The sequence below is a fragment of the Lepisma saccharinum genome, chromosome 13 (genome assembly GCF_977018435.1).
Source record: "Lepisma saccharinum chromosome 13, izLepSacc3.1, whole genome shotgun sequence".
In the NCBI taxonomy this organism is placed as follows: domain Eukaryota; kingdom Metazoa; phylum Arthropoda; class Insecta; order Zygentoma; family Lepismatidae; genus Lepisma; species Lepisma saccharinum.
In genome coordinates this window covers 66,065,371-66,619,088 of record NC_139241.1, presented here as the reverse complement: position 1 = coordinate 66,619,088, position 553,718 = coordinate 66,065,371, and the positions used below count along the sequence as shown (strand labels likewise).

Genomic DNA, 553,718 nt, shown 5'->3' with positions numbered 1-553,718 from the left:
ATTCTTTGTTGTAAAATAAATTACATTTTGTTTTTTGAGATATTCCTGCACAATACTGTTGGTAAACTCACGGCCTTTGTCAGTTTGTAATTTCAAAGGTTTTCTTTTGCTTTGTTTGAAAATTTGCTGGAAAGCCTTTTTTATACATACACCAGTTTTATTTTTTACAGGGACAGCCCAAGCATGCCTGCTAAAAATATCGATAACTGTGAGTATATATCTGTACCCTTTGTTGTGATTCCGCAAACTCTGCATGTCATTCAAGTCAGCCTGCCATTGGTCATCGATATTATGCACAAAATAAAAGTTTCTCGGAAATCGACGTTTTACAGGTCTATGCAAAGTGTATGCAGTTTGCTTTGTCAACCAATGTTTGATTGTTGACAATGGTATGGATTTTTTTATAGCTTTCCATAGTGTTGAAGCTGTAGAATAGGATGCTGGATGAGATGGATTGTACCAGATATTCTCTAATATTTTTTCGCTCATGGTTTGTATCTTGACCAAACTGGAACAGTACGTTTACGTTTGTGCCCTGGAAATGATGATACAAAAGAAGTTGGTTCCTTTTCTTCTTCTTCTTCTTCTTCTGCTTCTGTTAATTCTTGTGCCTCTTCTTGGTTAGCTCCGGACAGCGGAACATGGCGTCCGGGGTGGCCAAAAACAATCTGTTGAATAAACTCCTGTCTCCGGGGGTTTCCAATATATTCTTGAGGAATATTAGATAACGCCAGAGCTCTATTGAATAGTTGCCACCCAACAGGATTGCTTGTTTTTCGTGGTCGAATTATATCCGATACTAGATCGACAATATTTGAGCCTTCAATTTTATTATTGTTAATAAAAACTGCCCCATATTTATCCCAATCAATATTACTATTATGTAAAAGACGTTCATACAACAGTTCGGCTTTTCTACGATACATGCTAGGTGTAGCAGCTAGAATTTCTTCTTTCATATCAGTCAACTTCTCAGTAGATTCTGTAATCGGTAGCGACACAGGTTCTCTTTGTTTTCAAGTAATAGACAGAAATTTTTGGAGCACAATACTGTAACGATTCCATTTTTCATCATCCGAAAGACCTTTGAGATTCAAAATTACTTGCATATCCTGATCCAATTGTGATAAGGGTGTAGACGGTGCAGACATAACAGGATGTCTCATGTTATCCATAAATTCTTGAGGTATTATAACCATTTTTTTGGCATGCTCCATGTTCAGATTTCTTTTTTACTTAAATAAACTTGATAACACACCTCCTATTAAAGGGGCTAATAACGCAGGTAGAAATCCTCCGTGTTGCACTAGTATCTGTTTCTTCTGCTTTGTAGAGTGTCCTTTGGCAGAGAGATTACGTATCACCTTCTTGTACCGGCTTAATCTTGTTTTCTGAGGTGTTGAAAGAGGAACATTCCCTTTTAGAACATTGTAACAACACTCACAGATTGAATTAACTAAGGAAGAATCAGCAGCTTGTAATATCGCTGTGCGAAGAGCTGGTTTAGCATCCGACAAAACTTGGAGCACTTTAGCGTGTTTCACTCTTGGAGCCATGATGACAGAATAAACGACTAATGATTATGCTTGCTTTTTTTGTAGGAATATATACATAATTGATATCATCGTCGGGAAATATCCGCGACCGAAAACGTACTTCTTCCGGAGTGTTCTGCTTCAGATCAAACAGCAAATATCCATGGGGTTCAGCGGTGGCATTGTAATATGCATCTTTTATAAAATTTGGATTCTCCGGGTATACTTGTCTAGATAAATAATTAATTTGGGCTCTGTCTCTTGGATTTTTGAAGCATACAATATAATGACTATTTAAAGATATATCCCTATTCCCTTTTCCCTGATGGAATAGATTTTGAGTGATAAAGAAAAGACTAATATCACGATGATGACACCCTTTTGTAAATAAATCTGTGACTCTTTGATCGCATTCCCTCATCTGATCATCGATAATAATAAGATGAGGTCCAGAATTTGGCACAAATTGGTCAATATCAGGCATTCCTTCCCGAAATTGTACAAAACCAGGGAAATCATTGTATGCAGATTGCCATTCCCCGTAGCACACCAAAATATTGTTGAATTTTACATTTACCATTTGGGGTAAACACTGGAGAAAATGCTTCACAAAATATGTCTTTCCACATCCTGATGGACCAGCCAATATAGCAGAGAAAGGGTGTTTCCACAAGCACTCCATTTCTCAAACTGTGAAGAATGTTTTAAATTACATATAATATAAAAGTCGAATGTTATGAATATTTTTCTAGTTGTTAGATTTTACTAATATGTTGTATCTTCAAATTATATATATATATTATATTGTATTGTATTATATATATATATATATATATATATATATATACTTCATCAATAAATAAATATGCGTGTGTGTCTGTATATATATATATATATATATATATATATATATATATATATATACACACACACATACAGACAATTTTCTTATAGTACAAAATTCATTTTACAACAGCACAACAAATGCCAGATAGCATTGTACGCATGCGCGTTTGTAAACCCCGCCTACATATTCCGAGCATCAGCGTTGTGTTAGATAGCTCTCCATTGTTTCAACAACGATAAACAGCTTGGTGGCCCAGATCAAATTGGTTCTGGAATCTACTGTGACGTGTACCGTCTACTTTGAAGTATAAAAAGGTGAGTTGCACAATATTACTATTTAGTGTCCAGCAATGCTGTCGACTTTAAATTTGCTTCACGGGTTAATATCAAATAGAGCCTTTGACAATCATCATGTTGGGGTTTTCGCAGCTAATGAATTACCTGTACATGTGGAACTACCAGCAGCGTTGATTGTAAATACAGATCCCAAAGATAGCCCCGGGAAGCACTGGGTAGCAATTTACATAGACAGTAACTCCCGGGGGGAATTTTTTGATAGTTACGGAAAACCTCCACATGTGCATAACCATTTGCGATTTTTGGAAAATAACTCTAAATTCTATACGTACAACACTCATCAGATACAAAGTTACGGGTCTGTGTACTGTGGGCATTACTGTTTTCTGTATTTATTCCATAGAGCCTCTGGTAAACCCATGCATAAATTTCAAATTTTATTCCCAGTACCGATAAAAAACGACAATATTATAACAACTTATTTGCTGACTCGTAAATTAAATTTATAATACTCGGTACGTATACTAGAAAATATTGACAGTAAATACTGTTTGAAATTTTATACAAGTTACATATAGTCCTAATAGTATATTAATAATTTTGTAGCGTTACAGTTTACAACAGCTTACTTATAATATTTATCTTGTTTTGTGTCTTTACAGAACAATGACGCAATATCCAGAGATGGGATCTTTCAATGCTAGATTGTCCTCTTTCAGAAACTGGCAATCTAAAGAATTCCCGTTTGTAGAAGCTCTGTCCGAAGCAGGATTATTTTACATTCAAAAAGAGGATAAAAGAGTATGCTTCAAATGTGGTGGAGGATTATACCGATGGAAATACAGAAACAATCCAATACTAGAACATCGTCGATATTTTCCATTTTGCCCCCTGTCTATAAACCTAATTTCAGATCGACAGTGCGGTTGATGCTTTAATTAAATTAATTAATATTTGTTATCCAATATTTCCTCAATATGACGTTTATGATATTCTGCTGATTTTTCTCTCACCATTGATCTTTGTAATGCCCCGCCCCTCCACCTTTTTTGTCCAGCACATGCTTGGTTTGCTACGCGCGCATGCGTCTCAAAAACACACCCACGCATTTCTTCAAATGTATACCTGCACGCTGCGACATGCAGTATCTCGCAGTTCTTAGTCATGGAATCCTCTATTTCGATGCCGCTGAAAAAAAGATTTCAACCGTACACTAATTTCAAGGGGGTTCTTCAGAAAGAGAGCGATCAGCATTTACCTGAAGAACAAAAACAAGTAACTAGTCTTATACGCCAGTCGATATTATTTGATCACGTCTACTATTTGAATGCTTCGAAAACAAAAAGTTATCTCAATCGGACTTTCCTCTCATCTGGATTTCCAACCTGTGGTCAGGCTACACAGAAGCGGGGCGGCCGGTGTTGAACTACAGTTGCAGGAGTGGCACGCTCTTCAGGAATTGTTTCCAGTAATCGACAATTACATCGCTATTCCAGGTGAGCAGCCTCGTGTTTCCTACCCACTAAGTGAGCAACATGAATTGCTGATAACCACACTGTACAATCGCCGTCAGATCATTATAAGGAAGAAACCAGCTTACGGTTCCCTGGAGATAGTGTTCATCGCAGAAAGTTCGTGGCGGAACTTTATGAAGATATTTGTGTGCATCGAGCATGCGAAAGTTATGTGTGAAACAGTGTCGCCGTATCTGAAATCATATTTTGGAAACTGTGTGGAATCTTGCATTCTCGACCTTCGCGAACAATGTTTCGGTTGCACAGATATTTCCCCTGTCCATGCATGTAATAAGGAGAAGTTTGTGCTTTCCCATCTACATGGATGTACAAAACCTGAGCCTTTGTCTATACAAAACATCGACGGGAAAAGACTTTCCAAAGAAGTGTTTGTTTTTTGCGAGAACATGCTTGTGGAAAAAATAGTGAAACATTTTAATTCAGTGGTTGCAGCAGAAAATGGTTATGATAGTGACACAATTCCTTATGTGGGTGAGTGAACAAACTTGAAGAATAAAAACTTGTTAAATAACATGCTGATAAACTGGTGACACAATATAAACATTTTACATATGTATGTGTGTGTGTGTGTGTGTGTGTGCGGCTCTTTTGAATTTTGTAAATATTGGTAATAAACAGGGATAAAATATATGTCTTGGCTTTTTTTCACTTATCACCCCTTTAAAAATCCTCATGGTTTATATTTTTACTGGTAACAATCGTTAATAAGAACATTAATAATTAACTATATAATGAAAAAGTGTGTATTGTGGACTTGTCGAAGATAAAGCATGAGAGCTTTTCTTCACACTGGTAAAACTCGGTGTTAATAACAACATTAATAATTAACTATATAATGAAAAAGTGTGTATTGTGGATTTGTCGGAGATAAAGCATGAGAGCTTTTCTTCACACTGGTAAGAATCTGTGTTAATAACAACATTAATAATTAACTATACAATAAAAAAAATGTGTATTGTGGACTTGTCGGAGATAAAGCATGAGAGCTTTTCTGCACAGCGCTGGACACGCAAAGGCAAGTATCTTTATTTTCATTCTATTTCTAACAATGATTCGCTATTTTTTTCTTGTCACTATAAAAAACTAATTCAATTTTTCTTTTATCACATCTGTCGCCATTTTGCTTGTTTTTGTTTAATTCCTCTTTATGCATTGAGGTTAATCGAAACATAACTTTAGACTTTTACATGGAATTGAAACATAGAATCTTGCCTGCTTTGATTGAATCGAACCTGTGACTCCTCTTTGATCACAAAACAATAGTGACGGCCATCTTGCTTATTTTACCTACTCTTTATGCATTTAAGCTAATCGGTACTGGGGCCCCACACGGCAAAACAACAGATTCTTATTTATCTTTATACATTAGCGGTAAAGTCTTTGCGTTGTAATCAAAAGGCATTTTGTTTTGATTTTTAATATCTGTTCCTGCCTAAATACTAATGGGGACTCAACACACTTCTTTTTTTTTTTAAAAAAAAAAAACAACATCATTATCAGCCAATTTGACATTGTGAATCGAACCCCCGGGGACATTTTCATTACAGCATAAACATCCTATTTCCAATTAGTTCATTTTCTCTTTGTGCACAAAAAGCTAATCGGAACTTTTAAACAAATACAATTGAATATCCAATTTTCACCAACATTGCGAATCGAACCCTCAACCACTTGGTTGAAACATCTCGCGGAATAAAAAACACCCCCGCGTCCGCGCCGCGCCGCCCCGCTCCGCCCCGCGCCGCGCCGCGCCCCGGTCGCCGCCGCCGCCGCCGCTAAACACAAAACGCGGCCGCCATATTGATTTTATTCAAATACTATTTATGCACAGATGGACTAATCGGGACCTATAATGGCGGGACAAAACAATTGGCCTCATTTAACTACCTAGAGAATCGAACCCGCGACCTCTTCATTACCAGGCGACAACAATAACCACTAACCCAAAGCCGCCATATTGATTTTATTCGAACACTATTTATGCACAGATGGACTAATCGGGGACCTATAATGGTGGGACTAAACAATTGGCCTAATTTAACTACCTAAAAAATCGAACCCGCGACCTCTTCATTGCCAGGTGACAACATTAACCACTAACCCAACTCGATTTTCAAACTCAACAATTTTGTTGCCTTTATTCACACACAGGCTAATCGAGACCATTCAATATTGACATCGTCACCTTGTAATCAAGGGGTCCCAGGTTCGATACTCGGTGGAGGCACATAGTGGTCCGAATCACCACTTTTCAACTGTAGCTCCAATCCTGATTAGTTTTGCCGTGCATAAAACGGACTTAAAAAAACAAACTAACTCAATCTATCAATCAATCAATATTGACTCTACCAGGAATCGAACCCTCGACGCCTCTTGTTTTACAGAGCAATAACCTTAGCCGCTAAACTTTAGGGGTACAACACCTTCGGCGCCATCTTTAAATCATTTCTTCATGTGTTTGCATCATACGCAATGGTTGCGCGCGCATTTCCTCCAAAGACACACACACACACACACAAACATACGCACGTGTTAGGTTAGCATACATCAAGAAACAACGTGACAAATCCATTGACCCCCTCCCCCCACCGCTTCCGATGGCTTCAACGTGATCAGACACGTTCTGCTGACTCAACAATAAAATCGCTCGTACCCCGCTACACCGGATGTAACATAACACCAGCCGCATCAAATTTTTGCTGACGCGTAGGAACATAGTGCTGTCATTCTACTTTTATTATAAATGTTTTTAATATGATCCTTTGTAATTGGAACTATTGGTTCTTCTGTTAAGGATCTTTTGCTAAATAAATAAATTAGTAAATATGATATAAACATGTATATTTAGGCTAAAATAGTATTTACTGGTAAACCGTGGTGAGCGCTTTTCAAACTCTTTTGGTTAATCGCAACGATGAGGATGAATTGGTGAAATATACTGAGAAACAACCTGAGTGGAATGCTGCCTTAAGTAGGATTCGATGCTGTATGAACTAGAGAAGGCAAATTTCTTGGATGAGACGCACTATTGTTTCTATTGATTTGCTTTATTTTACGTTGCTCTTTGTGCCCTTTTGGCTAATTTGCGAAGATGGGGATGAGTGATGATATGATGAATGGACACTCGCAAACATCCATGCCCAGGCCGGGATTCGAACACGGAACCTGGCGTCGTAGCGCGATGTGCTAACCACTCCGCCACGGGGGACGGTGTGAGACGCACTAAACAAAACAAACATTTGCAACTCGTAGTGGCAACGTCGTCGCCTTGAAATCAAGGTGTCTTGGGTTGGATACTCGGTGGGGTCACATTCCCTGTAAACTGTGGTTCCTGTCCCGATTGGCCTATCTGTGCATAAAGTGGACTTAAAAAATCAAACAACTGGAGATGATGCTGAGAACCAGATAAACATTTGCAATTTTAAGAACCTTGTAAAACGAAACATTATGCGAGAATCATGAGCGTCGATTTGCCCGCAATAGTTATCCATATCTTAGTCACGTAGATAACATTTGAGAAGCTGCTAATTTCTGATCTGAAGTTACCATAATGCAGTGGTTTATCGATACACCCACTAAAAGTTTTCACCAAGGACAGATTTATAGTCATTTTGGCTCTAAATTTACCCTTACGATACCATAAGCACGAATTCGCACCACAGATACAAATTTCGAGATAAACCTTTATCATACTATTATCCGAAGACGATGACTAGTCAAAATTATGTTAAATTGGGATTCTACAAGCGGCTTAGAAACTCCCAAGTTAAAACTTTTTTTTTTATTTTAACGCTGTTCGGACGGTTCAAATCAAGCGAGCCTAAATTATTACCCTAAAAATTTTCTATGTCCGTACCGTTTTCCCCAGCAGAGCCCCCAAATAATTTTGCTTTAGAGGATCTAATGTATTGTTTTGCTTCTCTTGTAAAGAATTGTGAATTGTGCCACATGAACTTAACTTTAAATACATATTTGAAATGTTCTAGACCATCAATTTGGGGGTCTGAGACCGCTAAACCATCAACTTTGGAGGGGGGGGGGGCTATGACCAGAGACAGTAAAACATATGACTTATTACTATACCGGGTGGTCCATTTATAATGATAGTATGGAATATCGGATGCAGAATGCATCCAATCGAAAAATTGCACAGAATAAAAGTTTCATGCTATTGAGGGGGTAAGTCAATGCCGCAAACATTTCGTGAAATTTCATGAAATTTCAAATGGAACACCCCCATTCGTTTTACATATTTGGATTCCGTGTTGAAAAATAAGTATTTTTTGTTCGAAATTTTTTTAAAAAAAATTGCAACCTTCGAACATTTATAAACATTTGGTAGTTTCAGTTTCATTTGGTTCCCTTTAAGTAATAACAGTTTTGGTTTCCGTTGAGAACATTGCAAAAACGAATTTTATTCAAAAAATGTGTGCAAAGAATTCGGCAAAAGGAAATTGTTTGCTATTTATGTTTTTGTGTAACAATAAATAATATCAATTTGTTCCAACTCTTTGGTTTCAAGGAACAATTTCATATGAACAAGAAAATTAAGTATGTTACTACAAATTAGTTATCATTTGAGGTACACAAATAAATGTTTAAAGGAGCAAAGGTTCAAAGCAAAACCGTTCTCTTCAATGCATTTCAAAACACGGTGTCTGAAGCTCCACACTGTTCGTCCCAAAATGTCAGGAGTGATAGAGGCACAAGCATCAATAATTCGTTGCCGCATGTTTTCTGGCGTTGTTGGAACTTCGTGGTAGCACTTTTCTTTAAGTAGTCCCCAAAGGCAGAAATCAGGCGACGTGAGATCGGGTGAATGAGCTGGCCAAGAAACGGGTCCTTCACGTCCTATCCATCGACCAGGAAACTTTGTGTCCAACATGGCTCGAGCCTGAATGGAGTAGTGAGTAGTGTTTTTCATATGAAATTGTTCCTTGAAACCAAAGAGTTGGAACAAATTAATATTATGTATTGTTACACAAAAACATAAATAGCAAACAATTTTATTTTGCCGAATTCTTTGCACACATTTTTTTAATAAAATTCGTTTTTGCAATGTTCTCAACGGAAACCAAAACTGTTATTACATAAAGGGAACCAAATGAAACTGAAACTACCAAATGTTTATAAATGTTCGAAGGTTGCAATTTTTTTAAAAAAAATTTCAAACAAAAAATACTTATTTTTCAACACGGAATCCAAATATGTAAAACGAGTGGGGGTGTTCATTTGAAATTTCACATTTACCCCCCCCCCCCCCAAGAGGTGGGTGGCTGCGACGAAATTTTTGCGGCATTGACTTACCCCCTCAATAGCATGAAACTTTTCTTCTGTGCAATTTTTCGATTGGATGCATTCTGCATCCGATATTCCATACTATCATTATAAATGGACAACCGGGTATACTAAGTAAGTAATTATGAGTATTGTTAATTTTTTTTTTTTTTTTTTACTAAACAGAGTTTCAAAAGACGATGTGCATGAACTAGGAGAGTGGATGGGACGTTTGGGCTACAAATGGCTTTCACATGACATTCAGAAAGAGATCATTGATATATTAGGGAGATCTGTTTTGCGCTCCGTGGTAGCAGATATTAAAAGTCGGGAATATTTTGCTATTATGGTTGACGAAACTTGTGACATATCCATCCGTGGACAATTAATATTCTGCATTAGAACTGTGAATAACAATTTTGATATTCTTGAGGAATTCATGGGCTTTTATGAGATTCCGAACTCTGAGGCCAAAACTTAAAAAAGGGAGAGAATGAGTCATTCATTAATTTATTTCAGTGATCAGTAAATCAATAATTTTGACAAGTCGGCGCCCCTGATTCCGACGTAGATTGATGTTTTCATGTTTATCAACATCAATCAACAGAAATAATTATTAGCTACATTTGTTGTTGTTTTGTGATTGCCAATTTCAATTCTTAAAATGAGAGAATAATTCGACACCATCTCACTTCACTTAAAAAATCCGAAGACATGAACTAAAGGTGTGGTGACACATTTTTCCACTCTACCATTCACAGGGCAAAATCAGTGTTAACTTACTGTACAAATAAGTTGTTTGATTTTAAAGTTATTTTCCCATTGTTTGAGTAGGCTTGAAGTTTATAGAAGCTTTCGTCATAGGCGTAACTGAGTGAAGGCACTTGCCCCCCCCCCAAAAAAAATAATTCAGGTTTGTTTATTAAAATTTACAAGTTAGGGGACCTGAGAAGCAAAATAATAAAGAATAATATTTCTGATTTCGCAAACGTCACCGTTATTTTGCAAATAATCCTGAATGCTGTTTTTATTGGATTGAAAACTTTTCGAATCTCTTCCCCCAAACGTAAGCCCCAGGTTTGATTTTACCCCCTCAAAATTAGGCCCAGTTTGATTCTACCCCCCTCAAAATTAGACCCCCAAGTCTGATTCTGCCCCCTCAAAATTAGGCCCAAGTTACGCCCATGGCTTTCGTTACAACGCAGTGCCTTACACAGCACATCGGATCCACCTCTACGTAGAAAATCGAGAGCTTTGTAGTTTAAATATTACAATATAGAAGAAAGGACAAAGAAACCTTCAATCTGTCTGTGGAGCAAGATCGCGCATAACTGTAGAGAAGGGGAGAAAGGGTGTGGTGGAGCAAAGCAGTGCGCGTTGCTGCAAACGACTGGTAGCTGCATTCGCGTTTTCTCCTCCATGCAACCACTTTCCCTCTCACGCGTCTATTGGTCCAGACCTCTCGAATCAATTCTTGCGCAGAGGCTTGTTTTCGTTGGTTTGCTTCACAGACTCCTTGGACAGAGTATAGCTTTTCATGCTACGCTTTGTACTATAGTATTACTGTTTCGAAAACATTTCTGGGGGGAGGGATTAAAACAGACAATCATTTCTCTCGACATATCCTTGCCTTAAATGGTAGAAAACCAATACTATCAGAAATTAACGTTTAAACTTTAATCGCTGTTCAAAATCGCTTATAAGTACAGAGCATTCCCTGACATTCGCTACGAGACTCGGCGGCAAGCGGCCCGGCATCAGCGCTTGTCTTTCCCGATGAACGGGTCAGCGACAGTCTGTTTTTTTTCGCTCTCTTTCCCTTTCTGTTGACGTTGCAGACTGACGTCAGTATAATCCTCTCTCGAAAGTTGTGTTGTGTCGTGTCCGTGTGTTGATGATTGTGGCTTAATATGGCACCACAAACGTTTACATTATAACAAAGGATTTATCTTGTCGAGTATTACTTCGGAAAGAGGAATTGTGGAGAAGTGCGACGACGTTTTGCAACGAAATTTCCTGGTGTTCCCGTTCCACATAGGAACACTATATTAAACCTTGTAAAAAGTTTAGAGTAACAAGGTCAGCTCCGAATAAAAGTTGAAAGAAAAATGGGGAAATCTAAAAAATAAAGTATACAAAGACAATCCGCACACCATCCGTGAGTTAAAAGAGAGTATTGTACGAGAAATCGGAAGAATTACAGTAGACGAACTTGCACGTGTAGATGCCAATTTCCTTCGGAGATGCCAGGAATATGTTGCAGCAGAGGGACATCATTTTCGACACCTTCTGTAGTCAAGGTTAGTACACAATATGAAAACTGTAATTTTAATAGTCGACTCTACCGACTGTCGCGGACCCGTTCACCGGGAAAGAGAAGCGCTGATGCCGGGCCGCTTGCCGTCGAGTCTCGTAGCGAATGTCAGGGAATGCTCTAGATAAAGTGGCACGCGAATCACACTTTTCATACATACTACATCGTGTAATATGTAAAGTTACATATTTACATTTCATTTTACATTATAAAATTTTCTTTGCTTGTTATCGTGCTAGCCTTAAACATTATATATATGTAATGTTATTCTTATAGTGTATTCTTCCTTTATTTGGATTTCTTTCATGTAGAAATTCTTCAAATCATCACTGTAATTCTTGTCTAAATGTAGTAATATTTTATTACTGTATACATATGGACATGGGTCAACGGAAATAAAGAATTATTATTATTATAAATTTATTATTTTTAGAATTTGTCGCGAATTTCACATTTTATGCATAATCTGTCAAAAATAACTCAAGTTCCTGTTCTTTGGTGATTTTCTGGCAACAATTTATTTTATGAACACATTATCACAATTGATATAGATAGTGACAGTTTCTGATTTAAGAAGTTTTTATCCCTAACAATTTTCCAACACAATGCTTTTTTCCCTTTTAATTGAATGCTGAACCCCACCCGAAAAAAACATCCTGGCTACCGTTCTGCTAATGGGGGGTCGTGGCCCTTGTTCACCCTTCAACATCGTTACTGACTGCGTCCACATAGGGCTTCTAAATTCTTGCAACTCACAGGCAGAAAATTAATCTGAGTTTGCAACCGTGGCGGTAAAAACCCGATTGCCGGAAACACGAACAAATAAATATATTTTTTACCTAGCGAGCGTGTTGTATGTGCATGCGCGTTGACTGTCAAGCAAGTGCGATGGAGTGAAACGAGGTGGTTATAAACGATAAGTTTCCTGTCGGCACATAGAAAACAGTGGCGTGCGGTAGGCACGTATCTAAAGTCCGCCCGGCTAAAGAATGGGCTTGAGGAAACCCAGACTTTCCGCCTCCAGTTCAAGGGGGGAAAAGCAGTGTTGCTACCGGCTGCTAACCGCGTTTGGTAGAACCTGTCCCGCTTCCCGCGCTAGGGAGCGCTCAACAGTTTCGGTGCCAATGAGAAACGAGGAAAAAATCGTCTGCTGGGCAGCGAGGAGCGAATGAAAGCCAGAAGAGAGGCGTTTACGTAGACGCTGTTGCCACGTTGCGTATTTTAATTGGCTGCCTGGCTTTGACTTTCCCCAGCACCGAGAAAAGCCAGGGAGCAACTAGCGCGGGAACCGGGACAGGTTGTAACAAACGCGGTATACACGCCTGATTTTTGTCCAGTCGTACACGACACCTCTTCCTGCAGTGTTGCCGCATGAAGGGAAATTTCCCTTTTGCAGGGAAATTCGGACCGAAATTTTAGCCAAAAGGGAATTTCGATGAAAAATATCACAATTTCTGGGAAATTTTAAGACTTCTGATTTTATATTATTACAGCTTATGTATTATTCACATTTTTATTTTTTCTGTTCCTTCTTAGTTCTGCTCTCTTGAATATAAGCTTCTATCTAATTATATTTCTTTTAAGTTTATGGTACGTCACTTTTCTGTATCTTCGGATAATTGTAACGATGAGAATTAACGATTTAATGGATTCCTGACCACGATTCAAACCTGGGACATCTAACCAGAAAGCAATAAAGCTGACATGTATGTAAAAAAGTTGTGTAACATTTTTTATTCATACGAACATGGACCAACGAAAATGTTACTACTACCACTGCTAATAATAATAATAATTATTATTATATTTGTTTAGGTGAAGGGGAAAAATGGTCCAAAAAGGGAAATTGTGTCCTCAGATTGTGGCAACACTGTCTTCTTGTCTACAACCCCCCTTCGCTCGCATTTCAGGGAGAGGCAGGGAATCTGAGCTCCATTCGCTTGCTACGTGGCGGCAACCATTAGGTTTCGCCGTGCTTGGCTTTGATGAGAGTGCGAAAACGACCCAAAACTCAAAATTTGGCAACGCAGAATACCACGGGAATTCCCCCTCACCACGGCAATTGAACAAAGCAGATTGGTTCAGCGGTTCAGGTGGCCCTCCGTGGCTTTCGACAGAAAAGACAAAAATAGAATTTCCAAGTCAGTTCTTTCTCCGGAACCACTTGTAGAATTATATTTTGGTGGTTTTAACAATTATCATCATTACATGTAGTAACAATATAGTCAATATTTTAATAACAGTGACGGCAATTGGGTTCCAAAACCAGGAGGGGGGCAACTGCCCGCGACTGGTTAATAAGATTTAAACAATATTTTTAAGAGGTAGCCTAATGTTTTATTACCATTATTGTCATTGCATGAACAGATCAAACAGGCATGTATTCTTTATCTGCTTATGATAGTTAAGATCATTAATGCCGGATCCATAAAACACAAAAACCAGAATGCGGGAGGGGGGGTGGGAATAAATAATATTTTGGCGCCCTTGCCAGGCATATAATCATGGACGTCCAAAAGGTGGGAAAAGGAAGCATATTTTCCTTAATAACAGTGATGCCCCTAAAAAAACACAGTGTCTGAAATTATCAACGCCCTTATAATAATTAACGTAAATGACTGCGACTGAAATGAAATAATGTGAAATGTATACTTTTTATAAGGACATTGATTTTCCAGGGGGAGCGTGCCACCCCCTTCCCTTCCGGACATCCATGCATATAATAAGAGTTCGTACTCAAGATGTCTATGTAAAACAATAACCGTAGTAATTTGTCTGGCAAAAATACAAAAGACCGCCTAAACATTGTAAGGTGAAATAATTTGTTACTCGTTTTAAAGAGAGGAGTCACCTGAAGGGGGTTCGGAGTACACGAAACCCCACCGAAAACGGAAAATGTTCAATTTGTTTTCTTTTCTGCAGAATAGAACACTATATTTGTATAATTATTTTACAAAGCAGCTATTTTCGTTCATTAAGTCTTCACAATGCTTCAAATTTTCCCCACCGTTGACAAGAAAAGCTCACCATATTAGGCAGCGAGAGCCCTACGCACATCTGGCACAGTGAACTCCCTCTGCTGTATACTTCCCGTGTCCTAGAGTTGACGAGCTGTATCTTTGCGGGTGGCCTTGGCTATTCCGCGCAGAGTGTGAGAGAGATACATTTATGTAGTTGCCATCGACTCGCCCTTTGGGTGGTCGACAGCAAGAACAGAACGCAAGGATAATGCCGCGCAGCCGGTAGCTCCTCCACCTTGCTACTGCGCAGCCCGGCTTGGGCAGGGTTCACCCGCAAAGATACAGCATGTCAACTCTAGTTCTACCGAAGAAGCCGAAAGAACCAAGGGGGAAAACTGGAAATCTGAGCACGTGCACCTTCCGAAAGAACACTCAACAGATGGCAGCAACTGTTTGGAGAATGCCGATAGCGGCTGAGGTATTTTATTTTTACATTCGTTTAGCTTCTGTATTGTGCAAAAGTAAGCAGTAGTTAAGATTCCTAAGATCTTCGATGTTTTAACCTAATATCTTTCTTTTCGAATACATTTCACCAAAAAATAAGGCCGCAAACCTCCATTGCATAGTGAAGGTTTTAAGTTCTAAACCACTATATCACCAAAATGAGCAGATTTACCACTCACATCGATAGTTAAAATGTGTTGCTTAAACCTTTAGATAATGTAGATGAGTCAAATCGAAAAAAGGCGAAGAGGCTGTTAGCAGAAAATAATATTTATTTTGGTACACATGTAAAACGAGTATGGACAATTACCAATGGACATTTTTGTGGAAAAGAAATTATAATTGTTATAAACTCCTACACATAAGGTTTAAAACAATAACTTTTAAGTTTCGCGAGTTGCAATTCTCATCATGAAATTTGAGCATTGCCAGAGACTTAGGAATGAAATATAGGGAAGCTGCTGTGAAATTACAAATAACTCTTAAAAGAGAAAATAACATATTCGACGGTATCATGATTAGTCAAAATGAGGGTGGGGGTTAATTCTTAGGAGCAAGAAAGGAATTTCCAAAACTAAAATAAAGAGAAAAGTAATTGCTTATTGGTTTGGTTTAACTTCACTTTTCTTCCACTTTTGGCTAATCGCGAAGATGGGGATGAGTGATGTATGATAAAACTGATGAAGGGACATTGACAAAGAACATCCATACCCTGGACGGGATTCAAACCCTGGACACCTAGCATTTTAGGATGCTGTGATAACAACCACTCTGCCATGGAGATCGGCGAGGAGAAAAGTAAGGAATTTCAATAATTTAAACTTGAAAAATAATTTTCGCAGTGTTTAACTTGGCAATTTTTCCTTGTTTTTGAAGAGTCTTCACGGGCGGCAGAAGGGGAGAGAGTTTTAAGCGGACACGATAATTCACAATAAATTAAAATTAGCCTGCATTTTGTAAATGTATTTTCGCTTAATACTCTTGCGGAGTGTCTGGCACAATGTGCTACAAATACAAAGTACCAGGTTCGAATTCTCGATAAAACGTGCGCTGTTAATTTTTACTTTATGTTGCTTTTCTTCAACATTTGGGAAAGGCACTCGAAGAAAAAAAAAAAGAATTTTAGCTTCGATTAACCAATGTCACTTAGGTCCACTGTTCTCTTCTCTGCGATGGTGATCAATAATTAATATCTCTATGTGTTTGCAGCCCCTCGGTCTGGGGAAGGGGGTTTAAATTTTCTGATTTTAGGCTGGCTGTGAACATAGGCTGGATTTTTTCAGGAAACTGGATACTACATAGCTCCATTTTACAAAGAATATGCAATAAAATATTTTGTGTGGAGCTTGTCACTATTAAAATTGTAGTTATGCACTGAAAAAATGCGACTTTTAAGCAAACATAAATGCTTACTTTCAAGCAGTGGCGGCTCGTGGTCTAGCTCTATGGGTGTCCACTTCAGTCTCGCGTCCAGAAGTGTTATGCCACCCCTGTGAAACACTCACCCGTTTTTGCGAACATAATGATGATTAATATATTGACAACCCAACCTTGCACTGAAAATGAGGCTATGACAGTTATATTTCATGATTTTTTTTACAAATTTAAAATATTTCTGAAATTATCCAGCCAATCACGAGAAGAGCGATGTTATTGTGCAATATGTAATCCAGCATTCGATAACCTGATAAAAATCAATCAAAACACAGAAATACCGATCTACAATATCAATACTATTGTCGATTTGAAAAATATTTTGTTAAAAACTTTCTAACCGCGCCTTGATGATATTGATGAACAAGGAGAATAATAACATTGGCGTACACCAAAGAAGCCGATCCGCCTACCACATGGAGGAAATCAGTTGTAATCTATCTAGCTGTTGTTTATTTCTAATGACAGACTGATCAAACCAAGCAAATCAAGCGAAATCAAGAGAATAATAAATGTTAAAGCAAATAACAGTACTCACTAAGTTCACACTGCCCTGCTTCGTAATCGTACTTCAGAATTTCCCTTCTCTTCCGCCGTATCCATATATTACTGCAGTTGGTTCAGGCTTTGTAGCTAACTTCCCTCCACAAATTCAATAACGTTAAATATTAAGTCTCTGCTTTTGCTAAGTACAGTTTCCCTATTCATCGTGAAATCAAACACTTTGCACTGAAACAGGAACAACCTTTTGACAGCGTTAAACAATTTTGTAATGCAGTAACAGCCACACAATGCAAAACAGCTGACTATTGATGCACGCTCCCTCTCCGCAGATTGATAATTCGTCTACTGCGCCACAGAGACCGTTTATTTTGGCAAAGGTACACTAAGAAAAGGCATGCTTAAAACACCCATTTCGCTTTCAGTTGCCATCCCCCCTCTCCACCTTTTCTTCCCCTCTTATGCTCGGGACAATATACCATCGAAATTTCCCTTATCTAAAAAAAAATCCCTCAATTTGCGATGATGCATGGGTTGCCTCGATTCCGTCACACGATATCCAATGAAATGGGTTTGCAACACTACATTTGCTAACACACCGATCGGTACGTTCACGGCTTTTCTAAATGATGCATTCTCCCCTGACACAGTGCTCAAGCCAAAAGACCCAACCAGCATCCTCTATGCTACTGCTGCAACAGCGTCATAGGGAGCAAAACTAACATTGTGTTCAATGCCCGGGTTGATATTACTGATTGCAGGCTTCTCCACCATCTCTCTTGGTGGAGCGGTGTGGGAACACTTGATGTTTCGAAGGAGATAGAGTTCAATGAGTATAATAATAATGATTTGCATTACAGATTTATTTGGCTGTGCACGTGCGAATAGGCAGAAGCCGCTACTGCTTTCAAAACAGTTTTTTACGAATTCTGCCTAAATTTATCTCTTTACAGCATATTAGCATACTTATCTATTCGTTAAAAATAACAATTTCAGGACAGTGATTGAATTGTATAAGTTTTACCTATATTTTAAGGTTGGTTAGTAATGCCTTGAATTTGTTTACATACTCAGCATCCAGTTAATCTCCTTGGTTTATTTTGTGTTTTCTTAACATTCTCAACAAAATAATCGTTACAAGTTACATAATTCCAATGTTAATGTAGTAATGGAATAGCAGAAAAACAACTAAAAACAAAATATTTCTAGTATTTTTTTTTAAACCAGTCTTTGATTTACAGAACAGGTTGCAAAAGTCATCATTTGCATATCCAGCAAGGTATTTTCTAAAGCAAAATCTATATGAATAAAGGATAAAGAAAGTCACTTCAGTTTATTTTCATTTCTTTTCCTCAAATATGTTCTAACTACCTTCCGTTTTGAAAAGCTTCCTTGAACTAAGGTTGAACAGCAAGTATTTCCAGCACTATGTTTATATCTGAGAATAGGATTTCGTCACCTTCCTCTAATTCCGTGAGGGCAGAATTTCTTGAGATCATCTACTTTTATCTCCAAAAATTCCAACTCTTCTACAAAAATTTAATCGCAGAACCAGTCAGGTCATCCCTGTAGAATTCGAATGCTGGCACTTGGCATGAAATAAAGTACAGAAGGGATGACGATGTGTCCAGGCTCATTAAAGTTATTTCTTGTAGGGAAGAAGTCATGTCAACTAAACATGGAATAAGAACTGTTATTTGACAATACGTTCTCGGGTCTGTAGAACTGAAAATCAGCATTATCTCTTAAGGCGAAGAGGGACAATTATGCACGAGTTGTGCATTTATTTCAATATAGTCAGATTGGGCACTGCTTTTTAAAAAATGGTTTATTATGCAAGAGAGTATGAATTTCTCTACATGTTGCAAGTGGAAACTGTTTCTCAAGTTGATTAGTAAGCTAGACACAATGTTTGAAAAATATGATTAATAAGTATTTACAGAATCCCATGTATTCCTTATGGGGAATCAACTTCAACTTCAAGTTACGGCTAATCAAATTGGAGTTTCGACTTTTCCAACCACTATGACATAGTTCAACGTGTCCTTTTTCCATCCATGTACTTTTCTACGTCATTGGATGTTTGATATTCCCGAGAGAACAAATAAAATAATGGTCCCATAAACCTAATGCATTTCTCCTTGCCATCCTGGCAGTGTTGTCAAACTTGATGTGCATTAAAGAGCTAAATTTCACAATTAATAGAGCTAAAGATGACTTTCAAGGAGCTAGATTAACGAAGGTTGCATAAAATGCCTCCTAGGGTAATTTCAGGTGTCAGAAGGGTGGGGGTGCTGCTATTACCGTTAGCTTTAAAGTGATGGCAATTTATTCTTAGTATTCACCGCCTAGATTTGGCGGCGTCACCCATCTCAATAATCCAATGATGCTCATATGAAATCGAAAATAAAGGATTCCCGGATAACATTATCATCATCTTCATCTTCATGCCTAAACAAGGCAAGAGGTTTAGTAGCTGATCTTGTTGAAACCTACAATTTGAATTTATGTTGATGTATAAGATTGTAAGATCCACTGTTTTATTTTATAATTATGTATTCAATTTTTTAATTTTGTATAACCAATTTTGACATAGTGATATACCTGGTTGTTTAATTGTTATCATCACTTCAATAAATATGATTATTATTATTATTAGAACAATACACAGTTAATTGCACAATATTATATAAGAATAAACAATTATTAGTATCAGAGATATAATAGATCTCGTTGAAAACTGTAACTTGAAGTGTAAATATGCAAACTTGTTATGTTATGTTATTCTACAGCTTACGTATTTTATTCGTGTAACTTTGTACTTTTGTATTTGACTTAGTGCTGTATTAGGTTTCATACTGTGCTCAACACTTAAAATAAACGATTATTATCTTATGCACGGTGCAATATATAAAAATACCTAGGGAGGAAAGAGGGGGTGGGTGACGCAGCCTATATATGAATATCACGTCACGACAAAATGTACTCATGGCAAAAGTTGGTCTACATGCGCCGGAACCAGTGGTGGCATCATAGTGGAGCAGAGGGCGGGTGTCACAGTTCACAGCCAAACGAGTGCACGAAAGTGTCAGATCTGGCTCCAAAAGAGCGAAGTTTGCAACACTGATCGGCAGCTGCCCCAAGAACAAAGACCTAGGGGAAATTGTCCCTCTCCCCCTTAAATAATGTAGTTTTTCTTGTAATTACTCCATTTTTGTTGTTGTTCTATTGAATTTCTTTTGAAGGCATTTTGAAAGATAGTACGTCAGATCCAACAATTTTAGTGACAATTGAAGCTGGCATGAAGGATGGAACTCCTATAAAGGTAAAAAAAAAAAAAAGCCTTTTTTATTTTCATCAGGTAATTGGCTGACATGCTTCAGAGCTCCTAGTGCTAGTATAAGCATTTCTTTAAAACATAGCACAGCTTCATGCCTATTGCACCATCTCGTTTCACAAAAGACTGATTCTTGTATTCTGGTTCCAGTCTGTTGATTTCTTGCTCTAAAATTCAGGTACATCTTGCACTGTCTCTAAAAATGTGCACGCTTCTATTACAAACATTAAATTTTTTACAGCCTGGACTTTAAATCAGAGATGCACATATTTAAGGAATGGCTTACACTGAGTGTGCACTGCTTTGGGAAAAGATTTCTTTACAATATCTTGGACACCCCAGAGTTCAATCAGGCACGCCACTGCAGCACTGGCCTCTCATACTAGCTAAATCAATCCCATGTTCTATGAGCATTTCCTTTTGTTTTTTGTTACAGAGTGAAGGGCCCCATGTTGCTTGTTACTTTCAGGCGAAACTCACATATCACACATAGCTTGTCGCTTCGCTCTGAAAGCTGAATTAATTACCACCTCTGCAGCAGATACTTTTTCCTCGCAGCAGTTGTCCAATAGGACATTGTTTACTGTTGGTTTCAAACCTAAAGAGGAGCAAGCACTTAATTTTAGACATCAGAGCACAATTTACTATTGTGTAAATCAATAATTTTTTTTTTTATTATTGTTACTTTCGGAGGGGGTGATCGGTTACTTTTTAGGCATCAGATGGGCTAATCATTTTTTCAGATGTCAATAAAGAGGATTTGGCTCATCTTCCTTCACTCCTCTGTTAATGACAATTTAGTGTTAATTTTTATACATCTCGGGAGGGAGAGGAGGAGGTTAACCCCCTCCCTCCCATCATGGAAGTAGATGACAAAGGTTATATTGATACAATCAAATTAACAATACTTACAATTCATTTTCTTGTTTTGTCTTTGATTCTTACATTGTCATTACATCACTGGACATCAATGCACAGTTTGTTCATTTATAAAAATATGGGTGCATCAGCACTAAGGCTATTTGAACCTTCAAAAAATGTACAGGAACAGCATAAAACACAATTGCTAATTGCATTTCACTGACAGCATTTACTATTGAGTCTCAAGTTGCGAAACACTGATTTCTGGACCAAACAAGTGAGCATCGGAGACAGTGACCTCTTGAAGGGATTCCAAATCCCATGGCCTATGCTTTCAAATGCAAATCACTTGGAAATCTCTTAGACATGTGCACATCTCGTTTGCAATAGGATCCCAATAACTGGGTTGTAGAAATCTGTTGTGGAGCTCCACAGCTCTGCAGAGATTGTTTAATTATTTGATAGGGATCACACCCATGCTTTCAAATGGTGCTGTGGAAACTGGTGAGTGATAGTTGTAATATAGAAGTGATAAATAACATTATCCACAATTTTTAACAAAGCAAGCTGTTGCTTGTGCCTCTTCCCGAGCTGAGGCATCAAACAAAGAAAGCTTTCTATCATTTCAGTTACTTCTGCCAATGTAGATGGACTGTTGCCGTAATGAATTTTCTGGATTTACTCTGTACATTCAGTCTGCCATGTTACCAAGGAAACCTGTTATTAGTGGCAGGTGTTTATTCAGAATTTTCCAGCTGAGGGAAAGGAAATAAAAGAAAAGTAAATTCAATGCAAAAATGACCATAAATTGGGACTCTTGAAAAAATTTTTGGAGAGTTTTGTAGAAAATTTGTGATGTGTGGATACATTTGCACCATACCCCAGTGCACGCACACACACACACACACACTCACGGTATAAATGTTAAAAAAAAAAGTCCAATGCTTTAATGGTTATGTAGTGGCAGTGTCAAGAATAATGGAGGTACTGTGGTACACAGTTCTGGTGCAAACCCAGTGAAATGTCAGTCCCTTATTGTGTTTTATGCAGTTCCTGTGCATTTGTGGCATGCAAGAACATACTTTACATTGCAGAATAGTACCTCCTTAACACACAAGCAATGCAGAAATGGTAAATATGGATACAAGTGCTTGCTGAGATCATATAAGCTTCATGGCATCATTTCAAATCAGAGGTTGACCTGATGCTACTGTCAACCAATATTAATTTCCATCATCAACCTGGGCATTGGGTCAATCTAAAATTGCTCAGAATACTTGGGGAGTGTGAACAACAATCTTGAACCAATACCTTGATGTACAAAATAAACATTTTGAGCCTTGTAATAAAGGTGTTCTGGGTTCAATCCCCAGAGGAGGCACATACTGATTCAAATCTACTTCAAGCATTTTGATTTCAGTTGAGCAACAGCGCTTGGTCGACATTCAGCATGCCCTGCAAATTACTCTAATTGTGAAAAATTATTATTCAGGACCTATGAATTAAAGCAATACTTTCTAATACAGTGCCTCTGGTATCAGCCAATATATCGGTATTGATTCAGCTGTGGTTAAAATGCACGTGTACACAATAAAATTCAGACATGTAGATGCTTTTCTGTTCACCATTTTTTTTTTAAATCCATGTCAACCTGATGCAATAATGGTAAAATATTTGCAAAATACTTTTACAATTGTCTGCTATTCTATGTGCGACTTTACAGTTCAGGCAATAAATCTGCATTTTTGCTTTTATCGTGGCAAAGGCACACATTTTGCACGTTCTTACAGTGACATCAATCATATATGTGTGTGTGTATCAAATAAGGACGGAGTCAATATCACATCAGTGTTCAATCAAACTGAAAAAGATAAGACAGAATTATATCAGTTTTCACATGGTAATTGGTTATTTCCTTATTGAAAACATACTCATTATTAGAGGCATGCATATTTCGTTTTTGACGAAAACACAAAATGTAAAATAACATGCTGTAATGTTTATTTTTCATGTTTCTGAAAGGTGTGAGGTGCGTTTTCTGCCTTCTTTGAACTGTCGCACCTATGAACGCATATTAGACACATCCATGACACCATCACCACATGTCTCACTCAACTGGCGATGAATTTCAATCGGTGTCACACCACGAAAATGGAGAAAACGAATGATTGCACGCTGCTCTTGTAATGAAACAGTCGCCATTTTAAGTATCCGAAACAGTCCTCACTCTGGCCACTGCCGCTAGTTCTATGTGCTGTACAGTGCTGCCATCTCTGTCACACATGGACAACGAGTGCCCGCATATTGTACAACAAACCGTATGTTTCTATCTGCTTCCAGTCCTGCAAAAGAAAAATAGGAGGTGTTATAACTTGAATGCACCTCGTATCATAGATATTATGGCTTTCTAGGCCTAACGTCATTACTTCTTATTTTCAAGAGGTTCCCTCAGAAGTGCTCATGATGCAAGGTCAACAAAAACGTATGGGGCCAGCCTCCATGACAGATTGGTTATCACAACATGCTATGATGCCAAAGGTCCCAGGTTTAAATCCCAGCCTGTTCCTTCATCAATTTCATCACTTGTCTTGATTAGCCAAAAGTGGGATTCACAGTGTAATCAAACTTCCAATTACTGACAGGAGGGTTCCCACTCAATTTGACACAACAAATTCCCTGGCTCATCCAGGTTTTCCATGCAACATAAAATAAAAATATTGAAATAATTACCAGACCATTCTGTGCTCCTTTTATAAACAAATTTCTTTGATAGAATTAAAGAACACAGGAAAAAACATAGGAGAGGCATTAAAGAGGAAGATCCCAGAACAGCATTGAGCGACGAAGACAAAATTAAAACATTTTTTATTGGGCAAAAATGGCACATTAGTGCAAGCTTATATGCTAGGGACAAATTGAATACAGTTAAGTGCAGAAAAACACTGAAACACCTTATTGAACATAATTCCAAATTGCTGTAATGAATATATGAGCGTATGTGTGTGTGTCTTGTTGTATGCCTGTGAGTATAGGTTAGACTTATTCCTGTACGTATTTTTCTTTGTAGTTTTCTTTGTAATTTTGTTTTTCTTTCTTTTGTTTTCAATATTTCCCTTTTCATGTAATAGTTTAAATATTGTTTTCTAATTTTCATATACTAAAATTATGATGTAAACATGGTTAAGTGGTAGAAAAGGCTACAAAGCCTTAACTTTGCAATGATAAACAAGACGTAATAAATAAATGTTGACACATGGGCACAGGATAAAGAAAGTACAAATGAGAGACAAGAGGGAAAATGAAATAGGGAGAAAAGTGGCAGAGACAAGCACATATGCATAAACAGGGGAGAGAAAAATGAATGAAAAGGATGGGAAAATTGTAATAAAATGGGTCGAACTAATAAAAAAGCATGTGGAAAGTGAATTTTTAATACAAAAGTGGAAGATTTCAACTTGCCAGACCAGTTGAAGGAGTAGAAGGTCAGTGCCATCAGGAGGAGGAGGGGAGGGAAGACAAGAAGAGTACGTCACAGGATGGAGGGGAGGGGAAGAAACAGTCAGTTATGACACCTGGGGAGGTAGAGCAAGGTTTTCCACCAGTTTACCTCGGAGGAAACAAGGACACAGATTAGACATTCCTTAGAAGTGTTGAGAGACTGGTCATGTAAGGTTGTGTGTGTTTGTGTTTATCTTGGTGTAAGCTTGAAAAAGTTCTGGGAAACCAGGATGAAACATCACAGAAAAATAAAAACACTAAGAATAACTATATTATATTATTTTGCATCTGGAAGGAAGATATAGATAAGTTTCGTTCTGTCAGTCCAATCTGCTATGCACTCGGTGTCACTTGGTGCCAAAGCTCGCAAGAACATTTGAGATATGTTCACTTTCAACTCATTTACCTTCAAATTAAAACATTTGCAGTTCATTTGCAAGTTCACAGAGTTAGTCCCTTTCCAGGCATAGTTCCATATTCAGATACTAGGTGGCAGAAAAAGTCAATACATTTATGTGTGCCCCATTTGTGTTTCAGTCAAATCATGCATTGCACCACAACATGTAAAAAAATTGATTATACATGACAAATTTGCTTATCCAAATTTGATGAGAATACACTGATTTTGGATAAACAAAATTTTAGAAAAACCAAAATATATTTCATACAAAACCTGCTATACATTAAAAAAATGACAGCAAATATGATACAATAAACTACAATACAGCATTACATTGTAAATTATATTTTTAACTGTTGTAAAGATATAACAATTTGTTAACTCCTTTCAATATTGATATTGTACTGAATAATGTTACATCAGTTTTTTTCGTTTTCTTAAAATTTACTAAAATTCATTTTTGATAAATGAGATCCTGGTATGTATCAATTTATTGTACTGGCTTGTTTGTTTTGAACATGACTTTTGACCAGTGATTAAATTTTTGACATATAATATACTACATTAGCATCTACAGGTGACCATAAAAATAAAAAGTAGTTATTACACACCAATTAGTAGTTTCATAATTTTTTTACTGCGTATATTTCAAATAGGAGCAATAAAAAATAAAAAAACAATGTAATTATAAAGACTTAAAAAAGAAGAGAAAATATCATACCTGAATGGAATGTATTTATTTATAGCAGGCAACTTGTGCATTTCAAACCTTGATGTGAAAAAATAACAGTAGGACCACAAGAACTCCAACAGGCATGCCAACACTTCGACTGCTACTACCTGAAATGATAACAAGTTACACTGTTTACTGAAACAGGCTTTCGTTAAGATATTCAGAGAAAGTCAAAAAGAATGGAACTACTTTACATATTTCAATATTCACAAATGTTACAGATAAAATTACAAATAAGAACTCTTGTTTTTATAGTGGCTAAACTTCATTAATTTGCTTAACAATATAGTTCACATCCATTTTTCTCAAGAGCTAAGGATAAACAAAGGGGGGGGGGGCACAAGTAAGCCCAACTCCACCCCCATACATTTGAGGGAATGGGCTTAAGTCCTGGTGCCTTTAAATAAACCAGGATGTAAGTTGTTCTGAATTTAATTTTATTTCTTATTTATTTATTTATTTATAATATACAAACAAACATATAGAGGGTGTCATTTTAATGGTGCTCACGGACCACAGAAACATATAGAGGACTATTTTATTTTATTTACCACTTTTGAACTCAAAATTGACTGCTTTTGTACCAAAATTTTGCTTTCTTATTTACCAAATATATGTGTCTCTACTAATGACATATAATATCAGTAACAAAGGATAATAGGCAGCAATGCTTTAACAATTACAATTCCAGCCAGTAAACATACATGCTTGTACATACCGATTATTATGTATTTGCACATACACACACACACACACACATATACACAAAATACATACTTGTCCTGGTTTCCGCAGCTAATGTTGCAGTTGTAGTGAATGACACTGGAATAGTTAGTATGCTCTTTCCAAGATTATTTCCTGCCAACACTTTGAGCTGAAATTTGGTGCTTGATTCTAACTTTGATATTGTAATCGTGGTGTCACTTGTACTCTTATTATATGAATGTGAAGACACTCTAGATCCTATAGCTTTCCAGTACACCCTGTAGGGAGAAAAAAAAAATAAAACTTTAATCTAGTGAAAGGTGGTTTGATTTAAATCTATTTCTTTCTAAATCACTTTATAGAAATAATTTACAGAATAATGTACATAAGGAACTTGCAGATATCAGAATCACTTTTGTTGGAAGTACATTGATCTTGTAATCATTGAATTGTGTTTATTAGGATCTAAGAAAGGTAACAAAATATATGTACTGATAGATTGAAGCTCATACAAAAGGAAATATAACATATAAACACACATAAATATCCCTTAATTTAAAATTCAATAATTTTCATAGGCAAAAATAGCAAAAATTTTGTGTACAATAATGTACAAAATAGTAATCATGTTAAACCATTAAACCGTAAATAGTATCATTATCATTAAGCTGTAAATAAACATGACAGCTGATATTTTGCAAACTATAATTTAAAAAAATGCCAAAATTCAGCTACAAAGACTATAAAAAATATTTTAAGTTGCAATAGAATTACAGTACATCTAGAATGTTTTATTTTCGCTGGAAGTAAAGTTACTGAAATGTATGTTGATATATACAGTATCAGAGACAGTAAAATGTACATTTACATATTATTTTTTTTTTGCCTTAATCAAACTGTTAAAATATTTTACAGGACCATTTAACAGAAAAAGCATTTCTATAAAAAAAAAACATATATCTATATGCCAATTTTAAGTGTGTCTGTTTTTAAATAATCATCTAAATGATTTACAATATACAAAATCATAATTTTTAAATCCTGACCAAGTGGTTGTCTCTGACATTTGGACAAGATTACTTTAGATTAGTCATGGGTCATGGCAGTTCCTTTTCGGGAAGCAGTTCACCGGAGCTCGCTCACCGAAAGGAAGCGTTCACTTGAAGTCATTCAAAGGAACTACGAGGCCACAGAGCATGCTCTCGGAAGAGGCAGTTCCTTTTAGAAAGGCAGTTCACTGGAACTTGCTCGTTAAATTAGTCGTTCACAGGGAGAGCTACCATACCAACACAGCTCGAAGTTCATTTCGTTGGGTGGAGGAGGGGATGTGAGAGACTGCTTCTGGAGTGGGTAAAAAGAATTAGAGGGGAGGAATCCGCCTTCGCGCACATATTAAACAGCTATAGGAAACAATGTGGGGAGGAATCCGCCTTCGCGCACATATTAAACAGCTATAGGAAACAATGTGCGGAGGAATCCACCTTCGCGCACATATTAAACAGCTATAGGAAACAATGTATCGACTGACCGACCGAGGTTCGGGAGCTGCTTTCAGGGTGGGGGTGAATGAAAATACATTTCAATGGATAATTGAACTTTAGCGGACAAAAAGTCCCCATCGGAAAGGAAAAGTTGGACAAGTTATATTCTCCCCTCTTCCTTTCCAAAAATGAATTCCTACCCCTTGTTGTCGCAGTGCATTACAGCATCTGGTGATAGATGAGGAAAAATAATTGTAAATATTTTAAACATGGACGTCCGCTGTATTTTTTCTCCAGATAAGGGCAAACAAGGTATTTTTCCAAGGTGTCAAACGAGGCATATTTTCTTCCAAAATAGTATAATCTCCTAAAAAAACTTCAGTTTGAAGTTAGTATGCACCTCTAACGCCCTTCTAATAATTAACAAATTGAGATTGAAATGAAATTATACGTATGTGTAAAATGTACAAATTTTAGGTTGAAATTTATTTTCTAGGATGGCCGTCGCCCCTCCCCACCTTTTCAGACTTTCATGCAATTAAATGGATACACGGTCAAACAAACACCCGTAAGAGAATGGAAGAGAGGACGCTAAACCTTTGACTACGAAGAATAGCATTCGTATTTTTCAAGCTCTCTCCGCCTCCTGGCCCCACTTTTACTTTGAGATAATGGAAGAGCACGGAAACGGAATGTTGTCGTAAGTTTGATATGATGATCTTATATCTATCAAGTTCCTTCTACAGTTCCTTGCAATGCGAGTTGCAAAAACATGCCACAAAAAGGATTAAAGGTGAATTATGTACTTGCCCATCCCTCCCTCATTGTTGAGCTTCTGCAGCATTACTGTAAACAGCGTTGCACGCATAGCTACGCGGAAAAATGCCACTATCAACAATCAGCAACAAAAGACTGGACCTCGCACGCTCTCTCTCTCTCGATGGTTCGTAGGAGTGAGTCATCGACTGGGAGCGTTGGCGACATATACAAGCAAAGCTCATGACTTCTGAGGAACTACCACGGGTCATTGCAGTTCCTTTTCGGGAAGCACTTCACCGGAGCTTGCTCACTCAAGCAGCCATTTAAAGGAATGAACGACCAACTCCTCCCGATGTTGGTTTCGAGCAGCTGAAGTGAAGGGGTTGGAGGAGGACTTGCTGGGGTTTGCTTGAGTGAAAAGGATTAGGGGAGAGGGAACTGCGCTTACTACTCGACTTCCCACAAGAAAATGAGAGAACATACACAGTAGTAACAATACACGCAAAGCTCACGACTCCTGGAACGAGGAACTACCACAGAGGAACTGCTCGTTCACTCCGAGGGAGCAAGCACTTCACAGTTCCCCAGAGGGAGTAGTTCAAAAGGAACGGTTCGTTCACGAACGACCCATCACTACTTTAGATGCACTTGACAACATCTGAAAAATCATGTGTCTCAATCTGGTATTGATATAATATTCTCAGGTTACTTTGCACTATGCAGTCTCATCCATCAAGATTCTTTTCTTCATTACTTTATTTGACACTGTCACACAGAAAACAGTTAGACATTAATTACAGATATGCATCAAAGTGTATTTTCCATAAAATGCATAAATCAAAAAAGGTTATACCCTACAATTTGCAGTGCAGTGCAGTGAGAGAATAGTTATTTTCGAAGTTTCAAATTTTCAAACAAATTGGCACAGTCATTAGAATCAGAATAGCAGAACTATTAGTTTCAATCAAAAGTGATGGAACTGCAAGTTTTAATGAAAGTGGCACCGCCATAACATGGTTTCTACTCATATTGACAAAACAGATTCCCTGACTTTTCCAGGTCCTTCACTTTTAAATAAATCTAGATTATTCTGTAATCTTTCACCTTGCTTTAATTTCATTGACTGCAATTTCTGATTGAAATATGAAATCAATTGCATCAGTAGCAAGAAACACAATATTATAAAGTATATCTTTATTATTTCAAAGTGTAAAAGATCATATTAAAAATTCCCTCATTGTTTTAATCACAAGCCAATTTCCCTGACTTTTCCAGAACTTTGAAGTCAGTGGGAACCCTGCATAAATTTAAATCAAAAGCGATAGAACCACAAGTTATAACCGATTGTTGTAGGACTTACGATCTCCTCCGGAACAAATGAGGATAAAAAAGACTTCACTCCCCTCTTAAATAATAGACTGTGCTGGTTTTTGGTGCAAGAGGGCAGTCGGCAAAAAGTCAGTTATGGCATCTCGTCTTTGCGGTTCATGTTCGCGTGCACGTTGCTGACAAAACTCAGAAAATTTGCAGTGACTCGAGCCAGGGTTGTTAAAGGTCCAGGAATTTTAATTAAATTCAATTCTGGTCCAGGAAAGAAAATCAGCAAGCATAAATGGGTTCTGGACCATAAGGAACCTTTTTATCTGTAAAGTATTTCAATTCTGTCCAGGAACCTTTTTTTCCGAATCAGTTTAAATAGGGTCAAAGTTCCGTATTGATATGAAACAATACGCAACTTGGATCGAGTACGGACCTGACGATAAACAATTATCCACTTGTGAGCATGAAAGACTAATCCAGGTGCTGGCTGTCTCGAGAATCTAAGGTACAAGGTAGAAATGGGCGAAATGCAAACGATGCAGTCCCGTTGCCCCTCTCCATGTAGTCCCATTCTCTCACGTGCGTTCCTTCACTTGGTTGTAGCAGCACTACCCGTCCCTGTTGTGATATCTGCTGGGAACACAGCAGCCTCACGTTACCTGATAGACGGCTCCTATTGGCTGCAGTTCCTGGATCGGATGCCAGAGCAACACGTGACGGGTTTGTTTGAACTCAATGTGACGCCACACTAATATAGTCCATTGTGTTATGTACAGTAACTCTTTTTTGAACCTGACCCACGAGAGAACAATAGCATTTTGATTTATTTCCTGCGCTACGTTTTCTACAACCGCAGTGTGACATTCTAATTTAAAACGTACTCGCGGACATTTTTAAAAGGCAACTTTTGTTCGGTCAACCTTGGTCCAGGAATTATTGTAAATAAATTCAGTCCCAGACTGGGAGAGAAAATCAGCAAACATAAATGAGTTCCAGATAGTGTATAACCTTTTCATATTTAAAGCATTTTAATTTGGTCCAGGAAGCTTTTTCCGGATCAATTTAAATACGGTCCAGGAACTTTTTTTCCAGAATGAATTTCAATTCGGTCCAGGAACTTTTTTTTCCACATCAATTTAAATACGGTCCTGGAACCTTTTTTCAGGAACAATTAAAATACGGTCCAGGAACCTTTTTTTTTTTCAATGTAACAATACGCAACTTGGACCGAATTTAAATTGTGCGGGGAAAAAAGGTTTCGGTCCTGCAGCGGAACCCAATAGAAGCCATTAGAATTTATGGGTTCCTGGCCTTTTAACAATCCTGACTCGAGCAGTTGAAATTTTTTATATTTCGTCACAGTGAAACGCGGAAGGGAATAGTGAGTTCGAGCCCAAAAAGTAACTTCAACGGTGAACTTACAACCTGGAAGAAGGGAAGAGTTGCAGCGTAACCGGATCGGATTGTCATGAGTTGGCTTCTACAGACTGAGGCGGAATGATCAGGAAGTGCAATTCAGAAATTGGGAAGATACGTCAACAGTGATTTTGTTAGTTGAAAGTGAGCCTTGTTTAAGTGTTGAGAGCTCTCAAGTATGTGATTTATGGCTTATTAGCATCAGTCATTATAAGGTAGAAAGTACAGCGCTGAAATACACAAAGCTAGTTAAAACCGTGAGTAACATTTCCAAAGTGTTATATTTCTATTATTTTGTGTTCTTTTTTATGCAAGGTTTATATATTGAAACTTCACCTAGGCAATCAGGGCATTCTCTGTAAATTCCTGTATCTGGACCTTTCAGTGTAAATCAGGTGAAGGAGTCTTACCATGGGCCTCCTCATAGTTGTTTAATGCTAATTAGAAATTGAGAAATACAAGTTTGTAAAAGGTTATTTTCATCTTTGCTTTACTCAGTTAATCAGGTTTTGTGAAAAGCTGAAAACCCTGCTTGTATCTTGAATGAAAGAGCATTTGTAAGCAAAATACAATTTTTTATGTTATAAAGTTTTAATTGAAGTGGTAGAACCACAAGTTTAAACTAAAGTGACAGAGGCATATGTTTAAATCTAAACAATTCACTATGGAAAAAAAATTCCTAAACCAAGTCTTAAGGAAAAAATTCTATTAACAATTCTGAATTCAAAATGTATACCAGAATATACATACATGTAATATGTAACAATCTGGGGATTTTTCTCTGGTACATCCCACGAAATGATAACTGAATCTGAAGTGACATTGTCCACCCTCACATTCTTCGGAGGTCCTGGCAGAAGGTCTGTAAAAGACAGGAAACAAGTTTTATTTCAAGTAATGACATTCAGCAGTCACTTCCATATTCTGGAAATTTTATCTAGTTTACCACAACAATTCTCATTTATTGTACATAATTATTATATATTAATTAGACTTAATAGAAACAAAACACCAATGCACGCATGCATGTAAAACAAAAATGGAAGTCCGACAATTTCAAATTTCTGTATATGTATATTTCAATTATCTTATATTATAAAGGGGAGAATCCACCACTGACATACAAGATAAAGAACTTGAAAGAAGTGAATGTTCACTAACCTTAGTTTTTCAAATTTATTAATGAATACGATTCATCTCGAAACTTACTTAAACCAAATGTATTTCGATCAACCCATGGGGCATGACCTATTGCTAGGTCCCGAGGGGGGCGTTTGGTGGGTTGCGAAGTCGAGCTCAAAAATTTATTTACTGTGTCTTACAAACCCATTACATTTAAATTACTAAGACATATTGCTTTAACAATTTAAATTCAACTCGTATTGTACGTAGTCTAAACTCTACATTTCTGTTATTCGTGCTGTAGCATTGCTTTTTACCAGCATCTATCTGATGATCAAGGGAATTGGATATCTGTGTTTTCATTTCAGTCGCAGCAATGAGTTCTTAATTATCTGTGTCACATGCATGTCGACTTAAGGTGTCGCATGATAATTCCGACCTCTATTCGGATAAGGCATTACAGTTGCTCATGCCGTTCTTCACCTCATATTTGTGTGAAAGGGTATTTTCATCTCCGATTCAAGTGAAAAGGAAGTACAGAAACAGACTTGAGGCACACTCAGATTTACGTCTTAAGTTAACCAATATTGAACCCAATATACCTCAGCTTATGCAGAAAATGCAGCCCCAACCATCACATTAGTTCGGCGAGTAAAAAAGAAAACATGTTTTCAAATTCAGCACGTGTGTTTAGTTAAACGTTAGACTAGAATAAATTAGTCTTTTAAATTGCATATTTACTTTTCTAGAATGAAGTATGTGTAATTTGTTTAAACAAGTGTAAAATAGGGCTTCTTAAAGTACTCGATATTAGTAAAAATATGTTTATACACTGGGTGCACACCCCTACAAGTAATTCTGCCGGCACCCATGCTTATGCTTATGGGTCGCATGAAGTGTAATATCCTTCAAAGTGGGTCCCCGACTAAAAAAGGTTGAGAACCAATGATTTAGATAATTTAAGATCTAATTAACATTGAAATGAACATTATTAAATTTAGAAACATTTGAATGAACAATACTGATCATGTGTGCACAGCAATTCAATGAATTTTGTATACTTAGTTCATCTTCACCATAATACAATTTATGCACTTGATTGTAAAAGTTTGTGAAATTACATATTTTAAATTTGTGTATTCATAACATTAATTACATAAAATTACATTAATACAACAGCATCTGGGTCGGTTGCCGCATTCTACACCCTCGATTTCGCAAGATTTTTTTTTTTATGAAGATTGTGTGTTTACAATTGTGAAAACAAAAACTTGTGGCCATGTTAGTTTCGTAGCACCCGTACGCTACTTGCGGCCATGTTAGTTTCGTCGCACACGTACTGATGGATGTATGTAAATGTCGGTTTTTCAGGGCTATACCCCAAGAAATGTCATGAAAATTGCTTTCTAAATTTCCCGCCGATTCCGGGCTCCGCCCCTGGGGTAATTAACCTACCACCTGCTACTGCTATCGTGGCCCCGCCTTTCTCTATAGAGTCCCTTTGGAAGGCATGTTAGAAACTGGCCGAGCCACCTGCCCCCAACACTATTTTCCGCACTGACACATGAAGGTTCCAAAAAATGAAGGCTAAAATTTAACCTCAGAAGGTAAATTACCTCTTTTTTCCAAGGCCAGGCACTGAATTGTGGGTCGAAGTTGAATTTGGAAGTCCAAAAGAGAAGTAAGTCGTATGTCAAAAGTCTTTTGTCCTTTTCCACAGAATACTAACCTCTCCTTCTGTTCCATCATAAAAATAAGAAATCAAAAATTATCCCATCCCACAAATCATTCAGAAAATACTACCCTCCCCTGCAGTTGCCAAAAGGAAATGTGCACGATGTTCCACAAGATAACGTATTTACACACCCCGCCAATACATCACACAATTAACATATCGCAATTGTAAATTATCCCATTACACAAGTCAATCATAAGTAGAAAAAGAAAATGCGCAGACGTGCGCCTCTGACATGAATCCATGATGGACGCCCTCAGAAACTGTATTGACGTTACATATGTAAGGAATTTTAATATTAAAAAAACGTAAGTTTCGTAGCATGTAGATCTAAAAAATTACCTTCCGTGCTATTTTGGAACACCCTTTGTTATAAAAAAAACTACTTTTTTTGACGAAAATATTTGAAATGTGTGCGAAATCGAGGGTGTAGAATGTGACCACGGAGCCCAGCATCTTACCATAGCCTCTATGGAAACAGTCTGTGATATGGTTCAAAGAAGGATGGATTATGTCTGCACTGCAGTTACTATTGAAACCAAAGTAATCTGCCTGACACCAACTCTTGCAGGCTTGAGGGACAAACCACTCTGTGCAGCATTCGCTGTGATCAGATTCATCTGTTGAATAAAGAGACTTGTTTAATATAATGGATGGAAACATTGGTAAAAATAATCCCTGTACATAGATATTTAACTGTAAAGTTTGAAACACTACAATAGTAACTACCACTACAGCAACAGGCCTTGCTGCTACCTCACGATTACATTTCACGCCATGCCAATTTGGGAAAAAAATTACAAAGGCTGACGTGTTGTTGGATGGTTCACTTCTTCATTTTCATATCTGGTTTTCCCTAGAACCAGGATATTGTTTGAAATATACAGATGCTTTGTCAACTTGCCACGAGTTGGTGGCAAGTGTTTCCATCTTACAAATGAACACACTAGGAAACCTACAGTTCGAAATGTTAGGAAAGACAAATGTAAAGTTAATGGTAATGTGTGCACATGCTAATAACAAAGTTTCACATAAACTGCACATGCTATCCAAGATAATCAAGTTTAGACATTATTCAAAATAAATGAATAAATATAAACTATAAAAACATTTGCATACATGTTTACACAAAATCATTCACTTCCTTTGGTTATTTTGCCACTCGACTGCAGCCTACGTAGCGATTGGAACCACATTACTTGCTGGTGAAATGGACGTGCGTATCCACTCAAATCAAGTGCACAGATTTTTTAAATTAATATATTCACAATTACAAGTAAAGTAAGCACTTCTGTTACAGAAAATGTTCGAAATGTTTTCCTTGTAGTGCCACACATTTTTCACATCTTTTGATTAGGTTCTGTAATTTCTGCATCACAGTTCTCAACAAATCCATTTTCAGTTACAGTGAACTTATGTTGGGGAATTATAACAACACCAGTAACATTTATCAATACTCAACACTTGTTGGTTTATCACTTGTAACCTTAGCCAGGGTTGCTACGCATCAGGAAAACCTGGAAAACAGGGAAATGTCAGGGAAATTTGCAGTTCGTCTGGAATTTATATGCATTTTGGAGCCTGCAAGAGAAAAAATTGCAATATGAACAAGTAGCTCACTTCCACTTCTGGATTTGGTTCTTGTGATTCCACTCCCAAAAAAGATTCAGTTCAGAAACTTGTTTCTTTCATTCTAATGATTCTCAGTCTTGTGCAAAATTATGGTTCATTCGAATTTCTGTAATAAATTTTCACTTTTATAATACTAGACATTAGAAAGAATATCAAAGTAAAATTTGCAGTTCACATATGATAACTAAAGTACATTGACAATAAGATCATAATTATCGGAAAGGTTGGTGAACATGAGATTATTGTCTATTATTTTATAGACCTTAGTCTTGTTGGCATTTCCTATAAAATTCCTATATGCAACAAAAATTTCTCCAGATGCTGTGTACTTATAAATGTAAGCAAAAAAAAATGTGTATGGTTTATGAACTTTTTCTGTTGTTTTTATATTGTGGAGATCTGTTAATGGTGAAATAATGTACCTCTGTTACCTTAGCCTGAAGGCTAGATACACGCGATTGTAGCACTCAACACATTTGCCGATTGAAATTTTACATTTTACTCTTCGAATTTTCACGTGTTCTTGTGTGTGTAGAGTGAAATTTGCTAAAAAGAAAAAAGTGTTGTGAAAGTGAATATTCATAATAATTAACACATTATATATTTATTTGAAAAACACAAGGTTCAAAAGCAAAAATCATGATGATAAACATGTCTGAAAAAATTACATTTTTGGACTGGAAAACCTGTAAATGTCAGGGAATTTCATAATAAAAAAATTGTAGCAACTCTGTTAGCAAACTACACAGAAATGAACATCAGACAAAGAATTGCCACGTTCCAATGCCATGGAACTGTTCAGAGTGAGCTCTATTGCAGTGTTTCACAGTGTACAGAGTGGTCACAAAGTGGGTGTACATATTTTTATTTTTGACACTTCGAGGGTCATGGTTGAATGCTTGATATGGACACACGCCTGGTGGTTTATGAGCTCAGAAAATCAATATGGAGACTGTGATTTTCGTACCACAGCTGAATTCTAAACAATGTTCTGGCAGATGTTCTGCAGAGATAATCCGGGGTCATGTGCGTGAAGACATCTTCCACAGCTGCTCATAACTCTCGAGTTGTGTGATACTGGCTATTTTTGACTGTCAATAATGAACCACCTCTGGGACTACTTGGAGGCCCTTCAGAACTTCTTCTAATCCATCGCCCGGAAAAGGTCTTATTCAGGTAATGACTAGACCTTGGATTTTTAGATTCTAAAAAGTGTACTTTTAGGTTCCTAAAATAGGCTCTAAAAATCCTAAAATAGGCTCTAAAAATCCTAAAATAGGCTCTAAAAATTCTAAAATAGGCTCTAAAAATCCTAAAATAGGCTCAAAAAATCCTGACGTAGGTTCGAAAAAACTTAAAATAGTTCACAAGTCCTGAAAAATGCTGATTAGGTATAGTCACCGGCAATGAAAATGGGACACCTATATCCTGAAATACGCACTATCCTGAGTAACATTATGTGTGTTGCCTAACCCTACGGCAATGGCAGAACTTACCATTGGAAATTTGCTATTAAAATTCACTCTTTGCCATATTGTTAGGCAACAATCTTTTTTCATGTTATCCGCAGTCAAACTCCGTAATTTTCTCTGTGAGGATCATCTTATATGCTGAAAATAATATTTCAACAAAAACAGTCAGTGGTGCAAACTTCAATGCCGAAATGTTACTTTGCAAGGTGCAAATGCCACAAAGCACCGAAGTGATGCGAAAGTGATCAAGACCACACAGATCAGACCACTTTGGATTGTACAGGTAACAGTGGCACAAGACATTTTGCTTTGTTTAGAGCTTTGAAGGACTTGCAGGAAGGGAAATCGACAGAGAGTACATTTCAAACATGTTCGTCATTGAATTTGTTCACGATCAAACAAAGCAAATGCCTCTGTGTGACATAAAAATCCTTTAAAAATACATAAAAACCTAAAAAAAGGCTTGATTTAGGCACATAAATCAAAAATAGGTTCTAACAACCAAAATAGTTTTTTTTAGGCACTATAAAACTTAATCAGTTGTTGCATTTTTAACAAAACACTGACATAACTATTATTTCTTACATGCCTGTATAGCAAAAACATAGGTTCAAAACTTAAAATCCAAGGTCTAGGGAAGTGTGCCAGAACATGGTGCAGAATTCAGCTGTGCTATGAAAATGACAATCTCCATACCAATTTTCCAAACTCTCAAGCATTCAATCATAACCACTGTAGTGTCAAAAGTAAAGGGGGGGTTCACCCACTTTGTGACCACTCCGTACTTACCGAGACAAAATCCTGGCTTGGAAAGCTCAGACACTACGTAGGCCACATTCAACTGGCACAATAACCAAACGAAGGTACTGTAGTTAATAATTACATGTAACTTTTGTGAAAAAATTACTTTGTCTATAGATTTTGGCACCTCAGTGTCACATAAAGCTGTTGATAAACCAATTTATTTTTCATTCATATTATTATTTCAAGTTTTACAATATCTTCAGAGAAATATGTAATTTTGTAATATCATCTTGCAAATTCATAACTGAATCTGAAGTAGCATTTGTCTAATTTTTAATGAAAGAAAGAAAATATAATATAAAATGAAGATATCTCAAAACTTAAAACACCTGACTTAGTTCCTTTCACTAGTCACCTGATGAAAAGTAGAACTGGTCAAAAATTGTGTAAAAACAAATAGTTTGTGCCATAAACTCCAATGAAACAAAGTAGGCATTATGATGCATTATTTTCTACATGAATCTTTGTTGTTGAGTTGGTGTTTTAAGTCCACTTTATGCAGAGTAAGGCTAATCTGGACTGGACTTACAGTTTAAAGTTGGATCTGAACCACTTGTGCATCCACCGGGTATCGAACCCGGGACTCCTTGATTGCAAGGCGGCGACGCTACCACTGCGCCATTGGGGAGGCCCTCTACTGAAAATTCTTACTGAAGATGATAATACAAAACCATTTGAAAACAGACGTAAAATGTTGAAACAATACCTCACCTGCAGCACAGAGCATCAGCTTATGTAACTGTGTCTTACATTTTGGATTATTCAAGACTGAACTGATGTTACCATAGGCTACGCAAACACTCGTACACGTGGAGGATATTTTCTGCTTGCTGCAACACTGCTGAATTCTCATGGTAACAGACTGAAAGAGAGCGAAATAAAATAGTCATTTCGTAAATTTAACGTAATGATTACTATCTACTTTCATGTTATTTTCTCATAAAAACTAACAAAAAGCAAGTTAGGGACACATTTGTAGGGAGAGGATAGTGACAGATCTGCAGTATACGTCGGTTATCATTAGTTTACTGACGTTAGTTAAACTTAATATCAGTCCACACCTAATAAAAATTTAGTTAATATATTAAAACTTAATGGCACAAATTTATTATAAGTTTATTATAACTTATGAATTTCAACTTGATTAATTTGGTTTATTTTACTTCACTTTTCTGCCACATTTGAGTAATTGCAAAGATTAGAATGAGTGACGCTATGAAGAAATTGATGAAGGGACATCACACAGAACACTCCTCCTGGACCAGGATTCAAACCCGGCACCTCTGGCTTCATGACATGCTGTGCTAACCACTCAGCCACGGAGGATGGTGAATTTCCACTTGAAAAAATCATCTGTTATCACTCACAGACTTGAATTCAATAATCAATTTTTAATCTTAGAAATCCTACCTTTGAAACTGTTTGCAACGTCATACGTTGCACAGACTTTCCAACAAGATTTTCAGCATAGCAGTAATAGTCCCCTTCATCATCTTCTGTTGTTTTAGTTATGTGTAAACGAATCACGTACTTGGATGGTTCCTGAAAAATAAAATGATTAACTCAAAAAGGTTCACTAATATTATTTACAAAATCTATTTGCATGCACACATAATTAATTTGAAGGATTAGGTCAGGAAAAAATAGGAAAGCAAATAGCACAGCAGAATGCATGCGCAGAGTGTCTACAATTTCCCCTGACTTTTGTAGGTTATCCAGACCAAAAACCATAATTTTCCAGGCTAAAGTCAAAAGGACAATTCATATATTTAACCTTTACAGTCCAGATCAGTCATATGCTGACTGACGGAACAGAACCTTTTTTTGTTGCCTTGCAACCTTGTTCATTTTCTATTCTCATGACTCGAAATGCGTGGAACTTGATAACAAGAGTCGATAAGGATCGACAGCGATGCTGATGCTCTTCAACTCCCTAATGACGTCAGCAGCAGATGCCAAATTTACACCTCCTCTTTATCGGCGCAGAAAAAGAGGCATCGAATGACAAATCTCACAGAAGTGAGTAAGCACTGTTGTAAATGCTTGTTTACAGTGGTTGTTTACAATCTCATGCCTTGCAGGAAAGTGACTTATGAGGAAATTGTTTGTTTTCCTTCTCAACATGCAGGTCATGGTCGGAGGGGGAGGGGGCATTCTTGTCAAAAGTGTTTGGGGCGATAACTTTTCAGCGGGTAAAATGGACTTTGCACAATGCTTGCTTCAGAAGACAACCACTCCTTCTTAGAAAGGAAAATGAAAGGGGGGGGGGGAGTAAGAGGTAGGATCCGGGCTAAAAATAACTCTTTCACTTCATTGTGCGTGTTGCCAACCCTTGTCGAAAATAACTCATGCACTTAGTTTTTGGTTTTTTTTCTTTCTTCGGTTGGCAAAAGGCTTTAAGAACAAAACAAATATTGAATTATAATGTAGACATGTGGTTGCAAATAGGACATAGAATTTGTTCCTGTTCCATGTCTCAACAGGGATGGGGGAGGGGCAAAATTTTGTCTTTTCTTTTCTTTTTTCAATTTTCACATTTGAAGCCACGAAAAATAACAAATTAATGCAGATAGCAACACTTCGTCTTTTCTATGTCAAAGTACATTCCTTCTTAGTAAAATGTTCCTTTTTTCACTAAATTATCTGCCATAGGAAGGAAGCTATAATGATTTTTGCTAAACCTTACGAAACTCGTTTAAATGGCCTGGGACAGAGGTAACAACTGCAAAAGCACCACGGGACTTTAAAGGTTAAATATATGTGTAAGAAGCTCACTATAATTTAGCTAGCATCAAACTCAGAATCCAACTTAACCAAGTTTTTGGAATATTTACTTCACATATAAAAATGATAATGGTAAGTTTGACTTATATTTAACAAAGAATTATTATATTTACAAGTGTCATAACAATTGTAGCATAAATAATACATAAATATAGTAAACTTTAGTAACAAAATGTGTAGTAAATATTCAAATATCTACCAAACACAACCCAAAATTGTAGATTTGTACTTGAAAATAGTTCAAACCATAACCTTTTCCTGGAGTATTTAATATGCAATTTCTATTTTAACTACCGGAAATATTCAGTATATCAAATTGAAGTATAATTTGTCCACAACAAATTTAAAATCTTTTGCTTGTTCAAAAACATACTTTTAGTACACTACAACAAACATGTTGATTTTCCACAAAACACAGTAAACTTCCCTGACTTTGCCAAAAAAAAAAAAAAGGAAAATTTCTGACTTTTCCAAAAAAAGAAAATTCCCTGAGTTTTCCAGGATTTCCAGACTGGTAGAAAACCTGACGTGAGTGGTGCAGCATCACTCACTTTGCAGTATTTCTAATATTGTCACAACTATTTTATCAACGGGACTGGCATTCTAGAAATCTTCGCACACTCCATCTAGAATTATTCACAATAAGTAGTTGTTGCAAAGCTTCGGTAGTTTCTCTGAGCCACCACTGTGTGCAATCATCATTGTATTTTTGGACACAAGTGTTGTAATTATTTGTGGTTATATTCTGGATTAAAAAGGCAAGTTTAACGTTTAAGGTAGGTATATGGGCATCAACAGGAGGATAATGCTTTCTTCTTTAGAATGTGAGCATCAACCAAACTATGTGAAGTGCCTGTGCAGTCTAAGGTGTCATACTTTGGGACATGTGTAGATTTGAGTCTTCTGGAGGAAGCGTAACACCTTTTCTCTGAGATTTCAGCCTGTGTATGGGATCTGTAGCCACACACAGTCGTGAGGAAATTGGCGAGCTACGAATGAGTAGCGTAACCCGCTTATGGAAATGTACAACATCCCCCCCCCCCCCGAGACACTTAACTGGTTGGATCATCTTCCACCTCGGCAGATGGGAGCGAGGCTTTCAGTTGGTAGGTAGGCCCTGGCTCTCATGGGCTGTTGCACCATGATTTTTATTATTATTATTATTATTATTATTATTATTACTATTATTAACTGACAAGTTTGTCACAAGAGTGTTATAAACTCATTTTCAAACTGTGTTCTGGGGGAGGGGAAAATGTCTGGCTTGTCTCTCCTTGGGAAATGTTCATGGAAAGGGTAATATATCTCTCACTTTTGGCCAGCTTGTCCCCACTCCTCCCCCACAATTTTTATTTTCATTTTTGCATCCTCGTAAAATGCAAATTTGGAAAGCTTTCTTCAATGTGTCTGAAGTTCATTACTGAAGAAACTCAACCAACTGAGCATAACATGTGTGCCTTATTATCTTCATTCTCTCTGTCACTCCTTTTTCTATCTCATCTTTCTTATTCTCTCTCTCTCTCTCTCCTCTTTCTCTCTTTCGGGAAGGAGACAGATAGAGAGATAGAGAGAGAGAGAGAGATAGTAGAGAGAGAGGGGGGGGGGGAGACTACCTTAAAAGTTCAAATCAATTCATTCTTAATGTCATATAAGTTCAACTCACATCTGGTACAGCTTTAATTTGAATATCATAATTTTCCCCATTGGAGACTGGCACTCGTCCATCTGCATCCCTCCAAAACCCCATCTGGGGTTCTGGATGTGCACCCACTTTACATTCCAGTGTTGTTGCGTACCCCAGATAGCCAATTGTGGAGTCTGACGATGAATTCACTTGTATATCTGCAACAGAGCAAAGGTATGATCAAACAAATTTACTTGTCTAGTGTATGTATGCTTTTTCTGTTGTGGCAGTCAACGTGTCAGAGAAGACTATATTGTATTTTTCCTAATACTCGTGTGGATTTTCATAGAATGCAAATATATGTACACCTTGTGCAAAAATTATACCTCATCCCCCTTAATAGATTGACAGAGATGACAGACTACAAATTACAGTTGCATATCGTGACCACCAATTTCAAACACGGGTGTGCATGCATTGGCAAAATTAACAACAAAAAAAAAAAAACTATAATTACTAAGTTGCAACTTTCGTGCAGATATTTTACAAATTACAGTGTGCCAATGTAACAAATGCACTTACAACTGACAGATATCTTTTTCATTTGCTGTACAGGTTTTCCATGTCCATTGTCTGCATGACACATTATCACGTCCATATCCCTAGTCACGTCGTGAACGTTTGTGACCATTTGGTGGGTCCTTTCTTCCTTCTTGTGTCGCCCAGAGACATACAGTGATATTGTGGGAGTTGGCATTCCTTTCGCTGTGCAAATTACTGTTATGCAACTACCCGTCAGGATAACATCACTCGGATACACTTTTGGAGTCTGAAATGATAGATATTTACTTGCTCGCTATATTGCACTATAAACAGCACATACGTTCCAAGACAGTAAACTGTTTATCCTTAACAAAGTACTGTTGCCAGTTCCTATGCCTTTATTTTAAATTTCTTAACACTAGATTTTAATATCTTGACGGTTGATACCCAAGTGAAGTAAGTTTCCAAATTCATTGCGATTTTGCTTTTATAATTCTAATGCCATCTTCTATATTTCTATCGAATTTATTATTTGGCACCTGCAACCAATTTTAACTTTTCACGTGAGAATTAGAAGGCACAACAACATTTACTTGTTACAGTTTTCAAGCATCTGTATCAGTGGGAATCTGTAAGTGGTATCAGCTTAGTCTAGTTAAACGGGAATCTAATCTTCGAAAATCCACACAATGTAAAAAAAAAAGAGTTTCATATCTAATTGCTCAATAAACTATTACTGATTAATATTTAGTAATCCACATAATGTACGTAGATAACTTTAAATACAACCACGTACTCTTTGAGAAAATAAATATTTTGTATTTAATTGTCCAATCGTTGAGAAAATAATTTACTTAAGAGACAGAGGTGTGGTGAACGACGTAAACAAATATTAGTGTCGTCCAAAGAAATATTACTTTCAGTGCAGTGCTAATGAGTGTTTTAGTGCATTTATAACTGTGATGATAGCAGTGGCGAAGCGTCCTATGAGGCCCGGAGGCCGGGCCTACCCTAATATATTTGTCTATAACGGATTATTTTATTACTTATAAATTTCATTAAACGACGCTTAATAAAAGAAAACTGAAATTCTTGGTCTTCCGATAATTATCGCAAGTTTGCAACCCTGCCTGGAACCGTATCTGATCATTCAGCGAGGCCCGCCCGAGAGTGCCTCAGCTGGTCCCATAACAACTTATGTGATTCGTGCGGGAAAGCATAATTTCAGGGGTGCGTTCGCTTGTAATGTAACCTGAGAGGCCGGCCTCTTTCCTCTCTCTCACCCCCCCCCTGACTTCCGAAGAGTGCCGATCGTGTACGAGCGCGTGACGAAGCAGGCAGTGGACGTACAGAGCTTGTTGAAGCAGTGTTTCCATGGAAGATTCAGAGCTGTGCCGGGAGCGGAGCACACCCAGCTGCTAACATGTAGCGAAAATGTGTTGCTAACACCTCTAAGCCTGGCCTCCTAACCTATCAAAGTAGACATTATTAGAATTCTAACTGCAAATAATGCATGCAAGTTGGTTACCAGTGTTAAGTTTGGTGCTTTCAGCTCTTTTGAGGAACCGCTTTTCGCGAAGTGTTAGCTGCTGGATGTGCCCCACACCAATCTCGATTCAGAGAGGGAAAGTATTTTATTTCTTTGAGGAAAGGGATATTGAGACGAAATTTCCTTTCATGATTAGTGACATAACTGGAAACGCGCTACTTTTAAAATGGGGCAAAGTACGTACAATGCAAACGTATAGAGAAAATCCATGTTACTGAAATTTTCTGGTCGGTGTGTTACACAGTCCGTGTTCTCATTTAGCATTTCATCATTTTCTAAATCATATTATATTATTTTTAAAAAAGTCGCCTGTTGAAGAAGAATTATATGCATAAAAAAGTTAAAAAGAAATAATTGATTGATAGATTAAGTTTATTTTACTTGGCTTTCAGCCATTTTTGGCTAATTGGGAAGATGAGAATGAGCGATAATATGATGACATTGACGAAGGGACACTCACGAAGAACACCTATGTCCAGGTGGGAATTCGAACCTGAGGCCCTTGTCGTAGCATGCTGTTATAACCAATCTGCCGCGGAGGTCAGCATTAAAAAGAAATAAACGCTAAGTGACGATCAAGTGAACGAACCATTTCTGTAATGCGAGAAACATTTACAATACTGTTATTGAAGTAGCAAATAATTTTTACGAGCCGCTTTAATCTAACAAATGTAATATGACTAGGGCCTGACAGATCGGCTTCTTCATTGGGTGACGCGTGGTCAGAACATCGAGTCTCATTGTCACTTTTTTCTGACCTTCGAGACAGAAGCGCCTTTATCCTCAGATATCTAATCGAGACTAGATTAAAGTAGAATCTGAACCAATGCCTCCAGGAGGAATCGAACCTTCTACTTCTTGGTTATAAGGCGAGAGCGTTAATCACTACATTATCCTTTACAATCACTATCCCGACTTAAGTAGACGAGATTCAGGCAATATGTTATCTTTTATTTTCTAGGGGCTATATTTTAACATACTACTGTTAAAAAAAATCACATCTTCCCCTCCCCCCAAACCCTGCTCCGTCCTGTGCCTACCCTTCCAGAGACAGCACGCTTCGCCACTGGATGATAGTGACATTACTTCTCCAGACTGACATTCTATGCGGTCTGTCTACCTTGAGATGCTTATTCCATTACAGGCTTAATATATTATGTTGCATTTGGTGTTTATTTCAGGAAACACTGCCACTTGCACCCCACATGCTTCACTTTGGCAAGAGGGGTGTGTGGTGCATGACTGCCTGCCCTAGCTCACTTCTCACTTAATGTAAAGTCAGCAGATGAGTAGGTGCACAGCCCCGACTTTCGCAAGGACGGAGAATGAAATAGGCAAGCAGTCGGGGGAGAAAGGTTAGCCAGCTCACACAGGGAGTGAGTGTTCGATAAGTGCGAGCTAGTGTTGAGGCAATCTTGCACCATTAGTGGCAGGTATGTGTTTTCCACACAGGATCCGATCCCACTATTAAATAGAGCATCCACATAGTGGCAATTTCTATCTTTCGCTTTCATTCCCCATTAATTGTGTAATTTGATGCAGTCACACTTGGGTATGGTTCCCGAAAATCACGCACATTCTCTTTTGTAGAGACTGCCCCAAGGAGCTTTGTACAGTACAGAGGTTACTATTTCTAGCAATATGAATTTAAATTTTCTAAAAATTCTAGTTTTATTTTTGATTTTCCCTGAATTTAATTGTCGCACATCCACTTCAAAACATTAAAATTGCATAAATAACACTAGACAAAAGTATCATGTGAAACATCAATTCAAGAAATATAGTGTTTGTTCATGCAAAACACATTGCAATAATGGTAAGGTCAACAGTTAACCTGTGGACCATGGACTCCAGGTGTGCAGCAAACCCTCCAAGGGGGTCAAAAAAAATTTAAGAAATGTTACTCTGTTAGTCATATCCTCAATGCAAAACACAAATCATTGTGTATATATAGAAACAGTAGACCTAACTCTTAATAAAATGTTCATATATTAATCTCAACATGACAAGACTTGTAGAGTGCACGTCAAATCTCCTGCATATGGCCTTGAACGGCTGAACAGCGAATCACAGACGTGCGGCGTTGCCTAGTTCAGAACCTGTTTCACCTCGCTACTAAATCGTGTACCTGCCGCTTGGATATAAATAGATTATTTCAAGTGTCAGTAGTTCAAGAGATGGAAAGATAATGAATTTGCGAGTATGTACGAAAAACAAGCGTGATTGTAGCTTATACCGTTCCCTCTGTAGAAGCAATGTCATTATAAACGTATTTGCATTGTATCGTTTTTGCTCTCTCTTCGTTCCTGTTGCATTCCGAAACTTTCCGATTAAGGAAGGGAACAGAGCACGTTCGTTCCCAGTGATGGTAGAAGAAGAAGTTGACGAAGAGGATACTGTCACTGTTCGTTTTTTCCATGTGTTTAGTGGGTGTGTGCAGCATGTCGTTGAGTAAACCAAGTGGTAGGGATAGCGAGAGAAGAGAGAAAAATACAGTGTTGTACGAAGCCAGGTACGACAGGTGATTTTTCAGGTGTACAGTTTTTTAAAAAAGTGTTCGAGTGAAGAACAGAGAAGTAAAATTGACTTTAAGAAGTGCCAGGCTCTAACAGCTCAAGGGTGTGATGTGAATCAAGCTACCGTTTCTCGGATATGTTCGGGGGCAAAACAATGTGGATCTGGGCCTGCTCCAATGTTTCAATCACCTAGAAAGCACATGAACGTACCGAAAAGAACGACAAACTTAGATGACTTTGAAAAAGACGTAGTTCGTAGAACCGTCTTTGAAATTTACGATCGTGGCGAAATTTCTACTGCCAAAAAAGATAACGTACTCTTTACGGGACAAAATATCTTACAAAGGCTCTACAACTTCCACCTTGAGAATATTGAAACAATTATGCAGTCCCTCTGGCATAATCAGGTATGTTCTTTTCTCCCATTAAGTTTATTATATGTTATATTATCTAATGTTCTGTGCTCTCCATGACAAGGTATTTCGCTCAACCACTCTGTCTCTTTTCCGTGTGAGATTTCGACATGGCACCGCTGCAGTATGCTGCTATTGCCTATCGCCATATGCAGGAGATTAGACGCGCACTCTAATAAAGTAGTATTCAACATCATTGTTATTATTATTTCAACAAAATATAAGTATTTTAATAATTTTTATGCCATTGCAATAATGAGCAACTTGAAACAAATATTTGATGCACTTAGAACTGGTCTGCAATAACAAAATATATTTACTAAAGATTAAGAACTCCTGGTTTAGATATTTTTAGAATACATTTATCAATGTTGAGCACACACTTACCTCTAAAGTCAAGGAAGATTCAGAGTCTGTCTTTACAGTAAGCCTATCGGAAGGTGAGCTTTCACCCCTACTCGATATGGTAGTTACGTGAACAACATACTGGGTATTGGGTTCTAGCTCTTGCAGTACATGATATGTGTTAGGTGACTTCAAAATCTGATATGTTCTGTCTGATGATAATTTGTAGTACAATCTAGGAAGAATGTAAAATTTTAAGTTGTGTGTACAAGATACAGTGCATCATTTGAAAATAACAAGTCACTTTTTCAATTACCTAGTAACGAATTTAAAGAGTTACATATCCTTATGACGTTTTCACATCAAAGTGATTTTTCTTGAGAAAAAATTGCAATATCTTTAACCAAAAATACTTGCCTGAATGAATAGGTTGATTCATGATTAACACTGGGAGAAAACATCATACTTTATCCCCAAAATCGTCAATGCATTTGCATTAAGTGTTGCTATTGTAGAAGGTCTAAGACATAGGAATATTATCAGGGTGGCCACTCTAGGACCATGATAAAATTCAAGTATAATTCCTGGTTATCAAGGTGAACTTTTACAAAAATTTAATGGTACAAACACATGTTTTATCTTTTTCAACCTTAAGTATTACCCACCCAAACACACACACACACACACACAAATATATTAACAATATTAAGGGTATGTGATTTCATTGTATCCAAAAGTTTTAATTCAATTCAATTAAACGATATATATATTTATTTAAATACTTAATTTAAGGCACAGAATTCACATTTACCATTTCACATACTCGGACTCGAAGTACATCAACAAACGCAAGTCACAAATGTCATGGGATATATATACTAATCTACAAAATATTGGTAATTATACATGAATACTCAAATTTACATAATCAACTTCCAGATAACGTATCTTGCAACAATCTTCTGCCTGTCAGATAGATCGCTCTGCGAAGGGAACTAACAAAGTAAACAAATTCAGAGAATTCTGAATTCACGTACTCCACGCAGCTTTCTTTTCCTTCCAATAAAGGCTAAACTGTGAAAAACTTGCCTCAGGGCAATTATAAATATGTATAAATTCAATGCGATTTGGAATAATGAAAGTTGCAATTTTTCACGTCTAAGGATTAAAATGTTTGCAGAAGTCACGCATAATTCAGAGCCACATAATTCCCAGAATTCAAGGAATTCCCAGTGAGTAGACACCCTGATTATAATCTCTATTAATCATCCTGGACCTCCTACAAGTTCTTGGTTATATAGTAAACAAAATATAAATTTTCAAGTATTATTTTAATTTTATTACGTCATTTATTTGTATTAAAAATCAAATTAATTATAATTTAATGAAAATTGATGCTAATTTTTATGTAATCGAAAAAAGACCAATTGCAATTCATGAATGAAACATGTTATTTGAGTTATATGTTATCTAAAATGAAGTAACTGTGAAAGTAACTTGGCTACTTTGCAAAGTAATGGTGACTATAACTCAGTTACTTTTGAAAGGTTTTTTAACAATGAATCAATTAACACTGAAACAGAACATTTAAAACACAATAAAACAGACAATTCAAGGTTGTTGAATTACGTCTTTTCACATTGCAATTTTTATTGATTATCATTAACACAGGTTACAAGATCTAGGATGGAAAAGGTACTACCACAAACTGAGAGTAAATAAAGGTTGATTTGTTGTTTTTTAAGTCCACTTTGTGCACAGTAAGGCTAATCAGGACTGGACCTACAGTTTAAAGTGGAATCCGAACCACTATGTGCCTCCACCGGGTATTGAACCTGGGACCCCTTGATTACAAGGCGACGACGGGGAGTAAATAAAGCAATCACATGATACCATCTCCATCCAACGTGCTGTAACCTGTTAATGAAGGCTCCAAAAATAATTACACAACTAAAAAACTGCATTGTGGAAACACGAAACTTTACCTACACAATATGTTAACCGCGTTTACTGTGCCAAACCATGAACATTCTTAATGGTAAATTAAAAAAGTGTAAAATTGCACTTGTGCATGATCAATGAAAAAAAAGAACAACAGAAATTTCACTTTTTGTCAAAAGGGTAGTGCATAAAGTAAGAAACCAAATTTGTCATAAAAAAATTAGTGATTTTCTATCCAAAGGAAGATACAGAAACCTGAAAGAATGGTGGATATATTATTTCAGTGGAACTGTACAAGGTTTATTTCATTTTGAAGCTAACATAATGCTTTCATTACAAAAAACGAAATGCGTATTTAGTGTTTGCTCCGGGTTTGAAAGTAGCATGCTACATCTACTGGTACAACTGTAGCCAGCTGCAAAATGCACTACGAGTATTTTTGGGATGACTATTGTCATAACACTTATATCATGAATTAGAAATTACTGTTTTTGACATTATTAGCGTTGACAGCACAATTAGGAGTTGTGATAATGGTGCTAATAACTTGCATATTGCATCTTCACAGCATCAATAATAATGAAGATTGAAAAAATAAAACTAATCATCTCTACAACTTTGAACTACTCCAAAATAAACATTTAAAAATTTACCCTATTTAAATGGGTAACAAGGATGTGTGATAATTTCTTCAAAGTAGTGCAAATTTAGAAAATAACGCTACTGAGAAGTTTTATCAAGCTGCTTCCCTCTAAGAGCAGTTGTAGAAATGCTACATTTTTGATGTAGTAGCTTTAGCGAAGCTCCTTTTATTTTTGTAACATTGTAATAATTGTTTGAATGTTACAGACAATTGTTCCCAGTGGTGTGCCCAGGATTTTCAAAAGGGGGAGGGTTAAGGACTACTGGGGCAAAGGGGAGGGTTATGACACCCAACCCCTCCCCTTGGGCACACCACTGATTGTTCGTAATTACATGCCATGTTAAGTGTACATTACAACATAACCCATGGTGCAATAGCCCCTGACGGCCCGGGCCTACGTACCAACTGACAGCCTCACTGCCTCCTGTCGAGGTGGGAGATCACCCTACCAGTTACGGGGTGACGTGTAGTCAGCAAGACAAACCTCCAGTTGTTGTTTGTAGGGTTAAGCTACATTCGCGGCTCCCCAATTTCCTCATCACTAGGAAGCGGAAGTGATGAAATGTCATCTTTTTTCTGACATCTCGGACACGATGGCCATTAAATATACACAATATTACACTTGGTCTAGAACCCAAAAAAGGTAATTTTAAATTGCATTTTTTTTAATTTTCATGTTTTAGGTAATTTTCCCCGATTTTTGGCATTTTCCATCATTTTTCGTCATATTTCTTCTTTCATTTTGGTAATATTCTTGAGTCTGGCTGACAACAGAAGAAGATTCTCGTTTGAGAACCTCTGAAAGACAATGGAGGTGTACTTTTGAATTTGAACCAATTTTGGGTGCATCAGCACTTAGGCTATTTTGCACCCGTCACATTATACGTGGTCCAGCCCCTTATTGTTACACAGTACAACTCTAACGTTGCATAACTAAAATCATAAAATATTAAAATCTTCGTTAAAATCTTTCGTTAAAAGCTGAGGCTGTAAAGGAGCACTCAGCACAAATAAGAACAAAACACAGCACAGCACAAACAAAATTATACTGGCCATGGCACCAGTCGCCAGAGCCTCGTTAGTCTGCAGTCCAGGGGGTACTATGTGGAAGTGAGGTTGACTATTGGGTGCACTACGTGGAAGGAGCACCCCTTACACCCCAATGGTGGTGTGCTGTTACTCTCTGTAAGGTAAGAAAGAATCGTTAAATATTTAGAAAAGTGCTTGTATGCGAGATATTTCAAACAATTTCTGATGTTAAAAATTACTTTTCCGACGTACTTTTTCCTGGGGGGCCGTGCCTATGAACCCTTTCCCGGATGAGTCCCTGATTTTGGTTTCCCTATTTTTTTATATAATTTGTTAAATTTCTAAACAAAAGTTGTCTTACGTGGATCGTCATAATTTCTTCTTCTTTACAGTGCCACAGAAACATACCACACTACATCACCAGGCAAAGTTGCGGGAAATTAATGCATTTCACACCAATTCATTCAGTGTATATGACTTTTTCATTAAAGTGCTTTAAAATTATTCGGTTGTTTCCATTGGAAATCCTCGTTGCATATGTTAATTGAATGTGCATGTGGTATCATTTTGTGCCTTTTTTTAAAGCAAGATTTCATTTTGTTTAATTTCCTTTTCATTTCAATTTTTAACCTGAAACTAACAAATTTAATGGTCATTTTTTTGCATTTTTTACATAATTTTCCCCCCATTTTTTAGGACATTCTATAGGTCATATACCTATATTTTTTAGGTCATCAACTTCCGCTCCCTACTCATGACAGTGAATGGCTACCAGCCCCATACATGGGCTGAAATAAATCTCAAGTTATGCTTCCCCCAGAACACTTAAGCCTGCGCATGTCCCATAGCTGGAGCCCAAAGCATGATATCTTAGACTACACTGCCACAGTGCAGGACAATTGTACATTATCCATTGTCTGTTATTACAGCTATTCTAACACTGCATTTCGAGAGAGAACCACTTTTCTCGTCTTCAGGCGAACCATTTCCTTTTATCCATGGTGAGAACCAAACCTTTGAGAGACCGGAGATTTTATTACAAATTGGATACACTAACCAACAAATCACATTACTCCGTGGTGCTGTGGAGTTATTGGTTAGTGTACCATATTTGTAGTAAAATCAAATTTTTCTCACCCCTGACCACCAAGAATCAGAGTTGCCAACTATTGTTATACAGAATTACCTATACGAGAGATTCTCCATTGGACTGGCATATCTTGGTCTCTCCCACCTGAAGGATACCCAAGTAGCTCCGCGTGTAGCTGCAACAATCGAACTGGGTGATGAAACATTTGTGATTTCTTGTTCTCCAATTTCTGCAAAAGAAAAATTACAAGGTATTAGAAAATATATGTAATAGTAGGTTCCTGCAGGCTGATAAAAATAGGATGTATATATTAGTTACAAACTTAGGGTTCACACTCCCCTTGTGAAACAAAATTGTCGAGCTGTACAATCCTGCCAAGCATACAAAAAAAAAAAAAATCTCTGACTATACCTGGTTTTCTAAGTTAGTGAGAATCCTGAAATTTATTAGAGTAGGAATCTTTACTCACTACATTACTTTTTGATATAATCACTTTGGAAGTGGAAATTCACAGCAGGGAGGGATATATTGCAGCAATTTATCTATGAAAATATATCATGCATTACCTAACCTAACCTGAATCTAACTTTGCATCCAATCTTCACAGCAACTGAGTAATAGTGTATACAGTCCCGTGCGAATTAATCGGAACAAGATATTTTTATGCATGAGAGAGTCTCAAACTTGACTATGGTTTTATGATGATTAATCTATGACAAATCATGTAATACAAATTATATAACAGAAAGAAGAACATATTAGCTTTTAAAAAATATTACGAATATGTAATTTATTGTTTCTGAATAGTGTAATTGATGAATTAGGGTATAAGTACAAAAAAATACATAAGTGTGTAGTTATTGTCGTATTTCAATTAATTTGCACGGGACTGTACATGTGTGTGAATTCGCCCACTAATAAATGTATGAACGTTGAGAAAATATTTTAAATAAAGTAGGCTAATCAGAAATGAGGTCTACAGTCCCATGCCAATTAATTGAAATACGACAATAACTACACACTTTATGTATTTTTTTGTACTTATACCCTAATTCATCAATTACACTATTCAGAAACAATAAATTACATGTTCGTAATATTTCTTAATAGCTAATTTGTTCTTCTTTCTGTTATATAATTTGTATTACACGATTTGTCATAGATTCATCATCATGAAACCATAGTCACGTTTGAGACTCCATCATGCATAAAAATATCTTGTTCCGATTAATTCGCACGGGACTGTATATGAAACATAATTCTTGATAAAAAAAATTAGTTAAAAGCTCCACTTCTAAGAAAATGGCTGCAAAAATTTTAATTACACCACCTTCAAAGTCCCCCTCATATATGTAATCTCTCATGTGAAAGAAGTCCTTCAAAATCTTTCCAGAGATATATGAAATATTGCCAAAATATTGCAATTTAAAATGGCAAGATGATAAAAAAAATGGTTGAAATCACACACTTTGCACCCCTATAATTTCAGAAATACTAAGTGAACATGCAACTTAGCATTGGTTTCTACCTTAGGTGGTCCTTCCAGTATGCCAAATTTAAAAAAGGATTTGGACCTTGTTGATTTGACTTGAGAGTGTGAAGTATGTGAATGGATGCCTATGCAAATTACCCTAGCCTAAAAAGGCTTTATGAAAATTTGCTCAACTGGGATGATATCACCCCCAACCCTTTTGTTCTTTAAGCACTAGTCGCTATTATTCTTAATCAAAGATTTATTGTAAGGCAAGTTCTAGCCAAACAGGGGGGTGGGAGAGACACCTTCCTCTTTATCATTAATCCGCTCAATGTATTAATTTATGATTCTGCTTGTTTCACAGTATATTAGGAAGTATCTGTCTTAGGCATGATGTATGCAGGGGGGAGCTCATGTGGTTACAGCCCCTCTCGAAATTTGCAAAGAATCTGGGAAAAACTAAAGTGGTAAATACAAAATAAGCACCCCTTAAAATGGCCTCTGATATTACCATTTTTGTCGTTGAACAATTTTTAAAATGAGAGCTAGAGATGGTAACTATGAAATAGTTAATTGCATATCCCACCCCCCAGACCGTAGCTATGTAATATCCATATTTACAGTTTCAGTCGCTTATGAAAAGAAAATCCTGCGTATGCCAGTGATAGTGATTCCAGAGCATGTTTAAGTTTTACTCATCGTTTAAAGTAAATAGCTTGTCTCCTGGGAGTGAACAAGTTTTAATTTTCAGGGAGGCATTCCATGTGTCATGTAAAGTGTAGAGAACTAAAACAGATATTCGCAGATTACCTCCAGTTTCATTTCCTTTAAAATCAATACGCCAATGTCAGTCTATGCTATGTCACACCACGTCATGTTGACCATTCGTCATAGTTTTTCTCCTTAAATAGGCAATTTTAGGAACAATAAAATTCACCTGAAACTTACTTCCATACTAAAGGTTTACAAATCTGTTTACAAGACAAAATAGGCATTAGGAAAAACATCTTAACTCTAGTTTTTAGGCTATTTTACACCTGCCACATTACAAGGGACCAGGCCTTAACCATAATTAAAATAGGGCCTCCCGATGGCGCAGTGGTAGCATCCTCGTCTTGTAATCAAGGGGTCCCGGGTTTGATACCCGGTGGAAGGCACAAGTGGTTCAGATCGCACTTTAAGCTGTAGGTCCAGTCCCGATTAGCCTTACTGTGCATAAAGTGGACTTAAAACACCAAATGAATCAAAACCATAATTAAAATAACATAACTGTAATGTCAGATTGATTGATTGATTTCCTTAATTGTACTTTGCCTTTTGTGCCACTTTTGGCTAATTTGCGAAGATGGGGATGAGTGATATTGATGAATGGACACTCATAAATATCCATGCCCAGGCTGGGATTTGATCCTGGGACCCCTGGCATCATAGCGTGATGTGCTAACCACTCTGCCACGGGGACCGGCTGTAATGTTGGGAGTTCTAAAATATTCTTACTTGGGTTAAAAGCTGAGGCTGTACAGGGGCAGTCAGCACAAATAAGGATAAAACACAGGATAAGACACACACAACCCTACAGATGATTATACTGGCTGTAGGTCCAGATTCCAGAGCCTCATTAGTTTGCAAAATGCAATTCAGAGTGTACTACGTGGAAGTGAGGTTGGCATTTGGGTGTACTCTTAACTACAGTGACAAACCCCATGCTTAGCATAACCCCCTGAACATGGTACCCACTAAGGGTTAACCCAGATTCAAGTCATGCTTTACACAATTCATGCATGTATATTCATGAAATTCATACTTAGTGATAATGACTGCAATCCTCCATTCCTGTCATTAGGCACAGACGATAGATTGGAAATGGACGTTGTTTGTAATGCTGTTATGGTATTGCTGGAAGTCTGAGTAACCAATATCTGAAATATAATACAAATAATTCATGAAAATACAGAGAGGAGTCAGGAGAAAATTGTTTTGTCAGGTATTTATTGGGAAACACTCTACAATTCCCCAACCTATTACCTATTCAAGAAAAAAAACATTGTATTGTGTATTATCATTTTTCCAATTAGTTGGCTTGAGTACCAATAAAATATATAAAATTCAGGAATCTTAAGGTGTGTGAATGATTCCATAGTGTCAACTTTTCTCATAACGATACCAGAATATTATTCCCAGATTAAAAAAAAAAGTGTTGCATTAAGTTCTTAAATGATACAAAACATGTTGATCTCCGAGGAGTAATAGTTACCACAGTGTGCTACAATACCAGGGTTCCTGGGTTTGAATCCCATCCTGGGATTTCTTTGAGAGTGGCCCAATGTCAATTTCATTATGTCAACACTCATCGTCGGGATCAGCCAAAAGTGGCAGAAAAGCGATGCTACATAATAAAAAAATCAAGATCCAAAACCATGAGGTTTACATTCACAGCATGATATGTTTGTTAATCAAGAAGCTAAGAAGTGTTTACGGAACTTACAGACAGAAGTGACAAATGAACATTGTCATTTGAGGCTTTATTGTTTCTTTCAAGTACACTTTATGTACAGATAGGCTAATCAGGACTGGACCTTCAGTTTGAAGTTAGATCCGAAATACAGTGTTTCAAAAGTCGCTCAACCCTAACTTTGAAAATTTATATTACGAAAACCGTAAGAGATATTTACACCTAGTTTGCAACCAATAATGTTCATGTGCAGCATTTGATGGATTTATGACTGACAATTTTATGGGTTGAGTGAAAAAGTGCCATTTTTGGGACATATCTCTGTAGCTGGCAACACTAGCAGGTCGCATGTTGAAATAACTCTAAGGCATCATAGAACATTGAAATCTGTAGAGTGAAAAAAAATTGAAATTTTTGAGGATGTATGGTCAGTCACCAGCCTCGAATTGGTCCCACTTTTAATTAATTGTTTAATGCCAATATTGTCATCAAACACACAATTTTTATCATGAATCTATATAGTCCACATTATCTGATTTCCTATTGTTTCTTCCCCCTCCTTGCTCCCAAATGCTTCACAACTTGCAAAAAAAAGGTACCAGTTTGATATAGGGAAAATACATTTCACTCGTTCATTTAGTCATTTTTTACATTCGTACTTACCTATTATGAATTCCGAAACATTCTTAAAGGTGGGACTTTGCTTCTTTTTTTAACGAAAATAGCTTCATCGAGTAATTATTGTTCGTTCCTCTTTTGCTTGTGTTATACACAATATGGCAGGCAAATCTTGACTAGTGTTGTCTATCATCAGTGTGTATGCAGTGTTTCCAACTCTTTACCGAAAAATTCCTACTTTCATGTTACAGATTTTGTATTTTTTCCCGGGTTCGAAAACCCCACGAACCATGCACAGATAGCCCCACCAACCATGCACACGTAGCCCCACAAACCATGCACGGCAAGGTTAGGTTAGGCAAACAGTTAAAATTGTCATGTTCTGGCAAAACAATGGCGTGGTTGGAAACACTGACCGGGTGTTACGTCATCGAAGGTAATGGAGGCAAGGGCTTTTGTGCATCGGAGAGACATTAATGTCGGAAAATACATGATTTACCGGCTGAATAAATTGAAGGAAGAGAGAAAACACTTCCATGACCTTACAAAAGTCGTAGAACATCTGTAGAAACTCAGTTCCGTAAGTACTTTCTCGTGTAAAATTGAAGAAATGTGTTTTCCCTATAACAAACTGTTACCAAAAAAAAAAATGGTATCATTTACCTTATGTTTATGAGATGACAGACAATTTTTAAAATTGTAAGTTGAATTTCACTAGACTATTACTATTGATCAAACAATTGATATTATGCTCACTTATTAATTTCTTTTTGGTACTACTTTACTATATCTGAGACACCTGGAAATGATTCCTTTCGCACTTTTTTACATTGAAGGAATCCGTCTCAGGTATAGTAAAGTGTTACCTTATTTTTTACCTAACAGCATTTTAGCGGGTTTTGTTCATGCTTTCGTACGTATACACTATTGTCAATTATCTTCTCTGTGCTAAACAATCTAGTCGTGCTAAATTTGAACGGCGCGCCTGCCACCTGTTGTCATTTTTTTTTACATACTGCACGTCTTTGAAGTTCTATCACAGTGTGCAATGATGCCATGTATTTTATACACAAATGCCATATTCGTAATTGGCTTCACTGCTTGACATTTCTCACTGTTTAACCTGATTTAAAAAAGTAATAAAAAATACACGACGTTATCTTGATATATTTCTCTTACCTCTGAAAATGTGGAAGAAAGAATGCTGCACAACAATAATATGCTAATCGTTTTCATTGTTCGTGTGTTGGTTGTGCGTTTGCAAATTATGCACAATTTGCATATCTAACTGTCAACTCTCTCATCTCTTTCTGTAGCAGCAAAGCAGCAGTTTGTCGTACTCGTCAGACTGCTTTCGTGTGTCGCCTGACAAGTATGCACATGCACTTGCGAAATTCAGTGTATCCAACTGGTAGAACAAGTTGTTCTATCGGCAAGGTTACAAAACTGTACAGTAACACAAACACTAATTAACACTAATGTTCGCCAAGACCAAATGAGACATCAGAATCTCATTATAGAAAAAGGAAAGCGGGCATAACCGCTAACAATGTACCTTTAATTCAAAATTTGGTGAGCAGACGGGATTTTCCCGTTATCTAACATCTGCTCGTTATCGCACATACAAACGAGGAAAAGATCATTTCCGTTCCTCGACAAAATATTCACCCAGCAATGTAAGCAACAAAAGCGAGGAGCTGAAATATTTTTTGCCGCGGCAATAACATTTTATATGCTTCCAAAAATAATACAGAACATATAAATTTTGGGTAAAAGCGTTTGTTTATATAGCCTCTTTTTCCACTGGCGGGGTGCGAAAAGCAACCCCTATCCATAGCCTATATTCTACCGAAAATATTATGTCATATTATGTCATGTCGTTGTCATATTGAGGGCCGAATGTTAGGTACTGAAGTGAGAGTGTGAGACTGCTGTTATTACTTACAACAGGTATGATCCTTCTCTCAAGGAGACTCCGCATTTATTTTTCTGTACTGTCGGCAGTCTATAAAGATCATCGGCCCTTGTCTTTTCTTCTTCAGAATTGATGTTAATAATGGTTTCTTCTTGTGTTTCAAGTAGTGTGTTTGTGTTTTTCGATAAATGTATATAGCGCTGTGTGAGTTGTATGTTTTCTTTGCACTGTTGATACACGGTTTTGTTGTCCGCCTTCTTGTTCCTCTTTTCTTCAACTCGGATTGGAACAAGAATTTCAGTTGCTTTCAAAGTATCATCAGGTCGTTATCGGGAAATTATTCAACGCGAGTTGTATCGTGACAATAGTTTCCTTAATAATTCGGCCTATTTATTCCAGCATTCCCTGACATTCGCTACGAGACTCGGCGGCAAGCGGTCCGGCGTCAGCGCTTGTCTTTCCCGGTGAACGGGATCCGCGACAGTCGCACACTACAGTTTGCATTTTTCGGTCTCCCTGCCTTCGCTCTCTTTCCCTTTCCGTTGACGTTGCAGACTGACGCCAGTATTATCCTCCTTCGGAAGTAGTGTTGTGTCGTGTCCGTGTGTTGAAGATTGTGGCTTAATATGGCACTACAAAAAGTTTACATTACAACAAAGGATTTATCTTGTCGAGTGTTACTTCGGAAAGAGGAATTGTGGAGAAGTGCGATGACGTTTTGCAACGAAATTTCCTGGTGTTCCCGTTCCACATAGGACCACTATGTGAAACCTCGTAAAACGTTTAGAGTAACAGGGTCAGTTCTGAATAAAAGTGGAAAGAAAAATGGGGAAATCTAAAAAGTAAAGTATACAAAGACAATCCGCACACCATCCTAGAGTTAAAAGAGAGTATTGTACGAGAAATCGGGAGAATTACAGTAGACGAACTTGCACGTGTAAATGCCAATTTCCTTCGGAGATGCCAGGAATGTGTTGCAGCAGAGGGACATCATTTTCAACACCTTCTGTAGTCAAGGTTAGTACACAATATGAAAACTGTAATTTTAATAGCCGACTCTAGCGGACCCCGTTCACCGGGAAAGACAAGCGCTGACGCCGGGCCGCTTGCAGCTGAGTCTCGTGGCGAATGTCAGGGAACGCTCTGTAGTTCGTTGTTGGGGACATTGTGGCCCTGCTGCGCACTCAGCGTTTTGTCCTGACAGCACAACCTGGGCAGACGAAATGTAGGCTATTGTATTATGTAAAACGAATACATATGAAAAGAGAGGTATCAAAACAACGGAACTTTTTCAGAAAAGTGAAGCAGTCCAAAAAGAGTGAATTGATAATTATACATCAAAGTGACTACACGATTTCTTGCCTTTCAACGCGACAATTGAGGTGTTTGCATTTCAGTTTCGACACGGAGAGAATGAATGAACGAGAACTGTTGCTTTTTGGTATTGCTCATTTTAAGTAGTGCGGTCTCGAAAGTATTTTCCTAGAAGTTTATTGTTTTTAGTGTTATTAGCAGTATTATTAAAGTTATTAAACTATATAAACTAACAATTCATAAAAAACAATATCAGCAAGAAAATAAAATACAATAGTTTAAAAATAGCCAAGAAAATAAATAATGAAATAAAATAACATGTTGTGCTGTAGCCTTTATGTTTATGTGGTATCATTAAAATACACATTTGACATATTTTTAATTTTAAAAATTCCTTCTAGCCTATATCGTAATGACTTCTTTTATGAATCTTTTAAACAAATCAAAATACACGAATGTAAGAGCAAGGAAAGAATACATGAATAAGTTTTCTTTGCTAAAACTGGCGGACACTAAACTTTCTCCAGTGACATTTCATCCCTATGCCGTCACAGTTTTACAACCACCCCGGCTTGCCAAAAAAGGGGCGTTATGTGCAGACCTTCCGAAGCAGTGGGAAACACCAGTCAAGTCAATGGACCTTGCAATTAACATGTGGTGATTTTGTCTTGTGATGTAGTGTCAGGCCCGTAGCCAAAATTGATCTCCAGGGGGGCTGAAGGGTATCAGGGGAGTTTGTAAATCAAGTCCATTTTTAAAAGTTTAACTGTTAAATTATGTGTATCGGGGAGAGGGAGAGGGGGTCATTAAGTTGCATAAAGTTTAGAAATATCACACAAATACTACATTTTTCTATATCTTTTAAAAATATCACTTTAGGTGTTAATTGGCTGCTACTGAAATCATCCCTTACTACACACTCCATACTACGTTTGATGATACAGATGTTTATATTACAGAAGAAAAGATGGACAATATTCAATCATAGTGCCTAGCGTACATTCCACTTCCCCGGCCGAAACAATAAAACTCCCCTTCGTTCCCAAAACTTGGGAGCTGTTAACCTTTGAGGCAGATGCGGAGGGAATTTGCATAATGACATCAAAGTCACAGATATCTGTATAAATGGGAGGTCGCAACAAGGGCAACGACAAGGGTCGCAACAAGGGTACAGACAATTTGATTGAATTTGAATTTAAAATTTTGGGTGTGTCAGCACTTAGGCTATTTTGCACCCGTCACCGTATGCGGGGTCCAGCCCCTTACCATAACATAGGTATAACACAACTATAGTGTCGCTTAACTAAAATCTTTCCGCTACTTAAGACTTCTTTCTTATAAATAAGATGAACGAAACGAATGTAATAGCTGCTGTTCATGCTTCCTGAATTTATCCTTCACCAAAGTTGTGAGCAAAATAATATCTGCTGTCTACATTTTCACTTTTCACTGCAAACAAATTACACAAAATAGTTTTACCTAATGTCAAAGGGGCTGACCTCAGTGCCAGGGGGGGCTGACGGCAGTTCCTGGGGGGCTCAGCCCCCTGGACCCTGCCGGGCTACGGGCCTGCGTTGTGCTGTATATTATCCATCGAGAAAGAACTCTTGGAGTGTAAGAGAAAATGAAGAATTCTATATGACACAGTTATTCACAAATTCGCCACGAAAACAAGAAGGCTCGAATTTATATAATTATACAAGTAAGGTACGACGTTTTATACCTAGGTATTAATTAAACGCCAATTTTACTTTGTAATTCGTGCATGTCAATTTGTTATATTTAATTACAGGAATACAAATTAATCATATTTTATAATTCTCATCGTATGTAGTCTTTGTATGTATCTTTTGTAGTCGTAAGGTCTTTGGTATGAGCTTTTACATTGAATTGGCAATGACCTTGGCGTTTATCGCAGAGAAATATTGTACCCCCTTTTCCACTCCGTTGAAAGATCGACCCTGACGTTTGGCAAATCTTGTGATGACGATGACTACGTAAAAATGTTACGCTTCGCCACTGAGTATATCCACGTTTATCTGTGGATTACATCATCAGTGAAATTTTGTGTGTTTCTCATACCCCTCAAATGACACCTTTACACAAGCTTCAAGCGTATACTGATCCATCTTATTTCATAATTTAGGAGTTAGTAAATCGGGCATAATTTAATCTCGTTCATTATTTTTACTTTTAATTATAAAGAGGACTGCAGACAGAAAAAGTACGTTCTAAACACTAAATTAAAGCGAATGGAAGTGAACATGCTTGACTATAGCTATTGTCCGAATGCTCTGCCAGGTTACTGAAATTTTCGGGGGAGGCAATTTCCGCGGGGATTCCCCCGCTCCTGGTCTACCTTGTTCACCCTTTAGTGCAGAGGTCTTCAACTCATGGCCCGCGGGCCAGAGGTGGGCCACAGAGCCCTTTGCTGTGGCACGTGCCCGTTTTAAAAATTAAGTACTTAACCTAAAAACCGGATTAAGTATCTTACAGTTCTCAATACAGTAGCGTAGCTTCTTGGACCGCGAGCGTCATTGAAATTGTTAATGTGGCCCACATTGTCTGACGAGTTGAAGACCCCTGCTTTAGTGTCTCAACTGGACGAGTCTGTACAGAGCTTTTACAGCTCATAAGCACAAAAAGAACTGGGTTGGCAACAATGATTGGAAAAAAAAGTTGCTGGAAAATAGGAAGAAATAAATCGATCTTTTGCTCTGCGTGCAACGGTCTATGTACGTGTTTGTTAACTCTCTATAGCAACCAAGTACGATGGAGTGAAACGAGACAGACATTATAGAGCAGACACTAACCGTAATTTCCTAATAATTCTCTCAATATTTGTGACAATGGTTCTACATTAGCATGCAATGTTAATTGGACATTATCTATTGTCTAGTGTTTTTACTATAACTACCTTTCAAGAGAGCACCTCTTCTCTTGTCTTCAGGTAAATACATTCCTTTTGCCGGTGGTGAGAATCGAACCTGAGACAGACCTGTCAGTTTTACTACAGATTCGGTGTTCTAATCAACGCAGGGCGTCGTGGCTAGTTCAACAAGAAAATCCTAAGCTTATAATTTATCTTATTGTAAATCGAATATACGAGGAATAGACCTTTTATTAAGGTCCACTATGCCGGTCCGCAAGGGCAATCGGTAAAGTGGAACAAATGGGTAGGCCTACATGTTGGCCTGTGTTGAGCTGTTAGCTGGCCGTACGGCATGCCGATTCCAAACTAACTAGTAGAGGTCTACGCAAAGTTAACAGTGACGACTCACGCAGTGGGGACGGGCCAAACGATGATTTAGTTCCGATCGTGGTCAAATTTCTGAACGCAGCGTCACATCTGTACACTAGATTTAAACTGTCTACATCTTTAACATCTTTGATTAAATCACTTCCGCTATATTTATTTTATTTCGAATTTGCAGACTTTGACGAACCCAAAATCTCCGTGGACGCTTGATAGCACTAGAAATAACAATTGCAAACCCTGGAGAGCTCATCTTCATCAAGTATTTCACATGAGCTGTCAACTACACGTAAACCGCTTGCATTGCCAGCTGGCAGCAGGGAAACAACGAATCAGCGATCAGTTGAATTCTCTTCGACTGACATCGGGCATTGACGAAACAAATTAGCATCGGATACACAGCATGTTACCATTGCCAAACGTACTGTAAAAAAGGTGGGGGGGGGGGGGAATTGATCATTGCCGTTACTGGGACAAAATAGACATACGCTTGGTAACATTATAACGGGAGAGCGATGTTATCATCTTTTACTTCGCAACTAAATGTTGTTGACACTCATCGAGGCAGAGTTCGCGATAGGAAGTGATAGGATCAAGACCTGTAGTTCAAGCGGTCCTGAGTAACTACCACCGTCTACCTGTTCGAGCTGTCTTTGTATCCTTTTCCTGTACGGGAAATTATTTGTGAACTAGTGAAAGTGTTGTGAAGTGATCAAGTGATTGCGTACCGAATTATTTACGGGACCGTGAAATAGGCCCGTTATACCATGGCCGGGAATCATACTCCGGACTCCCAATCCGACATGGACGCTGAGAAAGGTTCTAATAAACGTTCTCGCGACGAAGTGGACGATGTTCACCCCGATAAAATCTCCAGAAGTGATACAAATAACGTGTCCCCCCAGATTCCACCTACCTATTGGTATGGCACGGATATGCCGGGTCCCTACATAGTCCTATTTGACGGTATAGACACTAACGAGAAATTTCTTGCCGCTGGAAGTGTTGGTAACTATCTCCGTAAGAAAGCAGTCCGAGTACAGTTAGTGGAACAATGCGGTCGTAATCGCGTCCGGGTGACTTTCCCCACCGCTAAAGCTGCTAATGAGTTTCTCGCGCGTAGTGCAATGCATCGTGATATGGGAGTCAAAACGAGAATTCCCTTATCGTTAATTCAACGGGAAGGACTCATATTTGGAATCGCTCATGACGTGTCAGAACAGGACGTACTCGATGGTTTCGAGAGTCCTATCCCGGCCCTTTCGGCCAAACGCATGAACAAAAAACTGTGGAAAGAGGATGGATCTTTCCAGTTAGTTCCCACTAAACTATTTTGCATCACATTTCGCGGTAATAGTTTGCCGGAGAAAGTTCTCATAAACAGTGAAATATTCGAGGTTCGACCACGTATACGATCAGTCCAACAATGCTCCAAATGTTTCCGATACGGCCATTTACATTTAGTTTGTAAATCAAAATCCAAGTGTGCTAAGTGTGGATTGGACTCCCACCCAGAGGACTGTGACAGTACTTTGAGTTGCATCAATTGCAAGTTACCACATTCAGCCTTAGACCGCAACTGTGCGAGCTGGCGTTTGGAATCCGCTGTCCAAACCAGCATGGCTGAAAACAATTTATCATATCGGGAGGCGAAACTCAAGTTGCAAGGCATATTCCTCCCTACTCCCACTCGCGATGATGTTTATCGACCCCGAGTGACAAAAGCGGCATTCCCTGACTTGCAGACCTCCCGCACAAAACCTTTCTTTCCTAATCACACATGGCACTCCTCAAACAGGACATATGCCAATATGTTTTCCCCGTTACGTAATCAATCTGACAGAGACTTTCCTGAAAACAAGGATTCTCAAACATCATTGGATTCGTATCGCTTTAAGGTGCCATCCTTTAAGACTACTTCTCAACCACGAAACACTAAGAAATCCAAAATCCGCCCTTCTCCGAGGAAAGAACCACATCGCCGTCCGAGATGGGAAGACGATGACGTCGCAATAGAGTCCGTGGCTAGTTCATCGACCCTTACTGACCCAGAGGAAGCGACGTCCCAACCCATCGGAAACAACGCCTACCCAATAAATAACACTCCTTCCCATTCTAAGAATTTCCATCGCCAATCATATGTGCACCCGAACAAGAGGCATAATAATCCCCAAACGCACATTACTGACCGCCCTACCGAACACAGTGAGGTGTACCAGGCTCTTTTAGACATGATTCCCAGCATGTGGGAAACCGTTAGACACATACGGGACAACGCTCATCGAATTCGTCTCATCCAACACATTCAATTTTTGACTGACAAACTTTTGACGTTACTCGAAGATACCGCTTAAGGTAATATCGGAAATGGGTACCATCTTACAATGGAATGTAAATAGCTTCTCCGCACGGAAACTCGAACTATTAGATCTAATTGCAGAACATCACCCGTTTATTCTTTGCTTGCAGGAGGTTAAAGGAACAAAGCACGAGAAGTATAGACTTGCTCATTATCACTTGTACGGCAACCCTACGCATCAGCGTGGTACGGTCATCTATGTGCATGAAACCCTTTCCCATACCGAAATACCAATTCCACATACCCTTTCCCTCGTTCAGACCTTCCTACTAGAGATAGTGGCTATCAAAGTTAACATTAATGACCAACCTATAGTTATCATTTCCTTATACATCCCCTCCTCAAACAACTCACAAAGAATCCGTTTTCCCGAGTTACAAGAGATCATAACCCTTGCTCCGGGCCCCTACCTCATCCTCGGAGATTTTAATGGACATCACCCCTCTTGGGGACACCCGTACGCGGACCGTTTGGGGAAAAATCTAGATGCATGGATCACAAACAACCGGTTTATACTTTTAAACGATGGCAGCCCCACTCACTATCCATTAAATAATAATCGCCCCTCCTGTATTGACCTCACAATTACTTCCTCCCGATTGTACAATAGTTTTCACTGGGTAAAGGAACAAGATCTCCGTGGCAGTGATCATTCCCCCATTTTAATTATAGCCCGTAGATCGTTCTCTACATATTTGTTGCGTGAAAATAGGGAGTCGGTCCCAGTGAAACGTTGGACCAAAGCTTCCATTAAATGGGATGAATTTACAACACAATTTAAAAACATTTATGATCAAACAACTCCCCACACTGATGGAAACATAACATATCAACATTTCCTCAGTATGACTACCATTGCAATAGACCATAGTGCCCATCGAAGCCAATATCGTAGCCCAATTAAATTTCCTTCCCTCAGTTGGTGGACCCGAGACTGTGAATTAATAAAATGTCAAAAAAAAAATCAATTAAAACGATACGAACGAAACCCCTCGCCGGGGAAGAAAATCGAACTTAGGCGACTGCAAGCTAAGGCGAAGAAAATATATTTAAACGCGAAAAGAGAAGCGTGGCATTCATTTTGTAATTCCCTCGATTGCACAGATAGCCTCAGCTCTATCTGGAATAAATTTCAGTCTATTAGGAACCCGGCCCACCCAAAACGGAAAAATCTCGATAGACAGTGGGAAGCAGAATTCATGAACATACTCACGCCACCCTCTGTATGCGCACGAGAGGAAATATCCTTTGAACAAAATTTCGATTTCACTGCCGATTTCCCGGCAGTTACTGATACCGAAATACAACAAATCTTAGAAATCGTGCCGAACACTTCCCCGGGATATGACGGTCTCACCTATGACATGCTCAAACATCTGCCACAGCAAGGTATACAATTACTTGCTCATATATTCAATACCGTCTATCGCACAGGACGAATCCCGATCGAGTGGCGTCACCACATAGTTCTCCCCATATTAAAACCTAACAAACCTCCTGCGGAGGCAAAGTCATACCGACCAATAGTATTAATCCCAGTGGTTGCCAAACTTTTCGAAAGAACATTTCAACATCGCATTACTTGGGCGTTGGAAAAGAATAAATTCTTTTCGCCAACACAAATGGGTTTCCGCATGCAACATGGAAGCCAAGATGCCATAGCTACCCTAACAGTTGAAATCCAAAATAGCCAAATTACTCATGATTATTGCTTTGGCTTCTTCACTGACATAGAACATGCTTATGATGCAGTTCACATCCCGATCTTATATAACATGATGGTCCAACTAAATATACACCCCATAGTAGGGAACATCATCTGGAATTTATATCACGAAAGAAATTTACAATTCTGGTTTGAAGATAGATTGGAAGGCCCCCGTATAGCTCGCACGGGGATCCCCCAGGGTTCGCCCCTTAGCCCCCTACTATTTAATATTTATACCCACCATATACATCACCTAAATATGCGCGGCTTTAAATTGCTACAATATGCCGACGATTTGTGCTGCTATAAATGCACCCCAGACGCCACGCAAGGCTTACTCGCTCTAAAGAAAACAGTTCCAATACTTACAGATCACTTAGATACTTTAGGACTCAATATCTCCATTCCGAAATTCAAAATCATAATTTTTAACTCAAGAAAAAAGAGCAGTTACCCTAACAATATCACAGAAATCCAACACGTTCCAGTAGTCGACAATGTCAAATACCTGGGCGTATACTTTGATAGGCAACTGACTTGGACAAGGCACATACAATATCTCAAGGAAAAGGGTCTAAAAATTGTTAACTTACTCCGCTGCATCTCCACGACCAAGTGGGGAGGACACCCCCATACAATGCTATTATTCTATAAAAATTGTTTTCGTGCATTATTTGATTATGCAGCACCAGCTTATGGTGGTGCAAATACAAAACTTCTTACGTCTATCGACGTCTTACAACGACGAGCATTACGTACATGTCTAGGACTCATGCCGTCTAGTCCCAATGTTAGCGTATATTTAGAAAGTAATGAATCTTCTCTGTCACACAGACGCATCAAACTCACTGTGCAATATTTGTTTAAATCATGGGCGCGACACGATCATCCGTTTAATACAATATTTGCGATACAACGACAATGGTTTGGCCTCCCGACCCCCCCTCCCCCCACTAAACGTTTTTTTTTCTTACAATGTTATAATATTGACCCAGACGCTTACTAACAAACTTTTACCCATCCGGACCCGCTTATATATCAATTGCATATTCCCACAGAACCCCGAGTAGAGATACAATATGCAGATCATGGCCGACATGAAAATTATAGAGATTTGTGGCCCACATCAACCTTTATTTATACGGACGGATCGAAGTCTGCAGACGGTGTGGGATGTGCATTTTACGTACCATCTCATAATATCACCCGACAATTCTCCCTCCCATATGTCGATATTCTCGGCGGAATGCTACGCTATATATAAAGCATTACAATTCGCCCTGCAATTCCGAATCGAGCAATCATTAATCCTTACGGACGCATTGAGCGTACTACAAACGTTAGCACGAACAGGTCGGGCAGCATATAAATTAACGGTCTTTCCTTATCTAATTCTCCGCATCATGTTAGAACTTCAACAGCAGGGTCTGTCAGCGACCTTCACATACATTCGTGCCCACAGCGACCTCAATCAATATCAAGATCGCGTGGACGTCATGGCTAAACAAGCAAGAACGAAAGAAACTGTTACCCCGATGCGCCTGCCGTACACTGACCTCCTCCCACGGGTAAAAATCAAAATCGAACAACAATGGGAAGATTGGTGCACTCAGCAACTTCTCAACACCAATACATATAGATGGTATGCACAAGTCGGCAATAAACGTCCTTGGTTTCAACAAATTAACCTCCCCCGTGCAGTTTTAGTGTTTACCATGCGAATGCGTACAGGTCACGTAGTTATAAATCCCAGCTCATATACCGTGCCTGCAACTTCCTGTCCGTGTGGAGAACCTATTCAATCAACCACTCATTTGTTTTTACAATGTCCAATTCGACAACAACATCGAAATACTCTATACAAACAGTTACAACGTGTGGGCATTCCATTTCCGATGTCCCTTTCGACTTTACTCCACGAACCACGGTCTGATGTCATGTGGATACTGTACAACTTTGCACGAAAACACAACATCATAACATAAACAAACAGACAATTGACATGTAAACAAACTTTCACATAACAAAACAAGTAGGAACCCTGGCAAGAAATCGCTTATAGGCGGTGTGTGCCACTCAAAGAAGAAGGAAGGAAGGACTCATCGAGGCACACACCACCGAAGACGATTAGTGGACAGGTAGTAAAAAGTAGGCTATGTCAGCCGCTAGTTGGGCCCGCGATCAGCATATGCAGTGACGGCGATTGGGTGCCAAAACGGAAGGGGGGGGAGAGGATTATAAAGAGAGAGGGAAGTCTGCTCAAATATCTGAGCTATACATGCTTGGGGGACTAGTCATTAGGCAGGCACTATAAGTACAGAAATCAAATTACAATTCAATTAAGTCTTTTATTCTATTTCATTTTTAAATAAATTAATAAACATGGTCTTACATTAACAACCCATAAATTTAATAACCTAGAATACCACACTAAATAACTACTGTAGACACTACACTTACATAACATCTCAGAGCCATCCTCAATAAGCATAGGCGTATTGATAAAAAAAATATTTACTTATCGAAACCAATCTAGGTTAAATTAGAGTTTTGGATTGTTAAGGTAAGATTATGTTTATTGTTCTTTTAATACAACAAGCAATGGAGATTCTGTAATAACTATCTGTTCTTAGTTCCATACAAAATGTACAGGGAAATAATTAGGTAAAACAGTTTGTTACATATAGTATTTAATGCCCCAAATGCTAAAATTCATAAACGTGGTACATTGTTAAGTGGAAATATTAAATGTTAGCATAACAGGTTACAAAAATTTTACTTCAAATTACAAATGCAATTGTTAAAATAAAAAAGTATCTCAAAAGTCTGAAAACCAGGGTTTCGGAGCGGAGTGCGGAGCGTACTAAAGGAGCGCTCCGGAGCGGAGCGTGATACGACAGCACTCCGATCCGGAGCGGAGTGGTTCGACGTCTTGAGAGACACGCTCCGCTCCGGAGCGGTGGGGTTCGACTTTTTGAGTCGCACGCTCCGATCCGGAGTGGACCGTGATACAGCAGTACTCCGCTCCGGAGAGTGGTGCTTTTGACAGCACGCTCCGATCCGGTTAGGAGTTTTTTTTACACGAATGCTGTAATGCAACTATGAATAATGGGAATGTGCAGTACATTAAAGCCGACTTCCGTGACGGGGTGGTTATAGTGGAACCACATGGAAAAGAGCCTGCAGTCCTGTTTCCACGTACTCTAGTTGTTAGTCTGTATGATCGCCCCCGCTTGGAGGGGAGGGACAGAGTGGATCATGCTTCCTTATGACCCTAGACGAACGGGCGAAGGGGGAGGTGCGCGGGGACTTTTGGCCGAATCTTTTTTGTTTGTGGTCGCTCTACAGCACAACGCCCTATGGCGTCAGGGATCCGTGGGGTGGTTCAAATCTCGGCATGGGCTTGTACAGGGTCAACGAAGTTAGTAATAAGTTTGTTTTATACACTTGTATGTTGAATTGTATCTTCTGCAAATATGCTGTATAAAGAAACAAACTGCCGGAGTACTAAGTGAGGCGAGTGTACAATCTTTGTGTGGATCGTTCATCAATTTAATCGTAACATCGATCATCCCCATATTCGCGATTAGCCAAAAGCGACAAAGAAGAGAAGTAAAATAAACTAAATCAATCAATCAATCATGCACATTAAACATTGGTAAGAGTAACACAATACAAGAATGCTGTTTTGGCTCAAGAGAGAGAGAGAGACCGAGAGAGCTATAGTACGTAAATTGTTCATTTGATGTAAGTTGAAATATGAATTACGTAAATAGTATTTCTGTATTGAGATGTACTATTTTGTATTGTGACTCCTCTTACAAGGGAGGTTATCTAAGTGTCCCCCTCCGATTTCCATGAAACTTGGCAGGTGTATACAGGGGCCCAAAGGAAGATATGAGTGTTTTTTTGTTTCGGCTAAAAAACTGTTTTAGGGGGCGAAACCCGCTTCAAATGTCAACATTAGGACAAATTGACGTGGGGACCTGACCCCTGTGTTCCCTTCCGATTTCCATGAAATTTGGCAGGTATATAGAGGGGCCCTGTGCCCCCTGTTTCTTCCTATGCCATATTTACGTGGTTTCGGGGTCAGATCCCCACTTCAATTTCTCATCTTGACATTTGGGGGGGGGAGGGGGTGCCCTAAAACAGTTTTTTCTTTAACTGAAACACAAAAACACTTATTTATTCCTTTGGGCCCCTCTATACACCTGCCAAGTTTCATGGAAATCTGAGAGGGACACAGGGGTCAGATCCCCACTTCAATTTGTCCTCATCTTGTCATTTGAGAGGGGCTTTGCCCCCTAAAACAGTTTTTTAGCCGAAACAAAAAAACACGTATTTCTTCCTATGGACCCCTCTATACACCTCCAAAGTTTCATGCAACTCGGAGGGCGATGTTTAGATAGCCTCCCTTGAGGCTATGTGTTTGAGTTTGAATGTTATGTGTCGAATGGGTTACGAATAATTTCAAGCAATTGGTTTTTCTGCTTTGCGGATTTGTCTGACCCACCTCCCCCATACAACAGACAGCTTCGTTTTGTGCTGTATTCAGTGTTCCTTGCAGGTGACTCAGTGCAATCGGCTAGCGCATTGGTCTTGGGCCCATTTCAAGAGGGAAGGAGAACTTCCTTCGCTGCGCTGTACATTGCGTTCGACTTATCCGCACATCACCTTTGCCAGACAGATCCAGTGTTGTCAGTTGTATTAGAATTATGCTACACCAATTCTGGCTAGATTGTTCTCTTTTAAAAGTATTACTTACGCGTGTTGTTGTTCTCTTCACAATCAGCATATTGTGTGTGCTTGTCAACGGTGATATATGGACATTTAATTAAATTTTTAACGCCACCGATACATGGACAAGCAAGGTATTTTTCCAAGGGAGGAGGGACAATGGCAATGAGGAAGAATTTCCCCAAAATAGTATTACTCCCTTTAAAAAAATTCTTCAGTTTGAAGTTATCATGTTCCTGCAACGCCCTTGCAATAATTAACATATATTACTGTGACTGAAATGAAATTATATGCGTGAAATATGTTTTTGATTGACTTTAATTTCCAGGTGGCGTGGCAACCTCCCTTCTGGACGTCCATGCCTATGAAGAAATCATTCCAACCAGTCTTGTTTAATGGAATTATAAGGTGACTAGATTTGTTAAATCAATATACAAGAACAACAAAGAAAAATCCGTAATTGTTAATTCTATGCATTATAAGCCACGAGAATCATGGAAGATATATACTGTAATAATGAATTGAAGGAAATCATGCCGAGTTTTTATTTATAGTCTACCTGTTCAAGTAGGAATGAAAGGTGCACAAAAAGAATTACAAAAATGTATGTAATAGAAAACCAAGTATTTCGATCAAGTTATTTCTATAATTGTAATAAACAATGACCAATTGTCTTTTCAACTAACTATAAGTTTCAATTTGTCTTTTCTGGACTATTACCTTTGCCTTGCCTTTAATCGTATATTTCTCATGATCCGTAATTTTAAACAAATCCTAGATAAGTCTGTAAAAAAATAGGACACTGAAACTATGGAAAAGAAATATTCTGTGATAGAGAAACAAACACAAAGGAAACACCAATGACATTAACGTGGGTCAAACCAACACCATTTGTCTTTGCGAGCTGAACTCACATCCACGAACTGCCAGAAATATTCCCATGGAATATTCGTCTGATATTGAATACCCAATGATGCTTTCTGTTATGTAATAGACACTTATGAAGTGAATACATTATTAGGACTTTTCCAGATTTCAGAAAACATACACACACATACGTAAAAGATATGAATAAGAGGTTGTTCATTTGGAAATGAATTTCCAAGTTGTATTTTTATGCTCTTGTGAATAGATGTAAAAGAAAGTGAAGGAGGATTGAAAGGAAGGGGGGGCACAAAGGAAAAAGTTACCCCTGTCACCTGTACAATTGTTTTTACAAGGTCGTGCCACAGGAGGGTTAATAGAACAACAACAAAGGACAGTTTCAGGTAAAAGGAAGTACGTAAGTTTCTCTTTATTTAAAAATGCTATTGTAAAGCACAATTGCAAAGGTGGGACGAAAAATTTGATGGATAGTGGGTGGTGTTTGGAGGGTGTGGTAAATCACTGAATATTCTTGTACATTTACAGGGATAAACAGCACCAGCAAAATTTATCTCGCGTTCTTTACAGACGTTGATTAGATTGCATTGATTTGCTTTATTTTACTTCGCATTTTGTGTGCCACTTTTGAGTGATGATGTGATGAAATTGATTAATGGACACTCACAAACATCCATGCCTAGGCCAGGATTTGAACCCAGGCATCGTAGCATGATATGTTAATCACTCCGCCACGAGGGCCGGCAAGGATATGATGTAATTAGTGAAGGGATGCTCACAAAGAACACCCATGACCAGGATGTGATTCAAACCCAGGACTCCTAGCATCGCGGCACAGTGTGCTAACCACTCCATGATGGTGGTCGGCCATTTTCAGATGTTGAGAAACACACAATCACACTTAACATTCAGTGAATTAAAAATGTTCATTTGCTGCACACAAAAGCACTATATTTATTAACATTATTAATTCTATAATTAAACCAACTAACTATACAGGAAAGGGAACAAGGGCGGAAATGGATTTAGTCATTTTTTAACAACTTTATTGTTTTTTCTTGATTTTTACATTTTTTACATTTTTCTTTAAATATTCTACATTGTACAAAAGATAAGTTTCCAAACAGCAAATAGTTGTTGCACACTGAAATCTGTAGTGCATAAAATTACTACAGAAATCAGAGACATAGAGTTATACTGACTGTATTAAGTATTATTTTTTATTTATTTATTTTTTGCTGTGGTGAAGGCACACATTCTGCATGGAAAAGATATGTTATTACAACAACATACATTTCAGTTTATAAAAATTACTACAATCTTCTTAATGCGGAGAATATCTTTCCTCGTTTGTGAATTTGCAACAGATATCTTTGCTATTAAAATTGTTAGTGCATTAGTGTGACATTTAGTGGAAAAAATTTATGAACAATGTCAAGTGAAATAGATGTGTTTACAATTTAAAGCTGGTTTTATGTTGGAATGTTTTTTACATTAGCAGTATGCACTGAATTTTGTCCAGGTCACATTCCATAGCTGTCCCACATACTCTAGTATTTTACATAATGACAAACAATAGCAATAAATGACAAAATGTTTTACATTTTAGGGCTGCCTGGTATTATCTAGAAAATAATGACACACTGATATACAAGAAATATTAAACCATATATCAAAATACCAAAGATATTGAAATTAGAAGTGATGACGAAACTTCAATAACTGAAGAAACTATGATACCAATTTTCAGTGTATCAATATGTTGATTAAAATGCCTGTCAATCACAAAATTAATGTTTTTCAACACAAGGTAAAATATTCGTAAAATTTTTAGAACTTTCAGTTGATTTATATTCTGCAAAAGTGTTGCATGACGTTGCAAGGTACCTCAACTGGTACTTTTTTTCACTACTGATACAAATAGCATTGCAAATTCACCAGTTTCCCCCTCCCCAAATCACCTATATAATAGCTTTTGCTTTTTAACAAAATCCACTTTTGCCACATATTTTGCCATTATCTTAATTACTGATGACAGACTGTCATATTTGCATCATCTAATTATATGTGTGTAATTTCTCATTAATACTTTTAGTGATAATTATGCTATCATTGTGGAACAATACCCTTTGAATTGACTAGAAAATCAATGTCAACGTAAGCACAAGCATATACTTATAAGCCAATATCATTTTCTGACATATCTATAGTTCCCTACAATGCTTGTCAATCATGGAAATGTTTGACAAAACTTTCAACACTATAGAATGCAGATTTCTTTTGAAAATTCTTACCAACACTTGTGATGTTTTTTAGTATTTCATTGCTAATAGCTATAATATAAAGATTGTTCTTTCACAGGTATGCTTCAAACTTACATATTATTGCTGTCAAACAGATTTTCATCAAAGTCTTGTTGGAACCCAAATAATAATTAATATTGCACTTTTGTTAGACATCACTGTTGGCTGTTGACTGACAAATATAATATTCAAAATACATTAAATTAATCAGAATATTTTTTAATATTCATTTAACATTCAAGTAAGGTAATGATGACGTTCTGGAGTAGAGACAGGAGTTTGTATCTGAATCCAGCAGAATTAAATCGTGGATCCAATATCCAAATTCTGAAATCTAGTATTTGAAAGCAAAATTACATTTCCAAATCTCAAATCCACAACCAGGTGTCGGAACCCAGAATCCAAGACCAGGTGTCGGAACCCAGAATCCAAGACCAGGTGTCGGAACCCAGACTCCAAGACCAGGTGTCGGAACCCAGACTCCAAGACCAGGTGTTGGAACCCAGAGTCCACCACCAGGTGTTGGAACCCAGAGTCCATGGCCAAGTGTGGGAACCCAGAATCTGCAACCAGGTGTAAGAACCCAGAATCCAAGACCAGGTGTCGGAACCCAGAGTCCACCACCAGGTGTTGGAATCCAGAGTCCATGGCCAAGTGTCAGAACCCAGAATCTGCAACCAGGTGTCAGAACCCAGAATCCAGTATTAGATATCAGAACCTAGAATTCAGGAGCAGATCATGCAACTATCATCAGACATCACATCTTCAAAGAATCCGATCCAACCATCCCCACATGGAATCCACCCAATTACGAGTACACAAGAATTTTTCTCAGAATCATAAATAAGTATCTTATGAGTTTAAGTATTTTATCCACACCTAAAATTTCCCTTAACATTCCATTAAATTGTAGAACACTTGATTCATGGCTTTGGATGACAATCTTAGAATTATCACTTTAACCTTCCTACATCGAAAATTCTGGGAACATACACTGAACAGTCAGTCGTGAGCCTGAATAAGAAGCAGTGACAGGGCACTTTGTGTTGTCATTTATTTCTACTTTAATCTTTTGTGGCGAAAACTTGAGTAACTGAAAAGTAAGTACATGCCTAACTAAATTGGAATTAAGCTACCTAAGGTCGAATCACACAGAACTGGATTTCCAGTAGGAATGCCCTAGTTGGAGCTGGACTGGCTACCTAGCTTGTTTTGAAGATTAGCCCATGTTCTAATTGCAACTGGCTTTCTCCGCTATATTCTGTGGAACAGCCAATCAAAGTGAAAGTTTGATCATGTGAAGATAATCTGTGACTTTGGCAAGGGAAAGTTTTTTGTCTGTGGTTTCAGAGTGTTGGTTGTTTTTGTTAGCTGTTCGATTACAGAAAAAGAACAGAGATTATGTTCATTTGTGTTCATTAATACTTAGATATTTATCCAAAGCGATGAGATTTGTACATGACAAATGTGATTAGCCGATAATGAAAATTCTTATTATTACCAGTGTATTAAATGTTTGACATATTTAGTTGAACAACATTTTTTTTTTAATGAATGAATCCTGCAAACTCAAGTACATGCATACACGAGTACATACCCAAATTCATTAACAGCTTGTTGAGTACACTATGATTACCATATATTTTATTGAGCCAATTTATAGCCCATACTTTTCTTTTAATAACAGCAGTAACTATTCTCTCACAACGTTCTTCAAATAGCTTGTCCACCTTTTTAGCTTACGTACCTCCTCTGTGCAATGCTTTGTGGGAACAAAAGTATACCGATAAGTACGGTATCAAGTATCATGTGAGGCAAAATCTAGTAGGTGAGACAGTACCACAAAACTGCCTTATACAAAACTTTTTATTAAAAAGAAACCATTGATTTTCAGTTTACATGTTTTTTCACACTTTCAATGCTCTAAGGATTTTTTTCCATCCTCTCCATGGGCTTATTGAAAATAAATCGAAGCATTATTTTTAAAAACAGCAAATATTTCATGCCAATGGTCCAGCCACTCTAGCGTCTTTATAAATAACACCAAGGCATAGAGGAAGCATTTCAGAATAAGCCAAGTCCAAGTGTAAACAACATTGACATTAATAGAGTAGGATTTTAAAGTGTTGATGCCCCCAGCCTGGTGTATAAATTCTACCTCCTTTCTCTGTGAAGGTGTGATGGATTGTTGGTATGAGAATACTATTTTATTTCACCCATGAAATGCTTTCATATCTGCATGCACTTTAGTGCATGAAAAAATATACTACATGTATGAAATCTGAGAATAACAATGGAAAAATAATCACATTAAAATTGGTCAATTTCGATACCTTCAGACCCTGCAAAATAAGAACACACAAATGTTAGAATTTTTATAACAGCGTCCAGCTTAAAATTATTATAATATATAAAAAAGATAATTTCTCATTTTATCTTTCCTTTTTCACTGTCCCTGTATGGATTTTAATATATAATTTGTTCTAGCATATTAATTTATTGCCTTACAAAGGAATTCAATGTGTAAAAACATCTTCATATTTTGCAATAATGAGTTATGCATGTATTAGTTAAAAACAACCCCAATAACCATTATTAATTTTTAGTTATTTGTTCATTTTTTATTTTGCGGTTTCTAGAATCTTATTTCATAGGAAAGACAAGGCTTTATGTGGCAACACTAATGCACTGCAGAGTTAGCTAAAAACAATATGTGTGTACACTTATACGTAGAGGTTTCATTATGTCTATCTTGCTCTGTGAAAACATTTAACACAATATCTGTGTGAAAACTCAGCTGCATATACCCAGAGCATTTCCAGATAGAAACACTCTTAGAAACTATAACTATTTCCAAGATGCCTCAAGCGTAGTTTTGGAATGCAATGAAAAAAGTACATTACTTTTTCCCCTTCTTTTGTTTTACATTAGATGTAACTACAAAAAAAGAATGTTTATCACTTTCACTTATACATTTCCTGGGGAGTTCACATTTGGACTATTCAGAATGCCCATCATAATAAAAATAGTGCACTAATAAAAACACTTGCAGTCACTTTATACGAAGAGTCACGCATCTATCACACGCTCCCATTACGGTTTGAGTCGGCGAAATCCTACACCATCCTGACCTAGCTTCAGTTCCTCGTAGAGCGACGGCGCAACCTCTGTTGCGGTGGCCGGAACATGTAGACTTTCCTGTTTCCATCCTTGCGCTTGGCTGCCGACACCATTTGCAGTTCCATTTGGCACTGGTTGCTCACTTGGACCACTCGGAACCTGAAACAGAAGATAAATTAAACTGAGATCTGTTGTTTCTTGTGCTACTTTGATATGCTACAAGTTCCGAGTTAGATTGTTTTCCATGTGTGATAAAACTATAATGCTAGAACTATGTGTTATGTTCTAAAACTACAGAAGGATTGAAATTACGAGGTGCATCCAGAATTTGAGAACTGACTGTGCATATACGCAGGCATTCTAGCACTTTCTTACATTCACTCGTTTAGCATGAAGTTAAACACATGCAAGCATAGTACTGTTCTATGAAAGTTGCTTGTTTTGCTGTGTTAATGTAGAACAGATATACAAGCAATAAAATGCCGAAAGTCTGAACAATCATATACAGATAGATATCACCAACAATCGAGTACAGAAATTGTCAACGATGAAGAGCACAGTTTGTGAATGATTAAGAGCAGAGGTTCTGAATGATTTAAGATGATGTAGTATAGTCACCTGATTGTCCAACGTTACACAAATTTCATCACGAATACATAAAGACAGGTGTTAGGTAAAAAAAGTTTTCTGTGCTGTGATGAGATATGGATCACTCACTCAAAGATAAACCTTTATGCACAATTAAACTGGGATCTTCTCTATGTGAGATCAACTCATCTACTAAGTACCATAGGTTTGATTCAACTTGAATTACGATGGAACACGTATATAGTGTGCACATCAGAAACTGTGTGCATCTGTGTTACTGATTGCAATAATGAAGTATCAATAGCTTACAAGATAGTTTGTAACAGTTGAAATTCTCAAGAGATACGCAGGAATACAATCCATTGACTTACCTGAATATGGTCCATGTTAACTTCTCGAAGATAACTGGGATTTTCGAAGGCTACTCCCCCGGATGACTTTATTCCCAGCATCCTTCTCGTACGCACGAACCACACAGCTGCTATAATCACTGCAGCCATGATGACAAGTGCTAGCACCACTCCAACAGCGACGCCTACGTGGGAACTGCTACTACCTGAAATATTATGCAAGATTCATTGCTTCTAGAAGAACATTAGATAATAAAAATGGTGTCATTATTCAGCAGTGGCATACGCAAGGGGGGGTTACCGGGTTTAACCCCCCCCCTTGAGCTTTTGAAATATTATGGAAAAAGCTGTAGAAAAAAGTTAAAAAGGCCAATTTATCACAATTAAAGATCTGCAACAGTAATAAAAATAAAAATACTACTAATAATAATAATATTCACAATACTAATAATAATAATAATAATTTGAATTATTATTCCCATGCAGCATGGAGAAAAGCACAACATTTCAATCACACGCATCTTTAATAGTGAATGCTTTGAAAATAAACACAAATTCTTGAAAATTAAATATGAGGGCAACTATGATTTAAAAGAAAAAAGTTGTTTTGTACATCAGCTGCAACAATGTTCAAAGAACATGCATTTTTGTTCTGTGAACAATGAGCTTTAACTAAATAAAGTTCTTGGTTCGTTGTAAGCTGCTAATGTAGACAAATGCTAGGCCTACAAGAACACACGATCACCAGTCCACCTTCCCATTGTTTGCACGGTACACTTGAATTTCTGAATTCGAACTACAATAAGCTTAACTATTGTGAAATGTTTTGCTGGTAAGGACAACGAGACAACCAGGTGTGAATTATAGTGCCCGTGCATAGTAGATTTTGAGAGCGGTATTGGCATGTTTCTCATAAATCTTTACAGTGTAGTTTGGGATCCGTCGATATGTCTAAACAATCTAAGTGGCCGCAAAGTTCAATAATGTTGAAGAAGTGCTTTGTGAATCACCTAGAAGTGATAAATGTTTGGAATGTCTATAAACTTACTTTTGAACAAAAACATACACTCAGTGGAGTGGAATTTAGCAGCATGTATTCTCCTGCCTCATCATCATCCTGGGTGAGTTCCCATAGGTAAAGGTAACGTAAATTCCCTCATGCATATAGCACCGTGTCATGAAAGCACAAGTAGTGGTGTGGTGGCACTCCACACATTCTCAAGCTATGCCATTTTGCGGGTGATGTGATCAGCACCATGCTCCGGCAGCATTTATCCCCCCAGGGTTGCTCTCAGGTACCCATTGATATGATGCTGGGTGCGGGGACAAGGCTGGATAAATTCCAACTAATTCCGGGGATCTCCCGCGAGGTTGTCAGACTAGACAAGCGCGGCTCCATGCTGCGGCTCCTTGGCCGAGTGTCATATTTTGATTATTTCAATTAATTTAATATATTTGATTGTTTTTATGGACTATCATAAATATATAACCATTGACTAGACAATTATTTCATAACAAAGAAACCAAAAACCTCCAAGAATTTTGTTAACAATCGAATGACTAGAAAATAATTTTGTCCTATTGCTTTCATAAATATATTTATGTAGATCTCTACTACTTAAAAATAGTAGTGATATTAGTAGTAACAGCAGCTGCATTAGTAGTATTATTAGTAGTAATTAAACTAATTAATTATCAGTATTATTAATTAATTATGAATATTATTAATTAATTAAAGTATAATAAAACAATGATAATGTGAATTTGGAAAAAGTTTTAGATATAACCCCCCCCCCCTTGATGAAATCCTGCGTACGCTACTGTTCAGCTACTACTAACAAGGGTAGTTTTGGTAGTTCAAGGCAATCTTCAAGACAGAAAAAGTGAAAAACCAAATCCAGTTTTAAGTTAAAAGAAATCAGGGTTTAGTAAGCTTTTAAAAGTAAGAGTTACTGTTACTTTGCCCAAAAGAAAACTCATTTTCAGTTACTTTATTTTAGCCAAGATAAAACTTAAGCATCCCCAATAGCATATTGGTAACGCAAGTCACCTTGCAATGAAGGGTTCTCATGAATCAAGATTAAAATCCTATTTCTACTATTTTTTTTTTTAGCAAATTGCAATTTCGATCATTCTGTTGAAAAATACAAAAAAAGTACCAGTTAATTTTGTTACTGGTTACTGTGAGTTGCAATTACTCATTTAGAAAAGTAACTAGTTACAGGTTCTTAAATTAAAGTAACTCATTACTTGCTATCTGAAAAAGTAACCAAGTTACAGTTACTCATTTAACAAAGTAACTAGTTACAGTACCATTACTTGATTGAGTAACTCATTACTTGCTACCTGAAAAGAGCAACAGAGTTGCAGTTACTCATTACCTAGTTAGTTCATTTACTGCTACTTGAAAAAATAACTTGTTACTTCAAAACAGCGAAAAAAAATTAGTACTATACAGCAATCAGTACTTACTCATGCTAGCTGCTGAGGTGACATATTTTCCACCAGTGTTGAAGTGAATGGAGTTCGTTAATACACTTGGACCCTGAGAATTAACTGACTTAATGACACACTCATACATCACATTTGCCTTGAGTCCTGTTATCACTATGCTTGTGGTGTTTGTATCATTCTTGAGAGGGCTGCTTGTTCCTATTGGCCGCCAGAATACTCTGAAAACAAAATAATATTGCTTATTTCTATGCCTTCTTCATCTTCATTCTGGTTATTTTAGAATGAGAAAGTATGAATTTCTGAATGATGATGGAACAAACTGCTTGCATATCACTGTTTTGTAATATCTGTATTGTGAATAAACAGTGTTCACAATTCAGTAATGGCAAGATGAACTTCTGTGAATTAATTATATTAGTAAAAATCTGGATCTTAAAAAAGGAGAGAACACACAAATAAATCAAGTAAATTTACTTTATCAGTCACAACAATAACTTCTTTTTACCACAGAAATGTCAATGTTAACTAACAAAGTGTTAACACAACGTATTATACAGGGTGGCTCAAAAAGTCACTTAACACATCCGGTACAAGGCCACTGCAGTGCGCAACATGGAAATGGTGATGACCAATCGTTGCCAAGCCAAGGGGGAACCACATTGACGCCACCCACGTGGTCGGCGGCCATCTTGATGTAAAAAGTAAAGTGTTCCCCTGTGCATAGCATCACGCCATGAAGGCGTATAGGGGGTGTGGGGGTAACGCCCCACAATTTCTTGATCCGGTCGTGAGTGGGGGTGATGTGATCAGCATCACGCCCCTGACCGCCTTTACCCCCCAGGGTTTCCCCCAGGTACCCATGTTATTCGACGCTGGGTGTGCGCCGGGGCCGCTTCCACCGTTAGAAAAGTTCCCGGATTTGAACCGGCCGGGGATCGAACCCGCCATCTTGAATTCAACTTCAGAATTTTAAATAGGAAGGGGGTGATATGATATATCAAATCAGGCTAGAATTTCACGAGAAATGCAATGGTGAAGGTTTTTTCGAGGCATCTTTAACCAGTAAAAAGTTATGACTGAATTCTTGTACCAATGTGCTCCTTTTCGAGGTGTTAGAAAAATGCCTTACAATTTGTTTAGTGCATCGGTAATGCATCGAGATCCAAGTGATGTCTAGGGAGAGAAGTTCGCATGCCATTGCACAAGATTTTAATTGGATACATCCACGAAAAGCTGCGCATTATGAATGGTTGTCGCGAACAATTTACATTGTTACGCTTCCATTGAATTAAAAGTCCTTCACAGTGACAAGGCTAATGTTTATGTTCATAAACAGAATATGCGACCCTTGTCATCTGATAACTAACTTTGGACAGAAACTACTTCACAGCATTCCCATAGTGTTCTGGTGTTCCTCCCTATTGAAAAAAAACTCTGTAAAAAGTACCTTCTTCCATAAGCAAGGATGAAAAACCTATTTATTTAACAAATCCAAGTAGCCCTAAGCATTTAAGGTTCCATTGATGGAAAATTACCAATCGTGTTCCACACAGTACGACACACCATTAAATTACCAGCACTAACCATTCAGCTTTGATCTGTCGAAAATGGGTTATCAGATAAAAAGCATCGAATATTCTGTTTATGAACTTCCTTATGAACATAAACATTAGCCTTCTCACTGTGAAGGACTTTTCATTTAATGGAAGCGTCACACTGTAATTATTCACGACAACCATTCATAATGCGTAGATCTTCGTGGATGTATCCGATTAAAATCTTGTGCAATGGCATGCGAACTTCTCTCCCTAGACGTCACTTTGATCTCGATGCATTACCAATGCGCTAAACAAATTTTAAGGCATTTTTCTAACACCTCGTAAAGGAGCAAATTGGTACAAGAATTCAGTCATAACTTTTTACTGGTTAAAGACACGTCAAGAAAACCTTCACCATTGCATTTCTCGTGAAATTCTAGCCTGATTTGATATATCATATCACCCCCTTCCTATTTAAAATTCTGAAGTTGAATTAAGATGGCGGACTTAAAGATGGCTGCCGACCATGCAGGTGGCGTCAATGTGTTTCCCCCTTGGCCTTGCAACGATTGTTCATCACCATTTCCACATTGCACGCTGCAGTGGCCTTGTACCGAGGGTGTTAAGTGACTTTTTGAGCCACCCTGTAGATAGAAGCATTATCAAGTATTGTACATCAATGAAACATACACATTCAAGTTTTAAAGACACATATTACATTTACAAAGAAACGGTTTAAAAAAATTGAGTTCCTGCAGACGACAGTTACAAAACACAACATAACATTCATGCATCACCAAGATTCAAACATAGGACCACCAGTTTCACAGCTTACTATGCTTACCACTTCATCATGGAACTAACTCAAAGTGTTGAAAATTACTCAGGTGGTGAGGACAAGGGGTTGAATTTCCTATACAAGTAAATGGGAAACTTAGAGAGCCTGGTATCGAACGGAAGCTTAGAATTTACATGGGCTGCTTTCTGAAGTGACACTTCCATTTTATATGAACATATTACTTATGATAACTGTACAAAGAACATGAACAGTAACAAGAAAGCTGAAGAATAACATATTAAACTAAATAAAAAATGGAAAAATTATGTTCAAGTAACAAAAACGTTGAGCTAAAAATGTAGCTTTTCACTACCCATAAGATACTGTATACACAGAATTAAACACATTTAGTGATATTATTTTTAATAATCTTTATCCAGATTAATAAGTGACTCATATACACCTGCTTCCAACTGCCACATGATGAGAAATATACTCAGTAGAAAACAACAGAGGCTTTTTTAAAAAGGAAAATATTTGAGTGCATTTTGACCAGTGTCAAAGTGGAAATTCCTAGATGGGATCAACATTGCAACAGTGGAGGAGGATGCTTGCACCAATTATCCTGCTGGGGGGATGCTTTACATAAATTTCCTTAACTCTGTGATAGCATCCCCTTACCCTTTGTGCACTGGATTCAACAATAGTGATGCAAATATGCTATTATACAAAACTATAAATGTGACATGAAAAAAACAAACGATTGATTTCTTGACACGCTGCACGGAAAGGTGCCTATTCCGATAAACGCATTTGTGCAAAAGTGTCGTTCTGCTGTGAAAGCTAATTTGTTTAGTTTTCCAGGACTTTCGTTTAATGACTTGCATACCTGTAATATTCCACAGTATTTGGATTCTTCACAGGAGGGTCCCACAAGATCCTGACTGCATGTGAGCTGACTTCTTCCACTTTCACATTCTGTGGAGGTCCTGGCAAATGTTCTGAAACAGAGAGAAACATGATAACTAAAACATAAGGATGGCCAAATCTGGATAAAAGTTTATCTGGATTATACAGATATCCAAATTGTCTGGATAATTTGGACAAACTGATTACCTGGATAGTTATATCTGAATAATTATTACATTATATCCAAATATCCAAATAATTGTCAATATTATCCAGATATCCGAATGTGTGCATTATCCAGACAGTTCTATCGTTTATCCGTTTTATGGGCTATCCACATATTTTTTTATTCGTCACTTTCCTATTTCACTACGGATTTTTTACAAATCCTTTATCAAATCTGTTCTATATGAAAATCCGAATTATCTGGATATTTGGATTATCTGGATATCCATACTATCTGGATTTACAAATTCTCAGGATATTCACAGGGCCTCCCTGATGGTGTAGTGGTAGTATTGTCGCCTTGTAATCAAGGGGTCCCGGGTTCGATTCCCGGAGGAGGCACTTAGTGGTTCGGATTTCACTTTAAACTGTAGGTCCAGTCCCGATTAGCCTTATTGTGCATAAAGTAGACTTAAAACAACAAATCAATCAATCAGGATATTCAGATTATCTAGATACTCTGATATACAGATTATCCATTGCATCCAAAATGGATATTGGATAATTTGAAATCCAGATATCCCTTATTCGGATCTTGTAGCCACCCTTAGTAAGGTCCTCTTGAAGAGAGAGTAGCATAAATAATGTACAAAAATAACTGCATCAGATTAACAGTTATGAAATGATTACTTTTCTAAATATTCACAGAAAAGAACTAACATAAAGAAAGAACATGCATAATGGAACAAACCCTCTCAAAAGTATAATTCTCTAGTGATATGTATGATGCCATGAAAATAAGTACAGTTAATTCAAAATTATTTGTTCCCCAGAGCATTTTCAATGTTTATAAAGAGGTGATTACATTACCATGAAACCAAGTTAAAAAAAGAAGGTTTGCCCAAACTCACCGATCACTTCTATAGCAATAAAGTTTGACTTATTTTTAATATTTTTATCTATTCAATAACTTATTATTGTGTGAGTGAAAAGAAATAAACGATGTAAACATTTGTAAACTCAAAGACACAAATAAAGTATGTAAGAACCTCATTATTTTATAAGCAAAAATAAATATAATAAACCTGTTTAATAAAAGATGTAAACATTTGTAAACTGAAAGATACAAATATATTATGTAACAATAAGCTATCATTGTATGAGTGAAAAGAAATAACTAAAAAACATAACATTTGTAAATTAAAAGACACAAATAAAGAATGTAAGAACCTTTCAAAATGAAGATATTCAATTATAATTTTTACATAAAGCAAGAAAAATTTTAAAAACGTAAAATGTCTGAGGCAACAAAGTCTTCCTTAGGGACAATTCTTGAGCAACATTAGATGTAGATAAAATGTTAGTTTGGAAATTATTAAATGCAGAAAATAACCAGAACATAAAAGCATTAACTATGTAAAAGTGAAAGACTTGGAAACATTAGATTGGAAATGCACTGTATATCCATTACCTTGTCCTTCATGGAAACAGGACATAATCTGCTTCATGTATGAGAGGACACAGACTCCACTGTTTTGAAGAGGTTCACCCCGACACCAATCCAGGCAGCGTTTGGGGACACCCAGCTGGTGGCAGCACCCTCTGTGATCAGAGCCATCTGTGGAGAGAATAGAGAAGTTATAACCATAGCTTACATCCTGCTCTGAACTTACAACACGCATACTTTTAATACAGAAACCACACACAAAACTAAGTTTGTAAATATGCAAAATTCACCTACATGGTTTGTCATGTATTTTTTCACTGACGATGTGATTGTTAGAGAATGACTCACCTGCAGCACACTTCATCAGCTTGTCCAAGTCTTCTATGCATTCTGGTTTATCGACTACAGAATCAAAGTCGAAATATGAAGAGCATGCACCCATGCAAGTTGAAGTGACATTCTGTTCTATGCAGCACTGGGTAACGTTCATAGTCACTACCTGAAATGTGAAGAGAATATTATTTTACTAAATTTCTGATTGAAGCAAATTACAGACACTACAAGCAGAGTTGTAATATTAATGTTATCAATGACATATTCTCCACATTACTGCATTTACCCCCCGTAAATAAACTTTTTTTTTCATGTATTTAAATGCATTTAGCTTTGCTCATTATGTATTATGTTAACTCTTAAAACAAGCTTATAAACCAGAATTTAAGTAAATAATTTAGAACTTCAAGACTGGTTTATGTACACCACTGATCGTTCTCCATCGCATCTTTCTGACAACTGGGTTTCCTCCCTGATTGTACGTGAGGATGGCAAGGGAGCTGAAGCGAGTGGCTATTTAAAAACATGTGGCCTGCGGGGTCAATTCCACCACAGCAAACAGTGTTGGCAGAAGAAAACTGGTTGTTTCTTCCTGCTTTCTGTGCCACGCTTGGCAGAGGCATTGTTGCTACATGAAGGAAAATTTCCCTTGGTGCAAAGAAATTGAGGCCCAATTTTAGGTAAAAAAGGGAGATTCCTATTGTCAGAAATCTGTTTTTTTTTTACTTGCATGTCTGCACATTTGTATTACACCTAATTAATGCACATGGGGTGTATAGAAAACATACAATAAATAAGAAATTGTGGTAAACCAGGCCAAATTTTCAGAATACGGCCCTCATTGTTATCTGCGAAGATTTAAACTACATGAGACTGTGGCAAATGAAAGTATCCGTTTGGCTTTAAGATATTAACACATTGGTTGAGATAGAATATTAATATATATTATTTAACCATAGAATTGGCTGAAATTTTGATATGTTGTTTATGAAATGCTGATCAAAGTCCCAATGGGCACAACTGTCGGAAATTGAAAGTTTTCCCATTAGTCATTTAGGAAGCTTTCAATTTAAAGCGACAAGAGACACTTATCACTTAGAAATTAACCTTTCATACTGGTGACATGGCAAGCTGCATGTGTCACTTCTCACTTGCGTGTCACTCACACTGGGCCATTTTTTTCGAAAGTGTGCATCATGCTGTCTTGGTCTGTTGGTAACGAATGCACAGTGAATGCTTTTTCGACAGACTCAAAGCGCAGTTCCTTTAAAGTTTTTTTTACTAGTTGTAGGACTCCAGGTCATCAAATGATCACCACTCAATTTATATTACCCACCTTACAGGATGCTTGATTATGGGGAGTTCCCTTGCCTGTTACGTACAGGGGATCCATGTCGTCATCCCCCCCCCCCACCGAGGTATGATTTCACTTACTGCCTCACACCTCGATTTGTGATTTGATTTGCTTTATTTTACTTTGTCTTTTGTGCCACTTTTGGCTAATTTGCGAAGATGGGGATGAGTGATGATATTAAAAAATATTTATATTGAGAACACAATAAAAATATATAAAAGCTATTTACTTACGTATTTGTGAGTCTACTCCTTGGGTTAGCTATGTTTCGGGGAAGTTACTGCCCCCTTCTTCAGGCGTTCTTTAAGCATGCAATACTGTCATGCTGCGTCGTTATATAGCGGAACATCAGCTGATTAACATGCAGACGTAAGAGAGCACAGTTCTTGGATTTTTAACTTGTTTTTACTGCTTTTAATGAATTTTAAGGGAATTTATAGTGAACATGACAAGTTTTAAGGAAATGCAGGGTGAAAGGGACATAGTTTTATCTGATATTTTTTTCCCCAATCCTACCCGTCCAACCTTTCCTTGTGTGATATAACGACGCGGCATGGCAGTATTGCATGCTTAAAGAACGCCTAAAGAAGTCGCTTCTCCGAAACGTAGCTAACTCAAGGAGTAGACACACAAATACGTAAGTAAAATAGCTTTTATATGCTATTTTTATTGTGTTCTTAATATAAATATTTTTTAATATTTAAAATTGTGACTAATACGCATCAAATCCAATAAGTGTGATGATATGATGAAATTGATGAATGGACACTCACAAATATCCATGCCCAGGCCAGGATTCGAACCCGAGACCCCTGGCATCGTAGTGCGATGTGCTAACCACTCTGCCACAGGGGCAGGTGCCTCACACCTCAAAACCCAGCCTGGGCATGGGTGTTCTCTGTGAGCGTCCCTTCATCAATTTCATCACTCATCATCATCTTCGTGATTTACCAAGAGTGGCAGAAAAGGCAGCTAAAATAAACCAAATTGATCAAAACACGATCCCACACACTGTATTACAAATGCCTTGCTGTCTAATGTGGATTAAATAATGTATTACCATTGGTCGTATCTTTACAGCCACAGGCTGCGTAGAGCTTCCAAATGCATTTTCAGCATGGCAGTAATAATCTCCTCCATCCTCTTCGGTTATCTTGTTAATGGTGAGGTGCATCACATACTTTACTGGCTCCTAGAAAAAATAAATAATTTACTATTATCTATTAATCCAGAATGATTATACACAAGTAGGGTTCTCACTCATTTTGGCACAACAAAAAAATACGGATGAATTTAATTACAGGCTACTGATAAATTGGCATCGTAACAGTAAACATAGGGATCCATCCATTTAAAAAAATATACATGAAGTGTCGTTAAAATGGCACCCACAGATCACAGAAGTGAATAAAGGACATCAAAACAAACAACTTGTCTCAGTACCATTTTTGTTATTGATTTGCCGTTTCAACACTACAAGTGTTTAAAAAAGTTCATTTTGAAACCTGTATGCTTGCAACCAACATGACATTTGATTGCATCTGTGAGGTTTCTTCCGACAAATTATAGTGACTTAGGGCATAAGGAAGGGTTTCCGCAAGGTTCTTCCCTCCACAGCAGCTGCAGACACTAGTGCCAACTTAGCTCTGTTGGGAGCCAGATCTGGCTTTTCAGGCATTTGTTTGGCTGTGAACTGGGGTGCCAACCCTTCCTGCCCCACTACAATGCCTTCACTTGGCTCCGGCACACATACACCAACTTTTTCCATGAGTGTATATTTTGCACGAGACGTTATACTGTTATATTGGCTACATCGTTCCACCCCATCTTACCTCCCCAGCTACTTTTTTATAGCACCATGGCTGACACGATGACAACATAATATCCGGTAATCATTTACTTTCCATTTTATACGAACATTCGGTGGATTATTGAGATGGGTCATGCCGCCAGATCTAGATGCTGAAAACCAAGACTAAATTGTCATAACTTTAAAGTCAACAGTAATGAAGTGCTCCCCACCCCTTTGAAACCTAAAATTACCCTAGGAGGCACTTTATCTTCATACTCACATCTCTTACAGGACCTGACTGAATGTCGTACTTTCCTCCCTGGATGACCGGCACCCGTCCATTGTGGTCCCTCCAGAACATCATGTTGGGCTTTGGATGAGCATCCACTTGGCACTCCAGCACGACTGTATCTCCAAGATATGCCATTGTGATTGCTGATGCTGTGATATGAGGTACATCTGTAATGGAGTAAAGATTGTTAATATTCTCACGTACACTGGCAATAATAGGAAGATTGTCTACAATGTTCAGGGCAAATGATCGCTATCTGGAAGCAGTTGATCAAGTGGATATTGTGACTTAGTGTGGATACCGACAGTGTGTTTTGGAGAAGGCTGGCTGGTTGTTGAATCTTGAGGTGGATACACATTCTTTATATTGCTCATCCTTCCTTTCATTCATTACATGTATTTACAGTTACTTTATTACAAACACCATTAACAATCTTCTGTATACTCGTAATAATTGTAGTCAATATAATACATAGTAATGCATTATAATTAAACATAAAACAGATTAATAAAAACAATAATGCTGAAAATAAAATACAGATTAAAATGTATAAAAAACACGATCATAAATTATTGTAACAGTAATTTTAGTAGCTTTTTCCCACTGGATTATCATATGTGCCACCATAGTAAGCTGATTCATTAGAAGTACTCAAATCTCTTTCCCTTGGAAAAAAGAGCACTGGAAATAAATGCAGTGCACCCCCTATTTTATGTCCCCCCGTTTTAAATTTTTCCATATTATACATTCAATATTCATGGTTCCAATAGAGCAAAATTCTATAAAATTTTCCCCGATTTTACATTTTCCAGCATTTTAACTTTTTTCAACTTAGTCCCCTGAAAAATGTAAAATCAATGTTCCACTGTAATGTCAAATGTGCCTTGAAACTTTGTCACCTGACAATTTTGTCTTATGAGGCAAGAGATTCTCTCGATATATAAACAAGGTCATTTCCAGTTGTGCTTCCAAGCTTTTGAGAGCGAACATCACTCTCTTCTTCAGGGACTGAAATGACAGAATATCCTGAGTTGATCATTATTAGAGAAGCTTCAATAATTATTTCAATTTTGTCTTAATACCTCAGGAGCCATAGTAGCCAAGTCGATAGTGCATCTGACTGTCATGCAGGAGTCTCGGGTTAGATTCCTGGAGTGAGTGATCTAAGTTCAGAATTTTTTTCTGCCTTGTTCACACATAAAGCAGCTCTGGCGCTTACCCAGTCTGAAATGATGGATACATGGGGAGTAAAGGAGTCCAGAGCATGGTGCTGATCTCATCACCTCCAAAATGGCACATCCTCTAAAAGTGCCTTCATGGCACGGTGCTACATGCACAGGGAACTGTACCTTAATACCTCAACTTGGAGACAAAAGAGTTATGTTTTGGCAGGGTGTGCATTCGACACAAATTTGTTTTTATTACATGCTACTTGCATGTCAATACTAGAAATTAACAAAATACGAGAATGACATTTGTCCCAAGCATGACTATATCAAAGCGTTCCAAGATTAATATGGAACAGGGATGAAATGCAAGAAGGTAATATATAACAGATACTATGTGCCAATAATTACATACAGAACAGAGACTTGGACAATGACAGAGAGAGACAAAAGAAACAGGCAGTGGAGATGAAATTTCTAAGAAGTATATTGGGGAAGACTAGAAGGGATAGCCTAAGGAATGAGGAGTTTCAACAGACAGTGGGTGTGGTGAAGCTTCAGGACAGGATAGATCAGGCACAGATGAGATGGGTCGGATACATGAAGAGGATGGATGCAGAAAGATGTACCAGTAAGAGCTTACAATGCATGAGGAGTGGGAATAAGTCGAAGGGAGACCAATATGTGGGTGGAAAGAGCAGATAGCGGAGAGTGTTAGGAGAAGAGAACAAGATTGGAACAACGTGGAAAGAGAGGAGTGGTGAAAAACCAGGAAAAATGGAGAGGCTTGACTTCTATGCCGACCAAGCAAGAGGCAGGAAACGGCAAAGGATGATGAATGATGATGAGGGGTATTTAGTAGAGGCAACAGTGATTTCTATGCTTATCCTGGTCATAGAAATCTCTAGCTTTCTTTACAAATATTTAATTATATGTTTTGGAATATACATGAGATTTGTGAATCGTAACAACAGCTAGGGCCTCCCCAATGGCACATACTGGTTCGGATCCCACTTTAAACTGCAGGCCAGTCCTGATTAGCCATTCTATGCATAAAGTGGACTTAAAAACAACAATAATTCATAACAACACCTGATCACACTTACGGCTTATGGTAATTTTCCTCGATGCCTGCATCGGGGTGCCATACCCATTGTCAGCATAACAAGATATCTGGTCCATGTCTCTGGTCACATTGTGGATGACTGTGACCATGTGTCTAGTCGTCTCTTGCCTCACGAGTCTGCCTGAGATGTAGAGCGAGATCGTGGGCATCGGGGTTCCCATGGCTATGCATAACACAGTCATACTGCTACCCTCCATTACAAGGTTGATTGGATGAACCGTCGGAGGCTGAAATATAAAACAAAATTCCATTAATGTACTAAATTTTATAACACAATACTCAAAATTGGCAAGACATAAAGTTGTTATCCTATATTTTGCCACATTTACTTGGGTTCTTCAAGGATAATATTTAAAAAAAGGACACTTGCATGACACATGGGAATGTAGCAACAATGTGATTTAACTAAAGCTGAGCTGATACCACCATTTGCCGATACCGATGCTAATACCCTGACCAATTCCAACCGATACTGATACTTGTACAATTCCAGTTTAAAATAACAAATGCTAGTTACTGAGGAATAAAACTCATCACATCACATTCTATTAATGACATTAAATAACTTCCAAATTATTCTCATGCAGCATTATAGAACTTTACATTATCTTGTAACATTTTATGTAAACTTCTTTATACCCCCAGATGATGCAAAAAGAAGAAGTTTTTGAAATGTTGCAAGCATTTAAAAAGTGTTGCAGTTACACTGAAAATGTGGATTATTATAAGTGTCCCTGCTTCATTTCATGATCCCCAATTTCATGTAAACAACATTCCTGTCGTTTGGATTAACCTGGAGAGAGAGGAAAACGCCATAAAAATACATACAAACGCAGATATATTTATTAATGCTCATTTGGCCAGGCTCTGTATACATGCCCTGCTGTCCATTATTCTCTGTCATTTGCAATAAAAAGAAGTCACTGCGGTATCGGCCAGCAGTCACACTGAAGGGTAGAGCACAAAAAGAAAATCCACAACCCTCCCTCCTACAGCGACATTCATCCCTTTCCCAAGAACTCCGGAAAGAGCATGATAATAATATTGGTTTTAGAAATGTTCTTACCCCCACGAGTTTGCAAGCAAGAATTGGCAATGAATGGTTTCTTTTATTTCAACATCCCATTGACCACAAGGCAGTTACATGCCTTCAATGTCACGTTTTAGCGCAGCACTTTCTCTTCAGTCCTGCCTTTGATCTTGTCATCTGCATCCCAGGAGACTGCATCATTCTCAGAAATGTAAATGGAATTCCTGTGCAGGACCCCAACGGAAGGCTGAACGAACCTTTGAAAAGGACAGATCTTGACAAATGAGTTGTTTCTCTTGCCCACTCTAGCCACTCAAAATGCTTGGTATCGGTGATGAAAATTCAACCGATACTTACCAATACTGACTGATACAGATACATCGGTATCGGTAGGTATCAGCTCAGCCCTAGATTTAATCTTCAGCTTTTACATGTAATACTATGTTATGGATACACATCCACATTTACTTTTTCACAGAAATACGAAGCATTAGATTACATGGTGTAATGCTCATTCTTATGTTTTTGAATAGTGTGAGGTACATTTTCCTACCATGCATTGTCATGAAATGATACAAAATGCAAAATAAATCATTAAACATGAACTTTAGAGTTTATTTAATAACAACATTTTCTGAAGCCTGAATTATCCTGACGGTTACACAAAATCAAGGAAAACTGATTAATTCTGATGTAAATATTTGAGAAGCAAAAATAGACTCGTTTATACATGAAATAACTTATTAAAAATCTAGTGTTCTACAGTTTTCTCAGATAAAGCTGATTATCTACATTGTGATGAATTCACCAGGAATGTCACATTCTCCAGCATCACCCCTCCACCCCTCTCCCTCTGACACACACACTGTGCTTCAAGTGGTTTCAGTCAAAAGTTGGAATGCCAACACAGATGAATAGCCATGAGTACTACTACTACTTGTTTGTTTGTTTGATTTGTTGCTTAAGTCCACTTTATGCACAGAAAGGCTAATCGGGACTGGATCTACAGCTTAAAGTGGAATCCGAACCACTATGTGCCTCCACCAGGTATTGAACCCAGGACCCCTTGATTACAAGGTGACGACATGACCACTACGCCATCGGGAAGGCCCCTACTAGTACTACTAAACATATATTAAAATAACAATGGTATTATTATTATTATCATCACTACATCCAAAGTAAATATATATAAACATAAGATCTGTCTGGTCTGTCATTTCAGGAAATTAGGTTCTCATTTACAATTTAAATGAATAACACTTACGAAAATATGATTTTTTCTAAATTTTCGGACCGCCCAGCGACAGGAGGCAAATTTAGTAGAAGAATTGTCTATTTTTCTCTTCATCTCTTGTTTACAAGTATTAATGTAAGAAATGATGGACTCTTGTATTGTGTATTAAATAAATAAAATGGATGTCCATTGTCCCAGCAGGAACGAAGTTCTGCCACTAAACTGCACACACACACACAAAATACAAGCTATGTACATTTACCTCTACAAATGCAGGATATGCTGGATCCGTCCAAGCGATGAGAGTCTCCGATGCAGAGCTTTCACCTTTCCTTGATATGGCAGTCACATAAACAATATACTGTGTATTGGGGTTCAACCCATCCATCATATGGGATGTGACTGTGGTCTCCGTAATCTGGTATTCTTCATCAGATGTTGATTTGTGGTGTAATCTGTGGAAGAAAGAAACCATAGCTTTATCACATAATACGAGAAATAATCCTTGCATTTGAATGAGCAATATAAGAAGATCTATGCTTGCAAATTCCTTTATCTACCAAACACTTTGAAGGAATAGTTGTCATTTTATATCGGATCAGTGGGTTGATGTTCGTATTGGTGAAAATTTAATGTAACCCCATCCCTATCAGTAGTAATTATATAAAATATTATGTAAATTATATAACTGTTCTCATCATGTTTGTAGCTTCTGAGGAAGATGCACATGTAAATTATTGAGAGTTGAGGTTTCAAGTCCACTTTATGCACTGGTAGGTTAATTGGGACTGGACCTACAGTTTAAAGTGGCATCCAAACCACTATGTGCTTCCACTGGATATCGAACACAGGATCCCTTGATTACAAGGTGATGACGTTACCACTACACTATCAGGGAGGCCATGCAAATAAACTGTATCAAAACAAGGAGCAAATAAATTACTTCCATAACTTCAGTAAAAAAAAAAAGTAAAGTGCTCCCCTTAGCACCACACCATGAAGGTGTATAGGGGGTGTGGAGGTTACGTCCCACACTTTCTTGTTCTGGTCGTGAATGTGGGTGATGTGATCAGCATCATGCCCCTGACCGCCTTTACCCCCCAGGGTTTCCCCCAGGTACCCATGTCATTCAACCATGGGTGGGTGCTGGGGCCGCTTCCAATGTTAGAAAAGTTCCATAACTTCAAATTCAGTTAATCAATACTTTGGTATTTATATTTTTCCTATGTAGCGTTTTTGCCTTGTAATCAAGGAGTGCCGGGTTTGATACCACTTTAAGCTGTAGGTCCAGTCCCGATTAGCCTTTCTGTGCATTAAGTGGACTTATAACAATAATTCATTCAATCAATCAATATTTTTCTTATGTTATCTCGTTTTTCTTCTTATTTAGGCTAATCACAGTGATGAAGATGAAAATGACCATGAAAGACACCTAATGAAAGGAACACCCATACCAAAGACTGATTCAAACCTGGAATCTTTTATGAAAAGATCGTTCAACACACTTGGCCACTAAGATGCCATAGATTTAAGGTCAGTGCTAATAAATTGCAGCTTACATTATTTCCAGAGGGTGTGAAATTAGACTATAAGTTAGAGATGGGGCAGATTAATTTGTACTCTACTGTGGTGGTTCTTCAACTGTGGTCCGCGAAACCCTCCCACTGTTCCACAAAGGTTTGGAAAAAATACCAAGTCAAGAGCATTTACTCTTTAATGATGCAAATTTCGGGCTTTAAACTTTGAGTTAAACCTTGTGGGTCCGTGAGGGCGAGTGATCTCTGAAGGGGGTCCGTGGTGTAGGAAAGTTCAAGAACCAGTGCTCTATTGTATCGACCAATATAGGCATATCGGTGTATTGGTAAAATTACCGATTATTTACTGATCTGATATATCTATAAATATCTCATAATTTAGTGCAAAATTCTGTCATTTTGTTATAAGTTTCCATTCCCTACTTTTTCAAAAAGTAACTGTCTAAATAAATATTGGTTATGGGTATTGATAAATTTTATATCGGTACTTTATCAGTATCGGCCAAAATTTCATATCAGTCCATCCCTATTATCAGTGTTCTCTGAAATGAGCAATCAGTAGGAAAGGGGTCATAAGACACAGAGGTAAGGAAGGCCTTATCATTTGGCATACACGGGAGATGTACTATGTAGAAATTTGAGCAAAAATTACAGTTTGACCAGAAATCGAACATGGGTCTCTGGTATAGTGTGCCATTGCTCCACTAACTGAGCTACAAAACCAGCCCTGGTTTTGCTTTATTTTTAGCTCCCGTTCTTCACATTTAAGAGGAATTATCTGTCAGTAATACAGCAGTGGAATATGTTGCCTCTGAATCAGTAGCTCAGTTAGTCTAGCAATGGCATGGTATCAGAGAAACCCAGGTTCGAGTCTTGGTAGATGATTGATTGATTTGCTTTATTTTACTTTGCTTTTTCTGCCACTTTTGGCTAATTTGCGAAGATGGGGATGAGTGATGACATGTTGAAATTCATGAATGGACACTCACAACACTCACAAACATCTATGCACAGGCCGGGATCCCTGGCATTGTAGCATGATGTGCTAACCACTCTGCCACAGAGGCCGGCAGGAAGATGTGGGTTTACAAAGGCACATTTTACTCACAAAACACCTCCTGCAACATTCATATTCAATATATACCCACAGTATATACATACAATTTTGCATGGACTTTTTTCACATTTATGAATGTTACTTTAAATTTAAAATAGTTTTCAGATAATTAAAAATTTCATGATTTAGAGAGGAGGACAAAAATGTATAATGAAAAAGAAAAACTCAAATGCTAAAGAAATGTGTACTAATATTTAGACAGGATTTGGCAATGTGTGGTCTGTCTGTCTACTGCTATGATACAATTACTACATTGCAACTTAATGCAATGAAACAACTTACCGATAAGATAGCTGCTCTGACGGGCTAGTGAATTCAGGTGGCTGCCACGTGATGGTGACCCACGTAGCACTGTGGCCAGAAACAGCGAGGGAATGGGGAGGTGACGGCACTCCTGGGATGCCCTTTCCTTCAACCTCTGCAAGAGAAAATAAGTGACCAACACTGGAAGAAGCATTTTCTTTATGGTTCTCAAATATTATACTTATGAGCAGGCATGTTAAAATTGCAGCTGTCCCACTTTTCTTCTACAACTATGAGGGGAGGCTGATAATTATTGAGCCTTACCCAGAAAATATTGAGCTAGAAGGCTACAATTTGCAGGGTGTACTGGTCAATTCTTCTATATGTAACTGTGCAAAAATCGACTTTCTGTGATTTTAACTTCCCTTTGTTTTTCAGGTCCAAAGTGAAAATGGCAGCACCTCCAGAAAAGGTCTCCAAAGGTGTCATCCTGTTGCATGACAATGCCTCGCCACACCTGCAGGTGAAACAATGGCAACACTGACCTCCATAGGCTTTCAAGTATTGCCCCATCCACCTTATTCACTCACCTGGGTCCATCTGACTATAATCTGTTCCCATATCTGAAAAAAATACCTCAAGGGACAACGATTTGGGAGTGTTCAGGAGGCAACTAATGCTGCAAGTAAGTGGTTACACCAGCAATCAGAAGAATTTTACTTGCAGGGCTTAAGAAGCTGCAGGACAGATGTCGCAAGTGCATTGATTTCCTGGGGGAATATGTAGAATAGTATGGCATTTACAGCTTCCTAGCTCAATTTTTTCTTGATAAGGCTCAATACTTATCAGCCTCCCCTCATATATCTAAATTTAATATATATATAAAGCAAGGAAATGTGTTACATATAAGTCTGAACCGATGAAAATATCAATGTATTGTTAACAGCTGATGCCAGTGGTATTGGAATTGGAAAGTATCAGCCTTTAATCACCGATACCAGCAGATATTTTTCCAGAGTCCAGGTGTTTTGTGACTTCTTTAAAAATGAGATATGACACTGTCATGAATCTAAATATCTGGAAATTGAGCAACATGAATAATTTAATTTTTTTTTGTTACATCATGGGGAGAAATGGGTTTTGTTATTCAATAATTATGCGAAATTGTGAATATTTTTAAGTAAAACTCTGGTAGAATACTATGATATAGCCACAATGGAGAATCACATATATTAATATTCTGAACTAATTTATATTGTTATAATTTACAAGTATTAGTGGGTACCAGAAGAATTAGCTCAGCCTTCATTAAGTAGTTCAGATTCACTTTCAAACTTTTGACACACACACAGATACACAATGGTGTGAAGTTCAAATGGGGACTGGCGGCAGAAGTGATTGGCTAAGGTATACATAAACTTGTCTCCCGGTACAATAAATGGCTCAATGCCTTGGGTGCTTGTGTAGAAAAACAGCTCTAGGTTATGCACTTTCAGAGTAAAAAGGATTTGGTCAACTAACTTCTTGTTCTTTTCTTATTATCAAATGGATACTACTTTTTGGATAATGCCTTTAGCTTCACTTTTCTGCCTCTTTTGGCCAATCGTAGTGATTAGGATGAGTGATAATATGATGAACGGACACCTGCATAGAACACCCAGGCTCGGATTTGAAGCCCGGAACTTTCATGGTTAGATCAAAAGTCAACCACTTAATGTGTTCAGTCACTGAGCCAGCATTTAGCCCAAGCTGTGACAATTACTTTAACAAATTTATTTTGAGAATAGGCTTTATTGATACGAAAATTTGTATTTAAAATGCATATTTTATTAATATGAGCCATTTGCTAATAAGACTTCAGATGTAATGAGTGTTAGTAAACTCCAGCCAACTCAGTCAAAGCCGGCTGGCTACATCTGTTCCAGAACTCAATCCAAGTATGGTTTAGCTCAGTCCACTTCCGGTTTCGTGACGTCAAGGTGATGTATCCAGCTTAGTTGGCTTGTAAGATTTGTAAGCCTTTGTCGATGGACCGAGTTGGCTAATTGCAGATGAAAACTAGGAGAAAACACGACTAGCATCTTTCTTTCAATGGCTGTTGGCAGACTGCAGACGAAAACAAGGAGAAAACATGACTAGCATCTTTCTTTCATGCTAAACCTGCAATCATTTATTTGATGCCTTCGTAAGTCAGAAAAACAACTAAAGGAAAAGGTGTAGTTAATATTATTTTATAATTCTTTCCGTAGATGTATGGGAAAAATATGCAAAACTGATGATATCTGAAGAGAAAAAAGTAGTTTTTAATGTGAGCTGCAATGAAATATTTTTTATAGTCATATTATTTACCATAAATCACAGTTATTAGTTGGTGTCAATACACAGTACACTAAACTTAATGCATCATACAAAAAAATACTACAAAAATAATTATTTTCCATATATAGGCATAGTTATTTAATAGTTCGGTTTTCTTGGGTTATTTTGTGTCCCAATTTCTAAAAGTTGTCAAAATTTTCTATTAATTTCTATTTATGTAGCCGAGCTTTATATAGAGGCAAGATTTAGTGCCATTTACACCTAATACTACTTCCAAAAGTAAGTCATATGCTTTTAAACATGCATCAGCTCAAGAGACAAGCAGATGATCCACCATGCCATAATCGCCATAATCCACGCTGTTTGTAAACTACAGCTTGGGACAGCTTTGACTAATGATGTCAACATGACATTTCCTGTGACATCTGCGCAAGCCACTCGTAAGATCTGGGCTGAGTTGGCTGGAGTTTAAGAACACACATGTAGCAAGAAACAGTTGAAAATTCACACCCAACAAAATAGTGTAATACTTCACCTGTGTTTGTGATGTTTATCTTAAGTAAGGACGATGGAAGTGATGTTCCGTGCATATTGTGTGTGACAACAAAAATGTTGTAGAGAGCTCCTGTTTCCAATCCTGTCAGGGTATAGCTTGTGTTTGTCGTGTTCACTTGCTGAAATGGATAAAAGAAGAATAAACAGTCAATTAAGAAAATTTAGCAACACTTAATCAATATACGGTAATATTTTGTTGCAACACTGCCTTATAATTTGTATTCGAAGTGTACAGAATTTTTCTAAGTTGCTAGTTCAACTGTACAATGAAGATGAATTCACAACTATAGATAAGAACAACTACACATTTTACCTCAGATTCGAACTTGCTATATCTGGTTTAAATTAAAAATGGTCCCCATTTGTCAAATTATCCCATATTTGCCCATCTAAACAGATTATTCATTAAACCTTCAAAGCACATTTAAGCTTAAAGTTCTTGTATTTACATGAAAGAATACATTTTTTGGGGGGGCCCTCAGTAGTGGAGTGGCTATTTTAAACACATTTAAGGTGATGTGTGGAAAAACATATCAACCTCATTGTTTCAGAACTGGAAAGTGAATCAGTCACACATGCATACACACACACCAACCCACACACACAAAAGAAGCAAATTTTTTAATATAAAAGTCTGAAATACAAGGTTCGCCCATAAAGAGACTGAACTGTAAAAAACAGAACCAAACCAAATAAAAATGTACTGTATTCTAGCCTCACTGCAAAGAGCTATATCTAAACTTCCCGTCAGTGCATGTTTCAACCTGTTACAGGCAGTCGGTATCGAGGCAAGTGTGCATCAGATGCAGGTCATGTGCAGATGGCGTACAAAATACGTGCACCAAGATGGAACAACGTTACAACATAAAGTTTTGTTACAAATTGGGTAAATCATTTACCAAAAGTTACAGATGATATGGGCAGTGTATGGTGATGCAGCATTATCAAAAACCCAGGTGTATGAGTGATACAATCGTTTCAAAGGAGGACGATGTCGAGGATGAACCAAGATCAGGATGCCCTTCAACGTCAAGGAATGACGACAATGTGGAGAAAATTCGTGCACTGGTTTTGATTCCCAAGGACTGATCCACCATGAATTTGTCCCTGAAAACCAAACCTTCAACCAGTGGTATTATATGGAAGTGCTTGGTCGACTCAGAAACAGGATGAAGCAGGTTAGGAAGGACCTCTGTGATTCTGACCAATGGTTTCTGTTACACGATAATGCTCGGCCTCGTACCGCATTGTCTGTGCAACAATACCTTGCTAAGCATTCAGTGACAGTGATCAATCACCCTCCATATTCTCCTAACTTATCGCCTGCTGAATTTTTTTCCTTTTTCCCAAGCTTAAGATGGCTATGAAAAGGCGAAGATTTGATGACGTCGCAAACATTAAATTAAATGTTACTTGTATTTTGCGAACACTTACTGTCAATGACTATCCACAGTGTTTCCAAGACCTGTACAAACGCTGGTCAAAGTGTCTCCACAGGTGATTATTTTGAAGGTGATAAAGTCATTTGAAGGTAATTACTTGTTTTCTTTTCTAAAAAAAAAAAAAAGTTCGTTTTTTTTATGGGCGGACCTTGTATAACTATAATTTTGTCTAGAGTTGCAATTTACCTAGTTTTATGTTCACTTTATACTCTGATAGGTTATCCACTATTTGGGACAGGACCTATAGTTTGAAATGTGATCCAAACCACTGTGACTGTACCATGTGTCTCCATTGAGGGATCAAACCTGTAACCCCTTGATTATCAGCATTAGTACAACACAGTCAACAAGATCTGTTCAAAGAGTTGTGTGGTATTATCAAAATGGAAGATATCTGGTTATTTTCAGCACAGGTAAACTTATAATGTATTTTTTTTTTTTGAAAATGTATAACTTATGGCTAATATATAATTCAATCATGGGACCATGATATTGCTATGTGCATTTGCAATTTAGAAAAAAAAATCTTCAAATTTATTTTGTGGTATATTACTTACATTATCAAGTCTCAAAATTGTCTCGTGCATAGAGGTGTTGTCGATTTTCTGGTAATGTATAATATAGTCTGTCACATTGCTATCCATTGGTGCTTCCCATATCAATGTTATGCTTGTGTCTGTGACAGACGTTGCATGGAGCTCTGATATTGGTCCAGGGAGAAGGCCTGTTCCTGAAAAACAAGCAAAAGCGTATATAAACACATCTACAAGCACTGATAAGTCTTCATGTATTAATTAGAGTAAACTGAACACCTAGCTTTATTTTTGGTCTCTTAGCAGATTACCATGCATTGATTGTCATGTTGATCAGTGAAAATCTGCTGCTACCATGAGTCGTTCAACAAACAATGCAAATTTGATCAGGGTTCCCACGTAAACTCTATCTGTATTTTCCCTGACTTTTCCAGAATCAGCACATTTTTTTCCAGAGTCCTTAATACCCAGTACATTACGATTCTAAATATATTTTACAATGGCTTATGGTGAATCTGTTTTATCAGTAATATTATTGATCTGATATACAGTGGAACCTCGATTTTACGTTTTTCAGAGGACCAAGCTGAATAAATCAGAGGACCAAGCTGAATAAACTTAAAATGCGGGAAAATGTAAAATCGAAGAAAATTTTATAGTATTTTGCTATGTTGGGACCATCCAAATTGAATGTATAATTTGGGAAAATGTAAAATTGGGGTTTCACTGTATTTATATACAATCTGTAATTTAGTGCAATATTCTGCCATCGTGTCATTTATTTTATGAATAAGAACAAGTAATTAATGTTATGGTTTTGCAAAGTAAATGTCTAAATAGGTAGTTCCTTCTCACAGGCAAAACCCAGCACAATCACTCAGGTATGTACATTAATTAAGGAGACGAATGAACCATTCATCGAACATTCAAGGAGCAATTTTATATCAGATCAGTAGGCCTATTAGTAAATTTTGTGTAGTTCTTTACAGGCCCGCAGCCAGGAATTCTTACTGGGGGGGGCGGGGGGCAAATTCAATCCTAGAGGGGGCAAATTTTTAATATATTGTGTTGCATTGGCAGATATAGCAGGGTACAGAGGGGCACTTGTCTCCCTCCTCCAAAAGTGATATGTAACAGGAAAGAGATGATATCTTTAAACTCCAATGAACAAAAAAATGACTCTTCGGAATACCAAAGAATACAAAGATAAAGTTTAACATAAATAGCGAATGTATCGACTTTATATTTACAGGTCGAAAAGGTTAATAGACGATTAATATGTACCAACAGTTTTGGGCTTCTCTGCAGAACTGATTACGGAAGTCCTTTATAAATCGTGCTTCATAATGTAGTACTCTAGTTTCCAGTATGCAAGATTTTTACGCACAAAGGAATCTAACGAGAATCCAACACCACCATTGTGTTGTGTTATGCAAGAAAAATCTAATTAATTAAATCGGGCCGCCTCGGCCAATCCATTTCTTTGGGTAATTTTCATCCAGCCACTATCGCACCCCCAGGCAGAAGTATGGATGGGCATAATCAACAATCATTTGATCGAGCCATTTTTCCTGCCCCAAATCTTAAATGGCATCACTTATGAACATTTTTTGAGGAATGGGATGGCAATGTTGTTGGAGGATGTGCCTCTAGCTACAAGACGTGACATGATTTATCAGCATGATGACTGCCCAGCTCGATCCCCGATGGATTTGACGCCTTGCGACTTTTACATTTGGAGCCACATGACAAGCCACCGGTAAACTTGAAAGAAGAGCTCAGGGAGAGGATCTTAACAGATGGTCAACACATCAAGGACACCATCACATCACGAGTTAAGAGACCAAATGTCCGTTAAAACCTGCGTGCCTGCATTCGTAACGGAGGTGCCAACTTTGAGCAAGACGTGTAATGTTCTTTAATTGTATTGTTCATTGATTCCATTCACATGAAGATGAATGAAGTATTATTTCTTGTACACAAATGTGTATGTTAGCAACATTTGTACCTTGTTGGATACCAGATGTCACAAGGAAGTAATTTAAGTAATTTGTACGCTTCGTGTCATACCATTTTTGTTATTAATACGTTGCCAAGTAAACTAAGAGTGCATTTTTTTATCATCACTAGTAGGTTTAGACCTACCCGTTACTTACATGTGATTGTTATTTGGGAAAAACTTTTTTTTCAACGAACCACTTATTTGTTAGCTATCAGAAAACGCTGAAATAAGTTCCATACAATGATCAGTTTTTTCTCAATTCATCTTTTTATGTGGAAAATTGTCATTTGTCATTGTCAGAGTGAGCACTTGCTTTGAGGCATTCTGTAAGTCAATGTCTTGTTTTCTTGTTCATGCTCTCTGTAATTTGCAGTGTACAGTTACCCACAAGAATACAGTGAACAATTCTTTCAGACAAATCTAATTTTTTGCAGTCAAACGTAGCACACCCTATCTCTTCCACGATAGGTCTTAAATGAGTTCGGATTGTCGTTTGTGGGACGATTGTAGCCTAAATTGATGTGTCATACATATCCCTTTCTATTTGACAATATTGTGTGATATCCAATATGGCGGAATCCAAGATGGCTGCCATGATGGCCACACCCCCATTCAATGCAGTTTCCGCACCAATACCCACTTGCAACATGTGATTTTCCTCTGTCCACGCATCTCATTATTACTGGCCTGTCCCGATACTTTTGACTAACCCTGTATATATATATATATATTATGAAAATACATTATGTGATCAATTCATATGCCAAATTTTCTCTCAAATGTGCACACTCCTTTTCCTCAAAAGAATTGTTCATGCATTTAAGCAGCAACAATCTGAAGTATATATATGGCCTTACTTCTCTCTCTGGAACGTTGGAAATGGCCCCGGCACCCACCCAGCGTCGAATGACATGGGTACCTAAGGGAAACCCTGGGGGCTAAAGGCGGTCAGGGGCGTGATGCTGATCACATCTCCTCACTCACGATCGGATCAAGAAAGTGTGGGAGCACTTTACTTTTTTTTTTTTTACTTACTTACTTACTGCTCTCTCTGGTAATTTAGAATGCATTACAGAGAAAAATCATCTTGGGATCGAAGCGAGCAGGAAAATCTTAGATCCAAATATATGCAAACTGAAACAATATTGATTTAATAGGGTGCAAATAATTTCACAGGGTGCCATGGCATTCTCTTTAACTTTTTTTTTTTTATTTAGATCGTTTTGGCTCCCAGGGCTTTGGACTATAAGAATAAGAAAATGCGCATTTGCGAGCGAAGCGAGCAAGAAAATTTTACGAAATGTACTTTTATTTGTATAAAATTTGAAAGCGAGGGGGTAATTGCCCTTCTGTGCCCCTGCAACTGCCCTTGGCCATCTGGAAGAAAAATGCAAGAAAAACTTGAAAACTAATTCCATCTTGAATATCCATTTGTACTGCTATTCTTAGACTCTGCTAGTCATGATTCTTTACTTCATTGTTTGCCCCCCCTAGATTAGACTTCCAACTAAAATTTGGGGGGGGGTGATAATGCCCCTGTCCCCCGCTGTGGTTGCAGCACTGTTTGTGAGTGTCTCTTCATCAATTTCACGTCATCACTCATTGTCACGTTTAGCTCGAAGTGGCAGAAAGGCAACGCTAAGTAACAAAAATCGAACATCCATTCCCTGTCTCTCCCACATGAATCACTATTACCAATAGGTAGACTTCGGAAACAAAAGATAAAGCAGTTCAAACTTCATAACAACATATCCAAGAAGAACATCCAAACACATTAGGTACCTTTCATACAAGACTTCTCAAAATGTCAAAACTCTTCTAGGTACTGACAATTACAAAATCATTTCCCAAAGTCTGAACCTAGAAGGGATTTTCTCCACCTAATCCTAGTACGACATTATTCGTAATCCCACTACACGTTAATAAATCACAAAATTAATAAGTGTCTTTGTTATGTTGCTAGAGTAGCCTAATAGAGGATATAATTGGAAAGATTAGTAAGAATTCCAGTAGGAATATGTTCTGTATTTTTCACAGGGGGGCAAAGCAGGCTCTCAGGGGGGGAAGTTGCCCCCCTGCCCCCTCTAGCTACGGGCCTGGTTCTTTATTAGTATCAGCCAATAACAAAACAAATTAAAGAATAAAATGATGTATTTGTACACTTAATTAAGGAGTAAGGTTTCTTTTTTTTTTAATTTTCACACTTTTTTTGCAGCACACAAAATAACATAAATTTCAAACACTGTCACACACTTTGGCTCATCACGTGATGTTCAAAGTCATTGCTAATTGACCTACATAAGTGATAGAACATTATCTTTAGCTTTCATAATCGAATGGGGCGGTTACGAAAACCATGTGGCTGTTTAGCAGCCTGTAAGATAGGGAAATCAGCTGAAATTTTCAAGATTCTCTAAAAACTTCAAATCTCCAAAGTGAATCAAGTATTGTACTGTCTAGCATTTTAGTGACACTGGAAAAGTGAAAGATGGGCCCAGACAGGGACAGCCACGTACTGTAAAGACTGTGCAACTGGAAATATCAGTGATGGTCTGTGAACTGACCAGTTCCAAAATGTCCATGTCTCGTATGTTGCAAAGTGACCTAGGACTGAAAGCTTAGAAACATCATACAGACCACTTTCTAGCCTCAGAAACCAATAAAGGCAAAGTGCCTACTGGATCATAAAGCATAAATTGGCACAGAAGAATTATCATGGAGGCAGCTTTTAACTTGCAGAATGACAGGTTGTATGCCACAAGAAGTTAGTAAGAAAGGTCCAGAGGGGGCACACTGTGCTTCAATCATGGTGTGGTGGGAAATGGGGCATTATGATAGCATCACTGAGCTCCTTTTTTGCAAGGGGTAAAAACATCAGCCCGAGAGTACCAGGAGACACTTCTGGAGACAATGGTCAAGGATCTAAGCAATACTATTCCATTGCCAGTAGTTTTTTTCTGAAGGATTGTGCACCAGCTTATATGGCTCAAACAACCCAGCAGTGGCTTGACACAAATGTGCTCAACTTTTATTTCCCCTTCAGATGGATCATCTGACAGTACAGGCTTCAGCTCTCTGGACTAGAAATTGTGGCCTGCACTTCAAGACATGGTTTGCAAGAATATACTTAGTTCATTCAAATGAAAAGGTCCATTTTATTTTTTCTTAAAAAGCGTTTTATACGAGACAGTAATTTCATGTGTTTTGCATACCCACAGGTATATGTGACGTTTTAGTAATGAAGCATCTGCATGTGTGTCCAGGTAGCACGTGTCCGTTATCTAATCACCTTCACTTTCTTCCCCCCCCAGGTGGAACGCTGTGCTGAACAATGGAGCTGCCATTAAGGGACGTGTCCAAGGAAGAACAGCGGGGTGTCATTCGGTTTCTTCATGCCGAAGGAGTACATCCAGCGGACATTCATAGGAGAATGAAAGTTGTGTATGAAAAATGTGTATCGGTGTATGAAAAATGTGTATCGGACAAAACAGCGAGAAAATGGTGTAGGCGTTTTCATGGTGTACGAAACACATTGAAGGACGATGCTCAGCTGGGACATTTGAAAAATCGCATTCCGGATTGGACAGTGGCTGCTATTGACTACCTTATTCAAGAAGACAGACGAATATCCCTGGCAGCCATTAGTGAACAAGTGAATGTGTCATTAGGTAGTGTGCATGACATTGTGAGGCACAGACTGGGTTGCAGGAAAGTGTGCGCACAATGGGTGCCAAAATGTTTGTCAGAGGAACAAAAAATGTGCAGAATGGGAATGTCATTGGCTCATTTGATGCGATACAGGAATGAAGGTGAGGACTTTATCAGCAAAATCATTGCTGGAGATGAATCGATCTGCCCGTATTACCAGCCAGAATCAAGGAGGGACAGTATGGAATGGAAGCATACAGGTTCACCAAAACCAAAGAAAAGCAAGTCACAACCTAAAGTTGGCAAACTTATGATGGCAGTATTTTTCGATGACCAAGGGCCACTGCTAGTGGAGTTCCTTCCGGAGGGACACAATTAACGCAAACACGTAATGTGAAACACTGCATCGTCTACGGGCATCAATCAAGAATAAGCATCGAGGAAAACTCAGCAAAGGCATCATTTTACTCCAGGACAATGCTCGTCCCTATACAGCCAGACAGACACAGGATATGTTGCATTCATTCCATTGGGAAGTGCTAGACCACCTTGCCTACAGTCCTGACTTGAGTTCATGTGATTATCACATTTTCGGACCTATGAAGAAACACCTCAGAGGACGATGCTTTGCCTCGAGTCCTGAGCTGCAGGAAGCTGCCAGGTAATGGTTTCATTCCCAGCACAAGGACATCTTCTACCAAGGAATTCATAACCTTGTTTCAAAGTGGAACAAGTGTCTTACCTCATACGGTGAATATGTGTAGCCAACTACTGTAATAAAGTTTCTGCAAGGAAATGGACCTTTTCATTTGAATGCACCTAATATATAATGCAGTATTGTCACTTTGAAGGCAGGGGAAGCTTTCACCCTCGATACAGGCGTAATGCAATTGATCACTTAGGTCCTATGTGCAGGTCAAAGGCAGTCATTTTGTGCTTTGTGTACATAATATATCACGTAACATGTTATTTCATTCAGAGCTTTGAAATATTTATCTGGTGAGACTGGGTGTTATGTAGAAGGCTTTCGGCAAACAGAAGATTTTATACAGGGTGTCTACCAAAATAACATCCAAATTCTTGACTTTTTCTTCAGCTATCTTTCCTTTTTCTTGACCATTTCTTTTCCTTTATTCTTAAGAAAATATATCTTTCTATTTAATAAAGAACTCCAGCCCCAAGGCCAGTAACGATGAAAACTGAAGCTGTACTTTAAGAAGAAATTTAGGCTTGCTTTAATTATTAATGAATGTAAAAATTATTATTAAGAAATAAAGTCAACAAATCTTAACCAAAACTCCATACAATTTTAGATTTCCAAATATTCAATTTTATCAAATCACAATACAGGTATATAACAATGTAAGTTCACTATACTGTAAAAAAAAAAAAAAAATAGCAAGTTCTTGACTTAAAGCATAATTTCTTGACTTTTTCTTGATCTATCCATTGATTTCTTGACTGGTAGACACCCTCTTATAATATCAATTAATCTGTGATGCAAACTAAACACATATCTAAAGCCTACATCTTCAAAATAGTTCATATAAAGCAAGTTAGTGAAGTTGGAATTATTAGAAGAAGAACAAGAATATTTTAGTCCTTCGGATGTGCTTCATTGGGATTCAATGATAATTAGATGATTTTCCCTGAGAATTCCCTGAGTTTTTACTTTTCTTCAAATTCCCTGAGAATTCGAAGTTTTTCCAGGTGTGTGGGAACCCTGTTGATATTTTATCAAATCACCATGTCAAAGTGTCTGCTCTCATGTGCATAACAGAAAATCGAAATATGTATCAGAAACGAAGTGTGTGTGACAGACATGAGTTGCATTTGTTTCAAAGACTTTCACACCAGAAAGATTTATTCTGCATATACCTAAAGTACATACATACTAACATGCTATGTGTTATTGTGTAATTGTATGTGTATATTATTGTATTATTTATATTTGTTGTGGAATATTAAAGCAATTATGTAAACAATATTGCATAAAAGAAGAAGGCAGGCAAATAATGGTAACCTGCTAAAAAAAACCTACATTTTCCACTTGTGACTTGTTCAGAAAATTCCACTTTTGTAGATGAAAAATAACATAATACTGTTATTTTGCATGATTGAAAGTCATTCGGGTTAAAACAACCCAGAAGTCTCCACGAGAAAGATGAACGATGATTAGTTAAAACATTGAATTACAAACATATGATGCCACAGTATGGTCACACAGGTTTCTTTCTCATTTTGTACTTACCTTCTTCAAAGCACTGAACTATATTGCCGATGAACGGAATGCAAGAGGTAGCGGTCGCAATGAGTGAATCGACAATGACTCCAGAACAGAGACTGAGGCAAGACGGCGGAACTCCTCGTCTCTGACAGCAACTCTGATGATTCCTTCCTCCGGCACCACACTTCAGGAGTTTATGAAACTCTCCTCCACACACAACGGCCAGATTCTTAATGTCGCTCATACTTGCATCGTACGTACACAGAGGCAAGCAGACTTCACTAAGATCTGCCTCTACGCAGCATGATGTCACATTGTAGTATTCCGCTTCTTCAATCTTCTCTTCGACAATCTTGCTGAGGGTTCGAAACACGACACGTGCAGAAGGCTCTCCGACACCGTGCTCATTCAGCGCCTCGACGTAGAACTCGTACTCCGTATTGCTGTAAAGTTTCTCAAGCACAAATGGCGGTTGGACTTTAGAAATCGCTTTGTACTCATTATCGTAAGTTGCGATCAGGCGGTAATGTACATTGTAGTAAACGACGGTATCTCCAAGTGTCTTTGGTGGACCCCAGTGCAAAATGGCAAAGTCGTAGTCGATATTTGACACACGGACCTCTATCGGAGCGCTCGGCAATACTCCATACCCTTGCAGCAAGCAGTTCGTGTAGTCCCGCATGTACTTCAGGCACCTGAAAAGATACCAGAACAATTAGGATGGTCTTTCAAATGTGTTTTCCTTACATTATTACATGATCTCTTTGTATTTAAACACATACACACAAATGAAGAAATTAAATATAGTTTTACCAGCTGGATTCTTGTATTTTGTATTGTTACAACTGCAGTTTTTGTTTACACGTTTGCAAATTGTCTGTGTAGCCACATGTATCTTTTATAAAATACCACTATAAAAAGAATATCTCCAGTGGTTAAAAATACTTTATTAAAGTGGGACCTGCGCAGAACCGTGGGTTGAGTGAATGATACTCTTGCATGGACAGGAGGTGGAGCAGGTTTACTTATGATCCAAGTTTTGAATGATGGAGGGGAAGATGCACTAAGGCTTTTCGAAGTTTCTTTTGTTTGTGGTTGCTCTATAGCTAGGCATATCAAGATATACATGTTCTCTTTCTTAGGAGTAAAAAGAATTAAACAAGGCATTACTAACAACAAAACAATCAAACCGAAATAATAGTAGATAAAAAAATTCAGTAAAGGATGGAAGCTCTGCAAGTGTTCATTATTTAAATTTAAATACTGAGAAATGAGTTCAACTATTTCCACTGTTTCTAGTGTGAACCTATTGTTACAGGATTCACTTGAGCTTTTGATGCTATTCTTACCGATTCAGAGGGCCTCCCCGGTCTTGGGTTCAATACCCGGTGGAGGCACATAGTGGTTTGGATCCCACTATAAACTATAGGTCCAGTCCCGATTAACCTTAATGTGCATAAAGTGGACTTAAAACACCAAATCAATCAATCAATCTAACCGATTCAGACAGATATCAATGCTTGAAAATTATAACCACTTAAAGTACTTCAGAATACTTATAATTTTTAACATGCATATTATGCATGCATGTTTTCCTTGAAGCTAAACATCAATCTGTCTCATTCTATGTTAAAACAAAAGATATTTTTAAGGAATTGCAAATACTGTCACTACCTTGTATATATAATATACTTAAAACCCAGTGCTTCATTCATAGAAATGTCAACATGTTTTCGAAAATCTCAATACACATGAATATAATACCACAGGTCAAAACAAAATCCATTTGAATTCAGTTCGTACAACTAAAACACAAAGTTCCTTACGATACCAAGGTTTAAGGATGAAGTACCACAAGCAATAAGGAACTATAATTTTAAAAAATTTAAAATAGTAATATGTAAAATATTAATGTCTAACATATTTACCCATCTCTGCTCCAGACGCTGTACCCTTTGTGAATGAAGACATTGAGCCTTCGAAATTAATCGGAAATAACTATCCAATTTTTCCAGAAAAACAAAATTTCTTGAATGTAATACATAAACCATACTTACTACATTTGATGATGTAAAGAAAATACTAACATCTGATTTTGATAAAAAATATGAATCATAAAAAACAGTATAGCTAAATTTAATGTGCATGAACATGTAAATACATAAAAACCTCTGAACAAGAATTGTAAAAACTTATCCTGTTTCATCTACGAGGAAAATTTTCTACTGGTTTTGTAATAGCAATGTAACAATCATCTGGATTGATTACATTTTTTTATGCAATATAATTTTGCTTTCAAATATTCATAATTTCGTAGAGATAATAATTTAATCACAAAATCCATTTATTTCCATAATTTTGCAAAAATAAAGAAAATGCTGCATTTTGTATCGTGGTGACTACAAAGACTAAAAAATACTAATACTTGCTCATACAGATATCACCGATTATTCTGTATAAAAGTGAATAAAAATTCTAAATTTAGAGGTTTGTTATTACATATCATTTAGTGTGCAGTGAGCTGTTTCCAATAATTACATCAGAAGACTGTAACTGTTTAAAGTAAAGGAATAAGCAAAGGTGTAGCCTTACTTGAAGTAATTGAAATCGATCTGAGTGATGTTCCCAGTGCAGAGTTCTTGACAGAGAGCAGGAAGACCTCTTGACTGGCAGCACGCGGTGTGATCCATTCCGTTCGTGAGGCAGCTGAACGTGTCGGTCGCCCAAGGAGCACAAATCATCAGATCTGTCACTTCTGCAATGTCGCTTTGAGCTGGATCACAAAGTTTATTGACACACCTGGAAGTGAAAATATTGCTGAAGGGTTTGTGTCCTAAAGCCTACAAAAATATCAGTTATGAGTAGGGGGTGGATTTTTGCATTTTTTGTCCTTAAGGAGAATTGATATGCTCTCAACGGATTTATCCATTTCACTTGATGCGTATTACTCTGGTATTTGGGACGTTAGTGCATATTTTAGCTTAACGTGCATATAATTTGCATATAATTGGGAATTTGGGAGCAATTTTAATGTAATTGTTCATTTCAAGTTTATTTGCTTCATTTTCCCAGTTCTTTGTGTAAGGATTAAAAAATAGCCTACTTCGTCTGGGCACTAGTTGGGTCAAGGACATTCCAAAACTCATCTCATAGCGTTGCAGGTGGCCTGGTTGCTAAGATAGAGAAACCCACCCTTTCACCAACTAACGACCTTTCAGAGATGAGAGTCACATTTCCAAATTCTACCGACAATACTGGGGTCGCGTTATTTGAGGATTTCCTTTTAATGTGACATCTTAATAAATCTGCGAGTGTATGTATGTGTGCTGCAGAAGTGACAATGAATGCCGAAGGAGATAAGAAGTAACAGCACTGCTCCAAGATTGGGCAGAATGCAACGATGCATTTACCACTGAGTAGAGATATTTATTTTCAAGTATACTCTAAACATGTAATACATTTCAGGTATTTAGAGTAGTTTTTGACAGCTTAAATGGAAATTTCCGAATTGCAAATTTGCCCATTTCTGGCACAGAAAACATTTGTTGCCTGCGTAGGCCTGGACACTGTGAATTTTATAAAATCATATTCATTTTTGCAGACAATGCTGCTGTATAACCTAGTGAAGGATAACATTATGTTATTTTAGTACAAAATAAAAAGAAACAAAGAGAATGATGGTCAGATGATGAACATATGTTGTCTCTCAGAAAGAATTCTATTTCACAACAGAAAATGATCTCTCTTCTTTGACAGAAGTAATTAGACTATACTGAAACAGGTTATTGTAGATAGATTCATAGTCAAGTAAATTATTTCAACCTTCAAGAATATGGCAACACCACAATGTGCCAATAAATAAAGTTTAAAAAAAAAAAGTTATGTACAATTTTGCAAATGGCGAAAAGAGGCATTAAAATTTAAAATAGGCAAAATTAAAAAGCTTCTAAAACATTATCAACAACAGAAAAAATGTATATCAAGAAACGTTTTATGAATAAATGAAACAAACATCGGGCTCTAATTATAAGCAACGAAGTTTCAGAACATGCCCCTAAACAGAAAGAAAAAAGCTTACGTAGAGTGTGAAATTCCTTTCTCAATGCAGCAGCTCTTGATGTCCGGCAACTGCGGGGCTTGTGCCACGTCTGGCTTCACCATCCCTGGAGACAGGGTGAGCGTCCTGATTCTGTACGACGGCAGGCTGCTACCGTGGATGTTGAAGGCAGACACTGAGATTTCGTACATGGTGAATGGGTTCAAATTGTTGATAGTTGTACTTGTAGCATCTCCTTTAACCTGGTTAAAAATATAAAAATTTCTTTCTAAATACATTCTTAATTACACCATAGATTACATTGGTGTGCATGTTTACGTTAAACCACAAATATTATCATAAAATGAAATAATCACACAGTACATCAATCCACAGTGCATTTTCAAAATCTGTTTTAAGATGGATATACATATTCTCTACTAGACAACAACAGTTTTGCAGAAGTGCACGCTAAGTCCAGGCACAAATTTAACACCCATTTGCAGAAAAGCACTACAATTCATAATCTATGCTGTAAGTGTGTAAACTAAGCCCAGGTAAGACTTATTCTTGTTTGTAACTTTTCTTTTTCTTTATAATTAATTTTTGGTTGTTACAAGCAAGTAGGGATGGACGATATCTGAAATTTGATAATGTGATATATCGTCAACAAAATATCGTTACAGACGACACAATTTTTTTTCCTTATTGTAATATTAGCGATATATATCGTCTCCATGATATATATCGTCAAAACATCATGACTATATATATATCACTAAAATATCATGATGATATATTGCCGACACGATATATATCATTAAAATATTGTGACGATATATCATCTACTTGATATCGTCTGGTCGATATTTTTTCAATATCGTGATATATCGTTTAGACGATATATTGCCCAACAGTACAAGCAAGTAAACATTTTTCTTTTATGTAAGTTTTTGGGTGAACGCATGCTCTCTTCATCAGACATTTACTTATGAATTGATCAAGTTAATACTTGTTGTATCATAGTTATAATGCCTAATAACAAAATAATATAAACATAAGACACAAGTGACATCTTGTAAACCAGCCTGAAACAAAAAAAACATAACTATGGGCAAAAAATGTCACCTTGTAATACTTGGGCTGTCATACAATAAGACATAGTGACAGTAAGTCACTGAAACCAATGGTTAAATAAAGTAATTTTTCACAAAAGACACGAGGATTTATTATGTTTGTCAAAAACAACACAAAACACACAAACAGCATGATAAAAAAAAAAAACTTTCAGAGTTTGTCCAAGCTTTCGATTCCATCTCGGAATCATCATCAGGACTTGTCGAGAAATGGCGAAAGGTTGATCGATCGATTGAATTCATGTTAACTCCACTTTATGCACAGTAAGGCTAATTGGAACTGGACCTACAGTTTAAAGTGGGATCCGAACCACTATGTTCCTTCAGCGGGCATTGAACCTGGGATCCCTTGATTACAAGTGACGATGCTACCACTGCGCTATTGGGGAGGTCCAAATGGCAAAAGGGACACAGTTGAGGATCCGCTGGTGCTACTCACTGCTGTTTGTGTCTCTTGTGTTATTTTTAAGAACTATGTTGCTGGCATGTGGTGAAAGAAGTTTTTTACAGATATTTTAATGTATTTGGTAAGAAATTCAACAAAAAAACTTTATTCATAACTTGCACAGACTGTGTTCTCTCTGCAGCCTGTTGAAAGAGAGCTAAAAATCCAAGTAATAACAATGGACAAAACTTTTAATAAATATAATTATATACCTTCCTACCTTGACCTGAATAATTTCTGGTACAACAATTGAAGCAGGGTTTGGACCCTCTTCAGGAATAGTGTGATTGTGTGCCTCGGTGCTCAAATCAGTGTTGGGAGCATCAAACGATCTGAGTGTGGTCACGTTGATCACATACTCAGTCACAGTGTCTGCGTTCTCCAGTGGTGGAGACCACGTTACTCGAAGAGACTTTTCCGTGAGGGTCTCCACTTCTACCTCCTCTGGTGGACTCGGGAGCAATTCTGGAATGAAGTGAGAGAAAAATCTCTTCAAAAACACTTCAATCACTACCATGGCATTTACCTCATCTTTAGGCTTTCCCATGACTTTCTAGATAGAGGACACCCTGATTTTGTAAGACTAAATTGACCAAGTTAATCATTAAGAAATTTACTATAAACAAAAAAAAATCCTGACCAAGGCAGTGTTTATTATATAATAACACTATAAATGCAACGTTTCCACCCTCCAACAGGGTCTTCTTCAGATAATTTTTTTTTTGAAAAATCATCTTACAAGTTTGAATTTTTGTCTGAAGAAGACCCTGTTAGAGGATGGAAACGTTATGTTTATATTGCATTATTACTAGAACCCAGATGTTTATGCAATACCAAAAGGATATGTCGCTAAATATGTAATAATAATAATCAAGTACCGAAGGAATTTCAAGAATTCTGTTAGATATTTATTTAATTTAAAAATATTCAAGGACATAAGTTGTTCAAATTAAAATGTGTCAAATTTATACTCAAGAGCAACGTGTACATGTTTAAGAAACCAATTTTTGTCAACCATTAATTACTTTTCACATTGCAAATTATTGGAGAATATGTAAATGTAGGGGTAGATTCAAGAAGAGTGAATGCATACAGGACTTACATATGTTTTCTTACAGAGTGAACCACTAGGTACTTTTCCATGTTTCCAGCTTTATACATTGCCGTCGATCAGAAAGAACAATTGAGGCATTGCGGATACAAAGGGCGAACTCAACAAATGTACGTTGTGAGGGAAATGTATTTCAAGTTGTGAGGCACGGAACAAATTCAACAAAAAACTTCGTAAATCATGCAGGAAACTTTCCGATCTACTCTTACCACGTTTTTGTGGAGTTCCCACTGTGTCTGACAACTTGAAACGCATTTGCCTCACAATGTACGTTTGTTGAGTTTGCCCTTCGTATCCGCAACGCCTCAATTGAATGAAAATGCATAGCTCCTTTTGTAGCTTTGTACAAGGGAACATATTGTGTAATTCGCTACATAGGCCTACAGGAAAGCACCTTTCTTGTCCACCGATGCCAAGTTTCTAGGTGCTTTGCCTTAGCCTAAAAGCGAAAGGAAAATATGTAACCAGAAGGGGGAGGAACTCCAGCATTTTTTGATAAATAACAATTCCGTATTTTTCTTTTTGTGTCTTCAACTTGTATTTCGACTTGGCAGTCAATTTTAGGTGACCATAAACACTATGCACCTCACTGTTTAGAAAATTTGACATAACATGAGCTACAAATTTTCTTCATGTTTCAGAGATCGAAAGTATAGGAAAGAGGATCATGATAGGAAAAAAACACCAAAATATGTTGTTTTATGCAAAGTAAATTAGCAAATATGTAAAATCCTGGTAAATATGTAAAAATATGTAACATATAACTTATGCAAAATCATGTCAGTTATATGATTCATTGACATTTTCCTATTCAAGGTACGTATCTAGAAAGGAATGGAATATGTAATCTGGGTTCTAATTATTACATAGTAAAGACTGTCTTGGTCAGCATTTTTAGTGTTTTATTAAACATGGAAAAAAGGCTTAATAGTGTTACCAATGAATATACTTTACTCAACACTTGAATATAAATGACAAAATAATAAAAAAAAACATATTTATATAACATGTCCCAAACAAAGAAACCATTTGAAAGGAAAATCATATTGCAATTTCCAATCCCAGTAAGCAAAAAAAAAAAACATCTAATTTCTCAGGCTATTTAATGTTTTCCAAAATTCCCTGACTTTTCCACAATTAAGGGGTATGCAAGCACCCCTTCTTGCCCCAATGATTCTGACAGTGTGTGTAAAAACTCAAATTCGCTATGGGAACCAATTTTAAAATTTTTCCAACTAGGGTAACTCACCTACTCCCTCCACGATACATGCTAATGTTTGCTCAGTATAAGCTGAACATGAGAAATGTGTTTTAATGTTATCCGTTATCATGGTATATTCTCCTCGGCAGACATCTTGGCAAATATCTGGAATTCCTTCTTGAATACAGCATGGAATATGATTTCTCCCATCTGAAAAAAATATAATAATAATAATAATAGAATATTAACAAAATTGTTGATTCTGATTCTAAGAAAAAGAATCAAAATATACGAATGACAAGAAACATTATTTTTAAACATATTTTTTTCTGTAATGTAGGATTTGCTTAGCGTTTCTCTGAATTCATAAGAATAAAATGCACACACTTATAGTTTTAGGTTCTTTTTCATAAAATAAGTAATGTTGAATCAATATTTTGCTAAGGTCATTCAGATAAATTAGGCAAAAATTGTGAAACAAATATAGAGCTTTGAGTAACAACATCTACTTTATTTCACCAAGAGCGTACTAAAGCATAGACTAACAATGTAAAACTAAAGCGTGTGTTGCCCTATACGTAAAAAGTTCACAAATATGTTTCAATTAATAATTTGTATAAGCAAAAATATTTACTTACACAGCGTTACACTTCTGGAGCATTTTTATTTTCACAATATTTTCAATGTGGTTTTAGGTTTAAACATTGATGAATGTCCGATGTTACTAATATTCCCACACCGCAATCCAAATTCATAAGGTAAAAAAACAAAACAAATATGCTATTTGGAAAGGAAATGAATTTACTTAACCTTAGCACTATCACATATAAATTAAACTATTTCAAGTAATATACAATATAACAGTAACAATAATTGTATGGCAGTTATATAGGTTGGGTTTCTTTCACCTCTTCACTGCGTTGGAGAAATCGTAAGATCTTCTATAAAAAAAAAAAACATTTCCTTATCGCACAACGCTGTTCTGGTGTCAGATGAGAAATATCCACGTTTTTAGGTTATGTCTGTTACATTTTGTTCTCTTAGCATAAATACACTGCAAATGTATTATACTCGGCGAGTCTGTTAAAAGTGGCCCCGTGGAAAATGTGCTCCTTGCATGTAGGCAACCCTGGTAGACCGAAGAGAAGAGCGGGGTAGAGAACAGTCCAGGATATCGGTGGCAAGAAATTTAGACAACTTGACATAAACTTAAATTAATGACACATATCTTCTGTAAATACAGTACAGTGTAACAACAACCTACCTAGAGGAGGTGCTGGAAATGTCCTTCGTTGACCTCGAGGCACGTGTGCAGACGATACCACATCATGTTCTGAAAAACACGGGCGAGGACATCCTGCGGGATGGCCTGGATGGCTGTGATAATGTTGTTCTGGAGTTCTTCGAGTGTGTGAGGGTTGTTGCTATACACCTGTCCCTTTAGAGCTCCCCACAAGAAGAAATCACAGGGTGATAAATCTGGAGAACGAGGTGGCCAAGGTTGGTTCGTGCCACGGCTGATGACGCGATCAGGCGGGAACAATGCGCGTGATCGTTGCACATGCCGTATGCGCCGTGGCTCCATCCTGCTGAAAGTAAGCGTTCCTTCGCTCATCCTCAGTCAGTTGTTCAACAAACACGTTGAATATGTTACTGATGTAACGAGCCGAGTTCACAGTCTCATGGAAGAACACGGGGATGATGCGGCGTGACGAAACGGTACACCAGACACCGAGTTTCTGGGCGTGCAGTGAAACCTCCAGGAACACGTGTGGATTGTCACCTGACCAGTACTGCGTGTTCTGGGAGTTTATGTAGCCTGACAGATGGAACCATGCTTCATCGGAAATGAACAAGTAACCATCCTGCAGCACCTCCGGAGCAATATTGTACAGAAACCACTCACAAAACTGCACGCGAGCTGCCTTGTCCACATCCCGCACCTGATGCATCACGGTAACTTTGAATGCGTGCAAGTTCAGGTCCTGCATCAAGATCCGCATAGCGATTGACTGGGTCACCTGCAACTGTTGTGCCAAACGCCGAGATGATTTTCGTGGACTGCGTATCATTAGCTGCGCTGCGTCGCCCACCTTTGCCTCAGTGCGGACAGTCTTTGGACGCACTTTTGGCTTATTCAGCACGGATCCGGTTTCTCGCCATTTTGCAATCAGTTTTTGCATTACTGATTTGGTTGGGGGACTTCGCTGGAACTCCATTCACCGCGAACTCCTTCGTAAACAAATCTGCACACTGTTTCCAAGAACCGAGGCGTGCGTACGTCTCGACAACAAAGTTACTACTCTGCTGCACCGTTAACACCATGCTGACCCACCGAACCACACACGCAACTTTCCTCGCCGCTCAACTGCACTCAACTGACCTGCACGCTGCCTGCCACTAGGTCACTACTCATGGACACTTTCTTTTCAATCCCCCTCTACGTCATGTTGTCGAAACTGCGTGGCACCAGGGTTGGCAAAATTGTGTTTTTTTTTTAAAAAAAAAAAGAACAAAACAAACTTTTTTTTGTTTAAAACATTTTTTTTGTTTTAAACATGAGTAAAAAAAACATGTTTTATACATGTTTTAAACAAAAGAAAGTCAACCTTTTCCCAGTAAATTATAGTAAAAGTCGTTAAAGAAAAAAATACTCATTGTTATGAGTACAGTGGCGGCAAGGACAGTTTATTTCCCTTTGGAGATAAGGTTCACCATACTGCAGGGTAGGGGTGTGCGGGACAGACTTTTTTGGGTCGGGATGGGAAATTCTTCAAATCCCGACATTCGGGGACGAGGAAAATTTTCGGGACGGGATATTTCGAAATTTCCCAAAGTTCTTGAAATCTCGAATTCTACACGTAATTTCCATCTTAAGTTCCAGACATTTACAATGCAGAAAATGTCGAGAATTGACGACTTTTAAAATGACCATTCGGTATTTCTCGATTGCTTGGGATGCCGAAAAGTCGGGAAGTCATTTTCCGAAGTCGGGATCGGGACGGGAATTTTTTTTCCCGATCCCGTCTTTCCGGGATCCCGCACACCTCTACTGCAGGGATAAAAGTTGGGAATAATAACCCCCCGTTTTTCCGCCACTGCTGATGTTGGTTAGGATTCATATTAATCTAAATTTCAAGAAACTAAATATTATAGAATTATTATCCTCGTCCTGGGAAAATCAGGGTGAAATATTTCCTGCTGCCTGAACATTTTATATAGCAGAAAACAACCTGCATTGTCATAATAGATTCTCCAGATCAATTTATCTTTCCAAGTACAAAATTTTGTTACCAAAAGTAAGCACCTGCGCTTCATTCAGTTATACAAATCAATGAATCTGCGTGGCATCGATATCCTGGTCTGTTCTCTACCCCGCTCTTCTCTTCGGTGTACCAGGGTTGCCTACATGCAAGGAGCACATTTTCCACGGGGCCTTTTTTAACAAACTCACCCAGTATATGCTAAGAGAACTAAACCTAAGTAGCCTAACCTAACAACTTAGGCAGTTAGCCTAACAATAAAATCATTTTCCGGTGACGTCAGAACACAACGTTGTCCTAGGGTTGTGCGATAAGGGAGACCCCCCCCTACAGTCAGCTTTGAATCTACTCTTCTCTATCAGTTTTCTTGTCGGACGGGATTTTATTTGAATCTTGACATTTGGGACAGAAAATGTTTGCCATTTCCTAACAAAATGTGGAAGTTTTCGGAATTGGAAATGTTTTCCGATACTGAAAATCTCGAACTGTATACACTGTAATCAGTGGCGTGCCCAAGGAGGGGTTGCTGAGGGTCATAACCCTCCTTTGATACAGTATTCCTTAAAAGTCAAAGACAGTAAAGAAATGATGAGGGCTGACTACTAGAAAAAATTATACGTGACCCTCTCCACAACCATCCGAAATTTCCAGATGATATGCGATCCCGAAAACTTGGAAAATACTTCCCGAAGTAGGAATCGGGAAGGGGATAATTTTTCGCGACGCAGATACCAACATTTCAGGAACCTAGACCTACACAGTGCTGCAAGTTACAGGCCACAACCAGCAAGCAGACCGTATTAAACAATTTATTTGAGAAATAGGAAATACGCGCTTTCTTACCTGCCATACATTTAACAATATCGGGAAAATCAGCCTCACAATTCTCTGGGTCTTGTCCGGTATTTCCTTCTAATATACTCTGTATATTACAAAATCCAAGACAGGTCTGCGAAACATTGCTGTTAACACAACAATCTGTATAATTATGATTTTTGGCAAATGATGCTCTTTGGTTTTCGTAGAGGAGTGGATCTGTTATATTGTCTGGCGGCATCAACGCTCGAGGTAGTACTGTAATAAAAATAAATATATTTAGTGCAAATTCAATAAGTATCCGTAGAGAGATGGTAGAAATGTCATCAACATTTACAACTTAAGAATTTCAAACCGCTAATGCACTAAAATACACACACAATAGTTCTCATATGAAGCATTAATTTCATCTTGCAAGGAGAAAATGACGTATGCTCTGACGTCAACATGTTCGAGGTTCATTTGTTTGTGTATGGACCGGCGCGGCGGGTTAGATAAGCCTTTTAAGACACACTGTCGACCAATCGGTGTACGCGGTATTGAAATCGATTATCGAAAAAGTCATCGAATGCTATTTATTTCTATTTTGTGTAAACATGTGGTTGCGACTTGCGAGAAAGGAATCGAAGAACGATGGAACATTCTATTCGATAGAACATTATTTTCCATATTTATTTTAGGGCCTCCCCGATGCCGCAAGGGTAGCGTCGTCGCCTTGTAATCAAGGGGTCCCGGGTTCGACACCCGGTGGAGGTACATAGTGATTCGGATCCCACTTTAAACTGTAGGCCCACTCCCGATTAGCCTTGCTGTGCATAAAGTGGACTTAAAACACAAACTCAATCAATCAATCAAATCCATATTTATTTTATCGTGATACGATAATACATTTTATTCGACAACGTAAATATAATATTTTTGTGTCGTTGCTATTTAAATTGCATTTTAGGTTAGCAAAATTGAAAAAATAAACCATCTATAGATCATATCTGTGAAACTAATATTTAGTGTATATTCTGTGAGAATATTTTGCATTGTTATGCAAACAGTTTCTCTGAGTTTCTGATAATCAATTTATTTCATTTTCTTGATGTAAACGCTGTCATTTTTCGGGGTAAAATAAAATGAGAAACAGTTGTCAAATTTTCGTGTAAAAAATTTCCCGGCCTTTCAATCGCCAACTTTTAAGTCTTCAACGCTCTCTTTCAATGAGAATTGAATCGTGTACAGACGGCGTTACCGACTTCATTGAAGGAAAACTTTGAAAGTTCTGAAGAAATTTAAATCGTGTGGCCTCTTCTGTAAAGATCACATTTATTTTTAAAAAAATTGGGTAACTATTGGAACCATTTGCTGTTTGGATTAAGTGGTGAAATCTGAAAACAAGTCCTGACTTGGTTCCTCCATTCTACTTGTATACTCTCCTCATAGAGTTAATTCATTTTAATCCTAGTTTATTCTGCGAGAATATTATTTTGCTGATATGTATTTCTTTCATCTACTATCATACAGGGTGGCAACAATTAAATTTTCTTTCATCGACTATCATACAGGGTGACCACAATCAAAGTTGCCCTACTCAGAACCCTCTGGAGCCCGTTCAAAGCAACGGATTGCGCTGAAACTTGTCACAGAGACTATGGAGATCATAGGGGAAGCAAATGTTGACTTAAAAAAAGTTCAAATTTTCACCACCAGGTGCAAATGTGGCGCATAGAATTAATTTCCGCCTAATCCAAGCCCTCTACAGCCCAGTCGAATCAACGGATTGCGCTGAAACTTAGTTTAATAGAGACGTACGGATACTAGAAAAAGCGAATGCTGATGAAAAAAGTTCACATTTTCACCACTAGGTTGAAATGTGGCGCTGAAGTGACAACCAGTAATTTGAGTCTATGTCGGTACAGCAGTGTTCAATATTGGACCTGTCAACGTGAATTACCCTTTGGAAGCGTAAGACAGTGTTGTCAATGGTCGCACGATATTTCCCTGGATGTTGTTCACTGTGCATCAGATTTCAGCGCCACATTTGCACCTGGTGGTAAAAATTTGAACCTTTTTTTTCGTTAGCAACCTCTTATTACTGCCGTTGCAACACCATGACAACGCACTATGCTGATCCTGTGCACAAGAAACCAGCGTTGCCAACCCTGATATAATTACCCTGTCATTATCATAAACCGACTCCCTTTTTCTCTTAGCAGGGTGCACTAACATCAATGGCAGTGGTGAGGGGAGGGGGCAATAAAGCAGGAAGGAAAATTGAGCAAACCAAGTGTTGCTAGATTCAATTTATTAGTCATAATTATAACTGTTATTTTTGTTATCATAGGAAATATGAATCTTGCCAACATACGTTATACAACTTACTACAGATAAGAAACATTAAGTTTGCAAGTAAATGACAAAAAGAAAAGTACATTAATTTGTGCTGTTGCAGAGGTCATAATACATAATCCCTTCTTCAGTTGTAGAGGCGGGGTCCAAAGCTGGTATAGACGCCACTGATTATCATAATGCAATATCAGTAGTTGGTATCTTTAACCTTTCACTTGCCTCCTTGCTATGCTAAACCCAATTTAAAAATTCTTTAAAAGTTTAAATTAAAAACATTCTTCAATTGAAAAGAGTTCACTATAACAAACTTACATCGTTACTAGGGCTAAGAACTGATGCCTATACTCTTACCGATGCTTGAAAATTGTAACATTAAAAGTTTTTTTTTCAAAATACTGATTCATATCAGTATGTAAGTACTCCACTCTATTCACATGCATAAATTTACCAAGAATTTTGCTTTAAAATATTCAAGTATTATATTACATGTTATGCTATTACGAAATTGAGTTTTTTTTACACAAACCTGTGCAAAATAGAAGGCAACTTATAATTTTGCATAATTTCCAGGATAATAAATTTCGCGAAAGTGCCGCGTGGCACAATCAAAACACAAAACACAAAAAATTGTTATATTAATTAATTCCTGCAAAACAAGGTATTTAGATTCCACTTTTTTTTACCTACCACAAACATTCCTTAAATGAATAAAATAACATAACATCAATTGATTTGAAATAGCTTACCACTTAGCTTATGGAAAGACCGCACAATAGGATTACTGTTTACTTCACACACGTAAATTCCAGAGTCAACTGGTTTGGAGTCTTTAATAACCAACACCCACACATCACCACCTAATAAATAGAAATAGAAACAACATTAAAACATATACTCAAAGCTACATAAGAATGGTCTTTATGTTAAAGCAGTACGAGTTTATGTTCTTAATCTCAGTCTAATAATGCATATTTAAAGATAGATGTATCTTTTACACAATACAGTGGAAAAGCAATATTGAATGTCATGAACAGAGTTAGGATTTTTAGGTGCGCACCTCTTTTTCGTAGTGAAAGTGAGACCTCTCTGGAAGGACTCAGTGTGTGAAATGTTGCCTCACCGTGAGAATGGAGCTAATTTTCCAGCACCTTTTTTCCCCTTTTTTGATAACCTTTCCCCTTCCCTCCCTTTTCTGGGACATTTATCTATTTTCCCCCGTTTTCGTGTTCTTAATCGCTTTTCCTCCCCTTTTTGTGTCCTTTTACTGGTGATGTTAAATATATTTCCTCAGCAAATCATTGAATTTTTCTTTTATTTTTTTGCGACACTTTTCTCTTTTAAGATGTTTTCACATTGTTAACTGAAATTGAATGTATTTAAACTGTGCTTGATTGTTGCCTATTTGAAATCAACAATGGAAAGGCAGCTACTGATATGCACCAGATTGCCGTTATTTTTTTTTAAGATAGAAAGAAGAAGGAAACGCAGTTTGGTCTTTGAAGCAACAATGTGTTTCTGAAGTGGTGGGTTTCACATTTCATGTGTGCGCAGTGGACTGATATTGTTTGTGGATGTAAGTTCATTACCTGCTTTTTCATTCTGTTAGATCCTGTTACTGCATGTACTTTACCGTGCCGAAAGTGCCCAGATCCCGATTTCTCAGTCTGGCTCAAGAATTTAAGCACGAGTTCGTAGAAAGTGATGGAACTGTTATTCGATGCACGGTTTGTGATACGGGAATCACATTAGATGAAAAACACCAGAGAGATCACATCCAGCAACATATTTCCAGCTCTAAGCATAAAAAAAAAACAAGAATCTGCAAGGAAGTAAATCTCGGTAGCCTCTCTTACGCAATGCATTTGAGCAGTGTTCTTCCAAGAACCAAAATTTAAAGGAATTTAATGTTGACTTGTGTGCATCTTTTACACAGGCCGGGATTCCACTCAACAAGGTGAACCATCTGGCCTTGAAGTGCCCGCTGAGAGTACGTTAAGGAAAAACTATATTGAACCTGTGTATGAAGAAACAGTTCGTAAAATTAAGGTGAAAGGTCAGATTGCGATATAGGTGTCATTCTGGATGAGACGACAGACTCAATGCAACGATATGTTTTGAACATTTTGGTTTTCCCTCTGACAGGTGAGGACGTTAAGCCCATGTTACTAAACATGTATGAGTTGCAGAAAACCAATGCCAGTACAGTGATGCAGCCATTTATGGATTTCATTACTCGCTGGGGATCATGGATTGAGTGTGCTGCATTTCTGTGTGAAAATTTTGAAAAAATTAAGGAGTTTGTGCTTTCCCTGGATTCAACCGATGCAGGTGCAATTTCCAAGGCACAGCAACTTCTCCTCCCAGACAAGATAGATGATTTGCAAAAAGAACTATTTTGTGTACATTCCTACAAGTACCTGTTGACAGCCATCAAAAGCTTAGAAGAACAAGGCGTCGAAAAGGAAAAACAATGGGATATCTTAACTACTGTGAGGGGGCAGTTAGATGGTTTTGCCAGAGACAAAATTGAGGCTAGTCTTGAAAAGAATCCGGATGTTGTGGAATTTGCCACTTCCACAGAGTTGCCATTCCGAGTGAATACTAAGTTTGCCCCACTTGTTTCTGTGGATGTAGAGAGAAGCTTCAGCTTATATAAAGATATTTTATCTCCGAAAAGAAACAAACTCACTTTTAAAAATTTAGAAATGCTTAATGTTGTCAGGTACAACAGCTTTGTGTTTTTCCCAGACTGGTGAATAACTGTAACACAACCTATGTGTGTGATGTGTACACAGTTTCGAGTGAATAGCTTACACTAATAAAATAGGAGGGAAAGTTTTAATAAGTAGTATAATTATCAGCACCTTTTTTGCCCCAATCAGCACCTTTTTTGCCCCTTTTTGGGGTCTTATTTTAGCACCTTTTCCCTTCCTTTTTCCCAATGAAATTTTCCCCTAAATATCCTAACTCTGGTCATGAAGATTCGAGAATGGTGGATCTCAATGGCTTTAGAGATTAGAAATTCTTGAATGATACAATATTTGTTTACGGAAATTAGTAAGACCGAGACTGGTTGCACTATGAACTGTTAGAGAAAATATATTTTATTTATTTTATTTATCGTATACAATATTTATTGAAAAACGTTAGGTACTATTACGCAGGCAGTAGTAAAATAATATCCCTTTTGCGTTACTTGCTAGAACCAGAACTATTTTTTAAGTACAGTGGCGTCATCTCGTGAACAAAAACTAAACTACATCTATCTACCGCCAAGGTGAAACACAAAGTCATTTCGTGGCATTTTTATGTCAAATTGGAACTCACATTTGAAATCGTAAGAAAAGATATGGAGTGCCTTTTAAACTGCGACTTTACAAAGATATTCGAAAATAGTTAAACGAATATGTTCGAATACCAATAGACGTTAATTATTTTCCTAATATGCACAATGATCGTTTAATAAATACAAGTAGTTTCTAAATAGCAAGAAACAATTTCTATATCTCACTATGTTTTAATTGCTATTTTATCAAAATCAAATGCGTGTTTATGCATCTATTTAAGTTTTTCAAACTCACATTAACGTGATATTTCCCAACCAATGACTGTTACGCGTAAGCTATGAGCTTACCTGTACATATTTCACCTTGGACTACAACTACAAATAAAGTCCACAACCAAATAGATATTCTGCTTCCAGAAGAAAGATAAATGTTGTTAGTTTGTCAAGTAAAAACCAAAACCGAAAGAAAAATTTCTGAAAATAGGAAGATGATTAAAAAGCAGTGAGTGTTCTCTGGTAGTTTCACTTGCCTGCCATAGCTCTACCTTCAAATGGAATTGCTGTAAGAAAGTAAAATAAATATTAGCATACAATGTCAATTTAATGTCCATGAGGTTACATGAAAAAAATCTTGCTTTTGTTGAACATTAACGAAATGGTAAACCGTCATAAGGAATCCAACCTAGGATCTCTAGATTTAAACGCAAACTGCTAAAAGGCATCGTGAAACGGCGATGCTTCACTTTCAGAGCACCGTAATTCTTTCAGCATCCTTCGTACTCACCTGATTTTGCACCGACGATTTATTAAAAAAAAAAAACAAGCTTCTGGTCATTACGTTAAGCATAGAAGTCTCAAAGGGAAAGGTGGGGAGAGTATCCTCAAGCCAAAGTGTACTATTTCTTCCTAGAAAAGTGACTTCTGTTGACACCTACTTCGCGGTAAAAGTATTAATTGTTCTTGATGGTGTGTTTCACATTTTCAGGAAGAAAAATCCCCAATAAAGAAAAAAAGTTGAGAAAATCGTTCTCTCTCTTGCGCCCCATTTCCAAGGAGTATTAATGGTATATTTTCTGGTATGTAAATTGAAGTCTCTGTATAAGACTGGCAATAACATATCACTAGAACATAAAGTTATGGAAACTATGCTGTGGAAAGTATTTAAACTTAGAACAATGCCACTTCTCCATTACCTCCAAAGCCTGCATTCAGATCTTGAGTTAAAATCCTACATTGATATAATTTATCAATATTCGCACCCAATCATACGAAAAGTTATATTAACAACGCCACAATCTTTGCAGGAAACAAGCGTTTTCGTAACTAAATGCACCATCTGTGTATATACCATTCAACAAATGAATTATCAATGTAGGAAATAAGGAACGACAATCATTTATGAACATTCCTATATACATACACACAAATAATTATTACACAAAAGAGACACTTTCAACATTGTATAAAACCTAAACTGTTAAATATACAGGCACCCGATACGTTTAACAGAGTAGGTAATGTCAAAATCTGGTACCACTGCAGTTCATTGTGAAGTCAACATTGACATTTGCGTCTTGTGACCAATTAAGCCAAATCGTTCTTTGGAGAATTCACGTTGTGTGGAATTGAATTAGCTAAATTGAACTAACTGTCGCTGTCCTACGGGATATCGTGTCTCCTGTACATATACATGATATGAAACAAAACAAAAACTATTGTAGGTACCGACGAGGATACTCCAAGTGTTAGGGAAGAGGATAGCACAGGGCATCTCTAACCTTGCTGATGCATACTTAGAAGACATTCCCTACAAATCCATGTGAAATATATGCCCAATTTCCTTGCAACGATCCTGTATATATTATCTGCTAAAGTTGTTTGCGAGTGTAACTCTCAGATAACACATGACAAATTATGCCATACGCTCAACATGCTTTAAAACCTCAAAAACAATAAAAACTCAAGTCTTTGGATAACGTATTGATGAATTTCTATTTATGATTGTGATTTAAAGTTTGTTTAAGGCCAGTTCATGTTCAGGCTCATCAGAACTGAACCTACTGTGTAATGTGCCTCTACCGGAGATCGAACTCGAGACCCCTTGACTACAAAGCAATATCGTTACTACTATACTATTGGAGCTATCCGATTATTTTTCTAATCACGTCAATAACTGTAAATACGTCTGTATGCGTGATTTGCATTATTTTTCGTAAACATTTAAGTTTATTCAAAATAAGGAATCATAGTAAGAGTAGGGGTCGGGGGGGGGATATTTTCGGCCATAAATCAGGTCATAATCTGTTTTTTGTGTAAACATGACAACAAATTAGCCACATATATTCAGCTTGTGATAAAAATAATGCAAGCTTCCCTGTGAATAGGTTTCGTAACAATGCACATGCATTCCCCGCGTATGTGTGTATAATTACAAAAAGTTACTGAACGAGAGAAAGACCAGTAGTTATATTTTGGCGTCACTGATCCTGGACTGCATTGCTGCAGACTAACGAGGCTCTGGCGTGTGGACTCGCAGCCAGTATAATTCTCTGTGGGACTTGGTGTCGGGTGCTACCCATGTGTATTTGTTGATTGAGTTGGTGTTTTAAGTCCACTTTATGCACAGTAAGGCTAATCGGGACTGGACCTACAGTTTAAAGTGGGATCCGAACCACTCTGTGCCTCCACCGGGTATCGAACCCGGGACACATTGATTACAAGGCGACGATGCTACCACTGCGCCATCGTGGAGGCCTCCATGTATGTTTGTGATTGTCCTTTCGTGAATTTAATCTCACCACCATTCATCCTCATCGTCGCGATTTCTTCCCCAAAAAGTGGAAGAAATGTGACGCTAAATAAACTAAATCAATCTGGCGTCACTGATTCATACGGCTTCAGGGGCGGCGCCAGAAATTTTCGACCGGGTGGGCAGAAGCTCCTTATTGATATATTAGGGTGGGCAGTATAAATGTAAGACCATGTATGTGTACGTAAGACGTATGTATCCTCCTCTCTCTTACACTCCCGATTTTCCTCTTACTTCTTTTCCCTTCCCTTTTCTTGTTTTCTTTCTTATTCCTTTCTAATCTATTGTCGCATCTTGTTCCATTTCCTATCGCTTTGTCTCTGATGGACACAATTATTTCAAGGAAGTGTTTACCAATGCGCAACCATACCCCAGCTATACATTCTAATCACATTCTTTCATGCATGTTAATACAGTGAAATAAATGTGAATTAGGTTTAAGCTTGTATTGCAAATACAAGGCACATAATTGATTTTATGTATTCGGCGTCAATGATAGAATGTGCGATGGTAGACAATCGTGAAGTTTCTCGTAATTTAAATGCATGTTCCTGAGCATAGTATTTTCATCGTATGAGTTTTTGACTGAAAGAGTTTTCTTACTCCTTGGGGGTCACTTTTCTTAGCTTACAAGGTTTGTACAACTGACAAATCTATCTGAATGTTTGTAGTAGCGGCGATTAGGTGCCAACATTTGAGGGGCAAGGACAATATACTTTTCTTGGTAGGAAAGGCTTAGCATAAAGAGACCATAGTGCGGGGGCAAAAAGTGGCAAAATGTGGCGGCGGAACTGCATCCCTCACTTCTCGCTCCTCCTAATCGCTGCCACTCAATGTTTGGATTAAAATGAACATCTTATTAGGAATGATTTAAAACACACACGGAAATCAAATTCTTTGTTCATTGTCCATGAAGTATTCCTAGGCTAATGAAAGGCTATTTTGACAGAATATCACTCACAAACAAGTAAGATCAAAAAATCTGTTTAGAATTGAAGAGATTATTAGCTAAGTTGCTATTGGTTTTCTGAACTCTCATGTTACTAATGCGGGAGAAGCAATACACGTGTGGTTACATGAACATATTTTTTGAGGTAACAAAATTATTTAGGACACAAGGAATTCATCGAAGTTGATCACCGTACCAGTAATAATTCATATATTTTTCATAATGACTTGGGTTGCATGGCGTGACCATTTCGAACACACTAGAATGTCAACCTCTATCCTGTGCAGCACACCCTGGAAACTTTATTCTTTCAGGGCAACGAGTCCCTGGTGCTTGGAACCACTGTCAAAGTAATAATTTATGAGGGTTTGTATTTTGAGTGTCAGCGTGTGTTTGTTTTCGCCCCTTCCTAACTTTAATCTAATCACCATTGCACCTTATCGTCATCATTATCAAAATTAGCAGAAAAATGACCTTAACCTTTAAACAGCCAATGGGTCATATATGACCCATGGTGCCGATTACAACATTCACGTGCTTTTAGGACCTTCATAATTGTATGTGAGGTTGTAAACGCTGACAGATGTTGAGATAAGACTTTGAAATGTCATATGGAAGAAAACCCACCCCTCCCCCTTTCTCTAATATGCAAATTAGCTATTTTTAGCCAAAATGCAAATTGTACATATTGGGTCATATTTTAGCTTGTATGAGAACTAGAACTTGAAAGAAGTTTTCCTTTGTTGCAAAACGTCTATTCTTTGAAAACAATGCAAAAGTTTGCGCCCTTTTTCCAAAAATAACGGGAGAAGAGGGGGCGAACGCGATTTTTTCATTGAAATTTGGGGACTTGGCCTCTCCCAACCCCGTTTTTCTCCCTTGGGTTTTCTAAATTGTACACGGTCGCATGCTCCAATGTATTTGTTTTCAAACAAAATTTATCCGAAGTAGATTGCTCAAATAGTCTCAGAGATATAACGTTTTTCTGAAATAAGTGTAAAAATTTAAAAATCGCACGCAAAGGCCGTGGCGAGAGAGGCTGTTTAAAGGTTAAATATAACACATCAACCACAACTTACTCTTCCAAAAATGGAGTTGCATTAGTTCATACGTCTTGGAAAGCTGAGATGGTAGTTTCAATTGCACAGCGTTTCATTAGTGGATCAAGTCAAGGCAGCTAATTCCGTGAACAATGATGTTGTTTGCAGAAAGTCTCAAATATTTGTTTCAGGCAATCACCCTCCTAAAATGGACGCATCTTCTGTGGTGATAAAATGCCACGTTTGGTGCGAGTTCTTTCTGTATACTTTTCCCCAAAGGCATAACGCTGTCGCATTATAATGAAGACGTCCTGTGTTCGACTCCCCCCTCCTCTGGTGGAAGCACAATGCACACTGGTTCCTAGGCCTCTCCGATGGAGTAGTGGTAACGTCGTCGACTTGTAATCAAGGATTCCCGGGTTCGATACCCGGTGGAGGCACGGCACAGTGGTTCGGATCGCACTTTAAACTGTAGGTGCAGTCCCGATTAGCCTTCCTGTACATAAAGTGGACTTCAAACAACAAATCAATCAATCAATCACACTGGTTCCACGTTAAACTGTAGGTTTAGTCCCGATTAGCCCTTCTGAGCATAAAAGTAGATTTAAAAACAAACTAATAAAATCGTCTTCTGGATACTTCGTGACATAACTTTTTTCTTTACTTCAGCTGCATCTACAGATTCTGTTGACATTTTCGGCTGATTCATGTGGCAAAATTTATGTATGGAAAGATGATTTCTAAATAGGATAAGCCACTCATTAGCAATTGAATAATTCTGTAGCTTTTTCCATACATAACTGGTTTATTAAAATTTATTCACAGCAGTATTATAGTGATTATTATGATTCCTTCTTATTAATTGAATGAATATAAAGTTGATATTTCGCATACCATATTGATATTTGAAGATAACAAGTATATAAAAATTGTAATGAAATAAAGAAGGGACACTTCTGGAATTTTAATGGAGAGCTAATTAAAACTATATTATACTCTCTAGCATAATTAAACCCGAAGGTTTATGGCTTCAGCAACAGAAGCCTTCCATCTGTCCCTATTCGGGGCAAGATCAATCCAATCATTTCGATCCTTGCCGATTTCTTTTAGGTCCATCTCAACGTTATCCGTCCATCCTCGTCTTGGCCTTCCTACTGGTCTTTTACCATCAGGTTTCCCAACAAGAATCCTGTAAACAATTTCTTTTCCTCTGCCATTCGTGTCACATGGCCTGCCCATCTAAGTCTTCTTGATTAAATTATTCTAATAATAATAATTAAAAAATCAAACTAATATATTGTGTTGCCGGAGGAAGTAACGCTAAGATGATGTTTTTATTTGTTTATTTGGAGATTATTTTAACCATACCCAGGCCGGAATTTATATACGTAATGTGGAGGCTCGGAGCTGCAGTCCACAAGTTCAACCTAAATTCTGATCTAATCTTGATCATACCCTGCATAATTTTGAACCTGCTCAGCCTACTAACTGCTTTTAATAATGGAAGTATTCATTTGATCACAGTTTTTGTTTCAATAGCTCTTGTATTTACTTTCACTTTCTAATGACAAAATTGGCTTTTTATAGGTTGATAATATGTGAATATTTCTACCATAGATAATATTCACAAGTAAAATATACATGTTATGAACACCAGAATACACTTATTTATCGAATTATTCATATATCTCGAAGTATATGTACTTATTGAATTTGATTGGGTGGGCAATTGGGTGGGCACAGGAATTTTCGGGTGGGCGCTTGCCCACCCGTGCCCACCCCTGGCGCCGTCCCTGTACGGCTTTTACATGTGAAGAAGCTCTTTTGACTAGAGCCGATGTTACTCTGAAAGTCTCTACACACGGAGAAGCCTGGGTATGCAACCAAATCAACTCCGAAGCGAGTTGGGTTGCATAGTGTCCAGGCGTTTCAATTTCCACTGAACGTTCGCTTATTCGTGTTACGATCGTCGGGGTGAGAGCTAACGCATCACGTAAGAAGTAGGCAAGTACCTAAATGATGCCGAGGTCCTCGGTGTGATCCGATAATATATTAATCTCTCGTTGCCTGCCTCTATTTATTCTTCGTCTAATGTCGAGATCCCACAAACGGGAATATATTTATGAAATAGAAGGAAATTATTATTATTCCGGAGGATGAACACCTACAGGGTGGGTGAGAAGTAGCTAGGCATTGAAAATTTGCTGTAGTGTTTGTAATATTTAAGCAATATCAATGCAACGTCCTGTACATATACATTATGGAGTAGGATTACGTATGTGCCAGCTCAGAATTCAATGCAGGCACCGGCGGCATCCACCAGCTTCCTTAAACGAACGTGGATGGAGTCCATGATCTTCTGTGGGAATTCCTTCGGGTTGTTTGTGATAACATCCAAAGTGTGGGGTTTTGTCTTGTACACTTCCTCCTTTGCTCAACCCCACATTAAAAAGTCACAGGGTGTGAGGTCTGGACTTCTAGCAGGCCATTCGTGAGGTCCTCGTCGTCCCAGCCAACGTCCCGACAGGATTCCATCCGTTCGTTGAAGGAAGCTGGTGGATGCCGCCGGTGCCTACATTGAATTCTGAGCTGGCACATAGGTAATCATATTCCATAATGTATATGTACAGAAAGTTTGAGATTGCTTAAATATTACAAAAACTACAGCCAATTTTCAATGCCTAGCTACTTCTCACCCACCCTGTACATCCAACAATGTGAAACATTCATGCAACCTTGACAACAACAATACAGTCAATCTCCGTGGCGGAGTGCCCAGCACAGATACCTAGATGCCAGAATCCCAAGTTCGAATCCAGCGCTGGGCATGTTCTTTCTGAGTGCCCATTCATCGCATTACCACTCATACTGATTTTCGCGATTAGCCAAAAGTGGGAGAAAAGCTAAGTAAACCAAATCAATCAATAAGAAAAAACACACATTGCATCATGTATTCCATCACCACTGCTGTCTAACAGAACATCTCACTTTCGACTAATCGCGAGAATGATTGAGTTGGTGTTTTAAGTCTACTTTATGAACAGTAAGGCTAATCGGGACTGCAGCTACAGTTTAAAGTGGGATCCGAACCACCATGTGCCTCCACCGGGTATCGAACCCGGGACCCATTGATTACAAGGCGACGACGCTACCACTGAGCCATCGGGGAGCCTAATCGCGAGAATGAGTATGAGTGATAACGTGATGCAAGAACACTCACAAAAAACAACCATGCCCAGGGCGAGATTCGAACCTGGGTCCCCTGGTGTCCTAGCAAACTATGATAACCACTCTGCCACGGAGGCCGGCAAAATGCGCGACCTAAACCCAGAGCCAGGGGCGGACAACCAGCTATTAAATAACCTCAATTTCTTACCCAGAACAACCTCTCACGTTCCTTGACACCGTAACAATAACGTGATTGTTAAATTCACATCGTCTAACGAAGTTCGCACTCTTCACTTCTCCCCTTTCTTATTCAACTTTATCTCTTTTCAAAGATTCTAAACCGTCGGCTTAAAATGAACGCACGGTTTCACCGGAATTCGGAAGTAGAGGAAATCTTGTTAGCGAAAATTTAAGGATACACGAAGGGAACTTTTAAGCCTATTCCCAGTACTTTCATCAATGATCGCTATTCAATTGTTTCCTCCTCTTTCATCGAACCGTTACCTTCTCTCCCCCCTTCTTGCTGATTGTTGCGAAGTTTCTGACAAAAATGATCCGTAAGAGAGAAACGCCAAGGGTTGAGGGAAAATAAGCTTCCGTTCAATAATAATTGATGGTGAAGAGAGTTCAAGGGGGATGGAGGGTGCAAGAACCCCTTTCTAGTTTCCAGAAACTTTATCGGAAACTTCTGAATTTGGCCTAAAACCATGCCCTTTTTTACTGTCGACAACAATATTCTCTCTCTGCCCTCAAAACGCCTAGCAACAATCTTGAGTTCTTGTCACCCCCTCCCTTTCCACTTTCGTCTAGTGTTTTCACTCTCCTTGACTGTGTGTTATTGATCTGGTACTCACTGAAATGTCGACGTTTGCAGCTGCGTGGCGTGCATTCCTGATATCAAAATGCCAACCTTGCTTTGTTGATAAACATTGGATGCGCTATAGGGAGCGTTGCAGATGCCATGGTCCGTTTCGGCTCTTTTCAAAGCACATAAGCAAATTAAAACCTTAACACTGAAGCTATACGGCAGTTGTTCTCAAACCTTTTCGATTCACGGCACTCTTATTGTTTCAAGATCTTTCCGCGGCGTCCAAGTCAGCCTATCTAACACTTGCAACGCTCAGTTTGTGTGGTTAGCTTGCTTGCCTTAAGTTAAAAAAAATAAAGACGTATTTCAAATTCAGAAACATTTTGTATGTAATGAGTTCTAAAACCATGAGTAGACTAAGAAGTAAGTGTCACTTCAGTGAAAATATTGGAACTTTTCGCGGCGCCCCTGTAAGTCAGCCCCCAGGGCGCCGCGGCGCATACTTTGGGAACCACTGCTATGCGATTTCACTGATCGTAGAGTGTAAAACAATACGGATATTTTAATGTGTGAACCAACAAGGTTTCCCGCCTGTAGCAAATTCAATGCGAAGATGGTCGCGAGATTCATTAATTTACTGATTTAGTTTATCCCGAAGATTATGGGTAGCGTCGTCGTCTTCTAATCAAAGGGTACAAGGTTCGATTCCCGGTGGAGGCACATAGTGGTTCGGATTGCACTTAAACTGTAGGTCCAGTCCCGATTAGCCTTACTGTGCGTAAAGTGGACTTAAGACACCAGCTCAATCATTCAAAAGATGATGACTGGACAATCACAGACATACATGGACAACACGAGGATTATGCTGGCTTGAGAGTCCAGACGCCACATCCTCGCTAGTCTTCAAAAAGCAGCCCAGGGTGTACTGTGTGGAAGGAACATTGGCATTTGGGTGTCTTACGCTCCTATCTGTCGTGCGAAACAGGCTAGCTGGGGCCACCTACAGCACAGTCCCTCCCGAGTAATTCCCATACCATAACAGTCCGAATCCTCAGTATAGGCAGAGGTGGAGGGGAGATGTGGAAGGCGAGACAAGTGTTCGGTTCAACTCGCTGTACCCCTGCGCTCGGTAGCCATATTGAAACTTCCAGTTCTTAGAGGCCATATTGAACAGACGAAGTAATGGGTCAGTGCTACTTTGATGTTTTACCGATTAAACTGTATGTAGAGAAAATGTAAAAGAAGAAATTACACAAGATTTTCAGTTTAAGGATAAGTGAAAAAGCATTACGAAGTTCGGTTATTGGCTGCCTCTTTCCTTTCCCAGTATTGTGCGGTTGTATCCCAGAGCGTGGTGTATGACGTTCGAAACGACACCTTCTGGGAAAAGTAGCAACTACGCAACACGGGTGCCGTTCGTCGGACACGGAATGGTACAATGCATTTCACATATAACAAATGTTAAATCCAACAATTTATATATCTATTTTTTAAAAAATGAATGTGATGTACTGTATTGGGCATTGCATTGCCATAAAAAAATTATACGGTGCTAACTTAAAATATTACTAAATTTCGAGTCTTGTTTAATTGTTGCTCAGCTGTTCAATTGTTTGTTCATTTATCATGAAAGAATTAAGGACTACCAACGCCATCTGTTGAACTGATGTTCGTATACAAGGTCTGTTCTTCCTTGCATAGTCTGTGAGCACGAAATCGTCACTTCCTCTTTAAAAGTCGAACTAAAAATGCTTCTCCTTCTTTTCGTCGCGTCGGGACCACTTTAACACCCTCCTTCAGTCACGTGATGAATGCTAGAAGCGCCTTCGAAAGTAGGTGACCTGCCTTCAATTTATCATCTCTGTGAACGTACCGCTTCCGTGTTCCTTGCTTAAAAGCTCCTGCGAAATCCCCTCTTTCGAAAAAAAGGAAAGCGATTATGCACTACTGGAATACTGAAGATGGCCGGCGATAACAGCGGGAAACACCGGGCTTCTAAATCACGCAAGCGAGGGCAAAGGTTTTGGCGCCGAATAATCAGAACCTTCTAGCCAGGCGTGTGCTATCTAGATTAGCCGTTGGCGAGATAACCCCGCGGGTGGGTTTCGCTGGCGCGATTATGCCGCAAACCGTCAGCGAAATTTCTCATACTTCCTCGTGATTAATTTCCTTCAGGAGATTTGGAAGGAACAAGTGCGTGGTAATGCGTTATTCTAATTACTTACTTGGCCTCGTTATGAGAAGGATTTTGCGGGACACTTATTATCTGAACGCACTTTCATTTTTTGCAGATATGTCTTTGTGTAGGGGAGAATGTGGCAAGTGAGACCCCTTAAGAAAAGTGGACATTATTTATTCGAGAAGAAGCAAGCTTTTACCAGGCTACACGTAGAACAGTTATGAACATTTTTATCTAGTTCAAATGCAAAAAAATAATTAACTTCTCTGTTAAAAAATTGAAATAAGGCAAGTGTACGTGTGGACGCACTTGCTCCACCGGGTGGGGCAAATGAGACCAGCCAGATACAGAAATTGAACAATAAAACTTGGCAAACAACTTTCACCAGACAAACGTTCTAAATCACTTAAATCATGTGTCCAGATTAATGGAATGTGCTGGAGAGTCCTTCAGACAGCAAAATTAACTGGCCAAAGGAATGAGTGGGCATTTCCCAGAACGAAAAATTTAGCACGCATACTGCTCAATACACTTGGGGGCATTGTTGTTAAAATTAAACTATAACTGTAGTAACGCAACAAAAATAACCTACCAGTGAATCAATCAAACTTGGAGATATTTATGCAATAAATACCGCGTGTCCCAGAAGTCTTTCCCTGATTACAAACTTTATTCATATCCGCTATATGCAATGTAGAGATGTGAAAGTTGTGCCAAAATGTTGGAAAACTAACCAAGTTTATTTGTTGCAGGTTTCAGTAATGTGGCTGTAGTGTAGCAGTGTCAGTGCCAAGGAATCCGGAATTAATGCTCTTGACATCGGGTGGCATCTTTCCATACAATGCTTCTTGGACTTGACAGGATTTGGGAATGAAGACAAATTCAATTTTTTAAATACCAACTTATTGATGGCAGATATTCTAGACGAGAGATTTCTGTACAGTTCCTCTGCACTGTTATTGGTCACCGGATCTCGTGATACCAGAGGACACGCTGAGCTTTTTCCTGATTTGTGAACATGTCCAGTTTTCTGGGCACTGACACTGCTACACTACAGCCACATTACTGAAACCTGCAAAAAATAAACTTGGTTAGTTTTCCAACATGTTGGCACCACTTTCACATCTCTACCTTGCATATAGCGGATATGAATAAAGTTTGTAATCAGGGAAAGACTTCTGGGACACCCGGTATATTACAAGTGTTAAAATGTATTGACAAAATGGAATACATACTTCTGTATACACCATAATCCTTATAAATATAACACCGAAATAAATATATACCTATAAAATCGTCAATTTTCAAGTGAGCCTACAACATCTTCGCACACAACCTGTCCAGCTTCCATGACACTAACTACCTTCTCGCGGAGTCATTTTCTATCATGGTCTACAATTTATCTAGGATGGACGCACTTGCCCGACCTGTCCAACTTACCCCACCCTCCCCTATTTATATTATTTCGGCCAAATTTAATCTTATATTTTCTCTTGACCGTAGATATACACACTATTTTTTTCCGTGTTATTTAATCAAGAACAATAACGGCCGTCTAGCATAACAACTTTGTGCAATGGCGGCGATTAGAGGGGGCCTGGAGGGCAGTTGTCCCCCACTTTTGCTCCCTCACCATGCTAAACCTTATTTACTAAGAGAAAGTAAACTGTCTTGCCCCCCCCCCTAGTTTTGGAACCCAACCGCCGCCACTAACTTTGTGATATATGTTAACAGCACCACACCCGACCACCCTAACCTACTCACGTAAGGATCTAATGGCAGAAATAAACACGTGAGTAGGCTGAGCAGGTTGTATTGTTTATTCCTATTCTTAGATGCAAGCATGAGTAGGTTAGGCAGGTCAGGTTTGGTGCTGTTAGCATATTTCACCAATTTTTTATAGCTGTCGTTAGTCGAACAATAGCGTACAATTCCTGTAAGATTCATGGTAGGTAGGTGCGTCGCCACTGGCTGGGCGAAGGTGGGCTCTAGCTCCCGTGTAATAATATTGGCTCCCCATTCTTGTCCCCACTAAATAAGTTACATGTGAGATTCAAACAAAAAAAAAACCGCATGTAACCATTTTAATATGACAATTGTTCAATTGGCGTAAATTTCCTTTTATTTTAACGAACTTGTGTAAAATGAAAATCAGAGATAATTTTTATTGCCATATTCACTATCAGCAACATCAAATTAATAAGAATTGACTGCTTAATTTACATTTTCATTATTGAAGCCAGACCTGTTGAATCACCAGCAGTTATTCTTCAGTCTGAACCTCCAAAACGTAATAAATTCATGTATTATTTTAAACTACTCAGATGAAAAACTTTGCTTCTTACAAAACAAATGTTCAAGAGAATGCCTGTGGTATCGGAAAGTAATGCATAAGATGAAGTGTATTAATTTCAAAATGTTACAGAATATTTTATGCCTTTATATTTATCTTCTACTTTTCCATGGAATATTAATTGCAAGTACTGCGTAGTAGAAAGATGTACCCAAAGCATTGAAATAAAATGTTACAAAATAGCCTGACATCTACTGGTATTAACAGCAACTAAGGAAAGCTTCGTATTTTTCATTGATTGATGAGTTGCTTTATTTTACTTCGCTTTTTTGTGCCACTTTTGGCTAATTTGCGAAGATAGGGATGAGTGATGACATGATGAAATTTATGAATGGACACTCACAAACATCCATGCTTAAACCGGGACTCGAAACCGGGACCCCTGGCGTCTTAGCGCTATGTGCTAACCACTGCGCCACGGGGACCGGCAGCTTCGTATTTTGTTTGAAATGGGCGCCCCCTACAATGTCTGTCCTGTCACCCCCATAACGTTCCACCACCCCCTTATAAAAATTGACCATGTTATACATTTGCTGTTCTAATTATGAAAAAAGACGTGTAGTCTGTTTAGTACGTAATGAAATAAATGTAAATACATAACACTAATCTCAGCTCACATTGCAACATTATTTTGCAATGTAGGTCTACTTATTATGTTATGCAACAGCAACTTCAATTAATTTTTGTCTAGACAAATCCAACTATTTTTAATACAAAGAGTCACGCTTATGTAATTAGTTTTTGCCACACTCGAGGGGATTGACTCTGTTTGGCGCCCCACCGATGGCAGCGCCTCGGGCAGTTGCACGGGTCGACCGGCGCTTAACCCGCCCCCCTCCTAGAGACTTGTTAGTCATGACAACAATGAACAACAACAACCAATGTAGTGCTCTTTAGTTATTACCAGATTCGAAGAAGGTTATTAACCGTAAAGGGCTCTAAAGGGCTTAACAAGATTTAATTTTTAATATTAAAATTGATTGCACATAGAAAAATGCTATTTAATAACGGTAAAGTGCATATAGCACCGTGCCATGTTGGCACATTTAGGGAATGTGGGGGTAAGGCCTTACACATTCCAGATCTCAGCCATTTTGGAGGTGATGTGATCAGCACCACGCTCTGGCCGTCTTTAACCTCCCCCCCCCAAGGGTTGGCCCCAGACCCGCTTTATGTGGAGCAAATTCCGACCTTGGATCACCCATCCTGGGAATCGAACCTAGGTCTCCTGCGTAGCAGTCAGACGCCCTACCGACTAAGCCACCGTGGCTCCGGCACATAAAACGTTATGCTAGAAACATAAAAAACAAAAGTGGGCTTCACCTGAACCCTGATTGGCACTAGATAGGTTACCAAAAACTTCACCTTCTAACTAGGGAATGCATAATCCAATTAAGATTAGATGCTACGATTTTAAGTGTTGCAAACTCAAGTGATATGTCATATACCTTTATCGTGAAGAACGTGGAATCTCTTGTCCGCAGTCACCCTCATCTCGCCAGCCGTGAGGACCCTCCTGCTGTGTCTCTCCTTGTCTTCCTTCTTCCACATGACCGTGTTGTCACCTGCGTCCCTCACCACACACGTGATGAGCGCATCATCACCCTCGTATACATGCACTGGGTGGGTCAAGCTGTCACGTATGCTCGGAAGGCCTGGAAAGAGATGAGAACAACAATAAGGTCTATCTTCAATAAGAAAGTTTTAGTTTGTTTTTAGTATGATATGATTATCTAGTGTTAATTACAGATAATTGATTATTACGGCACAAGTGACAAGTACAGTAGGATAGAGAGAGAAATGAACAAAGAAAAGAAAGTAAGACAGAGAGAAAGAAAAATAGAGAAGATAAGAAAAAGAAAAGAAAATGAAAGATACAAAGAGACAGAGTAAAAGAAAGAATATACAGAAAAGCAGGACAAAGAAGAAGATAAAATACATTAAAAAATAAATTTAAAAAGAAAATAAAGAGCATCAGAAAGAAGAGAGGAAAAAATAGAAAAGAGAATGAAAGAACCCAGCAAGAATGAGGAAAAGAAAAAGAGGGAGAGAGACAAAGAAAGCAGAAATGAAAAAGAAAGAAATCTAAAGGGAAAGAAAGGCAAAGAGAGAGAACAAGATATAAACAAAGGCGCAGAGAGAACAAAAATGAAAGGCAAAGAGATAGAACAGAAAAAAGAAAGACAAAGTGAACAAAGGGAAGGAAGGACAATGAGAGAATTAAAGAGAAAGAAAGGCAATGACAGAGAACAAAAGAGAAATGCAATAAGAGAGAACTAAAGAGAAATAAAGGCAAAGAGATAGAAAACAAAGGGACACAAAGTAAACCTGATGATGGTAACAGATAATCAGCAAATGTGTCGTAAATGGTATTACACAATTCTTAATGGTAGAAATTGTAGATAAATATGCACTATATACATATATATCAGCATAGAACACTCCCATATTGTTAAAAGTTGAGTTACAGGAATCAAAATCTATCCGTTGAAAAGGGCAGATTTGTAACAGAATTGTGAGCATGCGTGAAACGTCTCACCTCGACAAGGTAACCATGCTGCACATTGTGCCACACGAATGTTTCATTTGCGACGGGCGTGACGACAAACACTGACAGAGAAGAAAATGCAGAGACTCACAAAATATGTAGCTACTGTAGAAGAAGCAAGGTCGCAACTAGCGCCACGAAGCGGCCATTCTAAGAATCCTTTTTGGCGCCAGACTTTGGAAGCACCCTGTAGCGTACAAAAACAAAAAAAGACGTTGTGTACGTGCATCGAAAGGTACAAAGTATTCATGTTGATATTCGTAGCTTTATTGCGAGCTTCTTGTATGTTTCATGGATTCATAAACTTTGTTCCACTTTCCTGTACTGCCTGTCTAGCGCCCCGGTAACAGGGAGCAAAGTTCAGCTTCCATAAACACGCTTACGACGACGCTTGCACCTCGAGGGCACGTCTCTTGCTAGCTACGTCAATTTCAACCTGGGATCTTTCGACACTCCCCAAAGTTTGCAGTGCTGCAAACCTTCGAAGTCAAATTTCCCCCGGAAACAGTTCCAAAGGAACAGATTCCACGCTAAGATGAAACTTCGTGAGTGGATGCAACTCCTAGAAACTACGTCGAGAACTGCAATAGCTACGAAGATGAAACTAGGCGAAGGAACACCTCTAGAGAATAGCTGAATCTATACAGTATCTAGATATGAAATTTGTTCTGCCACAGCGTTTGTTAAGATCATCTTTGGGACCACAGGACATGAAAAGGTGAAACTTCGTGCGTAGATGAGGACGCTTGTGGAAAGAAGGGATCAGGATTAAACGGAGTGTCATCCGATAATTTTGCTTAGATAAGGTTAAAATTTTTGTAACTTGGTAACCTCAAAAGTACAGGAAGAATATGCACAGAGGATGATGCATCACTTATAACGAATTTTTATTTCACTAAATTCAAATAACAATAACTTTCAACTAAAAACATAACTTAGAGGGTAGTGGCACGATGGTAAGAAACACACATTCAGCATAAATTGGCAATAGAAGGTGAGGAAGTAATGGACGTGAAGAATATTACGAAGCAGTCTTCAAAGAAAAAAGAGACAATGCACTGCATAGAACAATAAGACTCTTGAAGAGAACGTTGCCACCCAACAGATATGTTGTTCTTTGGGTTAAGAAGAATATCTGCACGAAAGGCAAGACGAAGGCAAAATGGCACAAAATCGTGTTTATTCTCATTGCAATGTAATCCGACAAAGGGCACAAATGTGTCGAACTAACTGCAACGGTTTCAAAGGGGCTGAGAGAGAGAGAGAGAGAGAGAGAGAGAGAGAGAGAGAGAGAGAGAGAGAGAGAGAGAGAGAGAGAGAGAGAGAGAGAGAGAGAGAGAGAGAGAGATCCAAGTCAAGGCAGGTGGCAACAAATAAGGCTTAAGTCAATTAATGCGAGATTGGGTAAGAAGCAATCAGCAAATGTGAGAATAATGGCATGAACCAAGTCAACAGATGTAAGAATATTGGAAAACTCAATATGCTGACAAAGGCAGAAATTTATTTTATTAAAAACATAAACTAAACGTAACGTTTCAACCTTCTAGCAAGGTCTTCTTCAGACTCTGCACCAAGTACAAATGTAAAAAGGTACAAAACAGGACGATATACAGTATATATACACAAAAAATACTCCCCACCAGACTATTAGAAAGTTGTTCTGGAACATTCTAGCAGGTGGCTTTCCCTTGTCAACTGTAACTTTCACCTGAAAGGTCCTGTTTTGTACCTTGTTACATTTGTACTTGATGCAGAGACTGAAAAAGACCTTGCTAGAAGGTTGGAACGTTACGTTTAGTTTATGTTTTTAATAAATAAATTTCTGCCTTGGTCAGCATATTGAGTTTTTCTTATCATGGAAACAAGGCTTAATGCTGCGAGAATATTGGGAATAACCAAATCAATGGATGTGAGAATAGGTAAGAACCAAGTCAGTTGACGTGAGAATAGGTAATAACAAAGTCAGTGGATATGAGAATAGGTAATAAATAACCAAGTAAGTGGATGCGAGAATAGGTAAGAACAAAGTCAATGGATGTGAGATTACACAAGAACCAAGTCAGTGAAGGTGACAATAGGTACGAATTTAGCCGGGTGAGATATAGAAGAGAAAATTAAAACAGCTAAATATTATAGAAATGATAGAAAATGATTTGAAACATTTCCTCTCATTGTTGCAAGCTGGCTACATTTTTTACATTAATATTTTTAGTCTAACATTAGCCAGGTTAAAGAACCATGGAAGTAATAAAGAAAAATGCGATTATATTGAAGAATGGCGAAACATTGAAGCATTGTATGCCATGAAAACATTGAAAGAGTGTAATTTTTCCAAGACGGGGGTTTCTTCGAAATGAAGACGACCCAAACGACGAATTCTAGAGGAAGTAATTTAAGTTTGAACCAGAGGGTGGAAACCGTAGACGCTCTAAGGGATGCCAGAGGAGAGGGTTCATGGCGCAAGTTATTAGCAGCGACGTCAACGAGGAATTCAGTGTCAAGGGGTGGGAGGGCATCCAATATCTTAAGGAGAATTAGGGTGGGAACCGAGGAGGGTGTAAACAGTGCAAGGGCTCTCATTTCCTTCACCTGGGAGGCTGCATTTGCTGCGAAATTGTTGGGAGGAATTCAAGGGTGATTAGGAGAGGGTGTTGATGAGACAGGGGGGGAGCGAGAGTGTGATAAACAGAGGAGATAATGGAATTTAAACTATGTTAGGATGAAAATAAAGATGGAGAAAATTGGCGTTGGAGATATGCTCGCGGCGTTCAGGCTCGACCAATCAAGATGGGAGGGCAATAATGTAGGTGGTATACTCGTCTCTCGAGATGGGTGTTCTAAGAAAGGAATTTTGACATGACTGGGAAAATGTGCACATCTTCTCACATGTTTGCACGCCTATAACTTTGTTATCGTAAGCTACGTATTAAAGGACTGATATGGTATCGTGCAAACCTCTTTGTAAGGAACTTAAGTTCATGACCGTTCCTTCAATATGTATTAAATCCGTACTAACATCTACTAAAGAAAATATTTATCAATTTACAGAGCCTAATACTGTCTACAAGTATGATACAAGAGCGAAGCATGATTTTGACTATGAATTTCTTACATTATGTAAATCGCAAAACAGTTATCGCTACTCAGATATTACAAATTACCTAATAAGATCACTGAATTTAACTAGCTTTTGTAAATGTACTATAAATAAATTAATAACATAAAACTTTATCTATAGTACTGAAAAATTTTAATTGTTTGACTTCTTAGCGTCTCTTTTCTGTCCCTTTCGGCTATCGTAACGTTGAGATGAGTGATGATATAATCAAATTAATAAAAGGACAATCGCAACGAACAGGCCAGGTTTCGAACCCGGGACCCCTGACGTCGTAGGCCACTGTGTTAACCACTCCAGCACAGAAGCTTGCGAGTAAAATTTTCTGCTTTATACTATACGTATTTGCCTGACGTAATATACTGCTATTTAAAATTGTTAATGACAATAAGCAAGTCTAATGTAAGAAATCTGTGATTATGAAGCGGCGGCATATTTAAAATTTACCTGCCTGATTTGAAACGGGCGGCCCTGATGAAACTTCTAAATTCTATCGTGTCAAAGTAGTAAGGCAATAACTATAATAAGGATATTGAAATAATATAGAATTTTACTGGGTGAAAGTCAGTGACGGATCTACAAGCCGTAAATCCCCGCAGTGGAGAGAAGTAAGCCTTTAGGAGGCCCTCAGGCATTGACGACGTAGAAGAGGGTTTCGTATATGCGTATGTAAAAAAAAAGAAAAAAAGAACTTAGTTAGTCAGGGGTACAGAAACGAATACAATAGAATTGCACACACATATAGTACATTATATATACTGTATATATAGGGGTGCGCGCTCGCGTGTGTAAAGGTAGGTAGGTAAAGGAAACCTTCGGTAATATTTTACAGGGGGCCCAAAGGTTCGTATATCCGGCACTGGTGAAAGTATTAATAACTATAATAGACAAATAAAATATGTAAAAATGCAAGATAAATGAAAGGCAATAAAAGCAGGAGCGTACAGAAGATTTGAAAATTTGCCAGACAAATTTATCGACTGGTAAATACAATAAAGTGAATGGCTGAACATACATTCTAAGTATATGGGCATTTTGACAGTGGAAGAACTGGCAAAACATCCCTTACTAGAAATTAAAGCGAGGCCGTGACATTTGTGCTGGAGATTCCGTTCCAGTTTGAAAAGGCAGACAGAACCGTAATTTTGACCCAGCAATAGTCGTCCTGGAGAAAAAAAGAGGCCTGGAACGTAAATTCTCCAGCGAAGAGCCTCATCGGATCCCCCCGCGAAAGAAGAGGGAGACAAAGAAGAAAGAATGATGAAGGAGGACATTGAGAGGATTGTTCGAGAATCGACTGAGCCTCTCTTTGTCATGCGATAAAATACCGCCTCCACACCATGGCCTTTCTCACCAAACAGTGTTGCCAGCTTTATGTTCTTTTACGGTTCTGCTCAGCCAAGTTCTAACTATGGATATCTCTTAAACTGCAAGAGATATGAAAGTAAAATTTGATGGACTGTTAAGCCTTACCAAGCAATAGTGTAATGCAGCATAAATTAACTCGATCGGTCCGTCAGTCTAGCCGTAACAGACAACAATCGATCCGGAATGACCCGTCGATAACTCGAAATCTATTAGAGCTACCAACATGAAACTTGGAGGAATGGTAGATCTACTATATTATAGCTCACTGCAATATAAATTAAGTGGATCAGTTATCTCGTTTGGCCGTGACAACCAGCCATCAATTCGAAAGTTAACTAAGGACATCCCTGAAACCATGAGAGCTAGAAACATAAAACTTGATGGATTAGTAGATATACCAAAAAATAACGCAGTGCAATGCAAGTTTACCAAATCGACCAGTTTGTTTGGCCGCGACAGGTAACAATCGATATAAAGTAATCTACAGATATATCCCAAACTAACAGAGTTACGGATCTAAAATTAAGTTCAGATGATGACCTTGGAAATATTAGTCAAACACAATTCGATATCTTACACTAATAAAGCTACTTTGGTGGATCATATTTTCTATGCGATACAAATATTCTCCATAGGTCAGCCAATTCACCTGTTAGTACTTCGTATGGTACAATATCCATCAAGTAATACCCTATAACGATATAAACCTTTCTCCTTGGAGAGTTTGTGTAAAATTTTCGAAAAAATACCAGCTCCTGGCAACCCCGTCTTTCCATTGTGAGACCTGTATCTCGCTCCCTTCCACTTTACCTTGATCTTTCGCGATAAGAGGGATTTTTCGGCTTCGAGAGACAGGGCCAAATATATTTTCATCGGCGCTTTGGTGGTCTATTGAAAAGATCCAATACCAGAAAGACGAATTGCACCGTAGACCCTTTTGTAGATAGGGTTGCGTCCATCAAGGATAAAAGTTACGTTATTTCTCCCCTTTTTTTACACATTATGCAAGCGGCGATAATAGTAGCAAGAGTGTTGTTCTTTCATGTTTGTACTTTAATGACTGTTTATTGAATGTGTTAACAGATTTATGAGTGTGTTCAGCGGGAAAATATTTGAATACGTATCGAATCAAGGCGAGATAACCAATTAAGAATGGAGACGAGATCGATTGAGATAGAAATACGTGAATTATCAATGGAGAAACTCACTGGTTGTTTAAACATGAGCTATAGGTACTGTTTTACATGTAAAAAATTACGTACTTAGCTTTCAATAAGCAGTTACTTATATTTTATAACTTACTTTTAGAAAAGGAGACTGCCAATCCCGAAACGAGACGAGAAAATGAGACGGCCAATCAGAAAAGTAGACAAGAAAAGGAAACTGTCAATCCCGAAGCGAGACGATGAAAGGAGACTGTCAATCCCGAAACGAGACGAGAAAAGAAGACTTTCAATTCCGAATCGAGGCGAGAAAAGGAGACTGTCAATTCCGAATCGAGTCGAGAAAAGAAGACTGTCAATCCCAAAACGAGACGAGAAAAGGAGACTGTCAATCCCGAAACGAGAAGAGAACAGGAGACTGTCAATCCCAAAACGAGAAGATAAAGGGAGGCGGCCAATGCCGAAACGAGACCGAGAAAAGGAGACTGTCAATCCCGGAACGAGACGAGAAAAGGAGACTGTCAATTCCGAATCGAGTCGAGAAAAGGAGACTGTCAATCCCAAAACGAGACGAGAAAAGGAGACTGTCAATTCCGAATCGAGTCGAGAAAAGGAGACTGTCAATCCCAAAACGAGACGAGAAAAGGAGACTGTCAATCCAGAAACGAGGCGAGAAAAGCAGACTGTCAATTCCGAAACGAGAAGAGAAAGGGAAGCGGCCAATGCCAAAACGAGACCGAGAAAAGGAGACTGTCAATCCCGAAACGAGGTGAGAAAAGGAGACTGTCAATCCCGAAACGAGACCGAGAAAAGGAGACTGTCAATCAGGGAACGAGGCGAGAAAAGGAGACAGTCAATCCCAAAACGAGACGAGAAAGGGAGACTGTCAATCCCGAAACGAGAAGACAAAGGGAGGCGGCCAATGCCGAAACGAGACCGAGAAAAGGAGACTGTCAATCCCGGAACGAGACGAGAAAATGAGACTGTCAATCCAGAAACGAGGCGAGAAAAGCAGACTGTCAATCCCGAAACGAGAAGACAAAGGGAAGCAGCCAATGCCGAAACGAGACCGAGAAAAGGAGACTGTCAATCCCGAAACGAGGTGAGAAAAGGAGACTGTCAATCCCGAAACGAGATGAGAAAAGCAGACTGTCAATCCCGAAACGAGAAGAGAAAGGGAAGCGGCCAATGCCGAAACGAGACCGAGAAAAGGAGACTGTCAATCCCGGAACGAGGTGAGAAAAGGAGACTGTCAATCCCGAAACGAGGTGAGAAAAGCAGACTGTCAATCCCGAAACGAGAAGAGAAAGGGAGGCGGCCAATCGGTGGCGGCCAATGCCGAAACGAGACCGAGAAAAGGAGACTGTCAATCTCGAAACGAGGCGAGAAAAGGAGACTGTCAATCCCGAGACGAGAAGAGAAAGCGAGGCGGCCAATGCCGAAACGAGACCGAAACGAGACCGAGGAAAGGAGACTGTCAATCCCGGAACGAGACGAGAAAAGGAGACTGTCAATCCCGGAACGAGGTGAGAAAAGGAGACTGTCAATCCCGAAACGAGGTGAGAAAAGCAGACTGTCAATCCCGAAACGAGAAGAGAAAGGGAGGCGGCCAATCGGTGGCGGCCAATGCCGAAACGAGACCGAGAAAAGGAGACTGTCAATCTCGAAACGAGGCAAGAAAAGGAGACTGTCAATCCCGAGACGAGAAGAGAAAGCGAGGCGGCGAATACCGAAACGAGACCGAAACGAGACGAGAAAAGGAGACTGTCAATCCCGAAAGAAGATCGAACCCGGGAGAAGGGCCAGTCTACAGAGGTTCGGATCCTACTAAAAACTGATGGTTCATTCCTGATTATCTGAGCAGAGTGACTCATGAACCTGAGACTTTCAATAATATTTTGGTCATTTCAGTAGCTTTTGTACCACTTGGATTAATCGTGACGATGGATATGAACTGATGAATCAGGTGGTGAAACAACTATCCATACCTGACCGGGGTTCGAACTCGTGACCTCGTACCACGTTGCGCAGGCCATTCCGCCGCTCATACAGTGTAGCCACTGGGCCCTCTGCAAAAGCTCACCCACATTGCCCCAGAAACGGTCGGTGCCTTTCTTGCTCCGGGTGATTTGTAGCCACTCAGTCCCCACACCCACACTGTCAAGATAAATCTGATAACCCGTTCGCCTCTTTCTTTGGCAACTCAAGCCGTAAATTTGGAGCCGGAAGAATCGTGGGGGGTGTGAGACGAAGGGGTGTAATTTTCAGTCTCAATTAACCCCTTTCACCCTCCTTCCTTTCTTCTCTCTTCTGATCCTTCCGCCTCTCTCTTTGTTGGTCCCCAATTAGCTCCAGCGATTCGAAGAGGTCTGGAAATTGGAGGATCCTATTTCATTGTTTACTTTCGCGCGATTGGGGAATCTCCTTTCTTCCACGATTTGACACGCCGAGAGGCCAGAGCCTTATATCTGAAGACGACATACTTCATCCCATAGACGTACGGCGTATAGAGCAGGGGCGTATATTCTAGGCTACCTACGCTATCTGCGAAGCCTGAAGTCTAGATAATAAAATCCAGGAGAAAACTCGATCAGAAATTGTAAGTATTATTATTCATATCAGTGAGATGATGATGCTGATTCTGGAGTTTGCAACCTGACTTATGAGTTCGTAACCTGATTTCCTATGAGTTGGCAACCTGATATCTTATGAGTTGGCAACCTGATTTCTTATGAGTTGGCAACCTGATTTCTTATGAGTTGGCAACCTGATTTCTTTTCAAAGGCTAGGATCACGTGACATAGTGAGATAGCTCAGATCTTGGGCTCAATATACGCTACTGGCATAGAGGTTAGGCTCCATACATTCTTGATTCTAACAGTCTCTACTTTCAATCGGGTGCACATCCTGCCCTAACTGAGAGATCCCTAAAACCATTTGAACTGGGACATAAAGGCAGCTTGATGGAAATTACACTTGGAACATGTACTCATGTACAAATAAAAATGCCACTTTGCATGAACAGCAGTGTACCCGACGAATACAAGAGAAAGACAAGTAGAGAACGGGCGAAAGAGATAAGGATTAGAAAACGAAAGTAATAACAAGAGATGAAGACATAAACAATGGATCAAACAAGGAGAAAATAAGAACAAAAGAAATAAAAAATAATACGTGTAAGTAAAGAACGAGTGGAAGGAAGCAAAAGCAAGAAAAATTAAATATAAGTGAAAAATAAAGAAAGCCAAAGAAAGAAAGAAATGAGAACGTAATGCACGATGGGGAATAGAAGAATGTAGGAATGCATACAAGAAATATAGAAAGGAAATACAAAAATTGAAGAACAATGTGGGAAGAGACTTAACAATTTTACAAAGAAGGATCAAGAAAGAAGTAAGGTTCTATTGGCACACCATTGTGAGCTTACACAAATTAAAGGAAAAACATCCCATTTTACAATATTAGAGATTTATTTCTGTAGAGGGGAGAACAAACATCTTTCTCCCCAAATTTTTGATCAGTTTCTGTGTCTCGAAATATTCCCATAAGGCAGCCAGAGAGATGTGTTTACTATTAGGATGAAAGTAGATTTCTGATTTTGCAGAAAAATTCTCACTAATTCAAAAGGAGATCCCTGCCAGAAATTCTTGAAGAGACGTCTCATACACGCAAGGAGAGATCCCTGACAGAAATTCCGAAGAAACGTTTCTTCAAAGCAAGGAGAGATCCCTGGCATAAATTCAGAAGAAACGTCTCTTCCAAGCGAGGAGAGATCCCTGGCAGAAATTCCGAAGAAACGTCTCTTCCAAGCGAGGAGAGATCCCTGGCATAAATTCCGAAGAAACGTCTCTTCCAAGCGAGGAGAGATCCCTGACAGAAATTCCGAAGAAACGTTTCTTCAAAGCAAGGAGAGATCCCTGGCATAAATTCAGAAGAAACGTCTCTTCCAAGCGAGGAGAGATCCCTGGCATAAATTCCGAAAAAACGTCTCTTCCAAGCGAGGAGAGATCCCTGGCAGAAATTCCGAAGAAACTCCTCTTCCTAGCGAGGAGAGATCCCTGGCAGAAATTCCGAAGAAACGTCTCTTCCAAACGAGGAGAGACCGCTGGCAGAAATTCTGAAGAAACTTCTCTTCCAAGCGAGGAGAGACCCCTGGCAGAAATTCCGAAGAAACGTCTCTTCCAAGCGAGGAGAGATCGCTCGCAGAAATTCCGAAGAAACGTCTCTTCCAAGCGCGGAGAGATCGCTGGCAGAAATTCCGAAGAAACTCCTCTTCCAAGCGAAGAGAGATCCCTGGCAGAAATTCCGAAGAAACGTCTCTTCCAAGCAAGAAGAGACCCCTGGCAGAAAATCCGAAGAAACATCTCTTCAAAGCGAGGAGAGATCGCTGGCAGAAATTCCGAAGAAACGTCTCTTCCAAGCGAGGAGAGATCGCTGGCAGAAATTCCGAAGAAACGTCTCTTCCAAGCAAGAAGAGACCCCTGGCAGAAATTCCGAAGAAACGTCTCTTCCAAGCAAGGAGAGGCCCCTGGCAGAAATTCTGAAGAAACTCCTCTTCCAAGCGAGGAGAGACCCCTGGCAGAAATTCCGAAGAAACGTCTCTTCCAAGCGAGGAGAGACCCCTGGCAGAAATTCTGAACAAATGTCGTCTCTTCCAAGCTAGGAGAGATCCCTGGGAGAAATTCTGAACAAATGTCTAGTCTCTTCCAAGCTAGGAGAGATCCCTGGCAGAAATTCTGAACAAATGTCTCTTCCAAGCTAGGAGTGATCCCAGAAAGAGCGTCGCATCCAAGAGAGGAGAGATTCTGGAAAGATTTTCAGAAGAAACTTCTGGTTTACTTTAGGGGATAATCCTGGGAGAAATTTCTGAGAAAACGTCTACCTTTACGTGAAGCTACTCTTGGCAGACATTTTAAGAACATCTCCCTTTGCTGTGGAGATACAGGTAAGATCATTGCCAGGGCGCCTGGAGGGGAGAAATAACACTGGAGACGAAACGTTAGGGAGACTAGGATGAGAAATAGAGAACAATGACGAGCTGTAACCACGAAAGTTGCTTTTATGTTCTTGCAATATTGGGAAGAAAACGGGAGCCTGCTCACAAAGGATACATGAATCATTGCAGAGGCTGAGGGAAAAGCCCATTGTCGCAGTCGTCACCAGACCGGAAATGGAACGACGCTGAAACCGTGTAGGATTACCCCGGCCCTCGACGCGTCTACGACATGTCATTTCAGGAGAAGTTCTCTTACCTTTCCTGCACCGTCGCCGCTACTGAATTTTAATGCCCGTGACAGGTTTCTGACAGATTTTAATAGCAAACCCCCCCCCCTTATCCCTCCTCCTCAGCCCTCCCTTACGCCACGCCCCGCTGAATTATTTCCCACCCTCCAAAGGACCCGGAACACCTGCATCTGGCAACGAGAAACACTTCCTTCTCCCGAAAAAAGAAGGTTTGCTGTGTGTTACGGTGACGCGGAGACGTGGAGCCATCTCTCGGCCGCGGTCGGAACTATTCCGTCTCCAGCGGTGCTCTTAAGGAAGCTGAAGAAGCGGTTTTATTAATTTAAACGGGTTTAGACTGGGGAGACATGCTTGACGTTGAGGAAATTGGAGTCGCCTCAAAACATTACATAGCAATTCTGCTCGCTGTTGGAATCCCTAAATTATTTTTCTCTCTCTCTTATGAATTATTTTCGGTCTTGGCTGAAAAGTCGCGAGCAGAAAGGGGTTTTACTTTTGAGTTCCTAACCGCCTGTCAACTTTGTAACCTAGTTTCACGTGGTTTAACCAATCGCAAAGCAGAATAAGCCGTCAGCTTAAAGAGTCCCTGGTTCGATACTCGCTTCCGCTTTCTGTGCCTAGTGAACGTAAACCAAACATTATTGGGCATTTTCCCCACACCCCTGTCCCTTAATCAAGGAATACAGGGTTCGAGTCCATAGACGGTTCTAGGATATGCAACCTGGGTGGGGACCTAAGTGTAAGGGGTGTAATGTGTATTTAATTGTAAGAAGAACGCATTTATACCTTAATGGTTTTTCTCTGGTGGTACACCGTACCGGCACCTTTTTATAGGCGAGAATAAAAATATAACGTTTTATTTTAACAAACGAAATGTGGTGTAGCTACATGAATGCATGAATCATTTGTAAACATACTACAATATTTTGAGAATTTATTGGACGGCACCAGAAAAGTTTTCAAAAGGGGGTTTTAAAGTCGAAAATCTGCTTCCTTATATTATATATACTGCCATATTTACATGCCATCATAAGAAGTGCTTTTAGAGAGATAGAAAAAAGGATAAATGTAAGAAGCGATAGAGAGAAGGGAAGGGAGGGAGGGAGGACGGAAGTGAAAGAGAGAACGGTATAGGAAGGCGAAGTAGAGAAGCGAGAGAGAGGAGAGAAAGAAATAGAGAAGAGAGAGAGAGAGAGAGAATAAAGAAAGAAATTTAGAACCCAGAGAGAGGAAAGAAAGAAAGAAAAGAAATAAATAGAGAAGCTACAGAGAGAGAGAGAAATAGAGAAGCCAGAGAGAGAGAATGAAACAAATAGAATAGACAGAGAAAGAGAGAGAGAGAGAGAGAGAGATAGAGAGAGAGAAGAGAAAGAAATTCAGAACCCAGAGAGAGGAAAGAAAAGAAAGAAATAGAGAAGCCAGGGAGAGAGAGAGAGAGAGAAATAGAAAAACCAGAGAGAGGAAAGAATGAAGGAAATAGAGAAGCCAGAGAGAGAGAGAGAGAGAGAAAGAGAAAGAGAGAGAGAGAATGAAAGAAATAAAAAGCAAGAGAGGGAGAGAAAGAAAGGAATATAGAAACCAGAGAGAGAATAAAAGAAGCGAAAGAGAAAAAATGGAAAAGCGAGACACAAAAGGCAGAGAGACAGACAAGGAAGAGAAACAGCAGAAGGTCGATAGAGAGAAAGAATAAAGAAGATACCAACCGAAAATGGGAGGGAATACTTAGAGAAAGATATGGTCAAGAAGACAGGAAGAAAACACGAAGGGGCACTGAAGCTGAGAAAAGTTTGAAAGTTAGAAAGAAGATGCAAGAAAAGAAGACAAAAAGAGTTACAAATAAAAGGAAGAAAAGAAAGAGAAGTAGGCAATTTTCCTTAATTGAAGGGTGGTTAAGCGACTTCCCTTTTGGCCCTCCCTGCGGACGCGCATGAGTACTTATGATGAACACAATAACAAACCACTTTACGTTCCCTAGTCAAACTCGCAGATTAACATTACATGACGAAACTTTCGTTCTGATTGACTGTACCGCAGAATCTGGCAGAGAAACCCAGTTGCAATTAGAACACGGTATAGTGGTCAAAACGCAGTCTAGCAGCCAGCACGCTATACATAATTTCCAGCCAGGTAGCCAGTCCAGCGCCAACTAGGGCATTCCTGCTGGAAATACAGATCCGTGAGATTCGGCCGTAAGTCATTCTACGGTAGCCAATTCTAACACAGTCGAGTTGAGATCGCACAAATCGAGGAGAAAGTAGGAGTTTATTTCGAGAGGTATTTCCCCTCCAGAAACAATCGCCGGAGAGGCAGAAACTTAATACCGCGGAAGAGCACGTTAGATCGCATTGGAAGCAACAACCCCCCCTTGCTCGCTTTGTCTGCGAAGGTTCTTGAGAGCAGATCTGGATTCCAAATGGAGGGAATGCTGTTTGTCCCCTGTTTTCCACCACAACCCCTCCCTAACTTTCCTCCCCTTTTACAATGCTGTCCCTGAGGGGGAACCGATTGCAAGGGCGGAATGGGAAAGCTTGTTCGCTTCTCTCCCTTCCCCGGACATCAAATTTCTGGATGCATTATCTGTGTTTCTCTCCGCCAAGTACTTCTGGAACTTTCCGCTTGAGCGCCACCATTGCGGGTCCACGCTTAGAAGCACGTGATTATGTACAATCCACGTCGAAATTGATTTCGTTTCCAACTCCTGGCTTAGAAGGTAGTATACCTTCTGCCAGGATTGAACTAATGTACGGAGATTGGTATCACTGTTTTGAAAGAAACTCAGTCAAGGTAATTCAGTTCCGGCAACGTTACTGAAAAGGTAACTCAGTCCCGGCTGCATTGTTGAAACGGTAACTCAGCCGCGGCCACGTTTTTGGAAAGGTAACTCGGCAGCGGCCACGTTGTTGGAAAGGTAACTCGGCAGCGGCCACGTTGTTGGAAAGGTAACTCGGCAGCGGCCACGTTGTTGGAAGGGTAACTCCGCAGCGGCCACGTTGTTGGAAAGGTAACTCCGCAGCGGCCACGTTGTTGGAAAGGTAACTCGGCAGCGGTTACGTTGTTGGAAAGGTAAGTCGGCAGCGGCCACCTTGTTGGAAAGGCAACTCAGAAGCGGCCACCTTGTTGGAAAGGTAACTCGGCAGCAGCCACCTTGTTGGAAAGGTAACTCAGCCGCGGGAACGTTGTTGGAAAGGTAACTCGGCAGCGGCCACCTTGTTGGAAAGGTAACTCGGCAGCGGCCACCTTGTTGGAAAGGTAACTCAGCCGCGGGAACGTTGATGGAAAGGTAACTCGGCAGCGGCCACGTTGTTGGAAAGGCAACTCAGCAGCGGCCACCTTGTTGGAAAGGTAACTCGGCAGCGGCCACGTTGTTGGAAAGGTAACTCGGCAGTGGCCACGTTGTTGGAAAGGCAACTTGGCAGCGGCCACGTTGTTGGAAAGGCAACTCAGCAACGGCCACCTTGTTGGAAAGGTAACTCGGCAGCGGCCACCTTGTTGGAAAGGTAACTCAGCCGCGGGAACGTTGATGGAAAGGTAACTCGGCAGCGGCCATGTTGTTGGAAAGGTAACTCAGCAGCGGCCACCTTGTTGGAAAGGTAACTCGGCAGCGGCCACCTTGTTGGAAAGGTAACTCGGCAGCGGCCACCTTGTTGGAAAGGTAACTCAGCCGCGGGAACGTTGATGGAAAGGTAACTCGGCAGCGGCCACGTTGTTGGAAAGGCAACTCAGCAGCGGCCACCTTGTTGGAAAGGTAACTCGGCAGCGGCCACGTTGTTGGAAAGGTAACTCGGCAGTGGCCACGTTGTTGGAAAGGCAACTTGGCAGCGGCCACGTTGTTGGAAAGGCAACTCAGCAACGGCCACCTTGTTGGAAAGGTAACTCGGCAGCGGCCACCTTGTTGGAAAGGTAACTCAGCCGCGGGAACGTTGATGGAAAGGTAACTCGGCAGCGGCCATGTTGTTGGAAAGGTAACTCAGCAGCGGCCACCTTGTTGGAAAGGTAACTCGGCAGCGGCCACCTTGTTGGAAAGGTAACTCGGCAGCGGCCACCTTGTTGGAAAGGTAACTCAGCCGCGGGAACGTTGATGGAAAGGTAACTCGGCAGCGGCCACGTTGTTGGAAAGGCAACTCAGCAGCGGCCACCTTGTTGGAAAGGTAACTCGGCAGCGGCCACCTTGTAGGAAAGGTAACTCAGCAGCGGGAACGTTGATGGAAAGGTAACTCGGCAGCGGCCACCTTGTTGGAAAGGCAACTCAGCAGCGGCCACCTTGTTGGAAAGGTAACTCGGCAGCGGCCACCTTGTTGGAAAGGTAACTCAGCCGCGGGAACGTTGATGGAAAGGTAACTCGGCAGCGGTCACGTTGTTGGAAAGGCAACTCGGCAGCGGTCACGTTGTTGGAAAGGTAACTCAGCCGCAATAAAGTTGTTGGAAAGGTAACTCAGCCGCGGAAACTTTGCTAAAAAGGTAACTCAGAGGCAACTCAATCACGGTTACTTTCTTCAGAAGGTAACTCATATTACTATGTTGAAAATGTAATTCACTCACTGTTACTTTGTAAAAAGGTAACTCGGTATGTAATTACACTAATTTTCATTAAATTAAAACAAAAACTCGCATGTTTTAATATAAAGGAATATAGAGGTAAGAAAATTTAAAGCAAAACCTTATACTTGAAGAACTTCGTCCAACAAATATATATATAAAGGTTTAAACTGAATTTTTTTTTTAGCAAAACTGAATTTTGTTCATTAATGTTAAAAAATGCCAAAAATGATTGTTACTTGGTACCTAAAGCAAGTGAGTTTCAGTAACCTTTACTCGAAAGAAAGTGTCTAGCTTTCTGTAATGGACGTGGTACAGAAATTACATCAATATTTATTGCAATATTTGTTGGTTTCTCTCATCTAATCTCTCAGAAAATGAGAAATAACAGCTGATTACAATCAGTGATGTGCCGTAGACTATAAGTTTACGTCTACATGCGTTGTCTACACGTAATCTACGCGTAAATTACATTGGGTTGTAGTTTACATAGACTACGTAGACAATCTAAAGTGCCTTAATATTAATTTTCAAGGGTTTCATGAAAGGAAAGTGACATTTTCAACTATATTGGTTCCTAAGGAAATTAAAGAATCCTATTTACAACAAAATTTCTCTTCTCTTCTATTATCAACTATGGAAGAAGATAAATAGTATGCAAAAAACAACAACAGATGGCAGTCGTGAGGCAAAAGTGGTATTTCTCCATAAAACACTAGAATGTTTCCTACATTAGGTTTCTTCCTAGGTGAGAAATTGTTCTAATTTGGAAGAAAGAGTATGAAAAGTTCTCCTCACACATCAGCAACTGATACGCAGTATAATTTTATTTTACTTCCACAGCGCCCTTTGCTAAGTTATCACCTTTCGCCATGTTGTTTACATAGATTACGTAATCTACATGTATAAAATAGTCTACGTGTAGAATGTAGACTATCGTTGTTTACGCGTAGACGCACATCACTGATCACAATGCACGATTGAATTACAACTGTGATTAGTTATCACAGTTGTGATTCATGAATCACAGCGACAATCACAGTTTGTGACTGGCTTGACGTCAGGACTTGGTAATGATGTACGACGAACGTTGGCACATTGTGTACGGAACCAACGGTTCTTGCGCTTACCTTGTTCTGTCTTTCTCATGAATGGCACCAAAGCAGTACTGCCTAAGCGCCAAACTTCGCGGTCGCTCGTATAGATTCGTTACTGTATCTAGAAAGACAGCATGGCTAAGTACACGACAATTTCGCATCACCTAGTTTGAAGTTCAAAGGTTTTAATGCATTTGTTGTTTTCTCAGAGCGAAAAATCCGAGAAATTTCCTGTGAAGTACGCGCATCCTAAACGCGTGCCTCATCTTCTTTTGACGGAGAACTACGTAAAACCGCGATGTGCTGCCCTCTTACGTTCAGCATCTGAAATAAACACGAGACAACAAAACCTGGGTCATCCGAGATCCATCAGGAAATGGACCCGCACATAAAACCCGGTCCTCACAACGGAAAAACAGAGTGGAATCCGGGAACCATTCGTTAAAGCAAAGAATTCCTCCCGTGTACGGAATCCGATCTCTATATATTTCTCGTCCACGCACGGCTTTAGGAACTCTACGGTCCGTTTATTAACCTGGCGAGGCCAACACTGGACGACGCTTTAATGGCGTCCCATGTTTCGTCCTCACTTGCATCGACTGTGGCGTCACGGCTGTTTTGTGGAGCTGTAAAAGCATGGCGGAGAGAACCATCGGTCTCCTGCCTGTCCCCCCTTCTTTTATGGCGCCCATTCCGGCTGCTTTGTCAAGGAGAGGATAGGTTTGTCCTTAACGTTACTGGGAGAAGTATAATCATGGAAGCAATCACATTGATTAACCCTCCTGCACAAACTGTTCAGGCAACAAACGCATCACAATCTCATCTGATGTGTTTCTATTTCTTGGATTTGAAAATAAAAGCGCAGTGGAACGTGGGCTAACTCACTAAGAGCTAAGAGAAACGAAAACGATCCAAAGATATATTGTGAACTACCTTTAAGTGTACGCAGAGATAATAGCAACGCTGAGACTCTTCAAACGAACCCAGGATATCTTGTGTACCACTCCAAAGTGTACGCAGAGATAATAGCAACGCTGAGACTCTTGAAACGAACCCAGGATATCTTGTTTACCACTTCAAAGTACACGCAGAGATAATAGCAACGCTGAGACTCTTGAAACGAACCCAGGATATCTTGTGTACCACTCCAAAGTGTACGCAGAGATAGTAGCAACGCTGAGACTCTTGAAACAAACCCAGTATATCTTGTTTACCACTTCAAAGTGTACGCAGAGATAATAGCAACGCTGAGACTCTTGAAACGAACCCAGGATATCTTGTTTACCACTTTAAAGTGTACGCAGAGATAATAGCAACGCTGAGACTCTTGAAACGAACCCAGGATATCTTGTTTACCACTTCAAAGTACACGCAGAGATAATAGCAACGCTGAAACTCTTGAAACGAACCCAGGATATCTTGTTTACCACTTCAAAGTACACGCAGAGATAATAGCAACGCTGAAACTCTTGAAACAAACCAAGATATCTTGTGTACTATCTCCTAGTGTAAGCAGAGATAATAACAACCCTGGAACTTAATAACACGAACCATAAGTATATTATTTACCACCCCTAAGTGTAAGCAGAGATAACTGCAACCCTGGACTATAGAAAACAAGCCAAAATATAAGCAGAGATGGGAACAGTGTCAAGACTCAAGAAAATGAAGCCATATGTCCTGTCGACCACCTCAATGTGCGGAAAGAGACAAGACAGGAATAGGATTTCAAGAAAACAAACTCGAGATATTTTGTGTACCACCTGAAAGTGTAAGCAGATAGAAAATAACAGATCAAGTACAAGATACCAAATAGCTCAAAGCGGTAACAGAGGCAATATCAGCACTAAAATTAAGGAAACACACCACCAATCAACAGTATGGTTCACAGTTGATGTATTATAATTTTATTCAGATTTTGAAACTGCTTCCAACCGTTTAGGTCTGGTATGCTGCCTAACGAAATGACATTGCATGTGTGTGTAAACGAACAATTCGACTCCGCTATATTTGAATTTAGTGACGCATTTCAGTGAAACCAATCATGTATGAAACAGTATTTTGGGTACAACCTGACATGAACCAATCTTGGAGGAAATTAGATGCGCGTTTAAAAGCGCCCAAATCTATTCTATCACCTTTATCTTGTTTCTTTGCGGATCCGATGCGTAATAAGTTAGGAAATTGCTAGGAAATTATCTCGGGAGGGGGAGGAAAGAAATTTCCAAACTGCTTTACGACAGGGGCGGAGAAGCTTCACAACCGCAGGGGGAGCTAATCTCCTCCCGTGCTCGTAATATCTGTCCGCTTGGTTTAAGGATCACGTAAGTCTATCACCATATACGACGCACCATGCTTGTTGGTAGAGTTCATTCTCGACTTTCTCCTGGTCTTGGGGCGATACTATCGGCCATTTCCTAAACTTAGATCGTCGCTTGTTTACGATTTTGTTCCCTTCTTCGGGTCGTCTCCCCTATTTCTTCTATCCCCTTCATGTTGTTTTGAACTTTTCCTCTACGGTGTGATATTTTTATAACCTCCCTGTCCGAGCACATCCGGTGGTAACGTCGCTAGGGGATTTTCATTTAGGGACTCGCGGACGGATAAAGTATATTTTCAGGTAGGCTCTGTTCCATAGTATAAGCTGCTCTTTCTCATTCTCTCCATTTGTTTCTCTTCTCTATTTCTCTCCCTCTCTTTTCCCTCTCCCCATTCCTTTCTCTCTGCCTCTTTCCTCGATTTTATTTTCTCTCCACGTCTTTCTTCTACTTTTCGCACCATTTTCCTCTCTCCACCTACACGTTTCCCTATTTCCTTCTCTCTCCATCTTCTTTCCTTCTCTCTCTCTCCACCTCTTTTACTTTTCATTCATTTTCCTCTCTCCCTCTTTCCTCCATTTTCTTTTATCTCCACGTCTTTCTTCTACTTTTCCCATCATTGTCCTCTCTCCACCTCCACGTTTCCCTCTTTCCTTCTCTCTCCATATTCTTTCCTTCTCTCTCTCTCCACCTCTTTTACTTTTCATTCATTTTCCTCTCTCCCTCTTTCCTCCATTTTCTTTTCCCTCCACGTCTTTCTCCTACTTTTCCCACCATTTTCCTCTCTCCACCTACACGTTTCCCTATTTCCTTCTCTCTCTCTCCACCTATTTTACTTTTCATCCATTTTCCTCTCTCTCTTTTCCTTTTCCTTAATTTTCTTCTCTCCACATCTCTCTTCCCCACCTCTCTCTCTTCTTCTTTCTTCCAGTTTTTCTCTCCCTCTTTTTATCCTATTCTCACTTCTCTCTTCACCGCTCTTTTCCCTCCCCTCTCATTTCTTATCTCCCTTTTCTTCTCTCTCCACTTGTCTCTTTCCCTATTCCCTTTCTCCTCATTTTCTACTTAGTTTCTCTTTCCTATACAACCTCTTACTCGATATTGATATTTATAGCAATTTTTTTTAAACCAAATGCTACTCAAATCAAAAAAATGTTAGCAATATCAGGTAACATCCTGCCAAAACTTCTCAAGAGACACAAAACAAATCCAACAAAATGGCGTCAGTTTAGCCGAGTGTCTGGATCGCCTGTCTCTCTCTCTCTCTCTCTCTCTCCCTCTCTTCCCAGCAATCCATTCCAGTGGAGCCCAAAATGAAACCCAAGGGATGTTTTCTCCAGATCAATGTGGAACTAACGCCAAAGAGTTTTCTTGCTGATTACACGATTACTGGACATCGGTGGGCGATGCATATCACCAGATGGCATCCTGTGCCAATACTGGAAACAGTGTTGCCAGTGTGTATGTACGAGATATCAGTGTTGCCATTTCGCTTCTGGTTTCTGTACTGTTCCCATCAATATCCAGGGCAAAAAGAAACACGAGGTGACGGTGATGCAGGTAGGTGCTAATAACGTTTAACGATATTTTCCCGTATGCTGATGATATTGCAATATTTCCGAAATATTTATAATACAAAGACAGACTCCTTCACTTGATTTGCGACGCTCTTCTGCCACTTTTGGTTAATCGCGACGATGAGAATGATTGATTGACTTGATTTATTTTACTTCGCTTTTGTGCCACTTTTGGCTACTTTTCGAAGATGGAGATGAGTGATGATGTGATGAAATTGATGAATGGACACTCACAAACATCCCAGGCCGGGATTCGAACCCGGAACCTCTGGTGTCGTAGCGCGATGTGCTAACCACCCCACCCCGGAGGTCTGTGAAGGAGTGAACTTTGTTTCGGGGATGGTAGCAAAATCCCTTACGCATATCATAGCTCAGTACCTAATTTCTAAAGAAGGGCTGCTTCCCTTTAGGAGGAAGAAACTTTTACCGAGGCGAGCAAAGGGAGAAAAATGGTAATTATCTTGATAAATTAACATTTTACTCGTCCCCAAGTTTACCTTGGAATGTGCCTTTGCTGGAATTGAAGAAGAGAAGAAAAACTGGACACCATTTCGACCAAGGAAAACTCCAGAGCAAGTTTTGTCGGGCAGAGCTTCCAGGAGAAGATTGAAGAAGTTTGAATTCCGCTCGCTAATTAAGAAAGGGCACGTGACCTGCACGCCAACGCCATCTAACAACAGCCGCGAGAGACGGCTCAATTTCTCAGCGGAACGGCTAAGTTTCAGCAGCAAAGCGGTCTCCATTTCTATGCGGTTGCTTTGGGATTCGACATGAATATGCTCAGCAGATTCTCCCAGGATGGGATTGAGCCTGTGGACGACAAACTGCACACTGTACGCACGGTTGGGTTTAATTTTCCTGCATTGTGCCGTTTTCTGTTTCGTCTAGTTTATGGCTAGTCCAAGATTACTTCCGGGAAACAAGCTCCGAGTGTAACTCGGGCAATAGTTGGAAGTAGCATGTGCAAGGCTTTCCCTCGATTTAACAAAAGCATTTCACCAAGTTCGCCTTTTGTATCTGAATTTTGTGTTTTTGTTATTTTTCTTCGCTGCTTTGGTTTGTTTTTTTGGGCGACGATCAGGAATGGATGATTATTTGACGAAGGTGACGAAAGGGACACAAACAAAGCTATTCATACCCAGGCCGAGACTCGAACCGAAAACCTTCCGTGAATCTCCGAGGCTACACAGGAACAGAGCCGGCCTCGCCGCGGGGGGGGGGGGGGGCAAGTAAAGATAATTGTGTGTACGGTTGATTACGAATTCATATGTACGAATGCATAGGACGCTGGTGCATCCAATTAAGCAACAGATTTGAATTTTCTGGATATCATTTCATTCTTGAAAAACCTTACCGACCTCCATGGTGGGACATTCAGCACAGCACGCTGCGCCGCCAGGGGTCCCGGTTTCGAGTCCAAGCCTGAACATGGGAGTTCTTTCATCAATTTCATCGTATCATCGTTCATCCACATTGCCCAAAAGATGGCGGAAAAGTGACGTAAAATAACCCAATTGAATCTATCAATTAGAAATACCAAAAACTACTCAAATCATTTTCTAAACAAAGCACTAAATGAATATCTTGTTCAAATATTTTAATTAGAAATAGTTCAGTTAATTGTAGAATGAAATCGTGAAGTGAAAATATTATGCTATAGTCGACGCGCTAGCTACGTTAACGACCGGCTGGCTTTGAAGTCCACGGAGCGCGCCCACCAGCTGCAACAATCACATTCAACGCACATCTGCTCTACGCCACCTTGTCCCTCCGCGCACAAGCAGCTTCCCACGGTCTCCAAATTGAAAAGTACGGCAACAGTGTATCTGCAGTCACGTGACTGAGACTCCACGCGGAGTAGACGAGCAGAATGACAGCTGCGCCCATTGGCTGAAGCTTGAGTGTGATTGGACGAAAACAACTCGCCCGCTATTTATCCCCACCCACGAGTTTGATATTGAACAGACTCAGTTTTGCAATTAAGTATAAAGACCGTCGCATCAGTTGCACGTCGGAAATAGAAATAAATAAATTTATTAGACTCCCATAATTCTTGCGTTTTATCCCTGAACCTGCTCCTACAACATTATACAAATCAATCAATTGTTTATTAATTGTAATAATATTTATATTGTGATCTCATAGGACACCTGTACTTCACACTGATGAACAGGAATCTCAGTTTTCCAGACCTCTGCAATATTTTAGTTATAGGTCCCGCGAATATGGTATGCCTCAGGCACCATACTCACCCAAGTTCATCACTCATTTCATCATTTAAACATTACATGAAAGGTAACATTCTGCGAAAATTTTTATGCCGAAGATTTCGGATTTGAGTCCTGACCTGGGCGTGGGTGTTCCTGTGTAAGCGCACTTGCCCACTTGAAAATCTAAACTCTAACCACTCAGCTACGTACACTCGCTTCGCATCGCCATTTCAGTGAAGCGATAGTGATAACACGGTTTCGATATAGCAATACTGACATCTCTGTAATCAAGCTCTAAGTAATATGGAATTCACATCAAAACAAAGATAAAAGCGTAAACTCAGACCAGAATACCAAATAAGTATTCGACAGGAGCTTGCAATCAACAGTTTTCGCCCATAAACAGATCTATCCAGTGATCACATTGGCCATGTTTGTAGACTTTGTTTGTCTTTGGACCAGGAGAGAACAAATCCTCTACGTTTCCCAATTCTTCCTTAGGGACTCATTCCGGTTGTTTTTCAGTAGAAATACGCTTCCGGAGGTCCTGTTTTCGCAACCCAAGACCCACAGTTCCCTCCATTTTATACAGCGCGGAATCAATAAAGTCCACGTCGCGGAAAACACATATGCATTTAAATGCAATTTTCGACCTCCGCGAAAATTGTTTCAGAGTCTCCGCTTTACGATCAGAAATTTGTGGTTTTTTTTTCTCTAAGCGTCCGTGTTCTTTTTTCCCCCCGAAAAGGGGAACCGCAGGCAATCATTGGCGGTTTGTTTCCTCCTCTTGCAGACTAGAGAATGGCCAGCCAAGTCCTCTCTTTTTGTCCCCGGCAGAAGCAGTGTTGCCAGATTCAACTGTTTTCTCTGCGCAGCACGAGAATACCATTTAGGATGCACGAAGGTTTTAGATATTGGCTAAGGGCAAGAGATGAATTAAGAAGGGCTTATAGAAGGCAAGGTGCACAAAATAAGGGAAACCTGATTGCGATACACCAGTAGGAAAGTCAATGTTCAGATGGGTCTGAAGAAAATTGGTAAGTGTTTATCAAGATTTGTTCGAACGTATCTCGTAGAGGATTATACAGGTTGTAGATGTAGACGCAAGAAGCCAATTGGCTTGCTAGGATTCAGTTTCAGAAAAGTATGGTGTGTATTACGGGGAAGGATAAGCAACTGAGTATCTTTGAAAGAACAAGCAAGGAAACAAACGGAAGAAAAAGGAAAGTGATGAGAGAAGATAAAGCAAGAGGAAAGAAAGAGAAAGCAACAAAAAGAGAGAAGAATCGAAAAGAAGTAAACACGGAATGTAACTAGAAAAGAAATGGAGGGTGTAGAGAGATAACAAGAAAGAAGGAAATACAAAGTAAAATGGGACAGTAAGAAAGAAGGAAGGACAGTAGATTGATTTGATTTGATTTAGTGTATTTTACTTCGCGTTTTGTGCATCTTGGCTAATTTGCGAAGATGGGGATGAGTGATGAAATGATGAAATTGATGAATGGACATTCACAAACAACCAAGCCCGACCGGAATTCGAACCCGGGACCCTTGGCGTCGCAGCGCGATGTGATAACCACTCGGCCACAGGGTCGGGCTGGAAGGGCAGTAGAGAAAGAAGACAGACAAAAGGGGGGACAATAAAGAAAGATGGAAATAAAATAAAAGGAAATGCGAGGAAAGACATTTTAAATAGTGACAGTAATGAAAGAAAGGGACGTAACGAAATAAGGAATGAAATTAAAAAGGAGATGCGACGAAATAAGGAAACTAATGAAAAATGGGATTTAACGAAACAAGGCCAAATGAAAAAGAGGAAGTAACGAAATAAGGAAAGAAATGAAAAAGAAGAAGGCAATGAAACATGGAAAGTCAGAAGGGAATCTAAAGAGAGAAGGGAAGAATAGAAAAGAAAATGTAAAATTTTAATAAAGTAAAACTGATTGGTATGTCAGCACGAAATACAAGAGGAAAGCATATAAAAAGAGAACTTGAAGTAAGGAAAGAAAACGTGATATAATGAAGCTAAATGGAAATAAAGATTTCATATAGAATGAAGGACGTGTGCAAATTAAACTTTATACTATCATAGAACGATAAAGAACAGAATTCAGAAAACACAAAATCCTGCTGTACACTACAAGTACTTTCGAATGTGTACTAGGAAAAGAAGATCCAAGAATCTGCACAAACGTGAATAACAGATATTCTAACGTACAAGACCTGGCACCACTGCACAGTTCGAGTGGAGTCTCCTCTGTCTATGGTTCCGATGTCGAAGCACGTTCCTTCCGTCCACTATGCGCGACGATTCTTCCTTTCCGATCGGAATCAAGAGCGTAGAATGCCTCCCTGGCAGGTCGTAGAGAGGATTCCGTAATGCGTTAGTATCCTCGGCCCCTCCCCTCCCCCAGAGTTAGCGCCCATGTCTTATATTCATCTTCTCCCTTTCATCCAAACAACATCTGGTCCCCTCTTGCTCACTTTTGATGGATTGTTTTCACCCATGCGGAAGAAAAATGAATTCCTGGCAACATTTCACAACGTTTGGTGTCTTCTGAAGAAAAGTGCGGCGTAGTTTCTTCAGCACGAGCCCATATACATGTATGGTTTCCCATCTTGCCAAAACATGTGCAAATGTTCCCCAAACACATTGCAAGCACCAACAAGTAATGGAATCTAATAACACCTTGTTGACTTTGAAATTTCCTTTACCTGCACAGAGATACAAGAAGAAATGGTAAGGGGGGTGACCCTTATTGAAGGCACCCAAATATAAACCTCCCTTCACGTAGTAAACCCTGGACTATATTGTTGTAGGGCAACGAGGCTCAGGCGTCTAGACTCACAGCAAGTAAAATCCTGTGTGGGGCTAGTTTTATGTCGTCCTTATGTGTTTGCGATTGTTCCTTTATCCATATCATTGTATCATCACTAATCCCCATCTTCGCGATTAGCCAGAAGTGACAGAAAAGCGAAGTAAAATAAAAAAAACAACAAATTGCTACATATTTTAGTGGAACGTCATTCCCTTTTTTGTGGAGGGACAGTCATATTTATTGCGGGGATAAAGCCACGAGAAAGCAAAAGTATTCCTCGCAGAAGTGCAGCCACGGGGAAAGTTATTCCTCGCGGAGGTGCAGCCACGGGGAAAAGTATTCCTTGCGGAGGTGCAGGCACGAGGAAAAGTATTCCTTGCGGAGGTGCAGCCACGGGGGAAAGTATTCCTTGCGGAGGTGCAGCCACGGGGGAAAGTATTCCTTGCGGAGGTTCAGCCACGGAGAAAAAGTATTCCTTGCGGAGGTTCAGCCCCGGGGAAAGTATTCCTTGCGGAGGTTCAGCCACGGGGAAAAGTATTCCTTGCGGAGGTGCAGCCACGGGGAAAAGTATTCCTTGCTGCGGTGCAGCCACGGGGGCCAAGTATTCATTGCGGAGGTGCAGCCACGGGGAAAAGTATTCCTTGCGGAGGTTCAGCCACGGAGAAAAAGTATTCCTTGCGGAGGTTCAGCCCCGGGGAAAGTATTCCTTGCGGAGGTTCAGCCACGGGGAAAGTATTCCTTGCGGAGGTGCAGCCACGGGGAAAAGTATTCCTTGCGGAGGTTCAGCCACGGGGAAAAGTATTCCTTGCGGAGGTTCAGCCACGGGGAAAAGTATTCCTTGCGGAGGTGCAGCCACGGAGAAAAAGTATTCCTTGCGGAGGTTCAGCCACGGAGAAAAAGTATTCTTTGCGGAGGTTCAGCCACGGGGAAAAGTATTCCTTGCGGAGGTGCAGCCACGGGGAAAGTATTCCTTACAGATGTACAACCATTGTAAAACTCATCGGGAAATATTGTCTTGTGGAGATAAATACATTGGGGACGATTTTATAGGAGATGCAGTCGAAAAAATATCTGGTGGTGGGGGTAAAATCTAAGAAAAACTTTTTGAGGGGAGAGAGACCAAAGTGTCGGAAAAGTGTTCCACACATTTGAAAAACATTAGAGGCAACAAGCGTATATCCGGCTTACGACATAGGTTTCGATTTCTCATTCTCTGCAACCGTCACGTCCGCGCTGAAGGCGTGTTTCGCTCACTTCTCTAATCACGACACGGATGCTGTGATGGGGAGTCGATCTCCGCAGCGGAAAACACAAGAACAGAGACGCCCTCTCTTTCCCTTTTCTTCCTGGCGCTTACCAGCCTTGGCGATTTAATGAGACTAACTTTGGAAAACTTCTTCCGCGTGGGATCAGTCTTTGCCTCTGCGGCGAAATAGCCAACAAGAAAACTCGGAACTGACCTCTTTCCTGGTTGATTTGGAGTTGGTGTCTCTTCGAGAGGAAGGCCTTCATTAAAGTTTGAGGAAAAGGAGTTTAATTACTTAATAGAACTGAGGCGCTGTAGGTTGTTTACGCGACGAATGTTTCCTAACATGTGCACTCAAATTGTACGAAATGATGCGAGAGGAGATGAGAGAAACGAGACGAAGTGAGATGAAATAGGATTGGATATATAAGAAAAACATGAGGTGGGATGAGATGCTAACAGTTGAGATACCATATAGGATGAGATGAGGTGATAAGAGGCAACACAAGATGATATTATCTTTAGATAAGAAGAATTAGGATGGCATGGTGATAGATAAGATTATACAGGATGGGATGACAAGAGATCAGAAGAAACGAGATGGAATAAGATATCACAAGATAAGAGATAGAGATAAGAAATGTGATCGGTGATAAGAGATAACAAGGAAGAGATAGAGGATAAGGGATAATGGGGGAAGAGATAGAGGATAAGGGATAATTAAGATATATTGGATAAGAGATAATAAAAATAAGACAGGGATTAATATACACTAAGGGGTGAGACGGAATAATATATAATAACGAATGATATATGGGATAATCGATTAGGAGAAATGAGCTATGGGATAAGGGAATTGATTGAATGCAATAACGGATAAGAGATAAGAAGAGAAGAAGATACGACCTTAAGTGAAATGGACGAAGTGATAAAGATAAGAAATGAGACAGATGAGAGATAGGATGGAATAAGATGATCCGAAGTACGAAATGAGATAAGCCACCCTCAGTGGGAAGTTAGTGTATCGAGCTACTAAGCCCGATATCTCAGGTTCGAACTCTGGTCAGGAAGTTTGTCTCCCATCATCCATGGCATCGATTCATCGTTCATAATCATCATCGCAATTAGCTCACGATATACTGGGTTAATTAGAATGAAGAAATAACATGGGACGGGATGAGATAGAAGAAGTGAATCAAGGCGAAGAGACAGTCTCCTCCTGCCTATCCAATCTCGTCTCGACTTTCTTTTCATCTGAACGTCAGCTCCATGAAGCTTGGCGTTTCTCATTATTACGCCCCACTGAACACTACCACCCTTTCAATATTTGTCAGAAATGAAGAACACCAAACCTATTTTTGCACTAATTGACCCAACAACCTCGTCATCATACCGAGCAATGATTCCCCGAGAAATATATTGTTGGTCCCTGTAATTTTCAGTATACTGGCAACACTGACGCCATTCCACTGAGATATGGCGCTCATATGCATTGGATAGCACAATGCGCCCTTCAGCTGTCGGCCTCGCTCTAACCCCAAAGGCGGATGAATTCAAGTGGTGGATGTCTCCGAGAGGCTTCGATCTCTTGATGGAGAATCGCAATAGAGGAGCGTCTCACCTGTCAGCCGCTTGACGGGCCTGCGTGCATCACAGCGGCAGGCGGGTGACAAGTTAATTCAAAGAAGCGACTGGATTGGAAGCCACCGAGCTCTGCATGCTCTAAATGGAGATTCTGGAAACTGTTGCAATCATCAAAAATGAAGGTGACAAGCTACCATGGTTTGGAAGTTAGCACAACGGTTTGAAATCTGTGCAGAGAGATCGAACAGGCAAGGTAAAGGGAAAAGGTCAATAGAAGGGTAAGGAATGCTAATGAAAGGTGGATAGGAGGCAAATGGAACAAGGAAAATGAAAATGGGAAATTAAAAAGAATGAAAAGGGAAGGTAATGAAAGGGAAAGCAAGGAATGCGAGATGGCAGGCAGGGAAACGAAGAAATAATGTGCAAATAAGTGTAAAAAGGGAAACAATGAGAAAAGAAATCTAGGTAAGTTAGAAGAAGACAATGAGAATTAGAGAGAGTGGGAAGTTTAGGTATGGAATGGGAAGGAAGAAGGGTTCCGATAGACCAATGGAAGAAGAAAGGATAGACAGAAAAGGAGAAAGAAAGGTAAAAAAGGTAGTTACAAGTATAGAAAGGGAAATAAAGAAGAAGGAAATAGAAATCGTGGGAAGAAAGGAAAGAAGAAAATGAAATAGGGAGAAAAGGAAGGAGACAAAGAATAAAAGAACATATAATTCAAGCGAAAGAAAGATAGTTGGAGAGAAAAAGAGAACCAAGTAGAAGATAGATGAATGTTGTTAGAAAGAACATCAATGGAAAAGAATTTGAAGAAAAAAGAGTACAGAGCAGAACACGAGAGTAAAGAAAATGAAAGCAAAGTGGGGTTCAGCGAAACAGAGACAGATCGTTGCAATTTAGAAGGGAAGTCAAAGAACTGTATCAGTCAACATTTCCAAATAATGGAAAAACCACCGTTGATAGGCCGTGAAAGATTCCGATATACTTGACGTCGTCTTACGACAGTTTATCATCAATTTCTGATTTCCGCGGTTGCTACAAGACGACGAAAGACACGTCATAACTCAACATATTCTACGTAATTCCTGCATGAAAACACCACGCGAAGCTTACGAAGCGGGCGCAAGCCCCGGGGGACAATCGCGCAAGTCCCCCACACAAACTCCCTGCTCACGCTGGACAGCTGTGTGTTCCCGTCTCCGTGACCTGACGTTTAAATGGGATTTTCGGATTTTGCGTAATTGTTTGTCGGACTCGCTTTCCAGGAGAACAGCATCCACGCACTTGTAAACGCATCTACGCGACATAGAAGCTCCACGAGAACATATTTCTACCGAAAGGAGATTGTGAACTCGGCACAGAGTACATCCACAAAGAATCAGAGGGGAAAATATTAACAGGGTTGTTTTTTAAAAAAATACGTGCAATATAGTAGGTACATTTGTAGTAAAGTACGGATATTTTCAAGGTCAAAGGAGTTCAATTACACCGGATGTTGTCTAGACACACTGGTATGCGGATGTAACATGACACCTATTGTATCAGATTTTCTGCTGTGTCATAGATTTATCTCTCCTAATGGACGAAAAAAAGTATAGTATTATAACAGAAGCAGAAAAGATTGGTAGTCGATGAAGAACCCCTGCTGAGAAAAAGGGTGTAGGGTAAAGGTTGGTATTATTGTGACTATAGTAATATTGTGATTGTTGCTGTGTAAAATTGTCACAGGATTGCTAAGCGATCTAGAAGTTCTCTCTGCTTCGCTGCATTCCTCGAGAATCGAACCTGCAGTGAGCATAATGGTGTCTCGCAAGAAGGATACGTGCAGGAGCCATGTCTTCAAAGAAAATGACCAACACAAACGAAAAGAGGTAAGTTGATACAAAAATGTTGTATTTAAGAGAAGTAATAACTGGTTAGATGCTATAAGTAATATCAAAATGAAATTCCGTGTGCTAATGCTGCATGAAAAATATTTAATGTAATTGTGCAGTGTGTTTCTTTGATAATGACATTACTTAATGAAGCTGTGTACAAGTACATGTCTCGCGTCATTGCCAATTAGTTTTCTCTTAATAAGTTTGGAAATAAATAGTATTTTTCTTAAAAATATCACAATATTACCAACCTTTACGGTAGAATATAGAAGCACTATCACATTGAAGGTGGATTGCAAGTTCGGTAGAGAGTACAGCCAGAAAAGAACATACTAGCAGAAGTAATTCAAGTAATACCAGTAGCAATATTATTAGCAGCAGATGACGAAAGATCAACACGAAGCTGCACTACAAGGTATGGTAATAAAATTAGATAAGAGAGATAAATGATTATAGTCTGTGGAAGAGAAGTAGTAAGCGATGCAGTGACAGAAGAACTACGAAGAATAACAGCTAGTAGAACAACAGAAACATGACATGAATTAGAATTTAAAAGAAAGTATTTTGTTTTAAGACCACTTTATGCTAAGAAAGGCTAATGGAAATGGAGAATTAAAAGGAACTGTAGAAGCAGACAATAGAGTCAGAATAGTAGCAGAAAAAGCAGACACTGGAATAAGCAAGGGTTAGAGTACAGGACAAGTAGTAAAAGAAGTAGTGTTGTTCTAAGAGAGAAAATGTATTTGAAGAGGTATTGATAGGAAGGTAATTAAAGACAATGTGGGAGTACAAAGAGAAAGGATGTAAAAGTGGAAGAATAATATAAGCACGACAGAAGCATAGAAGTAGTAGAACAGAAACAACACGAGTAGAAACCAAAGCAATTGTAGAAGCAGAAGTGACAGTAGACGGAGATGAGAAGTAGAAGAAGGAAACGACACTGCGTAAGCAAACGATGCAGTTAACGATGCAGTTAGTGGTAGTAGAAATATAAAGATTTAACTTCTAGTAGGACAAAATAGGAGCAAAGGATGGGATATACCTAGAAGAATCGTAGAGGTGGTAACAGAAGATATGACAAAGGAACTTGCGGGAATATGTAAGGAAATAATATATACAGAGAAAATGTAGTGGAATGAAATGTAGTTGAAGAATTAGTAGAATCAAATGAAGTGAAAGAATTACACAGTAATAAAATTAGTTAGAGAAGCAGTAGATATAGTAAAGAAAATGATAGTAGGCTGTGCAAGAGGAATAGTAAATTAAACAAAAGGAACATAAGGCGAAAGGGAATGAGAAGGAAATAAGTTTAGATACAGTTTATGGTATAGAGCAGTGGAACTGGGGAATTAAAAGAAGCTGTAAATTATAGTGGAGAAAGAGTAGTAGAATCAAAATAATGAAATGAGAGCAGAAGTACAGTAACGGACCTATTTTGGTTGTAAAGATCCAATTGTTTCTCAAGGGTGTCCTTACAACCCAGAAGTATCAGAGACTGTACAAGGAGAAGCAGTAGGAACGATAGAGTTAATACAAGTAGAAATGGTAGTAGTAGAACATAAATAACACAAAGAGAAGAAGTATCAGGAGAGATGGTGATACAAGTAAAATATGTCATTTTGTCACGATCACTTGTGGGTTTTTACTCAATAACCACAACCCAGAAGTGCCCGAAACTGTACTATACAGTAGCTTCTGAGGCACCAGATGTACCTACTGCGATATCAATAGTAGTCAAATACCAACCGTCCCATGAAGGTGCTTTTTCCAGCTATTCTGATTAGTGCCCTACAGGGGAAAGAATTCGTTTCGAAAAAACTTGATAATTGCATCTATATTTACCTTTAACCTTAATTGCCTATTTCCCCATCAGCACAACCCCCTTTGATTTCTTATCCCCCTCAAGAATAGAATTTTAATATGAATCCAAGCCTCCCCTTGAAGATTATTAATTTACTTCCCCTCCTTATGAGCTCTTCTTAATTTCAGAGCATATTTCCTCAAGACATGGTACATCCCTCCCCCCCTCTTCTACTCGTGGTTTGCAATTAAGGTGAAAATCATCCCCTCTCCAGAAAACAGAAAATGAAGAGGGTTCGACCAGGAGATGATTATGAAGATGAAAGATGGGTTGTGCGGTAGAAAATGAAATGCAGGAATCGATATGAAAATCGATTGGTGCTTCGAGTGCAATCACTCGCAAGGGGTGACTCGAGAAAGAGGGTGATATATGAGAGAGAGACAGGTAAGGAAGGTACAAGAGGGAGGGAGAGAAAAGGAAAGTATAAGAGATATGGAGAGATAAGGCAAATATAAGATAGGAAAAGAGATAAGGATAGTACGAGATGGAGAGAGATATAATTTGAATTTGATTTTAAAAGTTTTGGGTGCGTCACATTATACGGGGTTCAGTCCCTTATCGTTACAAATAACAACTCTAACGTTGCGTAACTAAAAGCTTAAAATATTCTGACTTAACTTAAAAGCTGAGGCGGTTAAGAGGCACTCAGCACAAATAAGGACAAAAAATAGGACAACATACAGAATTATACTGGCCATAGGGACAGTCACCAGAGCCTCGTTTGTCTGCAAAATACAGTCCAGGGTGTACTACATGGAAGTGAGGCTGACAATTGGGTGTACTACGTGGAAGGAAGGTCACCCCTTACACCCCGGAGGGAGAGATAAGGAAAGTATAAGCGAGACAGAGAGAACAGAAAATATGAGAGATGAGGAGAGGAAAGAAAATTGTATTAAAGAGGGAGAGTGAGAAATACGAGACATAGGAAAATAGAAGAGAGAGGGAGAGATGAAAAATATAAGGAGAGGGAGAAATAAGGAATATATAAGCGCAAGAAAGGGCAATATAAGGAAAATATAAGAGAGGGAAAGATAAGGAAGAGAAACAGAGGAAGATTAACAATAACTCAGATGAAGGAGCTGGTTTAAGGAAAGAATGCAAACTTATTTTCATTCCCAAATCTTAACAGAAACATAGTATTTAAATTTTGAAGGTTTTTGGATATATTTGAAAACTACCCGTGATTTTTCACTCATACGTTCATTTTCCTGACTTGGCCAGTTCACTGAGAACCCTGTAACTGAAAAGAGATAAGAAAGAAACCGGAAGAACGAGCAAGATAAAACAGAGAAAGACAGATCATGAGGAGAACAGACAGTAGCGACATAGAAAAGGGGAGAAAGAGCAGAAAGGCGGGGAGAAGAGGAGATAAGAAAGGGGAAATGAAAGGGAAAAAAGATGCAGCGGGGCACAGATTAGAATTCAATTATGCTCCCATCGGAAAAAAATCTCAGGGACCTTCAACCAAAGGAAGCTCCACGGATACACCAAATCAGAACATATGCTGATGCTAAATTGAAATCAAATCAGCCTCCATACTAGTTTTTTCGATAGATTTGGACAACAATCTCATCTCTGAGATACAATGTCTTCGATTTCTAGTAGAGTAATTCTACGTTCTGTATAACATGGATGGGGTTGGCCCTCTTCTCCCCCCCGAAACCATCTGCGACGTAGGAAGAATTCAATCGATTTCCGATCCTTACAAGGAGGAGAACGGGTGCCAGATGCAATCTGCATCCTTCATTATCTCTGCGGAGATGCTGTACGTAGAAGAGGGACGGTGATATTGGTGTCGGAAGATATTGCCTACCTCGATGTGGAGGAGGCTCCCATGGGTTGTTACCACTTGAACAGGTTGCTGGGACGACCCGGACAGAGAATATGAGCGAAAGTGGAATTTTAGTAGTTCCCGATTAGTTTTTCTTTTCTTTGCACTCATTATTTCTTTCAAAATTATTTGCAGCTATTCTTCCTCGTGCTTGCTCGCGCATTCAATTTAGCAGTTATTGATTTCTCGTCCCTTTTCCACATGTAGTCCTTTCGCATCAAATCGCAATTTGTTTAAACTGTTGTCTATTTCGAGACCATTCCTTCCGGAATGCACCCATTTCCCTTGGTTGCTGTTCGTTTCGCGCCAATTTCCTTTGGTCCCTGTTAGTGTCGCGCCCATTTCCTTTGGTCCCTGTTCGTGTCGCGCCCATTTCCTTTGGTCCCTGTTCGTATCGCGCCCATTTCCCTTGGTCCCTGTTCGTTTCGCGCCATTTCCCTTGGTTGCTGTTCGTTTCGCGCCCATTTCTTTTGGTTGCATAGGTTCGTTTCGGGCCCATTTCCTTTGGTTCCTGTTAGTTTCGCGCCCATTTCTTTTGGTTGCTGTTCGTCTCTCGCCCAATTCTTCTGGTTGCTGTTCGTTTTGCGCCCATTTCTTTTGGTTACTGTTCGTGTCGCGCCCATTTCCTTTGGTTGTTGTTCGTGTCGCGCCCATTTACTTTGGTTGTTGTTCGTGTCGCGCCCATTTCCTTTGGTCCCTGTTTGTGTCGCGCCCACTTCCTTTGGTCCCTGTTTGTGTCGCTCCCATTTCCTTTGTTTACTGTTCGTATCGCGCCCATTTCCTTTGTTTACTGTTCGTTTCGCGCCAATTTCCTATGGTTGCTGTTCGTTTCGCGCCAATTTCCTGTGGTTGCTGTTCGTTTCGCGCCAATTTCCTATGGTTGCTGTTCGTTTCGCGCCATTTCCTTTGGTTGCTGTTCGTTTCGCGCAATTTCCTTTGGTTGCTGTTCGTTTCGCGCAATTTCCTTTGGTTGATGTTCCTTTCGCGCCCATTTCCTTTGGTTGCTGTTCGTTTTGCGCATTTCTTTTGATTACTGTTCGTTTCGCGCCCATTTCATTTGGTTGCTGTTCGTCTCCCGCCCATTTCTTTTCGATGTTGTGCCTGAAGCGCACATTACCTTTTGGATGTTGTTATTTTCGCGGATTTCCTTTCCAAAGTATCCCTTTCCCACCCATCCCTTCCCACAGTTATTTCACTCGCGTCCATCCTTTTCTCCAGCTATTTCTTCCGCACCTTTTCTTTTCTTCAGTTATTTTTATCGTCATTTCTGTACTAAATTTTTTGTCTTCGGAATTATTCGGGTTCTCGACTATTTCATTCACACATTTCAGCTTCTAGTATGCTTCTCATTTGGAGTTCCATTCACGTTTGATTTGGCTGCTTTCAGTTACCATTTCATCCTTTCATCCTAACATATCCGCGGTTGTTTCAAAGAATGTCTCGAGGTGATGCTGCAAAGCAAGACGAGACGTGAAGGGAGGAGAAGGCAACGTTTGCAGACGTTCCTCGTCTTCTCAATCTACATCTGCTTTCAACCCCTCCACTGATGATTATGCTCTTCCTGGGACATAGATTTGTATCAATTAGGGAAGCTTTCTCGTTTAGAGGGACCCACTCTAGGTTTCTTTGGTGTTGTTCCCATGGCAACTAGATCCCTTTAAATACAAATGCAGTTTAAATACGATGCTTTTTAGAAACATCCCTCAGAAATCATGCCTTTATCAAAATATTCCACACACGCACAAAAAATATCGCATACAACACCGACTAACTTACACAGCGTGTAGAGGGCATAAAAAACAACTTTTATAAAAGTTTTCTCGTTAAAGCCACGTTTCGACACTACGAGCCCTAAAAAAACGGATTCTCTAACCTGTATGTATGTAGCTAAGTGATACAAAAACCAAGGTTGGCAGTAGCATTTGTTTTTCTGTACAATAATATTATTAAGAGAGATAATATCCTCCATCCACAGTATCATGATAGCAGTGACTCCTGCTGTCTGCAGTTGCTGTGTTTTACTCCTCCTGAAATAGTTCGTTAAAGGAGGATTATGACGAATTTGATAAAGAAACACTCACAAAGAATACGTACGCCCAGCTCTGGTTTCGAACCTGGATCCCCTAGCGTTGTAGCTCGCTGTGCTAACTACTCCGCAAATTGAGGTCGGATGCGGTAGGAGATAAATAAGTTGATATCCCGTTCCTTCTCCTTTAACTCAAGTTCTTCACCTCTCCAGCTGTGTTTGGGTATGCTTCTTTCTCTTGTCATTTTTCATTCTCTCACACTGTGTTTCTATCTTTGTTTGGTTATTTCATTATTAGTGTTTTCTTTGATTTGTGTGTCTGCCTTTTTTCTTCTTTGTATCTCTGTCCGCGTCTGTCCTTTTTATTCTTTGTATCTCTCTCAGTGTCTGCCTTTCTATTTTGTATCGCTCTTCGTCGTTTGTCTTTTTTATTCTTTGTATCTCTCTTCGTCGTGTCTTTCTTTTTTATTCATTGTATCTCTCTTCGTCGGGTCTGTCTTTATTATTCTTTGTATCTCTCTCCATGTATATTTTTTATTCCTTGTATCTGTCCCTGTCTTTTTATTCTTTGTTTCTCTGTCTCTCTCTCTGTATTTTTATTCTGTCTGTCTCTGCGTATGTGTCTTTAACCTTTGTCTCTCTGTGTATGTCTTTTATTCTTTGTCTCTCTGTGTGTCTTTTATTCTTTCTCTCTCTGTGTATGTCTTTTATTCTTTGCCTCTCTCTTTGTGTCTTATTCTTTGCCTCTCTCCTTGTGTCTTTTATTCTTTGCCTCTCTCTTTGTGCCTTTTATTTTTTTGCCTCTCTCTTTGTGTCTTTTATTCTTTGCCTCTCTCTTTGTGTCTTTTATTCTTTGCCTCTCTCTTTGTGTCTTTTATTCTTTGCCTCTCTCTTTGTGTCTTATTCTTTGCTTCTCTCTTTGTGTCTTTTATTCTTTGCCTCTCTCTTTGTGTCTTTTATTCTTTGCCTCTCTCTTTGTGTCTTATTCTTTGCTTCTCTCTTTGTGTCTTTTATTCTTTGCCTCTCTCTTTGTGTCTTATTCTTTGCCTCTCTCCTTGTGTCTTTTATTCTTTGCCTCTCTCTTTGTGTCTTTTATTCTTTGCCTCTCTCTTTGTGTTTTATTCTTTGCCTCTCTCTTTGTGTCTTTTATTCTTTGCGTTTCTATCTTTGTATCTTTTATTCTTTGCCTATCTCTTTGTATCTTTTATTCTTTACGTCTCTCTTTGTATCTTTTATTCTTTGCGCCTCTCTTTTTGAGAGAGAGAGAGAGGGGGGAGGGAAAGAGAGAGAGAGAGAGCGTACATCTATTGCTATATATATTTCATTCTCCTCACTCATCAAATCGAATATCCTTGGGGATATGCAATTGGTGCGGCGGGTTACCGACCTCAAGTGCATCTCGACACCAACCTACTTATGTTTGCAACTGTATGATATCCCTGTCGACGCCACACACGCAGATCTTTCGCCAGTCGCAAGAGAGCGCAGGGGGAAGCCTTCTGCAATAAATACAGACTTTGCATCAGGAGGGTGAACAGAAGTGGCCATAATATCCGAAAGTAATATAACACTGGTGATCGTAAAAACGGAATTTCCTATCCCCTCACAAACAGAAAAGGGGGAGGGAAAGCAATATATTTTTGGGGGGAGGAGTGTAATTTGAAATCCATATGTAAATCTCATTGTAATTCAACCCTGGTCCCTAACATCGGGCGTCGAACGCGATGCGTGGAGGGAGAGGGTATTGGGAATGTTGCAGGGGCGTCATGTCTTCTAAATGGTGCATCAATCGTTGTCCAATTGCCCACTATATGGATACGGGGGAGGGCGGCTTCAGGATAAGAGGTTAATTACTGCCTTTTGTTTTACGAGTTATTTTGTAGTAAATTGTGTTATTATAATTGCATGTCTCCAATTTGTTGATGGCACCCTTGTCAATATACGAGGCGCTATCAAAAAGTTCCAGGAATTAAACTACAAAAGGTATCTAAAGGATGAGTTGTCTCTCAGCACACACACTTGTTCCAATTGATCTGCCATTGTTGAGAGCGCTTCAGAGATGCTTCCTTTGGTACAGACTTGGATTGTTGAGGAACGTTGACTGCAGGACCCTCTCGAGTGTAGAGCACAGCCAGGTCAGGTGAGTAGGACGGCTACAATATCAGTGGGACGTGTTTCTACGCCAATAACGCAACGCCTCACTCTGCAGCCTTCCTCCCCCTCTCTCTGAGACGGGAGTCTACTCGTTCCGTAGCATTCAGTGAAGCTACGTTGCCACATCTATTTTACGAGAACGCGAACGCCATTCCTGGAAGTTTTTGATAATACCTCGTACATAATGTATTGTCCGGGTAGGTTAATGTGTAAAGTGAGGACAAAAGAGGAAACCTGATGGTGAGAGACCTACAAGAAGGCGAGGATGAAGATGGGAAAACAATACTTAAATGATCCTAGACAAAATCGAAAAGAATTGTCATGTATGGTCATGCCAAGGATAAACGCTGTTATTAGCAATAATCTCTTGGTAAATTCCCTTTGCCGTGGCGATATGCACGGTGAGGCAAAAGTAAAGGTTATAGTCTATATTTAGTGTACGAACCATCTGCTTGAATGCATGATTTAATTCTACGCGTAACTGTTGCGTAAGACGGTGGTCTTTACGTGTCCCCACAAATAAAAATCCAGGGGTGCTAGGTCTGGCGAACGTGGTGGTCATTCAGATATGTAACCTGACTTTTGCCTCACCCTGTACTCCTAGGTTTAGAAATTCCAGAGTGTCAATCATGCGAGACGTTCTGTAAACTGCATTCAATGCCCTTTGTAATAGTCAATTCCCTCAGCTGTATCGGAAGATGAAAGAGGATCAGATAAAAGTGAGCGAGTATCACTTTCAAATAATATCAGTTTCCAGACCGGGACTGTCGAACCACCTATGTGATTGCGGATCTAGCACTCAATGCGTGTATGTGTGTGTAGTCACACTTGGGAAAAACATACAAAGGTAGTTCTTTCGATAGGCAAGTTCTTAATTCATTCTCATAATCACGACTAGCGAAAATTGGCGAGAAAACGATGTAAACTTAGACAAACACAAAGACCTCCACCTTTTCCTAGACATTTTGCACCTTGTCACCAAGTCCTCCCGCAACACGTACACGATTTACGCTAGCACGTGACTTTCAAATTCTAAGAAAGTTTTAAACTTGGCGCCAATTTTTAAGCGGGTAATTTAAATCGTAATTCTCCTGATGGGATTATAGGGAATTCTCTCCATTCTCCACATCTGCCGTTGCAAGTTTCCTTCTCCTACGAACGCGCCTGAAGGTGCAAAATGCTTTCCGCTCCATTTCCTCGGAGACCTGAACCAGAGCGATGACGTCATCTCCAATGGGAACCTCAGAAGCACGCAGATTGAGCGTCGCTACCAGAACTGGCGTTCGTCATCTGTTTGAGACGGGTATCTCCCGAGAATCAAGACCTAGAAGATCTCTGATTCATTTCCAGGCACCTTCGCCATCAAAATCAAGCCCAGCCGCGTTTTTGCAGTCTGCCTTTGTGTCCTGCTCGTGATCTGCCAGATCCTATTAGCCAGCCAGTTCCTTGGTGATAAAAAGTACATCGTTTACTCTGGTAGGATGTTTATTACGATAGGCGAAAATACTATATGTGTGTCAGAGAGTGAAAAGGAAATAGAGATAGGTGGAGAAATAGTAGATGAAGGAAGAACTCTACCTCTTCCTTCCTCTCTCTCTGCCAGCCCACGTGGCGGAGTGGTTAGCACATCGCGCTACGACGCCAGGGGTTCCGGGTTTGAATCTCAGCCTGGGCATGGATGTTTACGAGTGTCCATTCATCAATTTCATCATATCATCACTCATCCCCCATCTTTGCAATTAGCCAAATGTGGCACAAAAGCGAAGTAAAATAAAGAAAATCAATAATAATTATAATAAAAATTTCTCTCATTGTGTGCGTGTGTGTGTCTAAGAGCGGAAGATACAAAGCGAGAAAGAAATACAGATCATGAATGAGATGGATGTCAAAGGATAGAAATAAGGGAAAAGACAAGAGAAAAGGAGCTAAAATACAGGGAAACAAAGTAAAATATATCAAGATATAGAAAGATAATGATGAAAGGAGAAAAGAGAGAAGAGGCGCAAAGTAAATGAGAGAAATGAAGAGAGACACGATAGAAGAAAATGACACCAAAGGAGAGAGAATTATACGCCATAAGAGAGTGAAAAAATATACTTAAAAGGAGAAAGGAATAGAAAAAACGAAGCATCAAAAGAGATTAAGAAAAACTTAGAAGAGGGAAATGAAAGAGGAAGTGGAACAAGACTTGGCAACAGCGAGAGAAGAAATATCCACTAAAAGATAGAGAAATAAAAGTACAAAAGAAAGATATGCATGCCTACACGCCACACAAACACGGTGGGTTGTCCATTGACGAAGGATACTGGACTCGTTGCGCATGCACACTTCTAATACGCCATAAGATAATAGGTAAACGACATTACTTAAGCGTGAGGTATGGCTGCATAAACGCAAGGATAAAACCAAACCAAACCGCAGCTTCATCCCAGCGGTGGGACCTTTTCAGACGCAGAAAAACGTTATAATTTATCTTCCAGTAAACAGTAAACCTGGCTATAACAGATGCTACGTATAAATGTCACCCAGTCTCTCGTTGGAAAATTGTCAAGATACACCACGCAAGAACCAACAAAACAAACATACCAGAATATAGTCTTAATAGTCTATGTGTGGTATAAAGTGTGGAACTTTGAGCAAACATGATACAGATGAATATAAGGTTAGAAAAAGGTTGCAATTTGCAGAAAATAAGAAATTGCTGTTCATAAATAAACGAAAAAGGCAATGAGGAGACAAGTATGGAGATAGAAAATAGGGAAAGGATATAATAGGGAACAATGATCGAAAGAAAATAACACAATGGGAATAATTAGAGGCACACCTTCACAAGTCGGCAAACTAATTTTATTTTGCTTTCGACAGGGATGAGTATAAAGGGAACATTTTTTTGCGTCCACCTTTCTATTTCGGTGTGTGTCTCTGTGTAACCTCTGTCTTAACAGTTTCTCTCTGTCCTTTTACCTCTCTTTAACAGTCTCTCTCTGTGTATTTTCCTTCCCGCATCGTCTCTCTTTGTGTATTTACCTTTCATTAACGTTTCTCCTTGTGACTTTACCTTTCCTTAACCGTCTCTCTTCATTCCTTTCACTTTATTTAACCGTCTCTCTTTGTTTAATTCTCTTCCTTGAACAGTCCCTCTGTCTTTCCTTTCTTTATCCGTCTCTTCCCTTCTTTAACCGTGTATCCGTCTCTTCCCCTTCTTTAACCTTGTATTCGTCTCTTCTTCTTTAACCGCCTGCCTCCTTCCTGCCTTTAACGGTCTGATTATTTCCTTTATTTAACCGTCTTCCTCTTTCCATTCTTTAACAGTCTGTCTCTTTCCATTCCTTAACAGTCTGTCTCTTTCCATTCCTTAACAGTCTGTCTCTTTCCATTCGTTAACAGTCTGTCTCTTTACATTCCTTAACAGTCTGTCTCTTTACATTCCTTAACAGTCTGTCTCTTTCCATTCTTTAACAGTCTGTCTCTTTCCATTCTTTAACAGTCTCTTCTCCTTCTTTAACAGTCTCTTCTCCTTCTTTAACATTCTCTCTCCATATCTTCCCTTTCTTTAACAGTCTCTCTGTATCTTCCCTTTCTTCAACCGTCTCTGTGTCTTTCACTTCTTTATAAGTCTTTTCTTTATTCGTTTCTCTCTTCTTGGTAAAGCAGTAGTCACACGAAATTGAGAATTTAACAATTTACTTTGTCAGCTTGATAGTCAACAGGCTTTGCTAACGAAGTGAATCGTTAAGAGTAGTTACACAAAGGATTCAATCAGAAATTGAGAAATCCTACAAACACAAAATTGGTAGTTAAATGCAAGGAAAAACTAGATTCCACTTGAAAAATATCCAACTGGCGTTGTAAGAAAGTCCGGACACACATTCATCTTCCCCACATTATCAGACGAACATGGTTGTTTACTACAAGATGGCGTCCACAGATAAACAAAAGAGATCGCAGAGAGAGGGCGGACATCCAAGCGATAAAAATCAACGTAAGTCACTCTTGTTTTCACTTGACCAAGCAGCTGATAAACCAAAACAAAAAAAGTCGAGGCTATCCATTTCGTGAAACATCTCACCAAATGTGATTGTCAACTGTTTCTTTCTTGGCCAGCGCGCTGTGTGAATCTTCGAAAGACTAAACAATTTAATATTTCTTCTTTGGTGCTAGATTCATAATTTTTACATAATGCCGAATGTCGAACAAGTTTCTAACAACAAGGTTTATCAGAATGTTAGTGTCAGACGATTACACCATTACACGCATAAGCTATAAAATGAGGTTAAAGATTGTATTGGGATGTGTCGCTTACGCCCTAAAGGTTGTGTAAATCAACAGCGCCGCCATGCGGATGGTGTGAACATTCTACAAGTACGTCTGACATTTTCACTGCGAATATTTTCATGGAGCAAAGATATCGAAAAATCAGCGCATGGTTTTCATTAGCATGAGTTTCATTCTTAATTGTATTATCTACTATTTATGATATTAATCAATGAAGCACTATATTGACGGTTGTATGTAATTAATAATTCGATAATTTTCTACAATCATTCGCGAACAATTCATTTATGACATTTATTTAAGTAATTATGGGAAAATTTATTTTTAATGGCGACAGGCGGTTGTTTCATGTAATCAATTAACAAATCACCATTTATAATTGTAAATAAAGTATGCTATCGTTAAAAAGTGAGTAACGTACTTTTAAGTTATCTGTACGATTACTTTAATGAAGACTTTATTTTACCCATATTATGCTTTTCTCCAGCAAAACAAAGTTGATGTCATATTTTCTTAACCAGTATTATCTCAATATCCAGCGATTGCCTCTCCCGAATATAGTCTCCTTGGAGTGGTCCAATGTTCAGAAACGTTTGCTTGAAGTCAACTCAGATAGGCTAATCTGGACTGGATATAAGTGTAATGTGGGTTCCACCAAGAATCGAACCAGGTGCTCGTTTATATCAAGGAGACAGTGCTAGTCGTCTGTGAGCCCCACCTACAACAAAGCAGCTACCAATATCAGGACTTGTGTGAATTGCAAAATATTTTTTTTTACGTTTGTCTTAAATATGTGCCACCGTGGTCTAGTGGTTAACGTAAGTTACTAAACTAGAGGTTCTTGCTTCGAACCTAGAGCTATAATAATAGAACAGAGTTTGAATAGTACTGATTGAAAAAATATTGTCCCTGTGTAATGTTAATTATCAGCATGTATGCGGTAATAAACGTAAATTGAATGGTTGGGACATTACAGTGGCTAATATGATTTCTTCGTGAATATCTATCTATGTAGCCATGTCATCTTTGGGACAACCTATTCTGAGGCTAGATGAAAGAAAGCTATTTTCCACATCACGTGAATAGCTTTAGCATAAGACCTCAAAGCATTATCACTCAAACGACCCGAAAAATATAACCCTCGTTGCACCCAAAAGAGTCTTTTCAGAGCATTACAATGAATTTATATAGGGTTTCATTACTTTATATTAGGATTCGCATCTCTGCGGAGCTTTGAAGTCGGGAAAGCGAAAGAAATAAAAGCTGCTATGTGACACATGTAACATCACCGCGCGACGGTGGTATGTGAAAAATGCAAGGACCACGAAGTTGCACACAACACAAAGTGCTAGCAGTCGAAATTCCAAAATTTATTATTTTTCTCTTCCATTTTCGCTTCCGTTCCGCGCCAAAATGCCTCTAGAAGCGCGAAACGGGGAGGGAATAAACGGACAGGGGCGTTACGGATCGCAAAAACATGAGGTGGCACTCCGCGTCTCATCGCTAGCTAGAGAACATTGCGGGCGAAGGCCAAGTGGGAAGAAGTTACAAAATCCTCCCATAGGTGTCGTTGCAGTCGTGGGCATCGCCTGTCGTTTGTTTCTTTTTCATTGTTTTGTTATGCATGGAGGCGGGTGGTGAATTACAGTGGAAACAGGTCTTCTTGAGGACACGGAAGATTTGTTTTCGACATGGAAGAAAGAAGGATAGTAAAACTTTCTTCTTATTTCTTTGCATTTCGCGTCGTCGTATTCAGCTGTTGGAAAACAGCCAAATAATAGCGTTTCGCTTTGTTTAAAAGACCAACATGCATATCGCATAGTATAGACCAAAGAACATGTTCAAATGTTCCTCCAAAAAGTTGGAAAATATTCCAGTCCCTCCATCCTGTCGGGGAATCGAAACTAATCATCAATTGTTACAGAACACTTGGCGAATAAGGTATGACGTTTACCAAAACCGTAAAACCTGATTTTAAAGGTAAAACCAAAACGAATGTCTTGTATAAAATACCAATAAAATATATGCTTCCACAGGGCAGACCCGTGGCAAGGGGCAGGCTAGGGGCAGGCTAGGGAAGCTGAAGCCTAGGACGCCATGTACAGTTCTGTTAACAGAATCTGGCACACTCTTTTGAGTTAAAGATCAGCTAAGGAGCCGATCGAGTGTGACAGTACAGCCGAAGTAAAGGTTCGGGGTCACACGGGGAATCGAACCTACGATTTCCGCTTACGAAGCTGGCGTTTTACCGACATGGACACAAGCCGCTGTGTGAAAAAAGCATGCTATTAAGGAGATTTCTCCTGACGATTGCACTTTTGCCTGTCCGGCTCCAAACTTTCAATGTCCCTTCTCTCTAATTACATTAATTTGAAAGCAATACGCTTCATGGTATAGTGTCTCTAAGCTGTGCTACATTGCTCACAGACTATAAGTTAATGTTGTGTGTGTATATTGATGAAGACGATCGAAAACGTGCTTTTGTGCAAGGTTAGTGTTTCCAACCCCTAATAATCTTCGTTCTCTAGCTTCTGTCAACATAGCAAATTCTGATATGTGGCGACGAATGACACATAAATAATTATAATTTTAAACTAACTATTCGACGAAGAAGAGTGACGTTTCAAGAAACTATGAAGACATTCATCCAGCCTGTATTGATTTTGGGAGCTTTTTTTATCCTACTCTCGTGTTCAAATTACAAGCTAGGAAAGCAGTTTGCACACGTAAGAGAAAGTAACGAAAGTGATCCTGAAGTCACGTCACTCGGGCCGTGATAGATATTCTTATTGCCTTGGATTGTTTATTTTCTCCCGTCCGCATCTAGAACGTCAATTTGATTTATTTTTTGTTAGCTTCGCTTTTCTTCCACTTTTTAGTTAATCGCGACGAAGAAAATAAATGATGATATGGGAAAATTGATGGAGGGACACTCGCAAAGAACACCCACGCTCAGGTTGGAATTCGAACCCGGGCCCTCTTGGTGAACGTCGACTTTGCTGTTACGTTAATCTAGGGAAAGAGGTAATGAAATCACCATCCACTCCCCTCTGCTTTCAAATGAACATCAGCTTTTTGCAAGCAAAGGGATTGAGGCACGTCTTGTTTCCTTTTTTTGGATTAGTTATGGAATACTGATTATCTCGAACATTTTTTCCTGAATTTTTCCCCGCCATGCTCTTTTAAAATTGGACACTGCATTGAATTAATAATTAAAATGCAAAGCTTTCCTGTAACCGTTTCTTTTCACTCGGCAAGTCAGAAAATTCCCTGCATCCGGTGAAAAACTTTCGTGGTAAGCAACACTGCAGAGTGCTGTTTTCCCGAACCTTTACTTCGGCTGTACTGCCACACTCGATCGGCTCCGAAGCTGATCTTTAACTCAAACGAGTGTGCCAGATTCTGTGAACAGAACTTTACAAAGGGCGCAATTCAAAACTTTTCTTTTTTTAAAAAATAAATAGAAAAAGAATGTGCGATGGAGAAATTTACATTTGGCAGGGGTATATTCTGGTAATAAATACACTGCTGGAATTGTCTCTTACCAAAAGTAGTAGTAGGCCTAATAGTTACATTTTAAAAGATGTTTCTCAAACACTAAGACAACTGAAATATATTTAAATATCAAACTGCGAATGTTTGAAAATAATTTATGAAATTTTTAATTAGTTTTCTTTGTTTCCTCATTTCAAAATAAAATATCACAAACCAAGACACATGAGGGAAATATCGAAGGACGCACTTACGCGAAGAGTAACAGCTTCGCAAAATATCTAGCTACGGGCTGCCATAGGGAACCCTTAACTAAATAATTTACCATAGGTTGCACCTTTGTAATCAAGAAAGCCGAGTTCGATTGTGGTGGTTTACATTCCACTTTAAACTTTTGGTCTAGTACCAATTAGCCTCTTTATGGATAGAGTAAACGTTAAGCATTGTTCTCTGTGAACTAAGTTTGGTCTAAAAAAATCAGCTTATAAACTCTCAAGCAAACAAATGACGTCATACAATGTGGCCAGAAATTCAATAACGAGATTTTGAGAGAGAGAGATTCGAACAACAGGTACGTAATGAGCGATCCCGCAGCTTAATTATTGTCAACAATGGAGTGGCTGGAGAGAACAATTGAACGTACTTTTCAAGTGTTTCGAAGAGCTCCTCTTGCTATTTCCGCTTCATTGTTGCGTGATCATCGTTGCCTCTTTAACGGAAGCAAATGACAATAGGGTGGTGCGGGAAAGAGTTTTTTCGTATCCAAGGCAGTTAATCGTGGACCTTTTTTGTAATGTTACGGGACGTCCCTCTCTCCTCGATGTAGTGGTTATGCACTCTGCGGCGCAATTATCGTAACTGAAGGAGATGAAACGAAAACTTTTATTATTTCCTTATGTTCATTTTCCTGTATGAAATTGTGTTTTATATTTCACGTAATAAAGTGAACACTTAATTTACTAATATTATTACTTACATTTCAATCAAATTCTACGAGTCACTGTCGCCAGTCACCAAAAATGTCTTTCCTAGGCAGTACAAGTTTTTGTGATCTTTCTATCTCCTCTTTTAGAGAAATTACTTCTGCTTTTGTCCGATGGCGGAGCCAGTGAACATGGGCTATTTAATTGCTGCGTCACTGATCATAAATTTTAAAGACGTTTGTGTGTTCGATTACTTATAACTTCGATGATTTGTCACACTTAATATATCACTACAAAAACATACAGAAATTGCATATTTGAGCTAAAAGAACATTAATTTTTCAAGATTTTTTTTTGTTTGATGGGGTGGTGGTAAGTGGGACTGACGGGTCGACCGAGGGGTGTCTGCCCCCTTTCCCTCCTCTGGAAACGCTGAATAGCGAGAGCAAATACAGTTCCGGTCTAAATTGAACACCAATAATACTTTACTGCACTTGGCATTCAGCTTATCAGTCTACTCTCTTTCTCTCTCTCTCTCTCTCTCTCTCTCTCTCTCTCTCTCTCTCTCTCTCTCTGTGTGTGTGGGGGGGGGGGGGTGTGGTCACCACACGAACCTGTCTCTACCTGTGTTGGCAAGTTTCTTGACGCTTCGCATACCTAGCAAGTTTCATATTTCTTAGTTATCAAAGCTCCCGAGATATTTCATATAGGTGGACCTGCCTACGTTGGGAACATTGGTACACAAGTTTCACTTTTCTACCTACATTACTTCATGAGATACTGAGGAATCTCGTTTCTGCAACGAAATTCTCTTTGATGAGACTAGCATTCCGTAAAAAAAAGTAAGAAACCATTATATGTAACTGGCACACAAGCAGAAGAAGTCAATTATGATTACCTTCACTCCACCAAGATAATGAGCATTATCAATTATGTACAGAGATAAGGGCAATAGTCATTAATTCAAGTTAAAGGGAAAGCAATTACGGGAAGAGCTGAAGGAAGATGTTATTGATAGACGCTCCTGAAGCTAAAATTAAGGCAGACAAGTTCCGCCTACATTCACAGCATAACGATTCTGCGAAAGCGTAGATAAGCCGAACTAGAAGAAGAAAGCAAACAATTTATTGAAGTCCCCCTAGCGGAGAAACTGATTCATACCGTCGACCTTCTCTTTTTTTCTATTTATTTCTTTCTCCTTTCCTGTTTTCCTCGCCCGGCGAAGCACAAAGAAAAGGTGATGAATTTGACTAACAAAAAAGAAATAATGAAACGTGCTCCGAGGTACAGATGCGTTATTACATTCGCATGGATGAAAAGCTGCTGCGAGACAAAAGAATAATTTCGATGCTGAAAAATTGGTTCTGTATTCTCATTTCAGTTTGACACGTTAGAGAAAACCCTTTCGGGCAATTATTAAATTGGGGTTTGAGAAGAGAAGCAACGAGACAAGAATTCTTATGAGAAAAAGATGCAAACTTGATTTCAATTTGTGTCACGAAATGCCTTACCTCGAGTCAAAGTAGCTACACTAATTTTCTGTTGTTTCAAATTATGTTTTCTTCAAATATTACTTTAATAATAGTCATCGACTGTAGAAAGAAATCTGAACTGTTTAATAGTAGCATGGCAGCTTATCCCATTCAAAACACAAACTTTAGTATCACCAATTTGCAGTTCTCGTTCTGAAAATTAAAATGTTCACATGTAGGTCTAGGTCATGACCCATCACACTTTTGTCTTGGAGAAGTAATTTCGACTTCTGTCCTATAGTGGCGCTACTAAATGAGGTTCTTTCAATGTTTTTTTTTTAATTGTAGTTCAGTAGGTATGAAGCACATGACAAGAGTTTCTCTGGTATGAAATATTGTATTACAAGATCTTCGAATTTAATCCACAAACATCCATTCACATAGATTCTAGGACTGCTTCGTGCGACACCTGGTAGTAAATCTCTGAACTGCAGCCAACTGTTAACCTTACTTAAACAGTATGTGGATGGGAAATGAGTGACGAAAATACATTTTCAACTTTCCTTTGTAAATAATCGTATTGTATTTGCAAAATATTTTGGTGATAAGGAGTCCAGATGAGCAGACGACTAACTTTTCATTTGCTGCATGTGAAAAGTTTGCCGTTTGACCTTCTACATATTACTTGCCGCCATTTTGTTTATGCTGAGAAAAAAATGGCCGATATGATATTGGTGCCAAAGGAGTTTTCGTTATTTTCTCTGTAATGGGACCACATGGAGGGACCAAAATAGCGGCGAGAGATTGATAGCAACATTATTCATTCATTACATTCATATCACTGACAATAGTTGTAGCTGTTTCGTGGTAAATTTAAGAAATGGATTGTTGCCAGGCCCGAGATGATCTTCCTTTGCTAGACAGAGAAGTCCCGTGTGATTTTTAGGCCCTTAAGCCGCTAAATAGGCAATAAGACCCTCCACTATTCCAACTTATGCATCGCTTAGCGTGATGAACCGTGACGCCGTTAGCATGGAACAAGTCGGAACGTGGCCCGGTTGTCTGGTACGTGCTAAATGATTCAGTCCGAGAAGCAGAGGACGACCAACTGAAAAATTTCTTCCCTACGTCCTTATTCATAGCCTCTGCCGTGGAATTCTGGATAATAAATAAACCAGCTGATGTGAAGCAGAGGCTCATGGGAGAAATTGATAGCGAACACGCTTGGCCTTTAGTCCCGGCGCGAACATTTCACAAGAGCGGGACAGGAGGATCGTCCTTCTTTTGTTTTTTCTTAAAAATCCCCCCCTGCTAGATGGCGCGCAGGAGACGCATAGTGTCACAATAGGCAGATGGAATTTAGTCCTGAATCATGGATTACAGGGAACTGGGAGGATTCTCCCTGGGGAATGTTTGAGGGAACGAACAGGACTGTTGTTTGTCCTAGAATGTTTTCGTTTCCGTCGAGGTAATAAAATGACGTAGGTCTATGCCACCTCCTCTCACTGATTGGGGTTATGTGCCAACGGTGCCAAGTATGGAAGAGAGGATCCATTTCTACCAAAAAACTATCTAGACAAAAAATGAATAATAACTATTTCTAAAGGAAGGAAAAAGCACCAAAATGAGACATGAAAAATTTACTACATTAAGGGAAATGATAAAGATAAGCCCTAGATGTTTGGTGAGCTCCTAGCTAAGATTGATTTAGTTTATTTTACTTCGCTTTTCTGCCACTTTTCTCAGAAAATCGCCAAGACTAGAATGAGAGATGATATGACGAAGGGACACTCACAAAGAACACCCCATTCCCAGGCCGGAATTCGAACCCGGAACCCAGGAGTCGTAACTCGCTGTGCTAACCACTCCCAATAGAGATCGGCTCCAAATGAATAAAATGTAACAAACAGAATAAGACATAAGTGAGGAAACGCATACACTAAATAGGGGGGGGGGGGATATAACAGTTGCAAAATAAGGAAAATGCGGAAAAATATGCACAAAATGAGGAAGCTGAGGACTAAATGAGAAAATAAGACACCTAATGAATAGAAATAGGCTCTAGACGACTATATATAGACATTATATAGGGGAAGTAGGTATTAAAATTGTCAAATGACACGAAACGACATTAGATATTAACAGAAAACTTGCACTGTAAAAATGAGGAAGCTAATAGAAATTAAGAGACAATAATAATAATAATAATGACTACGGAACGGAACTTTAGGTAAATAAATGTTTTTTTCTGCGATAAGATAGAGATCCTCGATTTTGCCAAAATTCTGATCATAGCCTTATATGTCAACACAGTAAATTTTATTTTACATAAAACACATATTTTCCAGTTTTCCGTAGGTAAATACATATTTCGCTAATTTTCATTTTAAATACATAAAATCGCGCATTGACTTCAGCTACCTCGAAATCCTCGAAGAAAAAATGTTTATTCTCCGCTCCTTTTTCATATAGAGAGTGTTGTTTTGTCTTTGAAAACGCTCGCTGGCAGACTTCTGGCGCCTCGCCTACGACCCTATTGGGGGAAAATATTACCTCCACTGGATCTAACGCACAAGTGCTAATGTCTAAATGTACAGACATTTTTTGGAAAACCAAGGTTTTCAAACTTTGTGCCAAATTGCACGTGTTTTGGAAGGTGAAGTAGAGGAAGAGGAAGCTTTGGAAAACTTCAGCGTTAGTGACATTTCGTGCTTCAAATATGCAAGAATTGTTTCTTGTGACGTGGAGCGATCTTTCTCAAAATATAAGATGCTTCTTAAAGATAATCGTCACAGATTTACAATGGAGAATTTGGAAAAAAATATGGTGATCCATTGCAACTCTTCCAAAAAATAGCTCGCTAGGAGGTAAGCATTTAGAAACTGATTTCAGGTGTTTGAAATGCATGTAAGATTTTGTTTTTCTTACCAAATGTTTTTCATTTTTGTCAAATATTTTCCTGTTCTTATCACATATTTTCAACATTTATGACACATAAAAAATAAATATTTCTGAGTTTTTTAGCACATAAAGTTTCGTTCCCTAATAATAACAGGTTGACAGTAAATGAGAAGATAGGTACGAGTACTACGCGATGGACATATATACTAAATGGAGTCACAATTCAACAAACATTGTTAACGGTTATGCTGAAATCGTGTGGCGATCTATATTCTACCGATGATGGCGTTGCAGTAAGTCTCTCTGCACAGGGCTTGTTATAAGAAAGCATAGGTTCCGCAAACATTGTGTTCGGGAATTCTCGTGAGACGTAGGTTGAAAGCGAATTTGTACGAAGTTATAGTTATTCAGAAATTTGTGGCATAAAACTGCTAAAAATGTATCACTCTTTGGAAAGCACGCGACACAATCTAACCAGCACAACAAAGAGCACGAAGATTTAACCAGAAGTCCAAAAGACCTAGGCCTACAATGGATCGTTTGGACCTTTCTGGCACAGAGCTTCCGACACTCGCCACCGGTAAATGAAGCGGCGCCACCTACCGCCTGCGTAACGAGGCGTTTTATTGCTTCGTTATTAACGGTCGGACGGGCCCTTTGTGTTCTTCAGAGCGAGTGCCTTTGCACCCCCAAAGCAACTTACACCTCTGGTCCGCAGGCATAAGACGTTTTCGGTCGTTTCCCCTGATAAATACTTTAGAATGTTGGGATCCGGCAAGGAGAGGGCCTCACAGGGCCAAGAAGCCAGCTGTAGGCGGTTGTGCGTTTCATTTCATGGACCCCCCGAGCGGGGAAGTCGCCCCAAAGCAACTTTATTGCACGTCTGCATACTAGATAGCACATTAATGAAACATAACAGCCTCGCTCATACGCTATAGGCCTTCTGGGAGAGAAAAGAAATTTAATTTCAATATGCCTTCAGCTAGCAACTTCGCGTTCATTCTCGCGCTAGTCTTTTGATCAGAACGCTTGCTTCTTTGTCGACTTTCACCGCTATTCCTGCCTTTACAGTATAAGTTGCGCCAGAAGGGGCAAGGGGTGTGTGGGCCTCTTCTCTTTTAAGCTAAGTACTGCCTACGCCACTTTCAAATTGTCCCTTGTGAGTACGCTGTGATACGTCGATATTTGGCGGACATATCCAAACTGTCGATATTTGGCGGACATATCCAAACTGTAGATATGGGATGATCTTATTAAGGCAGCCCAATGACAACACTCCAGGAACCGCATTTATATAGGCCAACGAGGATTTGGCGGCAGAGGCAGTATAATTCTCTGTGAGTGTCCTTCTCATTAAATCACATAATAATTCATTCTCATTGTCGGAATTATAAAAAAGTGACAATTAATATAAACAAACAAACCAAAATTTGTCCATTCCCTAATATCCTCGCTGTAATATAGGCACTACTGTCAACGTCTTTAAAAGCCAGCCTCCGTGGCGGATTGGTTAGCGCAGGGCGCTACGAGGGGTTCCATGGTTCGTATTCTGGCCTGGGCATGCGTGTTCTTTCTGAGTGTCCCTTCATCAATTTCATCATATTACCATTCATCCACATCGTGCAGCATGTTGCGATTAGCCAAAAGTGGCAGAAAAGCGACGCTAAATGACAAATCAAATCAAATTATTTAAGGCAGTCACGGGAGCCTGTAGATCTGAATGCCAATGACCAGACCAGGCTTCGATACGCGAGGTGGAAGATCCCAGGAGAAATTTTCCACACAATATATCTTCATGCAGCGGCTCTGTCTCTCATCAAGTCTCTGATCTGTGGGAAGTAAAGGTGGCTGGAGCGTGGTGTTTATCGCATCAGTATGGTTGAGGTGGAGAAGGTACCCACATGGCACGGTGCAATGCACAACAGGATATTTTTACTATTTTTGAACAAGTCATGCACAATTACACTGACTTCTGTATTAGCACATTCGTATGAAAGTAGGAATTCGCATTCGCGGAAAATTTTTCGTGTGTTGTCGGAATTTATGAACCCGTTCGTGATTGTTCTTTCGTCATCTGATACTTCATCCTCATTTTAAACATTAGCCAAAAGTGGTAGAGAAGCGAAGTAAAACAATACAAACCAATCAATCAATTAAAAATTCTCTGTGGAGGGGAAGGTGATAATTTGCGCAGAAACCCAAGAAAGAAATCCACAGCCGCAGCCAACTGCAACAGCCTGGGTCTTATGCTAACCCGTTAAACCGAATCGTTACGTGGGCTGCATACGCTGCAGGATGCCAATGATTCTTGAGGACTTTGCCTCGTTGCACAGTTACACTGCTGGAATAATCGTGATTGCTTGTTTCTAGAAATGGCTAGAATAGTCTTTCTTTAAATGCTTCTTCTTTAAGGAGATATGAAACCGCAGGCATATGTTCTTGTTTGTAACTGAGGGTGGTTGTTGACTCATATTTGTTTGAACTGTGCAGTTTTCTTATTTCTTACATTTTTTTTCATAGCAACTCTTCAGACTCGTTCATTCTTTGAGTTGTGACCACGAAACTATTGCGAATATCTAGGACACACCTAAAGCAAACCATTGGAAGGTTCACGTGAATGCTCTGGAAGAAATTCTAAACAGATATAATATTTAAGATTTTGTAATATCATGAAAGAGGAGGAACATTCGAATTGGTGGCATACGTCGAAGGTCCAGACACGCCTTTAGTGAAATTGCCGGGCCCCGAATAGTTCAGAGCGTACGTACGGTGACTGGTTAAACTCTCTGGCATCCCTAAAACCGAAGGTTGTTTGGCGGAACATAAGTCTTCCACCTCTCCCCACACCCGTTCTTGGCCATCTTTATCAGTTTTCTTCAGGTACAGTGTCTCTCAAAAGTTTTAGGACAACAACATTTTAAACTAGGCAACCCAATTTACACAAGGCGTCGGTGGGTTGCGTGTAGAGTTAGGCTCAATTTCAGGGTTGCCACATGCACAATAGATATTTATGAAATATGCGAAAGAAATAAGAAACAAGTATTATTGTATAAAATTATTAAAAATATCACTATTATATCGCAAAAGACAAAATTCTTTCTGAAAGACAACAAAATAGGTTTTCTAGTATTTCATCGCTGATGAGTCTACAGAAAGGAAAAGAGGAGAGAGAAAACGAAAGGTGACAAAGGAGAGGAGAAAGATAAAGGAAAAGAGGAAAAGTAGAGGAGAGAAGAAAAAGAGGATAGACGAAGAGAGGAGAAGTAGTGAGAAGAAAGGAAAAATATTAGAGGAGAGATGAGGAAAATGGAGCAAAGAAGAGAAGAGAGGAGGGAAACAAGATGAGAGTAGGGGAGGAGACGAGAAGGCGGGAGTGGAGAATAGAGTAAAAGAGGGAAAAAGAGAATAATGAAGAGACGAGGCGAAGAGTGCAGTGGAGTTGAAATCAAAGACAGGAAAAGTGATGATGAGTGGAGAAGAGTGGAATGAAGACAAGGGGCGAGAACAGGAGGGAAGGCGATATGAGATGGAAGCAGAGGAGAAAGGGGTGAGAATGAGAAGGAGAGGAGGAGAACAGAAGAGACTGGAGACGAGAGGAGAGAAGAGGTAGTTGCAGAAAATATGGTCTCAGTGTCAAGAATGAATGCATTGATCAAATTATCAACATTAAGCATACAATAACATTTTCACAGAATGTATTCGATCGGTGCGAAATGTCTTTCAGAACAAGATAAAATCTTCCACGTAACATTTTCGATTTTAGCTGCCATTATACCATTAAAAACATGAATGTAATTTTTATATTTACAAGAATTATCCTATTTTTCTCCACTTCTCAGTTCGCTGAAATGGAGATGTTATTCCTTAATGTTTCATCGTTAACTCCAAACGCAATCATTCCATTTCACATGGCGTGGACAATGAACACAATGGGATATGTCTAAAACTTCCGAAAATTTTATGCCACCGTAGGGGTTTGAACCTACGACTATCAGGTTGACGATCCTGAACGCTAACCAATACCCTATGTTCTGTCGGTCATGCGTAAAAGGCATAGAAGCAACTGACCAATGTGAAGTGTAGATGCAACTCGCCTCCTGCATGTATTATGTAAAGAACGCACACATACTTGATTGTCTTGCAGTTCACTCGAGTGGCATGATAGTAGATAGTAAATATGCCTTTGACGACAACTTTGATTTCTTGACCAAACGACCACAAAAACCTCAAAAACTCACTTTCTCTCCCCGTTTCGCGCCTCATTTATTACGCCGATGATGTTTCACGGCGCAGAAAAGCAGTGATGGGTGAAAGATGAGCTCTCATCCTCTCATCCTCTCATCCTCTCATCCTCTCATCTTCTCATCCTCTCATCCTCTTATTCTTGAAGTATGAATGCACCTTATCGTAATCTTCCAAGTCTCGGGAACACCAATGTTTGTATATCGTGACCTTTGTAAACCTCTCTCGGGAACGATGTGCCACACACATGCGCGCGCCTATTTATCTATCATGGGTAGATCATGTTCCGCGCATTTATTTGTTGTGCTGACACAGCGTGATGAGTAAATGCACTTTCTTATTCTTGAAGTATGAATGCATCTTATCGTAATCTTCCAAGTCTCGGGGACACCAATGTTTGTATATCGTGAGCTTTGTAAACCTCTCTCGGGAACGATGTGCCACACACACGCGCGCGCGCCTCTTATTATTTCCGTATTGTGACTCAAGCAAACAAACAAATAATTTTTTTTTATTTTTTTTAAGATTCCTGGCCCCTAACCCCGCCAGGGTGCGTGGTGCCCAACCCAAAAAGGTTCTAATGGCTGCGGCTCTAGATAACCACACCTCTGTAGAGTTTCACGTGTTTTTTTTTTCCCCCAAACTTCCATGAAACCCTACAGAGGACCTCCGTAATGCATGCAACGTGTACTAACGACTCTAGTGTTATTTGATGTTGTATTATTTTTGGATATAGAGTTTTGTGAGATATAGATAATAATAATTATGTTTATTATAATATTTTTTGATGAAGATGGAGAATGTATGTGTGTGTTACAAATAAAGTTGCATGCTTATTTTTTAGTGTGTGTGTATGTGTATGTGTTTTGATGTTCGACAGCATCTGAAACGATAAAAAGAATTTTATTGTTAATTTTCTCATGTAAAAACAACAACAACAAAATTTTTGTGCAAAAATTCTGATTGTCTTGTGCTATAGTGCTAAAACTGATGATATTGTAACTCATAACTGATGAAATTAATATTGTAACTGATTTTGAACTAGTGAAATTTTCGTATTGTGCTATTGAAACTGATTGTGCTAGTACAGAAATTTCTTATTGTGCGAGAAAAGAGGTTAAAAACTTGTTAAAACTGCTCTGTGACCCTCTCGTTCTTCACGTCGTGGACGAAGGACTTCTCGGCGACCAGGATGACACTGCATACGGTATCCTCGGGCAACGGACTGTTGAACTCGCAGACGATCTTGATGTTGGTTCGATCGTTGACCACCACCTGCTTCCTCTTAGATGTGTTGATGACGAACATGGGTCTGCGGTTTTTGAATTCGCTGGGCGTGTAGTACATGTCCATGCTTCCCTCGGTCACGCGCTTGTAAGCCGTGTAAGCTTCGTAAAGTTTGAGATAATCGTCTTTGGTCATGTCGAGGTTGTAATTCTCGCGCGGGAAGACTTCGTTCCGTCCATTTTTCAGATAAACGTTCTTGATCTTGCAGTTGTCGAACTTGCTGGAATCTTTTTCCTGGTTGTTATCGCGCCCGGTCTGAAAAAGCACTACGACGAAATCTGGCATGTCGAACTGTATGTTGTTGAACTGTGTCGTCACGTCGAATTCCATGTGACTTCCCGACGCCATCTTCTGCACACACTGGTAACCGTGAAAGTGAATCGGTACCTGCGGACTCTTCAAGATCTCCGCTTTGTACTTGAGGGCGTAGTTTGTTTCGTATTCCACGATCGGCATTCTCAATTCCATGCTCCGGATGACGCATTTGGCCGCTTCAGGTAATGTGTTGGCTATCGGCGTGCCGTCGGCGTTCAAGTTGGTGTATCGCATCAGTGCGTTGTTATCGTTGGCTACTCTTCGAAAAGTAACGCGCAATCCTCCCTTCCACATGATCTCCTTGTAGTCCGAGAAGAATCCCGGCAGCAGACGCATGGGAAAGAGCGCCGTGTGACTTGTCGTCGATATTTTGGTCCCTGCTTCGAATCCTCCCGCCTGGTAGTATGCTGCGTCTGTTTTGGATAATTTCAATGTTCCCACTGCCGTCGACGTGATGCCTGGATAGTCTATTCTGTCTATGACGGTGTTGTGTTTCCTCACCTCCACCTGCGAGAACAGGTGAGGCACGAAGTTGTCAACGAGTATCAAATTTGCATTGGGCGGAAACGCGTCTCCGCTTTCTTTCTTCACCACGTCGAATTGAAGGTAGAGGTCCGCTCTGTGAGGATGAACGAACCCATCCCCTACGTCCACGTCGTATTCGATCTCCCTGTTTGCTTCGTTCAAATTGGCGAACGTGCGACGGTTGGGAGGAAAAGATTGCAATTCGTAACTTTCGATTTGCTCCATTTTCACTATGTGTGTTATTTATTATACGTTGATCTCCACGATGGCAGTGGTTGTTGCACCTGCGAAATCCACCACGTCTCCTTTCTCGTTCGTCACCACCAACTCTATGTCGTCTATGCGGTTGCGGCATACTGGAAAATAGATCGGCGAAGAGGGTGTGTAGATGATCGGTTCCATGAATTCGGAACTGGGTTTGAACGTGGCTATGATTCCCGTCTGCTTGTGACTTCCTAACAATCCGTCCGAAGATTTCGTGATCATGCCTTCCGCCACGTTGCAGTGAACGTTTAAAGTTTCTATGGCTAGAAATTTAGGAATGTTGGTTGCCGTGTGTTTGATGCCAGCTTCGAGTTTGGTGTTGTTCTCGAAACCTAAAAGTTCTCCCATGGTACCCAGGTTTATGGTTTCCGTCGCCGATAGGATTTCCACTCTGTGCGTGACCGAATTTTGAGAAAGGTACGTACCTTTGGGTAACTGAGCTTGCAAAGTGGAAAGATTGTATTGGCCTGGCGTGACGACGATGTGTTCGCTTCCGACACTAATTTTGTTGTTGTGCTGCGTGACGTTAGGTATAAGGTACATGCTGTAGAATGCACGCAGAGCTACGGATTTAGGATAGACGATGTCGTCGTGCAGCGTGAGTTTCAAGATTGAAGATTCGCTCGTGAGATGGAACACGCCCATCGTGTTTTAGGTTCCACAATGCTTTCTGAAAATGTTCCACCGAGGGGTTATTTATTTTAGACATGTATGCGAGAACGGAAAGGCATAGGTGACCGCAGTTAACATCGGTGAAACCCTGGATGCGTTTGTCATTGTAGTAGAGGTTGGCAACACTGAGATACTTCACCAACCTGGCAGGTGGTGTGCCACCGAACGAATCGAAAACAAATGCATTGTTATCGTCAATTTTGAGGTAGCATATCCAATGTGTACCAGGATTTTTGTAACTGTCCAGGTTGACCACGCCATACTCTCTTTTCTTCACAGCAGAGGGTAGAGAATCGGACATGAAAACACCCCTGAAGTTTTTTATTCCCAACAGTTCGATCAGAGATTCAATATCGAAGTTGGACAGGGCTTCTTCTTTTTTTTATATTTTTTCAAAGCATCGAGGTTGCTTTTTTGTTTTTTGGTTATACCTTTCCCCTTCTTCTCCATAGCCAGGTTGTGACGTTTCTGTTCTTCCAATTCTGCCTTGTTCTTCTTCGAGTCGATGACGGTTTTTGCGATGGCGGCGCTACCGCCGGACAAACTTCCAACGGCCCCTAATGTTGCCAGGATGGCTGGGATGCTGAATATGAAACCTCCGATCTTTTGCTGTTTTCGCGAACGCTGCAAGCGTCTCAATTGAGGTGTGCTAAGAAGTAATTTCATTCCGTGTCCTTTCGTCAAGCAAGAACGTTTCTTCTCGCGTTGTTTCTTGGTGAGTAACCCATCGAGGGCACCTAGATTTTTCAGATTGGAGTATGGTATCTGGTACACGACACCCTTGGGCTTCATGATGATGCTCTATATGCTATCTTCACGGTATGTTATTTATATATATGTTCTGAGATTTTTTTTGTTTTGTGTAATTTTTTTTGGTATGTTATTTATATATAAATGTTCTGAAATTTTTTTTGTTCCGTGTAATTTTTTTTTCCAAGAATATACTCCGCGCAGAGCCGTTACACAAATTCTATTACATGCTTTGTTTTCTTACCAAGAAGTTCCTTTGTACCCTTGTACACGATTTGAGTTTTGTTCTCGATTAAAATAGCTAGCTTCTCGTCGGATAACATGTTAGCGTATCGATCTGGTAAAAATAGACTGTATTGTGCGTTGAGCAACAGACGCGCCTTGGGGCCATACTGGGTAGAAACAATTGAACCGGAAGTTATCGTGTAAGGTTTGTCCACTTCTAATTCCTGAATTTTTACATATTCGACTGATGAATTTAGCATTTGTTTTAATGCTTGGGCGTCTAATGATTGTTTACTCATTTTATAAATGGCAAACACAATTGGAGTTTTTTTTTTACGTAGTGTTATTTATATACCGAAGAAATTTTTTTCACGGTTTGAGAATTTTTTTATTTCTACACACCCCATCCAAGTTTTTGTTTCGTGTTCATGACGATGGTGGTGCCCAGTGCTGCAACTCTTTCTCCCAGCGAAGCGTCTCTGCTAACGAATCTTTCGAAAGCTGCGTGCTCTAACTTTCTGTCTGCTTCGTGACGTGCATCCAGATCGGAGCGAGATGAGTTGTAAGCGATGTCGTGATCTTTGCATGCGGCGTCCAACAGATTCACACCCTTGTCTCCTCTCTCCAATCTTTTCTCGAGTTTGGTACCTGGTCCGCAGTACTGGTAGCCAGGTAAATGCATCTCGAAAGGTAACTTGTTGATGATGTCGTTCACGAGTCCTTTTCCTTCGGCAACGTTCCAGAATCTCGGAGGCAGCGTGTTGATAATTTTGATGAGGTAACCTATGCCCTTGTCCTCGTTCACGATGAAGTTGGAAAGTTTCGTGCTGATCATGTCCACGATGCCAACCTTCTCGTTGTAGAAATTACGATTGCCTGCATTCTCCTCTCCTGCAATAACCAACAACCTGTCTATGAGCTTGCGCACGTCGTCCACCCACACAAACTCTTTGGGCAGGGTGTTGTAGAGTTTGACGCCGCTGCCCGTTTTCACCTGGTTCCATATCGGCTTGATGAGATTCCTGTACTTCTCGCCGCTGCTTGATTTCACCCTATTCTGCGTAGCGTCGTTGTTTTGGTATAAGGCATCCGTCATGATCAAAATTTCCTTGTAACTCTGGTAATCTTCGTCGGTGTAATCCTTCGGCTGCTTTTTGGCAACGAGTTCCCACAGTCCCACCGTACCCGGATACCTGTTCCAACTATCCTTGTCGCCTAAATTAATTTTAATGTCGTTACCTTCGAAGGTAACTTTCGATTTTCCAATCTTCCAAACCACACCACCACCTTCGTTACTCTCCATGCTCGGATACAATCCGAACACTTCATCCTTGTCGAACTTGCCCGTGCTCAGGTAGTCTCGTGCCAAAGGTCCCAACTCGATTTTATCCAAAGACGACGGCGTGCTACCTATGGCTCGACGTCGTGCCGGTACGTCCTTCAGTTCGAACGGCGTTGAAGGAATGCTCGAAATGGGCGTGGGTACGGTGTAACTTTTAGCTGCAAGTGGTACAAGTTCGTTGATCAAATTTTTATTTTGTTCTGTGACGCCTTTAATTTCTTTACCTAGATCGCTGATGGCATCGATCACAGGTTGATCTTGACGTTTCTTCTCTTCGTAGAATCCGCGATTCTCGGATTTCCAACCTTTGAAGCGTTTCGCGAGGTAGTTTCGCAACTTGAGATTTTCGTCTTCGATTTTTCGTTTCGCCATAACGTTATTTACACATGTCGTTTCTCACAACGTTGCAACGTTTAGAAAATCGTTGATTTTGTTTCTGTATTTTCCGTCGTTGGGTTTTCTCGTCATGTCGATCGTCGCGAATCCGAAATCGTCACTGTTCCAACAGTGGGAGCAGCAGCGTTCCGAAAATTGATTGTAGTTCATGTCTCCGCCTACGTAGTCATCGTACGCGTGCTTGAGGTTGGTGTGATCTTGACGAAACAAACATATGAAATTAGCGTTGTCGCGTACTAACTGTTTTGGAATTTTGGAAAACGTTTGAGCTAGGAAGAAGCAATCCATTCCTTTGTGACGACCTTGCGTGAAAAAGTTGCGAATTTCATTTTGATTTTCCAGGATGACATCGTCGAACACAACGACTGAATTTTCACGACAATCGTCGAGTGGTTTTATTTCAGATGCGAAAGTTGCAATGTCCAGACCATCGTACAGTTTTATCAGTTGTTGGTATTTCGCTTGTTCGAGACTTTTCGAAAATACGTAGAGGTGCCTGTTCTTCCAATCTAACCAATTCGGTGCGAGGAGAAAATTGTCCACGAGCAGTGTCGTTTTCCCACACCCTGAAGGGCCTACGATTAGACAACGGATGCTGTCGGGAAGCAACTCGCCGTTTTTTTTCTTCGTTTGATTTTCCGAATCAGGTAGACGTTTCACGACATTCCACGCACTCATAGAATCACTTCGTTCGCGTCGATCCAACTCTTTTCCGGAAGCCCCAGCCATTTCACCAATAGTTTGTCACCTTTTCTACGCAATACTTTCTCGATGAGGTACGTGTTGGGATGTTTTGTTTTAGAGAGTTCCTCTTCGTAAAATCTTCCTTTCAAAATCTCGCCGCTACTATCTTTTATTATATATGTGTGTCGGTTTCCGGGTAAAACTCGAACCACCGTAAAAAGTTCCGTACTCCAATTTTTTGTGAACCCCTTCTCGAAGGTGCGTTTGAATTTGCTGATCCTCACCTGGTCTCCAATTTTGAATTTTGACTTCTTGGTAGTCGCGGGAGTGTACTTTGGACAGTAAACTGTAGAAATTAAACGCTGCTCGTCGGATTTTGTAACGTCAGCTGGCTTCATGCCTATGGTTCTGTGTACTGTATTATTATAAGTGTCGACGAGTTCCGGCAGTATGTCGACCCATTTGTAATTTCCCCGAAGCGTGAATCGTTTCCACATGTGTGTTTTCAAGGTTCGATTAAATCTTTCCACGATGCTGGCTTTGATGTGACTGAAGGTTGAATAATGCCGAATGTCATGTTTTTGAATAAACTTTTGGAATACGGCGTTGTAAAATTCTTTACCGTTGTCTGTTTGCAGAAACCGTGGCCGTCTGTCGCTTTCGCGAAAAATTGTCTTGAATGCTTCCGTTACGCACGTTCCTGTTTTGGCTTTCAAAGGTAGAGCCCATGCGAATTTCGAAAACGTGTCTATGACGGTGAGGAGGTACTTGTTGCCTTTGTTCAATTTATGTATATTTTTAGATTGCCGCTGCTCATCTCCACAAGGTCACTTTGCCAGAGGTCATCGATTCCCTTGGTTACCACCGCCAAACGTTCGTAGTTGCGGCGTGCAGGTTTATGCAATTCTTCGACGATGGCTTGCCTAGACATTTTTTTAGAGATTACGTTTGAAGAGAAGCACCAGCGTGATGGGATTCAAAGAAGGTGGCACCTCGCTCGTGTTTTGAATGATCAGCTTATCGCCGGCACTCACGTCAAAAACGGTGAGATCTTCGTCTTCGTGTATTTCATATATGTTGCGCGTTTCGTTCCAGCGTGCCAGAGGAATGTTTCCTGCTTTCTGGACACCACGATTCGAGATCAAGGTCATGGTGGGAACGCTAGCTTTTCTGCCGTGAGACCAGTACGAAAATTCATTTATCTGAATCGTGCCATCGAGGAGAAACTTGTAGTACGGATGATAAGGATGTAACATGTACAGTTTGTTACCTTCGACGAACGTGGAGATTCTCTGTTGATTGGGTACGCTGTTGATTTCGATGGCTTGCAGAGAATGCAGTTTAGCGAATTTAGTATCGACGCTAACAAGGTTGCTGTGAAGCTGTCCCAGTGTATTTTGTACGGGCAACAAATGTTCGACGATGGTATCCGTTACTGTAGAAAATGACGGTTTGATTTTCACTTCCACGTTCAACTGCTTGAAGTTTTCGTTGAGTTCTTGCAGCTTGGCACCGAAAGAGGCCAGCGTCGATTCCTGTGTGGATTCCAGCACTCCAACTTGATCTCTGATGTTGACGACAATACTCTGAAGGTTCTCGACTTGATTTAATTTCGAACTTTTCTCGGTAAGATCGTTCACGATGCTTCGCATCTCGGTAAACTGCGTGTGAAGGTCGGCGACGCTCTGCGAAGTGGGCAACGTCGACACCAGCGAAGCAAGTTCGTCTCGAATCTGTTCCACGTTCGCCGTTTCCGTTTCCAGTCGTTTCAGCATACGTGATATGTTTCTTTTCAAAGCGTGCAATTCTTTGGAGGTGGGGAGATTGGCCACCCTACTCTCGAGATCGCTCAACGAACTTTTGATGTCGCTCGATTCGGATAGTGCCGTCACCGCCGTTTTCAATTTTTCCAAATCTTCGCTCGAAGGTACGCTCGTCCGTAACGATTCCAAGTCAGCCTGTATGTTGTCCAGTACGTGATGAAAATGAGCAAGATTCGTTTCGACGTTCAAATTTTCTAAATATTCGATCTTTTGCTGAACCGTGCTCAACGTGTCCTGAATGCTCGTCAACGCACTGGCTTCAGCGTGAATATTTTTAATTTCTTCGTTGATCAACTCCAGAGACGCCTGAAGCGTAGCGATGGTGGTTTGAATGTGTTCGAAATCTTGATAAGCCTCCAATTGAATTTTTATGTTCGCGACGCTTTTGCTGATGACCTGCAGTTCGTCTGACGATGGTAGGTTCGTCATGGTATCTTCCAAAGTCTGTAACTTGGATTTAATTTCTTCCAACGTGCCGGCGAATTCTTCTTGTAATTTGGAAACAACAACATGCAAGCGTTCTACATCAATATCCTTCACGACGGTTTGAAGTTCAGAGAAATTCTTTTCTATTGCTGAAGTTCGTTCTTCGATTTCGAGTTTCAATTTTTCCAAATCTTCATTTTTCGATTGAAATTGCTGTAATTTGAGCAAATCATTTTGAAGCTTATCCACGCTCAACTGTATATTTTGAACGTTGTCGTAAGAAGGTACGTCGACATAATTTTTTATGAGCGTTTTCAGTTCGGAATCGATTTTCAGAATGGGGTCGAGACATTGCGTTTGGAGCGTAGCGATCTCCGACTCTAAACTTTTGTTTAAGGTCTCCTGCAAAGCGATCAAATCGCTCCTCAACTTTTTAATTCGGACGTCGAGCATGAGAATCTCTTCTGCGTGGTCAACACGCTTGGTGTTGCCGAAAATGTCGTTAGGCATTTTTGGTTAACGGTTATTTATAATAGGATAGACGATTCGTAATTCTACGAAGAGAGGAATGAGTTTGTCGTAATCTCCTAGGAGTTCCACGTATAAACAATCTCCTGCAGAAACATCGTACGTAATGTTAGAAAGCATCTTGTCGTGCTTGATTCGAAAAATGTTCTTGCCGGTAGATATTTTGATTTCGCCTACGTTTTCCGGATTCACGGTGATTTGAAGTTTTCCATCGATCGGAATTTTGTAAAAATGTAAATTGTTATTAAAAACGTAAAACATCTTGCCCACATCGTCATCCAGTTTTGTCCAAATGCTGTTAAGGTGAACGATGAGTAGAGCATTGAGTTTAGTTAACACGGAAGGTAAGAGGTTATTGGAATTTATTGGTGCAGTTTCCATAATGGTCTGTTTGCGAAAACCGAAAAGATTCATTGTTCCTGTTATTTAAATTAAATTTCTACATGCTGTGCCCCTTCATAGATCGAATAAAGAGAAGAGAAGAGAAGATTTTATCTGCGGCGATGCAATTCAAAAGGCTCGAGAACATGTAATTATGAAGAAGAAAAAAGTAAGAGTTGAATTTAATGAGCCTCGTGTTTTAGAGCGAGCCTTAACGACATAATTACAACTTGCAACTTTTCATCGCCCGAGGGCTCCCCTTTCATTCTTTTCCTCCGTCTGTTTTTTGAAAAATGGCAAAAGACACAGCGAACTTCATGGCTATGGGGTTACAGTTAACACACGTCACATTTATCGCTTCCATTACAGTGGCCCCACTCTCTGGTATGTATTTGACAATCGAGAACACGCAACTTGTTGTCCCTTGCATCCAATGCGACCTTGGTTACGCGCGTCGTGTACAGTTCGTGTAAAGTATTCGCAATGCGATGATCTGTGCTGAGTTTTTTTTCACCATGAAAGAGGCATTCTTTGTAGTCTTTCATGTTGAATTTAGCAGTACTTGTTCTTCCTACCCCTTTCGCTTTCTTGATCTCTTTCTTATCTGCAATCTTGACGCAGTACATTTTGGCACGAAGCCCCGCAAATTCGCTGATGTAATTACCAGCCCCTTCGTCTTTGAACTTTCCTATGGTCATTTTATTTTCCGTCGAATGCAAGTGATGGCCTGATGGTAAGTTACTAAAATCAAAAAGATGCTTCATCTTAGTCAGATCATGTTCGAGGCTTGGTGTGTTTTGGATTAGAAAAATGAAGCTATCCGTGTCAATGTAACATATTTGGATGTTATCTCCGTAAAAAGGTTGAAACTGATCGTAGTACGATTGGTACATGTGCAATTTTGATAGTTCAAGAACTGTGGCACCTATGGCAATCGGCTTGTTGAGCATCACTTGCTTCTTGTTCTTCTCGACGAATACAAGATTCTCGTCGAAAATGGTGAAGTTTTTGAAGTAGGGTGACGCGACGATCTTTTCGAATTTCTTTTCGTCCGTGACCAACGTTGCGTCGATGTAATTACGCACGTTCTCTATCGTCTTGCCGTAGATGGCGTTATTGAACAGTTTGTACAGATCCTTGTCCGCAGGCGATGTCGATTGCGCTCTGCGTCGCGTGTTCTCGGCTATGTACGGTTCCAGCCACCTGCTCTGCCTAAATTTCAATCCTCTGTGTACTTTCTTCAGCTGCAAGCCGTGACGCACGTAGAATTGGAGGAGCCGGTAGTGCAGAACGTAATTCCTCTTGTTCTCCATGCTTAGTATGAGTTTTGGCTCCGATGATCCTCCAGGTGGCTTCTCTTTGGTGGGGGCCAGGGCCAATCCGTGATGTTTCTCGTGCAGCGTTTCGGGATAATCGAGATCCACTTCCAAGAAACAGCCCCATTCGCTATCTTCGCTCCAGTTGAGAAGAAAATCCTCGGAGGAGAGTTCCTCTTCGGTCATCCACGCGTAGTCGCCGATGGGAAGACACTGGGACATGGAGTGGCCATACAGGTTGTTGACATCCCAGTAGACGATGTAAGTGTTGGACTTCGATGCATCGTAACCAGGCGTACCAGGATTATTTGCCTGAGCATGCCTTCGGGGACATTGGACGATGCCACCGCGTATCGCACTCTCCATGAAGGCATACTGTTCCTTCTCTGCGATGAGCCCCAGTTCCACGTTGGTGTATTTCAGCATCGATTCCCAAGTCAATCCCGGCGTCGTGAAGAAATACGCAGGATCCAACTTGTAGATCGAGATGCATCTCTTGCGAAACGACTCGAAAATATCCATGAGAAGTGTCACGTCCAATTTCAAATACAGGTCGTGATAGTCGCGAAAAGTTTGACAATTGAAGGCCGTCCACACACTACGAACGTGTTCGTAGTCCTCTTCGGAACAGACGTCCTCCGTGAGATGAGAATAAAATGCCTCCCGGGGTGGAAGTTCCGTCTCGTCAAACTTGTCAAAATCATTGACGTACTCGTAGGGGTAGACGCCCTTGCGACGCAACAGATTCAAATTCTCATCTCCTCCCGAAAAACACATTTGCTTGGTGGCCACAAGATCTTCGTCGCCAAGTTGAGCTGCAAGGGTGGCCAGGCTGGAGGACAGGAAATTGTACGAATCCAGGATTCTAACTTCCACACTTCCTCCTTCTTCGAGAGGGATCCACACTCTCACGGCGATGTACTTCTCGCTCGTTCTCGGGATGATGCTGATTCGAGAAGTTATGTTGTAGAGTTCTTTGACGAACAGATGCGTATCGTACTTCTCCGTGTAGTGCAGAAACACGGCAACAAAATGCGACTCCTTAATCTTGAGATTGCACAAATTACAGATCGTGTTCAGGAATAATCCATTCTGGTGGTCATGGTGCACGACCTTGTGATTTTCGGGGGTGAAAGCCTGGTCACACTCCGCGCATCTTGTCGCCGTGTCATGTCTCCGCTGTTGTTCCGTCGTGAGAGCAGGTGGAAAAACGTAAGAGCCTTTCAGACTGGGTGCAAGTTCTCTCGCGCATTCCGCTATCTTCTTAACAAAATGTTTTGCCGCATCGGGTCCGCAATACAAGATGACATCATTTAATTTTTCTCCATAGATGGAGAAACTACAAGGTTCGTGGTGAAAAATTTGGATCGTGCTTGAGGTAGAGGGATCAGGGTTGCAAGACGTCATGGGAACTTGGAAGCTTTCAAAGTCGGCATAAAGGACAGCGGGATGGTGGAGAAGAGCCTGGTGTTTCTGAAATTTCATCTTGGTTCCGGGTTTCGGCATGACATCTTCGGGTTCTGCAGTCACGGAGGCAAAACACTTGTGCTGTTCTTTCGTCTTCTTTCCCACGCGAAAAATTCCCAAACATCGATCGCAAATTTCGATCTTATCGTGATCCTTGCTGATCTGTCTTCCTACTAATCGTGAGAAATTCCGTATCAAACTGTAACGGCCATCTACAAGCAAGAGTCGAATTACATTATTCTGGCTTCTCGCAGGTCTTAACACACGAATGTTGTCGCAATCGTCAACCCCAAACACGGAAATATCGAGATCTTCTTTTTTTTCCTCTCTATAGTTTTTTAAAAATTGATTGATCTTATTCAGGGACACAGGATAGGAAATTCCTCTCATCATATTCTCATATCCCCCCTCATATCGTTTGTAATTGGACAGGCGTTCGGGGTGTTCATTATTAGCTGGGTGTAATGCGGCGATGACAGACCATAGGAAACTTTTCGCATCATTACTTTGTATGTTCAACACTGCATTTTGCTTTTTTTTTGTTTTTTTGTTTTTTTGAGCGCTGCGTAACGGTTTGAAATTGCAGATTCGAAGCTGTAACATGTGGCTGCGACCGCAAAAACTCCATCCACTTCCACGCCCTTCAAACTCTTCTTGTTTTTGTCCCAAGTGCTCGAATAGCCGTGTCACAATTTCCTCCAGATCGTCGTGATTGCCTTCGTGTAAGCCTTCACACCCTACGTAAAAGCTGAAAGTGCTTGACTCGGACGAGACAACTTTCTCATACAGCAGGGTCAAGACGAGATGAATTTTAACTGCAACATTAACGATGCAATCCCGTAATTGATCGACTACCATAGATTTCACATTGTCGAGGAAGATGCTCGAGTCACATTTTTCGTCACTTCCAGATTCATACGTCATGATGCGTGCACTTTTATTCAAAGCGCCGCCACCTTCATGTGCATCAATGCGAGATTTCTTTGCCAGAGGGACTACGACATCATGTTCCGGTAGACGACATTTTTTCAAATGCCTAGCAATATTAGGTTTAGAAATTAATTTTCCACAGTTGCGACATGCCACTTTCCCGCAAAGACCGGAGGGACCTGGTTGCGGTTCCATTTTTCCTCTGTTATTTATATATACAGATAAATTTTTTTGGGGGGGGGGGTTGGTAGGGGAAAGCACACTGAAACAGAAAAAAAAAGTTGAAAAAATGCTAGACATTTTTTTTTCCTTCCACATATATATATTATTAGCGAGCCCAACTTAAGAGTTCAGTATGGGGCTTATGGCAACAGTGTTGCCCCATGGTGTGCAGTAGAAGAAAGCTCCAGTGCACATCGAGCGTCTGCTGTAGTACACGCAACAACAAAAGTTAGTGGTCAACGGGGCTGTTCACTGCCAAACTTTTCCTCTAGAGGCGCCACCCCTGTTTGTCCCTAAATAATTTCATTCGTCATCTGGTTGCCCTAAGCTTTACATTGGAGTGCGATAGGATAGCTATTCAAACGTTATTTTCAACAAAAGTAAGAACTTCTTGTGTAAATCGATAACAAAAATTGTTTAGCAAAGCTTTAGGATTATGTAGCAAGTCATAAATTTCTGAAAATTACGTTGTCCTGAACCTAAGAATTAATATATTAAAGCGCAACGACAGGGTAGCTCAGACGGGCTAAATATAGTATATTTATGCACAAAGAGCACTAAACTAGACGTTATTTTGGTCGTCCCTAGCTGCTATAGGTCTATAATTTAAAAAAAAAAAAAATAGATTTCTGCACTACGGTTTTATGTTTCCTCTTGTTGCAACTTGCGTGTATGTGCAATTCAACGGCGAGAGTAGGAATCGGGGAAACTACCTAAATTACAAAAAAGAAAATGTATTAAGTGGATAAGCGCATAATATTTATTATTATACACTATGCCCTATCCTATAACTTAATATTAACATATGTTTTCTTTGTATGAAGCAGACATTTCCCCCTCGTATTTTCGTCCTTTTAAGATTATAATTCCTGTAAATAAGAAAATCCTAGAGGTTGCGAGATATGAAACAGAATGTAACATATTTCTTGTAATAACTATTCTTCTCAATAAATATGTATGTATAAAATAGAGAACTATATTTACTAGCTATGAGGAAAAGTATGATATCACGATAAAAAATAAGTCGGGTATTAATAACAACTAGCTATAAAAAAAAAGTGCAGTTGCGTGGAATTATTATGTATTATTCTTTACCAGATTCAGAAGAATAAAACACTTAAATTGTGAAAATTCAAAGTGACGTAAACAAGTGCTGTGCAAATTTAATGCTATTTTTAGATCCGATATCTTTTCTGTTATTGACGATCGTCTTATTAAAATTCTTAGTTTCACAACACTGATGTTCCGATATAATTTCCGATGTTAAGATGAAATTAAACTTGCAATTTAATGTAATAGCAGCACGTTCAGCATCAAATTCCCCTTATATTTAAATATGGGAGAACAATTGCCCATCAAAAAGCGTGGGGTCACAACATGGGTGCTGGCACCTACAATAGTTTGCTTTGACTGGAACATACAAGAATGCATGACTTGGTGGGAAGCTGTTCATTCTTGCAGCTGTTGGTCCACAATAATGACGGTCCGTGGAGGAAGATTTGAAAATAACTGTTTCCGAATATACTTTTTATACGTCTTGCTCTCTATTTTATCACAGTGTTTTTCTTTCCTTTATGCACATAAAGGCGACAACGTTACCACTGCCCCATCGGGGAGGCCTCTTTCACATTTTTCGGTGCACTGTCTCATTTGAAACGGAACAGTGTTCATTATAATACCGGCATACACCAAAAAACCCCGGTCGTCGCATTTTAATTAAGGGATTAGAGTTCCATAGCCTGTGGAGGCATTTAAAGGTTCGTATCTCACATAAAACCGTAAGTCCGTCCAGTCCCAATTAACATATCTGTGCAGAAAAGTGAATTTAAAACTCAATTAATCAAAAACTAGAGGTGTGAAATAGATGAAGTTCTGTTGTATTTGTGTAAACAATGATAATAGAAAGAAAAACAGACATTGGAAATATTCAATCTAAAATGCTCTCGCTTTGTATCCATCAGTTAACGTTATTGCCTTTCAAACAACAAGTTCCGGATTAAATTTACTTAGGTATCTCATAAATCTATTCCCTATTTATGCATTTGCGTCAAACTTTACTATCTGGAAAAGAACTGCTCAATCATTTTATGTTCTTTTAATATAATACTATCTAACTTTTTATAATAGTTAGTCATCCTTTGGGAAGAGCAAGTGAACCGGGGGTATTCCCGCTAGATCCACCAATACATACAATATGCCTGTTTTCAGAGAAAAATTCCCCAAACAAGAAAGCCCACACACAAATAATAAATTTCTTGACCTGGCCCCAAGACGGAAGCCTATTCACGAACTTTTGCCTGGCTATTCCCCACCCCCTTCCCTCTTCCCAACACGTGTTTGCAGCGAGTGGCAACAGGGTGATGGCTGTTATTTTTGACTCCCCAAATCGCGCTTAACATAAGAAAGGAAAGCGCATTTTTGAATGTTCTGAATTGTAATAGAAGGTATAGAGCATCAAAACCTTACATTTCCTCTCCTTTTTGCATATTTATTATTTTCTCTTCGCATGTTAATAAATTTTGTTTCTGGCAGAATAGGGATGGGGATCTCAAAAGTAAAAGCCCATAACAGCCCATACTGAACTCTTAACTTGGGCTCCTCTATAGACGCAAACAGTATGTGTGTGTGTGTGTGTGTGTGTGTGTGTGCACTGTTGTAGGAGGTAAAAAATATGCGACATGTAAGTATGTATGTCAATTTTTTATGACTCCTCTTGAATATGTGTGTGTCAGACGCAAAACAAAATATAAATATATCATGAAAAAAATAAAAACTTACCTTTCAAGAAAGATAGAGAGACTTCAAAAACTTGTAGCTCACTAAAAAAAACTTCCACGATGATATGTATGTATGTATACTGCTAGACAAACAAATTAAAAAATACTGAACTGCCACGATTGACGTTCACCTTTCAAGAGAGATAGAGAGACTTCAAAATAAAACTTGTAGCTCACTAAAAAACTTCCACGATGATATGTATGTACTGTTTGACCAGCAATCCGAGAGCTCTCGAGTTTTCTGCGCATGCCCGAAGTAGAAGAGTCCAGTCGTAAATTGGGGGAGTTTGCGGAAGCGCTTCTCTGAAACGCGAGCAGCGCGAGTGTCACGTGGGGAAAGAGAGCAATGTTGCCAACCGGAGAATATTGTCACAAGATATTGGAAGTGTTCTGGCCGTGGAGAGGCGTCTTTGCAAAAGCTGAAGTCTTGAACGTAGCACCAGTTCGGCATCTTTGACCCAACCCCAGAGGAAGCCGACTGGACCCGTATCTCGTTTCGAGCCACCACTATGGGCGTCCGGAAGTTGGAGAAAATATGCCTTGTTTGCCCCCCTGAAAAAAACCTTCCTTGCCCCTCCCTGGAAAAAATCCTGCGAACATCCATGGCCACCACCTGTTTTTCCGTAAAGCGCTGTCGTCACTTTTGCCTGCAGTGTTTAGACATCCATTCATTCACTGCGACGTTTTACTCCCAAGGTCTTTATATTATATATAAAAGAATAGCATAGCACAATAACACTAATCGAGATTCAACTCTTCAATACCAACAGTGAAACTAAAATTGGCAAACAGCATAGTTGTGCATGTCCCTCGGTTTTCGTTACCTATGTTCTGGTGGATAAGCATCCTCGCAGATTGGTAACACTGTTCAACCTGCAACTGGGAGCGGCGTTCTCGCGCCTGCCTTCCTATCGCCAACTTCCTTTTTTTTCTTGGCACTTTGCCAACTGGAGCTCTCGGTTCGCTGGTCAAACAGTATGTATACTGCCAGACAAACAAATTAAAAAATACTGAACTGCCACGATTGACGTTCACTATGATAAGAAAAAAAACTGTTACGTTATATAGGAATCCCCACCCCACACGACCACCTCTCCTTTGGTGAAAACACAATGAGCGCTATAGTCAATGTCCTAGCAATAAACCTCGTCAACATAATTAACGTAATTAACGTAATAAACGTAATAAACATCGTCAGCGTAATTAATGAGGCGCGCGCGCGTGTGTGTGGCACATCGTTCCCGAGAGAGGTTTACAAAGCTCACGATATACAAACATTGGTGTCCCCGAGACTTGGAAGATTACGATAAGATGCATTCATACTTCAAGAATAAGAAAGTGCATTTACTCATCACGCTGTGTCAGCACAACAAATAAATGCGCGGAACATGATCTACCCATGATAGATAAATAGGCGCGCGCATGTGTGTGGCACATCGTTCCCGAGAGAGGTTTACAAAGGTCACGATATACAAACATTGGTGTTCCCGAGACTTGGAAGATTACGATAAGGTGCATTCATACTTCAAGAATAAGAGGATGAGAGGATGAGAGGATGAGAGGATGAGAAGATGAGAGGATGAGAGGATGAGAGGATGAGAGGATGAGAGCTCATCTTTCACCCATCACTGCTTTTCTGCGCCGTGAAACATCATCGGCGTAATAAATGAGGCGCGAAACGGGGAGAGAAAGTGAGTTTTTGAGGTTTTTGTGGTCGTTTGGTCAAGAAATCAAAGTTGTCGTCAAAGGCATATTTACTATCTACTCATGATATTTTCTGTCACCATTCGAAAACGTTCCAACATTTTCACTTAACCTAATTAAATATTTACTATCGCACAAACACATCTCACTTCTTCGTTTCGTCATTTTTAACATTCCTACTTACCTATCTGCTTCGCGGAACATTCTTTAAGGTGTCCTTACCTTTTTTTCATGAAACTAATTTGAATTTTTGACATTACGAGTACTTCTTTCTTTTCGTTTTTTCGCTTGCGTAAGACAGAAGAACATGGCGCGTACACCTCGATGGTGGTGTTGCAAGCAAAACTTGAAGATGAAATATTTTGAGGTCGGATGTGTGATTGAACACATCATTCCCACCTAATTTTTTTTTAAACTAAGATATCCTTTTTACTGTTAGTTGCATCCCAATAATGTATTCCATGTGTGGTAAAGAAAAGAAAGAAAGTAAAAAAATGTATCGGTCTGGAAAAGCAACTACATGTGAAGGAAAATAAGCGGAAAGAAATTCGCGTCGCCAGTAGTGAAACAATTCGAAAACTTACATGATAAGTAAATAGGTTCCTACCAATAGAAGGTGTAGGTGGGTGATTAATATTAACGCTTCACGCTCTGAAGGATGCGTGTTCGAGTGCGGTTACAGATTTTTTTGTTGTTGTTGTTCTTGCCAATGAGGCACCAACATGTGTGTGTTCGAATTTGCATGTAGACGGTGATTCTTTTTAAAATCTGTAACCACAGCACATGCATTTTTAATCCATGATTTCACCTGCTAATATCAAAAGCACCTTAGATGTTTCCTTCTTAAATAAATAAATAATAAATAAGCCAATGCCCGACAATCCTCGAAGGGCCTTACCCTCAGTCCCACAATTCTACATAGAGGTGTGGAGAACTTCGACCAGTAATGGGGTGACATGGGGTCTGCACGTCGAACCCTCAGCCGTTATAATAATCCTATAGCGCAGCAGTCCAATATCGGGCCAAGGCTTACCTACCGACTGCTGGCCTCCCTCGCTCACTCACTCGGAGCTCCAATTTCCTCACCGGTCCTATACACAGGCCGAGAACCTAGGCGGACTTGAACTCATGCCGTCCTTCAGTCTGATTCTCATATACAGCTACAGATTTTACAACACAATTATAATGTTAAGATCTGGACTAAATCTGTCGACTCATATAACCTAATATGTTCGTAGCTACTTTTCGTTTTAAAAATTGAAATTCTATTCATAACTCAACCAATATATATTTTTTCAATAACAGCTCGAAGTTTTGAAGTGGTTGCTAAGAATTTCTAAATTGACGTTCCACTGTTTCTTGACCTTGCGTGATATGCAAAGCAAGAACTGTATGTCTCGTTTACATGCCTTCCCACATGTTGTAAGAAGTTTAATATCGAGTAGTTAACTCTCAAACCCATTAAATTTTTATTAAAAAATAACAGTCGTGCCGATATGTCTAATTAATTCCATCCTAGATATATACTGTAAAATAAAATCTGCCGTTGACGAGAGGCGAACCCAGATTTAGAGGCAAGATTTAATAGCATAGCTTCATCAGTAAACCCATGATGCACAAGAAAATAATATAAACCCTATAGCGCTACAGCCCAATATTGGGCCCTGGCTTACCTACCGACTGCTGGCCTCCCTCCCACGCGGGCCACCAAGGGGGCGTGGAGATCTGCAGCCAGACTATGTCGGCCCGACCAACCCCCAGCCGTTGTAGGACTTCGCGACTGGATTACGCACACAGGCCGAAAATTCCCGGAGACTGAACCCGGGATCGAACCCATGCCGTCCCGCAACCGAAGAAAATAATATAGTTACATCAATTCCATGCAAACACCAGATTTAAATAATACACTATTTACATTTTTTTATTATTACATTTACTTTATTCATGTTTCACTTTATGGTTTCAACTTTATTAAAGTAGTTTTGTATAAAGCAGTTTCAAAACTATTTGCAATTTCAATTAAAAATAAATACATTTGTCATCAAATTTGCAATACAAATTATTCCAGGCTTGCATTAGTTGGCATTCTATCCTTAAAAAAAACAGTACTATGAGGAGAATCGAACCGCCGACACTTGGTGTGGTGAGCAGGTATCATAGTGACCGGACCACACCATCCTTCTTGATTTATCGCTCATATGCTCCTACCCATGGGTTGAAACCATATTGCACTATTCTATCTGCTATTCATAAAAATTATATTGCAATTAAATTAGTGTTCCTCGAAACTATGAAACATATTGTTTTCATGTTAACTCTACATATTGTAAACGAGGACATTTAGAATTCGGTCACATATAGGATGTCCCATGTCGTGTATGATTCAACAGTCTACCTAAGAAGACTGCGAGCTGCTAGGTAAGTAGGAATGTTAAATATAACGAAACGAAGAAGTGAGATGAGTTTGTGCGATAGTAAATATTTAATTAGGTTAAGTGAAAATGTTGGAACGTTTTCGAATGGTGACAGAAAATATCATGCCACTCGAGTGAACTGCAAGACAATCAAGTATGTGTGCGTTCTTTACATAATACATGCAGGAGGCGAGTTGCATCTACACTTCACATTGGTCAGTTGCTTCTATGCCTTTTACGCATGACCGACAGAACATAGGGTATTGGTTAGCGTTCAGGATCGTCAACCTGATAGTCGTAGGTTCAAACCCCTACGGTGGCATAAAATTTTCGGAAGTTTTAGACATGTCCCATTGTGTTCATTGTCCACGCCATGTGAAATGGAATGATTGCGTTTGGAGTTAACGATGAAACATTAAGGAATAACATCTCCATTTCAGCGAACTGAGAAGTGGAGAAAAATAGGATAATTCTTGTAAATATAAAAATTACATTCATGTTTTTAATGGTATAATGGCAGCTAAAATCGAAAATGTTACGTGGAAGATTTTATCTTGTTCTGAAAGACATTTCGCACCGATCGAATACATTCTGTGAAAATGTTATTGTATGCTTAATGTTGATAATTTGATCAATGCATTCATTCTTGACACTGAGACCATATTTTCTGCAACTACCTCTTCTCTCCTCCCGTCTCCAGTCTCTTCTGTTCTCCTCCTCTCCTTCTCATTCTCACCCCTTTCTCCTCTGCTTCCATCTCATATCGCCTTCCCTCCTGTTCTCGCCCCTTGTCTTCATTCCACTCTTCTCCACTCATCACTTTTCCTGTCTTTGATTTCAACTCCACTGCACTCTTCTCCTCGTCTCTTCATTATTCTCTTTTTCCCTCTTTTACTCTATTCTCCACTCCCGCCTTCTCGTCTCCTCCCCTACTCTCATCTTGTTTCCCTCCTCTCTTCTCTTCTTTGCTCCATTTTCCTCATCTCTCCTCTAATATTTTTCCTTTCTTCTCACTACTTCTCCTCTCCTCGTCTATCCTCTCTTTCTTCTCCCCTCTACATTTTCTCTTCTCCTTTCCCTTTCTCTTTCTCCTCTCCTTGTCTATCCTCTCTTTCTTCTCTCGTCTACCTTTCCTCTCCTCCTTTCGCGTTCTCTTCTTCCTCTCTTCGTCTATCCTCACTTTCTTCTCTCTTCTTTTCCTTTTCTCTTTTCGCTTTCTCTTCTTCCTCTCCTCGTCTATCCTCTCTTTCTTCTCTCCTCTACTTTTTTCTTCTCCTTTCCTCGTCGATCCTCTCTTTCTTCTCCTCTCTACATTTTCTCTTCTCCTTTCTCTTTCTCCTCTCTTTTATCACCTTTCGTTTCCTCTCTCCTCTTTTCCTTTCTGTAGACGCATCAGCGATGAAATACTAGAAAACCTATTGTGTTGTCTTTCAGAAAGAATTTTGTCATTTGCTATATAATAGTGATATTTTTAATAATTTTATACAATGATACTTGTTTCTTATTTCTTTCGCGTATTTCATAAATATCTATTGTGCATGTGGCAACCCTGAAATTGAGCCTAACTCTACACGCAACCCACCGACGCCTTGTGTAAATTGGGTTGCCTAGTTTAAAATGTCGTTGTCCTAAAACTTTTGAGAGACACTGTACATCTTCGTCTTGGCCTACAAGTCTTTCACCACTAGGTTTACGAACAAGAATCCTGAAAGTTTTTTTTCTATTCTTTCCTGTACATGTTACGTGATCTGCCCACTGACGACTTCTTGATGTAATCATTCTATAAACTTGATATTTCAGAATGATTTATAGCCAAGTCACATCATAGCTTCATGAAGTAGATGCTTTATTGTACTTCATTTTTGTGCCACTTTTGCGAAAATGGGGATGAGTGATATGATGAAATTGACGAATACACACTAACAAACATCCATGGTCAGGCCGGGATTCCAACCAGGGACCCCTGGCATCGCAGCGCGATGTGCTAACCACTCCGCCACGGGGGCCAGCGTACCCTCAGGAAAAAGCTCAAGTACAGACGTAAAAATCAAAAAACGACGTAATATTAACTCGACAGAATGCGCGCTCTCCGCTAGGATGCAAGGGTACATATTAGCCACAAGCAAAGTTGCTTCTGAAGTCCAAATTATAATTGTTTAAAAACATTTAACAAAATCTTTATGGTTTGATCAAACTTTATACATTCTGAACATGTTTATTGCATTACACACTTGATAAAAATGAGAAGAAAAAAACACGTTGAAACACCAAACTGAAACGTACGAGTGTTCATAGGGGTGCAAAATTACCCAGGCAGTGTTTCAACTGTCCTGCGAGAGAAACTAACGAAGTCTTTCAGCTAATTCAAGGTTCCGACACCCGAAAGGGTTCACTGGGTAGGTACTGAGGGGTGGCCTTGGGTACTCATTGAAAACGATGAAAATTCTACACATCAAAATCGCCTGGGTAATTCCTTACCCGTACGCGCGTTTAAACGTGTTAACTACAATACTTTTTTAAAGTCAAAAAGAACTGCTGAAATTTATGTCATTTGGCGCGAAACGCGAAATCGTAAAACAAAGAAACACTCTTTTAGAGTTTAAGAATTGCAAATTGCTAATAACACCCCCCCTTCTTTATTATAGAGCAGAGTCGCGAAAAATACGGCCCGTTAAAACCAGAAATTAAAAGAACTGAAAGATCCCTAATCCGCTATTCCCAGTGGAAGACAAAAGAAATACGAAAAACGCGTTGAATTGCAATTCCAGTCCCCCTGGCGGATCTTTTCGGAAGCTGTCGACGCTTGTCTTTCTTATGCAAATACGTTGAGGCGATTGGCTACAGATTTCACAAGGGCTCTTTTACCCTTCTTTATAGTTATTTTCGCGACGGAGAAGACGAAGGGTGGGAATTCATTTAAAAACAGAAAATCTCGAAGGAGAGGCACGGCAGGGCAGGAAGGGTGTAAATGCGGTTCTTAAACGCTAAGAAGTGAGCCTTAAGTTCAATTAAAAGAGATTTTTTAATTATCTTTAGGATACCCGTATACTTGTCTCCCCGTTCAGTCCCCCTTTCGGGAACTTTTGTGAGGAATGAACCACCATTTTATCTTTCGATGCTGCTATCATTTGACATCTTCTGAAGTTTTAAATTTACTGTAAGGGTAGTCATTGGCGCGTTGAAAGTAGCTGCAACGGTTTTTTCGGCGAATATCATTGGTTCACAGAACGTTCCTTCAGTCCACTTCACGTTTAAGCCTTTTGCAATTGTTCCTGCTCTAATGTTTGGTTTTGTACTTATTCACATTCTACTGTCACTCTTCTCGACCTTATTCCCATGATAACTTTTGCTCTTGTTCTAATTCTGTTCTGATTTTTATTTTCATTCTTTCATTTTCTTATGGAATATTGATTATCCTTCCCTTATTTTGCTATGGAATATTGATTATCTTTCCCTTATTTTCTTATGGAATATTGATTATCCTTGCCCTATTTTGATATAGAATATTGATTATCCTTCCCTTACTTTGTTAAGGAATATTGATTATGCTTCCCTTATTTTGCTATGGAATATTGATTATCCTTCCCTTATTTTCTTATGGAATATTGATTATCCTTCCCTTATTATGTTATGGAATATTGATTTTCCTTCCCTTATTTTCTTATGGAATATTTCTTTTCCTTCCCTTATTTTGTTATGGAATATTGATTATCTTTCCCTTATTTTGTTATGGAATATTGATTATCCTTCCCTTATTTTGTTATGGAATATTGATTATCCTTCCCTTATTATGTTATGGAATATTGATTATCCTTCCCTTATTTTGTTATGAAATATTTCTTTTCCTTCCCTTATTATGTTATGGAATATTGATTATCCTTCTCTTATTTTGTTATGGAATATTGATTATCTTTCCCTTATTTTGTTATGGAATATTGATTATCCTTCCCTTATTTTGTTATGGAATATTGATTATCCTTCCCTTATTTTGTTATGGAATATTGATTTTCCTTCCCTTATTTTGTTATGGAATATTTCTTTTCCTTCCCTTATTTTGTTATGGAATATTGATTATCCTTCTCTTATTTTGTTATGGAATATTGATTATCCTTCCCTTATTTTGTTATGGAATATTGATTATCCTTCCCTTATTATGTTATGGAATATTGATTATCCTTCCCTTATTTTGTTATGGAATATTGATTATGCTTCCCTTATTTTGTTATGGAATATTGATTATCCTTCCCTTATTTTGTTATGGAATATTGATTATCCTTCCCTTATTATGTTATGGAATATTGATTTTCCTTCCCTTATTTTGTTATGGAATATTTCTTTTCCTTCCCTTATTTTGTTATGGAATATTAATTATCCTTCTCTTATTTTGTTATGGAATTTTGATTATCTTTCCCTTATTGTGTTATGGAATATTGATTATGCTTCCCTTATTTTGTTATGGAATATTGATTATCCTTCCCTTATTTTGTTATGGAATATTTCTTTTCCTTCCCTTATTTTGTTATGGAATATTGATTATCCTTCCCTTATTTTGTTATGGAATATTGATTATCCTTCCCTTATTTTATGGAAGTCCTCCTCCGTGGCCGTGCGGTCTAAGACACCTTGCTTTGGACGGCGGCTGCGGGACGGCATAGGTTCGATCCCGGGTTCAGTCTGTGTATAGGGAGGAAATTGGGGAGCTTCGAATGAGTACGGTAATCCGGTCGCGTACTACAACGGCTGGGGATACGTCGGGCTGACCCCCCGACTATTCCAATCCTGGTTGAAGATCTCCACGCTTAGAGGTGACGAAGGAAAGCGTGGGAGGGAGACCGGCAGTTGGTAGGTAAGCCAAGGCCCTTCATAAACTGTTACGCACAGGATTATTTATTTTATTTTATGGAATATTGAATATTATCCTTCCCTTATTTTCTTATGGAATATTGATTATCCTTCTTTTATTCCATCATAAAATTTTGATTCTTCCTATTTTATTCCATTATGGAATTTCTATTCTTCTTCTCTTGTTTCCCTCGCCATTAAGCCACTTTTTACTTAACCATTCTCACTTCCCTTGCCTTACTTACTAATGGGTGTTTATTGGTTCATGTTCGTTTTTATATTATTGCGAATCACAAATCATTCGCGGCTGTTCATCTTCGATATTATTTTTGTCTCGATTCTTTGTTCCCATCTTATTTATGTTATAACTTTGGTCTTATTTCCTTAAAGCGCTGCAAACCAGGGCTTTTCACAATATTTTGTAAATAATTCACAGCTGGTATTATCTGCTATATAGTTGAACACACATAATTTAATACAAGCTACCCAAACAACTTACAGCAATTGGAGAGATTAATAGATCATTGACTTTACCTTGTCCTTCCTAAAGCTACTGTACTTTCCAGACTTAGACAGAGACGCAGAATGACAACATGTCACCAAGCTAATCTTCTGATGCCCCATCTACCAACCAAGATTCAAATTTCTACCTATTACAGCTCCTAAGATATCTGGAGTTGACAAAAACAGCTGATTTTAAGATACTCTGCTCTTGTAGTTCCTTAGATACAAATGTATATCGATATGTCCTTTGAGCACGTCTTCAAGTTTCTTCTCTTTAGCTGTTACAGTTCTTGAGATATCGACAGCCGATACGTGTTCTACAAGATTCTTTTACAGCTTTACATCCTTTTTAACGAGGGGAGAGAAGTTTTCTGTCATTTGCTTTAAAGCGCGTCAGCTCGCATCAGATTGCCAAAATGAATTGCAAATTTCCCTGGATGAATATGCAAAATCGTTCTGCATTTTCTCCCTTACCAAGTTTTATGTTTGTCTTGCGAAAACTTCAGAGGGGAGGAAACGTTCGTTTGTTTCAGTTCTTTCAGCTTCTCTTCAGCAAACATCGCCTACGTCTTAGGAGAAATAAGTGATCGATAAAGTTCCTTAATGAAACCGCTTTCCAGCTTATAATTCAGTTTCCATTCAAATCGATCTGTTTTCCATCTTTCAAGAGAGAGACCTAAATTCGTTATAACATCTGCTAATAGTAAGCCGAGGCCAAGTTGTATTTCAGGTTCATTGTACAAAGAGGCTAATGGGAGATAAGCATACGATTCATACAGTTCAAAGCATGATACGAACTGATATCTGCCACTAGGATTTCTTAGATCCTGATGATTCTGCAAAAGTCTCACTGCATGACAATCTTGTACTTCAAGGTTCTCTAAAAGTCTTGTTGGAGAGCTATCTCGGCCCTTGTGATTCTCCAAAAGTCTTACTGAAGAGCTACGTATCTAGGGATTTGTGATTCTCCTAAAATCTTACTACAGAGCTATCTCGAGCTTCGTGATTTTCCAAAGTCTAACGGCAGAGCTCTCTTGAGCTTAGTGATTCTCCAAAATTATTACTGCAGAGCTATTTTTGTTCTCTGAATATTAGTGATAATGGGAGTAAGAAAATACTAATAATAATATTATCAAACACAAAACCAGATAAAAAGCTAGCAAAAACTGCATGTACAACATGCTATGTGAATGCGGGCGAGCTTACATAGGAGAATCAGGATGCTCTCGACATAAAAGGGTAGATGAACACAAGCAGCACACACGCAAAGATGAAACAGGACGAAAAGCACTAGACAATGGGTAATGTCCAATTAATTTTTTTCCTCTCGGTGAGTGTGGGACTTTGTGATACTTTAAAAGTCTTATCGTCGAGCTGTCTAGAATTTCACAAATATGCAAAGGTCTTACTGTCGCACCGTCTAGTTTTACCAATATACAAAGGTCTTACTGTCGAACCGTCTAGAGTTTCACCAATATGGAAAAGTCTTTCTGCCGAACCGTCTGCATTTTCACGAATATGGAAACGTCTTTCTGTTGAACCGTCTAGAGTTTCATCAGTATGCAAAGGTCTTACTGTTGAACCGTCTAGAGTTTCATCAATATGCAAATGTCTTACTGTTGAACAGTCTAGAGTTTCATCAATATGCAAATGTCTTACTGATGAACCGTCTAGAGTTTCATCAATATGCAAAGGTCTTACTGTTGAACCGTCTAGAGTTTCATCAATATGCAAAAGTCTTACTGTCGAACCGTCTAGAGTTTCACCAATATGGAAAGGTCTTACTGTCGAAGCGTCTAGAGTTTCACCAATATGCAAAGGTCTTACTGTCGAACCGTCTAGAGTTTCAACAATATGCAAAGGTCTTACTGTCGAACCGTCTGCATTTTCACCAACATGGAAAGGTCTTACTGTCCAACAGTCTGAAGATTAAACAGTCTGCAAAAGTCTTGTTCTCTAGGTCTTGGGGGTTCACATTTCTCTAAATGTTTTACTTCAGACTACTTTGAGGCTTTGTGATAAACAAAAGTGTTAGTATCTCAAAATCTGCTGTTTCGTGATTCTAAAAACGTCCTGTTCAAATTTTGATGGTTCCAGAAATGGAAAATGAAAAACCATGCACATTTCAGAAAGAATTCTTAAAACTCCTGCCCAGTCGATGAGGACCTTTGCTCACAAGCGCCAAACAGAGAGAATTACTAGAGAATCTTTAGTCTCGCCACCGTCGGACATAAACTCCAAATTGGCAGACAGGATGCTGCTATGGAAGATGCGATAAATCACTTCGAGGGATCACTGCCAAGAAATGATATACGCTCAAGATCTCGGGGAATTGTTAGGAAAATATATTTGGGAAGCGGCCAGATTAGCTAGATAGAGATGATCGTGTGACGATTTACCAATAAAAGAAAGCAAGGACGGAATAATGCGAAAAGAACACCAAAGGAATCACAGAAAGAAAAAGAAGTCAAGGTATTTAAAGGAATAGGGCGAATATATATAAATGAATGAAGTAATAAAAGGAAAACTCGAAGGAACCTTAAAATAGATGAGCAAAGAGAATAAGAGAATATATAACGGAAAATGTATGAATAGAGTAAATTATATGAAAACAAAAGTTGGAAGAAATACATTTTAAGAAAGCTATTGGCAGAATCATCGTCATAATTATGAGAAATTTGTATGTACATTACTGTTTATATCTTGTTATTTATACAAAAGTTAATTGAGATTAGTACTGTATAGTACAATGTAGTTTTCTTCAATTTAATATGGAGTAATGTATGAAAATATACGAGGGTAAGTCCATAAGTAAGTCCAATGGGGCTTTCAACTGTGTCTCAATAAACATTAGGAAGTTACAATTACAATTTTTCAACGCACGTATTACATCGTTGCTAGATACAATCGTTTTCGACTGAATAGCGATTGATTGATTGATTTAGTTTATTTTACTTCGCGTTTTGTGCATCTTGGCTAATTTGCGAAGATGGGGATGAATTGATGAATGGACATTCACAAACAACCAAGCCCGAGCGGTATTCGAACCCGGGACCCTTGGCGTCGCAGCACGATGACTGAATAGCGAGCCACACCGTTTCCTTTAGTTCTTTTTCCAAGGTGACTTGACCCATTTTGCACAAACTTTGACTGAACGCTGCTGTTCTTTGATGCTAAGGTACAGCGGAGAGGACATTGTTAACGTCAATACAACTGACCGAGCAGCTTGACAACAGCGACTGGCACAGTGTTGCAACCTCTCCCTACGTCAGAACCGTTGGACCGTATTTTCGTCTCCTGGACCGAAAACGCAACACCCAAACCCCATCACATGCAATGTATTGTAACGCCACTAGATGGCAGTGGCTGCCAAGACATTGAACAGAGGGAAATGGGAAGTCAGTGCTTGTTTAACAGTCGTGCAGGATGAATGTGACCCGGGGTGAACAGCGTTCTTATGTGAAAGTAGCAGTTCTCCGTGGAAGGAATGGGAGAGAATGTCACGCTGAGCTTGTGGAAGCCTTAGGAAATGATGCTCTACCATACCGAACTGTTGCGAGGTGGGCAGCAGCATTCGGACCTGGAAGAGAAGCAACGTTCAGGACGACATTGTTTCTTAATTTTCCTTTTTCTCTATCCTGATACAGATCTCTATGTTGTTCAAAATTCATACATTGAACGTTAGCATATATCGTGACCTTCCAATTGTATATTTAGAATTTCTTGCCTGACCCGCATTATCGTGGAAAATAATAGTTGCCACGACTTTTCCTGTAACACTGGTATCAACAATGCATTGCTATTACAAATATTAATTTAATAGCAGAATATCGTTTGATATTTTCAAAATATTTTGTTTCGTTTGCTGATTGTTGCAGCTTATGCTTGTCAAGAGAACGGCAATTGTCTTAGGACTGTTTCTATTAAGTTTTTCAAAGTAATATTTTGGGTCCAAAGACTTTGCCTAGATAGAGGCAAGCATTGCCTCTATTGTTGACATTTGTTCAAGTTGGCGAGATTTTCTAGTGCTTATCGACAATAGCAGTCACAAAAGCAGATTACAGTTGGAATACCATTGCTGATTGTTTCCGAAATATCTCAAATTCTCTCCAGGACAGGGCCTTTAGCATACGGTCCGGGCCTGAATCGTTTGCCCGTATGGAATATGAACATGGTGCATCTAAGGTATACGGTCAAGATCCTATGGTTGATTGTCTAGCAATGCCTGCGGAAAACGACAATGCTGCAAACGTAACGCTGATAATTAATGAGTCACTATGGTAATGCAAAGTTAAAGCGTAAGAAGAACACTGGAAATACGATAAAAGTATAATTATAAAAGAATAACACAAAATGAGAAAAAACACGGCTGAATTGCTGTGGGAAGGGAGCAAGATTATATCTGAATATAAGGTAAGCTAAACAATAAGAGCCTGCGTTTACGGTGTAATCAAATACCCTCCCATCTTAGATGGGCCAAGAAGATATTTCAAATATCTACTTAAGCTATACATCATTAAAGGAATATACGTGGCTAATATGATAACACTGTTGAGCCTTGTTTCCATGTTAATAAAACATTAAAGTGCTGACAAAGGCAAATTTTATTGTGTAAAACAGGGTCTTCTTCAGACGAGGATTCACAATAAATTGATGAAAGATCCTACCATCCATCATCTTATATATACACTCCCAGTACAGGCTCCATACACAAAACAGCAAGCAGGAGAGGAAGAAATAATAAACTGGAATGGGGGTCTGAAAATCAACAAAGAATGGAAAGGATGAGAGAAAGGAAGGAGGAAATAAGAAGGAAGAAAGAAAGATGGAGGGAAGGAGTCCAGGAGATAAGGAATCTGTCCACGTCCACACCTTGAGGAATTGATAAGGCATAGACTCTCGCCAGGTACCTGTCAGGAGATTCCAAGCTCAGGAATTCCTGACAGGAAAATGTTTTCTGATAAGAACTGGCAGCTTCATGTTGTGTTGTGTATGCACCCTGTACTGGGAGTGATGATGCTAGGATATCTCATCAATTTATTGTGAATCTTCGTCTGAAGAAGACCCTGTTAGAGGGTGGAAACGTTACGTTTTTAGTACATATTTTTTTATACAATAAAATTTGCCTTAGGCTAATATGAGATTCAAGACAGATGAGCTTGGCAATAATTATCAAATTATTTCTACCTTATTCACTGTACGTATTACTATTTTGATTATTAGATTAAGCAACATCTGACCCACAAATTTTATTTTAATACTGTTAGTTAGTGTAATGTTGAACAATAGTTTCCAGGCCGGGTGTAAGGGGTACCTTCCACGTAGGCGCCAAAAAGTAAACCTCACTTCCACGTAGTACACCCTGGACTGAAGATTAACGAGGCTCTGGCGATCGCACTATGGCTAGTATAATTTTTTGTGTTGTCCTGTTTTTTGTCCTTGTGTGTGCTGAGTGCCTGTTTACAGCCTCGGCTTTTAACAGAAGTCAGAAGATTTTAAGATTTTTAGTTATGCAACGTTAGAGTTCATATTTGTAATGATAAGGGGCTGGCCCCCGTAAAACGTGATTGATTGATTGATTGATTTAGTTTATTTTACTTCGCGTTTTGTGCCTCTTGGCTAATTTGCGAAGATGGGGATGAAATGATGAAATTGATGAATGGACATTCACAAACAACCAAGCCCGACCGGGATTCGAACCCGGGACCCTTGGCGTCGCAGCGCGATGTGCTAACCACTCGGCCACAGGGTCGGGCCCGTAAAACGTGAAAGAGTGCAAAATAGCCTAAGTGCTGACGCACCCAAAATTTTAAAATTCAAATTCAAATAAGTTTCCAGGCAGTGCATTTAAGACTAATAGTCACACACTTCATAGGTTGAACGTCGTGCTATAAGTTATTTGAAAAACACATTATTTTGTGATTTCTTTTGTGGTAATAAATAAGAACACTATTTTATTTACTAATTTCTATTGTAGGTTTTATATCACTCGTGGCGATGAAGATGAATGATGAAACAGACATGGGAACAAAGACAAAACACATTCAAGCATTTCTCAAATTCCAACTAGTTAGAGAAACTTAACAAAAACGCTTTTCTCTGTCCCGAGAGCAAATCAAGTTGTTTGAAACACTGCAGTAAAAAGTTTTGTAAAGTTTACATATAAAACATGCCTGGAATAAACATTTCGCGTGCAAAAAAGTGCAAACATAGTATTTACTCCCAAATTTTCAACAAATCAACTAATTTTATTTTAGCTGGCAACCCTGCTCTTCATCTTTTTTTGAAAAAGCTACTCGTGTAATAAATGGATTGGTCGGCGCCGAATTCTACGGGTCGACATTCCGAGACTTTATTTGGCGACGATGTGAGGGATAGGATGGCGTCCTGCAAGCAGTAAAGCAATTTGAGGCAATAACAATTATGCAGGACAAACTTTTCTCCCTCCATCTACTATTTTTGCGCAGAAAAATTGCTGAAGAGGCACGATATGGAGGAATCATGAATTTCGAGTATGTACAGTGTTGCCAGGAACTCTGGAGAAATGTTATAACCTTAGAAATTGAGTTCAGGAAATAATTTGTTGAATCTTAATTCTGTTGCCGCTCTTAAGATCTACAAGCATCTGAACATATAGCCTTTTCCCATTATCAGTATCCATTCATAATATGTATCAACCAATCGAATAGTTTCCAATAATGATATGATGTTTTGAAATATCTGCAGCTTACTTCGGAAGATAAAATCTATGATAATCAAATATGGGCATTACCGTGTGAAGAAATACAATTATTTATTGAATTATGAAATTTATCTGTTGAGCATAATTAGTTCAACATATCTCCAGCATAAGCCTACTTGGATGCCGATTCTCGCAACACTTTCACTACTTTCCTCGACAGTAGGGCTTTTGGAGAATCAGAAGCTCAAACTTTGGAGATTCATGAAGTGACATACGTCTCGCGAGAAAACTTGGAGAATCGTGAAGTGCCGCATTCCTTGACACTAAGGCTGTTTGAGAACCATTAAGCTCCATATTCGTCGACAGTAAGACTTTTGGAGAATCATGAAGCACCATATTTCTCAACAGTAAAACTTGTGCTCATGAAGCTACACATTCTCGACATTATGTCTTTTAGAGAATCACGAAGCTCCATATTACTCGACTGTAAAGCTTTTGGAGAATTATGACGCTCCACGTTCCTCGACTGTAAGTAAAGCTTTTGGAGAATTATGACGCTCCATATTCCTCGACTGTAAAGCTTTTGGAGAATTATGACGCTCCACGTTCCTCGACTGTAAGTAAAGCTTTTGGAGAATTATGACGCTCCATATTCCTCGACTGTAAAGCTTTTGGAGAATTATGACGCTCCACGTTCCTCGACTGTAAGTAAAGCTTTTGGAGAATTATGACGCTCCATATTCCTCGACTGTAAGTAAAGCTTTTGGAGAATTATGACGCTCCATATTCCTCGACTGTAAAGCTTTTGGAGAATTATGATGCTCCATATTTTTCGACTGTAAAGCTTTTGGAGAATGATGACGCTCCATGTTCCTCGACAGTAAAACTTTTGGAGAATCATGAAGCTCTATATTCCTCGAAAACACTACTTGTGGAGAATCATAAAGCTCCTCCATATTGCACGACAGTAAAACATGTGGAGAGTCATGAAACGCCATATTCCTCGACAGCATGACTTTTGGAGAACCATGAAGCTCCATATTTCACGGCAACATGACTTATGGAGAATAATAAAGCTCCATATTTCACGACAGTAAGACTTTTGGAGAATCATGAATCTCCATATTTCGCAACAGTAAAACTTGTGCTTATGAAGTGTTATATTTCTCGACATTATGTCTTCTAGATAATCATGAAGCTCCATATTTCTCGACTGTAAAGCTCTTGGAGAATTAAGAAGTTCCATATTCCTCAACAGAACGACTCGTGGATAATCATAAGGTTCAATAATTCTCGACAGTAAAACTTGTGGAACATCATGAAGCGCCATTTTCCTCGCTCGACAGCAAGACTCTTTGGTAATCATTAAGCTCCATATTCCTCGACGGTAAGACTTTTGGAGAATCATGAAACTCCATATTACTCGACAGTAAGGCTTTTGTAGAATCATGTAGCTCCATATTCCTCGACTGTAAAGCTTTTGGAGAATTATGACGCTCCATATTCCTCGACTGTAAAGCTTTTGGAGAATTATGATGCTCCATATTTTTCGACTGTAAAGCTTTTGGAGAATGATGACGCTCCATGTTCCTCGACAGTAAAACTTTTGGAGAATCATGAAGCTCTATATTCCTCGAAAACACTACTTGTGGAGAATCATAAAGCTCCTCCATATTGCACGACAGTAAAACATGTGGAGAGTCATGAAACGCCATATTCCTCGACAGCATGACTTTTGGAGAACCATGAAGCTCCATATTTCACGACAACATGACTTATGGAGAATAATAAAGCTCCATATTTCACGAGAGTAAGACTTTTGGAGAATCATGAATCTCCATATTTCGCAACAGTAAAACTTGTGCTTATGAAGTGTTATATTTCTCGACATTATGTCTTCTAGATAATCATGAAGCTCCATATTTCTCGACTGTAAAGCTCTTGGAGAATTAAGAAGTTCCATATTCCTCAACAGAACGACTCGTGGATAATCATAAGGTTCAATAATTCTCGACAGTAAAACTTGTGGAACATCATGAAGCGCCATTTTCCTCGCTCGACAGCAAGACTCTTTGGTAATCATTAAGCTCCATATTCCTCGACGGTAAGACTTTTGGAGAATCATGAAACTCCATATTACTCGACAGTAAGGCTTTTGTAGAATCATGTAGCTCCATATTCCTCTACAGAAAAGCTCTTGGAAAATTTTGAAGCTTCATATTTCTCGACAGAAAAACTTGTGGAGAATCATGAAACGCCATATTCCTCAACAGTAAGGCTGCTGGAGAATCATCAAGCTTCATATTCAGCTACAGCAAAAGTTATAAAGTCTCACGAAGCTCCATATTTCTCTCACGGTAAAACTTGGGAGAATCATGAAGGTCTACATTACACAACAGCAGGTCTATGTTAACTTGTGCACATGATCAGGACACACACTGCCAGTTATTTTAATACTTTCGCCGTTCGTTTTTGATTTGCTTAACTATCGCTCGATACTTTTGTAAAGTGTGTCGGGCATCATTCAGCAAGTTTAACCAAACCATTGAATTGCTCTCTTGTTCTTTAGAAACACTGAAAAGGGTTACGTTCGCCATTATTGCGAGTGCAACATGTCGGGGTGCAAAGAAAGTACTCGCGTGAAGTAGCTTGCCTGTGACGCGACAGTGGTGTTTGTGACACGATTAATTACCTTTTGTAAGCGACCTTTCTTTGACAGGGGGAAGCACACCTCCAAACTGCTGTAATTGAAAGCGAATAAAAGGACCGTCCTCTCTTAACAAGTGGTTTCGCGTAGGCCTGCTCTTCATCAGGGTTGCGAACCGGGGCCAGGAACTTTTGAATGTGTTCCGGCGTAGTTCGAGGAGAGTGGGGAGGGGGGGTGACATAGAGGGCAGGAACCGCACGGAAAAGCAATTTGAAGATTTCCAAAGTACCTGGACTGCGGTGGGCTTTTGGAGGAGGTCCTCTCTCGTATAGATTGCGAGCGTCGGTTAACTATCTGGGATGGTGCCAAGGTGGAGAATGAACCTTTCTCCAGCCCGCAAACTAACCTGCTAAAGTAGAGAATGCAGTGTTGGCAACTGGGACTGCCAGAAAAGAGCCATGTAGGTTTTCCTATCATTGAAAATATTTTATATCAGCTTATCACCAATGAAAACCAGCGTTAAGATATACATACAGTTGTGTACCTAGAACGTAATTGGTGGGAGCTTAAAGTCCCTCCAATTTATCTCTGTTGATGATAAATAAATCAATAAATTTGATCCATACTTTCTAAATAATAAACAATTAAGTTTATTCAATATTCCTGGACAGTAAGGCTAGGAGAATCACAAAATCCCTCGACAGCTAGACTTGTGGAGAATCACGAAGGCCAACATTCCTCGACAGATAGACTTGTGGAGAATCACGAAGGACAACATTCCTCGACAGATAAACTTGTGGAGAATCACGAAGGGCAACATTCCTCGACAGATATACTTGTGGAGAATCACGAAGGCCAACATTCCTCGACAGATAGACTTGTGGAGAATCACGAAGGCCAACATTCCTCGAAAGATAGACTTGTGGAGAATCACGAAGGCCAACATTCCTCGACAGATAGACTTGTGGAGAATCACGAAGGCCAACATTCCTCGACAGATAAGACTTGTGGAGAATCAAGAAGGCCAACATTCCTCGACAGATAGACTTGTGGAGAATCACGAAGGCCAACATTCCTCGACAGATATACTTGTGGAGAATCACGAAGGCCAACATTCCTCGACAGATAGACTTGTGGAGAATCACGAAGGCCAACATTCCTCGACAGATAGACTTGTGGAGAATCACGAAGGCCAACATTCCTCGACAGATAGACTTGTGGAGAATCACGAAGGCCAACATTCCTCGAAAGATAGACTTGTGGAGTATCACGATTGCCAACATTCCTCGACAGATAGACTTGTGGAGAATCAAGAAGGACAACATTCCTCGACAGATATACTTGTGGAGAATCACGAAGGCCAACATTCCTCGACAGATAGACTTGTGGAGAATCACGAAGGCCAACATTCCTCGACAGATATACTTGTGGAGAATCACGAAGGCCAACATTCCTCGACAGATAGACTTGTGGAGAATCACGAAGGCCAACATTCCTCGACAGATAGACTTGTGGAGAATCACGAAGGCCAACATTCCTCGACAGATAGACTTGTGGAGAATCACGAAGGCCAACATTCCTCGACAGATAGACTTGTGGAGAATCACGAATGCCAACATTCCTCGAAAGATAGACTTGTGGAGTATCACGAAGGCCAACATTCCTCGACAGATAGACTTGTGGAGAATCAAGAAGGACAACATTCCTCGACAGATATACTTGTGGAGAATCACGAAGGCCAACATTCCTCGACAGATAGACTTGTGGAGAATCACGAAGGCCAACATTCCTCGACAGATAAACTTGTGGAGAATCACGAAGGCCAACATTCCTCGACAGATAGACTTGTGGAGAATCACGAAGGCCAACATTCCTCGACAGATAGACTTGTGGAGAATCACGAAGGCCAACATTCCTCGACAGATAGACTTGTGGAGAATCACGAAGGCCAACATTCCTAGACAGCTAGAATTGTGGAAAATCACGAAGATTAACATTCCTCGACAGATAGACTTGTGGAGAGTCAGGAAGCTTCACATTTATCGACAAAGTTGCTAAAAATCAAACCATATCTCCCCTCTCAGCTTATAAAATGTCTGGATACGCTTCTGTGTACACAGACTATATCAAGTACATTAATAGCAACAACAATAAAACCAGCATTATGTGCTCTTCAACTGAGGTTCTTAAAAAAGGCAGGCAAAGCGACAGTAAGCTATGCAGTAAAAAAAATACCAAACTCTCTCTCCATGCAAGCATTTTAATGAACCGTATAAAAGTAGCCAGATCTGGTTCCAAAAATTCAAAGTTGGCAACTCTGGAAAGGACACACTTTGAACAGGTGGAAGCGCAAGGCATCCAGAGGCCTCTACCGGCACTGCCCCGTAACTAACTTATGGACATAGATGAACGGTTTCATTAGAAGCGGGCGTGAAGCGGCAACTTCCGGATTAAAAGGGAATCCGGGTAAAATGGGGGAGAGAAGGGGGTCGGTGCCCCCGCAGGATGACCCCTCTTAAGAGACGTCGCCGCGTCAAAGTGGCTCGGTAATCCGGGAGGGTGAGTTGGGGGCCACGCTAAGAGGTCTACCCTCTTTTCTCGCTTCTTAGTGGATTGGATCCAACATGGCGGACACATCGAGTGTAGATCCCTATGATGACCATCGCCAGGCTCCAGAGTACTTTTTACCCGTGTACGATGATCAACTTGCACTTAGACATTCATTCAGCCACTAGCAAACAAACAATCAATCCAAGGACAAGCTTGTGCAGTCTCTCTAAATCATCTTTCCTTGATTCACACATCTTCTGTTTACTTTTAGCTCGTGAATGACTTGAATTTAAAAATTTCACACCTAAATTCAGGGTTGTTGAAGTTCCAGGAACCAATAAATTCTAATGGGTTCTATTGGGTTCCGCTGCAGGACCGGAATCTTTTCTCTCGCACAATTTAAGTTCGGTCCAAGTTGCGTATTGTTACATTGGAAAAAGGTTCCTGGACCGAATCGAAATTCATTCTGGAAAAAAGGTTCCTGGACCGAATTTAAATTCATCCTGAAAAAAGGTTCCTGGACCGAATTTAAATTCATCCTGAAAAAAGGTTCCTGGACCGAATTTAAATTAATCCGGAAAAAGTTCCTGGACCGTATTTAAATCCATCCGGAAAAAAGGTTCGTGGACAGAATTGAAATGATTTAAATATGAAAAGGTTATACACACTGTCTAGAACTCATTTACGAAAGCTTGATTTTCTCTCCCAATCCGGGATTGAATTTATTTACAATTACAGACCAGGCTTGACCGATTAAAAGTTGCCTCCTAAAAATGTCCGCGAGGACGTTTTACATTGAAATGTCAGACTGCGGTTGTAGAAAACGTAGCGCAGGGATTAAATCAAAACGCTGTTGTTCTCTCGGGAGCCAGATAAAAAAAAAAACCTTGTCGAAGGGTTACTGTACATAACGCAGTGGACTATATGCCGTCACATTTGAGTTGAAACAAACCCGTCACGTGCTACTCCGGCATCCGATCCAGGAACCGCAGCCAATAGGAGCCGTCGATGAGGTAACGTGAGGCTGCTGTGTTCCCAGCAGATATTACTGAGGGAACGGCAGTGCTGCTACAACCAAGGGTGCGTTCCGATAGTCTTAACGAAACGAACGCTTTCAACGAAAATAACTGGGCTCTTGAATATGGTGAAACCAGTTATTTTACAGACTTATGGGACACACTAGGCGAAAGCGCAGGCGCAGCGTTTTGTTTAGAGAAAGTTTCCACATGGCGTCCAGCGGAAGGAATGTTCTTATGGCAAAAATATACTCCACTGTGGACACTGTTACTAATTTTAATCACATTCTAAGAACGGTTAAGGCATACTCATCTTGTGCATGTTGCTTCATATCGCTATCTGTTAAAATTATAATATATTTTCCGAACTAGTGCAGTTTGAATCCATCAGCACGCGCGTTGTCAGTAAGCAGCAGACGATTCTCACCCAACAAACCAGCCTCCTGGTCCGGGCGTTTGGTGAACCTCGTTCTTGCAAGAATCTCACGGAATGCGACTTTTGGGACAGCATAATGAAACTCACGAAACGCACGGACAGCCAGTAACTATAATTCGTTTAACGCGTTAAACTCGTGCGACTTTCGGAACGGGCCCCAAGTGAAGGAACGCGCGAGAGAGAATGGGGCTACATGTAGAATGGTAACGTGACTGCAGCGTTTGCGTTTCGCCCATTTCTACCTTGTAATTTAGATTCTCGAGACAGCCAGCACCTGGATCAGTGTCTCATGCTCACAAGTGGATAATTGTTTATCGTCAGGTCCGTAGTCGATCCAAGTTTCGTATTGTTTCATTTCAATACGGAACTTTGACCCTATTTAAACTGATTCGGAAAAAAGTTCCTGGACCGTATTTAAATTAATTCAGAAAAATGTTCCTGGACCGTATTTAAATTGATCGGGAAAATTGGTTCCTGGACCGAATTGAAACACTTTACAGACAAAAAGGTCCTTTACGGTCCAGAACCAATTTACGCTTGCTGATTTTCTCTCCTGGACCGGAATTGAATTTATTTAAAATTCCTGGACCTTTAACAATCCTGCCTAAATGAACTCATTTGCCAACTTCCCGTTACATAGTACACCTTTGACTGCATCCTTGTGGACTAACGAAGCTTTGATGTCTGGAACCACAACCAGAGTAATTCTCTGTGGAACTTTTGCGCTCTCCATGTGTGTGTTTCTGATTGTCCCTTCATTCACTTTACCTTATCACCATTCATCCTCATCTTCGCGATTATCTAAAAGTTGCAGAAAATACAAAGTAAAATAAATAAATCATACCATGCCTGAATGCGCAGCTCCTACAAAATGCTTGCAATATTATTGGAATCCACAATAATAATTTCCCTTATTTATTTCTTGTGTCGTACCCCATTGTGTGTTGTCGTGTGTGTGTGTATACAACATTACAAAGAATTATTACACAGAATTACAGTTACAGGTGCATGACTTGTGGCAAATGAAAGATAAACTGTTACAGTTTTTACACTTTGTTTCATGTAGAGGCTGAGCAGGTATAGGAAACGCTTCAGTAGCTGGAACTGAAAATGGCATCAGTGCAGGAATCATGACACAAAGTCAAAGATTGCTGTATAGCGAATTTTTTAATCATTTGGGGGTCGTCCATATTCCCTCCTAAAATTCCGCTGAACAGCAATCTGTTTATTTTTACTTTGCCACAGGCCATGCACCTGTAACTGTCATAGATTCTTTGTAATAGTCCTTTGCAATGTTGGAAATACTATTTTGCCAACCTGTATACAGGGTGAACACAAACTATAGGGACAAACTTCAGGAGGTGATTCCTGACAGGAAAAGGAACAAAAAAGTTCATATCAACATATGTCCGGAAACGCATATTTACCAAGTTAGATGGCACTGAAGAACGACATCATCCTCTCATAACAACACTCACAGTGTGCATTTTTGTGTTGTGTGATTGGAGCTACGTCGAAGCACCATGGTCCGTTATTCATACCAGGAACAAGCCAAGATGGTCTTCGTATACGGTCAAGCAGATGGAAACGGTCGAGAGGCCACACGGATTTATCGAACCACATACCCAGACAGACAGCACCACCCAAACCACAAAACTGCCTCTCGACAGTTTCCATCTGTTTGACCGTATACGAAGACCATCTTGGACATATGTTGATATGAACTTTTTTGTTCCTTTTCCTGTCAGGAATCACCTCCTGAAGTTTGTCCCTATAGTTTCTGTTCACCCTGTATATAACTAACTCTCTAGCCTTCTTAAACCCGGAAGTTTATGGCTGCAGAAACATAGGCCTTCCATCTGTCCTGAGCAAGATCTATCCACTCCTTTCCATAGCTACAGATTTCCTTTGGTCCCATCTCAACGTTATATCTGTATCTTCGTCTTGGCCTTCCTACTGGTCCCTTACCATCAGGCCTCCCAACAAGAATCCTGTAAACTCATCTTCCATTCGTGTCACATGGCCTGCCCACCCTGCTTACACACATAAAATTAGGCAATCGTACCCCCCTCAAGTCATACAAAGTCGGAACAACTGAAGAACATGTTATTTTACCAGCTGACTCAAACGTTTTAACAACTTCATTTATCCCAAACCTCTATCTTTACAACATATGGACGAAGAGACAGGCGCGTATGATGAGCCGTCCGCAATGCAGTGTGTGACCAGAAACCTGTATCATCTTCGTGACTCATCGCCTGTCAGGGTGAAGAGAAAAGAAGGAGAAAAAACAGTTAAAAAGAAAATGAACAATCGGAGATCATGATGATAATACTTACGACGTGATGAGGATGCGCGATGGCATTCAGGTTTACAGATTGGGGAGACGGGGATGCAGCGTTGAACCAGAAGAAAGATGGGGAAAACTCGAGAGGACGAGATGCTTGTGGCAGACCAATATTTCCCCAGATCTTATCGGTGGAGGTGTTCACATCATGGCACCCTATATGACACCAGGAGCCAAGAAGACAAGAATTAAAGCAATAAATGTCACAATTTTGGCCTGAGGGGCAGGGAAAAGAAGTTGAGAAAAGTCTCTCCGCTTTTCTCGAGATGGAGGTGTGAACAGAAAGGAAGATGAAATTCGAGACGTGAGAAATGAGATAACATTACATAGCTTGTTAGAAATGCGACGAGAAACATTTTTAAACATTTTAAGCGAAGCAGATGAGAAATGCTCTTGGAACTTTTTGCATGGGTTTGAAACGATGAAAATGACGTCAAAGTAACAGCCAAGCTCCTAGTGGTACCTCTGGCAACTTATCAGTTGAACAACTGCAACAAGTATGGCTGCTTCACTATCTTGTAGGGTCTTCGATAACTCGAGAACAAAGCAACCTATCGATTATATCGATATTTCTTTGGCTTGTTAATTTCAACGTCTACAACGTAATCAAAATAAAAGATTCCATACATGTTACAGTACGTAGTAATATATTCAATTCACAATATGTACTGAAACCTCCAAAATTCTATTACGTTTTACTCACACAGATTACTATTGGTCCTGCAGTTCACAGACTATATCCGCTCATATACGGTGCACGTAGTTCATCAGCACGAACACAAATAAAAGTCACATTGTAATCAAGGGTTCATTTACCAGCGCAGAAACTTTGCTCAGTGATTCAGACCCCACTCTAAACTGTGGGTCCAGTCTCAATTAGTCTCTTTCAGCTACATAAAGAGTGGTTACAAATGTAACGTCATGTTTTTTTTTTTCAGTCAGCTGTCATTTTTCATAGCCATTCATCTTAAAGTAGAGGGACGAAATGTCTCAGGTTTATCGATGAGTGTTACGTAAGTGATATAAATCAGGTTTGTAGTTTAAAGTCTTAGGAAGTTACATGTGATTTCTTTGGAAATTCTGTTACGTCAGTCCTACAGCAAATACAAGAGGATAACAATAAGCATGGATTTATTTTTCGTATCGTTTTAATGCTGAGTAAAGTAAGTTTTTTTTTTGGAAACATGAATATTGGAGAAAGCTGGAGAAAACGCGAAAAGTTAGAAAAAATTTGCAAGACAATTATAATAGACGCGAGAAATTCAGGTTCCTAGCATTCATACATTTCCCTGAGTGTGTGAGTAAACACAATACAAGCGAATATCTACTCTCACGCTGGGACTCGAACTCAGAACTTTCGATGGTAAGATCACGATTCGACAACCCATCTAGACTACAGCCGTTTCTGTGTGTTCGTCTCTCGGTTGGTTTTCATCATCAGATAATTCTCATGAATTTCACTTTTTAACATAAGTAGTGCAGGTGGGGGAGTTCACAAACCGAAAATGAGGCTCGGTGAGGCTTGCCTTAATGGATTTCTCTCGTAAGGCATGAGCCTTATTTTCTGGCAGTGTTGCCAGCTGCTTACTCGAAAAAATCACCAAGATTTTTTTGGGGTCTAACCTAGCCTAAAGCAAGGAGCTGGCAATCTTGCTTGAGGCTTGCCTTATGCAAGGTTGCCAACCTACTGGTACTTTTGCCATAGCTTTTTACAAAAAAAGAGAGGAGAGAGAGAGGGAAGAGTTAAACAACCGACAGCTTACCTACAGCTTTTCTTGGTCTAACCTAACCTAAAGCAAGGAGCTGGCAACCTTGCTTGAGGCTTGCCTTACAGTGCATAAAGCAAGGTTGCCAACCTACTGGTATTTTTGCCATAGCTTTTTACAAAAAAGAGAGAGAGAGAGAGGGAAGAGTTAAACAACCGACAGCTTACCTACAGCTTTTCTTGGTCTAACCTAACCTAAAGCAAGGAGCTGGCAATCTTGCTTGAGGCTTGCCTTACAGTGCATAAAGCAAGGTTGCCAACCTACTGGTACTTTTGCCATAGCTTTTTACAAAAAGGAGAGAGAGAGGGAAGAGTTAAACAACCGACAGCCTACCTACAGCTTTTCTTGGTCTAACCTAACCTAAAGCATGGAGCTGGCAACTTTGCTTGAGGCTTGCCTTACAGTGCATAAAGCAATTTTTGCCAACCTACACACACTGGGCAAGGAGAGCCGGCAACAAATATGTACTGCCGTAAAAGAGAGAGAGATGGGTGGATGGCAACACAGTATGTGTGTGCGTGTGTGTGTATAATATGTAGCATTATTAACTAGAGTGTGTTGGCAACCCACCTACAACTAGAAAAAATAGAGATACTAATATTGCTGTAAGATAAAGAGAGAGACCTAGAGCTGGCAACAGTGGTGAGCGAATACGCATTATTTCCAAGTCCCGGGCGCCAATGTATATCGTGACTTTTGCAAACCTCTCTCGCGAAACGATGTGCCACACACGCACACACACGTACGTACTTCTTATTATTTTCGTATTGTGATGCAAACAAACAAATAATAATTGTTTTTTTTTTAGGATTTCTGGCCCCCTATAACCTCGCCAGGGTGCGTGGGTGCTCAACACTAGTTCTAACGGTCATGGCTATCAAAAGCCCAATGCCTCTGTAGAGTTTTGTGAGTTATTATTTTTTTAATTTGCGCACCGAACTAACTTATATTGGATTTTGATCGTAGTGTGTAGTGTTAATTTGATCAGAGGTGTCTTATCGGCTGGATTGTTGTTATTCTGCAGCACCGTCGAGGTGAAATCCAAATTGTACATGTGCTTGTCGAAATGCTTTTGTATGCGTGGAAGGGTGTGCTTGGACCAGTGGGGAAATTTATTTTTCGCACCGAGGTCTGTCGCGGAAGTTTTTGTGCTCGAATTGTGCGAGGGGGTTGTCGTCGAAGATTTGTCCAATAGGAGTTGGCAACACTGACTAGTTGCTTCACAAACTTTTTGTTTTTTAAACATATGATATTTCACAGGCGAGGCTAACCTACAAGTTACAAGTTGATGGCGTAATCTTCTATAAGATGATAAGTATGCAATAAGATGAAGAAGACGCTAACTGGCAATAGCGGTGTTAATGTTTCCAGCTCTCTACCCCCTCTCACCGGGCCTCCTCCCCCTATGGTGCAGTGGTATTTAAGGATTTGATACTTGCACAAGTGGTTCTTGAAACTGTAGGTCCACCCCCGATTAGTCTTACTTACAGAGAGCTTTTGTATACTTCTGTTTTTCCACATGTATGTATGTATGTAATGTGATTTGTGTGGGGGTCAAAATTTTGAACTTATGGCTTAATTAATCTGCATGAATGCTTAATGTTTGATTTTTTTTATTTCTAGTTCGATATGAGATACATATAATTTTATTTTTTGAAGTACAGTTAATATTACCTAGTTTGGGTTAAGCTGTAACATACAACTAGCGATCGACACGACCACCTGACACACAGACAGAGAGAGTGTGAGCAAATTCAAAGTGTGATCTATTGTGAACTAAACTAACCTCACTCACCCACCCACATATAGTCTTACAGGTAACTCAAAAAGCAGAAAGTAGTATATAGCATAACAGGTCGATCTATTGTAAACTAAACTAACCTCACTCGCCCACCCACATATAGTCTTACAGGTAACTCAAAAAGCAGAAAGTAGTATATAGCATGACAGGTCGATCTATTGTAAACTAAACTAACCTCACTCGCCCACCCACATATAGCCTTACAGGTGACTCAAAGGCAGAAAGGCAGCTATATCACTTGTAAGGGCCAACACACAAGATCTATTGCAAACTAAATTAACCTACGACATAAGCCATGGACACATCTTCCAGATAGGGTATAAGCAACTCACCTCTTGCAATTGTATAACGGGGAAAATTAACCTACAGCTGGCAACACTGTTTGAGTTGCTTTCGACGAGCCAAACTTATATTTTGCAAATAGGCTCTACAGCTAGAAGCTTGAAACATATATTTTTGCAGAGTATGCCAACTTATCTTATGTAAAAATATTACCTAGTATAGTTAAGCTGTGACATACAACTAACGATCGACACGACTACCTGACACACATACGGAGAGAGTGAGACAGCTTATACGCAATATATTCCTACACATGTACTGGGTTTAAAAGGTAATTTGCAACAACTATTTCACTCACTTCCTATCAAAATCTTCTAACCACATGTTTTTGATACTTGCTGCCAGAACATGGTGGTTTTAGACTGTAAATTCAACCCGATTATTCTATTTGTGCATGATGCCTGTATTTGGAATATTTAATTTTTGGCATACGGTATTTTGCGTGCTCCAGTAACCTTGCGCTCGATTCACGGAAGCTATGACGTGTATTTCCTGTTTTGCGAACATGCGAGAATTTTTCACAATAGATAATATATTGCAAGAGCGAGTTGTTTGTGTATATAAATCTAGCTTTGGAAATGGACATGAATATAATGTCAAAAATTATTGCATAACTTAAAAATATTGATATTTATTGCACTAGCAAAGGTAAATGTGGAATGCCCCGGCCCCTCAGCTGTTAGGTTAAACAACATAAATATTTTATTACTGATAGCAAGCATTGTCATATGGACAAAACAGATCTAGTAATGAGCTGTCTTGCAAGTTTCTCGAGTGAAGGAATATGATGCCACTATAAACTGTAAACAAGATATACAACCTCTGGCATGAGATGCACGAGACTTATGAACCTCGACCTATAGAGTTGTACAATGGATGTTTTTTTTTTGTTAAGCATAGCGGTGTGTTTTTGTTTATTTCAATGTCATCGAGCGTGCATGTAAAGAAGGGGAGAGAAAAAAAAGAGGAGGGGGGTTATAACGGATAATTTATGTTTTGATTTCAATACTTTAGCTAGTCACGATTCACCTGCTATCTAGAAGGACACTGGACGATGGCTAAAAGCGAGGGAAGGAGAGAAATGTTATTTTTTATTTTTTTTGATGGTGTGTGATGAAATAGTTTTAGATAATAATAGTAGGCTAATAGAATTGTAGAAAACGGCTGTATTGTGATGCGAGGCTGAAAGCAATTTCGAAAGCAGTCTCGGGCATCTTCGCGTTCAGCCAACAAGAAAAATGCACATGGAGGGTGCAACGGTATTGTCCATGGATAGTTTTTCTGAATAAACATACATATCAGTTTTTGCAGTCTCCAGATGGGACCGGAGCTTTTTGTTTTGGTTGGACAAGAGGGTTCAGATAAATACATAGACATCAAAATAAAAGAAAAAAAAATTACTCCACTGCTCACATGTATTGAGTCTTCCAATAACACACCTCGCGGGGGCGTACCTACATGTATGCAAAATATAGTTAATGTCTTATTTCTCGAACCTGTGGTCTGTAGATTTGCTTTTGTTGGCAACAGAAACAGAAAAATGGCACCATGTTATTGTATACTGATAAGGGTGTACTGTAATCATAACAATTTTCTAGTTAAAAATCTATGTTGAAAAGCAATGTTGGGTGACTTGTTTGTGTTGGGTATTATTAACAACTTCACAGCTGTACCTGCACAACTCATCGACTACAAGCCAACAATGTTAGGAAATGTGTGCATGGCTCCGAGAATACAATTTAAAATCACTAATGTGGCATGAACCCCTCTTCACTTGTGTGTATTTGAATATGCGAAAATTAGATATTTTGAATAACCGAGGAGAACAATCACAAAAACAGCTTGCACCGGTATGACGTGTTCAAACTTCAGACGATTTTTGTTAATCTACAAAAGCCAATTGCGAAGGGAGATCACTACGAAAATTGTGGAAAAAAAAAGAAGCGAGGCTATTTTGGCTAATGGTAACGATGAGGATGAATAATGGTTGTTTTTGATAAAATTGACGAAGTGGGGCACGTTGAATATACCTAGCCTAAAATAAAATTCAACAATTAATGTTAAACATTTGCCACTCTGAAATGGCGACGGCTATCATCATAACATCACTTGTTTCTAACCTGTCCATATTGGCTTTTTCTCTACCCCTCCATAAATTCAATTCGAAAGGTACAATTATTCCAGTTTTTGAATAAGACTCGTATATGCCCTCAGAAAAAAAAAGAAATAAATAAATCAAGTCATGTATATTCTAAATCCCCGAATTTTTTTTTCACAACACCACACGAAGCCTCGAGTTTCGGATATGTTGTTGTGCGACAGGATATGATAGATGAACCGTATGTTTACCGAGGACCAGACGTAATCAAATATTTTTTTTGAAAAGATGGTTGAAGAGGTTGAGACTATTGGCAGCCTCTTACGCGAATCGAAACCAAATGCTTCTATTATCAAGCGATGAACTTCAATCTCACAATAACATTGAAACGTGTCCGGTGTGCGAAGGTTTCCACCGACGAGAACCGGAAAGTTATTTCATCATAATCACTTCACCGGAAACTACATCGGTGGAATCTGTAACATAATGTATTCATGTATGTGTTTGACAATCATATATCACTTATTAGAACAATTTTCATATTGTTTTCACTACGTGAGATGATATTTTATTTATATTTACGATAAAATAGAGGTTTGGGTGTAATAACAGTTTTTTATTAATTAATTTAGAGATGCATTTTTTTTATTTGTTGAGTTAATGATTAGGTTAATTTGTTATTTCTCGCGAAAAAGAGGGAACCACAGCTGAAAGAAAATACACAACTTGTATTATTGAGGTCAAGAGTTTGTTTTAACATTATTTTTTGCACACATAGGCTAATCACGACTCGGGATATGTTTAAAATGGAATCTGAAACATTATGCGACCTGACTGGAACTCGGAATAGGACACACTGATTACAAGACGTCGATACATTTACCACTTGGTCGGTTCGTATCTTATTTTAAACTGTAGGTCCACGCTCTATTAGCCTATCTGTGTATAACGTGGATTTAGAATTTAGTAGAAAATAACGTCGATCTAGCATTTTTTTTGGATTTTAGATGTGTTGAGACTACTAAAATTACCAATTCTTATAATAAAAAACTTTTCCTCATATTACTATTTTGAAAGAGAGAATTAATTGTATAATATTTCGTTGTTAATTTCAAAGAAGACTAATTCAAATAGTAACAACGGGAACGAATAAAGCTTACGAAAAGTTTTTGCCACCGTGAGAATTTGAACCTACGACTATTAGAGTGACAACCCAGTGCGATAACCACTAGCCCACGAGTTTGTTTCTTCTTACGGCATGATTATGAGTTAAGACCAATTTATTCAATATGCATTAGAAATATAATCCCCCACTCGCTTTTTATAAACAACGCACCCAAACGCTTCTTTGTAGCAAATGAAATAAAGGTGGTATGAATGTCACAAGATATTTAAGCAAAATCTACTATATTTACGTCGCAATTGTTTTACATGGAGAGGCTACATCTTCGATAATTGAGGTTGTGGTTTGACTGTAATTGTAGGATACCCCATAGGTATTGATAAGCCAAGGCTCTAGTGTGCACTAGATTTGTTTATTTGTAGTGACGTGCTCAGGAATTTTTGTAAAGAGGTATGTGAATATAAAAATTGTGTTAATGCTTATTTTTTTAAACAGTGAACTCATATTTTAATATCTCTCTGTCTATTTTATTATTCTACTTAGGAACTAATTAGTATTACAGAAGTTATATTGAAAAGAAATCTCACGTGACAATGACGAGAAATTAGATTTGTGGAATGAATAGTTTTCATATTTTAAAACCTCGAAGGGTTATGGGCTATCTCCCGATTCCCTCTTTCCACAATCCTACCTAGAGTTATCTTTAACTAGCAACGAGGTGACGTTTGGTCAGCACGACGAACCCTCAGCTGTTATAGAAGATATCTGAAACCAGCTTACACCAGTCACTTGTAGCTCCCCCAATTTTCTCTTGATGGTGGGTTGCTACCGGCCTTATACGTAGCCCGAATAAATTCCGACCAGAGCCGGATTCGAACCTATGCCGTCTCGCAGCGAACATTCTCAAGACGAGTGAACGCCGTAACTCGCTCAGCTACGGAGGAGGACTCTCTCTCTCTCTCTCTCTATTTTTTCTCTAATTTTCATCATCATAGTTAAAATTAATCCAAGAGAAAATATATATTTTGTGTTGACATAGGAAATATGCAATAAAAAAATGCATGATCAATAGTTAAGGTCAAAATCTGAATAAACAGTGAGGGTGATACACGCAAGCTTCCAGGCATGTGATTTGCACAGAATTAAATATAAAAAATGAGAGATGGAAGGTTTTTGTTACTATTAGAATTTAAGGACGGAAAATATGTACAGTGAATGAATACTACGTTTGACTAATCGTGAAGATGAGTATCACAGTACGTTTTTATCGTTCTTATATAAACGTTGAAACGTTTAAGAACGTATAAGAATGTTTACCGAAACGTTTCAACGCTGCGTGAAAACAACGTTGAAACGTTTCAACGTTGTTTTCACGCAGCGTTGAAACGTTTCGGTAAACATTCTTATACGTTCTTAAACGTTTCAACGTTTATATAAGAACGATAAAAACGTACTGTGATACTCATCTTCACGATTAGTCAAACGTAGTATTCATTCACTGTACATATTTTCCGTCCTTAAATTCTAATAGTAACAAAAACCTTCCATCTCTCATTTTTTATATTTAATTCTGTGCAAATCACATGCCTGGAAGCTTGCGTGTATCACCCTCACTGTTTATTCAGATTTTGACCTTAACTATTGATCATGCATTTTTTTATTGCATATTTCCTATGTCAACACAAAATATATATTTTCTCTTGGATTAATTTTAACTATGATGATGAAAATTAGAGAAAAAATAGAGAGAGAGAGAGAGAGAGTCCTCCTCCGTAGCTGAGCGAGTTACGGCGTTCACTCGTCTTGAGAATGTTCGCTGCGAGACGGCATAGGTTCGAATCCGGCTCTGGTCGGAATTTATTCGGGCTACGTATAAGGCCGGTAGCAACCCACCATCAAGAGAAAATTGGGGGAGCTACAAGTGACTGGTGTAAGCTGGTTTCAGATATCTTCTATAACAGCTGAGGGTTCGTCGTGCTGACCAAACGTCACCTCGTTGCTAGTTAAAGATAACTCTAGGTAGGATTGTGGAAAGAGGGAATCGGGAGATAGCCCATAACCCTTCGAGGTTTTAAAATATGAAAACTATTCATTCCACAAATCTAATTTCTCGTCATTGTCACGTGAGATTTCTTTTCAATATAACTTCTGTAATACTAATTAGTTCCTAAGTAGAATAATAAAATAGACAGAGAGATATTAAAATATGAGTTCACTGTTTAAAAAAATAAGCATTAACACAATTTTTATATTCACATACCTCTTTACAAAAATTCCTGAGCACGTCACTACAAATAAACAAATCTAGTGCACACTAGAGCCTTGGCTTATCAATACCTATGGGGTATCCTACAATTACAGTCAAACCACAACCTCAATTATCGAAGATGTAGCCTCTCCATGTAAAACAATTGCGACGTAAATATAGTAGATTTTGCTTAAATATCTTGTGACATTCATACCACCTTTATTTCATTTGCTACAAAGAAGCGTTTGGGTGCGTTGTTTATAAAAAGCGAGTGGGGGATTATATTTCTAATGCATATTGAATACATTGGTCTTAACTCATAATCATGCCGTAAGAAGAAACAAACTCGTGGGCTAGTGGTTATCGCACTGGGTTGTCACTCTAATAGTCGTAGGTTCAAATTCTCACGGTGGCAAAAACTTTTCGTAAGCTTTATTCGTTCCCGTTGTTACTATTTGAATTAGTCTTCTTTGAAATTAACAACGAAATATTATACAATTAATTCTCTCTTTCAAAATAGTAATATGAGGAAAAGTTTTTTATTATAAGAATTGGTAATTTTAGTAGTCTCAACACATCTAAAATCCAAAAAAAATGCTAGATCGACGTTATTTTCTACTAAATTCTAAATCCACGTTATACACAGATAGGCTAATAGAGCGTGGACCTACAGTTTAAAATAAGATACGAACCGACCAAGTGGTAAATATATCGACGTCTTGTAATCAGTGTGTCCTATTCCGAGTTCCAGTCAGGTCGCATAATGTTTCAGATTCCATTTTAAACATATCCCGAGTCGTGATTAGCCTATGTGTGCAAAAAGTAATGTTAAAACAAACTCTTGACCTCAATAATACAAGTTGTGTATTTTCTTTCAGCTGTGGTTCCCTCTTTTTCGCGAGAAATAACAAATTAACCTAATCATTAACTCAACAAATAAAAAAAATGCATCTCTAAATTAATTAATAAAAAACTGTTATTACACCCAAACCTCTATTTTATCGTAAATATAAATAAAATATCATCTCACGTAGTGAAAACAATATGAAAATTGTTCTAATAAGTGATATATGATTGTCAAACACATACATGAATACATTATGTTACAGATTCCACCGATGTAGTTTCCGGTGAAGTGATTATGATGAAATAACTTTCCGGTTCTCGTCGGTGGAAACCTTCGCACACCGGACACGTTTCAATGTTATTGTGAGATTGAAGTTCATCGCTTGATAATAGAAGCATTTGGTTTCGATTCGCGTAAGAGGCTGCCAATAGTCTCAACCTCTTCAACCATCTTTTCAAAAAAAATATTTGATTACGTCTGGTCCTCGGTAAACATACGGTTCATCTATCATATCCTGTCGCACAACAACATATCCGAAACTCGAGGCTTCGTGTGGTGTTGTGAAAAAAAAATTCGGGGATTTAGAATATACATGACTTGATTTATTTATTTCTTTTTTTTTCTGAGGGCATATACGAGTCTTATTCAAAAACTGGAATAATTGTACCTTTCGAATTGAATTTATGGAGGGGTAGAGAAAAAGCCAATATGGACAGGTTAGAAACAAGTGATGTTATGATGATAGCCGTCGCCATTTCAGAGTGGCAAATGTTTAACATTAATTGTTGAATTTTATTTTAGGCTAGGTATATTCAACGTGCCCCACTTCGTCAATTTTATCAAAAACAACCATTATTCATCCTCATCGTTACCATTAGCCAAAATAGCCTCGCTTCTTTTTTTTTCCACAATTTTCGTAGTGATCTCCCTTCGCAATTGGCTTTTGTAGATTAACAAAAATCGTCTGAAGTTTGAACACGTCATACCGGTGCAAGCTGTTTTTGTGATTGTTCTCCTCGGTTATTCAAAATATCTAATTTTCGCATATTCAAATACACACAAGTGAAGAGGGGTTCATGCCACATTAGTGATTTTAAATTGTATTCTCGGAGCCATGCACACATTTCCTAACATTGTTGGCTTGTAGTCGATGAGTTGTGCAGGTACAGCTGTGAAGTTGTTAATAATACCCAACACAAACAAGTCACCCAACATTGCTTTTCAACATAGATTTTTAACTAGAAAATTGTTATGATTACAGTACACCCTTATCAGTATACAATAACATGGTGCCATTTTTCTGTTTCTGTTGCCAACAAAAGCAAATCTACAGACCACAGGTTCGAGAAATAAGACATTAACTATATTTTGCATACATGTAGGTACGCCCCCGCGAGGTGTGTTATTGGAAGACTCAATACATGTGAGCAGTGGAGTAATTTTTTTTTCTTTTATTTTGATGTCTATGTATTTATCTGAACCCTCTTGTCCAACCAAAACAAAAAGCTCCGGTCCCATCTGGAGACTGCAAAAACTGATATGTATGTTTATTCAGAAAAACTATCCATGGACAATACCGTTGCACCCTCCATGTGCATTTTTCTTGTTGGCTGAACGCGAAGATGCCCGAGACTGCTTTCGAAATTGCTTTCAGCCTCGCATCACAATACAGCCGTTTTCTACAATTCTATTAGCCTACTATTATTATCTAAAACTATTTCATCACACACCATCAAAAAAAATAAAAAATAACATTTCTCTCCTTCCCTCGCTTTTAGCCATCGTCCAGTGTCCTTCTAGATAGCAGGTGAATCGTGACTAGCTAAAGTATTGAAATCAAAACATAAATTATCCGTTATAACCCCCCTCCTCTTTTTTTTCTCTCCCCTTCTTTACATGCACGCTCGATGACATTGAAATAAACAAAAACACACCGCTATGCTTAACAAAAAAAAAACATCCATTGTACAACTCTATAGGTCGAGGTTCATAAGTCTCGTGCATCTCATGCCAGAGGTTGTATATCTTGTTTACAGTTTATAGTGGCATCATATTCCTTCACTCGAGAAACTTGCAAGACAGCTCATTACTAGATCTGTTTTGTCCATATGACAATGCTTGCTATCAGTAATAAAATATTTATGTTGTTTAACCTAACAGCTGAGGGGCCGGGGCATTCCACATTTACCTTTGCTAGTGCAATAAATATCAATATTTTTAAGTTATGCAATAATTTTTGACATTATATTCATGTCCATTTCCAAAGCTAGATTTATATACACAAACAACTCGCTCTTGCAATATATTATCTATTGTGAAAAATTCTCGCATGTTCGCAAAACAGGAAATACACGTCATAGCTTCCGTGAATCGAGCGCAAGGTTACTGGAGCACGCAAAATACCGTATGCCAAAAATTAAATATTCCAAATACAGGCATCATGCACAAATAGAATAATCGGGTTGAATTTACAGTCTAAAACCACCATGTTCTGGCAGCAAGTATCAAAAACATGTGGTTAGAAGATTTTGATAGGAAGTGAGTGAAATAGTTGTTGCAAATTACCTTTTAAACCCAGTACATGTGTAGGAATATATTGCGTATAAGCTGTCTCACTCTCTCCGTATGTGTGTCAGGTAGTCGTGTCGATCGTTAGTTGTATGTCACAGCTTAACTATACTAGGTAATATTTTTACATAAGATAAGTTGGCATACTCTGCAAAAATATATGTTTCAAGCTTCTAGCTGTAGAGCCTATTTGCAAAATATAAGTTTGGCTCGTCGAAAGCAACTCAAACAGTGTTGCCAGCTGTAGGTTAATTTTCCCCGTTATACAATTGCAAGAGGTGAGTTGCTTATACCCTATCTGGAAGATGTGTCCATGGCTTATGTCGTAGGTTAATTTAGTTTGCAATAGATCTTGTGTGTTGGCCCTTACAAGTGATATAGCTGCCTTTCTGCCTTTGAGTCACCTGTAAGGCTATATGTGGGTGGGCGAGTGAGGTTAGTTTAGTTTACAATAGATCGACCTGTCATGCTATATACTACTTTCTGCTTTTTGAGTTACCTGTAAGACTATATGTGGGTGGGCGAGTGAGGTTAGTTTAGTTTACAATAGATCGACCTGTTATGCTATATACTACTTTCTGCTTTTTGAGTTACCTGTAAGACTATATGTGGGTGGGTGAGTGAGGTTAGTTTAGTTCACAATAGATCACACTTTGAATTTGCTCACACTCTCTCTGTCTGTGTGTCAGGTGGTCGTGTCGATCGCTAGTTGTATGTTACAGCTTAACCCAAACTAGGTAATATTAACTGTACTTCAAAAAATAAAATTATATGTATCTCATATCGAACTAGAAATAAAAAAAATCAAACATTAAGCATTCATGCAGATTAATTAAGCCATAAGTTCAAAATTTTGACCCCCACACAAATCACATTACATACATACATACATGTGGAAAAACAGAAGTATACAAAAGCTCTCTGTAAGTAAGACTAATCGGGGGTGGACCTACAGTTTCAAGAACCACTTGTGCAAGTATCAAATCCTTAAATACCACTGCACCATAGGGGGAGGAGGCCCGGTGAGAGGGGGTAGAGAGCTGGAAACATTAACACCGCTATTGCCAGTTAGCGTCTTCTTCATCTTATTGCATACTTATCATCTTATAGAAGATTACGCCATCAACTTGTAACTTGTAGGTTAGCCTCGCCTGTGAAATATCATATGTTTAAAAAACAAAAAGTTTGTGAAGCAACTAGTCAGTGTTGCCAACTCCTATTGGACAAATCTTCGACGACAACCCCCTCGCACAATTCGAGCACAAAAACTTCCGCGACAGACCTCGGTGCGAAAAATAAATTTCCCCACTGGTCCAAGCACACCCTTCCACGCATACAAAAGCATTTCGACAAGCACATGTACAATTTGGATTTCACCTCGACGGTGCTGCAGAATAACAACAATCCAGCCGATAAGACACCTCTGATCAAATTAACACTACACACTACGATCAAAATCCAATATAAGTTAGTTCGGTGCGCAAATTAAAAAAATAATAACTCACAAAACTCTACAGAGGCATTGGGCTTTTGATAGCCATGACCGTTAGAACTAGTGTTGAGCACCCACGCACCCTGGCGAGGTTATAGGGGGCCAGAAATCCTAAAAAAAAACAATTATTATTTGTTTGTTTGCATCACAATACGAAAATAATAAGAAGTACGTACGTGTGTGTGCGTGTGTGGCACATCGTTTCGCGAGAGAGGTTTGCAAAAGTCACGATATACATTGGCGCCCGGGACTTGGAAATAATGCGTATTCGCTCACCACTGTTGCCAGCTCTAGGTCTCTCTCTTTATCTTACAGCAATATTAGTATCTCTATTTTTTCTAGTTGTAGGTGGGTTGCCAACACACTCTAGTTAATAATGCTACATATTATACACACACACGCACACACATACTGTGTTGCCATCCACCCATCTCTCTCTCTTTTACGGCAGTACATATTTGTTGCCGGCTCTCCTTGCCCAGTGTGTGTAGGTTGGCAAAAATTGCTTTATGCACTGTAAGGCAAGCCTCAAGCAAAGTTGCCAGCTCCATGCTTTAGGTTAGGTTAGACCAAGAAAAGCTGTAGGTAGGCTGTCGGTTGTTTAACTCTTCCCTCTCTCTCTCCTTTTTGTAAAAAGCTATGGCAAAAGTACCAGTAGGTTGGCAACCTTGCTTTATGCACTGTAAGGCAAGCCTCAAGCAAGATTGCCAGCTCCTTGCTTTAGGTTAGGTTAGACCAAGAAAAGCTGTAGGTAAGCTGTCGGTTGTTTAACTCTTCCCTCTCTCTCTCTCTCTTTTTTGTAAAAAGCTATGGCAAAAATACCAGTAGGTTGGCAACCTTGCTTTATGCACTGTAAGGCAAGCCTCAAGCAAGGTTGCCAGCTCCTTGCTTTAGGTTAGGTTAGACCAAGAAAAGCTGTAGGTAAGCTGTCGGTTGTTTAACTCTTCCCTCTCTCTCTCCTCTCTTTTTTTGTAAAAGGCTATGGCAAAAGTACCAGTAGGTTGGCAACCTTGCATAAGGCAAGCCTCAAGCAAGATTGCCAGCTCCTTGCTTTAGGCTAGGTTAGACCCCAAAAAAATCTTGGTGATTTTTTCGAGTAAGCAGCTGGCAACACTGCCAGAAAATAAGGCTCATGCCTTACGAGAGAAATCCATTAAGGCAAGCCTCACCGAGCCTCATTTTCGGTTTGTGAACTCCCCCACCTGCACTACTAACATAGTCTACGTCAATTCCACACTGGGGTCTCAGGAACATATTCCGCCAAGGCTTTGTGTTTCCTTAAGGCATCCCGGTGATGTAGTGCTGGACAAAGTTACTACCTTAAAAACAAAGGACACATTAACGATTATAAATATAGGAGGACAAGCCTAGAAAATGCAGGATCAGGACAAAGATGGCTCTAAACCAGACAATAATGCAAATTATGTTTAGGGCATGCGTTCCCACCTTCCCCCAGATTTGGCCAGTAGACATAAAACATCCCTTGGCAGCGTTTCCGCGTGCGTGAAATACATGAACTGTATAATTTCCACATGTTTAGAAGCAACGGCATCGTCTTCTCAGCCCTCTTCTTGTATTTGTACTCCCTGGCGACCTCAGCCAATGGTCTTAATTGATGATTCCGAAGCCCTGCCCTCCCCCCCTTCACGAAAAACACCCTCTAACGGCATTTATATGCACTTTATTGCCCAAATCGACCGCCATATTTCTTACCAGAGACACAACGAACGCCAAATTAAATTCCAAACATCGTCCCACCTCACGTCAATAACGCTTTTTCAATGCGATTTATCGCCAGTATATTACCTGTTTGTCCCATAATGCCACGCTGCATTCCAATCCATCATTATTAAGGTATTTAGGTCATTAAAAACCTCCCCCAAAAGACACCCATCGCCGAATAGAAAATGGCGGGAGAAGATGTGTAACTTTGAGCGCGGACCTCGACGAAAGCGCACAACAGACCAATGAACGACGGCCAATAACACCGACGACCAACTTCTCTTTAAAACCCGTTTATGCGTGGCCGTTACGCTTGTTATACGCAGCAGTGCGTGATGTCGTTCCTCGACACTTTTCCTAATGCGGAATATCCATTATGTCATTGCTAATTTATGTCTGTGATGACTGTTATTGACTTTTACTTGGAGATGAAACAAGGCACTAAAAAAAGGTGGAACGTGGACAGCGGACCCAAGTTTACGGCGATCGTATACGTCCATGTTGCACGCAAAATTGTCGATGTACGGTGTGATATATGGTGATGTTAAATTTGAAGAGCACCCTGTCTCCATGCTGATATTGGTAACATAGGACTAAAATCAAGCTTTCCAATTCATTACGTTGGTCTTGGTTTTTGTATGTGTAAAATTTAGTTTCTATGCAAAAATCACAGCGGAATGAGGTAGTTTATCTTATTCTTGTCCCATATATGAACAGAGTATCTCGATATAACACAAAAATGCAAAAAATAATCTTACTAATTCCTATTAATTAAATCTTATTAATAATTACCTACTATTTGCGATTTCAGTGATTTAGTTCTTTTTCATTGTCCTTCGTTAACAATGAACTAAGATTCTTAAAAACAAAAAGACATGAATTAGGCAAAATTTTAATAAGGAGAAGTAACTGTCACAATCTGACGTGTGGGTGTGATAGAATCACGGTTGTGATTTTACGAATCAAGGTGATTAAAATCACAGATCTGCGTCAATCATGAATCACTGTGATTAAAATCACAGTTCTGCGTCAATCAGGAATCACCGTGATTAAAATCACAGTTCTGCGTCAATCAGGAATCACTGTGATTAAAATCACAGTTCTGCGTCAATCAGGAATCACTGTGATTAAAATCACAGTTCTGCGTCAAACATGTATCACTGTGATTAAAATCACAGTTCTGTGTCAGTCATGAATCACTGTGATTAAAACCAAAGGTGTGATTCATGAATTACCGTGGTCAAAATCACAGCCGAATGTTTTTCTTACCCTCACTAGCTGTTCGTACAAAACGGAAGCTTCTTGTTGTAGCCCCCACGTGTTGTGAATAGGAAAAAGGGCTCTGCCGAAATGGAAGCTCGACCTTGGCAAGGATACGCACAAGGGAAGTGTAACCCTCCATGTCGGAACGTGCCCTGAAGGCAAGATGGGACTCCGGTAGGAGGAATCCAAAGCAGCCGTTTCGTAGTTACTTCTCGCACGTTCCAGGGCACGAGGAAAAGGCCATCCATCACTGCTCCGTCAACGCCAGGAAACAATACGTCGCAACAATGTGACCTGGACAACAATGAAGCTGCAGGGTTCAGTGTCGAAGAGCGTTTTGGTTGCTAGAGTTACATGTAGTTCGCCATTTTTAGCATCAGAGTAAGATAAGAGATACTAAGCTAATCGGAACTAGAGCTACTGCTAGAGTGTATCTGAGATGTGTACCAGCACAGAATCTAACCTGTGGACCGTCGAATAAAACATTACTGAACAGGAAGGACTATAGATTCCAAAGTAAATTGCAGATCCAGTATCGGTTGGTTTCTGCTGTATGGAGCGAAGATAGTTTGCAGAGCATTCACGCACTAAACCAGAAGACATGGAGCTTGCAACAATTATTGCTGCTGTACAAGGATTGGAGACGAGAAATACTCCTTTATATGTTTCCCCTCTGGGAAAATATATCCTGTTCTTTCTTATTACATCAGGGAAGACAAGTAAAGCCATATGGATGCAAATTGACAGCCTATCCAAAAAATATCACCCAATTTACAGAGCCTGCAATATCTGCAATGCGAATAGACAGTCATATGTCACTGTTCTCAAGTTTCAAATCAATGGATGAGAAACGAATCCTAGTGAGAAATTAACAAATCCTAGTCTTGAAAGATCACGGCTGTTGAACAAAATCACGGCTATTGAACAAAACCACGTGATAAAATCACGGCTGTTGAATGAAACCATGTAATAAAATAGCGATAGGGGGAACAAAATCTCATGAAAAATAACAAGCGAGGGAACAAAACCGTGAGAAATCACAAGCGGGGAAAGAAAACCGTGAAAAATCACGACCGGCGGAACAAAGCCTCGGAAATAATCATGACCCAGAGAACAAAACCTCGTGAAGAATCACGTGGGGGGAGCAAAAACTCCTAAGCTCATGTGTGGTGAAGAACAGAAAAATCATGGACGACCAAACAAAAAATGGATGACGAAGAAAACTTTGGAAAAAATATGAATGAGAATAATGGCAAAATATGAATCACTATATGAGCAGTGATACAGAAGCATACCACTGCATTCCAATCTGGTAGAGAGGAGCGTTTACAACTGTACATCCATTTATAAAATGGTGGGCTTTTTTTATGGCTTTGAATATTTTTACACTGGGACACTTCGTTCGAGTAGAGGAATTTGGAACAATTGGGAAAATTGATAAAGTGTATCATGAGATCTGGAAAGTATGTAACGAACCTCGCGCTCATGGTTATTTTCTGGAAAAGACTGGGGGAAATAGAATTGGTCAAAGTTATGCACGAGGATCAAAAATCATCGAAACTTATGACAGATAAACAAAACGGAGCGAATAATGCATGAAGAACAAACTCTGATTAAATAACAAAACCTGGAGAAAAAACATGATTGAGAAAATACACTGAGTGGGGGAAAAAAGTGAAAAATCATGATTGATAAACAAAAGTTGGATGTAAACCTCGACTGAGGAAAAAGTCAGAGTGAAAAATCATGGCTGAATGAATGAAATTTCTTGTTTATTGGTGTAGAAGGGCGGTTTCCTTGACTTCTATTTGTTCTTTTCCCTTTCCATTGACGTTGTTGTTGTCTTGTTGTGGTTTCCTCTGCGACTGTCGCTCGAGGGGCATGGCTGAGGAACAAAACCAAGTTAAAAACAACAGAAAAGGAACAAAACCAAGTTAAAAACAACAGCCAAGGAACAAAACCAAGTTAAAAACAACAGCCAAGGAACAAAACCAAGTTAAAAACAACAGCCAAGGAACAAAATCGAGTGACAAACGATAGCTAGAACTAAAACTTAGCAAAAAATCATAGACGAGGAACAAATTTAGTAAAAAAACATGAAACACTGGAAAAAAAAATCTTGGACCAGAGATACACAACCGTACCTTACTGCCCTCTAGATTCCAGAAAGTCAATATCAGTTTATAAAATTATAGGTTTGCGACTTTTTCAAAGTTATTTTACATTGGGGCTTCTAATTTGAGGAGGAAGCGTGGGGGGACACCAGGAGGCAAAATCGTTAGAGGCCTCTCCCGTGTCATGAGCTTCGGAGAGAATCTATCAAACTTTCGATCCGCCGACTTGCCTCAGGACAAACCGACAGTCTCTTATTGGATCGGAGAAGGCGGGCAACTCTGTCGGAATTAAGTCACGTGATTTCGAGAATGTGCGGGGGGGGGGGGGGGAAGGCACGTAAAGATCCCTATTGCGTTGGGTTTCTTTGTTCCTAGTTAAGAGTAGCCGGTTCAAGTATTTCATCCAGTATAAAATTTAATTAATTAATCAGGAACATTAAACCACATTTAATATTCAGTACTCAAGAAGTACATCAGGGATTTTGATTACGTTGAGTAAATATTTTCGGCCAATATCACCAGTATGATTACTATTTACCGATTTAAGTCCGGGAAAGTGTCTGGTAAGAAAGTAAGTGATGAAAACTACGGATGAGGAACAAATGTTATGATGACCATGAAGGTAAAGGGAGCCAAAAACCATTGACACAGAAAATTGGTAAACATATTACGGAATGAATAAAACAAGGGCTATAACACGAAATGAGAAAAAAAAGAAATATCGCTGATGAACTAATGAGAGAAAGTAAAGAAAATAGGAACAAATGAGAGAATTATTAAATTAAGGGAAAAGATGAGTTAATGAACAACAAACTGGCTAACAAATGAGAGTAAATGATGAAATTATGAACAAAAGGGAATCACGGATGGGAAAAAAATAGATAAAAATACACAAGTAAGAGAAACTGATGAAAGTGAGATCAAGAAAAATGATTGGTGAACAAATTGGAGAAAATGAAGCAACACAAGAAACTGGATAAAAGTAATGAAGGTAGGAAACAGGAGAAAAATAATTGATGGGGAAACAAACGTTCAAACAGGCCTCAAAACAGAAATATGGAATGAATGAGAGAAAGTGATGAAACCAGAAACTAAGAGTAATCACTGATGAGGAGAAAACTATAGTAAATACAGAAATTAAGAACAGTTGGGAGAAATGATGAAACCAGAACCATTGAGTAATCACTAACGAGGAGCAAAGTAGAGTAAATGCAGAAATGAAGAACAGATGGGAAAATTAAGAAAGAAGCAAAGATTAATCACTGAGAAGGAGCAAACTAGAGAAAATGCTGAAATCAGGAATAAATGGGAGGAAGTGATGAAACCAGGAACAAAGAGTAATCATTGATGAGGAACAAACGAGAGAAAATGCTGAAACAAGGAACAAATGGGAGAAAATGATGAAACCAGAAACAAAGAGTAAGGAACAAAGATAAAATGTTGAAAATAAGGAACGAGCAGATTGGAAATCATGAAAGTCCTATGTATAATATTTACTAACCGTTTAGGATCAGAAATACTTTTATAAAGCACGGTATATGGTCAGGGGAGTTGGCAGTACTAGATCCTTACCCGGTGGTCGAGAATAATGAAGAAATATATGGACACGCGATACAGAAGGAGTACGACGTAATTCATGAACCGCCAGGGCACACAACGCCTCAGCGGGGATTTCTCGAAGTGGAAAAAGAAGACGACATAATTCGCGATATATCTTGCAGAAGATTTTCCACTCCCTTTCCTCCATTGCGGATCTTCAGGGAGGATATTTCGATTCTCGTTCCGCCGCGGGCATCAGCAGAAATCTCTCCTTCTCGCGTCTCTGCCTCTTCTTCCTCCTCCGGGAAGATTCACGATGTACATAACGCACAGAATAAGGTCCAAAATGAGGGTATATGAATGGCGGATCCATGGAGGAGAAGGAGTGTATTACAGAGAGCTGTGTCGCAGCTTTGCGGTGGCCAAGATTGTGTCAGTTTCTTTTCCTCCCCCCCCTTTTTCTCCTTCGGATTCCTTTCTCGTGCCAGATTCTTTGGTTACCAACAGCATCTTGCCAGCAAAATATTTGCACACGTCCTATTAAGCAAACCAGAAAAACAGCTGAAGAACGATACTGCACTTGAATCTGCAAAAGGCGTGTATTCCTCGCCCGGTAACTAGTCTCTGGCGCCTGTACACCGAGTCAGCAAATATTGCAAGTTCCTATATGATCACTGGCGTACGCAGGGAGGAGATGATGGGGCTATAGCCTCTCCTGAAATTGATTTCTCGCATCCCTCCAACCACCAACCTCTAACCTTCTGTATACCTACACGCTAATAAGATCACGACATCTTGCCTTTGTTTGTTCCAATCTTATTGAATTTTATTTTCAACCAGCGGTCTGACAGACGTACCATAATAATTACGTTTGTTTCTTTGTTACGTTGTCCTTCAAATGACTCTTAACTCACATTCAATTTGAGCAAAATATTGATTTTGATTTGGTTATTTTTGCTTCGCTTTTCAGCCACTTTCGGCTAATAGCAAAGACGGGGATGAGTGATGATATGATGAAATTGATGGACACTCAAAAACACCCATGCCGGGTTTCGAACCCGGGACCCATGGCGTCGTAACGCGATGTGCTAACCACTCTGCCACGGAGGCCGACGATGTAACCAAAACATTACATATTACTTTGAAGTACCTCTCTTCAGGTAACAAAAATGTAGAAATCTTAAGAATTCGGAATTTCAAAAAAATAAAGAAACTATTGTTGCAATTTTTTGATGAACCCTAACCTTGATGATCAGATTAGATTGCAGCAAAGCCGGCCCCCGTGGCGGAGTGGTTAACACGTCGCGCTACGACACCAGGGCTCTCGGGTTCGAATCCCGGCATGGGATGGGTGTTTGTGAGTGTCCATTCATCAATTTAAGCTTAACTCATTCTCATCTTCGCAAATTAGCCAAAAGTAGCACAAAGAGCGAAGTAAAATAAAGCAAATCAATCAATGGATTGGAGCAAAAGTTTTCAGACAAGGATAAGAGTTCAAAACAGAGCTCCAACGTGTTTGCTATGTGCTTTTAAATCATAGCATAATACCTACATATACGCCAAATTTCTTTACAGTTATCATGGTCTGGTAGTCAGGCCATGATAAATCAGTTATCTTTTTTCTACGCAGAAATTAACGATCCTCTATACAATTTACACGTCCCGCACTGCCATCTAGTAGAGGACGTCGGAACCTCGTTGCGACAGCACGTAACCATACCCAAATGGCACTTGATACTCTATTTCGGTCATGTACTCTCCCATATGATACCACTTACACATGGCGAAATCTCTTTCATAAATCACACGACGTGTAATGTGAAACAGTTATTGCACATACTTTAAGGCTATAAATAGATTTTAAATGTTAAAAATGTCAACAACTCACCTGTTCCTAACACCACGGTGACGATGAAGGATGAGTATGTAAAGTGCAGCCACATGTTGATGGCAGAAGACTTGGTCTTCGGATGCTGCGTCTGAAAAGAGGAATGGAGACGATATGAGCATCAATTGGCTTGTGCAGTGAGAAGCAAACTAGTAAATGTGCGAGGGAAATACAGCTAAAGGATACAAAATTTGTTAAAGAAAAACGGTTAAGTATTGTGTTTCAATGATATTTTTCTCTCAATTTCAGGGCCACAGTTTGAATATTTACTAAAATAAAACATAACATTCGCAAATAATAATAATATGCAACAAAGCCTGGTATTTCTGACGTCAGAGGGGGTAGAAAACCTAGGAAAGGGATTCATCGCGAAACGGATTAAGGAAGAACCACCAAAGAAAATTCGCGAAACGATTAAGCGCGAAACATAAATTCAGTACCGGAATAAACTGTAAAGAATCAATCCCGAAAGAGATTAAGCGCGAAATTACATTTCTATACCGGAAAAAGCGCGAGCGACAGAAATTAAGCGCAAGAACAAAATTCAGTACGGAATACACGCGAAAGAAACAACAAATGTGACAAAGATTAATCACGAAGCTAAAATTATAGACCGGACTAAACACTGGAAGACAATTACGCCAGAGATTAAGCTGGAAAAAATCCCTATAGGAATAAACGTTGGGGGAACAATTGTGACAGAGAATAAGTGTGAAAAATTCCCTATAGGAATAAACGTTGGAGGAACAATTGCGACAGAGGTTAAGTGTGAAAATTTCCCTATAGGAATAAACGTTGGAGGAACAATTGCGACAGAGATTAATTGTTAAAGGTACCCATAGGAATAAACGTTGGAGAAACAATTGCGACAGAGATTAAGTGTAAAAAATTCCCTATAGGAATAAACGTTGGAGGAATAATTGCGTCAGAGAGTAAGTCTAAAAAATTCCCTACTGGAATAAACGTTGGAGTAACAATTGCGACAGAGATTAAGTGTGAAAAATTCCCTATAGGAATAAACGTTGGAGGAACAATTGCGACAGAGAGTAAGTCTAAAAATTTCCCTACTGGAATAAACGGAGGAACAATTGCGACAGAGATTAAGTGTGAAAAATTCCCTATAGGAATAAACGTTGGAGGAACAACTGCAACAGAGATTAAGTGTGAAAAATTCCCTAGAGGAATAAACGAACGAGGAGCTTAATTGCGACAGATATTAAGTGTGAAAAATTCCCTATAGGAATAAACGTTGGAGGAACAATTGCGACAGACATTAAGTGTGAAAAATTCCATATATGAATAAACGTTTAAGGAACAATTGTAAGAAAGATTAAGTGAGAAACTAAAATTGGTAACTGGAATAAACACGAACGGAACAATCGCGACAGGGATAAAACGCGAAACTAAACTTCTGTAGCGGAATAAATGGAAAATAAAACGTCGAAAGTGATTTACCGCGAAAATTTCACTTACGCGCTTGTCTACCTAGTCCTGCTGCAGATAAAATGTCAGACTACTTTTTTTGGGCGCCAAAATACAATTTTAGCATATTTCTCCCTTGTGGACGTACACAGTAAGGCTAATATTGTGATGTTGCATGACGTATAACATGATCTAAGGACCCTTTCAAGAATGTTTGCGAATATCGTGATTGTGGCTAAGGAATTCGCGCAAAAGAAACTTTCCAAGGTCAAATGACATTCCTTATTGGCAGCCACGTGCTGTGGGTGACTGGCTTGATTGATCTTCCGTCGCTAGGTTGACGTCGATCCGAGGGAAGGAGCCGTGCGTGTTAGAGTAGTTTTGAGGTGGGTAGAATGAGATTAGGGGACTCCCCCTTCGCCTCATTAGTTTAATGTCAGCTGAGAATAGCAGGGGTCACTCGCATGCAACGTCTAGAAGAGGGCGGGGAGTCTGCGGACGATTAAGTACAACAGAGTAAGTTCAGGCGGTAGCTACTCGCAGGGTTGCCAGCTGATGGTATTCTTAGGGAAAGATATTTAAGGAAGAAGAGAAAAAGAGAAGGAAATTTTGGAATCGTTCACGTCCTACCTGCGATGAGAATGAAGAGGAAGACATGAAAGGAAGAGAAAGAAAAGGAGGAAATGAAGTGGAAGTGAGAGACGCAGAGAAGGAAGAGGAGAAAGAAGGAATTGAAGGGGAAGTGAGATGTAGAGAATGAAGAAGTGGAACAAAGAAACAACAAAGAAAAGTAGAAATGAGGAAATTCTGGGGAAGTGAAAGACGAAGTGGAGGAAGAGAAAAATAAACAAACAAAGAAACTGAGAAAATTAAGGAGGATTTAGATACGCAGAGGAGAAAGAAGAGGAGAGAAGAGAGAGAATCAATAACAAAACGAAATAGAGGGAAATGAAAATGAGACAAAGAAGAGAGAGAGAGAAATAAATGAAAGTAGACATGATAAAGCTAGAGGAACAGAACGGGAGATAAGTAGAAGAAAGCGATAAGGAGAAAGAAAAAGCAGAGAGAATGAAAAACAAAGGAAAGAAGCAGGGGAATAATAATATAATAAAAAGGAAAGAGAAGACAAGACAGAGAAAAAGAGATGACTTCCTCATAAGTACCTAAATGTCATCTTCTCTTCCACATAGTACACCTTGAATTGCATTCTTGCAGACTAACAAAACTATGGCGCGTAGACTTCCAGCCATTATGGGCCGTGCTATGTCCTGTCCATGCGTCTTCGTAATTATCCTCCCGTGCACTTCACCTCATCTCCTTTCATTCCCATCTTCGCAATTAGCCAACCAAACGTAGCTGAAAAGCGAAGTAAAACAAACGTTTGACTAATCGGGACGACGAGAATGAGGGATGATATGAAATTGATGAACTGACACTCGCATAGAACATCCATGCCCTCGCCGGGATTCGAACCTGGGATCCTTGTCGTCGTAGCGCACCATGCTAACCACTCCGCTACTTATCGTGGCTTATTTTCTGTCTGTTTAGTCTAATCGCGGCGATGAGTGATGATTGATGAGACAGACACCGATGCAGAGGCTCCAGCCACCTGTCAACTCGCTCGGTCACTAATGTGGCATTCTCTTAAACACTAACGAAAGTATCGCTTTCGAGAATCACGATACGTAATCTTCCCTTGCACATAATCAAATAAAGTACGATTTCAGTCCGGCGGAAACACTGTTTGGTATCAAGCCGCACATGGCTCTTCCTTCCTCTATGAAATTAACAAAACTGAGAGACGATTAAGAATTCAAATTCTTTCTCTTCTCTCTTGGATCTTCTTTTCTCCCCCCCCCATTCCATGATTCTCATTTTCCCTCAAAACAAAGCAAATTATGTCAGTCGCTAACTTTCCTCATTTGCACAACGGGAAGGATGTGGAAGGGAGAAAAAAAATCTTGGAGTAAGCAAACTTGGAGGCGGTTGGAGAAGAGCCTGCAAGGGTTGCCAGTGGGTGGAAAATTATGTGAACTTGTTAATTTTTTAAAAATGTTGTTTAAGGACAGCTTCTAGAGCAATGTTTTCACTGCAACGTCTATCTTAGTTTGTTTTAAATCCAATTTACGCACAGACGGGCTAATTGGGATTGGACCTACAGTTTTGTTATATATTAGTGGAAGTTAAGTTATGAAGCCATGGGCTGAAACAGCCATAAATTTCAAATGATATATATATTGTTGTTATAGTTACTTGTTGTTGATTTTTTATACATGTGTTATTGAAGTTAATATAAAAATGTTCGAACCAAAGTGTTTCATTGAATAAGTTCTTCGAATCAATACACGATAAGTTTAAAGTGGGATCTGAACCACTGTGTGCCTCCACAGACCCGGCACGGCGAGGGCGTTAGCATTACGCTTTCAAGAAGGCCCACTGCAACATCGTCTGGCTTGCAATATTCTGTGGTTCGAATCCTGAATGATGTAATGAATATTTTCAATATTCTAGCCATACGCCAGAACTTCTTGCATCTTAGTAGGCCAGAGTCGTTTCATTATCTACACAGGCTCATCTTTTTGCATCCGTGGCTGCATGAATAAGGATCTTCTTCTTTTATGGCATTACCTAACGTCATCATTTCACAGTGTCATGAATTATCGAGGTTTAGATATCATATGTTGACCAAACAGATCGATGATTGGTTTACAGATTATTAGATTCGATTATAGTATATCTTTTAACATAATTTTCGCATTTATCTCTAACAATTTACAATATGTACACATTGATTGTTTTGGAAAGTTTGGAAACCAGATCAACCAAGGTACAGTCACGGATAGTTCTGGGTTGTAACGAATCCATTGAACATCAATGGTGTAGTTACAAGCCACCAGTGCCCGTGACTGTACATATAAATCAAAGTTAGTGTAATCTTAAATACCAGTGTATACGGTTTTTTTATTTTATTGTAAATTGTAAAACAAAAATTAAATAAATTAGTACATAATAAACGGGGGAACCGAAATTCTGAGGAAATGACGTCCTGGTTTATTGCTTAAAGGCACCAGGACATAAGCGTATACCCTCTTAATGTATGCGGGTGGAGGGGGCTTCTTTAGAGGGTTCCCCCCCATTTACTTTTTCTAATTTTTAGTACCATGGAGTCACATTGAAGGTATTGAGGTAGTTCTCCGCACATTCTCGACCTCGGCCAAGCTGGAGGTAATGTGATCAGCATCATACTCTGGCCAATCCACCCCTCGCCCAAGTATGCCACAGAGCTTACTTGGAAAAATTCCAATCTGACCTCACCCATCCAACCCAGATCTCCCCTGTGGCAGTCAGACATCTTGTAGGCAAGGGCATCGCGGCTCTCATTTATACACAGAGTGTTCCAAAAGTCCGGTCTTATAGGAAAAAGCGAAGGAACGGAATCGAACATAAGTAGAATGTATTTGCTGCAATGTAAATATCCATCAGAAAGGGGCAGCAGATGTGTCATCCACAGCAAAACAATACTGCATAACATTAGCTAATTATGAATATTTTTCGCCAAACGTCCCATTCTGTTGGTTTACACCTGTAGTAAAGATTTTTAGACACCCTGTATTTAAGATGTCGCCGTCAAGCACGGACAAACTTTAAGAGCGAGTAAAGGACACAGTCGAACATTTCTTAGCAACGTTTCATCATTGATGCCTCGATTCTATGCTACTGTAGATGGTTAGGGATGCGGGTGCAGAACGTTTGGTTCCTGGTGTACTTCACATCCGGTTTCCTCCGACTTGCAGAAGAGAATTCCACAGAAAACGGAGGTTGCAAAGTACAGCGGAACTGGCTACTATATAAGCCCTGTTCTCCTTTTTAGTTACAAATATCTAAGTTCATCATTGAGAGTAACAGCCAGCGCCACTGACGGGAAGCAGGGGTAAGTGTTGTTGCACCACTCGGCCACCTACCTCTCCCCTCCTATTCTCTTTTTAATGTTAGTAAAGAGTTAAAGTGATTGTATGATGTAGTTTCCTTTACTGCCACTAGATGACAGCGTTAGTAAATTCTTCAATTCTCCTGCAAGTTGTGAAAGTCATAAGGCATCTTATACGGTTTGTAGTACACTTCTTTGTAAAAAAAAAAATAGTTATCCTCGAACACGTAAATATGTGTTTATTAGAATGAATAAATTCCGATTTACAGACGCATTACCGGTAATTCCCACAATCATTTAGAAGTGAGTTTTCAGTTAGGGTGTAGAAATTCCATTACCATAAGACAAATGTGGCACATCGAATGGATGTTCTTTTTGGAAGGAAGTTATTTGCTTGAGTCATCTCGGTGATTCTTTGCAGCTTCCTAAAAATCTAACTATGAAGGTATCATTAGAAGCAGGTAACTAGAGTTTAAGTGATCTGTCTTCTTATTATTACCCAAGTGCTCTAATTGCCATGGTTGGCTAGGATATTTAAGCTACGAACCGCTCCCTCTCAGAAAATGAAATGTAATCCTGTATGTATGCAACAACGCTGCTCGTATGCAACCACGCTTTTTGTCGGAAACCATAATAGAAATGTTGGCAGGGTGCGGAGACAGATTCATCTCGTATACCACCAACAGCTAGTGACGTTATGGTGAAGTCGAGGAGTTATACTCTATCCCAGGAATCTCTGGAGCAAGGTCGCGCATAAGTAGAGAAGGGAAGAAAGAGAATGGGCGGGGCGAAACAGTATACGATGCTGGAAAAGCCGGTAGCGACAGTCGCTTTTACGCCTCCACGCAATCCCGTTCCCTGACATGTGTTCAATAATCGAGCCCTCTCGAGTCTCTACTTGCGCAGAGACTTGCTTTCGCTCGCTCGCTCCATAGATTCCCGGGACAGAGTATAGCTCAAATTTCAATGTACAAATTCCGCTAATTCATCTATTGAAATTAACGCTGGACAATTGGCCTTGCATTGCGTTCAATGTCGTTTGTATAAAATTGAGACTTGAAACTCTGATTGAATAATTACACAGAGACGAACCAATCTAAAATTACAATTACGTTATGTGAAACGATCGCAACAGTTCGAAACTGTCTCGTGTGCAATGAGATAGCAGGGAAGCGCCAAAGATGCATTTTTAATTCAAACTAGTAAAAAGAAAATTATCGTGAGGAACAGATAAATACATTGCAGCTGGCAACCCTACTCCTCCGGCGCATAATTTCAATCACGTAGTTAAAATTTCAGAAAGGAAAAGCAAAGTTGGGAGAAAAGGTAGGAGGTGAAACTCAATTTCCACCTCGTTTCCCTAAGTGCAGGATGAGCGAAAGGAGTGAAGGAATGCGGAGATAAACGCCACGAGGTAAGATGAGGAAGTTAAAAATGAGGCATTCCAGAATTCACCGGTGTCAGGAAGAGTAACAAGGATCGATGACGGGAACAAAGTAGGCGTTGAAATATTAACGCGAGAAGTGTGCATGTGAAATTTGGAAGATGGTCTGTTCTCAGCAAATGAGATTTGGGATGAAGGTAATAGAAATATTGTATTGACGGTATGACAATAAAAATAATACATTGTCATAACAACATATGAAAATAGTTAGGCTAAGTCCAAAGTTCCACATTTGTGCAATATTAATAATAATTTAGTCATATGATTACTCAAAATTTATTCATATAATGCAATTAAATGTCTGAAATTATTATTTAAACTAATTTTATTAAATATGATGTTTAAAAAAGCCAATTTGTATATAATGACAAAATTATCAAATTGTGCAATATGTTGAATTCATATTCATAACAGTTATTTTTGACTGACAAAATGAAAAACAAATATTTTAAATCATATGTGTTCTTTCAGACAAGAAAGATATGATACATTCAAATTTATAATTAAATTTATTGAAATTATGTACATTTGCATTGGCATCAAGGTTTATATACAAAGGTCAACTCTTTAAAATTGTTCAATGTATAATATGATGTCATACTTGGTATTTTGTATCAACATTCAAAAAATGGTAATTGTAATCATTAGATAAGTATATTGTGATATACATAGTAAAATAGCTGTAACAGAGCAAATATGTACATTTACTACACAAACATTCAAGCTGTTAAGCACTTATGGACAAAAATATAAAACAAAAACAATTGAAGATAACTCATACTAAAAAATCTGGCTTGAACTAGTTGCTCTAATACTAGTTGTCTGTGACTTTAAAAAAAGATCTCTGGAGGGAAAAAAGATAAGCACAGATTGAGCAATATGGAATGGTGATATATTTGTACAATAATTGTTGCTTTTAAAGCATTAAACTGGGCAATGTTATAATAACTTGGATGTTTAAGTTATATAGAAGCCTTTTATGACTCGAATGAACTTTGAATATGATATAATCATATAAAGATTCGAAAGTTGTGGAATTACACTGATATGCATAATAGATGCCATGTTGAATTGGAAGCAGTGAATAGGTATCTGTTTTCATCTTCCTTAACGGGCAGGCTTGTAAAAGTTACAGTTTCTCCAATGACTGCTTTGAGGAAGGTCGCATAGAGTGACACTTATATGTTCTACGTTTGGAGGTGATTTGCTCAGATGATGAATTTCGAAAACTGAATCTCAGAATTGTAGATACAAAGACTGACTTTATCCTGGAAGGAGATAACAAAGATATATTTTTTTTATGTATAGCATTGGTATCTTATAAATGTTCTTGTGAACACATGCATGATTTGATGCTATTGTGATTTTTGTTGTTTCTAGTTTTTTTTTATTTTTGTCAATATAATAGTTGTAAAGTTGTCTGTGTATGTAAATTTAAATTTCCTTTTCAATGTAGCACCGTAGCTGCCTATTGTGCTGATGCTGAGTTTGAGTTATACTGACAAAGTCGTTATAAAGGTATAGCTAATTATTGTACAGTAACATGAAATTGTGGGTTGTAATGATTCCAGTGTATGTCAGTGAGGTTGTTACACCACAAAAGTGTTAGTGACTGTACAAGTAATGGTAATTTCAATATTGAAGGAGGAAATGACGTGCGGAATTCATGTGAAGGAAGGATTCAAGAAGAAAGAATGTCTGTGCTAAAGGAATAATTTACGCAGAAGGCAATGGAATTCCAGTGTTGAAGGAAGAAAATCACATGTACAAGGTAAGGACATTTCAATGCTGAAGGAACAAATCACACGTGGAAGGCAAGGAATTTCAATGCTGAGGAAAGAAATCACGAAGGCAAGGAAAATTCAATGCCGAAGGAATAAATGACGTGGGGAAAGCAAGGACATTTTTATTCCGAAAGAACAAATCACGCAAAAAAGCAAGAAAATTTCAATGCTGAAGAAAGAAGACGTGTGTACGTGGAAGGCCAGTCAATTTCAATGTTGAAGCAAGATATCACGTGGAAATTTCAATGCTGAACGAAGAAAGGAAACTTCAATGACGAATGAACGAATACTGTGGAAGGAAAGGAAATTTCAGTACTGAAAAATTGCTTGGACTCTACTTGGTTTAATATATATATATATATATATATATATACACACACACACCAACGTATCACAGACTACTTCTATCACCGTCTCCATGGTAGTGTATTGACTATCGGTAGTCATAGCTATGTAGTCCCCGAACACAGGATGTGGACATTTGAATACTGAATAAGCTGGGGAGATGAAACTTAGTGAGTTGGCTGCAATAGGGTATATACACGAAGGATAGGTGGACTTGCTTCGTTTCTAACGGTTCGTCAGTGACTGGGTCTACACGTGTAAGGGGACAATTCATGGAAGTTTCTAAAAAAGAATCGAACCAGCAAATATCCTCCCGTGTCCAACCCCCATTCACAGATGCCATGGAAAAAAATGCGATGGGCGAAATAAAAGCTTCCACGGCACCACCCAACAAAAAAAAGAGGTCACCGATGAATACAGCCAACATGTCCATTGTTGGGTCAGCATTGCTGTGCTCCAATATGGGAATGGGGTTAACGAAAAACGGGATGAAGCAGCTTAAAGGAAGGGAACAAAAGAAGGGATTGGAGGGTGGGGGATGCGCCAGGCGGTGCCTGTCGCAGAGGATGGCGGGAGAAGGGATGGAAGGGGGTCTTCTAGATGCAGGTGATATCGGAATTGGAAGGGCGTGTAGCTGTGGTAGAACCCAATTGATGCTTTCGTATATTAGTTCAGGTTGCTTTTCTATTTAAGTATACCTTGACCATGATGAATCGTGAGGTGAATTCATGATATACGAGGGGTGTTCAAATGTAAAGGAGAATTGATTTACAACAACGTAATGGCATATTTCTCTCAGATGGCTCTACTCTGGTAGCCATGTCTGCTAGATTCACCTTCATCTTCGTTTCTTTTTTTCTTCCTATGCCTATCTTTCAGTCTTACTTCTTTATCTCTTTTCGCTTTCGGTTTATCTATATCATCACCCTTGTTATTTTTCTTCTTCTTCTTTTATCTTTCTCCCTCGTTTTTCTTTTCTGTGTTAATTTATATCTTTACTTTCATTCTTTCTTTCTTCCTATGCCTTTCTTCATTTTCTTTCTCTGTTGACCCATATCTTCACCCTTGTTCTTACTTCCCTCCATACCTTTCTAAGTTTTCTCCCTTATTTTTCTCTTTTTATCTATACATTCACCGTACTTTTCTTCCTATGCCTTTCTAGCACTTCCTTCTTTCATGTTTATCAGTCTTCTTTCTCTATTTCCTTCCCCTTCTTTCTTTGTTCTTCTCTCTCTTTTGCACACATGTCTATTTTCTACTTTTACTTGTCTACATGTGATTCTTGCTCTTCTGTAAATTACCCTGAAAGTGAAAGGTGGGCCACGACCCACCCATTCCTGACGCCGCTAGAGCACCTTTATAGTTATTTCAACGAAAACCTGCAATATACTGTTCTTCAATGTACCGTTCTACTGCTATGCGCTGCGTCACAAACAAAAACGCAATATACGTATAATGTAACCAACATTTACTGAAAATCGTACATCAAAACTACTTACAATAATTCATGTTGCAATATTCTACAAAGGTTTTCTACTTCAATCTTATGTTTTTACGCAATGGTGTCTGTCGGCTGAGGAATGTCCCTGCCATTACATAATGCAGGAGGAGGGAATTTCATCTTGGGAACATTAGATAGAGTTCCCTTACCTCTGCTACAAAAACAAACATCATGAAAGACGACTTTCCTATCGATATCTGGCACTTCTCCCAGTATCCACTTCCAGTGAGGATGCCAGAAGGGAAGAGGAAATTTGACATCCACCCCCCCCCCATAACAGTTGGACACTTTTTACTGCCCTTGTACTCCTTTGATTATCATAATTACATTAATATTTCAAATAATGAATTAAAAATATTTGAATATAAATCACACAAGATTTATTATCCGGAGGGTTCTTCGCGATTGGTGCTAACATGATTGCTTTGTACTGAAAGGTTCGGCACCCTATTTCAGATCCTATTTTATCCTGTACGGCAAGTCTAGTCCAGATAGTTTCCAAAAGATAGTGTTTCAAAAGGTAAAAGGTAAACTAGACAGTGAAAAATGTACAAATTAAGTTTCCGTGTTAACGAAGAACCATTGTCGCTAGAATTCAGACAACAATGGGAATCTTTTTGTTCGTCAAACACTACTCAGAAAACAATGCAAGTGATTGCCAATCAGAATTGGAAAATGCACATTGAGACAGGCCAACTTTGACTTGAACTTCTCATTATTTTTTACCTGTTAACATACTACCTTTTATCCAAATTTCGACCAACTTCCTGAAGAACATTACCAGTGAGAAAATATGCTTTGTCTAAGCTGTGCAAGACGGAATAGAACAACGTAACAATAAAAATAATTCGCATAAATAAAGGGTACTAACGTTTCTAAATCCGCTATAAAATATGTATTAGGAATATTCTAAGCTGAATTGTTCAAGTAAATTGTTTCTTCAGTAATCACATTATTTACATTATACCCTCTCATGCGGAACAATCATATACATTTAACCATACCAATGTTCAGAAACCACAATGCACTGGAACCACGATATTCTGCCCCATAATGTAGAAAGTATTGAAAGCTCCATCCCTCTATCCTGAGGTTCGATACTCCACCCAACGTGCGTGCCTGGCAAGGCTGCAGCCCTGCCAGGATAAAATGAATGTTTCCGGATATTGCAGTCATCCTCCACCCTGTGCATAATATGGCCTTAGGGTTGAGAGAAGCTTCCCCGCTAACCCTGACTCTCCCCCTAGGGGTTAGCTTTCTCTCCTCAATTCCTTAAAGCCTCCCGCCCCTCCGGCACCAGACCCAACGGGAAAACCCATTTCGATTCGGCGTTATTTCGTGCTACACGAAACAGGTGTGTCCGGCGGTTTTAAGTATGGATTGAATTAAACCGGATCGTTTGCATCTGTGCCGGGACGTTTTGGGGATGTTACATTCTCTCCCCTCCTGTAACTTTTGTGTTGTTCGCTTTACGGTTATAATCTCGCAGGATACACAGGCTAGCGTTTTCTTTCTCTTTTTTTCGAAATTGCCCCTTTTCCACATTCAGTGGAGTTTTGTTTCCTCACTTTTCTCAGCGCATCTTCCCTCCTTTTCGCTACTTTACATTTTCTCCTACCTCGTTATGCTTTCTTTTGTAAAGGCAGAGCGTGGTTATGTCCTGGTTTTTTCTAGCCGATTTTTATAGTCACTTTTCTGCGCTCGTCTTAGGAGGAAATGTTTACGATGATCCTCGGGTTGAAAATTCTTTTTGTTCTCTGTTTATACCTCAACTGCTTTCTGCAACCCCTCCTTGAGTTCTCTTCATCGTTTCTCTCTTCTCTCGCTATGTCAATTTTTGTCTTTATCTTCACTACCTTGTTTTAATTCCCCATACGTTAATTGGTTTCCATTTTGTCTTTATTGTTGCAAAGTTTTCCAATTTAGTTTGATTCATTCTGATGTTCTTTACTGTCCTCAGTAGAACAAGGCACGTGCACATTTTTAAAATGTTCCTGTTTGTGTTTACCACTCTTCTTCATGCTACACCTCCTTGTTTCTCTGTTTGGGCTCGGAAGTTGAGGAAAAATCCTTTTTTTCCTAGTGTCGGAAGACGAGGCCCAACATAATATATGTTCATTTTGGGTCATTGTAGGCCAGAAAAAGGTGGGTTTTATTTGTCCTTGTTTTGCTTTTTTCGGATTTTTTTGACTTATTGGTCCTTTTTTAGCCTTTTTAGATCTTAACGGCTTCTTTTTGCAACTTTACCTCCTTTCGACTACGTTTTTACTGCCCATTTTCAATTCGAATCATCATCAGTTCATCACCTCTTAAACGTCCTTTCTGTAGTAAAGAAATAATGTTTGAGCCATCTCTGAAACTAAAGAAAAACATTTTTGGACGACTGAAGCAGGTACGGTGCAAGGTCCTTTAACCGTAACTTGTCTGGAAGGTCGCGCTGCAAGTGGCAACTTTCTCTTGTTTTGAAGCTTTCAGCACGGTGTGTACGACCAGACAGCACGTGCCGCGCAGAGGGAGGGGGTGGGGAGGTTAAAACTGAAGTTATTAATTAATTTGGATCACATTTATAAGCCTTTTTTTTCAGTTTTTAGGTCCTTTTTTATATTTTTAGGTCTTTTTATAGGTCTGAGCCCTAATGTTCGAATATTACCTATAGTTTCTACTTATTTATTACTTTCAGTCATTATTGCCCGCCCAATGACACTTCTTTATTTATTTATGGATTTTGGGGTGTGAGGGTTGACCCTTTCCAAAGACACTCAAATGTCATCAGCCCTTGAACGTAGCACATCATGAACTGCATTCCGCAGACTAGCGAGGTTCTGGCGTCTCGACTCGCATCCAGTAACTATAATGCACTCTATGTCTCGTGTATTGTGTCGTCTCTATATGTTCGTGACTGTCCCCTTCATCCATATCATCACCATGCATCCTCATCTTCCGGATTAGCCACAAAAACTATGTCAAATCAGAATCAAATTCATTTATAATTTTGCACTTTCCATCCGCTCAAAGGCGACCATTTTCCATGTGACTTCCTCCGTACTCTTTTACAACCGAGCCAGCACATGCTTAAAAAATGGCACACACTTTCTGATCAATTTCCTCGAAATTTCTATCTCATATTCAATTCTCTTTCCCAACGTCAGTCCTCACATATTTATTATCTTCCTTCGGGATGTTAACCTTCCTAGAACAGACAAAGGGCCAACGGACGAAACTGACGAACTTTGTGAAAGTGTAGCGACAAGTAAAAAAGACGATTCAGGTAAACTAAAAAAAGAGATTCACTTGCTAAATCCGTTCTTGCAATCACTGGTGTACCCAGGATTTTTTTTCGGGAGAGGCTGGAATTGTACAGGATGTTTCTTGGGGGGGGGGGGTGGCATACAGATATATTTCGTAATTTTGGAAATTTCCACTCTCAAAAATGGCAATGGTGGGTCATTTTAAGAGACGTATGCATTTAACCATCTGGTTTTCCCCTACTTCTTCGCTGCATTTATTTGAAAATGTTGATTTTAACAAAATTTCGGAGCGGGCTGTAGCCCCATCAGCCCCTTCTGCGTACGCCAGTGCTTGCAATAACAAATGACTGCCCCTGTGTAGTGGAAAGCAAGAGAAAGAATGGACGGAATCTCTTTTAGAGTGGAATAAAACTAAACGATTGAAAAGCATAGTGTTGAGTTGGTTTCGCGTCGTTGAAGAAGAGTCAGTATGTCCAAAAGAGCTTCTTCTTGTTAGATAACTAATAAATCCTGAAAAAAAAAGATGGCCACTTTGACATCCACTGCACCTATCGGGGGCGGAGAGAGCAACGTCATGGTCTTTTTATTCTGGTGATGTCCACATATTTGATGTTCAGTTATTTCATAGTTAACACCCATTCTAGATATTCCTCCCTTATTATCGATTTTCCATCCCTAATGCGAAAGAGGGGCCTCCCCCATGGCGCAGTGGTAGCGTCATTGCCTTGTAATCGAGGGGTCCCGGGTTCGATACCCGGTGGAGGCACAAGTGGTTCGGATCCCACTTTAAACTTTAGGTCCTGTCCCGATTAGCCTTAGTGTGCATAAAGTGGACTTAAAACACCAACTCAAACCAACCTAATGCGAAAGACTCGGGTTCGATCCTGGCGGGGAGAACAGAGATTTTTTCCACCTGTTCAAGCGGCTCATTTATGGCGAGGTTCAAAGCACATGGAAGGAATGCTCTCTAAATCGCGCTAAATGCTACACTATAGTTGATAAATGCTTAATTTTATTTTCCTATTTATCCAATTTGCACCATCTCGAAAAACAGCAATAAACCGCATTATCCGAAAGATATAAATAAAGTAGATCTTCTCCAAAAAGAGCGATAAAATACAACTTCTCCAAAAGCAACGATAAAATACACCTTCTCCAAAAACAGCGATGAAATACACCTTCTCCAAAAACAGCGATAAAATCCACCTTCTCCAAAAACAGCGATAAAATCCACCTTCTCCATAAACAGCAATAAAGTACACCTTCTCCAAAAACAGCGATAAAGTACACCTTCTCCAAAAACAGCGATAAAATCCACCTTCTCCAAAAACAGCAATAAAATGTACCGTCTGAAAACACAGCAATAAAATACACAGTCTGAAAACACAGCAATAAACTGTACCGTCTAAAAGACAGCAACCGTCCAATAAAACTGAAGTACTACTCCTTCTAAAAAAAAAAATACACCTTCTCCAAAAAAAAAAAAGCAATAAACCGCACTTTCTCCAAAAACAGCCTCACCTTCTCCAACTTCAGCAATAAACTGCACCTTCATGAAAATCGTTCTGAATTGAACTCTATCTTATTCCCCACAAGCCGACCCGTCAACCCAACCCTCTCTCTTTGACGTCCGCGCGAATGTTTGCACTGTATCGCGACACTGTAAATCTCCCCGTCCGTTTGCAGTGCGCTTGACACGTGCGAGCGCCTCTTCCGGATCATGTTTGAACTGCATGCGGCGTTGTACGCGGACGATCCAACACTCTATCCCACTTAATGTGTAATGACGGGTTATGCGTCAAGTTGAATTCTCCCAAACGCGGTGTACAAAATAGACGAATAGCTTTTGGCGAAGCAGGTGTACTTGTATACATACAGTACTCTGGGGGACGCTTAGCATAGGAGGCCGGAATGGTACTCTCGGCGGTATTTGAATAAAACGAGGAGGGGAAGTGATAAAATTATGCGTCGAGGGTCCCACTGGTGTGCGTGGAGTGCGTGTTGGGATGCCTGAGCACTTGAGCAATTAACTTGCAAAATGGGGATTGGCGGATTATATCCTTTGTGTTTTGTACAGACTTTTGTATATTCTAGATAGTCCTTTGTTTTTTTTTAAATTTTATGTTAATTTTCTGCCCCTCTGGCTTAATCATGACATTGAGGACGAAAAATGAATTTCTTAAAGAAATGAAATAAATGCCTCAACTAGGATTCGAACTTAAAAATCCTGTTTTGTAGCTGAAAATTCCTGCTTTCGACATAATCTTGGCTTACTGGATAGCTTGCTTGTAGATATTTATTGGTTCGAATCCTGCTTGTAGATATTTATTGGTTCGAATCCTGCTTGTAGATATTTATTGGTTCGAATCCTGCTTGTAGATATTTATTGGTTCGAATCCTGCTTGTAGATTTATTGGTTCGAATCCTGTTGGAGACTCCTTGATCGAAAAAGATTTTAGGTAGTTTTATGTGGAATGAAATTACGGACAGACAGAAATAATGAAAGAGAGGGAGAGAGAGCATGAATTATTGATTGATGAAGTTTACTCCCCTTTTCTGCCACTTTGGCCAATAGCGACGATGATGAGTGATGAATTTATGAGCAACACGCATGAAGAACACCATGACCAGGTGGTTCTGACTCAAACCCGGAAACCCTGTGCTAACCACACCGCTAGGATGGTCTGCAAGAGGGGAAAGATGAGAAAGATAAATGAAAGACGAAGGAGCGAGAGATTAAGGAGAGAGAGGTTTTCTTTCTATCTTCTCCTTTATCCTCGCTGAGAAGTAACGGACAATGAAAGGACAGAAGAGGCAGAATTGAAAGGAGTTTGATAGGAAAGAGTGCACTGACCAAGAAAGATAAGTAGGCTCTCACTCGCTCACTGTTTCGATTTGTCTCTGCAAAAGAGGTACACTTTGGATTCTTTGCCGATGGACACCCTATTTATATACAGGGTGTTTTGTAAATCACTCCCTATTTTCAAATTATAAGTTTTTATTTGCTATCCATTCTGTTCCAACTAGTGTTGCTACACAAGCCACTCCTTCAGGTTTTGTCTGGCACTATTCAAAGCTCCGAATAATGCAACATTCTCGACACATTTTCATAATCAAACAGGTGCAACACTTGTAAAAAATGAGGCACAGCACCATACTGTTATCTTCGGAGGTCCCTGTGCTTTCTCAACACACATATGAAGATGCTCAACCATCCAAATATTGATAACAAAACCCTCAACGTGAAATACGTCAACATACTATTGTCAAACAGTTTAGGCCATTCAACATGCCATGACAAAGTTTTCTGCAAATTCCATTCCCCTGTCACTTTCGGCAGGAAGAAATTGCTGGATGAAATGTGGCTTCTATGGTTTAAAAGAGGTATCTTTCACGAGAATTGCTGCAACTGCATAACGTGAGAGGCCACTTTCATGACAGCCTCGACACACTGTTTCTATGGATCGCTCTTGAACAAATTGTTAAGGATGACAACATTGTGGGCTTTAGTCAGGTCAAACAAAACCTGAATGAATGGAGTGTATAACAACACTAATTGCAACAGAATCGGATAGCGAATAAAGAAGTTACAATCACTTAAAAAATAGGGAGTGGTTTATCAGACACTCTGTATAGAGTGGATTTAAACATGGGACCTAACAAAGGGGATCAACAAAATGACACTATGTACACCCAACGGCAAAAGAAACAGTAGGCGCATTGTACACCACCATTTTCATTCGGTCTGTATTACACAATGTTATGACAATGAATCGAAATAAAGACGTCAAAAAGCAGAGAACAATGCATGCTTCGAACCAACATAGTTTCATTCCTTATAACAACACAGGATGTAGGTAGAATAAAAAGTAATGAAATAGCGGTGGACAATTTGCTTACCATTATCTTTGCCGTTGACTGTACCAAAACTACAAGCATGGCTTACTTGAACTCCCATCAGCTCACGACCACTTTCCACCTGATGTTATTCTTCACCATCAAAAGCCGGACTCTGTGGCCGAATAGGTGTAAACAAAATGGTCCGATTTCACACTGGCTAAATGAATGCATACGGACACGTAAAACATGGAAATATCTATGTGTGTTATTAGGAAAAATTTGTCGCATCCATCCCAATGCGTTTACTGTGCATAACATAATGTTACCTACGTTTTCGTATTTTCCATGTACTAAATTGCGTAGTGTACAATGGTTGTTTGGACATTATATATTGTTTGTCTGCATATATAAAGGTATAGATTTTCATGATCAATTTTTAATATATGTTAAACAGGAATATCATAAAGTGTCTCAAGATAAAAGAAAAAAAATATTCGCACATTTTTTAAAGGTGCTGATGGAATGTTAAAAGAACTATTGTTATCCAAAATCTGTAAAATTACTGTATGAAAGAAAAATTGTAAATAAATAAATTAAAAAAAAGTTGTTAGCACATCGCGCTGCTACGCCAAGGGTCCCGGGTTCGAATCCCGATGGGCTTGGTTGTTTGTGAATGTCCATTCATCAATTTCATTTCATCACTCATCTCCATCTTCGCAAATTACCCAAGAGGCACAAAACGCGAAGTAAAATAAACTAAATCAATCAATCTTCACCATCCAAGCCCATATGTTATTCTTCGTTGACACCTAAATATATGCACTGGAAGAAATGGCCCCAATGTGATATCGCATTATCAAAGGCATTCTAAGTAAAAAAAAAATACTTACGTTCTGATTTAACAGCTTGTTTTAATAGTTTGCATAATATATAATGAGCAATTACACATATATTGAACCTAAACGTGTAAAACTAGATGAAAAACATTTGAGAATATGCACTGGTTTATATGGACGGCTCTGACTGACAGACGAACGCAGGTATCCTGCTAATTCTTGCTATATTAACATAGCACTGTCGGTTCTAGCAGTACACAAAATATCACCTGGGTATCTTAAGTACTTTGAGAGATATCAATGAGACTATCAAAATCGCGCTGCCAGTTTCTAGCTATTCACAGAGACGGTTGATTTTGGCACACCCTGTTTTTCCCGCGCAAACGTTATCGTTCAGCCCGGCCGAAACCCGAGCGGAGAATTCCCGGTGCAGTTTAAACAAAGGGCCGTGTCTCGGGGGACCCGGATTGAAATAAAACCCGGAGCAAACCGGAAGCGGGTTTCGCCGCCATACGTCATTGAAACAAACCACCTGTTTGGCCTCTCTCGTCTAGAAGACCGCACGTTTCCAGAGGACCGTGTACTCCCAGGCGGTCTGCGGTTTGGCTGTCTCTTGCTGGCTTTCCGGGCGGATGGGTTAACAGCGCCTGGCGGTGACAGTGTTGCCGGGTTCGTTTCCCCAAAATTTCCCTCTGATGTAAACAATTCCCACTTTTATGAAAAAAAAATCCCTCCATTGGTAGTGTAAGTAACGATTTTCCAGAAACAAAAAAGCGTCCAGAGAAACTTTAGATTAAACACAAATTCCCACTTTAAAAAAAATCAGTTCTACGAACGTTATAACATGCAATGAAAAATATCATGGGGAAAACAAACCAAAAAACTTATTTATTATTTATCAAAATGGAAATGTAATCTAGCCGAAAGGAAAAAGAACACTTATCGAAGAGTAGGAAAGCGTCCTTAAATTTAAATTTTCCAGCGAATTTGCCATCACAGAGAAATAATTGTCTGTTCCGAATTAATTTTCCTTCTTTCATTAGTTCGAGAGAGAATCTTCAAATGTAGATATTCGGATGAAAAAATCCCTACTTGGATAAAAATGTTCTCCCGATAGAATAAATGTTCCCTCTCCGGTGGAAATATATTCAGTCTTCTGAAGAAAATTATTCCGGATTCTGGACAAAAAAATTCCGTCTTCTGGACAAAATTATTCCGTCTTCTGGACAAAAATATTCCGTCTTCTGGAGAAAAAAATATTCCCTCGCCAGACGTCAAATATTCCCTCGCCGGGCGTCAAATATTCCCTCGCCGGGCGTCAAATATTCCCTCGCCGGACGTCAAATATTCCCTCGCCGGACGTCAAATATTCCCTCGCCGGGCGTCAAATATTCCCTCGCCGGGCGTCAAATATACCCTCGCCGGGCGTCAAATATACCCTCGCCGGGCGTCAAATATACCCTCGCCGGACGTCAAATATTCCCTCGCCAGGCGTCAAATATTCCCTCGCCAGGCGTCAAATATTCCCTCGCCAGGCGTCAAATATTCCCTCAACGGGCGTCAAATATACCCTCGCCAGGCGTCAAATATTCCCTCAACGGGCGTCAAATATTCCCTCAACGGGCGTCAAATATACCCTCGCCAGGCGTCAAATATTCCCTCGCCAGACGTCAAATATACCCTCGCCAGACGTCAAATATACCCTCGCCAGACGTCAAATATTCCCTCGCCAGACGTCAAATATACCCTCGCCAGACGTCAAATATTCCCTCGCCAGACGTCAAATATTCCCTCGCCAGACGTCAAATATTCCCTCGCCAGACGTCAAATATTCCCTCGCCAGACGTCAAATATACCCTCGCCAGACGTCAAATATACCCTCGCCAGACGTCAAATATTCCCTCGCCAGACGTCAAATATTCCCTCGCCAGACGTCAAATATTCTCTCGCCAGACGTCAAATATTCCCCTCTAGTTTCTGCAGATAAAATATTCCGTCTCTATTTAATATATTCCCTCGCAGAATGTGGTTCTCTCTCGCTAGATGAGAATAATTCTTTTGATATTTGGCTATATGCTTTAGCTGAACATATTTCCTTATTACATGATAATGCGTTAACTTAATGGAGGCCTTTCTGCAGTGATTAACCATGTCTCTCTCATTGGAAAAAGGTGTCCCAAGTTCGATTCACAGCGTAGGCACATTGTACAGGCAATCCCTACCTCAGCATAAAGTCAATTAATACAATCTCTGTCCCTCTTTGGATGAAAAATATTTCCGCACAAAGTGAATAAACATTACCGGAGGGAAATTTCCCTCAACCATCACAGCGTGACCTTTGCCACACTGTGTTTGTGCCTGTGGTTCGCAACAGTCTCCCGCTAATTATATCTGGGCGTAGTTGCTTTTCATCCCAGGTCAATCCATAGGTCTTTGTTGTCTCTGGGAAATTTGAATACGGGGAACAAAAGTTTCCCGGCGTGATGTCAGGAGGGAACTTTCCTCCACTCGCTGGGCAACGCGCATCTCATTTCACCTACTCTCGCCGAATGCGAAATTCAAAGAGACCGACGCTGTAAATTAAAGTCGAACACGGACAATCTAAACGAGAAGCAGTCGGGAGGGCATTTACAGTATGTACATCTAGTTGTAAACACGGAAAGTGGATTTAGGGAATTATCAGATCTCGGATTACAACTCTCATCCCCCGACTCGGGCTTGTGAAACTCGTTATGTTTAATGTTTGCACGTGCTGGAGCCATCGCAACCAATGAACAGATCACATCGATACAGCAACAATCCTTTCTTTAAAAACGAAAATTGACATCTTCAGTCATCAAGTAATTTTTATTATCTATCTGTAATTTTGTGAAGATTTCAATCATTATTAAATTATCCATGACCTAGATTCAATTTCTTTCGGAATACCGATCGATACTAAATTCTTCATCGCATGGCTTCATTTTTGACAGAATTCTAATCAATAAAATATGTCATCGTCTAGCTTCCTTTTTGTCAAAATAACGACCGAAAACTTCAAACATCATGGAAAAAATAATTTCTTCATCTAGCTTCGAATTTGGCAGAATACCGATTACACTGTTCAACAAAGAAATTTTTACATAAAGGAAAATGCCCAATCTTTATAGATTTTGGTACGCTGAATTCGAAAATGACAATAGTTTTTGTTTTTTAGCTCCCGTTTTTTAAATAAAGTAAAAAAACAATCTTAGAGATTTTGGTACGCTTTCATACGTTTTCGTGCTATATGAAGTCTGTCACGTCCTTATTTCTGTTTTTTAGCTCTCGTTTTCTTGTTATTTCAAGAATGCCAATGAATGCTGTGTTTCACGCAGTTATAAGACACGCACATTGTATTGTGAGGCGACGACCTTGACCACATCCTCAGATATATCGATTGGTCAACACGTGCTCCGCATGATATTACGTCAGTGTTTTGTTTCTAGCTAACACAGTCTGAGATTGCTTGACTTCCGGAGTGCTCCATTGTGTATTGTGACGTGAGTTTCTGAGTTACTGTGTAGAATCAAAACTGCTGTTATAATGCCCCGCAGATGTGTTAATAACCCCAACAATTTTTGTTATATATGTGGAGATGCAATTTTTGGGCAAAGGAAGCGAACATTGTCAGAAGCAGTGATAAAAGCTTATATCCTATATTTCGGGTGCCGTGTTGGGGACCAATCAAAACCATGGGCTCCTCATGTTTGTTGTACGAAATGTTCATCAACTCTAAATGCATGGATGAAAGGAAAAAAAAGTTTCCATGCGTTTTCCAGTGCCGGCCATTTGGCGCGAACCTATAAACCACACAACAAATTGCTACTTCTGCTTGGTGCGTCCGCTAAGTAAAGGATTGAACAAGAAAAAGAAGAGCATCATACAGTATCCTAATATACCAAGTGCGATGCGACCAGTGCCTCATGGAGTGGGTCTTCCAGTGCCAGATCCTCCAATAGCCAAACAATAAACTTTTCTAGTGACAGGGAAGATGAAGACCAGTCAGATACATGCAATCCTACCACATCTAACGATCCCACCTTATACCAACATCATCTAGTGAAATGCACAAAATCACGCAAAGTGAACTCAATGATCTTGTTAGAGACTTGGACCTTCCAAAACATAAAGCCGAAGTATTAGCTTCTCGTTTAATGGAGTGGAATCTTCTGGAAGATAAAGCTCGAGGATGTACTTTTCGCCAACGTCAAAAGCCACTCGAAAGGTTTTTCAACGCAACAAACAAAATGACATACTGTACGGATGTTGAAGGTTTGATGCAAGAACTCAATATCTTATACAAACAGGACGATTGGAGACTTTTCATAGATGGTTCGAAAACTAGTTTGAAAGCCGTGCTATTACATAATGGCAATGTGCTTCCTTCCATCCCAGTGGCATATGCAGCCCTAGCAAAGAAAAGTTACACCATGATGAGAGGTATTTTAAACATCATCGACTATGATAAGCATCAATGGCTCATATGTGCTGATGTAAAAGCCATCGGTATGCTTATGGGCCTACAAGGTGGGTACACTAAGTACTGCTGCTACATTTGTGAGTGGGACAGTCGTGCTAAGGATTTACATTACAAACAGAAGGACTAGCCACGACAACAAGCTTTATTGCCTGGCAAGAAAATGTCTCATGGGAGCAACTTGTAAATCCCAGTAAAGTCCTGTTACCACCACTACATGTGAAGATAGGATTGATGAAGTCATTTGTCAAAGCAGTGAAACTTCAACACCCTGTATCCTAAAATCTAGAGCCATTCGAGAAAAACGAACTCCATATTTGTGATCAGTGCAGCGAATTAACCCCAAAACCACTGTCAATTATTTGGTAAGTAAATGTGTATTAGGCAGTGCTACGCTTGTTAGACTATGGCCCATTATAATATGTGAAGAACATAAAAGTTTTAATAACTTCCAAACCTGAGCTAATCTAGATTTTTAATTGTCATTTTCAACTTCAGCACACTCAAATCCATATAAATCAGCTATTTTGGCCTCTGTAAAAAACAAAACGTTAAAATTTGTTGTCTAGTGTTATCAACTTCAATCATAAAATTCTTCAATTTTTAGCTTAATTTTTGTCAGAATTCCGATCAACAATTTCAATCATCATAACATTTTTTAACGTCTAGTTTCATTATTTGTCAGAATTCCCATCAACCACTAAATCATAAAATTCGTCATCGTTTAGCTTTATTTTTGTCAATTTCGATCAACAATTTCAATCATCATAAAATTCTTTATACTCTAGCTAAATTCTTTGTCAGAATTTCGATCAACTACCTCAATCATAAAATTCTTAATCGCTTAGCTTTATTTTTGTCAGAATTCCGATCAACAATTTCAATCATCATAAAATTCTTTATACTCTAGCTTAATTTTTTGTCAGAATTCCGATCAACTACTTCAATCATAAAATTCTTAATCGCTTAGCTTTATTGTTGTCAGAATTCCTATCAACAATTTCAATCATCATAAAATTCTTTATACTCTAGCTTATTTTTTTGTCAGAATTCCGATCAACTACTTCAATCATAAAATTCTTAATCGCTTAGCTTTATTGTTGTCAGAATTCCTATCAACAATTTCAATCACCATAAAATTCTTTATACTCTAGCTTAATTTTTTGTCAGAATTCCGATCAACTACCTCAATCATAAAATTCTTCATCCTTTAGCTTTATTTTTGTCAGAATTCCTATCAACAATTTCAATCATCATAAAATTCTTTATACTCGAGCTAAATTCTTTGTCAGAATTCCGATCAACTACCTCAATCATAAAATTCTTCATCGATTAGCTTTTTTTTGTCAGAATTCAAATCAATAATTTCAATAATCATAAAATTATTTATACTCTAGCTTAATTGTTTGTCAGAAATTCTTAATCGTCTAGCTTTATTTTTGTTAGAATTCCTATCAACAATTTCAATCATCATAAAATTATTTATACTCTAGCTTAATTTTTTGTCAGAATTTCGGTCAACCACCTCAATCATAAAATTCTTCATCGTTTAGCTTTATTTTTGTCAGAATTCCTATCAAAAATTTCAATCATCATAAAATTCTTTATACTCTAGGTTAATTGTTTGTCAGAATTTCGGTCAACTACCTCAATCATAAAATTCTTCATCGTTTAGCTTTATTTTTTTCAGAATTCCTATCAACAATTTCAATCATCATAAAATTCGTTATACTCTTGCTTAATTTTTTGTCAGAATTCCGATCAACTACTTCAATCATAAAATTCTTAATCGCTTAGCTTTATTGTTGTCAGAATTCCTATCAACAATTTCAATCACCATAAAATTCTTTATACTCTAGCTTAATTTTTTGTCAGAATTCCGATCAACTACCTCAATCATAAAATTCTTCATCCTTTAGCTTTATTTTTGTCAGAATTCCTATCAACAATTTCAATCATCATAAAATTCTTTATACTCGAGCTAAATTCTTTGTCAGAATTCCGATCAACTACCTCAATCATAAAATTCTTCATCGATTAGCTTTTTTTTGTCAGAATTCAAATCAATAATTTCAATAATCATAAAATTATTTATACTCTAGCTTAATTGTTTGTCAGAAATTCTTAATCGTTTAGCTTTATTTTTGTTAGAATTCCTATCAACAATTTCAATCATCATAAAATTATTTATACTCTAGCTTAATTTTTTGTCAGAATTTCGGTCAACCACCTCAATCATAAAATTCTTCATCGTTTAGCTTTATTTTTGTCAGAATTCCTATCAAAAATTTCAATCATCATAAAATTCTTTATACTCTAGGTTAATTGTTTGTCAGAATTTCGGTCAACTACCTCAATCATAAAATTCTTCATCGTTTAGCTTTATTTTTTTCAGAATTCCTATCAACAATTTCAATCATCATAAAATTCGTTATACTCTAGCCTTAATTTTTTGTCAGAATTCCGATCAACTACCTCAATCATAAAATTCTTCATCGTTTAGCCTTATATTTGTCAGATTCTAATCAACAATTTCAATCATCATAAAATTATTTATACTCTAGCTTAATTTTTTGTCAGAATTCCGATCAACTACTTCAATAATAAAATTCTTCGTCGTTTAGTTTTTTTTTGTCAGAATTCCTATCAACAATTTCAATCATCATAAAATTCTTTATACTCTAGCTTAATTTTTTTCAGAATTAAGATCAACTACCTCAATTATAAAATTCTTCATCGTTTAGCTTTATTTTTGTCAGAATTCCTATCAACAATTTCAATCATCATAAAATTCTTTATACTCTAGTTTAATTTTTTGTCAGAATTCCGATCAACTACCTCAATCATAAAATTCTTCATCGTTTAGCCTTATATTTGTCAGATTCTAATCAACAATTTCAATCATCATAAAATTATTTATACTCTAGCTTAATTTTTTGTCAGAATTCCGATCAACTACTTCAATAATAAAATTCTTCATCGTTTAGCTTTATTTTTGTCAGGATTCCGATCGATAACTTCGATCGTCATTAAAATCTTTATCTAGTTTTATTTTCATCAGAACGAAGAACGTCAACTATCAGAAAATATATCGTTAGAATTCATCCAGATCAACACTTTATTATGAAATTCTTCATAGTCTAACTTCAACCAGGTCTGAGAATATCCACCAGCAAGTTCAGTCATGAAATTCACTGCCCTCAGCAGTGTCATAATATCGAATTGCTGCTGTTGGGCTCCAGCAATTCTCATATAAATGCCATGAGTCTACCCTGTGTATACACTACAGCAACTAACCTACAAAGACGTTTATGTGAACCTCCCAATCGTCTCGTCGTCAGTACCTTATCCGAAGCCCCTAAACTCGAGTCTTTCGCTGCAAAACCAACATCCCGCGAAACTTCTCCCAAAATTCTCTCGCGGCCGGGAGCCACCAGTTTCCCCCAGCACGACGCACAAAGACCACAGCATTCCATAAAGTTCTCCAGCAAACTTTTGGCAACTCTGCCGGATTCCTCCAAAAACCTACCTGGAAGATCCTGGAAGACTTCCTACGCCACCACACAAACTGTCCTTTCTCAGCTCTGACAAACTTCTGCTCTTTAAGACCTCGTATATCGTTCCGGTTTGAAAGGTTAACAGTGGATTTGCATCCTTCTTGTGATTGAGGTCGAGGATCTATCTGTTTCCGTTATGGCTGTGCATGTTTGCATCGGACTAGCACCATGAAAGTTTGCAAAGTATGGAGGAAACACATGCCATGGAGATTAAGGTTCCCTGTTAAGATGTCAGAGAGGACAGTTGGAATAGGACTTGCTTGAACCTTCTCTGCTATTCATTTCAACAGCAGTTCGCTCTCCTTTCTTCTTTTCTGATTCCATGGCAGGCTAATTCATGCCTTAACTTTCGTTTTCTTGCCGATAGGATGACAATGCTATACTAATTAACAGGGCGAACTCGTACCTAATTGCTGACGTATCTACCATTTCGACTGCACCTGTGGCAGAGCGGTTAATCTAACCCTGTACGAAGGTCCAAAGTTTGAACCCTAGTGAAAACATTGGCGTATCTTTGTTGCATCATCATTCTTCCCAGGAGGCTACAAAATAATCGAGAAAGTGAAAGTACTTTCTGTTTCACTTATCAGTTATCATTAAATGCAGAGTGTATGTCTCACACCTTCTGTCTCTGTTTCCTTCTCGATCTCTTGACTCTTTGTCTCTCTCTGGCTCTTTGTTTATCTCTCTCCCTATCTCTCTCTCTGGCCCTTTGTTTATCTTTCTCTTTGTCACTGACTATCTACCTCTTTGACTCATTGTCTACCTCGACTATACATCTCTCCCCCTCGTTTGACTCCTTATCTCTCTATTCCTTTGTACAAGTCTCTTTCTCATCCTATCATGTCTCTCCCCATTCCTTCTTTCGCTCTCTCCCCCTCTCCTCTCTCTCTGACTTTTCGTCTTTCTCTCCTCCTTCCTCACTGTTTCTGCTTCTATGCCTCATTGTGAATCTACTCTCTCTCTCTCTCCCGAGCGCCTCATTTTCTCCACGTTCACTCTCGGTTTGCACGGAGGTCAGATTCCCAGAATACAAATGAATCGCGGATCCAAATCGAGTTCCAAACTATTTCCCACCAATTTGGTTTCAATTCGAGCAAAACGGGAAGCTGCGGCCGACAATTCAAACGAGGAAATTATGATAATCGAAACAGGACTCGACAGGAATAAGCAGGTGTTATCGTAGGGACCGCACGACTAAAAATTCCGATGCGGAATATCGGATGAGGTCGCAGACTGTCGTTTCGAAATTACTTCTCTGTTTTGCAAACTAAAGGACATGTGCATTTTTTCGCTGCATCCAGAGCGTCCAGCATCTGTGCAAGGGCTGTGAAGCTTCAGGTAGCACAGACAAGTTTAGCTACTCAACTCTCTTGCTTTACTCCTGATATATTGCCAAAATATGCTAGCCAATGGACGCAAAGGCGTTTCTTTGAATCGACCAATAGGAATCACTCAGGCTTTCCTCTCATTTGATGCAGAACACGTTAGTTACACGTCCAGTACATGCTATGAGTTTCCTAACCATGTTCCAACAGTTGTGTGTCACTGGATGCAGACAAGTTGTCAGAATGCTAATGGGTGAAATTGCAGAGAAAGCCATACGAAGATTGTGTGAAGTCACGAGAAGAGGCCTTTACGCTTTGAGCTCCTGAAAACGCGAGCAAGCTTGTGGCGCTCATTCACGTGCACGCACAATCCCACAACATGTTGCAGTAGTAAAAATCAACCAGTCTTTCATATGGCCAATCCCGTCCACGTACAAGGAATGCAAGAACCTGAATGTGTGCTATCATCTTACCCATTTACATGCACAAGCTCGTGAGAGATATTTTCATGTAAGAGGATACATATAAATGCCGCTATTAACCAGAGCGTGGTTTCGTATTTTATACTACAGGAGGCCTTAGAAAGAGCGCTTCGCGGGCTAACAGCAGACGTCGCTCCAAGACTGTTGCCGATACTCTCGTGTCGTCTGCTCCTCAGCCGAACAAACAGGCCGAGGTAGCAACAGGCAGAGGTACTCACCCTTCCAGTAGGGTGCAGCGAGCTAGCTGTGGCAACCGGGCTCCCTCATTCGCGGACCTGATTGGTTCTCACAGACACACCCCCATATTGTAGTATGCAGCAAGCCCGCGAAGCGATCTTTTTAAGGGCTTATGGAGTATAGTCATTTGTCATATTTTATGTCTCTTTTCTGACACCTTTAACTAATCGAGATGGTAAGGACAATTAGTTACAGAGAAACACCAATTTCAAGGTCGAGAATCGAAACTGGAAGTTTAGGTGGCGACAACGTGAGTCAGCTGCTCAGGCAATGCGATGACCAGAGCGTGGTTTTGAACAAGGTCCCACCGGATTACAGACGCAGTCGGCTTGAAATTTCCTAATTTTCTTTTCAACGTGTTGCAAGTATGTAAATCTGCTTAAAATAGCCTCAGAGTTAGAATGTTACACACCCTCCCCTTCTCCTTTTCCCTTAGCGCAGAGGACATCAAGGAAGCGCCTACATTCCTGAGAGCATTTAATGTCCAATTAAACGAAGGAGAGGGACTGGCAACACTGCCGAGCCGCAGCCTTTAATGAAGCAGCGAATTAAGCCCGTTAAAGGGAAACCGACAGCTTTTACAGCCGCCATTAAGGGACGTCCCAGTCACTCAACACCAAGGGATCACAGCCGTTATTAGAAACTCGCCTGTAGGTGGCTCTGCTGCAGTTCCGTAATGACGTCATTACGATGCCGTATCCGCCGCTGGAACTCTTTCATTGGTCTTATGTTTCTGGAATCAATACTGGCTCATCCACCGCCATCTGAAACCATAGCAGCTTCTGCCTCGAAAGAGAGGGGTTAGGAAATAGCTGCTCTGGCGAAAGGTTTTGGAAGTAAACGCTAGATGTCTCTGTAAAAGTGTGGTTTTCATAGTTTTCATATATTGTACGGGAGATTACCCAGCACGTGTGGATGGTTCTCTGGAGAGTGGAGCTTCGAGATGCACACAGACAATTCTTTTTTAACGCAAGTTCAAGAAGACTTGTGGAGAACACTCACTTGATCGGAGTAGCTTGGAGATATACATTCACATTTCCTTCAACTTCTGGAGAATGGTTTCTGTTTGAGATGGTTCAGATATGCAATGATGTACGTTCTCTTTCAATGCTGGTGAAAATTCTTCTATAGAATAGTTACTGTTTGAGATACAATGAGGCACGTTTTGTCTCATCGGTGCTGTGAGAATTCTTGTGGAGAATGGTTAATGTTTGAGATACAATGAGGCACGTTTTGTCTCATCGGTGCTGTGAGAATTCTTGTGGAGAATGGTTACTGATCGAAGTGGATTACAGATACTATAGACATAATCTTTTAACTTGTGGTAATTAATTACTGCTGTAATTGGCGAAAAATTCAGACACTGTCTACGAGCTTCTGGAGAATGGTTACTTATGGGTTGGCTCCGAGATAGAATAGAACACATCCTTTTTCAATGGTGCTGCTAGAAGCCTTGTAGGCAATGACTACTGCCACAAGTGGCTTAGAGATACTACAGACATATTTTCCTTCTACTTGTGGAGAATAGTTAGAGAAAAAATCAGACACATTCCCATTCAACAGAGCTGTAAGAAGTCTTATGGAGAATTATTGCTGGTCGAAATGGCTTAGAGATACTATGGACACAATGTATCAATCTGTGGAAAATGGTTACTGCTGCAAGTAGCTTAAATATAAACAGACATATTCTTTGTAAACTTCTGGAGAATGGTTACTAATGGAAGTAGCTTAAAGATACAAGAACACGCATTCGCTTTCAGTGTTGAGTCTTGTAGAGAAGGTTACTGTTCGAAGTGACTTACAATCCAGATTACTAAAGCAAATTATTTTATTCCTCTACATCTAACAGCAGCACCCATTATTGCTCATGTTTCTTATATTTTTTATGTTTTGTTGACAGGATTAGAGAATTCAGGCTGGAAGTTTTATGTTTTGTTGACAGGATTAAAGAATTCAGGCTGGAAGTTTTATGTTTTGTTGACAGGATTAGAGAATTCAGGCTGGAAGTTTTATGTTTTGTTGACATGATTAGAGAATTCAGGCTGGAAGTTTTATGTTTTGTTGACATGATTAGAGAATTCAGGCTGGAAGTTTTATGTTTTGTTGACATGATTAGAGAATTCAGGCTGGAAGTTTTATGTTTTGTTGACATGATTAGAGAATTCAGGCTGGAAGTTTTATGTTTTGTTGACATGATTAGAGAATTCAGGCTGGAAGTTTTATGTTTTGTTGACAGGATTAGATAATTCAGGCTGGAAGTTTTATGTTTTGTTGACAGGATTAGATAATTCAGGCTGGAAGTTTTATGTTTTGTTGACAGGATTAGAGAATTCAGGCTGGAAGTTATCTGCAAAAAAATCCCTTAAATCTTTTGTAGCTATTATAAGTCTACACCTACAATTAAGCAACGTAAAAAGTGACCAACAGACGAAATCACATTTAATGAATATTCAGACAGTTAACACAAGGCAGGGGAAGAATTCAGTCCCATATTGAAACAATCAAGCATTCCACAGTGGAAATTCCACGGGACGACAGCAAACAAAAGCCGATCGCATGGCTCCCCTTTCTGGTAGTCAGAGAGCACAAATGGATTCTTGTGTAATCCGACGCTGTCATACGAGCAGACAGATCGTGTGTCAACTTTGTTTGCTCTGAACAAGGCAAAGCTTCATCGCCATAGAATCGCCCATTGTCCAACCTATCAGAACAATCGCCTGCTCTGGATTGTGACGTCAGGCAACAATTCCATTTGGGTGTCTATCTGATTGCCATCCATCTTCCTGGAAAGTTGGGGGAGGGGGGATTAAATTTGTTTTCTCTCTCCCCTGATTCATTCGACGCTCGTTGTAATTGCAGAACGTTTGAAATATGCGAAAGGCAGTGTGTATAGAGGTAACGACCAATGCATTAAGTTGGCATAGACGCCAACAGTGGGGTCATTCGATTACATGGCAATCAGTAATTGATCGCTTATTTCTCACCTCGGGTTAACTTGTAACATGGAAGGAGCATAGATTCAATGAAATTGAATTATTCAGAAATGCGACTTTGATCTGGAAAATATTGAGTAAAACTGTATCTGTTGTATAATTTTTCTGTCTATTACTTAAACAAAGACAATATGAAAAATTGCCATTCCTTTGTATCGTTTTGTTTAATCCAATAAGCCGAATAACTTGATGAAAAATTGTGCATATTTTTGTTCCATTCAATAAGCTCAAGAACTTGATGAAAAACTGTCAATCTCTTTGCATCGTTTTGATCCATCCAATAAGCCGAATAACTTAATGAAAATTTGTCAATCTCTTTGCATCGTTTTGTTTCATCAAATAAGCTTAATAACTTGGATGAACATTTACAATCTCTTTCCATAGTTTTGTTTCATTCAATAAGCCGAATAACTTGATGAAAAATTGTGCATAGTTTTGTTCCATTCAATAAGCTCAAGAACTTGATGAAAAATTTACAATCTCCTTGCATCGTTTTGTTTCATCCAATAAGCCGAAGAACTTGATGAGAAATTGTCAATCTGTTTGCATAGTTTTGTTTCATCCAATAAGCCGAAGAACTTGATAAAAAATTGTCAATCTCTTTCCACCGTTTTGTTCCATCCAATAAGTCGAAGAACTTGATGAAAAATTGTCAATCTCTTTGCATCGTTTCGATCCATCCAATAAGCCGAAGAACTTGATGAAAAATTGTCAAGTGTTGTTTATTGTTTTGTTGTAACCAATAAGCGAAAAGTTTTGTTGCAAAATTTCGATTTTCAAATTGTTTATGTCAACTAATTTGATGGGAAATTGTGACTGTTTTGCATTGATTTCTCTCAACTAATTAGACAATTGATCTTGGTGGAAAATTAATTTGAGGTGCGTTTTAAGTCAACTTTATGCACAGATAGTCATCAGGACTGGACCTAGAGTTTGAATTCTGATCTGTGCAATTCGGCTCCATCGGGTATTGAACCCGGGATCTCTTGGTTAAAAGGCGATGACGTGATGGAAACTTGCGAAATGTTGCTGCACTGATTTGTCCCAGCCCTTGAAATTAAACTTCACGCTGCAACAATCCCTAAGGTCCAGAACCTGCAAACGGCTTTTCACTGTTGGTCAGCATATCGAACCCCATTGTCGCTGTTTTCTGGCTTTTGAGACCAAAGCCCGCTACCTTTTTACAAGTAGTTTCCCAATTATGAAGTTTTGGAAGCTCCAACCTGGAATCGAATATAGGACCGCTCGACTCAAAGGCAAAAGCGCTAACTCCTTGGCTACGCGGGAGCATACTCCTACCAAATTATCGAAAGGATTTGATGAAAAATTGCAATTTATGTTGTAAATATTAATCCGAAAATGTTCATACAAGATTATAAATGTTTCTGCATCGTTTTGCACACAATTTCTGATAAAGGGTAACAATTTTCCAACCAGTAAATTGAGATGTGCCAACACATACAATAGTTATGAGTATATCTCTTGTGGGTTGATCGTAGGGCAAGTCCACGCAGTTTTCCTCCCCTGAATAATGTTTCAAACGCTTTTCCACATCTCCTCTTTATAAGACCGCTAACATTCTGCGAAAGATACGGGATGGGAGAGGTTGGGCCCCCAGCAGAGAGGAAGATTTCAAGGTTGGGTCGATCACCAGTCCCTGTGCCGACACTTCAGCCGTCGTGACACGCGTCCCGAGCACTCTGGCGTTAAACAGAGGCTCAGCGAGGAAGAAATGAAAAGAGGCGACAGGGGAAAAGAGGGATGGGGGGGGGGCGATGCTCCGAGTAAAGATCTCAGCACTCCGAGATTTTTTTTTTACGGCTTCGCTCTGGGCTGTTGGGAAGGCTTCAATTAAAGGAAATTGACTTCTTTTGAGGAAGAAGACATAGGGTGTATACTGTGGTCCACGATAGGATGAATGTTACAGTCTGGCCTTTTATAATTGTTGCAATTACGCTGGTTACTGGCATTAACATGATTTCTGAACTTTGTGTATTTCTTTTTTAATTTTGTAATTGTATATCGATCTATTCTCTTGTCACTGGGTGAAAACTGGGTTCACCCCCGTTGGAAAAACAGGACCTACCCACCAAAATACCCCACATAAGAAATTTTCGCATTCAATTATAGTAAGTGAAGAAGTACACCGTATAGAGGGTGAGAGAGAGACAAAAATATTCGGAAAAATGCAGAAAAGAAAAAAAGAAAAGGGAGATAAATGGAGGAAAGATGGAAATAAAGTAAGAAAGAGAAATGCAAAATAAACCGAAGAAACAAAGAATCAATGTAGCAACAATCACCACCAAAAGGAGCCAAACTGTAAGCATTCACCTTTGAACCAACCAAGACGAAATTCTACAATGTTACTGGTATATGGGCAGTGTGCAGAACATTTTGAATGACCCTCGTATATACACATGTTTCCTCTGTGTGTGTGTGTCTAAAAGAGACTTCGTTTTCAGATCTAATTGGAGATGGGATGTCGTTGATGACGGCAACATTTCCAATTCACTTGTAACGCAAAATCCTAAAGCTCCTTAGAAGCCAGGTCGCCAACAGGTCGCTTTCCTTCGCCCATCCTCCTCACGGGCGGCGAAACAAAAAAGCATCGCGGGGGCGGTAAAATGAGAAATTTATATGTAAATCTCGCAGCGCCTCGCTTCTAATCCCGCGGCGGCCATGCCGTATGGAGTGGCAACGGCGATCGGTTCCTCCTCCAACAATACGCCGAGGTCTCTCGGGGAAGATGCGCATTCTTATTCATGGCGCGGGGAAAGTGCGGGACTCCGTTCCGTGGCGCAATTCGCAATAAGGTCAAAGGTCGGCGGGAGGTGAACGGAATGATGGCAGATTTCGGTTTCTCAGACAAAGCCAAGCAGATGTTCCTACCAGAGAGATGAAGTATCGGTGCTTACAGATCCCCAGAGTTAGGGAATGTTAGTTACTGACAAAAACGCGTTGCCGTTACTGTAACCAAAAAAAGGACCCACTCACCCCACAACGTAACGCGTCGTATTTACTTTCCCCGCAAAACGTAACGCGTCGAAATTACTTTCCCCGCAAAACGTGACGCGTCGAAATTACTTTCCCCGCAAAACGTGACGCGCCGAAATTACTTTCCCCGCAAAACGTGACGCGTCGAAATTACGTTCCCCGCAAAACGTGACGCGTCGAAATTACGTTCCCCGCAAAACGTGACGCGTCGAATGTACGTTCCCCGCAAAACGTAACGCGTCGAAATTACTTTCCCCCGCAAAACTTAACGCGTCGAAATTACTTTCCCCGCAAAACGTGACGCGTCGAAATTACTTTCCCCGCAAAACGTGACGCGTCGAAATTACTTTCCCCGCAAAACGTGACGCGTCGAAATTACGTTCCCCGCAAAACGTGACGCGTCGAAATTACGTTCCCCGCAAAACGTGACGCGTCGAATGTACGTTCCCCGCAAAACGTAACGCGTCGAAATTACTTTCCCCGCAAAACGTAACACGTCGAAATTACTTTCCCCCGCAAAACTTAACGCGTCGAAATTACTTTCCCCGCAAAACGTGACGCGTCGAAATTACTTTCCCCGCAAAACGTGACGCGTCGAAATTACTTTCCCTTCAAAACGTGACGCGTCGAAATTACTTTCCCTTCAAAACGTAACGCGTCGAAATTACTTTCCCTTCAAAACGTAACGCGTCGAAATTACTTTCCCTGCAAAACGTAACGCGTGGAAATTACTTTCCCCGCAAAACGTGACGCGTCGAAATTACTATCCCCTCAAAACGTGACCCGTCGAAATTACTTTCCCTGCAAAACGTAACGCGTCAAATTTTACTTTTCCCCAAAACGTAACGCATCAAGTATACTTTCCTCCCAAAACGTAAGGCGTCAAATATATTATCCCCAAAACGTAACGCGTCAAATTTATTTCTCCCCCAAAAGCGTTCCAGATCGAAATTACTTGATCCACAAAGCGTTCCGAGTTGAAGTTACTTGACCTACAAAACTTTCTGGGTCGAAATTACTTGACCCACAAAACTTTCCGGGTCGAAATTATACTTGACCCACAAAACTTTCCGGGTCGAAATTATACTTGACCCACAAAACTTTCAGGGTCGAAATTATACTTGACCCACAAAACTTTCCGGGTCGAAGTTACTTGACCCCCAAAGCGTTCCGGGTCGAAGTTACTTGACCCCCAAAGCGTTCCGGGTCGATGTTACTTCATCCACAAAGCGTTTCGGGTCGATGTTACTTCATCCACAAAACGTTTCCGGTCGAGACTGCATTTAATATATTAAACTGTACCGCTAATTTTAATTATAATTAAAATTGATTCGCCCACAAAGCATTGTGGGTCATGTTACTTCATTCCCAAAGAGTGACGCGTCAAAGTTGCTTCATCCTCAAAGCGTCGCCATCGACGTTATTTTACCCGCAAAACCTCACACGTAAATATATTTACCCACAAAGCGTTACTCGTTACCATTACCGCAAAGCATTACTTGTTACTTGTATTTTACCCGAAAATGTTCGTGTTGCTGTTCCTTACACCAGTGGTAGCTAACATGTGCTACAGCGCCCCAGGCCTGGCTTACAGGGGCGCCGCAAAATGTTCCAATATTTTTACTGAAATGACATTCATTTCCAAATACTATGTGCTTATTTAGTACTTTCTACGCATACAGTGTTTCTGAATTTGAAATGTGTGTTTATTTTTTAACTTAAGACATGCAACGTAACCACACTAACTGAGCGTTGCAAATGTTAGATAGGCCTATATTCTAACTTGAGCGCCGAGGAAAACTCTTGAAATATGAATGGCGTCGTGAAACGAAAAACTTTAGGAACCCCTCCTCTATACAAAAGAGGATGTGATAAATTTAACGTGATATATTTACATTACCTTCTTTGAATACAAAATATGTAGAGCATTACTAACTAGTTGCTTTGTACTTCAGTACAGAAAAGAAATTTCATCTATAGTATGTAAACCGGAAAACACACCCCGAACACACGCATGTGTCACAACATTGATGGTTTCCGAGGAAACCAAAACCGCCATTATTCACTCTGGAGTTGAGGTTTCATTATTTGAACTGAAGGAGGAGATTATTTTAGTAGATGGGTGTGTAATGGAATATGTGTGCGGTACACATCAAAGAAACCTAAGAGAAAATACGTGTATTTCGACCTTTGCCACATATTGAGATGTGCAAGCTGCTTTGCTATGACCAAACTTATGACAACTGAAGCACAATCGTTGTATGGTCGTGTATTAATGCTGGTCTTTAACTAGTTAATGGAGCCTCTGAGTAACCGCTTCGGCAGGTTCTGGTCCAGTGCCCGGATGCTGGAACATCCTAGAGATAAAGATATTCAGCATCTGATATCTGTCAGAAAAGTTGACTGGAGACGGGGAGGCAAGATATTTCAGGAGGATGCTGGGAAGGGGTGAAAGGAATCTTGCACGACTCATCCCTCCACCCACCCTAGAGCTGTCCTCGGGGGTGTTCGAGATTCGAGAATCGAAGCCATAAATTCGGAGGCAAACGGGCCGGGAGGAATTGAATCACCCTGGCGAGAAATGTGTAAAATTCCTCCTTGCCTTTCTCATCATTTGTCGCCCGTCCTTTCCTCCGTCTTTCGCGGAGGAATTTGCTAGAAGCCGACGCAGTTAAGAGATCAATTGAAGAAAAAGAGCGGATGGATATTACGGAGAGAAGGAAAGATGGAGGAAGGGACAATAAAGAGGACAAAACAAATGGGCAAGATGGAAGAGATGTAAAGAATGTGATCAGAGGGTGGAGGAAGCTATATTTCACACGCCGAAGCGTGGTTCAATGGGGGAAGATTCTTGCACATCCACGAAAGGTATTGGGCAAGTCAAGGCGTGTGTCGGATGGATGAGATCGGTTCATTAATTTCTTAATTGAAGATTTTTTTTATTTAGACATGCATTCTGATGTGCATTGCAGATGTTCCTAGAAAAGACGTTTTTTATACATATTCACTAGGCTGTAGGGTGGTGCAAGTGAAGCAATTTTCTCTCTCTCTCTTTTCTGGTATTGCCCATGTGTTCCTTCACTCATAATTTGTTATCTTTCTATCTCATATTTAAGCCACAATCTTTCTAATTTGCTGTCTTAATTTTCTATTATCTCCATCTCTATTTCATCAACCTTCTTATATCTCTCTCTCTCCATATTTCTCCCATCTCACGCCCTCCCTATGTCTCCCATCTCTGTCTCACTATTTCTCTCTCTCCCATATCTATCTCTATATGTCTCCAATCAATCTCTATCACCATATCTCTCTCTCTCTCTCTCTCTCTCTCTCTCCCTCCCATATCTTCCTTTATGTCTCCCATATCTCTGTCTGTCCGTCTTCCCCATCTTTCTCTGTCTCTACGTCTCCCTAAGTCTCCCATCTTTTTCTATCTCTCTGCGTCTCCCATCTTTATTTATCTTTCTCTCTAAGACTCCCATCTTCATTTATCTTTCTCTATAAGACTTCAATCTTTGTTTATCTCTCTCTCTAAGACTCCCATCTTTATTTATCTGTCTCTCTACGACTCCCACCTTTCTTTGTCTCTCTGTCTCCCACCTTTCTCTGTCTCTCCACGTCTCCCATCTATCTCTGTCTCTCTACGTCTCCCATCTTTCTTTGTATCAATGTCTCCCACCTTTTTCTGTCTCTCTACGTCTCGCATCTTTCTTTGTATCTACGTTTCTCACCCTTTTCTGTCTCTCTACGTCTCTCATATTTCAATTTCTCCCATCCCTTTCTATTTTGCTGATACTATCTCGTTCCTCTCCCCTTCCTTTATCGATCTCTCATTCTTTCTCTCCCCTCTTCTAATTTCTCTCAGACTTTTCTTTAACTCTTTCAATGTACCACTCTTCCTCTTTTTTTTTTTTTTGGATTTAGTTTATTTTACTTCGCGTTTTGTGCCTCTTGGCTAATTTGCGAAGATGGGGATGAGTGATGAAATGATGAAATTGATGAATGGACATTCACAAACAACCAAGCCCGACCGGGATTCAAACCAGGGACCCTTGGCGTCGCAGCGCGATGTGCTAACCACTTGGCCACAGGGTCGGGCACTCTTCCTCTTTCCATTTGTCTAATTCTCTTTCGCTCGCTTGATGTTGGTGTGAACGTAGTAGTTTCGATAAAAAATATACACGAAGGGAATGACCGATAGTCGAAAAGAGAACGCTAGGATGAAATAAACACGAAAACCACTCGCTGTACATATTCAAAGCCATCTCAACGTCCAGACTCATTTCTCCCCTGCAGGTGTCCCCATCTATCGTTGGTAAACCGAAGCCGCTTCTCAATTTAAACTGAATTCCTCCGGGACCAGAGTTGAATAATTACCTTCGTATTTCCTGACCCGCCGGGAACCGCCCTCATCCCGCGGGAATCTTTGGAACTCCATGTCTTTAATTACGTGTACGAAATAACTACAACTGCGTGCAGAGACATCTGGTGGTGGGTTCGAAGCGTGACTTCCTCGCGGGAAGGCGTGAGTGTAGTAGCCGTAATTTTTCCTCCTCCTTTCCGGAATCCATGATTGATCGCCTGGGTGTTTGCGAATCGGGTGTGTAGGGTTGCCAGGTCGTGGACTGAAAGTAAGCTAGTTGGAGCTGTGGTTACGGTAGGAGGGGCGTAATAGGTCACCAGTTAATGTTGCCGACGTGATTTTTTTCGTATGATTAATGGTTGATATCCTAAGGTTGACGAGACATGTAGATTTTCGGAGTTTGGCAACTGCAAAATGACGAGAAATTGTGCATATTGTTAGAACAGGCAGACTGAAAATGGAGATGGACATTTTGCCTCCTCTTACTCTTGCCGTGGAGTGTTCAATGAAGTAGAGTAACAGGATAAAAATTGGTTAACATATTGAAATACTCACTCTCAACATTAAATATTTTTTTGGGGGGGGAAGTTTGACATAAACAACATTTTATATATATACACTGCTCCACAAAACTTAAGGAGCACCCAGGAAAAGAAGTAAACAAACACAAAAACGGGGTTCACCCTGTATACCATTTTGCTATGTTGCTGGTTATTTTCGTTGCATCTGTACCTTATTGGTGTTCATAAGCCCTGATCAAAAGCATCCCAAACATGCTCGATAGGATTGAGGTCCGGTAAGCATTCAGGCCACTCAATAGGGATGATGTCTTCCGTCTCCAGGCATTCCGACAATACGTGCGCGGTGCGGGTGAGCATTGTCATCCATAAACAGGAACTCCGGACCAAATGCTATACGCAGAATGTTGTTTTTCTCAATTTCGGATGAGGCTGAAGCCTCATCAGCCCCTCTCTGAGTACGCCAGTGTAGCGTGACAAAGTTTAAATAAACTTGGGACGATGATGTGCAGAAGGGATATTTCATTGTAATGTTATTCTCAACTTTTACAATATTCTCTAATACTCGACTTGCTCTCATAATTCCTTGGTGTTCCTTAAGATTTGTGGAGCAGTGTATATCTGTACCTCTACGTGAATTGGAGTGGGGGCAGAAAGTGCTTTGTCCCCTCCCGAAGTGCTCCTTGTATTGATTTAATTTGAATTTAAAATTTTGGGGGCGTTAGGACTATTTTGCACCCGTCACGTTATACGGGGACCAGCCCCTAACCATAACTAAAATAACATAACTGTAATGCCGTACAACAACAATCTTAAAATATTCTGACTTCGGATAAAAGCTGACGCTTGACACGTTCTTCAGTCAAAAGAACATGATTTAACAACCAGAGCAAATAATAAGTTCACATGAAAGACTCGAAAGTATTCGCATCATGCCTCTCAGGGTATGGGGTAATATCTCTCTGCTAGTTCGTCAAATAAAAATCAAAGTTAAGTTTGCACTAAGAAAAAGGAAGTCTATTTTACTTCTTTGCAAACTAAATACTTATATGCCTAACATATAATCCATGTCACTCAAAGAAATTAAACTTCTTATAATTCAACTTGATCACTCTATTCAAAAACCGAACCCGAACTCCAAAGTCAAGACAAAACACAATCGTAATTGCCATGGCAACAGCTCTTAACAAGATAAGTATATACAGGTTAGTCACTATCCTGACATTATCAGTGATAGGTAAATTACAGAAATTAAGATTAAAGAACAATAAACATTTGTACAAGACAAAAGGTAATTAATAACAATAAATATTAGTGCAATGGGAAAGGACGTGTCACGCTGTAAAAAGGCACACACGTAATGACAAAACACTGGACAACACACACCACACAGTCCTACGAAGATTGTACTTGCCGTAGATTCAGTCGCCAGAGCCTCGTTAGTGTGCAAAATGCAGTCCAGGTTGTACTACGTGGAAGGTTCACCCCTTACACACGCCTCCCTTGTATTGTGTTGCATAGCTATGGGATGGAAGAACTTTATATTCAAAAGCTTTTTTTTTTAATCTAAGGTGTTTTCTCAAATTGATCTGTACAGTTTTTAACTCTATACAGTGAAATGTTCAACAAATATAGAAAGTTGTCTCAATTCCACAGAATCTGTCTGTATGTTCATTTTAATAGACTCGATACCGCGACTCTTATGCATATTTTACACAAGGCTGCTGCCACTAATACAGGGCTAAAGTGTCTGGCTTTGCCTACGTAACAACTACGCTTTGTACGCCGTAAGCGCAGCTCGAACGTGTTGCACTCCTGTTGGAGAATTCGTGACCTCTCGGTCAATCCAATCCTGGCATTAGCACCGGAACGCCATTTGCTGGTACAGGGCGAATTGATTTTTTGAAAAAAATGATCAATAGATGTCGCCATGATCGCCGGAGCTTCATTTCCGGTTAATCCAGGTGTTCGCAGTTAACGCTGAAAAGTCGGACGCGTCATGCTTTGATTTCAATTGAAGGGAAATTCTGGGAGGAATGAGGGGGAGAGAACATGTAACTTTCGGCTTGCGTGTCAGCGTCGCTCCATGGCAATGCGCCACCCCACACTTTTAACCCCTTTTTTCCCCCCTGCGGGAGGTAGGCCGTTTCATTTTTAACGAGTCCCTTGTGCCGGGGGAAGGGGGGAGGCAAAAAAAGCATACGTCAACATGTTCGCCACGAGATCACGTTACGTCTGTCTCCAATGCGAATTAGCAATCTACAGAGAAAAAAAGCGAAATCGTACCGTCATTTAGTGATGCCATCTGTTGTTCGCTCGGCGAAGCATTGGCGCGATCGCTGCCAACTGTAATTTCATGCATTGGGCGCGGTACGGCGATTTCGACGTTTTGTTTTTCTGTACTTTCTTTTACGAATATCGGTTTTTAAATTATTTTTACTCTTTATTCAGCGGTACCATTATGGAAGTGGTTCTCTTTTGCATCCCCCTTGTGCAAAAGTACAATCGATGCCAACACAGGAGTGTACGAATGTATGTTGACATATCAAGCGTAGTGAAGCATATCGACCATAACATGTTGTTCAAGATGGTGCAATCAGAATATAGGATCTCTCTTTCTCTCGTTTTAACTCATTCTCTCAAATTCTCTCTCTCTCTCTCTCTCTCTCTCTCTCTCTCTCTCTTTCTTTCTCTCTCTCGTGTGTGTACATTTGCAACTCCTTAGTCCACTCTGTCTACCCACAAAATCACACGTGAACGTTTATGATTGAAATCAGGTGTAAGCACTGGCCATTTGTACGTACACGTTATGTCCCACCACCTAGAGGCGGTAAGATCACTGGTGCTGCTCTTGCATAGGCAATACATGGAAACACGTGCCTCTCTTTTCCCAACCACACAACACGCTCTATTCTGTTCCAGGAAACTCCGGAGCAAGCGAACGAAAACAAGTCCTCTGCGCAACTCGTGACGGCTTGACGAATGAACGCCTGAGATGAAGTGAGTGCATGGAGAAGAAAACACGGCTGCAGCTATAAGCCGTTTGCAGCAGTCCTGCTTTGCTCCGCGCAGTTGCTTTCACCCCTTCTCTTATGTTATCCGCCGCGCTGCTCTACAGACTCCTGAGACGGAGTATAGACGCGGATGTAAAGATAATCCTTCTTTCATTTGTAATATATCGAGACCACACACTACAGAAGAGCATTGCTACATGTTCCCCAATTGCTAAGTAATGAGAATCACGTGGAGAAACTGAACAAGAGCAATTTTGTTTCTGTTTAGAAACCTGGCCAGTAGTATTTAGAAAGGTTTGTGGAGTTCCAGAAACTGTGGAATCTTCTGTGAAAATTTCGCTAATTGTAACTGGAAACCAAGGAAAGAGCCTGCCATATGTGTCAATGAATTACACACAATACAATATTTGAACCACGCACTGGCCTTGAGCAAAGCGTGTACTATTAGCAGACAACAATTACTTCTTTTCATTGTTCGTGCTGGGATTCTATTGCAAACGTGATTTCAGCAAGAAAGTGCCACGCCTCATCCTAAGGGTGCGCTATGGTGACGTTTCTCTCTGCTTCTGTGATCCTCTTTTCGTGTTCCTCCTCTCTTTCTTTTGCGTCACACTTTCCATTACTTTTTTTAAATCACTTTTCCTTTGTGTCTTTCCATTTCTCGCTCGATCATTTGTCACGCCTCCTCTTCTCCAATGTCTTTGTGTCTCGAAGTGTTTTGTTTCCCTTTCTTTCTCCTTCGATTCCTTTATTAGTCTTAGTTGTTTACAGTCTCAATTAAATCTCTTCCTTATCTCTCGTTCCATTTTCGTTCTGTCTCTCACTTTAACCTGTGTTTCATTTCCTCTCATTCGTTTCGCATTTCTCCCTTTATTCTATTTGCACTGTATTATCTTTGTTTACACTTTAACGTATTATGTCTTCCTCTCAGGAGAAGCGATAAGGAGGATAACATTGCAGCAAGGCGAAGAAGGGAAAACGTTCTAGTAGGTGAGGAAGTAGAGAAAACTATTGGAAGATGCGAAGAAACGCATTCCGGCAAATCGAAGGAGTGGAGAGAAACATTGAAACAAAGCAAAGAAGCTGAAAGAAGCATTGCAGAAAAGCAAAAAAGAAATGGAGAACATTGCAACGAATCGAGGGAGTGGAGAAAAACATTGCAGCAAAGCGAAGTTTCGGAAAGAAACATTGCAGAAAAGCAAAAAAGAAAAGGAATACATTGCAGAAAATCGAAGGAGTGGAGAGAAACATTGCAACGAAGCGAAGAAGCGGAAAGAGACATTGCAGAAAAGCAAAGAAGAAAAGAAAAACATTGCAACAAATCGAAGGAGTGGAGAAAAACATTGCAACGAAGCGAAGAATCGGAAAGAAACATTGCAGAAAAGCAAAGAAGAAATGGAAAACATTACCCCAAATCGAAGGAGTGGAGAGAAAAACATTGCAGCAAAGCGAAGATGGGGAAATAAACATTGCAGGAAAGCAAGATAGAAAAGGAAAACATTGCAGAAAATGGAAGAGTGGAGAAAACATTGCGGAAAAACGAAGATGAGGAAAGAAACATTGCAGGAAAGCGAAGAAGCGGAAAGAGACATTGCAGAGAAGCAAGGAAGAAAAGGAAAACATTGCAGAAAATCGAAGGAGTGGAGAGAAACATTGCAACGAAGCGAAGCAGCGGAAAGAGACATTGCAGAAAAGCAAGGAAGAAAAGGAAAACATTGCAGAAAATCGAAGGAGTGGAGAGAAACATTGCAACGAAGCGAAGAAGCGGAAAGAGACATTGCAGAAAAGCAAAGAAGCGTCAGCGTCGCTCCATGGCAATGCGCCACCCCACACTTTTAACCCCTTTTTTCCCCCCTGCGGGAGGTAGGCCGTTTCATTTTTAACGAGTCCCTTGTGCCGGGGGAAGGGGGGAGGCAAAAAAAGCATACGTCAACATGTTCGCCACGAGATCACGTTACGTCTGTCTCCAATGCGAATTAGCAATCTACAGAGAAAAAAAGCGAAATCGTACCGTCATTTAGTGATGCCATCTGTTGTTCGCTCGGCGAAGCATTGGCGCGATCGCTGCCAACTGTAATTTCATGCATTGGGCGCGGTACGGCGATTTCGACGTTTTGTTTTTCTGTACTTTCTTTTACGAATATCGGTTTTTAAATTATTTTTACTCTTTATTCAGCGGTACCATTATGGAAGTGGTTCTCTTTTGCATCCCCCTTGTGCAAAAGTACAATCGATGCCAACACAGGAGTGTACGAATGTATGTTGACATATCAAGCGTAGTGAAGCATATCGACCATAACATGTTGTTCAAGATGGTGCAATCAGAATATAGGATCTCTCTTTCTCTCGTTTTAACTCATTCTCTCAAATTCTCTCTCTCTCTCTCTCTCTCTCTCTCTCTCTCTCTCTCTTTCTTTCTCTCTCTCGTGTGTGTACATTTGCAACTCCTTAGTCCACTCTGTCTACCCACAAAATCACACGTGAACGTTTATGATTGAAATCAGGTGTAAGCACTGGCCATTTGTACGTACACGTTATGTCCCACCACCTAGAGGCGGTAAGATCACTGGTGCTGCTCTTGCATAGGCAATACATGGAAACACGTGCCTCTCTTTTCCCAACCACACAACACGCTCTATTCTGTTCCAGGAAACTCCGGAGCAAGCGAACGAAAACAAGTCCTCTGCGCAACTCGTGACGGCTTGACGAATGAACGCCTGAGATGAAGTGAGTGCATGGAGAAGAAAACACGGCTGCAGCTATAAGCCGTTTGCAGCAGTCCTGCTTTGCTCCGCGCAGTTGCTTTCACCCCTTCTCTTATGTTATCCGCCGCGCTGCTCTACAGACTCCTGAGACGGAGTATAGACGCGGATGTAAAGATAATCCTTCTTTCATTTGTAATATATCGAGACCACACACTACAGAAGAGCATTGCTACATGTTCCCCAATTGCTAAGTAATGAGAATCACGTGGAGAAACTGAACAAGAGCAATTTTGTTTCTGTTTAGAAACCTGGCCAGTAGTATTTAGAAAGGTTTGTGGAGTTCCAGAAACTGTGGAATCTTCTGTGAAAATTTCGCTAATTGTAACTGGAAACCAAGGAAAGAGCCTGCCATATGTGTCAATGAATTACACACAATACAATATTTGAACCACGCACTGGCCTTGAGCAAAGCGTGTACTATTAGCAGACAACAATTACTTCTTTTCATTGTTCGTGCTGGGATTCTATTGCAAACGTGATTTCAGCAAGAAAGTGCCACGCCTCATCCTAAGGGTGCGCTATGGTGACGTTTCTCTCTGCTTCTGTGATCCTCTTTTCGTGTTCCTCCTCTCTTTCTTTTGCGTCACACTTTCCATTACTTTTTTTAAATCACTTTTCCTTTGTGTCTTTCCATTTCTCGCTCGATCATTTGTCACGCCTCCTCTTCTCCAATGTCTTTGTGTCTCGAAGTGTTTTGTTTCCCTTTCTTTCTCCTTCGATTCCTTTATTAGTCTTAGTTGTTTACAGTCTCAATTAAATCTCTTCCTTATCTCTCGTTCCATTTTCGTTCTGTCTCTCACTTTAACCTGTGTTTCATTTCCTCTCATTCGTTTCGCATTTCTCCCTTTATTCTATTTGCACTGTATTATCTTTGTTTACACTTTAACGTATTATGTCTTCCTCTCAGGAGAAGCGATAAGGAGGATAACATTGCAGCAAGGCGAAGAAGGGAAAACGTTCTAGTAGGTGAGGAAGTAGAGAAAACTATTGGAAGATGCGAAGAAACGCATTCCGGCAAATCGAAGGAGTGGAGAGAAACATTGAAACAAAGCAAAGAAGCTGAAAGAAGCATTGCAGAAAAGCAAAAAAGAAATGGAGAACATTGCAACGAATCGAGGGAGTGGAGAAAAACATTGCAGCAAAGCGAAGTTTCGGAAAGAAACATTGCAGAAAAGCAAAAAAGAAAAGGAATACATTGCAGAAAATCGAAGGAGTGGAGAGAAACATTGCAACGAAGCGAAGAAGCGGAAAGAGACATTGCAGAAAAGCAAAGAAGAAAAGAAAAACATTGCAACAAATCGAAGGAGTGGAGAAAAACATTGCAACGAAGCGAAGAATCGGAAAGAAACATTGCAGAAAAGCAAAGAAGAAATGGAAAACATTACCCCAAATCGAAGGAGTGGAGAGAAAAACATTGCAGCAAAGCGAAGATGGGGAAATAAACATTGCAGGAAAGCAAGATAGAAAAGGAAAACATTGCAGAAAATGGAAGAGTGGAGAAAACATTGCGGAAAAACGAAGATGAGGAAAGAAACATTGCAGGAAAGCGAAGAAGCGGAAAGAGACATTGCAGAGAAGCAAGGAAGAAAAGGAAAACATTGCAGAAAATCGAAGGAGTGGAGAGAAACATTGCAACGAAGCGAAGCAGCGGAAAGAGACATTGCAGAAAAGCAAGGAAGAAAAGGAAAACATTGCAGAAAATCGAAGGAGTGGAGAGAAACATTGCAACGAAGCGAAGAAGCGGAAAGAGACATTGCAGAAAAGCAAAGAAGAAAAGAAAAACATTGCAACAAATCGAAGGAGTTGAAAGAAACATTGGAACAAAGCGAAGCAGCGGAAAGAGACATTGCAGAAAAGCAAAGAAGAAAAGGAAAACATTGCAACAAATCGAAGGAGTGGAGAAAAACATTGCAGCAGAACGAAGTTTCGGAAAGAGACATTGCAGGAAAGCAAGGAAGAAAAGGAAAACATTGCAGAAAATCGAAAAGTGGAGAAAACATTGCGGCAAAACGAAGATGCGAAAAGAAACATTGCAGAAAAGCGAAGAAGCGGAGATAAATATTGCAGGAAAGCGATAGCAGCAAAACGAAGAAGTAGGGAAAAAAACATTGCAGCGCAAATTGCAGCAAAGCGAATAAGGTAAAGTAACAAAACATTCAAAGCAATGAAAAACAGAGAGATCTAAAACGTATAACAAATGGTCCGTGTAAATGCAGAAGACTAAAGAAGCAGAGAAAGAGAATAAACAAAAGAATAAAGCTTTGAAAAACAGAAACAGAAAATTCGCAGCAAAAACAAGGTAAGACCCGCATCCAGAAGATTTTCGTGTAATTGAATTTTTATTCCACGGGAGCGCGTATTTAAGGGAGAATTCGCGACCAAAAGCCCTCGAAACACACCTTGCGGATATAAAAGATTCACTCCTTAAAGCTTCGGTCGTCTTTTATGGCCCCCAGACGCTCGTATTTCACGGCCCGCTTTGCAAATACATCCTCATACAGTTTTTAACGCCGTCCAACACAACGGAGCGCCGTAAATTGCGAGATAAGATGCTCACAGGTATGTACAGATGAGGTGATTCTTTTGTACTTTTGTCGCGCGATCGTGGCGCTATCTCGCGTCGCTTTTCGCAATCTTCCGAAACTTTCGAGACTCGAGATGTTTGGTCCGTATTGAAAGAGTACGTTATTTGTTGAGTGTAGTATCATCAGAGTAAATGTGGCATGTCATGAAGCAAAACAAATTAAGCTTTAAAATACAGTCTTTATCACTTTGCTCATGTGGGAGCTTGGCCCCTTTAATGTGGATGTACGAGGTCGGTTCCCTAATTAGAAATGGTTCTCCATCAGTTATGGCAGATTCCAAGAAAGAGACTGGTTATGAACTTCCCTAAGGCTGCGCTGGACGTTTGGACATCGCGCTGCGACGTCAGGGTTCCCGGGTTCGAATCTTGTGTCTTCTTTGCGACTTTGATTTAATTTACATCGATTTTTTATGCCACTTTTGGCTAATCGCGAAGATGAGGATGAATGATAAGATGAAATGTATGAAACAGTGGCGTGCCCAAGGGGGGTTGCTGGCGGTTATACCCCCCCCTTTGGCCTAGTATTCCTAAAAAACGTCAAAGGTAGGAAAATATGACAAAATGAGGGCTGACTACCAAGAAAAAGTATACATAGTCCCTCCCTTTCGAAAATCATGGGACAAACACAAATATGGACGACAAGTTTACAAGTTCTGACAAATTAGAGCTGTTTAGAATGTCATCTGGGGCGTTCAAGGGAATTTTCGTATCATCTACTTCCACCGTTGTTTACATACCTCTGTGATGGCTTCGTGGCACCGTCCATCTATTCTTTATCAGACAACAGCGACAACAAATTGGATTCATTAGAATGAAAAAAATCCTTGCAAACTTACAATTCTATAAAATTTCCGATCTTCATGGCGGAGTGGTTAGCACAGCGCGTTACGCCCCTTCATCTTCATCCCCATTTTCGAGATTAGCCAAAAGTTGCCTAAAAGTGATGTGAACTACACCAAATCAATCAATCAATAGTCTATATTTAATAGCGCGCCAAAACTTTCACTGGGCGGTGCGAACTTTATTTTTTACCAAATTTCATTTTTCTCATTCGGCGCCCCTTTATACCTCGGCGCCTGGAAGACCCCCCCCCCCTCACTGCAGTTACGACCCTCGAAGGGTGTGAACAGGCATTTATAGAACTGCAGATTTAAACTGCATGCTATAAGTAATTCTCATTTCTACATCAAAATCGCTACCCCTTCAGGCTTGGAAAAGAGTTCAAACAATCCATTCGCTTCTATTTTTTATCCCCATCATCCCTCATCGTCGCGAAAGGGATCAAAACGCACCTCGAGCGCAACGAGGCGAATTAACCCTTCATTTCTCCCCCCCCCGTAACAAAGAATCCGGATTCCGGCACTCCCCCGGAATTATTCATACCTGGAAAATCCGGCTCCCGGATCGGGAAGATAATTCCTTAGCTCCCGGAGAAGGGATCCGTGGATGAAATGATTCAAAGTTCGATTCAAAGTTCGACTCGGAGCGGATTTCGGATCAAAAAGAACTTCTCTTACGATTCGGCGGCAAAGCCCTACTCTTGGTAACATCAAAGGGAATACCCCGACGGCTTATACAACAGGATCCAAAGGGTTGGAAATGTAAACATAAGCCCTTCTGGGTAGAACGGGAGGGACTTTATGTGGAAAGGGAATCTATTCTATGAAGGAAACGTTACATGTCCTCCCCCCGCGTAAGTGCAGTACGGAAATCGACATGATGTAAGTACGTGAATGTACATTTTTGGTTCTTGACGTGTGTTGCAAGATAAGGTTTAATGTCTTTCTTTCTTGGTTATTTCACATCATTTTTCTGCCGCTGGAGTTAATCGCGACGATGGTGATTTTGTAAGATTGTTTCGTGTCCACTCGGGCTAATCGAAGCTGTGCCTACAGTTCAAAGTAGGATCTGCACCACTCCACCAGGGACTGTGACCACCAGGCCATCGGTTTGATTGTTATTTAGCGTCGATTCCCTGCAACTTTTGGCTAATCGTCAAGCTGAGGATGAAATTGATGAAGGGACACTTCCAAAGTATACCCATGGCCAGGTCTGAATTCGAACCCGGGACGCCTGGAATACTAGCGCGGCGTGCTAACCACTCCGCCACGGAGGTCGCCAGTTCAAGTGGCGCCACTCTACCGGGAATCGATCCCAGGACCTCTTGTTTACAAGGCGACAGCGACGCTATCTGGATCCCCAATGAATGATGAAGTGATTAACCCGGGAGAACCGCACGTGGCGGGGATTTGACCGCAAATTTCTTCCTGCTTGCCTTTTTGCGCATGCGTGTTGGTTTGGCTCCTCCCCCACCTTATCCTGGCCAGCCAACAATTTTAACTGTGCACTTCTACCACTTATAAAGGCACAATTAATTTATTCTGCGGTGCTTTTGACATGTTATAGGTGTGTTTCACCTACGTCACAAACTGTTGCATTGTGGTAAAATGTGCCGAAAACATGGCGGCTGTGCGCATCCTGACGTCACATGAAACCAACCTATAGCTTTAACAATAGATCGTTATTGGACTTTTCCTGTATCATTATGAACCCCCAGTAGAAGAGAATCGAATTCATAAGCTTCTTGAAAGCGTCTAAGAGGAGGAGAACGTGATACAGAACTTTGAAGGCAATTTGAAAGAGTAAGACGACTCCTTTTTGGCGACGAAGAATGTGAATCAGAATAGGATAGGAAATGCATTCTTTCACTGTTCACTCTACATCTGCCGTGAACAGGTTTTTTAATGTATACAATGTGCAAATGGAAATCTTGATGATGCTGAACAGGATGTGAAGTAAAGAGGTGAAATAAATAATAGTAACTGGAGTAGTAATCGTAGTAAATATACTACAATTGTAAATACTTTTTAGTATCATAATTTTGTTCTCTCTAAAACCTTTCCATCGAACTTACGTAAAATTATGTTTGTTTCATAATTACTGTATATTGTATCCTAACCATAATGAAAGTGAATAAAAACAATTAACTATTAAAGTTTTGTAAAATCGTGTTTCTTTTGCCTATTATATTCTTACAAAAATAAACAACAAAACATTAAACAAAGTGTATTAAACTTTTGAAAACTCACACTAGCTTTATACGTGTATATTGTATTAAAAAATATAATATATACAGGGTGGGGCAAAATAATGTTACCACTTATATGGTGTTTCGGTGGGTCAAAAAAGAATGTTACCATCGAAAGGGAAACACGCACATTTAATATACCCCTTCAATCTGTGAAACAGAAATGTGGATACATTTGAGCATTCTGTCAACCATTGACTCCATGACCCTTGAACACATGTCTCGCTGTATAGAGCGTATCACTGTCGAAATTCTTTGTTTAAGGTCTTGTATGTCCCGCGGTTTTGTTGCGTAAACACACTCCTTTACCATCCCCCATAACCAGAAATCGCACGGGCTGAGGTCTGGTGATCTTGCCGCCCATGGTAGTGGACCACGACGAAAAGTGGTAATATTATTTTGCCCCACCCTGTATATATACAGAAGAAAAAGGAAACAAAAAAAATTAAAATATTGTGAAACAAGCCAAAGAGAGCTAATTATTCGAGCTGACCGCACGAGCCTCCTCACGTATGATGTAGCCGCGCGCGTTATCCGATTTAAATGGATGATGGGACGAACACACCAAGCCTCTGGTCCAGTTCTGCGACCATTTTGCCAACCGTCACGGATAATAGTGCCCTGTACTCTCTTGTTAACAATATTCATTCATTCATTGTTGTCTGCACAATGCGCAGGTTTTTCACTTGGGTGTCCAAGGTTTCCGCCTTATGCTTCGTAAGAATGCGTTTAGTTTTTCGATTCTTATACAAACTTTCACTCAACAATTTTTATAGAAGCTGGTACAGGACATTCTGAATGCCCCTCGTGCAAACTATCGTTTCATATAATACTTTTAACACATCATGTATTATTTATTGACATGGTGGTTTCAATACATGCGGCTTCCTTTGGTCTGAACCCAAGACGACTAAAGAATGTGACACTTGTTAGGCAACTCGACAAGGACTAGAACTTTGGTCTCTCTCTGGAACACCGTGTCTACCAACGTAGCTATCAAGCCAGCACTGGATTCGTCTGACTTTTTCTCATCCGCTGGTTTACCTGTGTGTAATTGTTTATGGGCTCTGTTGCCTTGAAGCTCTGATGATGATTCTGGGTCCCAACACGGGTGGCAGCACTTGAACTTAATGAACACCAAGGAATTATGAGGGCAAGTAGAGTATTAGATAATATTGTAAATGTTGAGAATAACATTTTGCTCCATTAGCAAAAATACACTAAAATGCTAGATATTGTATATTGAACTACCTAATCAATCAGGTTACATGATAACTATGTATATATATATATATATAAAACTCTTCTGCACATCATCGTCCCAAGTTTATTTAAGCTTTGTCACGCTACTCTGGCGTACTCAGAGAGGGGCTGATGAGGCTTTAGCCCCATCCGAAATTGAGAAAAACAACATTTTGCGTTCATACGTTCGCAATTTGCGTATAGCATTTGGTCCGGACTTCCTGTTTATGGATGACACCCGCACCGCACGTATTGTCGGAATGCCTGGAAACAGAAGACATCACCCCTATTGAGTGGCCTGAATGCTCACCGGACCTCAATCCTATCGAGCATGCTTGGGATGTTTTCGATCAGGGCTTATGAACACCAATAAGGTACAGATGCAACGAAAATAACCAGCAACATGGCAAAATTGTATACAGGGTGAACCCCGTTTTTGTGTTTGTTTCCTTCTGTTCCCTTGGTGCTCCTTAAGTTTTGTGGAGCAGTGTACGTTTCTATACACGGGAGTACTAGTCTTTGGTGCGAGTACTCTCTGGTTAGATACGCTGTGGAAGTTCCACGATTTCAGTAAGCGATAGTAGAAAACTCGAATACCTGAAGGAAAAAAAGCAGGAATTGTGTTAGATGAATGAAAGAAGTGAGAAGTTTTGTTATTCTCGCCCTCCGATTGGTCCTCTCGCTCCAAATAAAGTTTCAAAACCATAAAGCACAACTTTACTTCGATGGTCCTTCATTCTAAACGGAGAAAACAAGCTTTCTATTAGCTACAGGACTTTTTGAACGACCCTCGTACATATCTCGCCGTTCCGTTAACAGATGGCAGCAGTGAGGCGTTCCTTTCCTCATCACCGCTGGGACCAGGGATTCATCTCCAAAGCAGGGAAAAGAGATTGCACCTGCCTAAATTTGCTAATGTAATTGCTACGGTCAGGGGCGGGCCCGGGGCCTGTCACGGGGTGTATAATTGCCGCGAGGGGGAGATTTTCATAAAAGTCACTTTTTACTTTAATTTCCCCTTCCCCTCTTGAACTTTCGCCCGTTTTCCCCTCGCGCTCTAGCCTCCCCCATCCACTAGCGTTATAAACTGAATTAAAGATCTTGCGAAAAAAACACCGAGAGATGGCAGGACCAATCTTTACCTCAGAAAAACAAGATTGGAGCTTCGTTTATTGTATGACCATGAAATGTTCCATTAACAAAAATACACTAAAATGCTAGTTCTTGTATATTTAACTACCTAATCAATCAGGTTACATGATAAATATGTCGACATGCCATAAGTTGTCCAAGTATTTGGAACAGTTTTGAAAAAGTTTTGCATATAAGAAAATTTTTATTCTCTGCGTCACGGAAGTCATACATGTCGATACCTCCTACTAGGGCAATGAAAGTACGAAACACAAAACATAGTTAAAGAAAATTCTGAAAGATATAACCAAAGAAACAAAAGAAACAAAGTGGTTTTCCTAACCAAAGTAAGATGCAACAAAAAGACCACCAATTACCAAGGTGAGTAAACCTATCAGAAACTCCTCACCGTCTATTCAGTAACGTCTGTGGCCTCCACGAACACGTAGACATTTTCGAACACGACGGGGCATGCTGAAAACCAGGTTCTCCAATGCATGTTGTGGAAGATTGTCCCATTCCTGAATGGCAGCGTGTATCCGGGCTCCGCCCTTGGGGTAATTGACTTACCGCCCCCTACCGCTACCGCGGCCCCGCCTTTATCTATAGCGTCCCTTTTAAAGGCATGTTAGAAATTGGCCGAAGTCACCTGCCCCCAACACTATTTCTCACTGTTTTCCGCATTGACACATGAAGATACAAAAAATGAAGGCTAAAATTAAACCAAAGAAGGTAACTTACCTCTTTTTACCAAGGCCTGGTATTGACTTGTGAGTCGAAGTTCAATTTGTAATTCCAAAAATTAAGTAACTCCTACGTTGAAAGTCCTTGTTGTCCTTTTCCACAGAATACCAACCTCCACTCCCTTCCCATCATAAAAATTAGAAGTCGCAAATTATCACATCCCACAAGTCATTTAGAAAAAACAACCCTCCCCTTTACGGCATGCAGTTGCCAAAAAAAATATTATTATTTCCAATTTCTGAAATCCAATGTCTGAAATGTCCAATCCGCCAATATATCACACAAACAACATATCGCAATCGCAAATGTTCCTATTGCACAAGTCAATCATAAGAAGAAAAAGAAGAAAATCAGACGTGCGCCTGTGACATAAATCGATCATCCGAAATCTTCAGACTTGCGCCTGTGACATGAATGCATCATTCGGCATCATAAAGTTCTGAAAAACCTTTTTGACGTTACGCAAGGAATTTTAATTTCATAAAAAACGTAAGTTTAGTACCACGTAGATCTAAAAAAAAAATACTTTCCGCGCTATTTAGAAACATCGTTTATTATGAAGAACTAATTTTTGTAACGAGAATATTTGAAATGTGCGAAAAATCGAGTGTGTAGAAAAGGGTACCGGAGCCGGTCCGGTGAGGACGGGCATTATCGTCCACCAACGTGAATCCTGCACCAACATCCTGCGCAAATGTCCTAACGACGGGTCGAGGAACACTGTCCACGTATGTCTGTGCATCCATAGTATCCTGTATGTGAACTAATGGCGTCCGACGACCCAACATGATTCCTGCCCAGAACAGTGCCGAACCACCCTGTTGCTGGAAGCGTTCCACCATGAACGATTCATTGAACCGCTGCCCATTTGCTCTCCAGACACGTACAGTGTTGTCATCGGGGTGCAGACTAACCCGTACTTCATCTGTAAACAGAGTTTGTGACCACTGTTTCCGGGTCCAGTTTTCATGTTGTCTGGCCCATCTTACGCGAAGTGTCCTATGTCGTGCAGTGAGTCGGGGAACCTTCGAAGGTCGACGGGCATGAATCCCTATATCGTGCAGTCGGTTTTGCACCGTTTGGGTGGACACCATGATCCCTGAGGCCTCTGGGAGCCCCTTCTGGAGTTGGATTGCTGTGGACGTAGGACGTCTGCGCGCAGAAATACGGATATGCCTGTCTTGTGCAGCCGTTGTTTTGCGTGGTCTTCCTTCTCTGGGCCTATCTGCTATTGAATGGGTCTCTTGGAATTTCTTTCACACACTAGAAACGTCACTATGATTACAGTCTACCCGATGTGCTACGTTCACTTGGTCATATCTTCCTGTAGTAGAGTCACTATTCTGATTATATCCACTGCCGATAGTGTGTATCGTGGCACTTCTAAACTCACACCATGACAACAATTAGAACCTTCCTTGAGACGTCCAGTACTTCATACTCCCCCTTCTCACGAACTCCGAGACAATCGGTGGGTGAATCACGAGGTTAAAACGTGAAACATGCTTCAAAACCTGGCTACAGACATGTACCTGCTCTTTTGTGTGTTGAATTGGCCTTCGGTTGATGTGCGAGCTTCAAAGGTATGGAGATTTGTGGCGTCAGTGATGCAGAATATGAAAAACTTGCAGTATGCAAAACTCTTTTTGACCAGTATATATATTAGTTTATTAAATTTGACTTCGAATGGACTGACATATGTGCTTCATAAAATTTATGTTTACGTAGAGTTTGGTCATCTATGAGCCTTTCGCTTCCTAGAATGACAAATTTATAATATGTAGTTGTTCTTTAATATAACCAGGGTGGCTACTCGCCGGGAATTCTACGTGAATTATTGACTCCGGGAATTCTGCGTGAATTTTTCTCCGTAGACGTGAAAAATTGCTACTTTTATCGGAGCAAATACAGAATACCGGAAGTATCTTCACTTTCAAATTCGGCATACTCACTAATTTTGACCTCGTAATCACGAATCTGCAGTTAAAATTTGGCGGTCACTTCCAGAAATTGCGAAACAAGTCGAAAAAGTGGGTCCGTGAACGAAGTAAACACCATTGATTTATGAAGAAAACAACTATTTTTTGCAATGATTAGCGTTTCAAAACTATGTTTACGATCACCCTTAATTTTTACTATGCTTGCCTAACCTAACCTTACCGTGAATGGTTCGTGGGGTAAACATATTTTTCAACTTTACGCAAGACGCCATTTTCTCACGTGCAAATGAAAGCTCCATGCAATGGGACTCAATTATTGCACAACACTTGAGCAACGTTGTGTAATGACTACGGTAGCAAGACCGTTGTGCGGAAAGAAAGACGTGTTCATATCAGAAACATGGTTTCCATGTTATTGCATAGCGGTAATTGACAAGCTTATTTTGCAATTTCTACACGTGGCCGCCAATTTTTAACTGCCGATTCGTGATTACGAGGCCAAAATTAGTGAGTGTGCCGAATTTGAAAGAAATCGGAGATACTTCCGGTATTCTGAATATATACCCCTTTATTAATCCAAATTCCATTGAATATAGACATATTTATAAATGCCCTGAGGCAAGTTTTTCACAGTATACCCTTTATTTCTATCAAGGAAGGAAAAGAGAGCTGCGTGGAAAATAAAATAGAATTCTCCCAGTCCGTCTAGTTTAGTTTTTTAGTATCCTTTCGAGTCTGAATGTGTGAAATGGCAATTGTAAAATCAGCACCTTAGATGTTTTAAATATATATACCGTTTAATTGAATTGAATTAGAATTTTTGGATAGATTGGAATCACACAGTAACTTTGTATTGTTATAGTCTGACAAGTTAAGTCCCGATATGCGCAGATCACTGCGGAGCACTTCCTATTACGTCATCCTTCCCACCACTCTTCTACGTACTAGTCTGGCCTTGAGAGTACGAGTGTTGCCAACTCAGCAAAATTAAGCTAAAACAAATATGACAAACTATTTTTACTATGTAGATTGACGATGCCGGTTCATATCAGTTTATCAGTGGTTCATTTGATTTAATCCGGTTTTTGAAAATGCGTGCGATGTGCAGATCATAAACTGTAGAATTACGCACGCGCGTTAAGGTTTATACCGAAGAGAAACTACTGGGCTAATCACTTTATGTTCTGAATGCGACATCCAGCAGTGGCCGGGTTTTTTTTGAAGCCGAGTGGGGTGGGGGTTCTTTTGTTTATCGTACAACAATCACTACGAGAAGACAATCTGATAACACGCTTGCCTGTGTTCTTTTTTAAAGCATTGAAATTCTCACCGGGGCCCTTTTTACATGACCTATGTTTGACACTTAGTCCGGAGACCGAAGTCCCCTTCCTAGGTGCCGGGCCCAGCTAACGGTTTTGATTCCAGGGTACGTGTGACCGGATCGGTTTTTACCCCCGACGAATAGCCGACTCGTGCATAAAGTGACGTTGAATAATAATAATCATCAATAATAATAATAATTGATGTTAGCCAGCAGAAATGCTTTGCTGACTTAACGTTGAACTAAAATATAAATACCACCAGTTATGAGGATTAGTATACTATTTGTATGAACACAAATCATAGTCAAATCATAAATAACAAAAATGTATATTATATAACACACAAAAATAGACAGATTACACAACCCCTCACTATCATTCAAGCATTCACACACTCTCTCATACCGCAGGGGAATAATTACATTAAGATAAATACATTGGCCCTTTTTTAGACACCATGCAATATTTAGTTTTTTCTTATGAATATTAAACTGCGCCCGAAGACGTTAATTGGCTTAGAATTACAGATACTAAACTTTCATCTGCGCGTGCTCATTACATTCTGCCAACGGGCATGACACGTAAACTTTTTATTCTTGCAATTTACCAAAACATTTAAACAATTATTGTTTAAATTATTACTAATGCGCCTTGGAACTTCAGTAACGTTAGGCAGGGCACGCAACTCGTGCAACATAGATGTCAACTGCAAGGCATACATGTTTACAGAAAAAATGAAGACACTTATGTATGAATATATATTAAAAATAGCACGCAGTTAATTTACTTCCTCACTTAGCAAACTTGAGGGATGATTTCTGCAATAGATACACGATTTATGCCGTTTTAAACAAATATTTACCGAGTAAAGCATATAAGGTGACATAAATAAACATTATTACTCAACAGCTCGGCGCAGAGCGTGGAAAAACAACAGTATGCTGTGAATCGATCTTCCTAATTAGCAATTGTTTTGAAATTTAGATTATGTTGGCAAGAAATAATTATAATCAATACCTTCGCGACTTTTAACTTTAAATACTGGCATCCTTTCGTCCGACTGCCGGTCTTTGGAGGCTTGGGTAGATGATCACTCACACATATAGAAAATTAACAGTAGTATACTATACCATCTCGGCGTTCTAGGCGTTTCAGCGACGTTTACCGTAGTCCTCTAAACGGCGTGGTGACGTCAATCCGCGGTCCTTTTTGCCACACTAACACTTCCCCACGCTACTTCTTTGTAGCGGCACTTCGCAATCTTCTTTGACACACTTTCCTTCTATTCTTCTACATCACGGCGATCATAGACGAGGGAAAACAGCCTCTCTGTCATCTTGTCGGCCTCGTAATGGAGCGATTAATTGATTCGCATCGTCTCTCTCTCTACTCGGGGGACGGCGAAAAACGGGCGAAGTTCCTTTACCGGGGGTACTCGTGGATTCTCGCTGCTAATCTCACGCGGGACGTCGGCGTCGTCTCAAGACGCAGTAGGTGTCGCTTCATTATCTCAATCTTCTCTTCTAGACGGTAGATCTAAGTGTGGGCTGGTGTCGCTTCATCTTTCAATTTCTCTCTCTCTCTCTCCGTAGAATTCTCGTCGGGCGTCGGCGTCGGCGTCGAAGTACTCTAGGATGTTGATTCGGCTTCGGCTTTCGGCGGTATCATTTCATGGCTTCTAATCGGGCTGTGGGCGTTATTCGTGGCGATGTGGTGTTTGTGACGGCGTTTTAGTGGTGTGGCGTCGCGACGCTGAGCGATGATCTGCTGCGTTGTCGGCTTCATGCAGGCTAGGAAGACCCCAGGCCCTCCTTCTCTCGTGATTAGCCCGCCATAGTGGTATTAGTGTTCCTCGTCACAAAACGAATAACGCGAATCCAGTGAACAGGTCACCAATTAACACTGCGTATTCGTACAACTAGTCACTGTCACTCACTCACGCAGGATAAAATACACGGCGCGGTAGAAAAAGACAAAGTCCCGAATCTTTACTCCGACTGTCGCAGAGGTGTTGTCGGTTCGAAAACTGGCGCTAGACTGTACTTGTTTGTTCGTTCTGCCACTATATAAAGACAGCTTGAAACTTCGAATACAACGGACTGACTTTTAGGCGCGGGAATCTGAAGTTACGACGTTGGTGGTCAAGCGTCCATTTTTTGCCTGGTCCAGCTTCTTGGGGCACACGTGTTGCGTTAGAATGGGGTGAAAAGAATAGTTCTACCCTCATCCGGTACGTAACATGTTCCTTCCAGTAATTGGCCTCCCACGTTGACTTTCCTGTCGCCAAATGCACAAAAGTCGCTCAAAAACAGTGAAAGATTTATCACAGCACATCGTTGGTCCCGAGCTCCTACGACCGAAAGGGGGAAAAGTCAACAAAAGCAGAGAAACACAAAAGGTTCAGACACGTGGTGTTTTTCTACCGAAGCTTCAAGCGGATACGAAGTTACAGAAAAATATAAAATAACGAAAACCTAGGATATAAAAAGTAGGTGACAAAAACTGACTGTCATAAAATGTTCTTGCTCTTTACTCTTGGCTGCATATTTTTGAAATGCAAGAATCAAATCATGCCGGGTCCAACGAAATCCACAATCTGCTCTGGAAAACCCCTTAGGGAACAGGCCAGAGAAATTGTTTACAATGTTGCAACATATTTGCGAAATCAGAAGGAGTTACATAAACTTAAGTATAATGTTGTCGAGTCCACAAGCGCCGCCACGGGAGTATCTAAATGGATGATTTCTCAAGTTTTAGAAGAATTGGATTGTTGTTGAGTTGGTGTTTTAGTCCACTTTATGCACAGTAAGGCTAATCGGGACTGGACCTACAGTTTAAAGTGGGACCCGAACCACTATGTGCCTCCACCGGAAATCGAACCCGGGATCCCTTGATTACAAGGCGACGACGCTACCACTGCGCCATCGGGGAGGTCAAATATTAAAAGAAGGAAAAGAATCGTTGGCGAAAGGTGAGCTGAATTTCTGTATTCCGACAGGTAGAAAACAGCCCAGGAAAAAGCGAATACAAATTTCGTTGAAAATCCTCAGACCATTCCGCTCCCTCCAGGTTGCAACACTGCGAACCAACGTCGCTGCGAAGAATGGAGGGGGGAAATGTGGTGTGAGATGCGCAACAGCTATTTGCAGCGTCTTGTTTTTAAACTTGTCAAGTTATAATATATCTGTGTGTGTATGTGTGGTGAGTGGCGGTGATACGTAAGGTTGAAGCAGAGCAAATTTCTGCTAGTGTGCTTGAACTTTTAGAAAGTTCGCCTTAAAAACCGGGAATGATGCGTGAATTTTATCATTGTCCTAGAGTGGCAACCCTGATAAAGGAAATTAAGGTTTACTTAATGCTTGATAGTGAAATAATAAATTAAAAGTTTATCACATTCACATGACTCGGGACTAGATTTACTATACACTAAAGTAAGAAGTCACTGGAAATCGAATGCTGGACGTGTTGACGTAATCAAGGTCAATGCCGGTCAGTGTTTCCAAACACGTGTTTTTGTAACTGAAGAAGGTATGTTTCCGAAAATGGTTTGTGGGGCTATGTGTCAATGGTTCGTGGGGCTATGCGAGAATGGTGTGTCGGGGTACGCATTTTTTTCTAAACCAATTTTTAACTATTCTAACCTAAACGTGACCCAACCTAACCTTACCGGAAATGGTTCGTGGGGCTATGCGTCAATGGTTTGTGGGGCTACGTAGGTATTTTTGGGTGCAGTGGGGTGAAAACACTGCATGCCGAGTACGGTATTGAAACTGTGACCGCCATTTTGCGTGTTACCGAAGGCAAAAAGAAACGAAAAAAAATTACTCGACATGTCGCAAATAGAGCTTATTTCCGTAAAATAAGCGAAATGCCACCTTCAACAATGTTTCTCAATGCAGAATACGTAAGTACGAATATTCAAATTAAAGGAACTAGCAAATTTCAGCCGTCTTGCGGATATTAGAAATTTACCTATAAAAGTCTAGGAGTTAGCTTGAAAACCAAGTCTAAATTTGAGACATTACATGCCTAAAAAAAATGTTGATGGAAATTTTTGAACTAGCATCATAGGAACACTGGCAAAACAGCGTTTCAAGCACTTCATAGCAACCAAACATTCTATTGTTGTTGAGAACATTCGAGCAGACAACAGTTTATTGTTGAAGTTAGCTCACCTCGCGGGACGCGGGTTGTATTGTTGTGTATGTTCCATTATTTGTAGCGCGGTGAACAAGCATAGCGAAGAATCGTATATGTAGGTAGTTTCAATAAAGGCAACAAGAATTTAAATTCCTGCGTCTTGACCAGTGATGTGCGTCTGCGCGTAAACAATGATAGTCTACATTCTAGACGTAGACTATGTTATACACGTAGATTACGTAATCTATGTAAACAACAAGCCGAAAGGTGATAACTTAGCAAAGAGCGCCGTGGAATTAAAAGAAAATTATACTGTGTATCTCTTGCTGATGTGCGTGGAAAACTTTTCATACTCTTTCTTTCAAATTCGAACAATTTCTCACTTAGGAAGAAACCTAATATAGGAAATATTCTGGTGCTTTATGATGAAAAGACCACTCTTGCCTCACGACTGCCATCTGTTGTTGTTTTTTGCATACTATTTATCTTCTTCCATAGTTGACAATAGAAGAGAAGAGAAATTTTGTTGTAAATAGAGTTCTTTTCATTTCGTTAGGAACCAATATAGTTGAAAATGTCACTTTCATTTCATGAAACCCTTGAAAATTAATTTTAATGCACTTTAGATTGTCTACGTAGTCTATGTAAACTACAACCCAATGTAATCTACGCGTAGATTACGTGTAGACAACGCATGTAGACGTAAACTTATAGTCTACGGCACATCACTGGTCTTGACACAAACGTCGCGTTGTTTGTCAGACATGTAGAGTTTTATGAATGGTTGGTGACGGATAAAGCTGTTCTCAGGAAGATTGGTTCCTCTGATAAATATTTCCTCAACTTCAGAATAGGACTAACGTCAAAGGTTGATCAGAAGAGACCATAAACAAAATGTAAGTCATACAGAGATTATAATAATTAATACCTTCTGACATAGGAAGATCATATTTCGTTTATTGTTTGTAATGTGTCATTTATGTGATCCATACTTTAATAAATGAAGGGCTCTGGTGTAAAACATGGTGACATTTTGGTCTTTTCTGAGTTCATTAAGAAAAAAGATTAGAAGCTATACTGTAGATAAATTGTTTTCGTGTTGTGTTTACCAATTTCACAAGGCTTTACTGAATCCAATGCAAATTGTATGAGATGGCTGAAAATTGAAGGATGGTACATTTTACTTCGGAACTAAGAAATTACCAAAATGTCACCATGTTTTACACACGAGCCCTTCATATAATAATAATACGTTAAGAACACTAATTTTTAAATTACGTCTAACCAAGTTTCAAGAAATGGGGCAGGGGTGTGTAAATTGAGCTTGGGATGTCCCGTTTTGGTGTCAAAATACAGGGTGTCCGAATTGAAACGCCATAAATTCAAATGTCTGTAACTCCACATGTATTTGATGCATCCAAATGAATTATGCATTAATGCATATACATAGTCCTAAAGTTTCTGTGAGCAAAGTAGTACACTTAGAACATTTGGTACATTTCTGCATGCGCCTCACATTACCCCACTATACTTTTTTCTGTGGGGACATGTCAAGGACATGGTGTATTTAACCAAAGAGACAACTCTGGTACCGCTTCGTGATAGGATTACATGGGACAACCAACATGCTACAGGCAACCTGGTGGGAAATCGAGTATCGGCTGGACATCCTGCGTGCGACTCTTGGGCGCACGTAGAAATGTACTAAAAATGTACCAAATGTTCTAAATGTACTAATTACTACTTTGCTCACAGAAACTTTAGAAGTGTGTATATTTATTAATGTATATTTCATTTGGATGCATCAAACACATGTGGAGTTACAGACAGTTGAAATTAGGACGTTTCAATTCGGACACCCGGTATTATGGTCACCCATTGTAAGCCAATAATAATAATAATAATACATTTTCTTTATTAAGCGGGCGAGGTTCAGCCAAGGACTGCTCTGCCACCTAACCCTTGTCAATATGATAATACATGCAAGATGATATAAACTGCGTGTGGAACAGTAAGCTAAATGTAAAATAATACACAGATACAAAAAAAAATGAAAAAAGAAAAAATACATAGGAATTAGTTGCATACAAAAAAGTGAAACATGAAATACAAAAGACAATAGTAATAATAATACAATTCCATATAGTGAGTGACTTGATACCTTCAGTATGTGTCCATTGTTCCATTAACATCAGATTTTTTACTTTACCTTTGAAATTTAATGGGTTGTTTACACTGGCGATGTTCGCAGGCAATGCATTCCATGCTTTGTGTTGACTGATGGACACAAAGAACATACACACACACATAAACATACATACATAAGGGAAAGTGGGGTAATCCCGAACACAGAGGTAATAGCAAACACCAGGTTTTCTGCTTTGCTTCCTTGACAAGAGTTATCAAATTTATGCCGCCACCTAGCGCCAGTCACGGACAATGCGTTAAGTTCCTATCGTCGTCAATATTCTGTGGAAAATCGAAGCCAGCGGAGAAAGATTGTTTGTTTCAACGATGCTTGTAATTTATGTGCTGTGTTTACTTCGAATGTTATAATATTATTAACTTATGTCTTTATTCTTGTATATTGTATATTTCTATAGACAATTTTCAAACAAACAGGAATGCTGCTATGTTATACCATACAGCACGTGTGATTATAATGAAAACAACACACACCTCCCCCTTTGAAAACGAATGTCAACCTGAACGTATATATTTCACACGTATAATTTGATTTCAGTCATAGTAATTGTTATTATGTAATGGCGACGTTGGAATCTGATAATTTCAAATTGAAGTAGTGTTTTTTGAGGGGGCAACACTATTATTGGGTTAATATGCTCCTTGGAATAACACCTTGCTTGTCACTTCGTGACAAGTGTGGGGGGGACACTTGAAAAACACTCAGATTAGGACTCGAACCCACAACTTGCGGTGACGAGATCGTCATTCAACCTACACGGCCACCGATGTTAACCACACCACTAGAATTTTGCACACTTCCTTTTCACCCAGTTCGCAAAGCACAACGTAATTTCTTGTTGCAAGAATGTAAACTCTTCGTACAGTTTGTGTCCTTACACCGCCCCATCTCCGCCTAAAAATAAGAGTTCGCTTCAGAGCTCATAAATATTCAAAGTCATAAATAACACCCGCGCCGCATACAACGGTCAACAAATTCACTTGAATAAATGACTAGGAGAGAGTGCTGAAACACGTAGACGATAGGCCATATCTTCCACGCTCGAGAGAACATAGTTAGTTGAGCGTGTAGCATCATTCTTTATTCCATAGAAGTTCCGTACAACAGGCCTGTGAGGAGATTTATGCAGTCGCGTTTAGTATGCACTTAAGATTCGCTCAAAAGATGGCACTGGTGTAGCAAGTTTGATGCAGGAAACGTTACAACATCTTCCCGTGCAAAGTTTGGTCTATATTGAAGTTTCAAAGTTGCATGATTTGTGAAGGTTTAGCTAGTTTAAAGTTCAGCTGAGGCTGTATGTGTATTTCTGTATTTTGAGCGTTTGAAAGTTAGTTTACTATAGGCATAACTTCGACGAGATTCCTAAAATATAGACCAGTTAGTCGGCAAAAATAACAGTAGGCAAATATACTCCCATCACTTTTTATAATTCTTCTTCCTGTGTTGTTTTAAGGAATTGAATTCTGTTGATGCGAGCAGATGTTGTCTGTCCTCTGCTTATTGAAGTTTTTATCTTAAATCACGATCGTTACATTGCGAAAAACAGAAAGAATGAAAATGGTGATGGACAATTCGTCTACTGTTACTTTTGCCGTTGGTTGTACTATCAAATTTATAGGTCAAACGGAAACACTATCTCTTGTTCTCTATCTCTCCCCTATTGTTCCTCTTTGTCCCTACTGTCTCGTGTATGCAATTTCCATTCGTTCCATCCCGCAAACGGGAATCTGTGGGGTAGGGTTGCTCATAATGCTAGAGAAGGGAAGAAAGCGAATGGGCCGAGGAAAGTAGTGCGCGCTGCTGCAAACTTCTGGTAGCTGCAGCCGCGTTTTCCTCTCCATGCACTCAGTTCCCTCTCTCTTTTGTCATTGGCCGCGACCTCTTGCTCACAGAATTCTTTTCGTTCGATTGGTCCGGAGATTTCCGGGAATAACTTCCTTTTGGAACGTACCAAACAAAAACACGGACTTGCGGTAGAAGAACACTGAAACTAGCTGCACGTTGTGTACAGTCGTCAGCAAAAAAAATGGCCACCTAGATCCTGAAACACACTCTTCCCTGCAAGGCGTTTCCATTGAAAATTTGCTATTAAAATCCACTTCTCGCCTGAGAGTTAGGCAACACCCATGATACATGTAGGGAAACTAACATTTCAGTACATAGATGTCGTTTTATTGCCGGTGCGTGAGTAATGGGAACGGAAATTCCCTGTGATGTGTGTGGGTTAGTCTAAATCTAAAATGTGCGTCATAATTTTATCTCGTAATTTCTGAATTAAACATGACGCAATTCACCGCTTATATACTCACACAAGACCTCATTATTAAAGCACTGAAAAAACCCAGGATAAGTGGAAATACGTCTTACCTTACACTTGCCCGCCTAGATTCACATGTGTTGGTTATTTCAGCTGAGGGATACCAGATTAGAACTCGACGCGAATTAACCTAAAAAGATAGGAGAGGAAACATTACTTTCGATTCAGTTCAAGTAAGTTCGAAGCATATTACCTATGTGCATCAGATCTAAACTATGTACGCTCCTGTTCACATAAAGTTGGCACATTTTGTAAGGTTGGAAAGTTGAGCGATTTTCTTTCTTTATCTGAGCAGGAGTGTACAATGATCAAATTGAGCCAGATTTCAACTTGCCACAACTGTGTGCTTCGCCAACTTTTCGGTACTTGAAATTGTCCAATACAATGTACAAATTACCGGTACAATATTGTATTGCATTCTCATATATTTACATCGCTTTTGTACCTCTAAGGCAACTCGCCGGCCGGCCCCCGTGGCGGAGTGGTTAGCACATCGCGCTAAGACGACAGGGGTCCTGGGTTCGAATCCCGGCCTGTGCATGAATGTTTGTCCATTCATACATCATAGGTATAATGCTTCATACAGAGGAACCTAAAGTACGTGTATATCCAACGGCAAAGCGAGGAACATTTTTTAAAAGTTTACACACTTGTAACACGCATTATGGGTCTAATGCTTCATACAGAGGAACCTAAGTATATCCAACGGCAAAGCGAGGAACATTTTTTTTTAAAGTTTATACATTTGTAACACACATTATAGGTGTAATTCTTCATACAGAGGAACCTAAGTATATCCAAAGGCAAAGCGAGGAACATTTTTTTAAAGTTTACACACTTGTAACACACATTATAGGTGTAATGCTTCATACAGAGGAACCTAAGTATATCCAACTGCAAAGCAAGGAACATTTTTTACACACTTTAACACACATTATAGGTGTAATGCTTCATACAGAGGAACCTAAGTATATCCACTCATTCCCATCTTGGCAAATTACCCAAAAGTGCCACAAAAACCGAAGTAAAATCAATCAATCTAAGGAGACTCGATGGACTTCTGTCAAACACGGGATACCTGGATTCGATTCTCGGTGTGTCAGGAAATTTTCCCTACAGTCTCTCGGCATAAAGGGACTCTAGGGGCCGCCCAGCTTCTAATGAATGAGTAGAAGTGGCTATACTGGTTGCATTTCCAGCTGGAAACAACGAATCAGAGATCAGTTCAATTCTCTTCGACCGACATCGGGCATTTTCGACACGAAAGGAACCGAAAAGTTATGGCAGGGCGAAACAAATGAGCGTCAGGTACGCAAAATGTTGCCAAACGTACTGTAAAACGGGGGGAGGATCAAAAGCACGGAAAATTAGTACACAAAACACACATACAAGCTAATAAAATCAACTTACAAGAGCAGGCGGACGCGTGGCAACGTAACGGGAGAGCGATGTTGCCCCTACAACTTTTGCTTCGCAACTAAAGTTTTTTACACTCATCGAGGCGCACACCGCCGAGGACCATTGGTGGACAGATTGAGCGATGAAGTCAGCAGCCAGTCGGGCCTGAGATCAGAATAGGATCAGAATAGAACATGAGCTGATCACATTACCTCTTCACCAGAGATTGATTGATTGATTTATTTTATTTTACTTCGCGTTTTGTGCCTCGTGACTAATTTGCGAAGATGGGGATGAGTAGTGAAATTGATGAATGGACATTCACAAACAACCAAGCCCGAGCGGGATTCGAACCCGGGACCCCTGGCGTCGCAGCGCGATGTGCTAACCACTCGGCCACAGGGTCCGGCACCAGAGATCGAGAATGTGTGGGGCCATACATCCACACTCCATATGTGCACACACAACACAGTACATTGAGTATGTCTTTACTTTAGAACTTCTTTATGTGAATTGTGCTTATGAGGTGTTTCACCCATCTGGAATACTTTGGAGAGGAAACATGAGTTTGCAGTACCTAATGGTAAGAGAACTGCAATCACAAAAACGATTGAATGGGAATATTACGATGGACCTGAATGTGAAAGGCGTATGATGATGAATGTGTTGTGGGTAGGAACAGATGGAACACTTATATCGCTGATGCAATAAGTGGTCGTGTTTCGTTATACCAAAAGTTAGTTAAGAAGTTGATTTTGCATATTCAAGTACACTGTACATCACAACGAATCAGCATCCTTGCAGATAACAAATCTAAATTAAAAGCAGAATCGTGCATGACTGCATTGCTTCGAAGGTGTTGAACAAGCACTTTTGATGCTGAGTGTACAGTTGCAGGGTCGACACTCAACATTAAGGTGTAGGATTTTGGTCGATACTAAACTATAGGTTTTCCCCCCCTCTCTCTCTTTACCAGGATGTATGCGTATAAGTGTGTGTGTGTGTGTGGAGGGGGGCGCACACATTAAGAGAATCCTTGCGTCACCTGCGTTGGTCCGCTGTGTACACGGTCCGTTTCACATGTTTGTGGCTACCGCCGCTGCGAAATATGGACATGGAAGGAAAAATAACACCAGATGTGAAAGAAAAAATAAAAGAGGATCAAATGTACAAAAAATAAGATAGGGACAACACGAACATGTGTCGCGATTCTTGTAGGGAGTTTGGAGAAATGAACAGTTAACATCTGAGCCAGAAGTAATTCCTAGCTTGAACCTCCAGCTTGGAAATTACACGCATCAAGGATTCTTGAAGCATCCTTTACGCACAAACACACACACTTGTTTTCCTACCCGGCATTAAGAGGATCCTCACTTTTTGGACTTCAAAGCAAGGAACGTTTTTTAAAATTTACACACCTGTAACACACATCATAGGTATATTGCTTCATAGAGAAGAACCTAAGTATATCGAACAACAAAACGAGGAACTTAAAAAAAAGAAAAAAGAAGAAGTTTACACACCTATTAGCACACATCATAAATATAATGCTTCATACAGAGGAACCTAAAGCATGTCCAACGACAGAGCGAGGAACTTCTTTTAAAAGTTTACACACTTGTAACACACATTATAGGTATAATGCTTCATACAGAGGAACCTAAAGTATGTCAGACGACAAAGCGAGGAACTTTTTTTAAAAGTTTAAAAAAATAAGTTTACACATCTACTAGCACACACCATAAATATAATGCTTCATACAGAGATAACCTAAAGCATGTAATATGACAAACGGAGAAACTTTTTAAAGAGTTTAACACCCCTATAACCCAGAGGAACCTATAGTATATCCAACGACAAAGCGAGGAACTTTTTTTTTATTAAAGATTACACATCTGTTAGCACACAATACAGGTAAAATGCGTTACACCGAGGAACGTAAAACTTGCACAACTTAATACAGTTGTCACATACAATTCTTCTAGTATAAGATTGTAGATCTTGGCGTCCATTAGTTCACATCAACTAGTGTTCATTCACAAGTTAATATTTATTTCGTTCCAAGGAATCGTGGAAAATACCTCGGAGTGCTAGTGTCTAGACCGATTTAGTTCCTCTTGTGACGAGTAGATTAGCACACACATTTTTCAGACTAAATGAAACAGCTCACCTTAAGGGAGAGGAAGTAGTGGTTTTCTTATGGCCTAAAATCTAGGTTTGACGATACAATTGTTTCAGAAATCCTGGCATCTATCTGTACACTTTATAGGGGCACAAAGTAAATGCAAGATGATACTGATCATAAACCTTATGGGGTCACATTTCCCTCGCATTTTCTGTGGCTCTACATGTGGTCCTAACACAGGAGAGGAGCTTTTCTCTACACAAAACCTTAAGACAACCACATTTGGCGACCATGTTTAAAAAATGGATCTCAATTTTGAATGAGACCAAATCCGCGGTAGGCCTGTGGGCCAGGTACAGAAGTTTACCAAATTTTATACCGGTATGTTTCAAGCCACGTTTGGCCATATTTTGTCGCCTGTCTGCTGGACTATGACAACCTTGTCCAGCTTGTTAATATCGCATGACGGTTCGAATAGCCAACGTGCTGACTTGCACATAGTTTTAACATTAATGAATCAAACCCTGCCTTTCGAAAGGATCTGTGAAGTAGCACAGCGAATAACGATATAGAAGGGGAGAAGCGAGTGGGAGGAGCAATGCTGCAACTGCTGGTAGCTGCACTCACTCCCCTCTCACGAGTTCATTGTCGACCCTTTCGAGTCACTACTTGCGCAGAGGACTTGTTTTCGTTCGCTAGCTCCTGAGACTGAGTGTAGCAGTGCTTGAAGTTGACAAACTTGCAAATCTTTCCAGAAAGGACTCTCTACCGTAGTGCAGCAGAGGAGGAACCTGTTTCAATGGCCCAGCCGTAAATGTCCGCTCCTATTGCAGCAGCGGCTATGAAAGTCCAATGGCGATGGGTGCCATTTGAGTCTCAATAGAAGCTTCTTGTGAAGAAACGTTACAGACCCCTCCCCCCTTATTTTCTACATCATATTTCCTCCAGGTTCCGAGCCCGAGTCCTACAGGCAACAATGCAGAGAGAAATCTATGTTTTCATCCTTAGCATTTCAATATGCACGAGCTCATGCAGGCAGCTCTTTGCGAAAATCTCTCTCTCTCCGAAGTTCTTTCAGATGCGAGTCCTTCGTTCCAAAAAGGACTCGCAGAGAGCGCGTGACAGATGAATATGGACCAGGATTATTAGGGCGTAGCTTAACTGTAATGGGGGGAATCTGAGGGGGGAGGGATGAGTGACAATATTGCATTTTAGATCTTTCTTTTTGCCTTGAAACGTCAGCACAATCCTCTCTCTCTCTCTCCCCTTTTAGAGGGACGAAATGGATCAATATGAAACGCTGGTCGGTTTCTTTAGCTGAAGAGAACGATGAATGGTTTCCAGTGAATTGTATGGCACGTATTGATTGATTGATTTTAAAATTATGGACACGTCAGCACGAAAGCTATTTGCGCCCGTCACGTAGCTTGGGGATACGCCCTTTGAATTAACAGGAACCTAGCATGAAAGAATATGTCTAAGAAACTTCCTAAAACAAATGCTTCAACTGATATTGTCATAGACTACCGACAACTAAACCTATACTGTCTCTGAGGATAAAATCATCTTTGCTTCTTAAAATCCGAGGCTGCAAAGGGGCACTCAGCACAGACAAGGACAATCACAGGACAACACGACCCCACAGAGGATTATCCTGGCTGTGGGTCCAGGCGCCAGAGCTAAGTTGGCCTACAAAAAGCAGTTAACACGGTGTACTACTAAGAATGAGGTTTACTTTTGGATGCCTTATCAGAAGATTAGATCACCCCTTACACCGTGTGGAATATATTGAAAGTTTTGAATGATGTTGTTTATTTCACTTCGTTTTTCTAACAATTGCGCTTAATCGCGAAGATAAGAGTGAGTGATAATATAGATGAAGTGACTCTCACAAATGCCCTTGCCGGGATTGGAACCCGGAACTCCTGGCTTCGTAGCGTCCTGTGCTAACTACTCCTCCACAGAGGTCTGCTAGTGGAGAAGAGGTGGAGTTAAAGAAGCAGAGGAAATAGAATAAGGAGAGAGAGAGAGAGAGAGAGAGAGAGATACAGAAGCAGATACAGAGGGAGAGAGAGAGAGAAGAGACAAATGTGACAGATATAAAGTAGTACATGTGGGGTAAGACAAGCAGAAGAGTAGGGGACAGAAACTAGAAGAGAAAGAAATAATAGTAGGAAAAAGATAAAAGTAGAAAGAGAAAGAAAAGAAGGATAGAAAAAAAGAAGGATAGATAAAGGAGATGGATAGAACAACATAAGGATAGAAAAAGGGAATGGTAGAAAAAGGGAAAGGTAGAAAAAGGGAAACGTAGAAAAAGAAAGATAAAGAGATAAATAAAGAGAGAGAAAAAGAGAGAAAGAGAAAAAAGAGAGAAAGAGAAAAAGAGAGAGAGAGAAAAAGATCAAATATTAGGAAAAAGATAAAAGTAGAAAGAGAAAGATAAGAGAAGGATAGAAAAGAGAAGGATAGATAAAGGAGATGGATAGAACAACATAAGGATAGAAAAAGGGAAATGTAGAAAAAGGGAAACGTAGAAAAAGGGGAACATAGAAAAAGAAAGAGATAAAGAGAAAAATAAAAGAGAGAAAAATATCAAATATTAGGAAAAAGATAAAAGTAGAAAGAGAAAGATAAGAGAAGGATAGAAAAAGGATAGAAAAAGAGATGGATAGAACTAGAGATGGATAGAACAACATAAGGATAGAAAATCGAATGGTAGAAAAAGGGAATGGTAGTGAAAGACAGAAAAAGGGAAACGTAGAAAAGGGAAAGGTAGAAAACGGGAAAGACAGAAAAAGGGAATGGTAGAAAAAGGGAAACTTAGAAAAAGAGAAAGATAGAAAACGAAAGAGATAAAGAGAAAAATAAAGAAAAAGAGAAAGAGAGAAAAAGCTCAAATCCTCAATTGTCGACTTGCGTATCAGCGACACGCGAACGCATCAAAAAACCGCGGCTGCAAAAACACAAAGCTGCGACCTTTGCTAGCCCTGATGAGTTATTCTGTCAGGTTGCGTTGCTCACCCTTTCACCGATAGGTCAGCCGCCATTATGCAACGCAGAGTGCAGAAGAATGGAAGGTGAGCCCTCGGCAGAAGTCCACCCATCACGCAGCCGATAAGTTAGCTGGGAAACACCTCGGTGGACTTTCGCAACGGGAGACGCGCCGCAATCTCGTTAAACTGCCAGAACCTGCTGTTTCGTTTCGACTGTGTGTTTCCATTCCACCTCACTTATTTTATTTCCTGCTTTCTTCTTACTCTCTCTACTTCCAACTTTTTCTGTTTATCTCGTACTATGAAAAGAAAAGGATACAAGAAAGAGAAAGAAGAGAAAGATAGAAGAAGAGAAAGATCAAATCCTCAATTGTTTCATCACTCACTCACCCACTGTTTCTGGCTATTTCTCTCTCCCTTCTGTTGACTTTCCTGCTCTCTCTTTCATACTGTTTCTAACTCTCTCCATAATATATAAATCTCCTCTGTTTTTCTCTAAATGGGGTTTAGAGACCTGCACAAGACCCGGAAAAAACTCGTCTGCGAGGAGGCGCGCCTACAATAATATGCAACACGCACGTCAAGCCCAGGTGTTCGAAATCGCGCAAGCGAGCTTCACGTCACAGTTGTGCACAGGCATCAATGCCTGCCAGGTTTTTCTATTACCCGGGTCTTAAGAAGACCCGTGAGACTCGATGTAGTTCTTGCAGGTAGACGGCGAGCACTACTGTCAGTGTTTCCAACGACCATTATATTTCACTATGCATGGAAATATTTGAATTTCTGCTAGGCGCAGGTGCCTTGAGGTTGTATAACCATTGGCGTAGCAAGGGGTGAGCGAAGTGGGCGACCACCCTGGGCCTCGCGCATATAGGGGCCTCGCGTCCTATGAGGTTGATACGAAAAACGTAATAAATGGAAGTGAGAAAGATAGAAAAGGCTATTTTTTTTGGGCAATAAAATTAAAACTTTTTTTATCTGGCTTTATATTCTAGTTTAACATTATAATTTGAATGAATACGTCAAATCAGAGGCGGGCGGGAGCTCTAAGCCTAAGGGGTCCCAAAAAAGTCAAAACAATTCTCATTTCTCATGTGAAACATTAACGCAAAAATTGCTTGGACAATTTTATCCAATTATTATTTTCTTGAATAGAAAGCGCTTTGTCTTGGCTTTTCTTCTGTCTCGTGACCTTGCATAGCCTACACGATTTTAATACGTTAATGATAAAGCACCTCAAACTGCTACGGAGCAAAGTATGGGGCATTTAAATGCTTCTGGTGTTTTAAACTGAGGAAGGGTATGGATAATATTTGTAGTTCTTCCTTCCTTCCTACAGATGCAGCTATTGCCCTCTGTAACGGGCACGAAGATGATTTATCTTCAGAATATCCTGATAAAGTTTTACGTTTCAGGAATGTGCTTAAATCTGAAATCAAGTGCTTTGGCAAAGTTTCTTCTCCTGATAGCTCTACACTAGCTTCCAGTGTTCTCTGTATCCTGTACCGCCTTCTGTTTTTTTTTCCTACTCTTCAAGTAACAACCACGAAAAAGGAACTTTCTCAAAATTGAAACTTAGGAAAAACTTCTGGAAGGTAGTGTCGAATGGTATGATTCAGCCCAAATTTACCGGACTCAGTAATCTCACTCTTGAACGAGAAAGGACAAGATCTAATGTAAAAGTGTCATTCACTGCCCAGAAGCCAGCTTTCTGTTAAGCAAGGTGGTTTGATTTAAATCAAAATTTAAATTGGGGAATTCTATTTTTAAAAAAATCACTTATTGAAATCACTTTAAATAAAATTACAGAATAATGTACACAAGAAATTTGTAGATATCAGCATTGGCAAAATTACACCAGAGAGAAAATCTGTTTGATTGATTGATTCATTTATTTGGTCAATTTATGCACAATAAGGCTAATCGGGACTGGACCTATAGTTTAAAGTGGGATCCGAATCACCATGTGCCTCCACCGGGTATCAAACCCGGTACCCCTTGATTACAAGGCGACGACACTACCACTGCGCTATTGGGGAGCACCCCCCCCCCCCCCGCAAAAGTATAATGTAGAACAACCACTAGTAACACAAAGTCCAAAATATTTACGATGGCACTTTTTACAAAACTTGGTTCTTACTCTTTTACAGGTGTCAGCAGTGACGGTAATTAGGGGCGGGGCCGAAAAAATGCAGTTGACCTTCCCCCCGACTTTTTGAAACTTTTGCACCACGCTAACCTCATGTATCAAGGGAAATTAAACTGTCCTTGCCCCCCCCCCCACTTTTGCACCTTGGCCTCTTAGTTTTGGAACCCAATCGCCGCCACTGGGTGTGAGTGATACAAATGTTTTCTAGCAAGGAATAAATGTCTGCAATTTCAAATTGATAAAAGTGATGAACATTTTAAGTGCTCCTTGACCATTTTAGAATCTAAAAGTTGGCAACGGTGACTGCGTGACTCATGTATCTGGAGACGGTGCAAAACCGGAATGAGCGTTCGCTGAAGATAAGCGAGCTTCGTCTTGCAAGGCCTTCCAGTTACCCGTGGGCTTTCGATGCTTGACGGGTCAAAACTCAGGTCTATAGTTTTACTCGCCCGCCCGACCAGCCAGGCGGGCGTAGTAAGCGATTCTGACCGATATGCAGTCCTCTGATGGGGTTCCCGTTACCGGTTTCACCTTTCGTTGTTCTCTTCCATTAATTGCTTTTCTCTTATTTCTCTTCTTTCTCCAGGTGTCGCCCCTGTCAACACATGCTTTTTCAAGCACAAAACTGTTCAATCTGTATTATATTAACCTATGTTGCAATCTTTTCTTTAAAAATGTGTTATTGTTAATGTTACAATAGGTAATGAATTGTTTAACTTAAATCAGGAAAAAAATGTTGAAACTATGGAAATATAAAACAACTATGTAGTAACCATGGTAAATTGTAAAGAAAATTATGATATAAAAGAGCTAGACTTTTGTAAGCCTACGGGACATTCTGCTGGTTGCCGAAAGGCTGATGGTTCAGGGGACGTTGGGTAATATCTTGCTTCAATCTTCGGATTGGCTGGTGTACTTGTACTCCATTTGGCAGATATTCCACAAACCCAACTCTGAATAAGGCGTTCTCCTGCATCATCAAAAGACCAGGGTTATAAACTTCGGTATAACTAATAGGTTTAGGCCTACAAGTTATACCGGGTGACGTGTCTGCTTGAAAAAGTGTTTGTATTACATCGGAAGTATAAATAAATCTTCGAGTAAAAGATCTTAATGATCTTTCATTTCAAACCTACATAGGTGATAATTAAAAATAAATCCTGCACCACAGACCTCGCAAGGGCTTGGTCCTACTAACCCTTAGAAGCCCTTGAGAAGTCCTATAAAAGGGTTGTAACCGACTAACATAAAGCCCTAAAGGCAGAAGGTGCGTGTCAAGATTTGTATTATATCTTTGTTTTATTTTTACTCAATTTCTCTCAATCTCTTCTATCTTTAATTCTCTATTTCGCTCTTGTGTGAAGTTTCCCCATTCTCTCATGTGTCCACACTGTTGTTTTTCTGTCTTGACAGACTCATTTGGTTTATTTTACTTCGCTTTTCTGCTGATTTTGGCTAATGGCAAAACTGACGATGAGTGATGAAGAGACACTAGCAAAGAACCTGGAACCCCTGGCGTCGTAGTGCACTGTGCTAACCACTAAGCCACCGAGATCGGGGCGTTTGTCTTCTGTCCTTTAATTCCTTTCTCTGCCTAGTTGTTCGTCTGTCCTTACTGATTCATCTTTCCCGTATTTATCGATATTTGCCTATTCTTATTTATTCACCCCTCTCTCCCCACATATTCGTCACTATTTATTCATCCCTCTCCCCCTATTTATCCATCTCTCCCATTTCTTTCATTATCCAGAGAGAGAGAGACGAACAGAAGTGGACATCGTCAAACCAATTGCCATCAATGGAGCAATACATACGTAGCAGTCACAAACGTTGAAGATTAATTTATCATAATGAAATTCTGAAAAAAAGATTGAGGCAGCCGTAACATATTATTTGTGATAACTTAATAATCCATGCATGAAAAATAGGAGGACGACACACGTGTTTGTCAAATGGTACATGAATATAAATGAATGCTCTGAAGCGAAAACATTTTGTTGACCACCATGTCGGAACAAAAAATCGTTAGTTGATTATGCAAAACAAATGTCCATACATATTGTTGCGCATAACAATGTGACAGTTGAGAGGTCGGTTGGGGCTGACTGTGCAATATTGTACATCCATGTTTATTTGTATCGGGTATTTACGTTGTTCTGCGGAACGATAAATTGTTCGGCAGCTGTTTTCAAGTTAAAACGGCATCGAGTCATTTATCGTGCTCAAATGACAAATAATTTTGTGGAATTTTTGTTATTGCGCATACTTTTTCATTATCTGCAAGCTAAACGCGTTGGCGTGGCCAATGGTGGTTTAGTGGAAGGCTATGTCCTCGTTGACCCAGCTAATCTAAAAAAAGGAAAGAAGCGAACGCAGATTTGGTTAAAAGGCCACAGCGTTAGTCATTACATTATCGTGAAAGTTCAGGGAAACTAAGCGATAAGGATAACGTAAATTGCACTCAAAATATTAAACTTCATTTACAAACAGATCCCCTGAACTTTGATATATTCACTTCACATTGGTCGTGTAAATCAGCGAATACATTCGGTGGCGCCGCCAACGTCAAAATATGTAAGTAACAACTCCAGCAAGTCAACAAGAAAGGTCTCAATAGTTTGTACTGCCTAGGTCTAGTAAGTTAATATCTTGTGAATAACGTCGAAACTGTACGTTAAAATTAAGGTAGTGATTGCTGCTACAACTGTTTCAAGCATAGCCATTGGCTGGTAGCTTCTTGGGGTAGTAAATAATCTGTTGTGCTTAGGTTAGGCTAATGGGGATTGGTTCTCTTAGACGACGACGAAAAATTGTTGCAGCAGCAATACCGACCTAAAATAAATAAGATCGTTTTAGTGGATAAAGTTTTCATTTTAACGAAACAGTTTACATGATTATTCATCTCTATTGAGAACGTTCACCACAGGTTACAAAAGCTTCAGCATTATAGTTGTCTTTGTTTGCAAGCTGCAAATGCACAGACTCATCGCCATGCGTAATGCCACAAAAACAGCAATCAACACTTGGTCGTTAATTTCGCGTACGTTCAACTGTTGCAGAATATTCCGAGCTAACGCGTAAACCTTTTGCATATGCGAATTGTGCAAGCGCTCATTAGTGAAACGAGGATCTTTTATTCTCAAGCTTCTAATTGCACTACTTTGCAACTGTCAGCACGTTTTCCAACAGATGAATGCAGCACTAACAACGAATTTGCATTTTTTATACATCGCTCTGCTCTCGACCGGACTGTACTGCCTGTGAAAAGGTAGGAAGAACTGCAGTTACGTCGAAACCTGAGGAGAAGGGAATGCTAGTTGCATCATGAAAAGTTGAGAAGCGATATTTTCACAGATACGAAAAATCAAACGGCAACAAATTTTGTGAGGCAACAAACAATGAACATTTGGAAACATAAGCATCTACACACAAAGTGAAATATTGAACGAGTTATGTTAATTTTGAACGTCTATTTCTGATGTAGTGTACTCGTGGGCTCTTTCACTATAAGTCACTCCAGGCGAATGCTGAGTGCTTTAAAGTAATATCTTGGGGGGGGGGGGTACTAATTCCTTTCTTTCCATCCTTCACTCGTAACTCCACCGTTGCGGTTGACCTAAGAGAGGCGTAAAAGCAGTGAACAGAGCCATTTGGTTGGTTTATTTCCTAACGTAACCCAAAGTGAAGGTGATATGAGGAAGGAAGGAAGGATACTTAGAAAAAAGAATTGGTTATTTCAGATTGCAGAATATTTTCCGAAGAGTAAAAAGCAGAGCAGACAAGTGTCTGCTCATTTCCGCTCTGTGTTATCTTCCCGACCGATGATTTTCTCCTTCATTCACCGTCTCTCAATTTCCCCTCCTTTCACTATGTCTCTTACAACTTCGTTGGTTGTCGAACGCATTGAGTATTTTGACACCTCGGTGTGGAATGTCCTTGTCAGTATCCTTTCATCAATTCCATGTCATCATCAACAACTCCTCATCGTTGCTATTAACTGAAGATGGCCGAGAAGCGGTGAAAAATAAGAAAAGTACCTAGTCTCGAGAAGTTTGTGAGAGAGTTCCCAAAAATCAGAGATGCCACCAGCCCTCCTCAGTCATGGTTTGGGGGGGGGGAGGGGTTAGCTATGAGAGTTCCACCAGGCCTCATTTTTTGAGAAAAGGGCTAAAAGATGTGCGAAAGTGTATGTGGAAAGTGTCCTGGACCCTCTCGTGACACTGTTGAACCAAACAATGTTTCACAATGAATCCTGGATGTTCAAGATATATTCTGCCCAACTCATAAGGCAAGGATGACGCGACGGTGACTGGAGACCAGTGTACTCAATTTCATCTCCACTTTTGATTGGCCATCTGATAGCCATGATTTCAGTGCCTTGGACTACAAACTGTGCCCAGAGCTAGAGGGAACTGTCTGCAAGAAGGGGCACCCTATAACTAAGTTAAAAGCGCTCCTTGATAGCAGCAGGGGCGGAGTTTCCCATCAAGACCATCCGTGCTGCAACAGATGCCTGGCAAGGTAGACTTCAAGCCTCTGTCAGGGCGAAAAGTGTTCATTTTGAGAACTGATTGGTGCTATTTGTGTGTAAACATACTAAAGAACATTCAAAAATCTGAAACCATATTCAATTTATTCACAAAATAGTGTGTAACAGTATTTATGGCCAGACTAGGTATATCTCTCGTCTATTCCTCTTTCACCACCTCCCTAGTTTACTCCTAGTTCACCACCTCCCTCGTATACCCCTTGTTCACAGTCTCCCTCGTTTACCCTTCTTTCACAGTTTCCCTTGTTTGCCTCTCTTACACCGTCTTCTTCGTGTACCCCTCTTCTCCGGTCTCCCAAGTTTACCTCTCTTTTACCCTTTCCCTCGTTTACCCCTCTTTCACAATCCCCTTCGTTTACCCCTCTTTCACTATCTCTCATTTATCCCCTCTTTCACTATCTCTCATTTATCCTCTCTTTCACTATCTCTCATTTATCCCCTCTTTCACGATCTCATTTATCCCCTCTTTCACTATCTCATTTATCCCCTCTTATCTTTTATTGCCTAACTTTTTCAGTCTATATGCTCTCTTTCTGCTGTTTCTTGTATTCTCTACCTCTCTGTTATCCTTTCTTGATATATTTTTTCTTTCTATTCACATGATCTCATCACTGCTTTCAATTCTTTATTGGTTTTCTCTTTTCCATCTTTAGTTCTGTCTATTCCTCTTCATTCTCTGTCCTGACCCCCTCCCACCCTGGTGCTCTGCACGTGTGATGCTGTGTGTGTGTGTTCGTGTTGTGTAAGGATAATCTGCCAACCCACCGTGTCACGTGAACCGTACATTCCCTCAGCAACCGATCCCCTACGTGATCTTGTTTTGGGGAACTCGGCACGCATGACGCAACAATGCTGAGCGCGTAACATTGTTGCCGTCCGACTGACTCATTCCACCTTTTACCGAGAGGGACGGGAAAGGGAAGGGGGAATTGGCAAAATAAGGTCACGCGGCAAACGAGGAGACCGTGACCTCAAAAAAAGGAAGGAATACAAACAGAACAGCTGTCCGTGACGTCACCATTTTTTTCTACGTGTCATGTTAATAAACTGCCGTTGCGAGGATTTTCGCAGCTGATCACTGGCTCAGGTGAAAGGGTGACGGGTACGTTGATGTGTTTTCATTATTCTTTCGTCTGCGGGTCTCGTCCGACCATGTTAGGTCTTCAACTGTTCATATCTCGGAAACGACAAGATGTGGAAGTATAAAACTTCCTAGATGGACTTACTGAATCAGGCTTGTTATGCTGATCTCTAAGAGTGGTCGGCACCGGGTGAGCCAGGGTGGGCTCTAGCCCATCATAAAATTCCTTAATCTACCTTCCTGGCCACCCAAATAGCCTGGGATAAGGAATTTTAAGGATCAAGAAAGAATGAAAGACACAGAGAAAACGCGAAAAGAAGGGATGAAAATAAAAGATGTAAAAGGAGAAGAGATAATGATAGAAAAAGAGAGGAAGAAAAGAGATAGAAAAGAAGAGAAGAAGGAAATACAAATTGCAGAAAAACAGACAGACAAAAAAGAGAAAGAGAGAAATACAAAAGAAATGGAGAGAAAGAGAAAAGACAGAAAGAAATGGAGAGAAAGAGAAAAAGAAAAAGGAATGGAGAAAATTAGAAAAAAATTGAAATGGAGAAAGAAGAAAATCAAAAAGAAACTGATAGGACACGAAAGTAAATGGAGAAGAAGAGAAAGATAAATAGAATGAAGGAGAAAGAAAGAAAGAAAGAAAGAAGAAGAGGAACAAAAAGAAACGGAGGAAAAGAGGACAATATAAATGGAGAACAAGAGGAAGAAAGAAAAGGAGAAAACAAACAAACGGAGAAAAATAGAAATGAAAAAGAAACAAAGAGAAAAGGAGAGAAATAAAGGAAGAAAAGATAAAGAGAAAAGAAAAAAGACGGAGAAAAAGGTAAAGAAAAGGAGGAGAAAGAATTAGATAAAAGTAAAGAGAAAGAAGTAGATAAGTAGAGAGGCAGACGTACAGACAAAATGGAAGGAAAGAAGACAATATTAGCAGCCATGACCACGGAAGCAGAGTGAAATATTTCTTCCCCCCTTGAGTTCTCCTGAAGGAAATTCTCTGGTGACGTCACTTCGTTCTCCACACGTATCTCTGGACGGCTACTGTAAACGGTGATTTTGTCTCGGAATTATAACTTATGACTAATCTAAACAGTCATTATTACGACGACTGTAAATATTGACTTTAGCATAAAACTTTGTATGGCTAGTTTAAACAGTGATTCTTATCACATATTTAAATTATTCTCCGGTGACTTTAGTGCGGAACTAAAAATTTCAGCATTATATAGCAGTGACTTTGTGATATAGAGAATGTGATAAATATGGTACATCCTAGAAAGAATGCTAAGAGGAATAATAAAGGCACGAATAAGTGGACTATGATGGAAATAAAGATAAATGAGAGAGAGGTTATGGAAGAAATGAGAAAAGGTACAGACAGAAGCGGTCCAAGTGGCCATATATAATGATTATAATCTCGTTCTGGGACGATGAATATTGCATTAGAGAATGAAGTGGAAAATCTGGCCTAATGGCTCGGGAGAGTGATAATGGTTGTTAATGTGCGCATTTAAGAGAAGGGGAGGGGGTAACAAGTTGGCTTCCCCGCCCGGGTCGAATGACACTGCAGAGTTGCAAAACAAGAAGAGGGGGTGTGCAGTATCAGGCGTCAGTTCTCTACTGTGTGTGGGAGTTTCCCAAGTTCCACGTACTCTCTGTATTCCATATCTGTCTACTATCCCTTCCCTTGCTATTCTCTTCTCACCAGCTCCCTCGATTCTTTCGTTCCTTTTCCCCCCCTTCCGTGCCTTCCGTCTTATTCTCTTCACCCCTTCTCTTCCTGCATTTTCCCTGCATTATCTGCTCTCGATTTTTAAATTTTTTTGTCATTGTCTGTATTTAAGTCTTCCCTCTCTTTCGTTTTCTCCGTCCTGTTTCTTCTTCTTCTCGCCTTTCATCTCCTCTCTCTCTACCACCTTTCACATACATCCTCTTCTTGTCCATTAAGTCATTTCTCTGTGTGTCTCGGCAGTGTTTTCTTTATTCTCTGTAGTCTCATTATCCATCTTACCTCTCTCTCTGTTTTTTCTCAGTTACTTGTCTTGTTTCTTTTGCGTGATAGCTACGCTTTCTCTGACTTATTCTATCCTTCTTTCTTCCCATATATTTCATCTTTCTCCTATGCATCTTTCACTTTTATACCTTCTAACGTTTTTCTTCCTTCTGTCTTCTTTGTTATACTATTTTTCGCTCATCTTTCTCAGTCATTTCGGTCTTCTTTCTTTTGCTCACTTAGAAATATGTATATTTTCCTATGTCCGTCATCTAATTTATTTCTATTTTTATTTCTCTTTCCGTTTACGTATTTAGCGCTCATTTTCGCCCTAAATGCTGTCATTTCACTTAATTTACTGATCTCTCTTCTCTCGCTTATTCCCTCACTTTACTTTTATCCTCTTTCCAGAAATATTCCTAGTTATTTTCTATTTATGTCTCTCCAATCTCTCTTATCTTTTTCTTTATTTCTCTCTCTATTCTCTTACCTATTTCTGTCTTTTGAATTTATCGTTCTCTTCCATCGTCCGCTTATTCTTTCATCCCTTTTGTTCTCTCTCTCTCTCTCTCTCTCTCTCTCTCTCTCTCTCTCTCTCTCTCTCTCTCTCTCTCTCTCTCAATAACTTCAATGAGGTTGTTAGGGGTGACCTTCCAGAATACAACCAAATGTCAACGTCACTTCCACGTAGTACACCCTGGACTGCAGTTTCGCATACTAACGAGACTATGGCGTCTGAACCCACGGCCTGTATAATCCTCAGTGATGTCGTGTTGTATTGTCCATATGTATTTGCGACTGCCCCTTCACCCATCTCATCGTCATAAAATAACCTCATTTAATCAACAATAACCTCAAAGCAAGTCTTAACAGTACAGTGGTCGCGCGGATAACTATTGTGATCCACTGAAACGTGAGCTCTCTAACTAGTCAACAATGGATCTTTCTCAAATAAACCCTGAACAAATTACGTAGCTCCTGAAGTGTTTCAGGAAGGTGCACTGGGAGCAAAGGTCCACAGTGTTGCCAAACGCCAAGTAAAGTACCCAAACGAGCTTCCATCCGTGCAGCAACCGAGTTCCTAAGACGCCAACAAGTGCAGTGTTCCTGCGACGCAACACGCTGCTCGGGAGCCAGGACACACAGTGCTAATTGCGAGGAGGCCCCAGAGTGCTTGTACGTAATGACTCCGAAGCGGAGAGCGGGCTGTGACGTAATGGAAGTAAAATTACATGCAAAATGGCCTCGAAGCGAAGCTCCCTGCAATCTCGCGAGGCGATACGCATCTCAAGCGTAAGTTCACGCGCAACAGTCAAATGTATGGACGAGTTTGGGTTATCAATATCTCGGGAACTACTTAGGCTAAAACGATGAAATTTGGCGAACCGATAAAACTTCGATTATGCTAGACATCTCTCTATTTTAAGCTGTCTGTCTGCACGTACGGGTTAATTTGAATCACGTGACATATTGATTGTTTTAGTATACAGTAAAACCTCGTTAATCCGGACTAATTGGGGGATAAGTTGACCAGTTTAACGAAAGTCCGGATTAACTGAAATAACCTAAAAGAACAGTAGGAAGTGCATTAAAACTGCGTTTATAGCAACAAAACACGTTTGCTATGGTGTATTTAAAGGGCATAGGCCTAAATACACTATACAGTACAGTACAAAGTCTGCGGGAAACAGAATTGCATCAGTGGTTGACTGCCTTTTGTTTGGGAAGTTCTCTTGTTGATTTCTAGCCACATTTAAAACCTTGCATCCTGCTTTTTTTTGGGGGGGGGGGGGGGCTTTTGCCTGTTCGGATTAAGCGGGGTCCGGATTAACGAAGTTTTACTGTATTTTACTTCGCTTTTCTGCCAGTTCTGGAAAAGATTAGAATGAATGGTGATAAGATTAAAGGTGATGAGATGAAGGGACAATCACAAACACACGTGGACAAAGTCCCATACAGGATTACATCGATATCTCACGAACTGCTAGAGCGGCAAAGATGAAACTCGGACTGAAAACCGGGAAATACTAGTTTCTGACAGAACAAAGCAATCCAATTAGACTACTCCTTTTGCATGTAGACACTGGCGTACATTTGGGGGTGAGCTGTGGGGCTACAGCCCCTCTCGAAATTTTCAGAGAATCAAAAATTTATCTGGGGGAAAAAAGTGATAAATGCAAAACATCTTCAAAATGACCTCCGATTACAATTTCTGTCTAAACCTAAGTTTAAAAATGCTAATTGCAAATTATTTTATAGTTTATACCACCTTTATTCATAAAGCCCACTCCGAAAAAAAAATCCTGCATATGTAGAAGTCAGCACTGTGATTTCCATGTAACAGCACACATCAATGTTTCTTATAATTTCCTTTTAAACTTAATATCTATCATTGATATGTGTTGTTAAATCTCGAATGTTTATGCATTATGTTCTTTTCTTTATTGGTTGTAGACTTTATTTGTGCACCAGTTTAACAAATTAATGAAGTTAAAATTATATATGTAACGTTGATGTACAATATTCGACAATGATCTTTATCTACAATAAGTTATGTAACAATTGTGTATTTGGCAACAATGACGTTGTCATGACTGATAAAATCAACGTACTAAGACTTGGCTTGCTACATTTTCCTTTTTACATTACAAATTCCAGGTAAGTTCATAATGTATTAGCCAACAGAAAGTAATCTTCGCATTCATGTATTCCTAGAATAATGGGCCTCGATAAAACTTAAATGTAAACAATGGTTAACAGTAGTGCATGTATTGTGAAGTGGCAAAGTTCATACCGCAACCACGTGATTTACCAACATCTCTGCAACTACTAGAGCTACAAAAATGAAACTTAGAGACATGCAAATAGTAGTGTTAGACAGAAAAAGAACCTTAATTGGACTATCCCTCTGCATGTACAGGTCAACTATTTATAACGTGACCTTCCAATACCTTGGATTTCATTGATTGATTTCTTCTTTTTTCGCTTTTCTGCCACTTTTGGCTAATCGCGAATATAAGGATGAATGGTGCAGAGCCAGAATTTTGATGACATTTCATCTTTTAACTGGTGCAACGTAGACATTGCTAACTAGTACAGAAATCCTGAACACCCTCCTCAGGTTGAAGAAATGTAATTGTTTGGGTAATTTTTTGGTCATTTTTTTAAAACAATTTGTGTCATTGCATGCTGAAATATAAGAAGTTCAACAATTTCTGTTTTGTGTGAATGTTATCTTGCGGTACTTACTCTGTGTTTAACTACCAGCGCAACAAAGCCTGTCTGAAAATCGCGAAATGCAACATTGTCCAGTTTCTTATTCACAGTCCGTACAACACACCAAGATGAAGAAGCAATTGTTAAATTGTTTGTCCTGGAATATATATACTATTTTCAATAAGCAGATTGAGTTTTGTACGAATTTCTGGGTCATATTTCAAAGATTTTAGGTCATTTTACAGGATCTTTGTTGTCATTTTAAAGGTCATTTTTCAAAGATTTTTTGGTTATCAAAAACCGAGCCCTGGGATATGTATAGAGATAGGATTTGTATGTAATTACATATTCTATTCCTTTCTAGATACATACCTTGGACACGAAATGGCAACGAATTATGTAACTGACATCATGTTGCGTATAGTGTTGCCCACGGGACGAGACGGGACAGGTTTTTAAAAATTTGAGACGAGACGAGATTGACCATGTGTCATAAGACAAACGAATATTTTCGAGACGAGACAGCATTTCCACGAGACTCCACGAGACGAGACAGGCCAAAGTCTCGTCTCGTGGGCAACACTAGTTGCGTATGTTTTATGTTACATATTTTTACATATTTGCCAGGATATTACAAATTTTACATATTTGCTAATTTACTTTACATAAAACAATATATTTCGGCAATTTTTTAATATCTTTATCTTTTTCCCTATACTTTCGATCTCTGAAACATGATGAAGAAAATTTGTGTTATGTGATGTCATATTTTCTAATCAATGAGATATATAGTGTTAACAGTCACCTAAAATTGACTGCCAAGTCGAAAGACAGGCTGAAGAAAAAAATACTGGAACTGATATTTATGGAAAGATGCTGGAGTCCCCCCCCCCCCCCGTCCCTCCCTTTCTGGTTACATATTTTCGTTTCGGTTTTTGGTTTAGGCAAAGCACCTAGAAACGTGGCAAGAATGCTACTTTCCTGTACGTAGCGAGTTACACAATATGTTCCCTTGTACAAAGAGAAACAAAAGTAGCTATGTATTTTCATTCGATTGTTCTTTCAGTAGACGCTTTCTTTTACAATTTGTTTCGAAAGTTACCAACAGCTCTCGTACATATTTACATATTCTACAATAATTTGCGGTGTGAAAAGTGTAATTAATAGTCGACAAATTTTAATTTGATCAACTCCAGTCTTTAAAATTACGTTGAATATGTTCAAATAAAATAAATATCTAGCAGAATTCTTGAAACTGCTTGGATCCTCGATTATTATTAATATTACATATTCTATGATACTACATATTTAGCTACATATCCTTTTGATAATACATGTTTATGTACATATTATGTACTTTGATATTACATAAAAATCCCGTCCATAGTGATAAGATGAGATAGGGACGACACAACACGAACTCCACAGAGCATTATACTGGCGGCGAGTGCAGACGCCAGAGCATCGTTAGTCTGCAAACTGAAGCCTAGGGTGTATTACGTGGAAGGGAAGTTGACGCTTGGGTGCCTTCACGAAAGGCCGGCCACCCTTTACATCCCGTCAATATCTTCGAAACTATTGGAAGTAGTAACGTGAAACTTAGTAGACAAGAGACCACTAAGAGATGCGTTGAATCATTTGGTATATTTTACTTGGATATTTATGCCACTTTTGGCTAATCGCGAAGGTGGGGACGAGTGATGAAATTTATAAGCACCCGTCACACACAAAGAACACCAATGCCTAGGACGGGATTCGAACTCGGGACATAAACAGGCCTGTCTGGAAGAGAACATTTCTACTATAGATGACGCGTTTACTTGGTTAGCGCCCAAGATCTGAAGAGAGCTGCCGCCACGAACGTGTGTGGGGATAACAGCGGGCGAGTTGTTCTCGACCAATCACACTCAACCTTCAGCCAATGGGCGCAGCTGTCATTCTGCTCGTCTACTCCACGTGGAGTCTCGGTCACATGACTGCGGATACGCTGTTGCCGTACTTTGCAACTTCAATGTGGAGACCGTGGGAAGTAGATGTGTGGCAACACTGTGGGTTGAGAGTGTATGTTGCAGCTGGTGGGCGCGTTCCGTGGAGTTCAAAGCCAGCCGATGGTTAACGTAGCTAGCGCGTCGACAGGGAACAGTTTAAAGAAAGAAAATAATTTACTAAGGTAAAGCTTCAATTGTTGAATCTGTTAACCAAGCCAGCTGAGGAATTGTGGAATTTTTATTATGATTTCAATTAAAAGAATAACGTAGGAAGTAACTACAATCCTGGCTTGTAATCATCACTTAGTGCAGTCGGATTATATGTTCGAGGTGAGTATCGACTGAGCTTAGGAACTGCATATTGTCTCAATCGTCGAATCAGGAGGAGCTCTCCTGAACTTTGGGACTTGCAGCCCGAGCTGGCAAGCACACGGAAAGATTACCTTCGTTCAGGGTTCACCAGCCTCAAGAGGAAATTCATTGTAGACAGTGCTGGTGAGAATTCAAAGTCGCTGAGAGATGAATCAATCAAATCCAGGGGAGAAAAGCATTATTCACCAAAAACAGGCTCCTTCCTGCTGACGTTTCATTCACTGATTTGCTTTATTGTACTTCGCTTTTTGTGCCGCTCTTGGCTAATTTGCACTCACAAAGATCCAAGCCCAGGCCGGGATTCGAACCAGAGACCCCTGGCATTGCAGCACGATGTGCTAACCACTCCGCCACTTCCTGCTGACGTAGTTGTATCGTCGTCGCCTTGTAATCAAGGGGTTCTGGTACCTGGAGGAGGAACATGGCGCAGTGGTTCGCATCCCACTTTAAACTGTACGTCTAGTCCCGATTAACCTTTCTGTGCATAAAGTGGACTCAAAACAACAATTCAACTTCGCTTTACTGCCACTTTTGGCTAATCGCGAAAATAAGGAGTGATGGTATGACGAAATTCGTGAAGGTGCATTCACAATGAACACCAATGACCAGGCCAGGATCCGAACCTGGGACCTTCTCAAAGAAGGTCGTCTCTCTATATTACAATTATCAGTCTATATACAAATAACTTCCAATTACAGTGACTGGAATGAACTGACATGCGCGGTTATATAATTTGGCGCTGACATTCGTTTTCCAGAAGGGCCGTAGTCCCCCCTTGCCCCCGTCCAAACGCTCATGCCTCCAGATACGAAACCGCTGCTTGTTAACTCAATCACTTTCGAGCTCTGAGCGATGACCGGGTACATGTGCGTAGAGCTTAGCTTTCTTCCACGCCGCTTACTGCGTTCGCGTATTTTGTCCCTCCAGGATGGTGCGTGTACGCACAATATTTAACGGCTCGCATACTCTCACGCACGACCGGGCCGTGTTGGAATAGCAAATCCTCTCGTTTGGAAGTGTCTCGCTTCCTCTGGTGGACAGAAACTCGCAGGCATCGTTAATACGAACTGGCAACAAGACAGTGTTGTAGACTTACATGTCTTCCCACTAAACATTGATACATTTATTTCCAACAACATGTGATTCATCGGATATCAACGTATGTGCAGCTTATTCACAGCAACTGCTGCTTATATGTTACAGACACAGTAGCTGCAGAGAATTCTCATAGAAAATGCTATGGGTAATTGAAATGCATATTCGGGAAAGTCATGTATTTTTTTTATTGGCCCAAGTTTGCCCATTGTCGATATGATACTGCTATGTAGTTCAAAATTCGATAACATAGCATGCAGTAGTTGTTAGGCGTTGCTGAAATTTGTGAATACCCGCGCCCTTCCAAATATTTCAACCAACCAACAACAGCCCAGTTAAGATTCCAACCAAAGAAAACTGGCTCAAATTACTTTTGCAACCAAGCAACCGTGGATAAAGTACTTTTCCCAACAAAGCCGTCGTGGCCCAGGAACGTTTTCCAACTAAGCAGTCGTGGCGCAGGAACTTTTTCAACTAAGCAGTCGTGGCGCAGGAACTTTTTCCAACAAAGCAGTCGTGGCCCAGGAACTTTTTCCAACAAAGCAGTCGTGGAGCAGGAACTTTTTCCAACTAAGCAGTCGTGGCGCAGGAACTTTTTCCAACTAAGCAGTCGTGGCGCAGGAACTTTTTCCACTAAGCAGTCGTGGCGCAGGAACTTTTTCAACTAAGCAGTCGTGGCCCAGGAACTTTTTCCAACTAAGCAGTCGTGGCCCAGGAACTTTTTCCAACTAAGCAGTCGTGGCGCAGGAACTTTTTCCAACTAAGCAGTCGTGGCGCAGGAACTTTTTCCAACTAAGCAGTCGTGGCGCAGGAACTTTTTCCAACTAAGCAGTCGTGGCCCAGGAACTTTTTCCAACTAAGCAGTCGTGGCCCAGGAACTTTTTCCAACTAAGCAGTCGTGGCCCAGGAACTTTTTCCAACTAAGCAGGCGTGGCCAGTGAACTTGATCCAACGAAGCCGTCGTGGCCAGTGAACTTGATCCAACGAAGCCGTCGTGGCCAGGAACTTTTACCAACGCAGCTGTCGTGGCCCAGGAACTTTTCATAACGAAGCCATCGTGGCCTAGGAACGTTTCCCAACGAAGCCGTCGTGGCCCAGGAACTTTTCCCAACAAAGCCGTCGCGACCCAACCACTTTTTTTGTTCCACTTTTTCAACTAGACAACTATAGCTCCTCTACTTTCGTAACGAGGCTGCCTTGAGCCTTGTTTCCCGCCCAATACAACGCGTTATTCTCTTATCCATCTAGTGCTTCCCTAGTTCTTGAACGAAGAAGAACATCCCAGAAGTGGGAACAAGATGCGGTTGCAGTTCCATACCTGCGTCGAAATCACATTACCCCGAGTTTCCAAAGATGAAATCTCGTTACAATTCCTTCCCCCGGGTTTCCTTTTGTTTTTCCATGGTTCGGCAGGGAACTGTGGGGACTTCCGAGGAAATGTTGTTACGGGATTGGCCGCGGGGAGACGCCACGGTCGTTTCCTTCACTACTCTCGGCCAGTTGTCGGACGCGGCTCCTCGCGTTCAGTTCATTTGGTCCGGGTCTTCCGATGGTCCTTTCGCTCGATTGGATCCCAAAAGATGCGTCCGCGGAAGAAGGAAGGAGGGACCCACTTCACAAGGCAAGAAATCTTGTTAAGTTGCTCCCTGGCCAGCGGGCAATCAGTGTCCCCACTATCCAGTCATCTTCCTCCTTAGGAGCGGAGAAAGGAGCAGTGTTGCCACTCACTGGCAGGTAAAGACTCAAGAAAAGCTACCAATCTAATATCTTCAGATGATAGATGCTACATTTAATTAGAGCGAAACTAATGTATCTGCTATTTGGTTATATTAGGCAGGTTTGAGCAATGCTTGTTCTACTTCTTTCGATTGGAAAATTACTTTTTCCAATAACTAATTTTTCCCGAATAAAGAAGTTACGTCGAAACTTCTAGATTTGAAATTATATAGTGATATTTGTATTTTTTTCGTATTTCTCTAATTTTGCTAGCTGAATTTGTAGCTTTCTATTTCTCTATGTGAATTTTGTCTTTTCTCTTCTGCGCTGTTTGAAATTGTACTTTACTCGTTCTGCCCTGTTTAAATACGCCACCAGCAGCGTTTGAACTGTGTACTCAACCGTTCACAAAGCACCGACAGGACCTGCAGTATGCAGCCAACCGTTCGCGAGGCACCGTCAGGACTTGCAGTGTGCAGCCAACCGTTCACGAGGCACCGTCAGGACTTGCAGTGTGCAGCCAACCGTTCACGAGGCACCGTCAGGACTTGCAGTGTGCAGCCAACCGTTCACGAGGCACCGTCAGGACTTGCAGTGTGCAGCCAACCGTTCACGAGGCACCGTCAGGACTTGCAGTGTGCAGCCAACCGTTCACGAGGCACCGTCAGGACCCACAGTGTGCAGCCAACCGTTCACGAGACACCGCCAGAACCTGCAGTAGTAGCCAACCGTTCACAAAGCACAGCCAGGACCTGCAGCATTAGCCAACCGTTCACGAGGCACCGCCAGGACCTGCACCGTGTACACTAACCGTTCACGAGCCACTGACGACCCATGTTATGAAATTTCTAGGTCAAAATATATAAATTTATGGCAACTGGCGTGGTACACTCCCAAAAATCACTCGTCGTGTTTTCAGTCTTCATTTGTAAAAAAATGCAGCTTAGGTCATGCTTTAAAATTTTCGACAGTTCCGTATAGCGTTTCAAACGACCATGTTCAGTATCTGGAGTGCGGTGCATATCACCTGGACACAAGATTCCACATCGAATTCCATACACTTGAAACCTGACACGGGGATCAGGATTCCCCCTTCTCTTGTTACATGTTGCTGTGGGTGGCAATGAAAGTGCTTGGACAGCAGAAAAAAAGACGAGAAAGGGAAGGTTCGCAATACAGGGAGAGTCTGCCGACAAATATGGAAATTTTTGCGTGAGGTGCGGTTGAGGGGTGCGTGGAAAATATGTGTGCGGCTTGAGCTTTGCGGTCGTGACGGTGAGAGGAGGGACAAGTTCGCGCCTGGTACGCACATGCGTGTACACATGTGGGCGGAGATGGGGGGAAAAGGGAAAGTTGTCCGTGTATATTGTCTGCCTCGTTTCGTCATGCCGTGGATAGCAAGGGAACAGTTTTTATGTGACAAATGCTAAGATTACGTAACTGGTAGTCGTCGACAGGCTGTGTCTACGTAGAAGGGTGTTGATCACGCGGAAAAGGGACAAGAAGTTGGTTTATATAGTTGGTAAATCAGTAGAGAGTCAACTGTACTGCAAGTAAAGATACTATAGGAAACGTTTGGTACAATAATGGCCAGTGGCGTAGTGTGTAAGGGGCAGTCACCATCGGGAGGGTGATCCTCGTGAGAGAAGACCTCACTCAACCTCACCCTCCGAGAGCTACATGAAAGGAGGGTGTGTGAGAATGAAAAGGTGAGGGTAAGGCTGGAAGAGAACAGGGTCGAACCTTTACAACGAGGTGCATTCGAACCGCGAGGTGAATGTGTGTGGGGTGGGTGATGGTGACAAAGTCGATCCGTGAACGTAAGCGAAGTTGAACCAAAATGAGAATCTCTGCATGAAGGGAAAAAAGCTGGTTTCCTTTTGACAAAGATTGCCCTTGGAACACGTTTGGAATATTGTTACTCTTCTATCCCCTCAGCTGTTTCCCGGCAACGACAGTAGTTTGTTTCTTCATAAGAAGCACATAAAATCTATTCGTGGAAAGTCTTGGCATGGAAGAAATTTCTAACACAGAGCCTGAGAATGAGCTTGTAGCTGAAGGTGAAGATAGTAGGAATGGTGAATACCAAGAAGTCCAGAAGATAATGGTGCTGAAACCAATGCTTGAAGGGCAGGGGATGGTATGCAACATTTTCGCAAAGCATCCTTCCAGTTGCCTCAGTCACCATGTCAAATCATTGGAGCATCCCACAGCGAACCCCAAGGCTCGATGATGAAACCTATACTCTGTCCCAGATAACTCTGAAGCAAGAGAACGAAAACAAGTCTCTGCGCAAGTAGTGACGCGAGACGGCTCAACCAATGAACAGTGAGAGGGACAGAATTGCGTGGAGGGGAGGAAAGCGACTGCATTTACTAGCTTCGAGTAGCGTGTACTGCTTCGCTCTGCCCACTCGATTTCTGACGCAATGCGCGGCCTTGCTCCACAGTTAGCTGGGACGGGGTATAAGATGTAGATGATGATCTGCCTCCAACACCATAAACAACCTAGATGTACAGTCACGGACACTTCTGGGTTGTAGCAATTGAAAGCATATGGAGTTGTTACAACCCAGAAGTGTCCGTGAGTGCACAACAGGTGCCCGAGCTGACGAAAGGAAATTGATCTCTGTAAATAAGTCCCTTTCTAAACATCCATCCAAATTGTATGTACGTAAATCATGAATTAGTGAAGAATTATCCCATCCGACTTGATGTGATGAAGTGTCAATCCGTAGAGATTGTTAATTTAGAGCTTGACATCAGTAAATTAAGAGCAAGATCATTTCGATAACACGTCATGCAGAGCTGTATTTGCGGCTTAGGGACGAGTCTCATCTCAGCCACCAATCAGCAAGCGAGTCGATTACGCCATCTCAAAGTAGAACCAATCGCTAACCAAGTCGCTCACGCAGCCTGGTCGCGGGTTCTGACATCAACTGTATCCGCCCGAGAGAGGTTTTCCTGAAGTTTGAGACTTTCAGTCCGAGCTGCCAATCGAATAGAAAGGTGGGCTTTCGTTCGGGCTTCCACTGCGATTACAGGGTACATTATTAATTAACATATAAAGTTTAAAAAATAGTTACCTATATTTGAGAGTAAAATTATTGCTGTCAGGACATGGGTTTTAAGAAACGAAGTTACTGGGTCGCGGGTCACGAAGGTTGAGAACAGCTACTCTACATTAGCAAGACTCGCACGCTTGGCTGGAGATATTCCGAAACTAATCTGGCTACCAAGTATTTGTTACGGAAAATACGGACATAATAATAATAATAATAATAATAAAATGCTTGTAATCAATTTTTTTTATGCACAAAGTTACTACATAAGGGTCAGTTTCAACTGAAAAACCGTACTGTTCATTTGGCTAGGTTAGAACAGGCATTTATAGGTACTAGTAAAGCCGACCTCCGTGAAAGAGTGGTTACTGGTTACGACGCCAGGGGTCCCGGGTTCGAATCCCGGCTTGGGAATGAGTGTTCTTCGTGAGTCCATCTTTACAAATTTAATCATATCACACTCATCCTCATCTTCGTGATTAATCAAACGTGGCAAGAAAGCGATGTAAAATTAACCAAACCAATCAATCAATTTGTAGGCACTAGTAGCATGTCTTATTGGGTTCAAAGTAACCTCTTATACTATGAAAGAACGCAAATACGTAGACAAAAACACTTTACTGTTCAGTGTACAGTCACAAGCAAAATAACATGATATATTTGATCTGATTTAGTTTATTTAAGAGCCGCGGTTGCCTAGTCTGCCCTACCGGCATAGCTCGATTGGTAAGGTGTTGGCTTCACGACGGACAGTTCCGGGTTCAAATCTCCGCCGGAAAGCCGACCACGCAATTTGTGATTTGTGGCCAGCTCTTCAAGTTGGCCAAGAAGAAAGTCACAAGAATGAGTAAGGAAGACCGCGGACGGTTCATCGACCTGGACCTCCTCGGCGGAGTAGTTATCCCCACCCGGGTTCGAATCCCGGTTAGGACATGGGTGTTTGTGATTGTCGGGGGATACTACCGCATAGGGGTATTCCTTTAAAAAAAAAATAATTAAAAAATCGGTAGGGCGTCTGACTGCCGCGCCGGAGACCCGGGTTCGATTCCACGGGTTTTGTGATCTAAGGTCGTTTTCTGGCCTTTTCTCCGTATAAAGCGTCTCTTGCTCTCACCCAACCTCAAATCAACGGGCACCTGGAGGCAACCCTATAGGGTAAAGGCGGCCGGAGCGTGGTGCTGATCGCATCACCTCCAAATTGGCCGACACATATCCTAAATGCGCCTTCATGGCATGGTGATATATGCGCGGGGAACTATTCATTTACCTTACCTTAGTTTATTTTACTTTGCTTTACTTTGCCTACTCGCGACGATGAGGATGAATGATGATGATAAGATGAGAAGGATGAAAGAACAATCACAAGTCCCATAGAGTATCCATGAGTCCAATCGCCAGAGCCTCGTTACGAATGAGACATATGCATCACTCACTTCGCAACACACAATGCCACGCAGAGGAACTGAGTATTTGAGGAAACACACGTCCCATTGTTTTGCTGGTGACTACATTCACTGGCCATAATTCCCCCGTTCCGTACACGAAAACGAAGGCGTACTCAGGCAACGATGGAAAGGATAGGGGGCTGAAACCCCAAAAGGGGTGTGGGATGGTCCCAGACTCCCCCTCACAGCGACGCGGCATAAATCCTATTTTGTTTATTCGGAGTTTTCGCGCGACGATCTTTCTCGCAAACGTATTTTCTGCTTTCGTAAACTATCATCTCGTGTTTTCGGGTCCCGCGACACGGGAGTCGGCCTGAGCGAAAATCGAAATAACTCTCGTCGCAGGAGAGAGGAAAAAAAAGATGGCCTCCGAGCGGCTCCTGCTTAAAGCAGAGCTCTTGGAACGAGCAGGAGCTTCACCTTGGCCTCAAGCAGCATTGGAAAGTGGGCTAAATGTTTATGGCGGCCATATTTCACTCCAGTGCGCAGAGGGTGTCGGGTAATGCCTTGCGAAAACAGCTGTTATTGAATCAGATTGACAATCAGAAAAGAAGACATAAAAATAGAGACACGAAGAAAGAGAATGGAAATCAAGAAAAAGAAATTAAGAAAAGAAATAAAGTAAAGGAGGACAAAGATAAAAAGAAAACAGAATGAAAGTAAGAAAGAGAAAGGAAAGGAAAAGAGGGGCAGGGAGAGAGAAAAGTATGAAAAGAGAAAGGAACGAATAAAGAGAAAAATGAATAGAGAGAGAAAGAAAGGAATACAGAGAAAGAAAGGAATAGAGAAAATAAAGAGAAAAGTGAATAGAGAGAAAGGAATACATAGAGAAAAAGAGAAAGGAAGGAATAGAGAGAGATAGAAAGGAATAGAAAGAAAATAATTTATGTACAGAAAAGAATATAAAGAGAGAAAAGAATACGAAAAGCAAAAAGAATATGCATAGAGAAATTAATGTGCATAGATAAAAGAACAAAGAAAGAAACAGAGAGAAAGTAACAGAGAGAATGAGAGAGAAAAGAACAGAGAATGAGAAAGAAATAACTTCTGAGTCTACTATCTAGACATAAGGGCGTACCGAAAGAGTAAAGCTCACAAACGTACCGAACAAAAGCTAAAGTATTTGGAAAGCTAACCTATCAGGAACCATGTAAAGATCTGTGTCCCGCTTTCAAATTCCGGACTGAACATGAGTGTTCTTTGTGTTCATCAATTTCATCATATCATCACTCATCCTCATCTTTACGATTAGCCAAAAGTGAAAGAAAAGAGAAGTAAAATTAAACAAATCAACCAGCCAATCAATAAACCTAATATAAGAAGCAGTAGAACTTTACATTCATTGGTTTGGTACATCGCTTTTCTCCCACCTTTGGCTAATCGTCAAGATGAGTATGAGCGATGTTGCAAATGGGATTGGAACCTAGAACCTCTAGCGTCGCAGCACGATGTGCTAACCACTTCGCCACGAAAGTTGCCACTTACATTAGTAGCATGTGTTATGCCGTTAATCCGGTTGTGATTGAAATTATAGAGAAGCTACACGATTTAGTATCACAATATTGAATGTGATCAATGAATACTACACATTCTTGAACATATTCCGTTGCCTGGGTGAGACGTGACAAATGTTCAATATTTCAGGATACCAAAATAGAAGACATTTGAAGCAGGGACGTCGCCACCGGATGGGCGAGAGTGGTGCAATGTTCTTAGTCTACCCTTTTGCCAACAAAATTGATTGAATGGAATTTTAACTACGATTTTTTAGTAGAAATACAACAACAAGGTAATGGAAAGAGATAAAGAATTAGAGGAAATTAGGATAGGACAGAGATAGACTAAGAGAAAAGAAGGAAGGAAGAGTAAACAGAAAAAGGAAATAAAATGAAGAAAAGAGAACGAAATGAAGATGGAAAGGAAACGAAATAAAAATAGAAAAATACATAAAGAAATTAAAATAGAGAGAGGAAACAACAGAAGGAAATTGGATAAAGAAAAACAAAGAATGAAAGGAAGTAAGGATGAAATAGAGATAGAAAGACAAAATAAATAAGGAGACAAAGAAAAAGAGACAGAGGAAAGAGAGAGAAACAGATTGATTGATTTACTTCATTTTACTTCGCCTTTTGTTCCACTTTTGGCTAATTTGCGAAGATGAGGATGAGTGAAGATATGATGAAATTGATGAATGGACACTCACAAACATCCATACCCGGGCCAGGATTCGAACCCGGGACCCCCGGAGTCGTAGCGCGATTTGCTAACCACTCTGCCACGGGGGCCTGCAAGAGAGAAACAGAAAGGAAGACAGAACAAGCAAGAAAGGAAAAGAAAGATGAAAGAGGGTAGAAAAATAAAGAATGAGAAAGACAAAGGAATGGAGAAAGAAAAAGAAAGAAGAAATGAGAATGAACAGAAGAAATAAAGAACAGGAAAAAGACAGAAAAAGAGAATGTAAAGGAGAAAAATAAAGAAGGTACCGAGATTACGAAATAGAAATATGAAAGAAAGATTGAAAAGAGAGAAAGATGGGAATAGAGGAAGAGAATCTTAGAATTCACAAGCACTGAAGCAGAGCTCAACTGAAGAAACACTCTTACAGCTCCTGTGATTTGAGCAGTGTTCTTTTTTCTACGCTGGTAAAAAATTTACATTCCTGTTCTCTTCCAGAATGCTCTGAACGTGACGACAGAGGCAAGAAGCAGGGAGTACATTTCGTCTTCTGACGCACTCAGTAGATAACCAAAAAATATATTGAGATTAGTGAAATCTGTCGAGCACATACCAAATTACTACAACGCCAGGGGTCCTGGGTACGATTCCTTACCTGAGCATGGGTGTTTTTGTGAGTGCCCTTTCATCAATTTCATAATATCATGACTAATCCTCATATTAAGTCACTTAGTTTTTACTTTAACACTACCTTTACCAATATGACTATCCTTTATATACTATATCTTCGCGATTAGCCAAAACTGGCAGAAAAGCTAAGTAAAATAAACCAAATAAATTAATCACTCAAATAAAAAATTAAAACTTACAACACTATAAAAATACCCTAGTTCTGACAGTTGTGGGTATTGTTGCAATATTTTTTCATCCCTGTAGATCTGGCGGTAATTATGATAACAATAACATACTAGGAATAATAAGGTCCAGGATATTTGTTTAAATGATTCTTTCTTTACGTTGTCTCCAAACGAAATCAAGCGCCACAACAAAAAGTTACAATAACACACATATTAACAAAAACACCAATGTCGGTTCACGGCCCCCATTTGACGTCTAAAAGTAATCCATCATTTCTTGGGGCCCCAAAGTAAGCCAGTGCCAGGGGAGACAAAAACTAGTCTTGAGTCTGAAACTAATCAGAAATCTTTAATGGTCGTCGCGGATGACAACTAAGAGAAAGTCGCCAATATGCCACCACTAAATGCACTATTTGAAAGTTTTTTTTGTTCATTATGCATACTTTTTTCATACATCCACAGCTGAAAATGTATTAATTGAACATTCAAATCCCTCTAATATGAAGGTAAGAATACAAATATGTTCAATAATTACAACTTTAATTCACCTGCTAATATCTGCTAATATGTTAGTGTGGATATATTTAGTTGAATTTCTGCTTGTAGCTGGATTGAAACGAAAGCTTGGAACACGATAACGAGAAACAGCGAATTTATCTGTGTCAAGATGTGAATAATGTGCCCAGCACAGGTTCATGATAGTTCAGATTTCGCCACGTGCACACTAGCGACATCTATGAACGCACTGCGACAACTTGTCAGCGGACAGGAAAAAGAAATGTCAGAAGCAATTCATTCAGCGTTAGGACATCTAATTACTCTTTCAAGAGCCGTGTATAAAAAAATGAACCATCTGTGACGCTTCAAATTACCCAGCATGCATAGTCAAGCGAGATCTTGACTGGAGCCAATTTCGTTCGTCCGGCTGCCGCGATCCCAGGAGATGAAAAACGACTGGTGACGTCACAGATGGAAACAGTGAAACGGTTTTCTTTTTTTAGTTGTTCTTCTCGGATTTTTCTTCCCGGGGGAAGCGGCTAGAAGGAAAATGGAGCCTTAGTGGCGACTTCATCCGGATGATGCGCGGGGGCGGGGCATGGGTGGACTGAGAAGGAAAAACCCATCAGATATCGTATCTTCATTTCGTCTTCCTGCCACGCGACGGAATGGCGCTGTTGTTTCCAGGTAAATCTGAAATGGGATACGAACGCGTTTCAAATCCTGTACGTGACATGTCGTGGCATTTAATACAACTGTCTCAGAACCTTGAAGATGGCGTCACATTGCTAAATCATTCTGAAGCTTCAGTTCCATGTTTTTGCAATGCTCATATGGGCGTTTGGGGGGGGGGGCATATTATATTCATATTTCAAGTGATTATAGTATTACAGCAGAATTACCGAAGTAAAACTATTACATTTTTCTTGTTATAATAAATGTATATCTCGATACCAAATATCATGCAATATATTATGCACAAATTGGTCACCATTTCATTCTATCTTGGCTATTTGTTACATTGGAATTCGAGGTAATTTGGGAACCCACCTAGTTTTCACGAATAATCATATGAAAAGAACTAATATTTCCTCTCTAACCGTGATACCTGGTGGAAAAATAGCAAGTAAAAAGTCTTATTCGACACAGATATTAATATTCCCTATTCAGTTAATCCACCTTTAAATTTTTGTACATATTAAGTAATAAGGATAATTTGCTTCATCAACCGACCTGCCATCTAGCGAACTATTCTCAAGTTTTTCATCCATTGCTAATTCTGGAAGGTTATTTCAATGTCATTAACAGGGTTGCCAGCGCTTAATAATATACCGAGCAGTGGCGCAGCAAGGAGTGGGCAAAGTGGGCGACCGCCCCGGGCATCGCGCATGAAGGGGCCTCGCGTCCCGTGAGGTTGATACGATAAATGTAATAAATAGAAGTGAGAAAAATAGAAAAGGCTAATTTTTGTGGGCAATAAAATTAAAACATTCTGTTTTTGTCTGGCTTTAAATTCTAGTTTAACGTTTTGATTTGAATGAATACGTCAAATCAGAGGCGTAACATACAGGCGAGCGGGGCCCTACCGAAAAAAAGTAAAAATTATAGTCTTATTTCTCATGTGAAACATTTAAAGAAAAGGTCAGGATAACTTCCGTGAAAAAGTTCTGAAATTCAATATTAACTGGTGCAATCAATGTGCAACGAAGTCAAAATAGCTATATTAAAATAGTCAAATTTATTTATTTATATCGATTTTGAATACATGGCGAAGTTGAGGCTTTAATTAATGCCTTAACCATCTGCTTACAAATAAAGTACAAAAAGAAAGATTAGCTGTACCAATTGAATGTACCAAACATTCCACACGTAAGGAGCAAATGAGAATGGTTTCAAGATTTGTTTTTATTTAAACGAATTTTGTCGAAGAGCTAGATATTTTGGCGCCCTAGGAGGTCTAGCGCCTCTCTTCCCCCCGCTCTACCAAGCGCCAATTTTTGTGCGTCGTTCGATATTTTCATCCTATGCTATGCCATGGTTTGTGATATTTACATCGTAAATTTTGAAATGAGGAAACCAAGAAAAACTCATTAAAAATAACACAGGTTATATTTAACCTTTAAACAGCCAATGGGTCATATAGGGTAAAACGAGGAGAGACGCCGCAGGCGGAGAGATGCCGCACATGCTGTAGCTTGCCTAGTACACATCAGATGGTAGCAATATTCTGCAAGGATGTGTAACTGTCGTTCATTCCACCGCGCCAGTGCAGTAGAGACCAGTCAAGTGAAGTGGAAAAATTATAGTCTTATTTCTCATGTGAAACATTTAAAGAAAAGGTCAGGATAACTTCCGTGAAAAAGTTCTGAAATTCAATATTAACTGGTGCAATCAATGTGCAACGAAGTCAAAATAGCTATATTAAAATAGTCAAATTTATTTATTTATATCGATTTTGAATACATGGCGAAGTTGAGGCTTTAATTAATGCCTTAACCGCCTTCATATGAAAATTTCCTGGTGAATTGACCGTCGAAATTTTATGAAAGGTAAGTGTGATAGATCGTAATAGAGCGCACGCTAGTTTCTACGTGACAAATATTTTATGGAATACTTGTTAGAGTATTGCAATTACCTTTCGCACGATTTTGCACCGAAACTACAAAACCAGTAAAATGCAACTGGTGCGGCATCTCTCCTCGAGAAAAAGGATTGTTGCCGCAGTTACACAAAGGAGAGATGCCGCACATTTTTCTGTTAGGAGAGATGCCGCACTTTTCTCACCCTCATATTATAAGGTGTACAGTGTCATTTATTTCACCTTTTGACACATTGAATATTTTGAACACAGTGTTACATGTACTGTAGGCTATGTATTTTAACAAAGAATGAGAATAGAGTGTACTTAAATATTACATTGTCTCAAAGTTTCTAAGCACTCGTTTCTTATTCTTTTCAGAATTCAAGATGCCCAACACATACAGCAGATCTACAAAAGCTTCGTGGTCTGATGAAACCCTGAAAGAGGCATGTACCAGAGTGCAAGCCGGGGACATAGGGAAAGGAGAAGCTGAACGATATTACGGCATTCCAGCGAGAACCATATGTCGAAGGATTGAAGAAGGCGATTTCTCGAAGGAGAGTCTTGGACCTAAAGGGGTTTTCGGTGCACATAATGAAAATAAATTAGTTTCCCATATTCAACGTCTAGGTGCAGCAGGTTTTGCTCCAGACAGACAAGCAGTCAGGGTGTTGGCGTACACATTTGCTGAAAAATTAAATATTAAACACACTTTCTCGCATGAATCGCAGATGGCAGGAAACGTATGGTTAAATTCCTTCCTGAGGAGAAATCCTGAACTTTGTTTGCGGCATGTTCAAGGCCTCTCTATCAACGGAGCTCAAAGAATGAATCGTGAAGATGTGAAAAAACTATTTTACGTTGCTAAAAAAGGTTATGGAAGAACATGATCTAATGAATAAACCAGATAACATTTTTAACGTCAATGAAACAGGATTCCCACTCATTAACAGACTTGGAAAGGTTGTGACCTCCAAAGGTTCAAAGACTGTGCACATATTGACTCCAAAAGAAAGGGGAGAAAATGTGACCCTGATAGGGTGTTGCAGTGCAGAAGGAACATTTCTTCCTCCTGTTCTTATTATGAAAGGTGTGAATAAAAAACCTGAATTCGTTGATGGACTTCCGGCAGGATCCGATGTCTGCATGAACCCTAAATCGTCGTACATCATGCTGATCTGTTCATGAAATGGTTCAAAGAACACTTCGTTCCCAGGAAACATCCAGGCAAAACGCTTCTACTCCTAGATGGCAATTCATCACATGTCCATGCGTTAGAGCTTCTGGAGTATGCGGCTGAAGTTGGTGTTATCGTTTTGTGGTTGCCAAGTCACACTACACAAGCCCTTCAACCTTTGGACCGATCTGTATTTGGTCCAGTAAAATCATATTACAACAAGGAATCAGCACCCATACAGACAGGAATATCACAAGATACCAAGCAGGCTTTCTCATTGGTGCGGCGTGGAATAAAGTTGCTTCTGTTGGAAATGCCATTTCAGGTTTCCCAGCCTGTGGCATTTACCATTTGAGTTCAAATGCTATTCCCGACTACTACTTTTCCATTTCTGATGCTTGTCAGTCAGGTCCTAGTCCACACCAAAATATCTGACCATAATGATTCGCAGGATCTAGAGTCACCTACATCGAGTACCTCAGGAAGTCTCTCACATGTCACAGTTAAACCAACAACCTCGCAAGCAACAAAACTGACACCAAAAGTAACTTAACAACCTCCTTTTGTGCCCCAGAATCAATTACCAGGAATAAATTCAAACCCTTAAACATCTACCTGTACTTCCACACCCACGGAAAGCCCCGGTAAGTACCTCCGCCAGCTGAGTCCCATTCCAGAAGTTCCTCGCCAAGGTAAAAGGTTCAAACAGTCAGCCGAAGAGCTCAATTCCGCTTCCAGACTTGCAAATATGAAACCAAAAAACTCGCAATCAACTTCCATGATCAAGACAGGACAGAAAAAAAAAAACAACCGGCACAAAGCAACCTGCGCCAGATGCTACAGCGAGTGGATCTGAGCAAGACATCAACAATTGTGTGGAATGCTTGGAGAATTACTTCCTCACGGCTTCCAAATCTGACTGGATCCAGTGTGTTGTGTGTTCGAAATGGTTACACGAAACCTGCACTGTGTATGGAACAATGTGTGTGGACTGTGGAAGAAAGAATGTTCGTGAGAAGAACTTAAAGAGGCAGAAGTGAGTCAGTGCGGCATCTCTCCTCGTGTTTTTCATGACTCTCAAAATTCAATGCTTTTGTAATTTGAAAAAATATCCATTTAAATTCTTCCTAATGGATGCCAATTATTTTTTTTCTTAAAGTGCAAGGACTGTAGTTAAGTTTTCATGTCAATAAATTTCCACAAAAGCAGAGATGTTGTTTCTCTATTCAGTTATGAAAAGGTGCGGCGTCTCTCCTCGTTTTACCCTATGACCCATGGTTCCGATTACAACATTCACGTCCTTTTAGGACCTTCATACTTGTATGTGAGGTTGTAAGCGCTGACAGATGTTGAGATAAGACTTTGAAATGTCATGTGGAAGAAAACCCACCCCTCCCCCTTTTTAGCCAAAATGCAGGATTGTACATATTGCGTCATATTGCAGCCCGTATGAGAACTAGGGACTTGAAACAAGTTTCACTTTGTTGCAAAAGATCTACTCTTTGAAAACAATGCAAATGTTTGCGCCCTTTTTCCAAAATAACGGGAGAAGAGGGGGCGAACGCCAGATTCTTTTTATCATTGAAATTTGGGGACCTGCCCCTCCCAACCCCGTTTTTCTCACTTGAGCTTTCTGAATTGTACACGGTCGCGTGCTCAGATGTTTTTTCTTTCAAACAAAAGTTATCCGAAGTAGATCCCTCAAATTGTCTCCGAGATATACTAATTTATTCTCTAGTATGCAAATTAGCCATTTTTTTGCCAAAATGCAGGATTGTACATATTGCGTCATATTTCATTCTGTATGAAAACTAGGAACTTGAAACAAGTTTCACTTTGTTGCAAAAGGTCTATTCTTTGAAAACAATGCAAAAGTTTGCGCCCTTTTTCCAAAATAACGGGAGAAGAGGGGGCGAACGTTTTTTCTTTCATTGAAATTTGGGGACTTGGCGCCTCCCAACCCCGTTTTTCTCACTTGGGCTTTCCGAGTTGTACACGATCGCGTGCTCTGATGTTTTTGCTTTCGAACAAAAGTTATTCGAAGTAGATTGATGAAATAGTCTCAGAGATATAACGTTTTTCTGAAATAAGTGTAAAAATTTAAAAATCGCGCGCAAAGGCCGCGGCGAGAGAGGGGTTACTTTCGAAAACCGGCTCGGCTGTTTAAAGGTTAAAGATTCGTAGTTTCAATTTTTAAAAAATCAGAAATGGACACATTTAAGGATAGTTCAGTTACATCTTAGTGCCTGAAGAACATCTTTGAAAACGTACAATTAATATACCTCTGCCAAGTGTAAATTTCTCCGTCGCATTTTCGTCAATAATTTATTATTATTATTATTATTTAAATATGATAATTTGTTGACGTATCCTTGAAGATTTTCTATCGATTCACATTGAGATTTCAAATTTAAAGAACGGATGGGGACCTCGCACTGTGATCTCCCCCAGGGCCTCGCGATATGTTGCTACTCCACTGATGGCGAGTGTACATTTTTCGCAGTGACTGAAAGTGCTAAGCCCGTGGCTTTAGTTCCGGGTAGACCCGAATGTGGGATTACACGTACGACATATGCTTGCACTGCAATCCTGCTTAAATTGGACTGGAGGAAATGAATATTGGATGTAACATTCCCTGCGGTGGGAGAAGTTCTAATCGATTTGGCGGACAGGTGGCGCTTTTCTCAGGGTCCGGAAATGACCGGAATGTTTCTCCCCTCCACTGCACAACTTGGGAGTCAGAAGACGCGTAGCTGGAGGGGGGGATGAGAGTAATTTCCTTGGCCAGTCCAAACTCCGCCATTGTCCCCCGATCGTCATGGCCCCAAGGCATGAACTCGGCCCCCTCTTCCCAAACCGAGTAACATTCGCACAGGGTGATCCTAAAGTCTATCTACTCGTGAACCTTCACTGGCATCATGAAAAAAAATTGAATTTAAGTGTTCTATGAGAGTGAAGTAGGCTCTCCAGAACACGTTTCTGCTTCCTGGGCGTTTCCTGGATTCAGCCCGCGGTATTCCCTAACTCTATGTTTCAATTGCTCCATATTTAGTCACCGATACATTAAACATTTGGTATCTTAGATGTAGAAAACAATGGAAAATGAAATTCGTAAACACACACAAGGGAACAATCGATAATAGTAATACATTTAGTAGAAATTAAAACAAAATTACAGAAAAAAACTGATTAGGAGCAAGGGTTGGGAACAAAAATGTGATAGTCATTAACGAATGACAAATATTCAGAAATCATAATAGGTGAAAATTACAAATCTGCTACAACCTGGTGAAAATCATAAACGAGAAAGAGCAAACTAATGGAAATCACAAACTAGCAACAAAAAAGCTGTACAAATTCAAAGAAATTAGTGAGAATCATGGACAAAAAGAACCACGGGGTGAAGAATTATATACATGCAAGAAACAGGTAAAAATCATGAATGAAAAATAGAAAACTTGGTGAAAAAATATGGTTGTGAGAAGCAGTAGTGAAAAAACACGAACGAGGAAGAGAAAGGAGTGAAAAATCACGAACGGGGAAGAGGAACGAGTGAAAAATCTCGAACGGGGAAGAGCAACGAGGGAAAAATCACGAACGGGGAAGAGCAACGAGGGAAAAATCACGAACGGGGAAGAGGAACGAGTGAAAAATCACGAACGGGGAAGAGAAACGAGTGAAAAATCACGAACGTGGAAGAGGAACGAGTGAAAAATCTCGAACGGGGAAGAGGAACGAGTGAAACATCACGAACGGGGAAGAGGAACGAGTGAAAAATCACGAACGGGGAAGAGGAACGAGTGAAAAATCACGAACGGGGAAGAGGAACGAGTGAAAAATCAGTAACGGGGAAGAGGAACGAGTGAAAAATCACGAACGGGGAAGAGGAACGAGTGAAAAATCACGAACGGGGAAGAGGAACGAGTGAAAAATCTCGAACGGGGAAGAGGAACGAGTGAAAAATCACGAACGGGGAAGAGGAACGAGGGAAAAATCACGAACGGGGAAGAGGAACGAGTGAAAAATCATGAACGAGGAAGAGCAAAGAATCTTAAATGAGGAACAACATTTGCGAGAAAAATGCATTTTATGCGAAACTTTCCGTCAGTATCCAAAGAAGTTGCGCGTCTGCCTCTATTCTGGGTGCACACTGCCATCTAGTATTATCAGTAGAGAAAGACAATTGCCTCGTTGGAGCCGAAATGAAGATGAAATCAAATCAGAGCTTCCACCTGTTATAATCGTGTTCCCTCGAGTATCCTCGCGGGGCAAACCGCTCGGAAAATAAGGAAGGAAACCGAGGGAAGGAAATAAAAACTATTCAATTATACGGATAGGGATCGGATCTAATCCCTTCCGAAGGGCCTTATAATAAAGCCTTGCCTTAAGATCGGCGAGTTGGGATTATGCGACGCCGGGGTTTTATGCACGGGGGGAGGGAATCATACCATCATTCGGTTTGAATTAATTTTCTTTTACGGCCGCCAGAGTGGGTGAGCGGAGCCACGATGGCGTTTGCTCAAACGGCCATGATGGCGAGAGTGTAATATTATGCTGACGACTTGATCATTTTGACTCCATCTTGAGAGAAAGTGTGACGGCGTCTTTTTTGAAAAAAAAAAAAAAAACGGATTTAGGAACACTGAGTGAGTGTGTTGGATTCAATAGCCATGACTGAATAGTTGCTATTATTATTGCTAGGTTGAAGGCCGTAAATATACAGGCATAATAGGTGGGATTCGAAGTTGCAGCCTACAGGTGTTTTATTAGTTAGAGTTTAATTGTTACTATTAATTTATTAAATAAATATTCTTGAAATATAACCAATAAAGAAAATTCTCTTAATAATTTGGACCTAAATAACGAACGAGGAAGAGGAACGAGTGAAAAATCACGAACGGGAAAGAGGAACGAGTGAAAAATCACGAACGGGAAAGAGGAACGAGGGGAAAATCACGAACGGGGAAGAGGAACGAGTGAAAAATAACGAACGGGAAAGAGGAACGAGTGAAAAATAACGAACGGGAAAGAGGAACGAGTGAAAAATCAAGAACGGGGAAGAGAAACGAGGGAAAAATCACGAACGGGGAAGAGGAACGAGGGAAAAATCACGAACGGGGAAGAGGAACGAGTGAAAAATCACGAACGGGAGAGAGGAACGAGTGAAAAATCACGAACGGGGAAGAGGAACGAGTGAAAAATCACGAACGGGGAAGAGGAACGAGTAAAAAATCACGAACGGGGAAGAGGAACGAGGGGAAAATCACGAACGGGGAAGAGGAACGAGTGAAAAATCAGTAACGGGGAAGAGGAACGAGTGAAAAATCACGAACGGGGAAGAGGAACGAGTGAAAAATCACGAACGGGGAAGAGGAACGAGTGAAAAATCACGAACGGGGAAGAGGAACGAGTGAAAAATCTCGAACGGGGAAGAGGAACGAGTGAAAAATCACGAACGGGGAAGAGGAACGAGTGAAAAATCTCGAACGGGGAAGAGGAACGAGTGAAAAATCACGAACGGGGAAGAGGAACGAGTGAAAAATCACGAACGGGGAAGAGGAACGAGTGAAAAATCACGAACGGGGAAGAGGAACGAGTGAAAAATCACGAACGGGGAAGAGGAACGAGTGAAAAATCTCGAACGGGGAAGAGGAACGAGTGAAAAATCACGAACGGGGAAGAGGAACGAGGGAAAAATCACGAACGGGGAAGAGGAACGAGTGAAAAATCACGAACGGGGAAGAGGAACGAGGGAAAAATCACGAACGGGGAAGAGAAACGAGTGAAAAATCACGAAAGGGGAAGAGGAACGAGTGAAAAATCACGAACGGGGAAGAGGAACGAGTGAAAAATCACGAACGGGGAAGAGAAACGAGTGAAAAATCACGAACGGGGAAGAGGAACGAGTGAAAAATCACGAACGGGGAAGAGGAACGAGTGAAAAATCACGAACGGGGAAGAGGAACGAGGGAAAAATCACGAACGGGGAAGAGGAACGAGTGAAAAATCACGAACGGGGAAGAGGAACGAGTGAAAAATAACGAACGGGAAAGAGGAACGAGTGAAAAATCAAGAACGGGGAAGAGAAACGAGGGAAAAATCACGAACGGGGAAGAGGAACGAGTGAAAAATCACGAACGGGGAAGAGGAACGAGTGAAAAATAACGAACGGGAAAGAGGAACGAGTTAAAAATCACGAACGGGGAAGAGGAACGAGTGAAAAATCACGAACGGGGAAGAGGAACGAGTGAAAAATCACGAACGGGGAAGAGGAACGAGTGAAAAATCACGAACGGGGAAGAGGAACGAGTGAAAAATCACGAACGGGGAAGAGAAACGAGTGAAAAATCACGAACGGGGAAGAGGAACGAGTGAAAAATCACGAACGGGGAAGAGGAACGAGTGAAAAATAACGAACGGGAAAGAGGAACGAGTGAGAAATCAAGAACGGGGAAGAGAAACGAGGAAAAAATCACGAACGGGGAAGAGGAACGAGGAAAAAATCACGAACGGGGAAGAGGAACGAGTGAAAAATCACGAACGGGAAAGAGGAACGAGTGAAAAATCACGAACGGGGAAGAGGAACGAGTGAAAAATCACGAACGGGAAAGAGGAACGAGTGAAAAATCACGAACGGGGAAGAGGAACGAGGGGAAAATCACGAACGGGGAAGAGGAACGAGTGAAAAATTACGAACGGGGAAGAGGAACGCGTGAAAAATCACGAACGGGAAAGAGGAACGAGTGAAAAATCACGAACGGGGAAGAGGAACGAGGGAAAAATCACGAACGGGGAAAGAGGAACGAGGGGAAAATCACGAACGGGGAAAGAGGAACGAGGGGAAAATCACGAACGGGGAAAGAGGAATGAGGGAAAAATCACGAACGGGGAAGAGAAACGAGTGAAAAATCACGAACGGGGAAGAGAAACGAGTGAAAAATCACGAACGGGGAAGAGGAACGAGTGAAAAATTACGAACGGGGAAGAGGAACGCGTGAAAAATCACGAACGGGGAAGAGGAACGAGTGAAAAATCACGAACGGGGAAGAGGAACGAGTGAAAAATCACGAACGGGGAAGAGGAACGAGTGAAAAATCACGAACGGGGAAGAGAAACGAGTGAAAAATCACGAACGGGGAAGAGGAACGAGTGAAAAATTACGAACGGGGAAGAGGAACGCGTGAAAAATCACGAACGGGGAAGAGGAACGAGTGAAAAATCACGAACGGGGAAGAGGAACGAGTGAAAAATCAGTAACGGGGAAGAGGAACGAGTGAAAAATCAGTAACGGGGAAGAGGAACGAGTGAAAAATCACGAACGGGGAAGAGGAACGAGTGAAAAATCACGAACGGGGAAGAGGAACGAGTGAAAAATCTCGAACGGGGAAGAGGAACGAGTGAAAAATCTCGAACGGGGAAGAGGAACGAGTGAAAAATCTCGAACGGGGAAGAGGAACGAGTGAAAAATCACGAACGGGGAAGAGGAACGAGTGAAAAATCACGAACGGGGAAGAGGAACGAGTGAAAAATCACGAACGGGGAAGAGGAACGAGTGAAAAATCACGAACGGGGAAGAGGAACGAGTGAAAAATCTCGAACGGGGAAGAGGAACGAGTGAAAAATCACGAACGGGGAAGAGGAACGAGGGAAAAATCACGAACGGGGAAGAGGAACGAGTGAAAAATCACGAACGGGGAAGAGGAACGAGGGAAAAATCACGAACGGGGAAGAGAAACGAGTGAAAAATCACGAACGGGGAAGAGGAACGAGTGAAAAATCACGAACGGGGAAGAGGAACGAGTGAAAAATCACGAACGGGGAAGAGAAACGAGTGAAAAATCACGAACGGGGAAGAGGAACGAGTGAAAAATCACGAACGGGGAAGAGGAACGAGTGAAAAATTACGAACGGGGAAGAGGAACGCGTGAAAAATCACGAACGGGGAAGAGGAACGAGTGAAAAATCACGAACGGGGAAGAGGAACGAGTGAAAAATCACGAACGGGGAAGAGGAACGAGTGAAAAATCAGTAACGGGGAAGAGGAACGAGTGAAAAATCACGAACGGGGAAGAGGAACGAGTGAAAAATCACGAACGGGGAAGAGGAACGAGTGAAAAATCTCGAACGGGGAAGAGGAACGAGTGAAAAATCACGAACGGGGAAGAGGAACGAGGGAAAAATCACGAACGGGGAAGAGGAACGAGTGAAAAATCATGAACGAGGAAGAGCAAAGAATCTTAAATGAGGAACAACATTTGCGAGAAAAATGCATTTTATGCGAAACTTTCCGTCAGTATCCAAAGAAGTTGCGCGTCTGCCTCTATTCTGGGTGCACACTGCCATCTAGTATTATCAGTAGAGAAAGACAATTGCCTCGTTGGAGCCGAAATGAAGATGAAATCAAATCAGAGCTTCCACCTGTTATAATCGTGTTCCCTCGAGTATCCTCGCGGGGCAAACCGCTCGGAAAATAAGGAAGGAAACCGAGGGAAGGAAATAAAAACTATTCAATTATACGGATAGGGATCGGATCTAATCCCTTCCGAAGGGCCTTATAATAAAGCCTTGCCTTAAGATCGGCGAGTTGGGATTATGCGACGCCGGGGTTTTATGCACGGGGGGAGGGAATCATACCATCATTCGGTTTGAATTAATTTTCTTTTACGGCCGCCAGAGTGGGTGAGCGGAGCCACGATGGCGTTTGCTCAAACGGCCATGATGGCGAGAGTGTAATATTATGCTGACGACTTGATCATTTTGACTCCATCTTGAGAGAAAGTGTGACGGCGTCTTTTTTGAAAAAAAAAAAAAAAACGGATTTAGGAACACTGAGTGAGTGTGTTGGATTCAATAGCCATGACTGAATAGTTGCTATTATTATTGCTAGGTTGAAGGCCGTAAATATACAGGCATAATAGGTGGGATTCGAAGTTGCAGCCTACAGGTGTTTTATTAGTTAGAGTTTAATTGTTACTATTAATTTATTAAATAAATATTCTTGAAATATAACCAATAAAGAAAATTCTCTTAATAATTTGGACCTAAATAACGAACGAGGAAGAGGAACGAGTGAAAAATCACGAACGGGAAAGAGGAACGAGTGAAAAATCACGAACGGGAAAGAGGAACGAGGGGAAAATCACGAACGGGAAAGAGGAACGAGGGGAGAATCACGAACGGGGAAGAGGAACGAGTGAAAAATAACGAACGGGAAAGAGGAACGAGTGAAAAATCAAGAACGGGGAAGAGAAACGAGGGAAAAATCACGAACGGGGAAGAGGAACGAGGGAAAAATCACGAACGGGGAAGAGGAACGAGTGAAAAATCACGAACGGGAAAGAGGAACGAGTGAAAAATCACGAACGGGGAAGAGGAACGAGTGAAAAATCACGAACGGGAAAGAGGAACGAGTGAAAAATCACGAACGGGGAAGAGGAACGAGGGGAAAATCACGAACGGGGAAGAGGAACGAGTAAAAAATTACGAACGGGGAAGAGGAACGCGTGAAAAATCACGAACGGGAAAGAGGAACGAGTGAAAAATCACGAACGGGGAAGAGGAACGAGGGAAAAATCACGAACGGGGAAGAGGAACGAAGGGAAAATCACGAACGGGGAAAGAGGAATGAGGGAAAAATCACGAACGGGGAAGAGAAACGAGTGAAAAATCACGAACGGGGAAGAGGAACGAGTGAAAAATTACGAACGGGGAAGAGGAACGCGTGAAAAATCACGAACGGGGAAGAGGAACGAGTGAAAAATCACGAACGGGGAAGAGGAACGAGTGAAAAATCACGAACGGGGAAGAGGAACGAGTGAAAAATCACGAACGGGGAAGAGAAACGAGTGAAAAATCACGAACGTGGAAGAGAAACGAGTGAAAAATCTCGAACGGGGAAGAGGAACGAGTGAAACATCACGAACGGGGAAGAGGAACGAGTGAAAAATCTCGAACGGGGAAGAGGAACGAGTGAAAAATCTCGAACGGGGAAGAGGAACGAGTGAAAAATCACGAACGGGGAAGAGGAACGAGTGAAAAATCACGAACGGGGAAGAGGAACAAGGGAAAAATCACGAACGGGGAAGAGGAACGAGGGGAAAATCACGAACGGGGAAGAGGAACGAGTGAAAAATCACGAACGGGAAAGAGGAACGAGTGAAAAATCACGAACGGGGAAGAGGAACGTACAGTTACCCGCAATAAAAATGAGACATCTCGAACCGGAAATACTCTCTTCCATGCAAGGCGTTATGTGTGTTGTCTGTGGTAAAAGATGCCAATGAAAATTTGCTACTGAAATCCACGTAATGCCTTGCAGAAAAAGCTATCATTTCAAGATCTATACTCTGTCCTGGGAAACTGTGGAGCAAAACCGCATATAACGGCACAGGAGGAGAGGAAGCTAGTGGGAATCTCTACAGAACACTGTGGAAGCACAGACAAGGTAATAGGCAAACATTGATCTCAGGCAGCAAACTGGTGCGTTTTTAAAAGAGCGCCTGCAAGAAGTTCGTATATCCTCCGCTTGGAGGCGCCCGTTTTGACTTCTCCAGAATCTATTCTTTTCATTGATGTACGATACGCGTCATCCCTTTGTTTCCCAACTGCTGGCCCTGTAATCATAGTCACCCTTTAGCGATGAGTTTATTTCTTCAATGCCATGGCCCGTGTGACAGCTTCTTTGCAAGCACACGTCTCGCGCACCTGCCTCCCGTGACGTCACGTTCCCCAGTTGCTTGAAATTTACCAGCACCACCTGTTGTTTGCGACTTTGACCAGAAGTGAAAGCGGGCGCCTCCAAGCGGTGGATCCTCTGAACTTCTTGCAGACACCACAATAGGTTTGCTGCCTGAACTCAATGTCTGTCTATTACCTTTGTCTGTGGTGGAAGGTAATCTCTATTTTACGCTGAAATTTGACTGAGTGGTTTTACTTCGTTTTTCTATCACTTTTGGCGAAGAAGGGTATGAAAAGGGATAAGATGAAATTGATGAAGGGACAACAACAGACATACACAGGCAGGACAAAATTTCATAGAGGATTATACTGGCCGAGTCTCCTGAACCCCCCCCCCCTTTACCAAGAAACGAACCCCCGGGGGCAGGGTCCAGTTTAAATTTACAGATTTTATATTGTTAAAAAGCAATTGTACAGTCACCAGCAATAAAATATGGAATACGTAAGTCCTGAAAAACTCACTTCTTTGCAATGTGTCGTGTATTACGTTCCAGCGCCGTAGTGTTACGCAACACACACACACACAATGCATTGCAGGAAATCAGTATTTCAGGATATATGTGTCCTATTATCTATTGCTGCTGACTGTACCTTCAAAAATGGATGTTTCGCTAATGCAAATTTAAACAATTCTTATTTTGTTTTCAAAATGACAAAAAATAGATTTCACCTGACAAATAGCAAAACTAATTGGGTCGCAACGATCGAGCGGTACATGAAACGTATCTTTTTTTAACAAAAAAAAAGTGATGGAATTTCGAGGAAGCAAGTTACCAACATGCTTGATAAAAGTTAATTAATTAAATAAAGTCTTTATTGTAACTAGATAATTAACTGGACCTAATTAACCAGGTGTGTTGTTGATTACCTTTCCAGCAGGCTTACGAGAAACAGTACAAGGAGGGGGGGGGTCGAGGTCGCTAATAATTATTGCCTCATCTTCCTAGTTGTTAAAAACAGGAGTATCTCAATAATTCCAATGTACATCAGCAAGTGCACTTTTAAGCGGCCTACTTGCTATATTACCAGTCAGCTTTCGTGCATAACGTCGACCTCTATGAAACAATAGACCTTATTGCCGAAATCCGTTGAAAAATTGTTTAGCACAGCATGCTATGATGCCTGGGGTACTGATTTAAGAACCAGGGTTGAATAGAAGTGTTATTTTGAGTGCTCCTTCAATTTCATCAACCATCCTTATCTTTGACGTTAGCCAAAGTGACAGAAAATATATTGCAACCCCTTTTCTGCATTCTGGTTTGTCTCCTTCTTTCTGTATCTATATATTAATTCCCCAATTCCTATTATGCATCTCTATTCCTGCGTTTCTCTTTTGTCTCCCTTTATATCATGTTCTTACTTCTCACTCATTCTAACTTCCTTTCTCGCTCTGCTGTGTCTTCAATTCTTTATACTCTTTCTTTCTATCTCTTTCAAGAAACCATTAACAGATCTACACCAATAACAACACATGCACAATAAAAATAAAACAATTGTGTAATACATTGACATTTTTAACCAGCTGAAATATTAACCGGCTTAAATATTTAGTAATTCACTTTTATATGTAATGACATAATAAATGCACCCTGATTGCAGCACCACAGCTGTTGCCTTGCTTGAAAGAAATACCCTGCATGTCGGAGGAAACGTTTCAATTGCATGGTAAGCTGTTGTGATTCCCTCCAGATTGTGGTCCCTACTTCACTTTCGGCAGACGATTTCCATCATCCGGAGATTGCTCAGAATCCATCAACGGAATATCCGCTTGGCCTGCTCCTAAATCGACTGTTATGGAAAGGATAAGAGGTAGATTGAACTCCGCTTGCCTTGAGGAAAAATAGGGCAGCCTCCCAACTTTAGCCCTGGATGATCCAATTTGGGGGGAAATTTCAACGCTACTTTCTTCAAAACTATGAAGGATGCGCTATTCCATCCCGTCTAACTTCTTCCTCAAACTGGGCAATAAATTATATAGCATTATATGTGGACATCCAGAATGAGATAGTTCCTTTGGACAGTCCCTCAGTGTCGACATAGACATTTGCACCATCGATGTTGAGCCTCCACAATATAGTCCAACAGAGCAAAATCTGTCTAGTAATTTCTCTATTTTGTAAGTGAAAAACTTCCAACTTCCTAAAGGAGGTACTATTGCGCATCCAGTTCTCTCAGAGAGTAAGTTTTTTTTAGCAACTTCTAGCAATTCCCATCAAGCAATGATGCATCACTTTACCCAGACCATCTACGCAGGTTGTGAAGGAAATGAGGGACATCAGATCCATCAAGTACCCCACCAAGGCACGCCACTACAACCGTTCCAAACGTCATCCCTTTAATAGAGCTACCAAAGATCTATTACGAAAAGGTAAAAAGGTAAAGTGTTCCCCTGTGCATAGCACCACGCCATGAAGGCGTATAGGGGGTGTGGGGGTAACGCCCCACACTTTCTTGATCCGGTCGTGAGTGGGGGTGATGTGATCAGCATCACGCCCCTGACCGCCTTTACCCCCCAGGGTTTCCCCCAGGTACCCATGTTATTCGACGCTGGGTGGGCGCCGGGGCCGCTTCCACCGTTAGAAAAGTTCCCGGATTTGAACCGGCCGGGGATCGAACCCGGGACCTTGAGCATGGTAGTCAGACGCGTTACCGACTGAGCCACCGCGGCCAATAAAGATCTATTACGAGTGTGAGTTTTCTAAACGATTGTAGCAACTGACAGCTTACTGCAAAAGGAAATTATATTTCCATATATTGCAAAAAGAACTTGGTGAACCTCCAAAAAATACCATCCAACAATATCCTATTTGCCAATGAAACATTACCATTAATTACTTTCTTGTTCAGGATATTAAATACCTGTAAGTTGTGGGAAGCCCTCCTAAATGTATAATCTACTGCAAAACACAATTAGATCAGCATATAAAGCTTTAGCAGCGGCATCTGTTGTAAGTTATGAATACTAAAATATCTACGTTCAGCTAATGAGGCCCATAGTTGGGTGTCGAAATAGGATTTTATATTAAAATCTATATAGTTGTCAATCAAGTTCCATTGTGGAGATACTAATGTGTTATTCGTATGACAATTAACCGCAAGGAAAAAGTCTATGGTATCGGACAATGTTTGAAGTTATACAGGAAAAATCTAAGAAATTTTAAATAAGGCTGAAAATGAACGGTATGAAATGTGGGAAGAAGAACTGTTTATCCATCTGGTTTTTCTGACCACAACCACATAGACAGATGGCAGGTTTGAAATCTCTTCCTTTAATACTTTGCTTTCAAGGCTTCACGTATCTATTACGCATGATGTCAGGGTGGAGTATATAAGTGATCAGTCACAACGTATCAGGCACATGATGCAAGATTACTAATAGGTTGTTCCGAATGCCAGATGGCCATTGAAAGCAAATGATTCAGTTGATAGCCACAAAGAAATGGACAGGTGGTATTGTGGAAGGGATGTTGACATACCCGAAACACAATGCATAGTCGATATTTTTATGTATCACTCCAGGAAACAGTGAACCTAGTCACTGCAGAGTGTTCCCGTAAATCGACAATTGAATGACGTACGATTGGAGTAAGGTGTTAGGTAGTACTTAAATGAGGTCACGCCGGAATAATCGCAAAGGGAAATGTTTGTGATAAAATCCCGTTCGAGGTTCTTCTCTCCGTGCTTAGTCTTGTTCGCTTTCCCCCTTCCTCGCTTGGTCCCTTTCGCTTTTCCTTCTTCCGCTTTTCCCCCTTCAGCGCTTCGTCCTTTTCGCTCTTCCCCCTTCCGCGCTTCGTCCTTTCCGCCCTTCCCCCTTCCGCGCTTCGTTCTTTCCGCTCTTCCCCCTTCCGCGCTTCGTCCTTTTCGCCCTTCCGCGCATAGTCTTGTTCGCTTCCTCCTTCCGCAGATAGTCTTGTTCGCTCATCCTCCTTCCGTGCATATTCTTGTTCGCTCATCCTCCTTCCGTGCATATTCTTGTTCGCTCATCGTCCTTCCGTGCATATTCCTGTTCGCTCATCCTCCTTCCGTGCATATTCTTGTTCGCTCATCCTCCTTCCGTGCATATTCTTGTTCGCTCATCCTCCTTCCGTGCATATTCTTGTTCGCTCATCCTCCTTCCGTGCATATTCCTGTTCGCTCATCCTCCTTCCGTGCATATTCTTGTTCGCTCATCCTCCTTCCGTGCATATTCTTGTTCGCTCATCCTCCTTCCGTGCATATTCTTGTTCGCTCATCCTCCTTCCGTGCATATTCTTGTTCGCTCATCCTCCTTCCGTGCATATTCTTGTTCGCTCTTCCTCCTTCCGCGCTTGATCCATTTCGATCTTCTCCTTTCCGCGCTTGATCCATTTTGCTCTTCCTCCTTCCGCGCTTGATCCTTTTCGCTCTTCTCCCATCCGCACTTGATCCTTTCCGCTCTTCTCCCTTCCGCACTTGATCCTTTCCGCTCTTCGCCCTTCCGCACTTGATCCTTTTCGCTCTTCGCCCTTCCGCGCTTGATCCTTCTCGCTCTTCCCACTTCCGCGCTTGGTACTTTTCGATCTTCCTCGCTGTTTCCTTTGCTCTTCCCCTTCCGCGCTTAATTCCGTTCACTCTTCCCCTTTCTGCGCTTAGACTTGTGTTTGCTTACGTGATTGTTTCATTTTCTGATTACTCAGTTCTTCGAATTATCCTTTTCGCACAAGGTAACAAGAAGGTAACAAATCCCCCAACAATTACTTTTGGCATCATCTTTAATCTATTGGAATCTCCGCTCAAGTTCTTGTCTCAAATTTCGAATTATCCAGTCACGTTATCCATTGCTTTCTAACTGAGTCTTGCTCTCACTACAGTACCACCAACTAATGAATACTGTTTTGTTCGTGATTTTTTACCGTTCACAATGTTTAATTGCTAAAACATTCAAGATTCCTCAAGATCTAACTTCGCTCACCGATAGTACTTTCTGTTCAGACAGACTACCTCCCAAATAAACATCTGTTTATCTTGTTTCTGGATCGGCGCGGCACGGCTCACTCCGCACTCTCTTTAGAAAAAAAAACATGACAAAACCTCCCCCCTCTTTCTCTGAAAGCCGAACCCATCATCTTGGACATCCGGCTCTTCCCATCATCCTGTTCGCTCTTGTCTTGTTTGTTTGTTCATCGAAGTGAAGGATCACAATACAAGCTCACGGTTCCTCCTCCTCTGTCTTACTTCCGAGGCACCGATTCGCGTGGTCTTGTCATTCACTCGTGCCTCACCCGGTCTTCCTCACGAGAATAACGCAGTTGGTAAACTTGCGGAACAATGTGGGGACGACAGAAAAAAAAAAGTTGTTAGGTTGACTTGCGCGGCACCGGAGAGGAAATGGAGAGAGCGCCCTCACTTCCGGGCTCCGGGAATCCGGGCATATTCCTTTCTTCGTCCTCCTTTGTTCGTCCTGAGAGGAGAAATAACTGCATGAAAACTTAATCATGGTTCTCTGGGCAGACTTCGATTTCCTGAGAATGTCTGCAGCGATTTCAATGTGGGGTCTCGTCAGCCAGGCACAGCTCAACCGTAGAGTCTTGACAAAGGAAAGAATGACCTTGGCAGGTTATGCAACGTTTCCGCTAAAGAGCTCGAACTTATGTCTATCTTCTTCTCTTTTCGGTTCTGCAGAATTTCCGCTGAAAGAGCTTCAGAACGAGTGAGATTTCAAGTCTGGAAAATCTTGGAGAATCGGTAATATTTCACTTTGGAGGACGGAACTCGGAATCTGAAACAAGCCAAATGTCAGTCTGAAACCCTGACAACTTTCTCTTGCACAACCAGCAACATTTCAGTTCCCAGGGGGAAAAAAACTCATCTATTCAAAATCAACAATTTTTTTTTAAAAAAAAACATGAAATTCTTGTCTCCTGTTTTCAACTATAGAAGCTGTTGTTTGCTGCATATACTAACATCATCGAAATATTGATTAACTAACTAGAACTCTTATCCTTTCCAAATCAGCAAAATCTATGTCAAGAATGAGTTTACAATCTGTTTCAACTTGTTACAAATGAAGAAAGAGTAAGAACGTAGTGAAGCACTTACAAACAATGCAAATACGTATGAACAACAACTTTTACACGTCATGATGACCGTGAGTAACGAACAAAACAAACAAATGGCAAATGTTTCTCGACTCGATGTTTCAGATCTGGACAGAAGGTTAGTCAGTATATCGTTACCAATACGACACCGTCTCCTTAAAATCAGAAATATTTGACAGTTAAGAACAATGTTGTTTTGATTCGTGGATGATTGTTAAAAATCATGATGACTGCTTTAGTATTTCTTCCATTTTCCCCTTTCTCTGGTACGAGGACATGAGCAAAAAAAAATATAAGAACAAATATTTGGATGTGGGCTCCTGATCAAAGCGCAAGCTAAAACATCCCACAGAGGATCATACTGGTTGTATACGTTCTTATATTTTCACGTTATCAAATACAAATGTATTACTGTTTTCAGTTACTACTAAGAATGAGGGGTTGACTTTTCAATGCCTACGACAACATTATCCCTTACACCAAGTTATGACCCGTGTATTCAGTGGAAAGAGAGAATGAGTTTCATTCATATCATCCACTTGGTATTTTTCGTAAATCGATGTCACGTTTCTACCGTTACTCTCGGCGATGAGGATGAATAATGGACCCAATGGAGATGTTAACAGTCCAGAAGTGTCTCAGTGACTGTACGATGACGGAGGTCTGTCTCTACCTTGAACCTTCAGTGGTGAGTAGAACACTCGACCCCCTCGGCCAATCCACGGGAAAGTGTTAAAGGCACACTCACGTGTAAGTTACGTAACACCACCAGTAACCATCACTAATGGTGTTATGATGCTTTCACGTTCGTGTGCCTTTATCACTTGCCTGCGGAAGAATTCGTTCGGAATATTTCAGAAAATCCCTAACGAGGAACTGAAAGAGATCAAGAACACATTCGAATTGCAGGCAACTAAATGATTGCCCAATTTATTTTTATCTGTGCACATTAACCTGGCGTCAAGCAATCTTATTCCTAATATTCTTGTTTGAGAAAAACAATTTTGTCGCAAGAAAAATCAAGTTTTTTATCATTTCTAATGTGCTGCCATCTACTGGCGCGATCGAAACTATAGCTGTTGGGCATTTGGAGTCACGAAAAAGTTCCTGCCGCTAGTCAGAAGTTTACGTTGCACATTTTCTTACATATCTACCAACAATACCTCAGATTTTGCCTCTAGATGTCAGGAAATATCGAGTTGTCGGCAATCCGTGAAGAACATTAAAGTAGAAGTCATACACTTTGTAAATTTGGGGGCAGTAGCAGCTGATTTTATTTTGCAGCGGAGGGTCTTTCTATGTCGAATGAAGAGGGGGATAGCTTCCACAGATTCACTGCCCGTTATTGTGTTACTAGTACAAAAGAGATATTGCTTGACATGTGTCTCTTGTGGAAAAAGAACCAGAGATAAATTTTATGTCTAAAAATTGTGAAGTCGTATGCAAGTTATGGTGCAGGTACAAATTCTGGGGGACATGACAGTATTTAGCTTGTTATCCATAAAAAATCACAAAACAGTTGTTCTACTACAGTATAACACTGATACTACGTGAAAAGGAGAAGAAATTTGTACGTACGACCAGTCCACATCGTTCCTTACCTGCAAAAGAAAAATATGAAAGTATTAAGACTTAATTTATCTTTTTAAAAGCATTACATACTACTAAACCTCTAAAACTAAATTAATATAAAGAATATAGTTTGTGCATATTGATGTTAGTAGAGCTTTCGTCTGCACATTGCAACAAGGTATAGAGGCATACGGGGGGATGTAGGTAGGGTTCCACGCATTCACGATCTTAGTCGCCCTACCAACGGAAGCACGTGGCACGATAAGTGTTAGTGAATGTACTAAAATGAAGCTAAGATAAGATAACAGCTCCTTTCTCGATCAAATACAATTTCATATAAGAAAAAATAATTTGGGCAATATAAATATTCTGACTTCGAAGATTTCAAAAAGCCAGAAATATGAACACTCACTAATAAATAGAATGTGTCAGTTATAATATCCTTGTTCCAATCCACCAGTATAAAGATTTTTCAATTCCACTTGACAGATATAAAAGAATAATAAACTAAGTATTACAAGAAAGGTAGTAATGATAGGATGTACAGTCATGGACACTTCTGGGTTGTAATGATTTATTGAAAAGTCAGTGGTGTTGTTACAACCCAGAAGTGTCCATGACTGTACATTGTTAAGTATTCTTGTGTTTCATTTAGAGTGTGCAGTACTTATGAATTACCTATAAACGTTTTGCCTAAATGTATGTATATAAGTGTACGTATGTTCTCATGTATTATTGTGTGACGTTGCGTGTGTATGAATGTGTGTTTGTATTTCCATGTATATTTGTACTGTATTAACTACACACAGTCTACGCCTTCTGTAATTAGAGGTTTAATCCTCTGTATAAGAACTGCATTCAATGATAAGACTGGTTGTGGTTTTTATGACCAGAGTCTGTTGCAACTTGAGAAGGATGGATTTGGAGAAGTTAGCTTAACCCTTCTTTATGCTCGCATTAGCCATTCAGAACTTTATTTACAGTTTAAAGTAGGAGGCAATATAGATCTACTGGGAATTGAATCAGGAACCTCTTAGGCACAAAGCAATGGCGCAAGCTAGTAGGGAGAGCTATACACTCTCTGGAATGCCTACATTGATTCACGTCAAAAAACCCAACGTCGAGAATTTTTTTTTTAGAATTAGATGTATCCTTTGGTGTATGCAGCCAACAAAGTTTGCATGTTTGGCAGGTTTCAGCGTATCTTAGGATGCGTGATCGATATCGTGACAAGGGAACCCGACTGAGGCTTGAAAGTTACAGCTGCGAATCCGGTCTCTAGGTAAAATCTTAATCTTCAGAAATTCTATGCATCCTTGCTATTTGTATTTGTGGATATTAGTCTTCTACCTCTCTGGATGAATGGTGACGATGAGGATGACTGGCGAATTGATTAAATAGATTCAAAGTTTATTTCACTTAACGTTGTTGCCACTTTTGGCTAATCGCGAAGATAAAGATGATTGTTACCAGAGGGACGACACAACACTGGCTCCACAGAGGTTCATGCTGACGTCAGACGCCAGAGCCTCGCTATCCTGCAAAATGCAGTCCAAGATGTACCAGGTGGAAGGGACGTTGACATTTGGGTGTCCTTGGAAAGGGTCACCCCTTTGCTTTACCCAGGATTCGAACCTTGAAGATATTCAGATACTCTGAATTAAACAACACATTGGCCAATGACAGTTTAGGATTTCCAACCGTAATTGTTTTGGACATGGTTTCGAAATTAGAATGTATATAATTGGAGTTGAATGTGTAGTTGCCCTTACCGTTATCAGTTTGTTATAGTTGGCTGCACCCATAAAGTTGTTAGCTTTCTAGCATGAGTAATCTGATACATATATGAACACATGCTGTACAAGTACCTTGGGCTGTCAGACCAAGGTACGCACAGAGTTTAATTTTTCTATTTACTGCTGACAATGACGTGAATTGCGCCGACAGAGAGAATGGGGAGGGATTGCAAACGAACAAGCTACAATGACCTGTTCTGTTAATTTAGTATTCATAGATTTGTTAATTAATAATTCGTGTTTAATTAGACTACCAACAGACGTAATTAATCTTGTCGGTTTGGCTGATATGTTTAATTTTATTTCCATGCAAATTATTTATCAGTTCCGTGTTTATTTGACATTTGTAAAATTCGTCGCCAAACGAATTTGAATCTCTACGAACTAATGGCGTTGAAACGTTCAATCTTACCTGTATGAAGTTGAACAGTTGAAACGTTCAATCTTACCTGTAAGAAGTTGAACAGTTCTAAAAATCTATCTGTAGATGTGACTAAAAGGCAGTCACAAACAGACACAAGGCAATTCCTGAATGAAGAATCGCCTCCCCGAAAGCGCAGTGGAAGCGTCGTCGCCTTGTAATCAAGGGGTCCCGGGTTCGATACCCGGTCGAGGCACATAGTTGTTCGGATCCCACTTTAAACTGTAGGTCCAGTCCCGATTAGCCTTACTGTGCATAAAGTGGACTTAAAACACCAACTCAATGACGAATCATCTACCCTGATGATGCAATTGTTCAAAGTGTTCTTTCACTGAACGGAAAACTACTAAAGGTATTTTCTATTGTTACGGCGGGCGTCCTACATGCTGGCAAGGGAAGTGGGGAAGCGACCAATTCAGTGCGATAAGAAACCCAGCAGCCTGTAGAACGAGGTGCGCCCCGCACCTCCTCCCCTCGACGTCGTAACTCTCTGCGCAACCGCTTTTCACTGGTTGGTCTGTAGTGTCATTCCCGCTCCCCACTTCCCTTGCCAGCATGAGGACCGGCAGCCGTAAGAGTAGAAATACATACTAATATTTACACGAAATTTAGAAACATTATGTTTATATTCTAAGAAACCCAAGCTCATACACAAAAAGAGCTATCGAAGTAAATTCACCGAAACCTTGACCGAATTTCTATTTCCAAGTTCAAACTTAACTTCCACCTAACCTGCCTACAAGTTTCTGGTGAACACTTTAATATATGTAAGAGATGAGCAACATGTCATGAAAATTTATGTGGAAAACACAGGACGACTGCCAACTAAAGCTTTCGCCACGAAAACAGTCCAGCCAAGGTCACGCCACTCACCTACAGTGTTGCCAATGAGCAACAATACAACAGACGAAATCACAGGCATACACACAACGCGCGAAGTGTCGACCGAGCAGCTTAGAATAAGTGTGGCAACCTTGGAGGGCCAGGGGTATGGAAGAGGCAAGGGTAAGCTTCGACCTTGAATAGACTGTTTTCGTGGCGAGAGCTATACCTCCAGTGAGATGTTCAGTTTCAGAATGGCGTCTATCTACAAGGCTGCATACTTTTCGCCAGGGAAATCTTTGATGATTGGACCATTAATGGACACGGAATGATTTCTCAATTGCGTTTGTTACATACAGTAGAGTCTCGCTTATCCGACACAAACGGGCTGGCAGAACGTCGGATAAGCGAAAATGTCGGATAATAGGGAGGTGTTAAGAAAAAGCCTATTAAACGTCAAACTAATGTTATAATTTTACACATTACGAACCTAATACAATAATCATGTTTTACAACAATACAGAAAAAAATAACTTTTAAAATTAAAATTAAAATCCACACGGTAGAGTCGGGAGAAACTAAAAATAGACTACGCTCACAACTTCATGTTCTTGTTGCTGATTGATGATTTTCTTTACTTAAGAAATAGTATACTACATGCTTGAAATTTCATTTTCTTTGAGAGGGATAAAAACATACCTGTCAAGAATAAAAATAATTTTATATTGCCGGGAATATTTCATTGTTCGGGGTAAATCCCCCACCCCGTTAATTTGCACACTGCGACGAGCTACCTGTTATAGTCGATACGCTAGCTACGATAACGACCGGCTGGCTTTGAAGTCAACGGAGCGCGCCCACCAGCTGCAACAATCACATTCAACGCACAGTGTTGCCACACATCTACTCTACGCCACCTTGTCCCTCCGCCTTCCCTCGGTCTCCACATTGAAGTTGCAACGTACGGCAACGGCGTATCCGCAGTCACGTGACTGAGACTCCACGTGGAGTAGACGAGCAGAATGACAGCTGCGCCCATTGGCTGAAAGTTGAGTGTGATTGGACGAAAACAACTCCCCCGCTGTTTATCCCCACCCACGTTCGTGGCGGCAGCTCTCTTTAGATCTTGGACGTTAACCAAGTAAACGCGTCATCTATACCCGACGAGCTACTTGTTCGCTTACAAAACACCATTTCATTGAACTGAAATCTAGCTACAAGGCAACGAACTAGTTCGCTGACGAAGTAGCTGTTCTTCAACGAGTGATTCTTTCGTTTAAGTTAAATCTGCTACTCTAACAATTTCGCTCGCCCAACCGGGCTACTTGAAGATAAATCTATTAATTCCAAAGTGTATTCTAGTTACACACTGCCTCGGGATCTGTGGATCAAGGACGCGCATAACGGTAGAGAAGGGAAGGAAGCAAGTGGGCGGAGCAGAGCAGTGCTTTGTTCCTTCCTTCTCCTCTCACGAGTTTACTGGATGAGACCTCTCCAGTCACGAGTTGCGTAGAGACTTGTTTTCGTTCGCTTGCTACAGATATTACAGGGACAGGGTGTAAAATATGTATTTGTTTCTAGTGGATAACGTATCAAGTTGGATACACTTGCCCCTAGTTCGAGACTTTCCCCCTCGTCTACGCTAGCGTCGTCCGAGCTTTTATAAGGGCGAGATCTTGGCCGTGCAGCTTAGTCACACTCCGGCTACCGGAGTGTACGGAAGTTTGCGCAGAAAGACAGTGACGTTGCAAGCCGCTGAACTGAAAATTGCAAATCAAGGGCTACCTTTTCGCTGACGAAAGCGATACTTACGGCGTATCGCAGTCTTCAGGGCTACTTGTTGTGAGTTTGGAACATATGATAGTCGCATGTGAATTCATATGAACAGGGAGAGCAGTATCGTATCCGCCAAAATTTAAGGCCATCTATCTTTTGATGGATCAAGAGTCAAAGGGAACATCGTAAAACGCCAATTAAGTTTGGCAACCCTGCGTAGGAATGAATTGACTGCGGAAGGCGATTCAGAGGGAGTTCCCTGGCAACCCGTCGGCGGCCCCTGATGATGAGGCGGCAGGTGGGAGGAACCTAATGCACGTCCAGACCGCATGTTCGAAACCGATCGGTCGTAGACGAACGTGCCGGGGGTACCGAGAGGCCGCGAAATATCACCGGTTTCCTGATCCCCGTGGGATTCCCTACTTAATCGGATACAGAGGGGGAGGAGGTGCCAGAAAAGCTTTCTCCCCCACCCCCATGGACCGCAGGGTGGAGAGGATGAATTTCTAGAGAGGAGAGATGTTCCAGGGTCATTAGTTTGGTAGAGAGTTTTGGCATTAGGGTGGTAATGAGCCTGGCTGGAGGCCGGGACCGGTGTAGAAACATCGTGTTCCGTCTTGCGTCCTTTATCGGGAAATAATATAGCTGTAGAGTTGGAACTGGTTCGAAATATGCTTCACGAAAGCACATCTCAGGAACTGTGAAGCTAGAAAAATATTGAACTTATCGGGCTAAAAGCAAAAAATAAATATTTAATGCTAAGTGTAGAAGTCTTAACTAGATTCAAAATAGCAATTCATTAAGGGTGAAAAGTGCTTATGGCAACATTGAGTATTGAGTTCACTCATAGTTAGTAAGTGATTTGTAGAATAATCCATTTACCTTCCCTACAAAAGCAACCACAAGCAAGTTACTTTCCCCACAAAGGCAATGGCGGCGTCCTGTAACTTTCCCGAAGAGGCAACCGCGGCGCCCTGTAACTTTCCAGAAGAGACAACCTTGCCGCCCTGTAACTTTCCCGAAGAGGCAACCGCGGCGCCCTGTAACTTTCCCGAAGAGGCAACCCCGGCGCCCTGTAACTTTCCCGAAGGGCAACCGCGGCGCCCTGTAACTTTCCCGAAGAGTCAACCGCGGCGCCCTGTAACTTTCCCGAAGAGTCAACCGCGGCGCCCTGTAACTTTCCCGAAGAGGCAACCGCGGCGGCCTGTAACTTTCCCGAAGAGGCAACCGCGGCGGCCTGTAACTTTCCCGAAGAGGCAACCGCTGCACCCTGTAACTTTCCCGAAGGTCAACCGCGGCGCCCTGTAACTTTCCCGAAGGTCAACCGCGGCGCCCTGTAACTTTCCCGAAGAGGCAACCGCTGCACCCTGTAACTTTCCCGAAGGTCAACCGCGGCGCCCTGTAACTTTCACCGCAAAGGCAACCCTAACCAAGTTACTTCTACGACGATGTATAGTTGAAGTCCTGATTCGAACGCCACTTTACTTCAAAGTAAGTTCCGAAAGATCAGTTTCTCTCTTGTCAACCACTTGTCAAGTCCATGTGGAGTCCAGTACATCCTCCCCTCAAACCTATCCCACCAATAGCGCCGTTTTAGGAACTGACAGTACTTGTCAAGTCCACGTGGAGTAAATGAAATGTTGCCAGTTCAGTTTCTTTAGAGATTTCATAACGTGAGGTTGCGGATATCTTTGCTAGGTTCTGTTATTGTGTTGTGCTTTATATATATGCGTATATACAATGTGGAGACCTTAGAGGTGAAACGTCGTCGCAGTTCGTGTGGTATGTCTAAACACTGCAGGTTGCAACAGCTCTTCTCAGAAAGACAGCTGCTTGTTCGAATCCCGTCGGCTTCCTCTCGAGCCCTGTCAAAGATATGCAACTGGCGTTCGAATCAGGACTTCAACTATAACTGGCGTTCGAATAAGGACTTCAACTATAACTCGTTTCTAGCCAAGAGATTCTGTCTGGAGCGTGAGGTCAACGCTGACACAGCGAAAACGTCGGCACCTTCACCGCTCCTGTAGGGGGCAGCAGTGGGCACCAAGGATATCGTCACACGCCAACAAATGACTATCGCTGACCTTGATCGTGAGATCACACCCAGAACGAATGCAGCCCCACCTAGGCACATGCCAAAAGAGCAGGAAGAAACAAAACTGCAGTCTACGAGTTAACAGTTCTTGGCTCCCCGACCAGAACACCAAAAGTCATTAGAATCTGCAAAACCGCATGCATTATGGGAAGTTAAGGAACAGGATCACGTGGTGATTTTATGCCTCTGAGGTAATGTTTCCACTTACGTATTCCGAACGGGTCGTCCTGGAGCCCATAGATTACAAATTGTTGGATTTTGGAAAGAGGCCAAAACTGCAGCATTAAACCCCATCTTTCTCCAATTTAATGCAATTTTACAGCTAGCATCTGTATTATGACAAACTGCACGTGCGAAAACCACGCTTCAGTTGCGATAGAGCTGTAAAATTGCACTGGTCAATCATGCTCTATAAGTAGCTCATCTTGCACGAAGTTTAGCTCACGGTTAATTAGTCTTACCAAACTAGGTAAGTAATAACACAAAAATCTAGCACGTTTCATAAAATATATAAGTTATAAACATGTACAAATGGCAGATTGTTGCTTTCCGACGTGGTTGGCATTTCTTTCCACGTTTCGTATGAATGTTGTTGTTGACAACGTACGTGTATTCCATGGCCATAATTATGTCAATGTGGTTCTTTTATAGCCATATGTGGAAATAAACGTGTGTAATATAATGTAATATATATGATCTCTTTCATTCATTCCTGGTGGTGAATGTATTTATTCCTAGTGAAAGAGAAATGAAGAAACTGAAGAAAAAGGGTTCAATCCGCGTACTAATTTCTGTCCCTTCTGTTCTTGAATTATATTTATTTGTTATTTCTCTCTCTCAATTTTTCTCTCTTAATTTTCCTCTTCCCTAATCTCCCTCTCTCTTTTCCCCTTATTTTTCTCTCCCTTAATATATATATCTCTCTCTCTCTCCGTCTCTCCCTCTCTCTCTTTCTCTCTCTCTCTCCCTCTCTCTCTCTTTCTCTCTCTCCCCTCTCTCTCTCTATATCTCTCTCCCTCTCTCTCTCTTTCTCTCTCTCCCCCTCTCTCTCTCCATATCTCTCTCCCTCTCTTTCTCTCTCCCTCTCTTTTTCTCTCTCTCCCTCCCCCTCTCTTTCTCTCTCTCCCTCTCTCTTCGTCTCTTTATCTCCCTCTCTCTCTCTCTCTCTCTATCTCTCTCTCCCCCTCTCTTTCTCTCTGTCCCTCTCTCTTCGTTTCTTTCTTTTTCTCCCTCTATCTCTCTCCCTCTTTCTCTCTATCTCCCTCTCTCTCTCTCTCTCTCTCTCTCTCAACCTTAATTTCACTCCCATCAGTCCTAATTTATCTATTTCTTCCTTATACAGGGTGTTTCAGAAATAATTGAGGGGTTACGAAAATTTACTGCAAGTAAACTATTGAACTTACATTAATGAGACCAGTCTAGAACGATCGAGGAAGTCAACCAGGTTTTTTTTTACACCTACAAATGTTCAATATGTGCACCACGGGTGACACGGCACACATAGACACGACAATCTAGTTCTTGCCACACTCGCATGAATAGAAATAAATTTACCAACTCATAAGAAATCAGGTTGCCAACTCATAAGAAATCAGGTTGCCAACTCATAAGAAATCAGGTTGCCAACTCATAAGAAATCAGGTTGCCAACTCCAGAATCAGCATCATCATCTCACTGATATGAATAATATTATTTACACTTTCTGATCGATTTTTCTCCTGTATTTTATTCTCTAGACTTCAGGCTTCGCACATAGCCTAGGTAGCCTAGAATATAGGCTCCTGCGAAGGGTTGAAAGCGGAGGCACTTTTCGGTGCCGCTGATTTCTCTGTAAACTACGATTCGCTCCTATCTGTGCGTACAGTTGGAATAACATTTTGACTTAACATGACATTTCGCAACGACAAATAATTAATGAGCACTGGCGTTTTATCAGCTGACAAAAATAAACTCAAATTATCACCCCTTCCAGAAAGTAGCTAATCCGCCACCGATTGATTCACGAGGAAAGGGCCTTCAAAGTATCTCCCCAGAAATGTTCTGCAACGAGAAAAGAGTCTAAGAGGTAGGGGGGGAAGAGGAGTCGTGCGTGGGTGGATGCGATACATGCACAAAGAGTGTGCGCTTCCAGTCACGTCCTGTGTCATAGAGACGAGGGGTCACGTTGAACGTGATAGATTTCCGCGATGGCGTCCAAACTGTGGGAGGAGCCGGCACATGCAAAAAAGACTCGTGCAAGGTCAGGGCGGGACTCGAACCAGAAAGACACGTCCTTTTGTTTACGGAAGACATCTTCGTGGATACCGCACGGTGAAGTTTTGGTTGCGACAGTCGCCAAAAGCCATTGAAAGTATCCAGTCCAAGATAATCCCAATACCGTGGATTGATAGTGCAAACAGTGCAACTAGAATCTCTGGCCTGTACATGTTCATTCGAGTGATTGATTGATTTCGTTTATTTTACTTCGAGTTTCTGCCGCTTTTGGCTAATCGCGAAGTTGGGAATGAAGGGACACTCATAAAGAATACCCATGTCCATGCCGGATTCGAACCCGGGACCCCTGCGCCACGGAGGACAACTTATGTTCATTCGAATTCTTCCTGAAAAATTTTGGATTCTGCAGGTGAAACTGTACCCGCACTCTCCTATAATATGCACTTAAAAGAGTACGGACATTACTGCACCCAGCACTTTCTATCAAATGAGAGCCAATGTATAAGAACTAAGAAAATCAAAGGGACATAACATCAAAGGGACATAACATCAGCCTTGAAATTATAATCAAGATTTGAGAACACTGCATAAGAGGGTGTGAGTGGCGAGAGATGGTTGGAGGATTGTTCCTGTCCCCCAGCGTCTGAATTGTGAAGGTGTAACTGTCACCCGAACAATGAGGGACAGGGGGATGCTAACCCCCAGTTAAGAGGTGTTTCATGAAGAACCCCCCTTCCCAGGATAATTTGCACAAGTATCCCTCCACCTATTGTCTCTATGTTAATCCATGCAAGCTTCCTCCCAACATACCCCGAAATCCACAGCTAGGAATTCCCACTTCTAATACTACACCAGAATATTGAGCTTGGGTGTTCTGCAGGTGATGCGGTAATCCTAATGTCGGACTTCGTTGGATCCTGCAGGTGAAACAGTCACTCGAATGTCGAGCGTTTGTGGATTCTGCAGGTGAAACAGTCACTCGAATGTCGAGCGTTTGTGGATTCTGCAGGTGAAACAGTCAGTCGAATGTCGAGCGTTTGAGGATTCTACAGGTGAAACAGTCACTAGAATGTCGAGCGTTTGTAGATTCTGCAGGTGAAACAGTCACTCGAATGTCGAGCGTTTGTGGATTCTGCAGGTGAAACAGTCACTCGAATGTCGAGCGTTTGTGGATTCTGCAGGTGAAACAGTCACTCGAATGTCGAGCGTTTGTGGATCCTGCAAGTGTAAAACAGTCACCCTAGTGTCCACCGTCTTTGGAATTTGCTGGTCGATTGATTGACATTAAAATTTTGAGTGTATCAGCACTTGGGCTATTTGCACTCGTCACATTATGCACGAGGTTAATCCCTTTAGCATTCCTAAAGTCAACAGATGTCTCTAAGGATTAAAATCTCCCTAGAAAGGTTAAAAGCTGAAGGCGTAGAAAGGTGCAAAAGATAAAGATACAATACAGGACAACACACAAGACCTACGAGGACTATCCTGACTGTAGATCCAGACGCCAGAGCCTTGTTAGCCTGCAACATTGGGTGTACCGTATACGTGGAAGTGGTTTTTGAGTCCCTTCTCATAAGGTCACCCCCATACACCCCACATTCTTCTGGTGAAAGTCACCCAAGTGTCAAGCGTCTGTGGATTCTCCAGGTGAAGTGGTTATCCAAATAGCGAATATCTGGATTCATCAGGTGAAACAGTCACCCAAATGTGGAGCGTCTGTGGATTCTCCAGGTGAAGTGGTTATCCAAATAGCGAATATCTGGATTCTGCAGGTGAAACAGTCAAACAAATGTGGAGCGTCTGTGGATTCTCCAGGTGAAGTGGTTATCCAAATGACGAATATCTGGATTCTGCAGGTGAACCAGCACCCAAATGTGGAGCGTCTGTGGATTCTCCAGGTGAAGTGGGTATCCAAATCGCGAATATCTGGATTCTGCAGGTGAAACAGTCACCCAAATGTGGAGCGTTTGTGGATTCTCCAGGTGAAGTGGTTATCCAAATGACGAATATCTGGATTCTGCAGGTGAAACAGCACCCAAATGTGGAGCGTCTGTGGATTCTCCAGGTGAAGTGGTTATCCAAATCGCGAATATCTGGATTCTGCAGGTGAAACAGTCACCCAAATGTGGAGCGTTTGTGGATTCTCCAGGTGAAGTGGTTATCCAAATGACGAATATCTGGATTCTGCAGGTGAAACAGCACCCAAATGTGGAGCGTCTGTGGATTCTCCAGGTGAAGTGGTTATCCAAATCGCGAATATCTGGATTCTGCAGGTGAAACAGTCACCCAAATGTGGAGCGTTTGTGGATTCTCCAGGTGAAGTGGTTATCCAAATGACGAATATCTGGATTCTGCAGGTGAAACAGCACCCAAATGTGGAGCGTCTGTGGATTCTCCAGGTGAAGTGGTTATCCAAATCGCGAATATCTGGATTCTGCAGGTGAAACAGTCACCCAAATGTGGAGCGTTTGTGGATTCTCCAGGTGAAGTGGTTATCCAAATGACGAATATCTGGATTCTGCAGGTGAAACAGCACCCAAATGTGGAGCGTCTGTGGATTCTCCAGGTGAAGTGGTTATCCAAATCGCGAATATCTGGATTCTGCAGGTGAAACAGCACCCAAATGTGGAGTGTCTGTGGATTCTCCAGGTAAAGTGGTTATCCAAAAGGCAAATATATGGATTCTGCAGGTGAAACAGTAACTCGAATGTCGACAGTCTGCTTTCTACAGGCAACAAAATAGTGCGTAGATCAAATAAGTGTACATAATTTACATCAGATCCATATTTTGGCAGATCCTTGTCCCGATATAATAACCCGGTCATTCTGCCACCCCCGTGAGAATAATTTCACCGTCCGCCCCCGCAGTTCCATCAAACGTTTCCGCCAAAAGCGACCAATCGAAAGCCGAGGAAAAGGACACGCTTGCAAAATCAATTAAAAGCACTCCAAACCCTTTCTCCGGCGCTACGTATATTTCAATTACAGAGCCGGGGGACTCCCCCTGCTAAAAGGACGGCCCGTTCACGCGCTCTGAATTCGTTATGTCCTTCCATTTACTCCAGGGGGGCTATCATTGTTTCGTCGGGGCAGGCCGTCTCTAACGAACCGCCTCTTTCAAAAGCACGAGGCTCTATGGGGCTACATTACATTGTTCCTTAAATATTTGAACTAAAACGGCCGTGCCCTTTTTTCCAAGGGTCACCTGGACGTTAATAGTTGTTTTACCGGAGTTTTACAAAAGCTGAGAGCGCACAACTTTCTGGAGAAATGGATTTTGAATTGAAATGGTGAAGTTGCCATTGAGCGTTCGCAGAATATGCTCTAACGAGCAGCAATAGGAAAATGTGTTGTGAAGTGTAATAGTGACCCCTGTAACGTACTGCTTACGATTGTAGTAAAATGCGTTTTGTGAGAGTCAGGAGAAGAGAAAGAGGAGAAATATAAGAACGAGAAAAAGATGGAGAGAGAGATAAACCAGAAAACAAAGAGAAAACAGAAAACAGAAAGAGAGAAAGGACAAAGAGAACAAAAGAGAAGGAACGGTAAAGAGAGGGAAAAAGAAACTCTAGAAGAATGTAGTGACCGAAGAAATAGCTGGAGAGAGAGAGAGAAAACGAGACAGAGAGAGGAAGAGAGTGAAGCAAAAAAGCTGGAGATAGAGATAGAGGAAGTTGGAGATAAATATTGAATGTTGTTATTTAGCGTCGCTTTTCTGCTACTTTTGGCTAATCGCGACGATGATTATGATGAAGTTGATGAAGAGACGCTCACAAAGATCATACAGGGACCGGGAAAAAGAAAGTAAAACTAGAGAGAAGATAGGAAAACCGCTGTGCTAACCATTCCGCCACAAGTCGGCACACTGATCGAGTTACACGGCTTTCCTCATAGAGTTGTCGTTAGCGGTCTGGTAACACTGTCACCTTATACTCTTGAGATTCCAGGTTCTATTCTCGGTTGGTGAACATATTGGTTCGGTTCCTGCTGATTAGTTTTGGATCTCCACTAGCCTATCTAATTTTTCTTTAGGGTTTGTTGATGGCAGAGGGTATTTTGGAAACCTGTGAAACCTGTCTTCAGCACGAGATGGCTTTGTAACGGAGCACGCGTCTAAATCGATGACAGGGATGGATGAGAGATGATGTATTCGCTCGAAGACGTCCATGGCATGTGTAACAAGCTGTTTGCCTGCCCCTCTCCCTTTGACAGCCTTGACCTTTTGGGAGAATGTGCAGCAGGCTCGTGCGCTACACACACATCCACACACTGGCAGGAAATATGCCAACCTTCAGAGGTCGCCAGGGTGAAGGACGATCGACACATGTAATCCAAACGCGTGTGCGACTGATTCTGCAAGCTCTCTCTCTAACGTCTGACGAACTCAACACTGAAAATACAGAGTTCGAATCTTAGCCTGGTTATTGCTTTTAAGAGTGTCCATTCTTCAATTTACATAACATCTGGTTCTTTCATTATCTCAGTATCTTCCATCTTCAATTTCTCATTTTCAATCAGTCCCGGTGGTTCAACCTGCAAGGCGTCTGACTGTCACGCAGGAGACATTGGTTCGATTCTTGGGATGGGTGCTCAGGCTGGGATCTCTCCCACATTGCTATTGCATAAAGTAGCTCTGCAGATGAGCCAGCCTCTAATGAATGGGTACTTAGGAACAAAGTCGGGTGGAGCGTGATGTTACCACATCAGCTCCAAAATGGGCCTTACCTCCACATTCTCCTAACATCCCTTCATGGCACGGTGCAATGACAAAAGAAAAAGTTTATTTTACCTGGCCACCAATTTCAATACTTCTTCCTTGGAATTTGACACAAAAACAATTGCTACAGCGTAATAAATCACATCCTAACTTGTATGAATATACTTTACAATCTCTCAAGTGTACTAGGGAAAAAAAATTCAAATAATTCTAAACATTGCTGCAAATACCAATGAGGTGAATGGAAATTTTGCCGAATCCAAAGGAAGGAAAACTGGCGCATCTCTAATTAAATAAATTTTCATGTAAGTTCGTATAAACTACATTTTGCCATTATTAATGCAATGGTGCCATCTAGTGACGTAAAAGGAAACTACGGTTGTTTTCAACCGGAAGTGATGCAAATGTATAAAAATACACCCAAACTTCAGAAACATAAACAGAGGCGTTAGAAAATCAATTTCTTTCCTTTTCCCAGAACTTCAAAATCTTTTTCCAAATACAGAGTCCATTTCTGCATTATTTGACGACGGGTAAAGGCAACAAAAAGAATTCTGGAACAGATCGGAAGGGTCTCTTTGTGAGGAAAAAAAAAGAGTAAAGGCAGTTAATTTTTCTGAAAGGGTGTCCCCACCCCCGTAATCTTTCCGTGAACGCACAAAAAACAAAAAAGAAATCCTCCATTAGAAGCAGGACCAAAATGGGAAAAGAAAATGGCGGAAGGTAAACAAAAAACAGACTGAAATGCAAATCTGAATTCTCTGAAGTCACTTAGGCAGTTCTTTCATGTCAAACGGCGAAGAAACGTAAACAGTATTGACTTGTGCCTAATGGGAATTCTGTTCAGCCCCTGATAGACCCGAAGCAGTGTTTTAACTCTTGCCTCTCCCCTGCCATTGGCAAGCTTCCCCCCCACCATCTCTTTTTCGGAGGATCGGAAAGAAGACAATTATACGGAATTCGCTGCGGAATAAAACGGCAAGAAGGTTTTGGCAACATTGCAAAGATAACCGACTGCCAATGGATGTTTTCTTTTATCATTTGGGTCCGTCCGAAACGCCTCCCTTTCCTCCCCCTATTTTAAGAAATGTCTGCATTGAATTGCAAAAGAGAGGAAAATCAAATGCAAAGGATAAAAAAACACTGTTGCCAAGTCCTAGGGACTTAATGAGGTTTCTGCAGCGAAGGAAATCGAACATGAATTTTTACAGGTTGATAGAAGATAGAGAGAAGGGGAGGGGAGCTTTTTCATTTTCTCGATTTGTTTGTTAATTGAAATAGTTCGGAAGTTCCTCGTCAGATGGTGCAGGTTATTTGCTATGAGTTTACATCGAAACGGTAACCTGCCACAGGTGCTAAGTATTAGCGTGTCCTCGGAAAATTCAGAAATAAGGTAACGAGTTAGAATATAAGCAGAGAAGCGGAAAGTCTAACATCAGCGCCACATGCGGGAGAAGTTGGAAAGGTTCTCTACGTGTTTCATGCAAAAATCTGTAAATAAATACCGAATCCCAGACGGTGCTGTAGTTGCTGCTTTCTAAGGCAATATACAACAGCTAGAATGGAATAGAAAACGGAACATAAGAATGAATGTAGAAAAAGAGGTCACAAGGAAAGTTAATGAGGAGGAGAGAGAGAGAGAAAGCAGAATGGGACACGGTGAAAGGTGCAAAGAAAGCGACGGAGAGGAAGATAAGAGACGAAGGTTGCTACAACAGACAAGGAGATAGGTAAGAGCGAACACGAATAAAGATAGATTATAGTAAATGCAAAGAGTGAGACACAAGATGTAGGAAAGAAAAGACACAGAAGGTTGGGGAGAGAGCAACCGATAAAGATAAAAACACAAGGAGAGGAACACATACAGATAGAGAGAGAGAGAAGACCTACAAGAAAGAGAAACACAAAGCACATAGATGAAGATAAATCGACAGAAAGAGAGACCAGAGTGAAGAACACAAGAAGAGAATTAAGGGAGGAAAAAAATAATAATCCACGCATGCGCAAAATGATACAGCGCATTTTCATTGCGCAGCCTCGCAAGTATCCACAAGAATTTCATCTCTTGACTTCTCTGACAAAACCCAAATTCATCCTGAACGAACTCTGGCTTTCGTAAAAGATAAAATACGAGTTCGTCCAACTTTATCCGCCCCCCTAGTCTTAACCATGATGACAATCTGTCAACTGCAGGAAATCATCGCCTCCTGTCGCCTGTTCTCAAAGTAGTTCTCCAACTTCACGCGTCATCAATGATGTTGCCAACCTCTTCTCGGAGAAATCTCCAAATGGGACCATCTTAATTTTAGTTTCCCGACACCCTGACGCTCTTCTTGTCAGAGTAGACATCTCCTGTCTGGGGGAACGAAGACATTGCGAGAATTCATTGGCTTCAACCCGCGACGAAAGAACGAAGCGTTCGGAGAACTTTCCAACAATGAAACAGCCGTCACTTTCAGCATTGTTATCTTCCGGGCTACCACAAGCAACATCTGTTGAGGTTGAGAAAGATATCACTGTCCTTCACAACTTTGAAGCTTCGGCCTCGACAAGAAAAGTTATAAACTGAGTTTCTTCGGCATTTCTTCTGCTCATATCTCAAGAACTATCAAGGCTAGAGAGATGAAACTTGGTAGGTAGATTCGGTTCTATGAGACTCGTTGAGGATGCAGTGAGGAGCTACAATAACTGGAAAGTTGGTGGGTAGATAGGATGCACAGAGCTACTTCAGAGAATATCATGGCTCAACTTGTATCAAGCAATTACCTCAGAAAACGTAGTAACTAGGAAGATGAAACTTGGTGAGTAGGTGCAGGGCATAGAGAAGCCAAAGTTAATTAGCTCATGTCAACTATTAAAATTTCGGAACTATAGGAGACGGAAACACGAAACTTTGGTAAATAGAGAACCATTAGGGAAATATAGGTGTGTCTGTGACGATAATTATATCCCAGTAAATATAGAAGCTAGAAAGTTGAAACTCTGAGAGAAAAGTAGCTGAGATTGATTGAGTGAATGAATGAATTAAAAAGTGCGGGTGCGTCAGCACTTAGGCTATTTTGTTCCCGTCACAGCCCCTTACCATAACTAAAATAAACGTGTCTGAGGACTGAAATATTATTCTTACCTAGGTTAAAACCTGAGGCTGTAAAGGATCACTGAGCACATATAAGGACAAACCACACATACAAACCTACGGAGGATTATACTGGCCGTAGGTTCAGACGCCAGAGCCTCGTTGGCCTAAAAAAGGCAGTTACCGGGGTGTACTACGTGGGAGTGGGGTTGACATTTCGGTGTCTTAGCAAAACATCATCCCTTACACGCCCAAGTAAATGAGATACCTCTATCAGTCTGTTTGAAATCAGATATCGGGAACCATAATACCTAGAAATATGGAACTGGGTGGTTAGAAAGATTTTAGAGAAGGAGAAAATAACCTCTCTCTCTCTCTCTCTCTCTCTCTGCCTCTCTCTTACGTTCTCTCTCTCTCTCTCTGCCTCTCTCTTTCGTTCTCTCTCTCTCTCTCTCTCTGCTGAAAGGGAAAGATAGATAGATAGAGAGAGAGAGAAAGATATTTCTTTTCCCCTCTCTTCCTTTCTTCTTAGGAGAGAGAGAGAAGGCATGTCTCTCTCTTAGAGAGAGAGAGAGAACGAAGGGGAAGGGGGGTACCGAGAGAGAAGGGGGAGAGGGACAGAGAGAGAAAGAAAGACTCTCTCTCTTTTTCTTTCTTTCTGTACCCCTCTTTTCACCTTCTTCTTCACGAGAGAAAGAGAAAGACCTCCTCTGTCCTCTCCCCCCTTCCCCCGCGTGAAGGAAAAGAAAAAGGAAAGAAAGAACCCTTTCTCTCTCTCTCCAGAGAGAGAGGGAGAGATAGAGAGAGAGAGAGAAAGAGAAGAGACAGAAGGGAACTCTTCTCCGGAAAGAGAGAAGGAAAGAAAGAGAGAAAAACGGAGAGAGAGACGTTATTGAGAGAGAGAGAGAGAGAGAGAAGGTGAGAAAGAGAGAAGGAAGAAAGAGAAATAATATTTCTTCCTTCCTTTCTCTCTCTCTCTCTCTCTATCTCTCTCTCTCTCTTTCTTTCCCTTTCTTCTCTTCTCTTCCTTCTTTTCTCTATCATCCTTTTCTTCTCTTTTTCTCTCTCTCTTGGTGGAGAGGAGAGGGGAGAGAGAGAGAGAGAGAGTGAGAGTCTCCTCTCCTTTCTTCCCTTCCGACCTTCCCTCTCCCTCCCTCCCCCTTTCCGAGGGATAGAGAGAGGGGGGGCGAAAAGAAAGAGAAGGAAAGAAAGGAAGAACTTCCTTTCTCTCTCTCTCTCTCTCCGACAGATAAAGAAGAAGAAAGAAAGCGGAAAAGTAAGAGGAAGAATAAGAAGAAAGGAAAGGAGATGCGTTTTGAAAAGCAAGAGAAGTCATCTCTTTCTCTCTCTCTCTCTCTCTCTCTTTCTCTCTCGCAGAAGAGAGAGAGAAAGATTCTCTTTTTCTCTCCCTCTCTCTCTCGATATCAATTTATTTATTTTACTTCGCTCTACTGCCACTGTTGACTATCGTTGAGATGAGTACTGCTAAGATTAGGACAATCACAAACACATGGACGACACAACGGAGAAATATACTAGCCGAGAGTCCAAACAGCAGAGCCTGTTCGAGTATTTCAAAGACCGTATCAGGACCTGCAAAAATGATAAAGGTGAACCTTTGTGGATACAGAGGACTTCCAGATACTAAAGGGTGTCTCAAATATTTTCGTTTTTGAATCCGCCCTCTGGGGCAATTCGCACATTACGGAGAAATGAGATAGATCGCAAACGCTTGGCAACATTGGCAGCAACGTGCTTTTTGTGTTCGTGCGTTTTATAAAAATAATGATTCTTTTGTTGTTGTGCGTCGTTTGTACCGGCATCATTATAACGTGGCAGGAATGAGAGGCGTCCCAAGCGCAAATTTAATTAAATATTGGGTGAGAAAGTTTGAAAACACTGGAAGAACTATGACGAAGAAACCGCCGGGACGTCCAAAGCCATCAAGATCGAACAGAAACGTTGACCGTGTGCGCCAGTCTGTTAGTGAGGATCCTCGCCAATCTGTAACTTCTGAGCGCTACTGCCAAATGATTAGGACTCTTTAAACTCCTGCAATTCAGAACTATGATGGCTACAACAGAAACATGGTCACTTCTCACGTCACCAATGAATCACTGAATGCTCTTCATCAGCTATTCCCAGAAAGGGTCATCGGTCGCAGAGAGGACATTAACTGGCCACCGAGATGTCCCGATTTCAACCAGCAGATTTTTTCTTATGGGTTTACCTTAAGAATACGGTATACACCCCAATGCCACAAAATTTGAGAGAATTGAAGCAAAGAATTTCAGAAGAAATCAATGCTATTCATCGTGCAATGATTCGGCGAGTGATCGAAAACTTTACTTCAAGAATAATTGAATGTGAAAACATGAACGGTCACCATTTGTCCAATACTCTTTTCCACAAATAAAAATTTAATGTTTAAGCTTTCTTTTGGCAATAAATTTATCTTCATACAAAAAATTTAAGTATTTTTTATAATAGTTTTAAAAACGATATTTCTGAGACACCCTTTACTTGAGGGAACCCTGTACAAAATTACAATATCTCGCGAACTGTAGCAGCAACGAAGATGAAACTGGGCAAGGTACAGGGTGACAATTAATGAACTATAGGTATATGAAATAAAACGGAAATTAGTGACAAACCACGTAGTACACAAACTGTATTGCACATGTAAACGGCACTACAGACATTCGGATTTAGGTTATGACATGTTCGATATGTCTGCCATCTCTGGCGATGATGTGGGGCAGACGAACAGCAAATTTCTGCATGACCCGCTGAAGCGTCGAAACATCGATGACCTCCTGAATGGCAGTTTTCAGCTCGGCAATGGTTTTGGGGTTATTTTTGTACACCTTGTCCTTAACATAGCCCCCTTCCAGTGGCCTTTGGGTACCAGAGCCAGAATGCGGTCCCCAAAATACTCCTCCAGGACATTTTCACTTGCAAATGGCCGACATCAACACGTTGCGTGCGCATACGCATACGAATTCCCATCATGCCCTGTGGCCAGCCACGCAGTTTGGACGTCATCACGCGAACCGTTCAGAAATTATGACGGTTTTATTTCATATAGTTCATTAATTGTCACCCTGTAGATGGCGTGGCATTCTCCATCTCGGAAATGCATAGATCATATTCAGAAGACTATTTGTAGAATCAAAAGCAGAACAGAATCTCGGCTCAGCATCTAGAGACAGCTGACACGTTCCCAGCTCTTGCAACGCCGTCTTCAACGTGAGTGGCCATTGTTATCCCCGTCAGACACCTCGCCGTAAAATCCGCATTGAATATTTTCAAGCGCTCATCCGTTCCAGGGCGCCCGACCGTCAAAATTAATTCCGTTTTGTTTCCAAAGAGTGACAACGAGAGGGTGCTGACGCTTTGTGTGTTACGTCACGATTTGCGAAATGTCTTCTGGCGTGTTATATCATCTGCCATTGTTGCCAGAGACAATTATATCCTCGTGGACGTCAAAGGAGCGAGAGGGAATTCCAAGCTGACGTACAATCCGGTAAAATGCGTACGTAATTCAGGCTTTAGCTTAATCCGTCTTTTCGCTTTGCTTTATTGTCAACCTTGCTTGTGGGAAAACGATAAAGCTGGCTGAGAACGTAAAAAAAATGACGTGCTTAAATCAGTGTTGCCAGCAGGTGCAAAACAAATTCCCTGACTTTTTCCAGACAATTTTGCAATCAGAACGGAACACACATTAATTTCTCCACAACGTGACACTAGGTCAATGGTTCACAACCTGCGGCCCCGCAAATTTGTTTTTCTATGAGTCGACACCTCGACCCCAACAATTTTACTCGTAAATAGTTTTGTATTTCTTTTAACTTGGATCGTTTTGATCGCACAAGGATTTTTTGTTATCAAACTCAAAGGCCCAACCGTTAATATTCAAAATTTGGAGGCTGCACGGGCGACAGTCCTTCCTCAGCGGGTTTGAGGGAAATGCATCTTTACAGGTTGTTACCAGTTCGGGCTGCACGCAGTGTTGCACATGAAGGGAAATTTCCCTTTATGAAGGAAAATTCGAACAGAATTTTAAGCGAAATGGAATGAAAAAAACAGAATTCCATGGAAAATTTAATACATCAAACTCAATATTAGTAGATTATGTATTATTTATTATTACTATTATGCGATTTTTAGTGAAGGGTAAAACTGAGTGCCAAACGGGAATTTTTCCCCTTGGAAAGGGAAATTGTGCCCTCAGATTTTGGCAACACTGGCTGCACGTCGCAAACTTCAGCAGAGCCTCTCGCGACCAGGTATAATTGACGCCAGGACCCTGTACCATTTCGCGGCCCGCCGGTTGAGAAACACTACCTTAGGCTACCCGAGGAGTCTTTTTCTAGACGAAAAGACAGCTGACACGAAATAGCACGAGAGCTAACGTCGATAGCCGAACAGTTTCAAAAAATACGTGGAAAACATCACACAGAACCGGTCATTATCAGCATACTCTCTCCTACGAGTGACCGTTGAAAAGAAAAATAAACTTGAAATCTGAATAAAGTATCATGCGAGCTCTGTTTGAAAACACATGCAATACTAGAGTGCGCGTCAAATCTCCTGCATATGGCCTTGAACGGCTGAACAGCACCAGCGAATCACAGACGTGCGACGTTGCCTAGTTCCGTGAAAAGGCGTTTCGCTCAACCACGCTGTCTGTTTTCCGTGTGAGATTTCGACATGGCACCGCTGCAGTGCGCTGCTATTGGCTATCGCCATATGCAGGAGATTTGACGCGCACTCTACTCTCGTATCATTTACAGCCGGATTGAGAACTGGCGCGAAGTAGCACGAGCACTGACGGAAATACCCGAAGAGCTCCTTTTACAATCACGTGCACAGTATAGGCACAGGAGCAGCAATATCGCATTCACCACACTCACACATGCATTCTCGTATCATTTCCAGCCCGCCGACCCTCTAGAGATCTCTAGGGCTCTAGAATTGATTATGCAAAGTAGAAAGGGTCTCGAGTGGATAAAATACGGTGCCGCGATTTCCAGCGGGCATCCGGACCGGATTTCGAAGTTCAGAGACAGGAGGGGGGGAAAAAAAAGAGGAAGTATCCTAAAATCGCATTCCAATATGTCCCGCTTGTCCCGTGTCTCGAATCAAACGAGGGAATTCTTTAGAGGTTCTGAAAAGAGCAGCGAAGTGGCCTCTGATAAAAATCCAATGTTGCGGACGAAGGAGGAGACCAAGATATTACCAGATCATTCTCTTTTCTCCTCTTCCTCTTTTCAATAATCCCGCTGGAGAAGAAGAGTACGAAGCTGGAATTTTACGCTATGTAGATTCCAGACTTCTTCCTGGGAACGGTCCTCCCTTGTGCCTGGCTCAGCACTTACGAAGGGGACGGTTCGTCTTTTGTAGAGAATGGTGCCTACACCGGGATTAAGAAGCTTCATATACCCAAAAGAACATTTAAGGAATTCCAGAGATTTTTCTGAGAAAAATGAAGCTTTGGAACTAGACGCACAGCATTTTGGTTTCCAATTTTATTGTGTTTTGTTTCGAGTCCACTTTTATACACAGTAGACTAATTGGGACTGGACCTACAGTTTAACACTTACGTACTATGGACGTTGATAAGGGTGTTGATGGGTGTTATAACTCTCCCCAGGTTTCATAAAGAAAAAAACGTCAAAGGCAGGAAAATATGGCAAATGAGAGCTGACTACTATAAAAAGTACTCAGTGGCGGCGATTGGGGGGGGGGCTAAGAGTCAGTCCCCCACTTTTCGCCACTTTTGCCCCGGCGCTATGCAAAACCTTATCTAGGAAGGGAAATATACTGTATTTCCCTCCTCCCAGTCTTGGCACCTAGCCACCGGGTTTTTGGAACCCAATCGCCGTCATTGAGTACACTCATCCTCTTGAAAATCCTGGGCACGCCACTACACACAATTACTATAGAGGGGTGTGTCAGACAGCTCTCTTGATTTTGAGCTGTGAACCAGCTCTCTTGATTTTGAGCTGTTAACCAATTCTCTTGATTTTGAGCTGTGAACCACATCGTTTGATTTTGAGCTGTGAACCACATCGTTTGATTTTGAGCTGTGAACCACCTCTTTTGATTTTGAGCTGTGAACCACCTCTTTTGATTTTGAGCTGTGAACCACATCGTTTGATTTTGAGCTGTGAACCACATCGTTTGATTTTGAGCTGTGAACCACATCGTTTGATTTTGAGCTGTGAACCACATCGTTTGATTTTGAGCTGTGAACCACCTCTTTTGATTTTGAGCTGTGAACCACCTCGTTTGATTTTGAGCTGTGAACCACATCGTTTGATTTTGAGCTGTGAACCACATCGTTTGATTTTGAGCTGTGAACCACCTCTTTTGATTTTGAGGTGTGAACCACCTCTTTTGATTTTGAGCTGTGAACCACCTCTTTTGATTTTGAGCTGTGAACCACCTCTTTTGATTTTGAGCTGTGAACCACATCGTTTGATTTTGAGCTGTGAACCACATCGTTTGATTTTGAGCTGTGAACCACCTCTTTTGATTTTGAGCTGTGAACCACCTCGTTTGATTTTGAGCTGTGAACCACCTCTTTTGATTTTGAGCTGTGAACCACCTCGTTTGATTTTGAGCTGTGAACCACCTCTTTTGATTTTGAGCTGTTAACCACCTCGTTTGATTTTGAGCTGTGAACCAGCTCTTTTGCTATTTACCATTTCTGATGTGTTACACGTGGCTTGACATGGCTGCAGAGGAATACTGTAAAGCAGTTCTTAACTGTTAGTGCATTGTTAAAGAAATGTAACGTAATTTATGCAAACAAGAAAAAAATTGCAACAATGGCTCCTTTATTTTTTTGAAATTCCAAATTCTTAAAATTTCTACATTTTTGTGTTGTGAGAAGAGAAAGTTCAAAGTAATTACGATACATAACGAAACGAAAATTCAAGAATCGTCGCGCCGGGACAGAAAACAAACAAGTGTGCGTGTTCCCCTACCAATCAGGAAATACTTCCACAATAAACGAAACAAGCTCAACAGCCAATCAGAAAGCAGGATCTAAAATACATCACACATACAGATGTTAAACATAATTATTGATCATTAAAAGTCTAAAACACTCGCTATGTTCACAGTAAAGTAAAAAATCAGGCATATTTGTTAATACTACCTGATCCTATAGCAATAATTGTAAATGCAAATGTATAGTGTATTCAAGATTTATACGCCCAAGTACCACAATAGCAGTGCCAAAAGGGGTGCTAAGACTAGAACAAGAAATACAACCCAAGGCATGAAAATAAAGGCCAAAAACTTCAACTAGTAGGCAAGGCAACGAAGTTGTCGAAACTTCGATTTACTGAAAAACCGACAAGATAATGGTCACTGATAAAGAAAAGGCAGGAAGGAAAACAGAAATAGGCTAATAGAGATGACATAAGAAAGAAGCGCGCGATAGATAAATTATTCAGAATAGAACAATTTCTTTACAAAAATGACTAACTCTAGCAATCTCAACCCTAAGGTTTATGTATGCAGCAACACAAGCCTTCCAACTGTCCCTATCCTCAGCAAGATCAATCCAATCTTATCCATCTTTACCGATATCTTTAAGGTCCATCTCAACGTTATTCCTCCATCCCCGTCTTGGCCTTCCTACAGGTCTCTTACCATCAGGTTTCCCAACAAGAATCCTGTAAATCTTCTTTCCTCTCCCAATCGTGCCACATGGCCTGCCTAAGTCTTCTTAATTTAATTATTCTAATAATATGTGGACAGATATACAAATTATGCAGTTCTAAATTATGTAACCTTCTCCACTCACCTGTCTCCTCATCCCTTTTTGGTTCAAATATTTTTCTAGATTCGTTATAAAATTGATCGATTACAATTTGTTTGAACGAACGTAAGAAAAGCAAGGTTCTGTTACAAACTTTTCTTACACATGTATGACACAGGAAGTTACTTAATTTAAATTTTGCTTATTTCTAGCTAATCCGATGAATGATAAGATGAAAGAGCGCCGAGTCCAGGAGTCGAACAAGGAACCTTCGAGGACCACATCGTGCATTGAATGTTTCAATCCCGTTGATACAATCGCCTCGGCTTTGAATACCTGCGCGCTGCTTTGTTGTCTAGCCAAGGCCCAACATGCGAACTTGTCATGCCTCACTTTCGGCACGACTGATGGTGTCGTTTATTAATAAGCAGTGCCCCAAGGCCAAGCGGTGATCCGCCCCTGTGCATCAAGGTTGCTCTCTCTTATGCAATCTCTCTCCTAGGCGAGAACAATGCCGCGTCACGTGATGGCTTAGCAACAAAGAAGGGAGTAAACCAAAACAAACAACAATCAAGAGCTCTAAGAATTGGTGAATAAACCAATACAGGCAACAGTCAAATTCTCAGAGAACTGGTGAATAAACCAATACAGGCAACAGTCAAATTCTCTGAGAATTGGTGAATAAAACAATACAGGCAACAGTCAAATGCTCTGAGAAATGGTGAATAAAACAATACAGGCAACAGTCAAATTCTTTGAGAATTGGTGAATAAACGAAGACAGGCAACAGTCAAATTCTCTGAGAATTGGTGAATAAACCAATACAGGCAACAGTCAAATTCTCTGAGAATTGGTGAATAAACTAATAGAGGCAACAGTCAAATTCTCAGAGAACTGGTGAATAAACCAATACAGGCAACAGTCAAATTCTCTGAGAATTGGTGAATAAAACAATACAGGCAACAGTCAAATGCTCTGAGAAATAGTGAATAAACCAATACAGGCAACAGTCAAATTCTTTGAGAATTGGTGAATAAACGAAGACAGGCAACAGTCAAATTCTCTGAGAATTGGTGAATAAAACAATACAGGCAACAGTCAAATTCTCTGAGAATTGGTGAATAAACCAATACAGGCAACAGTCAAATGCTCTGAGAATTTGCGAATAAACCAATACAGGCAACAGTCAAATTCTCTGAGAATTCGTGAATAAACCAATACAGGCAAAAATCAAATGCTGTGAAATTGGTAAATAAACCAATACAGGCAACAGTCAAATTCACTGAAAAATGGTGAATAAAACAATACAGGCAACAGTCAAATTCTCTGAGAAATGGTGAATAAAATACAGGCAACAGTCAAATTCTCTTAGAAATGGTGAATAAACCAATACATGCAACAATCAACTGCTTTGAGAATTTGTGAATAAACCAATACAGGCAACAGTCAAATTCTCTGAGAATTGGTGATTAAACCAATACATGCAACAGTCAAATGCTGCGAAATTGGTGAATAAACCAATACAGGCAATAATCAAATTCTCTTAGAATTGGTGAATAAACCAATACAGGCAATAATCAAATTCTCTGAGAATTGGTGAATAAACCAGTACAGGCAACAGTCAAATGCTCTGAGAATTAATGAATAAACCAAAACAAACAAGAAACAATCAAATGCTCTTCCCACTGCGGTACACGTAAACCAAAATGAACAACAATGAAATGTTCTCAGAATTAAAACACAATTCCAAGGCGAATAAATGAGAGACACGAGAGGAGGAAAAACTGAGAATCGCGTTTATCGTTCGAAAACAAGAATCATATTATTTCTCAGCAACATTCAAGCCGTGCTCTATTGTTACCGACAGCTTTGCCACAAGAATTTCATTTCTTTTTCATCCTATTTCATTTAAAGATTAACAATAGGAGGATGATCTTCTGCACTGATGAGGAAATGCTATGGTGTATTGCTTTTAGAGAACCAATCGGAAAAGCTGAACAATTATCCGTATGTTGTGGTGGTCTGTTGATAACTCAGGAACAACTACAGCTACTAAAAAATTGGTACACTGATATATAAATCCCCATCGCTAGACGTTCTTGTAGTGGATGGATATCACATGTTCAGTAGCATAAATAATAATAATAAGTAATAATAATAACCAAATTATTAGTAAAAATAATTATTTTTACCATTGTTGTTATTTTATTGAATCTGCACATAAGCCCGGACAAATTCAGTTACTGTTACTTGCAAATGTTACAAGTAAAAAGAAAGCCTGCACTAAATGATGATGTACAGACGATATTGTCTTCACAAGTAAATAGTGAATATTCCTTAAGTAAAAGGTTATAAAATGCCCCAATGGAACACTACAAATAAATTCTGGCTTCCTTGTTTAGTGTTAGACGTCTAGTTTTCAAGAATATAACGCAAAATTGAAATATAATTCAATATAAATACATGGTGTAGTGATAACGTAGCCGCCTTTTCATCAATGGGTCCCGAGTTCGATACCCGGTGGAGACACATTACACAGTTGTTTGGATTCCACTTTAAACCACAGGATCAGTCTCGATTAGCCTTTCTGTGCATGAAGTGGACTTAAAACAATTTAAATTCAAATACATGGCTCTGATGCTATTTCACACCTTGCATGTCTCACCTGTATCCTGTACCATTCACTTGAATTAGTATTGTATCTGGGTTTATACTATGCGCAGAAAAATGACTATTACTTCTGTTTAATTTCATTCTATTCATAGGGAGGCTAACCTGGACTGGACCTACAGTGCACTTCGAACAATTATGTGTTTTCCAGGTAGACTACGTTAACCATTACGCCATCAGGAAGGCCTAAGGTACAAGAAACCGTTAAAAGCTCTGACAATTGGTGCACAAACCAAAACAGGAAACCGTCAAATGCTCTTAGAATTGGTGAATAAAATAAAACAATAAACCGTCAAATGTTCTGAGAATTGGTGAATACAAGAAACAGTCAAATGCTCTGAGAATTGGTGCTGAAGAAACAGTCAAGTGTTCTGAGAATTTGTGCACAAACTAAAAGAAGAAACAGTCAAGTGTTCTGAGAATTGGTGCACAAACCAAATGAAGAAACAGTCAAGTGTTCTGAGAATTGGTGCACAAACCAAATGAAGAAACAGTCAAGTGTTCTGAGAATTGGTGCACAAACCAAATGAAGAAACAGTCAAGTGTTCTGAGAATTGGTGCACAAACCAAATGAAGAAACAGTCAAGTGTTCTGAGAATTGGTGCTGAAGAAACAGTCAAGTGTTCTGAGAATTTGTGCACAAAATAAAAGAAGAAACAGTCAAGTGTTCTGAGAATTGGTGCACAACCCAAAAGAAGAAACAGTCAAGTGTTCTGAGAATTGGTGCACAAACTAAATGAAGAAACAGTCAAGTGTTCTGAGAATCTGTGAACAAACCAAAAGGAGAAACCGTCAAATGATCTGAGAATTGGTGAATAAACGAAAACAGGCAACAGTCAAATGCCTACAACTAAACCAGTGCGCAATGTGCTTTCATCGAGGATCAAATCCAGGACTGCTTGATTACAAAACAACTGCGTTACTACTACTTCATTATGGAGGTATTATTATTATTATTAATAATATCATTATTATTATTACATCCTTGGTTTGATTGAATTGCATTATTTTACTTCGCTTCTTGTGCCACTTTTGGCTAATTTGCGAACATGAGGATGAGTGATATGATGAAATTGATGAATGTATACTCACAAATATCCATGCCCACGTCAGGATTCGAACCCGGGACCCCTGGCGTCGTAGCGCAATGTGTTAACTACTCTGCCACGGGGGCCGGCTATTACATCGTTGGAAGAGACTTCTATTTGATATACGGTACCAGATGAGTGACTATTGATTCAGCAAAACTATTTTTCTTTATTCAAACTTTAATCGAGAGATCGGAGATCGAAAATTTGACCTAATGGCATGGCGCAATGCACAGGGGATAGTTTTACCTTTTTGCACCGTGGTCTGATATAAAATGAGATATGCCTCCTCCGTGCCATGGCTTGCCAACAGTGTAGGCGATGCAATGATTACGTCACTTCCTATAATTGCCTTCTATTTGAAGACGAGGTTGGGCCCTAACCTTGTTTCCTGCCGGCCAACATCATTGTCTCCCGCGGCCTGAGGGAGGGGAGGCTGCGATCAAAACAAAGGATGATTAAAAGCGGGTTTATGAGCCGTGTAACAAGAGACCCGTAGCCCGAGGTATTGGTTGGGTGTTCTCTGGAATGTAACATATTTATCACGGGTGGTTAACGTGTTGCTTTCCTACTGTCGGGATGGCTGTTGTGGCACGCCAGAACGGGGGTTTTCCCTAGATCATCCTTGCACAACATCAGTTCATAATCGGTATATGTAAAGTTGTCCTTTCTTCCTGCGATACTTCAAATAGAGACACATCACAGCGTTCCGTCTAAGAACGTGTGCTCTTGCGAAGAAAATACTGATGCCAAACAAGTGCCCCGGGCGTAGAATGGTTCCCAAAAAGTGCCCCGGACAACTGCGATACCGAAAGTGTGTCTCAAACGCAGTGATACCGGACTTGTGTCCCGGACACACAACGATACCGGACAGGTGTCGAAAAAGTCCCTCGGATACAGAATGAATCCGAAAAAGTCCCCCGGATACAGAATGAATCCAAAAAAGTCCCCCGGATACAGAATGAATCCGAAAAAGTCCCCCGGGCACAGAATGAATCCGAAAAAGTCCCCCGGGCACAGAATGAATCCGAAAAAGTCCCCCGGATACAGAATGAATCCGAAAAAGTCCCCCGGATACAGAATGAATCCGAAAAAGTCCCCCGGATACAGAATGAATCCGAAAAAGTCCCATGGATACAGAATGAATCCGAAAAAGTCCCCCGGATACAGAATGAATCCGAAAAATTCCCCCGGATACAGAATGAATCCGAAAAAGTCCCCCGGGCACACAATGAATCAGAAAAAGTCCCCCGGGCACACAATGAATCCGAAAAAGTCCCCCGGACACAGAATGATACCGAAAAAGTCCCCCGGACATAGAATGTTACCGAAAAAGTCCCCCGGACACAAAATGATACCGAAAAAGTCCCCCGGACACAAAATGATACCGAAAAAGTCCCCCGGACACAAAATGATACCGAAAAAGTCCCCCGGACACACAATGATACCGAAAAAGTCCCCGGACACAGAATGATACCGAAAAAGCCCCCGGACACAGAATGATACCGAAAAAGCCCCCGGACACAGAATGATACCGAAAAAGTCCCCGGACACAGAATGATACCGAAAAAGTCCCCGGACACAGAATGATACCGAGAAAGTCCCCCGGACACAGAATGATACCGAAAAAGTCCCCCGGACACACAATGATACCGAAAAAGTCCCCGGACACACAATGATACCGAAAAAGTCCCCGGACACACAATGATACCGAAAAAGTGCCCCTGGACCAGGGCGATGCCGAAAAAGTGTATCGGATCCAAGGCAAAGCCGAAAAACGGTCTAGGACAGGATAACAAAACGTAACTCTTCTTAAATAAATGCGAAACACTGTGGAATAAAATAGCGAAAAACTAGATTTAACGGCTGTCTTTTTGACATTTCGTTTCGCAGACGACATACTTGCACAGTACTTACACGAACAAGATTATGAAAGGCTGGAAAAAAGAGCAAACTGCATCTTTCATTGCGAAGAGATACCCACCCCCCTCTTTTGTCCTGCGATTTTCTTTGTTTCACATTCCCCTGCAAGGTGTGTTCCTATCACGACCAACCTGTCATTTTGTCGACCGCCAAACCGACCACATAATAACAGGCGCGGGACCATCACTTTCGGCCTTGAACACCAATGCATTCTAACACACACATACACAAGAACCTCTGCTTGCTCATAATGACACCAGGTGTCGCCAGTGTAGTAACATGCGAGTGCTTCTTGTTACGTAAGAAAGAAGACTAAAATGGCCTCGCTTGATTGGCTGGAAGACGTGTATTTACCTTACAATCACTGTATGTGGCTATCTTGTTACAGCGCCTGCAGAAAGGACAACAATGACGAGAGCATCTTGTGTGAAGAATCTCCTGTGTGACGTCATATCAGTAGTGTGTGAAATGTTTCCAAACAGAACATGCAAACATTTATAACAAAACATTGCCTCAGTGTTCTCTTGTTTGCATTACGGGTGTACTAAGCAATGTCGAAAGACATTTATTGAATCCAGGCGTGATGCTCAGACTTAGTACTTTTAGCGACTATTTGGCCATTGGAGAACAAATTTAAAGACCATGTTAATTTTTGACATCTTTGAAACAGCTGCCAGTATTACGCAGTTCCTTCCATAAAGCATTTTTCAGCAATCAATTGTGTCACACTTTCTTTTATCAGGTGATCATCGAAGTAATTTTGGTAGAGACTGGCATTCATAGAATTTTCTGGTAAGCTCTGAATTGTCGAAATTTCTTCCTGAAAAAAACTAACTGCGGTTTGGCACCATCGGCAATGCCAGAGTCGTCTGGCACCGTCGACACCGCCAGAGTCGACTGGCACCGTCGACACCGCCAGAGTCGTCTGGCACCGTCGACATCGCCAGAGTCGTCTGGCACCGTCGACATCGCCAGAGTCGTCTGGCACCACCAAAGTCGCCTGGCACCGTCGACACCGCTCGAGTCGCCTGGCACCACCAGATATGTCTTGCACTAGCAAAGTCGCCTTACACCGCCGGGATCAGCAAATTCCGTTGTGACACGCATTCTCCGACAGTGTTGCTACCTGCAAGATTTTCGGAAAAGTTTCGTTTGACCTCAAGGTTAAAAGCGAACTTCCAGACTTCGCAATTCGAAGCCCTACAGCCCTATTTTCTTTTTTAATAAAAAGAAGGGAAAGTAAATTGGGAGGGCAAGAATCTTTGCAATATTTGCAAGTATAATGACGCCAAAGAGAACGAGAAAAGAAACGAAGGCTCTTCTTAACCAAATTTTCTAGACTCCTTCGCTTAACAAAAGAGCGAAAGCAGAGGCGAGGGAATGAGAAGATGAAGATGGAAAGGGGGAGGAAGGGGAGAGACGAAAACGTTTTTTTCTACAGCGTTTCAGTCCAAAAAAAGGAAGGGGTGCTTCAGAGAGCTTGTTTCAGACGTACCTCTGAATCTCCATCTCCATCGATCCGCCAGCACTTCAAGAAATGAAGGAACGGCCCTCAAGGTATCGTCCAGACCATCAGATGGACTGAAAAAAGTGTTGCCATCCTCAGGAATAAATTGAAGAAACTTGGGAATTATTTCAAGTGGTCAAATGTGAACGAATTTGGGGTGTAACACAGTGTTAGAGGGTGAGCAAAATGTTCGAGTAGGCAGGTCTATTTACTGTAAGTTTTAGGGAGGGGGGATGAAGATAGCAAATTTATACCCTGTGAAGAAAGTACATTTATTACAGCGTATATAGAATCGTTAATAGTAGTTTCAATACTACAACTTTGCAACAATTATATATATATATACACACACACACTAGGAATACATTTCCTCCCTAAATGCAAGTATAGTATACAGCTTCATGCTCACTTCATTGAAGCGCCAAACACGTGTCTCCTGAGTCCTTCCTGGTGGTGTAATGGTTAACGTCGTAGCCCTGTAATCAAGGTCTCCCTGCTTCCATACCCGGTGGAAGCACATAGCGGTTCGAAGTACACTTTGAACTGTAGGACCAGTACAGATTAACCCATCGTCTGCGGATTTTAAAACACCCCTGCGCGCACATAATTCGTGAACAAACCATAACCTATTCAATATCCCTTTTTAAGCAAGAAGTATAAATTCGATGCGACTCTTACAAAAATGGTTGTATTGCAAGCGAAGGGAGCAAGAACAAATATTTCTAGGTCTGTTTCTCTGGAAACTGGCAATAATTAACTCTCTGGCATTCTTAAGCACGAAGGTTTATTGCCGTAACAACATGTTTTCTACCTGTCCCTACCCTGGACAAGATAGTCATCCTTACCAATTTCCCTAGGAAAAATCTTAGGCCTGATTTTCCCGCAGATCTCTTTGCCACCAGGAAGTTAACTTCATTTATCTGTTGTAATAATATCAGGGGATGAATACGGGTTATGCTTTTATGTTTAAATATTTAAGATTTTATTTTCAAAAATGCGTAATTTAACTTCCCTTTTTAGTGTAAAGGACCACACGAAATGACAATGTTAGTCTAATAGAACGCGAAAACGTTCCTAGGAGTCGGGACGTTGACTTCATCAAAAGTTTCTATTCTTACTCGTACAATTCCCTCTTTGTCTTGCCGAAGACGAGACGGGGGTTTGCAACCTGAGACGACCACAAGAAAGGGGTTTGCAACCCGAGACGGCCACAAGACAGGGGTTTGCAACCCGAGACGGCCACAAGACATAGGGTTGCAACCCGAGACGGCCACAAGACATAGGGTTGCAACCCGAGACGGCCACAAGACATAGGGTTGCAACCCGAGACGGTCACAAGGCAGGGGTTTGCAACCCGAGACGGTCACAAGGCAGGGGTTTGCAACCCGAGACGAGCACAAGGCAGGGGTTTGCAACCCGAGACGAGCACAAGGCAGGGGGTTTGCAACCCGAGACGAGCACAAGGCAGGGGGTTTGCAACCCGAGACGAGCATAAGGCAGGAGTTTGCAACCAGAGACGAGCACAAGGCAGGAGCTTGCAACCCGAGACGAGCACAAGGCAGAAGTTTGCAACCAGAGACGAGCACAAGGCAGGAGTTTGCAACCAGAGACGAGCACAAGGCAGGAGTTTGCAATCAGAGACGAGCACAAGGCAGGAGTTTGCAACCAGAGACGAGCACAAGGCAGGAGTTTGCAACCAGAGACGAGCACAAGGCAGGAGTTTGCAACCAGAGACGAAGCACAAGGCAGGAGTTTGAAACCCGAGACGAGCACAAGACATAGGGTTGCAACCCGAGACGGTCACAAGGCAGGGGTTTGCAACCCGAGACGAGCACAAGGCAGGGGTTTGCAACCAGAGACGAGCACAAGGCAGGGGTTTGCAACCAGAGACGAGCACAAGGCAGGAGTTTGCAACCAGAGACGAGCACAAGGCAGGAGTTTGCAACCAGAGACGAGCACAAGGCAGGGGTTTGCAACCAGAGACGAGCACAAGGCAGGGGTTTGCAACCCGAGACGAGCACAAGGCAGGAGTTTGCAACCAGAGACGAGCACAAGGCAGGAGTTTGCAACCCGAGACGAGCACAAGGCAGGAGTTTGCAACCAGAGACGATATCGACAACAAAACATGCATCCTCATTCACAAGATGACAACGTTCGAAACTCCCCCCCTTCTCGCCAGCGTCCCTATCCACCAGAACGTCAACCAACAGATCAAAGCGAAAACCGTCCTTGAAACACATTGGAAGATGCGCCCTACAGGTGTTTGAGCACCTTGGCCCCGAAGAGACCTGCTCCCCAAACAACAGAGAGAGAGAAACCTGTTTGCAGATCGCTTCCATACGAGCGAAGGTGAGGAGGCCGTTACGTCACCACCAAGTGACGTCGTGTTTATTGACCGTAAGCCTCCGGGCGATTACGTAAATGTGGGTGGTCGTTGTTATCATAATGCCAGGCCTCATCTTCGCCTCACTCCAAGGCCGAGGATGACCGTCCGCGAGGTGCGAATGCCTCTAAACGCAGTTTACGACTGCTGACTCCTTAATGCGGCTTCTGGAGAATCGGAGCCAAGGGTACGGGGATGGCCTTATTCTGTTTGGGATCTTACCTGCGTCGATCTTAAAGTGGCCTTCGTTGCATTGCTGTTTCTGAGTTTTAAACGTATGAACCTGAAGAGAGGCCATGAAAGGACAATGGTGAGTGAGGACGTCTCCACCGCATTTTGCCCAGTCAATAAAGGTCTCATGTGTGGAATTATTCCGTCAAAGCTGAATTTTGGGCACTTGTTAGAAAGCTACAATTAGTGCAAAATCCCAAAAGAGCTTTACCCCGAGCGCTCAGCCAAACATCAATTTCGCAGACTCTCAGTTATTGACCTATATCTCCGTAACCAATGGTCGCAGACAGATAATCTTTTTTTATTATTAATTCCCATTAAATTGGCTACAAAAAAGGTTCTGTTTAATTTTTCGATAATGTCAGAAGTTTTGCCGTAATTTAAAAAGTAATTTTTTTCTGGTACTTGTTAAAGGTTTTGCATTGTAAATGCATTTAAAATAACATTGTAAATGGAAAAACTTTAACAAGAACCAGAAAAATTTTACTTTTTAAATGTGTTTTTTTTTAATTACGGAAAAGCTACCGACATTATCGAAAAATTAAACAGAACCTTTTTTGTAGCCAATTTAATGAGAATTAATAATAAAAAAAGATTATCTGTCTGTGAGCATTGGTTACGGAGATATAGGTCAATAACTGAGAGTCTGCGAAATTGATGTTTGGGTGAGCGCTCGGGAGGAAGCACTTTTGGGATTTTGCACTAATAGTAGCTTTCTAACAAGTGCGCAAAATTCAGCAAATTAAATGACAGGAAATCGTTCAAATTAAAAGTTGTAGCCTAATTTATAAGGTTTAAAACGTTATAAATTTTAAGGTTTTTTATTGAAAGATACACCTTAAATGTGTCTCCAAATGGAGGAAGTACCAAACAATTGTGTCTTTATCATAGCCCGGCGGCGAAGTCCCGAATCATTGCTTTTTTTTTCTTCATAAAAGCAAGGGACTTGGTAGAATTAATTGCTATACCATTTAAGATAAATTGAGTCGAATATCCACTTGACATTTGCGTGCAGACGGCCGCCATCTTGAAAGAGTCCACCATATTGGATATTTTTTTATTTAGTATATCTCGAAAACTATGGTACCTATCAACTTCCGGTTTTCTTTAAATGTTCTAAGTAGTGTAAACTTTCATAATAAATCTATCTCTGAAAAATGAAAATAGTAGTTTTGAAGAAAAACTCACCATGTATGTATAACATTTTATGTGAATAACTGTAAGTTGAAAGTCTTCATTAATTCTAGAACCAAACAATAGTATTAAATATTTTGTAAGGTTACGAAATGTTTGTTTGAAGACTTTATACGAACTGAACCCTTAAAGAACTATTTTTTTTATATTTATAAGAGAAATACAGAAACAATCTTCGCCACTTTTGTCAATTGTTTCAGGTTTGATTCTCATACGTTGCTGCCAGCTTTCGGCCTGCATTCGGAATTTCCAATCCAAAATTATCAAAGTCCGAATGCATTAGGATTTGAGACAGGCACGTAGCCAGGATTTTTTTCAGTTGGGGGGGGGGGGGCAAGCACGTAACCATTGTTTTATATATCAAAATGCACATTTATAACTTATATATAAACAATTCAATTTGCTACATTTATAAACTATCAAATTAATTCCTTTACCAACTGGTTCAAAATGTCGAAGAAATTAGACGATAGGTGAAATGTTTTTAGTAAGTGTTAGATTTTATTTAATTATTGCTCTTTATTAATAATGATAATAATACTTTCTTGTGTTTTGTTTCTATAATGGTGTAAATCTATTAATGGTCTCATGAAAGGAAATATTTCCTGATCAGGGTTGTAGCTAGAGATTTTAGCGCCCAGGACGAGCATAGTTTTTTCGCACCCCCTGCACCGAATTTGCACCTACCTCCTATATAGATGTAGCTGGCATAATTAGGCATTGTAGAAATTTTATGTACCAACTCTTTTCCGTTGAATCTGAAGAAAAGAAAACTTAGCATTCAAGAAATGTGGCTAATAAGTGGACGTGCACCCCACATCATCTTCACGCAAGCATTGTATGGTATTGTTCAAATCTGCAAATTCGATGCAAATTAAATATAACTAGGTGGAGGGGCAAAATATAAAGCCCGCATCACACGGAACTGGATTTCCAGTATGTAGGCCCTAGTTGGCGCTGGACTGGCTACTAATTGGCTAGTTTTCGCCTCACACGATACTTATCAGCGTACTTGTCGATAGACTTTTGTTCCCATACGAGGGAAGTTGTAATGGCGGCCGCGTGAGATGTAAACAATGTATCACTTCACATTTTTAAAAGCAGATAACTATTCAACCGAGAGAAATAACGTTTCGTATAAAACGTTATTAGGTACAAAACAATGGCGCTGCTTAAATACATACTCAATGTTTACTGTGCACGTATGGAAGAATATTTTAGTTGTTTCAAATGTAAACACCGTGCACTCAGCATACATGGTGATGCTGTATACATTATACATTGCTGGAGTAACACTCGGAAACCACAGACAAAATCGCTCCTTTGCACACCAACAGATTATCTTCACATGGCGAAACTTTGCTGTGACTGGCTGTTACACAGAATCCAGTCGAGGAAAGCAAGTAGCAATTAGAACATGTCCTATTCCTCCAAACCAGTCAAGCAGTCAACCAGGCGGCCATGATTGCTACCTAGAAAGTTAGTTCAGCGCCAACTAGGGCATTCCTACTAGAAATCCAGTTCCGTGTGATATGGGCTTAAGAGACTTTAAGACGACATTAGTTTCCTATGTAAGTACTATGTTCTATTTCAGACAAATGGATGTGAGAAATGGAAGAGAAATAACAGACCGGGTTATTTCTGTGCTCCAGGGTCCTAGGGTAACAATGACAACCCCCATTGCAGCTACGGCTCCATTCCTTACTAGTCCAATTTGATATAATTTTAAAACCTTATCTAAGACTGTAGAAGTTACCAGCCCTAAAGAGAGAGAGAGAACATATGTATGCAACATTCACACACAGGCAGACATCACTCTTTGTTCTTTCATCTTTGTATTTGTTTAAGATATTATTCTTAGTAAAGTATGTCAAAGTCAAGAAAAGAAAAAAATTATTGCTTATCTTTGTTGTTATAACACAAACTCTCACCCTCGGAAAATTTTGATGGGAGGAAAATTTCAATAAAACAAGTTCGTTGGTGGGAAGATGAGAGATTCCCCTTCTGCCATGGGAATTCATACCCTATATGTGACCACCAACGCTATGGAATGATCCTTATAATAAAGAATATGTGTAAATGTGAATTAACCAAAGAATAGGACATTTTCTCATCAAGACTGCAGTTCGAAAAAGTCAGGACAGAGAGTAAAAATGGTGAACTGTCCCGACCAAATTGGAACATTTAGTAGCTTCGCATAAATGGTTATAAAACTAAAATTACTAAATATAGTAGACTACAGACTTCTGGAGTCTGCCTCTCTCCAGAAACAATACATACATTTATGAAAGAAGAAAATGGAAATTCTTGCAAAATCGTTCATATTATTTTTACAGGTTTGTATTAAAATATTTCATGGCTTGGGTACGGGCCTGACTTGAGATATTCAAATCGGTCCTTCCATAATCCGGTCAGTTAACAAAAATCAGCTGGAGAGAAGGTTATGAAGCTGGTTTCATGTTAGGTGCCTAGTTCAGCAATGTAAGCGCGAAATCTAGTTCCGAAAGCAACTGAATTCACACTCTCCTGCGCAGGGCGATTTCCCGCTGTACAGATATGAAGGTTGGGGTTGCGTACGCAAAGGATAAACGAATTAACATCAGCGAAATGTTTCGACGCTTGTTTTCGACCACCCACACGGACGCCACGAAAGCAGACAAAGCTGAATTTATTCCGAGGCTCGCTATATGATGCCCGACTGTTGTGCAGGGCCACAGAGAATAGAGTCCCTTTGATATTGAAGCAACAATGGTCGCTCAAACAAAACTCAGCTTTTATCCGCGCAGATGGTTCTGTTCGATTTCCTCCTCCCCCACACAACAGAGACATCTCTTTATGGGGAAACCGAGGCTCAATCGATGGTGTTTGTGCTTTCGGACTTGTCATAGAGATTTCACGGCAAACTAGCATGGAGCGCGACAGCGTCTATGCGAAACTTGAGAATGGGCAGATGATAACGTCTCTATGAGGAATACTATGGAACTCGCTACTGAATAGTACAGTGGAATGCATAAATATTACCAGGCTGACACTATCGCCCTTTCTTTACCAGGACTCCGAATGTATGAATGATGCATCAACTGGAACGTGTAACTTTGGTTTCTTTCAAATGATCTAAATTGATGCATTTTAATGCATCATCTACAGCGCAGAAGGAATAACTTGGCAGTGACGTCATCTCCCACCTTCACTTCTTCTTCCAGAAGCGAAGTCTTATTCGCTAGAGCGGACGACAAGGTGACGTGCAAACCAATCGAAATCATTCCGAGAGGGGTGATGCAGGCGTGCAAACCCCCACACTGCTACATTAGTGTTTCGAAATAAACCGGTGGTGAAAGTGGATTGGTGAAGGGGCGAAGTTAGTGTTCCTTTCAAAATCAACTTCTGGGGACTATCATGGGGAGATGAACACTAACAATTTTATGTTGTGGTTCGAAGAACAGCTTCCTCCCAATCTGCCCCCAAACTCTGTTATTGTGTGTAACAATGCTCCTTACCACAACAAGTTAATAGAAAAAATCCCAACATCAAACAGCAGGAAGGATGAAATGAAGTCGTGGCTGTCATCTCGCAATATTCCGCATGCAGAAGGTTTGCTGAAAGCCGAATTATATGAAATAATTAAAATAAAGAAACATAAAATAAACATCTAGCAGTGCTAACATTAAATTGAAGATTGGTAGTTTGCACCGCGATCTTTATTGCTCGTACTCTTACTCGTGCCATGATTCCTTTCATAGTAGTTGGCAACGCTGACTTAGCAGGGAATGACGTCACTGCCAGGTTATTCCTTCCTGGCTGTAGTGTCTTGTATTTTGTACATTTGTTATTGTACGACGTTCTTCTGCCACTTTTGGCAAATCGCGACGATGAAGAGTGGTAATTAGATGAAACCGATCAAGAGAATAACGAATAATATGCATGCCAAGGCCGGGATTTGAGTACCGGAGGCGATCTCCGTGGCGGGAGTGGTTAGCACAGGAGTCGCGGGTTCGAATCCCAGCCTGACCATGCTAACCACTTCGCCACGGAAATCGGCTATTTGTTTTTACGGAATGGAAATGCACCGACGCTGGTTACGGAGCTTTTCAACAGCTTCAATGACATGTTGTTTAACTACTGAATCTCACATTACGTAAAACAAAGTGAATGAGAGGGACACTTTGCCTGGTAATATTTATGCATCGCAATGTAGTCTCATCCTTATAGTTTCTAGTAACTGTAACACCTAATTGTACCATACCATGAAGGGGTATGGTAATACTACAATGCTCATTATAGATGTGGGAATTATAGAATTGTCTCAAATTAACGCGCCTCTCATCAACATGCCTCTTGTGTCTTACGTACGCTTAACTCTTTCTCTACAAAATATGTGACCTTATTTTGAGTAAAATACAATTCCCCTACAAAGTATATAGTAGTAATTCATTACTGTCTCAAAGAGGAGAGAAAAATTGGGAAAGAGTAGAAACAGTGATTAAGGAAGAAGAGAAAGATATTAAGGAAGAAGAGAAAGATATTAAGGAAGAAGAGAAAGATATTAAGGAAGAAGATAAAGATATTAAGGAAGAAGATAAAGATATTAAGGAAGAAGATAAAGAAATTAAGGATAAGGATGTTTTTGATAGTCTATCAGTAGTTTTCCTATTTCCCTGGATTTTCCCTGCGTACTGCCCTTGACTTCAACCTCTCGTGCAAGCCGAGTTACAGTAAGGAAATCGCAGGACTGTAACGCAATTATCCTCAATTGCTTCCTGTCATTGTTGCGTAATGCGTAATAATGCAAGACGACTTACAAATGTTTTCGAAAGACTCCTTTTCAAATGCATTACTATGAATAGGTAATGTATTACCTCTGTGCGGAAATGTTGACAAATGCTACAACCAGTGGCGTAGCATGGGCATTTCGAGTGGGAACGCCAGTCCGAAGGAAGGGTCGGCCCTTTTTTGCTTAATAATTTACTTATGGTATTAGTCGCCACAGGTATTGTTTATTTGCCTGAAGTCAGCTGGGTTTTCAATAAAACATCATCTATGCATGTTTTAGCTAGAAAATGAGATGCCTCACTATGCAACAAATGTTTTTAACTCTAGTGTTTTATACCCTTTTTTATACCTTTTGGCATGATGCAAGTCATTGAGAAACCTACCTGAAACACAAGCGCCTCTGAACAACAGTAGACGTCATTGTTGTGGATGATCCAACTACTGATTGATTTGGTTTATTTTACTTCGCTTTTCTACCACTTTTGGTTAATCGCGAATATGAATATGAGTGATGATATTGAAGAAGGGACACTCACAAAGAACACGCGTGCTACCGCCGGGATTCGAACCAGGGACCTCTGTCGTCTTGGCGTGCTGTGCAAAACGCACTGACACGGAGGTGGGCGGATGATCCAACTATCGTACACTCTACTGACGTAACAGTGCTGATTAGTAATTCAGAAAACTGTTTATTGCATCTTGAGAATGCTGATAAACATTTTAAAATAATTTTGTCCAGAGACCATTCGATGTTAAAGAGTTTTCAAATGAATGCTAAACATTTCCATTGACACAATATTAAGCAGTTAGATAATAACGATATAATAAGTGGTAGAGCAGCCACAGGCTGAACTTCTACCACGAGGACTTCACCAACTTATTTGACAAAACCTGTGTTGATCTTTTAGTTTTTAATGCACATCGCTGTTCGTGCGATAAATTAAGCTTATACAATGCAGTGGCCATTAAGAAGTGGTATATTTGAGATTGGTAAAGTTACGTCAATCAATATTGCGTATTGTAGCATCACCTAGCACGAGTGGCACGAGCGCGAAGAACCGGGTAGGAATTCTACCGCTGTCGTCTGCTTCAGAAGGCAGGAAGGGTCACATGAACCAATCACGTTGCCCTCTGCTCCATACGCTGGCGTAAGAGAGAGAGCATTTACGCGCGTGCTGTAGAGATCCAAGCTTTCCCTCCAGATAGAAAGCAAGGAATATAGAGTCCTTTACGCCGAACCTGTCCGGCGTCCGGCCAGGAAAGGCATTGAAAAAAAAATGCTGGAGCGAGTGTTGTTAGTGGAGCGTTGCAAGCGGATCGCGAAAAATAGCTATTATAATGCCATGAAGGTCAAACATATATGAAATTAGTCAAGTTTTACTTGATATTTACAGCATTTACGCACTTTTTAAAATTTTAAATCAGGGAACGCCGGGCGTATGGGCGTACTATAACACTACGCTACTGGCTACAACTATTGATTGTACAAAAGGAGTAATAAATTAAGGATTTAGTGTGTTTTGAGATATTTTCACATGCTACGACCTCCATGATGTAATGGTAACAGTCACTGGATAGGATTCTTTTCGGGGGAGGGGCTGTGGATAGTGCATACCTGCTTTCTAGGGGAGCGACATATGCAAGAAGATATTTCTTACTTTTAGAACCTGCCATTCTCAAATATGGCAATTAGGGCCCATTTACCACTCTGATTTTTCTAGAGTTCTTCGTTTTTTTGTTGTTTTTTTTAAATGTTTGTACCTTCAAAATTTCGGAGGTGCCTGCAGCCCCATCAGCCCCCCCCCCCCCCTACATACGCCACTGCTTACCGTAACATGAAGCTATGAACCAAAAAATTTCCGGTTAAGTCTGCGTAAGACCGCCTTTTTGTTGCTCCGTTGACCTAATTTGTATTCTCATCGCAATTTAGATCGGGTTCCGGGTTCCAGTCCCGCTCTGTTCCCAGTGTCCATCAATAAACTCTAATATTTTACACGCGACTGTAAATTTTCTTGCACCTGGCAACACTGCTAATATTATGCTGTTCAACAAGATTACTCACGTGATACCAGTGTAGCTACAATGGACCGTGGGATCAGGATAGCCAGATATAACTAGGAATCCCTTCGGAAGAGAAATATGAGGATAAAATTGAGATATTTTTTTTTAACTCGGTTGTATAGGCAACACTTGGGTACAACTTGTCTGCATCTGCCAGTGTTGCTTGCCTCTCAAATGTAACATTTTCACTTCGTCCATAGCTATCTCTACGGTAAAACCATTAAGTGCTATACTTTCCTATTAACCGAAAAATAGATTAGAATGGATATAGGCACGAAGTTCTGAATTATGAAACTGTGACAAACCTTTTCCCTTTTCTAGTCACGGATTTGGCATTTTGGAAAAGAAAATCACTGACGAGAGTCATTAAATTATAAAATTTACTGTATGGAGTAAAGCGGTAAAAAAAACAATTGACGAGAGGCATTAAATGCTAAAATTTACCGTATGGTGTAAAGCAATCAAATGCATTGGCAATATCTCCATATATAATGCAGGAAACTATGTGTATATTTTCCAGTTCTCATGTTAAAAGTTATCAAAATGGTTCGGATCCCACTTTAAACTGTCGGCCGAGTCTCTATCAGCCTTTCTGTGCATAAAGTAGACTTTACATAAAAACTCATATAAACTCACTCCTGTAATTCTATTCCTCTTTGACATACAAGCCAGATAACAGTACAGTCACGGATACAGTCACGGACACTTCTGGGTTGTATCGATGCCATTGGCTTTCATAATCATAAGACAAAGCAATCTATCAGAATAGGGGATAAGTTGTAGGAACTTTAGCAAGTTTTTCAGTAAGTCTCTAACACAATTACCTCCGGATTGTGTATTGACACATGCCGGGTTGGTTACGCTAACCACTGCACAAGGGGGAGTTATTGCCAGTACAATATAACCGAGAAGAACTCGAAAGTTGATGGTTCGTCAGTTCTGACAAAAGAAGAAAGCCTATTTTACCGAAAGTTAGGTCTAAAACAGCCATTTTTTCATTAAAATGATTTCTTTTAGTTCGGAGTTTTGGTCTAAAACTGCCACTGCTAACCGGGAAATACTCGACTATATGCGGACGACATCTCAGCTAGTCTTCCTCTTTACGTGCAGTCTTGCCCCTCCTCAGACACTTGTCAGCCTTCCCCCAGTCACATAAATAACGCAGACACCTTCTCAGGTCCATTAAGGAAATCTCTATGTGGATTAGAGAATCTTTCCACCCTCTTCAAAGTAGCAGAGGGGGTGCAAAGTGAGCCTCCCGCTTGCCCTTACCGGATCAGATCTTGGCGGGGTACATTTCTACTTATGTCCCTCCACTGCCTTACCCCTCTTTATTCTATTTTCCCCCTCGCAGGGTTTGATCTTGAGAAGGGCTGGGTGCTCGTGGTTAATGTATTCTGTGGGAAACATCGGGATGATTTTTTTTAAAGATGTTAGGAATTCAATTTCAACATTTGTTCCAATCCTTTTTTTACTGTACATACATTGTAGTTTTCTATTTATATTGAATTCGAGATTGAATATCGAATTCGAATAATAATCATGGATAAACTTCGAATTGCGTGAATACAGAATGAAATAAATCCTAGATTCGATACCTGAATCTACCCGAAGGTTGGAACCGATTTCCCAATCTCTCCAATGCTGGATCCGATGTCCCAATCTCTACAATGCTGGAACCGATGTTCCCATCTCTACAATGCTGGAACCGATGTTCCCATCTCTACAATTCTGGAAGCGATGTTCCCATCTCTACAATGCTGGAACCGATGTTCCCATCTCTCCAATGCTGGAACCGATGTTCCCATGTCTCCAATGCTGGATCCGATGTCCCAATCTCTCCAATGCTGGATCCGATGTCCCAATCTCTCCAATGCTGGATCCGATGTCCCAATCTCTCCAATGCTGGATCCGATGTCCCAATCTCTCCAATGCTGGATCCGAAGTCCCAATCTCTAGAATGCTGGAACCGATGTCCCAATCTCTCCAATGCTGGATCCGATGTCCCAATCTCTCCAATGCTGGATCCGATGTCCCCATCTCTACAATGATGGATCCGATGTCCCCATCTCTCCAATGCTGGATCCGATGTTACAATCTCTCCAATGCTGGAACCGATGTCCCAATCTCTCCAATGCTGGAACCGATGTCCCAATCTCTACAATGCTGGAACCGATGGCCCAATCTCTACAATGCTGGAACCGATGTCCCAATCTCTACAATGTTGGAACCGATGTCCCAATCTCTACAATGCTGGAACCGATGTCCCAATCTCTACAATGCTGGAACCGATGTCCCAATCTCTACAATGCTGGAACCGATGTCCCAATCTCTACAATGCTGGAACCGATGTCCCAATCTCTACAATTCTGGATCCGATGTCCCAATCTCTACAAGAATGGATCCGATGTCCCAATCTCTACAAGAATGGATCCGATGTCCCAATCTCTACAATGCTGGAAGCAATGTCCCAATCTCTACAATGCTGGAACCGATGTCCCAATCTCTACAATGCTGGAACCAATGTCCCAATCTCTACAATGCTGGAACCAATGTCCCAATCTCTACAATGCTGGAACCGATGTCCCAATCTCTACAATGCTGGATCCGATGTCCCAATCTCTACAATGCTGGATCCGATGTCCCAATCTCTACAATGCTGGATCCGATGTCCCAATCTCTCCAATGCTGGAACCGATGTCCCAGTCTCTCCAATGCTGGAACCGATGTCCCAATCTGTACAATGCTGGAACCGATGTCCCAATCCTCCAATGCTGGAACCGATGACCCAATCCTCCAATGATGAAACAGATTTGATTCATATCTATTGGCGTCCACTGGGAGGGTCAAGGGGGATGACTGTCTCTCGCCCCTGGGATAAGGATGATTTGTCTACCTATTTTTCGTTTCTCTTTCATTTACATATTTCTCCTGTATCCTTTTTCCTATCTTCTCCGTCCTAGTACCGCTTTCTTCATGCTTACTTCTTCCTTCTTGATCGTTTCTTTTTCCATATTTTCCTTCCCCTTTTACCTTCTTTCTTCATTTCCCCGCTTCTCACGTCCTTCTCTTTCCATTATCTTCTTCTTTGCCGCAATTCCTTATTTCTCTTCTCTTCCCCCTCTCTGTATCTCGCTTCCCTACCCACTTTTCCTTTCTCTCATTCTCAGTCGTTTCTTTCTTTTCTCTCTCCTTTAAAAAATTTCCATATCCTCCTAATGATCCAATCATGACCCTGGAAAATGTTCAGACAGGTCTTTGTTTAACTCTGGGAAATGACTTCAAAAACAAATTATACAAATATGAAGGAAAATGATCAGTATTGCCCAAACTAAAAGAACAGAAGATATTAAGACACCTGAAATCTGTGGAAAACCTCAACCAAAGAAGAAGAATTACAACATGCAATGCTTCACAAAATACATGTACCGTACAAACCCCCGGTTGTTTCCATTGCATACCGCAGATACAATACTGTATAAGAGTAATTAATAATTACAGTTTCGTAAACCATACATGGATCAATCGGAGCGTCAGGTAGCAGACCCACATTCCCACCATAAATCACGAGTGCCATTCAAGAATACAGACGGTTTGCCTTGTTGTTACCACATTTTCACACGCTCTGTCATATTTGCCAGGTCCTACGCATAAAAAAATCCAGTGTCGAGATTAAATCATGGGAAAGGAGTGGGTGTATGCAAAGAAGCCTTTTTATATATGTAGGAACTGGATCCTTCAGTTTCCCTGCCTTGGTAAGGACGCTGTATGAAAACACTTCTTTTTCTCGACCTGACCGAATTAAGCATAACTTAGCAAACAAGCGCCTCGGTTAGGCATGACGTCCTTTCTCTTTTTTTTCACAACGTTAAAGCACCCTCCCCTTCTTGCCTTCTTCGCATACGGATCAGAGTTGCCAACTCTGATGACCCTACGCTACAACTGGTAACAAGAATCTGTTCATTTCTGGGCGAGCATGATCCTGATACATTATTATATATATAATATATAATTATAATATATATAATTATATATAATAAAGGATGTCATAACACGGGTCACTCGTAGCTTACAGTATGCTTTACATTTTTTCAAGTTATCACATTTTAAATGAGTAAGTTTGATAATTTTCTGAGATTTTGCTGCAAGCTTCCTTTTATGTTCACTGTATGTTCAGATAGGCTAATCGGGACTGGACCTACAGTTTAAAGTCGGCTCTGAAACACCGTGAAATGTACCTCTACTCACGATCGAACCTGGGATGCCTTGACGTTTCGATAAGCCATGTCTTTGTTGTTGCTTTTCAGTGGCGGCGATTAGGCGTTCCCCACTTTTTACCCCGGCACTATGGCCTCTTAATGGTAAACCTTGTATACCAAGAGAAAGTAGACTGTCCTTGCCCCCCAGTTCTAGCGCCTAATCGCCACTACTATTGCTTTCTCCCACTCGGAGGGGGATCTATCATTGATTTTTTTTCCACTGTGATAGTATTTATCTGATCTTTTAGTCTGCAAATTTTATATTTCTACCTCTAGGAGCTTCGGAGTTACCTTAGTAGGATTTTTCATCTTCAGATTATGTATACGCTGATTCAGACTTAGTGACTTTTTTTATGGGAATTTATCGCCATACGTTGGAAACACTGTTTCAGTGAATCTGGTCCCGAAACGGGCAGAGTGCTTAACTTGGCTATGACCTACAAACTGCAAGGTCCCCTGCGAGCACTCGAGCGTATCTGGTTATCACCCACATAATACATCGGGAGAAATGCAGGTTGCGTACTGGCAACAGTGAGAGGGGGGAAGAGAGCGTAACTGCATTTTGTAGCCAGACGAGATTATCCAATGGATGTCGTGACGAGCGGGTATGGAAGATTCCATTGTCTTTCACCTTTGTTCTGGGAGAATTCGCTCGATCCGTTGCATCAACAGGAAGTTAGTTCTTATAGAATGCACAGTCAAGGTCGACTTTTGTGCCTTCCCAGGATTTGGAAATGAATAATTTTGATGGATCGTGGCGGTAATATGTAAATACGGCATTTGAAGGATTTCGCTGCAGATTTTTGATCAAGATTTGACTGGCAGATCAACTCTGGCAACTACAATAATAGAAATCGCACAAGTTTGACTGTTCCACTCTATCTCGAAGTATTTTCGATAACTCTATCAATTTGTATAATATTCAGAAGAGGAGGAAAAGGTTTGTTATACACATACAGGGTGATCCAAAATTATGTCACGCTTTTGTTTCAATGTAGTGGTTGGTACGAGGGGGTGCTGAAAAGTTCGTAGCCCAACCCAGAAGGAGTGCACGTGGAATGATGAAACTTTACAGTTTTAAAGAACATATCTTGGTATGTACACATGCAAATTTTCATATTAATAACGGAATTGGTATTGTGGTTTTCAGGCCCCGGAAGTGATCATGTGTGCCCAGTCAGCGATTTTCACAAACATCGAGATCAGAGCAGTCATCAAATTTTTGTTCCACCAAGGAAAGTCGTCAAAACAAATTCATGAGGAAATCAGTGGAACACTACGGGTCTCTCTTCCATCATATGCAGTTGTGAAGAAGTGGGTGGCACATTTTAAACGTAGCGATTTTTCAACAGATGATGCTTCACGTGCAGGAAGATCAAAAACAGTGACTGTCCACAAAATCGTGGATGAAATTCATGACCTTATTCTTAAAAATCGCAGAATCTCAGCAAAACGTGTGGCAGAGATTATGGGCATTTCTCGGGAACGCGTTGGTACCATAATTCATAATGACTTGGACATGCGCAAGCTCTCGGGAAAATGGGTTCCCAAAAATCTGCCAGCAGATCAAAAACGTGAAAGAGTGAGGACATCAAGGTTAGTCATTGCCCATTTTGAACGCAATGCCGACCAATTTCTGTCACGGATATTAACCATGGATGAACCATGGTTTTACCACTACGATCCTGAAACGAAACAACAGTCAATGGAGTGGCGGCACTCAGGTTCCCCTTGCCCCAAGAAGTTCAAGATGAATAAGTCGGCTGGGAAAGTGTTTGCAACATTCTTGTGGGATAAGGATGGAGTCGTACTCATAGACTACCTGCCCAAGGGTCAGACATTTAATGCAGAGTATTACTCTGCATTACTCACAAAATTGAAAGACAAATTGAAAGTGCAACACCGCGGAAAAATGAAAAAAGGAATTCTGTTCCTGCAGGACAATGACCCTGTCCATCGAGCACTGCAAACAAAACTGACGTTGCATGATCTAGGGTTTCAATGTCTAGATCATCCCCCTTATTCCCCAGATCTAGCTCCGTCAGACTATTTCCTATTCCCCAAACTCAAACAACACTTGAAAGGACGCCATTTTGGATCTGATAAGGAGGTGATAAGCGCTACGGAACAGTGGTGTGTGGAACAACCTTCAGAATTTTTTTTCACTGGTCCGCAAAAATTGGAGCACCATGCAAGGAAGTGTATTGCACTTCGGGGGGAGTATGTAGAATAACTGTAAAATTTCATCATTCCACGTGCACTCCTTCTGGGTTGGGCTACGAACTTTTCAGCACCCCCTCGTATATGTGGTTCGCTTTCAGGACTAGTTCTACTGCTGAAATGTACTGTGCACATGGTGCCCTTTCCCCAAAGGGCGCCCCCCTCAGATCATGTCACATAAATTACGACAATGTGATTACTACTATATTACTGAAAGCGACTAAGTTTTACTGAACACATTACTTGATATAAATTTCCATTAACACTTCCTTTTCTACATCTAACGGATTAAATATGGTGCAACTAGTAGCAAAAGTGACTTGGAACCAGCGAAAGTACGAGTTACTATTTTAGAAACATCTAGTCTGGCAACAAGACACTATTTTTGAGTCAGTATCCAAGACAACAGAACTAAGACAGAGGAGACGATTGTGAGTTCATGAAAGAGATTGTTGTATTGAGATTGTGTTACTGTTGTACATGACAATAGTGACATTATATTGTAGTTCATAGTGATAAGGCTTCAATAAGGGTCCATGTCAAATCAAACAATAAAAATTATTTTGGAGCCTTTAGGATTCAGATTCTTTAGATTTCTTTGTTTATACATTGTACCTATCAAGAGGGCAAAAACTGCACAATTTCAGATTTTTTCGGGTCTTAGTTTCTGAGTTACGAGGGTCACTATTTATATTTTGAGCCTTGGCAACACTGATTGAAGTTAGACGCGATTTGACGTTTGCACGGAATCGTCTGGCATTATTGACCATAAAAAGTAAAGTTCTCCCCTGTGCATAGCACCACGCCATGAAGGCGTATAGGGGGTGTGGGGGTAACGCCCCACACTTTCTTGATCCGGTCGTGAGTGGGGGTGATGTGATCAGCATCACGCCCCTGACCGCCTTTACCCCACAGGGTTTCCCCCAGGTACCCATGTTATTCGACGCTGGGTGGGCGGCGGGGCCGCTTCCAAAGTTAGAAAAGTTCCCGGATTTGAACCGGCCGGGGATCGAACCCGGGACCTTTAGCATGGTAGTCAGACGCGTTACCGACTGAGCCACCGCGGCTCACGTTATTGACCATAACGTACTTCAAATGTTTTGTCAATAGCTTCATTTGTGTTGTTTATGTTGCCTTGGAGATTGCGCGACAACAATAAAATGGAATTAACTCGTGAACATTTTCGTGCGATGATTTTTACAATTTTCGACGTAGATTATCAAGACAAGAGTGCATCGATCAACTTACTTCCACATTTGGCGATGAAGCCCCATCCTTTGCCACTGTGAAACGCTGGTATAACGAATTTAATCGTGGCCGCCATTCGCTCACCGACGAGATTCGCGAAGGTCGTCCAAAATCAGTTGTTGTTCAAGAAAACATTGATGCTGTGCAAAACCTAAACTCAAAAAGACGCTCGCGTCAATTGGTGCAAACAAATGCTCAATAAATACAATCGTGGTGCTTCAAAAGACGTATATATATAAGATTGTAACAGGTGACGAATCATGGATATATGCATATGAGCCGGAACGTAAACAGCAGTCGACTCTATGGGTGTTTCAAGATGAACCCATTCCAACAAAAGTTGTTCGCGCTCGAAGCACATCGAAACAAATGGTCGCCTGTTTTTCGGGAAAACTGGTCATGTGGCAACTGTGCCTTTAGAGGAACGTAGAACGGTCAACTCTGAATGGTACACAACAATTTGTTTGCCAGAGGTCTTCGGTCAAATACGGAAAACAAACAAACGCCGTCGGATCATTCTTCATCAAGACAATGCCAGCTGTCACACATCTCGTCTAACAACAGACTTTAGAACAGTCAAAAAATCGAATTGATGGGTCATCGGCCGTACAGTCCTGATTTGGCACCCAATGACTTCTTCTTGTTCCCGAATGTCAAGAATAAATTGCGTGGACAATTTCGTCGGCGGAAGACGCCGTTGATGCGTTCAAAAACCATATTATGGAGGTGTCTCAAGAAGATTGGAAAAACTGTTTTGACAAATGGTTCGAACGAATGCACAACTGTATTGACCATAAAGGAGAATACTTCGAAAAACAATAAAGCAGTTTTCAATGCCAAATTCCTGTTTTTTCATTGTTAGGCTCAAAATATAAATAGTGACCCTCGTATTGACTTTCAAAAAAGCAAAAATCTCAAACTTTGACATTTTGAAATATGTAAACAGCTGTAGGTTTAAAACCATTTTACCTAGAGAACTCAAATTGGTATCATTCTCTTCTGCTTTTAATGAGCTTTAATTTGAAATGCAGCATGACTGCGGTATTTGAATGTTGTAATTTTTCAACAACTTGCAAAAAAGTTTTAAAAATCTCAAAAACACCATTTTAACTTTTTTTGAAAAAAAAAATGTTTTGAAGACATCAATTGACTTCGTGTGTGCAAAATTTCATAATGGCACGGCAATGGGTTCCCATGGATTTTTTTTGTATTGAAATGTGTGCAAAATTTGCGAAATTTGTTGACTTCCATGTTAAAACCATAACTAAAGTTTAGTGGTTGATGTTGAAGTCTTCGCATTAGCCTATTTTATAATATTTGTAGTTTTTTTATACATAGTTGTTTAGATTCCAAAATGTTTTCATATTTTGGGATTTTTGCTTCTTTTTAAACCAATAACTGAAAAACTAAGAGCCGAAAAATCTGAAATTTGGCAGTTTTCGTCAACTTTACTGGTAGTACCACTGCACCAAAAATTATCTATTTCTGAGATGTCAAGGTTCACACCTTGATTCATTTGACATGGAATGACCCATAAACCCCGGGCATAAGATATAAGACATTAAGATTTCATTTTTGTCATGTCCTGAGAAGCGCTCAGTGCAGCCACAATTTAAGGAGTCTCATCATAACCATACCGTGCAAGGTGATTGGGCAGGATAAGGTGACATAGTAATATAAACTCAAGACTGAAAGGAACGTCATAAAGGTAACGCAAATCCCTGTTAGAAAAAAACGACGTATTTAGGGTGGTCCAGGGTCTGGATCCTCCAAAAGATTTACCAAGTATTAAAATTAAATAGTGAAAATGTACAGGGACGGCGTTAGAGGGGACCAAGCCACGCCTCAGTCCCCCCTGTAGCCCCTAGATTTTTGAAGTACGACCGAAAACTTAAAAAGTAAAATTTACATTTTCCATTATGAAACTTCCATTGGGTCAAGTACAATGTTCAAGTACATTTTCTAGTTTGGGTAGATCGTAATTACTTTATTACGATGTGTTCTGAAATCAATGGGCCAGTGGTCATTTGATACTAACAAGTAATTTGCCAATCATGAGTCGCCAAAATTGCTACGAAATCTGCTGCCTGCCTAAAAAAAATGGACGTATTCAGTGGCTGTGAGATTCTTCTTTGATTGTCGTTGGCAGCCTTTGTAAATCTAATCACTATATTCTGAAAGGTCTAACAAGTGTGACAAATGAATTTTTAAAAGTAGGACGACATTCAAAATCTAAAGAAGCGCTATGTTTCCTTTCTGTTTGTTAGTTCCTCATTGGAGTTCCGAAAATTGTATGGCAGTTAGAGATCTTCTCTCATTGGTTTCATCATTATATCTATTCCTAAGCAACTAATTCTCCAGCATTCTTAACCCCGAAGGTTTATGGCTGCAGTAACACAAGCCTTCCTATCCTTATCGCTGCAAATCTTCGAGAGGGAGAAATACGAAGTTAAAGAATCAAATAGTACACAAACTACCTAATTCCTAAATGCTAAACATTGGAAAGATTAAAATTGGCCTCAGCCCCCATAGTCTAGCGATATAATTGCTGCCTTGATATCAAGGAGTCCCAGGTTCGATCCCAGTAGAGGCAACATTTCATTAAGTCATTCAGATTCCACTAAGAGCTTCCTATATGGCGTAATGGCAACGTCGTCGACTGTAATCAAGGGGTCCCGAGTTCGATATTCGGTGAAGGTAAATTGAACAGTGGTTCGGATCCAACTTGAAATTGTAGGTCTAGTCCTGATTAACCTATCTGTGCATATAGTGGACTTAAAAAAAGAATTCAATTCAATTCCACTAGAAGCTGTAGCTCTCGTCCCAATTAGCCTCTGTGCATATAATAGACCTTAATACAAATTCAATCAAGTAATCATTGAAATACGGTGCGAATATCAGGAGGCTTGGGCAATTTTCTTGTTCGTAGTCCTAGTCCTACATGTTAAATAATTATAATTTGTTAGGTTAGGAAATAATTGCTGCAATACCACCATAGTGGCCAAACTTGATTCTGTGCAGAAGGATCAATCTTTGAAGTACATCTAAAACTATTGATCCAATTCTGTTCAGTATTTACGCATAATATATTCTGAAATTTAATTAAAATCTTCAGCAGTTATTTTTACTAATAAAAATGCCCAATACAAGAGTTGCAACTATACTCATTGCTTTTATGTCAATGTATTTATCTCCTAGAAGAGTGTAGTGAAAATATGTTTGTTCATTGAGAGTGGCGCCCCCTGAGTAGACGGTATTTCTCGCATCCTCCCCATTTTTAGCCCTAAGTTCTGAATTTCGGTTGTTGAACAAGAAAAAGTAAGATATTTCATCACGGCAGAGAAAATGGTACGATTAACATAGCCTACTTTCTATTGAAGGGTGGCATGGTTTATTTGATGCCTAATCTTTCCTCAACTCACCTGGTCGATAGCCCGAGAGAATCTTCTCATCACTACTTTATTAAGTTAGTGCCGCTTTTCTGAAGCACGAAAAGCTACAATCTTTCGCCGCTCCCTACTGTTGTGATTTGAACAGTTTAGAGTTATGGCACACTGAGGCAGAAAGGAACTCAAAATAAAGACCCTTCAGCAGCTGCTTGCAATGGTTGAAATATTTAACATTACCTTTTACAAACTTTGAAAGCTTTGTGTTATTGAAATGTGCACACCCCCATCAAAGGCTGCTTACGGCAAATCAAGTGTTGCCCTCATAATCGAAATTGTAATAGGAGGTTGAGTGCCATATCTATTCTGTCCTTTGAGAAAGAGCTTGCAAAATCTTTGGGTTGAAATTATGTTGTAGGTGCTCATAAAAACAGACGTACCTTCTCGTAGTTTCTTGCTGTGGTTATTTTCTTATCTTATCAAAAAAGTACTCACATTCTTTACATAGAAAGAGTGTTACGTGTAGTATTTATACATTATATCCAGCGAGTTGATAATGAGTGCATTTTTTATAGTGTATTTTGTTTACTGTTCATACGAATACTAAGTATGTGATATTATTTCTCTCGATAATGGCTTAAGAAAATAAAACAATACAATTATTACATTTTTTTATATAAAAGATTCGTGCCTGTGTAACAAAATGCAACATAACATCTCAGTGATTTATCTTTGGATCCGACTGTAAAGCATTTCACTGGTAAAATTATACCATAGTAAAGTATTACGTAATTACCTTTTAGCCGATATTAGTTAACCCTCAGAGAATTTGACTCCGAAATACGTAGGTCCCCCACTTAGTTTAGGCTGGCGCCGTCACTGAAAATATACTTGTTTAGCATTTGTTGAAAAATCTAGGAATATTTATTTTCGCCAAACTTAATGGAAGATAAGAATTAGATTAGAACACAGTACGTTAATCAGGAACTTTACTTTTCGTCAACTGGATCTAACATCCTTGTTATTCAATAAATATTCAATTCGTTATCTTTTTGACAATTTCCTTGCCAGGACAGTTGTTTTTATACAAGTGTGGTGATCATAACTACACGTAAGCTAGATAATGAGTTGACGTGTTGTCATATATCTATACCAATGCTATCATTTTAGCTATTCATGTAATAATAATAATTAATAGAATTGTCATCATTATTATTATTATTATTTCTGAGACACTTGGTTCGGCCTCCCCCCCCCCCTCCGAAATATATTTATAGATACGTGACTGTTTACAATTGCTCTTCAAATTTTTGAAATACGTCATTGACGCAAGTAACGAAACAGCCACGTGTTGTTGAACTCCGTCCAGAGAAAATTTGTGTAGTAAAATGCGACACGCGTACAAGATCTGCAGATGAAGTGGAGTGAGCAAAGGGGTCAAATAACGCATTGATTCTCCCAAAACAGGTTCCACATATGGATTCCCCTCAGCATGGATATCCACGACGGCAGGTGGTTATGGGGGAATGGCATATTTCCCTCTTGTTAACAAGATGCCAGACATGCCTGATGAAAATTTCCGTCCCGCTGGAAAATCTGGTTCTGCAACCTCTGGGTTCCTTGGCTTCGCAACATCTTTCGCAGTGTTTCCAACCTCGGAGCATAATTTCCCTCCCAGCGCCGTTAACATTTTCCCACCACCTGGACGCGAAGGGGTTATCTATGTGCTAAAATTCCCTTCGAGCATGAACCTGATTTTAGAAATGGGGATGGTTTTAAGACGAGTCGAGACTTGGCATAGCTCGTCTTGTATGTTACGTATAGAGAATTTCGCAGACTGGCGAGGCTCTGGCGTCGACTCTCGTGTTGTGTCGTCCTGTCTGCGATTGCCCCTTCATCCATCTCATCATCATTCATCATCTTCGCGATTAGCTAAAAGTATCAGAAGAACGAAGTAAAATAAATCCAAATTAATCAATCAATCTTACGTAAGGAGGAGAGGTCTATCTCAATCTCATATTGACTGATTGAATTGATTTCTTTTACATCATGAAGAGTGATGAGAGGAAGTAGATGAAGTGACAGTTACAAACACATATGGACGGCAGACAAGTCTCATAGACGATTGTACTGGCCATGGGCCCAGACGCCAAAGCCTCGTCAGTCTGCAGTCCAGGGTGTACTATAGTCGACGCGCTAGCTACGATAACGACCGGCTGGCTTTGAAGTCCACGGAGCGCGCCCAACAGGTGCAACAATCACATTCAACGCAACAGTGTTGCCACACATCTACTCTACGCCACATTATCCTTCCGCGCACAAGCACCTTCCCACGGTCTCCACATTGAAGTTGCAAAGTACGGCAACAGCGTAGTCGCAGTCATGTGACTGAGACTCCACGTGGAGTAGACGAGCAGAATGACATCTGCGCCCAATGGCTGAAGGTTGAGTGTAATTGGCCGACCCACGCTTATTATTCCCACCCACGTTCGTGGCGGCGGCTTTCTTCAGTTCTTCGACGTTAACGAAGTAAACACGTGGACTTTACGTGGAAGTGAGGTTGACAGTTGGGTGTACTACGTCACCCTTTGCACCCCTCAATCTCAATATTGGGAGCGTCTTTGCCTTGTAACTGAGTGGTCCCAAGTTCGATACAGGATCGAGGCACATGGTGGTTCGGATCCCACTTTAAGCCGTAGATCCAGTCTCGATTAACCTACCTGTGCATAAAAATGGACTAAACTCTATCTCATATCGTGTCTCTAAATAAACGGTATGACCAAAATACACAGCTCGTTTGTGCGTATAGCGTAAAAGGTTATTGAGGCAAACAGCTTTTATCAACAACGTTCTCCTGTTTGAAGCATTGTTTCGAACCCCCGAAAAACAGGATTTTATCAAAAGTGAGATAAAGTGACCTTCCTCAGGGCTAGGGTAACAGGGTCGAAGAGAGCATTCAAATTACAGCTCGGGTGACGTAGATGACATTACAGCAATATTCTTACGTGCGTTCACACGGTTGTCACTAATAGGTCACTAGTAATTACGAAGGAAGGACAGAAAGCTGGCCTACGAAACCTCGCAGCCTATCCAGTGCTGTAAACCCAAAATTTTCAGAAAGTATACCCCAAGCTTCGTGAAACGTTAAGGGGACTTCATCCATTAATTACATGGATGAAGTCTTGTAGCTGCTACAAGAAATAAGCCATTGATGGTATAGAATGCTACTGATGATATTCTAGGCATACATGAGGCGTATTACAATAGAGAATAGGAGTGCAAAGGGTGACCCACATTGTACACCCTACACTTTATTTTGCAGGCAAGTGAGGCACTGGCGTCTGAACGTATGGCCAGTATAATCCTGTAGAGCTGTGGGTTGTCCTGTGTTTTGTCGTTGTGTGTACTGAGTGCCCTTTTACAGCTTCAGCTCTTTAACCCAGGTAAGAATATTTAAGTCCCGACATTACAGTTACGAGGTAAGAGGCTGGACCCCGTATAATTTGACGGGTGCAGAATAGCCTAAGTGCTGACACACCCAAAATTTCGAATCCATTCATTCATCCTTACAATAGATTGGTTGGTTGGTTGGTTGGTTGATTTGGTGTTTCTAAGTCCACTTTATGCACAGTGAGGCTAATCGGGACTGGACCTACAGTTTAAAGTGGGATCCCAACCACTATGTGCCTCTATCGGGTATCGAATCCGGGACCCCTTGATTACACGGCGACGACGCTACCACTGCGCCATCGAGAGGCCCTCCTCACAATAGAGAATGCATTTTTAATATATGAAGCACATATTTTAATGGTTGCATTTGAACGTAAGGAATGTACATTACATCACGTTATTGCATTTTATATTCTTGTCACTTTGTACACTGCTAATAACTTTAATACGAGGGTTGGGGAGTAAGTCATGGCAACCCAGTAATAATTCGACAATCGAAGGATGTATTAAAAATTTGTTATATACAACTGAAAGAATATCCATTATGGATATTTTGTTGGTAGGAATCATGAAAGAAAACTCAAGCAACCCTGTGCCATACACATGTATTAATGTACAAGTTACAAAAACCTGTCTGACCCTGTGACATACACATGTGCACATGTTACAAAAACTTGTCTGATTACGAGTATGATAAACCTTCGAAATAATCTCCCTAATTGTCCATTGCATTATCGTGGAGTATGATTGCATTATGCAGTAGATCTGGACGCTTCTCCCTGATGGCACGTCGTAGATCACAAACTTCAGGTTTGTCATAATCAGACAAGTTTTAGTAACATGTGCATGTCACAGAGTCAGACAGGTTTTTGTAACTTGTACATAAATGCATGTGCATGTCACAGGGTTGCTTGAGTTTTCTTTCATGATTCCTACCAACAAAATATCCATAATGGATACTCTTTCAGTTGTATATAACAAATTTTTAATACATCCTTCGATTGTCGAATTATTACTGGGTTGACATGACTTACTCCCCAATCCCCGTAATTCTGCATTATAACACCAAAAGTGAAAAACGTGCTCTGAATTGTGCATTACTTAAATCGGGCAATAAAGTCTTCTTGTGGAACTGTTTCTACATCCAAAGTGTGACAAGTGGTTTTGCAGCCTTGTATTTCTGAGGGTTAACAGGTGGGCCTTCTAGACCAGTGGTTCCCAAAGTGTGTGTCACGGCGCTCTGGGACTGAAGACACTTACTTGTTAGTCTACATAAGGTTTTAGATATGATCGTTTCAAATATGTTGTTATTTAGTACTTTATACAATTCAAATTGTTCTGATGTGTTTATTTTTTAACTTAAGGCAAGCAACCTAACGACACTAACTGAGCGTTGCAAGTGCTGGACAGGTTTACATTATGACTTGGGCGCCTTGGAAAGATTTTGAAACAATAAGAGCGTCGTTGAAACGAAACAGTTTGAGAACACCTGTTCGAGATACTAAGTTCCCGATGACTCGAAACCAGAAGTATCTTACAGTAATCAGCTCACTGGAGTAAGGGCCAAATTACATAAATAACATAAAAAATATAAACGAAACTTACGTAGAAAATGTATAGTGGAACCACAAGCAAAAAAAACCTGAGCAGACCCTCGACTCCTGTGCACTGTGCTCCCGCGTGGAGCATGCTTCTTTATGGTCCCAGTTTAACGGAAGGAAAAGCTGCGCGGAGACTTGTGGTCGCTCTATATCAGAAGATATACTCCAATGAGTAAGGTTCAGCATGCAGCCTCGATCTCTCCTAGTATTAGGAAAGGAAGGTGACGGCCTTAACCTCAGCATTAGCCGCAGTCGACTATGTATTTAACTTTGTCTAACAACTATATCGACGTGTGGTATTGGAAGACTAATTGCCCTCGTAGATTTTGTAAAGGTGCTGGTCTAAAGTTTACCTCAAATTCATTGTCCTCTAAAATAATACCAACTTGCCAGTCTGCATTTTAACGACCAGATGTTCAATTTTTCATTTATTCAGCGTGCAATGGATTAAACACTATCAACGCCATCTATTGAGCTAGTGTTAATTTACAAGACATGGCTACACTGTCCGGATGGCGGGTAGCTCAAGGGGCGAATGTGCTGCCGCCACGCGGAAAGAGTGAAGTGCAATGAACCGGCGGACATATTGCAGACCCGATTCGACTGGCAAAAACACCAAAAAGCGACTTCGATGACGCTTGGCACCTTGCGCACTTCGCAAAGTGCTTCAGTGCACTTTTTAAGTGCGCGTCCTTCCCTTCCTACTAGAGCACCTCGGCCTTCCACGGTTATCAGAGAACAGCCCGAAGGACGACCTTGTCTCGAGTTGAGGAGATCCAATTCGCCTCCACAGACTCGCACTGATTGAAGAGCTTCTCATTACAGCCGGAAGGGAAAAAACTACTTAATTATGCCTCTCCCTTGCTCTTCAAGAAGCTGGCTGGCTAATATTAATTTCAATTAACGTGCAAGAAACAGGTTTTTCTTTACTCTGCGTCATCAATTAGCCCTTTGCTGAAGTGGTCCTGGTTTGCGAGCCTGCAAACACTTTGTACGATCTTCCTGTCGAATAATTTGTAGGAATAAAACTAACACATGGTCACTTCTGAAGGTTTGGGAGCACACACTCCATTTAGTATGAATAAAACTAACCACGTGCTCAAGTCTGAAGTTAACCCCATTAAGAATAAAACTAAGCACCTGCTCACTTCTGAAGATTTTGAGGCATACACTGCATTTAGTATGAATAGAACTGAGTACTTGATCACTTCTGAAGTTTTAGTGACATACTGGGTGTCCCGAAGTCTTTCCCTGATTACAAACTTTATTCATATCCGCTATAGGTAAGGTAGAGATGTGAAAGTGGTGCCAAAATGTTGGAAAACTAACCAAGTTTTTTTTGTTCCAGGTTTCAGTAACGTGTCTGTAGTGTAGCAGTGTCAGTGCCCAGGAAACCGGAAATGTTCACAAATCAGGAAAAAGCTCAGTGTGTCCCCTGGTATCATTAGGCAACAAAGCCTGTACAATTTGCACTTCCTATGCACGAAAAAATAAACGTTTGTGTAAGATATCATAAAGATAACTTTTTGGCTGATGTTTTACGTGGTTTGAAATCGCTGAGGTTGATGGTTCGGCCACTTCTCGGTAAGTCAGCAACAGATTCTGTGGTCTTGAACTTGTCATACCACGATTAAATGCTCTCGACATCGGGCGGCATCTTTCCATAAGTTGTTTGAAAGTTCCTCTGCATTGTTATTGGTGACCGGGTCTCATGACACACTGAGATTTTTCCTGATTTGTGAACATTTCCGGTTTCCTGGGCATTGACACTGCTACACCACAGCCACGTTATTGAAAACTGGAACAAAAAAACTTGGTTAGTTTTCCAACATTTTGGCACCACTTTCACATCTCTACATTGCATATAGCGGATATGAATAAAGTTTGTAATCAGGGAAAGAGTTCTGGGACACCCGGTATATAATGCATTTGGCATGAATAAAACTGGGCGCTTGTTTATTGAAGATTCTTCTGACATGATCTCTTTGTTGCATGAGAACCAATAAGACAGTAACAATTAATAACTTGCAGATGAGAGTGAAGTTAGCACCCGAAAACGCTTGTTCTATTTCAGATCTCAGTGGTTAAACCAAGAAACCGTCACTGCCAGAATAAAGTCTCAACGCGTACCCTTTTATTTCTTCTTAGTCAGATCATAGGACCTGACAAATCGAATCCTACTGGGAAAATTTGAGGAAAGTTCGTCCAGTGCATTTTAGCGCAATAAACAATGGGAAAGTGGCCTTGCTGAAGGCAACAGAGCAGCTTGGGTTACAAGGACCGAAGCGACCGTGAGAAATTGCAATTCGAGCGACGTGGAGTATCTTTAAGTTCAAACATGCGAGGTTTGGCGTTCGGCCATTACAACCGCATGCTTGTTGTCAAGGATATCGGGTTGCTAAACCTATCCTGTTATTTGGAAATCGGCCAATGGAGAGTAAAGGTTTCAGATTGCTTTGTTAGGCAGGCCAATTGAAAACCAAGTCTGGAGACGAATGCAGAAACGTTCAGTTAGTGACGGAGGGTTACCAAAATGCTTTCGGAGCTATGTCAATCCCATCCCAATCCTCAAGTTTGGTTGGAGGGTTCTACGATTTAGAGTGGGTTCTGGACGGCGGTGTGGACTGCGAATGGTTAACTGGGCAACTAAGCCCCGCGACAGGTTAACTTTGCAGCAGGTTTTATGTATCAATCCACTCTAGAGCGGCACTCAGCATCCCTGTTCCAGTCTCACCTTAACCGCTGAGCTGTTCATATCACAGACAGTGAGAAAATCCGCAGTATTGCAGCGGAACTATTTTCTGTGCGCACGTTTGGGTCTATATATGCGAAAAGTTGCTGCAAGGTTAACCTGTCGCGGGGCGGTGTGTTCGAGTGGGCCCTAGAGCGCCGTGAAACAGTCCTAGCTTACCCAAAGAGTTATAAGAAGCATTTTCAAAGACCAATAAATATCTTAAGACTGTTCGTTTAATCGATTGCACTAAAGCAGAGAGGGCGAGAGACGAAACTAGTGAGAAAGAAGAGAAATACAGAGAAAAAGAGGAGGAAATAAGGGGACAGGAAATACAGAGAGAAGAAAGCACAGAAAGGTAGAGAGAAAGGGGGAAAGAGGTATACAGAGGAAAAAGAGGAAGAAATTGAAACAGGAAAAGAAAGAAGGGACAAGAAATTCAGAGAAGAAAGGACAGAAAAGTAGAGAGAAAAAGAAAGAGGGGAGAAAGAGAGAAGTAAACATAACGAGGGAGAGAAGAAAGAGATTAAGAAATATGAAGAAAAAGATAATGAGTAGATACAAAACGACAGACGAGAAGGGAAGAAAACAAAAGGGAAAAAACTAAAGAGACAGAGAAATAGAAGACACAAGAATGAATGACGAGGGAAAGAGAAAGATGAAAAAAGATTAAAAACCCTAAAAATGTCTATTAACGCCGCTGATGCTACCCTTCCTGTGGCATCAAACAAAGCATTTGAACACAGGAATTGCTCGGGCTGATTTCTTTGGGGAAAATTATTCAGAAAGTAACAATAATTTAAAATTACGTATTTCTTACCCAAAATTACAGCCCTCTGAGAAATATCCATGCTGACTCACCTGTAAAGAAAAAGGAAGGGAATTTTAGTTTTCACAATACAAATATTATTCTGTGGACATGGTTGCTAACTCTAGATACATAACTCGAAATTGGGTACATTTGTAATGTCAAATGAAGGTGCTATTGAACGTATGTTTATCTGTGGCAGTAGTAACCTCTGCCACCATGGTGGATGTGCAGCGTTACGCGTTGAGAAGAGACAGTTTCCAGGTTCGACCCGTGGTCAGCCATGAGTCACTAGTTGCTTTATCCTTGCGATTAATCGAAGAGGTAAGATAGCCATGTAAAATAACCGAGATGGAAATAAAGATACAGTAAAGGTTGCAACGAATAGAGCAAGCCAAGATTCACATACACATTTTAATTTCACGCAGTGTGTAAACCTATCCTCTGTCCTGTGTAAGAACGAAGTTAATATCAACAAATAAACGAGGCTTCTGAGAAATCATATTGGTTGCTTGAATGAGCGTAGGAATACAGTGCACGTGATAAAGCCATCCATATATGACACAACGTAGCTGATGTACAAAAGTTGTGAGACCTTATATTACGATCTGTACATCTTCGGCAAAATAACATGTGCTTTTGATTACGTTAACTTCTTAGTAACAGTGGATGGAGATTAGGGCCTTGGATTTGTCTTAACCCCTCCGCTGCGGAGACTGGCTTTCAATCTTAATCATGTGACCCAATAGCATTAAACAACCTTTCACTCTGATTCATTTGTCCCAATAGCATTAAGTAACCTTTCATTCTTATTCATTTGTCCCAATAGCATTAAGTAACCTTTCATTCTTATTCATATGTATCAATAGCATTAAGTAACCTTTCATTCTTATTCATATGTATCAATAGCATTAAGTAACATTTCATTCTTATTCATATGTATCAATAGCATCAAGTAACGTTTCACTCATTCATTTGTCCCAATAGCATTAAATAACCTTTCATTCGTATTCATATGTCTGAATAGCATTTATTATCTATGCGATACAAACACACATGTTAACAAGATTAACTGCATTTATTAAGAAACTCGCAAACAACATAACATTTTACATTATATCGAAACTACGTTATCCATTCCACGTTTGGTTTGCACAGATTATTGCCCGGCAACAGTATCTGGCTTCTTCTTCTTCTAGGAGGTAGCACTACATTCATATGTCCCAATAGCATTAAATAACCATTCAATCTTATTCATATGTCCGAATAGCATTAAGTAACCTTTCAATCTCATTCATATATCCTAATAGCATTAAGTAACCGCTAAGGCTGCTAGGACTTACTGGATTATTTTTCACACTAGAAACTTACTTCTAAACAGAGAAAGTCAGTAATATTTTTTTTTATTGATTGATTTTGTTTATTATATTTTGCTTTTCTGTCACTTTTAGCTAATCGCGAAGATGAGGATGAGTGATGATATTGTGAAATTGATGACACTCACTATGAACTTCCATGTCCAGGCCGGGATTCAAACCCGGGACCCCTGTCACGGAGGTCGGTGAATTCAGTAATTGCTGTAGAAGATGACGGGCGAGAGTGCTTTCATAATGTATCATTCAGAACAGAGACGCAGAGGATGTGGGTGATGAGGGGCGAGCAGTGTGCGACCAACCCATACATCACAGGAGGCATCTGGATGGCCTGGCTTGACCTCCCGGAGTGGCATGTCCGAGTAACGGGGGAAGCGTGTGTTTGTAGGGGAGAGAGAGGAGGTTCGACAGCCGAATGTTAATTCTGGACTCGTGGTTTATTCATGATACGCACGGGTGATAAGCGGTTCTCACGCTGGTTGGGTGCGTTACGCATGTGTACACTTATTTCCTACTTTCGCCTTCCCTGTTTCCCTTAATCTGTTTCAATATCTTTCAATATGTCCTTGAACTTATATCTTCATCTTCGTTTTCTTCTCTTTTTCTTGTTCTTGCTTCTTACTCTCCTCCTTCGTTTGTTTTTCTGCCATCTGTTTTACTCTTTCCCTTTCCCTCGATATTATACTTCTCTGCCTTCTCTCTTTCTGTCTTGCTTCCTTATTACACTCTCTCTCTCATTTATTTCTCTTTCGTTCTCTCTCTTCTGGCTCTCACTTCTTTGTCTTTTTTCTTTCTATACCGTCTAGCTGTCAATTCTCTATCCTTTCCCCTGTTTTCCTTATGCACGTTTAGTTCTATTTTTTTCCTCTGGTTCTTCATTTTTCTTACCCTCTTGTTCTTTGGCTTTATAGTTAGATTTATCTTCTTTATCCTCTGTTTGACTCTTGAGTCCTCTTTCTACTTTACCTTTCTATCTCCAGTATATTTACTTTTCTTTTTTCTCTACTCTCTGCTTCTTATTTCTTCACTTTCCTCTCTATCTCGCTGCTTACCTCTCTTGCTTACTCACCCTTCTGTCGTTTCACTTTTATATTTTTTCTTTAATCTCTGGCTTTCATTTCTTATATTTTTTTCTCTCTCTCTCTCGCTTCTGGAGCACCGGTTCTTCATTTTAGTTTCATCTTCTCTCTCTACGTTTTGCCACTTGCTTTGTATTTATCTGCTTTCCCCTTTCTATTTTTCGCTTCTTTAATTTTTTGCCTTCTTTCTCCAATTTCTATATTTCTCATTTCTCTCGCTTCTTCAGTCTCTCTCTTCCTCATCCTTCTGTCTCAGTCTTTTATTTATTTCTTCTCTTTCTACTTTCCTGCCTTCGCTTCTTTATCTTGTCTCTCTCTGACTTACTTCTCTTCTTTCCTATCATTCTCTCTCGGTTATGTCCTGCCCCTTCTTTCCTCCTCTCCCCCTTAAAACGTTTTTACATAACGATAGCACGTAACTGGGATATCAATATATCTACTAATTAAGAATTCAATTTTTTTACACAATTGAATTGGGTTGAATTTTTGTTATGCACAGGGACTGAGCCTACAGTTTAAAGTGGGATCTGCACCAGTATGTATGACTTCCACCGGGTATCGAATCCAAGGACCCTAGATTACAAGGCGATTACTTTACCACTATGCCATCGGGGAGGTCGTATATACTTTAACACTCAAAATAGTTTTAAAATAACTTAAAATACTAAAACTCTTGAACCAGCGAACTTCAGGGCTTCCTCTATTTCTACGCCAGTGTTGCAAACTTGCTGGCAAACATAAATCCCATTTCTGGATGGGGAACCCTTTGTCAGCGACATTGAAAAGTGACCACACTAGGTTGCGTGGTGGGCGATTGAAGAGCGAATCATGCAACAGGACCATAAACATTTTTATGAATGGCATTACACAGTGACGTCACAGCAATATGACCTCATAAACTCGTTACGGCGGTGGCAAATACGTAACAATGCAGACGTAACAAAGCAGAACATCACCTTGGAAAAGGAAAGAAAAGAGTTCCCTTTGTCCTTGCGGCAATGGAGGGATTCCCATCCTTGAGACCACGTGACTAAGGAAGAAAGAGGTTTCCTTACTTATTTAAGAACCAAGGAGTTTTTCTTCCTCGCTATAGAGATCCGAAACAACAATGCCTGTCATTCAACATTCATAGCGACCAATCAATTACTTAGGTTCGCAGATTCCCCTGGGGAGTTGAAATCGAAGTTGAGGATCGATCTTCGGAGGGGAAGAAGCCCCCTTTGTTTCTCCTCTGGCGACGCGATTTGGTTAAAGCTGAATGACTCATTTGCATGAAACGGGCTTGTGAACCACCTGAGAAACGTTGAAGGCCTCCGATCAGATAAAATCATTATTAGGTTCAGAACACGAGGTGAGCCTGTTTTTACTTCCTCTCACTATCAGCTGTTTCTATGTTTTCAAGGGGCGTGCTGTCCAAAAGCTTCACACTATGTCAGCAGAGCTACTAAAGCTTAACGCACACTGAGACGCCGGAAATGCGTCTGCTGCGTTGTTGCCGCGTTTCTCGCGTCTCAGTGGGCGTTAAGCTTAAAGTTCTTACCAGACGCTTCACACTATGTCAGCAGAGCTAGAGTCCAACACAGATATTTCTGCCGTGCGATGCGCGACACAACTAAAGAAGCAGTGTTGCTAATGGAGTAAAAAAGGTAAAAAAAAGTAAAGTGCTCCCCTGTGCATAGCACCACGCCATGAAGGCGTGTAGGGGGTGTGGGGGTAACGCCCCACACTTTCTTGATCCGGTCGTGAGTGGGGTGATGTGATCAGCATCACGCCCCTGACCGCCATGTTATTCGACGCTGGGTGGGCGCCGGGGTCGCTTCCACCGTTAGAAAAGTACCCGGATTTCAGCCGGCCGGGGATCGAACACGGGACCTTTAGCATGGTAGTCAGACGCGTTACCGACTGAGCCACCGCGGCCACCTAATGGAGTAGATAGAAAGTGCGCCGATGCACAGCTGTTACGTACAACAAGAAAATTAGAGAATTCAGGTCTACCTAACGTTGAGTTTTAAACGTTATGCATTATACCAGGACTAGGATTAATATGTACTAACAAGTGGCTTTGTATGTAGCTACATACATATGGACTAAAAATTCGCAAAATATGAACTAACACATACGTAAAATTACCAATCCCAAAACCCGTATACACTGGTACGGAACTGCAACGGCAGATAATAACATGCCAATGTGTTAAACCGCGACAATTGGACCACAACACTCCTCAAGCAGTATTATTATTTCCTCTCTGTGATCGGCGACAGTCGGTTGCCTTTGTTGTACATTTATAAACGATGCCGGCTTCCAAAACAATAACAACATATACTGCCACTAGACGATAAACTGCGCGGCTTTTTCTTTTGCTATGAACCAGGGCCGGCGCTAGTCATTTTGCCTCCCTGGGCGGTGGCGATCGCCCCCCCCCCCCCCCCCCCCCGTCATTACGCAGCAACGGGAAATTGAAAATCAATATATTCCTAAGTAAAACATCAAAATATAAAATAAATAATGAGACTTCTTATGCTATTTCAATACTATTAAGCGCAAAAGAATATCTCGCTCCACCACAGTTTTCAATAGGCTTATTTTTTCTTCTCTTCAAATTTTGCTGCCCTGAAAATTTGTCGCTCTGGGCGGTGGCACGGTTCGCCCTCCCCTTCCGCCGGCCCTGCTATGAAAACAATACGCATCGCATTAAGCAGCAAAAATAACAGCCTCCTCTATGCAATTTCTACAAGAACTCCAGGACTTCAGGAATTCCAGTCGCAGCCGCTGCTCTCTTGCCAAAATTCTTTATTGGGATGCTAACACCTTGACTGGCTTCCTCCTTCATGAACTCGTGCCCGTTGCTTAGAATTTCCCGAGCTTGGCTATGCAAGGTTTTTGATTTCAACTTTAACAGAACTGGAGGCATTATGGAATTTAATGTTAATTAACAAACACACACTTTCACATACTCACACGCAATACACGCACACAACGTCAAACCGGTCAAATACTTAGTATAAAATAAAAATATGGTGCTTCCAATCCAACAAAACTCACCGTCACTTTACCTGGCTTTCTCCTTCCGTGACAGAAATAGTGCTTCATTATTACAGTTGGCAACACTAGTTACTAGCTAGCCAATGAACATGCACTGCATAAAAGAAGCAACCACTACGCCGTGCTATATTGCCACATTACCGTCCCTGCCGAACGGTGTAAACCGCGAGCTGGAGCGCTATTCAATTGTTTTCAATGATGTTTGCGCGAGTGTGTCCAGGAATGGAATGACAATATGGCAACAATCGCGAAGATTGGCGAGCAGGGTAGAACACGTGATGCTAAGTGAGAGGGAGACGAAACGAAAATTGGTATCTACGCAACGGCAAAGATATGTTTGTTGTGGTCTACTAAAACTCTTCCCAGACGCTTCACACTATGTCAGCAGGGCTACTAAAGGGTTTCACATTATGTTGGCGGGGCTATTAAATGGCTTCCCAGACTCTTCACACTCTCTTAACAGAGCTAGTAAACCGATCCATAGGCTCCTCACAACGTGTTAGCAGGACTACTAGAGAGCTCTTTAGAAGCTCTCAAGTATACAGGGTGTATCTAAATTCCCATTACAGACTTTGAGGGCTTGTAGTGGGGACCAAAACGGTTACGTTTTGCATAGGAACTCATGTCCGGAAACGTACAGTTTCCCCGCTACAAGCAAAACACCACAACACACATTGAACACTCCCACTTTTGCTGCTTACTGTACGTTGTTTTTGCATAGTTGCAGCGTCCACTTACAAGAAGGGCTCGATGTGGCGACCATTGACTTCAACACACGTATTGTGTTCTGGTACACACGTTCACCAACACCTGCTAGTCCAACATCCGCTGCTGCCATAACCCGCACTAGAAGGTCTTCCTCTGATTCCACCTGGGTCTCGTAAATCAGGCTCTTCATGTGGCCCCACATGAAATAATGGAGCGGAGTCAAGTCCAGCGAACGCGCAGGCCAACATACTTATACCCTGGCCATTGGGACCGAAAACGCGGGAGAGTTCAACGTCTGTTGTGGTGGTGTTTTACTTGTTGCGGGAAAACTGTACGTTTCCGGACATGAGTTCCTATGCAAAACTTAACCGTTCTGGTCCCCACTACAAGCCCTCAAAGTCTGTAATGGGAATTTAGATACACCCTGTATTAGCAGAGCTACTAAAGCGCTTCCCAAACACACTACAACATGTTATCAGAGCTAATAAAGCTCTTTCCAGACTCTCACACTGTGCTAACATAGCTACAATAGCGCTTCCTGGACGCTTCACACAATTTTAGGAGAGCTACTAAATCGTTCCTGATGCTTTTCGCAGCTGGTTAGCAGAACCACTAAAGCGCTCTCTTCCCAGTATGTTAGCAGAGCTACTAAAGCGCTTTCCTGGCGTTTCACACTACGTTAGCAGAGCTACTAAAGCGCTTTCCTGGCGTTTCACACTACGTTAGCAGACCTACTAAAGCGCTTCCCTGGCGTTTCACACTACGTTAGCAGACCTACTAAAGCGCTTCCCTGGCGTTTCACACTATGTTAGCAGAGCTACTAAAGCGCTTTCCTGGCGTTTCACACTACGTTAGCAGACCTACTAAAGCGCTTCCCTGGCGTTTCGCACTATGTTAGCAGACCTACTAAAGCGCTTCCCTGGCGTTTCGCACTATGTTAGCAGACCTACTAAAGCGCTTCCCTGGCGTTTCACACTATGTTAGCAGACCTACTAAAGCGCTTCCCTGGCGTTTCACACTATGTTAGCAGAGCTACTAAAGCGCTAAAGCGAAAAGGAAAAGGTGGTAGTTCTGGGCTTGCTTGAGTTTGTTTTTAAATCAAATCGGCACTGGACCTACAGTTTAAACTGGGATCAGAACCACTATGTGTATCCACCGAACCAGGGGGCCCTTTTATGACAAGTCAACAACGTTACCACAATCGGCGAAGCCCTTCTGAACTCGTAGTAAACGAAGAGGGGCAGAAACCGAAGAGATGTGTGGAGAAAATTACTGTAAAACACGGCATGTGTAACTCATCGCCGTAAAGTTAGGCAACACGCATAACTGCCATGCTGTGAAGCGAACATTTCAGGATATACATGTTCAATTTTCATTGCCGCTGACGGTACTTGAAATCCATTGGATAAAATAATTGCTCCATCCTGTCGATGAAAACTGCTTTCACCGCGACGCAAATCTAGAAAGTGAAAAATTGCAAAAAAATTTCACTCTAATCTCACTGCGCGTCAATAAGCACGCGTAAATGATAAATCCCCCGAATGGAGTGGACCGTGTCGCCGAAATGGAAGCCTGCATATTTCATGGTCGCCCGTCCTAGTGGAAATAATTAGTGTACAAACATTCGTGCGCCGCGAAAAAAAATGAGAGTGATTGGCCGTGAATATTACAGGGATTTTTAATTGATGCTGACGAGAGAAATTTCAAATCACGTAATGTCTCGATCGTTCCAGGACGATAATTTCACGTGATGATTCAGGGTTAATTTCATTCGCCGTGTGGCGTCACACATTCCCCTCCCCCTTTCTCTTGAAATAGGGAAATTTCATAAAGAAATATACTTGAAATTTATTATATTTTGTAGAAAAAGTTCTTTGAAAGTTCCATCCCTTACAAGAGCAAGTACTTGCAAAATTACTGAAGGAAAATTGATGAAACGAAGTGAAAAATAAATCCAGTAAGAACGAAATGGGTAAAATATAATCAAATTAAAACTAAAATGAGAAAGTGTTGAACATAAAATGAGTGAAATGAAGTCGAAAAAGTGAAAATCGGTGTAAGGGAAGGAAAATATGAGCGAAATGAACTAAATGGGAACAAAATTAAGGGGGATAAAATGTAAGGGAAATAACAAAAATGCATAAAATAGTAACAATAAGGATACGTCTAAAATAGATACATAGTAAGAAGGAAACAAAATAAGAAGGGAACTGATACAAGAAAAACGAAATAAGATAGAAACAGGTAAGAGAAGCAAAATAAGGAGTCAGATAAAGCAAACAGAATAAGAAAGAAGCTGATAAAATACATAGAAACAATAAAAGTGAGAAAAAAACGAATGCAATAGTAACAAAATAAGAAGGCAACAGATAAAAGACTAACAAATAAGACGGAAACAGGTAAAACAAAACAAGAAAAAATAGTACATGAGGAAGAAAGTAATATTCAATGTACACAAGAAAGAAACGGGTGCGATAGATATAAAATAAGGAAATGGATAAAAGGAAATGAATTAAAAATGTATAAAATAATAACAAAATAATTGTAAAAAAATAAATGTTAAACGACAAGAGTATATATATAATGAAGTGAATACATTGGGAAAAGTGGAAAAGAAACAAAATTAGACCAAAAAGTATTCAAGTGAAAGAAGAAAAATTTAAAAGAGAAGCAAAATAAGGAAACGTAAAAAGGGATAAAATAAGAAAGAAAATAAGAGAAACAATCATTAAACTGCTATAAAAGAGACATAATAAGAACGGAGATAATGAAAGAGCAAAACGAATAAGAGAAAATAAGAACGAAACGGATAAAAAGGAAAGAAAGATCGATGCTGATGAAGAAAAGGAAAATGAAATAAGAGCGAAGCATGAAATGAACGGTGAAAAACAATCACAGGAGAAATGAAGACGAGAGGGAGAGAGATAGTAAGACTGGATGCTGTGAGGTTACCATTTGGCGGAAATACAAGCAGCCAAGTATGCCCCGAGGTGGAAATGTGTTTGTCGCAAGGTCAAAAGACTGACCACGAGCAGGGCCACTAATCTGAAGGCCTTGAGAAGTCAGCGAGAGGAATTCTCTCGCCGGGAGTCACAGAACCTGTCCTCTTTGTTCCTGGACTTTGTTTACACCAGCGATGACTCGCATGGTGCTCCTCTGGACGCGGGTTTAAACCCTGGGAGAACTGACTGGGTGGTCGTCGGGTCTCGAATTTTCCCTGGACGCTCTACCTTACTCTCGCCCAACTTCTTTTTAACTTCGCGGCCAAATAGGTAACCAAATGTTTTTACTTCTGCCATCAAATCGGTGCCCAAATATTTTTTTTATCTTTCCGAGCACATCTGTGATCAAATAGGTGATCATTTTTTTTTACCTCCGCAGTCAAATAGGTGAGGAATTTTTACCTCCGCGGTCAAATAGGTGATGAATTTTTTACCTCTGCGGTCAAATAGGTGATCAAATGTCTTACCCCGTTGTCAAAGAGGTGACAAAATGTTTTACCTCCGCGGTCAAACTGGTGCCAAAATATTACCCGTCAAATAGGTGATCAAATTTTTACTTCCGCGGTCAAATATAGGTAACCAATTTTTTTACCTGCGCGGTCAAACTGGTGACCAAATTCTTACCTTCGCGGTCAAATAGGTGGCCAAATTTTTTACCTCTGCGGTCAAATAGGTGACCAAATTTTTTACCTCCGCGGTCAAATAGGTGACCAAATTTTTTACCTCCGCGGTCAAATAGGTGACCAAATTTTTTACCTCCGCGGTCAAATAGGTGACCAAATTTTTTACCTCTGCGGTCAAATAGGTGACCAAATTCTTACCTTCGCGGTCAAATAGGTGACCAAATTTTTTACCTCCGCGGTCAAATAGGTGACCAAATTTTTTACCTCCGCGGTCAAATAGGTGACAAAATGTTTTACCTCCGCGGTCAAATAGGTGACCAAATTTTTTACCTCTGCGGTCAAATAGGTGACCAAATTCTTACCTCCGCGGTCAAATAGGTGACCAAATTTTTTACCTCCGCGGTCAAATAGGTGACCAAATTCTTACCTTCGCGGTCAAATAGCTGACCAAATTTTTTACCTCCGCGGTCAAATAGGTGACCAAATTTGTTACCTCCGCGGTCAAATAGGTGACAAAATGTCTTACCTCCGCGGTCAAATAGGTGACCAAATTTTTTACCTCTGCGGTCAAATAGGTGACCAAATTCTTACCTTCGCGGTCAAATAGGTGACCAAATTTTTTACCTCTGCGGTCAAATAGGTGACCAAATTTTTTACCTCTGCGGTCAAATAGGTGACCAAATTTTTTACCTCCGCGGTCAAATAGGTGACCAAATATTTTACCTCCGCGGTCAAATAGGCGACCAAATTTTTTACCTCCGCGGTCAAATAGGTGACCAAATTTTTTAACTCTGCGGTCAAATAGGTAACCAAATTCTTACCTTCGCGGTCAAATAGGTGACAAAATGTTCGACCACCCCGGTCAAATAGGCGACCAAATTTTTTACCTCTGCGGTCAAATAGGTGACCAAATTTTTTACCTCTGCGGTCAAATAGGTAACCAAATTCTTACCTTCGCGGTCAAATAGGTGACAAAATGTTCGACCTCCCCGGTCAAATAGGTGACCAAATTTTTTACCTCTGCGGTCAAATAGGTGACCAAATTTTTTACCTCCGCGGTCAAATAGGTGACCAAATATTTTACCTCCGCGGTCAAATAGGTGACCAAATATTTTACCTCCGCGGTCAAATAGGTGACCAAATATTTTACCTCCGCGGTCAAATAGGTGACCAAATTTTTTACCTCCCGGTCAAAAAGGTGACCAAATATTTTATCTCCGCGGTCAAATAGGTGACCAAATTTTTTACCTCCGCGGTGAAATAGGTGACCAAATTTTTTACCTCTGCGGTCAAATAGGTGACCAAATATTTTACCTCTGCAGTCAAATAGGTGACCAAATTTTTTACCTCTGCGGTCAAATAGGTGACCAAATTTTTTACCTCTGCGGTCAAATAGGTGACCAAATTTTTTACCTCTGCGGTCAAATAGGTGACCAAATTTTCTACCTCCGCGGTCAAATAGGTGACCAAATTTTCTACCTCCGCGGTCAAATAGGTGACCAAATATTTTACCTCCGCGGTCGAACAGGTGACCAAATTTTTTACCTCCGCTCTCAAACAGGTGACCGGGGTGTAAGGGGTGACCTTCCACGTAGTACACCCAAATTTCAACCTCACTTCCACGTTAGTACACCCTGGACTGCAGACTAACGAGGCTCTGGCGACTAACCCCATGGCCAGAATAATTTTGTTTGTGTTGTCCTGTTATTTTGTCCGCATGTGTGCTGAGTGTTCTTTGCAGCCTCGGCTTTTAACGAAAGTCAAAACATTTTAATATTTTATGATTTTAATTAAGCAACGTTTGAGTTGTTATGTGAAACGGTAAGGGGCTGGACCCCGTATAGTGTGACGGGTGCAAAATAGCCTTAGTTCTGACGCACCCAAAATTTTAAAATCCAAATCAAATCAAATCAAACTGGTGCCCAAATTTTTTACCTCTGCGGTCAAATAGGTGACCAATTTTTTTACCTCCGCGGTCAAATAGGTAACAAAATTCTTACCTTCGCGGTCAAATAGGTGACAAAATATTTTACCTCCGCGGTCAAATAGGTGACCAAATATTTTACCTCCGCGGTCAAATAGGTGACCAACTTTTTACCTCTGCGGTCAAATAGGTGACCAAATTTTTTACCTCCGCGGTCAAATAGGTAACCAAATTTTTTACCTTCGCGGTCAAACAGGTGACCAAATTTTTTACCTCCGCGGTCAAATAGGTGACCAAATTTTTTACCTCTGCGTTCAAATAGGTGACCAAACTTTTTACCTCGGCGGTCAAATAGGTAACCAAATTTTTTACCTCCGCGGTCAAATAGGTGACCAAATTCTTACCTTCGCGGTCAAATAGGTGACCAAATTTTTTACCTCTGCGGTCAAATAGGTGACCAAATTTTTTACCTCTGCGGTCAAATAGGTGACCAAATTTTTTACCTCCGCGGTCAAATAGGTGACCAAATATTTTACCTCCGCGGTCAAATAGGTGACCAAATTTTTTACCTCTGCGGTCAAATAGGTGACCAAATTTTTTACCTCCGCTCTCAAACAGGTGACCGGGGTGTAAGGGGTGACCTTCCACGTAGTACACCCAAATTTCAACCTCACTTCCACGTTAGTACACCCTGGACTGCAGACTAACGAGGCTCTGGCGACTGACCCCATGGCCAGTATAATTTTGTTTGTGTTGTGCCTTAATTTTGTCCGCATGTGTGCTGAGTGTTCTTGCAGCCTCGGCTTTTAACGAAAGTCAAAACATTTTAATATTTTATGATTTTAATTAAGCAACGTTTGAGTTATGTGAAACGGTAAGGGGCTGGACCCCGTATAGTGTGACGGGTGCAAAATAGCCTTAGTGCTGACGCACCCAAAATTTTAAAATCCAAATCAAATCAAATCAAATCAAACTGGTGCCCAAGTTTTTTTACCTCTGCGGTCAAATAGGTGACCAAATATTTTACCTCCCCGGTCAAATAGGTGACCAAATTTTTTACCTCTGCTGTCAAATAGGTGACCAAATATTTTACCTCCGCGGTCAAATAGGTGACCAAATTTTTTACCTCTGCGGTCAAATAGGTGACCAAATTTTTTACCTCCGCGGTCAAATAGGTAACCAAATTTTTTACCTCCGCGGTCAAATAGGTGACAAAATGTTTACCTCCGCGGTCAAATAGGTGACCAAATTTTTTACCTCTGCGGTCAAATAGGTGACCAAATTCTTACCTTCGCGGTCAAATAGGTGACCAAATTTTTTACCTCTGCGGTCAAATAGGTGACCAAATTTTTTACCTCTGCGGTCAAATAGGTGACCAAATTTTTTACCTCCGCGGTCAAATAGGTGACCAAATATTTTACCTCTGCGGTCAAATAGGTGACCAAATTTTTTACCTCTGCGGTCAAATAGGTGACCAAATTTTTTACCTCCGCGGTCAAATAGGTAACCAAATTCTTACCTTCGCGGTCAAATAGGTGACAAAATGTTTTACCTCCGCGGTCAAATAGGTGACCAAATTTTTTACCTCCGCGGTCTAATAGGTGACCAAATTTTTTACCTCTGCGGTCAAATAGGTGACCAAATTTTTTACCTCCGCGGTCAAATATGTGACCAAATTTTTTACCTCTGCGGTCAAATAGGTGACCAAATTTTTTACCTCTGCGGTCAAATAGGTGACCAAATATTTTACCTCTGCGGTCAAATAGGTGACCAAATATTTTACCTCTGCGGTCAAATAGGTGACCAAATTTTTTACCTCTGCGGTCAAACAGGTGACCAAATTTTTTACTTCTGCGGTCAAATAGGTGACCAAATTTTTTACCTCTGCGGTCAAATAGGTGACCAAATTTTTTACCTCTGCGGTCAAATAGGTGACCAAATTTTTTACCTCCGCGGTCAAATAGGTGACCAAATATTTTACCTCCGCGGTCAAATAGGTGACCAAATATTTTACCTCCGCGGTCAAATAGGTGACCAAATATTTTACCTCCGCGGTCAAATAGGTGACCAAATTTTTTACCTCCCGGTCAAAAAGGTGACCAAATATTTTATCTCCGCGGTCAAATAGGTGACCAAATTTTTTACCTCCGCGGTGAAATAGGTGACCAAATTTTTTACCTCTGCGGTCAAATAGGTGACCAAATATTTTACCTCTGCAGTCAAATAGGTGACCAAATTTTTTACCTCTGCGGTCAAATAGGTGACCAAATTTTTTACCTCTGCGGTCAAATAGGTGACCAAATTTTTTACCTCTGCGGTCAAATAGGTGACCAAATTTTCTACCTCCGCGGTCAAATAGGTGACCAAATTTTCTACCTCCGCGGTCAAATAGGTGACCAAATATTTTACCTCCGCGGTCGAACAGGTGACCAAATTTTTTACCTCCGCTCTCAAACAGGTGACCGGGGTGTAAGGGGTGACCTTCCACGTAGTACACCCAAATTTCAACCTCACTTCCACGTTAGTACACCCTGGACTGCAGACTAACGAGGCTCTGGCGACTAACCCCATGGCCAGAATAATTTTGTTTGTGTTGTCCTGTTATTTTGTCCGCATGTGTGCTGAGTGTTCTTTGCAGCCTCGGCTTTTAACGAAAGTCAAAACATTTTAATATTTTATGATTTTAATTAAGCAACGTTTGAGTTGTTATGTGAAACGGTAAGGGGCTGGACCCCGTATAGTGTGACGGGTGCAAAATAGCCTTAGTTCTGACGCACCCAAAATTTTAAAATCCAAATCAAATCAAATCAAACTGGTGCCCAAATTTTTTACCTCTGCGGTCAAATAGGTGACCAATTTTTTTACCTCCGCGGTCAAATAGGTAACAAAATTCTTACCTTCGCGGTCAAATAGGTGACAAAATATTTTACCTCCGCGGTCAAATAGGTGACCAAATATTTTACCTCCGCGGTCAAATAGGTGACCAACTTTTTACCTCTGCGGTCAAATAGGTGACCAAATTTTTTACCTCCGCGGTCAAATAGGTAACCAAATTTTTTACCTTCGCGGTCAAACAGGTGACCAAATTTTTTACCTCCGCGGTCAAATAGGTGACCAAATTTTTTACCTCTGCGTTCAAATAGGTGACCAAACTTTTTACCTCGGCGGTCAAATAGGTAACCAAATTTTTTACCTCCGCGGTCAAATAGGTGACCAAATTCTTACCTTCGCGGTCAAATAGGTGACCAAATTTTTTACCTCTGCGGTCAAATAGGTGACCAAATTTTTTACCTCTGCGGTCAAATAGGTGACCAAATTTTTTACCTCCGCGGTCAAATAGGTGACCAAATATTTTACCTCCGCGGTCAAATAGGTGACCAAATTTTTTACCTCTGCGGTCAAATAGGTGACCAAATTTTTTACCTCCGCTCTCAAACAGGTGACCGGGGTGTAAGGGGTGACCTTCCACGTAGTACACCCAAATTTCAACCTCACTTCCACGTTAGTACACCCTGGACTGCAGACTAACGAGGCTCTGGCGACTGACCCCATGGCCAGTATAATTTTGTTTGTGTTGTCCCTTAATTTTGTCCGCATGTGTGCTGAGTGTTCTTGCAGCCTCGGCTTTTAACGAAAGTCAAAACATTTTAATATTTTATGATTTTAATTAAGCAACGTTTGAGTTATGTGAAACGGTAAGGGGCTGGACCCCGTATAGTGTGACGGGTGCAAAATAGCCTTAGTGCTGACGCACCCAAAATTTTAAAATCCAAATCAAATCAAATCAAATCAAACTGGTGCCCAAGTTTTTTTACCTCTGCGGTCAAATAGGTGACCAAATATTTTACCTCCCCGGTCAAATAGGTGACCAAATTTTTTACCTCTGCTGTCAAATAGGTGACCAAATATTTTACCTCCGCGGTCAAATAGGTGACCAAATTTTTTACCTCTGCGGTCAAATAGGTGACCAAATTTTTTACCTCCGCGGTCAAATAGGTAACCAAATTTTTTACCTCTGCGGTCAAATAGGTGACCAAATTTTTTACCTCTGCGGTCAAATAGGTGACCAAATTTTTTACCTCCGCGGTCAAATAGGTGACCAAATATTTTACCTCTGCGGTCAAATAGGTGACCAAATTTTTTACCTCTGCGGTCAAATAGGTGACCAAATATTTTACCTCCGCGGTCAAATAGGTAACCAAATTCTTACCTTCGCGGTCAAATAGGTGACAAAATGTTTTACCTCCGCGGTCAAATAGGTGACCAAATTTTTTACCTCCGCGGTCTAATAGGTGACCAAATTTTTTACCTCTGCGGTCAAATAGGTGACCAAATTTTTTACCTCCGCGGTCAAATAGGTGACCAAATTTTTTACCTCTGCGGTCAAATAGGTGACCAAATTTTTTACCTCTGCGGTCAAATAGGTGACCAAATATTTTACCTCTGCGGTCAAATAGGTGACCAAATATTTTACCTCTGCGGTCAAATAGGTGACCAAATTTTTTACCTCTGCGGTCAAACAGGTGACCAAATTTTTTACTTCTGCGGTCAAATAGGTGACCAAATTTTTTACCTCTGCGGTCAAATAGGTGACCAAATTTTTTACCTCTGCGGTCAAATACGTGACCAAATTTTTTACCTCCGCTCTCAAACAGGTGACCGGGGTGTAAGGGGTGACCTTCCACGTAGTGCACCCAAATTTCAACCTCACTTCCACGTTAGTACACCCTGGACTGCAGACTAACGAGGCTCTGGCGACTGACCCCATGGCCAGTATAATTTTGTTTGTGTTGTCCTGTTATTTTGTCCGCATGTGTGCTGAGTGTTCTTTGCAGCCTCGGCTTTTAACGAAAGTCAAAACATTTTAATATTTTATGGTTTTAATTAAGCAACGTTAGAGTTGTTATGTGAAACGGTAAGGGGCTGGACCCCGTATAGTGTAACGGGTGCTAAATAGCCTTAGTGCTGACGCACCCAAAATTTTAAAATCCAAATCAAATCAAATCAAATCAAACTGGTGCCCAAATTTTTTACCTCTGCGGTCAAATAGGTGACCAAATTTTTTTTACCTCCGCGGTCAAATAGGTAACCAAATTCTTACCTTCGCGGTCAAATAGGTGACAAAATGTTTTACCTCCGCGGTCAAATAGGTGACCAAATATTTTACCTCCGCGGTCAAATAGGTGACCAAATTTTTTACCTCTGCGGTCAAATAGGTGACCAAATTTTTTACCTCCGCGGTCAAATAGGTAACCAAATTTTTTACCTCCGCGGTCAAATAGGTGACAAAATGTTTTACCTCCGCGGTCAAATAGGTGACCAAATTTTTTACCTCTGCGGTCAAATAGGTGACCAAATTCTTACCTTCGCGGTCAAATAGGTGACCAAATTTTTTACCTCTGCGGTCAAATAGGTGACCAAATTTTTTACCTCTGCGGTCAAATAGGTGACCAAATTTTTTACCTCCGCGGTCAAATAGGTGACCAAATTTTCTACCTCCGCGGTCAAATAGGTGACCAAATATTTTACCTCCGCGGTCAAACAAGTGACCAAATTTTTTACCTCCGCTCTTAAACAGGTGACCGGAGTGTAAGGCGTGACCTTCCACGTAGTACACCCAAATTTCAACCTCACTTCCACGTTAGTACACCCTGGACTGCAGACTAACGAGGCTCTGGCGACTGACCCCATGGCCAGTATAATTTTGTTTGTGTTGTCCTGTTATTTTATCCGCATGTGTGCTGAGTGTTCTTTGCAGCCTCGGCTTTTAACGAAAGTCAAAACATTTTAATATTTTATGATTTTAATTAAGCAACGTTAGAGTTGTTATGTGAAACGGTAAGGGGCTGGACCCCGTATAGTGTGACGGGTGCAAAATAGCCTTAGTGCTGACGCACCCAAAATTTTAAAATCCAAATCAAATCAAACTGGTGCCCAAATTTTTTACCTCTGCGGTCAAATAGGTGACCAATTTTTTTACCTCCGCGGTTAAATAGGTAACCAAATTCTTACCTTCGCGGTCAAATAGGTGAGAAAATGTTTTACCTCCGCGGTCAAATAGGTGACCAAATTTATTACCTCTGCGGTCAAAAGCAGTTAAAAGAGTATTACAGAAAAAATATAAAATGATAAGTAGTGCCCATTACAATTACATAAAGGAATTGGAAAGCAATTTGAAATCAAATACTAAAGAGTTTTGGAGTTTTATTAGAAATAAGAAAAGTAATAATGGTGCTTGTAACAGCACAATGAATTTTGAAGAAAATTCTCTCAAATCTGCAAAAGATATTTCTGATGGTTTTGCTAAATATTTTAGGTCGGTATATGCTGAAACATCTGAACCATGTATAATACGCACTGAGTCCATTATATCATACACATTAGCAATTTCGCCAGTTAGTCAGAAAGAATATGAAAGTACTACAAAACAGTTAAAATGCAAACGATCTAGCGGCCCAGATTAAATACCACCTTACATTTTGAAAGGATGCTCTGAGGTACCCTCTACTTAGAATTTATAACTTAATAATGGAAACACAAATGTTCCATGATATCTGGAAGGAAACGCGTGTATGCCTCATCTAAAAATCTGGTGAAAGTTCAAAAATAGAAAATTACAGGCCCATATCGATTCTCTGTGCACCGGCGAAAGTATTCGTGTCCATCCTATACAATCGCATATTTAATCATGTAAAATGTTTCTTAAGTGACAATCAACATGGTTTCTTGCCAAGTAGATCAACACAAACAAATCTGATAAATTTTGTCCAAGATATACATGATGCGTTCCGTGAGAGACTTAGTGTACATGCAATATATAACTTATAGATTTCGCAAAAGCTTTTGACAGAATTAATCATAATATTTTTCTAAGAAAACTTGCAAGTTTTGGGTTCTCAACACAATATGTAAATCTTTTCAAATCTTACATTATTAATCGAAAACAATATGTAACTTATAAACAAGCAAAGTCTTTTGTCTTTTGTTTCCGCGGTCAAATAGGTGACCAACTTTTTTACTTCCGCTGTCAAACTGGTGCCCAAATTTTTACCTCCGCGGTCAAATAGGTGACCAAATTTTTTACCTCCGCTGTCAAATAGGTGACCAAATTTTTTACTTCCGCTGTCAAATAGGTGACCAAATTTTTTACCTCCGCTGTCAAATAGGTGACCAAATTTTTTACCTCCGCTGTCAAATAGGTGACCAAATTTTTTACCTCCGCTGTCAAATAGGTGATCAAATTTTTTACCTCCGCGGTCAAATAGGTGACCAAATTTTTTACCTCCGCGGTCAAATAGGTGACCAAATTTTTACCTCCGTGGTCAAATAGGTGACCAAATTTTTTACTTACGCGGTCAAACTGGTGTCCAAATTTTTGCCTCTGCGGTCAAATAGGTGCCCAATATCTTTTACCTTCGCGGTCAAATCTGTGCGCAAATTTTACTTTCGTTCCTAAAATATCACTCTCGCCAAAGATCTGAATTCCTAGAAACAGAACGAACTCCTAGATATGTGTGTGAAGAGGTTAGATCAATGGATGAAAAGAGAGAAAAGAAAAAACATGGTCCGCCGCCTCCAGTTCCCGAAGTGACGAAGCTATCGTGGGGACGGAGAGGGCGTTGCCCCGCATTAATTTGGTTGCACCTTCACACAGTCCCTACTTTTAGAAACAAAATCTGGCTCATATATATAGACAGCATTTGAAAAATATTACTATATCCATGTTCTGAATTAACTTTTGAGCTTATGGGAAACTTTGCCTATTACGAGTAATTAGGTGCTTTCTCTGTAGGTATTTTGAAATTCAATTAAGGGTTGGAAAAGTAATGGAAAGAAGCTGTACATGTAGAAGTTAATAAATGTTAATGAATAATTGTTACACTGTCTCTCCCTTGCCACCTTCTAATGTAAGATTTGCCGTCGCTACTGGCTAAGGTGCACGGCAGACATTAGTGAAATTGCTTGGCGTTTACGAAAGCCATTCTGCAGAAAGGACTCTAGAAATTGCAGTGGGACACCTGCTGCTTTCAACATGGCTGCACGAGAAATAATCATCATGAAAAATGCACCCGGTAGGTTCTTAGTTCACCACCGCCTTACAGTAATCGCCTAAAAGGTCGTTGAGGCGCGCAAGTGTCGCTGTTAGCAGAGCACAGGGCAGCTTTCCTTGCATCTATGTCATCAACAAGACGTTATACCCACGCAAGTAATACTGTGTTCGCGAGTATAGGCAGTTCAAGGTCACGCTTCTCTCCTCCACGCTGGTCCCATTTTCTCCCTTCTTTCTACTCTTCCGAACCCAGGAGCCTGGCAGCAGTGTTGCCAGTAGCAGAGTACTCAATCTCACTGTTATGTTCTGCCTAAATTGCATTTACACAATCAAGAGATTGCATTAATATTCACTCAAGCGCGCCATACGTAATTCTAAAATGTGCCGGTATAGTATTTTTAACTTAACTAAACATATCAACGAATATTTATCTTCTTGTTGAAATGCCAACGTTATTGCCCGGTAAGATCTCTTGACCAACTGAATTCCGGCTGCGGCTTTTCCAACAATACTCACTCTCTCTCTCTCTCTCTCTCTCTCTCTCTCTCTCTCTCTCTCTCTCTCTCTCTCTCTCTCTGTCTGTGTGTGTGTGTGTGTGTGATGGTGTGTGTGTGTTTCTAAGAACAACACACTCTTGCCCCTCTCAGTTACAAAAAGCAAAGAAAAGTCCCAGACTTGGGTGAAAAGCAATAGACTGGCAACACTTAATGGCAGTTCGTCGAGAAAAGCTTAGCGCTGTGGTTTGTGAACTTCTAAGCACTGACAACCTTGTTCTGAATCTGACAGTAGCTTCAAGTTTGATTGACTGATTGATTTGGTGTTTTTCAAGTCCACTTTATGCACAGTAAGGCTAATCGGGACTGGACCTACAGTTTAAATCGCCGCATAGATAAAGAGACAAGTTTGGCACCGAATATCTATTTTATGTAGAAAAGCCTAACTAGCGATGGTTCACAGCAAGCTCATGCCGAGAGAATACGTTTGTGGATACAAATTCCCAGAAATACTCTCGAAATAATATTACTACCACTGGCGTAAGCAGAACAGAAGGGGGCTCATGCTGCTACTGCTCGCTCCGGAATTGAGAAAAATAAAAAAATTCAAATAAAAGCAGGGAGAAACCAGTGATAAATGCAAGCCCCCCTTAAAATTACTTTCTGCCGCCCCCTACAAAGCATCTACTTACTATCCACCTTCATAACTCGTCCCCCCCAAAAACAAACCCTGCGTACACAAGCGCTTACTTACTCCCAATAAAGCTTGAAGAATTAGAAATAGAACAACTAAAATACCTCAATATTTTCCCTCGGCACGTCCCTGAATGACAGTATTTTGAAGAATTATAAAGCAACCATCCGGTGTTGCAAACCTCAGGATTATTGCCAAGATTACTGATAAAGAGGCCCTGCTTTTGAATTTCATGTCAAATGTATCGGAACTACGTTAGCAAAACTTAAATAACCCTGCTGAACAGTGGTACACTCGTAAATTTCATGACGTTATGCAGTGTGCCACTTTATCTGAACAGAATTGTACACGCAGAGAAAACTAATTTGAATTCAACGTCCTTTTTTGTGTGACGATTTTAGACACACCCTGTGTTGCCACAATTTGAGCCAGTTGAGCTGGTTTCGTTCTGATTTGTCGATATTCTCCTTCGGCGTTGTAATTCCTTTGCAATTTCTGTCAAATTTGATTCAACCCAGACCACTATTTCCACCCTCTCCGCATGTTATTTTAGCCCGAAAGCAAGTTCATTAATTCCGCAATCCACCAACAGATGGTAGCAGCAGAGAGATTGAATTGGATTCTCTACCAATACAACAAAGTTTGGAATAGAAGGAAGAAAAGTTGTATGGATCGAGTTAATAACATCTTCAAGTGAATTTCTCTTCACTTCTTTCTCTCTTCATTAACATCGTCCTGAAGTTTTGCATTTTCTTCCATCTCTTGCATTCTTTCTTCATGTATCTAGTCTTTAATATGTTGACTGTTTCAAATCTGGAGAGCAGGAAATATTCAGTGTAATCTGACGAGTTCAGAGGTAAGTGGGTTTGTCTCTGTACATGTGGCCTGTTTGGTGAAGGTTATGGTAAAGATATTTAGTTAATATATTATCCAGAAGTCGGAACTCGTCGTTCTTAGCCTACGACAGGTTAGTGAGTATTTCCTTGATCGGGACTGAACAGTGAACTAATGATGAGAAAACTGTCTAGTGTTGTAGGTGATGTTCGGTGATGTCTATTATCACAATTTTATCACAAACACATTTCATCGTTTCTGTAATCAGCAGCTACAATGCTCATAGTCAGTTTGATGACTGGAAAGAGTGATTTCTACAAATTTAGGTGCTACTTTGTGTCTTTAGTGATGCCTTCAGGTTTCATGAACTAGTGTTACATTCACTGGCGTACATCCCCTCCTAATTTTTTTTATAACAATCTAAATTTTGAAATGAAAGCAGAAGGAGAAATCGTTAAAAACCAAAGTAGTACCTAGAAAGCATTTTTTACAAGTCCATGCCACTCCAAAAATAAATCCATTGTACGCTTTATCTATTGTACTGTTAATGCAACGACAACACTGAAAGGTTCATATTTAAAGTGTCTTCACTCATTGCTTTGTATTTCAACTGTAGATTTTAGAATCCTTACACTTTTCTCGTGTGGAACCAATTCTTTGCTTTTTCTTCTTGCTCAGTGCAGCTTTGTTCCCTGAATATTCGAGCTGTCGAAACAAAGAGGATTCTGCGAAGGGGCTGGTGCCGCAAGGTTCGATCGGGTGGTGCCCTGTGCGAAGGTGAAAGTCCCTCTGAAAGCCAACTAATATCCGCACGTAACTTCCTGAGCTGTCGACACAGCCCATCCATCACAGCGGTCGTGGCGTGGGTGTGTGCGAATCGCCGTCGAAACAACACGCGTCCGGGGATTCTACGCACGGTGACCCACTTGTGCGTGTTGCAGCAGGCGCGGCTGCTTTGGTTTCGGGAGAGGCGGGGGTGGCACCGAATGGCCAGAGTGAGATTTTATTGAACTGAATTTAGGAGTAATTTTTGATGTGATCTGTTCACAGGAAACAGTTCCTCCATGACGCGTTACCGGGAGGAACCGTTCGTCGCGGCGCGTTCCGAGGGGCGACAGTTCGTCGGGACGCGTTCCCAGAGGGGGACACTTCGTCGGGACGCGTTTCCAGAGGGGGACACTTCGTCGGGACGCGTTCCCAGAGGGGGACACTTCGTCGGGACGCGTTCCGATGGTAAATTCGCAACATTCCTAATTCTTACGTAATTTTGCATTTATATTTCTATATGGACAAGTTAGTAATACGGTGCTGTTCAAGCAGCATTCACAATTTCTTCCATTTATCAGAACCACACTCCGGCTGCTTTTACCCCCCCTCCCCCTTCGCATGGTTGACGAAAGTACCCCATTTATATGATGCTGGGTGAACACCACATCCCCTTCATGAAGGGACACTGCTGAAAATATCCTCCCCCCTCCCCCCGCCGAAATAGTATCGCCGGGAATCGAATCTGTCTCTCCCGCATGGCAATCAGGCGCTCTACCGATTGGGCCACCGCGGCCCTAGAAAGAAACTGCGATACATACAGGGTGATTCATAAATGATGGTCCAAACTATGAGGGTGAAAGGAACGCACTCGTAGAAGGGGAAAGTCCCGGAAAGCATGGTTCCGCACATGTACAGTTTGCGAGATAATTGGGAGTGTGTTAAGGTATTGTTTGAATCTTTTATACATGCAGGATGAAAGTGTTCCAAGCGTCCAAATAGAAAAAAAAAAAACATTATCGAAAAAACGGTTTGCTTCAATGATATGGGAACATTTTTGCGGTTACAGTATATGCTGTATATATATTATATATTACGAGGCTTGAGACTTGTCCGTGAACGAGACGAAACAGACCGAGGTGACGATTCACAAATTGAGGCCAAGATGTTCCCAAGTATCGTCTCGATAGCACCCTTAAACAAAATGAACAACATCCTAGGTGAACAAGGAGCAAAGCACGTGGCGGAGCGGTTAGCACAGGTCGCTACGACGCCAGAGGTCCCTGATTCGAATCCTGACCTGAGCATGGGTGTCGTTTGTGAGTATCCCTTTATTACTCATCTTCGCGGTTAGTGCCAAAGTGGCAGGAAAGCGAAGAAAAATAAACCAAATCGATCAAGTAAACAAAAACCTCCGAAGGGATGCACGTGGGGAAAAGAAGGTCATATTTCGGGAACAAGCTCACGAGATGAGTGAGAATAGAACCGTGGCACCCCTCCCCTCCTCGTTGGACTAGGACGCAAAGCAAATCGGAGCAAGAGAGATCAGTCACCGGAAGTCTAAGCGAACACCGGAAATCACCTATGCGTTCTGTCAATTTGCTCAGATAAGGAGAGAAAAAAAAGCCTCGTAACCCAGTTTGTCTCTGATGTGTGAAACTAATATGTGTATATATCCTCTTCCGCTAGTCGAGTGCTGTGCCCGCATAGCTGATACACGACACGCCTGCAACGGCATACACTTGGTATCGCCTGTGCGGTGTGTCTTAAAGAGCCCGCATGTGTGTTCGGCAACATGTCCCTTCCTAGAGCAACTGCGCCGAATAGGGGAGGAGTGAATTTTACTGGTTCATCATATATTTGCTTTCCTTATCTCGCTCTGAAACCGGCAATCCTCAGTTCCACTCCGTGGTGGAATAGCCAGGGGTCCCATATTCGAATCCCGACCTAGGCATGAGTGCTCTTTATGAGTGTCCCTTCGTCCAGTTGCCAAAAGTGGGATCCGAACCACTAAGTGCCTCCAGCAGGTATCGAACCCAGGACCCCTTGATTACAAGGCAATGGCGCTACCACTGCGCCATCGGGAGGCCCTTTTAGGTAATGATGAAGATGAGCGGTGATTAAGCTGGTGAGGGAACACCCACAAAGAAGGATTTGATCTTGAATTTTTATTTTTTAGTCCATTTTATGTACAGGAAGGCTAATCGGGACTGGGTCAAAAGTTGAAAGTGCGATCCGAACCACTGTGTAATGTGTCTTCTCCACTCTGGGGCTTGTGTTGCGTCGTCCGCATATGTTTATAACATTGTCCCTCACCAATCCCATCAACATTCATACCTGTCATCGCAATTATCCAAAAGCGACGTAATTTAAATCAAACTTTTGTGTTCCTTTATATTTCTTTGGTTTCCTGTCTCCATCTTTCATGTATTCTCCTCTCTTCCCATCTTTCTCTGTTTGCATCTGTCTACTTGAATCTATTTCCACTCATTCCTCTCTCTCTTTCTGTGTATATTACATTATATCGAGCACACACGCCATCTGTGTCTATTTCCGTCTACTTTCACTTGTTTTTCCATTTTCGCCTTTCTCTCTTCCCATCAGCCCCCCCCCCCTTTCCCACTTTGCATCTCTATCTCAAAATAAAGGTAAACACACACACACAACCCTTTGATTCAGCAGCAAACGTACAGTGCGGTCCATGAGTATTACCGTGCAAATTGTCCATGACTATTTTCATATTTTTTCTTCTTCCATCCTGTGTGTTTTTAAGCGATGGACTTTTATGTATGCTGGTGCAGAAGTTGTCAACAGCTTGTTTGAGTTCTCTTTTAATTCTTGAAGCTCTTATTGGATCAAGTGCACGAACACGGTGATGGACAATTTGCACTCGGATCCGCACCTGCACTGTACGTGAGATCTGCATCAGAAATACAGTATTTGACCTTGAAGAAACGTTCTGCTGATCTCAATCCTGGAAAATTAGATGTGTTTAGAAATCCTCTCTTATCTAAACATCTCTTAATAGTTTCATGGTGCCGTGGGCCTATTTGTTCAGTAAGATTATTCTAGAGTTCCAATCTCTTTTCAGTTTCTTTGGACAGTTTCGTAGCCTTCGGTGTGATTGTGACAGGGTTGGCACCACTGCTTCTTGAACATGCAGTGGTTTACGGAAGGGTTGTCCAGCCTCATAAACAGAGGCTATCACGGGAGCAGGAAGTTCCAGAGTCTCTGGGGACGGCAGTGGAGGACAGTCTCTCCGTCTCTGCAACAGACTCAATCTCATCACCACCACGTGCTTGTTTGGTCACCGTCCTTGCCCAGACCTGCTGTTCTCTCGTTCTTGATGCGATTCACGCAAAAGGACATGCGAAGTGCTTTTACATTTCTTCCCATCCAGGTCCTTTGCTGTGAGTAAAACGGACGGGTATCTACAAAAGAAGTCCTAGGGAACGCAAACGGACGATTCCGGTCTACATTCACGCTTCATTTTAGACATGACCCGTTCGCAAATGAACTGTTGAACTGGATCATTCGACTGATTCGTCCAACTCGTTCCTTCAACCGGGTCATTCCAATTGTCACACCGTATGCGTTTGCAGCAACGTCTACTGCTTCACTCCGCCCACTTGTTTTCTACCCTTCTCTACCGTTATGCGCAGCCTTGCTTCAGAGATAGAGTATAGGGCTACGCTTATACGTCTTCCTGTTACAAATCAAAATCACGTAGTAAAGTGAGCGTGATTTTAAAATGGAAATCACAGTTTTTACCTGTGATCGAGAGCAGGGGTGCCCACAGGGTGGTTTCATGACGCAGGCGCGTTTAGAACTGGTTTGGATGGGGGGGGGGTGCTGTTCGCATTAATATAAGGTTTGAGAATAAGGTTCAGCACACTGACAGTGAGCCTGAGGAGTTTTGTACGTTTCATGTTAGTAAACATGAAAGTATCTAAAGTAAACATATATTGCTTAAATATGTCTGTATTATATTGTTCCGCAAATTTTCTCTGACCAAAATAATTTGAGTAAATAATTCGCCATGAAGTGGGCGGGGCGAATGTTCTACCTTTTCGGGGGGAAGGCGTCATACGCCTTGGGGGGGGGGGATGGGCACCCCTGATCGAGAGGTCTGAGTTTTCCAGATCACTACACTAATCCTACTTTTCAACTTGCTTGTGCTACGTCATGTGTGATAACAACATAGCAATCACAGTTTAAAATAACTTTTTGAAAATATCGTGAGCAGTTTTTAACCTGCGTTCCAGAATTCAATTTTCCCCATCACTCAACTGAATGCACCTCCAACACAACTTTCAAACTTGCTTCTGCCACGCAATGCAATTACAAAAAAAATCAAAATTTAAAATAACTGCAATCACAGATTTAAACTTGTGATGAAGAATTAAGTTTCCTCCATTTGTAAGAGGCCAAACTCTGCGTCACACGAATATTCCAGAATACACATTTTTTTCCAACGGACTCACCTCTACGCGCTCCATCTTTCGCGCGAGTAGATTATTCTACCGATAGATGTCATATAAAGCGCAATAATTTCCTTCGAACGTGACCGGATCATGCACGTACTACAAGCTTGATTTCACCGCTCTCATCTGCGGCTGCGATCGTCACGCTATCTGGTGTCGAGAGCGAAACTGAGGATTGCGTCACCGGTTTCCGAATGCAGGCTTCATCTATCACGTGAAAGGGAATCTGTATGATGTCTCCATTCCGCTCTGTGCGCCCCCCTTCCCTCCCTCTGATTGCCCGATTGCGAAAAACCAATTAACCGTGAGCAAACGTCAGCGACGGCCACTGCTCGCAGATATGGTAGCGCTTGATTGGTCGGGCGTGATGACTCTTCACAGGGCCCCGGTTGGTGTGAAGCGCCAAAGGATTGCAATCGTATTTCAACAGGTGAACTCGCGTCCCATTGGAGATGTAGGGAAATAGAGGATTAAGTTGCATCTGTGAAATGATGCGCATCATCAGAGATATTAATTTGAGTGTCGTCTACTAGATGGCAGCACAGACTAAGAAAATAACATGTATTCATGAAATCTTATTTTCCAAACCTTCCTCATGGTTTTCTTTTGTATCTGTATAAAAATGTTTGTGTGTATATACAGTGGAATGCACAATAATTGCTCGTCAAATTATTTGACTAATTCATTATTTTTTCTCTTGCATCCTTCATCAATTTTATCATATCTTCACTCATCTGATATTCGCGATTAGCCAAATTTGGAAGGAAAGCGAAGTAAAATAAATTAATCAATCAACCTGTGTGAAATAGAGGATTAAGTTGCATTTGCCAAATGATGCACATCATCAGACATGTTAATTTCAACGTCGTCTACTAGATGGCAGCAGAGGCGAAGCTAATAAAAAACGTATTTGCATTATGGCCAAACAGCCAAAAACAAGTCGAACCTCAACCACCAACCACAAAGAACTACAAAATATTAATGGGATTAAAAAATGAAATAAAAATAATACGAACGTTATGAAATATTTCTCTTTTCCACATCTTCTCCTGAGTTTTAGGTACATGTCCGTTATATCGGAGACAGTTTTCTTCAAATTTACAGGAGAAACTACTTACGGAAATGAGTTTCTGTTGCATTTATCAAACTTCGTGGAGGTATTTTGTCACTATGGAATGCTGCACAACAGAAAATAAGCACTTTTGATATAATAAAGTAGCCTTTTGTGCGAAGCGACAACATTATGCCGTTGTTTCCATTATGAACCTGCAGATGGCGCGAGTGTCGAAAGTCACGCGGTCTCACGAGAGGAAGAAGAGTTTCCAAACGTGCCTTTTTTTTACCAGAATTTTTTTTATTATTTTTTTAACTGTGCTTACCTAACGTAACCCAACCTAACCTAACCTTGCCGGAAATGGTTCGTGGGGCTAATGTGAATGGTTTTTGGGGCTATCGTGAATGGATTTTGGAGCTATCCCTGAATGGTTTCTGATTACATAATAAACACGAACGTAGGTATTTTTCGGTTAAGAAGGTTGCAACACTGCATGCCCACTCCAAATCGACAAAACACAAGCATGACGCGTGATGATCCACAGCTGTGCGCGAAATATGCTATGTTCCGCAACGGAAGAAAGGACCCAAAAGAATTACTCGTAATGTGAAAAATCGTTTATTTTCGTGTAAAAAGCATAATGGCACCTTGAAATAGGTTCCGCAATACACAATTGGTAAGTACGAACCATTTGCAACTGAAAATATGCGTTAGAAATGTGTCTCCGATATAACAGACATTTACCGAGTTTTCTTCTGTATAAGATTGACTGTCTGTAATGTCTGCATAGGCGCAGACTAGGGGGGCAAGACACTTTCTGTCCCCCCCTCCAAATTCATCAAGAAGTACATGCATTGTACATAAACCATATTATTATTATTCTTGTTTCCCCTCCCCCAAATATTTATGACGGACTGAGTCTACATATATTTGTCTCTCTTGAAATGATATCTTTAAAAAAAAATGCCCATTCTCCCCTCTTGACTCACTATGCTAGTTTACCTCTTGACAATTTCACTCCCCCTCACATCACAACCCTTCCTCGCCTAGTCGGAAAGTTACCCTGTGCCACCCCCCTTGTGCGTGCGACTGCGAACCCAACTTTTTCCCGGTTGCAAGATGACAACGCCGCCATGTTTACAAGGCGGTCGCCTGGCCAGCCTCCGTGACCACTTAACAAGGGATCCGCGACTCGCTCCAAAGCTCTGGGGGAATGCCAGCGGCTGTGTCCGAAACTTTGTGTCCCCTTCAAGAAGGAATGTCCGCCGCAATTATACGTATCAAAGGGCGGTGAAAATTGCTGGTGTTATGAGACTTTCATGGACTGCAGGGAATTTACCAAGGAGAGAGTGGGCTTCAATGAAATTGCGCTGCCGTTTGAGACTGGCGGTGCCATACAAGTTTCTATACAGAAAGCCACGGGGGATTAAATTCAGGAAGGGCTATAACTATAGTTACCATTATAGTGCAACGTCTTGTTCATATATCCTACCATAGGCGTAACTTGGCGGGGGCAAGGAGGAGTTTTGTCCCCCAAAATGTTCACATATATTAAAATTTACAAGTAAATAGTACTACTTTTATTAACCTCCTGGGACCTGAACAGCAAAGAAATTAAGAGTAATATTTGTGATTTCGCAAATATCACAGTTATTTAGCAAATAATCGTGAACGCAATTTTGAAAAGATTGAAAACTTTTCGAGCCTCTCCCACACCCCGCCCCAAGTCCCAAGTTCGATTCTGCCTCCTCAGAAATAGACGCCAAGTTACGCCCATGTTTCCTGCCGTAACATCTTGTTTATTGGTTGTTTCTATTCGTGGTTATATGGAAGAAAAATAAGACATTTTTATTTTTAGAATGCAAATTGGACTGTTGGCTCATCGTGAGATACCGCAGTTTACAATTTGTCAATACGAATTTTGAATTTATGATTCAATGATTTAGTTTATTTTACTTCGCTTTTCTGTCACTTTTGGCTAATCGCGAAGATGGGGGATGAGTGATGAAATTGATGTAAGGACACTCACAAAGATCACACAACCCTACGTCGGGATTCGAATCTGGAACCCTAGGCGTCGTAGCGTGCTGTGCTCACCATTGCGACATTGAGGCAGGGGAATTTTTAATGAGTGGTGCTAAATTTCACATCAACATATAAAATGTCAACAATAACTGCGGCGTGCACAACAATCCAGAATAGAATCAACAACGCATCATATCGAAAGCTTTTCTGAAGTCGACAATTAGATTATGAAGATACCCAGTGCAACCAAACGGCTACAGCCGGATTGCGCACACTTTTCTGGTTTTATCAGTGGTATCTATTAAGCCGTTGACAAGCTGTCACAATGTACAGGATTGCTCACAAAAAAATGAGGCGATGTTTCAGATGTAAAATGTTCTCAAGCCGTTCTCACTTCTGTTGTGTTTGTTTGTGTGTGTGTGTGTGTGGACTTACACGTCTTTTGATGGAAGGGTAGCATTACATAGGCATAGAGGATGAACCTGATTGGTGGACTAGAATGTAATGTTCGGTGTATCTCCGTATTTATAACGAAGGTCACGAGCTTCGATTGACAGAAGTGTTTTTCAAAATCTGTGCGCAAAACAGGTCAGTGAGATTTGTGCGCAATCCTGGATCTAAAGTGTGCGCAATTATGTTGCGGCGCAATCAAACCGGAGCTCAAGGACATTTCCGCGTTCCAGAAGCTTCCCTATGGCCGGAATATCTTCCATGGATCCTACTATTTAACACAGGCTTTCCGCCAGTCGGTGATGAGTCACGTGACACTGTTGCCGATGCACTGGCGTCATCTGCTTCAACGCAGAAGCAAACGAGCAAAAATCAAAGAATAGCATACTGTTTCAATCTATTAAGTAGACTAAATCGTGATAAAGGCCCGGTTTACAGAAGAAAATCATTATTCATCAAGGTAATGCACAAGCTCACAAATTAAGCGATTTGAACTATGAATTGTTGGAACATCCACCCTATTTCTCAGATCTGGCTTCCTCTGATTTCTATCTCTTCCACAAACTCTTCCTCGATGGTCAGCATTTTCCATCGAATCAAGAGGCGATTGCAGACATAGACGGGGTATTTTTCAGACCTTACAGTAAATCACTTCAGGGATTGGATAATGGCGTTGGGCCATCGCTGGAATAAATGTATTGATCCTAATGGAGATCATGTTGGAAAATTTTAAAAATTGAAGTTATAAACTCCTTCTTTTATTGTAAAGCCGAGCACTTTTCAGACCACCTCGTGTGTTTGTGCACAAACAAACCCCGTAGCGCAACACCCTTTGAAAACCAAGGTCTATCACATGGTCAGCGCATGAGTTCTAACGTCATAATTAGGGTTCGAATGTTGAGGAAAAATCTTTTTTCCCCTAGTGTCCGAAGACGAGGCCCAACATAATATATGTTCATTTTGGGCCATTGTAGGCCAGAAAAAGGTTGGTTTAATTTGTCCTTTTTTGCTTTTTCGGCGTTTTTTGGCTTATTGGTTCTTTTTTTAGCCTTTTTTAGGTCTTAACGGTCTTTTTTTGCAACTTCACCTTCTTTCGACTACGTTTTTACTGCCCATTCTCAATTCGAATCATCATCAGTTCATCACCTCTTAAACATCCTTTCTGTAGTAAAGGAATATATATTTACCAACTGAGGTAAGGTTTCCGAAGTCCTATTTCTGTAACCCTAGTGTGGTTAGGCCAAATACGATTCTTCAAATATGATTTTTCAAATTATGTTTCTCTAAAAAATATTTAATGTCTGAAAGAAGATGCATTTCATTCATATTGTTTTTTTCGCATTGTGTGTTCCATACCACCAAAATTTTGTATTTTTTTATGCATTGAATATGTAATTAAAACTGAAGTTATTAGTTAATTTGGATCACATTTATACGTCCTTTTTTGCGTTTTTAGGTCCTTTTTTGATATTTTTAGGTCTTTTTTTGGCAATTTATAGGTCTTCAACTTTCGAGCCCTAGTCATTATTTTCAGGCTTTCGAGATCGGAGTCCGCTATTATTACATTTCACTATGCTGCATCAACAACGAAATTTTGGAGCTTCCACCAGCGACCGAACCTAGGACCGCTCGAAACGAAGGCGAGAAAGCTGAGTATTTTGCTGCGTTGGAGTTTATTTATTACTAAAGCAGCAAAATTCATTAAACATTAAAAGACAGTTCCCAAAAATTTAACAATCCTGTTTTGGAAACAAATTTAGCAATGTGTAGACTGGAAATTCCCTTGCTTCCAGCGTTCAATTTGAATACTGACTACTACCCTTCCAAAAATTGAAAATTTTAAACCTCGATGTGTGCAATCACGTGCCATAAATTCACGATTGGCAGAACTATAGTGAACGCACGATTTTTTTTCAAAGAGAGTTGCAATTGTAAAGGTGGATATCACATAGCTGCATTCTATTTAGTGGCGGAATAAACTTAAATGTTTTTGCAATTACCATTTATAACGTTCGGTTTAAAAGTTGTTCAAAGACAACAATTTTAATCGGAGGTCATTTGTTTGATTTACCGCATTGGTTTACTCTTTACTGCATCCATTTTAAAATGTTGATATTGTCAAAATTTCGAGAGGGGCTGTAGCCGCATCGCCCCCCCCCCCTTCTTTTACGTACTGCAATGGTTGGCAGTGACATTTGCTCTCTCTCGCACATAACCGTGTCATGCAATGTACACACTTACTGCAAGGCACAGTGTGAACTATGTGTACGACGTGATAAAGAAGCAACATTTTTTCAAGGTCTCTTTGTAGCAAATGAAGATGGCAGCCTCGGGATAAAACCAAGGTTTCCTGGTTCCCAAATGCGATTTTCACGCGTTACGCACTGTATGCCACGACCTTGGGACCTTGAAGAGTTAGTTACACTTACAATGTAACGTCGGCTTAAGATTACGCAAGCAAGGAAGTCTGCTAATAGATTACAACTTCTATGTTCATATGATGTGTATAACGTCGTTTACCAATAGCAAAAGAGCTTATGCGTTAAATCAAGCCTAAACTATGTTGGATATATAAAGGTGGGTCAATGACTGGAGTAAAGTAGCCATTGGACAACAGGAATGACGTCACAAATGTAGTCCGCGTTCTCAAGAAGCACAGCCAGACAGGGTACGGAGTTTCTTTGCAGAAAAATGACCATCAGCTTTCTGTGGTTTTCGTCAGATCCGCTTGATGTCGCCACAGGTGCGTGTTAGTTCGAGCGATCTTCTTACACGATAAAATTCCACGATCTGTACAAAAGTGGTACAATTCTTTCGCATAAATGCACAGTTGATGTCGCCTTTTGTGGTTTTTAATTGCGAATTGAATGAGAAAAGGATGACGGGCGCTGTATGCTGCGTTGGGAGTCTTTATCGTTATGCAGTCAGCTGATCCATTCTGATAATGTTGTAACTGCTACCACTGAATATATACTTTCACTTGTCGCGTGCCCGTAACTGAATGACATGAATCACGCCAAGCCGATTCATTTCAATGAATTTTAAGGTCGCGTGAACATTTTGCTTAAAGACTTAGTGACACGGGTTGACCGGAAAGTAAGGTTACCATGTTTAATGTACAGGGAAAGTCTTCAACTTCGTTCCGTCTACCGAACAGCGAAAAGAGCTACAGTACTGCTAGGACCTCGTAACTTGTGGCTGGTTCGGAAAGCTACTGCCTAGTCTGAACTGTGCAAGTTCGGGACTGGGCAAGAGTTGACAGGTTATAATTCACTGACAAGTAAGTATTGGAAATCGAAGTCCATGATTCTTTAATTAGAAATCTATATCGTGAAGGGCTAATACCGCAGACGGTCATTAATTGCAATGTGAGCAAGAAAACTGAAGAAGAGGAATTATGTACACTCACGAACACTTCTGGGTTGTAACGATTTCTTTGATTTCAATGGGATTGTTACAACCCAGAACTGTCCATGACTGCACTAGGTGCCAACTTACATTAGAATCCAAACGCGAGCCATTTACACTATTATCTTAGTTTAGATCTGCCAATGAACATTTTGTCACTTCCGCAGGCGGGTATAAAATTGGAGTAGGAGAGTTGACCCTCGACCCAATTAAGACAGGTGCGTTGCTATGGCGACGAAAAAATTGTGTTTTGTACAACAATGCCAAAGTTAACAGTCACTACGGATGTTGGTAGCTAAGTTTCAAGAATGCTTCTGCCTTTCCCGACCTCTTGGTTCTATTGCGACAGACAGTTCACTCGCAGAAGGGTGTTTTATGACAGGTGTGACAGCATTGTAGTACCCAGATCTGAATCCTTCCCTCACTTGCAGCCCTGAAGTCTAGTCCCATTCTTTCACTGTGTGGACTGTAGAAGCCAAAGGCGAGACAATTTAAATTATAATCCAACAATAGATGTCAACCAGGGCACTACACAAACTCCTGCAAGCTTGCACCACGACACAAACTCATGCCAACTTAGACTTCCCTGAAGGCGTAATGGTAACGTCGTCGCCTTGTAAACAAGAGTTCCCGGGTTCAATACCCGGTGGAGGCACATTACATAGCAGTTCAGATCCCAGGTCCAACCCCGATTAGCATGTCTGTGCATAATTCACACTTAAGCCAATTTACACTGGGAGTTTTAAAAAAAATTACATGCAAATGAATATCGGAAACACATGCATCCCTAGTGTTGCAAACTGAGTTTTTCTTCTTTTTATCCAAACGTTGCGTGTGTGCACCGAAGGACCCATTTGATTGTATTGGTTCGCGTTCGTTTCCCTAATCGAAACTACATCAAAAACCCCGACCAGACAGTCGACGATCGACCGGAAACCTCGACAGAGGAAACGTGGCGCCATCTTGCACTCCTGCATTAAACAGGGCCCTAATAAAGCGGGAAGGGTGGCTCCCTTAGTTTCAGAGGGCGAAGGGCGCATATCAAAAACTCATTTGGACGAAGGGAAGGGGAGGAAATCACTAGATGTTTGCCCATTAACAATCTTTCCGTCTTCCATAATGTCCCTGTCCTGCCCTCACTTCAGAACCTGTCTCAACCGGGCTTTCCTTCAGCAGCCATTTTGAATCGTAGAATCAGGCCTTTTGATGAAAAGATGGTTTTTATTTATGAGTTTTCACCCCTCCAGAAATCGAAATTATAATCTTAATAATGCAGGCTCTCTTCGGCGTGGGGAAAGGTTACCCCTCCACCAGAATATATGTTCGCCTGTTAAAGTGAATTCAGTGTTATGTAAGTATACACTTCTTCAAAAGTTCTCACAGCGCTGAAATATGGATTTCTAAGTCCAGAAATCGTTAATGTGACAACAGAGCTCTTGAGCACCAACAGAGAGTAGCCAACTTTACTAGACGAAAAACATAATAGTGTAAAATTTATATCCTTATCACATGACGTCAGAAACTATATTCATTCAATAGATTACAAAACTAAAATATGGGGAATAATGCTCGAGAATATTTGGGTTTCTGTCGTTGGAATTGGAAGCAAGAGGAACTTTGGTGAGGTTGGAAACACTGCACTTGGTAGTGGCCCAACAGGAGGAAATCTCTGTCAAATCTGAACACGAATAGTAATTAGCACTGTATAAGTATATTGTTTCAACAAGTTTAAGTTTGTTAAATCAGAAAATATTAATATCGTACCCAACCTTGTATACAATTATTTCACTAAAACGAATTAATACACACTACCAGTAACTAACCAGTAAACAAAAATACACAATTTAGTCAGGCCATAGAATGATATCAGCACTATTATTTTAGCAAAAAGTAACCCTTTGGTCTCGTTATGACATCTGAATAAAGATATCAGTACTACACGTTGACAAATAATTTTGTCCGGTCCTGAAATGTGAACTAAGGATACCAGTACTATATCTTAGCAATAATATAGAATTTAGTTTTAGTGGTGCCAAAGGTATATGTAGAGGAAGTGTACCAAATGCGGGCCCCGTCCTTAAAGCGGACCGCCTCCATTTCTGCTCCGAATGGTGCTGTAGCCTGGCGAAAATACATGCAGCTGGTGGTTTACGTTATGTCGCATGCAGTGCTTGTTTTCCAAGCTCGTGAGTGACTTTGTGCAAGTTGAAAGTTTTATTACTCCCACGTGCAATTGCTGTACTTCGGTCATTTGAGAGATACGTAAATGCGTCAACTCTTCTAAATGCTTAATCGTAAATATAGGAGCTATCTTTGTATGTAATTGGTCCTAAAGTGGGCCCCCTGCGTTGTGGTAAAACAAGCACAGAATGGGTTTTCGCCCAAATCCTAATCATTGAATTCTGGTAAAAGTTCAAAGGGAATAGATATGGCGAAAACAGGGAATTCCGAAATAAGAACGGGAAATCAAAATAACATGGCCACATAGATGCCATACGAATCAAAACGATGGATTTGAAAAGAAAAGCTAATGTTCTTGTATTATTTTGAGTGCTCAACATTCCGGAAACGGTTTAATTTTATTAATTGATTTCAGATTATATCACTATACTTTATACTGTTGCTGTTTAAAATTGTACTAATTTTAGGGGAGCCACTTTAGGAACGTTTCTTTCAAATGTTCAAAAATGCATTCCTTCAAAAAAAAATCGGATTTTCACAATGAAGCCATTTTTATTCTCGCTATGGGAGGAGACATACTAAACAACTACATAACATACTAATTCAAGCCTCAGTAGCATTCATTTTGGCTTGATGGTTTCCTTGATATGCGGCAAAAACAAAATGGGGTCCCACACTTCCTCTATGTATATCTTAGTAACAATGACCCCCTTTAGTATTGGTAAAGCGTGAAAGAGATTTCGGCAAATCTCAAGACTGGTCATGAAATATTGAATCAGGGTGCTTTGCAGACAAACATCTAAGCTAGTTGGGATTGAAAGACAGGTCCGAATCGCTGAGCCGTGTACATTATTACGCTAATCCTGGACGTGCCTCGAGCTCTCTCATGGATCTTACAATGGCCACTAAGCCCCTTACGCAACTGCGTATCCCAAGAGCCTCACGCACAGTGGAACTATGCGTGCGAGAGTGAATCGAAAGTGGTTAGTCTGTGCTTAAATTTACACACGCTTCCGTCATCCTTAGAAGGAGCCCTCGCTGCATTTCTATTCGCCCTGTCACCCTCTTTTAATCATTCTGTTGCAAGGACAAGAAGCGAGATATGCTGTGTTGACATTGTTAATCTTGCCTACGGTTTAGCCATTGTCTTGACACCGGCTTTTACGAAACCGCATTTTCTCGCCTCGTGATGCCAGCCCGGTGTTATTTTGCATTCAGATTGCGTCGGGGACTCCTAACAATAGCGATAATTAAGTCTTTAATCTCGTCACCAGTGCTCCATCTTCCCTCCTGCAGAGTGCAGAGTACGTAATTGGCGACACTAGCGCCGCGAAGTTGAGTTCTCAGGGTGCACCATACGGAGGCCAAATGGAGACCTTCCCGATTAAGTTGATCTCTGAGGACAAAGACCCTCTATGGCTTGATTGATACTCTGTGATAATTAGCCATCCTCACCAAGGAGCTATTATTCATGTGCCAGCAGAATTAAACTAAAAGTTGTTGCGCCTAGAATGCCCTGAATGAACGTCTGGTTTGTTTTAAAGTCTTTGGAATGCCGTCCACTTTTCAACATTATTCTTTGTTTTGAAGAATGTGGATGGTATTGATTTATCTAGTAGATTTTTTAATCTTTGGGTTTATCATAGCGCAAGTTTTCTGTGTGAGTGTCCTTTCGTCAATTTCATCATTACATCATTCATCAATATCTTCGCGTTTAGCCAAAAATGGAAGAAAAGTGAAATAAAATAAATCAAATCAATTGCTAAGTCTTTGGAACATCTACTTCTCAATATTTTTCTTGTCTGAAAATTGTTGTAAGCTTTTTGTCTAGCATCTAGTTACACTGTATGTCTTTGGAACATCTACTTTCAAAATTATTCTTTGCTTTGAAGAGTAGGGTTAAGGAAGATTTCAGACCAAAGCGCTCTGCGACAAGAGATATCTGTCGCTTGGAAATGAACCCACAGTAATAAATGCAAAATTCCCAACCGAATCGACAGGTCACGTGTTACTTGTCGTTTCTGTGTCATTTGGACTGGGCAGTTTTCTCAATACCGTACATCGTGTCGCCTGAGTCTGTTGTTGGCGCGTGTGCAGTGAATGTCTTGATTTAGGTACATTTCACAGCAAAGCGACAAGCGTTCACCAATCGAACGGAGGCTTGGAGCACCTTGTCATGCCACTACGGTGTGAAACGTTGCTGTAGACTGGCTCATTCCAAAGCGACATGTGTCACGTGTCGCTTCGGTCTGAATGATCCATAACGCCTCGTCCTCGCTTGCTATCACAGAGGTCTCAAATTGTAACTACAGTTCGAGAAATCGTAATCAACTGAAATGCGATACAATATATAATTTTTGCCGTTGCTATAAGCTCCGTACACCCACCAAACTTTCTAGCCAGTGTTGTTCACGGGACCTTGGCGAATTGGTACTGCAAGGAAAAGCCAAAAGTTTGTATTATTGCTGGAAATAATTTAATTAAATAATAGTTCCAAATTACATACACAAAAGGTCAAGCCGACATTGAATCTAGACCAGAATTGGAAGTAATTCAGGTTTATTTCAATTTGCGGTGCGGTGGTTTTCTACTCATATAACCCTTTTGTTTCCTTTTTTGCCTGGAGCCACAGGAGACACTGCAGCGAGGGAAAAAAACACAAAAGAGAAAAGTTTCCGTCAAATTCTCGACGTTTCCGCTTTCTTCCATCACGTACTCGATGTGTACCAGGAGAGGCTAGACCCTGAAGGCCTTCTGGCGCAGACCCGTGTGAAACGGAATTAAATGTTTAAGCAGTAACAGAGGAGCATTTCCCAAAAGGTAAAAGCTGTTTCAGTGTTGCCAACTGCGATGTTTTTTAACCGGTACTAGGGATGGTGCAAAGGCAAAGGCAAAGACGAGTCTTCGAGACCTCTTGAGACGAGACCGAGGCTTCATTTTCGAGTCTCTCGTCGGGGGTAATTGGATGAATTAGAGAATTTCTTCCAAATCAGAATTGCTCGACCACTCGGCTTATTCAGAGTGATGGTACATGAGATCACCCACCCCGGGATTCAAACCCTAGTGACTTGTGTGGCAGTCATGCCATACCATCTGGACTACCATGATTACAATAAAGCCTGATCTGGAAACCAGACAGGGAACTTGCGTCCGTGCAGACTAATCCAAGCCATCATTCAGCCATCATTCACCCCATCATACTCTCCCCTCAAGCTTAAAACAGTTCTGGATACCAGAATGGTTGTCCCTCCTGTACATAGCATTTCCTACTATCTATACGACAACTAAAACTAACCAATAAACTAACACAAATTAATCCGTAACTACTATTAACAACTTTAATTAATTACCAATCATACAAATGCACAGTAAATTTACAAGAAATCTTAAGACTTGTTCCGGTCACCAAAACGGTCTATTAAAATAATACAAACTAAAAATTATTAAATGTAGCTATGTATAGAATCTCCATGTATTTTATTTTCTTTTTTTGTACTTGTATTTGTATTTTATGTATGAAAATAAAGATGAGAAGAAGTAGGATAAAACCGTTTAAATTCAGGAAACTGACGTCCTGGTTTATTTAAAGGTACCAGGACATTAAGAGCATACCCTCGAAAGTACGCGGGTGGAGGCTACTTCGGGAGGTTTCCCCCCTTTAGACATGTATATGTGTCTCAAAAAGTATTCTTTTATACTCACTCAATATGCTCTGCACTACTGTCTGCTTCATGTTCTAATTACGTATTATAACATGATTCATTCCATGAACTAGTGTATCTTGTATATCAATTAAATTCAGAAGGAAAAGCTTTGTAATGAGATGTAATGCAAATGTGATCCAATGAAATGTATGATAAAAGTTATAAATGTATACATTCTAAAGGTCAATATATATATATATATATATATATATATATATATATATATATATATATATAACTACCATGATTCTATTTAGTTGTACCAATAATAATAATATAACCATTGATTTATTTCTATTTGTGTTATTACAGGCTATTCCTACCTCTTGGACGATGAGGATGAATGATGAATGATGAACTGATGCGAATTGATCAATTCATGAAACAATGTCTTAACCAAGCTTCGATCCTTGTACCTCTGGATTCGTAGCACGTGACACTAACCACTGCGCCACGGGAGGCTGGAGATAATTATTATATATAATTTATAAAATTATCATCACTATCTTGAGTAGATAATGCCGTTAGATCTTCCTACGTTACTTGGCAAATATGTAGTGAATGTTTTAGTAATAACTTGGAAAAGGAGAAATAATTCAAGTTCTGACATATTTGTACAGTGTCAGAGGTGTAGTAGCTGATATTGTTAAAGAGTAGCCTACGATTTAAAATATAATTTGTAATTGATATAAAACAATGTCATATATCCTTAAAGAGAGCTTTCTACTCGGAATAACTGTTGAGAATATCTGACACTTTTTTTCTTTCTTTCCAGATTTCCAAACTTTATTTCACCAAAATTCAAATTTGATTCATGAAGTTTATGTTGTGTAACATCTTACAGAAAGAAAACTAAGTTTTAAGACGAAAAGAAATAGCAAAAAGTGCCCCTATTAGGTAAAAAAAAACCTCAGACCCGCCAATTATGGAGCAGTGGAGTTATCGTTCTAGAAAATGGGTTGTAAATTGTTTTCTTCGTACAACTCAGTCATGAAGAAACAACGTGTACAAATTCTTAACTGGTTCACCGTGACTGCATATAGATTTCATATCTACACTCTCCTCGCGCATGTATAAGTAATGCAATTTTAATGCAAGTTTAAATGTGTTTGCATGAAGATATGCTATCTTCCAACCATCAGCAGTTATCATAAATCCTGAAATTGCAATATGCAGAACTTCATTGTCTCGTGTCATGTAATGAAGTGAAAATTTCCACAAAAAAGAAAGTCGTTTGTGTTCTAGAATTAAAATCACGTTAACCATAATGGTCTTCAACTTGAGTGATCCCGAAAACTACGGCATAATTTAGAAAACCTTAAGAAAAACTTAAGGACTTATTCAGAACCTGTGCTATATATAGGCCAATATATCGCAGGTTAAATACGATTTTGTCGCATTTCCATTTTTCGTCGGAAATGAGATATAGCGTCCCGTACATGTTAGTGAGTCACGTTCTGAAACGTGCCGTAAATCGTGTAGTGTATTCAAAATCCACATACGTCCAACTTCAATCAGTTAGTACATATGGACATACGACAAAATAGTATTCAGCCGGCGATATAAAAAGGCGTCTATATTCATGTAAAGCAATGTTGAGTAATTTAACAATGAAACAAATTAGTGTCCATATACTAACGTGTACTGGGTTTAGTGATAGAAAAGGAAATAGTTTATTGATTGTTAGTATTGAGAACAGCTGTGGCCAGATACAGCACCACGTGCTACATTTCTACAATCTGTTCACTACACATAGTTATTTCAATTACCTATTCGAGTTTTTTTTATCAGTCACACGCAGTTTATACAATTTAGTGAAATAAATTGTGCCTTGTCCTATATTTAGGAATCTTGGAGATAGTTACTGTTGATAGTCTTTATAGTTACTGTAAATCTTCGATGAGAGCATGTTCTGTACAAATACATTATTATTTTACTGCTGAAAAAATAGTTTGCAAACAAATAAATTCCAACCACCCTCCCTACATTTGTATGTTACATAACAACTGAGTTTTCACGCAAAAAATGTAACTCGAGATTGTGAATTTGATTATTTTTTTGTAAAATGACCTTGAGATGCTGAGTTTCACAATTCACAACAATATTCAAGTATCGGACGTTTAATCAGGGCCAAATTGTCAATTACTATTTTCGTTCAATTTTCTTCCTCGTTCTAGGAATTTTTAGGGAATTCAAACTTAGAGCTCCATGCACAAGTATTGCTCAGCAAATTGTCCATCATTAATTCTTCTCTTCCATCCTACGTGGTTTTAGGGAATGAATTTTTACGTATTCGAATGTATAGGTTGTCAGTATGTTGTTTGCTTCATTCATTGATTAGCTTTCAGTTCTTCATGCTCTCATTGCGTGAAACAAAAATAATTCACGTGCTGGTGGACAATTTGCTTGGTAATACATATGTATCGAACTCTATTCGTGCTTTTTGTTTCAATTCTTGAACTCCATGTTGCAGTGGCGTAAGACCCCTAGTAATGCTTCAACATGCACCCCCCCCCCCATTTGATTTCCCTAATTCGTCACCTTTGCCTTTCTTTCGGAAATTGCAAAATGCGTATAAATAATACATAACTAAAAATGCATTATTTATGAAAAATGCATGTTCTGAATAGATTTCTATACTATACACATTAAAACTGCTTTATTAGAAAACAAAAAGCAAAATATAGAAACATAGGTTTATTGATTTGGTTTATTATACTTCGTTTTTCTGGACACTTTTTATTAATCGCCAAGATGAGGCTGAGTGATGTTATGATGAAATTGATGAACGGACACTCACAAAGAACATCCATGCCCAAGTCTGAATTCTAACCAATGACCATACAGGTTATCCCCTTCAACCTGGACTTTTGCCAGTCCATGCACCCTGTAGTTATAACGAGACACCCTGTAGTTATAACGAGACACTGGCGTCTGGCCCTGCAGACTCTGTAGAAATTTTGTGTGTTTGTGATTGTTCTTTCATTAATCTCACCATTCATCCTCATCGTCGCGATTTGCAAAATAGTGGAAGAAAAGTGACGTAAAATAACCTAATTGAATCAATCAATGTAGTTACGCCAGTGCATAGTGGTCCAGATGCATGGAAAACCTTGTCAAAATTAATAAAAAATGAGGTCTATGACCTCAGAATGCAGATTTGTTTTCACATATTCTATCATTTTAGGGAAGGAACACAATATTGGACAGTATTATGATATTTTAATGTCAATTGTGTTCACAGTAAACCATGACTTATACGATGTTCAACGTATTTACAATTTCAATCTCGAACGGTTTCAACATCAGCCAGTGATTGGAGGGGACGTTTAAGGAAGTCTAATGCATCGTTTTGAAGTGTCTATCTCAGACTGCTCTGTGGAGATCACTGGATTTAAGGAGTAGAAGGATTACACGCATCATCTCCCCCCCCCCCTCCCCTAGAATTGATCCGAGTATGATGTTACGGATAATACTTGTATATGCTTGTTTCTGTATCTTGAGTAGCCGAAATAATCGCTGGACCATGAAGAAGTGGAGCTCAATTTTCTGCTTGGTTCCCATCTCAAATTTCTCGACGTCTAGATTCAGTCCATAAGATAGTGCCTAAGCTCAAATAACACTTTTCTGTGAGAGCCGTTGTTTCCTTTTTTGACTGAAGCCTCATCGGTCACTTTTCCTAGTTACATATATTCCTAGTGTATCTTAAGCTGCACAAGGGATGTGAGGAAAATGTCTGTGTCTTGAAATCCCTCTTCCTTGGCCCTCTGCTTACATTGAAATTGCCCCGATATCCATCCCAACCCAACTTAAGAAGAATAAAATCTATCTCGCGTATCCAATTGCAATTACGACTTTTTTTTTTAAAAGGGGGCAAGAACGGGCAAAAACTACTTTTGGATCCTGAAACTAGAAACATAAGATGGTTGAATCTTAACTTGAGCTTGTTTGAGTCATTTTGTAACTCAACGAGAAGAAGAAAAAGAAGAAATCTGTGGCTTTTGCAGTTCCGGCACATTAACAATTTAATACTTGATTAAACCAGATGACATAAGTATCTCCTTATAATTAAAGCTTAAAACTAACAAATAATAAGTGTAAACCGCGATTGGCATCCGATAAATGTTTATAAATGTAAAAAATTAACTACGTGGAAAAGTCCTTTCTGCAACCAACTAATCAAGATCACATCATACCCACACTTCAAAGGTTGCTAGCCAACTGAGGGCGACACTTATTGTGTAACATCAGGTAGTTTTCAATAAGATGGACCTTTTTGGCTGTACAATTGTAACATTTAATAACCTAAGGCACCAATTTGTTAAAAGCAAATCAAATCAAATAATAATAGGTTAATTATTGGATCAGCCCGAACCTCAAGATCCCTTAAAAGTTGCTACCACTGATTTTATTAGCGAAGCGTAATCAGGAGGCACAGACTACTCGCGTCTCGTGCAAGAACAAGGAAATGAGCTGGCAACAGTGACGCCAGCATACATTTTTTTTTCGGCCGGTTTAGATAACAAGAAAGAGGATCGTCTGTCATTTGTGCAACCTTTTTTTTCGTTTCAAGTATTTTTTTCTGCTTTTCAAGCGTAATAACAGTGAAAGTTATTACAGGATGAAAGCTGAACTTTTTTACACTCCGGTGTGCAAAATGACGCTTAATAGGTGGTAATTAGAATGAAAATTGGGTTGACGAAGGACTACGTGAGGAAGGAGAAGAGTGGGTGTAAAAATTACTGAAACACCACAAATACGTAATTTGATTCCCTATGGAAAACTGGACCGCTTTGTTTGTTTTTCCTGACGGTCGTGCAGAAAATCGTTTCTCGTTACACACATAAAATTGGATGAAACGCGACTCTTATTACATATGTATAAACACTTCAGGTGCCACGGGATATTAAATTTTTTAAAACCTAATTGTTTGTATGGTGTATGAAATTTTATGCATACACAGGGTGTCCCAATTGAGACTGACACGTATCAAATCGTTGTCATGTTTCACTAAAACAGATAAATAATGACCTCTTGAATATATTTTCGTTATTTAGTGCAACTTTTGGCTAACCGGGACGATGAGTAGCGAGTAGATGAAATTGATTAATGCACACTAACAAAGAACATAAATGTCCAGGTAGTCATGTATTACTTTGTTTGTATTTGTCAAAAAATGTCCCAAGGAATTCCGTTGATACATTTCAGAAAACTAGTCTGGTACAGATAATACACTTTATTCCAGTGGCGGCGATTAGGGGGAGGGGGCTTGGGGTTGCCACTTTTGCTCCCACACTATACTAAACCTTATCTTCGAGGGAAAGTCTTTGCCCCCCAGTTTTGGAACCCAATCGCCGCCACTGCTTTATTCTATAAATTGTCCAATTTATTCCCTCGCATTTGGTGCAAAAGAGAAGGTTATATCTCTATTGTGTGAGAAGTTACACGCGTTTGAAGCTTACACTACAAATTTGACAGCGGCCATATTGATTAAGTCATTTCTCGTAAACTCGCGACGGGATTCTTTGGGACGTTTTGTCAGAAATGCAACACAAGCAGTACTACATATTCCGATGCGTAATTTGACTGCACTAAGAGCTGGACTCGAACGTGGCGAGATCAAAAGTCTATCACGATTACAAGCCGATAATGTTCACACTTCTGTCACTGGAACCTTCATCTCCCTAGTAACACATTTAGTAAATAATTAAGAACATATTCAGTGTAAGACGTCTGGGAAAGTTCACTGAACAGCCTACAGAGAGATTCGTATGACGTCAATTCCCACCACAGCGCTGACAAAATAAAAATTCTTGCATTTACTGCATTCGGGTGTGCTAATTTGAAACCCATTCCAGACACTATCGAAAGCAGTACGTATATTAATGTGTATCTGGCAACGATGTTGCGCAAGATGGACGCCTCAGCGATACCAATGCGTTTTATCGTCCAACCTCTTCCCTACCGGTGCAGATTCGTTTCGCGATGTACGTTTACATCATTGACCCAGTTGTGCGTACCACGGTTAGGCGTCTGGATGTGGTTAGATCGGGTTCGATTCTCATGGCGTCCTTTACGAAAGCTCGTGAATCTGTTCCCGCGTATTTAATTGCATGACTATCCTATATCATCAGAAGTTACAAAGCAGCGTTCAGCTTTGCATGCTCCGGTGGCTTCTACCAGGAGCGTATATTCTAGACTAGCTAGAATATCTGCGAAGCCTGAAGCCTAGAGAATAAAATTAAGGAGAAAAATCGATCAGAAATTGTAAATATTATTATTCATATCAGTGAGATAGATGATAATGCTGATTCTGTAGTTGGCAACCTGATTTCCTATTAGTTGGCAACCTGATTTCTTATGAGTTGGCAACCTGATTTCTTATGAGTTGGCAACCTGATTTCTTATGAGTTGGCAACCTGATTCCCTATGAGTTGGCAACCTGATTCCCTATGAGTTGGCAACCTGATTCCCTATGAGTTGGCAACCTGATTTGTTAGGAGTTGGCAAATTTATTGACCACGTGACATAGTGAAATAGCTCAGATCTTAAGACTCAGTATACGCCACTGGTTTCTACATATACTTCTTGCCATGATTAGACGTCCCCACGTCATCCCTCTTCCTGCAGAAACCACAGTGCGTGCCACAGTTGACAACTGGAAGCCTTGCTACATCTACATTTTGCTCTTATACTACACTGTCTTACTTAAAATGACCATTGTGAATCTATCGTCGTCTCATCTCCTCTTCGCCCGTATGCGAACGGATGGAAGGGGGGGTGCGAGGCACGCCCAGCTTGCAACAAACCCCAAAACTAAATGCTAAGAGATGGAAACCCTGCTCTCCTAACTTAACATGATGTGCATTAGACCTAGGCGGCGTTGTAGGTTAGGAATTATTAATTTAGAAGGATACGGTTTAGAGCTCATTGCATTTAGTTTTGTGGATTGGGGTACCCAGAGGGGACGTACGTTACGCGATAGGAATTTGACGGGTGCGGGACAAACTAACAGAACTTTGTTAAAAGTGCTAAACAATTTTTAGACAAAATTATAAAGCACATCTATCATATTCGCACAACATTGGGTTGATTGTGTTGAGTTTCTAATTTTCTTTCGGTGATTCAACGTCGTTCTTATAGCTGTGGTTAATTGCAGCGATTAAAATGAGTGGATGACTGACTAAATGAGATAGGGACTCGCACAAATATCACGCCTTGGCCGGGATTCGAACTCAGGACTTCTCGGTTTTGAAGATTGAAGTTTGATTGATTGGTTTTGATATTATGGTCATTACAGCACATAGGCTATTTTGCCCGTCACATGATACAGGGATAAGCCCCTAACTAAAAGAAAATTCAGGACAGGCCCTAATAAGAAAAGAAAATGTCTGTTAAAAACAGACATCCCTACTCAAGTTTTAAAACTAATTCAGTCATTCACTACTAAAAAGAAGTAAAACTATTCTGTCTGTGAGGACTAAAATCATCTTACATAGACTGAAAGCTGAGGCTGTAATGGGGCACTCAGCACACAGAAGGACAAGCACAGGACAATGCAGCCGAAAAAGGATTATGCTGGCCGTAGGTTCAGATGATAAGAGCCTCGTTAAACTGCCAGAAGCAGTTACCGGAATGTATTAGTGGAAGTGAGGTTCACTTCTTGGTGCCTTTTACCAAATGTACAAGGTTCAAACGAGGCGCTGGCGCCTGAACTTGCAGTCAAGCTAATCCTCTGTCGTCCTTATGTGTCAGTGATCCCCTACATCCATCTCATTATATCACTAATCCTCCCATCGCTGCGATTAGACAAAATTTACAGAAATGCGACGTAAAATAACAATTCATTCATAAGAATCATGTTTTCTCCTTACTTTCTGGAATATATTCGCTAGTTTTGAGTAGCCTAAGTATCTAAATAATGTTAGCATTACATTCCTTCATAAACAGTATATTGCTTCCTGTCACGATATAGACAATAAAATAACATTCCTAGAACCAGTGTCTTATTTTTTCACTAATAATAGTTTCTTCTCTAAAGGCCTAATCACACGGAACTGTTAGTTGGCGCTGAACTGGCTACCTGCCCGGACATGATGGCTGCCTCCTTGACTGGTTTGGAGGAATAGGACATGTTCTAATTGCTACTGGCTTTCCTCGACTGGATTCTGTGGAACAGCCAATCAGAGCAAAGTTTGACCATGTGAAGATAATCTGTGAGTTTGCAAAGGCGAGTTTCTTTGTCTGGGTTTTCCGAGTGTTGGCTGATTTAGTTAGTTTCTCGACAAAAAGAAAGCAACGAGATGACGTGCAGTGCATTCGTGTTCAGTTAATTAATATTTAGATATTTATGCAAAGCCATGAGATGTGTACGTGACAAATATGATTAGCCGAAAATGAAAATTCTTATTATTACAAGTGTATTAAATTAAATGTTTGATTTTTTTTAAAAAAAATGTGAATGAACCCTGCGAGTCTCATGTATGAATATTGAATATGCATACCAGAGTTAATTAAAATGTTTGTTCGGTACGCATTAATTATTATATTTCTTTCGAGCCAATCTCTAGTCCATACTATTTCTTTTCATTCTTAATAAAAGCACAAAGCAACATTCTTCAAATTGCTCGTCCATCTTTACAGTACAGATTGTCTGCTCTGCGCAATGTCTTATGGGAACAAAAGTCTATCGATAAGTACGCGGTAACAAGTATAGTGTAAGGCGAAAACTAACAAATGGTAGCAAGTCCAGCCCCAACTAAGGCATTCCTACTGGTAATCCAGTTCCGTGTGATTCAGGCTTTAATGGGCAAAACGATTTCATATCTTGAAATGGTACTCTTTCCCAACAAATTGTTTTCAATCAATAGTCTTTTGAATTTTTCACGACGCTTATCAAACACACTGACTTACACTATTTACAATGTTGCCGCATATGAACTGTCTATATTTTCCTTATTGTGTGTTGTTTGTTTGCACTTCTGTATAATAGGAACGATAAATAAATGAAATCAAGGAGTCCCGTGTTCGAGTCCTGTTGAAGGCACATTGCACAGTTGCTCTGAACTCCCTTTACCTGAGCATAATTGCTTATAAGCCTTTAACCATTCGCAGTGTTTAAATACAAGGGCGGGTTCTTTGGCCGAATGGTTGGTGCTCTTGCCTTTGGTGTGAGCGGTCAAGGGTTCGATCCCTGGTCGAGCGCATTGAGGGTAGACTGTTGATCTCGCTGCAGTAGGTACCGGATACGAATCCGTACATGAACATGAATGTACCTCTGGGAGTGTCTTATAAATGTCATCGTCGCCCTTACGATTAGCTTCAAGTGGCAAAGAAGCGTCTTAAATACGAATAGCAATATAATAGTGCAAAGTAGACATACATATTTCTTGAAGTTTTCAAATTTTCTTCCTTATAAAAGCTTGCTGGTTAGAGAATGTTGGATGTTTGAAATAGAGTTGAATTAAGAGAAGTCAAAGTATAAGTCCACTTAACGTTCAGATTGGCTCATCGGGAATCGAACACAGGACCTAGGACCATAGACGACGCCAGCGTTAGTACAGGTACACCAAGAACTGACTTTCTGTAAAAACTTCCCTCCCCCAACAACACCAGGCAACGAATTCAATTGCTGGCTAGAGACGCGAAGACTAAAATATAGGCCTATTTGACTGACGTTTGCTGCTCCGAAAAAAACAAAACAAAGCAGCGTGAAGGTCAATCCAAAAGTAAGCTTGCCAAGGCCAAAACTAGCCATGTCGACAAGCTCATTAACCCGAAATATAAGAGAGTAAATAAAAAGTGACTAAAGAGTGAAGCACCTGCACGCCCCTCGCGGACGGTCTTGGAAGCTTCGGGCCCTCGCGTGCGATATCGAATGCAGACACGGCGGGTTATAAAACAAACGACATGCTATTTTCTCACGTCACCTTCCACAGTTTGCGTCGATCTTCCTTCTTCTTCTTTTATCCACCCACGGTTCGCATGCTGTGCTCTCTTCCTTGTGTAACAAATGCACATTTTGATGGGAGGGTTACGTAAGATGTGTGGAAAAACAAGTGAGCGTCGTGTTTTATGAAAGGCTTCTACTCGATCTTTCAAAATGTGCTTTGTTATAAACGATGGGGGAAAATGTGCTTTTAAAAAGATACCAAAACTATGGTTTTGTCTGAAACTTGTTCTGTATGCATAAACAGTAAGTTTAGAAATATTTACTTTGTAACGCGACGTGAGTCAAGTCTATGATATGTTGGTGTTGACAGTGTTATCGCGCACACACCGTTAATGCTTCACTGAATGGTGGAAATTGCTGCTTCCCCCAAGCAGAAAGACGGGTGCGTAGAAACACTAGCGTAGGCAGAATTATTTTCTGAGGGTGCTGGAATTGTGACGGTAGGTAGGTTCTGGATATGGCGAGATACACTACCAAACATTTCGTTTTAAAAGTTGTTCAAAGGCGAAAATGGTAATCATGTGTTATTTTAAGGTGTCTTGCATTCACCACCATGGTTTTCTCGGGTTCTTTGCTGCATTCATTTCGAAAGTTTGATTTTCACAAAATTTCGGGATGGAGTGTGGCCCATTGGCTCTACCCCTGCGTACGTTAGCGGATAGATCGATAAATGGATATAAACCATGTATCTGTTGTGTGTAGAGCTGTAGCCCGAAATTTCAGCGCCCTGGCTGAAAATAGATTTTTGCGTCCCATGTTCGAATTCGGCGCCCTTACATTTTTTTTTATATTCGAGAACAAAACAACTCACCGATCCCGCAAGGCATCCATAGTGAACATGATTTTAAGTTTACGTTACTATGCAGTATACTTAGTATGGTTGTTACAGCATCCAGTCTCTATCATATAATAGTATTTCCAATACAATCTATCTATATAAAAATGAATGTATGTTTGTTTGTTCCGGCATAACTCTCGAACGCCTCGAGCGATTTCAACCAAAATTGGTACACGTATCCCTTACAATCTGGAAAGAAATACTGTGGGGGTAAGACACCCCTGGCACCCCTAGGGGTGGGGTAGGAAGGGGGTGACGTGTAAAAATAATCGAAAACGACCGATATTAGTGTGGAATCCATAGTTTTCTGGGTCGCTAAGATGAATAGTGACACTCCCAATGCCGTTCAACTCCCAAGTTCTTTTTTTCACTATAGAGAATTCATTATTTTCCTGTCTAATAGAAGATTGGCAACGCCGGCTAATCAGCTAGTCTCGTTATAAAAATGATGCACATCTGTTTTTAACATAATAGAACGCCGATACAAATTATTGTAACACATGCAATCAGTAGGCTACTGAGGAAATTTTTATACGAAACACGTTCGAGTTTCAACTCCAGTTCATTTTATAGACAGTAAGGCCAATCGTGACTGGACCTACAGTTTGAAGTGGGATCCGTATGCAGCCGTGGCTGTGAATTAGGTGAAGGGCTAGTAGGAAAAAAATAGGGTTTCTAATAAGTATGTGTTGATCTAATTTTCTCTATTACCCTATTTTCTTCCTACTAACCCTTCACCTACTTCAGAGCCACCAGCCTTTGCTGCCACTTGTGCCTCCACCAGGCATCGAACCCGGAACCTTTTGATTTACGATTTAACTTCGCATTTCTGCCATTTGGCTAATCACGAAGATGAGGATGAGTGATGATATGATGAAATTGATGAAGGGACACTCACAAATAATGCCCAGGCCACGATTTGAACCCGGGACACTTTGAATACAAGGCGACGACGTTTTGCGAAACGCGTATTGTCCCACTTTAACCCTTGTCAATCTTCAAAAAAACCGCCCCTTCACACACACGCGCGCGTTTATGTCGTCCAGGCAACTTGTACGTCATAAGTATAAACAAGCGAAGTCCAACAGTATCTTGGGATCTATTTTGCGAACTATTTTCATAGACCGCCACCTTGGCGCATTCGCATCTGCTGCCCTGATTATACGGTATGTAGTCTGTGCGGATATACCAATTTCCGTGATGTCAACGTGCGTGCATTTTTCCAGCTTTGCAGATCTATACCGCAAGAGACAAGGCACTTTATTTCCCTCTCGTAAGTGGAGCGACCGCACGCACGTGAAGATTATCGACCCAGTGGAGAGAGACAGCTAACGGTCGCAACAACGCATAAATCAATCAGCTACATCCCAAATGAAAAGGCGCATAAAAACTCCTGCGTTGCTCTGTGGCAACGAAGCAAGTCGTGGCGACAGGAATTCCAGGCGTGGGTGTCGCTGTACGCTGAGTCACACTCCTCTAAACTTTGCACCCTTTTATAGTGGCGACAAGGGTACATTTTCATCCCTATCCCCCCCCACATTAAAACAATATGTAGTTGTGATATGCAACGGAACGGAAATCGATGGAACCTTGTACGGCTCTATTTTGGAGAAATACATGTACTTAACAATATTTAAACGTTTCGTTACAGCTCGCTACAAGAAGTGTCGGTGAAAACGACACGATTCGTTCTAGAAATAAACAACTAAAGAGTAAGTGACAGGACAGAGGAAAACTGAGAAAGAAAAAATGAGAGGGAATTAGAAAAATGAAAGAAAAACTGAAAAAAATAAAGAGGGATCAAGTGATAGAGAAGAACGGAAACAGAAAAAGCAAATGACAGAAAAACGGACAGAAACAAAAATGAAATAAAGTGAGTGCAAATGACAGAAGAATGGGAATGGAAATAAAATTAGGGAAAAATAAAGGCAAGTAAATGATAGAGAAAGACAAAGAAAATGAGAAGGAAATGAAGAAGGAGGGTTCAAGTTGTAGAGAACAGAGGGAATGAAAAGGTTAAGATATAGAGATAATGGAATAGTGAAAAAAGAAATAGGGGAAGAGGGAAATAGAAATGCAGAGGCAGAATGAGATAGAAAGAAACAAGGGGATAGAGAATAAACAGGAAAATCAGAAAATAGAAAAGAAAGAGAAAGATAATTGGATTGATTTGTTGTTTTAAAGTCCACTTTATGCACAGTAAGGCTAATCGGGACTGGACCTACAGTTTAAAGTTGGATCGAAACCATCCATCGAGAATGGAAGAAGAGAAAAATAAGAAGCAGAGGTTACCCAAAGGAAAATGTATGTAGAAGCCACTGAGAGGAACCAATGGTGGAACAGTAAAACCTGAGGAATATATGATTCGTTACATAGTGACTGTGTTGATAAGATTAATGAATAATGTGAATCTTTACGAGTAAGAAAAGTCCGCAGGTAAAGTAACTACAAGGGCTACGATTACGTCGCATTGTAATCAAGGGGTGCCGGGTTCTATACCCGGTGGAGGCACATAGTGATTCGGATCCCACTTTAAACTGTAGCTCCAGTCCCGATTAGCCTTACTGTACATAAAGTGGACTTAAAACACCAAATCAATCAATCAATCGCGGGTGTACTGATGGTCATGAGCATTTTCTTTGTGTTTCTGCGAAGAGACATGGATGCTAACCCTTAACTTGTCAGGTGCTGTCTCACAGACCGCTTGATGTTCTGGAAGTTTCAGATTACCGCCTTTCGTTCAAGCTAGTGTCGCCACCTTCCGTCTACCTTACGCAATAGTGTCCTTGGCCCTCATCACAGCATCAGTTTCTGGCCAGCTTATCGCGTGTAGTTACTGGACATAGACAGACAAGAAATAATAGGAGACTGCCAAACAAAGCTAAGAGTAAGAGAATGGGGGAAAGCGAAATATATCCAGGTTGTGGGAAAAAATGAAAGAGGCGCGCTGGCATGGTTCAGATTAGGGGGATGGAAACAACTAAGAAAGAGAAACGAAGCAGATATGTCCTTTGTGCGATGGGGAGGAGACGGACAAGCATATCCTACTGAACTGCCCTTCTACACGTGACGTAAGGGACAAATGGATGAAAAGCTCAACAGGGATGGAGGTGATAGAAGTGGTAGACGACAGAATAAAGATAAAGAAAGCGGGGCAGCAAGTGGGGAAATACCTGGGAGAAGTAAGAGAACGGCGGGGGAAAGCTATTAGAGAAGGCAGCGAAATGAGTGATCATGCTCCAGACGAGCCATCTTTTTAGTGTAAGTGTGTGTAAAGTAAAATTTATGCATTTTTTGGTGAGAGTGCAGGAAAAAAGAAGTGAAGAGAAAGACTGGAAGAAGAACTTCCGAGGGAGGGGAAGAATGTGTATATAGGGAACAAAGTAAGAGACAGCTTAAACGAAAACTAAATGTAACAAAATAGTGTAGAAAAATCAAAACTATGTAATGCGTACAACCTATGGCTCGCACAAAAAGAAAATAAATCTACATCTAGAAAAAAAATCTTGACGTACATCACAAGGAGCGTTATGGCGAGTGACGCAAAGTCTTCTATTAGAATTAGAAAAACTAAAATTATTTTTGAACACTTTTTGCTTTCTGTAGTTAAATTGCACTTACTAGTTGCCAAATATATCGTAAAAGGTTATTTTTTGTGTATATTTTTGACAGTGCGACAAGTGAAATGAATATGTTCACATTTATAATAATTTTTGTAGATGAATAAACTAATGAATATAGTAGCTATATAACTTACGTTGTGGAATTAATTGCTGTCAAATCAGTCACTAACACCCATAATGTATTGTTCTTCAATATCAGAAAGTTAAATTGGTAATTTATGTTGAGGCAGGGGTGGAAAAATTCAGAGCGGTCCGACAGACGTACCTCAGAAAAATATGTCCCAGTATAAGCACCTCACAAGTTAAGGGGTAAATATAAAATAGTTACAGAGTTTACACAAATTTCCCAAATAATAATTATAACATTAAGAAACTTTAAAATATTCACTATAATATTATTTGGTAAGTAAATAAATCATTCACAGACGTATAAATTATGAAACTGGGTTTAGAGAAATGGTAGTTGAGGCGGAAGTCAAAACTTCTCCGATGGCGCAGTGGTAGCGTCGTCGCCTTGTAAGCAATGGATCCCGGGCTCGAAACCGGTGGAGGCACAAGTGGTTCGGATCACACCTTAAACCATGGATCCAGTCCCGATTAGTCTCTCCGTGCATGAAGTGGACAAACACAAATCGACCAAACAAGAAACAGAAATAGTCGACTACCAGCGGCGTGCCCAGGATTTTCGAAAGGGAGGGGTTACGTACACTTTTTTTGGTAGTCAGCTCTTATTTTGCTATCTTTTCCTACCTTTTGCGTTCTTTTTTTTTTTAGGAATACGGGGCCAGAGGGGGGCGGTTATAACCCCCACCAACCACCCTTGGGCACGCCACTGTCGACAACTGATTAGCATTGATGTATGAGAGTCCGCAGAAAGAGGGGGAAATTGTGACATATTAGAACTTGCATAATGTTATAGATTCTATTGAATGTAGGAGGCATAACATAATGTTTTGTTTCTACAAGTTTGTATTGGATTCGATGCAAATATACACCTCAATACGGGGACGCTGTACGTTAAACCAGGCAGCTCTGTCAACCCTATTGGGCCGTTAAGACTACCACGTTTGACTGTAACGCTGACCTCCAAGCGAACGAGTTGACAACTTCTGAACACCTTAATCTTACGTCACGACAAATGGGCTGTAAATTTGTCTTCTGGACAGTACATATACATTTTAAGAGACTCCTGCACGAAGATATTATTATCCTTACAGCTGAGACAATTGTTGGCCTGCTCACAAACGTAAACGAATAAGTACGGTCGATTATTTGAAAAGTTTAGAACGCAACGTTATGTGTGTACCTGCTCTAACATTGAACATATACTCAAAATATTATTGTCTATTTTCTTAATAATAAACTGGGCAAATACTGTCCGTTTCAAAATAGCTAGATGTTTTACATTATCAGTTTCAATAGCGACACCAAATTTGAAAAGCAACATTTACATTTTTAAACATAATTGTTTTCCTTCATTCTTCGCAAATTACAAACTTGCCTCTGTAATAAATGTTGACGCTCATATTTTGAAATACGAAAATTCAAGTATATTCACTTACCGTAGTTTTCGGGGTAAACATAAACTTTAATTTCCCTAGCAATACTCCTATCCATGGTAAACAACAAGCACAGCAAACTCTAAAGAATTGCTTGTTATTATATCTCAAAACTTAATTCATACAGCCACGATGTAGATATATTCGTATCGAATATACCAATATCTAATGGTATCTGAACTGAATCTCCCCATGTAGATGTCACCCTTGTTTGAGGCACTTTTTCAAAACCAGGAGTTCATTCATCTGTGTGTGATCTGTGAGAAATATAATGTAGCTAGACAATTAAGAATTAAAGGCAACAATGCGTGCTGCAAGAGATGCAGTATTCTTTGCCAGTGTCCCTTCATCAATTTCATCTCATCATCACTTATCGTCGCTGCGATGAGCCGAAAATGACAGAAAACAGATAAGCGATGTCAAGTAACAAAAATTAATAAGTTGAAGGAAACAAAGTGGTTCGATTTTTAACACATTTCTTCTTCGCTGATTGTTATGTTTGTTTAGTTTGTATTTCTGTCTTATGCTAGTTTTGGCTAATTGCAAAGATAAGGATGAATGGTGTATGGACAACACGTCCACCACCAGCCCAAGGCCAACAAAGAATTATACTACCCACGTATCCAGTCTGCAAAATGCAGTCCAGCGTGTACTACATGAAAGTGAGGTTGATATTTGTGTCGTGTGGATTGTGTTTTTAAGCAGACCAGCAATTCTTTCGTAACTTTAAGGATTATTTTGCAGAATTCATTATTGACATTATTGAAGTTAAAGGAAATCCACTCTAGGTTTTTTTCTTATTTTGATTTGATTTGCTTTATTTTACTTCGCTTTTTGTGCCACTTTTGGCTAATTTACGAAGATGGGGATGAGTGATGATATGATGAATGGACACTCACAAATATCTATGCCCAGGCCAGGATTCGAACCCGGGACCCCACTCTAGGTAAATCAGAACTTTGGTGTTGCAGCTTAGTGGGTAATTATTTTCAATATTATCTAATATTTTTTCCACGGCCTACAGAACATTAAATTACGGTACGGATATTTCTAAATTAACGAACCACGTTTTGTTTAGGTTACCGAAAAAGCTTAGCCAAGGATACGAACGTGTTTCGAACCCAGGCGGTTCTGTGGCGACTGAACACACACAGCCACCAAGGGGTCAACTGTTCCCTCTCCACTCCTCATTGAGCACAATTGAACGGGAAGAAACAACGTCACAATTACTGAATTGAATGTTTGAACCGAACACATCCATGAATCCAATTGCAAGATTAGAATTGCGCAGTTCTTCGACTAAAGTGGGATTCGAATCTGTTCCTTGTTATACAAAGCATGGTTAGAATCCTGCGTTACAGGGCCCTTGGTCGATTGATTCAAACAGACTCCCGTGGCAGAATGGTTAGCACATCGCTCTACGACGCCAGGGGTCCCGGGTTCGAATCCTGGCCTGGGCGTGAATGTTTGTGAGTGTTCATTCATCAATTTCATCATATCATCACTCATCCCCATCTTCGCAAATTAGCCAAAAGTGGTACAAGAAGCGAAGCAAAATCAAGCAAATCGATTGATTCAATTAGGTTATTTTACATCGCTTTTCTGCCACTTTTCTAATCGCGAAGGCGTGGATGATGATGAAATTGACGAGAGACTCGCAAAGCACCCATGCCCAGACAAGGATTCGAACCCTGGACAGGATGAGTGATGTGATGATAAAATTGATCCATGCACTGGTCGGGATTCGAACCCGGGACCACTATGCCAAGCAGATCGGCAAATACTCGTTCGAATCCTAGTCACAGCATGGGTTTCATTGCATTTTGTTCCTTCAATCTCATCGTCGCAAATAATTTGAATGACGAAATAACCCCAATACAATATGATGTACGATTTGCAAAACATGTTGTCAAACTGTTAACAACAATCAACATTTCAAGAAACTATTGTTTTCGAATTATTTAAACATTTACTTACCTTTGTGAAAGACGCAAGCCAAAGCGACAGAGGGTGATATGAAGATTATCCACTTTTCCGTGCAGAAACACTTTTTTTCTTTTTTAAAACCACCTCCAACACTTAAGAACAAGTTGGCCCGTTACACTCTCGCTTTCGGAGTAACAGACTCACACTGTCACAGTACGACACGCAGCACTACTAAGCTCTGGCGGCCACGGTAGCGAACTGGTGGCGTTCGGCCCGAGCACCCGATCGTCGCTGGCGCGTTCGGACGTCGTCGGGCAACTTCGGCGGTGGCTCGTGACAGGCAGCTCTCCGAGCGTGCTCGGACGAACGAAATGGAAGGGGTGATACACGGGAGGTTGATAAATGGATGGGTTAAGACCGGGGAGGAGGGAGACAAACTCTGTTTTTTTGTCTCTTTCGCTTTCGTTCATTGATTTCGAGAACTGTGCTGTTTTTCCAGCTTCGGTTGCCGCCATGTTTTAGTAATAGGCGCTTCCTATAGCGATCGCGTGCGTAGTGTCTCGTGAGTTCGGTACGCGTGTCCGTTAGAGCACTGTTATTTCGCTGTATTTCTCTCTGCGTCAATTCGGCCTCTCCGATGGCGCAGTGTTAGCGTCGTCGCCTTGTAATCAATGGTGTCCAGGGTTCGATTCCCGGTGGAGGCACAAGTGGTTCGGATCCCACTTTAAACTGTACATCCAGTCTCAGCTTTACTGTGCATAAGGTCGACTTAAAACACCAAATCAATCCAATTCTCATCAACTTGCGTAAAGGGAAAATGACGTGCAGAAACTTTTCTGCAACTTTTCTAAAATAAGAACGCCAAATGCAATATTCATTGATTTATTTCGTTTATTTTACTTCCCTTTTCTGCAATTCTGGGCTAATCACGAAGATGAGGATGAGTGATGATATGATGACATTGATGAAGGGACACTAACAAATAATAGCTATCTATGCCCAGGCTGGGATTCGAACCCGGGGCTACTGGCGTCGCTTGTTTGTTTTAGTTTTGTTTTAATTCCACTTTTATGCACATGTAGGCTAATTGAGACTGGACCTATAGTTTAAAGTAGAATCGGAACCACTATACCCTATCCCAGCTAAGTATGGAGCAGGGCCGCGCATATCAGCAGAAGACGAGGAGGAAAATCGAGTGGTGAAAGAGCAGCGTTGCCAACCGTACATGTACGGACGTAAGGTCCAGACCTTAGTGAAAACGGTATATGCGCTTGCTCTTGTATCCCTAATATTTCCCTATGAAATTCTTAAACCAATCGTACATACCTGGAGATAAAAATACAGTCCGTTTGCCATGTGCGTTCGGTATTACCCTTTTCAAAAGTTTGCAACGCTTAGGAGGAAATCGGGTAACTCCCGTCGCCCATTACACAATCCCGTTTCTCTCACTGCTCATTGGTGGATTCGTCTCGCGTCACTACTTGCGCAGAGACTTGTTCTCGTTCGCCTGGTCTACAGTTAGCTGGTACGAAGTTTACGTGACTCCAGCGGGTATCGAACCCAGAACCCCTTCGTTAAAAGGCGACGACGTTACCATTTGGGGGGGATACCCATAAGCGGTAGTATCCACCGTTCTTCACTTCTTTCTCGTTTTACATTTCTCAGTTTTTCTACATTTTCAGTTTTTCTCATTTGGACAAACACAAATATCCATGTCTTACCCGGGAAGTGTTGCCCACGAGACGAGACTTTGGCCTGTCTCGTCTCGTGGAAATGCTGTCTTGTCTCGAAAATATTCGTTTGTCTCGGGACACATGGTCAATCTCGTCTCGTCTCGAATTTTTAAAAGCCTGTCCCGTCTCGTCCCGTAGACAACACTACCCGGGATTCGAACCTCGAAACCTCTGGCGTCGCAGCGGACTGTGCTAACCATTCCGCCACGGAGGTCGCCTACAGAGGTCGGCATCAAAAAGAATAAAAGCTGTCAAAATACAGATCTGACGTCTGAAGAAAAAGAAGAAGGCATGCTTCCATTTACAACTCCTGGATAAATTAATTACAATACATATACAAAGTCATCGGTTAATATTTTTTAAATTTTTTCTTCAAACCTTTTTCTTTCGATTCCTTCAAAGGTTCGTTCTGTGCACTTCTTTCATTTTCCCTCATCATTTTTTCTTCTTTCTTTTCGTTTAATCCTACATTTTTCTTTCTGCATTTTTTTAAAAAAAAATCTTTTCCATTTTCGGTTAGTGTTTTTCAAATCCTATTCTCTGTGTTTCTGCTTAATATTTTTTGTAATGTTGGAAAATATTATTTTATCTTTCCTCATTCTTATATTGAAGCATTTTTGCATATCGGACGACTGTTATTTCTTTCTACTTTGCTTCATTGTCTTGAGTTTCAATTCTTATCCTCCTAATTTTTTGTCATCTCGCTGTACTCTTTTTGCTTATCTTTGCCCTCATATTTCTATCCTCCTAGTTAATCCTAGACACAATTAAAACCAATTACTGCCACTTTCTCTGAACCCAGACCCTCACAAATTACAGTTAATGGATTTTTAAGTGTTTCTCTGCACAGGTTAAATCCATAGCTTACAAGTGTAGCCATCCTTTAAAACTTTTCCCCATTTTTCACAGGCAGTGGACACATGGCCGGAGAAAGTGGAGTTATGTGGTGTAACAAGTGGCCGCGGCTTGGAACCGGAAAAAAGTCAAGGTTTGAGCTGTGCTTACGGCACCAGAAGGATGGATCGCAGAATGCATTATCGTGTTCAGTGGGGTAGGAACGTTGGTTTATTCGGGGATAAGATGTTCGGATTCTGAAAGTAGTTCAGAGAGAGTAGATTTGTCGATTTTTCAAACAACTTACAAAAACACTTTATTTTATGGAAATGCGGATAATGTTTTCTACTAAAGTGTCTCTCCTCTGTGGAGTAGTGGTAACGTTGTCCCCTGGTAATCAATGGCTAGAGGGTTCGATTCCCAGTGGAGACACATAGTTGTTTGGGTCTCACTTTAAACTGTAGGTCCAGTCCCCATTAGCCTATAGGAGCACAAAATGGATGATACAGAGATTATACAGAGATCTCGTGTCTATTATTTTACAAGGTTCTCTCGTGTTAGGCGTGCGCAGACCCATCGATTAGGGGGGGGGGCAAAAGCCTTGAAAGTTCATCCGGGGAAGAAAAACCTAATTTTATCGCACTGTTTTAATTTTATTGCATTGATGGGTATTTGTGTGTGTGTGTGTGTATGTGTATGTATGTGTATGTATGTGTATGTATGTATGTATATATATATATATATATATATATATATATATAAACATATTATTTAAATACAATGCATAATCAATGCATGCACCCCATAACAAACAACAGCAAAAATGATATATCTAAATGGTATCTGAAATGTACGCGCTCCTTTTCCTCCAAACCAAACTGTCATGACAGCAACTTTCTGAAGCACTTAGTTGCTCTCTGGCAATTTACAATGCATTACAGATAACAAATTGCGAGCGAAGAGAGCAAGAAAGTTTTTTGATCCAAATTTTTGCAAATTGAAAACAGCATTCATTTCATAGGGCGCTAAAATTTTCACGGGAGGCCACGGCATTCTCTTTTACAATTTTTCTATTCAGATTATTCGGCGCCTAGGGACAACTCCCGCCGCCCCCTAGCTACGGCTATGAAGTTGACAAGACCGTAAGAAAAGCAGACATTGCGAGCGAAGCGATCAAGAAAATTTTACGAAATGTATTTTTATTTGTATAAAAATTTGAAGTCGACGAGGCTATTGCCCCTCTGTACCCCCTTCCCCCGTTGTTGCTTTCTCCTATAATATATTTTAATAACAGCGATAAAATTCCTCTACACTAAATTCCTAGGTGAAAGTATAATAATGTAGGGGCATGGAACGTCTGCAAGGGGGGGGGCAAGGATAACCACACCTCCCCCTTCGAAAACGAATACCAACATAAAAGTATATATTTCACACGTATAATTTGATTTCAGTCATAGTAATTTATATTAATTATTATGCAATGGGGGACGCAGGAATGCCATAATTTCAAATTCAAGTGGTGTTTTTTGAGGGGACAGCACTATTATTGGGGTAATATTCCCCATGGAAAAATATCTTGCTTGTTCCTTCGTGGAAAAAATTGAGAACGTCCGTGATTATGGGGGGAATTGTCCCCCATGTCCCCCCCCCCGTGCGCACGCCTATGGGTACAACCACCTGTTTATATATTGAAGTGGTACGTTTGGAACATGTGCCCATATCAAGTTCTTCAGTGCTGATGGTCCGCACATGTGTGTTGAGAAGAAATATTTTACACGACTGAAATGTCCAGTGACGCATGCGCAAGACACAAACGATTGAATGGTGGTAGAGTATAAACATACATGCTTCATCTGTGGTGTAGCTTTGCCATGAGCGCCAAGATTGTTCTGGTTTGGAAACGAGTATGGTGGAAAAATAAAAAAAAAGAGAGAGGGCAGGAATAGGAAAAAGATAGGGAGAAAGAGAAGAAAGAGATCACAGGAAGAGGAAAAACGAGGGGGAGGAAGAGTTCTGCAGGAAAAGAAAGCGACAGAGGTAAGAAAGAGATCGCGAGGAAGAGAGAAAGAAGGAAGATATCTGCAGTGAGAGAGAGAGAGAGAGAGAAGGAAGAGAATAAGAGGAAGAGAGAGAGAGAGAATAAATAAATCAAGAGGAAATGAGAGAAGAAAGAGATGTGCAGGAAGAGAGAGGGACAGAGAAGGAAGGAAAAACGAATAAGGGAAGAGAGGGACGGGCTCTTTTTCTTTCTGTTCCTCGCCCTTTCTTTCTCGTTCTTCCCCGTCAATCTCTCTCTATCTCTGTGTGTGTGTGTGTGTGTGTCTCTTGCGTGGGCACCAGTGTTGCCACAATATGAGGACACAATTTCCCTTTCCAAGGGGTAAAATTTCCCTTTTCGGACCAATTTTTCCCTTCACCTAAGCAAATCATACAATAATAATAATAGTAGTATTTTCGTTGGTCCATGTCCGTGTGAATAAGAAATGTTAAATTTTCACATACATGTCACTTTCATCGCTTCCTGACCAGTTGTTCCAGGTTTGGATCCTGGTCAGGAATCCATTTAATTGTTAATCCTCATCGTTACTATTATCCGAAGGTGCAGAAAAGCGATGTACTTAACAAAAATATAATAAATATATACAAGCTATATTTAAGGGATCAGAAAAAAGAACAGAAAAAATGAAAATATTAATATGAAATTGGAACTTAACATAATCTGTAATAATGTAGTCAGATGTCTTAAAATGTCCCTAAAATTGTGGTATTCTTAATCGAAATTCCCTTTTGGCTAAAATTTCGGTCCGAATTTCCCTGCAAAAGGGAAATTTCCCTTCATGTGGCAACACTGGTGGGCACCCGAGCCAACCCTGCACTTCCCACTATCGAGAAAATTCGAAACCCACAGGTGCCGCGAAATTGTCACCAATAGGTGGCAGCACCAGCGCTGCGTATGCCAGTCTATACATTTCACGCTTCCATCTCTCAACAGAAGATTTAACATTTCCACCTTCGCCTGGAATTCTTGGATGAACCTCATCCTCTTCATATCCTTGAAATCTTGGAGTCTTACTCCTGCTCGAAAAGACCTTCAAACAATTCTCACGAACATCCTGTTTTATGAGTAATTAATGAACCTCGCAAAAGCTTCCACTGTTGCCAACTGAGGTCCGTTGTAGCCAAATATGGTCTCTTTTTTTTATTTCTAAAATTTGTCGTTCTGGATTTGAGTCCCGGCAAGGGTTTGTCTGTTTAACAAATTATAATCCACATGGGCGGATTAAGGGGGTACAGGGGTGCGATCGCCCCCGAACACATTAAAACTGCGTACGGAACCCAAAAATGTTCAACGCATACGTTGACTCCAGTGACACTAATGATGCATTTATGTCCATTAAAATACACAAAAAATGATCAAATAGTACTTTCATCAGCTGGTGTTCCGTGTGATGTGGCAACAATGCATCAATTGAGCCGACCACACACTATTATTTCAGAGAAACGAAAACAACACGTTCAACGATATCAATTGATGTACCAAAAATGCATCAACGTTGATTTCATGCATTTCGAGTTATGTGTGTAGCAATACATCTCCGATCAGAAACCAAGATTAAGCCTAATACAGCGTTTTCTCTTCCACAGATTACACGCCCAATACAACATTCTACCAAACCGAGTTGACATTTTTGAAAACCAGGCAATTTAAAAAAAAGCTACTGTGTAATTTACTTTATCACATATGTGTATTTTAGTTTATGTTATTATTCTTTATGGTTACTTCCATTGTTATTCTTTGTTATTTCCATTGTTATTACATTCCAATGTAAAATGACCAACCCGAGCACGTCTAGAACTAAACGAACGCCCCTCGTATAAAAGGACAGCAAACTTTTAGCGAACCTACGGTTGTACCCCACAAGAAGTCAATAATTCGTCATTGCCTAATCGTTACGATAAAGCTAAATAATTAGCAAAGCGTCTGTGAGGTGCAAAAAAACCCCACAATTAGCACCTTTTAGCATGCCACGAGTATAAGTTTTCTATTTGAGCCGCTCGTGTCGCTGTTGTTTCACTGAGAATGCGCAGTTACTCCAGGTCCCTCTCGATGAAAACTGACCTCGTATTTCAGGCCTGTTATACCCCCGCGGATTTGTGTGGATTTCAGAGCGAGCGGCAGTACTGTAGCGTTTAAAGAGTGTCGGAAATGAAGGACGAAGGGGGCTTCGTTGGTCGCGTTCGTGAGCAACAATGCAGCGTGGCATTGTACTCGTAGGTGAAGAAACACGACGTGGTTCCGTGAAAATGGGGCAGTGTGTGTTACCTCTCCACGCAACCCCCACTTATTGACCTTGAGGTGCAGGCGGGGGACTTCGAATGGCACGGAGTGCTTCCTGGCTTCCACGATTGTCCAAGCCTGTCCAAAGTGGTATTTGAAGGGGGTGGATGAGGAAGAATTCCCCACTTTATTTGCTACACCTGCATTTAGGTTGCTAATTTTTGATACTTGGGCAGGAGGGAACTATGCATACAATTTATATAATATCCCGATGCTTCACGAGAAGTTAATGAAATCCTAGCACCCCCCCCCCCCACATACACACACACACACTCCCATTGGAAATTTGTCAAATACCACACGAATCCTGCCATATGCAAACAGTAAATTCAACGCATTTAATCAATAAATATAAAATGTACACGATTTATTCAATGCTCATGTTAACTTTTCATTTTGCACATATTTACAATCATATTTCTGGAAGTATAGGTATTTCTGATTATAATACTGTATTTCTATAACTTGCGTCATATTAGCACAGGACACACTGACTTATGCTTGATCAAAGCACGGGCTATCTCACAATACCATAATGTTCGAATGGAGAAAAAATTTGGGAGAGGCTTCATCTTGTTTTGGGAATTTTGAGACAATGCCTTTCGACCTGAAAAGTCCATTTTTTTTCTGGACACTTTCTATACAATCTGCCAATAAACTATGGTACCTGGACACATTGTTCAAGGGGAGATGCAGATCTTTATATGTTTCTCCCTTTTTCTCTTTCATATAAATACAGATATATATATATATATATATATATATATATATATATATATATATATATATATATATACATACATACATACATACATACATACATACATATATATACATATATATATATATATATATATATATATATATATATATATATATATATAAAATTCAAGCTCTGAAAATATTCAAGCCTAGGATACTCGTGCATTGGAGAGGTAATTGAGCTCCAATATCGATACATTGCAAGTCTTTTAAAAATCCACACGATCTTTGTCAGAAACATAAATTTAGAACATTTTGTGAACAGTCCTAGGATGCGGAAGCAGGTTGCTGCATCTTGTGAATCCAGCCCCCTTGGAATTACAAGTCATTTTCATTTCAGATGCGATGTAGCTATTTTTTTTCGTGATGGGATTTGGCAACACTGAAATCATATTGGAAAGAAGCGCGAGTTCTCCGGTTGCCAAACTCCCAAACTCTTATCTTTGCTGCTTCGGGGGAGATATCGAAACGAGCCCATACTTTCCGAAATCTCGTCTCGTCTCGTGTACGAGGAGCTCGGTCTCGTTTTCGTTCTCGTGTCGATTTATAAACACCCTTCTCGGTCTCGTGTTTCGAGTGTCGAAATATACAACATAAACAGTGTGTCACCGCTCAAACTTTTACATCTTTCATAGGTTATTATTGAAATATTCATTTGAAATACACGCGGAATCGTTTGCTATAAGGTTTGATTGAGAGCTTGGGGGTTAATCACGTGATATTTCCTGTTGGGACTAGCACCCGGGTTCGATCCCCGGTGTAGGTGTTACCAAGTAATTTTTTTTCCAGCTCTGGGGTCTAATACCTAGTACTTCAGGGTAACCCTGGGACAAAAAGGCGACCGGAGCGTGGTGCTGATCACATCACCTCAACAAGTAGCCGAGATTATATGAGGCTCCACCTCTATAGACGCATATGCATTTGTAGTATGCATGTTCCAATGTGCAGGGGTAGGTAGCTACGTATACTTTATACATACAACCTGCCAAAATACTGAAAATACACTAAAAAGCTTCCAAAATACTGGAACATGCAACAAAAACCTGACAAGATACTGCAACATGCAACAAAAACCTGACAAAATAATGGAACATGCATCAAAAACATGACAAGATACTGGATCATGCAACAAAAACCTAACAAGATACTGGAACATGCATCAAAAACCTGACAAGATACTGGAGCATGCAACAAAAACCTGACAAAATACTGGAACATGCATCAAAAACCTGACAAGATACTGGAGCATGCAACAAAAACCTGACAAAATACTGGAACATGCAACAAAAACCTGACAAGATACTGGATAATGCAACAAAAACCTGACAAGATACTGGAGCATGCAACAAAAACCTGACAAAATACTGGAACATGCATCAAAAACCTGACAAGATACTGGATAATGCAACAAAAACCTGACAAGATACTGGAGCATGCAACAAAAACCTGACAAGATACTGGAACATGCATTAAAAAACCTGACAAGATACTGGAGCATGCAACAAAAACCTGACAAAATACTGGAACATGCATCAAAAACCTGACAAGATACTGGATAATGCAACAAAAACCTGACAAGATACTGGAGCATGCAACAAAAACCTGACAAGATACTGGAACATGCATTAAAAAACCTGACAAGATACTGGAGCATGCAACAAAAACCTGACAAGATATTGGAACATGCATCAAAAACCTGACAAGATACTGGAACAAGCAACAAAAACCTGACAAAATACTGGAACAAGCAACAAAAACCTGACAAATTACTGAAAATGAAGTAAAAACTTGACATAATACTGCCAATGCAAAAAATCCTACCATAATGCTGACAATGCAACAAGAACCTAACAAATTACTGAAGGCAAAAAAGGTAATTAATGCAAAATGATAAAAAAATTATATCTGGTTCTAACTGTAATGAAAATCACAGTCTTCAAGGACCCGAAAAAAAACTGTCAGTCTTGGACAATTTAGGTGAAAGCTGGATCTTGGTCCAATGTGTTTGGAACATTGGAGATAGACTTCAAGGAAGCGTTCGATTCTGTCCCGATTGGACCTTGATTGCGGTGCATACGGATGATCTTGACTCCAAGGCGCGGATGTTACCGAAACCAGTAGAGTTGTCTGTAATTTCAGCCTTCAGAGTCAATCAAGGTCAAAATTGTTTCGTGATCGGGATGAATTCTGGGCTTCCTTGGCCTTGATGGAAGAAAAGCAGTTCGTATTGTTAGGCTTCCTGGTTTTTGAGCAGAGGTATCAAGTGTCAGAGCAGCAGTGACGTCGCTTGATAATTTCCTTCTGGTGGACTCAGGTGTGCTCTGATTCGATATTCTGCTACGATTCACTCTCATTCTCTCTCTCTCTCTCTTATTTTCATTCCATATATTTTTCTCCGTTCTATGTTTCTCTCGTTTACTTTCTTTCTATTTCCTTCTTTCTCTTTGTTTCTATTTAATTCTTTCACTTCATATTTCCTTCATTCTCTTTATTTCAATTTCTTCTTTCTCTTTTTATTCCCTTCGTTCTCTTTATTTGTATTTCCTCTATTCTATTTATATTCATTCCCTTCTCTCTCTTTATATATCGTTCTTTCTCTTTCTTTCTATTTCCTTCTTCCTCCTTTCCATTTCCTTCTTCCTACTTCTTTCCATTTCCTTCTTCATCTTCCTTTCCATTTCCTTCCTTTTCTTTCTTTCCATTTCCTTCTTTTTCTTTCATTCCATTTCCTTATTTTTCTTTCTTTCCATTTTCTTCTTTTTCTTTCTATCCATTTCCTTCTATTTTTCTTTCCATTACCTTCTTCTTTTTCTTTCCATTTCCTTCTTTCTCTTTCTATTCCATTCTTTCACTTTTTATTCCATTCTTTCTTTTTTATTCCCTTCTTCGTCTTTATATTTCCTTCTTCCTCTTTATATTTCCTTCTCTCTCTTTATATTTCCTTCTTTCTCTTTTTATTCCCTCATTTTTCTTTTTATTCCCTTCTTCCTCTCTTTATATTTCCTTCTTTCTCTTTATATTTCCTTCTTTCTCTTTATATTTCCTTCTTTCTCTTTATATTTCCTTCTTTCTCTTTTTATTCCCTCATTTTTATTTTTATTCCCTTATTTTTCTTTTTATTCCCTTATTTTTATTTTTATTCCCTTCTTCCTCTCTTTATATTTCCTTCTTTCTCTTTATATTCCCTTCTTTCTCTATATATTCCCTTCTTTCTCTTTATATTCCCTTCATTCTCTGTTTACATTTCCTTCTTACTCTATTTACATTTCCTTCTTTCTCTTTATCTCTGTTTCCACGTCTCTTTCTTTCTCTATTTCTCCCCTTTGATTCATTCTATTTCTTGAACCTTTTCTCTCATCTTCGGAATAACCAACCTCAATGGGGAAGGGTCCCTGGTTCGAATCTCGACCTGGGCATGGGTGTTCTTTGTGAGGTTGCTTCAGTTTCATCATATTATCACTCATATCCTTTTCTGTATCCCTTTATTTCGTATTCTGTTTCTGCATCTTTCACGTGACCGTATGAACGGTAGCACTGTTGCCAGTGCCGGATCTACAAGCCGCAAAACCCCGCAGTTCGGGGGGGGGGGGGCGGACACAAGCATGCCTTTAGGGGGCCCTCGGCCATTGACATAGTAGAGGGTTTGCGTATGTAAAAAATAAACGTTTACTCAGGGGTACAGAAACGAATACAATATATATAGGTAAAGTTAAAGTTCCCTGTGCATATAGCACCGTGCCATGAAAGTACATTTATGGTATGTGGGGGTAGGACCCCACATATTTTCGATGTCGGACATCTTGGAGGTGATGTGATCAGCACCACGTCCCGCCCGCCATTACCCCTCACCGGTTACTATTTGATTTGAGGCTCAGTCGGCCCAGCAACCACTTTATGAGGGGACAAAGCCGGAAAAATTCCGACCTTAGATCAAATCAGGCTAAAATTTTACGAGAAATGAAGCGTTGAAGGTTTCTTCAACCTATCTTTATTCAGGAAAAAGTTATGACTGTATGATTGTAACAAATGTATCATTTTCCAGGTATGAGAAAACAGTGTCATATATCACATCACCACTGGCGCCGAAACCGGGGGGCCAGGGAGGCCCCGCCCCCTCAAGTTCTCGTTTGCCCCCCTTATAGGGGACCCAATGTACCGGGTGGAGCATTTTCGACTACCTATTTTATAATGAAGACAGATGATTTGCGGACTACATTTACTTTTATTTTTCATTTCTAGAACAAACATTGCACCTTTGGATTACATAAAATGTATACATGAACAATGTGCACACAATTGTGTCTTGAAAATAACATCTTTCAAATGAAGTCCCTGGCAGGCAACACAATGTGCAAGATGGTCTTGAAAGCTACGCATGACACGTGCAATATCATCTGGATTAATGCGTGCAATCTCTTCTCTGATTCGTGCCCTCAGATCATCAGTTGTCTCCGGTCTGGATGCAAAAACTTTCTCTTTCTCTGAGCATGACGCCTTGCCGGACGCCGAGGACTGCGAAACCACAGCAACGCGCACACGTTCAATGTTCTCTGGTGTTCTGACTGTTCTTTTTCTCCCATGCGGTTTATTTTGAACACTTCCAACTTCACGCCATTGTTTCCACCATTCATTGATTGTTTTCCTGTTAGGAACTCGTCCACGGCATTGTTGATCACCATACTCCCTGCGGAATGCAAGCTGCACCGCTACAATTGACTTCGTCAACACGAACTGCTCCACACAAAATATACGTTGCTGTAGAGGCCAACGCTCCATTGCTGCTGAAATCCAAGGTCACAGTGTACACGAGGCAGGAGGAAACCGCCCTCCCAATGCATTTGTTTTGCAGTGTTGTCAACCTCAAACTGTGTAATCGAAAATGCACCACCCTGTATAACTTTCAACATGTGGCATAACTTTTGCACACAGAAACTTGCCACACAACAGGTGGGAAATTAGTGCTTGTGCGTTTACTATTTCAGTATTTCCTTTTTCAAACCGACAATGAGTTACGCATAGTATATTATGAATGTATATGTGCGAGAATAGAAGAAGAATCATGGGAATACTGCAGTCTTCATGCTCTTGAATGAGCCAGTCCATTGCAAAATAGGCTCCTTTGTTTCCCTTCAGAAAAGTCAAGCTGAAGTTGAAAATATTCTGTTTCAATATGCCACTGTTTTATACAATCAGGATTATTATTTTTCTATTTTTACATGTACCCGTAAACATGTGTGTACTACTTCATGCTGCATTGATGTGGCTAATAGTTTCAGTGTGGTCTTATTTATGCTAATGCTTAGCCACCCCCTTCGACGGAGCCAGACAGGGACATAGTAGAGCCAATCCTTATTTCTGGTTACATAAATGTGGATATTTCTTTCATAAAGATTGGATTTGTGTAGAGAAAAATGAATTGAAGTTACTTCCCAATGACAAATATATATTACAAAATCATGTACGCGTAGAAATATATAAACTAAGACACTATTGTTATTTTGATATCAACCTACAATATACGTGTTCTTTGACATTAAGGCATTGAAAAAACAAGGATATTATTTATGGTCGTTAAAACCGTAAATATACAACACGGTCATGTTTTTTATTGGCTGAAGGTGGAAATTAGTGGGATCAGGGTAGGAAGTTGAGGCGGGGGTTGACGGGGTGAACAGTTGGCTTGCCAAAAATCGACCTCGCCAGGATGAAAATTTTAAATGTGTGAAGATATTAAACTCCTGTAAAGGATTGTAGTAAATAAGTAGCCTATTATAAACCGAATATGCTAATAAAATTCTCAGTCAAAAGTTACATGTAAAGTATTATGTTGTTTAATTACATAATCATAATCACAGTAGTACCAAGATAAGGATCCTTATCTGTGGTAGTACAGTGAATTTTTTGTCCAGCTAATAAAGTTCGATGTACCCTGATATACAGGGGGGTCCAAAAAAATGTACTCACTGTTTGATAGTCCATATCTTCTGACAAAATTGACTTGTGGGTACAATTTTTGGCACTGAGATGTTCAAAATGGCCACCAGTAACTTCTAAAGAACTCCGATGGCGCCGAACTGCAGACCGTACTACTGCCATCAGTGTATCTGGCGTAATGGCAGCACATGATACTATTATTTTTTCACGTAGCTCCTTGAGTGTAGTTGGTTTTTGGCAATACACGTCATTCTTGACCGTTCCCTACAGGTGGAAGTCCAGTGGTGTCAAATCAGGGGACCGAGGTGGGTACTCAGTAGCACTGCGTCGACCTATCCACCACCCGGGGAAAGTGTCATCCAGGTATAGCTCGACCACAAGGAAAAAACCCTTCCGTCAAAAGCGTTCGCGCAACTTCCCTGCCGTCATCGGCTCTCGGGGCAGTGTTGCCAGGTCAGACTTGAAAAAATCGGGAGATTGTTCCTTGGGAAACCAGAAGATCTGCTACAAAATCCGATGATCTAATAGCGGATGAACGACGTTCTTGGGGGCGGCATAGGCGTGCGCGCTGGGGGGGGGCAAGGGGACGTCCACAGATTTCTTCCAGCGAGGGGGAAACAATGTATATTTATCAGGCGGGTAAACGAGGCATATTACCCCGTAATAATGTTGCCCTTTCAGAAAAGACCACTTGAGTTTGAAATTATCACGTTCCTACGTACATCCCTATTATAATAATGGATGTAAATTACTATGACTTAAATCAAATCATACGTCTGAAATAATAGGTATTTTTATGTCAACATTCATTCTCCAGGGATGGGGTAGCGACCATCCTTGCACTTCCTTCTGGACGTCCATGCCGCTATATAATTTTGTAGAAAATTAAATATTTAAGTATAGAATAGTATATTAAGGATAGAAAACTAAGTATTTTCAAGACCATGCAAGTTCCAAGCAACTAAAGGGGGAGGGGTGCATTATTCCTTTGTAATTGAACTATGCCGCTTCGTTCTCTAGCAAATTTCTTCTTATTAACACTCACATGCTTTATTCGTTATTTATGCTGCCTCTGTGTTGCTGCATTTAATATAAGCAGTCAGTCTTCCACTGTCTTCCTCAATAATTCAAGATAGCAACGCTTATGCTAGGGTGCCACCCATCCTCCCCATCTACTAGAAATACACACACACACACACACACACACACACACACACAAACACATTCATGTGAAACATAATTTGCCCACGCTACGAAGTCAGTGTTTCTACCTAGTAAGGCAAGGACGTTTCACTGTGTTTGTGTCACTTCATCCATATTGTCGTACTTACCCGTAGAGCGACGTAAAATAACTAAAATAGAAATAGAGTTTGGGGTGGGATAAAATACAGCCATCTAAATTACTTGCCTTGCGGTCGGCTGATGTGGCCACACTAAAAATAGTAATGTAGTAAAAGTAATAAAATAATGTCCTAGCACAATTGAGTAGCGTTTGACATAATTTCACAGTTCAAACAGCACTTTTCACGGCTGAGTGGAGTTCCACTCCACGTCTCCCCTCCATGTTCAAGTAAGATGAGCAGGAAACGTGTTTTTAAGCTGGCCGTTGGAGGTTCCATAGCAATAGTTTTCTAAGGAATTCTCCCAAGAAATCAGTAGGCCTGGCAATGCTGACGTGAGCCGCGCCGAGTGTTCCTCCCCCCTGCCCTTTCCCGCACCCGCCGGCGCGATGTGCTTCTGCGCAGGTTTTTTTGCTTGTGGTTCCACTATACGACCTGACATCGCGATGGTAGTGAGGCGGGGCTCCACCTTGCTGCAGGTAAAACAGTTCATCGCGAAACAGGGTTCGGATGGCAGGCAAAATCCTTGACTGAAGCATTTCAGGATATACCTCACCGGTTACGGTACCCTCGAAGAAGAAGGGACCAATCAAACCACGCAATGACAGACCACACCACATGTTAAGCACCGGTAGATTCACTGCCTTCTCCACATAAACGTGAGGATTCAGAGGATTCACGAGTGACCAGTAGACACATTTGTGGCGGTTCACAGTACCGTTAACTTTGAATTACGCCTCGTCAGACCACACAACTGTCCCTGCATTAAGCGAACCATGTGCTCAAACCATTCGCAGTATTCGACCCTACGATCCGGATCGTCCTCGTTGATCGCGTGTAGCAGTCTTGGAATGTACACTTTCCACTGTGCAACCTTCAGAATGCGTTTTACGCTAGACCGGCTCACCCCACTTTCGCGCGCTCCCTGGTTCACTGATTTTTGCGGTGATCGGGTGAAATGTTGCAACACAGCAGCACTGGACTTGTAGCTGTTCATTGTCGGCCGGATCTTGCCTTGTGCACATCATGAACGGTTCCGTCGGATTCGAACTTATCACGAATACGGGCTATTGTTCGTCGTGTTGGAGGCCGTGTTCCAAACTCATTCTGCCACTGCCGTTGAACCTCTTGAATGTTCTCGTACTTCCAGAACCATTTCAATACAGCCTTGCGTTCCACAAGAGATTACTGTACCGCAGCCATTGTTGCTACTCGACTGTCTTCCGCTGTACTGGCGTGATCGCTCAAACACTCGCGCATGCGCGGAGCAAATTGCCAGCGCCACCTACCCGCGACAAATTAAACAGTTACACTACACGTCCACATGAGATTAGTGCATATAAGTCTATTTGTTTCGAAATTATTGCATTACAAACAGTGAGTACATTTTTTTCGACTCCTCAGTATATGTTTTGTTGACAAAGATAGTTATTGTAATTACAATTATTCAAAGGTTAACTGAAGTGTATTAGGTCCCAACTTTTTTTAAAAAAACTTCCCTCCCCCCCCCCCCCCGTAAACAGAAAGAAATCAGCATTTATGCTTTACTTAGCATTGGGCCCACCCAAATATCTGAAGAAATCGGCGCCAATGCACATCACCCCATTCTCATTTTAAAAAAATTGAGTTGAATTCAATATGGTGGACGTCAGCTTGGAACACACCAATGTGATTCTCCCTAATCTTTACTTTTTAAAGGGGATGTTAAGGGACTTTTGAATCACCCTGCAGATGAGATTTGATCTGAGTTGATTTAGTTTTATTTTACTTCGCTTTTAGTGCTACTTTTGGCTAATTTGCGAAGATGGAGATGAGTGATGACATGATGAAATTGATGAATTGACACTCACAAACACCCATCTGTTGCTGTCTTTGGTCTTCCAGGCCTGCTTTCGTCGGCGACGAAACCTGTCCTTCTGAATTTCTTGATAAGTTTGGCCACGGTGTCATGGGTTATCTGCGTTCTGTGGGTTGCATTGAATGTACGTGCTACATGACGGGTGGTACCACTCCCAGCCAACAGAATGATGTCAATCTGTTCTTCCTTCGTTAGTGGCATCTCTTTTCATTGGTTCACCTGCCTGAAAAGAAAAAATAAACATTAGTCACTGTTTTCACCATTTGTATGGAGACTTATTTTTTGATTTAGTTTATTTTTCTTCGCGTTTTGTGCCTCTTGGCTAATTTGCGAAGATGGGGATGAGTGATGAAATGATGAAATTGATGAATGGACATTCACAAACAACCAAGCCCGACCAGGATTCGAACCCGGGACCCTTGGCGTCGCAGCGCGATGTGCTAACCACTCGGCCACAGGGTCGGGCGTATGGAGACTTATGAATCACCCTATATATATATATATATATATATATATATATATATATATATATATATATATATATATATAATCGACTTGCCTGCAAAGAAATAGATCCACCTCACACTTTCGACATAAAATGTTATTAAATTTATTAACATAATACATTTTTATTACTGAACTTTTTCTACATATAAGTAGGATTAGACGCTTCCATTTGGATAAACATTTTATGTGCCTCCAAACAGTTGGAAGAAATAGTAAGAACAAACGAACATTTTATGTCAAAAGTGTGAGGTGGGTCTATTTCTTTGCACGCAAGTGTGTATATATATAATGTGTGTGTGTGTGCGCGTGTGGTATGTGAAGGTAGGTAGGTAGAGGGGGGGCCTTTGGTAATAGTTTGCGGGAGGGCTCAAGATTTGTAGATCCGGCACTGACTGTTGCTATGCGTATCTGGGAAAAGGGAGACAACTATTTGCCTGTCTAAACTTCACTGCTACATTCCTTTATGTCGAAAAGTTGAAATATTGATTTCACATTTGCATTCCAGGACTTGTTGCAGATACTGACCGCGTGTCTACGATGAATATCAAAGTAAATAATAATAAACAGGAAGATATGAATAACGCTATTTGATACATCACTTGTGTAGTTTGTTCTAAACTTAATCTGTAATCATTACAACTTTTCGTACAAGACCAATGAATTCTAATATACAGTTCAGCATCTTTTGTAAATTCAAAACCCCTCTTTGCATATTTTTCTATCGTCTCTTCTTCACGCTTTCTGGAAGATTTATGACAAATTTATTCTCCCGCCTCTTTAGCTTCCGAAAGGAGTTTGTTTCTTCCTTCCTTTCTAGGTTCGCCGGCAATTTCTTTTCTGGTATCTGAGAATTCTCGCATTTACAAGTTCCTTTCCATTACGTTTGCAATTACAGAAAACAGATGGCTTTGTAACTCGGAGCACATTGTTTCTCAGGTTGTGCTAAACGAGCTCCTAACTTCCACTTTTTACGTGCCATCTTCCCGTGCAAATTTATTGTAGTTTAGCTACAATGTTCTTTTGTAATTTTCTTTCCAGTGGGTATCTTATTTACCAACACATTCCTTAATTTTCAAGACAGTGTACGGTAGATTTCTAATGATAAACCCGACTGTATTGGTCTGCAGGTAGGATGGATAAGATGCGAATCAATTGTAAGCAGAGTGTGAATTGGTAAGGTATGGGAACAAAAGGTAAGTTTAGTAGCGGACCCTATGGCTTAGTGGTAACGTTGTCACCTTGTAATCAAGGGGTCCTGGGTTCAATATCTGATGGAGGTATACAGTCGTTCCGATCTCACTTTAAACGGTAGAGCCAGTTCCGATTAACCTATCTGTGTATGAAATGGACTTAAAAACGAATTCATATGAACCTTGAGGTTGGTGACATATCACGTGGATGTTCGGCGAATGAGTAAGAGGTGGGATGATATAGAGGTATGCAGTGAACGGGCACTGGTTGCCAACGTGAGATAATTTAGAGGCACTTTCGAAAAATATCGGCAAATGTTAATCACACATTCAAGAAATACAGTATATTGGCATCCAAAATTTATATTAATGAAAAATTAAAAGTGTAACAATTAAGACAACCAGTGGAATATTACTATCTTCATACAACTTACTACTTTTTTTTGTTTCGATTGCAAGAATCAATAACTCAAAATGTATATCTATAACGTTTGGTACTTTTCTTAAATGTACAGCGCACAAACTATTGTAGTATTCATTATATAGAATGCAAGCTATCCCGTGTGCATTGTACTTGCCATACAAGTACATTCTCGAGCTCGGAAATGGTAGAAGTAATGTGATCAGCACCATGCTCCGGACGCTTTAACATCTTCTGAGGTCCTCAATTCCTACCTGAGTGAACTCAAGTTCACGTGGCAGTCAAACCCACCTATTGGGTATCTTGGGCGTGTGTGTCTTGCTATTGTATGTAGTCCTATACTTTATCTACACCATTGTGGCTCTCATACGGAAGAATCCTCAAGCATCATGGTAGATTTATTCATTACTTAAAACGTAAAGGCGGAACTTGGTTTGTACAGAACTCGATGACTGTAACAGTATCCGGTCTGAAAATACGCTGGATTTTCCAGTCGTTCCTTTGGTAGTTGGAAGAAGTCGCGCTTGAAGATTGTCCTTGAGTGCATCCATGCCGTGCTTCGCAACCATTATGAATATATTCCGTCCAAAGAGTAAGCCACGGCCTCAATAAAAGAGACACACAAGCTGTTTACTATGTAAAATATGGATTTAATTATTTAAAATAAGTTCGACATGTTTCAAATAACAAGTGTCACTAGTAAACAAGTGTGCGTACTAGCCAGTATTAATTATTGTAACCAATCTTGCCAACTTTCATTCTTGATTATAAGTTATGTTATTAAGGGTTAATGGTTACTTTAATGTTGAGAACTACGTACATAGCACTGAAAAGATATAACTGAATGAAGATTGCCATCTGATGGCATTTAATGATACTAACTGCAAAAGAATTCTCAGTGTTCTCCAGGCTATGTTTGTGTTGTCAAAGCGTGTCAAGTCCATTTTTATGCTCAGATAAGCTAATCGGGAATGAATTTACAGTTGAAAGTGAGATCCGAACCACTGTGCTATGTGCCTCCACCAGGTATCGAATCCAGTACCCCTTGATTACAATGCGACAGGTTTACCACCAGACAGTGTTTGAGTTAACAAATGACAGATCTTCCTGGGGGGCCTACAACTTCTAGTTTAATGGATATTAAATTTTATAGTACCAAACCCAGAGGCATCATTTGAAAATACAACATGTTTCAAAATTCGCGAAACCCTGATTTTGAGTGCGTATAACATGGAAACTGTGAGAGATATTAACAACCGTCTTTCTACATTATAAAGCTTCACTCATAGAAATACCTCTGCATACTTATGATTGTCAATTTAGTACATGTACTAAATTAACTTTTGAACTACTAGAAAAATCGTATTACTAAACCTCGAAATATGATGAAGGAAGATGGTGTATTTCTTGTTATCTCTAGTCATATAACAAAAAAATAGAAAGAAAGAAGAATGTTGAGGGGAATAGAGATCTATTTTCATAGACAGCGGTTGTAGTAGTCGTCCCAATCATTCCCAGAATATTGACGGGTCTACAGGTTATCCAAATTCAACACATCCACCTTGAATTTATTATTCATACGCTCCCTGCTCTATCAAAGTAGCACGTCGCCTTACCGCCCCCCGCAAAATTATTAAGGCGCGTGCACTCTCACTGATGTTTGTTCCCCCAGGCGACAGATGGCAGCACTTACCGCCATGTTAAAATTTCATGCGGAAGTTCTCCTTGCGAGTTTGTTCCTGCTCCCCGCTCCCCATCATACTGCGTTTCTATCTCTCGTTTTCTTTCATCCCAAATTGAGTTCTGCCTGCGTCCTCTTCTTGAAGCTTTAATTCCAACGTTCCCCCCACGATCTCGCGCGAAATTGATTACCGAAGATGGCGTCTCCCGAGAAATCTACGCCTTTCTGGCGGGAACGAAGTCAAAATGGCGCGTGGAGGTACTGAATAAGGAATACTCGGATGAGGACCGTTCCTTCAGTTAGATCATGGCGGCGAAGGACAGTTAGCAAATACTCAGAACTGTGACGATACTATTTGCGAAACGAGCAGTGATTTTTCGTCACAGGTTAAATTGTGATTCTTTCGAACTGTAATTTTCTTTCTGGTTGCTTATTTTCCACACGTGTGACCGATTCCTGTGATTTCCATCGCAAACTGCGATTGCTATTAGTGAAATAGGCTAATCGGGACTGAACCTATAGTTTGAAGCTGGGGCGATGTTTGCTCGAGCAGTGTGGAAGTAGCCAACTGTGGGAATATTTCTATGGTTTAGCATGTTGGCAGTGAGACACCTGGTGGGATGCATGGGAACATTTTGCTAGCTGGGGGGGGATACCATACTCCCACCGCACCCCCCTTCACTTTGAGCACTGGTTGTAGGAGAAAATATGCCTCGTTTTCCCCCACCTGGAAAAAATTACCTTGCCTAACCCTCGCTGAAAAAAATCCATGGTTCGAAGTGAGATCAGTAATCATTGTGCAATGTGTCTCCGACGGGGTTCGAACACGACATCCTTTGATTGGAAGGCGACAGCTACAACATCTGGGAGTCCCAGTAATGGATTGGTGAATACTCGTAAAATATATATACGTATGAGGTGGTGATGAAGTTTTCATATTGTTTTAATATATTTATCTACTATTCATGGGCGTCCGCAAAGGAGGGGCAGGGGAGCACTTGCCCCCCTGAAATATTTGGGAAAAGACAATGTAATTCGAATGGTGATATTTTATTATAAATAATACTGTTTTAAGTTACTTACAGGCTGTAAGTTACAGCTTACTGCCATGTCTAAAAAAACAGAAAAGAAAGTTTTCACCACAGGCATTAGGGTCATATTGACTGCCGTATCTAGAAAAGTGAGGGCCGAAATTTTTTGCTCGGGCCAGGATTGAGAAGGAATTTTTTTATAATCCCTTCGTTCGGAACTGAAATAAATCGCCATTTCCGGACCATTTTCGGGATGAGAAACTTTCGAAATTTCCCGACGCGATGAAAATCTAGAATTCTACACACTATCCTCCCCCCCCCCCCACCCCCACCCCGAAGCAATTGTTCCTGCAATTCTGGAATAAAAACTGAAAACTTCAAAGAAATTTTGTACACTTTCAGCGAAAAAAAAAATAAAAAAAAAATACCAAGAATGAACCACTTTCAAACACAATCCTTTGTTCGGGATCCCGAAATCAATTTCCAGAAGTCGGCATCTGACCTTGATAATTCACGCGCAGTCATTTTGAAATACCTTGTTGTACAGTACACTTTGGCGCGTGAAAACATGGATCATAGGTGCTATAAAGGAGAGTAAATTAAGTGGTCTCTATTTGATATCTACGCATCGTGAAAATGTACAAGAAGGTCAAGAATTGTTCAACCCCAAAGTGATAGATGTTTTTGGAAAGGAAGTTAGGCGATCTGGTTTCTATTTAAATAGTGGACTCACGTCGGACTTTGTCAACAGCGCCAAGGTATTTGCACTCAATTTCAATTTTATGGTTTGCAGATTAATAATAATTATTATTATGCAATAATAATAAATGGTAATTTCTATGACTGAAATTAGTGAAGAAATGTGTTTTATTATCCTACAAAAGATGTGTGAATATTGAAATTGTAAGGAAGATCAGAAAATGATATGTGATGAATACAAGTGAAACTCCCATGATAAATATTTTTATCCCAGACTATATAATGAGGAGCTAAGAAGATATTAAACACATCAGGTATAGGTAATCGTAAGTCGGTCTCTCTTGTGTCACGCATCGTGGGCCAATTATTCCAGGTGGAAGCCGTAAGTCTGGAACGGACAAACGGTACCAATTGTGCCTATACGGTGGTTAGGTGATTGCGAGGAACCTTTTTGGTTGAACACGTTGAGTGGAGCAGACATACGACTTGCACTATTTTTTGAAACTGTTTTCCCTTACTACCTTCATCCTTCCTCTTCTTTTGTCTTGGGCTCTACAATTAGTTTGGAATTTGGATTCGCTTCTTTGGATTGAGTTGTCAGTTGGTTTGAGTTTGTGCCTCTTTTCCCATAGGATTTGCGTTTGTTCTATTGGATCATATAAACAACTCACGGTTGTGGTCTTCTGATATGCATCATGGTCTTCCTGCAACGCTGCTACGACAGCGAGAAGGGGTGAAAACCTTCACCGGAGGTACTAAACGGACGGACGGTCCAAACTCCGAGACGATGCTCGATTCACGAAGTACCAATGATCCAATGCAAACGTCCAGCTATTCCACAAAACACCGACGTCGCAATTCCTATGAAGGATTACCTCTACCTCAACGTCAACGATCTAGATCACCAATTAAACGAGATACAGGAAATACAGCTCATGCAACCCAACTAAAATCCAAACAACAGGATAACAGCTTATACAACTTCCTGCTCACCAATTACGACACCAAATTCAATACAGCAAAACATGTGTTCCAACAAACATCTAAGTATGTACCAAGGGCACAAATTGCACAAATACTGTTCACCCGTAATGGCATCATATTGAAATCACCAGATCCAGACTTTGCAAAACTAATTAGAAACAAAGCTTCTTTTGAAATCTATGGAGCCAAAGCAAACATACAAACACTGAATGCTTCCACTCAAAAACAACCACCACCACCACATAAATCCCCACTACTATCAGTAGTCACCAGGGGTGTAGAACCTAGTCTAACAGACGAAGAGATTTTTGAGGAACTGGAATGCGAAGGTGTACAAATCCGCAAATGTATCCGTATTCGCAATAACAACGGACCCACGTACATGGTGCGGGTCCTAACAGACTCACAAAATGCTGTAGACACTCTACTACACAGTGGAGCATACATATACAGACGCAGGTACAAAGTTGAACCATCCCGTTCTCAACAACCTCTTCCATTGCGGTGCGAAAAATGCCAACAGTATAACAAGCACACTACTGCTGCATGTCCAAACCGAGATAAATGCGGATACTGTTCAGGACCCCATTCAACCAGAGAATGTCAAAACCAAACTGCTGCACCAAAATGTGTCACATGTACGGAAAACCATCCTACATACAGTTACAAATGCAAAGCCAAGCCAGATGCAATACCTGAACACCCTGATCTAACAGTTCCCCTGCGCACCAATGACACTGCTACAGAACCTGACAATTCACTACGACACCCAGTAACAGTGGAAGATCTAATACGTTTCTTCACCCTGACTCTCCAAAATGTGCACCCATTTTTAAGAACGCACATATTAACCCAAGTAACAGCATCTGCAAAAACAATTTTCAACTTGCAACTCCATGCAACATACTCTGGTCCTCATGTGCATTTCCACATATCCCACTTGGAAACTGCGGTTTAAGGTTTTGAATATGGCAGTACGGAATATGTATAATTTTCTATTTTTAAATATCCGATCCGTTTCTAAACGAAAAGCTTTATTGCAACACCTGCTTTTGGAAGAATCTGTTCACTGCTTTGCGCTAAACGAAACCTATCTTGCTCCAAAAATGATCTGTCATATTCCACCATACAACATCTTACGCCACGATGGTCCGCCGGGCTTAAGAGTAAACGGCGGCACAGCAATTGGAGTAGATAGAAAATTACCATATCGAACAGTTACCTTCCCACCACACTTCCACTTGCCAGAACATACTGCTAGTACCATCTACTTTCCATCCCGGGTCGTTACTTTTGCTACCATCTATGTAAGACCAGGGGAGACTATTCCATACCAATTCTTTCAACATATCCAAACCCTTAGCAAACATTATATCATAGCAGCGGACATCAATTATCATAGTCGAACCATGCAAGACAAAACAAACTTTTTACAATTCCTCGACCAAAACACTACAGCAGAATTCCATGTACTGCCCAGAGCCACACGTCCCATAAGTAACACTACCCCTGACGTTGTTATAACATCAACATCTCTAAGTGCCTGCTTGAACATATCTGTGCTGGATTCCATCGGCAGTGACCATGACCCAGTGAAAATTACCTTAAATCTTAGTAACCGCAATACGAGCAGTACAATACAACCTCGAAAAATCTGGTGTTACAACAAAGCGAACTGGGAGGCATATAGTGAAAAGCTACAGAATGCTTTTTCTCACCCGCATCCAGAACCAAACAATTCAGAGGAACTCGATACGGCGGTGGAACATCTTACTGCTCAGATTACCAGTGCGGCAACCACTAACATACCCACGACGACTCTCAATAGTTACAAACCAAAGCTACCTCCGCAATATCTTCACCTAATCACAGCATCACGACGAGCATACAGGGACTACCTCCAGACCAGAAATCCCGAATCCCTTAACTTACACCGTCAATGGCTGCGTACAGTTCATAACTATATAAAAGCTTATAAACAACGTCGATGGATTGAAACGTGCAACCAATTGAGTGACGAAAGCCATCCCACAAAATACTGGAAACGTTTCAAGGTGCTCACTGGACAATCCAGTAGTACTCCTTATCCGATAACAATCAAGGACGCAGCTCTAAACACAGACACTGAAAAAGCTTATGCCTTCGCAAATGTCTTGCAAGACACTTTCACTCCAACACCACAACTAGCTCCAAATCTCCGCCTCCAGACCAAAATTGACAGAGTCACCAACCCCAATAACAGGCAACTGCAACCCAGCAATACGCACGATATTGATCCTAATAATGCTCTAACTGTTCCTATTACAACAGACGATATTATCAATACTGTGCGTAGGAAGAGAAACACCGCTCCCGGCTTGGACAATATCACATACGTATTGATCAAACAGGCCCCGCTTGCATTGCTGTCCTTTCTGGCTATTATATACAATTTTATCCTCCGCACAGGACACTACCCGACAGACTGGAAGATTTCGAAAGTTCTAATGTTTTCAAAGCCACACAAAGATAGTACCAACCCCACAAACTATCGACCTATTCAGCTCACATCAACATTTAGCAAAATATTCGAACGCATCATTGTTCGACGCATACACATGCACTTACAAGCCCACAGTTTACTTCCGTGGCACCAAGCAGGCTTTAGACCTCAACATAGTGTCCTTGATAATTTGTTAAAACTAACGACTCGCATCACAAATCACTTCAACACTTCCAAACCATCCTGTCTAGTACTATTCGACCTGGAGAAAGCATTTGATAAAGTATGGCATACTGGACTCATTTACAAGCTCCATAAATTCCAACTACCGCTTTGCTATGTCAGATTAGTACACAGCTTTCTAACAAATAGGGTCGCTTATGTCACTGTAAATGGAGCAATGTCATACCCCATTTTCCCTTACTCTGGCGTTCCACAGGGTGCTGCTTTATCACCATTACTCTACATACTATACGTTGCCGATATGCCAAAACCCCCACAAGTTTCTATCTACCAATTCGCTGACGACACCGCATTTCTCGCCTGTTGTTCAACCATCCAAGCTATAAACAAAACTCTCCAACCAGCTATAAACTCCTTCCAAAGATGGTGTGACACATGGCGTCTCACAATAAATGCTCTCAAAACACAAGCATTGGTGTTTCTACAGACAGGCTGTCGCTCGAAGATCCAAAGGAACCCAACATTATTAAACATCAAAATACGGGGAACGCCAATTCTGCCTGCCACCACTGCAAAATACCTAGGAGTCATATTTGACTCCAAGCTAACATGGAAACCTCAATTGCTCAACATCGTCCAAAAAGCTACAAATCGTCTGAGCTTGCTCAAACGGCTAATTGGAACATCCTGGGGACTCAACTCCCAGGTTGTCCTACATACCTACAAGGCTTTCCTTCGACCAGCAATAATTTACGGCCACACTGCATGGATATCAGCGCCAGACTCATTCTATCACAAACTACAAGTTCTGGAAAGACATGCTCTTCGTTTGGCCTTCAGAGTAGTCCTACCAAGTCCTACACGACTACTGTACGAGCGAATAACCTTCCCGGAAATCACAACCCACATCGAAGCCATCCGTCACAAATATATAACTGGTCGAATGAACTCGCACCATCCACAACTTCTCAGCACAATGTACGAAGATGCTCTACACGACTGCCTTCCTACTTACCACTGCACACCATTACAGCATCTCTTAACCATGTATACCTTCCTGATAGATCCACAGCATCCTGATTATCAGCTGTATATAATCCATCATCCTCCGGAACTACGGCACGTGATATATCCAACACATGCCGCACCATAGCAAATTATTACTTTCCTAACAAGTAATTTTCCCACTACTGCATAAATAACATCTAAGTGAACCACCCCCAGAATAAGTAAATTTGTACCACTTCAATACTGAAAACACACTTAGACCATCACCTTGCAAGGGAAAACATTTATGAAAACAATTCACTTACCAAAGAGAAGGTGTAGCCTTCTAAATGGAAAACGAGGACAAAAAAAAAAAAAAAAAAAAAAGATATTAAATCATACTCTGCCCCCCTCCCCCGAGAAAAATGATGTGGACGCCGTTGCTAGTATTTATTGCAATGATGGTATGGTCTGCAATTTCACATACCTCCCAAAACGTTCTGAAGACGCCGCAGGCAAGGCCCTATCTCTAGCGCCCCCTGGTGAGTCTCCATAGCAGCAATGGAGTCTTCTTCCTTCTTCCCTTCAAACTGATTTTTATTTCATAAGAAGGAGGAAGACGAAGGACGTGTGAAACGTGACCGCCACTTTGTATTTCCGACTGTCGTCCCTCTCCCCAGGGAACGTCCCTTTTGCTCGCCAGGGAACACAGGATGCGAGTCGCTTCCCGCCCATCCAGAAAAAAAAAGTCCCGCCAGTCTGCAGTCAAGGTTGCCAGACTGAATGACGTTTTCGTCCCAAAATCCCTTCTGCAATAAAAGGGATCTCAAGAAGGCAAAGTTTTTTTTTATCGTGTCGCACGAACCTTATTTCAGTCTTGAATTTAGGATCTATTTACATCCTGGAACTGCAAGCGATTTCTTCCATCGTCCATTCAGAATGTTGCCTTGCAGGAACCAGTCTCAACATTAGGTAACCTGGATTCAGGATCCAACGCCGTTCTGAAATCGAACGCCACCGTCCATACGACCATATGGGGTTCTGGGTTCGAATCCCGGCCTGAGCATGGCTGCTCTTTGTGAGTCTCCCTTCATCAATTTCATCATATCATCACTCATCCTCATCCTCGCGATTAGTCAAAAGTGACATACCAAATGAATCAGCTTACCAATCAAACGCGATATCTTTCGCCCTTAGTTCAAGATGCAGCCACCCGTCATCCTTAATTCATTACTGATTTCAGGATCAAAAATACTAGCCTGAAACATCCATACGAATTCTTCCATCCTCAGTTCAGGATGCTGACTCTTGCGAACCTTAAGGCAGTATCGAAGTAATTAATTCCGTACTAAAGTAGGGATTGTGGCACATACTGAAACTTGAAGCTATTTTATCCATTATCAGCTCAAGATAACACCTAACTCGAACCTTATGTCAGTCTCAGATGAGTTTTAGTTCAGTGTTCATTGCACGATCGATTTTCATCATGAAAGTTATACTTGAAGTCATACAGGCTCAATTCAGAATATTGTTACATACGATGACTCAGATCTTTTCGAAACTAGCAGACGCTGCAGGGAGTAGAAGAAACAGCGTCTAGGTTTATCATGTGATCGAAGGTTGCTTGTGATTGGTTGCTCTCGTCATTCACTTCCAGAAATAGGAACAAAAATGTGACAGCGTCCTGTTCGAAGAATCACATAGTATTAGAGAAAGCAACAAGTGGAAAGGATAGGTACGAGAGTTGCCATCTATTGGGAGTTTTTCTCAACTACATTACACTGGAAAGTCCTTGTGAAGTATTGGTATATCATTCATTACACGCAATTGTCTCGCACAAAGAACACAATACTTAAAAAACAATTACAACAATGAGTTAAGATAATCATAAAGAGACGCGAACAACGATTTCCTCAGTTACTTTCCACACCGAAGTGACCCACGACATGTGGCATGCCACTTGAAGTAATGAATGACGCGGCATGTTGCATGCGGTGCGTCAACACGACATGGACCCAAGAACCTCATGTCGTGTATCGAACAGGAGACATCCATAACCTCTTCACGCAAACGATAATACCACTTTTTCCCAGCATTCCCTCAAAACTCGACCCTGGAAAAGAATCGAGCATCTGTTCCTGACAGTTTTTCAAACTTTACCCTTCCTCCCCCCTCTCCCGGACGTCAATCCCATCTCGACTTTTGTCAAAACCCCCCGCGAGCTTCTATATTCTTTTCGATTTGCACAAAATCCCCCACCCTTTTATTTCCTTCTTTCCTGCTTTGGTCTTTGTGCTGGAACGGCTGAAATTTCAGTCTGTTCTGAAGCCAGGTATGTCATATTGATCTTAAGGTTGTTGACACCTTGTGACACGAACGACCTACTTCCACCCAACACTGTGGTATTGGCGATTTATTCAAGCCAGCACTTAACTGCCATATACAAAGGCAGCTGGTGTTGATGCTGAATTTTCAACATGGAAACAGTGGCGCCAGCAGAAAATTTCTCTGGGTCTGCTGAGGAATTGATTAAATATTTTGGGCGGTTGTCATAGCTCTGCTAGTAATGATTCTCGTTTTCTCTCCATCTACTGATTTCCTCTGGTTCTTTGGTTCTCTATCTTCCTCCTGTTTCTCTAACGTTTTGTTCGTTCACGATTCATTATTCTACTATACTTATCTATCTTCTTTCTTCCATCCTCTGTTTCTCTGTCTTTTCTCCTTCCTCTCTAACTATATGTTTCATCATCCCTCTGAATTCTCTCTTTCTTTCTCATTTCTTTCTTCTACGATTTATCTAATCCTTCTTTCTAACTTCTCTGATTCTTTCATCTCCCCTCTGTTTATCTTTCTTATTTCTTCCTCACTTTCTTTCTACCTCCTTTCCTCTGTTTCTTCATCATTCTGTTTATTTTCCTTGTTCCTCTTCTTCTTTCTACATATTTCCTTCCTCTGTTTCTGTAACTCTTACCTTCTTCCTTCCATCCTCTGTAAGCTTGCACTTAACTGTACAATATATGGTCTCTCTATTTTTCTTTCTTGCTCTATTTACTCAAAGAGTATATAGAACTTGCTCAAGATAGGGAAAGATGGAAGGCCTGTGTTGCTGCAGCCATGAACCTTCGGGGTTAAGAAGGCTAGAGAGTTAGTTAGTTAGTTCTATTTACTCTTATTCCTATCTTTGTCTTTATTTCTTCCTCTTTCTTTCATGCTGTATATACATTTCTGTCTTTGCTGTCCTACTTCTCTCTTTCTTCTTCTGTTTCAGTGTTTCCTTCCATGTCCTATACATGATTTCTCTGTTTCTCTATTTCTTTCTGTCTTCCTCTATGTCTCTTCTTCCTATCTTTCGCTTTAGTTCTTCTTCCTTCTCTCTCTCTCTCTCTCTCTCTCTCTCTCTCTATCTCCCTCTCTCTGTGTCTTTATTTCTTCCTCTTTCTTCATTTCTTCCTTCTGTATATAAATTTCTGTCTTCGCTCCCCTATTTATTTCTCTTTCTTCTTCTGTTTCTATAACTCGCAATTTCTTCTTTCATGTCCTATACATGGTTTCTCTATTTCTCTTCTTCCTCTATTTATTTATTTCATCCACTTTCTTTCTTCCTTCCGTGTATGTATTTCTGTCTTCGTTCCCCTACTTCCCTCATGCTCTCTCTCTCTCTTCATCTGCTTCTTTGTTTCCTTCTCCTTTCCATATCCTATACATGGTTTATATAATTCTCTTCCTTCTCTATTTCTTCTCTTCATCTCTCTCTCTCTCTCTCTCTCTCTCTCTTTCTATTTCCTTCCTCTGTTCCTATATATCCTTCATCATCCCTATCTTTATATATATTTTTTCTTTCTTCGTTCCTCTGTTTCACTAACTTGCACCTTCTTCATTCCATCCTCTGTAAGCTGATATACAGCTGTAGAAGGCAGTTAGAGTTGATCCTGCCTTTGCAATCTGACTGCACGAGAAGGCTTCTTGGATGGTTTAACCCCCCTCCCCCCAAATAGCTATGTATAAAGTACAGGTATTTGGAGCAAATGATTAGGTTTCAGCAAAAACTTTCACAGAGTATAGAGGTCATTACATATACAACCTTTCTTATGTTTGTTTGATGGATGCCTCGTTTCGATGCAGAACCCTCGATAAATGGTAGTTTCATCTTAAATGTATGCAACACAGGTTCACAGTTGACAGCAATAGATTAACTTTCCGCTTATGAAGAAACAAAAATATGTGTATATATCTGAGCACAGTAGAGTAACTTAGGTTTTCAAGTTCTTGGTCACGTATCGATTGTATCGATAATGATCACTTTTACAGTACATTCATATACCCGGGTATAAATATGGCTTGTAACTTAGGGATGAGTCGTCCATCTTGAAATTATATTCACAATTTCGCTCAATGCAATACCACAGCGCATGGCAGTTCTTCTCTGTATCTACCTATTAAAATTCCAAATCAAAATCTTTAAATTTACGGCACTTTTCTTGATTTTTAAATAGGTGGGGGGGCAGACGTTTTACTTTTAAATTACAACGCTAGTGATGTTCCAACAATCAATGTTGCATTTCTCAAACATGTAAATGTGATTTCCCTTTGGAAAATATACAAGATCTTTAAAAACATAATCGAAGAGTTTGTTAGTATAATAAAATGCAAGCACGGATTTACACAAATTACGCATTTGCTTGACATCATTTAATCGTCTATATTCTTGCCAAATACATGTGATTAAGGATACTATACATCTGGCCGAAAAATACAAATAGCGTTGAATTTGTGAAATGACGTAGAGAGAGACATCTAGTGATGAAGCAGTGTGACCGAAAACAATCCACGGTTGCCAGGTCCCTAATTAAATTGTCAATTATGTCAGAGAATTCAAAGGGTTTCCACATACATGAAACAGAGCGTGGTTATATTGAGGGAAAAAAGGGTGGGAAGCCTTAGGACTACGATGCTGGCTAAAATTAGACACAGAAACCCAAGGTTGATGCCTGCACGATTGGACAGTCGATATTTTCTCCTTTTTTTCAAAGGAAGTCAAAAGAAAAGTCGCGTATATATCAACTCTGTTAGCATGGGGAAAGACAAATAAGGTCAAGTGGAAGCTGGAAGATATGTGGAGACGAGCGAGAAGCACAGAGAAGGAAGAAGTTAAATTAAATCTTGAATTGTGGAAAAGGCATCCAGTGGATGTAATATCTTCTTCTTCCAGCATATGTCCTCGAGTTCCGGGTATCCTTATATTGTTTAAGAGCTATTTTCAGAGCTTCAAGGGTGTTTGGCTCTGTGCGAAATCTTCTCCAAAGTGTAGGGTTTTGTAGTTGCGTTTCCTTGTTGTTCCAGTTAGATTGATTTCAAAGAAAAGATTCCGCTATGTATTTATTAATATTGAATTATTTTTTACGCTCTAAACAAAGGCTTATCACTGGGAGCTCGAGAATTGCAACAGGGACATTCCACGAAACTGGTCCTACTCCATGTAAATAACGAAATGCATCAAAAGTTTAAATGTTAGTGAATGCATACAATGTGCATATTTTGCCATCAAAAATTACTGCATCCGTAGACTTCACAGACAAATTAAGTCAAACTTTGCTACACTTTTGAAGCGTCACACACGTGTTTGTTAATGCTTTTCATGCATTCAGCCTGCCATCATACTCAAGTTGTCTTTTTTTCATTTGTTAGCAGACACTACCAAGTACTTCATACTTCTATGAAATCAGTTCATTATGAATATTTTAATCCAATCTCATATCTAGAACGTTACATTTTATGTGTAAAATGTCACAAGTAACGCTGGAATGCTCCAATGCAATCAATCAATAGATTACAATGAGTCCTCTACATGTATGGTTCATTACACATCAACTAATAATATCACCTTCTTATTTATTTCATGGTACAGTTGTGGAAAGAAATATTTTCCCCATAAGACTATTGCCATTAAGGCACTCAGGATAAGTATTTTTTTTTACCATTACTGTACATATCTGAATGATACACGTCTATTGAAACTAAAATCAGAGAAATATCAATATTGTTGACACAAATCACAAATTTCTTCCGAACCAGAACCGAAAATCCATTTCCTCTTCCAAGATATATACATCCAGGTAGCTTCAGTTCCTCACAAAGTATGTTGATTGGATCATGACGGAAATTACGTTGGAGTTCGGACATCTGTTACAAAGTACACAATATATACACTCACTAAGATTCTTCTTCCAACGTTAAAATTACACTTGGTAACTTTAAATATGAACTGCATAGAGTAAACTTCAGACTGCACCAGAGGCGTCTCGTGAACGCATGCGTCAATTGTGGGAAAAAGGAGAGAGCTTGCTCTGCGACGACATTCATGAGCATTTCTACATTCTAATTTCTTCATATAGGAGAAGTATTTATTTTACACGACAGCGCTGAACTAAGTTTATATTACATTTCTTGGAGCTAAAGTGAAAGAAAGTAATAATTATTTTCCCACAATTGATGCATGCGTCACTTCAGATCCAAGAAATGTAATATAAGCTTAGTTCAGCGCTCTCGTGTAAAATAAATACTTCTCCTATATAAACAAATTAGACTGTAGAAATGCTCATGAATGTCGTCGCAGAGCAAGCTGTTCTTTTTCCCACAATTGACGCATGCGCAGCATGCACCGCATGCGTTCACGAGACGCCTCTGGACTGCACAATTCCCTCATGGCAGCGCAGGCTCACTGTTCCCAATATTAATAAGAAAAGCGACGCCAATTAAACAAGTATGTTTAAGCTGGAAATAAGATGTTAAATAACTTAATATGGACACGTATTTCGAATACATTTAGTACATAAAGTAGACATTTCTCACATTTTTAAAGCCTAAATATCTGGATCGATATGACAGAGCGAGCACCCAACTATTCCGCAGCTGGATAGCCGCCATTTTTAAGCAACCTGGTCGAATCACCGCGGCAAATGGCGCCATATCTGTGCTGCGCATCACGTTATCGACGTTGTAAGCAGTGTGTTACGTGCGCAGTGCTCATAACAGGATAGCAGATTGGCATAGAGAAAGCAATATGAACACAACAGCAACAGCGGCTGCAATATCAGTTATTGCAATTGGTGGCAACGATCAAGCGGCTGATAGACGTGCAAACACCTGCTCCACTCGGTGAGGTAGATTGGTGAGGGAATGGGGTTCTACGACTAGGAGCATCACGTGACCAGGACATCCCTGGCAATAATTGCCACCATAACACAATACTCGCGGTTTTTTCTGAGCCTCGACATTCATAGGAGCTCCACAGGGAGACAAGAATTTGCAGTGGGAATGAGTGCTATAAAATATTCGTTGAAATTGATTTTTACAGTTCGTAGTAATAACACGTTGCATAAAGTATAACTAAAAGTCACTTTTCGCAATAAAAGGAATACGGTGATATGCATTTATTGAAATTCTAAACGAGCAATGAACACTAATTGAAGAGCTAAAAGAGTAATATACACTTCCAGAATTAGTGGAAGAATGCGATATTTACTTCTAGAAGCAAGTAAGAGGGCAACAAAAAATAACTTATTGCAGCATTAAAACAGGCACTTAAGGAGAGAATGTGCACTATGGTATGACAATAAAATTAATATATTGTCATAACAACATTTAAAAATGAATAGGCTAAGTTCAGAGTTCCACATTTGTGCAATAGTTATAATAATTTAGTCATATGATTGCTCAAAATTTATTCATATAATGCAATTAAATGTCTGAAATTACTATTTAAACTAATTTTATTAAATATGATGTTTAAAAAAGCCAATTTGCATATCATGACAAAATTATCAAATTGTGCAATATTTTGAATTCATATTCATAACAGTTATTTTTGACTGACAAAATTAAAAACAAATATCTTCTATCATATGTGTTCTTTCAGGCAAGCAAGATAAGTTACATTCAAATTTATAATTAAATTTATTGAAATTGTGTACATTTGCATTGGCATCAAGATTTATATACAAAGGTCAACTCTTTAAAATTGTTCAATGTACAATATGATGGATGTCATTCTTGGTATTTGGCATCAACATTCAAAAAATGGTAATTGTAAATATTAGATAAGTATATTGTGATATACATTGTAAAATAGCTGTAACAGAACAAATATGTACATTTACTAGACTAACATTCAAGCTGTTAAGCACTTATTGACAAAAATATAAAACAAAAACAATTGAAAATAACACATACTAAAAAATCGGGCTTCAACTAGTTACTCTGATACTAGTTGTCTGTGACTTTGGGGGTCTCATGATGGAACAAAGATAAGTACAGATATAGTAATATGGCATGGATACATATTTGTACAATTATTGTTGCTTTTAAAGCATTAAACTTGGCAATTTGATAATAACTTGAATGCTTAAGCTATATAGAAGCCTTTTATGAATCTTTAGTGAACTTTGATTATGATATAATCTTTAAAAAAGATTGAGAAGTTGTGGAATGGCACTCCCATGTATAAAATATGTCATGTTGAATTTGAAGCAGTGATTATGTATCTGCTTCCATCTTCCTGAACAAGCAAGCTTATAAATGCTACATTTACTCAAACGAATGCTTTGAGGAAAGTTATGTAAAGTGACAAACATATGTTCAACATTTGGATGTGATTTAGCCAGATGCTGAGTTTTGAAAACTGAAGATCAGGATTGTAGAAGGCGTGGATGAGGAAATTGGCATGTTTAGTATGCTCGGTGGTGGAATGTATGCATGCTAAATTATAAAAACGGGGACTTAGTCTATCTCAAAAAGAGATAATAATATAAATATTTTCTTATAAATAACACTTTTATGTTATAAATGTTCTTGTTTATAAATGCATAATTTGATTCTGTTGTAATTCTTGTTATTTCTAGTTTTTTTAAATCAATATAATAATTATAAAAATATTTCTAATTGTTTGAGTATAAAACTATTTATCAGCGTATGTAAATTGAAATTTCCTTTTCAATATAGAACCATAGCTTCCTATTGTGCTAATACTTGAGTTTAAATTTAGAGACACGGTTAAAATGGTCTAAAAGACGGAAGATAAGTACTGAATTACAAAATTAATAAGTTGTAGACAAGATAAATATTAATTTAAAATGTACGAGAAAAGACCAAGATAGAGGATTAGCCAAACAAAATGTTAAAGATAGAGGCTTGCACTTAAAATGTTCTAAAAGAGAGGCCATATACACCAAAGGCACTGAAAAGGATAATAGACAATGTAAAGGAATTCAAAACAGAAAATTTACACTTATAATGGAGCTAATGAAGAATAAATGTGAACTAAAAGGAAACTAAATGATAGTAAAGTACACACTTAACGGACTAAAAAAGAAAGACAGACAGTTGAAATTCAGAGTTCAGTATCTTTTATGCGACTCTCAACCTTATCGTGGGGAGTTTGTGGACAGAGAGAGCCAAGGGAACCATAGGAACATTTGGAACTACTTGTTAGCAACACTGCTTCGGGCAAGAACCATTTGGGGCAGACAGTACAATCATGTACTGTAATATTATCTCCCCGTTCTTTGTTCAGAATTAGATTTCAATCCGTGATCCTCCCTAGTAGCATTGATATCTCCGTTTGAGGCAATTCCGGCCGGGCAAACACGTGATTTCATAGAGCAGAAGCGGCTCTTTGCAGCATCCGAATGGAGCACCGGGGACCTGCCAGAGAAGGCTCTGGTCGCTCAAGATAACAGGTCTCCTGGGGGAAGAGAAAGGAGCGACAAGGAACCGGGTTTTAATCCCTTCTGCTCCAACAGGAGAATCTCAGAGATTGAGAGAGATGATGGCTGTTTGCTTTCTCCCATCCTCAGGTGCCCGAGCGTACATTCATCACCTGTGTGTCTACCCCCGCAGAGTTCACAAGATGTGTATTCAATTTCAGTGGAATTTCTAACAAGATTTCTCCAGGCACGGCTGTTTCTTGTGTAGTTAGCATGGGAAAGGATTTTGCAAATGGCTCAAAATATGGGCAAGGAGAATGAGGAATAAACGCCTAATTGTATGACAAAACAGGAATGAAGAAAATGCAATTATTGAAGAGAATGTTTAAAGAGAGTTAAGTGGAAGGGAAAAAAGATAAAAATATGCCAGGAAGATTGGGGGAAAATCTCATGAAGAAAGACAAGCAAGGAGAAAGAGAAGAAAGGGTAGAGTATTAGAAGAAAATTCATGAAGAAAAATCATATGGAAGATTGGACAAAAATGCAGTTGAAGAAATCAGCAGATTAAAGACAATTAAGAACAAGAATAGAAAAATTCGAGGAGGTTACAGCATGCGAAAAGAACGAAAAAGAAAACTACATGAAAGGAGAATATAACATAGGAGTTATGAGGGAATTAGGAGCAACAGAATGGAGCTAGGTGCAAGGGTAAGGAGAGGTAGAAGAAGAAGAGGGTAGACAAAGGGTAACCAGAAGAAATTATTAAACAAAGAAACTGAATCAAATGAAGGAAACAGGTGAGGGCTGGAGAGGAATTTAAATAAGACGACAGAGGGAAGGAAGATCATTAGCCAAAGGAATTCATAAAAGAATGACCAGAGAGAAGACCATGGAAGGAAGATAAAGCAAGATAATATAGAAGAGGTGCTGAGAGGAATAGGTGTTTTTTCGACCGTGATTTAACACTTTCTTTCCACGCTTGATAAAATCTGCAAACAAAATTTAACGTCAAATCTCATGCGCTCCATCTATTTTTATCCACAGAAGCTTGCAGCTAGGGACCTCTGGAATTCAAAACAATCGACCAACGATTGTATTTCATTCCCTGTGCAATTAAAGGCTCGGTCTCCACAACAAACAGGACAGAAGCAACAAGTCCAATACTTCCACAGTTCATTTTACGCGCTAATTGCTAAAAGGTGAATCCTTTTGAACGGGAAAAAAAAGAGAGGCGGACGCCAACGCTACCCTGCGGCCGACTCTAGAAACTAATTAAGAACCAATATAAGCGGATGCCGGCTTCAGGAAATGAACGGCGAAGCGTCGATGGATGGGAAACGCTTATCAACGTCCGTTGGAGGGGGAGGGGGGTCGAAGCCCTACCTTTTCCCATTCGCAAATGGAATGATGCCAGAGGGGAAAGGAGAGAGAGGCGAGAACGGCATGTAATTTTCGATGACGGAAATTGGTACTGATAGAAGCGAGTGTCAATCAGAAATCTTTATAGGGCTCGAATGATTATTCGGGGGTAGGGGGGAGTGATGTTACTCTGCAAAAAACGATATCACTTTCGGGTGGATGAGTTAAATTGCAGATATAGCATATTTTCAGGATTCTGCCCGCCGGAAAACTGAAAATACTTTGTGTTTACATTATGTATTCATTTCTAACATCTACTTCCTCTACACAGGGCTTATAATGTTTGGTACTTGGTAAAGTTGCGAATGAGAGAATATTCCATCTATAACACTTGGTAGATGAAAAGGTATAGATCACTTAATCCTCCTACAACACCATTCCTTATTCTACAACCATAAGTCAGCCTCCGTGGCAGAGTGGATTGAACAGCGCGCTACGACGCCAAGAGTCCCGGGTTAGAATCTCGGCCTGGTCATGAGTGTTCTTTGCTAGTGTTCCACATCAATTTCATCATATCAGCACTCACCCTCATTGTGGCGATTAGTCAAATTTGGAAGAAAAGCGACGTTATCAAAATCCAAAACCATTAAATACAACCTGTGCCTTAATTCGACGAATTACACATTTCTCTGCAGAGTGGTCTATGGTAATGACAAATGCGCTCATAAGCCACAAACCATAAATAGCTGTTTCCCGAAACAAGTAGGCAACGTAACTAAAGTAATCAACAAATGAACCTAATATTACGCACAAATAATGTGGTAGTTACGCTCTCACACCAATACAAGTTTAAGCCAAGAATGAAAAAATAAAAGAATATAGAATTGAAAATACAGTACAAGGGTTCGTGGTGAACTGGATCCAAAATTATTCACTGTACAAGGAAATAATGCGCCATCCTGGCGGAACACGCTAACCCTTAAGCCAGGTGAAAAGGAAGAACATGGGAAGGTAGTCTGCCAGGCCTGAAATCCGGAGGTCGCGGGTTCGAGTCACGAGACGTCTCTGAAAAGTGTGATTTTCGAACGAAAATCAAGGCTGAAAATGCCATGTCATCCTGCAAAACAAGCGTGTGTGTGTGACAATTGTCTTACATGTTGGGCGCGAATAGTCGACAGAGAGGGGCACCTCTTCTCCTCTTCTAGCGTCCTCACTCGGCAGAACTCGTTTTAAAAAAAACTGTCATCTTTGAGCGAAACCCCAAGTTGATAACTTTCCTTAAAATGTCAACCAACTTCAGATACGTAATTTCTACTTATACAGGATAGTATTATTTTTAACTTAAAGAGCTATTTCACAGAAAGGAGATCTTGTCAATCTAAGTCATATCTCTGTAAGATAATGAGTAGAGTTAGGATTTTTAGGTGCGCACCTTTTTTTCGTAGTGAAAGTGAGACCTCTCTGGAAGGACTCAATGTGTGAAATGTTGCCTCAACGTGAGAATGGAGCTAATTTTCCAGCACCTTTTTTCCCCTTTTTTGATAACCTTTCCCCTTCCCTCCCTTTTCTGGTACATTTATCTATTTTCCCCCTTTTTCGTGTTCTTAATCGCTTTTCCTCCCCTTTTTGTGTCCTTTTACGGGTGATGTTAAATATATTTCCTCAGAAAATCATTGAATTTTTATTTTCTTTTTTCGCGACATTTTTCTCTTTAAGATGTTTTCACATTGTTAACTGAAATTGAATGTATTTAAACTGTGCTGGATTGTTTTAGAAATCAACAATGGAAAGACTGCAACTGATATGCACCAGATCGCCGTTATTATTTTTAAAATAGAAGGAAGAAGGAAACGCAGTTTGGTCTTGGAAGCAGTGAAGCAACAATGTGTTTCTGAAGTGTTGGGTTTCACGTTTCATGTGTTCGCAGTGGACAGATATTGTTTGTGGATGTAAGTTCCTTACCTGCTTTTTCACTCTGTTAGATCCTGTTAGTGCATGTACTTTACCATGCCGAAAGTGCCCAGATCCCGATTTCTCAGTCTGGCTCAAGAATGTAAGCACGAGTTCATAGAAAGTGATGGAACTGTTATTCGATGCACGGTTTGTGATACGGGAATCACATTAGATGAAAAACACCAGAGAGATCGCATCCAGCAACATATTTCCAGCTCTAAGCATCAAAGGAACAAGAATCTGCAAGGAAGTAAATCTCGGCAGCCTCTCTTACGCAATGCATTTGAGCAGTGTTCTTCCAAGAACCAAAATTTAAAGGAATTTAATGTTGACTTGTGTGCATCTTTTACACAGGTGGGGATTCCACTCAACAAGGTGAACCATCCGACCTTGAAAGGGTTCTACTCACGGTTGTCAGTGCCCGATGAGAGTACGTTAAGGAAAAACTATACTGAACCTGTGTATGAAGAAACTGTTCGTAAAATTAAGGTGAAAGTGTCAGATTGCGATATAGGTGTCATTCTGGATGAGACGACAGACTCAATGCAACGATATTTTGAACATTTTGGGTTTTCCTCTGACAGGTGAGGAAGTTAAGCCCATGTTACTAAACATGTATGAGTTGCAGAAAACCAATGCCAGTACAGTGATGCAGTCATTTATGGATTTCTGTCAAAAACTGTGGCCCGGTGGAATTCAGTTGTTGTTGTAGTTACTGACCAGGCTCCCAGATAAACTACCTGCCTGCCCCTGCCACATTTCCCCATCATTACTCGCTGGGATCATGGATTGAGTGTGCTGCATTTCTGTGTGAAAATTTTGAAAAAATTAAGGAGTTTGTGCTATCCCTGGATTCAACCGACTCAGGTGCAATTTCCAAGGCACAGCAACTTCTCCTCCCAGACAAGATAGATGATTTGCAAAAAAAAAAAAACTATTTTGTGTACATTCCTACAAGTACCTGTCGACAGCCATCAAAAGCTTAGAAGAACAAGGCGTCGAAAAGGAAAAACAATGGGATATCTTTACTACTGTGAGGGGGCAGTTAGATGGTTTTGCCAGAGACAAACTTGAGGCTAGTCTTGACAAGAATCCGGACGTTGTGGAATTTGCCACTTCCACAGAGTTGCCATTCCGAGTGAATACTAAGTTTGGCCCACTTGTTTCTGTGGTTGTAGAGAGAAGCTTCAGCTTATATAAAGACATTTTATCTCCGAAAAGAAACAAACTCACTTTTAAAAATTTAGAAATACTTAATGTTGTAAGGTACAACAGCTTTGTGTTTTTTTCCCGACTCTGGTGAATAACTGTAACACAACCTATGTGCGTGATGTGTACACAGCTTCGAGTGAATAGCTTAGACTAATAAAATAGGAGGGTGATAGACACATGGTAAGAGGAAGAAGAAGAATTTGTATTCTATAGCATGTTATCGATTGGTTGTTATAGTAACAGTGTGTAAGATGTACGTGAATGGCTTCCAGGCATTAAAGTTATGTTGTTAATTTGAACCTACGTGTTTGTATGTCTTGTAAATGTATAGATAAGAAATCACATACAACAAGGCTTACATCTATGGCGCAGTCGTACAGGATATTCTTGGTGGTTCTCTGTAAGAAGAAGTATGGATGAAGACGTCACGAAGAGTAGGCGACGATCATCATTCCAGCATAGGTTTATGCAAGGAGAAATTGTGTCGGCTTGATCAATTTCTACGGTAAGAACCAATACTACACGGTTTGTGTATTGTTTACAATAATTGTACAAGGGCAAATTCATATCACTGCGATACAAATTGTGTCTACGGCGTAGATTACAATAATTGTACAAGAACAAAGTTTAAATCAGTGTGATACGGATTGTGTTTAAGATATTGTGATATTTAGTTGACCACAATTATGAATATGTTCGGTTTGAATTTATTCTCTGAGTTCCGGCCAGATTCGGAAGAAATAGAAGATTATTTAACGATATTTGGACAGTCTTGCTTGGCTCATGATGTTAATGAAGCCAGGAAGGTACCCATACTGATTGCAGTTATAGGGTCTGAAGCTTTCGAAGTTCTGAAGAACATCCTTGCACCTGAACCAGTCGATCGTCAAACGTATTCGATCCTCAAGGACAATCTGCTCAAACATTATGGCCAGAGAACAAACAAATATGTGGAACTTTTTAAGTTCAGGCAATGCATGCAGGAACGCGGCGAGGATGCAACACGATTTATGGTACGTGTTAAGCAACAAGCACTTAAAAGTAGTTTCGGCCAGTACTTACAAGAAGCCATTGTAGAGCAAATAATTGTAGGCGTTCGGTCTGACGCCATTAGAAAGAAATTACTGGCTGAACCTACATTGACTCCAGCAAAATGTCAAGATATTGTGCTTCAAATGGAATAAATTGAACGGGAAACACAAATGTTCACCCATCGTGAAAAGGAACGTAGTCCTAATCTAGTTGCATTTGCTGAGACACAGAAATTTAAACCATGTTTCCAGTCCTCGCAAGCAAGCAAAAAGAACTTTGTTACTCCTCGGGATAAAATTAATAAAAGCATTGAAGAATGTGATAGATGCTCCAGAAGGCATGATCTTGGACATTGTCCAGCAAAATATTCGATATGTTCATTTTGCAAAAAGAAAGGTCATTGGCATGTAAAATACAAGTTTAGGAAAAATAATGGTGGATTTGCGAGTAAAACAATTACAAGTGATCAAATATCTGCGTCTAATATTAAACCTTTAGACGCTATTGTTGAACAAAACATACATAACGAATTTCATGGTTTGTCTTTATTGCACGTTGAGGTTAGTGATCCTCATCCGCCAGAAGATAGTACTTGCACTATTTCATCGGACACAGAAAATACGCAAGTCGAAGATGCAACACTAACTCGTTCAAAAGCAAGGAGTGTTAGTTTCAAGCCAAGAGCACAAGCTATAGATGGCACTAATGTTCTGGTGTCAGCAGAACCGTGCGTAGTTGATTTGTGTATTGATATGCGAATTGTACAATGTGAACTAGATACTGGATCTACAGTTACTTTGTTTAATAACTAGTCTTTCAAACAATTGTTTCCACATAGGCGAACACAATTTACTTCACTAACGGTACGAGGCGTGAATAATGATACGTTAAAGTTGAAAGGTCAAACCTTAGTGGATTTATCATTGAATGATGTATTGTATAAATTGCCGGTTATATTGTGTGAAGAAGAACTGCGTTATCCGTTGATTGGACGTTCATGGCTCGACAGTATTCATCCGGGTTGGAGAAAACTCTTAACACAATGTAACACTGTGTTGACAAACACGGGATCTGAACGAAAGAATAACGGATATATTAATACTAAAATACCGGAAAGTGAAGGCTTGAGAACAGCTAATTTATTATCTAGCAAATATGCTAGAGTTTTTGATGGTGATCTATCAAAGCCCATCACACCGTTTAAAGTTGATATACCTTTGAGAAGGAATGCTTCGCCTGTTTTTAAACGACACTATGAAGTTCCATATGGACTACGAGATAAAGTAGAAAGTGAAATAGCGAAGTTGGTCGAAATAGGACTCTGGGAGCCTATTATGTACTCTGACTGGGCATCACCTCTCGTCGTAGTTAAGAAAAAAGATGGTTCATTACGCCTTTGCGTTGACTTTTCTGGTACTGTCAATAAAATGACTGAAAATGTGAAATTTAACATAGCCAAGCCAGAAGACATCTTTGTAAAATTAAGGGATTGTAAACATTATAGTATTATAGACCTTCAGATGGCTTATTGTCAGTTAATGTTGACTGAAGAGGCGCAGCACATCACAGTCGTCAATACTAATGTTGGATTATTCCGGATAAAGCGACTCTGCTTTGGAATCTCTATTAGCGGTGACATATTCCAGATGTGTCTTGCAAAGATATTAGGAGATACTCCTGGTGTTTCCTTTTATTTTGATGATGTAATCATCGGTGGAACTTCGGAACGTGAGTCTTACAATAGAACATGTGCTGTACTGTCAAAGTTAAATGCACATAACGTAAAAGCAAGTTTAACGAAATGTGTATTTGTTGCCTCTCAAGTTGAGTATCTCGGATACACTATTAGTAAAGATGGAATTATTCCATCTGAGAAGAATTGGGACGCAGTGGTTAATTGTCCAGTACCACAGAATTCTTCGCAGCTACGTTCATACTTGGGAATGTTGAACACTTTTAGAAAGTTCATCCCTAATCTTTCGTCCAAGATACGCCATATTACAGGACTTTTGAAGAAAAATGTAACTTGGGATTGGTCGAAAGAGTGCGTGCAGGAGTTTGCTGACATATCACAGGAACTTAAAGAACTACAACCTATGAATACCTTATGACCCTTCAAAACCAGTAGTGTTAATTTGCGATGGATCGCCTTACGGATGCAGAGCAAGACTTTGTCATCGAGTAAATGGAAAAATTCAAACAATTGCTTGCGCATCTACAACGTTGTCAGAAGCCGAGAAGCGTTATGCTCAAATTGAACGTGAAGCATTGAGTGTAATTTTTGGAATTAAGAAATTCCATAAGTTTTTGCAGGGTCAACAATTTGAAATTGTGTCAGATGCCAGTGCTATTAAGTATATATTTAATCCTGATAAAGGTATCTCGAAACACACATCGAACCGACTATTAAGATGGTCATTATTCTTATCGGGGTATAATTACCGTGTAGTTTCTTCATCACATGTACCTGTAGCCGACATGTTGAGTCGGTTACCACAGCAAAGTGAAACTCCAATAGACATAGACGCGACAACTTGCAACAGCGTTGACACATGTGATTCAAAAATCTCTTTGAAGGAATTTAATAAAGCCACATTAGAAGACCCACTGTTAAACAAGGTCATTTTGTTTGTCAAACGTGGTTGGCCAAGTAGATTATCTGTAGAAGATATTCAATCCGGATTGGGTGTTTTCTTCGAGCGACGACGTCTTTTATCTGTGGAGAGCGATTATCTTAGCTGGATGGGAAAAATTGTTGTACCATCTATATTACGCGAAAAGGTATTAAAATTACTACATTGTAAGATTAGGGATGAACTTTCTAAAAGTGTTCAACATTCCCAAGTATGAACGTAGCTGCGAAGAATTCTGTGGTACTGGACAATTAACCACTGCGTCCCAATTCTTCTCAGATGGAATAATTCCATCTTTACTAATAGTGTATCCGAGATACTCAACTTGAGAGGCAACAAATACACATTTCGTTAAACTTGCTTTTACGTTATGTGCATTTAACTTTGACAGTACAGCACATGTTCTATTGTAAGACTCACGTTCCGAAGTTCCACCGATGATTACATCATCAAAATAAAAGGAAACACCAGGAGTATCTCCTAATATCTTTGCAAGACACATCTGGAATATGTCACCGCTAATAGAGATTCCAAAGCAGAGTCGCTTTATCCGGAATAATCTTGGTTATCTCTTTCCTCTGCATCTTCCGGCTGTCCTTCTGGTAGAGGGAAAGTTTTAATAAGTAGTATAATTATCAGCATCCTTTTTTGCCCCTTTTTGGGTCTTATTTTAGCACCTTTTCCCTTCCTTTTTCCCAATGAAATTTTCCCCTAAAAATCCTAACTCTGATAATGAGGAAATATGCACTTAATGTAAAGCAGATATAAATTAAATTAAGTACATTCACATCACTTGGCTCAACAATATGAGTAAGCTGTAGAATTTTTTTTAATTTTTGCCACGTTTATACTGTCATCTATCATCAACCACTGTAAGTGTGAGTCACATGAACCAGCGAAACTGTATTTCCTATATGTCCTCTTACTGCTGAGAACTTCATAGTCACGTGGCCTAGTTTCTTCTGTTCTGTACTTCCTCGGCAGTAAAGCGATGAAAAGCAGCGTTCTTGGACACAAAGACATCTGATTTCTTCCCGAGTATAAAGTTCTCCGTGAAGCCATAGCTCAGCCGCGACTGCCTCAGAATCCAACCCCATCCCACCGCCACAGACTCGTTCCCAACAGGCTATAAGATCCAATACGCATCCCGAGGGAAGGCAGAAGAAGGGGGGAAAAATCGGCCTGGAAAAGAAATATCGAACGTTTCGGAACATGACAAATCACGTTTCTGCCTTCCTCAGCCCAATTCTTGATACAAATCGTGTCTTAGGGAGGAAGCATGAAGGAGAAAGGGAAGGGGGATTGCAGGAAGATATGGACCGGCTCATCTATTGACTCCAACGCTGCAAGCGCGTTTCCCTTTCCACCCCGTACCATGTTGCGAACCAGATGAAAGCCGACTCCAATACTAAACAGGTTTGTATGAGTAAGTGGCTTGTCCAAAACTTTATGAGGTTTTCCTCAAATCAATATATGATCTGCTCCACAAATTGCATAGCTTCGTGCTGCATGTGCGGACTTGGCAAGATGCCATTTCGACTCATGGTTGTTCCCGAAGAGTGTCTTGGTCTTCATGCTATTAAATGTGGCAGATTTAGGGTTTTTTCCAACTTCCGAACACTCTCACGGTTTCTCTTCAATAGAACTGAATATGAATCAGGGAAATTTAAGCTCTGGACGCCATTACAATGACCAGGATCCCAATGTAAGTATTTCCAAAGTCATGGTGGTTGCTTTATTTGGAAGGGGTAAAAATATTCGTTTAGAGAACTATGTGAGCTACAGCCGTAGAAACAGCCTGCCAGCAAAGAAATTGATACTTTAAAAATGGTGGTGTATATGATGGAAAGTTTATTAGGGATACTTAGAGCTGTGGGGAATACAGGAAATAAATAGGAAGTTGGAAACTGGGAGAGGAATGTGAGGAGAGGGTAGAAAGGAAGACAAGTAGTCACATCAGTGTCCTGATGGGTCCCGGGTTCGATACCCAATGGAAGCACATAGTAGTTCGGATCCCACTTTAAACCGTAGGTCCAGTCCCGATTAGCCTTACTGTGCGCAAAGTGGACTTAGAACACCAATTCAATCAATCAGTGTCCTGATGAAAAGTCTACAAGAAGACTGATTAGAGAAGGAAAATGTGCCCTTGACTTTTACTTTCATACTAAGTACACAGTGGTTGCCAAAGCTGATGGATCTATAAAGTTTTTCAAGATTTTCTAACCAGTGGCAGGTAAGGCAAATTGTTGACATTATCTCCGCAAAACAGAATTCTTAATGTTGCGAGATAAGGCAAAGAGAAATTCTTGATAAGTTACCTCAGCAAAACAGACTTCTTAATGTTGCGAGATAAGGCAAAAGTAATTCTTGATATATCTCCCCAACTTCTTAATGTTGTGAGATAAGGTAAAAAGTAATTTCTATTGTTATCCCTAGCTTCATATTGAAGAAGACATCTTGTGAGATAAAGGGAAATCAATTGTTGGTGTTAAGTTTGAAACTAGAGAGCTTTCTTTACCTTGTGAGAAGGCAAAATATTATTACTGTTGTTTCTACAAAACGAACTTCTTCACGTTGTGAGATAAGGCAAAAAGTAAATGTTGGCGTATTATCGTTCACGTTCAGAGAAGAAAAAGTTAATTGATTTTGTTATCTCTAGCTTGATATTGAAGAAAGCATCTTCACCTTCCGAGATAAAGAATAAAAAGAGGCACAGGCTTCTTCATGTCGTGAGAAAGTAAAACTACAAAACTGAAATTTCTTCATGTGACATAAGGCAAAAAGAATTGTTAGTGTATTATCTCAACAAAACAGACTGTTTTATCGCTATTCCGAGATGAAGTAGAATAGTAAGTGTGATATCTTCAGAAAACTCTTCTGGTATAGTGTTTAAAATCTGAAAATTTGAAAACTAAAAATTCCAACGAGATTACTCTAGAATAAGAGACGAATGCTTCCCCTTCCTCGGTCCCCGAGCAGTGACAAGCAACCTCTCCCTCCTTCCAGCCGGAACAGAAGTAATTTCTGAATAATTAATAACAGCAGCGCAAAAGGAAAGGGCAAAAAAGGATCTCCCTTTCCTTAACTCATTCCACGAAGTTAAAATTTAAACACTGCTCCCTCAATCCGAAGCCCAACACGCAATCATGTCATTAAACACTCTGAAGTCAGTTGCAAATGAGAAGGGTAGGAGGGTGGGGAGCGGCGGGGTGGGAGTGGGAGTCGGCAATTTTCCTCCAATTCCAACTGTGGTCTTACTGAAATTACTTGTGGGCATCTGAGACTTTCTCCAGATTTTTTTTTCGTGAGGGAGGAAGTTAAGATCTGAGCTGACCCTTCAATATTATGCAGAGCCATGGAGTAAGTACTGTGTGGAGTGACCAAAATTTTTTGTAATAGGGGGGCACACTGTTGACATAAAATTGATTAGTAGCAATAATTAAAAATATTTAATTAATAATTTTAAATTATTATTATCATCATCATCACATTCTATAATCTTCTCTTTACATTAAATATTCCTTATTGTCCTCAGTGATAACTTCGACGCCTTGTAATCAAGAGGTCCCCGCATTCGATAACTTGTTGAGGGACATAGTGGTACTGATTGCACTTTGAACTGTTATTCTATTTTGTTATAACTTTTCAACACTTTGTGATCTCACAAACTTGAAGAAGAACTTGGACTGTGCAAGTAAAGTGTGCACTTGAAGAAGACCTTAGAGTGTGTACTTGAAGAAGAACTTGGGAGGGTGCAATTGAAGAAGAACTTATATTGTGTATTTGAAGATGAACTTGAACAAGGACTTTGAGTGTGTATTTGT

At 40.2% G+C, this 553,718-nt stretch overlaps 2 protein-coding genes across 5 annotated transcripts; both read right to left on the bottom strand.

The window, feature by feature from the left end:
* Positions 1-21,478: 21,478 nt before the first annotated feature.
* On the bottom strand, positions 21,479-59,002 carry LOC145997390 (Ig-like and fibronectin type-III domain-containing protein 1). 3 transcript variants are annotated; one of them, XM_083134384.1, is made up of 13 exons: positions 58,679-59,002; positions 56,234-56,348; positions 53,052-53,184; positions 48,295-48,487; positions 43,469-43,715; positions 42,926-43,104; positions 39,889-40,020; positions 39,190-39,340; positions 35,032-35,190; positions 32,464-32,575; positions 26,810-27,015; positions 26,021-26,139; positions 21,479-23,743 (listed from the first exon to the last, which is right to left on the bottom strand). In XM_083134384.1, exons 1-12 carry the CDS (start codon positions 58,733-58,735, stop codon positions 26,063-26,065), a joined length of 1,761 nt encoding a protein of 586 aa, XP_082990510.1. In that variant the 5' UTR covers positions 58,736-59,002; the 3' UTR covers positions 21,479-23,743; positions 26,021-26,062. The 3 variants fall into 3 exon arrangements, with proteins under 3 accessions (XP_082990510.1, XP_082990509.1, XP_082990511.1); XM_083134383.1 differs by having other exon boundaries at positions 21,479-23,262; XM_083134385.1 differs by lacking the exon at positions 58,679-59,002 and adding an exon at positions 58,163-58,296 and having other exon boundaries at positions 21,479-23,262.
* Positions 59,003-75,085: 16,083 nt separating this feature from the next.
* LOC145997389 (Ig-like and fibronectin type-III domain-containing protein 2) lies at positions 75,086-505,285 on the bottom strand. Of its 2 annotated transcripts, XM_083134380.1 has the most exons (25): positions 505,091-505,285; positions 330,234-330,313; positions 264,373-264,463; positions 143,659-143,865; positions 129,435-129,464; positions 126,365-126,475; positions 123,309-123,539; positions 119,251-119,412; positions 117,111-117,355; positions 115,352-115,572; positions 113,866-114,072; positions 111,298-111,968; positions 103,421-103,593; positions 101,402-101,540; positions 98,587-98,722; positions 95,915-96,107; positions 93,366-93,612; positions 91,082-91,260; positions 90,070-90,201; positions 87,671-87,821; positions 87,347-87,493; positions 85,691-85,802; positions 82,504-82,703; positions 80,053-80,237; positions 75,086-79,252 (listed from the first exon to the last, which is right to left on the bottom strand). In XM_083134380.1, exons 3-25 carry the CDS (start codon positions 264,425-264,427, stop codon positions 79,067-79,069), a joined length of 4,320 nt encoding a protein of 1,439 aa, XP_082990506.1. In that variant the 5' UTR covers positions 264,428-264,463; positions 330,234-330,313; positions 505,091-505,285; the 3' UTR covers positions 75,086-79,066. The 2 variants fall into 2 exon arrangements, with proteins under 2 accessions (XP_082990506.1, XP_082990507.1); XM_083134381.1 differs by lacking the exon at positions 129,435-129,464.
* Positions 505,286-553,718: the final 48,433 nt, after the last annotated feature.

Bases quoted from the DNA above. Each gene is read 5' to 3' on its own strand.
- LOC145997390 (XM_083134384.1), bottom strand. From the start codon at position 58,735: ATGAAAACGATTAGCATATTATTGTTGTGCAGCATTCTTTCTTCCACA. The intron at 43,716-48,294 runs GTAAGTGTGTGC...CTATCATTTCAG, and splicing joins AATCTTCCTTGACTTTAGAG to ACTCCAAAAGTGTATCCGAG. The intron at 40,021-42,925 runs GTGAGTTGAACT...TTTATTTTTCAG, and splicing joins AAATTAAAGCTGTACCAGAT to GAACCATCCAAGTACGTGAT.
- LOC145997389 (XM_083134380.1), bottom strand. From the start codon at position 264,427: ATGTGGCTGCACTTTACATACTCATCCTTCATCGTCACCGTGGTGTTA. The intron at 90,202-91,081 runs GTGAGTATGAAG...TATTTTTTCTAG, and splicing joins AGTCAGGTCCTGTAAGAGAT to GAGCCAGTAAAGTATGTGAT. The intron at 87,494-87,670 runs GTGAGTCATTCT...TTCTCTCCACAG, and splicing joins GCTGATGAAGTGTGCTGCAG to ATGGCTCTGATCACAGAGGG.